This window comes from Pavona decussata, unplaced genomic scaffold (genome assembly GCF_977016875.1).
Source record: "Pavona decussata unplaced genomic scaffold, jaPavDecu1.1 SCAFFOLD_199, whole genome shotgun sequence".
NCBI lineage: Eukaryota > Metazoa > Cnidaria > Anthozoa > Scleractinia > Agariciidae > Pavona > Pavona decussata.
The window spans coordinates 348208-850000 of NW_028145607.1; the positions used below are offsets into that span (position 1 = coordinate 348208).

General features: G+C 37.9%; 13 protein-coding genes, 8 long non-coding RNA genes, 2 other non-coding genes and 2 pseudogenes across 40 annotated transcripts; 9 read left to right on the forward strand and 16 right to left on the reverse strand.

Annotated features, from left to right (window-relative positions):
• Positions 1 to 5113: 5113 nt before the first annotated feature.
• LOC146461336 (uncharacterized) lies at positions 5114 to 15026 on the reverse strand. Its single transcript, XM_085087011.1, has 6 exons — positions 14983 to 15026; positions 14417 to 14495; positions 9942 to 10082; positions 7704 to 7847; positions 6057 to 6186; positions 5114 to 5298 (listed from the first exon to the last, which is right to left on the reverse strand). Exons 2-5 carry the CDS (start codon positions 14487 to 14489, stop codon positions 6059 to 6061), a joined length of 486 nt encoding a protein of 161 aa, XP_084943137.1. The 5' UTR covers positions 14490 to 14495; positions 14983 to 15026; the 3' UTR covers positions 5114 to 5298; positions 6057 to 6058.
• A 5303-nt stretch (positions 15027 to 20329) lies between these two features.
• On the forward strand, positions 20330 to 213759 carry LOC146461337 (ras-like protein 1). Of its 4 annotated transcripts, XM_085087006.1 has the most exons (8): positions 20334 to 20485; positions 21745 to 21820; positions 24925 to 25074; positions 32908 to 32926; positions 34558 to 34577; positions 35681 to 35908; positions 37177 to 37272; positions 39121 to 39931. In XM_085087006.1, exons 3-8 carry the CDS (start codon positions 24991 to 24993, stop codon positions 39256 to 39258), a joined length of 585 nt encoding a protein of 194 aa, XP_084943132.1. In that variant the 5' UTR covers positions 20334 to 20485; positions 21745 to 21820; positions 24925 to 24990; the 3' UTR covers positions 39259 to 39931. The 4 variants fall into 4 exon arrangements, with proteins under 4 accessions (XP_084943133.1, XP_084943132.1, XP_084943135.1 ...); XM_085087007.1 differs by lacking the exon at positions 21745 to 21820 and having other exon boundaries at positions 20330 to 20485; XM_085087009.1 differs by lacking the exons at positions 20334 to 20485; positions 34558 to 34577; positions 35681 to 35908; positions 37177 to 37272; positions 39121 to 39931 and adding exons at positions 206101 to 206120; positions 209874 to 210101; positions 211034 to 211129; positions 212947 to 213759 and having other exon boundaries at positions 21518 to 21820.
• On the reverse strand, positions 48344 to 97555 carry LOC146461338 (uncharacterized). Its single transcript, XM_085086979.1, has 11 exons — positions 97505 to 97555; positions 94844 to 94915; positions 89534 to 89605; positions 88649 to 88720; positions 79003 to 79074; positions 73626 to 73700; positions 73020 to 73094; positions 72715 to 72908; positions 68929 to 69054; positions 66450 to 68057; positions 48344 to 48857 (listed from the first exon to the last, which is right to left on the reverse strand). The coding sequence occupies exons 6-11, from the start codon at positions 73694 to 73696 to the stop codon at positions 48490 to 48492; spliced, it is 2442 nt and encodes an 813-aa protein (XP_084943105.1). The 5' UTR covers positions 73697 to 73700; positions 79003 to 79074; positions 88649 to 88720; positions 89534 to 89605; positions 94844 to 94915; positions 97505 to 97555; the 3' UTR covers positions 48344 to 48489.
• On the reverse strand, positions 50066 to 55068 carry LOC146461339 (uncharacterized). Its single transcript, XR_014857438.1, has 3 exons — positions 54944 to 55068; positions 50149 to 51005; positions 50066 to 50080 (listed from the first exon to the last, which is right to left on the reverse strand). It is a non-coding gene; the product is annotated as an uncharacterized LOC146461339 (long non-coding RNA).
• LOC146461340 (uncharacterized) lies at positions 51310 to 55023 on the forward strand. Its single transcript, XR_014857439.1, has 3 exons — positions 51310 to 52275; positions 52686 to 52715; positions 54952 to 55023. It is a non-coding gene; the product is annotated as an uncharacterized LOC146461340 (long non-coding RNA).
• Positions 55094 to 60653, forward strand: LOC146461341 (uncharacterized). The gene is made up of 3 exons (XR_014857435.1): positions 55094 to 55372; positions 56981 to 57028; positions 60028 to 60653. It is a non-coding gene; the product is annotated as an uncharacterized LOC146461341 (long non-coding RNA).
• On the reverse strand, positions 102819 to 203529 carry LOC146461342 (uncharacterized). 11 transcript variants are annotated; one of them, XM_085086995.1, is made up of 6 exons: positions 203390 to 203529; positions 200003 to 200089; positions 199250 to 199329; positions 128654 to 128770; positions 116991 to 117062; positions 103626 to 103773 (listed from the first exon to the last, which is right to left on the reverse strand). In XM_085086995.1, exons 1-5 carry the CDS (start codon positions 203412 to 203414, stop codon positions 117054 to 117056), a joined length of 318 nt encoding a protein of 105 aa, XP_084943121.1. In that variant the 5' UTR covers positions 203415 to 203529; the 3' UTR covers positions 103626 to 103773; positions 116991 to 117053. The 11 variants fall into 11 exon arrangements, with proteins under 11 accessions (XP_084943126.1, XP_084943121.1, XP_084943122.1 ...); XM_085086996.1 differs by lacking the exons at positions 103626 to 103773; positions 116991 to 117062; positions 128654 to 128770 and adding exons at positions 174995 to 175128; positions 202218 to 202330 and having other exon boundaries at positions 203390 to 203507; XM_085086999.1 differs by lacking the exons at positions 103626 to 103773; positions 116991 to 117062; positions 128654 to 128770 and adding exons at positions 175021 to 175157; positions 202218 to 202330 and having other exon boundaries at positions 203390 to 203507.
• Trnay-aua (transfer RNA tyrosine (anticodon AUA)) lies at positions 143004 to 143077 on the forward strand. The gene has a single exon. It is a non-coding gene; the product is annotated as a tRNA-Tyr (tRNA).
• Positions 156594 to 384327, forward strand: LOC146461344 (uncharacterized). Its single transcript, XM_085087003.1, has 10 exons — positions 156594 to 156799; positions 161896 to 161917; positions 162576 to 162746; positions 164180 to 164302; positions 165253 to 165323; positions 378501 to 378522; positions 379175 to 379345; positions 380780 to 380902; positions 382406 to 382476; positions 384100 to 384327. The coding sequence occupies exons 1-10, from the start codon at positions 156716 to 156718 to the stop codon at positions 384112 to 384114; spliced, it is 873 nt and encodes a 290-aa protein (XP_084943129.1). The 5' UTR covers positions 156594 to 156715; the 3' UTR covers positions 384115 to 384327.
• On the reverse strand, positions 191643 to 195087 carry LOC146461345 (uncharacterized). The gene is made up of 2 exons (XM_085086954.1): positions 194421 to 195087; positions 191643 to 191760 (listed from the first exon to the last, which is right to left on the reverse strand). Exon 1 carries the CDS (start codon positions 195057 to 195059, stop codon positions 194505 to 194507), a length of 555 nt encoding a protein of 184 aa, XP_084943080.1. The 5' UTR covers positions 195060 to 195087; the 3' UTR covers positions 191643 to 191760; positions 194421 to 194504.
• On the reverse strand, positions 195063 to 195896 carry LOC146461346 (uncharacterized; the record flags this gene model as incomplete). Its single annotated transcript, XM_085086958.1, has 1 exon — positions 195063 to 195896. A coding segment is annotated over exon 1 (834 nt), but the record flags the coding sequence as incomplete, so codon positions are not given.
• LOC146461347 (uncharacterized) lies at positions 195890 to 197090 on the reverse strand. The gene is made up of 2 exons (XM_085086955.1): positions 197060 to 197090; positions 195890 to 196275 (listed from the first exon to the last, which is right to left on the reverse strand). Exons 1-2 carry the CDS (start codon positions 197083 to 197085, stop codon positions 195900 to 195902), a joined length of 402 nt encoding a protein of 133 aa, XP_084943081.1. The 5' UTR covers positions 197086 to 197090; the 3' UTR covers positions 195890 to 195899.
• On the reverse strand, positions 218161 to 267254 carry LOC146461348 (uncharacterized). The gene is made up of 6 exons (XM_085086959.1): positions 267178 to 267254; positions 265348 to 265422; positions 264436 to 264629; positions 260632 to 260757; positions 258154 to 259761; positions 218161 to 221869 (listed from the first exon to the last, which is right to left on the reverse strand). Exons 1-6 carry the CDS (start codon positions 267252 to 267254, stop codon positions 221502 to 221504), a joined length of 2448 nt encoding a protein of 815 aa, XP_084943085.1. The 3' UTR covers positions 218161 to 221501.
• LOC146461349 (uncharacterized) lies at positions 223677 to 246771 on the reverse strand. Its single transcript, XR_014857442.1, has 2 exons — positions 246635 to 246771; positions 223677 to 224023 (listed from the first exon to the last, which is right to left on the reverse strand). It is a non-coding gene; the product is annotated as an uncharacterized LOC146461349 (long non-coding RNA).
• Positions 294230 to 327458, reverse strand: LOC146461350 (uncharacterized). 3 transcript variants are annotated; one of them, XR_014857425.1, is made up of 4 exons: positions 327380 to 327458; positions 319609 to 319725; positions 307294 to 307365; positions 294230 to 295465 (listed from the first exon to the last, which is right to left on the reverse strand). It is a non-coding gene; the product is annotated as an uncharacterized LOC146461350 (long non-coding RNA). The 3 variants fall into 3 exon arrangements; XR_014857426.1 differs by lacking the exon at positions 327380 to 327458 and adding an exon at positions 324726 to 324818; XR_014857424.1 differs by lacking the exon at positions 327380 to 327458 and adding an exon at positions 322579 to 322683.
• Positions 338485 to 338558, forward strand: Trnay-aua (transfer RNA tyrosine (anticodon AUA)). Its single transcript has one exon. It is a non-coding gene; the product is annotated as a tRNA-Tyr (tRNA).
• On the reverse strand, positions 383245 to 383595 carry LOC146461352 (uncharacterized). The gene is made up of 2 exons (XR_014857443.1): positions 383429 to 383595; positions 383245 to 383367 (listed from the first exon to the last, which is right to left on the reverse strand). It is a non-coding gene; the product is annotated as an uncharacterized LOC146461352 (long non-coding RNA).
• Positions 384328 to 388066: 3739 nt separating the features above from the next.
• LOC146461353 (uncharacterized) lies at positions 388067 to 390067 on the reverse strand. The gene has a single exon (XM_085086964.1). The coding sequence runs from the start codon at positions 390065 to 390067 to the stop codon at positions 388355 to 388357; it is 1713 nt and encodes a 570-aa protein (XP_084943090.1). The 3' UTR covers positions 388067 to 388354.
• A 23667-nt stretch (positions 390068 to 413734) lies between these two features.
• LOC146461354 (BRISC and BRCA1-A complex member 1-like) lies at positions 413735 to 425950 on the reverse strand (annotated as a pseudogene). Its single transcript, XR_014857433.1, has 7 exons — positions 425881 to 425950; positions 424114 to 424225; positions 423320 to 423410; positions 421734 to 421758; positions 420766 to 420889; positions 417488 to 417574; positions 413735 to 414322 (listed from the first exon to the last, which is right to left on the reverse strand). The product of XR_014857433.1 is annotated as a BRISC and BRCA1-A complex member 1-like (transcript).
• Positions 425951 to 431922: 5972 nt separating this feature from the next.
• LOC146461355 (uncharacterized) lies at positions 431923 to 438525 on the forward strand. Its single transcript, XR_014857432.1, has 4 exons — positions 431923 to 432284; positions 435766 to 436001; positions 437068 to 437163; positions 438303 to 438525. It is a non-coding gene; the product is annotated as an uncharacterized LOC146461355 (long non-coding RNA).
• LOC146461356 (ras-like protein 1) lies at positions 438507 to 445686 on the forward strand (annotated as a pseudogene). Its single transcript, XR_014857421.1, has 5 exons — positions 438507 to 438530; positions 439500 to 439595; positions 441755 to 441981; positions 442942 to 443037; positions 444866 to 445686. The product of XR_014857421.1 is annotated as a ras-like protein 1 (transcript).
• A 2395-nt stretch (positions 445687 to 448081) lies between these two features.
• LOC146461357 (uncharacterized) lies at positions 448082 to 450943 on the reverse strand. The gene has a single exon (XM_085086965.1). The coding sequence runs from the start codon at positions 450941 to 450943 to the stop codon at positions 448082 to 448084; it is 2862 nt and encodes a 953-aa protein (XP_084943091.1).
• A 128-nt stretch (positions 450944 to 451071) lies between these two features.
• Positions 451072 to 454606, reverse strand: LOC146461358 (uncharacterized). The gene has a single exon (XM_085086966.1). It carries the CDS (start codon positions 454192 to 454194, stop codon positions 451072 to 451074), a length of 3123 nt encoding a protein of 1040 aa, XP_084943092.1. The 5' UTR covers positions 454195 to 454606.
• Positions 454607 to 461161: 6555 nt separating this feature from the next.
• On the reverse strand, positions 461162 to 476704 carry LOC146461359 (uncharacterized). Its single transcript, XM_085086941.1, has 6 exons — positions 476633 to 476704; positions 475820 to 475894; positions 475511 to 475704; positions 471687 to 471812; positions 469206 to 470819; positions 461162 to 461611 (listed from the first exon to the last, which is right to left on the reverse strand). Exons 1-6 carry the CDS (start codon positions 476701 to 476703, stop codon positions 461244 to 461246), a joined length of 2448 nt encoding a protein of 815 aa, XP_084943067.1. The 5' UTR covers position 476704; the 3' UTR covers positions 461162 to 461243.
• On the forward strand, positions 466555 to 467619 carry LOC146461360 (uncharacterized). Its single transcript, XR_014857417.1, has 3 exons — positions 466555 to 466757; positions 466967 to 467233; positions 467471 to 467619. It is a non-coding gene; the product is annotated as an uncharacterized LOC146461360 (long non-coding RNA).
• Positions 476705 to 501793: the final 25089 nt, after the last annotated feature.

A 501793-nucleotide genomic window follows, 5' to 3' on the forward strand; every position in this document is an offset into this window, starting at 1 on the left:
GAACAGAGTATACAAGGTGGAAAATTTGTTGTTGTTTTTTTGTTCGCAAATATGTTTAACCAGCTCAAGTCAATATTGAGAAATGTAAAGTTAGTTAATTTTGACATTATTAGTGACAAGAGGCCTTCTTAGAATCAAAGACATTAAACTCTCTTTCGCAAAGTGTTTGCGCTAGTTGATAATGGCTGCTTTGAAATTTTAGGAAAAAATATGAATCTGTAAGATTTAACTTTGAAACAGGGTTTTCTGATACTTAACAAGTAATTTTTTGCTAACTGGGTTACCCTGTAGTTCAATAATTATGACAATACAGCGAAAAGCTAAGGAACAGAGTAAACAAGCTGGAAAAATTGTTTTTTGTTCGTAAATATATAACCAGCTCAAGGTCAATATGGAGAAATGTAAAGTCAGTTAATTATGTCATTTTAAGTGAAAAGAGGCTTTCCTAGAATTAAAGACTTTAAGCTCTCTTTCGCAAAGTGTTTGCACTAGTTAATAATGACTGTTTGAAATTTTAGGAGGAAATTTGAACTTGTAATCTTAAACTTTCAAACAGGGTTTCCCTATAGTTAACAAGTAATTTTTTCGCTAACCGGGTTACCCTGTAGTTTCAAACAATGTTAATTGCATAGTATACTCCTGATTCCTCATTCTTTTTAACTTATCTCCTAGTGCAGGTAACAATAATTTGCATATAGTGCGTCCTTAAACTGCACATCTCATAAACGCAATGTTCAATTATTAAAATCCCAAAACTCCGATGCAATTTATATTTGAAAACCACAGCTGAACGCGTCCACCCAAAAATTGATCCATACGGTGATTTTTACGAGTTACAGGCTCACCGCTTTCGAATTACCGATGATGAAAACATGGGCACTATAAAAATTATTTGCCTCTTTTCCCAGTTTGGAAAAACGAACTGAAGCGAAACACCTAAGTATTTTCCCTTAACAACAGGTTATTGGGGGTCGACGAACTAACGAACGAACGCGTTAGAAATATAAGTAGATTTTTTCGTATAAAATAGACGACAGATGAACCGACTCGCTAAAGTATTAATGATGCACATGTATAGACCGGCCTTTATCACTCGGTGGCCATGTTGAGTCTCGGGGGAATAAAAGCTTTGTTTTCGTACGGCAAGCCTCGGCCAGACGCGAATTCAGTGCGAGGCTTGCCGTGCAGAAACAAAGCTTTTTATTCTCCTGAGACTCAACATGGCCGCCGAGTGACAAGGGTCTATTCAAGACGATGATAGACATTATTCCCCAGCTAAAGTTGCAGACAGGAAGAGCGAGAGGTAAAGATGTACTGAACTCATTACTGGACAAATTAGTATCTTAAGGTAAAGTTTGAGGTTATAAAACAAACGAGTAAAAGCGTTCATCTCTTATGATTTCGGGGGCTCCAAACAAAAAAAGTGCAGATAATAAATAAGAATAATTAAAAGTTAATTTTTTGTTTTCATGATCATTTTGAGCTTTTTAAATGATATATTTATGTATTTTTATACGACTTAATCTTTTGTCTTCCTTAGCTGAATCTTTACGTTGCAGAATATTCAGTGGATAGATGAAGGATTTACGAGTTATCGTCGCTTTCGGAAAAACCTACTTTGTCTTATATCGCTCTCTTTACGACATCAGAGTTTCCAAGCAATTATTTTTTTCAGACTCTAAAGTTTTCGCTAGCAAAATGCTAAAGAATACGCGAGTTACTTTTCGCAAGTTGAAATGTGATTATCCGCACAGTCATAAAGGGCTTTTGGGTTGATGACTTTCGGTCGCGTACGTGACTTTTTTTTTTTTTGGTGATTAACTGATTTTTTTGTTAACTGTTGATAAACTGGAATTTTATTTTGTCTGTGTTTGTTTAAGAAAACAAACTCACTCAAAATTAATTATGTTTTGCACTCGATTTAGCAACCTGTTAGGCGTTTGTTGATACAGATGTTTTTGAAAATACAATCATTGCGAAAATTAAGCAATGCTGAATAGTGCGGTAGTAGCTTAGTCGACGGCTTTCGAGAAAAAAAAAATCTTAATGCTGAACACCACTCTTGACGAACTTGCTCCTTATCATATATTTGTTCAAAAAATTGAAAAGTTAGAGAGATTTAGAATTTCATTTACGGCAAACAGCAAACATCACAGACCACGTGATCATGTTACAACACACACGTCGCTCGATGTTTTCAGTTTCTCAGAAAATTGAGTACTTTTACGTTAGCATCAACATTCAGAATTATTTTGCACCATTCTAATCTATTAGTTCATTTCTTCACGAAAAAGAAAAAAGGTAAATCGATCTCACGCTTGCCGTTTGTTGTAAAGGCGATTCTAAATCCGTCTAGTATTATGTTTATAAAGCTCTATTTTTACAAAAAATGCGAAGAACCCTGAAATCCTGGCAACATATTTTTTTTTTATTTCGTCAAATAATCGCCCAAATTTTGGCTAGGTTTTTTATGTGCTAGCTTCATGACAATTGTGAACATACAATTGCAACTCGCTACACAAAATGCTGCTTAAATTTACTCTGAAAATTCTATACAAAGCAGAAGAGTGGAGCCAAACTTTCTCTCATCTGAAGGGCTAACCTTACTCAAAGCTTTCAGTTATAGAAATAATCTGAGCAATCGGAAACATACGAAAACAAAATAGGCGCTGGAAGATATGACTGCTTTTCAACTGCGATGAAAATTCATTTGCTCAAGAATATGCTAGGCCGTTTTGTCTTGCTGAAACATTACTCACTGCAAGATGACAGGTCTTGATTCCTCTTCACTCATTTGTTTATCGTTATCCTTTAAACTGACAAACTCGTGGAGAATGTATTCAATTTTTAACTCGTGAATTCCCGCATGCGCAGTGAACGAGTCATCGTAATTTGAGGGAAATTCCATGTAACGGCACCCCGTGCCTTAGTCTTGTTTTGTAGTATTTTTAGATATTTTCCCTATTGAAACCGCAACATATTACGAGGATTTTCCGCTAGCGGTCATGTGTCCTTAGCTTCTATACCGCGAAAACGTGTGTAATTTTCCATAACGATCACAGAAATTCGACGGGAACAACGGGAGCAATTATTGCTGTTTAACTCAGAACCTATTAGAGCGTTCGCCCCAACACGTCCTACTACACAGTATTGCTGTAAGAGTTGGCACAATAAACCTCTCGGCCTTGTGGAACCTGTGAGTCATTTAGTTTTCTTTTGAGTTTCACGGATCTCTCCGACAACGGAGCCGACGCCGCTTCATGCCATTCGCTTGGTCCATTGGTCACTCGATGGGCGGTAAACTTTCAGCAAATATGGCATGCTGTTACTGCTCACGTAAGTCTTTCTTCTCCTTATAAGCCTTTAATTAAAATAAAAGTTTTTTGGAGTTCAAACTTAGCCTAAAGAACAATTGACTGATGTGATTGTGAAATATATAGTTATATAAGTATACCTGGAGTTTAAAAACAGGGAACAAAATTTTCCCTAGTACCGTATCGGTAGAGCTCTCTAGCCGTGGTCGATTAATTCATAGGGGCTTGCCATCAACGGATGGTCTGCGTAAACTCTACAGAAGTAGAGGTAATCCTCAAAATCTAGGTGGGGGAGGTGGGGGGGGGGTAGGGTCGGGCAGACGTTGGATATGTCAGTACACCGTATTCATAAATGGCGGACGCACGGGAAAAACTGGCACTAGGCATCAAAACGAGGCGTCTTAGGATAAATGAAAAATAATGTACAAGCTTGCAAAGAGGAATCAGCGGACAAGTGCAGAGTTTCTCAATAACAAGGTTTTCTGATCACTTATTACGAAAGAGTTCAAGTTCTAGTAGTTATTGGTTCCGGGAACGAAACAGTTAGCTTTTGTTTTTGCTTCAAACTGCCTTTGAGCGCAAAGCCCAAAGTGCGTTGGAAAGATCTTCACTCTTACAGGTACTACTAAGGTTTCTTCGCAGTATTTCTTGGAAAGGCAAGGAAAACAGACCTTAAAGGAAAGAAAATGAACCTTCAAAAGGACGCAGTTCCAACTAGGGTTACGTGGTGGATATGTTTAAAAATGCCTACTCAGTCGTCAGAAATTACCATTTTAATGCAATTTGTAGTTAAAATATTAACGCTGTTATGTTCCGATGACTCCATAAAAACTCTTTCACCGCGAGGCCAGACCAGACCAGAGGCCAGATTCCCCCCCCCCCCCCCCCACTTGTTTTCAAAATGGCGCTGAAAGGTCTGCGAAGGCTTATGGGTTCCGCCATATAGGATTTTAGTCCCAAAGTGGAGACCTGCTACGAGCAATGCAAATTTGGCGGCCAATTCAGGAAAGTTAAATGTTTTAGCTTTCTGTCGATGTACAATAAAGACCATTGTAGCTCGCAAATTTGGAGATAGAAAAACGTATCATAGGAGAAGAAAATGCAGAGCCAAGTGATTACGGCGAGGGCTTCAGGTAAACATTTTTTGTGAACTGTTTTCGGAGTGTAAAAATCCGAAATGTCATACGATGTCAGTTCAAAGTATCTTTTCAATTAAATAAGTATTTATTCGTCGCTTTTGTCATCTCTTAGCAAAAAATAAATTATGGCATTTCCACACTATCCACGGCAAGTCGCAAGAAACGAATTAGCAACACCTCAGAAAGGAAAGAGTTAATGCTGAAATTCTGAGAACACTTGAAGCAGATGTACAAATTTTGGAACCCAAAAGGCAACTGGCTGCTACAAGAGTCGAAATTAACGCATTGGGAAAGCAACTTGACAAATAAAAACAAACAAGAGATTTTAAGAAAGCGTTTACCGCGGAAAGGTTCGTTCTCACTTCTGCGTTTGCATATGTTGTGGTCACTGGAGGATGCAGACTATATATGTACCGCAAGTTGTTCTTTTAGTTAGCTTAGCTTTATAGGGAGTGTTCATATATAAATATATATATCTAGATGGGGGCCTATGATGTTTTTAATCGTTTAAGCCCTAACAGTGATCAGCTTAAAATTTCTCCTTGTAATATCAATGCTTATTCAACCCCTGAGGGCATGGAGATTAAGGATACGATCACCCAATGCAAGGCTAATTCTCTTGATATTTAATTACTTCTCCACAGTAATCTCGAAGCAGGGTCAAACCTGGTCCTTTATTTCTCTAGGTCCTCAATAATTTAACAGGTGAAAAAGGTTGTCTTTCGAAGTAACAGTTTAATTATGTCTCAGTGCTATTTCGTAAAGGAGCCTTATGCCTAATTCAAAACTAAAGTTAATGTCTTTCTGATCCATTCTTCCACCGTTAGCTGGCAATGGTTTTCTATCTAAAAACAAGACCAAAAAGTTATGAAGGTTAACATTTTTGCACTTTTGATTGCATTCTTATTACAAACCATAAATACTGAAAATTTCTCTGGAATTTTGACCGTAACCAAAAAACAAGATGTTGTAAGTCCACAAAACTGTCTGGTATCGGAAGGATGTCCACTAAATAACTTTCATACCCTCCACTTATTGAGTGGTTTCACTTTTATACCAGAAATCTCGTCATGTTGGTTAAAAAACCCTTTCCTTTTCCTTACCCGACCTCAAAGTTATTTTTGTCTACTTTGTCTCGTGGCTTTGTTTCGTTGTTACTTTTGTTTGCTTTTTTTGTTGTTGTTGTTGTTGTTGTTGTTCCTCTTTTTGTTTACTTTTCCTTGCCCATGCCACGTTTGTACTTGAATTATTTTTCTTCATTCATTCACTAGACACAGAAACCGTTGCTTTCTTCACCAAAACTGATGATCCATTTCGATCTATTGGTGTATTATGAATAATAAAGAACGACGTAATTCCATGATCTTGTCTAGCGCCAAAACAATAGTACAGCTTTCCTTGTACAGTTCAAAGTACTTGGTGAAGTCTTGGGCAACTTTTAACAGGAGTTTAAGTCCGTCCTATATGAGCGCTCTCAGAAGCGCTATTGCTGGTGACACAACTAAGGTTTCAAAGATTGTCAGTTAACTGTGATGACTACACAAGTTGAAGATTGTATTTTGCTTCTCCAGTACTTTATTTATTTGGACCATTTAAAACTTACTCTCAATAGCAGCATATACGTCCCTTGCACTGCCCCATTCCGTACATTTTTCTTTTGCCCTTCTCGCAAACATATTGGCAAGTTCCTGATGTGCCATGATAGATGTAGCAGCCAAGTGGCTGTTGCTCAACTGATCAGAAGAGAAAGTATTAACAGTTGTCAGAAACGGGAAAACTCATAAAGTAGAACTTGTTACAGGCGAATTGTAAAAAAAGCGCGCTTGAAGCGTTTAATGTAGCATGGTGCCAACAGGATTACCATCTCGTTAACATTCTACAAATCTATCTACAAACCTATTACCACTTTACGACAACTACTGACGAAAGTAAAGGACAAAGACGAACCGAACCGCAGACAGGGAGCAGTTTACAAGATAAAATGCTGCGACCACCAGGCCACGTATATTGGTGAGACCGGCAGAAATTTAAACGTACGACTAACTGAACACAAACGAGCAACTAGAAATGGTGATATCAACAATCATATTGCTGAGCACCATTTACATACGAACCCCAGAATCGACTGGGACTGCCAAGTGCATTACCTACGGTACAAATTACTATAAATGACTGGCTCTAGAAAGCAGGTTTACTAATTTAGAACAAACGCCACTCAACCGTTGCCTACAACTACCTGCATCATACAAACGACTTATTGACAACAACAACGAAACATACAAACAATACACCTTATTCCAAAATGGCTTCCCTTTTAACATCATTTTGTTTGCATTCAAATTAGCCCTTCTTGCCTCGTTCAAGATAAAATATTCTTTTGATATTTGAGGTTAAGAACGAGGTAAGACGGGCTAATTTGAATACCAACAAAAGAATATTAAAATGGTAGCCATTTTAGAATCAGGCTTATAGATATTTTACTAGCAATAGACCTACGGACTTTCTGACTGACAAAAGACGGATCGAAACGCTCCATTCACTTTTTACAGTCTTCACAGCCAATAACGTCACGGCTTACTGACAAAAGACCAAGAACATGATCTCGACTTCGTTGACCAATCAGGTTAACAACCAGAGACATATATATATATACCACCTACTGACGTTCCCTTCTCAGGACTACACTCACCCAGATGATCAGGATTTACGTACTAATGACATGACTCCTGGGTTCAAACCATTTACAATTCTACATTTCTGTTTTATGTAGAGGTCATTCGGCACCCATTTATACAGTGAATAGAGGGAGAGACATCAGTAGAGCACAACTGCTACCTTCCACGAATTCGAGTGTCGGATATTTCTACTCCCATGGCGGGAGACTTGGTATAAAACCATTAAGTGATTGCCCTTATCCGCACTATCTTGTTTTTATTGGAGGGTTTTGTTAGTTCTAGATATTAATCGGTACCAATTTTCACAGTTGATGGAGGGAGACTGAGCAAACCAGTTATCTTAGGCTGTGGCAGAGAACAGAGATGAGCTGCATGAGGCGTAATATAACGCCCAGCGTCGTTGATATTTAATTATGCAGCCCCTTGTGATGCTCCTATGTAAGGTTTGCTAGGTGTGCCTAACATTTTAGTCTGTATATGGAATGTTTGAAAAGAAGCCACTGAACATTTTCATTTGTTGCATTGGAAAGTGGTTTGCCCAGTATGTTCTCCAGGGGTGCTAAAAAGGAACTCACCGGGTTGTTTAAAACACCACTTGGTGTCAGGTACTGTAGGATCCCAACAGCAGGATTTAGCCAGACATTGTTCTTTTTTTATTCCAGCATAACCACATTCCACGCGCTCTGAAGGGGCAACTGGGCAAAGCCCTTCTGGAAGATCTGAGACGGAAAGAGATATGCCATAGAATTAGAAGTACCCAGAAAATTCAGCAAAACCTAGGAAGGTGGAGCTTGTTTGTGGAAAAGCCTTCCAGACAACGTCAGAGCAACTACGTCTCTTAAGAAGTTTAAATACGAGATAAGTTTGTTGATGTCCTCCTCGTATTCCTACACGGCAAACGAGTCTGGTCCGTTTTATGTTTTAAAATCTGTTTTGTAGCTGATGTTGTTACTGTGCCGAAATTAAGCAAAAAATAATCAAAACCAATAATAAAGGAACACTAATATGAGCTAAAAAACACAAAATTTTGTGAAAGGAAAGTAATTTTTCTTCATTTTAAAAGGGTCTTTTCCATTGTCTGGAAAAAACGCCTGTCAAAAATTGGTTACCATGGTAGCTAAAAGGTCAACGAACACTAACCAAAGACACCAAAATTTACCAGATAAATTTTCTAAAAATTTCTAAAGTTTCTTGGCGCTTACGCAAATATCAAAAAAGCCTTTCACGTTCAAACTCGTCACGGGCAAAATCTCCTTGCTCCTTCTTAAAAAAAAAAAACAACAACAACACAAAGAAGATACTGTTAGTAATAGTAAAATTTTGGATCCCTAAAGAATTTCGGGTTTAAGTATCAATTTAAATAAATATAAGGAATACTCGTTATATTACCTTAAATTAAAACTTCTTTAAAGTGTGTTAGTTTTAGGGACACCTTTTGAAAAACGTTTTTTGTTTGTGTGTGTTTTTGGTGCGCGTGAGGGTTCATTTTACAAGGCGGTGCCCGGTATTTATGAATTACGAATTTCACTCGATCGTTCAAATATTTTGAAGGCTTTTCGCTTACGAAGTTAAATCAGTAGGTGTTCATTTGACAGAAAACATGGCCTACATTTGAAGGGAATAGGCACAGTTGAACCTCTCCACAACGGCCACCTCGGGGACAGAAGAAAGTGGCCGTTGTGGAGAGGTGGCCGTTGTGGGGAGGTAAGGGTGTAATATGACACCTTTTTTTTTTCGGGAAGTACAACATGTTTATTGTGCCAAGTTCATGCTTACTGTACATAGCCTATAATGGCAATCCAATCTTGAATAAGATATACGGATAAAATAAATAATAAAACGTAAATAATATTTCGAATCAAAATGTTAACAAGACGAAACGAGCAAGGTTCGCAACATTCGCTGTATTATTGTAGACAATTTATGCTTACTGCAGCATATAAATGGAACACAATCAAAATACGTATATCATTAAAATAGATACAGAAACGTTATGTTCCGAAGACAAATGTCGATTACTGCATCAACTTATAAAAAAGGTTTTTACAAAAAAGAGCTGTGCTGGCCGTTGTCGAGAGGTCATTTTGGTAGTTGGGGACGCACTTTAGTGGCCGTTGCCGTTGTAGAGAGGTTTAAACAAGAGGTTATGTATGGACTGTCCGCCGGGACAAAAAAAAGTGGCCGTTGTAGAGAGGTGGCCGTTGTGGAGAGGTGGCCGTTAGTGGAGGTTCGACTGTAATTAAATCTATGATTGTCCATAATATAAGCTTAAGATTTTACGAGGCTGTATAAGTTTAAAAGAAAAAGAAACCGAACATTTTGGACTAATTAAAGGAGAAGTCTCATGGGGTTTTTGACTCCGTTTAGTTAAAAATGGTGAAATAAGACCTTTACTTAGCTACAAAATAATTTTAGAACAACGAGAGCAAAGATTCTTGAAAGGAACAACTCGTTATCTGTTCTAGTGCATTTTGGAAACAAAAATGCTAGAACTTGAAAAACGTTAGCCTAACACTTTTCAAGTCTCAATCCATTCCCACCTACTATGTCTCTGGCTAGAGGCACTAATCGACAGTTTTATTGCACTGGGGTGATAATTTATAACAAGACTAGACAACGTTTTTGTTTCTGTTGACATAAAACATTATTGGGTTTTGAAATGATATCAAATTCGCGTGATACTTCCCCTTAAGTCACCTTCAGGGAAGACATTAGATGAGTTAATTAGTGGAAAACATTCGGTTTCATATTTTTTTAAAACCTTTTTTAGCCTTGTAAAATAGTATTTTAAATCTACCTTTATTATATCTTACTTTTGCCTTTCTTAACGAAGCAAAATTTTGCTGATTTGTCAGTGTTATCCCAGCAACAGCCTCTCTTCAGACAGGTAGGTTCATCGATTCCAAGCCACCCACATTCAAACCGGTATGGAGAGTACACATCACAGCTTCCTCCTGAAATTGTTGAAGAGGACATATGTTAAGCTTATCGTAAATTGCAGAATTAAAGCCTTTCTTGCGTTTTGTTTGTCGGTTTTTTTTTCGCCTTCTCCTTTCAAGTTCAAGCCTTTGTGCGACAATTTTTTTCTGGGGTTACAAAAAAAAAATACTTTAGAATAACTGTCGTTTGGTTTCATGGGTTAAACCCGCCATTCGAAGTAATTCTATAGATTAATTAATTAATTTATTTATTTATTAATTTATTAATTGATTGATTGATTGATTGATTGATTGATTGATTGATTGATTGATTGATTGATTGATTGATTGATTGATTGATTGATTTATTATTCCGTGCGCGAGGCCAAAAATCCGTGGCCATTCTTATTAAAAGTGTGGGCTGTTAGATAAAAGCTTCTAAGCAGTCTTCAGAAGACCAGCGCGACAGGTAGGCGTCCTGACGCCATGTTGTAAAAGATATATCACGTTAGTGAAGGCTATTTTTAGTTATAATACATCAAATAATTTCCCTAGCACGCGATTGGTCTAAACGCGTCACATGACTAAATATGCCCCAGCCAAAACTTGAGCATATCCGTGACGTCCGAGTGACATTTCCGAAGTGGTATTCCCTAATTTCCAAAACTTCAAGGCTTCAAGTTTGCAATAACAATTAATGTCAAGATGGGGGGACGGTTCGCTTTTGTTACAAAAGAAGCAATAAACCTGCTGGTCCATAAAACGGTACCATAATACACCGAAAAATCAACTTCATACGCTGTAAACGTTTTTGGCGGTAAGCTGTTCGTTAGTGTCTCATCTAACTTTTATCTTGACACAATGTTCAAATAGACAAGCTCATTGTGAGATTTTCGTTTGGTTTGAACCAAGTTGCACTCTGTTCAACAGTCCTTGAGTTAAAAAGTGATAAAAAAATTTTCTAGAGCATTTATAATTTTCTTTCAGCCTAGCGAAAGGAGAAAGACATCAATAAGCCATTAAACGAGTTTACAAAAGAAGAGCTGCTAAATATTTTGCTTCGAGCCTCGCTCACACAACGGCAAATTTCACAGTCGCGATTCAATGAGAGAGATCGTGCTGGCCTGGATAGGTATTTAAATAAAGAAAACATAAATTTCAGTATGATTACTGACAGAGAGTTCAAGCCTGAAAATGACACTTTCAATGTTCACCTGGTCAAGCTTGCTCGCTTAGGCAACAATTCGTCTACGAAAAATAAACAGCCATGATACTCCGAGATTGAAAAATTCTCTACGAAAAGAAGCACCTCGTTCCTACCCGCAAGCAGCAAGTTTAATCCTAACCGACCGTGAGCGACTTCGTTGCTGGCTCCATTCAATGTCAAATTTCCAAAGAAAGCGCTTTGATGGAATCCACAGGCAGCCCAAGCTCAATCCGTTGAATTATTAGGATTTGTATGGGAATACAACGGATTTGTGTAAAATGGTAGAAAGTAACAGTGTTTTGTCAATAAAGTCAACTTACCCAGTTAGCGTCATTCGGGTTTCCACTGTTAAGTGTAACGAAAGGCCGAACTCTATTTCAGCCATGCACGAAGCGTGAAACGGAATAAATCCGTTGAAATCATCTCTGGTGTCCCAATTCCTTCATAGAATCAAAGTAGAGATGAATACCTATCCTTCCAGCGCATTTCCGACTCGATTGAAGCCGTATCACGTTTGCTAGAAAGATTTTCTTTCAAGTCGGCTCGCTTCTGAAATTTCGAAAGATGCGCGGCCAGAACGCCATGGACACATTGAACGTTCGAACAGCACGCTGGGTAACAAAAGTTCCCTGGCACGGGGGGAACAGCGGCCAGTTGTCCACAGGCAAACAGATTTGTTCGCGGGGTCTCCTCGTGTCCTTTTTGGGAACACCGTCAAGGGACCATTGTTTCCATCGACAAATCAAAATTACTACCGGACGTGTTTCCCAAATTTAAAGGGCGCGATCTATTCAACCAAAATTTATTTTTCCGGTACAGAATCAAATATATCGACAACCTGTTGTCCTTTTTCCCAGAAATTTGGTAATTCTGGGAATTTTCTTACGGGATTTAAAAATTACACTCGCGTTTTCTGAATGAATTTGCGATAATTTCTACTCATTTAGTTTGTGTGATGTGGCCGAACTATCCAGGAGCTAACGTCACATTATACGAAATACAAAGCTTAACAACTATGATATGATATGATACGCAGTGTTCTTGAAAGGTAGTTACAGATTCCTTGTAATCTCATCTGCCACTAGTTTGTCTTTAATGGAATTAAAACAGGTTGTTTTTCTTTCAAATGTTGTACTCTTTCCCAAAACAGATCCTTTCGACTGAAGCGAAATCTGAATATAGAAAGAGGTGGGGATTTTGGAAGCCAATTGACAACTACCACGTGATTGACATATAAAGACTGGCAGATCCCGCATGTTGCGAAAAACAATTTGAAGGATAATAAACACAACAGCCTCCATTTGACTATAAAAATATGCTCGGTTATATGTCCTTGGATATTATCTGTTCCTCGAAGCTCACAGTTTTCCTATAAGACTGTTCGCTTTTCGGAACAGATAATTTTGTCCGCGGACAAATCTCTAAGCATATTTTCGCGCCAAGGAGAGACTATAGGTGGTTTGCACTGCCGCCGTTTTGGTGTACAAAACAAAAGAAAATTTGTTCACATAATTTGCATAGAAATGAAAGTTATCACCCAGGAGCGGTTTGTTCGAAAGCCGATAAACTCTAATCCCCGAAAAAAGTGATTTTAAAAGCTGATAATAAGCTAAAGGTAAAGAAAACTCTACGTCAAAACTGATGAACAGTCTTTTGGGAAAATAATTGCTGATGAGTAAGGGACCGATCGTTTATTACGTCCTAGCGAGGGTCGGTGTTTTTCTAAAAAATCGAGTGTATGAAAATTTTACCCCCCCCCCCCCCCCCCAAGATCTTTCAAACAAAAGTTTTACCCCCCACTGCAATGACAGTTTGAAAATTTTACCCCCCCCCCCCCCCATGGTTGGCCTGGTGGTTGAATTGTTGAGAAGTTCCTGGGTACAATTAATTAACTTCTAGGTACCTTGAACTTACTTAAGGTACTTACTTAAGGTAAGTAAGGTAATTCACGTACCTTAGATCATCTCTTTCAATGTCTTATTAATAACGATGTTTTGTTATTGCTGGAGTCTATTCTTCAGTCGTCAAAAGAAGGTACACAGACGGTCAAACCACCACGGGGTTTGAGAGCAGAAGAGGAGCATTTGCAATTAATGTATGGATGTGGATATATAGATTTTGAAGAAGCCTACCATCTCTATTTGTTTCCTAGTCAATTTTTTTGCCCAGATAAACAAGCCTTCAGAGATAAACTGCTTGATGGAATACACAGTTTGCCTGTCTATGTCATTACTCAACCTGTTACGTGCAAGATCTTTGTCGCTATGAAGTATAGTAGCGATATGGAGAAGTTTCTAGTCGATTTTACCAACTCTATGATTGATGAGAAGAATAATTGCTAAATACATTTAGTTGGTACCTTTTGTATGCCTTAAAATTTTACCCCCCTCTTTTTTCGTACAAGGTAAAAAATTACCCCCCCAAAAAGAGCTCTTTTAAAAAAGTTACCCCCCTCAAAAACAACCCCCCCCCCCCCTCCTAGGACGTAATAAACGATCAGTCCCTAATTCAACTCAAATCAAACTTCACGTTAACCCAGGATTAGCTTAATCGGGCTTTGAACAACTGGGCCCAGAGGAGATAAATCCTATTGTTCCTGTACACCAACATGGTGTACAATTGTTTATCTATAAAAGGTAGGTGTGTAATTTCTAATAAACAGATCCTGAAAAGGCTTATTGTAATAATCAGAGCTCACTTACACAGCTGTTGTTCAGCTGTTGTAAACAGAAAAATATAGAAAAATAAAGACGATGGTTGAAAAATCCTTAATTGGCTACATAATTATAGCGCTTGCAGCCTAGTACAATGAAGATACATTGCAATTCCACGAAACAGTGAAGAGAAAGCGAAGGACGCAATGACGAAATCAAGGTATAAACAGATGGAACAAGGAAATCCAATTACACTAAAATTTATTTTGCATGCAGACATTATTTTTGCTTCATTTTACAGGCTCGATTAGCTTTCGCTGTATGCGGGTAGTCTTCTACGGAAAAGAACTTAAAAAAATGATGATGACGATGATGATGGTGATGATGATGATTATGATGGAAGGAATAACTCTGTTGTAGACTCGCCTTGACCGCTGGACGAGCATTTGTAAATGAAATGACTAACTCTACATTAGAATTGAAATTTAAAATGTTAGTTCGTTTTTCACCTTCATTGACTGACTTCCCCAGTACAGTGACAGCTCCACCAACCAGAAACAATATGACCAACTTTAAATCCATTCTGAGCTGTTGAAAGACGAAAAGAAATATTTGTCGTCCGATCTTAAGAGAGAGCTAAACTACACAACTGCTGCATTCAGCAACTTGGGCATTTGAAGGGAGAAGGTGTTTTACTAGAGTTTTTGAGGGACCACTTCATACTTTTTCATCCGGCTAATTGATAGTCTTCTGCGATGCCGATCAATTTGAAATTTACACCATTTATTGATCGTTGTTTTGTTTTGTTTTGTTTTGTTTTTGTTTTGTTTTTTTCTTTTTATTGCTAATTTGCAAAGTTATACCACTAAGAGTGCCATGATAGAAGCGCGTCCTTTCTGGCTTTACTGAGTATATTACAATAATGAAAATGCTCATTACCAACGACCTCTGCTTATGATTTAAGTACAACCTAACCATCAAAGAAACATAAAAGTTTTTTTCTTGTAATATCAGACATCTATATAATGTACAACTTTTTACCGTTCATAGTTACAAAGTGATATTGGATACTTACCACGCAGTACAGCACTGTTTCAACACTAATCTTTAAATGACCCTAAACGATAAAACGGCTTTCTTATTTAATGAGAATTTAGCTCAGGCCAACAATAGGATTGCAGGTCAGTTTTATCACAAGCAATATGTTCGCTGTTCCTCTAACAATATTATTTCTGAAGCTAATTAAACAGAGAATGAAACAGATGCAGTCTACACAAACAATCTGATCAGTGTTTTGTGGTCGTGTTTATTTTGTGGAAAATATAAATCAATAAGTAAGGCCTTATGTCACTCAGGAACTAATTTCGAACAAAGCAACTTGCATTACATTGACTTTTGCTTTTTTAATAGGAAACGACTTCTTTGTGTAGAATTATAATAGGTTTTGTATAATATTTATCTAATTATAAAAAAGAACGGAAATATCGCATCTCTTAGTTACGGTTTCTGAAAATAGACTGCAAGATAACAATTGGAAAAAAAAAAAGAAATATATTTGGAGCTGCAAATTGCCACATTTTTGCCGTAAAACGTATAGTTGTTTTATTCTTAGAGAAATGTTACCTGCCATTACTCAGGCTCTATTTGAGTCTTTACTAGCAATCACAATTAACCGGTACATGAGAGAAGTTTTTGTTTACCAATTAATTTGTTGTAAAAATATAATTTTGAAGCCATGGAACGGAAATGGATGGTCAGAATGAAAGCGAAAAGACTTGTTGCTCTCCGTGAAACGTGATAAAACTCGAAACCCGGCCAACACAGAAACATGCACCATTATGAGCTAAAAAAAATACTGGAATAGAAGTGATTTTTCTTAATTTTAAAAAGGGATTTTCAATTTTCTGAAAACACTGTTTGTCAATTGGTCGCCGTGGTAACATCAGAGTCTATGAACACTAACCGACCCACCATTTTTTTTTTCCCGATAAAATTCTGGAAAAGTCCTAAAGTTTCAGGGTGTTTGCTCGAATATTTAGAAAGTTATTCAGCTTAATTCAAAGTCGCCGCGGGCACAGTCCCCCAACCCCCTCTCCCCCTCCCCCCGTTCTACACGTTCTAGACAAGGGGAAGCAATAAAGTAGAAGAAGGACTAAATAAACCCTATTTCACAAGCTAGTCAGATCACCTTTTCAATACTCGACTAGCTCAACTAGTTTAAGGTCAAGTATTTCGTACATCTGTTGGCTTCAATGTTCTATTACACCTGAAAAAAAAAAAATCATTTCAAGGTAACACGAACAATAGACGTAGACGCAGGCCTTAGGCTGGTTTTGGACTGCGTAATTTCGTTTCTTCTTAAAGCGGAAAATACCGGCATAGTTTGAACATTTGCTTATTAGTTCTCTCTCATTTCTGCGGCCTCCGTAATGCAATACACAAAAAAATGCGGAAGCTTGTTTCCTAGTGGTAGTCAACACCTAGGCAGGAAATAATCTTTTTATTATCATTATTTTAAATAACCACTAAGAAAGAATTTTCAAGTAGAACGTTATGCGTCTCGTTTGAATGAAAACAGAAACTCATTTCTCTAATAATGGTTGTGTATATAGTGTAATTAACTTAGTCCCAGGCTAATGTAAATTCCTAAAGTAAATGATTTTCGTTATTGCATAACTCATGCGTTCTGTTTTAATCTGTTCAGTGCTTTAGTGTGTAGAGTGTCATATTAGAATACGGCATGCTAGAAAGAATTAAAATTTAATAGCACCTCTTTATAACGTTTTAGAGCTCGCAGTTTAGCAAATATCTGAATCAGTGCGGCTGAAACAAGCAAAGGTGATTTAATCAAGAAAGAAAGACTGAAACAAAACTAGGCATTTTTCATAAATGGTGGCCAATATATTATTTTTTTTATTTTCATGGAAATCAGCCTTACCAGCCTCGTTAGCATGTGAAAAATTTAATGGCCCAACATCACTTCGAGGCTCCGTGGGGAATTGCAAAGTTTATAAGGGTTTATTCACCGGAGCCTCGCAGTCATGTTTATTGTTTCAGGCTCAATTTTAATATATCGAAATTGTTCTATAGTAGCATTTTTTTGCTCGAAAATGAGATTGCGTGTGGTCTCTCCTTTCGCTTTGAAAGATGAGAGTTCGGCAGTCAGTCTGTGGTAGTGTTACTAGGGCGGTGACGTCTCTAGCGTGAGGTTAGACCAATCTTTGATTTGCATGCCCCGCGGCCGACATACATTGTACGTGTGTTCAAGAGTAGATGAAGGCAGAGAGACCTTAGTATTTCGTCGAGCACGTCTTTCCTGTAGCAAAAATGAGGTTAGTAGGGCCAATTAAAATATTTTAAAAAGAATAATAAATTGGCCGCCATTTATGTAGACAGCCGGCTGATAGTCTCGTTCGCGCCTCCTCCCCATTCCTCTCGCGGCTTGTCCGCTCTCCGCCGCCAAAACGTTTGACCCCGCGAGAACAAAACCGCCAGCTACGCAGACTACCACTTATGAAAAAAAGGTCTTTATGGAGGTCAAGAAATCGAGTGATACGATTGGAGATTAAAATGAAACTGTCCAGGAGCTACTAACAGATTTACAGTGCGAGACTGTTTGGTTACTTCATTCTTAGCTTTTTACCCGAGTGTGGCTGGAAGTAATTTTCATAAACGATACAAGTACAAACGCAAGAACCTCAGTCCAAACAAATTCTTTGAAATGTTACCGCTTGCATTTTTTTCTTCCTGTTCTCGTTCGTCGCTTAGTTTGTAGATGCACAGGCGGCCCAAATTACAATCATCCTGCTATTTTGTGCTGATTTGAGGCCATTTTAGCGTGATATCACTTCCTATAGCTAGGTTACCTCCAAGTAGAGGAGTCGTAAACCTAGGAAGTGATAACTCGCTTAAATGGCCTCAAATCAGCACAAAATAGTAAACCGAGACAATAGGAAATACACCTTAGAAGCAAGGTATCACTATGTTATTTTTATTAAGAACTTTCCAGTATTTGTGATCTTTTCGTGCCATTATTGAGCCATCAGGAAGGCTGTTTTGATCTACCAATGACATTGCAAGTTTTAAACTGAAAACGAGGTTCTCATTCGCCTAGATGGAACGAAAAACCTTTTCATAGCTCTTTTTATTTGACAGGGAAAGTTTCTGAAATTTCCAACCGAAAATCTAGTATGATATTGTTTCTTTAAACAGTACCTTCTCGGGATGGGGTAACAAGCTTCTCGAAAGATGAAAGGGTAATTTATCGGCTAGTACTTTTTATTAGATACAAATATCTTGGTTAGACAAAACTAACCTTCATAAGGAAAAGCTTTCTGTAAACCAAACCTTTATTATTATTTCGTCAGTGAGTGTACATGAAATTTATAATTACATTAAAATTTTCTTTCATTTCTGTAAGAGCTAAGTGAAAATTGAAACAAGCAATGCAATTTAGTACATGAATGGAAGTGTATACAGCAAGAGTCTTGGCTTTTTTCTAGTTTATATGCGTAGGCCAACACCACTTTTCCATACAAAAGGGTTGTGCCGGGTTACCTCGTACACTTTATCACGTTTGCTGATTACCCAGTGACTGGGCAATGCAAGAACTATACCCAGGTGTAACTTGATTGGTTTGAAATTTGAAAGTCGTATCTTATCTCGTACTCTTGCACCCAGGGCGGGGGAAACTCGGGATTTCAAGTGAAGGGGATGATCGAAGGATTTTTTTGGGTTTGAAATTTTTGATTCCAGGATTTTTTTGGGTAGGAGAATTTGGCAAGTATTTTTTGGGTGGCTTGATTTAAGTAGGGATTTTGGGGAGGTACTCCAAATAATCTGAAGATTCATGGTAGTGCCCGAGTATCCTGGCTGGTAGTTCTACGGATAAAGTACAACCAAACTTGTTTTGCGGTTTTTTTACTATTGGGTGTCTTGGGTGTCTCAAGTGTTGTAAGAATGACTACCAGATGCGAAAAAGATAACTTCAGATGGAATGATGAATAAACCGTAAACGCAAGCATTCGATTTCTAATGTTTTTATTTTTCGTCTTATATTAAGTAATGCTTTCGGAAATTTTCATTGGATTTTTTTGGGTTAATTTTTGGTCCAGGGATTTTTTTGGGTGTTGATTTCTTCCCCCATTCGATCATCCCCGTCACTTGAAACCTGGACTGTACGTAACGTGAATATGCAAGAGAAAATGGCAATTGTGATCAGCTCTATCAGTAAAATGCAATTGAGCATCCCTCCCCGCCCAAAACGATTTTTTTTTCTCTGCAAAAATTGGGTACTACACGGAATCGATGTCATCTCCATGGTCATTAATTTCGTGACCCATCTGATTTCCTACCCAAATAGGCCTTATCTACGGTTTTCGACGCCATTTTGACGAGTAGGCAAACAGGCTCGAAATAATAGTGTTTGTATGGACTGATCCGACGTCAAATCATTTTCATAAAAGATCGCTTCTGGAAAGTTCAAAACACGACTGAACGATTTCTGGCAATGCTACATCCCTCCAATTTTTTTTTGCAAAAATCCTTTTCCTAGTGCCAAAAGCTTCCAATTCATGAATTTTTTAGAAGCGATGTTTTATGAAAATTATTTGACATCGGATTTCCATACAAACACTGTTATTTCAAGCCTGTTTGCCTATTCGTCAAAATGGCGTCGAAAACCGTGATAAGGCCTATTTTGGACCGTGTTTGCGCAAATGGCGTCAAACACCGCAACGATTAATTTCACGACCTTCGAAGTTCACGATTCACGCTAATTTATTGACATTCACGTGCTTCGTCACCAGCCTCCCTCGGGTCACGTATTTCTCTCGGCTTCTTTGGCTAGGTGATTAAAATCCCTCAGTTACAATCGCACTGACCAGCTGAAAATAAATTTGGCCGATATATTTTTCTCACAAGTGGCTAAATATTCAAGTTAGGGCCAGATCATTCGAGAAATGTAGTAATCAGTCCCTCTGGTTATTTTGAGGTTGGTAATTATTCATGACCACATACAGCATGTTTTGGGTGAGAAATTTGAAATTAATAACTTTTTTTACCGACCGCAGTAAGGATAGAGTATTTACTTGTTTACGATATTGACATTGGGATTTGACTTTCTAGAAGCTCTGGTGAATGGAAGAACGTATTGACTTATTACCACAGTTGAATGAATACTTTTCAATAAACTCTTCTTGTTACACACTCATTGCAATGCACAATTAATCGAGCCACTATTAAAATTGGGGAAATGTAAAATAAATATAGTAGTATGCAGACTATAAATAGTCAGAATACTAAAATCAATTAACGGAAAAGCCATAATATTTACATATATACACATGCACTGTCTAGTTTGATTATTTTTAACTTGTTCTCGCGACGTGACCTGGACGCCTTTGTGCCACCCGCAACGCTTCCCAGTGGCCTTTTCACCGGCAGGCCAGAAAATTCTATGACACCCCACGTTCACGTTGGTGGAAAATGAGCAAACATAATATTAAACTCGCTAGATTCGCTTCAAGGCGGCCTGAAACCAGGGAAAACAGTAAAGAACATATTGGAGCATCGCCGGGGTAAGTTTTTAGAGAAAATATTCACAATTTACCACTCCAATGTACTGGGTCATGTCACGGTCACAAGACATGGCCGTTTTCACGGTTTCTGGTGCTATCTTGCAATTGCTGGGGGGATATGTATGGGATTTTACTCAAAGTTTTATTCATCTCTGTGGCTCCACTCAAAGTGAACAGACTGCCGAAATTTAAAGCTAATCAGTTATGTCATTTATCTGATCAAAAATATTGACAATAAGACCGTTATAGACATAATACAATGTCAGTGAACTGTACTGTCTTCAGCTGTCTCGATCTTGCCATCAGTAACCGAATAGCTTCAAGAGAATTTGCATATTGCGATTGGTTTCCATGGAGTTTTAAAAAATCGTTTATGGCTATTATAGCCCAATCAATTCTCTCTATTTCAAGAAAAATTTATTTTGGGGAAAAAATATTTTTTACAAAAAGAGGCATTTTGGCCTGTCAAAATTCGATAAAATTCGGGTGGAATTTACGCTGTGAGGTTTTAAGCAGCTAAAATTTCCATATATTTACATGCTTTTAGAGAAAAAAAATTGCCCCGATCAATTTGCCCTCAAAACCAATGTTTAATACGTGGTGCTGGGTCTGACTCGTGTGCTGGGCCAAGAGATGTGTGTCCCCTTTGATCATGAATTGGAGTCTCTTTTGTTTTAAAATGATTTTCATAACTTTGTGGAAAACCTACTTGTAAAACACTTGGCTAATTACACGTACAAGCACTAAATCTATTTCGTCTTTTTCGCGAGGTTTAATTGCTTATTTACGGACAGTTCGCACTGAAATGATGGTCCGATAAAAATTCCGCCCAAACAACAATTGCTTTATCAATGAAACACCTGGTCGAAAATAACAAGAAAAATAACAAACTCAATCTATTTTGAATCGAGGAGTACAACAACAGAAGTTGCTCATTAAAACCCAGGAACACTTGTGGATTGAAATAAGTATTTAAAGAATTTGAAAAGAAAATGAGAAGCGTACTCATTTACGAAATCTCTTTAATCCACTGAGCCTTTGACAACATGGACTCAAAGCGACGCAAAACTAAGCACGTGCACAGCTGCATTTTGATTGGTGATGACGTCAAGTGTTTTTCTACAACTGACTCGGTTGTTTTCAAGTATTTACCGACGACTGGTTGCGAGATGTGGAGAGGGCTCCAATGAATGGAATTTACAGTTAGTCAAGGCTCTAAATCCTGTTTCTTTGCATTTTATGTTGGCTTGGTCGATTAGCTTCATCGACGTTGTTTTAAAGTGTGAATTGGAGTGGAGCTTACTTGGCACGCCATCGAACACTGACTGGTACAATGTAAGTTGAACGACCCTACTTCCTCTGTAGATCTATCAAAGTTGTTTTTCAAACATGCTAATGAGAACAGCTTCTGTAAAGCTCTAAGTTCGCCGTGCACGCAAGATCGCAGTCAATTGAAGCTCGAATACCCCTGAAACAGTTGCGCTTCAAACTGTACATTCTTATCTTAAACGATCGATCGATCAGACTTAGCTTCTTATAATATGTCTTGCTCTGATGAATTCCTTGATAATAATATCGATCACATTATTTGTAAGTTTCCCTCTTAATATTTGTAAGGCTTACATCTTTTGTTCTGCTGTAGCGTCCTCTTTTTAGTGATATCTTACCTCAAAATTTCGAAGCAAAAATCGTTTTCCAGGACTCCGCTTATCGGAGCGCATACAACCGAGCACTCGACGAATATCAATCAAAATTAATAGTTCAATTCGTCGCTATTTTGAACAATTACTCTTACATCTTAATATAACACCTTGATCGAAGAAGCCGGCGGAACTAAACTGTTTGTTAACGTGCACAGTCCAGTGTCAGAAGCCAGTGGTTCTTCAATATTATTATTGCTATTTTATTTTTATTTTTATTTTTTTTTTATCCTGCCCGCTTTGGGTTCATCTGATAATCTTTATACAGAACTATTCCCAAATAAAAGAAAATTGAATATGAACCATATATACACTTTTATCCAGAAGCATGTTTTTGGTTGATCACATCGCTATCAAACCGCCATAATAGTTGTCAGGAAATTTAATATGACAACAACAACAACAATGATAATGATGATGGTAATAATAATAATAATAATATAATAATATTTTATAATAATAATAATAATAATAATGATGATAATAATTATAATAATAATAATAATAACTACTAATAAACAAAGATTAGGGAGTGTGTTGGATGATCTCAATCCCAGGCTCTCTCTCTGCCAAGTTGGTGATTACGTCACCCACCCCTGCAAAATCTGCAGGGGATGCCAGATACGCATCCCAAGATCCATTTGTTGATTGTCCCATACAATTTCGACTTCAAACGCAATTAAAAGTGCATGCTTTTTACATTGAACGCATTTAATGCTATATAATTATTATTAAATCCTGGGTGTGCTACAAGAAATTTTGTTCTTACAAATTTCTAACCACTTGAAATAGAAATATGATTGATCAATTGAAGGGCTGGGAGCATAACCGACCTAAGTCGAATTTCAGCCCGTTTTTTGATGTAGCTCAGATTTGTCCAAACTTTTGCATGTGAACTGCAATTCGATTGAAAACCATTGTCCAGTATTTGTTCACGCCGCTTTGTGTTTCGTATTAATGCCATTGAGAAATTTTACCATCTTGTAAAGATATATCGGTAACATTATAGACACTGGTTGACCAAAAGGACAATGCACTGAGGATTAAATACTTGTATTCAATATACACTCGTTGTCTTTGAAACACGGCACACGAAAGCGGTGTTTTTCGCGGGAGCGCTGTCACGCTTTTATTTGATTCTGTTACAAACTACTACGTACGTGACAGGAATGTCCGAAATGTAAACAGTTACATTCTCCAAGAGAAAATGTGTCCATTTCCTGGCGTAAAATCCAGCTTTGTCCTGTTTGTCGACATATCACTCTTGATAACGCAAAATACCAGCATTCTACACGATTAACAGGAAGACATGTAGCCATTTCAACGATTAACAATGATTAACGGCAGTTCTATTATAAGGTAAAGACTATCTATTCTTTTCACGAGCAGTCGGTGTTAACCGTTGAAAATCTATGTTAATCGTACTTTTATTGAATCATTGCCTTGAAATTGTAAAGTTAATCGTTACATACCGAATTTCAAGCCTGGCAAACCACAACTAAGGCTTGCAAAACACCTTGCACATGGCGGGATTTGTCTCTGATGCTCCCGCGGGATTTGATAATCGAATTGAAAAATTCGCCACGGCACAGTCATCACTACCAAGGAGGGATTCTTTGGACAACATTTCCACCAGTTCCTGTGAACTGCATTCGTCAATTTCATAACTTTTCAAAAGATCCATAGATGTCGTGCGTTTACAAACTTCACCAAACAAAAGCGAAACCAACTAGCCAGTACGATACGCAAGTTGTTTATCCCGACTGCCTTGATCTATTTTGGGCTTGTTACAACCCGCAAAAGCAAACCATGATATCATCTCAAACGTTACTTATAGCAACAACAACTGGTGCGACTAGACACGGCTCGTGGACAGTGAAAACTTTTAGCCTACCGATAATTTGGAAAACGAGTCTGACGTGGACAAAACCTATAAAAAAATTGGCCTTCCAAGCGCGTTCACTTCTGAACAAGCACACTACCAAATCCCCCTCCCCCTCCCCCTGACTCAATGTTGTCTTTTGGGTCACGAACAGTTTCCTGGCAAGCATCGCTTCCCACATCAACATTGCATAAGGAGGAGGGGGGGAGGGAGAAGTAACTGTGTTAGAATTGTGAAGGGAGAAACAGTAAGTGAGTGGTTTTTTGGCTGTCTGTGTTCGGTTGTCATTGCATAGGGGGAGGGGGTGGGAGGGAGAAGTAAGCAAGTGGTTTTTGTTCTGTTCGTGTTTGGTTTTGTTAAAGAGTTTTGTCCACGATTGTAAAACTGCGAAATGTTTTTCCAAACCAGGGAGAGCCAAAATTCAGACAAATCCATGCGAAATCGAAAGCCGAGCTAAAATTCGACATAGGTCGGTTATGCTCTCAGACCTTCAATTGTTACATGTAGGTCAGTTGTTCGATCAAAGTGATTTGTGCCTTACAAGCAATTTGTTACACACATGTCTCTCTTGATCCATGCAATAATTATTACAACTGTATTAATGGAGGAATACTGGTCCTGAGGGCAATTTGCTCACCAACTGAATAAGCTACATGTAATAATATTATTATTTCACGGCTTACAGGGTAGGTCCATTTCCATTAATTTCTCCAAGGACTTACTCCCTTCTGTCTAAAAGCATGCTGTGAAGACTCACATCACTTTTGTGCTGGAACAACTTAGACACAGATCAGTTGCAACATGTGGCTTCAAACCTTGACCTAACTGTAAATATGTATATATATTTTTACTTTCAGCACTGATTCTTCGTTGCTGTGGATGGAAAAGTGATTGAGACGTTCAACCATTAGCAAACCAGAGTCATGTTTCGCCTTTGTGTTGTAGGGAGTGGCGGAGTCGGTAAAAGCTCATTAACCATTCGGTACTTGAAGAATGAGTTTACAGAGGTAATGTGCTCTCAGATATTCTTTAAGTCGGTTGATCATTGTTTCGTACAGTATTTGCTTGAAAAGGGACACTGCCTACTTTTGTTACTGCTTAGGGTGCCTACTACAACAGGAATATTTTTGGGTTTTAAAACTATGTGGAGGAAGCAGAACTTGGCAAGTGCCCTTGGTATGCAAAAGAAAATTTAGGGTAACCATGCATCTTTTAGAGATAATAAAGCTTCAATTTGAAAAAAAATATATATATATATATATATTAATAAATAAATAAAGTAAAAAAAAAAAATGCCATACATTGCTTTGTATTTTTATTTCTTTTAGAATAATTATTGCTTAATTAGCTCTTAAGAAAATGCATGGTTACCCCCAATTTTGTTTTTGCGGATTTCAAATTAGCCCTTGCTAAGATCTGCTCTCCCCACATAATCATGAACCACACAAAAATACTTCAGTAGTAAGCACCGTCCTTAAAAAGGCATTTCATCACCCAAAATAGTAATTATTCATCAGGCAGAAAAACCAGAGATGCAGAGCTCAACACAAATTACTTGCAACTGCTGCTTTATGTTGAAGTGTATACTGTACATGTATTAAATGTGGAGAACTTCCAGAACAAAAATCCATACCTACCTCATGGAAGGTCATCGGAAATTCCTAAGGGGGCAGGGGGGGGGGGGGGGAGCTGCGCAATAACAAAATTCTCCACAAACATGCATTGGATATGCATTTGATAAAAATAATTATCTAGTACAAGTATGCTACATGTGGTGTTGCAGGTAAGTTTCAAAGCCAAGGAGTCAATTGGGCCTCAAGTTCTCTCCAAATCTTCTTAAGTTTACCATCCCTATTTCCAGGTCAGGAAGCCAGCTTTCTTGGGGTTTTGACCAGAGACCTCTCTCTTATCTGGAACACTGTTACAGCTGTACATGTACATGTGCATTGAATAATTATGTTATGTCCAATAAGTATGAGTGGAACAATTGTTTAATTATAAACACTCCAGAAACCTAGTAACTAGATCGTGATGGTTTTTATTTTCAATCGCAAGAACGACCAGAAGGCAATCATGACAACTTCACGTCGATTTAAGTGTGTACCCACGTTTTGTGGGTCGTTAAGTATTCATATATTCATGCTATTGTTTAGACTCATTGCCGATTCATCGGTGTTCACGTCGGATGTCACTCGGGAATGTAAGACAACTATAGAAATCGGAAGGCCCTTTGAGGAAATGTGTGACAATTTCCTTTTGTTTATCATCTGAGAACGAACAATAGCTCAGTTCGATTCACAAAAAAAAACTTTTTAAAGCTGTCGGACTGCAACTTTTCTTTGATAATCTCTAAACTTTTAAAGTTTATTTTAAGCTTATGATCAAGCACGCGCTTATCGGAACGATCTCGAATATCAAACGTAAACACGGCTGTTAATATCAAGAACTCAGGATGCTCATCGTTTGCAGTAATATAAAAAATCCAGGCCTCATTTATTTAAAGAAGAGAGTGAAATTCACCAAACAACTTTTTTACTTTGTAGGGAATAACTTCAATAATGTGTGGTTCCAGAAAATATCCATACCCCCCCCACGGAGGATCACAGAAATTCCGAGGGGGAGGGGGGTCTGAAAGCGCTAAATTTCCGAGGGGTTAGGGGGTTACACGAACATTTTACTTTCCAGGGGGTTCGAAATCGTTTTGAAAATGTGCAAATCGAAAAATACTTACGTGCTTATTCGATTGCCAAAACAGTTGAAACTTTGACAAGCAGAAATAATGAATGATTCCTTTTCATATTTTTCCATTATTGTTTCGACTTCGGATATGGAAGACAGCGCTTCTGAGCAGCATGTTGCAGATATTGGTTCGATATGGATTACAAACAAACAAAATGGCCGACCACAAAGTTGTCCCCAGTCCCCTCGCATTAGATGTGAAGCGAGGTAAAGTGCACTTTCGTTCACTGTTCATTCCCGCAAAATTCAATAAAAGTAATTATACCTTTTTCCTAGCGTTATTCAAATGACGTGCCTGCAAACAGGCTCCCTAGTGAAAGTGTGTGAAAAAAATAGAGCGACTGTTACTTGTATCAAAGCGGAAATACATGTACGCGAAGAAAAAACATGTTCTAATTCAGTAATTGGCTTATCATCAAACGTTGCATGTTTGCGTGTCAAATTCCAAAGTTTGAATCAGCTTTTCACACGAACGATAGCGGAAGATTACTATCGATAAACAAAGTTTTTTATTCTGCGACAGTAAAAAGGCGCGACATTTCCGTATTTAACGGGCCAAACGTGGCGCTAATTAGGGTAGCTGTCTAGGCCTTCTGTAGAATTATTTATTTCCAATAAATCATTCCGCTTAAAAAAAAAAATCGCAAAACCTTTGCGGGTGTACGCGTAAAAAGCCTTTGCTCTATGAAATCTCAAAATACTTTGTGATCACTCGTGCGACACATGGTTTGAATTTGACAGACCGCGTGAGGTGAGTTAGCGCGCGGGTAGAGTAATTTGATATGTTGTGTTGACAATGCATAAATTGAAAAGTCAACCGTGTAAAACATCTGGAAATTGTTTAAACGCCTTACCTTCAGTCTTTTTTTTATTTGTGAGTGAAAGTCTCCTTTAATGATTGAATCTAGTGATGAGCTTTTATGAGATACATTTTAGGCTTCGTTTGCTTGTTAATTAACACTTCAATATTAACAGGTCCTATTTGCATATTGTCTAGACTTTTCCGTGTTCATTTAAGGGAAAATTCTGAAAGTTTATCACACAGCTCTGACGCCTCATAGCCCAACAAGTTTATTCTGAATCTAACAAATATGTTTTTTTCCATATAATTATTTTCAATGCACGATAAAAATTACTTTCGAATGTGATGAGGGCAAGTTAAATGTTCATATTTAAAAGTTTACCGTGATAAAATATTTATTCTGTGATTAATACGTTTTTTAAAATCTACGTGAACACTTAACGGCTGGAGATTTATAAAAGGAGCAAGGTGATAGAATAAAAAGAAATAACTTAATTTTTGCATTTATTCGTTTATGGAAATTTCCAGGGGGTATGGGGACCATGTGGCAAAATCGAGGAATTTCCGAGGGGGTGGGGGGTGTCCGGCAAGACCCTCTGGAACGGAAATTCATGGGGGGTGGGGGGTCAAATTGAAAAAATCCTCCGTGGGGGGGGTATGGATATTTTCTGGAACCACACAATTCAAAATCTAAACGAGAAGGAGCAGTCGGCTGCGGAACTGTCAGACGGCGCGTCGTTGAGATATCTCGACCACAGAAACTCATTCAGACCACACTTTACAGCCGTCAAATCGACCTTCTCGTTAAAAAAAATAGAAATAAAAAAGAAACGTTTTCAAGATGAAATTTCGTTCAGGACTCTCTGCAATAATACATGTACCTTCAGGAATTCACACACGCTTCGGACGAAGACGGCTTCGCATAAATTAACTTTGCAGTTCGAACTGCCGATCAACAAACAAACATCGAACTTCGGCCTACATTGACCAAAAAGCCTTGTTCAAGATCTCTTTTTGAAGCTCTCAAAATGCTCTATTTTCATAAATACATATCGAACTTGGAAATGTTTTGTGAAAAAAACTAAATGCATGTAAAGTCCCAAGTCATTCTATCAGAGTTTATTCACACATCAAGAACAAAAGGATACGATAATAAACTCTGCCGCTCGTGGTCGCATAATTGCGCTATTGTTCCATTCCTTTGAAGTCGCTTTAGGTCCTCATCCAAAAGATCTCACCTTTTTCCAAACGAATGAAACCGAACTTATTCAACACGTTTTCGGTGGCTCTGAAGTGAATGCCCAAAGGACTAAAAACGAGCCTTCAAGCTACAAAATCCAGCGGTTTTTTACATTTCTGAATGACACACTTAAATCGGTGTGAAGTTGTAATGATTAATTAATTAATTTTATTTTATTTTTCATTACAACTTCACGCCGATTTAAGTGTGTCATTGAGAAATGGGTGACTCCGCTGGATTTTGTTGCCTGAAGGCTCTATTTATTCCTTTGGGCATTCACTTCGGCAGCCGCGAAGAATTATGCAAGTTAGCTCGTTTTTACTCGGTTGAGAAAAGGTGAGAACTTTGCAGGAAGACCCTGAAGCGAATTCAAAAGACAGGAACAATAGCCTAATTAAGCAGCCTTGAGCCGCGAAGTTGCGAGAATATTCCTTTGTTCTTGATTTTTTTAGGAACTCTGTGGAATCACTGCAGACATTTGATGGTTTTGAGTTCTTCACAAAATATTTCAAGCTGTTATTTATATCAATGAACGAACAGTCTTTTGAGAGCTTTAAAAAGAGATCTCAAACGTGGTGTTTTGGTCACTGTAAGCCGAGTTTCGATATTTTTCGTCAAGCAGTGCGTAGAACAACGAAGTTATTATGCTTAATTAAATTTGTGCATGGCATGATCATCTTCCCGACGCGTGTTCTGTGTGGAAATCAAAAACCATCTGTTCAATGAAACTTTATTTCACGAAAAAGCTAAAACATTGATTTGTATTCCCTAAAGAAAGCGTGAAAAGGAGGAGCTGTGAAAAGAGTTGTAACTGTAATTCACTGTAAGCAAACCGGCATTTGATGTTGGGCGCTTTGTTTATTACGAGTGAAGATGCGGTCGATAATAATTAAGTTTGTGTTTCTAAAATACTTGCTCCTAGCAAAGAGATTCCAAAATATCAAACCACAACAGGAATAAAAAAAAGAAAACAGGGAAACTCAGCGTGGAGGTCGCATTCTGATCATACTTAATGACGCATTGACAAACAATAACATTAGCTCTTTGGCCGATGTACCACGCGCTCTTTTTGACCTTATTTACATTTTATATACAGTGATATCTCTACGTGATTTTTTTTGCTGAAAAGCGAGAATCTTTTATAGGACGCTGTAAACAAATCGGCAAATCCATGTATCCGTTTAGCAAACGGAATTTGTTTATTGATTGTTCGTTAGTTTGCAGGACGGGAAGTTGTTTTTGAAAATCTTGATCCTGAAGCGGCACGTTGAGACTAGATGTGATCCTCTAGCTTCCCCAGGGAAAGATAAAATATCTCACCTACTTCAAAGAGTTTGCGATCTTCGGAAACAAGCCTTATTGTCGGAAATTGTTCGACAAAAGAGAGAACAATAGCTTGAATATATGAATACTTAACGACCCCAAATTTTGGGGTACACACTTAAATCGGCGTGAAGTTGTAATGATTTTTTTCATAAATACAGTTTATTTCAAGAACAGGGATGCTACAAAATAACATTATTTACAATACTAATGATTGGCATAACTTACCTACCTAGTACCACAGGTAGTCATTAAAATGCATTACACAGCCTATTAATCTTCTAACAGAATCAATACAATTCTAGGTGCCCTACGCTATTAATCAATATTAAAATAAAAATTTACGCTTACATGGACGCTTTAATAACTAAATAACATTGTTTGATACAATACTAACGGTTTACATAACTTATCTATCTAATACTAAATAAAGGCAATTTATTTAATTAGGGCTGCTTTATCTTGGGTATGGTATAATGGCTATCATTACTAAACCCAACAATTAATTTTTGCATCCTCTTATTACATGAAACACTTCATGTACTGTAGAACATTATTGGATGACGGTTATCAGACGATAACACATGTTTGTGCAATTAAATAAATAAATAAACTTTATTGGCTTGCACAATACTGTGATAAGGTTACTGGTAGACCCAATACTGTACATTGTACAGTGTAGTTTATATTGTGGGCCTGAAAAAAAGAATAAAGTAACAATAATTATAAAGGAATGGTAAAGAGGCTAATTTATAACTGATACAATATAAAAATATCATTGTGAGAAGTTAAGAAGGTATAAAGTTGAAAATTGCTATGCAGTACATTTACAATCGATAAATCACGCTAAAAAAAAGGTATTTTGAAACGTCGTTGTAATACTAAAATGTTTGTGATTTGAATTGATGTTTAAGAATTTCTTGAATAAATGTTTCTTAAAGTTGCTTTCATTTATCATGTTCTTAAGATTGTTGTCTTGACAGTAATACAGGTGAGTCACACTCACATGAAATGTTCGTAGACCCGCGTTTGAGTAGCATTTCGGCACAGCCAAATTTGAATCTGTTGCCTGATTTTTTCGGCAAGAAAAAACTTCAGATGATAGTTTAAAGGTCTTAACTGTGGTAATCTAGTCACAGTATCATACAATTGAGTAAACTACTCAGCTTGTTTTTGTTGTTGATGTTGTTGTTGTTGTTGTTTTTGCCGGCAATCATGCTTTGACCATCACTGGTTGTTCTGTATTTTTAAAAGTTAAGCGTTTTCCTTTCAGAAATTAATCGTAGGGTTATACATTGTAAGTAAATAAACCCCTTTCCAGCTTGCTTATAATCAAATCAGATGTTAATGCCCTCAGTTGTAAGATTGTCCTCAAAACTTCACAGTTGCCCTTGAAGTTCGCTTCTCAGCCAACTGGTCATTTTTTCAGACAATGATTTATTCAACCTTGGGCATTGTACTTCAGTGTACTGTACCAGTCGCTTGAAGAGGTCCTTTTACTAAATATCCCATTGCTGTGTAAGGCAATCAAAACTTTGAAGTTACATTTTCCAATGACCCAGTTTTTTTTTAACTATGACCTAATATGTACATTATAGATATAATATTATTGACTTGTCAAACATTCAACTTACATGTACTGACTGAAATTCAACAGTCAACATCTTTCCCTGTTAAACACCCTGTTTAAATTCCAATCCCCCCTCCCCCTAGGAATTTCCGATGACCTTCCATGGGGTGGGTATAAATTTTTGTCTGGATCTGCACATTTTATCATTGAGGTTCAGTAGTGATTATTGTTAAATGAGAAATTGGATGCTGGCCACTAATGCCGTTGGTTGTATGTCACTGGACAACCTGAGTTGATCAATTGAAATTATCAGTTGATTGAAATTGGTTAAGGGATATTGATTGCTACAGTGTATTGGCTGATTTGAGATGATCAAGTTAATAGTGATGTCATAATTTGTACTATGTGCATCATACATGTATCGCAAATAATTTTTTACATTGATTGTTACAAGTATAAATGCTACATGGGTGATTGTTATTAATATCCAGTTAGTGTAAGACTGACAGTGTACAATGCAGTGACCATTCTACAGTACAGGTGTACAGTGTATCTTGGCAATGATTGCCAAGTTGCATCATATCACATCATGTTGCACTGTCTTGGCTGCATAATGTTCCAAATCCTTTAAGTTACATGTACACATGTATGTATGTTGCTGCTACACGAGTTACATCTACCCCAGAAATACAAGCTTACAGCTGTAGTTCACTTTTGTTGTACAACTAGTAACGCAATTTTTCATTTAATATTGCAGAATTTGTTTAATAACAGTGTTACATGCATGTGCAATTCATTTAAAGGCAAAAGTTTACAGATGCAAACTCTAAAAACCAATCCCAGAAATGTTCAACTGAAAAAGAAATTCATCTCAATATTCTTATTTGTCTCAATAGTGGATAGCATACAGTGTGTACACTGTATAAAATGGCATTTGGAGCACAGAACTGGCATTTGAAGAGGGGGTCGGGGGGGGGGGGGGGAGTCTTAGCAAAGGCCAATGGAACCAGCATTTTGTAAATCTTCCTTCATAATGCGAACATGAACATGTAGTTATTCACTTTTACATGTACTTCTTGTTCAGTGGAAATACACTTTATTACATTAGGACAGTGAGATTGAATAGGGAATCCAGATGCTAATTTTTATTTTTTGTCTCCTCTCAGTATTATGACCCCACATTAGGTAAGTTGGATTACATGAATTATTATTATTATTATTATTATAATTATAATTATTATTATTATTATTATTATTATTATTATTGGTTAATTGACTAATTGAAACAATAATTTTAATAATTATTATTGTGCTGCATGTAGTGCAGCACTTATTAATTTCTCAAGGGCTAGCTAGGGCATTGCATAAATTGAAGGGCTTTCTTTGACTGATGTCCACCAAAAGAAGTGTGATTCGAATATTAAGTCTGAACGAGTGTACAGTTTGCGAGGGATAACCAAGACTGTAACTTCAATACATATACATTTTGTGCAGTTATATAATTTCAAAAAAATGTAAACACGGCTTGTGATAGTCATGTATTATTATTAATGTTGTGATGAGCTTGTGGCCTGAAAATTAATGCATTTTATTGCACAGTTTGTTATTATAATAGAACAGTGTACATGCATGTTTAATTTCCCCAACAACCACCCCTTTCCCTCCAAAGTAGTGAAAAAAAATTTAATTAGTGTCTGTTAATAAAAGTACATGTAGATATTCCAAAAGTACATGGAATGACATTTTTTAAAGTATTTGTCAGTAGCAACCTCTAACTGAAAGTAATCAGATTGTCTTCAAAGAGTTTATGAAAAGAATTTAACCCTTGTAGGATGCACTAAAATCATGTGGCAGTGGGCAACAAAATAATAATAATTGTAAAAGTCAAGCAGACTAGCAACAATTGAAGGGGTGCCTGGAAAAAAGCCCTTAGTGACTTTTGATAAACTGCTAGAATCTCCTTCCAAATTTTCTTGTTTTCTTTGTTCATCATTACATTATAAATTCAAATGTAACTTCATATCAATTCTACTTTCAACTGAAGGTCATTGCACGACCGAAACATGTCTTGTAAACTCAAATGTGTCGTTATTTTTATAAAACTATATTTTTCTAATTTTCAAAGATGTTAGATTTGTTATCAAAAAGTTTAGAACTATACAGTGTAAAGTTTGTAATTATTAATTTCAGTTTAATGAACATAAGTGAAGTTACAGTGTAGCCAGAATTACACCAGTTGAGCATACAGTGACCACTCATAACAATTTCTTACAGTACATGCACATGCAATTAACAATAGTGCATCTTCATTTGAAAATACAAATGGTTGCTACTGTACATGGTATGCATGCTCCCCGAACTTTTCAGTTTCAGCTACAGTGGAACCCCGCCTTATGACTACCTTGTCATTACGACCACAATTTTTGTGCCCCAAACAAATGGAACATCCAGTCCTTTTCTTTCTTTTACAACGTCAGTAATCGAACCACCCTATTGTCATAACTACATTTTTACTGTCTGAAGGTGGTTGTATTAACAGGGGTTCTGCTGTACGTGTACATGTACTTTAAAAATTCAACCTCATTTTCAACATCAGCTTATAATTCTCTAGTTTTCACTAACAGTAACTAACCACAAAAATAATAATAATAATAATAATAATAATAATAATAATAATAAAACTTTGTATGTGCTCCTTTTCAGTTTCTTCTTTTCTTGATGGGATCGTATTTTAATCTGGTGGTACATGTACAATGTATAACCATATTGTGAACTAAACCATGTCTTGTTACTCTTTCTACATGTTCGGTGATAAGAGGAAACATATAGAAAGGAGGTATGCATCTGAGTTGTGGAGAGTGATCTGTAGTGAGAGACAAACAAAATTCTTAATTTTGTGTTTTGTATTAAGTCTTATCCATGCCTGTTGCTAATGTGCACTGTAATTAACCAGCTTATTTTAGAAATTGGTTTCTGTGGACCCACCAGGCCCCCCTTGGAGACCTTACAGGGCCGAGTGCCCCACAGGGCACAGAGGAGTCAAATTTGATATAAATTCTGGCTAAATTCACTGCAAAATTGCGCAGCAAATTGAGTTTTTGGATACAAGCATGTGATTGAACAAAGCATCATGAGATCTTATTACGCATCTGTTGAAAGATTATCCCCAAGACACAAGCCGCATGCATCAATGACTGTGGGAGTATCATCATAGCTTACACCCAGGTGACCATTGCCGGCTATGTAATCTTTCAACAGACGCGTAATAAGATCTCATGACACTTTGTTCGATCACGTTTTTGTATCAACAAACTCAATTTGTCACGCAATTTCGCAGTGAATTTAGCCGGAATTTACATCAAATTTGACTCCTCTGCACCCTCTTGGTACCCAGGATATTTCTGCTTGAACTACAGAATATACTTGATTTTATGTACACTGCACACAGATTGGATGGGTAAAAAAAATAATTACATTTTTGATATTTTTTTTACCGTTTGATCAACAGTCATGTGCATCTGTACATGAAAGTTGCTCTGTCATAGTACATGTAGGTTAAATTTCCAGCATACCGTAGCATTTTCAGGTGTGTGGTGTGCAACAAATTCCAAAGTTAACCATGTTTGCAGAGGGCATTAATTTTAATTGTCAAATCTCTGATTTATAATAGGAATACATACTGTACAATGCAGCTTTAGCACAGATATGCACTGCAGCAAATTTATGTGCTTATGGACTACTAATTGATTATTTTGTCTTTTCCAATGATGTTGGGTTACATTGCCTCCATACATGTGATTGTAGGTTTCAGACACCTCTTGCAGAATTTGACCCAAAATTTGTAAAATAAATGACAGTGATGTTACTTCTGTAAATGGGCAAAGGTGATGGCATCACCAGTTTTATAAAATTAGTAAATTCTACAATCTTTTGATGCAGATTGAATATAATGGCAAATTATATGATGTGGAGATAGTTGATACAGCAGGGCAGGAAGAATACAGCTCATTCCGTGATTCATCAGTAGCGACAGGTGATGCATTCTTAGTGTTGTTTGCCATCAATTCTGTATCCAGTTGGCACGAACTCCAGGATCTCAGAAGCAAGATCATCCAAGATCATCAACTCACTTCAGCTATCCCGATGGTCATTGTTGGAAATAAGTTGGTAAGTTCTTTTATACATTGATATGTGAGTTCCATGCACAGTGTACATGTAGTTTCTTAAGAAACAATGGTGCTGTACAGTAAGGATTGGAAACAAATGTTTGTTTTTATCAACAGAGTTAATCAGGTGATTCAGACACCATTCATATGTAAAGAGATTCAAGTGCTGATATTTCCAGTGTTAGTCCTTTGTACATGTACATGTAAGAGGGAATCACAAAGGGTTTACACTCAAAACGTCAACTGTTACTCGAATCTCTTTACAGTGGCCAAATTGCATGTACCTTATATCACGTGTGTTGGTAAAATCTTACATTTGTTTCTGCCATACATGTACATATACAGTTCCTGGAGAGCAGGGATGATGCAGTGCTGAGAGCACTGATGCCTCCCACCAGTGTGGCCTGGGTTTGATTCCCAGACTCGGTGTCATTTGTGGGTTGAGTTTGTTGTTGGTTCTCGTCTTTGCTCCAAGAGGTTTTTCCCTGGGTACTCCGGTTTTCCCTTCTCCTCAAAAACCAACGCTTCTAAATTCTAATTCGATCTGGAAAGTGTCCCCAATTAGTGCTCTGCACCAAATACATTGACACTTAAATGAAGTGATTTGTTTATTTATTTATTTTATTGTATTTTTATGACTGAGTTGCTGGCCTACCGTAAATTATCTGATATTACAATGAAAAAAAATAAAAATAACCAAGCGTAAACAGATAGGATGCAAATAAATAATATGATAAATGTGCAGCGCTGTACACTTGATTAACATGCTACATGCTAGACGTGCTGGAAACGACACCATGAAACTCAAGACAGATCCAACATACATGTATGTGGGAACCCAAATGAGTTCTGATTCCCCTGGTCCCTGCTTCCCTTTAACCAATTAAGGGGTCAAGATGACTGATACACACTTCCGATTTCTCATTCTAGGATTTAGAAGAGGAAAGAGAAGTAGTGAAAGACGAATTGTTAGAATACTGCAATTCATTCATTAATTGAGACAGCCAAACAAATAAATAAATAAAAAATAAACAAATGTAAACAGATAAGATGTAAATAAATAAATAATATGATAAATGTGCAGCACTGTACACCTGATTAACATGCTACATGCATGCGCACTGGAAATGACACCATAGAACTCAGTGGAAACAGAACTCATTTGGGTTCCCACGTACATTCTCTTTCCACTGGCCCCTGCTTCCTTTTAACCAATTAAGGGGTCAAGATAACTGATACACAATTCCCATTCCCCATTTCTCATTCTAGGATTTAGAAGAGGAAAGAGAAGTAATGAAAGATGAAGTGTTAGAATACTGCAATTCATCTGATGTGAACATCCCATTAATTGAGACATCAGCCAAGGTAGGTTACACTGTTACAAGGTGGAATGATTACCGAAGTTTGGTTCTAAGTAACTGTATAATCCTTTCTAAAACAAAATACAACACTCCAGAACAACCTCGTGGTCTGAAAATGACCCAAAACGTATTCTCAATCCTGGTACACTGTAGGTCATGTGACCCCAAACAAAAAAACAACTTCATATACAGCACTCAAAGCATCCTTCACATCAGAAGTCTAAGAATATTTTAGTAGCACTGGGCAACAGAAACCCTTTAATAGTGATATCAGGTCGATGCAGCTACATGTAAGTGCAAAGAAGTCTTGGTGAAAGTTACTGTGAACGGAAAATCATGATCTGTGACTGATAATGTGGCTAGATGTTGGTACATTTTGAGTTGGCTGCAGAACAGAAACCCTTGTGAGGATGAGCCTGTTGTCAGTGTGGCTAATCGTTAGAATTTTTTGTGAGGTTGCACCGTCCGGTTCTCCAAATCCTGACTCTATTTCAGACCTCTGGTTATGTAATTTCCCGGTACCCAGTTAGGTAAAACATGGTCTCTAAAGTTAATACATAATCTCTTTGAGACCTCTGATGTGTTTCCTAATAATTATTTTCGAAAAAGTATTATTTTAATTAACGTGCACAGTGTCCAATTTATCACTCAAATTATATACACTGTATTCAGGATGCGGCCGCTAGCAGAATTACCACAATGGATATTTACCTTCATAATCACCATAAAATCGTAGTATTTACTTTCAAACATCTTAAAAGTACAGATATCGTTATTCAGATATCTTCATTTTTAAGGGTAACATCAACTGCCATTAATGTGGTAAAAGAACCCAAGAATATTAACTAAGATTGATTAAAAATATGAGCAATAGTTATTTCCTGGAAAGGATTGGTTAAAGGTCAAGTCTGGTAGAAACTCATCAAAGGAAGGTGTACAAGTGTTATCAACACCAAATAAAATTCCTTTAACTATTTTAGCCCAAAAAATTGCGTCGTAAATATTTTTCCATTACCGACAATTTTTATCATCTAACAAACATTGAAACTCTAATCACAATGGGACAGTAAACACAAGTAGCGATCACTAGTTGGTAGAAACGGATCTGAGAAATGCTCATGAGAAACGGACCTGTTCTATGTTAAATCCATGCAAGTTTTCAGACTTTATAACAGTATCGTTAACATCTATACCCAGTGACCAGCACATACAGTGTAACTTATAACGAATATACCCAACCCCACTTTTATTGTTTTATACAAATGTAGGTTGCTTTGATACCAGATGAAATTTGTAATGTGGCGTTTTTCAAGTGTTGTGAAAAAACGATTTCAAAATATTACCCTTGCTCCCAAAGATACGATGCATTTAGTCTGTAAGACTCTTTGTTGAAATTTTGGTGAAATTTGAGCGTGTTTGACACTTCTGCAAATTGTATGTGCCTGTTTGTTTTTATTTACGGTGACCCGGCAATGCCATCCTTTAGAATAAACCCTGCTCTGGAAATACATGTACCCCTGATAGTTTATATTTGTGTTTACGCTTGAAAACAGCACTGATATAGCTGTGTTCTCTTCACAACTGAAAGCGGCCTTCTTATAGTTGTGTTCACACTTGAAAACAACGAGATGTAGCTGTGGCACGCTTGAAAGCAGCCTTGATATAGGTTTATACTTGAAAAACAGGCCTTATTCGAGTATGGCAGTGTTCACGCTTAAAAACAGCATTCATATAGGTGTTGACAATTGGAAACATGCCTGATTTAACTGTGTTATTCACTTGAAAGCAGCCTTGGTGTTGCTGTGTTCGCAGCACTGCCGCTGCTCTAACATTTTTTTTGTGTTTTCTTTAGACTGGCCTGAATGTCGAGCAATCATTCCAACTGATGATGCAACAGATCCAGCGAATTCAGCCATCGTTGTTAGAAAGAACAGTACCCAGAAATCCTGGGAGCAAACCGGCCAAACCAGAAAAATGTCTTTTACTCTAGGATTAGCATTTAAATAGGATTCATTTTGTAGTTTACATTTAGGAAAGGCTATTCATATTTCACTGCCGACAAGACATGGTAACCGGTTACTTCTCCTACATGGCAATTCTTCCTTAGTGGAGTTAAGTCGCCCATGCCATGGCTCCAATTTTACATACAAGTCGCTATTTACTTTTGAGAGTGTCGCATTATTGCATCTGTTTATTTAAAGACAGGTACTTCTTTTATACGGGCATATTTTGACATTTTGGGCGAGTTAACATCTCTGCGGGCAACTTTAGGGAAGGAGAGTTTGTATGTGGTCTAAGTAGCCGACATTCTACGCAGCTTGTTTTCACATTACGATATCAGAACTTGCCTTTCTTACGGTTCTTTTTGGGCAGTAGCTATCTTCAAATTTAGTCTTTGTTTTATAAATTATAGTGTCTCGTCTTTAGCCGGACTTTTCTTTTCTCCTTTTTTTTTCTGGTCAACAAATGGTACTTGAAAATCAGTAGCAGGAGACGTATTGCTGGTTGGGTTTATTCTGAGTAAGACTCATTTACGCCTCAGAAACACGGGTCAAAATTACCTATGAGTCAACATTGTACTGCAAAGTAGATTATTTCGATTTTCCTCGATATAACATGTACCGACAGAAGACTTGCGGAAATAAATAAATAATTCCTTGACAGCATTGTCGTTAGTGTGTTTGAAACCCCTGCTAAATGTTCCAACATTACTGTACATTTTCGATGTAAGAATGTTTAGCACTCTGCTCTCCATTATGCTGGACCAGCGTATGTTGGTTGAATGCTCTTGAATGCAATTTAGCTCGATGATTTAATTTGCGAGTAGACCCTTGCTTTTTCTTGGGGATAGTAAAGCGAGCTAGCGTGAAAATTGCTTCCCACGAGGTGATGCTCTTTTTTTTTTTTTTTGCGCGCGCTCCGCTTAACCATCCTTGGGAAAAAAAAAAAAAAGAATACTCACAGTCAACAACGACTTTGTTGGAGGCAACAATTTTGGCGGCGTTCACATTGAGCTTAAACACAGCATGATTAATGAAAATTCCTCATAGCAAGCTTTGGAGTCACAGTAGAATCCCGCTGACTTCAACTCAGAAGGGAAACAAAAATAGTTCGAGTTAGCGGAATTGGTGTTGAAATTAAGTTGTTAGAGGCTGTGCATTGTTGAAATTATATGATTAGTCTGAATGACTCACGTTTAAAATTGCGGATAAGATAAGAACAGCATTAGGGAAGACCAAACCCCAAAATGGATGGTGGTTTCTGCCTGCACTCCCCTTCCTCAACCTCAAAAGATGGTATCTTCATTGCATAGCCACTCTTCTATTTAGCAGTCAAAATAACGATGAGATTAGAACCCCACTTTTCTTGTTTATCTAGCAATGGTGACTCTTGCTAGCTGAATATTTCTGTGTCAACTCAAATTTTAAAGCCAACAAAATTGTGTTGGTAATGTTCACAGAATAGGTGGTTTGTTCCATAGCCCTTACTCCAGACAAAGTGGATCTTCGAGCAAACTTGTTATGACCAGTTCTCTTAGTTAAGTAAACAAGATTAATATAGCTTTGTATCAAAATAGCTTTGACAAGTCAGTGTGTGAGAAAGCTAATATGTTTATGTAATTGCATGAAGCCGAGTAGAATTAACGATTAATTTTCACGCGTATTTTAAAAGTTTTCGCAAATTAATCGTTAATTGTACGAGGACTCATAGCGATTACGTGTTTATTATAGAGTGCAAAATTTTCTTAAAACAACACAGCTTCTCACTCTTGTTTTCCTGTAGTGCTGAGTACGGACGTACGGTCGTACGGATCGCGTTGATGGGTTTACCAATTATTCTTGGCCATGGCGCTCCGCGCGCGCGCCTTCACCGCGCAGAGCTCCATTATCAATCGCAATGGAACCAATTTAGCGAACGTTGTGAAAACCAAGACAAACGAATAAACCAGTGAAGTATCGGAATCCTTGTGGACTTTCTTGTCTCATTTCCATGTTTCAAGCTTCACAAACATATTTCAATTGTTTTGATAGGACAAATATTCGTGGATAAACTAATTTTTGAACAATTTGATTCGGGGCAGTTTCGTTCGCACCGCCTGGCTCTCATGCAGTTATAACACACACAGAGCTTAGATAGATAGATAGATAGATAGATAGATAGATAGATAGATAGATAGATAGATAGATAGATAGATAGATAGATAGATAGATAGATAGATAGATAGATAGATAGATAGATAGATAGATAGATAGATAGATAGATAGATAGATAGATAGATAGATAGATAGATAGATAGATAGATAGATAGATAGATAGATAGATAGATAGATAGATAGATAGATAGATAGATAGATAGATAGATAGATAGATAGATAGATAGATAGATAGATAGATAGATAGATAGATAGATAGATAGATAGATAGATAGATAGATAGATAGATAGATAGATAGATAGATAGATAGATAGATAGATAGATAGATAGATAGATAGATAGATAGATAGATAGATAGATAGATAGATAGATAGATTTATTAAAAATCCATTGCAGCCCAGAGGCTGGATTACGGACTGTACAATATATAAGGCTAAAATACGCGATAAGATAAAAAAAAAAAAACTATTATAAATAAATAAATAACAGTATACCGTATTTACTCGAATAAGCGCCGCCCCCGAATAAGCGCCGCCCTCGATTAAGCGCCGCACATGGAGCGGAATGGTTAATAAGCGCCGCCCTCGAATAAGCGCCGCAGCTCCGGTGCGGCGCTTATTTGAGTATTTCCATAAAATGATAAAAATACACTGCAATCGCTGCAATGCGGTTCTCAGCCAGCAATGGGAATTTACTGTCATCAATAGTGATGTTTTTCAGTTCGAAGTGAGTATATCTTGATGCTCTTTCATTCAGTTCTCTCTTCAAAATGTTCGCGTTCTTCAGTTCTTGCGTGAAGGCTGTAAACTTCGCCGGTACGACAAGCCCAACCTCCCTCTTTCTCTTCCCTGTAACTGTTGCAGCAAGGAAATGTTTTGCCTTTGTGGTATGAGCCTTTTAATAAGCGCCGCCCTCAAATAAGCGCCGCCCTCGAATAAGCGCCGTACAGGAGACACGAACAATTAAATAAGCGCCGCGGCGCTTATTCGAGTAAATACGGTAAGTGAAAATAAAAAACAAAGGAACAAAGATACTACGTCGTAAAATATAAAAAATAGCCGCGGATATACGATAAAAACGTTAGAAAATAGCCGCGTTATGCATGATAAAACTATTCTTAAATCTATTTGTTCTGCAAATAGGTACGTTAAAAGCGTGCTTTCTCCTTAAAGCTACGGTACTAAGATTACGTGGCGGCAAAAGGCCATGTAATTTGGGGAGGCTGTTGTCCTTAATCTCATTGAATAGTCTCTCCGTCAGCCATTGGCGCCGTTGATGGAGGGTGGTAATGTTGCACTCTTTAGGAGCCTCTTGGTAGCCTAAGTCTGGGAAAATAATTCTAAGTGCACGGCGCTGAATTTTCTCTAGCTCGTCAGAGAGATACTTGGGCAGACCATTGTGGAAAACTTGGCAAGCATATTCAGACACAGGCCGGATACACGTAGTATAGAAACAAAGTAGCTGCGCAGGATCTCCTTTTGCACGCTTAAGTTGCCTTAACAGATAAAGCCTAGAGGCTCCTTTTTTTGATAACATTCTCTATGTGAGCGTTCAACTTTAGATTGTTTGAAATTGTGAGACCAAGAAGTCTTACGCTAGTTACAACCTCTATTGGTTTGTTGTTAATAGTAACTGCTTCGAAGGGATCTACAGACTTTGAGAAACTTATCTGCAACTCTTTACACTTGTTCTCATTCAATTGGAACTTATCTATTTCGGCTTGCCTAAGTAGGTCGTCTACGGCAGCTTGTATTCCACTTTGTTGGCCCTTGTGGACTGTCTCGGCCATCGATGTATCATCGACGTACTTCCAAAGGTTGACGCCATTGACATTGATGTCGTTTATCATGACCAGGAAAAGCCAGGGCCCCAGTTTGGTCCCCTGCGGTACACCAGCCCTGACAGGACCCCAATCCGAGTAGCAATCGTGGGCGAGTTTTACTCGTTGCTTCCTGTCAGTAAGAAAATCTTCAATCCAGTCCAGCACCCGAGGTGGGAGCTCATAATCCATAAGCTTAGTCATGAGAATGGTGTGGTCGATAAGATCGAAAGCTTTCCTAAAGTCGAAGAGCACCACGCACACTTTAGAACCGTTGCTGTCGGTATCCTTATACCAGTTGTGGAGCATGCTGATTAGGGCATGTACAGTGCTGGAGTTCTGGACAGTCCCGTATTGGTTATGCTCTTAATTATGCTTAATTATGCTCTTAAAGATCATTGTCAAGCAACAATTAAGCTTAATCATGCTCTTAAAGATCACTGTTAAGCAACGTACAATGAGTGATTTTCCTGTGTTCTCCTTTTCTTGTCGTTTATTTAGATCTCAGTAGGAGCAGCATTGACTGAGTTAACTATTTTAAATATTTTTTGGGACACGAAACTGCTCCTAATTGAACTATGCTCTTGTAAGGGAATTCATCACAAGGGTGAAGTGTAGCCTAACGGCGCAGTCGTGTTTTAGTGGATTCGTATTACCTCCTTGTGGGGAAGAGGTAATACGAGTCCCCCAAAAACGACTGCGTGGAAGGCTAGGATGAAGTGATGATAGGAAGACGACCATCGAGTAAGTGAGCTTAGAATGTCAGTTTTACTGAAACGGTTTTCCGTACTCAGATGTAGCATTATTCTCACGAGGCCGAGTAGAATTATGGATTAATTTTCAAGCGCATTTTAAAAGTTTCCCAAATTGCGCGAAAGGGCCAATTTGGGCAGACTTTAAAATTACAAGTAAAAATTAATCGTAAATCTACGAGGAATCATCGCGATTACGCTTGGAGGGCAAAATTAATTTTTCTCAAAACCATCAAGGAATTCGTAAAACAGTCAGTAAAGCACTCACCGTAAGCAAGCCGAAACAAACAAATTATTTTTTTTCGTAGAGTACAAAACAAACAAAACTGACGAGAAGAGTTACCATTACACAGATGTAATTAAAAGAGAATACAAGTTTAATTCAGGAGCAAACTAACAACGATAAAAATTAAGGCGAGGCATCAATTAATTATTCACATGCGTTGTGAAGCTTCCTGCCCCTTGAAAATAACACGAACATAGATTGACAAAAATAGAAAACGGTGGATCCAAAGAAGGAACTCCCGGAGTAATGTCTTCCAGTGAATTTGACCTGCTCCTTCCTCCCATCTAAAGGACACTGTTATGCTCGGTTATCGTTCGTTGTAAGAAGAAGTAACGAGGTGAAATCACTTGGTCGCCATGTCGACTGATTTCAGTTTCTCAGCCAAACAAATATCAATCCGATCCAAGTTTTTAGCTTTGACGCAAATAATATTTTTATGTTTTTTGTAAGAGACACAAAAACTTAACCTTTACGAATTTCCTTTCTAGCTACAGCACTTGATTTCCATGTATTTTTGGTACAAACAATCCGGCTTAATTAAAGAGTTGTTCTCCAATAAACCTCAAAGAACTAGTGGTTTTTGGGCACAACATAAGGAAAACAGCAAAAATGTAGACCTGGTGTGCTCAGCCAACGAGAAGCGATCACTTTCGCCGTTCGACCAATCAGGAGAAAGTAATTTTGCCCTCGGTGAAAGGAAAATTAGGAAAAATACCCTCTGTTACAACAAATCAGCATTCTTATCGTTGATACATATATTATCATTCATTGCATAAAATGCACTTATCTTATGCAAACATTTATACATTGGTGAGACAGGAAGAAGACTAGGCGCCTGATTTTGCGAACATCTTTGAGGCGTTGAAGGAAATGACAAGGAGACGTCAAAACCAGTCTCTACACACAAAGACTTTTCATGTGAATATTGAAGCTTCAGGTTCACCGGCTTTATTTAAGGCTTCTCTTATTTTACAAACTATCTTCTTTAAGTTCCTTCAGTTATATTACCAAATGTTACCTAAAAAGTATTAATGGAGCCTTTTGTATACGCTCCAACAAGCATGCATGGTAACTGGACAAACGTTTTCTTCTTTAAGTTCTACAGTTTTATTACCAAATGTTATGTAAAAAGCATTAATGGAGCCTTTTGTATGCGCTCCAGCAAGCATGCACATGGTAAATGGGCAAACGTTTTCTTCTTTAAGTTCCTAAAGTTATATTACCAAATGTTATGTAAAAAGCATTAATGGAGCCTTTTGTATACGCTCCGGCAAGCATGTTTGGTAACTGGGCAAACTTTTTCTTCTTTAAGTTCTACAGTTGTATTACCCAAGGTTATCTCAAAAGCATTAAATATTAGTGGAGCCTTTTGTACACGCTCCGGCAAGCATGCTTGGTAACTGGACAAACGTTATCTTCTTTAATTTTCTACAATTATATTACCAAATGTTATCTAAAAACCCTTAATTGAGCCTTTTGTACACGCTCCAACAAACATGCTTGACAACGGAACAAACGCCAAAATAGGGTTTCTAGGAGGCATTTCAAAAGTAATCCAGCCAATAAACGGATAGATGATCAGAATGACTGAATTACAAAAACCCAATTGTTCCGCCACGTTTGCAAATGACATGTTAGTTGGAATTGCATAAGAACCTGAGCTGTTTAATGAATAATCGAGTTATTAACACGGTCTTCACGAACTGTTAAATGCTTATTAATTCCTACAGTAGAGCCTCTGCCTTGAAAACCTCACATAATACGGACACCTCTGTATGCCAGGCGGGATAATACGGATAGTTAACTTGGTCCCAGTAAGGCCAAATGAACATGTAAACTCTCCCTTTATATGACGGGCAAATTCATAATACGGACAATCCGTTCAGCCTCTTTTGGTGGATTGAAACATTTTACTGCATAATTAGTATATCCAATTCCAACGACTGGACACAAAATGAGTCCAATAACACTATCAGTTCAAGATGCAATTTTGCTTATGGTAAGTTCTCCCCCCGTTTCTGTAGGAAACATACGTATTGGCGCATTTGTGCCCCTTGTACGTGTCCTAAGAAAAACTCCTTAGCCATGAACCTCATTTAGCGTCCGTTTCTGTAGGTAGTCACAGTGGCTCGCTACAAAAAAAGCAACTTCATTGAATGTTTAACTACAAATCACTCACAGCAATATGTTTTGTATCGTATTCTTTCTATCAGTCTACAAATCACTAAGTACGTATCAAGAAATAGGTCAAAACTTTCCTTATTTTATATTGTTGCTTTAGGGTAAACAAACGCCCACGACTACGACGTCAATGAGAACGTCAGAAAAACAATAGTTTTAATTCGAAAAACTCTGTACGTGCATTATACACTTTCGTACATTTCTTTGCCTTCCTCTGCAAAATAACACCGTAAAATGACCAAAGTTTTATGGAGAACGTGAATGTACGTCTTGATGATTAATTTTATTTTCTCTTTCTCAACTTTAAAACCACCCGCACGAAGTTAGCTCATATAGTCCGGCCACATTACACAACATCACGAGTTTTTTTCAGAAAACACTAATGTAATTTTTAAGTTCCGCTTTCGTTGGCGTCGTCGTCGTCTCTGCTGAGGTCCCTATTTTCTCTTCTACACCGTATCGTTTCCCTGGCAACATTAAGGGTGCAGTCTGACCAGTGTCTAAACGAATCAATATTCACTTTAGTTGATAAATTACGTGAATCAACGAACTTAAGTGGTTTTTTTAATTTACTGAATTTATCTTCTGAATATTTTCCTTTTTTATTTTAATAACTAAAGCTTTTCTTTTCATGCTATCTACTAAATCTGTTCTTGTTATGTTATCTACTAAATCTTTCCTAGCTACTAAACTTTTCTTTTTTCATCTACTAAATTCTTTTCTTTTATGTTATCTGCCAAATCTTTTCTTTTAATGCTATCTACTAAATCGTTTTTTTAATATTATCTGCTAAATCGTTTCTTTTAATGTTATCTACCAAATGTTTTCTTTTAATGTTATCTACTAAATCTTTTCTTTTATGTTATCTACTAAATCTTTCCTAGCTACTAAATCTTTCCTTTTTATGTTATCTACCAAATCTTTTCTTTTAGTGTTTTTTACTAATTTTTTTCTTTTAATGTTATCTTCCAAATCTTTTCTTTTAATGTTATCTATTAAATCTTTTCTTTTCATGTTATCTACTAAATCTTTCCTTTTTATGTTATCTACTAAATCTTTTCTTTTAATGTTATCTCCTAAATTTTTTTTAATGTTATCTACCAAATCTTTTCTTTTAACGTTATCTACTAAATCTTTTTTTATGTTATCTACCAAATCTTTTCTTTTGATGTTATCTACTAAATCTTTTGTTTTTATGTTATCTAATAAACCCTTTCTTTTATGTAATCTACCAAATCTTTTTATTGTATGTTATCTACTAAATCTTTTCTTTTCATATTATCTACTATATCTCGTAGCTCCTAAATCTTTTCTTTTTATATTATCTACTAAATCTTTCCTAGCTATTAAACCTTTTCTTTTTATGTTATCTACTAAATCTTTTCTTTTATGTTATGTACTAAATCTTTCTTGTTATGAGCCATTTTTCAGGCGATTTACTCTTATGGAAGGTAGCATCCCATAACTCACTAATTAGCATGCCACAGAGAAGGTATATTTATTATCCCCTAATGTTTGCTTTTCCCTTTGTTTTTTATTGGGATTCGTTACTATTAAAGTCATTCACCCTGTTGGATCATAGCTTAATTTTTGTCTACTCATGAACTAATGGATCAGTAATCATGTACAAGTTAGAAATAATTATGATTCACTTAATTGATTATTGAAATTATTTCACTTGGACTTCACTCACTAACTCGTAATTCAGAACAGCAGCAGTTAATAGGTATCTATGTCTCTCGGATAGATTTTTTGTAACAGCGTTGGCAATGCAATCTACACCCAGCTCTTTCTACGTACCTAAATCATACAATTATTTCAGACTGGAGTGACGCCTTGATCACGTTTTACTCTTCTATCCTATAAATTATATTTTTAAAAACTGAAGGCTGCGTTTCTTTTTGCGCAAGTGAATAGAAAAGAACATAAAAAGTAAAAGAAAACAAAATAAAAATAACGAACAAACAAAAAACAAGCACAATCACCACCACAACAAAATAGTTACAACGTTGATTGCGTATCATTTGCTCAAACTTTAGTATCGTATGATTTTGTTGGTTTAGCGGTATGGATAGTGACGACGGTCACATCAGTGTGGGATTCGAAGTTGCCGGGCCGTTCTTTGTCTTCTTTCCTTGAAGGATTCTCAGTTGATTCTTCCTCTTCTTCGAGGGTGAAGTTGACCATGCCGCTGTCTTTTATGGCGGTTTTCATGGACGGCATGTCAATTCTACCTGTCTGAAGTTGTTGCTTAAGAACGTTAGTCCCAGCCAATCCTCGAATTTCGCCCTGAAGTTCATTCAAAGGTAACAAAAGGGCGAGGCAACAAGATAGGGACCATTTTGGATTTTTGCGCCATTCTTTGATGTAACGATAAATGTAGATAATGTACTGGGCTGAAAAGACAAAATAAACTAAATTACTTAAATTGTAATGGGACAGTTAAAGAATCTTTTTCTAGGATTGAGAAATTAGAAATTCGAAACCTTTGAACCTGCCTCATTAGGTATTCATTGCTTTTACTTATAGACCTTTTCCATAAATGGCAGCCGATAAATTATTAATTTATTTTCATGGAAATTAGCCTTATTATTAAAAACTGAATCATTGTATAATGCAATTCGAGGGATTTGATTGGCTTAGCGGCCATGGTATATGAGCCATTATACCATGGCCGAGAAATGGCGGCCATTAAATTGTCTGCTGGTTATTCTTGACCAGCGAAATCAGTAAGATCTAGCAATATTTCTATTCCAAATGCACTTGTTGGATATGAGATGATTATAGCCAACTCGGCGCTACGTGCCTCGTTGGCTATCAATCATCTCATATCCAACGCGCGCTCGTGGAATAATTGTTAAATAGGCTCGCTAGCATAGGCAAAATTCAGTAGAATTTTTACTGTAAACGAAGTTAGTAAGGCCTATTAACATATTTGAAAAGAATAATAGATCGGCCGCCATTAATGAAAAAGGTCTATACAATACTCGTTGGTCTGCTTCACTTTCTTTCCTCGTATTCGTTATTTAGATATTAATGAAATACGGAAATTCCCCAAAAGGCCTTTTGCAACAGTCGATCACGTTAACTTCTTCTCTTAAACACAATGATTTACCTATTTTTAGCAAATAATTTTATCAAAACTGAAAAGAGCGTAAAAAAGAAAAAAACCTGGCATGTGAATTGGCAGGCTTATATCTTCGAAAGAGAAATGTTTATGGACGTTCAAAATTAGAAGGATTTGTGTGAGAAAAAGCCAGCTTGCCATCCAGTCACGCTTCAGTGCTTTTCCACACAAATCCTTGTAAATTTTCCAATTTTTAAACTGTTGGTCTGAAAATGCATATTCCGGCTAAGTTTGTCACCCTCTTTCTTTCTGTACGATTAACTACGGAAAACGTGACTGGATAGTAGTCCGTTCTCGCTTCCATACAAAACCTTACAATTTTTCCAACATTCAAATCGTCCTGAAATCTCAGCCTTAAAGGTTATTGGTCTGAAAATTGGTTGTCTAGCTAACAAAAATATACTTTTTGCATTTTGTAATTCATATAGCTGCAGCTATTGGCAAGTTTGCCAATTTTTGGTCACATGATCAACTGTTGCAAAAGGCCTATTCCTTAGAGACATCATGTCCCAGGGAAATTTGTGTTACTTTTTGAAAACACAGTAACTGAGGATTCCAACAAAAGCCTGGTAAAAAGACTGGTAAGCCTGGTGAAGTCTGGTTCAACCAGGCTTACCAGGCTTTTGGTTTGAACTCAAGTCTGGTTAAGAGTCTGGTATGCCTGGTTTTACCAGGCTTTCAGGGTGAGTGTGGTTAAAACACCGTACCTGAAAAGCAGGGTTAGACGGGTTTTCCCAGACTTTCAGGGTAAGTGTGGTGGGAAAGCATAACCTGGAAAGCCAGGTTGGCCTGGTTTCCCCAGGCTTTCAGGTTAGGTATGGTTGGCAAATATTACCTGGAAAGCAAGGTTTAGCCTGGTTTTCTCAGTAAAACGGTGCATACTCAGCTGTAGTAGGTTAACAAACTAGAAAAACAGAGTAACCTAGCTTATCCAGGCGTTTTTTCACGTTTGCTTTGGCTATGGTTTTACTTTACTACGTTCTGTGATTGGGTAGCAAAATGTGCGCAAATTTCTCAACCAATCAGAAACAAAATCATAAATCACAATAATAACAAAATTCCCATTCAAGTTCAGGTAAATTGTAACAACTTTTATTGCAAACTCTTGTGCAATTTCTTACACTTTCCTTGGAATTTAAAATGGAGAATGTACATGTACACACGTTGAGAAGATAAATTCTTGACAGCTACAACCATAAACTTTGTAAAGAAATTGATGTGCAACTTTCTGAGAAAAAAATCCTTTCCACACCAATGCCTCATTGGTGTCAAGAAAATAATACATGTATCATAAATGATCTGATGTTTACTTCATTGAAATTGCACATGTTGCATTATACAACTCTTATCTGATTTTGATGTCAATGAATGCTGTTTCTGCTGCTTGGAAATTTATTTTTCTTCTTCAGGAATGGACCTGGAAAAAAGGTGAGGAAATACATGTGTAAATATTAATTTAAAGTTACACAATTATTCAGTGGCTCTTAGAGGATGGGAGAGCCTACAAAAAAATGTTTAAAATGCATTAAAATACAACTGTAGTTACTTGCACCTTCATTTTCATGATCTCAAACTTTATGGCATTTGAGCATGATTACAAACTGCATAATACACAAAATTTGGTTAAAGTTTTTTTTTTACGGTATTTCTTTCCCCAAGGTTCAATGCTTCATAACTTGCAATTCACAACAAAGTCGAACACAATGTTCTAACAATACAGTGTATAATGATAGGTACATGTATTTTCAATCACTAAAATAAATTGTAACAAGGTGGATAAGGACTTGTTACCTACCCCAATGGTTAAAATGCCTGTTTTGCCTACATATACATATTGCTAACAAGAAAGAAAAATTTTCTCCACCAACAATGTCAATAGTTGTCAAGCAAAACAAGGGAAACAGTCAAATAAATATTAATTAAATTGACATTAAAATTATAGCTGAACTGGTCTGCACTGAAAAGGAGCCATCTGATTGGCTCCCTGAGTGGTGCAAATTTGTCTATACACACCGATAAGATGGGCCACTTTTGGTACAATGTATGTTTGAAAGGAACAAAGTGTTTCAATTTTGACCAAAATGTTCTATCTATTCTAAGCTTATGAAAAACAAACTGTTGAAACTGTCATGTCACAGTATTATTACAACATAAAAGCAAAACATTTCCTCATCCAGACAAAGAACATAAACAAGTTCCGTGCAGACTTGAAAGCAACAATGGGAAAGCATAAAAAATAAAACCTTACTAATTAACTGCATGTAACTTGCTCGGTCGGTATTGGAAAGATAATGGTCTCATCCTTTTTTAACTTGACCAATACATGTATTTTCCCAGAACAGACCTCATGCTAGCTCTAGTTTTGTGACTATGCTTCTTACACCACATACATGTAAATGTACTGTAGGTTTGCTTTGGCCCATTAAATGTGTGATATTTCTTTTAGCCAATGTAGAACAACTCAAGAATTACTGTGTATTAACTCCTGCCAGCATACTGCACTCAGTTTGTCTATGTTGACACTGAACGCCAGTGTAGGGGGCAATTCATTAAACATTGCCAAAGTAAATTTCTGAATTACCCCACTACAGTATGTCTCTTGGTTGACAGGGAAACAACTGACCAGAACATCACCACATGTGAAATCCAGCACTCAGATGACTGTGTCTTGTGAATGAGGTTTACCGGTAAGTTACATTGTACATTGAATTTACATGCATATGGGGTTATTGATTTTGTGTCACCAACTGTGTGTCAAGAGGGTGAAGAAACAGACCTCGAATTCACATACAGTACAATAACTTGGGTCGAAGTTATTGAGCTACAATCCATTCCTTTATGCAAAGTGCAATACAGTAGATGGTACATGTACAGGTTATTCTAAGTTGTGGCCCAGAGGGTATACATCGGGTATGCTTCATGTAAAAGTCCTTTTAAAGTGTGTACGTACATGTATACATTCAAGAATTCATTTCAATATATACAATCTAGGACAGCTTCACTTACGTTTAAGTTACAAAGTGGCAAGAGAAGGGGGCACTCATAAAATTATTAATACCCATGACTCAACATAGCAAATGTTTTCTCTCTGTGAGAGAGCCATAGCCAGACTTTTAGGAAAGGTGAGGTGAGCATTGAAAGTGAAAAAGACTTGAGCTTCAAGGGGGAATTTGGGGGTACACGTATGCTCCCCCAGAAAAGAGTGAAATGCAGAAGCTTTTTTTTTTTTTTCCCGACAGAAAACTGTCAATAACTTTATTCATCGTTACCGTTGTCTCCACACTCACAATTCTCCCCTTGGCTATTTGGAATATCATCACAGAGGGCATATTGAATGATATCACCGATATATATTCCAAATCACACATATTCCAAATCACATCTGTGTTATATTACGCCAATTCTATTGTCTTTTATTGTCTCAGAAGCTTTGGAATGCTATTTTGAGCTCTTCTTCATGGATACAATGTTCAAAAAAATATTCTTGTTCAAATGTGAAATAGCAACTTTTTGGTTTCTTGCAAGTCAACATTATTATTTTAGCATTGCTCCTGGCATGGCCCCTATGGGACAAGTGTAATGAGGAGATAGTTTACTTTATAAATGGTGTAAGGCCTGCGTGTCTTAGACTTTCTTTACATGTATATTGGCTGCTTCTCCTCACCATTTCTTAACTAATTTAGTTTCCTGTGTACATTCATAGCTCAAAGATCATATCTTTGTAATGCCTTCTGCACATGGCTTTTGCCTAATCTCTATATTTTGTAAATTTACTTATTGTTTTGTCTGTTTTGTGACTATGCTTCTTACATCACATACATGTACAGTAGGTTTGGTTTGGCCCATTAAATATCTTTCAGCCAATGTACATGAAGAGCCTTTCTTGTAAGCTGAGAATGATGAATTATTCCAGAAAGTGACACAGGCATACACTGTACTTAGAAAAAAGAAATCTGAGTGCTCCTATCAGGAGTCCAACCTACATGTAAGACCTTCCGATTATTAGTTCGGATGCTCTACCACTGAGCTACAGGAGACTCGTGGGAGCTGAGGCCATGACACTACGTGTAAGTTCATGGGACAAACATCCTGCATGCTGCTAGGATTTCAATATCGAACGTGTTATCTTGGAATACACTGTATTTTGTAATAATGGCTGTCTTTTCCATCACCTTGCCTTGCTTTGTTTGTTTCACAGGAGTTTAACACCTTGCCATCCTTTTACCATAAAATTATGCTAGTCACTGACTGTGCTTTGAGTACGCATGATATGAACAGGCAGGACAAAACTTTAGATTATCCTTTGAAGATCTCATCCCTTTCTGGGATGAGTTGCTCTTAATGCAATGATCTCATGATTCTTGCAGGATAAGAAGCATAGTGGCAAAACAAACTGAATTATGGTAGACATCAAATTCAAAATAAAGAGAAAGCCAAAGCCACAGAATTCATAGGAAAGAAATGACCTTTGCACTCCTATAAATTTGAAACAAGTGAACACAGGGCTTTGTTCAGTCAGTATCAAATCCTCTCCGTACATTGTATAATGGTAAGCGCACTTTAAGTGTACACAAAAAAGTTAATCAGTCAGAAGGCAGAGAGTAAAAGTGGCCATCCCACCAGAGAAATCAGAAGTTTTGGCTGTTATTTAACATGCATAACAAAGCAAATTGTGACTTTACCAGGGCCAGTTTTGGATGTCTGCAAACTCACCATTCAGTCGCATTGGATGAATTTGTGATGACTCTCACTTGTAATTTTGAACAAATTGCCCTCTGGAATCAGTGGAGTTTTACCTAAGCTTGATAAGCTTATGAGGGTTAATCCCGGGGATTACGCTTTGAGGATGCAATCTAAAATGCTTATTGGGGAACTGATTACTTTTCAACTTCAATGTAATAGTAGTTTTTCTACTTCGAAAGGCAAGGCAAGTGCCTCGTCTTGCTCATGTTAGCTAGGCCCTGCCTAAATGTAAACATATAATTTGTATTATATCAATATGAGACATCAGCGAACTGGCTTAGCCGTTAGTTGCCTGGCCGTTGGAGAAACAACTCGTAGGCGCGAAACGACCCATTACCGTTTTGCTTTTAAGCTTATATAGAGTTACAGCCGGCCTCACAGAGGAAATAAAGATTTGTGACCTGTTTCTCGTGGAGTCAAAACGTCAAACTTGCTTAAATTCAAACCAACAGCTTTCAATGCCGAATATTGCATTGAGGGCAGAAATCAGTTAAGTTTGAGCTTACATGTACATGTACACGTATATTTCAAACAAAATGGCCGCCAAAGCAAAGTTATATTACATCGTGTACAGCTGATTTCATAAAATTAAAGATCACTACTGCATCTTACCTTCATAGCGTCATTTGGACCACATCTCCTTGGAATCTTGAAGCTGAAATTAGGCTGCTCAGAGTTTCCACAGCAATCATCATTCACAGACAACTTTACATTCCTCTACATTCCGACGAATCGATTCCTTTTTTTTTTACCAGCGGCCAGCAGATGTCAGAGTCACATGACTTTAGGAGGCGCGGTCCCACGGCTGGAGCAACAGGCGGTCATTTTGAAGAAAGAGGTACCAGTTACTGGTTTGTAACCGTTTTCTCGGCAAACGAACTCGCTCTGATCGTATGCAAAAATAGCCTATATGGTAACGGATGAAAATATAGACTATTTTTGCTAACGATAACAAAGGTCAAGGCTTTATCGTGCTCGAAGATGACTGTGAGACGATCATTTGTGGTAAGCGGAGCGATCAAAGGACGTGGTGATTTCAAGGTCAGTAACATATCGATATGCTTCTTCCTTTCTTGGCTGGTTACATTTCATGACGTTTCCATTTATTACAGAGTATTATCACCTTCTTAACATACGTTACATACATCTTATTTCGTGAAATCTCGAAGTGAATTAGGAACAGAGGCCATTTCATTTGTTTAACTTCAGTCGATTGCGGCAAGTCTTGTATCGATTGGTTAAAAATTAATGGGCTTGGAAGCCACATCAGCCAACTTTTCATCGGATTTTCGACAAAATGTACTTTTTTTTCTGTAGTACGTTAACTTCATTTTAGAGGAGGCTCGATTGCAACTCAATCGAGCCCTTTTCTGGCGCATGTTTCTCATTTTGATCTCAAAAGTAATTTCTGGGCTAAAATGCAGTAAAATCCCATAGTGCTCATAACACAGAAGTGACCTTTGAGACTGCATGGCTTTCAAACAAGATACTACTATGCACAATGTAATCTGATCACAGAAGACTGAAACAAAAGGTGGCAAACATGAGGCTTAGTTTGCATGTACTGTTGGTTTTTAAGTCGAGCCTGTATTACACCGCACTGCACTGTCACCCTCTGGCGGTCAATTGTCAAAATCCAAAATTTCTTTCCTTTATAACTGTAACATTTTGACCTTTCTTAAATGGTCACCTCTTTTAAGCGGTAGTGGTCATCCTTTACTAAATCCCAACAAGCTGTTTTTATACTGTGTTGACCTGTTTTAAACTGTCACTTAATAAAAGGAATCCACTCCAATATTGCAACAAATGGCATTCCAGGCAATTGAAGTTGTTGCAACCTACCTGAATGCTGGCTATAGGATCTTGGCATTAATGTTTTATTAAAGCATTTCTATACCGTGTTTTTATTTGTCAAAGCATTTTATTGCTGCAGTTTTTTTCTGAGCAACCAAGCGATTTGTACATGGGTGGGGGTGATGTGGGATGGTATAAGACAGCAAGACATGGCTGTACAGTGTAAATTTTGTGAGGGGATTCGGGTGGCCTGATTTTTACTGGGTCTTTTTGGACTCATACAATATGATTCCCAGAAGTAATAATTATTGTTTATGTTTCATGTTCAGTCTAAAGCAGTTGGTTGAGATTTAGGTGACTTATGCCTATTGCTCTAGGTTTCACTGACTGTAATGCTGGCAAAATTAAGTGCCTGTGCTTGACACTGATTTGCAGGTGATTTCGTGCCATCAATAGTGTTATAATATGCACTTTTTACATACAGTCTGTAAAGTCTGGTAAACTGCTAAACCCACTACATGTAGATGCAAAATGCAACCTGATAAAACTCAGCCTCACAGATTGTGTATTGCTTTGTATATCATTCTTTGTACATGGAAATTTGCGGTCACATGTACATGACATGTACATGTGACCGCAAATTTCCATGTACAAAGAATGATATACAAAGCAATACACAATCTGTGAGGCTGGGTTTTATCAGGTTGCATTTTGCATCTCCATGTAGTGGGTTTAGCAGTTTACCAGACTTTACAGACTGTATGTGAAATGTTCATATTATAACACTGTTGATGGCACGAAATCACCTGTACTTAATCTGACTAACAATAAAATTGTTTGTAATTATTTTTACAGATTACCATCTTCATGTATTCCCATGTTGGGAACACCATTCTTGATCAGGTACAATACATGCAAGCTATATTTCAGTGTAAATGAAATCATGTTGTGGTTTTTGTTTGAAATACATGTACACTGTATATTAAAGCAGTTTAATTCTAATAGTTTAATTGTTCCAGCTCAGTCAACATTAGGTTTTTGTTTAATTTCCTGCCCATTTGAGTTTCCTGGACTCGCGGGCCAGTTTTTCAAATTAAGTAATGTTCAAGGTCCATTGCTGAACTGCGGAAATTTTTGAAAGTATGAACACACTGTAGTGTATTTTGTTTTTCCTGGCGCAGTCATTTACAGAAAGTTAGAAACCCATTGCATATTTTGTGGTATGCAACCGAAAAAATCCTGGTGTTCCTCGCAGCCTAAAAATTTTTCCCGCCAAAAGATTGATTGAAGAGCCTATGACACCTCAAAATTTTCATTCAGAAAAAATTACTGCCAACACTAACTAAAACATGGAAGAGGAATACCCCAGTTTTGACCTTAATTTTGAATTCCTGGAACCAGACGTGAAACAGGAAAGTTACAGTGCAGATCAGAAATACATGTACACTGTAAGCGAACCAAAATATGCGCCTAAAATGCATGTAATGCCCGTATGCATATATAGGCATACGCGTATTGACATGTCGTTAAATGAGTGGCATGGGATAAATTACTGTAGTTATGCAGTGCTTTCTCGTGGTACATGTAAATCAAGTCACTCATAGGATAGTTCACGGTATTATACCACTCGAAAGCATTGCATAACCAGCATGTAATAATGGGAACTGACTTACAGTACATGTACAGTGTTACATGTACATATTAATCACTAAAATGATATACATGTAGCAGTTCTTGAACTGACTGCAGTGTGCACTGTACATGTACTGTAGGTGTGAATGCTCTATTACAGTATACCAATCTTCATCAATTCATCCAAAAATAATTTCTATTTGGTAAGCCTGAGTGAACGGGTATTGTTGCCCGCTTCTGTTCATTTACCCGGTCTCCCCATGAAAGCTGCATCTGAGTAATAACCACAGAAATTCTGTAATGTCATGATGTAATTTCTACATATACCAGGATCTGGGTGGTTAATCTGATTGGTTGAAGAAAATTTCCTAAAGGAACTTGCCCATGGCTTTTGTTGTGGTGTGTCGAACTGCTAGAAAAATATAATAACTATATAGATAAGAATATTATTTTGAATTGTCCTCCAATCTACAGTGCACTAAGTGAAAGGTTTTTTACCATTTTAAGGTGTGTCAATGTTTGAGATTGAAAAAAGCCTGCAGGGAACTTGCCAGCAATATTTCTTATAGTTCTTCTAGCTTGTCAACCAAATTGCTATTTTCCAACAATGCAGTGTACAAATAAAAAAATTAAGATTCTGTTTCTTCCTGTTTTCTTGTTTGTGGAGATGATACTAATTGTCTTGTTGGTGTTGAACTATGCCGTAAACACCATGCCAAGAGCAAATTATCTTTATTCAAAAATAAAGACTGACTCATTGAACTGACAGAAAGCTTTAATTCAGTAAACAAGAGGGTATTTTACTGATTCCAATCTTTGGAGTTTAATTGTTTTAGCAGCCATTTAGTGGCAAGGCTCAACATACATTTGTAAAGATGTGGTTGATTTTCTTTCGGTGATCTTGAAAACTGACATGATGGTTATAATTATTGATTCTGTGGTGCCTGATCTGCCATACTGGCCTTTTTAATTTTCTGCTCTTGTGGAGCAACTGCTGCAACGTCTGTAATTGATCTTTCCTTGAGACACACTACATGCATAAATCATTTTCTTGAAACTATAAAAAACATAGCCTGTGAACAGGTTCCCAAGTGGGGTATAGGGCAAAGACAAAAATGGTGCTTGGAGAGGGAGTAATAAAGGAGGGGAGTGAGCTTCTGGACATTCTTGTCATGCCATGGAAACAAAGCAGCTGAATTCTACTGGAAGTTGATGGTCAAAGGCTCTCAAATCATACTTTCTGTAAACTTGGAGCTTAACAAGGTTAATGGTTTTGAAACCTCTCTTTAGCCATTGGCAGTCAGTAGTTTTACTTTATGTCTCATTTCTTTGCCAATTACTACAAAATTCCAGAGCTTTGAACTGTTTTGATACCATTCAAAAGAATGGGAGCTATTCTCTGCTACGCTGTAGGCATATGATACTGAAGAAGGGCTATAACGTTTTGACTGCTTGCACGTCGAAAAAAAGGTTTCACGTGTAGCTTTTCTCTGCTAGGCATGTAATATTGATAAAGGGCTTTAAGGTTTTGACTGCTTGTGTGTCAAAAAATGGTGCACCTGTAGCTACATGTACATGTACATGTTTTCTCTGCTAGGCATGTACTATTAATAAGGACTTTAGTGGTTTGTCTGCTTGCTAGTTTTGCTTTGAATAGTGTCCTTTAATGGTTTTCAATTTAGTGCTGAAAACCTGAGAGTGTATTATTACTGTGACCATTCACAACAGACATAGACAGCATTTGGTTTGGCTTCCCATTGACAGTGATGTGAACTTTGCCACCAAATCATAGAGCACAGCTGGTGTAAAGCAAAACCAAGGCAAACATGAAATTGCTTTGGACACTCAATTGAAAACTGCTGAAAAAATATTGCCTGTATTCATATGTCACTTGTCACTAGGACCAAAGAGCACAACCTGTGGGTGCATCAAGCCAAAAACAAACTCTGAACCCTCCACAGTCCATACATGTATAAAGTAAATGTAATCCCAGAAGTTAAACTCTCTTGTTTATTATAAATTTATTTAGCTTTGTCCAATATGGACAGGGATACCGCAACAGCTAAGGCCAATTACTGCGGACCCAGGATATACGGAATATACGTACAAAGACCAGACCACAACACCGGGAACTACGTCCCCTACTCTTTGCGAACAGTGAGTGGGTTCTTTAACGTCCCACAGAGTTATTTACAAACAAGGTTTGTGAGACGGGGCCTACGGTTTATCGTCCTTATCCGATTATTACCTTATTACCTTATTATTACTAGATACTCCATGGTACAGGTACATGAACGAGGCAAATGGAAGTTGAAGTGAAAAGGCAGGTGAAAAAGAGCACCACAAGCAGATAAGTCAATGCTGTATAATGTAATGTTAAAGGGACACAGTCACCTTTGTGACCACGCTGACCTGGACACTAGTTTTGTCAGTTTGAAAAGCGTCTACCTCAACCGCCTGCGTCGACTAAAATAACAAGAGAAATCAATCAAAAACATTGGAGAGCAAATCACCATGATATACATGTATATTTGGAAAATCGCATTTTCTCAACCTGACGAAAGGTTTGTGCGGAGAGAATCTTTGTAAATGATTCGAACTTCGCGTCATGACTGCATGGTTTGGAGCTCTGACGAAGACAAGCTTCGGTACACAGTCAATTATCTCCTCGACAAGGACAACCTGTAGTAGAGCCTTGTTTTCTACGGGTCAAGGAAGCGTTCTTGCAATGACATGGGTTTGGTTCCTAAATTTAGATAGTGGAGAAGCTGTCAAAACAAAATTATAAAAGCAAAATATATGATTGAAAGCAGAAATAAAGCTTACCGGTCGTTTTGCTACAAAGTAGTTTTGTTACACTGCAGTTCAGTTGATTCGCTACATTTTAAAATTGACATATTCTGTAATATTTGAACTCAACTTAGCGAGGGCGTGCGATGAAGCGTGATATGGAAATCAGCTAAGAAATGGTATCTTAAATGCGCATGTGCACCAGGTGACTGTGTCCCTTTAATAACTGTATTTAGGATAGTTCCTAAAAGGTGATTACATTTGGCAGTTTCACATCTGATCTATAATATCAGAGACTGATCGTGAAGTAATTCTAATTTATTGGTCACGACCAACACAAGTTGAACAGTTAAATGAACTAATTTGTGCTGGACAAACTCCATGCTTTTGATAAAATTATATTATTTTAGAATCTACAGCTGCTGAAAGAAAACAAATTCAAATTTGCCATCAAACCAAATGTAGAATTGTTTATCATTGTTACCCATAAACCTGTTAGTATACCAGAGTTTTCCAGGCTTTCTCAACATTGCATTAAAGCCTGGAAATCCTGGTTCTTGCAGGGTCAAATCTGGTTAAACTCTGGTAACCCTGGTTATTTCTAAAACGTGGGTTAACCAGGTTTTTGCAGGACCAGGGTTACCAGACTTACCTAGAAAACCAGGGTTAACCAGGCTTTTTTCACATAGGGTTCAAGCCTGGTAAGACTGGTTCTTGAAAACTCAAGAGCCTGGTTAAACCCTGGTAACCCTGGTTATTTATGAAACCCAGGTTGCCGGACTAACCAGGGTTACCAGGGTTAGCCCGGTTGACCAAGACGTCTGGGAGCCTGGGGCGCTTTCCATTCAGTCAAAATTTCCGAGATTTCCGGTCAGAAATCCAATGGAACGGGAAAAGTTCCGGAAAGAATTTCCGAAAATTTAGGACTACCTTTTGAGCTTACCTTTCTTTCCGAAATTTCCGGAATTACCGAATTTTCTGTGTTCCATTCGCGATGAGTGTCGGATTTAGTCTCCCCGGTCAAGCGCGAACGTCACGCAAGCCGAAAGAGCCGCAAACAAAATGGCTACGGAAGTGTATCAATGTTCTGCTTGTAGTTTTTTGTCTGAGATTTTCAACGTTTTCTTAAACCACAATGTCACTTACCTACGACAGTCAATCCAGGTCACGCGTGAACAGTATTTCCAAGAATGAAATGAACATTTGAATTTCTCTTTGTAATGTCCGACGTGTGAAAGGAATGTTGAACATTTCTCTGGAAATCGTTCCGAAAAAGACACATTAACTGAAAAAAAGATTCAAAATACTTGGGAAACAATTGTTATTCTTCAAATATTCACTTTTGCAATGTAAAGAAAAATTCATAGCTTTATATCGTCAATAAGCTTGGGTTATTTATACGGGAACTCTGAAATCTCGTTGGCGATTTTCAAAACTGACATGTAAATTTCTAAACTCCGTTCAAATTTCAAAAATATCGTTCACGCGTGACCTGGGTTGACTGTAAGCCTCCTCACGTGATTCTCAAGTTCAGGGACCCGTTCCATTTGACCAGCAAAAATTCCGAAATCTTAAACCAGTTTTTTTTGTTGAATGGAAAGCGCCCCTGGTTATACCCTGGTAACCCTGGTTATTTGCAAGACCAGGGTTACCAGACTTACCTGGTATACCAGGGTTAACCAGACTTTTTGCACATAGGGTTCAAGCCTGGTAAGTCTGGTTCACGAACCAGGATACCCCGGTTTTTTTTACCAGGCTTTTGTTGCCAGGGATTAAGGCCTTTTCCTTAGAGACATCAAGTCCCAGGGAAATTTGTGTTACCTTTCGAAAACACAGTAACTGAGGATTGGCCAAAATTTAAACTGTCCGCTGAGAAGTGGCAAAGTTTATTTTTTTAGCTGATAGGTATGAAACGTTCATCAAATGTTACCTGTTTGAGATGCATGACCTTTGTTTGAGTACTAGTATGGCCATTGTAGATTTTTATTGGGAACAACTACCCAGTTACAGTGTAGTTAATACCTGGGGAATAAGAGGCTAACGATGATGGCTTGTAGCACCTCAGTTTTGTCTAGAGGTCTTGTGATCGTTAGATGATGATATCCAGTGCTCGTAAAGTCTCAGAAGAGATTGGAATCACTTGAAAGTTATTTGGAAATGTTCGGATGCTACCCGGCGCTGTCCGATCAACTAATGACAAATGGCTTAACAGAATGCCGTCTTTGCACATATATCGCTTGTTTCAAAGAAGAGATAGTATCCATCCGTAAAGATAAAAAAGAGAAATTGTATTTGCCGTATTTAGAGTCAGGCACGCGAAATGCGAACAGACTTGAGGTTGCTTACTTCAGTTTTCTGGTGTGAAAGAAGGCCTTGAATCAAACTTGAGAAGAACGCTAGGAGGAGTTGTTTTGCAATTTTTTTAGCACAATAATTACAATTGAGATACTTTTGAGTCAGAAATAAAATTTGTCATGTTCAAAAAGTGTAAAATAGTCTTAAGTGGGGGCCTGGGAACTCCACCTTTTAGAGTTGTCTGGTTCTAAATCTGGCCGTACTACCCTACTTTAAGATCTCACGATTTGGAAAGTGGGCAAAAATACGTATTTGCAGGTAACAACACGAACCTCTGTCAGGTAGAAATTTGGCAAATGACAAATTTTGAAATTTTGCCTTAGTTGAAACTTTCTAAAATATAGCAAATATTTGAATGTAGGTTGTACGGCTAGATTAGCGAGAAAAATGGGTTTCGCAATCTACGGTAGGAAAGCCATTGCACATGCTTGTTTCAGGGAAAATCCGGGTTGCAGCGTGCATGCGCGCTCCAACTGGTGAGCGCATGCTACCTTCGTGTTCAGGGATTTTCCGCAGCTCCGCAAAGGCTTCAAGGCTGTTAAGGACCAGCAACCATTAGAAAGCACGTTTTATCAGTTTTCAAACCCAAACATAATTTAGCTACTTAGCACACCTCTGGAACCTACTCGAAATACAGGGAAAACAGTTTTTCCCAGAGCCGCCATTTTGTTGTTTTGCTTGCGTGGTCGCAAGCTCGCATTGTTTCGCATGCGTGTGATGCTTTGGTGTTGGGAGAGCGCGCATATTACGCTCGCGTAGTACAACACCTGTAGTAAGCCAACAAAAAGGATCCTAGTCAACCACGGCTTTGATGTTGTTTTACGGTCTAAATTTGTCATCAACGTGCGTAAAAGATTAACAGTAGAAGTTGCATTATTATGGTATTTGTGTTCTCAACCCTCGATACATGACACGATGCAAATATTTATGGAATATTTAACAATTATTCCATGAGCACGCGTTGGATATGATATGGTAAATAGCCAACGAGGCGCGAAGCGCCGAGTTGGCTATAACTAATCTCATATCCAACAAGCGCGAATGGAATAATTATTTTATTAAATTCTCCGTGTTTGGACATTGCTGTTGAAGTTTACTGAATTTTTATATTTTAAAAATTTAAACGACCGGATGTTGAGGCAACCTCCGACCAAAGCGCGCGAAACCTAATGATCACATGACATGCGCAGTGCTTTGCAAACGGAGTTAAATGAAAAATCGAAAGCGAAGAAAATCGGACACAGTCGGACATCTAAAATTCAAGAAACGTTTAAATGTACGAATTATAACCTTTCTGAGACTAGCATTCAAGTGCATTTGAAGTTCCAGCTCATCGAGAAGCGTAATAGTTGTGCACATTTAAGCAAATGTTCTGCTGTGTGGTGCCGAGCAAAGGAAGAGATCAGGGCAAGGACAGCTTTTTTCATGCTGAACTGAATTCCTTGTGGACGATTTAAAACACTTCAGGCAAGTCCAAGTGTACGAGGTACAACCTCACTGAGACAAGAATTCAACGCAAGTTTTTAAACTTCAAGCTTATTTGACAAGCGTAAGAGCTGTGCACATTAGTGCAAATGTTTTGCTGAGTGTTGCCGAGCGACGGAAACGAACATTATGGCCGCCGCTCGTACGGATTTCATAGATGAAACATCTGAAGTCCTCGTAAATTCGTAAAAACATAAAGGCAGGCATGAAGCTCTTCCTTAGAAATTTCTTCGATTGGCTTTAACCTCTTACCGCCAGGATTTGCAAGCCATCCTGAAATTTTTGAAGGTAACTGGTTGTTATTGTTGTTGTTATGTGATCTAAAAAATCGTAAAATCTTGCAATTTTGAAGATTTTAAAGGAAACTTCAGAGATACGTACCATTAAATAGTGTCATACCGAACTTTGTGGCCTTTATTGTTGTTATATTGAAATGGCATTGTTTGGTATTTCTTTCTTTTCCTTTTTTTTTTCCCTACATTTTTCCGAAGAAACTTTTGCTTCCCGCCTAAATTTAGCTTAGCGACACCTGGCGCTTTCGTTTTCCATATAAGGTCAAACTACGGTATATGAGCTGATAACCGAGATTTAGTGAACCAATCAGAACGCTAGAAATGCAATATCCGAGGCTGAGAATTTAATAATTTATATTATTCAATATCTGTATGAATATCGAATACTTAAAACCATGTTTTACTATGTATCCTAATTTTTCATGGCCATAGACCACAAGAAGAAATGGCATCAAGGGGTTCGCCCAAATACAACGTTCGGTTGAATAAATCGCATGACCGAATTCGTACAGGATAAGACAATAACATTTTACATCCCTTTACACAACAAGCCATGGCACCATCAAATAATCCCTTTCTTTTTTTTTTTTAAATAAAACCTTTATTTGGGGTGTCTTGAAAGTCTGGAACACGGAACAGTTCCCCATAGTCTCTCCTGGCGACTGACCACTGGCCAAAGAGCCGAGGATTCTAAGTACGAGATTGGCAAGTGACAAGAACGAAAGCTCTATGCTTGATGTTAGGGCACGTCCCAGAGCTACCGAGAGAGGAGCAACATTTCGGAATACTTCAATGATCAAATTAAAGTTCTTCATTGAGAGAAGCTGGATTAAGTCGGGGAGGAGCGCAAAAAGCAACCCGAATTACGGTATGACAAACATGGATTCGCTTTTAGAGGAAATGTGTGGTCCAATGATTGATTCGTACATGAAGGAGATCGGAAAAGCCATATGTTCGAGGCTAAGCAGATCAAAAGACACCAGCTTAGCCAAACCAGTTATTCCTTTCGTCCCTTGGCCTGTGTTCCGCCATGTGCGTACTCTGGCTAGGGGATACTCGGGAGACACAACAGCCTTAGATCGGCATTCCCCTCCCCATTAGATTTTCATGCAGACAAAGGGTTATAATTTATGCAAATTCAAATGACAAACGAACAATAAGGATATTGGCCTGGAACAACGTCAGGCGAATATATCTACATAAATTATTATTACGGATGCCATTTTAGAGACTAACTACATCACATGACCAGAACAGCGTCGCGGAGGAAAGTTGCCTAGCAATGGGCCATCGTGTCTACACACGGGTATCCAAGAAGATGTTCCAATGATGAATTAATCCATCAAATAAAACCACTGGTAAATTAAAATTGTGTTGATGGTGAATTAAGTCCAGAACGTGTTGTATAAGGCAAGATACAGTAGAATTTCATTCCACCGTGTAAAAATTAAACAAATAAATAAAAAAAAAACAAAAAAAAAAAAAGCTTGATATAAAAGAGAGAACGGTAGATTTCCCTGTCTAGGAGTGCAAAGCATAATGGGTGACAATGTAAAATCTTGTCAATATCTTGTCGCATGGTAACAGCAATCCACTTGATAAGATTACTGTTATACCAGATTGTAAGCTCATACATCTTAGAAAAAATCACCAAGTTTGGTGGTGTTTGCTTTCGTTTTTAAACGTCACGAGCTGATTCTAGATCAGTCTCTCCACCCTCTCTTTCCTGGCTGAATTGGTTAAAAGATGACTTACAAAAAGGCACTTACCAATTAGAAGGAGGATCACTGAAGCATTTGCTCCAACCACCAGTAACTCGAACATGATTTTATCCACGGAATGATCCACAGATGTAGAGATGTTTTCGCTGGGAATTTTACTCACGGCTCCTATTCCCAAGTTGATGAAAGTGACCGCTAAAGATGTCAGCATTAGCCTGTTTTCAAACGGATCTACCACTGGTTTTTTGACGGCAAAGGCAACTCCGTAGATACCTGAAATGATGGAAGCAATTCCTGCATAGGACCTGCTCTCACTGCCGATTAGGATTAAACCAGATGTCAGGATAACCTTGCGCACTGTATCAACAAGTTCCCAGTACCATGCAGAAGGCCTGTAATTTTCAAACAGGAATCGTAATCCCGTAAGCAATTCAGCCCTTTTTGCTTCATTGTCGTCGTCGCAACTTTCACCTTCGTCGTCATTTCGGAGAGTTTGCAGCGCCCTTCGTTGACTCAAGAAGAGAGTGAGGAATGAAGCTGCTGGCAGGAAAAGCACGTAACCAACGGCAACGTATCCGACGATAACTAAACGATTGTATCTTGAACCATTACAGTTTATGCCAAAGTCCGCCTTTAAATAACTGGTACAATCATCCTTTTCATCATCACTGCAAAGCGTGCGACAAGCGAGAGGCAGTACGGCAGCTGTTTTCAAACACGTGCTGAGGTAGGTAACATACAGGATGAAAAAAGCGTTTCTGTAGATCAACTCTTTCGTCTGAGATATTTTCAGGGCTTTCTGTTGGTCATCCAAGGTGGAACGCAATCTGAGGTATAACTTTCGGATTCCGTAAACACAGATCGACAGGATGATAACTAAAGCGTTTAGCGTGAGTATGGAAAAAAGATCTCCAAATGCATCAATTTTCAATTCTGGAAAGAGACAGTGAACAGGTGCAATCTGGAACACGTTTAATTGCAAAGCCTGGGAATATGTTCCTATGAGGGCAAGAGAGTCGGGCCATTCAATGTATGCAAATGCTTCAAGCAGTCCAAACGTTACTTGGTAAAAACCAATAACGATTTTGAGCCGCCCAAGAACAATGTCCACTGAAGAACGCCCAACATTCTTTTTGCTTTTCTTTTTGCTTGACCATACCAGGATAGCGATTATTATGATAATGACTGCAGCTGAGATAGAAAGCTGCCCGATCATCCATTTTTTTGTTGGGCACAGTTCGCAGCTTTTAAATTGCTTGTAGTAGCCATCACTGCATACTTCACACAACGGACCTTTGTATCCAGTGCTGCAGTTAGAATCTATACCTCCAGTACAAGATTCTTGGCGAGGACATCTATGAGGTTTCGGTAGAGCGTGTGGGTACTTAGTTAACGACCGATTGGGTAGCGAGCCATTCACGTGTGCATTAACTTCAGCGGTAACATCAAGGATATTGCTTGTGAATTCTCTATAGAGATGTTTGTGTGTCTCATTTTCCCAGTTCCACCAGAAACCAGACTTTAAAGTTGCGAAGTCACCAGCGCATTCTAAACCATCACCAGTACATGGTTTGCATTCCCCAAACAGATCTGTCCGATGAAACGACTGCAGGCATTTGCAAGCTCGAAATCCAGCAAAAGAGCTAGAATCAGTTCCTGTTTACGAAAAATAAAGTATAGTTTTTAATCTCCTTATCTATGCATGTATAGCTTTTCGCCTCTGTGTCTGTTAGTGATTTTGAGGTCGCTCATAACGGTTTGCAGCTTTACTCTTCAGTTATAATTAATTTTGATCGATAAGTACTGTATTCTTTATCAGTAAATGGTGCAAAAATAGTCAATTGTTCGACTTAATAGCTAACCTTAGCAAAAATACAGCCGTTAAAAACATCAATTGTTTTAGCTTAGGTTAGCATAACACAGAAACGGGCTGTGTGATTCCAACGTTTTACTATGGAATTCTAACCAGCATGCCAATAAGCACCTTCTTGCAAATTCACTAAAAAAAAGATGTTATAGGAGGGGTTTAGGAGCCACCTTGAATTTTCAAAAATGTGAGGTGAATTATTTAGCGCAGTATAAATTAATATTTCATAACTAGTGTACTCATATGCACTGCCGGGACTGAAAGCCTGCCAGATGGGATTAATCAAAGTAAATTTTCCTTGTTGTTTTCAGTTGTCATTTTAGTAACAGTTGCTCATGTTTGCAAATCGTTTCAATCTTTTCCCGTAAGGAAAATTGTCTTTTAATATTAGAATATACAGTGTGGCGTTTGTTTAGAGAAAGAACGAAAGAAAAGGAGGCACCAACGTTTGAGCATCTTGGCCAGGGATAAGTAAACTCTGCAGCGAGACGTTTGATTTTTTCATCGATGCATCTGGACAAGTGAAAGAAGGGACAACGCCCCAAAACCTTTCAAGGGTTAAAATCATAAACTGGGTTAGGTTACTACATGCCTTGTGTTACGCTGTAGATTTTAACTCCTTTAAACACTTTGGACATTTTTGCAAGATAATGGTATTACCTTGTGGACAGGCTCTGCAATCGCTGGCGCTCTTCCCAGGCGCATCGTTCTCAGTCACAAAAGTTCCATTAGGGCATCGTACACAACTGTCACTGACAAAGGCTTCAGTGTCCGAATAATGACCTCCTAAAATGTTAAACAAAAAAACATTCAAAACATAAAAGCCTTAACCATGCTTTCTAGGGTAAGCAGGGAAATGGCGGGAGCGTCACACAAGTGGTACGCGATAAACAAGCAGCTCACCATAGCTATTGAGCTTCCATGACATTTTCGTATAGCCAAACAAAGCAATTCAAAGGACTCTGTTACTCCGCAAAATGTAATAACAACGCAAAATTTAATAAGAATCGTCGCAAAATGTAATGACATCGGCGCAAACTGTATTAAAGAATTCAACGCAAACTGTGAGAACTTTTTAACACAAAATGAAAACTTTTCTGACGCGTAATGTAATAACACAAAATGTAGTAACTCACGAATGACGTGAGTGGTATTTTGAAATCAGTATCATGATTCAGTGTACGTTCACCTATGCATAAATTTAACAGGTGTACAGGTTTTATTCTCAACTCTTAAAAGTTTCAGATGGGGGGGACTGGTGTTTTCTTACCGTATCTACTTATTCTGTTGCTTAAAAATGTGACTTTTTTGGTGCTACGCTAATTCAAAAGAAGAGGTCTAACATTTTGCGTTGAATAAATTATTGCATTTTGCGTTAATATTGCATATTGCATGGACTCTCGACATGGTCACAATTTCTATTGTATTCCATACACGTTGGTGTGGCACTCGAAAAATAGGCGCTGCCCTCCAAAAAGCGCCTCACCCCTCAATAAAATCGTGGGCACTTATTCGAAGCACATGAATATTAACTCTAGGGTGGGAGATTACGAAGGGGGTACTACAGTCAAACCTCTTAACAACAGACACTGCGGGAACATGAATTAGTGTCCGTATTATAGAGTTGTCCGTTTTAGAGAAGTAGACTTTATTTGAATTTTGGTCTCTCAGGGACCAAGTTAACTGTCCGTAATAGAGAGATGTCCGCATCAAAAGGTGTCCGTAAAGAGAGGTTTCGCTTTGCCGGATTCCGATCTACAGAGTTTTTAAACTGAGTATCTTTATTCCTTTTATGCATTTACGTATCCAATAGTGACTGTTTTAAAGAAGCGTATCACCAAAAAGTCACATTTTTAAGCGCCACAATTAGTAGATACTGTTAGAAAACATCAGTCCCCCCGATCTAAAACTTTTAAGAGTGGAGAATAAAACCTGTACACCTGTTATTCAATTTATGCATAGGTGAATGTACACTGAATCATGATACTGATTTCGAAATACTGTACACGTTATTCGTGAGTTATTACATTTTGCGTTATTACATTATGCGTCAGAAAAGTTCTTACATTTTGCGTTGAATATCTCATTACAGTTTGCGTCGATGTCTTTACATTTTACGGCGATTCTTATTACATTTTGCGGCGATTCTTATTACATTTTGCGTTAGTATTTCATTTTGCAGCGTAACAGACTCTTTTCTTTTCCTTATAATTTGACTTTAATGCATTGAGAAGTAAATTCGCTTCAATGTGTAAGGAAAAATAACGATTGCACGCGTTAAGTTTGGTCATATAAAGATAACATGCTGGAGTCAAGAATGTGATCGCTGAGGCACACTAAATAAATTAAAGGGCCAGTATCATGGGAGATATCATGATTTTGGGCAAAGATTCACTAAATTTAAACTTCGAACACTGTGTTACAGTTAATTTCTAAATTGCTAATTAAAAAAAATATATTTGACAGAAAGGTTGAACCAAAATATACTAGTACAACCGATTTTTAGTGTGTTACAACAGAATAAAATTGAAAACATTGGCCTGACGTTTTCAAACTTGAACCCATTTTTATTTTGGTCATCTGCCAGCTGATAGTTTCTTGCCATTCTGCTGTCAATGGAATAGCGTCTCTTTGATTTTCAGTGTGTTGCTAAAAATAGCGTGATACTGTCCCTTTAAGATGAAAATTTTCCAGGACAGTAGTCATTATTTTGCAGATTCAATTTCAAAAAAATTTGAGCATCACTAGAAGAAGCTTTTATTAACGTTGTGATAGAACTGTACATTTTAAAACATCTTTTTTGGTTTAAAAAAATACACCCATCCAATGAATCATATTTAACACATTGCAAGGTATGTCTTTAGTAAAGAACAGGAAACCCTAATCCTTTGTAGTTTTATATCAGGTTGTCAGTGTACTAAGTATGAATGTGACGGTCCAAACGGCACAATGCTTTCCATTTTCTGTGTTTGGCGGGAAACTATGATGCCCTATTGAGCATGATTCTATGATCAAATCATCTCTGTAAATAATCCACTATTTTGTTTTTATCAAGTGCGGACATGAAAATTCTAACTTCCTTTCTGGAAGTGTTCGTGCTGTCTCGGTTTCTTATTCCATCCAAAAATACAAACGAATTTTTCCTTCCTTTTTCTAGAGATAAGTGAAAATGCCTTTTTGGGGTAAATGAGAGTATTTAGAAAGTGCAGTAAACACCCCCTTTCCTGAAAATAAAACCATTTTCTTGGGATGGTAGGGCTTACAGTAAAGTTACAACTGGCTATCTCACACTTGTATGTCTGGAACAAAAAAATGTTTCCCTTGCTTGCTGGAGATAGCGGAAGTCCACTCTATTGTCAATTTTTACTCTGTAGGCAATTTTTATCGGTTACTTGTAGAATCCATGTCATGACCTAAATCGGTCACGTTCTCCTATCTGATTGGTCCATCCAAATGGCCCTCTCTAAGTATCAAATTTTGAAGGCTAAGCTTTAAAGATATAAATCTTAACAATTCTTTGAATGTAGTTTCCTGGATCGCTTTGAATTTGACAAAAACATTTCACTCCGTCAAGGTTAGTTTTTATGAACATTTATCTTTTGTGTTCTGAAATTGTGATAAAGTGGACTTCAACTCTATTTATTTATTTATTTATTTTTATTCTGAGTAGGTAGGTCGAATTGTGCCAAGGAAATGACCTTGAAAATTCATGCTGTTTAACAGAGTTGTTTGTATGTTGTTGTTGTTGTTGTTTTAATTTTCATCACTTTTCCTAATCCATGCCCATGTCTTCCGAGCTAAGTGAAAATGTTTTAAACCATACGTAGTGAGACAATGTGTAACATTCCTGACACCCCTTCCAAAATGCCACCTTGTCTAGATCAGTATCCTATGATCAGGTTGTTCTGCAGAGCGCCTTCATTGCACATGCCATAACCCGGACACATAGTATTCAAGGGAGTGGGCAAACACCTAATGTCCGAATGCTCATGAACAACCAGCGAAAGATGCTGCATTTAACTAGTCAAAACAGAAGTGTATATCGAACTAATGAGTGAATGAATGAATGAATGAATGAGTGAATGAATGAATGATTCATGAATCAACATTTTTGTTTTAAAATTAATCAATTGTTTTAAGACGAAAAATAGCGATAAGAAAATCCGATGTTTAGATGCGTCTGTATCCGTCGTTAGCAATAAATATGCAAAGTAAACGTAATATATATGATGACAAAAAGTCGCCATAACGTCAATTTCCTTATCGCTAATTTTTATCATAAAATGATTCTCAAAATCTTCAGTTAAAATAAATCAGTTGTTTGCCAGCTTTAATGCAGTTGTCATCATTTATGATGAGGTCCTCTCAGGAAACAACTTTGTTTAAAGACTTAACCGTGATTTTAAAAAGATCTTCTATACAAGATAGACACTTGAAGAGACTCACCTGCTGGGCACTTCAGGCAGGTAAGGAGACCCAGTTTCAAAAACGTGCCGGATGGGCATGGAAGGAGTCTGTATTCTCCAAGTAATGTATTTCCAAACCCAGCAGCCACAAAAGACTGTTTTATGCTCTTCTTAGCTGTTACATCCGACACTTGAGAAAGGTTGATGTCTTCTGATTCGCCTTCCCCCAGTCCACTTCAAACAAATCGCAACAAAAGGAAACAATTAATAGAATATTTAGCTAAAATCGATGAAACTAAGAATTGCTTAATAATTTATTCAGAAAATAATTAGTTTAACACTTACAGCTGAATTTTGCACCGCGCTGTGCCATTTACATGGGTGAATTTCATGGTACCTATTGTCCCATTTTTCACAGTTCTGCAAATGATACAAACATAACTATCTGCTTTACATTGAATCATGAAATTTAACTGAAAAAAACATTGCGTCAAATGTTTTTTAATCTCGAAAGAAAAACCTTGTCTCAATTTATTCTTACATTTTAAGCAATCTTTGCCCGAGCTTATTTATCTTATTTTTTGGCGTATAGAATATCAAGGCTATGACAATAGTACCCGAGAGAAAGATGGTATGTCAAAAGATGTTTCCTTTGAGGAGTTCAATGAGGTTAATCAAAACAGAAATATTCCTTTTTCTGGAAAGAATAATACGTGCCATAATTTAGTTGGCATTGCGAAAGGAAAATAAGTGAAAACTGACCTGTCATAGCAAATTGTTCCCAGATAAATTTATTAGAATGTTATAAAAGTTCAAATATTCCTCTGGACAACACGGTGTCAAACTAAAGTATCTATTAATAAAGATTATCACTATTTACTATTTGAAAAAAAAAAGAAAAAAAAAGAAAAAAATACCATTTAAACACGGAGCAGGATTTTTGATACTCACATTCCAGTGATCAGTTTAGATGCTCCATCGAGAGATGTCGCCTTCACGGATTCCAACTCTGTCCTTATCATGTATCTAACAACAAAAAAACGATATTGCGCTGTTTGCTGGTGACTCCCTTTTTATAAAATGCTAATTAATATCTTTCACAAGAGCAACGGAATGATGACAGACATTATTCAAGGTACTTTGAATCTTTGTATTGATAACTGATCTTGGACAATTTTCTATTAACAGATAAATAAATTTATCAGAAACCTTATTTTTGACACCTAATAATCCGTGCCCTTCAATGGATTCTTTAGAAAACGAGGCAGAGTTATTATTTCTAACTTGTGTTTGTAAACAACAGTAGACAATTTGAGGGAGTAAGTAAGGGTAACTCTCTCGGAAAAATAATACGACGCGGAATGTTTACACAACTAGCAAGACGCTTAAGTTTACTACTAGCCAGTCAAGCGGCGACGGAATCCCTTTTGGGAAAATTAGAATTACTGGCAAACATTTGAAATGTGGGTTTTCGTTTTTTCCTTTTCCCTTAACTTTGTGTACCTTAAAAAAAGTGAATCCAAACTCGTTCTGTTGGTCTTCGGAAAATGCTATCTTCCCTTATTCATCAATTTAAATTGAATGACATTCTGTTTTCATTTCAAGACTAAAACAATTAATTTTCCATATCTCAAAGGTCTGTTGGAATCAAAAACACATCTTTTTTATCACAGTTTGAGCCGAACGAATTTCTGGAGCAATTAAGGCTTTCTACTGTCGAAAAGGGCCGCTGGGTGCCCCGGACAAGTAGGATTAGTGGACGGGAGGGGAAATTTACTAATTACGGATTGCTTCATTTTCTTTGGACCATGAGCAGAGATTAGTGAGAAGCATGCATATATACAGTTAATACAGGCAACCCAAGGTGAGTATGTAAACGTAAGGCTTGCCATGTTTAATGAAAGACCAGGTGATAAAGAATGACGTAATGCATATATCATGACATCTCCCCTGTAACGAGTGTGAAGAGTAATAAACATGCAATCTAAATGTCAACATTGTCCACGGTTCATTGTCCAAGATCTTATGTCAAAGGCCACCAGACACTAAATGTTTTCAGCTGATAATGACAACTCGGCCTAGCAACGTGTTAATGATTAACAGTCCTTAATCAACTAGCAATATACAAAATCATTTAGTCTGGGTGGTCGGACAGTTCGGTCAGATCTAGTTCGAATAATATCAGGGGTCTTGATGATGTCACTGCCTGGTCTCTTGGTGATCCCTCTGTCACTTATTGGACTCGTGATGGTGCCGTTGTTTACTTCCGGGGTCTTGATGATGTTTCTCCTGTTTTGCCTGTCTAGAGTTCCATTGCTGGTCACCATTACTGAATGGGGGCTGTGAGCAAGTTTTGTAACTGTAGCAGGCTTAAAGCCATTCTTTGTTTTCATTCGAACAGTGTTTTCTGTTGAGCAAGGAGCTGGACTTGGCATACTATTGGAATTCTTGCATCAAGTAACTGTATAGTAGTTGGAAGTTTGGTTTTCAGCCCTCTGTTAAGGAGAACTTGAGCTAGAGAGTAACTCAGGCCAGTTTTCGGAGTGTTTTTGAATTTGAGGAAAGCAATATATGCATCAGTACCATCTTCATAAGCTTTATTTAGCACAGATTTGGTTGTTCCAATGTTTTGTTCTACTTTTCCATTAGCTTGTGGGTGCTTGGGACTTGTAGTTTGAAATGAATTCGTCGGGTATTCCATAGCGTGCAAAGGTGGATTTAAATTGGGTGATTACTTCCGAACTCATAGTGCTGTCACGCATCAAGCCAATCTCTACTTACTTTGAATAATAATCTACAGTCGGAAGACAGTCCTTGCCTCCAAGGGTAAATAAATCACAGGCGATCTGGGACTTCATGCTAGATCAGTGGCTCTTTGACATTGTTCTTCCTGTGGTTGAGGCATGACTTGCAATTTACAATCACATCTGATATCTTTGCCTAATGTTTGGCCAGTACAGGATGTCGCCGGATCTTTGCATGCTGTTCTCAATTCCTAGGTGGCTTTCGTGAATTATTTTAAGCATTTCAAGTCTCCGTTGTTCTGGAACAATCATCTTGCGACTTTTAAGAGAATTCCATCACGTTCATCGATTTCTTCCTTGATACTCCAGTATGGTTTTGCATCAGCGGACACTTTACTCTCATGTCCAGGTCATCCTTGTATGGTCAGCCCTGCAGCAGTCTGGAGAGTTGAATCTGCTGCTGTTGCTTCTTAAAACTCTTTCAATTTTTTTTCTCTGAAATTAGCAGGTTGGCTACAAGGAGATGGACTTGCATTTCAGTTTCAGCTTCAGGTATCCCTTGATTGGTGTAAGAGGTCTCCAGGTGTGCTCTGGATAGGGCATCAGCAATGAACATTTGTTTTCCTGGGACGTACTTCACCTTTAGGTGGTATTGCTGCAACCGAATCAGTAAACGTTGAACTCTGGGTGGTGCTTAAGCAATCGATTTGCCGAAGATTGCTTCTGGTGGCTTGTGATCAGATTCTACTTCTATTTCTTTTCCATATAGGTACTGGTGAAAGGGTTCACATCCAAATACTATTGCGAGTGTTTTTTTTTTCGATTTGTGCATAGTCTTTCTGACAATCAGTCAGGAATTTCGCTTCATTTGCTACAGGATAATTATCCTGAGGTAGTACAGCTCCAAGTCCTGATTGGAATACATCTACTGAGTGCTTTACAGGCTTGTTCACATCACAGTAGCGCAGTACTGGCTTGAAGTAAGGACATTCTTAATTTCATTAAGAGCTTTTTCTTGCTGTTCCTCCCAGTGCCATTTTACGTCTTGCTTAAGTAGGACTCTAAGCGGCTCAGTTAAGGTGCTCTTATTCTGGATGAACTAGCTTAGGTAGGTTAGCATGCCTAGCAGGCGCTCTACACCCTCCTTGTTTTGCGGTGATGGCAAGTTGAGGATTGCCTCACTCTTCGATTCATGAGGTTTGATTCCATCTTTGGTAATCTTGTCGCCAATTTACACAACTTCGGGAATCTGGATTTCGCACTTCTGTTTCTTTATCTTAACACCTTTCTTTCAGGCTCTCAATAACATTAGTGAGTGCTTTGTCATGGCTCTCTTCATCTTTTCCACATAAAGAAAGATCATCAAAGATCACTTCTACTCCATCAATTCTTTCTAAGGGAAACTACATTTTCTTCTGGAATACTTCAGTTGAGGCCAAATGGTAGACGATTAAACTTGCAATGTCCAAATGGTGTGTTGAACGTTGTGAGAAGAGAACTAGGGTGGTCTAGTTTTGCGTGCCATAAGCCATTCTTGGCATCTATTTTGCTGAAAACCTTTTCACAAGTTACCTTGCTGATTCTTTCAGTGGATGTTGGGAGTTGGAAATGCCCTCTTTTTACTGCTTAGTTCAGGTGTTTTGGGTCAAGGCAGATTCTCAGATTTGTATCTGGCTTTTCCACTATCACAATAGAGTAAGGCATTACAGACTTGACCACTGGGTTCACTTTAATATGATGTTCCCCTTCAAGCTCTCTAAGGCCTTCAAACAGGTCGTTAAATACAATGAGGACAGAACTCTCAGCATTGACATCAGTTGTGTCAACAGTTCTGATGAACTTAATAACGCTCAGTCCTTGACATGCTCATAAACCAAGTAGGGAAGGGAGGGGGTGACCCTCAGCTTCAGCAACAAAGAAATGAGGTCAATCTGTCTGTCTTTGTACTTACAAATCATCCTTGCCACTTCTACCACTGGTATCCCGGTTTGCTTTGTCTTCAGTTGCGGCGTTCCTTTGAGCGAGTTGAATGCATCTGATGAGATTACTTTGCTTGTTCTCTGGTATCCAATTGAAATTCTATCAGGTTGTTCTTCACTTGAAGAGATGCTTTCCATTCTTTTTCATGGTCATCTTCCTGGACATGGCCGATAAATAAATCGTCCTATTGCTCTTCTGCGACAACAAGATGAGCGGCTTGATCACTATCCACAAAACGAATGTTATTTAAAAGACACTGAGATGCAATATCGTTTCAACACTTGAATTTTTGACAGATTTTTTTCCAAAAGTTGGGCTTTTCCTCGTTGCATGAACTGTTCCACATCTTTCACATCTGTTTGGTGGTTCACTTTTCGTATTCTTTTGGCGATCCCTTTGCTTTTTCTCTTTTGGTGGAGATTTACTATCTGGTGTGCCATTCTTGTTTACATAATCGGGACTCTTGGATTCTTCGATTATCGATTCCTTTTGGCGATTTGAAAATTCCGACGCTCTTCACATATCAATGGCTTTCAAAAGACTTAAGTCGGTTTCTTGTAATGACTTTTCTTTCAAGGTGTTGAAGGATAGTCCACAGACGATTCTGTCGCGAATTAAGCTCTCACACAGCTCTCTAAATTTGCACATGCTTGCTTTGGCACGCGCTTCAGTTACTTACTGATCGATGCTCTCGATCTGTTCCTGAACACAAGTGAAGAATTTGTGGCGTTCAAATGCGAGGTTCCACCTCTGATTACAATTGTCCTCAAATTTCTGGAATAAGACGTCGAGCTTTCACTCCCCAGGTGGTAACGAGAATGTGCTGTAAATCTCTGGTGCTTCTTTTCCGATCAGATGAAGAAATAAGGCGAATTGCTGCTTTTCGGGTTTTCTCATTGAACCTGAAGCTTCCATGTACAGTTGAGGTCGCACTTAAGGCAGTCATCTGCAACATTTTCCTGTATATTTAGTGCTAAGGGCGGCTTGAATAAATTCATTTTGGGCGAGATTTTCGTGCTTCAAACTGTTTTTGAACTATCCCACTTCTGACACCATACCATTGAGTTTTTAATGAAAGACCACATGACAAGGTTGTCTTTGTGTCTTATGGGCGATTTGGAAGGAACTTGTTGCTGTTTAAATCCGGCAGTTTCGTTTCGTTTTTTCTTTAAATACCGAAAACATGAGCAATGCTGGTGACTCACTTCCTTCTCGTCTCAGAAATTGCTCTCACATCAAAATTCTCATCCACTTCCTCGACAAGCGCCGTAACTTAACCATAACATTCACCTTTCATGTTGATCACACTGGGATCTTACATAACGAGAATTGGAAGAAAACTCAGTTGCTGGTGATTTTCGCCAACGTTCGGCCTGTTTAACGGAAACCGCCGTGGGAGGCTGCACGAGTTCAAATTACATTAGGTTCTCTTATTGGTCAATTTAAACCGACCCTCACGCGCCAACAACGAAAATTGTACAAGAGAAAAGAGCTTTCTTTCTTTCACAAGTAATCACGCGCCCAGAACTATTGGGAACATGTTTTCATTGTGGACAATGTTAACAGAATTAACGACGTTTCAACATATTCCAACATATACTCACATAGAAAGAGCTTGGTTTGGCACAACGAATGCCCGAGATCCAACGGCCTTTATAGGATTATCTGACAGCAATCTGCCGAAAGAAATAAATTTGTTTCACAAGTGCGCATCTAGCTTAAATACCGAACAAGAGGCTCCCAAGTGCCCGGAACACTTTGAGAATAACACTTAAGTGAGATCTATGATTGAGATTTGCTAGAAACTCAATAGGGCTAATTTTATCATATACGTTTTTTTTCATATTGGTATAAACAATTTTTAATGCACGGTACAAAAATTTACAGCATTTTATATTTATGCTATTAACCGTAGTTTACAAACCTTAACACACTTTCATAGTTTCTAAGTTGCAAGCTATGCCTTGTCTTTTTTAGCTTTTGTCAGTAAATGATTGCATTTGCACACATTGACAACATTAACAAAAACAAATAACAACAACAACTTAGAAAACAAAACAAAACAAAAAACACGTTAAAAAATGCATATTAAAAGAAATATTAAAAGGTATATTTGAAGGTAGTAAAAGTGTGAGAAAACTGTCAAAAAAGAGTTACGTAGGCTACGTTGTCTAGGCCGTTGTAGAAACCCACATACAATCATTACATTTAATAATGTTTGCGATTGTTCCGTTTTATTGGCTGAACAGCATTGGAAAGTCTTTCAAAAGGCTATAGCATAGGAGCAGCGTATTAGAACATGTGATGTAAGGAGTGAATATCAGTTAAGCATTGACCGCATGCATTGTTGCCACAAATATTGGGTCTTAACAGATTTACTTGACTTGTAAGAATGTTGTGGATAATGTTATATTGGAACATCGTTATTGCAATGTCATTTTTGATCTGGAGAGGTAATTCGTACACTTTATGAATAGTTTCGTGAGAAAAACCACATCTTAAGGTTACCCTGTGCCTTCAGAGGTGTCTTCAGAGGTGTCTCGCGTCGAAGCGATGTAGCGCGTCCGGTTTAAACTGTAGATACCTGAACCCTGATATCAAATTAAAGCTTATAGAGGTGGCTATCCACCTAAACCAAGAATTTTGAAATAAAATGAATTGACAAATTTTTAGCGCTGTTTTCTCGAATAAATTTTTTTCACTTGAAGGAGCCACTTCAAAGAGCTAAAACTCAAAAGAAATTTGTTCGTTTGCCTTCAAATTTGGATAGTAGCTAGTTTAACATAAAAATAATAAAAAGTGTCTGCGAATTTTTTCTTTCGAAATATTTTTTCTCCGAGAGCGATTTTTGTACGATTACTCCACATTTTTTTCATCCTATTTCGAAAATGCTCTATAACTTTTCACTGCAATTGAATATGGCAAAACGCAGACACGTTTTTTAGTGCTTTGGGTCCAGAAACTGAGGAGCAAATTAAATTAGCAAAAAACAAAATTCACTTTGACTTGTAGCTTTAAAAAAGTGATTCGGACGCTCGCAATTAGAGGTCGTGAAAAATTCGACAATTTATTTTATTTCAAAATTCTTGGTATGGTTTGATAGCCAGCTCTATACGCTTTAATTTGATATAGGTGTGTAGGTATCTACAGTTAAACTGGACGCGCTACATCGCTTAAACGCGAGACACCTCTGAAGGTGTCGGGTAACCTTAAGATCTTTTTTTTTATCAGCGGTGGGCAGTACGGAGCGTGGCAGCAGGCACTTAAATGGGTTCGGTGTGCACAGATAAAAATTTTTTTCCGTACTGATGAACAGGCGACGTTTACAAAGTTTGTGACACTGTTCAAGGAACACTAATAATATTTGTTTTGTGGTGAACATGTACCATATAAAGCAGATACAACTTTTTTCTTTAAAGGTACGTGATAAAGAGTGATTATAAATTCGATAAAGAGAAATTTACAGTAAGGCTTAAAAGACTTTTTCTGGAGTGTGAAAACGGCCACAGAAAATAACAATAAGCATAAATTCCAATAAATTATGGCATTTTTAAAGTAAAAGGATATGATTTATTTGAACTGCTCCCGTTTTCAGACGCTTCGAGATGTTTTCGCTTTGCTCAAAGGTTTTTGTTTAAATTAGTACCCTCGCCAAATATATGTCGAAGTTTTCACCTTCGCGTCTCTCCAGAAAATACCTTCTCTAGCCTTTTCTGTAGGCTGTCGGCGTTGCAGGCTCATATTCTTCGCCGAAAGTTTCTTTTCTGGAGTCTCTTATCTCTAGAAAAAAGTGCTTCAAGAGCTCTGTTGTATTGTCTTTCATGGTTCTGGTATGTCAATTTGATCTTCTTGTCGTAACTAGCGCATGCGCCGAATGGCAGACTCGGTAATTTTTGCAGTATTGTTCACCGCTTGGTTTATTTCAAATTTGTAAATCTCCACAGCATCTAAGCTAGGATAACAATGCTCTTTTTGGTTCCAATTGACCGTTTATTCCTTTTCTAGACAAAAATACAATACATGTACTCCAAAAGACCTCGTGGTCTCACAAAACGACCCAAAACGTTTTTCTCCATCGAAGTAGGTCATGTGACCCCAAGAACCAAAAAAACAATTCATGTAAAACGCTTAAAGTATCCTTCACATCATTCTCCCCCTTTTCGATGGCCTGGTGTCTCATCGAACCCATAACGTTATACTTAATGTTCTCAGTGTTCCTTAGTATGGTTCAATGTACTCTCAATGTTTTTAAATGCTCATAACGTTAGTGTTTTCAGTGTTCATCTTGTCTCCTGGCTGCTGCGTCCTCTGCGGCACATTCTAAGGGACAAATCCTGGCGATTGGTCTGACCAAGGCATTACGACCCACTTGCACTTTCACTGCTCGAACATGCCCGTCCTTTCCAGAGTAAACCTCCTGAACTCTACCCAGGGGCCAATGTCCACGAGGCGTGTCTGGGGCAATCACTAGAACAACATCTTTGAACTGGATGTCTTTCTGTTCCCTCTGCCACTTTGTCCTACGGTTGAGTGTTGGTAGCCATTCTCGAAGCCAGCGGTGCCAGAAATGCCGCACCAGCTCTTGTAGACGTCTCCAACGCTTTCGTGGGCTAAATTGGCTACTGTCAACTGTTTCTGGAGCAAAGTGACCCCCCACTTGTCCGAACAAGAAGTGATTAGGGGTAAGTGGTACATCATCTAAGGGGTTTGCTGACTGGTACGTTAACGGCCTGGAGTTAATAAGAGCTTCAGCATCCGTAAAGGCAGTTGTCAGTTCCTCGTCTGTAACATCTGCACTCCCCAGTATCGCATATGCGGCTCTTTTGGCCGCTTTAATCATTGTCTCATGGACCCCGCCAAAATGGGGAGCCAGAGGGCGGTTAAAGTTCCACTTTACACCTCTATTTGCAACCAAACTCACAATCTTGTCTTGGTCCAGTTGCGCAACTAGCTCCCTCAGCTCCCGCTCCGCTCCAACAAAATTACTCCCATTGTCAGAAATCATCTCCTCTGGTAGACCTCTTCGATTTGTCATACGGAAGAATGCATTCAAGAAGGAATCTGTTTCCAGCCCGTATGTCATCTCAAGGTGAAGAGCTGGTGACAGCAAGCATGTAAATAAGCATAGGTAACGCTTGGTTCTCCTCTTGCCCCTTCCTTGTACGGTCACAAATGGTCCTGCAAAGTCGACTGCTGTTCGGGCGAACGCTCGCAAGGGCAATTTCAGTCGGATCTTTGGTAGAGGAGCCATTATCTGCTTTGCGGCCTTTGCTTTCCTTCGTCGGCATTCGCAGCATTCTCTTTCGACCTCACGAATCTCTTCTCTTGCCAGCATGATCCAAAATCGGGACGACAGCAATGACAGCGTGTGATTGGTTCCCGCTGAGTGGTTGCTTCCCTCATGAAAAGATTTCACAATCAACCTTGTCACCGAATTCTTCCTTGGTAGAATGACAGGGAACCTTGCATCAAATGGCAAATAGTCAGCATAGCGTAGTCTGCCATTCGATCGAAGTAGGCCATCTTCGTCCAGGACTGGCTTCAAACTCAATAGCTTACTGTTTGATGGTAGAGCCTTCTGTTTTACCAGTGCCTTGTAATCTTCATGAAATGCTTCCTGTTGTGCTTTCTTGATGATTTCGATTTCCGCATCTGCGATTTCCTGGCAACCCAGCTCCCCGTGACTTCTCTCAATGATATGTATCCTGCAGTTGTTCACAAATCGCCCAACCCGTGCTCTTACTCTGACTAGTTTTCTCCAACTTGAAATCTGCTTGGCTGTAAATGGGAAGGTGTCTCTGGCATCAAAGCAAACAGGGTTGATTCTTGCACTGGCTCTCCAGACGTCTTCATTTTCTTCCGCACTTCCATTGCTGCTTCGGGACTTGGATCAGTCTTTGTCTTTGGCCACGTTTCTTGGTCCTTGCTCAGAAAAGTCGGTCCCCGCCACCACATCTCATTTTGTTTCAATTCAGCAACTGCAGCTCCTCTAGTCGGAAGATCAGCTGGATTCTCTCGGGTGCTCACATAGCGCCACTGATTAGGATTACTTGAATCATGTATCTCCCCGATCCGATTTGCCACGAATGGCTTGAAGCTCCAACTGCGACCTCGTATCCACCACGAGACGTTCATGCTGTCGCTCCAAAATGTCAGTTGGTTCCTGTCAAACTTGAGTACCCTTGCTATAGACAGGGCCAACCTCAATCCCAAGACGGCTCCCATTAGTTCGAGCCTAGGAATACTTGTTGCTGACAAGGGTGCTACCCGTGTTTTAGAGGCCACTAAGCTGGTTGAGACTGTGCCATCTTTGTAAAGGTATCTTGCATACGTCGCCGCTCCATATGCATCAGCTGACGCATCAGTAAAGGTGTGTAGGGTTACTGCCTCAACACTACGATCTAATTGCAAACAATGGGGAACTTTAACATCTGATAGCTCTCCAAGCTCCTCAAACCACCTTTTTGCTCTTCTAGCTTGGCTTTGGTCTAGTAGGTCATCCCAGTCCAATCTAGAGGTCCACATCTCTTGAAGAAGTATCTTTGCTCTAATCACGTAAGGCACTAGGAATCCCATGGGATCAAACAACATGGCTATTTTGCGCAGAAAGTTCCGCTTGGTTAAGGGATAGTCATCCTCAGGTGGGTTGGCTCTGTAAGTAAAAACATCTTCTTTGGCGAGCCACAACATGCCAAGTGTCTTTACCGAAGGCAAATTTCCTCTGTCTAAATCAACTTTAGCAGCTCTGTCTCCTTCTGGAATCTTCTCAAGTACTCGCTCGTAGTTTGAAAGCCATTTCCTTGCGTGCATGCCGGCTGACCCCCACAGTTTTGACAATTGGTCATACAGCTCTAAGCATTCCTCGTCACTAGGTGCAGAGTCCATACTATCATCCATGTATGTTGACTCCAAGATCGTTTCAGTAGCTTTCTGGTACTGTTCCTTGCTTTCCATTGCGTGCTTCTGTGAAACAAACTGTGCTTGATAGGGGCACGAATTGACACCAAAGACCAAGCTGTTAAATTGGTACTTTTCGGGAGGCCTTGACTGATCCAAATCTCTCCACAAGAAGCGATGAAAAGGTCTACTCGACGGCCCCATCCCGATTCACAAATACATCTCAGCAATGTCACAAACGAGGGCAACCGAGAATCTCCGAAAACGAAGCAGCACATCAAAGACATCACGTTGAAGCTTGGGCCCTTGATAAATAACATCATTCAATGATACACCATTACATTTTGCAGAAGCATCGAAAACCACACGAGTATTAGTAGTCGTCTTCTCTGGTCTCACAATTGCGAAGTGAGGGAGGTACCAGGCTTTCTTATCCTTTTCGGACGGCGACACCTTGGAGATATAGTCTTTCTTTAAGTACTCAGTGATGACATTAGAATATGCTCCAAACAACTGTGGATCCTTCAAGAGCCGTTTCTCTGTGCTTAGCAATCGATTTACTGCCATGTCATAGTTCTCTGGCAATTCTGCAGCATCTGGTTTCCACGGCATGGCGACTTCATATCTCCCTTCTTTGAACTGCACTGAGTTTTCAAATCCTTTGATGACTAACTCTTCCTCTGGTTTCAGTCTCTCTCTTTTTGTCTCTGATCCACATGTCTCAATCTCCCAAACCTTTTGTAGAACAGAGGTCAGCTCCTTCTCCTACTGATGCACAAAGTAGGCCATGTTAAGATGGGTCAAAGGTGTACCACCAGCAATCACGTCTGCCGCCCTGACGCATGTCCAGCCCAAAGGTGTCAGTCGAGCCACAGGCTCACCAGGTTTCCCGCAAATGTCGTTAATTGAATAATGCAGTTCTGCATAGTCTATCCCAATCAACATGTCAACAACTGGTCGAGGACCGAGATCGGGGAAGTTAATGCCTTGTAGATGCTCCCATTTTGCAGCTTGCAGTTTCCAGTTGACCGGCCGCATGTTTCCAGTTACCCGTGTTGTGATATATGCTGAGACCCTTACATTAGTCCTGCCATCCACATCCTGCCGGTCAAACTCCACCGGCATGGTCTGGAAGGAATCCTCTCCACCGTCGAGGACGTTAACAGTGATCTTCTGCATGGTTTCCTCCAATCCTAACTCAGAGGCCACATCACCGTTTATGTAAGTCTTGGTACTAGCATCATCCAACAATGCATTGAAGACCAACCTCCGCCCTCCATTCTTCACAACCACCGGTACGGTACGCAAAGCCACAAAATGTGCCTGTTCTGGGGTCTTCGAAGTCATCATTGTTGTTGTTAAGGAACTCTCGTTAAAAAGCTGCGCTCCCCCTCCATGCTAGGACTGGCTGGAACATTTCTGCTCTGTGAATGTCCCACCTCAGTAACCAATGCTCTTTCCGGCTCCTGGTCTGCTATCCCCGGCCCATGATTCACTCGGTCATCAGCAAAATCATTTCTTGTTACTAGACCTCCTTGCAGCAATCTATTGTGCGTTCTTTGACAGCCATCAATACCACAGGACTTACTCCAGGCACAGTGGTCGCTGGTGTGATTTCTTCGTAGGCAACAGAAGCAAACTCTCAATTGTTTAGCTGTAAGCCAACGGCTTTGGACATCCATTTTCTTAAACTCTTCACAACGCCACAGGGGGTGGTCTTTCCTGCAAAACTCACAGTCAAGGTTCCTAGCCTTTCCTGGTGCTCTTGTCTGTCTAAAGAAGGTCTGCACTCCTTCTCTGCGCCTTCCTGCTACTCCACATAATGTCTCTGCTGCAACAGTCTGAAACTCAGCTTCTTGAATGATCCACTCTCTAAGTGTCTCAACACACTCTGATTTCTTATGTTCAAACACCCATCTGTTGTAATTAGCAAGCATCAACTAGGTCATTTTCATCTGTATCTTAATGTACAAAGACCCATGTCCAAGTTCCTCGTGTCTTCCAGCTTCTTTGAGATTAATGACGATCACATCTAGAAGGTCTGCTAATCTATCCAGATCTTTAGCATTACCAGTACGGATAGGTCGGAACTGGTCCAATTCCTCCATATACAAATTGACCTGACGACGCTGTCCATCATGTTTTCTCTCTAATCTGCTCTTAGCTGTTTCATAGGCTTCCGGTGAATGACCCAGGCTCTCGATCGCCTTCAATGCCTCCCCAGACAGGTACTTTTTCAACTGCAACAACTTATACTCTGCAGTGGCCTGGGCCTTGTCAATGCAAGCCATGAATGCAGCTTTCCAGCTCCCATAACGACGTTTGTCACCACTGAAGACCGGAATTGATACTCTCGTTAATTGTTTCCACATATCCTTTCCAAGCTTATGATTGGACGATCCATCTTTTTTAGTTTCCGGCTTTGTATCATTCTTTGGCGACAGCGGGAGCGATGACCCAAGTTCCTCATCCATGGCACCATCGAGTTTGCATAATTTATCTGTAGCATCTTGTTTTGCCAGGGATAACTCTTCCTTAGCTTCTAGAATTTCGGTTTCCATCTCCTTCTGACGGCGTGCGTATTCTTCATCAAGTTGTATTCGAGCGCGGTTGATTGATTCTTCCTTTTCACGAAATTTCTCCTCCAGGTCGATCATGTGTTGGCGCGCTTTCTTTTCCTTTGAATGCAAACCCAATAGTTTCCCGGAAAATTCTGATGCTTGACTCGACAGTTCATCTTTGATGGCATGCAAATACTCTTGAAAACATTCTTGAGCTTTAGCAAATTCTTCTTCGATATCCTCAATTTCACGGCTTGTTTTCTCCAGAGCACTACGATCGCTTGCTTTCGAATACAATTCTACCAACGATGACAGATCCTCAATAACACGTTCTTGTGCCTCATCCAACAGTTTTCGGGAATCTCGAATCTCACGATGATTCGCTGCGATCGCATCTTCTAACAAATCCAACAACTGATTTTTCCTCCTTGTAAACGACGATTTCGACTTAGCTTTTGCGACTTTCCGTTCCTGAATCTTGTCTGCAATTTCTTGACAGGCATCGTCCGCTCCGGCGCTGTCTTCAATTTCTGCTCTATCACGAGCTTTCTTCTTCTTCTTCGGATTTCTTGGCATGGTTTTCCTTTCAAGAACCTAGCTCTGCTACCAGTATGGTTCCAATTGACCGTTTATTCCTTTTCTAGACAAAAATACAATACATGTACTCCAAAAAACCTCGTGGTCTCACAAAACGGTCCAAAACGTTTTTCTCCATCGAAGTAGGTCATGTGACCCCAAGAACCAAAAAAACAACTTCATGTAAAACGCTTAAAGTATCCTTCACATCACTTTTTTCGTTTTTGGGTACTAGTATGGTTGCTTTTTTTATTCATGCTTCTGGTTGTGAGGTTTATTCATCACTGTTTTCATGTTGTTGTTTATCTCAAGGCGGTAACAAATTTTGAATAAAATTGCTTTGAAAATGTTTAAACCTACTAGCTGGTCTATTTCGTCAATGGTAGGTACTTTATGGACTGTAAATTTGTGCATTTTTGTTGTTTTGTTGTAAAAATTAAAGGCAAAAATTCAAATAACCCGCCCAGAGAAATGGCTACAGTTCGACTGAAGTAAGAATTTCTATTTCAATCAGAGCACGATTTGTACTTTATCCGTTTACTCTCCCCAACAGAATGTTTGTATCGCGATAAAAACCTAAATACGGAATATATTTTCTCCCAACTAGCCGTCATTATAAAGCCGTAATGTCACGTCAAAATCGAATTTAGAGTATATTAATGATGTTTATTTTTCTATAAAACCTAAAGTTCTTCTTATCCAACTGTAAAAAGTCTCTTCTAAGTTCAGAATTTCGTCTAAAAAATTAAGCTCTAGGCTTTGAATCAAACCAAGAGCTTTTATTGGCTCTCGAGGCAAGCGAAAACCGAATGAAGTGGCCAGTGTTGTTTTCCTAACAACCAAGCCGCATTCCTTTTGGTTTCATCTTTGTTTGTTTATTTTTGTTTTCAACTTTTTTTAATTTCTTTTATCGTGTTAACGCCAGGTCAAAAATTTAAGTTATTTAGGGTGTAAATATGGAAATTTACATTTCTTTCATTACTTTTGTAAACTTGATTACTGTTCCTACCTATTTTATTCCTGGATAGTTCTGCTATGTAGTTTACGGTGAACGAGTTGGAATAATAGCCAAGAAGATACGTCGAAGATACGTGAATTTCTATTTCTAGTCAAGTAACATTTTAGCTGGCATTGCTAAAGTAGCTGATTAAAATACCTGATGAAAGGTTTACTACAGCTATCCGTGAAATTGTCTGCTCTTTCTAAAAATACTTACAAATATTTAAGGCTTGTGAGGTTAACAAAAGCTTCCTCTGGTATAGACCGAAGACTGTTATTTTGAAGAATTCTATTGAGAAGAAAAAGCAGACAGGCAAACATTCAATAAATAAATAAATAAATAAATAAATAAATGAATATGTAAATGAATGAATGCACGAACGAACGGAAGAACGAACAGTAAAAACCAGTGATAAACTGTGTTTATGTAACTTTAGCCTTTTTTTCAGGTATCTATTGCTACTGTTTAAAATTGTAACGTATCTTGCCACAGGGTCAGTCTCATGCCCTGAAGAAGAAAGGCCGTGCCTTTCGAAATATTGGAAAATATACTTTCCTGACCGTTAAATCAGCCTTGCTCTTTGTTAGATTATTTTGAAAGAACGAACGAATGAATGAATGAACGAACGAACGAACGAACGAACGAATGATTGAATGAATGAATGAATGAATGAATGAATGAATAAAAAAAAAAAACTGTTTAAATTGTGCAGTGCTACAGTTTTTGTTACAAATTTAGTTGTAGCTTTTTGCCAACAATTATTGTTATGATTCGATATTTTTTCATTCTTAATTGCTCAACATTATATTTTACAAACGAGTGTTTTCTCGAAAACCATGCCCGTACATGGTGTTTACTTTTATTGTTCAATCAATCCATCAATCCATCAATTAATCAATCAGTCAGTCAATCCATTAGTGTTGTTCAATCCTAACATATAGTCAACAACGAAGGAGTATTGGGAATGAGGATTGAAGAATAAGTTCAGAGTTTCGATTCTATGTCATTGACTAAAAAGTACAGCGACTAAACTATGAAAACAAAGGACATGCGATACCTCGGTCCTAATAGAAACATGACAGACCATAGGATGCTACTTACAAATATTCCAGAGTCTGTTGATTCCAGAAAAGACCAGAGACAATGTTCACGAGTTTATTATCTGCCAAGTTACTGGAAAATGCAAAAAAAATTAAAAACAAACAGACAAACAAACAAACAAAAAAAGGAAAACAAAACAAGGGACGTTTTATTAATTTTGTAAACATTTTTCAACAATTTAAAAGTAACAAATAATTGAAAATCTTAGGCCATAGAAAACAAAAACACTCAGGTGCAATTTGATTTTTTTCTTTTCTATTCTTTTCTGAAGGTTTCTATGATGAATTGGCACTTTAAAAGGAATGAGAATTAAAGTTAAACAAATTTATTCGAAATGAAAAGCGTAAAAGAACCAATTGACAGAAGATTACTGGAGAGTTCTATCACAACCATATGTATAGTGTAAAAAAGAACTTTCATATGACTCATCAGGACTGTAAAAGTAAAGTCGTGACGAACTTCAGTGAAAATTCTACCATTCCGAGGTCATACCAAATGTTACCAATTTGCATAGGGCAGCATATCGAGACACAAACGATTTTCTTTTTCTAAACTGAAATATAGCCGGAAAAGTGAGTGACCGACCGTTTAACTTCAGAATCAATTTGCAAGAGTTGTGGAGTTCAGGGCAAAACTGGGGTGTGATCCTGCCTGAAAGTGTTCCAGTATTTAGTTTGATCAGAAATTGAAACCAAACCAAGCAGTAGGCAGGTCGCAAGCCCACGGATTTTTTTTACGTAGTGACAAACAAGCACTTGGGTGTATCCATCTTCCTTAGCTACTGAAATGTATGCGCCTTCGTTTTCCTGTTTGAATAGACCTTCAGACCAGCTCATTCGCTTTGTGGTAATGTGGACTCGTTGTTACGTGCCAGAATTCCCACCGATCATGAGCAAGACGGGGAAATTGTTCTGCAGCAAATTGGGGCCCGTTATATGTGATATAACCTTCCCTGGGATGCCTAATCATGCGAATATGGCTTTCATTCTGCAGCCACAATTTGCCACCGGTTTTCCGGGACATGTGACATCAAGGGTTCTTTTGTTTTGGATATGCGGAACTGTCAGCAGGTAGGGCAGTTGGAGACCATGTCTTCCATATGACGGTGCATTTTTGGAAAGAACATTGCTTCCTTTTTTCGTTCTTGCACTTTACTATTCCCATATGTCCCACATAGATTCGTTTCAGCATTTCTCTTCTGGCAGCTGTAGGAATGACTACTGTCTGTCCTTTTAACACCAGCCTATCTATTACTTTGAGTTCATCTCTGTAGTTCCTTCATTCCGTCATCCAGTCTGGATGATTCTAATTAGCTGCTATAGCGCAGGGCCATCCCTCGTCTTGGCTTGTAGCTCCCTCTAAATGTTTGTTTGTGAGATGGGAAGATTGGTCATCACAGTGTGGACTTTGGTAACAATAGCCTCATGTGTATCGTCGGTGCCCTTCAGTTGCAGTCGTGAAAGGATATCACCAACTAGAATTTCCTTTTTAGCCTTGTGGCGGACGTTCAGGTCATATTTTTGAAGGCGTGGCGTTATTCTTTGAAGGTAGGGGTGGGGCAGCCGATACAGGCTTCCTTAGAAGTGACTCCTATAGCTTATAATAAGTGATGACTTCTACAGGTTTGCGGTACATATACTAGTGGAATCGCTCGGCTCCGAACACAATTGCACACATCTCCTTCTCTATATGCGCATATTCTTGTTCGGTGCGGGTGAGGGATTTTGATGCATATGGGACAGGTTTGCTATCCTGTAGTAGTACTTCACCCAGGCCATGTTCGGAAGCGTCAATCCCAGTGTTACACTCTCACTTGTATAGAAACAGGCCAAGGTTCCTGCAGAAGCAATTAACATCTTCGTGTCTTAGAAATACTCAGAGTCGTCCTTTAGAAGATTTCTCAAGGGAAGAGCAGCTTCCGGCACATTAGGTGTGAGCTTTTTTAATTAATTGACCATGCCTCCATGTCCTGAATGGCAGCAATTGTCTTTGGGTCTGGCTGTACTCCTTTGCCAGATAGTACGTGGCCAAAGTAGCTAACCTTTATCGCTTTCTCCCTTTTCCGCATTCCACTTCATCCCAATCTCTCCCGAACTCTCTAAAACTTCTTGAAATTATTTTCATCAGTGATGGATACATTTAAATGTGATGTCCATTGTTTTCTGGAATACCTCCTGGGTTGAGTGTATTCCGAACGGCATTCTGGTGAAGCGCTACTGTCCAAACGGACGGCGTATTAAAGGTGGTCAATAACAAGCTCTCATCATTTCGCCTTATGTGCCAATAGCCCGAGGTTGCGTCGAGAACGTGTCAGGTAGCTTAGATCCTCTGGGGTTGGCTGAGGGTAGTGCTTGCGCATAATCACCGGGTTCAGATCTCTAGGTATACTCAAAAGGCACCTGTGCGCTGCTTTCCTGGTGTTGCAATTGGCTTCACCCAACAAGTTGGTGCGCTTACTTTGACTATGACCCAAGATCCGCCACTCTTTTTGATCCCTTTTCTAGCTTGTCGCCGAGTGCTACTGGGATTCTGTGTGGAGGAGGGGTTAAGACAGGTAGTGCATCTGGTTTGAGCTGAATCATGTGTGTCCTTGGAAAAGTCCCCAACCCTTTAAATACGTCACTGTACTCACTAAGCACATTACTTTTGGTTTGCTCTAGTTTTCTCATTTCTTCTACAGATTTTATTAACTTGATCAATTTTGACGAAAGGCAGGATGACATTCCCAGGACACGGGTATATACTACGTAGAATGCTAAGTGTTTACCCTTCTCCTTGTACTTGCAGGGCAATTTACACTTTCTTCGATCTTCAGAGGCTTCCCTCATATCCATACAATATTTGTGTGGTTTTCTCTTGATTGTTCCACTTAAGCTGATGTAACAGTTCTAATGGAATCACATTCACTTGGGCTACCGTGCCAAGCTTGAAAGTAACTGATTTTTTCCTGGCTGAATTCAACCTCCACAAAGAATTGACTCGGTGATTTTTGTCTTCCGATATGGTTTCAACAAATAAACTGTCACTTACTTAGTAGCCGGCCTCAGTGACTTCATGTACCTGTTTGTTACTTGTCCTGCACATTCTGGCAAAATGATTTGCTTCCCCGCATTTAAGGCACGTTCCCCCCATGCTTAGACATGAATCCTCTGTATGAATGTTGTCCCATTTGCCACATGACTGGGTTCGTTCCCTGGAAGGTGTGCTCGAAGAATTCCTTTGGTACTGTTGCCCCTTGATTATGCCATGAACTACTCCACTGCCTGACTCCATTGATTTCAGTTGTGCTTTCGACAGTTCATAGGTTCTTGAAATTTTAATAGCTTTGTCGAGAGATAGAGTCGGAGCCCCACCATCATGCATCTGTCATATCACTCCCATTTTGGAAGATCTTCACTGGTTGCCCATCAAATACAGAATTGAATTCAAAATTGCGCTGCTAACATCCAAGTGCCTCCATGGACTTGCATCACAATATCTGGTCGATCTTATTGCTATCGCTCCCCAGTCAAGATATAATCTTAGGTCCAGGAATGCAACTCTGTTGGTACCAGCCAAAGCGCGGTGCCTACCTACGCTTGGTGACCGAGCCTTTCAGTCGACTGTTCCGAAACTATGGAATAGTCCTCCGGCGGAGATCAGAAACATTCAGATCCTCACATCTTTTAAACAAGCTCTCAAAACATACTTTTTTAAGATAGCTTTTCATTGATTTCCTTAAACATTTTTATGATAGCTTTTTAACCGATTTATTAATTTGATCTTATTGCTGTTATGCGCATATGAAAATATTTCTATTTTATATGCGCAATATAAGTTTTTATATTTACTATGTTAGTTTTATAATATTGAAGTTGTTGAAAATAGACTCGTGACATTAAAGTTGATATTTAATCCAGGATTGTACAGCTGCAAATTTCACCACGATAATAACTATGTTCAATTTTCTGAAGTTTGTGTGCTTTTCTAAAACAAGATTTAATTTATAACACAAGTTCTAACTTTGGTTATTATAAGGTTAATGACTTCTATTTTCCGCGCATTTTCGTTAATACCGTTTATGCCTAGAGGATGCGTGTACTATTTGTTTTATAAAACTGGGCTTCAAATCCCGAGAAGTTTGTTAGCCACCACTTGTTTCCTCGCGAAACGACCTATGAGCTTGAACTTCAGAAACTCCGAACTTATAACATAATTTCCATCCAGGTCTGGGTGCAATTTCTGTCTTGTTGCAACAAATTTCCCTTGTTGCGGGTTTGAATTAGGTGTGTATGGTGTTTTCAAGGTCGCGTTTTTACGTCTTCCTGTTGTATCTCATCTAAGGTTTCTATAGCCGTAATTATGTATTTCATCTATGAGTAGTTTTTAATTTGTAGAGGTAAATTTGCATTTCTCTTATTGGTGTTGTGAATAGCGTCTTTGTTATATTTTGATTGAAAGTCCCTTTAGTATGTCCCTTACATATAACAATACCTATATAGCTAATAAATTGCACAAAATGCACTGTAAGTAGTACACCATTAAAACAACGGGGAAAAACAGTAGTACTGATATTTTATTCTGCGTCACTTGACGATGCAGTCTCATTTCATACAAACAGTGATTGCCAAGAAGCAAGATTGTGTTACAAATTCTTCCACTATCTTCACTTTTGTTGGAAACAAAACCTTATACACGACAGACTCACTTTGCAAAATTCTGCAATCAGAAAATCCTGCCAATGAAACAGTATGATACAGGAAATTCTTAAAAAAAGACACATTACTATGAACGTTGCTCCATTTTCTGATTTGGATCACGTGACTATGGCATGATTTAATGTCGTCACCGATTGAACCAGACTTACAATATATGCCGGAATATTGACGAAATCTGGTTGAATATGATCAAACATGCAACTGGCAACTGCCTCAAAAGACAGGTAAATGGACACTTGGAGGCATTCCTTCCTTAATAATTTTATGATAAGGGAGTGAACTTTAACTTGACGGCCAAAAGGAATAGCTAAAACGGCGCCAGTAGCATTTCGAGGAAACAGTTATGTCAATTATCTTGCCGATGACATTCACGTCCTCTCTTTCCTAATGCGGCAAAATATACAAACAACGCTGCGTTAAGCCAGCTTTTAAGACAAAGATGAACTTAAAGTACTTCCGAACAATAAAGAAAAAGATAATGACGAATACGTTTTAATCTGGCGTGAGAATCCGCTTTTGTACATTGTTGAAATCGTTAGATGTAAACTTAACGAGAAGAAGAAGAAGAAAAAGACAGAAAAGCCACAAAGCAAATTAACGGTGGCACACTTACATGTACTTTAGTTTCCTTAAGGTGGAAAAGATTCCTGAAGAAAGATTGCTTAAACCATTTCCAGACAAATCCCTGCAAAGTAATTAGCTTCTTTTAGTATTTCAGACCACTCAAGAGAAGGAGAAAACTATCAAAACATGCCGTACGATAATAAAACGTGACAATTATGTTAAACAATTGAAATTTAAAGCTGAAACATTATCGTGTAGCAACATTAGAACTTGTGGTTTCCAGTTCTTCTTCTCTTTTTTTTTTTTTGTAATTCTTGTATTCATTAAACGATAATCAGAATTACGCTACCAGCTCACCCACAGAAAACCATTTTTCGTCGTCACCATTTTTCAGCTGATGGTTAACGTTTTGCATTAATACAAACAACACAGATTTAATTTTACAGTCCTACAAACAGAAGCCACATTGATATTTAAGACTGAAAAAAAAAAGTTTTATGTCTCGATCAAGAATGTACCCATTTCTGTTTTCGTTTTATGTTTTTCTTGATTATATGACCCTGAGCAAAGATTTCGAAAGACAATGATTAATAATGGGCTAAAGTTCTCAGTACGGCTAAGCAACCTGGTAAAATAATAGTCAAATTTTGAAGCAAAAGGTTGCAAATTAGCTCAGTTAAAATGATCTCAAAATCGACGATTAATTTCTTTAAATTTTGGATTGGGAGAAAAAGATTTAGAGGAGTCTCCAGGTCCGTTGTGATTAAATGACCTACAAGTAAAGATAACACCTGCAGCTTCATAAAAACAAGTGCTAACATCAAAACTTGTCAAATTAGAACTCTAGGGTCACTTGGCATAAGTATTTGACAAAGTTTTCATTTAAGACAATTAAGACACCATGTGTTGACCAGCACCATGAAAAATTTTTCTCAAATATTTGGTGTCAAACGCTCGTTTAAAAGGCAACATTTTTCCTATTTTAAAAAGCTTTACGAAAGGAAGGTGTGAATGACATGCATATGAAAATATCGGGTGCTCTGTCAGTCTACCTGTGGATAACTGGCCAATTTTGGTCAAAACATTTAATTATTTGGAATTGTGTTTAGCTGTTTTAAATAAAGAAATATCGGTGAGAGCAACGTCCTTTTCGCTACTTTTCAGGCAATTCCAGTTTTTAAAACATTTTTAAAAAGCGACCCATCCTCATACTGGGAGTTCCAGCTCCTCGAAAATTTGTCCAAAATCGATGCTGACGAAACTTTTGAAAATTGCTGATGTATGTGTCTTAGAAACATTGTCTGTAATTTCCCAAAACGTTCACCATCTCTGAGATATTGAAAGATTGGTTATTTTGGTACATGCCTGGCGAAAATCTCGGGAAGTAAATGTAAACCAACCAAAACAAAAATCGCATGTACTTTATTTTAGCTCACATCCTATTCTCCTAATATGTGAAGTTTCAAGAATTAATCCATTCAAAACTGGAAGTGATAACGATAACATGCTGTAAATTGGTTTCTGTTACCTAAATAACGGTATCTTAAGTAATAGACTACCAACATATTTACCTTTCCTTAATAGGCAAATCAGTCGGCGAGTTAAACACTTTATTGCATAAATATTTCCGAGTTACGTCTATTAAAACGTAACTCAATAACGGGTCTTCAATAAAGCGGACCACGTAGAAACGTCAAGTGTAACCAATTCCGTCAATATATCACACCGAAGATCGAGAGCACACTTTAAGCATACTTAATCGTCCGGGTATGTAATTTAGACTTTGCACCTTTCCCCACCAGTTTTCCACTTAACCCTCGGACTTAAAGGAGGGGGGGGGGGGGGGTGTTGAGGTGGGTGTGAATGCCACTTCCCTCCCCCTGTTGGTTTTTTTTTTATTTTATCAAGAGGATTTTTGTTTAGATATTTGCTGTGAATTTGGTAAAAATCGGCTTATAGATATAGCAGATATTAAATGACAAGTGAAGTGTGGTTTTAAATGTATTAAAATGTAATATTTAAAGCTTTCAGAGCCGGAAGTAGTTGTAGAGCAATTCAATGATGCATTAATGCATTATTTTAATGCTGAGCTGTCGAAAGTTTATTTTCTGAGTAAAACTTTAAATTTTCTGGAAAAAAATTATAGTGGAAAAAGTGAAAAATCTAAAAAAGTCCGCCATGATGGATTACTTCACTAGCCCCCGGTAGCGCCATTTGCATATGTATCCAGTAATATTAACATCATCTTTTAGACGACATAACAGGCTATCTATAGGCCATTTGAAACAGTTCGTTACGTGACCTCCTTTTTGTAAACACAACGATTCATCTAGTTTCAACAAATAATTTTCCCAGAAAAAAAAAAGCGGCTTAAAATATGGTACCATGCAGATTCTCAGACTCATATCGCTTAAACAAGAAGTTCGTCAAGTTATTAACCATTATATCAATTAATATATGAGAGAAAACTTATTATTGTATTAGGAATTACCATAACCTAGAACATATGTTTACAGTAATGACCACTGATTAGTTTACCGCCTTACCCATGGACCAAGCTTTTCTGCAAATCATCATACTATTCTCATAGCCGACTGAACGTTTTTCTGTGCTACGGCCCAACGTGTCTGCTATGTTTCTTTCAACTAAGGTGGCTGTAAAAGACTTTTCTAGTGTTACGATTACAAACAAATTATATCTAACAGCTTACAGCGTATTCAACGACGTCAGACTTGAAAATATCTCCTGAGACAACGTTTGAATTTTGTTCCTTGACAAATCCCTATGGAAAAAGATTGGGTCACTTAAATGTACAGCTTTAATCCTAAAATCACCAAACGATACATCATAATTCTAATGTCAATAATTTAGTTTCACCCAGTTACCCAAGATCTAAATTTATGTTATACTTTGAACCCCAATTTTACAATATGGCAAGGGGACAGTAAAATCATATCATTAAATCGGGATATCATTGTAAACCGACTCCCGATTTAATGATTTGGCAGAAAAGCAGCCAAAAATATCGTTGTATCGGGATATGGTTAACAATTAATTTTTTAAAGTGCAACGAATAAGTTTGCGCAACTTGATACCTGAACTGTATCTATTTTGTTTAATTGCAATGGGCAAATGAATTATGAGTTATCCTTTTTTACATTTATGTACTGTTCGATGGCACCTGATTAGTTTTCCATTAAGTAAGTGATTCATAGTGGATGATTGTAACATTCTGACAGTGTGCACTTAAACTTAATTTTATCAATTCTTGATAAAAGACAATGACCTTTGATTTTTATTAAGGGCCTAGTTGGAAAAAAATATTGTAGTCCTATTAGAAGAGAAAAGCTCACTTTATTTATTTGTGTTCTCCAAAATATTCCAATAAAAAGTTCGTGTAGGAAAAGATTTGCCCAAATCTGTTCATGTTTTCCTTTCCACCCTCAATAACTGCAGATGACATAAGCCTCAGCACAGTTTGAATCCATCGTTTTAATTGATTTCTGCTTTCAAACACATGTGTTAATAACCTGGGAAGACCACTTCTTGGGGTGTAAGAGAATTGGAGTCATGCCAGCGAAATAATATTCCTGTACCATTTATTTAGGGTTTATGTTAAAACGTGTAGCAAGCAGGCCTTTGGCATTTAGAAAAGAGTCCTCCAACCCCTCACATTTGTTTGAGCACACTTTTTTTCGAATTCAATTCCTGTATCGGGCATGATTGTCGGTACTGTATAATGTTGCATCTACCAGTTGAGTCACAAACAGAGATCATTAACCCAATGAATACACCATTATGGAAAACAAATTCATATTTGTTTTTATTGAAATGGGCAAGTTTATCCTCTAGGGGCAATTTGAGCTTTTTTTTTTTGAGCGATTTTCAAAAGCCCAGCAGAGGGGAGGTGGGTGGAATCCCATATAAAAGTGATGGGAGTGATCGTCGGACATTTTGCAAAGAACCCCAAAAAGGTACAAGAGGGCTTGAGCTGAACAATTTGTTACCCCTTAAAGTGCCGATAAAGTAAAAAAAAAATTTGGTACGGTTTGTTAGTTTATGAATTTCTTGGTCTGAATATGTGGGTTTTACTGAACAAAACCTTCTCAATCCGCAATTATGATCCCTGAAAGGTTCGAATTTAGCGCCGGAAAGTGTCTCCATGTTGCGCGAAGCCAAAACGATCGTATTACAAGGTTGTGACGTAGGAAATACTTTGGAACACACGAGTGTCATGGCGGCGAAGGGAGTTTCTTCGATCTCGGCGACTTATTATGCGGCTGGCAACTCCAATATGACAAACTGCTCGAAAAAAACTGGCATGCCGGGAATAAGTATACATTACTTCCCGAGAGACGAAACTTTACGGCAGAAGTAGATTCGGTTTGCCCGAATTCACAGGAAAGATTCAAGCCATAGTTCTCGAAAGCGAAAGACAACGATGATCAGCTGTGTGTGGATATATTACATATAACATTCTCATATCCGTGATAAACAAAGATCCTGCTAATCGTAACGAACAGTAAGAAAACCTCCATTCTGTATGTTTGAGCATTTCCCCTCATGATCACGAGCGGTCACACCACATTTTGATCAAAACGGAAGAACCTCTTATACAAGAAAGCAAAACTACTGAAGGCGTTTATCAACACAACAGACACACAGCGGGAGTCGCTTAGCCGAGTCTGTCAACCTCAAATTAGGATCTTGCGTGAGGGCCATCCCGTTGGTCATCGCAGAAAATTAATCATGCTTTGTGAGTTAACGCGCTCGATCTGACCTTTGAAACCTATTGCTTCCATCAAAAGTGAGTTTTTGACGGGCATGTACAATTTCCCATTCGCAGCATCTGTGCTCTCTCGCATTCTCAATTCAAACAAAATCGTGTTTGGAGAGACAATTTCCAGCAAACTACGAAATTCTTCGCCTTTTCATGTCGGCAAAATATATCCAAGTACTCAACAATCATTCGCTGAAACGTCCCCTTCGAATCGTGCGCGCAGAACGGTAGCGGAAAGGCCATCTTGACCTTCGTCCTCGTCTTATTGGCCGTTTTTATGCTAGAGACGTTAAAGTCGTCTGGACGCATTCAACGTCTGAGATGTTAAAGCCATCTGGTATAAAAACGGGACGCATAAGGTAGACGATCTAACAGAAATTTTTTTAAATTTTTTTCAGGACTAAACGCTAACTCTCTGGCTTATAAAGTATGCAAATTTGCAGTGTTACACGCCTTGCACGAATTAATTCCATCGTTAAAATTGTTTTGAGCAACTGTAACAACGAGCTACAATAACAACCCTCGGCACCATTAAAATCGAAGATATATTCATCACAAACAAGTAACAATAGCAATGACCACCACAATTATCACACATAACTGCGACTAAACTCGCACGTACGGGCGACTAAAATCGAAGATCCAACACAGAGACACAACAATAGAATAATTATAATAGATAACTACTTCGGCACATGGCATTATGAGAAATATTGCAGTCAGTTTCGGCCCTGCAATATTTCTCATAATGCCATGTGCCTCAGTAATTATCCATTAAATAATCACTTTTCCACGAATAAGTACCCGTATATATTGAGCGCTTGATAACACCTATTGACTGCATGTATTTTTGTCATCATATACTTGATGTAATATATCAAACATGAGAAAGCGTTCAAACACTGAGAAGTAGGTTGAAAAACGAGTCACAGCCGAGTTTTTTTTAAACGACTTCGAGGTGTTTGGATGTCTGAATAAACACACTTTCGAGTGTTTGATATGGCTTCTCAAATGATCAATAATTCTTAGAAAAATTCAAGGCTAAAGTTGGCAAACGTTTATGGTAATTAGGATCACATATCCAAACCACGGTCACGGTAGTGATTTTCTTTGTTTTCTTTTGATGAATTATTAATGAGTTTGAGAAGAATACATGTTCTACTGATAGGAAGCACACAAGGTAGCCCATAGGATAGCGTCCATGTTCTCTTTAAACTCGCACACTTTTCCACTCTTTTTTTTTTTTGTTTGGAGCATCAGCGGCACCGACTCCAAACGTTAAATACTATCGAATGAAACACCACAGAATGTAAGTGAAGTTTATTTGTGTAGCTCAGTTTAGCACAAATTTGGATCGAAAGGTGCAAAATTTTGAATGGTATAGAGTATTATGCACGATTGCTTAAATCAAATGGATATAGGCGGCCGTTGGAAATTAATGAGATCAATAGCGTAGCGTGACATCGTGCAATCTCAAACAGATCAGATTGACTGGATGTGGTTACAACAAACCAAACTGGTCAATGCAAACTTTAGCAGATTCAGCAGATTTTAAAGTCCTTTCCTATATATAAAATGGATACTCAAGAAAACAGGTAGGCTTTGTGGCAAGCATCATTTAGTTCCCAAAGGTTTGCACGCTTTCATCTTCAGGCTGAAAGGATGGTAAAAGCCATCTTAGTTCTTGCCAAGCAGCGTTGTACCACCTCCGGTTTTATGCTCCCTTTAATTCTGATTCCAATACCATTTTGGTGTACACTATATATTCAACTCTGTGCTTTGTAATTTAAACTAAAGATGACAGAAGTTTCTGTCGAAACATGTTTTCAAATTTAAAAAGTGTTGTGTGGTTTCTTAGAATATTATTGTTCCTTTTTATAAATAAGAAAATAAAAAAAAAAAACATTTTGATTTTTTTAATTTACAGCCTTGATACTTCCATTGATAGGTTCGATCCTTCATGAATGTTTAATTTGTAAAATGATGCTTGTAATTTTCCGCCAATCAACTTTTAATCGAATTTTTTATTGTGTTTAAAATGCCAATTTAAAATTAAAATTAGCAAGAAGCTTTATTATCTATTTTTCAGATCATTCTTTAAACTTGAGACAAGAAGTATAGTTCGTCTTGTGCAATTATCAAGATTACATCATTAATAATATAAAAAGGTGGTTGTGAATAGGCTAAGTTGAGAGCGAATTTGCATAGAAAAGTGCCAAGCTAATTACAGGGAGCTATTCACAAACCGACCTTTATCATTAATTATGTAACCTTGATAATGGTGTAAGATGCACGGAAACGTAGGTTTCTATCACTTATATTTCTTGTCTCATATATTTCTGAATCGTTTCTTACAATTCTTAAAACTATTTTTTTTCAAGTTTTGACGGATTGTCTGAAAACTAGAGAAGATAACATTTTTTCACTTTGTGATTAAATTGAGGACTCGATTTCTGAAGTGCTGTAGATTTCCCTTCAAAGCTTCGTCATAGAAAAGAGGAGATGGGAAAGGTGTTATTTTTCTAATCTCTGTTGGTAAATTCAAGGTTTAACGGTTCAGGAAGCCATTTAGGTAAGAGTAGACGGGCAATGGCAAAAAAAAAAAAAAAAAAGTAAAAAATCTTCAGCGTGCTTTAGCAGTTTCTTCGTGGTAAGACGAAAATGGCTGAAAACCTGTCATAAGAAAATGACTGCCATTATCTTCCGAAATTGCTAAAACACCCAAAAGGAAGATAATCTAATTTTCCATCCATCAGTGAATGACAAATATAGTCCTCGCCACTTTGTTTGATCAATATCCTTAAAGTACCGCCATACGTCTAACAGCGGTCATCCTACGTTTTTGCACTCAGCTGTACCAATTCACAAATTTACGCCTCTAAATGCTAGGACGATCACCTCCGGCATTTTTAAGCTTTACGAGTAAAGTTTTGAGTATTGTATTCCGTGATTTGACCATTCTTGATCTGCCTTTATTCTTTGGAAAATGTCAACACGTCTTCAAATTAACTGAAACTTTGATCAGTCACAAGGTCTAACAATACGTTTCAAGAATGCGAGTATATGACTTGAGTTTAAAATCAGTGCAGTTCATTCCGTCAGGGCTGATCTTTAAACAACTTAATTAACATTCCACCTTGTCTGGCAAAACTAAAACTTGTTTGTATATTTAACAAAGAGGTAACCAATGAATGATGTCGAGCCGCCTTTTTATTATCATTTTTTTTTATTTATTTAATTGTTTATTTATTTTTACCTACCCGTGTAGTATTTAATTCAGGCTTTCTTTTTGCAACTGCTTAAGTTGCGTACATAGCTATGAGTCTTTGTTCTAGTTAGACTATTAATTTAGTTGGTAAGTTATTCTAACAGATGACTACAATATCCCATGTGATCCCGGGCGCTTTCCATTGGACGAAATTTTCGAAAATTTCGGGTGGGAATCGAATAGAACAGGGTCTTTTCCGGAAAAGATTTTCAAAAATTTAGGACAACCTTTTCAGTGTTTCCGAAAAGTGGAAATTTCGGTATTTTCGAAAATTCTCGTGTTCCATTCAAAAGTTTCCAGTCGGACTGTTTGAACACGTACTATAAACGGCGTCAAGAAGCCTGAGGCATAAAACTGACCACGTGATGACCGAATATAAGCCCGTTCCATTCGAGACCGAAATTTCCGAAAATTCAAAATTTTTGGTTAATGGAAAGCACCCCCCATTTTTAAACCAACTTACAGAAATTTAAGGGCTGCCATATGACGGAAAGTTCCCAGAGGTAAATCCTTGATCCCAGTCTCACGTAAAATCCTGTTCAAGATTAAGCCAAATTCTCACATAAAAACGACGTTTCTCAAATAGCATAAGTCATTTTATATCAATAGAGCCTCCATGGGAAATTAAGGCTATATATGTAAAAGCAATTTGGTGATCAAGGTTAGAATTGAAGAATTTAAGTCCTGAAATTTGTTGAGTGCAGTTAAAATTTTCTCAGGAGAACTTTAAATAGATTCATTTTACATACAAAATTAATTTTTAGCCAATAAGAAGATGTTCATTCGACAAGAAAAGAGAAATCGTACAGTATTGTAGCATTTGTTGGAAGGCACTTGAGGCAGTCGGGCGTCAATCGTGTCCCTGTGTAGTCAAATTTATTCTCATCTGGTATGTGTCTCCATCCACAGGCAATGCAGTGATTACTGCAATCTGGAAGATTAAAAGTAAACGATATGCTAATTAGCTCTTATTTATTTATTGAGTTTCTCCTGTGTAGTATTGGATCAGATGCAGGATTGCTGGCGACAAATTTCTTTTATTTACGACGCCCGCTGATTTCAAAATCTATTAACATTGCAAACATCGAATAAAAAATCACCAAACTTCATATCTTCTACTAAAACGTCATGTGACAACAAGTTGGTTTGACTTACTAGTATTGTAAGTGTAGTTCACTGAACTTGAATTTTCCCTTTGTTTGTTTTCTTCTTTCGTCAACGAAAGTTTATCATTTTTACCTACACCGTTCTATTTTCAAAGTCTTTTTATCAGCAGAAATTTGGTTATGACGTCACTTCCTTCCGACAGACCGACTGTACATACGTACGTACACTCCCTTATGTGATCCAATGTGAAATGAGACACTCAAACCCTGTGCTGCAACCTGGCTTTTTGGCGGGAAGTGGGATGGCCAACTTCTTTCAGAAACAAACGAGAATTTTGAAGAAAACTTATTGCTGTATTCGTTGAACATTTGGACAAACGACATATGTCGAGAAAGCAGGTGACTACTCAGGAAATTTGAAACGCGAGAGCAACTGAGAGGGTGAACAAACAGGCGAAATGTCAGTTGAAAACAAACATGTGGTGAGTAAGCAACTCGCAAGTCGCTTAGAAATTAAAGACAATTTTGCAGACAATTGTCGGTAATTTTCCATATTTAACATATTTCAAACTAAACACAAATACTTAAGTCGTTGCAAAACGACAAATATTCGTGGATAAATTAATTTTGAACATACACAGAGCTATTTACTGTTATGTATTGTTTTGAACATTTTGTAATGGACTTAATGTGTATTACAAATTCATTCGCAACGCACATTTATAAACACGCAGTAAATGCTTAAATATCTCATACCACAACCAAACATTGTTTTTCTTGTTTTCTCCTTTTGTTAACATTTACTTAGAGACTAGAATTATTTCTGTAGGAGAAATATTCGCAGAGTGATGAATTGTTTCGAGCATTTTGCGTTGGACTTGTGTAATTCATTCGCCCAATTCGCAGTGCATACTTTAAACACGCCCTAAACTTAACCACTGACTGAAATATTTCAAAACACAACCAAACATTATCTCTCCTTTAGTATAATTACTCAGGTGATTATAGAGATTCTGTTGAGCTGATTGGTCGAGGGTTGTGTCATATCCTGCTATAATTTCCTCGCCCGAGGTGATTATAGCGGGAGAACTAATTTTCAAAATGGCTGCTTAGCGATTTTGTTGATGTTTCTGAGGAAGAAGTAAATAGGATGAAAGAAAATGCAATTCCGAAAGGCACTAAAGTCCGAGGTGACACTTTTCGAAGGCAAGATATGAAAGTTTTGCTAATTGTAATAAAAATGGCTTAGACGAAAATGAAGACAACAAATGAAGTTAAATTCGCACAAGATTTTCTTTATTTAACAGAATGATTTCACAAACAAAACGAATTTAAGACAGAATATGAAAGCATGGAAGTAAACAAGATGAGTAAATGTCTCTCTTAGTTTTACGTTTCAGTGAGGAGAAAAGACTCGAGTTCTACGCCAAACAGCCTGATTCATCTCCATCTATTTTGGTAAACGGGACGGAGAAACCCAACGTTCATTTACAGAGGTCAATACTTCGTCTCAATGAAGCGGCAGTTAAAGAATACTGCTTGAGGCATGTGCAGTTTATCAATTGAGCATGCAATTTCAATTGAGCATGTGATCGGCAGACTGCGCGTCTCTGTTCATCGATGCGTGACAATTTGAAACAAACAAATTTTCGGACGGTTCTTGTTTTTCTCTAATAATCACCTGAGTAATTACACTAAAACAATTATATGCCTCAGGCTCAGTAAATATTGGTGAATATTCCCCTCGACTTTCACCATATTTACTGAGCCTGAGGCGAATAATTGTTCAATATTCTCCTTTTGTTAACGTTTACTTAATTAGAGACTAGAATTATTTCCTTAAGATAATTATTCCCGTAGAAAATCGTAGAAACGGGCACACTTGGCGAAAACCGGCGAATTAAATCGCCGATATCTGACATAGCAGATATCAGCGATTTAATACGCCGATAGCGGCGATCGGCAAAAATCACAATCGCTCCAACGGGGACACTTGGCGAATGCCGGCGAATTAAATCGCCGATACCTGACATAGCAGATAACAGCGATTTAATACGCCAATAGCGGCGATCGGCAAAAATCACAATCGCTCCAACGGGCACACCTGGCGAATTTTGCCGATCGCGGTGATCAGCGTATAAAATCGCCAAGTGTGTCACTAGCAGTAGTCTTATCCGCTGGTTCTGACTCAATTTGAAAGGTACTCATCAAAGTGAGTAACCATAGCAACGTGCCTTTGATGTTACTGCCGAAGGTTTGACAGGTAGTCATCAAAGTGAGTTACCATTGCAACCGAGAAATTAACGTAAAATGATGGACATGTAACAATACCGATGGGCGGAGTCAAATACTTTTGCATTGTAATGAAGGCCAATCTAAACTTGCTTTCATACTGTTGCATAGTAATGAAGGTCACTCTAACCTGCACTTCATGTCATCGGATATTATGAAGGACGATAAGGTGACGTCACGACCGGAAGTGGGTGAAATTGTTCCCAGTTCCTTCCAAATACAAAGACACCGGAATTCGAACTATCATCAAAAATTTAATGAAAAAACAAATCCTTCCAATGACAAGGCAGGACGTGTGCGAGGTTTCTAGTGACCCGCGCCCGAGTTACACACACAAAAAAAACATTACACCGGGTGACGTGTTACTGCAGTCTTGATGACCAGCGACCACCTTACACAAAATGATATTTAATAATTTCTTCCAGCCAGCCAGAGAGTGGCGCCCAAAAACTATTTAAAAGAAATTCCCGAGTCAAGCACGGGACGAGATTTAAAGAAAGGTACTTTTTACAAACGGCAACGTGTTGCTCATACCCAGGTGATTTACAAGTCACACACTTACAACTATGTTTAGGATTCGTTCTTTAAAGAACGTTTTTTGTTTTCAAGGTATAATAAATCGCACCAAGAGAAAAAAGTTGAATTTCTAAATTAAATCGAAACAGATTGCTTACCGCACTACACGCAAACTACTTAGTATTTTCGTCAAGACTCACGCGTACTTTTGTGAGAAAAAAAATTCTTACCTCCTAGAATTTTTTTTAATAACTATTTTGTGAAGCGTTCCTAAAAGAAGGAACAGCTTCCAGCAATTGCTCGTCACTTATATCCTCAAGGGTTTGACTATCTGTCCTAGTTGAAATTTTTGGAGAGAAATGTTAACTGTCAACTGATTTTGCTTTAGAAACTTCTACGATTTATAAACAACGGGGATGGGTGGATGGGGTTATTCCCTACTAGAAAAGCTTAATATTCATGAGCGGAAACAATGCTCACGGGGACGGAGGATTATCCCTTCAGAAAAAATTAATCTTCACAAATGGTAGTGACAAGGGATGGGGTTATCTCTGCAGAATCAATTTAAAATTGTAAATAGTTTAAACCCAGGAGTCATGTCATAAGTAAGTAAATTATGATCATCCTGGTGAGTGTAGTCCTGAGAAAGACTGTTTGAGGTGACAGACAAACCATAGACATTTTACTAACAATAGACCCACGGACTTTTTTGACTAACAAAAGACTGATCGAAACGCAGCAATCACTTTTTATACGGTATTCACAGCCAATAGCATCACGACTTACTGACAAACGACCAATAACATCTCGACTTTGTTGACCAACCAGAGACATATACCACCTACTGACGTTCCGCAATAGGCCTTATCACGGTTTTCGACGCCATTTTGACAAGTAGGCAAACAGGCTTGAAATAACAGTGTTTGTATGGAGCTTCGATGTCAAATAATTTTCATAAAACATCGCTTCTGACAAATTCATGAATTGGAAACTTTTAGCACTAGGAAAAGGATTTTAGGAAAAAATCGGAGGGATGTAGCTGTGCCAGAAAGCGTCTAGTCGTGTTTTGAACTTTCCATACATTTATCTGTAAAGGGAACCAGCCGTAAACTGCTACTAAAAATAGCTCGCGGCAAAAAATTTCAGGGAAATATATGGAAATAAAGCAATTGTAGATATAAACGTAACTTTTTCAAAAACGTAGATAGTCGAATATCACGACGAACGTACGATTCAGCAGAGAAAATAAGAGTCATTCAACAAGTGCGAGAATTCTGCATCATGAGACAAGATTCAATCACAGTGAAGATCAAACGGCCAATAGGAAATCACCTTTCCAACAAAGGCGTATAAAAATGAAAGCACTCCAGTACAAGAATTTGAACAGAGCAGGCTTTCCGGAATATGATAAGGAAAAGGAAAAAAAAGGAAGGATTAAAAGAATCCTCTATTACATTACAAGGATTCCAGCCTACTTGGGAGTTTAGGGAGCGTGGCACGATTCGCCCATTTCTTGGTGGTCCCTCAAAGAAAAGCCCAACAACTCTTAAAACAAGATTTGAACTATACACTGCACAAACGTCATCGTTGCCGATTCCCCATTTTACCCGTTGTCAAGTATGGGATCGACCATCAATGGGTGGCAGATTTGGTCAAAGTACATCGCTTGGCCAAGAACAACCGCGGTTACAAGTATCTGTTAACTGTCATTGACGTGTTGTCAAAACTTGCCTGGGTTCATGCCCTGAGAGCCAAGACAGGGACCGAGATGTTGAAGGCATTTGAAAGGATTTTGAAAGGATAATGGGAAAGAATTTTACAACAAGACCTTTAAATCGTTTTTGGAAAAAGAAGGAATTCACCATATTTCCACATACGGGGACGCCAAAGCGTCCATCGTGGAGCGTTTCAATCGTACATTTAAGGAACGCATGTACCGTTATTTCACTGCCGCCAACACGCTCCGATACGAAGATTTATTGCAGCTCTTGGTACGTGGATACATTGCCAGTAAACATCGCAGCATTGGAATGGCCCCAAAGACGTGACTTTGAAAAACGAACGAGTAGTGTGGAAGCGTCTCTACGGACGAAGATTAAGAGCAAACAAACCCAAACCCAAGTTGAAAGTGGGAGATCGCGTTCGGTTGAACAAGAAACACCGACTGTCCAAGGAGGCGTATTTGTCTGGCTGGACTGAAGAAGTATTCCTGGTGCACGCGTCATTCGAGTTGTTTCTGTTTACAAAATAAGCGAGTGGGACGAAACACCAATGGAAGGTATGTTTTACGAGCAAGACTTGCAGAAAGTCCATGTGTCAGGTGATACACTGTTTTGGATTGAAAAAGTACTTCAGCGGAAGAAGGGTCAACTACGGTACTAGTCAAGTCGAAAGGGTGGCCTGACAAGTACAACAGTTAAATTCCCAACAGCGAACTGAAAAAACTATGAGTTTCTACGTCACATTGCCAAGTCATGCCAATAAAAGCGAGTTTCCCAACAATTAAACCAACGCCTTCAAGATTCGACGCCCCCATCCATTGAACCTACCCGGGAGTGGTTGGCAAGGGGGATTGAGCAGCATTTCCTTGCCTGACTTTAAAGTGAACATTTGTGGAGAATTTATGGAGGATTCTCCAAGACCCCGAAAGTCTTCATCTATGAAGGACTAGCCGTCAGAATCGGTTGGTTAAAGAAGAACGACAGTGGCAAGTTTTCTCTTGGACCAAATGTACGACAAGAATTTCTGGATGACAAGGTTCCGGATTTAATGAACGAGGATCTATAGGTGGATGTCATGGACGGCAAAGGCAATGGTGTGTTTTGGTATGTGAAATATAACTATTTGTGTTGAGTATGGCCTATCTTTGGCGTTTTGTTAACTTGAAAAATGCCTTCCGAACGGCAGTGGGGAATTCCACACGTTCACTGCGCGTTCACTCGAACGTGGGAGGAAGTAGTATCGTAGGCAATCAAGTGCCAGACCTGTTGCAAGAAGTGAAATACAAACGAGAGGTTAAAGGTAGCACGTACTTCGAGCCGCTGCATGTGCAGTACTTACCCGTTCGCAATGAGTACATTAAAATGATTGAAAGCCAAGTGGCCGAGACGGATGGAGACTTTGTGAATTTCGGAGAAGGTCATAATATCATCACGCTCCACTTCAAAAAGGAATAAAAAAGGTAACGCCGAAGCATCGATCAGTCTTTTAATCATCAACATGCGTGGAGGTAGTCTTACGAGATTCCGATCCGATGACACTCAATTGGGTGAGGGAATCATTGGCGACATCGTGAAAGCCACCCTTCTAGGAAGACTGACAGGTTTAAAAAGCAGTCACCGTCTCGGAGACATTCAAGAGAACACGTTGCAAGGGTTGAAACAAGGCTTGAAGTGGGGGGTTAAAAGAAAGATCAAGAAGAGCTTGACAAAAGAAGTAACCCAACGAGACAAAACATTTCGAGACATCTTTGGCGAATAAAGCAAGAAATGTTTATGCGACCCATTCATTCATGTCCAGGAGCTGACTGCGCCTACCCCAAGAAGGAGGTCTAACTGTGGGTCACCATTAACTTGTCCCACACATTGTTCAAACAAATCAGTATGCGATTGAACAGAACCTTATCAGTTCACAAACTGATACTTACCACTACAAAGCCCACCTGGAAACATTGTTAAACTACAACTGAGAAGATGAGGAAACGGTGTTGAAGCCTCAAGGATGGTTTAATCAATTGGATTTCCCAGTACAGTGGACAGCCAACAACACGGACAGTGATAGACCCCATGCAGACTATCAAGCCCTACTTGCAAACCAGAAAGCAGCACTCCCAGCCTCCATATCTAATATGACCAATTACACGGATGGAAAACGCATCTACTAACTTTTAACTCCATCTGAAAGCCTTTCACACTGGCAAAGTGTTGGTCCCTCAGGTAGAAATCAGGATGAGACTTCACTTCAACTCGCTAGACCTCTTTCTCAATGGAGTGGCTTTCAAAGGAAGACTGACGGAAAATGACATCACAGTCAAATTTTATCTCTGTCAGCTGCGTTTAAATAAAACTGTCTACAAGAATTTGAGTGAGGCAAGACACAATGAACGGAAAGTGGCAACTTACCCCAATGTGAAAAGTGAAATCAGAACCTTCAGTATGCAGAGAAATCAAACCCGTTTTGAAGTGACCAACCTGTTTCAAGGCAGGATCCCAGACAGAATTATTGTGGGGATGGTACGTAACAAAGCCTTCAACGGGAACGTGGCGTTCGACCCATTCTGCTTCCAGAAATTTGTACTGATCTCCATCGAGCAGTAAGAGGAGAGGAATACCCATACGAAATGCTCCAACTCAATCACGATGACGGTCAAAGAGATATGACAGGGTATTTTTTTTTTCTACATGCCAGTGGAGCGTGGTGCAAGAAGCAAGGCAACATGGTGAGAAGAGATGATTGGGGGCAAGGCAAGAATTGCACCCTTTTTATGTTTGACAATGTGGCTAATGGATGAGCTGACGTAATGCGTTGAACTCAAGACAAACAGGAGACTTACAGTTTGTCTTAGAATTTGAAGCTGTTCCCGGACACAATATAAGTCTCGTCATTTTTGGAGAGTTTGCGAATTTGCTGGAGATAGATTCCAATGGTGCCGTGCTCTACGACATCTACGAACGCAATTTGATGTAAGATGGAGCATGTGGCGCTGAACAATGTGTCATTGGAGTATTTGGCTCGAGATGATCCCACGTTGAAACCTTAATTCTATGGGTTGGTGGCCCGTGAGCGCTTACCCAAGAAAAACTGTAAGTGTTTTGTCGAGTGACATCGCGACCCTTTGGTTATCTCTTGGTGGATTTACATCCCACCACCTGGGATGACATGCGAGTGTTGGGTCACTTGTTAAAAGACGAAGGATGGACCCGTTGTTATCATAAGAAAGAAGATAGAGCTATAAGAAAGTAAATGAGAGGCTACCACGAGAAATTAGAAACACGGTGATAGGGATGTCGTCGTCCATATATTTGTTAAATGGTCCGTGCTCAAGACTGTCCTCACGAGAATTGAATCCCAATGTGTTGCAGCAATTGGATGGATTGTTTGCCTTTTACCACCGTCAGTGGTGCTATTATCGTCAAATTTTTTATCATTTCAAGCGTCGTCACAACCTTTCCATTGGCTTGGCATTGTTGATTATGGCTGCAGGCGTCACTGTAGGTCCCATTCTGAAAAACAGCATCCTTGTGGCCTAGACGACAGCAGGAGTCATCGTTAAAGGATAGAATGATTTCAATAAATTTTCGGTCAAAGTGGACATGTGTCACTTTGCTTACACCACCTACAACAAGAAGTTGGTCGAGTTCAGAACCTACGTGTGTTCTCCCTTTGGAGGAATTCCACAGATTCTTGATCAAGATGCAAACCCTGGACGATACGATGACCGATTTCACACATCCCGTTTTAGACAAATGCACGCATGAATGCGGAAGACGATTCCGATACGTTCCTTGTGTGTTACCCGGAGAGTTCCTCGCTCGATAAAAGCAGCAGCACTGCTGTCTAAGTCAGCAAAACGATGGCAAGATAAAAAAAAGTACCACCACCAAAAAGAAAAAAAAGAACACTAAGTCCAAGAGGACAAAGAAACAGAACGGAGGTCGAATGCCGTGGCAAGTGGTTTTCAAAAAAGGTTACAAAGTGGCCCCCGACATGATCAGGGATTTGCAGAAACCCGTAGAGTATAAAAAAGCCAAACGCGCTGTCAACGGTTACAAAAGAGAGTATCAAGCTTCTAAGAGCAGAGGAGGTTAAAAAGGATACACCAATTGGGCGGTAGACAGAGGATACTCCAAAAGGTCAAAACGTTGTTGCATCCAGTAATGTGGGTGAAACGATGAAAGACTTGAAGACAACGGAGAGTCAAACAAGGTTGACCTCAGCGAGGCGGTGCATTGCTTTCAATTCTCAAGAATGCTGCCAAGCTAGGTCTTAAACTTGGAAAGGGTAAACGCTCTAAACGATTGGGAGCGAACAGAGTTAAAGGACATTACAGAGCGAATCCAAGGCCATGTGTATTTTGAAACGCATGAGGCGCAATTTACCGCTCCTCAAGTCGCTGTTGAACGAAGGCAATCGTTACAGGCGTCAAGAATTGCTACAACATGCCAATTCGGGCCAGATCTATACTATGAGCGAAATGGTAATGAACGTGTTGAAGAACAACATCTCCATACCATTACCGTGGTGGCGCGATTAAAACGGCATAACTCCATCAAGAGACGTCGTGAACATTTCATGTCGCAGAAAGGCAGCGGGTTTTGGAAGAGGCTGAACAACGCTTTTTTGTCAATGTCTCACTAGGTAAAAAAAGAGATTGTGGGATCTGTTGCAAAAAGTCAACTCGCGCCTCGAACAAGCAGAACGTAAGGAAGAGCACTGGAAAACAAAGCACACCTGCACTTAGAACAAGAACACGTAGAGTTGTTGTACACCATATGCAGTGAACAGTGCTGCACCTCGGCAAAAGGAGGATAATTGTGTTCAGTCTACCAACAAGTGGATCACTCGAGAAGAACTGAAAAACAAACTTTCTCATTGGAAACAACAATACGAATCTTTGTTAAGTCTGTGCCCCTGTCATGAAGGAAGTCGTGATGGTCCCTCAAAAAGACTTTGAAATGTTAAAAAAGTGGTGCAAAAGAGGATTGACAGAAAGTGCACTGCCAGACAAAGCAGCCAAGTTGGCTGCCAAAAAAACACCAACTCCTCGCCGATCCTAGCAAACCAGCACCTCTGGTCAATGCTCACACGAAATCCCTTTCATGAGAATTGGCAAAATTGACCAAAAAATTGCGTCAGTTTCCCATGGCGGGAGTGAGGAGGAAGAAGGGTACATGGTGACGGGACCTGTGGAGCAACGGCTGACGCAGATGATAAAAGGAAGCCCTCGACGCCCGAACCACAAACTCCCAAACCGTCGAGGACTGAAGGTAAAAAAATAATCAACAAGCAAAGGCAAGAGTAGTGCTGCTTCTTCGATCCCAAGGCCAACGACTAGCTGGTCTTGTGGTGTGGTCCAAGAACCAGCAACGAGCAAATACAGAGAGAGATTGGACGACTTGCGCAATACGTTGAAAGAACTCAACAAAAAGAGGGAGAAAAAACTAAAAAGCTTAAAACGTTTACCCGGCTGGGAAGATTTTGAGAAAAGCAAGAAGTTGAGGCGGAGATTAGATTACGATGATGAAGACTGAGAAGAGAAAAGCCGCTGTCCAAAGAACGAAGACAAAGTGTGAGAAGAAGAGGAGGAGGAAGAGGAGGAGGAGGAGGAGGAGGAAGAGGAGGAGGAAACAAAGTGAACCATTGGTCTGGGTATGAGTACATGGGTCCTGGCACCAAGTTGGAAAAAAAAGCGATTGAAACGTGGAGATTAATCGATTAGACAAAATTGCAAAACAAGACTACATCGATTATAGTCACGTCAAGAATTTACAAGACAAGTGGAAGGCTGGCACCAAGATGATCAAAGCCATCGACCATCTACCTGGTAAACGCACTATGACTGAAAAACTTGTGAAAAAAATCATGCAAGCCAAGAAACTTTTGAAGCTGTAATGCACTTTATAGGAAAAGAATTCTCCCTCTGAAGGTCATGTTGTTCAATAAATTTTATAAAGTGAACATCTGACTCTGTGTTTTATTTTAGTTTATTAAATTTAATGAACATTCAGTAGTTGTTTCTGCAGGGGTAACTCCCATCCCTTGTCAGTACATTTGTGAAGATTAATTGTTTCTGCGGAGATAACTCCATACCCTTCACCATTGTTTCCATTCATGTATATTAATTTTTGCCAGTAGGCGATAACCCCAATTCCCCCATGCCTGTTGTTTATAAATACGTAGAAGCTTCTAAAGCGAAATCAGTTGTCAACTGGAAGGCCGACAGTGAACAGCTCTCCAGGAAAATTCGAAGAGGAAAGATGGTCAAACTCTTAAGAAAAGTAGTGACGAGTAATTGTTGGAAGCTGTTCGTTCTTTTAGGAATACTGCACAAAATAGCTATTTCCAGGAGGTAATATATATATTTTTTCGAACGAAAGTATATGGGAGTCTTGACAAAAAACTAAGCAGTTAGCGATTCGGACGGTAAGCAATCCATTCCGATTTAATTTAGAAATTCAGCGTTTTTCTCTTGTTGCGATTTAGTATATTTAAAAAAAAAAGTTCTTTAAAGAACGAATCCTAAACATAGTTGAAAGTGTGTGACATGTAAAATCAATTGGGTATTAGCAACACGTCTTTAAATCTCGTCCCGTGGTTGACTCGGGAATTTCTTGTAAACAGGTTTTGAATGCCACTCTCTAGCTGGCTGGGAGAAATTATTCAATATGATTTTTTTGTAAGTTGGTCACTGGTCAGTAAGACCGCTGTAACACGTCACCCAGTGTAATATGCATGTTTTGATTTTTATTGTGTAAGTGGGACGCGGGTCACAAGGACCTCGCACACGTCCCGCCATGTAATTCTCACGATTCTATTTCATTAAAATATCTTGTTGGCAGTTAGAATTCTGTCTTTGACTCGGGAGGAGACTGGGCACACTTCCACCCACTTCTGGTCGTGACGTGAACTCATTGTCCCTCATAGATATCCAATGATATGAAAGCGAGGTTAGGGTGACAATCATTAATATGCAAGGGATAAAAGCGAAGTTAAGTTGGCCTTCATTACTATACAACAATCTTTGACTCCGCCCATTGGTATTGTTTCCTGTCCGTCATTTTATGCTAGTTTTTAGTTGCTATGGTAACTCACTCTGATGAGTACCTAACAAATCTGGTCAGAACCAGCGCGTAACACTACTTCAACCCACTGGATTGGGAAAGTCTCCAATTTTCCAAGCTGCGCTGATGGTTTTTGATGCCGTAAAACGGTCGAACTTTCAATCCACCGCTGTCGTTATTTTCCCCTTAATGTCACTGACACAGGATCAAGTAGAATCTGTTAAATCTACAGAGGGCACGGCCGAATAATCCGAGCTGATAAACCAATTAGCAAATACCACAGCGCAAGCATACAGAATGGGATAGAAAAGCTAATCCAAATGGCTTAGAATTATAAGAGAATCTCTTGTAGCACACTAAAAAACGCTTGAAGACAAGCTTGTAAAACCAAAATGTAAACGTTTTTGTCAATACAATGGAAACAGCGCGAGTTGCGGAGGTCTGTCCGCTACGTTTTTACATGCTACTCCTGTTCTTTATAATTAGTTGTAAAATTTAAACTCTTAACGGGAATCTTTGGTCTCGACTTTGTTAAATGACAAGCGGTCTTGGTTCGCACAATATTGCGCGATAAAATATAAGAATCACACCTCATGCCACTTATAAGCAGGTTTGCCGAATCAAAACTACTCTTGATTTCATTCTTCAGTACTGTCACCTCCTCTGGGCATTTTTCAAGAGGTTTGATGTCTTTGTGGCAGCGATCGATCGTTGCACAAGAATCGTTCAAAGTCGACACTTTTGAGCTGGAAATCCAAAGCATTCGCTACTCTTTAAGCGACAACTTTAACTTTGCCTTTTAAACTAGTTCTCTTTCGACGATTACTTAATTTGCTCTTTACCACAAAGCAGACACCCGGAGAGGGTAGAACCCGCAGTTTTCATAGGTGTTTCATCACCCGTCGGGCTAGAAGAAACTCAGAAAAATCGCCCGAAGTTATACTTTTAATCTTCTGAGTTTTGGTCCCTTTCTCGCTTCTGTTTGTTGATCTAATTTAGCATGGGATTGTCGTCGGATGTCATTTATGGTGACCAGTTGAGCCGCATAAATTTAATTTTGAATTTACGTCACATGGTCGGCCGCGCACGCGTCCCGCCTTCTCTTCTTAGGAAGGAAAGAAAAAAAGAGAAGAAAAAAAAATACAGTCACCTAGTAGTCAGTGTAGTAGTAAGAAAATAATGAATAGTGGTCTTTGTGTTGTCTGTTGGTTTGTCCAAGGAAGTATTGTAATGTTTCTTGTTAAGAAGCGTGTTTCAAACTGCATTAATGCAGAACCTGTTTTTCACCGAGATGGTACTTTTTCAAACTGAACTGTAATGGCAAGCTCCCTTAAATCTTCAATTACTTATCGTCGCGCAGTGTGTTTGTGAAAGTTGTCGAAAAGTGTAACGTTACAGTTTGAGAACCTAAATCTAGTTATATATACTTCAAAAAAACACAAGTGATATCTTACTTGTTCCTGGACTCGGTCTCGGGGACGCTGGTGTGTTTGTGGTTGGTGGGTTTTTCCAGGGAGTCAAAGTAGCTGTTAAGAATCAATTTAGAAAGACAATAAATAGAGACATCTCTTAAACCAGTTTGTCAAGATGGTGTACTTCCAAACTTATCCATGATACCTGTCACAAAACTGCCTGTATTTAATTGGGGAGCAATAGCAACTTTCTGAGAATCTGTTGAACACTTCCAAACATTTGTGACCCGAGGGAGCGACGAAATTCGAGGCTACATTTTTGTAGGAATATATTAATATAAATATATGAAACATATATTTGAACTTCGGGTGAAATATTAAATAGAAGAAAGATCCCCGCAGTTTTTAACACAACCTAAGCAGTTGCGAAAATAAATATCTATGTTCCTACTAATTTATTCTCGCTTCACGGGTATATCACGAACTCACAATTTGACCAGCTCCCAGTTGGCTTGATAGTTCAGTTGGTAGAGCACTGCACCGGAATCGCAGTGGTCATGGCTTCAAATCCTGTTCAAGCCTGAATTCTTTGTGGATTTCTTTTCACAACTTTCTTTTCATAGGTTGGTTAAATAACGTTACTGTGAGGACCTTTCTTCTATTTAAGTAATACTATAAGTCATATTAAGTAATATTACTGCTTACATTTACGTCAGTATCATTATGTAATATTGTGAGTAAGCTTATTGTAAGAAAACTAGTGTTAAAGTCTTTTAGTGTAGTTTTGTATTGCACACCTCATGAATAAAGGAATAAAAAAGTGTCGGACTAACTCTTGGACGCGTCTCTATTGCCTTTTAGGTCTTAATTCCGACCACGGATTCAGGGGCGAACTGTCCACCGACTTGCCCATGTAGGAAATGATTTGGTGTTAACGGAAAGTCATCTGCAGGATTCGCTGACTGATGTATTAAAATTTGTGAGTTTATCAGGGATTCTGCACCAGTGAAGGCCGTTATCAGTTCTTCGTCCGTCACATCAGTGTTCCCAAAAGTCCGATTTATAGCTCGTTTGGACGCTTTTATCATAGACCCGTGTGAACTGTCAAAGTGTGGAGACAAACGGGGATTGAAATGCTATTGTCCTCCTTTGTCGGCTGTAGTTACTCTAATCTTGTTTTCGTCTAACTTTTCTACGACAAGTTCTTCCAGTTCTCGATTTGCTCCCATGAAATTAGTCCCATTGTCTGAATTCATTTCTTTCGGCAATCCTCTACGATCCCTAAAATAGGTTAAGGAAGGAATCGTTGTCCAGTACAATTGCCATTTTGAAATTTACCGCTCTGGTGGTTATACATGTAAAGAGACAAAGTTATATCTTAGCTATCCGTTGTCCCCTGCCCTGGACTGTTATGAAAGGCCCTTCAAATCTACAAGCGTACGAGCGAACGCAAGAAGTGCAGTCTTAAGCCTAATTCTTGGGTGAGCCGCTGGGATTTTTTTCAACAGTTTGGCTTTTCCCTTACAGTATTCATAGCACTAAGCGTCACAATCTCGGATTTCTTCTCGCCTCTGCATTATCCAAAAACGAGGGGACAACATTACCAATGTTTGAGGTGTGATTCCCTTTTTCCATGATAATGTCCCATGATCAGCTTGGTTACTCAGTTCTTTCCCGGTAAGATGATAGGGTACTTAACGTCATGTGGTAAATACTCAGCATTCTCTAGACGAGCACCAGATCTCATAAACCCATCTTCATCAATTCTTGGTTTCAAGGCGAGTAACTTGTTACCACCTGGAAATGTTTTATCACTTGTCAATTATGAGTACTCTTCTCCAAATGTTTCCGCTTGTGCTGACTTCATTACTTGAATGTGTGCGTCCTGATGTCGTTGGTAGTCAGCCCACTTGTAATGCGTTTCTCTCGACGTAACTCAGACAAATGTTATGAAGCGATAAACCCAAGCTAGTGTTCTGATGAGTCTAATTAGGTAGAAAGGCGTCTCGTTTCAAGCCACTACGTAGCATTGTTTTGGATAGCCAACATCGCTGTCCCTCTATGGCTGCAGTCAGCTTGTAGGCGTTGCTTTTTCATGATTCGATCTATTACCCATTCAGATATTTTTCCTCTCTAAATACAAAGGTCCTTCCCACCAAGTGTCCTTGCTAGCTAACTCCTCTACTGATAAGACTCTTGGTAGACGATCAGCTGAATTATTGTCAGTGGAAAAATGCCTCCACTTTCGAGGACTTGTGTGAGACTTTATTTCTCCTATTCTGCTTACAACAAACGGCTTAAATGTCCTGGTTGGTTCGGCGATGTATCTACCATAACACGTTCATGCTATCGGACCAAGACGTAATTTCGCTAGTTGCAATCTTCAATGCTTTTGATATCGATGCACTTAGTCTTAATCCTAGAATTGCGCCCATTAGCTCTAAACGAAGGATACTTGTGGCTGTAAGGGGTGCAACTCTTGATTTAGAAAACACTAGATGGACCGAAACAGTTCCATCACTGTGCTCATATCTTTAATACACTACTGCTCCATACGCGTTTGATGAAGCATTTATACACACGAATGTGTGCAGTGTCATGGACCTCACATCCCTGTCTACCTGCTGAAAACATCACGATCTTAATTTTTACTAAATGCTCTAGTTCATTGTTGAACCACCGAATAGCCTTCTTTTATTGTTACAACTGAAGCAACTCCTCACTAGTCATTGCCCGTGGTCCAGATTTCTTGGAACAAAGCCTTTGCACGAATGGTATATGGCGTCCGAAATCCCAAAGGCTCGAAAAATGTGGTCTAACATCTTGAGGTGGATGCACTCGGAAGATGAACATGTTTTCCTTTTCTACCCATAGTACTTCAAGCTGCTGAACAGAGAACAGCTCCCCATTATCTAGATCCACTTTTCGCTGCTGGTATCTCCAACAACAATTCTTCTGAATTAGACAGCCATTTCCGTGCGTGCATACCAGCATTCTTCCACAGCATTGAAGGTTTTTTTGTACAAGTCTATGGATGTCTCATCATCTGGAACTGAACCCATGCTACCGTCCATATATATTGAGAGATAGTTAGAGATAATATTGCCAGAGATGGTATTGTCACCGCAGCCAGTGGAAAAATTTTATTGATACTTCTTCGCGTGTTCTTGTACGACGAACTGCGACTGAAACTGTGTCGAATTCATTCCGACTGCCATTTATTTAAATTCATATTCATCTAGTACCTTGGATTGGTCGAGCACTCTCCACAAAAGTCCATCATGCTAGCTATCTTCTGGCATAAGACTTATGTGAAGATACTGTAGTAACATGAAGTCTTAACTGACCGCTGACCGGCGATAGCGATCAGGGAGTTGTGGTGCATTGATTTGTGCATGCGGTATGAATCGGTCGTATTAAATCATGTTGTGTTTATGCCTGTGGTCTTGGTACTTTTCCGGACTCAACATGGTGTCAGAAGCGAGATCTTCCTTCTAGCCTCAGCTGCTGAGATCAAACCAGTCGAAGAAACGATCGAATAGACGGCTTAATCGGTCAAAGTGCACGTGGTTTCAAACAAGATGGCGGAAGGCATGCCATTTGCCAGACCGCCGGAACCGCTGGAAATTTCGACGGGAAATCCTGCTCACTCGTGGGGGAAATGGAAACAAAAATTCGAAATTTACCTCAAGGCAATTGGAGCTTCAAAGAAACCCGATGAAATGAAGGTGGGGCTGCTTTTAAACCACATCGGCGAGCTGTGTTTGGAAATTTACTCCAATTTTACCTACTTACCCGAGCGTGACGTCCTCGCGGGAGGAAAAGACAAACTTCCAGCCAAAAATTCCGACAACTACGCGACCGTTACGGCAAAGTTTGATGAATACTTTCAGAAACGGGACCCTCAACTCATGCTGCGAGAGAACTTTTGGATTTACCTTAAGCGAGAGCCGACGCAGACCTTTGATTCGTGGGTCGTGACTGTCAAAGAAAGAGCCGCCGAGTGCAAGTTTCCAGCCGATTTCTGTGAGCAAGCAGTCAGAGACAAACTTACCTTTTCCTGCAAGGAAGACAATTACAAGCTAAATCTCTATGACGAAGGAGCAGCCCTTTCACTCGAAAAGGCGGTAAAGATCCTGTCTTTGAAGGAAGCAACAAAACGCGAGTTACAAGAATCAAAAACTGCAGAGATTGAGAGTGTCACACCACGAGGGAACAGGTCAGGCCCTAACTCTGATCAAGTTACAGAGCAAAGGAACCAGCGAGACTCTAAAAGGAAGCCCTTCCAAACAGTTGGCCGAAACTATAGTTATTGTAACCGCCAGCACCCCCCTGGAAGGAGAAACTGCCCAGCCGCAGATACACGATGCAGCAAATGCAATAAAATGGGGCATTTCCCTATCATATGTAAGAGTGTAAAAGTCAACCAGGTTCTCGAAGCTGAGAATGACCTAGGCCCCACATTTGTGGGAGGGGTAACCACACCCACATGTTCCAATACTTCCAAATCAGAACCAGCTGCAAACCCTCAAACCGGTAGGTCCGACGCCGGATGGCACGTCCAGCTGAAGGTCCAAGACCAAGACATGCTAACATGGTGCATTGACACAGGAGCACAAGTGTCTGTGATGCCTGAAGCCATCTACAAGTCATCGTATGGGCTGCTTTCAAAATCCGACAGAGAACTTGTCGGAGCAGGGGATGTTCCTCTGGTGACCCTTGGATGTGCAGTCATGAACCTCACTCTAGCTGGAACAGTCATAAAGGAACAAGTGTACATAGTCAGAGGGGCATCCAAGTTGCTTCTTGGGATAGCTGCCATCCGAGGTCTTGGCCATGAAATCCCAGGGACATACAGTGTCAAAGCTGTTCATCTGACGCCTGATAACCATACATTCCAATCAGGGACAAAGGAGGACATTATCAAGCAGTACCCAACACTCTTTCAAGGCCTCGGCAAACTGGAGGCTGAACATACAATTCATTTAAAGGAAGGGGCCATACCCTTTTGTCTGACCACTCCGAGGCGAGTACCACTGCTACTTATGAAAAAGGTGCAGGAAGAGATCAAATGTATGGAACAACTGGATGTTATTGAACCGGTAGATGAGCCGACAGAATGGTGTTCGCCGATTGTGGTAGTGCCAAAGGCCGACGGAAGGGTACGGATATGTGTTGGCCTCACACGGCTTAACCAAGCAGTTCGCCGAGAAGTCTATCAAATGCCAACAGTTGAAGAAACGCTGGGAAGCCTTACAGAAGGATCAGTATTCTCCAAGCTTGATGCTAACTCAGGGTTCCACCAGATAGTCCTAAACCCAGAAAGTGCCAAGCTAACTACCTTTATTACGCCTTTTGGCCGTTACATGTTTAAGCGTCTTCCCTTCGGCATATCATCAGCTCCCGAGTACTTCCAGAAGAGGATGGATAAAGAACTCTCTGGAATAGAGGGGGTCAAGTGCCACATGGACGATATACTAGTCATTGGGAGAGACCAAGCGAAACATGATCAGCGACTTAAGCAAGTCCTTGACAGGCTAGTGAAGAGGAAACTCACGCTCAACCTCAAGAAGTGCTTATTTTCTCAAACCAGGCTGCAATACTTGGGCCAGATCATTGACAGTGAAGGAATCAGGAAAGATCCCTCAAAGGTAAAAGCTATCACCAACATGGCAGAACCCCAGAACATTGCAGACCTGCGACGTTTCTTAGGATTGGTCAACCACCTAATGAAGTTCTGTCCAGATCTGGCTGAGAAGACGAAACCCTTACGAGACTTGCTCAAGAAAGAGAGTGCCTGGGTATGGGGCCCAGCCCAACAAGTAGCCTTTCAACAGCTGAAAGCAGACATGGCATCCGAGCAAGTTCTTGCACTGTACGATCCAGAAAAGGAGACCATGGTCTCATCTGATGCCAGCAGTTTTGGACTAGGTGCAGTTCTTATGCAGAAGCAGCCATCCAGCGAAATGAGGCCAGTGGCCTATGCTAGCAGATCAATGACTGAGACAGAGCGTCGTTATGCCCAAATTGAAAAAGAGGCTTTGGCCATCACATGGGCACTTGAACACTGGGCAGAATTCTTGATCGGAATGAGATTTAAAGTAGAAACAGATCACAAGCCATTGATTCTGTTGTTTTCCACTAAATTGATAGATGGGCTTCCGGTGCGCATACAACGTTTCAGGATGAGACTCATGAGGTTTGACTTTGCCATCGCGCATGTTCCTGGTAAACTCCTGTACACAGCTGATTCATTGTCACGATCCCCCCAAGAAGGTAAAGCCCAGGAGTTCAAGTCATGGAAGGACCTTCATGACGAAGTCGAGTGCTATGTGAATGCTGTACTAGTGACCTTACCTGCCTCGGACCAGCGGTTAGATGAGATACGTTCTGAGCTGAAGAACGACGACACACTCAAAACCGTGATGCAGTATGTTCAGCATGGGTGGCCGGAAGAGAAACGAAGAGTTCATGGGCCAATAGCTAAATACTGGAGTGAGCGTGGCAACATATCCCTTCACAACGGGCTACTCCTGAGAGGACGACGAATCATTATACCTCCAAGGTTAAGAGCAGATGTGCTAAGGCGTCTACATGATGGTCATCAAGGGATTACCAAAACGCGTGCGAATGCGGCCTCTTCGGTGTGGAGGCCCGGGATCTCCCAAGACATCACAAATGTCGTGCAAAACTGTGTCATGTGTGAGAAATATCGCAGAGAACGCATTGAGCCAATGAAAGGTACTGAATTTCCGGATTGACCCTGGAGCAGAGTCGGCGTAGACTTCTTCCAGCACAAGGATAAACATTACCTCCTGGCTGTAGATTACTTTTCAAGAGATGTAGAGATTTGTCAAGTGTCCAAGGATGTGAAGTCTGCCCAGACTATCCTGCAGCTTAAAAGGGTTTTCAGTCGTCACGGGATTCCAGACATCTTATTTACCGACAATGGCCCCCAGTTTGATTCACGTGAGTTCACCGCCTTCTCTACTGACTGGCAGTTTCAGCACGTAACCTCTTCTCCAAGATATCCCCAGGCCAATGGAGAAGTGGAAAGGGCAGTCCAAGCTATGAAGATGGTCTTAAATAAGAGTAGTAACGAATACTTGGCTCTCCTGAACTACAGAGATACTCTGTTGCATCACGGTTACTCTCCTGCACAATTAAGCATGGGTCGGAAACTACTTACTAGAGTCCCCTGTCACCCAGATAAGCTGAAGCCAGAGACCCCTAACTATGATCACGCCAGAAGAAAAGAGAAGGAATACCGAGCAAAAATGAGGTCGATTATGACCGGAGGCACAGAGTAGTAGAGGGAGAGGAGCTGTCATCTGGTGACCGCGTTTGCATCCCTGACCTGAAAGCAGAAGGGACAGTAATAACGCAACACGAATCTCCAAGGTCCGTAGTCATACAGACCTCAAATGGACAAGTGAGAAGGAACCGGAGGATGACACGAAGAGTTCTTGATGGAAGACCTCCAGCCTCACCCCAGAATGAGGGCTGTGAGAGTCACGAAGCACCACCAACAAGAGAGATGAGCCCAGAGGGGCAAGACGACTTCGGAGAACTGCCTGTCCCTGAGGACCAACCAGCAGTAAATGAGCCCTTACAGCCTAAACTGCTGCTGACCCGCCTTAGACCTAGAGGAGCTCTTAGAAGACCAGAAAGACTTATTGAACAATGCTAAGATTAGTATTTATTTATGACTGTGGAACTGATGTGCTTATTGACATTTAGTTAAGTTAAAAAAAAAGGAAGATGTAGTAACATGAAGTCCTAACTGACCGCTGACTGGCGATAGCGATCAGGGAGTTGTGGTGCATTGTTTTTTTGTGCATGCGGTATGAATCGGTCGTATTAAATCATGTTGTGTTTATGCCTGTGGTCCTGGTACTTTTCCGGACTCAACAGATACATCTCTGCTATGCAACAGACTAACGCTATCGCTTGCTTGTGGAACCGTATCAAAACGCTGAAAAACTCCCGTTTCAACTTAGATCCCTGGTGTATGATATCGCTTAAAGAAATCCCCTCGCACTTGGCTGACGTGTCACACACAATGCTCGTCTCCGTCGTTGCTTTGTCCGGCCTAACAGATAAGTGTGGTAAGTAACAGGACACAATGGGCTTTTTCTCTGTTTTTGGGATCTTCCTTATGCAACCTTTCTTCTGGCTCTTTGAGAACGCGTTTCTCTGTTCTTCTCAAGCGTCTCAGGGCTGTCTCGTAGTTGTCCAGTAACACTGACCAGTCGTCTTTCCAAGGAATTGCGACCTCGTACCACCCGCTCTCAAATTTGATGGATCGCTTAAGTTTCTCGAACGCGAATTTCTCATTTGGAGTCTCAAAGCTGTGACTTAGAACTTCTATCTCCAAGACCTTTTGGAGTTTGCAATTTAGTTGCTGCTCTTATCGTCAGCACGTATAAAATAAGTGTGAGCGAGACTTGTTCGATAGCGTCTCTGGTCAGTACTATTTGGATTGCCGATTGTGTCCATCCGAGGGCCGTTAACCGTGCAACGGCTTTTGCTGGCTTTCCTCTAACATCCCTCTCTGATTGACACCGACAAAAATGTCGATGATTGGGCATGGTCCAGGGTAAAGTAATACCCTTTAGATGCTCCCACTTCTTCGCGTATTTAGCCCAGTTGATTGCTCCAATGTTCCCTTAAACGCGTTCTGCAGTGAAAGCTGCTATCTTTACATCTATCTTTTCATAAGCTTTCAAGATTTAGTTGGAAGATTTTTGTCTCAAAGCTGAAGGTCCAACCATTTAGAAAGTGAACGGTTACTCTACGGTTCTCCCATTGAAGTCGTAATTCAACTGTTGATGTATGTCTAACTACTATAATCGTCCAGTAGCACATTAACGAACACTTGCGCCATTCTTGATCACTGCTGTTACTTCCCTCGGTGCAACATATTCGCGTCTAGTTTCTTTCATGTCAATTGCTGTTGTGTCCGATGTCTCCGGTAAGACCTGTGTGGACTCCCCCTCCGTGGTATCTCTTACTGGAGCTACTTCATTTTCATCCCGATGGACGTTTAAGGGCTGAAGATTGTAGCTGTCACTCTTATTGCCGTTCCTTGCAATCTCCGGCCTCTCCTTTTTTTTTTACAATGTAGCACGACTTTTGTGCGTCCCTACAAACCAAAATATCGGGACTGTGGGAATGATATTCTGTGTTGGGTCTCTCCTAGGCATTTATAGCAACAACGTTGTTGCGCCGCTTAAAACTCTTAAAACTCGTCGCACCAAATGGGTGGTTATTTCCACAGACTTTCCATGTACGACGGCTCTTCCTAGGCCACTGGTTTGGATTTCCCGCGAGTGATCTGGTCTGGCCAAGAAAACGTTTGATTTCTCTTCGGGGTACTGCAATTGCTTCATATCCCTCGAAGCGTCTCAGCTTGTACTGTCTGGAATTCTGATTCTTGTATAACCCATTGTTGTAATCCTTCTACGCACTGTTGTTTCTTGTGTTCAAAAATCCATCAATAGTACTGTGCTAGCATTGACTCTGTCATCTTCCTCTGTAGCTTATCATAGAGCGATCCATTGCCCAATTTCTTGCGTCGGCCAGCCTCTTAAAGGGTAATAACTGCAATGTCTAGGATATCAGCGAACTTCTCTGTATCTTTGGCGTTACCGACATGGATTGGCTTAAAATCCCTAAGTTTCTCCAAATACAGTGCAATCTGTCCTCCTCTTGCAGAGGTAAGCAGAGGTGGAATGATCCAAATTCTCGATAACCCTTAATGCTTCGCCCGATAAGTACTGTCCGAGCTACAGTAGCTTGTGTTCGGGTACCGCAATTGCTTTGTCGATGAAAAAACCTCGGCGCTGATGCTTTGCTTAGTAGACCCTCTGGCTGTGGTCGGTGCCTGACGGTGTTTTCCGAGTCTTCTCGTCGTCTAATTCTGCTTCTAGGCGGTGCTCCGAGCTCATCTGTCTCCAGACCTAACTGGTTTAATTTGACGTTTTCCTTGGCGATCTATAATCTCTTTATCCTTTCGGGACGAGGCTCCAGCTATCTTATTTTTTGGGCAAATTCTTCCTCGACCCTTTCCTTGTCCGCCTCAATTGCTAGTTCTTCACTAAAAAAACGTAACTTCTAATCTCTCGACGCGCTCTCGAGCCTTTCGCTCTTCGACGTGTAAGTGTTCAAATCTCTGGGAATCACAATATACGACACTAGAGGATTCGTCTCGTCGACTTTCCAATTATTCTGTCGCTACATTGTGAGTCTGGCAGAATTCTTCCTCGATTCGTTTCTTGACGTTGGTGGTGTCGTTTCGTTGTTCGTATTTATCTGGTAACAGGTCATATCTGCCATCACGTGGTCTCAACATTCATCTTGTACCTTGCCTTCTCCACACATTCGCCAACCACTTCGTAAGTCCCCATCAAGTAGTTGTAGGAGTGTGTCCCTAGCTCGAGTAAATGCTGCTTTGCTTCTCGATTTCGACTGCTTTAAAATCTTTCTGGAATTGTCCAGTACACAGCTATCCTTTTCCTTTACGCCTCCTTTGTCGTTTCCCTCATCATCTTGGTTCAGTTCTGTTGAGAATCTTCGCTCAGCTACCAGATGTTTTCCAGATAACTGTACAATCTTTTTTACTTTTCATGCTTTGTTACCACGACCCTCTGATTACAAGGTTTTTCCGATCCGCTATTAAGCTCTAACTTTTCACTATACTTAAATGACGACTATAACAGCGAACAATATAACGACAGTAATAGCGACAGTAAAACTGTTTCGTTATCTTTTCTTATAATGTTCTACAAAGCTATTTTCGGAAATTACGTAGTCCTATTACGTTCCGAGTTTTGCGATGACAATAGGTAATTTTACATCTTAACATCACTCACAGGCCCTAAAAACGTTCTCGAATATTCCAGAAGCTCTTTCCATAGATTTTCTCTATGGTACTTGTTATTTTATATTAATTTAGCGGCCTTCACATTGTTCTGTTTAAAACTTAAAGTCTCCGGAACACAAGGTTTCACGTAGCTTCCTAATTTACCTGCTCAATTTTTCGCTGATGTTTGTGAATATTTTAAAAATGTATTGTTTCATTCAAGAATTATTGATTGAAGGCCGAGAATTTATTACTTACGCCACTGCGCGATCAGATAAAAATGGCGAGTTTTGCGGGTTCTAAGAAAACAATTTTCCCGTGTTTCCGGAAATCGAAATTTTGCGACCTCCATAATTGTTTACTTCCTTTAACCCTATCTAGACTAGATAAGGGGAGGGGTGGAATCTGCCCGCTGTGACTTCGAAACCTAAATAACTTTTTTAGCAAAGGACCTAGATATTCAGGACTTTTTCAGAAATTTTTCTGGTAACAATTTTGATGTCGTCCGTTACTGTTCATTGACTTTAATATTGTAATCGCAACAAATTTTGACAGACCGTGTTCTAATTACTTTTCGTTCAATTTCGGCGCTCTCCTGAAGTATTAGGGAAATCCAGAAATCCTGATCAAATATGGGCTCCCTTTGAAGAAATCACGATGTCATTACAACGGTATCTCATCTCGTTGCGAACCTGAAAGGAATCACCTTTGGACGTACGATCGCTCCTCAAGTCTCATTGTCATAGCTTTCTAACATGAAAAATTTTGAGGGCGATAATTTTATGGTAATATCATGTATACTATGATTTTATCCCACGAGAAAAATCAGTTTGACACTTACCTCCTCTAATCCACAGTAAGGAAATGTGTAAAATAAGGGCTTTAAGAAACCATTCGTCCATCCTTGATAAACACTGATTATCACAACATTGGTATTACTTGGCAAAGAATGGAAAACCTGCAAAGAAGAATAGGCAAATACCCTAAGAACGGTGCCTACTAATAAAAAAAAGTATTTTGTGCGGTTTATGACTATACGGGGAAAGCAGATCCTAGCAACGGTTATTGAAATCCAAAAATGAAATTGGGTGTAGCCACGCAATTTTTAGAGATAATTAAGCAACAATTATTCTAAAAGACAGTAAAATACAAGGCAATGTATGGCATTTTTATATAAATTAAAGCTTTATGTTCTCTAAAAAATGCATAGTTACTCCATAGTTTTTTTTGTAGAAGGTTATACAAGTGAACTACAATTACAAGTAGCTGACATTCCTGTGATAAAGATCTTGCATCATTAATAAGAATGAAATCGTAGATGAAATCGTATTTTTTGGCAAAAAAAACATTTTGTTTCCTTTTCTAGTATTAGTTTCTAATTTCAATAACGAAATGTCTATTATGATATTTCCAATATGTCAATGAGCAGATTCAAATCATTCTCCCTCGGCCTTATTGTTTTCCATACCTTTAAGCATACTCTGTTAAGATACTCTGATATTTTAATATCACACCTCGTGTTATGATATTCTCAAAAAGTTAATGACTAAATGTATGGGAAATTATCCTTGTATAACCTTTTTTCTTTTTGTTTTTCTGGTACTAAACCGCCATGAATTTTAACCTACTGCATACAGGGATATTTTGCTTGTTACTAGAAACCCTCAACCGTCAATAGCTGATTTCAAAACGTTCCTTTGCTAGAATAGACACCATTTGCGTAGCTTCAAGCAATCCAAAATACAGAATGTGTTTAACCCGTAGCAAACAGTTCGCTTATGGTTAAGACACCGGAACACTAATGCTTCTTTTACTTTCAAATTAAGGCTGCACCTGCATTTCACAGGTAACTCTTTTCACTTGCTCCAATTGGTTTCTTCGTTAATTCGCTCTAATTGCTTTCATATAGAGCCTTACTGTTTGCTTATGGTTAAGAAACAACTATAACCAATTCCAGGGGGGGGGGGGGGGAAAGGGACTTCAAAATTCGACACTCCTACATAAGCTATAGGAGTGTTTTTGCTATAAGTGTGTTTAGCCAAAGGGTATGGATATTTAGCTTTTTAGGTCTAGATGGCTTCATGAATTGTTGTGTTTTGGACAACATTTCAGTCATTTGATCTCAATAACTCAGCGCTTTTATATTAAAATTCTTAATGCGTTCGTCATGAAAAAGGACCGCACGTGGCGAATTAAAAAAAAGATATTAAAACTTTCCATGTATGGTGCAAAGGAAAACGATGTCCGCGTTAAATTTGTGATAAAAAGTAATACTCTTATTAAATTTTATAGTGCCCTTTTCCTGCAGTTGAAGGATTAGATTTTTATGCAAGTCGTCAAAATAGTTAAATTGACTTTATCTTACGTTTTTGTCAGAGGTGTGTTCAAACCGTGAGCATGATGCTCTCTGGAAAGAAATAATTAGCATCGTTTCTAATTTGACACAAAATGTCTAACAATATTCCCTATATGTCAACGAGCAGATGCTAGGCAAATTATATTCTCCCGCAAACTTGTTTTCCTTTTATAGTGCTATCTTTTTCCATTAAAAACTCTAAACCATAAATGAGACAAGAATCTTAAACGAAATCATGTTGCTCTTTGGTAAAGAAAATAGTTTTTCGCTTTTCTGAATGTCAGTTCAAATTTGGATACAAAATGTCAATTAATATTCTCAGTATGCCAATGATAAGCAGGAAGCCAATTTATTTACCGGCCTGAACCTTGCTTTCATTTTGTAGTAGGTTATACAAGTAAATTACAATAACAAGTAGGTATCTTTTTTGCGATAAAGATCTTGCATCATTAATAAGACGGAAATGTTAAACGAAATCGTGTTTTTTGGCAAAGAAAACATTTTTCCTTTGTCTAGTATCAGTGTCTAATTTGAATACGAAATGTCTGTTATAATATTTCCAATATGTCAATGACCAGTTTTAAAATCATTCTCCCTCGGCCTTTTCGTTTTCCTTGCCTTTAAACATACTCTGATAAGGTACTCTGATATTTTAATATCACACCTCGTTTTATGATATTCTCAATAAGTCAATGACGAAATGTGTGGGAAATTATTGTCGCTTAACCTTAGCCGCCATGAATTTTACCGTGCTACATACAGGGATATCTTGTTTGTTACTAGAAATCCTCAATTCGTTATTTAAACTCCACCGTCAATAACTTATTTCAAAACGTACCTTTGCTATAGTGACACCGTTTGCGTAGCTTCAAACAATCCAAAATACAGAATTTGTTTAACCCGTAGCTAACCGCTCGCTTATGGTTAAGACACCGGAACACTAATGCTTTTTTTGCTTGCAAATTAAGGCTGCACCTGCATTTCACATGTAACCCTTTTCACTTGCTCCAATTGGTTTCTTCGTTAATTCGCTCTAATTGTTTTCATATAGAGCCTTACAGTTTGCTTATGGTTAAGACACAGAGACAGTTAGGCGTCTTTAACTAACAAATAATAATGGCTACAACTGCGTCCTGCCACCAAGGGGTACCGCGCTTCTGGAAACTTTTGCCTAACTTCAGACCAAAATTTTTCGTAACTTATTTCAGACACGACCTTCTTGTCGATTGCATACCATCGAAATTCTCCAAATGATCATGTTAACCCGCTACAAACATACAAGAAGCTAAATTGGTTCAACGACCGACATTAGAATGTCAAACATGTGAGTAGGACTTCGCCAAGGCTTTCAACTCCATTTTACTCGTAACAACTATAACCAATTCCAGAGCAGCCTCTCCCTATTCAGCCAAAAGTGGTCAAAAACTATGCTCTTCTTCAAACTAAGGAGGCTGCCGCGGTCAAAACCGCCCTTAAAATTAAACAAGACTTATCCTTGTTAATCATAAATTTGTAGAAGACGTTGCTATTTTGGCGTCATGCATTTAAAGTTTTAATATCTTTTTTCCAACTCACCATGAGGGCTCGTTTTTCATTACGAACGTATTACGTATTAGCAGTTAATTTGAATACAAAATTGCTGACTCGGAGATATTAAGCTTAAAGGATTGTTAAACAAGACGATTTCTGAGAGACGTTTGTTGCCATTATGGAATATTAAAAAACGCAATATTACAAAGGAAAGAAGCCAGCTGAGCTGGGGGGGGGGGGGGGGGGGGAAACTTCAAAATTCGACACTCCTACATAAGCTATAGGAGTTTTTTTTGCTATAAGTGTGTTTAGCCAAAGGGTATGGATATTTAGCTTTTTAGGTCTAGATGGCTTCATGAATTGTCGTGTTTTGGACAACATTTCGGTCATTTGATCTCAATAACTCAGCGCTTTTATATTAAAACTCTTAATGCGTTCGTAATGAAAAAGGACCCCACGTTGCGAATTAAAAAGAAGATATTAAAACTTTCCATGTATGGTGCAAAGGATAACAATGTCCGCGTTAAATTTGTGATAAAAAGTAATACTCTTATTAAATTTTATAGTGCCCTTTTCCTGCAGTTGAAGGATTAGATTTTGATGGAAGTCGTCAAAATAGTTAAGTTGACTTTATCTTACATTTTTATCAAAGGTGTATTCAAACCGTAAGCATGATGCTCTCTGAAAAGAAATTATTAGCATCGTTTCTAATTTGACACAAAATGTCCAACAATATTCCCTATATGTCAACGAGTAGATGCTAGGCAAATTATATTCTCCCGCAAACTTGTTTTCCTTTTATAGTGCTATCTTTTTCCATTAAAAACTCTAAACCATAAACGAGAAAAGAATCTTAAACGAAATCATGTTGCTCTGGTAAAGAAAATAGTTTTTCGCTTTTCTGAATGTCAGTTCAAGTTTGGATACAAAATGTCAGTTAATATTCCCAGTATGCCAATGATAAGCAGGAAGCCAATTTATTTACCGGCCTGAACCTTGCTTTCATTTTGTAGTAGGTTATACAAGTAAACTACAATAACAAGTAGATATCTTTTTTTGCGATAAAGATATTGCGTCATTAATAAGATGGAAATGTTAAACGAAATCGTGTTTTTAGGCAAAAAAAACATTTTTCCTTTGTCTAGTATCAGTTTCTAATTTGAAAACGAAATGTCTGTTATAATATTTCCAATATGTCAATGACCGGTTTTAAAATCATTCTCCCTCGGCTTTTTTGTTTTCCTTACCTTTAAACATACTCTGATAAGGTACTCTGATATTTAAATATCACACCTCGTTTTATGATATTCTCAATAAGTCAATGATGAAATGTGTGGGAAATTATTGTCGCTTAACCTTAGCCGCCATGAATTTTACCGTGCTACATACAGGGATATCTTGTTTGTTACTAGAAATCCTCAATTTGTTATTTAAACTCGGCCGTCACTAACTTATTTTAAAACGTACCTTTGCTATAGTGACACCGTTTGCGTAGCTTCAAACAATCCAAAATACAGAATGTGTTTAACCCGTAGCTAACAGCTCGCTTATGGTTAAGACACCGGAACACTAATGCTTCTTTTACTTGCAAATTAAGGCTGCACCTGCATTTCACAGGTAACTCTTTTCACTTGCTCCAATTGGTCTCTTCGTTAATTCGCTCTAATTGCTTTCAAAGTGGAGGTGAATACTGATGGCTATTTATGTATCCGCGAAGCTGCGAGGTAAATATCCATCGTTTTCACCGACACAGGTGAATAATTGTTTTAGTAGATACCACACAAGCTGAATAAGAAGTGGACTAAAAATTACTTTATATTTGACAATATACCGGCAAATGATGGAAAATTTTAAAATCTCACTCGCCGCGCGTTAAACGGTTTCTTATTGTATAAAGTTCTGTCTCGCTTTTTTGCAGACAAATAAAACTTCTGGAGGCACTAGTTTAGTTGCTATGTGTCTTTTCTTCGATTGTTGTGTGAAATTTGTCCTGTTGTTGAAACCATACTGCAAAACATTAGATGCTTCATTGTTTGCATTGTAATAAATTATTATAGTGCTCCACGGTTTTCGTAAACAATGCATTGTACTTGGCTAATCACCTCCGAGCTAGCCAAACAGCGCGCGCGAGAAACATTATTCACTTGTTTGGTTTATACTAATAATGGCTACAACTGCATCTTGGCACCGGGATAGCGCGCTTCTGTAAACTCTTGCCTAATTTCAGACCAAAATTTTTCCTAACCTATTTCGGACACGACCTTCTTGTCGATTGCAAACCATCCAAATTTTTCAAATGATCATGTTAACCCGCTACACACATACAATAAGCTAAATTGGTTGAAAGACCGATATGAATATGTCAAAAATGTGAATAGGACTTCGCTAGGGCTTCCAACTCTATTTTACTCGTGACAGCTTTAACCAATTCCTGACCAGCCTCACACTATTTAGCCAAACGTGGTCAAAATCTGAATCAACAAGATGCCTATACTGGCATTTACGCCTGATGCTGTGCCCGATTTATTTTCATTGTACGCTTTGCAGATTTTTAAAGCTATCTTCCCCTCGCAATTTAAATATTGCGTTACGGTTCTCAAGATCATACAGGATCTATACTTCATACAGGATCATACAGGATCTATATTTCGTATGTATCTATTGAATTACATTATTCGAGATCATACCGGAAATTACTTTCGGTGTAAGATTACAAATTGTTCTTGTTTTACCAAAAAAAAAAAGAAAAGAAGACAGAAGGAAAAACAGGCAAAAAGCTTCCCTAAATGAAAACTTATAGTAAAACTTGGCAGCCAAACCTTTAATCTTTTTGTGAAGTGAATTTCCAGTAGCGTTTACGTATCAATTTGACAAAGCGATGTGATGTCCGTTCTAGCTCAGCAATAACCTTTCTTCCTCGTATCGGGGTTCTACAACTGTCAAAGAAAGGATGATTCCTTTGCCAAGAACTCTCCAATTTCCACCGTTTTAACTGTCGAGTACTTCTTAGAAGTTATTTTTTCAATTTACCGCTTCAACAGAGTTAATTTTCTTTTTGAAAACGGCATAGTTGAGTCTAAGACATGTAAGCAATATGGCCGCCACTAGGAGAGTGCAGAATTTAATCTAGGTTTAATGAATAAATCAAATGATGATTTGACATCACACAGGTAGGGACGAGAGGGTCCCCTCCCTCTTGATATACGCGATGATAATGGATTTTGATTGGGCCGTTTATGTTGAAGACAAACAGAACAATAGACCACTCCTGGGAGAGAGCAGAGTTCAATGAATAAATTAATGTGCAGATTTGAAGCTACCATTAAAGAAAAAAAGAGAGAGAGCGAGAGAGCGAGCCGAATTTTAGACACGGTCTGCCCTCAGGGCATCCTGCATCAAAAGGATAGCGAGCCCAATTTTAGACACGGTCTGCCCTCAGAGCATCCCGCGTAAAAAGGCTGCTTCGGTCAAAAGCGCCCTTAAATTTAAACAAAACATGCTTGTTAATCGCAAATTTATAGACGACGTTATGATGTGCGTCATACATGGAAAGTTTTAATATCTACTTTTCAATTCACCATGAGGGGTCGTTTTTCATTACGAACGTATTACGTATAAGAAATTAATTCTAATATAACGCGCTGACTCGGAGATATTAAGCTTAAAGGGTTGTTAAACAATGAGAGAAGTTTCTTGCCATTATGAAATATATAAAAAAAAAACAATATGACGAAGGAGAGAAGCTAGTTGAGCTGGATAAAACCAAACATGTAAGTTATCTGGTTGTGTGTAAGTAGTATACAACTTGGGGGTACGAGCGCATTTTATAATATCATGGTCACAACTGGTGTATGTGGGTCTAAGCGCTTTTTTACAACTAATTTTAGGCTGACTCAAGGCCCAACTATTTCAAAAAACGGTCGTAAAATCAATTTTACAAGCATTATTTCACTAAGCGGAGACCCAACTTAAGGACACATAGAAACTCATTTAAACACAACAGATGTATGGGGGCTCTAAGCGCATTTTTATAAAACAACCGTTAAATCAATTTTACAAGCACTTTTTCGCCTAGCGAGGGCTTGAGTCGCATGGCTAAATTCTGAAAAAGCCTTTTGTTTTTCTAAGAATTAGCATATTAAACAGGAAGTTGTTAGGGGGTTTCCCTTTCGAATGAGTCATCAAATTGCTATTGTTAGTGATACGACAGTTGCGTGAATTTATTGTAAACATTTGAAGTAAAGTTTACTCGAAAAATTATTAACCTCTTACTAACCGAGCGCAAGGGCCGTACTGGGGAATATTGGCCCGAGGTCGTGGCAGTACGGACCGAGCGCAGCGAGGTCCGTACAAAAACGACCGAGGGCCAATATTCCCCAGTACGGCTCGAGCAAGCTAGGTTAGTAAGTAGTTTATTATATGGCACTCGGAGCAAACTTGTTTATTTATAAAAACGCACTTCCGGTCACTTGAATTCAAAGGGTTTCCCGCGTGACGTGTTTTTGATGACGCGAGCAACCCAGAAAGAACAAGCTTCGGTACCACGAGTTTGAAAGCAAATTTACTGAACGTTTACATGTAATCATGTTGATTATAGAAAAGACATCAAGAACGATTTGTAGCGGAATTTGACGAAAATCTTAACAGCTGCGGTTTGTTTTTGAAACTCACAAAACTGGTTTCGTCGAAACTTTACTAGCCCATCACAAAGTACGGATCAAGAAAAGGTTGCTGTGAAAATCACATTCAACCTTAAAAGAAGCAGCATTAAGTCAATCGTCCTCATCGCTCTCATCTCTGGCTTGGAAACCCAAGTGTAGGGATAAAAACCACCACACAGTTCTTTGGAGTGCAACTGTATTGGAGTCGCCGAATTCTCCTGGTTCAAAAAGAGCATCTTCTTCGTTTTCGTCAATCGCCTGAGCGGCTTGCAGCTTGTTTCTTCTGTCGTGTTCAGTTGTGAACTAGTGACTTGTGATTTGCAGCTAGAACTCTTCTCGATTTTTCAAACTCATTGTCCTTGAGTATGTTGAATGGATATTTCTTCTCGGATAAATATCGCTGTATATTGCGCTGAAAACGGGAAAATGTTGCTGGCTCGTATTCACCTTTTCCTGCGTACGTTCATAAAAGAAATTGGCGAAAGGTGACCAAGCTCGGACGCAGTTAGGCTTTCAATTGTTTGACTATTTAAGCCATTAGCTTCAATAAAACGGAGTAGCGTGATCATATTAGTAGACGTCTTCCTTTTGCGTTTTCACTTCTCTGTTTGTTTACGAAATCGTCAATGGCTTCGTGGCCTTCGCTGATGCCTGTTTTTAGAGGTTTCTAGATCTTTGGGATAGTAAAATTTGCTTTGTAAATAATATTCTTTTTCGTCCATGTTGGAATCAATCTTTTGGGTAGTTTCTTTGCAAAGAATGAAAGTATTTTCAGATTTTCTTTTCGCAGTTTTAGCTGCAAATTTTCAAATTTGCCGCTTGTCCTAAACAAAAATACACGGCTTATGACCGTTTCCACGGAAACGGTCCGTATGGTAAAATCCCGACCAAGAAAGAACCAATCAGAACGCGCGGATTTACCTCAAGACTACCTTGCCATATAATAATTCAGATTATATGATGTCCGTAAGCATTGCATACGAGGACATTTTTCATAAAGAGGCTAAAAAAAAAAAAACCGTAAAAACTATACTACAAGCATTTTTCGCCGAGCGAGGGCCCAACTCGGCGGCCTTGGTATAATCTTCTGTTTTCATGTCGTGTGACTTATTCTGAGAAAGCCTCTTGTTCTTTCTAAGAATTAGCATATGAGCGGGAAGTTGTCTGGTGATTTCTCTTTGAAAATGAGTCATCAAATTGCTATTGTTTTCAAGTCGCGTGATTTTATTTTAGCCAATCACAAGCTTCACATTTTTGCTTCACAATTGTGAAATGTCTCAGTTTGTGAAGTTCGTTGTGTATCCTGTAGAATGTTTATACCTTAGGGGGTTTCCCTATGAAGTGGCTGATGTATCAGTTACCTGTTGTATGGTATTTAAAGCCATTAAACATACCAGGATCAAGAAACCGAAATGAAACATCTTCAGTCAGTCAGGCTCCGACATTGAATCGCGACGTTGGATATGAGCTTTCGGCGATCTACCGGGACATTTTGTCATGTGATATTTTATCAACTTAATCACGTGACAAAACGTCCTGCACCACTTGGCAAAGATTCCGAGAAGGAATCAAAAGCTTATATTTAAGCCTTTTTGTTTGATACAATATGACAGGATCAAGGAACAATTTCTCTCTAACATATCAATGTATATTACCTTGGATAATAGTATAGAATGACACGTGATAATCAGTCCATCTCGCATTGAGGGATTCAGAATTTGTTATTTGCCCGTTTTGTGACGAAGTTGAGGTTAAAGCGAACCTCCACTCCGACGACAAATTGACGGTGAATTGTCGGAAATAGTGCCTAAGTTCAAAATTTTACTTTAAATTGCAGAAATGACATTCAAGTGTGCTAAAAATTAGATATGACTATCGCCTTTTTTTGGATTGTATGACGTCATATGGTTGCCGCTATTGTCAGTAAGCAGAAGTTTTTTTGTGTGAAACAATTGAGCAACCGTTTTACGTCATAAAATCCAAGATGGCAGTGCCCGGGCAATTTAAAATGAGAAATAGACGATAATCAAATCCTGTTTTGTCAGACACAAAAATATTATTTCCATGTTTTCCAACGAAATTCGAAATTAGATTGTATTTTCAACAATTTAACGTTAATTTATTTCAAGAGTGGAGGTTTCTTTTAACAAAACAGAAAAAAACAAAAACAAAAACGGTTAGCATGCTGCAATACAGTGTAACAGTGATATTGTGGCCGATAAAGAAATGAAAGTTTGCAGAAGTTGTGGTATTGTTGGATGTTATGTGTATGATAACGGCTACATCGATTTTCATGAAAACATGTATAAAAAAAAAAGTCAATTTTCAATAGGTAATATCATATTGATTATTTATTATTCAAGCTATGTAGGCACAATTTTGCGGATGTACATAATAAGTATAAAATATTATTTATTTTCAAGGAAATTGATAAGCTGTTACCTTATATAAACAGGGAAAGGAAACGAGTGAATTAGTATACAATACATTACGAGAAAGTTGTTTATTGTGGTTAGGTTACCATATAAAAAGATACGAATTACAAAATCAAAGAAGACGTTAGCCTTATATGAATCCTATTGGGAGGAACTGTATGCATTAACCGGTAGTGTGATTCAAAAGATTCTAAAAAAGTAAATAATTTGTCATATTTTGTGACCCATTTATCGACTATAGTTGAATTTTCTAGCGTAAAGTCGTCAGTGAATTGCATTTTGATGTAAAATTCTTGAGAATTGAATTCACCTGAACGTAAACAATCTTTGATTTCATTTAAAAGATGGCCATATGTTTAAAAAGCCTATTGACATTGATTTAATTTTTCAACATTTTTGTGTTTCACGTAGACTTCTATCAATACGGAAGTAACTGTTACAGCTATCAAACTAACTGCAGCTGTAGGTATTACAATAGTGATGCCCTTTGTAGCAAAAGCAACACTAGTCAAATCACCAGCTAATTTCCATTTTTTCAATCTTTTGTATAGCACCTCTGTTTCTTGTGATAAACATGGTAATAAGCTTTCAATTCTTTGATTCGATCTGCTAATTATTTATCTGATGTGTGGTTGAAATCGATAATTTCTTCATATTATATTATTACATTATTGAACCAGCAATCAATTAATCCAGATGCCTGACCACAAAGATAATTTCTTCTCATGTTATTAGTACTTAATTTTCCAGATTATGGATAACAATAACCTCTGTCCAATTTATAATGCAAATAGAATCTTCCATAAGCGTCGTGTAAAATCGAGTGGGCTCGTAAATAATCAATCCATCCGAATAATCTTTTAAAAAATTGTGTCAATTTGCTGTTATCAGGTCCTATTAACCCCATATTATGATCAGCCAATTCGAGAATATCAAATACTGATAAACTCGTATTGAAATGCTTATGGTATAAATATTGGTATGCTAAGGCTGATTTCAATATATTGTCATCAATATGAGTATGTTGTTTCTTTGTTTCATTTAAGAAATATTTGATATATCAAATCATTGCTTTCAAAAATATGTGGTATATTATTCAATTTGTTCCTCTGATGACACTGAAATTTATTTTTCAGTAAAAAGTTATTCGACAATTGCTTTCATTGTCCAGCTTTTCGGATGTCCAGCGGAGTATATATTATATGTATGCATGTCTTTGGCGAAAAAAACTCAAGACCTATAACAGCATCATGGACAAATTCGCTTTCAACATTATGATAACGATCGGTTCATTCTTACCATGAATTTAAAATAATTACTTGGCTCAAATCTTCAAGACCAAAATCATCTTTGTCAAGAAGCTTTATCCATATATGATTGGTTTTCGGCCAATGCGCTGTTTTATGAAATTATTAAACAATCCTTGACATAATTTGTTATTCCTAATTCAGTGGATTGAATAGCTTGACTAATCGGTGATGCTATTGTGCTTTCTATTGGTTTCATTTGTCCACTACTGGCGGCATAATCATCTTGAAATCATTTTTTATGATGAGAAGTCTGTCTTCTGTTTCTATAATTCCATTATTATTGACATGTATCGATTCTTTATGAGTGTGGTCAGTTCCTAATTCATAACTTACGTGTATTCTAATTTATTTCCGTCACCGTCTGTTATATGGTTACCGTTTTCGTCTAAGACAAATGGCATATATGATTGCGTTATAGTATGCTGTTCACCACTGCGATTATTCGTAGTATGAGTAGTATGTAGTTTGATGTAATTAATATCAACGCCGTTATCAGAAGTCACATGGAATGGTGTTTTGAAGTACATTCTTGCATCGACAGTGTCGTATGAATAACTATCTCCATTGTTTTGTGACACAAAAGCTCTTGTGACTGCGTCATTGTCTTGTTGTGGTAATGCAACATTTTTCAATCGTTTGTTTTGTAAATTAATGTCGACATTGATTTTCATCTGATTATTTTATATTGGAACATTTCATTATCAGTGCCATCATAAACTCTGGGATAAACATTATCAGAACAATCGTTTATGCCATATACTATCAGATAAGCTTGTACAGGATCTGCTGTAGCGGTGCCATGCATGGTAAAATAAATGTTCTCTGGTGTATCTTTGAATCTATTATTGATTTATACTTAAAAGTCTAGTAGTTTGGAATAATTGGTGAAATCTTTACTCAATTGTTTATGGATATATGCTGTTGCTGTTTGGGATGAGATTTGTATATTAGTCATTTTAGGCGGAAAAAATTCAAATATCATAGTGTAGGTTCCTACATCTTAAGGATACAAGTTGAACCCTATTCTGCTTCGATTATCTTTAGAACCAGCAGTGATACTGTAAGCCTTTTTGTTTTGATGATTGCTTTCATTAAAATTTACAATACCATTGACTATAATATTGCATTCACTTGATGACTCATATTGGTCGATCAGATATTTGAATGCATTTTTTTATGACTTGTTGCCAAACGAGATTGGGATAGAGTATCGTCGATATATTTTTTTTATGAATTGCATCTCCATTACCGAAAGGTGTTCTTACATTTTGTATCAAATTATTATAAATATCAAGTATTCCATTCATCAAGTCCCCCTTCTATTCAAAGAACCATTGGTAACAGCTTCAACATACCTTTTATTTACATGCACCATCATGAGGATTGATTGGATTTCTAAGATTGGTTATCTTGTTGTTTCCCAAATTCAAATTACCAGTCATTGGTATTAAACCGTCTTTTTTGACGACATTTGATGTATCAATACAGCAATCCTGTGTATTAGGACGTGTTGGGGCGAACGCTATAGCAGGTTCTGAGTTAAACAGCAATAATTGCTCTCGTTGCTCCCGTCGAATTTCTGTGAGCCTTATGGAAAATGACACTCCTTTTCGAGGTATAAAAGCTTAGGACACGTGACTGCTAGCGGAAAATTATAGTGATGTGTTGCGGTTATAATAGGGAAAATATCTAAAAATACTACGAAACAAAACTAAGGCACGCGGGTGCCGTTACAAATCGAATGCTCTTAAATATCTAAATCACCACAAATCGAACCGCCAGTTATTTTGTTATAAAAAAATAGTGTCAATGATATGATTTGTTTGCTGCTTGACGCTCCGAAACAGGCGCAGGAAGGTTCTCTATTTCATTGCCATTCATATTCAGACTCGATTCCAAGGGGAAACTTTCTTTTCGTGATAAAAATATCTCTCGTTGATTCATAACTGATAACTTTATTCGTATTCCCTTGTACGGGGTAATTGTCTTTTGGAATTATTAATGCACCGGTCATGGTATTGCCGCCTTTTTAACGAAATTGGGTCATTATTGTTTTTTTTTTTTGTTTTTTTTGTATTTATTTATTTCAGTGTTAACAAATGATTTGTTTGCGGCATTAGAATTTCCTGAAGGATTGGCAAGTTCAATATCTCGAAATATTATTTTCCCATCAATCGTTTGATGAACAGAAGTGATCATCATTTCACTCTTTTTTCTACCTCCATAATCGTCATAATTCTTCAAATTTGGAATATACAAATGCACGTTATTATACTATTGATGTTCAGTCATAATTCTGATTACATCTGAATTGCCGGCAATATCAGGTTTGTCTTTGAGATGCAGGCTTTGTGTATAAATAGAACCTGAAGGCGAATACACGACAGCCTTTTCATTTACGACATATCCAGCTCTGGCTCCGTTTAATAACTCTATTTGTGATTTTGTCACCACGTCATTGGGGTCTGTACCCTGTTTTATATCAAATAATTTCCAGTTTTCCAAACTGTAGTTAGAACCCTTCACCACGAATCCAACACCAGGGAGTTCTCGAGGTCCCTGAGATCCGATACCTCTTGTGTACGAAGTGGTTGAACTATGTTCATTAAAAATACCCATAATATTAATGCCACTGCAAAATATTAATATTATAAAGGGAGATGTAAAGAATCGACCATAAGAAGACTCAGAAAAAATCTGAACCCCACATGGGATTCGATCCCACGACCCTCCGTGTTCTGGATCAGATGTTCTAACCTCTGAGCTACTGAGGACTCGTTGGCGAGCAAGGTCATTTTGTGGGTGGGACTTGCGAACCGCGTCTCGCAGTCACGCAGTCCATTCCTAGGATGCAGTACCCAAGTCCAACCCACAAAAATGACCCTTGCTCACCAACGAGTCCTCAGTAGCTCAGAGGTTAGAGCATCCGATCTATAACACGGAGGGTCGTGGGTTCGAATCCCATCTGGGGCTCAGAATTTTTCTGTGTCCTCTTATGGTCGATTCTTTACATCTCCCTTTGTTTTTCCTTCATAATATTAATATATTATATTGTTCCATAAAAGTTCCTTTGCACTCTCTTCATAGGCTTATCCACAACCAGAAACGGAAATGGTTTTTGGGTTGCTTTAATATATTGTTCTTTATTGACTCCCAGCTCCCTGGATATCAAATTCCGTTCGCTACTGCTCAGGAAATCGTAAATACAGAAGTGACTGCAGGTTAACCTGATGTCCTTCGGGGTCTTGTAAAATGATTGTGATAAATAAAAAACTGAGCAGTTCTTGAGTGTACCACTGATAAAATAATCAACCAATGCTTTTCGGTTTTTATAACAAATGAAGTCGTCAAATATGACTATCTTCTGTGATTCATTTTCCATTGGATTTTCAATCGGATTGATTTCGTCATTGCTGCAGACCAAAACATCATAGCCAACTATTTTCTGATTTCTTTGAATCAATTCATCATATTCTGATACTTATCCTGATCACAGTATACCAATGGCTTCATCAACATATCATACATTATATTAGTCTTTCCGGATCCTGAATTACCGCATATCAGCATTCTCAAAGTGACTTGTAGCATATATGGTTTTAATCGCTTGAAACCACTATTTATACCCTCCTTAGAATCATAATTTGGGATTTCCATACTGATATGTTAGAAAAGTTTAGATAAGTTGAGAAAAGTTTATATAATGTATCATCATGGACATGGCCACGATAAATAAAATGACTGATTCAAAGGTCAAAGCTGGAAATATAACCAAACAGGTTCGAAATGCTATCAAAGAATACTTACGTGATAAACAAGATATCCAATTAGTTTTGTCAGAAACATTCAAAACAGTCGTTGAAGCCCAAAAAGAGACTAAAAAGACAATTGATGAAAAACAAGACAAAATGCTTGAACAATTAGAGAAAAACCAAAAAGCAATAACATCAGGGCTCGAAGATTCAGTTATGATGCAGCAATTTCCTGAGTTACCTCAACAACAAGAAACAACGACATTGCCAATCGATTATAAACCAGCTATGATGGAAAAAATAACTGACTGATCTTGAAGCAGGTTTTACGTCAGCAGATGCTGCTATTTTCACGAAGTATGAATTACCACCACCAAGAATATTCTTGAATATGAGTAATAACGATGATGAAATTATTGGTAATATAATAAAAGGGTTAAATGTTATCACACAGAAACCTGGTGGACTAAAGAGAAGTCTATCGAAGAATAATAAAAGATAAAGGAAAAAAACAATTATGGATAGCATTAAGGATGGACGATATAGCAACACACTGTCATGGTAGACCAAATGACTAGAGTGGTGTAGATTGGTTTATGAGTCTAACCCTTCGCCCCGTATTAATTTAACGTAATGATATATGCGACAAAAGTAAATTCAAGAGGAAATATGATCCAGAATTGGATAGATATGCCAAGAAACACATTGAGAGTGAAGGATTTATGGATGTAATAAAATCTACCGGATCCAAGGTATTCGGAAAAACGACGAAAGAAACTGCTAAAAAAGCAGTAACGAAAGCAGCAACCAAGACAGCTGAAAAAACTGGTGAGTTTGTTGAAAATAAAGCTGGCGATAAAATCATTCAATTATTGAATGAAAAACAGCCTGTTACACAATCAATAAATAGTCAATCACCAATTAGCCGATCATTGAACGATTTTGAAATAGCCGAGAGAGTCAATCAATTGATTCAGGAGGTAAACTAAAAAATTATGTGATATAATGATACAATGAAATCATTCAGAAATCCGAAATATGTAGAGCGATATGAAGACGTTGTTTTTTACTTCGAAACACCTTTAAACGCTAACGTTGCTAATACAAGATGTAAAAAAAAAAAAAACATTATAGGTTTGTTGCTGACACCTCAGGAGAAGTGACTCCATTTGATTAGTATAATGCAAGAATATCAGTGGGGTTTAAAGTCCTCAAGATAGCTGATGGAGCTAATATAACCATAACCGCTGGAGATCACAACAGTAATGTTAACGGAAGCCATTAAATTAAATAGTTGAAAAGTCTATGACTGTAATGATGCAAACCATGTCGAACACAGTCCCGGTTATGCAGGATCAACAGCTACAAATGAGTTTTATTATTTAAATACTATAGGAAAACTCACCACCTGACGAGGGAATTCCACGCTATGAGTGCGATATCGGTTTTCAAGTAAAATTTAACGTGGAATTCACGAGTCAGGTGGTGAATTTTCCTTGAACCGCATAGCTTTTTAAAAATGAAGCTATTTACCGTTCTTTGGGCGAATGTTGCAATATCGGCAATGGGCCTTAAAAAAAAGCCATTTCAAATGAACTGTCACGACTGTTAAGAGCCAGCGAATAGGAAGCAAGCCAAATGCATAAAACTTTATTTGAACCTCGTGTTTCACAAATCACCGTTTTATGAACTTTTACAGAGGCTGCAAATTACATATATATTTTTACGTTGAAAATAATGAAACTGAATGTGCTGAGAGCTTTTATCATCGAGTACGTATTTCACCTTCACGAATCATAAACTCGAGGAAAACTCTTCAACAACGGCTAAAAGGTTGGCAACGTGCCTCCAAACTGAGACCTCAACAAATCTGCTGGTAAGTTGCTTGCCTCCAAATAAGAATTACTGTACTCGAATCGTACGTCAAAATACAATGGTCATTGCTAACATGAGTTTTTGGAAAGGAAAACAAGCAAAGAGTCAAAAAACTAAGTAAATATAGTGATCATTTCAATGCAGAGAACTGCTCTTGCCGCGGTCGGGATTAACATTCGACTGAAAATTGATTAAAATATTTACTGGGGAGTTGTTAAACGCTACCCCGGTAAACAGTCCGCTCAAAGCTTTCATTGGATATTCCGAATAACTGCCTTCGTCGTGAACTCTCTTCTGTACAACCGGTGGTAATGCAGAGGCTGAGCTGTTACCAACAATTTCTGGCCAAAGCTGAGGCGAAGTGCTGCTTGTGTTGCCCGCGTCGCTTGCAGTTGTGGTAGCACTTGGTGTAAAACCAGCCAGCTTGTTAGATATTCGGCGTTGCTTTTTAGCGGGATTGTGGCTGTACCTAGAAATTGAATTGGGCTCTGCATGGCCTGTCAGCTCCGAGATTTCAAGTGGGTTAAATTCTTCACAAAGGCCTTGGATGACTGTTTTGCGGCCGCTTGAATTCGTGAATTTTCCGTCCAAGGACGCGATGGAGGCGATTTTCTGCATAATTTTTACAAGGGTATTTCTACCGACGGGAACTGCTTTATACCAAATATTTGATGTTGGTTTATCTAGTGGAGTGGGGAAAAAATTTCCAGAACGGTTTCACCTTGAAGACGACGTGCGACATACTCAATGAATGCTCGGTATGGGTCCCGCTCTCCTCCATCCGTCTTCCAGATTTTTTTGTTGTACTTTCTGGCACTTTTTCTCGAACTTCCTTCGTCTTCTTGGCGATTCTTCATTTGGCGTTCCTTATATTCAACGTTCTGGTTAGTGACGATAAAATCTTGTATGAGGCAGTCGCATTGCTCCTTAAAAGCTCGCATGCCAAGGTGCGTGACATTGTTCCACCAAAAAAGATGGAGAAGCGAGCAAGGATTTTGAAGGCCAAGTGCTCCGGTGGACCATATTTTCTCGATTTCATCTTCTTCTAGGAGCTGAGCAGCGTTCGGCTTATTTCCAAGACCTTTCCTCTTCGAATCCTTCTTCTTAACGGATAACATGTTGGCAACTTCATCAAATTCTTCATTTTTCTCAATGTTGAAGTTATCGGGCGGTGGTGGACTTGGCCTGTGGAGGAAATAGCGGCGAAGAACATTGCGGTAAGTTGAAGTGAACCAGGCTCATATTCTGTGCCTTCGTCATCGTTTTTTGTTTTTCGTCTTTCAACAAAAAAAATGCTTCAGTAATTGGGGCGACTCTGCTTTAGAAATGCTGTTTAAGTTGAGTTCAGTTTTGTACTTTGCAAAGTACCACGACTGTAGACGGCGAACGGCAGTACTCGTACTTTTTTGCGTGTTTTCGGAAGCCATATTTTCTTTGAAGGCCTCTAGTTCATCTTCTGTGTACGCTACAATTGAAACCGGCTCTTCCTTGGTAGCTGAAGTACTTTTGCTTGTTTCTCTTTCTTCCGCCATTTTTTCTTTCGCGATAGACTGCTGCCAATTTTTCGTGCTCGTAAGCGTAAGCTGCTTCTTAAAAAATCTCTCGACGAAGTCATAATTTAAAGTAAAGCAAGGAAAATCTTCTGTTTCCTCACTTCGGTCAGGTTTTTGCTTTGTAAACGGAGACAAAGGTTTTGAAAACATAATTGTTTAAAATTTTGCCTGCGTTGCTATGAGAGGCTACGAATTCCTATGGTGCGATATTGGTCAACCTCGCTTTCAAGTTGCAATTCCACTCTGAATTCCTCGCCTCGATAGCCAATCAGATGGCGAGAATTCTTATAGCTATGCGATTCTAGTAGATATGCTGAAGACAGAACAGCGCAAGCAAATTACAGCAAGGGCTTCTCTGTAAGAAAAGTGCTTCTGGGCTTGTCTGCTGTTGTGAATACAGAAATCCTATTGAATGGATATTTATTTTTCGAAGCTTTGGAAGATGAACTACTTCCTTCCACAAAACTTGAATTGAACATGGAAATTGCATCTGATGTAAATCTTATTTGGCAAGCTGCAGATAATTGCCGAGTAATTGTCACAAGAATGCGATTGATTGTGTCTCGAATCACCTTTAACTCTGAAGGGTCACATTGTATATGGAGCAATATCTCAAGCCGCTCAAATGGACGTATTTGAAAGGACACATTGAAAGAAGCAATTCTTTAACTCAAAGAGCTGGTCATTTTAAAATAAACAGTATTATTTTTCCAAACCCAGACATGTATTCGTTTTATGGTTGATGGTACGTATACTGGTGCAAAAACAGCTAATCCATTTGTTTATAATACATTCAGTGTGTCAACTGATCCAAGACCTCTTACAAATGCTCATCTTGAAGTCGGAGACGGAAACGAATATCCTGAAGTGTATTACACCCCAGAAGCAGATTAAACACGTGTCTACAGAGATATTTTGAAATATATACGTGCTAATTATCAATACCAATAAGGAAATCTAATGAATGTAACTAACTTTAAATCATTGTCTCCATCTCACGAAACAAAAAAAACCAGAAACAAATAAAAGATGGAACAACAAAATTAACATTCAGATATGAACTGTCTGGAACAACAACTACAGCTTATACTATCTATGCCTTGACTCTATATGAACAGGACGCTGAATTAATACAAAAAGACAGCAAAGTACTTTTCCGTTAACTATGTAACATGTATTATATATAAGATATGACGAGGTATCATTCACATGAAGCCACTCTGTCGGAAAGACAGAAAGATACTGGCAAAAGCGTTGAGAAATAATTTAGCAATAACAATACGATTAGCAAAAAACGAGTTGACTGGTCCTGATAGCTTAATTGACAAACTGTTTCATTGACAAAAACACAATTAAAAATGGAAGAGGTGTCGATATTAAAATAGTAAATACAGATAAGGAAAGCCATTCAAGAAGGTGGCAGTCTATGGTCATGTTTATTTTCACTTGGAACAAATCTTCTCCTTATGGCCACTAAAGCAGCAGCAAAAGCAATGCCGGCTCTCGCAACAGGTGCTTTGTCTGGTCTGGCTAATGCCGGTGTCGATAAAATATTTGGAAAGGGTACAGGTTGGAGGTTTCCTGATTCACAAAACAAAATAGATCAATTGATTAAGCACGAAGACTGTCTTGCTGAAGCCGAGAAAAAAATTGATAGTTAAAGCAATTCATACAGGCGGACAAGTTATGATAAAACTACCAAAAAAAGCAATCTGGTGGATTTTTGGACACTTTGCTTCCAAGTATTGGTGTGCCTTTACTGCTGGGTGCTTTGACTAGTAAAGTCCTTCAAGTTGATCGCCAAAGGACTAAAAGATCGTTACCTGTCTATATACCCAATACTACAGAAATAAAAAAGGGTGGATAAGTCATTCCAGCTGATTACATATCACCACCATTTTTTGCAATATGGGAACAATTTGGTCAAAAGCAAAAAAAAACAAAAAAAAAAAAAAAAAGCTCCCAAAAAAGGACAGGATCTGCTTCTCGGAAAAAAAACAACCAGTCTATTCAATCCAATCCCATTCATAGGAGCGTTACTATAAAATTTATCAATACACCGCACAGTAATTTTAATCTGTTGGAATGGGTTAAGAAACTTAGAATAAAACTTTTAAGAGGTATTTACAGTCGCGATAATTCACCCACTTAAATGAAAAAAGACGAGGTATCAATTTGGATTCACAGAAAGGTCCTGGTACACATTGGGTAGCTTACAGAAACGGTGATAAATACGCTGAATACTTCGACTCTGTCGGGTTGATAATGTTGTTTGAAATTGCAAATTACTCATCAACAAATGGAAAACCAATGATTTATACTAGTGGTGAAATGCAAGAGAGAGATTCTGTTTTATGTGGCTATTGGATACCATTCATAATGCAAAATTTGACATGGATGATCAGTGTCAACCATCGTTTTAAAATCGATTACTTCAAAAATTTATCTAAACTAATGATATGAAAAAAATTTGCATGTTATGTTTCGACTTGACTGACCATTGCCATACATTTAATGTTTGAACTGTTGGAATAGTACAATGTCTGACAGATTCTGTAAATATTATTAAAAGATCACTAAACATGATGAAAGCATTTGCAAGGAGTGTTCCGAATCAACAGATGAATATAAGACTAGATGAAATCTAGTTGCGTTAATCGCCAAGCCTGTTTACTTGAGCGCTTCAAGAAAACCTTAGAAGCAAAATACAAAATACGCTTTGAGATGAAAAAAAAAATACGCTTTGAGATGAAAAAAAAAAAATTCGCCATTTTTCATGGCCGCTTTTTTTTTTTTGTACAAAACTTAAGAAAATAGCTGAGAAACGATGAGGGAACAATAAGGAATTCAAAGCTCTACCAAAGATGATGGCCAAAAAATATAATGAAAAGACCACAGTGCGCTGATTTGGTGGGTCTTCCCACCCGAAAGGTATTGGCAACAACACTAGGGGGGGGGGGGGGGGGTTAAACATAGCGCCTGCATAAGCTTGTAGCTACATGTATCTTCTAATTGAGTACTAATGCCAGGAGTTCTAATGCAGCGAAGAAAACGCTACGGATTTGAGAGTTTAAAAACCCTTTGGCAGATGCCCAGCTAGCAGCACCGATGCGAAAACTATCGGCGTTGTATAGAAAAAAATATCTAGGATTAAGCCTCTCCATAAAACACACACACACACACACACCAAAAAAAAAACAACAACAACAACTGCGACTGATGGGTGTCCCATCTCGCAAATAGGGACATTAAGATACAGGAACGCAGACGTCGTGAAACAGGACCGGAAGTAAAATTATATCTCGGCTTCACTGCGCATGACCAAAGTCAGGTGTGCCGCGTTCTCGCTGGCGACGAACCTGATTTGAAGGCTTTTCGCGTTGCCGATTAAACGTGAGTAATTTGGTGGTATTTATGGTTTCTACAGACCTTTGAATAAGCATTGCTTGTGTTATCTTGGACATTTATTAATCTCCTTTGTTATTTCGATTTAAAAAGTTGACTTGGTTGCTAAGTCTTCAGATAAACAGCAGTGTAAACATATAAACGCCGTCGGGTAAATAAGCTAAAATCGCTCAAATACACCGAATAGTGGCAATAAATAACACTAAACAATGTTTAAAAAGAACTTTATTCCGTGAATTACTCATACAGCAATTGATTTCAATTTCAGTTCCTGATCTCCATACAAACTCTTGCATTACGCTTGGGTCTGGCGGGAATGGCTTCGAAGCCTAAGTATATTTAAACAATGAAAAAGGCGAGCCCGAGAATAGAAATCATCGCGGAACCAAGTTTTGGTTTATGCAAGATTTCATGAAGAAGATACAATATTTCATCTCTTTTCCAGAGTCATAATCAATTCCTTGTTTATTAAAAAATGTCGGATGGATCTAAATTTATATTTGTTGCACATGTATTTCAAACGTCCCCAAATAACTCTCTTTCTGCATCTATTTGCTTTTATCTTATAAAACCTAGTTTTTGAAAAGCATTTAGAGCTTTACTAAGTTTCAGAAATAGGCGAAAGCCTAAAATTAAAATGTCCTTTATAACCTTACTGCAAGTAGTCCAAGAGGAAACCTTGAAAAGAAGTTATTGGCAAAAATGTTAGAGTGTTATTCTTGGACTAAAAGAAAGGTTACAACTCAGCAAATATTGACATATCTTGAAAAAGCAGTTTATATAAAACATGTATCAACAACAGAAGACAAGAATGAAGGAGCAAGATCACAGGCTTCTGTAATTTTCTGCTGTGTTTAAAGAAGTTCTGCTATGGCTGGATTTTTCTGTTCAATCACTATTCAATATTTGCATTAACTGGCTATTGTGTCTACTGTCTATCTAATTACTTCAGTGAGCTTTCGGGCTGGATGGCACTCAATACGCCAATTCTAAGAAAGGCGAAAAATGCAACGACATACATTGCGCGCATAAGTAAAGTCTGATAGCGTGATAAAATTGTTACTGAAAAACTGTTTTAGTATTAACCAAGCAAGTGGATAACAAGTGGCCGCACCATTAGTCATCTTATTTCTGAGAGACACTGGCAAAAACAAAAACTCACAAAAACCAGGCTCCAGTTGTTCAAAGAGCGGATAACTTTTTCCACTGGATAAGTCGCTATCCAGCGGAGCAAATGTACTCCAACCAATGCTTTTGGCAAGTTTTCCACACAACCCCACTCTTAAATTTGACATATGCCTCTACTCTTCACAAATTATAGGACTATCGTTAAAATCTTGCACACATTTTATCTGCAGGAAAGCGAACTAGCAACAAATACTTAAAACTGGAATAGCAATGATACTAATTAGAGTTTGAGTAGTCAGTAACTATCTACAGGTCTTCCTGTATTTTCAGGTCTTTGTATTTCGACTACTGATTCACTTCGAACTTGATAATGGCGTCATGACGACCCCGAAACGTTGTTCCTTTTTATCGTTTATCTTTACTTGTCTATGATTCAGAGAACCCCTAAAAATTTTACAGATATCATCTTCCATGTTTCTCACAAGTATTGGAGTTTTTTTCATACATATAGATTACTTCATGGAAAATACGCACGTTCGGTGTTTACGCACGAGCTGTTGACATATCAGAAATCGAACGAGTGAGCGCAGCGAACGAGTGAGATTTCTGATATAAAACAACGAGTGCTTTAACACCGTACAAAGCACTTTCCATGCTGTAATTTGTTTATTTTATACATACTGAGATTTTTCCGTGCTGAACAGGTTTGGTAAACATGTACTCATAGCTCTCAAGTGTTTTATTGTTATAATGAAAGTAAACGAAATGGAAATACACGAAAATCAATATCACGTTATTTCAAAAATGCGTTTTCGAGCGCTGTGATTATCAGACGTTTACTTGAAAGGCCTCCCTTTTCCGCCATGGTTTTCATCAAACTCATGTTGAATTTGTTATGACCCATTTGCACTTGATTTAAACCACAGTTTTAGGAAGAACTTTTTGTGGAATTTATTTTGAGATTATTAGTATGGCGCATCAGGTTTATTCATCGCGTCAGGTCACTTTTCGGAGTAAATCTTGTAAACGGCAACTGGATCTCTTTCGGGTGCACCGTTTGGTGCTTCGAAAGCCTTCGGTTTAACAGCTCCTGACATTACGAAGTTCTGCTGCCGTTCTAATTTTCGTTTGCCGTTCAGAATACTCTAAGTATTCAGTTCCGTCAGCTTACATGTGAAGTTGCACGTCGCCCCAAGTCATCTGCCGATGTTCTTCACAGCCTCTTAAGCCAAAATTTACCGAATTGAAAAGCCCCACTGTGTTTAGCAAAGCTTCGGCATTTGAGATTCCTAGTAAATTCGTTTCGTAAAGGCATTTTCTTGCTTGATCAAACGCAATGTCTTCGATAATATTATACTCGCTGAGTACTTTCGTTCTTTTAAATACCGGTTGAAACTTGAAAACAACCCTCGAAGGCTTGATGGTTCATAGTCTTGGCCATCTTTTCTTTTCACACTAACCATGAATTCACCAACGTAGCGGTTGAGCTCTTCTGGCTAAATTTCCTCACTTTTTCTTTGTTCGTTTTTCTCCAGCAGAAATACAGTAAGTAGCTTCACACCCCGCTGCGTTTTTGTTTTCTAGGTCGGTAATATATTCCTCGCCGGATGGGTTTATCCAAAGGTTTGAACCTACTGCCAGAACATTCAGCCACCAGTAGTTGTTTATCAGAATGTTTTAAACTCGTCTAAAAATGTCCTGCGAAAAAGGCGAAATCCCGGCGTAAAAAAGCTAGCGCAATCGATAAAGCTACACCAAAGCTACCACGGTGATTCGTTCATTGAAAATGTTGATGCGTTTTGAGAGCCGCTTTCTGATTGGATGGAATGGATTTTCCACGTGTGAGAAAGACGTTTCGATGTTGCCATTGGCTGCGAGAATTTCCGAACCGGGTTTTCAACAGATTAATTCTATCTGTAAATCTCAGTATGTATGAAATAAATCTTTTTTTTAACGTACTTCTTCGCAGGATGTGAGAGAACTCGAACTATAACAATATTTTGACTTATTATCTTCTTAACCATGCTGACCACTCTGCGAAAAGAACTACAGTCGAACCTGTATATAACGGCCACCCTCGGGACTTGAGGAGCTGGCCGCTTAATACAGGTGGCCGCTTAATACAGGATCACTAAAAATACTAACTGGGCGTGGTCTAATGCCAATTTTAATGGCGTATCATACAAAAACATTTCATGCGAAGAAAACTGTAGGACAATCAACACTCTTTCAAGCGATCAATACTTTAAACAAAGTTCAGTGCCAGCTTGTAGCAGCTATAATATACGTAACATTGTGTAAAAGCACTGTGCAATAAATTGTCCTCCACTTTTCTACGGCATACAGTACTGTATTTCTATGACTTACAGTTCACAATAAAATAACTCATTCCGTCATTTCATAGTTGTTACGTTCGAAGTGGAGTTAAAACCAAAATGTTTCTAATTAAAAGAAGTACAATAGAAAAAAAATTGTTCAAGTTAAAATAGGAATAGAGTAAGAATTACGGCGACTTAAAAAAGTCGGACACGTGCGTTTGGCGCTTCGGCATTTGAAACTTTTGTTTGTGGAGCAAGTCGTTAACTGTCGACACTGCTAGCGACAATTATCCATGGTACTGCGCAAACGCCCTTAGTTGTTCTGCATGTTCTATAGCATCTGACGGTGATCCTTAAAGGCGATTCATTCTCCATCACATGACAGAAGAACAAGCTAATTAAAGAGGAATTTCTAGCTAAAGAGTGAAGCATATTCAAAACAAACTTTTTTTAGCGTTCATGATATGGTACTGTACTTCAGCACATTGCAGACATCTGAAACTGGACGTTAACGATACTAAATGGCCGACTTATCAGCTTACAGTAGCTTCGTTATCGTGACGATAGCTCGCATTTTAAACACAATGAAATACCGCATAAACAAACATATAGCTTAGTTTCCATTCATGGGTGGCCGCTTAATACAGGTAAAAATAACAAAGAAAGACAAACATAGGACTGCTACAGGGTGGCCGCGGCCTCTTAATAGAGGTGGCCGCCTAATACAGGTAACAAATACAGCGTTTGTATGAGCGAAAAATCGGGACTTTGAAAATTGGCCGCTTAATAAAGGGTGGCCGCTTAATACAGGGCCGTTATATACAGGTTCGACTGTACTTCTATTCCTTAAGAAGAGTTCGAAAACTCATTAACATTTCATAATTTATTTAGCTTTGTCCAATATGGACAGCTTTACCAGGAATGTTTTTGAAGCTGTTCAAAAAGCTCGCAGCACATGTTTTATCGGGTCTTAAACCATTCGGCTGCGCCTCGTGGTTTTAGATCCCAATAAAAAACTGATGCTCGTGTTTTAAACCATAGTTACTTGAGAAACTGGTTAGAAAACCTTGTGATGAAAACAATGGTGCTGCAATTTATGTTGGAAGGGCCTCGACCCTGCACAATCCTTTGTTTTAACGTTCACACCACAGTTGAATATCTTAACAAAAACGTTTTTATTGGTCAGTTGCTCCAACACATTCCAAACTCTATTGTTGTTTGTGCAGGGTCAAAAAAGGCAAACAAAAACTTCCAACAAAGAAGTTTGTCAGGTTTCATAACAATTGCCTTTGATTAACTATGTTTAAACATTACATAAAACTCTGCTGTTCGTGTTTTACACATTACATTACATAAAACGGAAAGGTGTGAGTGTGTGTATATGGCAGGTAAGCAAACAAAAACTCTGAAATCCTCACCAAAATGACGGCAATGTTCTGACGAAGCATACTTTTCAACATTTGATAACTTGTGATTCCAAACTATGACTTTAGATGTAATAGCAATAAAAGACCCCACGTAAGTACCAATAATGAAAAAGGGGCCCACACTATTGTGTTGACAAAGAATATGAACATTCAATTTCGGACATGTATGAATTTTAATCCTAATTGGATGTCGGATGTTTAGATTTCTTTGACGCATACGCAAAAATGATTTGCGAACACAATCTATCCATATTGTCAAGGATACCTTAATTATTTGCTTAATGTAAAAAGAGCTGCTTCTTTCAATTTTAAGAGTGTTTTTTTTTTAAATTTGTGGTCATGGTAGTGATTGTAGATTAACCTTTAGCTAGAATATTAATCTGTTTTAAACACACGTGACCCACAGTTACACGTTCACTTTAGTGATTATTAAGTCAAAGGAGAATCTAAAACTAGGTCACTTTCACAAGCAATAACGCAGTTATAGAAGCCGCGCAAACAAAAAAAAATTGTTTCAAAGAATCAAATTGGTCAGATATTTCCAACATGTAATTAATTAGACACAGATGAATAGAAAATGTGTTGAAAAACCAATACAACAATATCCTGTGCAGCTCTTTTATGATTTCCAGCGTGCATTATTTACAATTCCAAGTTAAATCAACGAAAAAAATATTATATTAAAGCCGATACCGCCAGCAACAAAAACACTGATAAATGTCAAGGAAATGAGTTCATGATTTTGGTTTCCAAAATATTTTAATTACAACATGAGGTCTGAAATTAGCATAAAAATGAAATCTAACGGTAGAATAAAAGAGTCAGAAATTCACACAGCCATAATTTAGACTATTTTGCTCAAATTATTTTTTGACAAATTCCTGCTACTCATTCTAAAATTAACAAAAGCAAATAACAGAAAATGATAACAGATTTACGTGAAGCTAAAAGTATCATCATAGTTTATTCAACTGTTCAAGCCACAGCTAAAAACAAGTAATGAAAATGGCTCTGAGCCGTCAAACTGTTTGTGAAGGTGATGGACGTTCATAAATAATAATAGATTGTAATTAGAAATATCTCATTATTTTTTGTGTTAAAGACAGATTAATGAAAAGTGCTAACTCACAACTGTGTTAAGCGAAGGGACAACATGGTTGCGTACGGCCTTGCCGTCTTTCTATTGATTTCTACCGCTTTGGTGCTAGATGTATCTGCTGGCAGAACCAATCATAAGGTTTGTTATTTTAAATCACTTCTGTCCTTTTTTTAGTTCTTTGGTATGTTTATGGGTTTGGAACAGAAAAGGCCCCTCCGGATGGACTTGAATAGAAATACGAGGGTTCAGAACCTCCAGATTTGCGGAGAGCAAAAACATTGGCCAGATTTCCCCCAAACGAAATAAACACTGCCTTTGAAACTGGATAAAAAAGTTTATTTTGAGCACTGACTTTTAAAACAGTGTCATAATTATTAGTGGAGAGATAAAATTTATTTTGTTTGACAGTAGTATAGTAAATGAGGGTTTAGGTGCTGGATCATTTTTTGCGCTAATAATTTTTCTATCGAATGGATTCATCAAATGGATTCACCAAATGGATCCGTCATACGGGGCAAGCGAAGCAGGAGATTAGCTTCTCGGCAGCGCAGCTGAGATAACAGCAAAGCTGTTAGCGAAGCGAGCAGGGGATGGAGAAGCATTAAAAACTCAGGAGGCCGTTGGTGAGAAGAGGAGCGAAGCGACGATGGAGGCCTCCTTCTTTGATAGATACATTAGATGAATCCTTTTTATTGTTTATTTTTATGGTTTTATTAGATCAAATCCTAAGGTCAAATAATATTTTCCGAAAATTTTCACCGAATAATGAAATCAAAATGTGGAATCATAAAGTGAAATCTATATGTTTTATATGTTAATGGATTCACAGCATTTGAAACAGGGGGTCGATGATCTCATCGTTTGGAACTTTCCCGCTTATGTCTAAATTAAGTCTTTTGTGTACAAGATCATGAGACAGTCGTATGATTTTTTCAGCCAATCAGAAAGTGGCTTCTGCATAATTCAGTTGTCTGGTTGACAGAATATGCTAATTCAAGTAGTTTCCCACGCGTCGGAAACAGTGTTTTACCACTTAAGAAAGGGAAAGAATATTGAATAAAATCTTGCTGCTGAAGTTTACTCACAAAGTTTGTACGACTGAAACGGCCAATCGGTTGACTGATTGGAATTTATTTTATAATGGCCATGACTGTATAGTAACGTATCGATATAGTCTTAGCTGGTTTAAGGACGGTGCCTACTATTGTTACTGCGCATACGTTCTGCGCATCGCGAGATACTCGGGTTTCCTATGGGTGGTGCTTACTAGTACAGGAATATTTTTGCGCGGTTTAAAACTATACGGAAAAAGCAGAACTTACCAAATGCCTTTGGTATCTCAAAAGAAAATTGGGGGTAACCGTGCATTTTTCAGAGAAAATTAAGCTTCAATTTAGGAAAAAATCCCATACATTGCTTTATATTTTGGCGCTTTTTAGAGATATTGTTGCTTAATTATCTCTGAAAAATGCGTGGCTACCCCCAATTTTCTTTTTGGATTTCAATAGGCCTTGCTAAGATCTGCTTTTCCCGCATAGTCATAAACCGCACAAAAATACTTCGGTATTAGTAGGCACCGTCCTTAAATAATGTTGTATAAATGTATCAATCCTTTGTTTTAACGTTCACACCACAGTTGAATATCTTAACAAAAACGTTTCTATTGGTCAGTTGCTCCAACACATTCCAAACTCTATTGTTGTTTGTGCAGGGTCAAGGCCAAAAAGGCAAACAAAAATATACAGCAAAGAAGTTTGTCAGGTTTCATAACCATTGCCTTTGATTAACTATGTTTAAACATTACATAAAACACTCCTGTTCGTGTTTTCACATTACATAAAACGGAAAGGTGTGAGTGTGTGTATATGGCAGGTAAGCAAACAAAAAGTCGGAAATCTTCACCAAAATGGCGGCAATGTTCTGACGAAGCATACTTTTCAACATTTGATAACCTGTGATTCCAAACTATGACTTTAGATGTAATAGCAATAAAAGACCCTACGTAAGTACCAATAATGAAAAAGGGGCCCACACTATTGTGTTGACACAGAATATGAACATTCAATTTCGGACATGTATGAATTTTAATCCTAATTGGATGTCGGATGTTTAGATTTCTTTGACGCATACGCAAAAATGATTTGCGAACACAATCTATCCATATTGTCAAGGATACCTTAATTATTTGCTTAATGTAAAAAGAGCTGCTTCTTTCAATTTTAAGAGTGTTTTTTTTTTAAATTTGTGGTCATGGTAGTGATTGTAGATTAACCTTTAGCTAGAATATTAATCTGTCTTAAACACACGTGACCCACAGTTACATGTTCACTTTAGTAATTATTAAGTCAAAGGAGAATCTAAAACTAGGTCACTTTCACAAGCAATAACGCAGTTATAGAAGCCGCGCAAACAAAAAAAAATTGTTTCAAAGAATCAAATTGGTCAGATATTTCCAACATGTAATTAATTAGACACAGATGAATAGAAAATGTGTTGAAAAACCAATACAACAATATCCTGTGCAGCTCTTTTATGATTTCCAGCGTGCATTATTTACAATTCCAAGTTAAATCAACGAAAAAAATATTATATTAAAGCCGATACCGCCAGCAACAAAAACACTGATAAATGTCAAGGAAATGAGTTCATGATTTTGGTTTCCAAAATATTTTAATTACAACATGAGGTCTGAAATTAGCGTAAAAATGAAATCTAAGACTATAATAAAAGAGTCAGAAAATCAGACAGTCATAAGTCATACTATTTTCCTCAAATTATTCTTTGACAAATTCTTGCTAATCATTCATTACATTAACAAAAGCAAATAACAGAAAATGATAACAGATTTACGTGAAGCTAAAAGTATCATTACAGTTTATTCAACTGTTCAAACGACAGTTTAAAACAAGTAATGAAAATGGCTTTCAGCCGGCAAACTGTCTGTGAATGTGATGGACGTTCATAAATAATAATAGATTGTAATTAGAAATATCTCATTATTTTTAGTGTTAAAGACAGATTAATGAAAAGTGCCAACTCACACCTGTGTGTTGATCGAAGAGACAACATGGTTGTGTACAGTCTTGCCGTCTTTCTATTGATTTCTACCGCTTCGGTGCTAGATGTATCTGCTGGCAGAATCAATCATAACGTTTATTATTTTAAGTCACTTTTGTCATTTTTTTTTTTAGTTCTTTGGTATATTTATGGGTTTGGAACAGAAAAGGCCCCTCCGGATGGACTTTAATAGAAATACGAGGGTTCAGAACCTCCAGATTTGCGGAGAGCAAAAACATTGGCCAGATTTCCCCCAAACGAAATGAATACTGCCTTTGAAACTAGATAAAAAAAGCTTGACTTTTAAAACAGTGTTATAATTATTAGTGGAGAGATAAAATTTATGTCGTTTGACGGTAAGGGAGATATTGCATTTTAATAGACCTTCGAAAAAATATTTCTAACGATGAATTCCCGCAATGACTATTCCGCAGCATAAAATGAAGAGATTTCCACCGAGATAACATTTTAAGATGCAGATATAAGGTTTAAGGGGCATTTCCGAAAATTAGAAGCCAGCCTTAAAAATTTCACAGAAATTAACGACTGACCTGTTAGGTATCCAGAAAACGATCAAATTTAATGGCAACAAAATTAATTGAGTCTTTCTTGAACCTCTTTGTACAATAGGTAGTATAACTTATAAAGAACCACAATATCTGTGTTACGTAGTTTTTGATTGGTTAAATGTTTAGGCAGATTAAAACGTCTTCATGCAGCAATATCGGTGTGTAAAACATGAGTAAATATTATTGTTAATCTTTTACTGAAATCCTTATTACTTAAGCTAGGAAACATGCTACATCAGCAAGAACGTGAACCACTTTTATCGATATTTGTTCACGATGCAGTGTATCTGGGCAATACGTAAGAAAGAAAATTTAAAACATCACTGTTAAACACTTTTTCTAATATAAACGTATTTTTGCGAAGTTTAAGACTGTGTGTAAAAGCAAATCTTAGCATGGGCTATTAAAATGGTAAAGGAAATTGGGGGTAGCCACACATTATTTAGAGATAATTAGCAACAATAATTCTAAAAAGCCTCGAGATACATAACAATGCATGGCATTAAGAATTTGTTATTTATTCAGTGACACAAGCATACTCTTAAAAAAGAAATTCAAGTTTTCTCAACAAGAGTCGAGCCTAAGACGTTTTTCTGTAAACTGAAGCTTCGTTATCTCAAACAAATGCTTGTTTACTCCCAATTCTCATTTTCAGTTCAATAGCACTTGCTAAGATCTTCTTTTCACAAATAGTTATCAACAATTTTGAAGTAGTAAGTATATAGCCTTCTTAGAAATTATTGTTTCGCGGGCCATCCCGGATGCGCGGAAAGTATGCGCAGTGGCAAAAAGAGGCACCGTCCTTCAAAGTTGTGAAACTGCTAAGCAATCCAACTTAGTGGAAATGTTCTTGATAAACAACCACACGACAAAAAAATGGAAAAAATGCAGGATACAGTATCGAAAAAAATTGCTTGTTATACAAAAAAATTCACATCATTCCCAGATAATATCGTAAAGTTTTTAGTTCTGTCCCATTCTAGGGCAAAAAAAATAGTAATTTCTTTGTCTAAATAAGGAAATTGAACGAGGAATGAGGAAGTTTTTCTCCGACAAATCACCCTTTATAAACTGCATCATTTTAAAACTATTTTGTTAAAACCTCCTTATGTCTACTGTACTTTCTTTATAATTAAATATATGAACCATGACTTATATTGACGCCCATAATAAACCAATACCCGTTTTATTGGAATATTTTCCGACGAATGGAAACAAATGAAAATCTAGGGAAAGTTCTCAAGCCATCCCAACACAATGTACTTCGCGTGTTAAGTTCTCACTTTTATATTTTTCCCAAACATAATAATTGGCAGTAATTCGGATCTGTGCAAATGTTAGCTTCACTGCTAAATGAGCTAAAATTGATGTAAATGTTTTTGAGTTTTTATCCTCTTGTTGATAATACTTTTGGTCACTACATTGTTGAAGATGTTTTCGATCCACTCCAGGGACAATGTTGTGATGAATGTTACCATCAAAAAGTAGACAGAGCCAAAAAAACTGACATAAAAATAGCCCAGAATATAAAGACATCACTGATGTTTTTATATTTATTTATTTATTTATTTATTTATTTATTTATTTATTTGTACTTTTCTCTCTTAGATCATAGAGAAGAGATCGTATGGTAAGTTTCAAAAAGTTATTAATAATTCATAAGCCCATTGACCTATCAGATGGTCGATAAAACATCACGTGCAGAGGTTTTAAAACCCGACAAAGCCTCGTCTTTATTAGTATGCGGTGTTTAATGTTTTTCTCGTATGCTAATATCCAACATTCACAAAAGCTCTCTTGACACAAGCTTTTCCAGGAATGTTAATGAAGCCGTTCAAAATAATGGACACGTGTTTTATCGGGTCCAAAACCACTCGGCTGCGCCTCGTGGTTTTAAATCCCGATGAAACACTTCCGCTTGTGTTTTAAACATCATATAAATGCTATATATAGTTTTTCTGATACCTTGTTTACAGACACCACCGTATATTAAATATAAAATTGACAGGAATTTGTTTTTTTATTATTATTATTATTGTAATCAGGAATGATAATGTTATCGATTTAATGATTCTACCCGTAATTTTCGTCATCAAATTATTATTATGATTATGATTATGATTATCATTATCATTATCATTATCATTATCATTATCATTATCATTATCATTATCATTATCATTATCATTATCATTATCATTATCAGTATCATTATCATTATCATTATTATTATTATTATTATTATTATTATTGATCGCAATTTTTTCCTTGCTTCCTTCCTTTTCCAGATTATGAATGTAATAAGAAGGTTATTAGTCGTAACCCTTGTGAGAAAGTGGCATGTCCTAAAGGAAAGCATGGTCCACCTGAATATTTGTTTTACCAATGCCCTAAAATGCCGAAAATCTGTCCCCAAAGAGAAATTGAGCCAGCAGCCGAATGCTGTCCAGAAAAATGCGGTAAGTCGCTTCAAATAATTATATTTTTTGTATATAATTTTTAAACGAATTAGAGATTGATTTGTTAAGGACGGTGCCTACTATTGTTACTGCGCATACGTTCTGCGCATCTCGAGATACTCGGGTTTCCTATGGGTGGTAATACAAATACAGGCATATTTTTGCGCGGTTTAAAATTATGCGGAGAAAACAGACCTTGGCAAGTGCCCTAGTTATCTATAAAGAAAATTGGGAGTAACCATTCATTTTTTAGAGATAATTTATGTTCAATTTGGGAAAAAATTCAATACATTGTTTTATATTTTGGCTCTTTTAGAATTCTAGTTGCTTAATTATCTCTTAAAAAGAAAAATGCGTGGTTACCCCAAATTTTCTTTTTGGATTCCAATTGCCCTTGCTAAGATCTGTTTTTCCCACATAGTCATATTCTGTGCATAAAATACCTCTGTATTAGTAGGCACCGTTTTTAAAATTTAACATAATTTACTTTTATTACAATTGAAGTATTTTTTTTAATAGATCATTTGCTAGTTGCATTGGACCCTATTATGAAAGCAGCTTTCATAGTGAGGTTCACAGCAACTCGAAAATGGGCTATTCAGTATAACTCAAATTAAATCGGCCGTAGATGACTGTTTTGGTACATCGTCTTCAGAGACATCTTTTCGCGTCACTCTGTATTTTTTAATGACAAGGTTAGTTTTATCAATCCCCCTTTATAGTTTACAAGCGCATGCGTCTAAGGTATTTTGCAAAACACAATCTCTTTTCCAAGCACCACTTCCTCGCGTTTCTTTGTTCCTAGCGAGGTTTAACTTTTCGACGTGGTCATCAAGGTTCTCAAATACTGAGTGCCATGGCGTGCTTGGAAACTATTTGCATAACTGTAACACCTAAAAATCTGATCGCAATTTCAGGCAAATTTAATGAATAGTTTCGTAACAGCCTTCTTAAACTCAATTATAATTCATAAATTGGAAACAAAGGAAATCACTACAGTGAAGGAAATTTGGAAAAGTGATTTTAATTAATTAGTGAATTTTTTCTTTGAATTTCTCTGAGATTTATAAATTGTTTAAGAAGCTTTATCAAATACACTCGAAAGAGTGTTTTATCCGATTATTTTTCAAACATCTAGAAGTTGGCTGAAACAACAAGGCGAAGCCGAGTATCGTGATCCCACTTTGCGGTGTTTGGAAATTGGGTGCAACATTGTTCCTCATTGTTTTCATATATCATTTAACCCAACTTTTATCCAGTTCAGAACTCAAATAAGTCGGATTACACTTTTCAAATTAGTAATATGTCTTTTGAAACAGGTTAATATGATGAAAACTAGAAGGATGTATTATGCATTTAAAAAGTAATCTCAGATGAAAGTGTATCGGTCCGGATTAACACATTGCTTAAACCAGCCCATTTCTTGTCAACAGTTTGCAGTGACGGTAATCGAATGTATTCAGCTGGTGAGAAATTTGAGTTTTCGAAAGACGGCCAGCATTACAGCTGCGAGTGTGGATCAAATGAGGTACCATCCTGTCAGCCTATCTTCATAGGTAAATACGCAACAGTAAAATAAAACTTAATGACTGGTCTCGAGGGAAACACCTTATATTATTTCTCCGAGGACTAGTGAAGGGCCATTTGCGGACAAAACAAACAAGACTTTGAAAAACTCGCTAGAACCTTATGACAACATCACGCTCCCTCACAAGTCGTTTTGTTCACATTTTAAAGCAGTCAACATTCGTTTGGTAACAGTTCTCCGTTACCCTCTTACGTCATAGTTTTCGCACTTGTACAAGCTCATAGGCCTTGGAACTTGCTTCTAAGGGCGAGTTATCACTTCCTAGGTTTCACACTCCTAAGAGAAAGGAGTGGGAAACCTAGGAAGTGATAACTTGCTAAAATGGCCTCAAATCAGCACAAAATGGCAAAAAGACAATAGGTAATACCCCTTAGAAGCAAGGTATGTCATCATTATTAAGAACTTTCTAGTATTTGTACCTCCTAAATCCGATCGTAAATATTCCCATACAAACTCTTCTATTTGCGCCCGTTGACCGCTATTACGCAAAAATGATCATCGCTCACAGCTTTAGCTTGGGTCGCCTGTGCACAAATTAACAATGATAGCTACTGCATAAGACTGTTATAAAAATCTCCACCAAGAACATTCGAGAATATCGTTTCGTCGCAAAGTTAATCCACATGAAACAAGGCAGGATAAATTTCCAATGTCACTTTGATAATGACTAAAACAATACGTGCTTTCTTTAAAAATACTTTTAGCCTTTGAAAAGTTTCAGATTCGAAACATTGTAAAATGTTTACAGCGCGACCACTCTTACGGGGGTCAGCAAGTAAACCCCAAAAGTTTGGAATTATTCACTGTTCGTATCCTACTGTGATCTGATTGGCCAGTGTTTAGTAGTCGTACTATAACAGTAACTTCTGATGGGTATAACTGTAACAGTAACTTCTAATGGGTATAATTTCTTCTCAGTCCCACCAAAGGAACCCAGGCCCCCACCAGTTTTCCCTCCGCCTGGAAAAGTTCCCTCCGAAAGAGAAGCGGTAAGTGCCAAAGGGCTGTTCATCGACAAAGAATGTTTTTTATTTTCCTTTCTAATTTTTGGCATTGGTGACTGCCGAGGCCATATGGGGTGAATGGGGAAAGGATGGCTCAGGCTTTTTAACCTATCTACCAAATGGCTGCCGATAAATAATTCTTTGTTTGCATTCAAATTACCCTTACTAGCGCCGTTAGCATTTGCAAAATTCAATAGAATTTTTGCTCTAAAACAAGATTAGTAGCGCTAATTAACATATATCGACAGGAGTAACAAATCGGCCGCCATTTATGAAAAAAGGTCTATGGGACGTTGCCCAAACGTACGACGCATGCGCATACCCACCATAATTTTAAAAACAATACAAATGCCATATTGTTCATCATCGTGGTTCGAAATAATAGGTGAGTTTAATCGTTTGTCTCACGATTGAGTCACATAGATGTGGATCGCGACGTTTCGACCGCTACATTCGCGAATACTGATATCATACACTCCATGTCTTCAGCTACGTTCATCATCAGGCTTTTAATTTGAGACCCACCTTGGTACAGTTGTAGGGTTAAAGAGGCTTTTGGCATAAGAGTTCACTCTGACAACATCAACAGGGATAATGGAATTAAAATTCCAGAAGCATGGATGCCAAGGATCAAACAACACAGCAGCCTATCGGTACCAAAGCGGACAATTTCTAGTCTGAACTACAAGGATAGGAATCCTCCAGTCAACAACGGTCTAAGAGCCTAATCAACACAAACCAAGGTGCTACTTATAGTGTTATGCAATCAGTAGACACCATCGCGTGATGTATAGCGGTCAAAACGTCGCGATCACATCTATGTGGCTCAATCGTGAGACAAACGATTAAACTTAGGTATCAATACAAATGCCAGTTCGTTTGCGTAAACACAAACTACCCACCCTTGGAAAAAAATCGCATCACGTTGTGGTGTACAGACATTAAACCGGCAGTCTCATAACTATATTTAAATATGACTTAATTTTCCAAAAGGTGGCCTGAGCTCACCACTAAGCGAAAGGACCAACATCTAGCAGTTACTCTTCACTCTGTGCACCCCTGACACTCACCGCTACCACAGAAAACATGGGACTGTGGCAAGGTACCTGAGATTGGCCTTTCACCCTAAATGAAACCGATATGTTGTTTTAAGACTTTCCAAGAAGTGTTTTGACTAGAAAAGCAGTGAAAATTAAATCGGGGCAACATAACAAGCCCTTTCTCTCCACCCCTCCCCTCCCCCCAACTTTAGACTCATGACCCCACTAATGCCATCGCTGACAAAGTGCAGTCTTTTGGCAGAGTGCTGGTGTATCAGAAGATGCAACCCCCCCCCCCCCCCAAGTTGTAACCCACGGCAAGGTGTTGAAATGCAGGTTAAAGGCAAACCAAGCTGAAAACTTCTAGTGAACATTTTGGTAAAATCAGCTCAGATACATGTGTTTATCTTTTTCTAGGCGCAAAACGAGTAAAGAACGCAGTAATCTCTTTATGAGGTCGGGGGAAAGCAATCAAGATTGCAACTTACAATTTACAGACTAACACTTTAATAAATCGATTGAAGATATGTAAGTCAAACAGGAAAAATGATAACTAGTGTTGAGGAACTTGGTTGAAATAAGTTGTTTAGCTAGAAAACATTAGTGTAGAACTTTAAAAGTCCCAAGTAAATAAAACAGCAAAGCAATGAATCAGTGTATCTGGTGTTTATGAAAGTGCATATGTGGTGTCTTCTTCAAAGGGGAAATATCTGGTAAATTTAGGGAAGGGGCTCTCCCCTCCCCTTAATTTTATGACCAGAACCGAGACCCGCTGGTCCTTATACCAACCCCTAGAACCAATACCCGCTGGTCACAACACCCACCCCCCTCCCCCTGCCCCTCTCCTTAATATTTATGTTCGAACTAGCGCGTTTGAACGAGCTCAAATCTGAACCAGCGGACATGTTCTTATCGGCTTCTGTCGTCAATTTCGGCCAGTGTGCCATTGTTTGCCATTGTGTGCCATTGTGCCAATTTCGGCCAGTGTGCCAGTTTTTTTTTTCCTTTTTTGTGAACACTGAATTGTGCAAAATTTAATTGAGTGTTTAAAATAATTATTTTTTGTTTAATCTGAAAACGGCAAATTGAAGTCTTGAAAATTCACGCTTGAACAACACGGGTGCTATTTTGATTGATATTTGATCTTTTACGCATAGGACAAAAGCCTTGCATTCTGGCATTAGACCTATAAATATATGGGCAGACAACGCATTCTGATTGGTCGGTTTTTCTGGAGACAATAAGGGACCGTTCATTTTTTATGAGCATGGGGGGGCTGGTGGGATTTGGTTATTTACCACTACGAAACTGTATGACCCCCCCCTAGCATGCAATTTTTTTCCACATGGCCCCCCCCCCCCCAGCAGAAACAATTTTTTTCTGTTGACCCCCCCCCCCTCCCGCCCAACCAGAAACAAATCATACTCCTAACTTTAACAAAACGCTTATGTACTGTTTATATCAAAGATAAACGTAATTGTTACTGTGATTTCTTTACAGTACTATTAAAAAGTTACCGTTCTCTGCTTAGGTAAAGATTTCTCGTTTAAAAAAACATTTCATAGATAGCAACACGTTTACGACAACGACAAACCCTAAATTTCCATTTAGATTCTCAAATGAACTAGAAAAATTAATCAAGCAAATGATTAACGTGAAATAACTCCCCTTCGAGTAGAAACAATTAATACACGTACAGATCTGACTAACAAAATACGGATCGAAGCATGCCAATCAACGATTACGAGTCATATCAGTAAACAGAAAAAAACAGCGGACACACAGATATTAGGCGCGTAGGTAAGGGTTAGATAGGGGTGTTCGTTGAGCCCCAAATCTTGCTGAGCGCTGGAGGCGCTCTTACTAGGGGGGTCCGGGGGCATGCTCCCCCGGAAATTTTTTAAAATCTAGGTTCCCAGAAACCTCATTTCCTGCATTTTTAGACCCATTTTAGGCGAATCACAAATTTGTTTTACAGCAGCTTTTTAAGCTATATACATCATTTCTGCGGCATAATTGTTTCAACTTAAACAAGAGAGTTCAATGTACATTCCGCGCCCTGCCAAGTTCTGATAGCTATTCGATCTGCTGATAGTCATACACCAAGCTGGTAAACTGCATCATTCTCGGGTGTAGGCCTTCGAACAAATTGACTATCTCGTCAAGATTGACAGGCATATCATATTTGATGTGCATTTAGAACCAGGGCGGACATTCTACTCTCTCGCATGGTACACCTCATGTAGTTGTTCAACCTCCTCATTGTGCTTTTTCTTCCGCCAGTATTGATCTTCAAAGGGGGTTCGTTCAAACCCCTCGAACCCTCCTCCTACGCGCCTGGATATTAAAGTACTGCTATTAAAAATGACAGTTACAAGCTTTTCTGAAGATGGCCTCTGCTCAGATTTACCGTCAACTGAAGTCACCAACAACAGTTCTATTATTAAAAACTAATCTGGATGTTCACACTAGGCATACTTCTGAGTCTACTGATACTCCTGGGTTCAAATAATTTACCAATCAACAGTATTTATAAAAGTGAGTACTATTAAACAGAACATTAAACAATCTATTGATATAGTTCTGAGTACAACCACTTAATAGAAAACTACTCCCCCACGGATGATTCAATAGTGAGACTGTTACGTTTTTATATTGATTTGAACTTGTACAAACATAGGTGTCTACTTCAGTTTATATTCATTATTGATTTTCCAACAGATATGCTTCATTTCCTCAGTTGTTGTTAATATGAAATGCAGATTTCGACCTCAGTATGTAAAACAAATTAAAAGTGGTTAGGAAATTGAAATAATATTCAATTTCTTCATCTGTTTCTGTGTTGAGCTACTTTCAATTTCCCCTACTAGCCAATTATTGCTGGTGACCCCCCCCCCCCCCTCTTTCACTCAATTTTTTTTGGTAGCCCCCCCTTTAGTGCCATTTTTTTTCTCGTGGCCCCCCCCCCCAAATCCCACCAGCCCCCCCATGCTCATAAAAAATGAACGGTCCCTAAGAACAATAGAGCAGGCGCGTAGGAGGGGGGGTTCGAGGGGTTCGAACGAACCCCCTTTGAAGATCAATAATGGCGGAAGAAAAACTTTAAATAAAGTTCCTGTGGTCGAAATACATCAACCAAAGAAAAATAGAGATATAAACCCGTTCTTTAAGCCTTATGTCTTATCCTCAGTAAAAATAAAAATTGTCAAGAACCCTTGGAGATTAATTAAGTAATGACGTTTCATTTTTGCGGTAAAACCGCATCCGCCCGATAAAGCCATAGAAAAGCATGCTTTGCGATAGGTTTTGTTCTCTGAATGCGATTCACTTCAAACTTAATAGTTCAAGCCTTGTTGAGTTTCACGCGCAATTACGTACAAGTTCGCCTGAGACCATTCACTTGTGAATGTGAACGTTCCATAAGTGCAATTAATGTGGAGGTTGAACAACTACATGAGGTGTACCATGGGAGAGAGTAGGCTGCCCGCCCTGGCTCTAATGGATATCAAATATGATATGCCTGTCAATCTTGACGAGATAGTCAATTTGTTCGAAGGCCTACACCCGAGAATGATGCAGCTTACCAGCTTGGTGTATGACTATCAGCAGATCGAATAGCTATCAGAACTTGACAGGGCGAGGAATGTACACTGAACTTTCTTGTTTAAGTGGAAACAATTATGCCGTCGAAATGATGTATGTAGCTTAAAAAGCTGCTGTAAAACAAAAGTTGTGATTTGCCTAAAATGGGTTTCGAAATGCAGGAAATGGGGTTTCTGGGAACCTAGATTTTCAAAAATTTCCGGGGGAGCATGCCCCCGGACCCCCCTATTAAGAGCGCCTCCAGCGCTCAGCAAGATTTGGGGCTCGACCGAACACCCCTATCGAAACCTTAGCTACGCGCCTGTAGAGGACAAAAATATCCCCTCTAAGGGAGGTGAGGAGCGAACATGAAACTGCGCAATATCGCGTCAATGGGTTAATTTAGGTTTAAGGAATAAACTAATGATTACGTAGTGACTGAGTGAGTGCCATTCGACTGCCTCCGAAAGACTATGGAATGAATAAGTTGGCCATGAGCGAAAACACAACTGCTTTGCAGTCTAGATGAGCCACACCCAAACATGGCCGCTATCAGGGGCGGTTTTTTTTTTAACGAATAGCCGCTGCGTTTTTTTACAGTGGCTATTCGTACTGCACCCGTACGGCGACTTGTATTTGCTATTCGCACAGGAGTCAGAAGATTTCATAGGATTTCTCTGTAATTCCCGATTCTTGCTTATCCAAATTATCATATTTACCTTTAGAAGGATTAAGCGAATCCAGTGAGTGCCCTTTCTTTGAGCCAGATAAGTTTGCGTACTCTTTGCTCACTAAGCGAACGAGCCACTTGCGACACTTCAAACTTTTTCCGAGCTGCATAAACTGGCACATGTCAAGCAACCTCTTCTTCACAGAGAAACTGGCTACAATTTAATAGTACACTGAAGGTTAAAAGTGTGCGAAAAGAATTTTTTATACCTTATAAATAGTTATAATACACCGGCTTGGATCGGGGGGTAAGTGGCAACTTGGTAATTCAATGAATTTGAACTCAAGTTGGTAATCTCGTACGAATTATTCGCATTTTTGCTATTCATACGGGAATTCTTCTTCCTTCTATAGTAGGCGCAGTTTCAGTCATTGTAGTGAAAATTTATACCTGTGTTTGAAGGAGAGGTGTGTTCTGTTATCTTCAACATAATTTCTGTACGGAAATGCGAGCGCCCAATAGGTAAATTCTTCCAATACGTGTAACTCCCATTTCGCGGCTCTCTGGCCGTACGAATAGCATCACGCAGGTTGGGAATACGGGAGTCCACGGAGCTGCTTAAGTTCAGTACACCACCGGTCTAAATTTCTCAGCGTTAGATTTTTCCTTTCATAAAAAGTCAGACAGCTTGCGTTTAGTTTGTTCAAGGATGGATGCTTGGAACTTTTTTCTCCTTCCCAATAAGGTGACGAATGAATCTTAACGCAAACTGTCCCACGAAAGTACAGCTGGACAAGTATTGTCTAAGGAAAGTGTTCAACTATAACATTCAAAACCAGGCTAGCGATTCTTAAATTTAATGATAACTTTTATTGATACTCAAAGGAATCCCACATGAATAGCAAATACCAGTCGCTGTACGGTCACTTCTAATCACGTGGCGTGTGCGTGAATATAGCGCAAAACAATTGATCGCGAGTGGGTCGTTCGCTTAGTAAGCAGAGAGTACGCAAACTTATCTGGCTCAAAGAGAGGGCACTCACTGAATTCGCTTATTCCTTTTAAAGGTAAATATAATAATTTGGATAAGCGAGAATCAGGAATTACAGAGAAATCCTATGAAATCTCCCGTACGAAAGCAAATACAAGTCGCCGTACGGGTGCCGTACGAATAGCCACTGCGTTTTTTTAAACCGCGCAATCATTTGGAGGGCGATAAGGCAATTAGTAAGAAAATGCAACAAATACACAACGGTCGTTTTATTACTTTGGAATTGCTGAAACACATCTAACGCTTTACACGGATCCCTTGCAAGCTCCACATTTGAGATATGGCTAGCCAGCGTGGTAGACGCATGAAAAATATCGGGCGCGCGAGGGAGGGAGACACACGCGTCTCCCTCCCCCGCGCTCCACGCTCTTTATCGCGCCCTATGTATTTTTCATGCGCCTGTCACGCAGGCTAAGATTTGTCAAGAAATGCACAATAATGATATGTATGAACCGTATTGTTGCGTATGATAGACATCACGAGGTGTCCCCTACCCTAAACTCTTACTAAAACACAAATAATTCCGTCAAACATGAAGTAATATTAAAATGACAAAAAGGTTCGTCTTATATCAAGTACCCAAATTCAGAAATAGGTGCATTTCTGGAAATAAGGGTATTTATTATATGGCTGGCTCCACGAGCGGGCAAGATGAGACAAATCCTGCGCTGTGATTGGCTACCCGAGCGGGCAAGATGGAGCTATCTTGCCCGCTCGGGATTACCCGTCGCCCGTTCGCTTGGCATAGAAAGTTTAATCCCAACAACAATGCAATCTTTTCTTCGATTTTCTCGTTGTTTGGGGGGAAAACGCTCGCTAAAAAGTTCGGTAAACTCTCAACATTTACCTAAAGGAAAGGAAAGAGAATGGAATCGTCCTGATGTAGTGAAAATTTTGTTTCAGCTACAATGAATGTGAGTTGAACCGGTGAGTTGCTCTGCGAGTAGTATTTTAGATAGAGTTGATTTTGTAAAACTTATTGTCTCAAGTCGAGTGCCAAATTGATAAATTCTCTAGGTTTGCAATGACTGTATTTAAATCATAGCGTAGTGGAAGTTGCGTTAAGTGTTTAGAGCAGTTCAGAAAAGTATTTTTCTCAAGTTCGCCGAAGAAGCTCACGTTTTTAATTTAGCCGTGTCTTGCTTGTTGTAAACAATAAAATCTTAGCAAAGTTTCGCCCAGTTTTCTGATTTACCCGCTCTTTTTTTTTCGGCTTATGTTTGCATATAATCTCAAAATCTATTGTTTCATTCAAGAATTAATGATTGGAAGCCGAAAACTGTGTAAAATGTTTATTATTTACGCCACCGCGCGATCGGCTGAAAATGGCGAGTTTGCCGGATTCTATTCAAATCTTTCCGCTCTTGCGAAAATCTAATTTTTTCGTTCTCAATAATTGTATACTCCCTTTAAGCCATTATAAAGTTAAAACCTTGAGATAATTTAGGATTCCTTGTTTTCCACGATTACATGCTAATCCAAAAATGCACTGAAAACAAATCTTGCACCGGCCGGCTATGAAAAATTTCTTTCCGAGTAGAGCAGTTTCATGTCCTGTTTTGTTTTGTTGTTGTAGTTTTAACTTGAAGGTAAAGCCATATAATAAATCCTTTATTGACCAAGGTTGTTCGATCAAGATGGCTGGATATTGGCCTCGTTCTTTTTTTGCGTTTTTATGGACCTTGACTTCGTCTCGGTCCATAAAAACGCAAAAAAAGAACTTGGCCAATATCCAGCCATCTTGACCTCACGGTTGGTCAATAACGCATATATATTACAAATAAAAAGTACTACATTTCTTTCTTGTTGCTTAATACAGAGAAGCCATTCATAAGATTATTTTTCCATCAAAAAACGTTGGGAGTTTAAAGCTGGGTACACTCTTATCACACTGCCTCTAAACAGAGGACATTTTTACCCTCTGATAGTCTCAGAATTTGATTTGATATATGGCAAACCATTTAACTAAAGCTCATTCACTCTATGATTGTCCAGTAAGTAAAACAAGAAACACAACAGATGAAGCTGTTTTCGCAACAATCTTAGAGCTTGAAAAAGGCCAGGACCCGGTTTTTCGAAAGCCGATTAACGCTAATCTGTGATTACGAGTTAACCGAGATTTTCATTTCACTTGCTAAAAATGTCTTCAAAAAGCTTATTCTAAGCTGTTGGTAAAGAAAATTCTATGTCAAAACTGAGGGACAAAAATATTTTTGAAGAATCTTTATTGATTAGTCATCAAACTTGAATCAAATCTCACGTAAACCCAGGATAAGCTTAATCAGGCTTTGAACAACTGCGCCCAGTAAAAGAGTGTATGTCCGAAATTTTATTTGCTAGATCAAATCTTCATGTTGTTTTCATGTGAAAATCGCAAAAAAATAAAACATCCCTATTAATTTTCTTCCCTGAACTTGAGACGTAAAACGTGAAATTTCACTTCCGGTGTGATACAATATACCGCGCAGGATTGCAGACTGTCGTTAGTATAGCTGTGACGTCAATACAGGATCGCTACTTTCGCAGTTTCTCTATTCCTCAGTTGTTTCGTTGTTACGATTCAATACCCCGGGTCACTATTTCGTCCACACAGTTTTTTCCCCCGCACGCCAAAAACAACTAAGGAACCGAAAAACCGCAAGACTAGGGAATTTTTAACGATGACGGCGAAGGCAACGAGAACGCCACAAAACAAAAGGTTTAAAGGGCAAAAACAATCACTCTGCACGTGCTATATGTTTTTGTACACTTTTTTGCCGTCATCAGCAAAACAACAACGTGACATGACCAAATTGAAGGTTTTGTGAAGAACGCGAGCACACGATGGTGATTTTTCCTTCTTCCTCCTTACATGAACGCCGTTCCTATCAATTTTAATTCCAGGATACTTTGCCTACATTGTACAAGTTGAACGAATTGGAAAAATCGCGAAGAGATATATTTTCAAGTGACATTTTTGCTGCCGTTGCCGTCGTCGTTAAGTTCCCTATTGGTGATCCTGTACTGACGTCACAGCCCTAGTACGGCTAGTATCCCGTCATGCGCGGCAGTGTATCCCAACCGAAAATGATAAGCAACAGGACAATTGTTAGAGTTACGAACGAGCTTTAGTACAATGGTTTGCAGCAGGGATTCGAAAGTAAATGTGTGACTATCAGAGGCCTGGGTTAATCAGATTTAAACAAGAAAATAAAAACATTTTAGATATATCCACTTAAGGCAGAGAATTTAAAACCAGTGCATACTTAATGATTGCCTCTCTTATCGATCGTTCAGTATTGTTGGCCAACTTTTGGAACTCTACAGATAAAAATGACAGGAAATGCCCCGCTTGTGTTTCCATGTTCCATTATTTGTGACTACTGAAGAGCAGCCCGCTCAGCTTAGCAGAGAGCTACCTTGATTTCAACCTTCAAGGTCGTCCACAGCACAACTGTTAACTCTAACCTTTGAACAGCAGGAAAATGTCAAATAATCTGGAAAATATCCATCAAGACAACAACTGTATTCTAAGATGAAAGTCGAAAATACACCTTTACATTAGCTTGACAACACTACACAGAACGCTTTCGAAATAGAGGACTGCAGTAACGATGTCACAAAAACAAAATTTTCAAAATTATGGATTTGTTGAGAAATTTTGAAAGAGCATAATGAAAGATGCCTACTTGCAAAAAATCAGCATCTTTTTGCAATTTGGGAGTGAGATATTAGCTCTGTTATGATCCGACCACCCCATACAAATCCTTGCAATTTTGTCTCTGTTCTCAACGGTTAAAACAGAGACAAAATTAGAAGGATTTGAAATGAGTAATTGGAGCATAAAAGTCCCAATATCCCACCCACAAATTGCAATAAGATGCTGATTTAAGGCAAGGAGGCATTTTTGCTCTTTGCGAAAGGTTTAATAAATCCCTTAATTTAAACACGAGACAGTGTTTCATCACATATCAAACACCGAGAAGAGAGTTGAAAATACGACGCGTAGCGAAGTATTTTTGACAGACTTCGAGGTTTTTGATATTGTGATGAAACACTGTGACGAGTGTTTGACATAAAATTTCAAACAAACTGATTTTGAAGGGGAAATTAAGGATAAAAAAACGAGGAGTTTTTCATCAGATATTTAAACACGTCACGGTGCATGATAACTTTTGTCTTTGGCTTTTGAATTATTAATGAATTTGAGAAATTTAGTTTTAAATTCATTTATAATTCGTAAAGAGGAAACAAAAAAAAAAATCAGTACCATGAAGGGGGTTTGGAAATGTGATCTTAATTATCATAAAATTTTGCTTTGAATTTCTCCAAGAATCATTAGCTCTCTAAACACTAACAGCGATCAGCATCAAATTTATCCTTGTAATATTAATGCTTATTTAACCCTTGAGGTCATATGAATTTAGGATATAATCACCCAAGGTAAATTTTCTTGATGTTTTAAGAGCGCCTGTCCGTAAAAATCAAACATATCGCGGCAAGGGTGAAAAATTCGATTTCTTTCATATTTTAATGTCAGATAGGCTAGGATATAACTAAAATCACTGTATAGTTTTTTCGGTGAAATATCATTTTATTTCAAAGAAAAATGCAAATAACGAAAATCCGTTCAAATCGTCATTTGAGGCGCTAAATTATTACACGGGTTTGAGAGCCTCGCGTGCAAGAACAAATCATTTTACCGCTTTTAAAACACTAAATTCTTTTTTTACAATCTTTAAATATCTTTTGGAATGATTTTGGGAAATATTGCGTCGTTCTCTGTATGCGAAATAATTTAATTTCGAAGGCATACAATTCACTGCAGTAAAAGTACTTCGTGAATAAAATTAATTTTCACCATGTGCGAAACCTTCAAATCGATTAAGCTTCTGGTGGTTGAATGTTAGAAGGATGGTCTATGGATTCCTGTAAAAATTTCTTTGGGCAAATGATGAAGAGCGACGTGAGAGCTTTTCAAAGTCCGTACAAAATGCAAATATTTGACCCCCCGCGGTAAACATTGAAGTCGCGGGTCAGACATAATTTTTAGTCCGTGTTCATGTCTTGACCCATATTAGGTTAAAATAGGCACATAGAAAAACATTTCGAAATGTTCTAACCTTATAATATGCTTAAAGACAGGTCCAAATGCCATTTTAGCACGATTCTCTGGTCGTTCATCGCATAAGTTCGCTCATGGCTCGTGTACGCCGACATTACATGACTTGGAAAATTGTTGGAACAGAGGATCAGTAGGAAGATAGGAACCAAGGGGCAGTTGGAACAGAGGAACAGTAGGAACGGAGGAAGAGTGGGCATAGAGGAACAGTAGGAGAAGAGGAACAGTGGGCACAGAGGAACAGTGGGAACAGAGGAACAGTGGGCACAGAGGAACAGTGGGCAAAGAGGAACAGTAGGAACAGAGGAACAGTGGGCATAGAGTAACAGTGAGGACAGAGGAACAGTAGGAACAGAGGAACAATGGGCACAGAGGAACAGTGGGAACAGAGGAACAGTGGGCACAGAGGAACAGTGGGCATAGAGGAACAGTGGGCATAGAGGAACAGTAGGAACAGAGGAACAATGGGCACAGAGGAACAGTGGGAACAGAGGAACAGTGGGAACAGAGGAACAGTGGGCACAGAGGAACAGTGGGCATAGAGGAACAGTAGGAACAGAGGAATAGTGGGCACAGAGGAACAGTGGGCATAGAGGAACAGTACGAAAAGAGTAACAGTGAGAACAGAGGAACAGAAGGAACAGAGGAACAGTAGGAACGGAGGAACAGTGGGCATAGAGGAACAGAGGAACAGTGGGCACAGAGGAACAGTAGGAGAAGAGGAACAGTGGGCACAGAGGAACAGTGGGCATAGAGGAACAGTAGGAACAGAGGAACAGTGGGCACAGAGGAACAGTGGGCATAGAGGAACAGTACGAAAAGAGGAACAGTGGGGACAGAGGAACAGCATTAATACAGGGTCGTAACGAGTTATAATCTTTTACGAAAAAATAGATAAATTTTGATTCCTGCGTGATTGCAAAGTTATGATCCCTGGGTTCAGTTCAAACACGAAATCTTGGTCGGACAAACGGCGAATAATTGTTGCTTGATTAAACCTGAATAAAATACAAAATAGGTCAAAGTGAAGTGTCGCTTGAGGTCTTTTTTAAAACTTAGTCCCCGCATTCACGAAATGGAGATTGACTGAATGAGAATTTGACTCCCGTCAAATTAACTTTGTATCCTATCGGCCTTCCGATTTCCTATCGGCATAATAGTTTCATTTTACCGGTTGACCAACTCAGTTCAGTCGCACATCCAACCATAACTTATTATCTGCTTATTCTAAAAATACTGTTCTGGATTTTTTTCTGGTTTGGTTACCCTGTGTTATAATTGTAAGGCTTTACTGTGCGTAACGCACGATCGAGCAATGATTCCGGGATAAAATGTTTCCGCAAAAATCCGCAAAAATGCATTTCAGTTTGTAAGCGGTGGTGGCTCTTTCTGTCCAATTATACCTAATTTTGTCAGTTTATGATATTTGATTTTCTGTCGGAAAACTTGATCCCTGATCCCCTCACAGCACTGCTGATCCTGATCCCACTGCTTGTGAGCCCTGACCCTACACAATTTTTTGCCCTTGGTCCCTGATCCTATATACCTCGCACCTGAGAAATACAGTCAATACTCTCAAAGCGACCACTTCTCGTAAGCGACCACCTCCCGTAAGCGACCACTTCGTAAACAACCGTTTTGTTTCTCAGTTAAATACTGTTTCAAGGGCTCTCTCGTAAGCGACCGCTACTCAAATTTTCAAGGGACCGCGACCACTTTTTAGGCCAGAAATTTGACATATTCTTTTGTTTTCTGTTTCCGGTAAGCGACCACCCAACATATTCGCGTATGATCTGAGTAAATAATTACTCAGAAGCAACAAAAGTTTAATTTTTAATGACGCTACCCCGGACAACTGACATTTTACAGACAGAGAAGATTACTATAATTAGATCTGTAGGTAAATTGGAATTGTTACAGTGATCTGTTCCAAAATGTTACACAAAGTTTCGTCAGAAGAATGAGTAGATGTGAAAAAATCAAATAAATTAGTTTCAATTTGCCTAATTTTAGCTCCTAGGGTAATATTTTTAGGTAATTAATTTATCAGTCCAGTATTAGGCTTATTTTATTGATCTTTCTCGTAAGCGACCACCTCCCGTAAGCGACCACTTTGTCGTGCACCAAGGGTGGTCGCTTACGAGAGAGTTGACTGTATATATAAAAAAATCCATCCAAGGTAGTAGCCGTTATTACTAATTTTATTGATTTATAAAAGCAGTTGTTTGTATAAATAAATTCCTCTTATAATTATTGATTTACCTTATACGGCTAGTAAACGAGGATATAGACTAGAAACCTAAGAAATATAAAGAGCCAAAAATGAAAGTTTTTTGCACCACAGGAACCCTTTGCTATCAATAAACATACATTTTTTCTCTAATATAAGCAGAACATGGACCTTGCGACCTATTCAATGTGAAAATCACTTAAATGTCCGACATCAGTTGCCGTCAGTGACACACTAAAGACTAACACTAACAATTGCTTCTAGTTTGGACAGATTATCCTTTGGCAGTATATTTAAAAAGATTTTCTTTTACCTAAAATTGAACGCAATAGGTTCATACAGAAAACTTGTACCTTTTTCTTAGGCGCTTAATCAAGAATCATGAAAACTAAACGAGCACGCAGAATTTAGTTGCGTCTAATTTTTTAAGTGCTTCTTGTGTTTGGAAGTTACACGTGAAACGTGAAATAATGGTAAGCGATGACTGAAAACTCAGGCAAAACGTATTTCAATAACCAATGATAATGAATCCCTGAGAACAAGATTGCCCGTCGGAACAAGATGTGTTCTATAATCTGTGAGCACAATAACGATTTAGTCAGAAAACCAGTTGTATTGGATTTGCTTTTTAAATAATTCCTCGTCGACTTTTAATTTGTCCTTTATTTCTTGTAGTTTCTTTGTTACTGCTGACAAGGATCTAGGACGCATACAAAACACATTTTGATAACTCGTCACTTCTGAGCAGAATTCTATTATCTTGTGGTAGTCTGCAAAGATCTTGTCTAGAGTGATTTCTTGGCTTGTAACTAACAAGTACAAGAACAGCGCTTCAATTACATACAGTTCGTCTTGCAACCAGCTTGTAGCAATGGGCTTTTCTGTTTTGTTTTCCATATATCCTTTGTTTGTCTGCTTGATATCTTGTTGAAGGTCTTGCTTTGGATCAAAGATACCTTTTTCTTGAACTTTTTCCTGAGCCTTTTTACCAAATGGATTGTCGCACGAACGACAGGAACACTTATCGTTGCAGCCTCGCAGTTTACGAAAGCACGGACAGCGCGACTTATAGTATTTGCAAAATTCACTTTTTCCTGTCTTCCCTGCTGCTCCGCGACCGCACGAGCATCCCGCTTCATGTTTAGTAGGGAGGTCGACCTCGACTTGTAAATGCATGTCTGGCTCAGCTTTGCCGGTTGCTTCAGTTGTAGCATAATTCGCCTGTGTGCGATTGCGATTTCCTTCAACGGCTAAGTTATACTGTCTGCTATCACTATGACTATAAGCGAGGTATATCGGAACTTCAGAAAGCACTCTTGTTCTCGGAATGACTTGTGTAATAGGATAATTTTCCATCGACGTAAAAATAACTAGAGGTATTTGCAGGATGTTGCTCATCGCAAGTGGAACCCAGTTTCCTAATTCAAAATCGTAATGACCCGACTCAAGGAACTTCTGTGCTTCTGATTCATACAAATCAGTGGAGCTTGTTATCATAAATGGTTTAAACGTGCCGATTAAGCCCCATGAATTCCTGTACAATTAACCGCCGAAGAAGGTGTATTTTATCCTCGTTAGGCATGTCTACGCTTATACCGATCGATTTCAAGTACGAGGTCAGCATGGAGTTCTCTCCTGTAAGAAAGGAGCTTAGACTGATTGATATGCAATGTAGAAAACAGTCTCCGTCTCCTGGCATTGGTAACTGTTGGAATCCAAATGCATTTAAAATGCTAGTTAACATCTCATTGCATTTTACCGTGTCTGGCGTGGAGTAGTGGCCATGCGATGTGAACAATAGGAGGCTCCGTCCAACAAACTGAGTCACATTTACTTTCATTGTAGGTGCATCACATTTTGCTTGCAAATTTTGAGCCAAGTTCTTCATATACATGGCATACTCTAGAACTCTATGATATGTGTCTTCTTTGCCTATCCTCACATTATCGTTGTCATCAGTCCCACAGTCCCTGTCCTCGCTAGCGCTCTCCGCGGTTGAATCAGTTTCACGTGCAGTGGCGTCAGTGTTATCTTCAGAGTCATCATCGCTAAAACTGTTTGGATTTTGAATCATTCCAGTACCAAATACTTCTTCCTGATCGACTGTCAAGTCCTGGTACTGTGTGACTGGAAGTGGCGAATGGCACGATCCCACGTTTTCCAATATCCGTCTTTCATTCCACCTGTATAGGCACGTACCTATACTTGCCACTGCTGCTTTAACACCCACTCTCCTTTTTTCTACGCTTTTTCGGAGGCTTGTATGCATTGATTCTTGTCTACTTGTTCCTGCTTTGGGAGGAATCTCTTCCAAGCAACCTTTCTCAATGTGTACTCTTAACTTGTCCAATTGGTTATGGGCATTTTGTGAAAGTACTTTCTCCCCTAATACTTCAATATTCTTCCAGTTTTCGATAAATCTTTCTAAATTGGCTAACATCACTGATCGAGCGGGCGTCGGCTTCTTACGCTCTTTCTCAATGTCGCCCAACGTTCGGAAGACTAAGCGAAAGGAATCAAGGGATTGCCTTCTTAATGGGTGCCTTTTTTTAATTTTGCTAGCGATGCGTTGCACAGCATGAAAGAGATCAAGTTTAACTGGAATGACTCCAAACACCGGTTGGAAAGCGCAACAGTTGTCGATAGTAAATCCCTGTAAGGTGATTCCGTTTTTTACTAGCCTTTTCCTAATCCCCACGAGTAAAGTCTTGACTCTGGCAAAACCAGTACCTCGTGTTAACTGCCAAGCAAGGACAATGCCGTCCTCATTCATAACAGAAAACAAGGAGTCGAACTGACGAATCCAATGGCCATTTTGCCATATACCGACATTGCCAGCTACCTTAAACGTGTGGTCAGAAGATAGCCAACTGCCCGTGAAAGATGCCATGCGTGCATTGTACAGTTTTTCTTTCGTGGAATAGTCATAAACAAAGCACTGGCGGATCAGTTTTCTGTTGGGTATTAACTGTGAAATCTTCGGCGTTGCAGATTGAGTTGCTTTGTCCTCTAATCTTCTCATCCCTGCTGGTAATAGTGCTAACGCCCTTATGCGCACTTCGGTGTGATAACTATTCCACATCTCTGTTAAAACTGCTTCCACGTCCCTGTACCTCATCCCAGACGCCGTATGAACAACAATTAATTTGTACAAACGTCGGGTAATACCATACTTGTGCAAAAGAAGGAAAGGGATCAGTTCTACCTGTCCAAACTTCTTTAGAATTTTAGGGTCGTGACCAATTATCCGATGATCATTTCTGCATGCGCACACCCTACTTATACCTACTTAATGTTCTATATCTGCGAGCTGCCTGGGATTGTTGTGTTTCCAATCTTTTCCATCTTTCCAGTATCTTGGTTTTAGAAGTTGACCACAGTCGGGACAAGGTAAGCTTCCATGAAAATACTGTAATAACGGATCCCAGATAATAATTCCAGGTAGAAACAAGGTTTCTGTGTTTTTTGGATCCCCAACTTGATGATCATAATGAATCGCGCTTGTCGCACTTAGCTCTCCTTTCTCATATCGTTTTATCATTTCTGATATGGCTTTTAACAGGCTGGGGGATAGAGGATTACCATTAGTTTAACACGGTACGAATATCTTCACCATGCAGAGTAGTAGAACACAGTGCGATTTTCGTAAAGCAACATCCATCCTTGAAAGGAGAAGAGAAAAGAATTTAGCCTGCATAGCAAGCGTTTCCGTACGAACGAAGAGTTCCTTGCCTGGCGGTCGCGCGAAAATTGTGCGAGAGAAATTTTTTTTTACGTAGTTGGGGGGGGGGGGGGGGGAAGGGGGAGGGGGCTAGTGGGGGAATGCTTGCCAGCAAACCCAATATTTCGAAAAACCAGTTCGCCCACGAAAGGGACTCCTGATTGGTGCGGCTTGGTCATGTCTATTAACAAGTGTATCATATTCTATTGTATGACTCGACTCACTCGAGGAAATAACTCGTGAAAATGATGACCTTGGAGGACAATTTCTCAGCTAACTAGGCGAAGATGTTTTTTGCTCGCCACAAAACATAAATTTAGCGCCCGGTGACAAGTTTTTCAGAGTCGTGAGGTATGCTGGCAAGCGTTTCCTTGCGCGGCCAGAGGAACAGATAAACAGATGAACAGAGGCTAAATAATATTTTAGGCAGCTGAATTCCCCTATTTATGCCTCAAAATACGTCGCAATTTTCGCCGAAATTATTATAATATTAATTACTAAAAGCGGGATGATTGTTAGCATAATGCAATTCCAGAGATTTCATTGGCTTAGCTGCCATGGCATATGGGCCTTTATATCATTCCCAAACAATAGCGACCATTAAATTGTCTTTTTTTTCTTGAAAATCGAAAACGGCAATATTTCTTGATTATTTTTAATAAATCAGTATCATTCCACTCGCGCTTGAATATGAGATGATTACGCGCCTCGTTGGCTTTCTATTATTTCGTTTGCTACGCGCGATCGTGAGAAAATTTCGCGTTTACTTTGGTTTTTCTTTGGTGCGTTCTGTGATTAGTTAACAAAACTCGCGCCATTTTCTCAACCAATGGAAAGCAAAACAAAACAATGGTGCCCCGCTCGCACGCATTTTCCCGCGCTTGGCACTGGTCACATGTATTTGCTTCGAATTGTTATTGGTTCATTGTGTTGTTTGCGTCTGTTGTGATTGACGTCTGTTGCATTGGCCTTTCCACGCTCAATCGAAAACCGCTCTACAAGTATATGATGATCGCCAGTGCATTACAATACTGATTAAAATAATGGGGGATATTGATATTTTATGGAACTATTAATTTCAGCACTTTTTTTATTACTTTAAATGGAAATCGATAGTTTTGCCTTTAGCTGAGATGTAATAGATAATCACGTAATGAAATTGTTGAACTGTTGAATTGTTGAACTGAAGGGGTATCGAATGGTTTTTGCGATCAGTCACTAGCATGCGAGCACTGCAGTTTTCAGTTGTTGTTTTTTTGGGGGGGAATCAGAGCAGTAATCAAATTTTTCTTGCGAGTAGATAGCACTTTTGAAAATACAACTGGAGAGCAGCGATGACTTCGTAAATTTTCTGCTATCAGCAAAGCTCCAGACGTTGTTTTTATTAGAATGCACCTATACTAATAGTCTGAGTGACACCTTCTCAATACGCAACACTTTTACAGCTTATCGCAGTCCTGGTCATGGCATGCACAATAGGCCCTTCTCCAAAATGGCGGCAACAGATTTGAATGAGTTAAAATTGAAATGAAAAGCTGATACAAGCACTGAAAAGAGCACCTTTACTTTAGGTGTTACATCGGCTTAGGCAATGTAAGATGAAATTTGACAAATTTACAGACGTTTGTACGAGACTCGGGGTATACGTTACAAATTTTTCATTTCTCAACTTACATTTTCTCAGCTGATATTAAACCTGATACGCTAAAACTTTGCCGGGGATGAAAAAGTAGAAGGGCTCTTTCCAGTGCTGTCTAGTGCTGGTATACGTTTTTTATTTTAACTTATTTGAATTTTCGGCCGCCATTTTTGAGAAGGTTCCATTGCGTTAACTTATGTTAACTGAACTTGACATCCAGATTCAAGATTGGAGTTTAATAAGATGTACCAAAAACCTAATTAATTAAGCAGTTATTTTTATTGTATTTTGAACGGTTTGACCTCATTCAATCTCCTTAATTTAGGTCTTGTTATCTTCATTCAACAATTGATACGATATTCAAAGCTATTCAAAGCTATTCAGTGTAGCTAATAGCTAAGACTGTGCGTAATGAAGCTGACACTTCGAAAACAACGTCAAGGTGAATTTCCCCTGGTGCGTAAAAGAGTGTACATACGTTTTGACATAAATGGCTCAATGAAATTCGGTTTTTGAACTGCCTGCTTTAATGGAAGAAAGTTGAGCGGGGTACAGGTTTGTTATGTTTCTTTGGTCGTAAACGCGCATTCTTTTCACGTCCCCTAACACCGGTTAAATTTTAATGAGTGTCCACCCATGCAGGAAACTCGTGGTGAAGCTCATTACCTCGATATGTAGCAATAACAGCGGCAACAACAAAAAAGGATTTGACGATAATTTATGGTGATCTTTCATTGAGTCATTCATTCAAGTGGTGTTATATGTTAATTCTTAGTTTTAAAAATAAATCCCCCGAATTCCCTACTCGAGGAATCGCACTTCGCTTGAACGATAAGTTCTAACACTTGGCTCAAGTGTCATATAACCCTCGTGTGAAAACTGAACCAAAAAGACGATGAAGGAGGTAGGCTCTCTTGTTAAACTTGATTCAGATAACCAACAGAAAATTATAAAATCTTACCTCATAAATAGTAGTGCTTCTGGTTAAAAAAAAGTGAGATTTCAAAGAAGTTGCTTCTGTCGTGAGGATCCGGTGTGATTTGAGACTTCAGTTGAGTGAACTGATTTCAAAGTGAATGGCAACAAGTCTTTTTATAATAAATTCGAAGGTCCCCAAAAGGATGGTTGTCTAAAATCGTGGGTGCAATCGAAGTTCTGTCAGCCAATCAGAATGGAAGGAAGCTTAGGGAGCGGATGACTATTGATTTCATGCTATTTTGGCGGTATTTTTTCTTTTTTTCGCAAGATTCTCGCAACTCTCGTTTAAACGTCCGATGTAGTCACCACGCTAACTGGTCGAATACAAATCTTTGATCAACTTTCGGCGCATTTCATCAAGACTGCATCTTTTTCGATGGCTAAGTCATTTGTGAAGTATTGCTTGGTTTACAGTGCACGAAAATATAACATCTGATCGCTGCTAGAATGACAAAAAATGTCGGCGCTTTCAGGATGTTCAGTCTATCGTACATTGCAGGGAGCTGTTTGTTTGTCACGCAATACCACTCATGGCCACTTTAGGGGGGTGGAGGAGGGTGAAAATGCGAAAATGCTCGATTACTGAACAGGTATACCCAAGGCAACAACAACAATTAAGATAGTGATACCTTTAGTTACGTTCTTTTTCTCTTCTAAAATCCAGATAATTTATTCATTCTCGAATTCGTTTGCGCGCGCGGGCTGGCTTGTTAGGAGCGTTCGGGAAGGGGGGGGGGGGGGGAGGGGGAGGTGGATATTACATTTTACGAAAATAGTATCAGTACTTACTGATGGAGATAACTACATCCTTAAGCTAGTTCTTTCAAGTTTTTAATACAATAGATCCTGGTATGAAACCAAAAAGCGGTCTTTTTTTTTCTTCACGCAGATGACCCCGAATAGCGCATCTCCCGTATAAATAGTTGATAAATACCAACGAAAGAACGCACCCCTGCGAAAAATATTGCCGTTCGTTTGTTTTCCTGAGTTAGTGGAATCCTGGGAGGACATTGAATCACCCATTTTTTCATTCTTCCGTAAATAAGTCTGGGTCTGCTGTGGCGTCGGGTGTTCATTCATCTGCGAGTTACTTCGTTACTGGTGTGTTGTTTTTAAAATACTATCAAATTGATAATGTCTAAATTAAACAATATTTAATTTGAAGATCTTTCTTAATTTAAAAATAAAATCGCTAAAAGATTTCAGTCGAATTTATGGCTATGGCTATGGCCATTCGGCGTGAGAAAGAATCGCCAAATAGTCACTAAGTAGACAAATTCTGGTCGTGCTAGTTACTTGGCGCCTTTTGTATGCTTAGAGGGGGGCACAAGTGAATTCTTTTGAAGTCAAGTTTGTTACACTGAAAATGGAGGGTTGTAGCTCTTTTAAGGCCCTTGTTGGTGGTACAACACTACGACTACGCGGTACAAGCCACCAAACGTGTCTGGATACTACCTGAAGGAAATTATGGTGTTACGTAACGCGCGTGGGCCACAACATCATCTGTCCCGAGAGCACCCCTCCTGTCAGAAGCCCCACCCCAGGCCAGCACCACATAAACACCGGTTATTGTCATCAACTGAGGGATCGGAACATTTTTTTTTTTGTGAGGGATGGGGGAGACGGTGTGGGGTGCTTACTTGTTTTCAAAATGAGCTAAATGGAGGAGCGGAGAGCGTATCAAATTTGAGGCCGAAACCATCATGTGGCTGGCATGATGATTGGTTTATGAATTAGGCAAGGAAAGTGAAGGTATAACAATAACTCGAAGGGAGATAGGCTATTACAGGCTGGTTTTATACCAATCTCCTCCTACGCCCTTCCCCACCCCACCCCTCCTCTGGTCCGTAAGTAATATGGCATTAACTAGTGTCGCCTATCAGGTTGGAAACAGAGCGCTCTTTCACATTTCAGACTGCATTCATTAGTCAATATCTAGGAGCCGATTCTGCTCCTCGCTTGAGTTACGTCAACAGACCGCCATAACCTGTTACTAGCCCTATCTACCTGTCAAGGACAGCACACTTACCTGCAGCGATCAGAGTTATGTCCAGTCTATTAACCTACCACTTACAAGCTGTTATAGCCTTGCGCAAGCTGTTTAGTTGAGGTATTTTTTTTTCAAGTTTTGGTGAACGGACTAGCATAACTAAGAGGAGTAAGAAAAATAAAGGCCCGAAAAGCTGTTATCAGTCTAACACTGTCTAAGAATAGTGCTAGCCTGCAACCGGTGATAAATTAATATTGGGGCTTACCAAAAATGAAGCAAGCAAGGAAAGACGAAATTCGTTTCTTTTTTTTTTTTTTTTTTTAATTTTGCAGTTTTGTGTTTCAAACCTAGAGTATGTACTAGTTCCAGGACTAGTACCGAGTGAAGCTTTCAAGCATTTTAGTCCTCGCCCATGCCCATGACATAGTATGACAGATGCCTGCAATGAGGGATTTTTTTGGTTTCATACTAGGATGTATCGCATTTAAAGATGGAAAGAACTAGCTAAAGGATGTGTAGTGATCTTCATCACTAAGTACTGATACTGTTTAGTAAAATCTTATTCCCCCCCCCCCTTACCCCCCCGCAATGGCAACGCTCCCAACAACCATGCCTGCGCGCCCAAATGAGTTTGCGAATACATTAATTATCTGGATTTTAGCAAGGGAAAAATAAAATAACGAAAGGTATCACTTTTTTAATTGTTGTTGTTGTTGTTGTTGCCTTGATCATGTTCATGTTCAGTTATCAAGCATTTCGCATTTTCACCCTACCCCACCCCCCTAAAATATCCAGGACATTGTATTGCGTGACGAACAAACAAATCCCTGCAATGCATAAAGATAGACTGAAAGCGCCGACATTTTTTGTCATTCTAGCAGCGATCAGATGTAATGTTTTCGTGACTGTAAACCAAGCAATACTCGCAAACGACTTAGCCGTCGAAGAAGATGCAGTCTTGATGAAATGCGCCGAAAGTTGATCAAAGATTTGTATTCGACCAGTTTGCGTGGTGACTACATCGGACGTTTTTAAATACTTAGTTCTTATTAACCGAGCGAGAGGTCTGTATGGGAGAATCTTGACCGAGGTCGCCAGTACAGACCGAACGCAGTGAGGTCTGTACCAGCGACCGAGGTCAAGATTCTCCCATACAGACCGACCTAGCTCGGTTAATAAGATGTTTATTATATGGCCAAACAGGAAATCAAAAGGAAAAAAGTATATTGTTCCCCTGCGCGGGCTCAAGCATTTAGCTGGCTTACTTGTGTCACTAGTCTCCAGTCCAAACGGGACAAAAATAACTGTTCACAGTACAGCTTTGTCCAAACTTCGTCAATGAATGAAGACAAAATAACCGTTGTTTTCCTACAGACTCAACGAAAATTTTCTAAAATGCGACCAAAAGTGCAACAAATTTTAATGCCTGTCTGTGCCGCGATCGCTCAGCGATAAGTTCTCATTCAGCCTTGCGATCTTTGACTGATCACCACGGAAAACGTTAATAGGGACCTTAAGATACTGGACGCGGCGGCCTTGAAGAACGCGGTCACGTCCGAGAGGGCATGGGTCGTGACCGCCACCTTTACGTGGGAAAAATAAACCTTAAGATTTGCGTTGTGCGAGCGGTCGCCAAAACGAGTAACAACAAACAGATTCAGTCAGAGATCCAGGGGGTTTCGCTGTTATGACTTCGTTTAAGAAGACCCGAGAGCTTTTAGCAGATCAGGCTATTTGGCTGACATCATTTCTGACGAAGAATTCGTGCTCCTCTATGTCCGCAGCTTTTCAAAGAACTTAGAAATATCGTATGAAGAGTATGGAAGATTTAACCTCGAAGAAATGGCAGATTCGGGGTGCAGAGCAGAGTTCCGCGTGAACAAACGCGACCTGCCACTTTTAGCAGAGTGTTTACAAATACTTGATGCGTTTGTATGTAACAAATAATTCGAAATAATGCAAAACCATTTTCTAGAACGGTCCTAACCTGCCGTTGATTAGTTTCAAAAGATTAAAATGAAGTTGAAAATCAGAAACAAAGCAATACTCTGGTGCTAGGAAATTTACCTGCTGTTCGGATTCCTCTCTGAAGGCTCAATGCTCAACTTTCCCTCAATAAACACGCTAAAACCTGAATTATGAAAACAATTTAAAATTAATTTCAATCAAACAATTTATGAATCTATTTCTTATAAAAAGGTTTACAAATGTTGTGCAAATCACTTTTTTTTAATGGGAAAAAGTCGCAAAACTAACTCACCTTTCTGAGAGGCCGCCAAAATGAACTTTGTCGCCGCCGCAACTGAGGTGGAGGCCGTCAAGTGGCGTGACATTTATGCAAATTAAATTCAAGACCTTGCGAATTTACTTCCGGTTGCCGTCGTCCTAGGCCGCGTCCAGGGGATCTTAAGGTCCCTAATGTTAAATGTGCAGCCTTCAAAAATTGCTTGAGGTTGGATTTGTTGGACTGTGAAGACATTTTGCTGAGTTGTAGTGGAGGCACTGACTTGGTTTTCTTCGAACTGAGCGGATGTATCTGGTCCACGATTCAGGACAGTAGACATTTCTCGCTGTCGCCTCAGAGATGCTGAATGCTAGCTGTCGAGGCTTTTCAAATTTTTGTGACCGCTTAGCTCTGCAACGAAATTCGTCTGAACGTCTGCTTCGAGGAGTCGTCCAACACTGATCTTCCTAACGGAATGATTAGAAACCTTCTTGCTTGTTTCATCGAGTTTGGCTGAAGCAAAGGCGTTTTTGAGGAACTTGCCAATTTCATTCTTTCCGAGAGGCCTATCCAGATACCATACTTCGTCACTTGGTTTTCGTCGGTGATTAACGGCGAGATAAAAAGGAGCATCTGGATCTAACATGGCTTCGGAACGATGGCTTCGAAACACTTTGTAAAATTCAACTGGGCATCTTCATTTGTTTTTGTTTTTGTTTATCAGGCTTCCTTTTTCACGCAAGTGGCGTTGAAAACTTCGCTTGAAGCCGCTTGATGTACACGGTTCGTACTCGGTGCCATCTTGTTTACGAGCGGAGATAAAAAATTCAGACAAAGGAAGGTCGAGCTCGTTGGCAGGTATGTTTTCAATTGCTCTAGACTCTTTCATTGACTCACAAAATTTCTTTCTTGCGTTTAAGTCGCTCTTAGTCTTGTATTGAGAGTTTTTGGATTTTTGCGCTTGCAAAAACTTCGCAATTTCGACTTCATCTTTGCTCGTAGCTTTCTCGGCTGGACTCAAATTTGCAACGTTTGCTCATTTTCTTTACCTGCTTCCAAGTTCAGGGCTACTGGTTCTTCCATTTAGTACCGTATTAACAGGAACAAGCCAATTTTTTCTTCTTCTTTTGTTTGTATTTTTTTGAGGACAAATGTTACATTAAATCGGTCTAGATGCCGGTCTAGATGGGAAAATCTAGACCGCCGTCAATATCAATTTTAGCCAATCAGGTTCTTGAATTTGATCGTTTCCAGTCCTTTTGAGACACGGCCATATAATAAAAGGGAATACAAACAGCCGTCTTATGCTTATGCGACGAACGACCAGAGAATCGTGCTAAAATGGCATTTGGACCTGTCTTTAAGCATATTATAAGGTTAGAACATTCGAAATGTTTTTCTATGTGCTTATTTTAACCTAATATGAGTCAAGACATGAACACGGACTAAAAATTGTCTGACCCGCGACTTCAAAGTTTACCGCGGGGGGCCAAATATTTGCATTTTGTACGGACTTTGAAAAGCTCTCACGTCGCTCTTCATCATTTGCCCAAAGAAATTTTTACAGGAATTCATAGACCATCCTTCTAACATTCAACCACCAGAAGCTTAATCGATATGAAGGTTTCGCACATGGTGAAAATTAATTTTATTCACGAAGTACTTTTACTGCAGTGAATTGTATGCCTTCGAAATTAAATTATTTCGCATACAGAGAACGACGCAATATTTCCCAAAATCATTCCAAAAGATATTTAAAGATTGTAAAAAAAGAATTGAGTGTTTTAAAAGCGGTAAAATGATTTGTTCTCGCACGCGAGGCTCTCAAACCCGTGTAATAATTTAGCGCCTCAAATGACGATTTGAACGGATTTTCGTTATTTGCATTTTTCTTTGAAACAAGATGCCCCTCTCATGGCATTACACGGAATGCTTAATGTAGTCCCAATTATTCCCCATTGTATGTTTTGCAGATATTTAAAAACTATCCTCCCTTGGCAATTGAAATAATTGTTTGAATGGTTTTATTCAGATATATTGCGTGATACTTATCGTTGTGTTACTAGGAATCATACCAGAAATATACGGTGGCCCATACCTGCCACGGCAAAACTTTCTTTTCCACGGCAAAACTTACTTTTCCACGGCAAAACTTTCTTTTCCACGGCCAAACTTACTTTTCCACGGCAAAACTTACTTTTCCACGGCAAAACTCCATAAAGGGACTGGGACGGGATCTGTTTATAAACAGAATCAAGATGGCGACGGCTTATGGTGACAACGAAAACAGGGTTGAAGATAATACGGAAGAGGTTCTCATAAAATACTATTTTTATCGTGGTTATCAATACAAAGACATCTTAGACTTACTGGCAACTTACAACAACATTGAAATAAGTGAACGGACTTTACACAGACGACTACGGATGTATGGACTGTCCAGGAGAAACCCCGAATATGATGTTGACACCATAATTCTCGAAATTGAAGGTATGTTAGATGGTCCTGATTGTATTGCGGGTTACAGGCATGTATGGCATAGCCTCCAGTTAAAGGGATATCAAGTTCCACGACAAGTGGTGGAGCTTGGGGAATTGGATCCAGACGGCTGCCAAATGAGAAAAGGACATCAATTGAAAAGACGTCAGTATCATAACCCAGGTCCAAATGCCGTCTGGCACGCCGATGGATATGACAAACTTAAACCCTATGGTTTTCCGGTTCATGGTTGTACTGACAGCTGGAGTAGAAAATTGTTATGGCTGGTAGTTACTCGATCAAATAACTATCCCGACAACATTGGATCTTACTTTTTGGATGCAGTTAAGACTTGTGGTAGGTGCCCATGTGAACTAGTCACTGATTTGGGTACGGAGAACAAGATCATGGCTTCCATGCAAGCTTTTTTTCGTGACGATGAAAATGCCCACAAATACGTTGCCTCCCCAAGAAACCAAAGGATCGAGGGCTATTGGTCACAGTACCGAAGAAACAGATCAAGTTGGTGGATAAATCTATTTAAGGATCTCGTTGAAGCAGGGGATCTTAACACAGGTGATTCTTTGCAGAAGGATTGTCTTTGGTTCTGCTTTGCAGAACTGTTGCAGGAAGACTTAGACGCCGTAAAAGAACATGGGAATACACATCGAATAAGGAAATCTGGAAATGACACTACTCCTGGAGTTCCAGATGTGCTGTATTATTTAACGGAAGGAAGACTCAAGAGGTGGGAAGCCCGATTTGCTACTCTCTGTGCCTGACGATAAAATTAGTTATGTCGAAAACCACCTAATCGAGAAGGAAGAAACTAATGAACACTTTGAATACTTCGAATATGCCATGGATTCTCTTGACCTTAACAAGCCTACACACTGGAGAGAAGCCTTGGAACTGTACCACAAACTTGTGTTAGTATCATTATCAGGTGCATGATCAGTTATCAAAAATACTGATAAGTCTTATGATTGCTAAATTACTCATGATCATTGTTGTGTAACATTGCTTTTCATAAAAATTCAAAAACTTGAGTTGTACTTTATTTGACTGTCTACAATGTAGCTTACACAAAGCCACACTTTTGCACCTGGAAGCCTGGTTTGTGTAACAATTGGCAATAAAGAATACTCTGACACTGTTACTTGTTTACCAACTTTAATAATTTTAATAATTTAATAATAATAATAATTTTAATAATTTTTCTCTAAGCAGAACTGAAGATCTTGAAAAATTATAATAGAACTTGAACAGTCACATTTACAATCATCTTGACTTTGCTACATTGATGCATACCACAAAACAAGTGTCTCTTACCCCTTTTGAAACACAACGTTGAAATTAATATTTTGGAGATTGGGGGTCAGCTACTTTGTTCTTGTGATGGTCTAGCACTAAAGAAGTCCCAGAATTAGCAAGGGCACGATGAAGTTAGTAGGATTGGCAATTTAAAGTTCATTGAGGTTGCATATTTAACAGAAACATTACAATTTGTATAGATAAAAGGTTTGTGGAGGGCAAGTATTGTTGTCCATAAGTATTTCGTAATCAAAATATCCAGCCTTTTTTACTTGCTCACTTCATTCTTCTATTTCTGATACATACTTAGTTGTTGCCCATAACATCGGTGTGCAGTAGGTCAGGTGTGACCAACCAGCTGCAAAGGGACTACATGTACAAAAGAACAGCAACCTAAGGGAAATAGTATTATAACAACAAATGCCCCTTATCACTTTTTCCACATAAAAAAAAAAAAAACAAAAAACAAATATAACTCAGTAGTCATTAATCTTATGGATGAAACACAACAGGCTTACAACGTACAACAAAAGTAACTGCATTATACGGAGTGTGCAAAACTGAATCTTGAGACCTGAAATCCTTTTTCCATCCAAAACACTTATCTGCTTTCAAATGTATCCACAATAAGTTTCAATTCAATATTTTTGCATTTCTAGGTTTGAGCTGACAAGTGTCAATAGACACGAACACAAACATCATGGCATCAGAACTATACCGAATGACACGAAAGGTCATTCAGGAATGGTCATTCCTTTTGGAGCTCAGTATTATTAACTGTTCATAAGAAAATGATCTATTGCTACTAGTATGATCCCAGCGACACTATCAACAGTTAAGGTTTGGCAAAAGCCTGGCCTTTACAAAATGCAAGGACGAAGAGCTCTTTGAACTCATCTGAAGAGCTCATGTGCGCTACAGGAATGGTAATCTCTTTGGCACATGCGCCTGCAGTTGGAAAACATATTCTGTGCTTAGGGTTGTACTTAAGGCAGTCATGGTTAAAGTACACAGTCACCTTAAACATTTGGTTATCAATTGGTTTGTGTTTCTGTCCAGTTAACCATCCCATGACTCCTGCCACTGTTAAATCTGGATTTTCAAATGTTTCTGCTCCATCTGGAGTTTGACAGTCAAGGTTGGCATCTTTATAATTCCAGGCAACTGCTGCTGTGACCTATGATGCTCCCATCTTCAAACAAATTTAGGCAGTCTTGGAAGTGATCCATTACATCTTCTTCAATTCGTCTTCTCGTAGAACCTGATGGTGAGTACTGAGGGTCCATTAGGAAGAACAGGTAATTGGCATCAGGTGTCAAATGCTCCTTAAAATTTCCACTGACAAACAGTGGCTGGCACACGGATGGGTACTTAAGTATCAACTCTGCCAATCCATAGGTAGACATTCCTTTAAGGAACTCTTTCATGTACAAGGAACGGCGATTTACTAGGCTCACTTTCAGAGATCTTAGAATTTCATCGATGTGATCATCATCCACTACTCCAGTGTATCCATGTTCAAAAATCATCTCAGTGAAGTTATTGCAATTTCCACTGACATCGTTCAGAAGTTGCTGTTCTTTTGTTGTCAGATCTGATTCTTCAATGCTTATCATGTCAATGCTTTTTGACATTGATTCATACACACACTGTTCAAGGAAACATGGAGGAGGTCCTCCTTGGGCCAACGAAACTGCTACCATCTCACCACAGGTGCGGAAGGTGCCATTTTGAACATACATGTAATATGTAGAGTCTGTGGGACTTCCATCTGGGAACATCTCCCTTCCCATGTCAGAAATAACTTCTGCTAAGAATTCTTGTGACATAGCACCTGTATCAATACCAGCCTCACCATTGAAATGCACTTTCAATACACTTGTGGGTGGAGATTTTCTGGCCTGCCTTTGCCACAATGCAATTGTTCTTGAAAAGGGTGCACAGCGTCGTGAAACAAGAAAAAATTCTTGCATGCGATCAACTTTTTCTGACAAGATTTTTACAATTTGGCTTGGATCTGTCACAACAGTGGTAGAACAGTTAGTGATTTCCTGTAAACTCTCACTGGTGTTTTCCCATTGTTGGAGCATCTCTGCTAACTGGGAATCTTCTAAAATCTGCTGTTCTGCTGATTGAATGTTTGAACATGAATGATCCGATTCTTGACCACTAGTACTTGGTGAATTGCAGCTTAAGGGTGGAGTGCCATTCTTGTCAACAGAGCTTCTTGAAGGAGTAAAGACTGATGCTGACTCAAAGTCATTTGCTGAAGAACTTTCTGGCACATTGATTGGCTTGGAAAAGCTCAGTTCTGAGTTGGTGGGATTGTTGTCTTCAGACATTTCAAAGTCAGCTGTTGTGCATAGGTACATTGTTATCCTCTTATAATCTTTACCAAGTTCAGTCTTGTATTTTTCAAGTTCAAAATCTTCTTCTTGTCCTGGTAAATATATGTAGACAGCATGGCTACCATCTTCAAACAACAACATATAGTCTTCCTCAGGATCAAACTTCCTGTCAAATGCAGCCCACTTTTTCATTCCTTAACTTAGTATCCTTGCATAACCAGCAGACTTCGTCACTTGAATAGGCAAACGCTTCCCCCAAATTGGTTTCAAGTCATTTCCACAATTTCTCATTTGTCCAATGTTTATTGTCACAAGTTCATCAGGATTAACCTTAACTTTCTTTTTTGGGCGAAATTTTGAACTGGATTGCTGCTGTTTCTTCTTACAAGCCATGTAATCCTCAAATGACTTCGTTTTTGGCTTTTCTTGAAGTAGTACAGGCTTTCCAAACGACGTTTTGGGACTATTAGGGCCTGCTTCTTGACCAGGCAAAGGACACTGAGATGGCGAACCACATTTCCAGCAGAACTTTACACCACTTCTTTGTTTTGCACAACAAGAAGTACAAAACCTACAGAGCAGGAAAACTATATATCGAGTGACATAGTGTCCAAACAGCTTAAATTCAGGTGCAGAAAGAGGAAATAAGTGTCTAAATTCCACTCTAGTAAAGGCAAGTGTACAACAATTTAATATGCCCTTAGATATCTGAGAACTCAGAAACTTCTCTCTAGTATTCCAAGCAAATTGAACCTTGCTCTAAGCAGTCGATTGTAAAATACTAATTGTTGACAGATAAACAATACCTATTAATTTATAACAGGTCTCAACCCAAAGACAACCAGGGTGAAAAGGCAGCTGATTTTTACATTGCACACGCCCCCAGCTATGAAAACTGTTTGTAAAGATAATGTTTTTTGAGAAAGTTAATGAGAAACTTATAAAGCTTTAAGCTTGTATGAGACTAAAGCTTAACACAGACTTACGTACGTTACAGACTCCAACAAGGGTCCAACAAGTCAAGCTTAGTTGTTGATTTTAGCAATAAATAAGAGTTGAAGTTAATGAAATGTAGTGTTATTTAACAGTTTTACTAGTTGATCTCACTAATTTAAATTTTTGGCAGTTCAATTTCTCCATTCAAAGACTTATGCTTCGCAATATACCCTGTGCATTCCGTGACAGGACAGACAAAATTTGAAGTTTTGTACTCGCGCAATCCCCAAAAAACCACAACAAGATAGGCCTACAAACCGAATTAAACAGTCTAAAAGGTAGAAATAGGGACTAAACTTTAGAAAACCTGTCCACTGAAAAATGACTCATCACATACTGCTACGTTTTCATATACTTACACGAAATCTTCTTCCTGATCCGCCATGTTGGATCAGCCGGAGTGCAGTCTGAGTCAGAAGTTCCTGAATCTAAAATAGCGGGAAACTGCAGACAGAGAGAGACTGGATTCCGGAAGTGAGGAAAAGAAAGTTTTGCCGTGGAAAAGTAAGTTTTGCCGTGGAAAAGAAAGTTTTGCCGTGGAAAAGTAAGTTTTGCCGTGGAAAAGAAAGTTTTGCCGTGGAAAAGTAAGTTTGGCCGCGGAAAAAAAAAGTTTTGCCGTGGAAAAGTAAGTTTTGCCGTGGCAGGTATGGACCACCGTAGAAATAACTATGCAATAACGTCATGACCCAGCTGAACTGGTCTGGCCTCCTCTAGCTCTAATCCTCCGCGTTGATCATTCGATCTGTTTTTTAAAGCGGAGTTTCTTTGCTGTGAACTCTCCCAATTTCCACCGTTTCAACTGTCGAGTACTACCTAGAAGTTATTATTAAAAAGGTTTGTTTTCTCTCTGAAAACGGCAGATCAAAGTCTTAAATTCATACATGTGGCCGCCATTAAACAAAAACATTTTTTCGAAATGATGACTTGCTTTGACGTCACACAGGCAGAGATAAGTGGGTCCCCTCCCTCGTGATATACGCGCCGATAATAGATTTTGATTGGGCTGTTTTTGTTCAAGACAATCAGAACAATAAATCCCTTCTGGGAGAGGGTAGAATTTAATCAAGGTTTAATGAATAAATCAAATAATGATTTGACGTCACACAGGAAGGGATGAGTGGGTCCCCTCTCTCGTGATATGTGCCCGAATAACAGATTTTGATTGCGCCGCTTTTGTTGAAGACAATCAGAACAATACATCCCTACCACGGGAGGACATATTTTAATGCATAAATTAATGTGGCGATTTGTGACTACGACGAAGAAAAAAAAAGATACCCGACCGAAACCTAGACACGTCATGCCCTGCGGGCATTCCGTGTAATAAAAAGATATTTCACCGAAAAAACTATACAGTGATTTTAGTTATATCCTAGCCTATCTGACATTAAAATATGAAAGAAATCGAATTTTCCACCCTTGCCACGAAATTTAGAATTTGTCTGATTTTTACAGACAGGCGCTCTTAATTAATTCTCCCCAGTACTTTAATAAGAAAAGTATGATGACAAGATAGGAGAATTTGTTCTTTGATATTATGGGTTAAAGCCGCACTAAACCCAATCAGTGGAATGCTTACCAAAGGGAGGGCGGAGAGGGAAAACGGCTTGAAAATAAAGCAAGCAAAATGACCTTTCTTACAGGCCAGCAAGGAAGCAAAGCGAACCATGAGGTGCCCCCAGCAGAGAGCTCAAAGGTCTAAATTATATTAAGCTACATTACAAGTTGTCTCTTGTTTTAAGGTTACCCTTTACCTTTAGCGGTATCTCGCGTCCAAGCGATGTAGCGCGTCCGGTTTAAACTGTAGATACCTGAACCCTTATATAAAATTAAAGCTTATAGAGCTGGCTATCAAACTATACCAAGAGTTTTGAAATAAAGTGAGTTGTCGAATTTTTCACGACCTCTAAATGTGAGCGTCTGAATCACCTTTTGAAAGCTACAAGTCAAAGCGAATATTATATTTTGCTAATTTAATTTGCTCCACAGTTTTCGGACCCAAAGCGCTCAAAAACGTGTCTGCATTTTGCCATATTCAATCGCAGTGAAAAGTTACAGAACGTTTTCGTAATAGGCTCAAAAAAAATGCGGAGTGATTGTACAAAATCGCTTTCGGAGAAAAAAAAATTCCAAAGAAAAAATTCGAAGACACGGTTTTGTTGTTTATATGTTAAACTAGCTACTGTCCAAATTTGAAGACAAACGAACAAATTCCCTTTGAGTTTTACCTCTTTAAAGTGTCTACTCCAAGTAAAAAAATTGAATTTAGAAAAACAGTGCTAAAAATTCGGCAATTCATTTTCTTTCCAACTTCTTGGTATAGTTTGATAGCCAGCTGTACAAGCTTTAATTTGATATATGGGTTTAGGTATCTACAGTTTAAACTGGATGCGTTACATCGCCGCTAAATCGCTTGGACGCGAGAAACCTCTGAAGGTATAAGGTAACCTTAACGCCAAATCATGCCTTGTTTGGAAAGCTTCACCTTCTGTATAAAATTATATGTAATTGACCTTTGGGCAACCCAAGAATAAAACCTAAGAACTAACCTGTTGTGAGTCTTTGAAGTATCGGTCTAAAGAAACAAAAGGGATCTTGCACTTCAATATGACAACTGACACTTCAAGACCTGTAAGAGAAACACACCATTTACACATTTAAACTGGTTTGATAAAATTAATTTTAGAGCAAAAATAAAATAAAATAAACCACATGATATGCACCAATCAGTGTCAGGTTAACTCTTGGCATTCAGTTCAGTTTATTGTTTTGCCATAAATTGTACAAATACAACAATTATATTTGAAATAAATGTGATGTTATATTTCAAGCCTGGTGAATGAATGAGAATGATGTATTATTCCAGAAAGTGCGTACTGCTAGGATTTGAATGTCGAACGTGTTGTATACATATATGTCTGTCCCATGAACCTAGTTTAATGGCCTTAGCTCCCACAAGTTTCCTGTAGCTCAGTGGTAGAGCATCCGAACTAGTAATCAGAAGGTCTTAGGTTCGACTCCTAATAGGAGCACTCGGATTTTTTTCCGAGTATGCCTGTGTCACTTTCTGGAATAATACATCATTCTCAACTATTATATTAATTATTATTATTATTATTATTATTATTATTATTATTATTATTATTATTATTATTATTATTATTATTTAAATACTTGATGGCAAGGAAGCCCAAGGGAAGCCACCAGGCTTATAAGGTTAAGTAATTAATGAACAAAGTATACATGAGACCAAAATCAATGGCAGAGCTACAGTAAATCTTAAAATATATCACATACATTACATTCCTGAACTTCCAGTATGTTCTTCTCTAGTAGCTGCTGTCTTTGCCACTTCCAGTCATGTGTATATACTGTTGATCTCTTGTTCCCTTAAAAATTGAAATTAAAGACATGTAACTTTATATAGTAACATTATTCAGTACATGTAGGTGTCTCCACTCAGTAGAGGAATTTCTTCCATGATCAGCAAAATTTTTCCCTCTTCCAAAAAAACAAAATTTCTAAATTCCAATTCAGTCGTAGAGTGCCCCTATACTATAAAGCGCTGACGATGATCTTGTCATGGAATTATGTGCTATACAGTCAAATAATGTATTTTCAAATTCATTTTTAACCAGGCCAGCCATCTAGTGAGAAGAAATTTCCAATCAGATCAAAGTGAAATCACTTGCTGCATTCTCCTCAATACAAGCTACTGTATTTATCAATAAACATGGATCCAGGAATAAATGTGAATATACTTTCTGATAATGCGAGTGTCAAACGCCCATGTCAATGTTTTAGGGAGTCCAGGATCAACTCCTGAAAATGCCATTTCCTGGGTTTTCAAGTTACTGAGAAGCATTTTCCCTAATTAAACCAAGGAATTTTCTCTTATTCAACAAATATTTATTGTGAAATATCTGACCATTTTCCATTTTTCCATTATCTGCCGCATAGCGACTAATCCAGTGGATAAAATTATCTGCTCTTTGAACAACTGGGGCCAGAAATATAAAAACATAGGATTAACTGAGTAAAAACTTCGCACCTGGAATAAACACTCTGGATCTGGAGCAACAACATTGGATAATAATAAACATTGCAACAAAAATATAACTTTTAGTCTAGAGATCAACCTTAAAATAAATACACATACTACATATAAATTAAATCAATTATTGATTTAAAGGAAGTCATATTTTCTTCAGGCAAACATTATTTTTTTATCCATGGATGTCCAAAAATAGATTTCAACATATCCATGGCAAGTGCAGATCAGGGTTTCCTCAGAAAAAAGCCCTCACAACCATGCATATTTTCAGAGAAATCTCAAGATTGTTGTTAAAAATATAAAATAATGAAATACAGTCGGACCTCTATAATAAGCAGCCACCCTGGGGACTTTGAAAACTGGCCGCTTAATAGAGGTTGGCTGTCAAATAGAGGTATTGAATACAGCAGTTTACTGACAACTGAATAATTCGGGACTTTGGAAAGTGGCCGCTTAATAGGTGGCCGCTTAATAGAGGTTCGACCGTACTATATAATTACTGTGTACAGTGTATGTGTTTTGTGGACATAAAAAAGATTGTTTTTAGGTTTTATTTTTATCCCTAAGCAAATTATTGCTTTAATTTACTCTTTCACTGATTTCCCCCTAATTTTACCTATTAAGTATTACATGTAGGCAATATTCTGCGTCATTTCACAGAATAAATTGATCATTTGTTGTGTACATTTAGCCCTCAAAATTGCATTGTTTTCTTTCAAATGAGGCATGTGCAATCTCCGCATGAGAAATCACTAGCATTGTTGTTAAAATGGTGCCAAAATAAAACTTCAGTATATTTTCCAAGGGTTTGGAGCACAGAACTGCCATTTGAAGAGGGGGGGGGGGGGGAGGGGGCTTAGCAAAGGTCAATGGGACCAGCATTTTGTAAATCTCCCTTCATTGTGCACATGTTTTCTTGTTCAGTGGAAATACACTTTATTACATTAAGACAGTGAGATTGAATAGGGAATCCAGATGCTATAAATTTTATTTTTTGTCTCCTCTCAGTATTATGACCCCACATTAGCTAAGTTGGATTATGTGAATTATTATTACTATCGATATTATCATTATCATTATCATTATCATTATCATTATCATTATCATTATCATTATCATTGGTATTAATTGACTAATTAAAACAATAATTAAAATTATTTTTATTGTGCTGCATGTGCAGCACTTATTAATTTCTCAAGGGATAGCCAGGGCATTGCATAAATTTAAGGGCTTTCTTTGACTGATGTCCACGAAAAGTGGTATGATTGGAGCATTAAGAGTGCCTGACTATAACTTTTGAGAATCGCTGGCCAAGCTTAATCTAATTATAGCCATCTTCTCTGTCTGTAAACTGTTATTAACTGTCAGCAGTCCAGGGCAGCATTATTAAAAATTAAACTTTTGTCAATTCTGCGTAATGATTTACTAACAATCATACGTGATTATGTTGGATGGTCACTTACCGGAAACAGAAAACAAAAGAATATGTGTAATTTCTGGCCTAAAAAGTGGTCGCAGTCCCTCAAGAAATTTGAGTGGTGGTCGCTTACAAGAGAGCTCTTGAAACAGCATTTAACTGAGAAACAAAACGGTTGTTTACAAAGTGGTTGCTTACGGGAGGTGGTCACTTACAAGAAGTGGTCCCTATGAGAGAGTTGACTGTACATGCATATACACTGTTATTATAAACAAATTGTGCAATAAAATGCATTTCAGGGCACCAGTTCATCACAACAATTCCATGTACAAAATTACACATGTATACTGTGAGGGATTACCAAGACTGTAACTTCAGTACATGTACATTTTGTGCAGTTATGTGATTTCAAAAAATTGTAAACGCGGTGAATTCGCGGTAATCACGTTCGGCAAAGACGAGGTTTTACCGCGTGCAAATGGTCCAACTTAGTTTCAAGCGGTACTGTACCTTAAATTGGCAACATCCTTAAGTATTCACTGATCATGAATAGCAGTGGAGAAGATAACAACATTGTTATTTATATTTTTCTGCAGATAGCATACTGGTTATGGCCAGTTCCAGCAAAAATATGAATAAAATAGGCCATCAAAAAATAGATAAATTTAAAATACTGTTTTGGAGGTAGACTCTAGTCCATTGCAAAATATGTATAAAATAGTCTATTTTACTCTGTTCAATCTCCTATGCATGGTTAATTATCGTATTATATTTTACTACTATTTTATTCAGCTGAGTTTAAGCTTGATTTACAATGTACATTTCATATTTATTTATTTGTTCTCGCTATAACAAAATATGATTTTGAGGCAGCTGTTTTGTACCCAAACCTATCAGAACTTTACTGTACACTGGAATTTACAATTCACAGTTTCTTTGTTGTGAGTTTTAATCTGAACCATACTGTATATTTAACCATGGCATAACAAATGGTTTGGAAGAAAGAGCAAGGATGTATACTTGTTGTCTATACCACAAGAGTGTGCTGTATTTGTATGTTATTTAAATTGAACATATATAGACATAAAACCAAGATGAGTAACTGATATTAGTATTTGCAAGTGGCTTCCTTTCATAATTCAAGGAAAGCGTTAATACTAAAAAAACAAAGCTTACAATTATTGGTCTCCACTTGTGAAAACACTATTAGTTTCAAACCTTCTTTGATGAATCTTGACTCCATTTAATGCCAAAAAGAACAGCAATGCTTTGAATCATAATTCCAACGACCTCCATGCGCAATGCTAGCTTTTAAAATGAGTAATTAAGAAAGCGACTAGAGTCACTGAGTACCGGCAGCCATCTTAGATTTCATTCAGACTAGGAAGACTGGGCATGAACAAAGCCATTTTGGTCAGCAGATATTGCACTGCAGGCTCGGGAAAAGACTCGTTTCATTTACATAAACTGAGATTTTTGGCGGGATTCGAGCGTTCAGGAGACATTTCCGCTGGATTTTTACCTCTGTTAAGCTAAAAAATGATGGATAAAAGCAGCAAATGTGGATAACTACTTTTATAAAGAGGTAAGATTGATGAAAGACTGCGTGAAAATGTGTGATTTTATACATGTAGATCTTCTGGGCGAGTAAGATTGATGAAAGACTGCGTGAAAATGTGTGATTTTATAGATCTTCTGGGCGAGTGAAATTGCCCCTCTTGAATTTTATAGAGCAAATTGCAGATTTTTGACGTAGACATTCCCTATTGATTTTTAATATCAAGCCTTTGCAGTTGTTTTAACGGGGTAATAAATATTATTATTTGTAGCCGGGTTAATATAATATCTTGGTATAAGCTGAAGACTTACAGTACGTGATCTTGATTTGAATGAAGTTGCACGGTGATCAACTTCATGCCCATTGCGGGTATATTTTTGTAACTGCCACCTCAGATGTCAGTTAAAGGCTAAATACCCTCATTTTACTCAGAAACTAACAAGATCACTGTGATCACTCAGAAGAACTCACTTAAAGCGCTCAATTTTCTGTTTTACTACAGTTTTTCAACTCAATAGTGTTGTCAAGGCCAATTCTTAAGAGTGTACTGAAGTCACCAAATCCTGCTCAACAAGATAATTAGTCACTTATGACCGTTGGACTCTATTTTAACTGATTCATTTTTTTATGAATCGTGACTTCTGCTACTACTACTCAGGAACAAATTACCAAATAACTCAACTTCCCTTTTCAACAATGTAAACATCCTCCTGCGGAAGATGTTTAAAATTTTTGTTGTATTATTTTTATGGTGATTGTATTGTATTTTTATCTTATTTTATGTTGTCATAATCCTATTGTAATTTCTCTTATAATCTCACATGTATATTATAAGTTTTCATAGATGATTAATGCCGAAAAGCCCCTTTGGGGAGTGTTAATAAAATTTGTATTCTATTGTAAAGTGGATGAAATTTTAACACTTGGTCTCTGGAAAAGCACCCAGTTAAAATACTGTACATCCACAGTAATAATATTATAAGGGCCTGGAAAGGAGATTTGGGGGCTCCAGTAAATACTCTTACAAGGTCAGAGACTGTGGAGGGGGTGGGACTGTAGGGGTGGGGGGGGGGGGCTTCAGCCCCACTCCCCTTACTTTTTGGAGAGTGAAAGGAATATTTTAGTTTTCTACATGCATCAAGTAAAGAAACAACTAACATACAAATTGTTAAGTATTTTATGAGAGACATGATTAGTGAATTTATCAACACACACCCCTTCTTATGAATCCGGCAACCAGTGAAACATGATTGACCTTTTCGTAATAAATTAGTGTCAATAAATTAAGACTGTAAAATAGTCATTTTTCTTTGCTGGATTAGTGAAAGAGTGATGGCCAGATAGGACAGAGGCACAAATAATTTTAAATAGCCTGGAGGAAATTCGCCATAATTCTAGCAAAGTCTAGCATGAATTTTGTGGGGCTTAAAAAAATAAAACTTGTTCTCTTTTCAAACCTTTTAATGCACTATTTCAATTCATTTTTTTTTTTCAATTTCAAACGTTTTTTACTAGCTTATTTTATGCAGTATTTATCCTGTAGTATATTCAATAATTTTTATGTATATTAATTTCAGTTTATAACAGTTACAAAATTACAGGTGTATATATATTTAGCTACAATAATTTTCATCACTGAAAAATATCATTCTCAGTAATAGCAAATAACTGTGAATGTAAAGCCTGATCACAGAAAAGTAATAAATTGGTGCGTCCCTTCAGTCACTAAATGTGGTCAAAGCCTTTAGTATAATTTTAGGCTTTATAATAATTATTAAAGCTGTTTCTATAGCATTTTATGGCAAAGCATGATCAGTGAAATGTTTTCATCAATGAATTCTATGGATTTTGTCTTTCCATCAAATCCCATGGAAATTCATTATGAATGCAGTTGTGTTCCATTGAACTCCATGGAACTTTTGCGCACAGAATTCCATGGAAAATTTCCATTAAATTCCATGCAGCAACTCCATGGAGCTATTTCTGTCGAATTCCATGTCCTAAAACTTACTCCATGGAATTCCATAGAATTCCATGGGTTTCCATGGAAAATTTTTCATGGAGTTCCATGGGGTTATTTCACCATTTTTAAGGTGGTTGTATTAACATGGGTTCTGCTGTACATGTACAGTCATGTACATTTCAAACTTAACCTCATTTTCAACATCAGCTTATAATTCTCTTGTTTTCACTAACAGTTCCTAACCACAAAACAACACTTTGTACATGTATGGTCTTCTTTTCATTTTCTTCTTTTCTTGATGGGATCCTATTATAATCTGGTGGTACATGTATAACCACGTTGTGAACTAAACCATGTCAGACAAGACAGTCTTGTTACTCTTTCCACATACATTGTATTCGGTGTTAGAGGAAACATATAGAAAGGAGGTACAGTATGCATCTGAGTTGTGGAGAGTGATCTGTAGTGAGAGACAAGCAAAACTATTAATTTTGTGTTTTGTAAAGTCTTATACATGTCTGTTGCTAATGTGTACTGTAATTAAGAGGTTCATTCTAGAAAATGATTTCTGTGGACCCACCAGGACACATCGGAGACCTTAAGGCTTGGTGCCCCACAGGGCGTTGTCGAAAGATAACATAGCCGGCAATGGTTGCCTGTGTGTAAGCTACAATGATGCTCCCCCAAATGCACCCAACCCTGAATTTGGTACTTCATATAAAACAGGCCTTTTTGTCGTTTTCATATGACTTCATGTTTGACAGAATGATGTGTTTTTTTTCATGAGAATTAAGGTTAGGGGATCACCTTATCATACAGTTCATGAATCTCATTAACATGCACTTCTGGACATTTCTCAGTCATTGATGCATGTGCCTTGTGTCTTGGGGATAATCTTTCAACAGACGCATTGTAAGATCTCATGATGCTTTGTTCGATCACGTTTTTGTATCAACAAACTTAATTTGCTGTGCAATTTCGCAGTGAGTTTAGCCGCGATTTACATTAAATTTGACTTCTCAGCACCCTTTGGGTACCCAGGTTATTTCTGCTTCAACTGCAGAATATACTTGATTTAACACCATATGTACACAGATTGTATGTGTAAATTAAATAATTACATTTTTTTATAAATTTTTTTTACCGTTTGATTAACAGTCATGTACACCTGTACATGAAAGTTGCTCTGATAGCTGTACATGTAGGTTAAATTTCCAGCATACTGTAGCATTTTCAGGTGTGTGGTGTGCAACAAATTTGAAAATTAACCATGTTTGCAGAGGGCATTAGTTTTATTTGTCAAATCTCTGATTTATAATAAGAATACATACTGTGCAATGCAGCTTTAGCACAGACATGCACTGCAGCAAAGTTTATGTGCTTATCGACTAATAATTGATGATTTTTTTCTAATTTCTTATTATGTTGGGTTACATTGCCTCCATACGTGAGAGTGCCATACATGTACATGTAATTGTAGGTTTCAGACACCTCTTGCAGATTCTAACCCAAAATGTGTAAAATAAATGACAGCTGTGATGTTACTCTTGTAAATGGACAAAGGTGATGATATCACCAGTTTTATGAAATTAGTTATTAATTTTAATTCTACAATCTTTTAATGCAGATTGAATATACATGTAATGGAAAATTATTTCACTTTGATGTGGAGATCAATACAGCAGGGCAGGAAGAATACAGCTCGTTCCGTGATTCTTCAGTAGCGACAGGTGATGCATTCTTAGTGTTGTTTGCCATCAATTCTGTATCCAGTTGGCACGATCTCCAGGATCTCAGAAGCAAGATCATCCAAGATCATCAACTCACTTCAGCTATCCCGATGGTCATTGTTGGTAATAAGTTGGTAAGTTAATCTTCTATACATTTACATGTACATTGATGGGTGAGTTACATGTACATACTGTATGTAGTTTCTTAAGAAACTATAGTGTTGTACAGTGGGGATTGGAAACGAATGTTTGTTTTTATCAACAGAGTTAATCAGGTGATTCAGACACCATACATATGTAAAGAGATTCAAGTGCTGATGTTTCCAGTGTTACTCCTTTGTACATGTACATGTAAGAGGGAATCACAAAGCGTTTACACTCGAAACGTCAGTACTCAAATCTCTTTACAGTCACTGTAGCAAAATTACATGTACCTAATATCAAGTGTGTTGGTAAATCTTACATTTGTTTCAGCTATACATGTACATGTACAATTTCAGGGGAGCAGGGATGACGCAGTGCTAAGAGCACTCGCCTCCCAGCAATCCGCGGGTTCGATTCCCAGACTCAGTGTCATACACTGTATGTGGGTTCAGTTTGTTGTTAGTTGTGATCTTTGCTCCGAGGGGTTTTCCTCTGGGTACTCCAGTTTTCCCTTCTCCTCAAAAGCCAACACTTCTAAATTCCAATTTGATCTAGAAAGTGTCCCCAATTACATGTAGTGCTCTGCGCTAAATACATTGACACTTAAATTTAGTGATTTATTTATTTATTTATTTATTTTATTATATTTTTATGACTGAGTTGCCTGCCTACCATAAATTACTGTATCTGATATTGCAAGAAAAAATAAATAAATAAATAAATAAACCAGTGTAATAGATAGGATGCAATTAAATTATAAAAGGAAAAAAAAAAACAGCGTAACCAGATAGGACACACACACAAACATGTACACAAAGCAACAAAAAAACAACAAAAAAACACTAGCCAGGGTTCAGTAAACATGTACATGTGCAGCGCTTTACACCTGATTAACATGCTACATGTAGACGTACTGGAAATGACACCGTGAAACTCAAGACAGATCCAACAAACATGTACATGGGAACCAAAATAAGTTCTGTTTCCACTGGTCTCTGCTTCCCTTTAACCAATTAAGGGGTCAAGATAGCTGATACACACTTCCAAATTTCTCATTTCGCATTCTAGGATTTAGAAGAGGAAAGAGAAGTAATGAAAGATGAAGTGTTAGAATAAGTGTAATTCATCTGATGTGAACATCCCATTAATTGAGACATCAGCCAAGGTAGGTTACACTGTTACAAGGTGGAATGATTACCGAAAGTTGGTTCCAAGTAACTGTATAATCCTTTTCTAAAACAAATACAATACTCCAGAACAACCCTGCGGTCCGAAAGTGACCCAAAACGTATTCTCAATCCTAATAGGTCATGTGACCCAAAACAAAACAAAAACCAACTTCATATACAGCACTCAAAGCATCCTTCACATCAGAAGTCTCAAAATATTTTGTAGCATTAGGCAACATCAACCCCTTAATAGTGATATCAGGTCGATGGAGGCAGGTCCAAAGAGGTCTTGTGGAAAGTTACTGTGACCGGAAAATCATGATCTGTGGCTGATAACGTCGCTAGCTGTTGGTACATTTTGAGTCGGCTGCAGAACAAAAACTCCTCTGCACCGCACCTTGTGGGTACCCAGGATATTTCTACTTGAACTACAGAATATACTTGATTTAACACCACATACATACACAGATTGGATGTGTAAATTAAATAATTACATTTTTGATATTTTTTTACCGTTTCATTAACAGTCATGTTCACCTGTACATGAAAGGTGCTCTGATAGCTGTACATGTACATGTAGGTTACATTTCCAGCATACTGTAGCATTTTCAGGTGTGTAGTATGCAACAAATTTCAAAGTTAACCATGTTTGCAGAGGGTATTTAACATTATCGACAAATCTCTGAATTATAATAGGTATGCATACTGTACAATGCAGCTTTAGCACATACATGCACTGCAGCAAAGTTTATGTGCTTATTGACTACCAATTGATTATTTTTTTTTCCAATGGTGTTGGGTTACATTGCCTCCATACATGTACATGTACATGTAATTGAAGGGGTGCGTGGAAAAAAGCCTTAAGTGACATCTGATTGAGTGCCTAATTCTCCAAGTAAATTCCCTTGTTCTTCCTTGTATGAGCAAAGGAGAATTTGACATAAGATCAGATGTCACTTAGGGCTTTTTTCCACTCACCCCTTCGATTGTAGATTTCAGACACCTCTTGCAGAATTTAACCCAAAATTTGTAAAATAAATGACAGCTGTGATGTTACTCTTGTAAATGGACAAAGGTGATGGCCTCACCAGTTTTATAAAATTAGTAATTATTTTAATTCTACAATCTTTTGATGCAGATTGAATATAATGGCAAATTATATGATGTGGAGATAGTTGATACAGCAGAGCAGGAAGAATACAGCTCATTCCGTGATTCATCAGTAGCGACAGGTGATGCATTCTTAGTGTTTTTTGCCATCAATTCTGTATCCGGTTGGCACCAACTCCAGGATCTCAGAAGCAAGATCATCCAAGATCATCAACTCACTTCAGCTATCCCGATGGTCATTGTTGGAAATAAGTTGGTAAGTTCTTCTATACAAGTCATGTACATTGATGGGTGATTTACTTAAGAAACAATGGTGCTGTACAGTAAGGATTGGAAACAAATGTTTTTTTTTTTTATCAACAGAGTTAATCAGGTGATTCAGACACCATACATATGTAAAGAGATTCAAGTGCTGATGTTTCCAGTGTTAGTCCCTTGTACATGCACATGTAAGAGGGAATCACAAAAGGCTCACGGTTGAAACATCAGTTACTCGAATCTCTTTACAGTGGCCAAATTGCATGTACCTAATATCAAGTGTGTTGGAAAAATCTTACATTTGTTTTTGCTATACATGTACATATACAATTTCTGGAGAGCAGGGATGATGCAGTGCTGAGAGCACTCGCCTCCCACCAGTGTGGCCTGGGTTCAATTCCCAGAGTCGGCGTCATTTGTGGGTTGAGTTTGTTGTTGGTTCTTGTCTTTGCTCCAAGAGGTTTTTCCCTGGGTGCTCCGGTTTTCCCTTCTCCTCAAAAACCAACGCTTCTAAATTCTAATTTGATCTGGAAAGTGTCCCCAATTAGTGCTCTGCACCAAATACATTGACACTTAAATGAAGTGATTTATTTATTTATTTATTTTATTGTATTTTTATGACTGAGTTGCTGGCCTACCGTAAATTATCTGATATTACAAGAAAAAATAAACAAATAAATAAATAAATAACCAAGTGTAAACAGATAGGATGAAAATAAATAATATGATAAATGTGCAGCGCTGTACACCTGATTAACATGCTACATGCATGCGTGCTGGAAATGACACCATGAAACTCAAGACAGATCCAACATACATGTATGTGGGAACCCAAATGAGTTCTGATTCCCCTGGTCCCTGCTTCCCTTTAACCAATTAAGGGGTCAAGATAACTGATACACAATTCCCATTCCCCATTTCTCATTCTAGGATTTAGAAGAGGAAAGAGAAGTAATGAAAGATGAAGTGTTAGAATACTGCAATTCATCTGATGTGAACATCCCATTAATTGAGACATCAGCCAAGGTAGGTTACACTGTTACAAGGTGGAATGATTACCGAAGGTTGGTTCCAAGTAACTGTATAATCCTTTTCTAAAACAAAATACAATACTCTAGAACAACCTCCTGGTCTGAAAATGACCCAAAACGTATTCTCAATCCTGGTCATGTGACCCCAAACAAAAAAACAACTTCATATACAGCACTCAAAGCATCCTCACATCAGAAGTCTAAGAATATTTTAGCAGCATTGGGCAACAGAAACCCTTTAATAGTGATATCAGGTCGATGGAGCCAAGTCCAAAGAAGTCTTGGTGAAAGTTACTGTGAACGGAAAATCATGATCTGTGACTGATAACGTGGCTAGCTGTTGGTACATTTTGAGTTGGCTGCAGAACAGAAACCCTTGTGAAGATGAGCCTGTTATCAGTGTGGCTAATCGTTGGAATTTTTGTGAGGTTGCACTGTCTGGTTCTCCAAATCCTGACTCTATTTCAGACCTCTGATTATGTAATTTCCTGGTACCCAGTTAGGTAAAACATGGTCTCTAAAGTTAATACACAACCTCTTTGAGACCTGTGATGTGTTTCCTGATAATTATTTCCGTAAAAGTATTATTTTAACGTGCACAGTGTCCAATTTATCACTCAAATTATATACACTGTATTCAGTATGTGGCCGATAGCAGAATAACCACAATGGATATTTACCTTCATAATCACTGTAAAATCGTAGTATTTACTTTCAAACATCTTAAAAGTACAGATATCGTTATTCGGATATCTTCATTTTTCAAGGTAACATCAACTGCCATTAATGTGGTAGAAGAACCCAAGAATATAAACTAAAATTTATTAAAAATAGGAGCAATAGTTATTTCCTGGAAAGGATTGGTTAAAGGTCAAGATGGGTAAAAACTCATCAAAGTAAGGTAAACAAGGTGTTATCAACACCAAATAAAATTCCTTTAACTATTTTAGCCCAAAAAATTGCGTCGTAAATATTTTTCCATTACTGACAATTTTTATCATCTAACAAACATTGAAACTCTAATCACAATGGGACAGTAAACACAAGTAGCGATCACTAGTTGGTAGAAACGGATCTGAAAAATGCTCATGAGAAACGGACCTCTTCTATGTTAAATCCATGCAAGTTTTCAGACTTTATAACAGTATCGTTAACATCTATATACCCAGTGATCAGCACATACAATGTAACTTGTAACGAATATACCCAACCCCACTTTTATAGGTTGCTTTGATACCAGATGAAATTTGTAATGTGGCGTTTTTTAAGTGTGGTAAAAAACCATTTCAAAACATTACCCTTGCTCCCAAAGATACGATGCATTTAGTCTGTAAGACTCTTAGTTGAAATTTTGGTGAAATTTGAGCGCCACGTTTGACACACTTCTGCAAATTGTATGTGCCTGTTTGTTTTTATTTACGGTTGCCCGGCAATGCAATCCTTTAGAATAAACCCTGCTCTGGAAATACATGTACACCTGATAGTTTATATTTGTGTTTACACTTGAAAACAGCACTGATATAGCTGTGTTCTCTTCACAACTGAAAGCGGCCTTCTTATAGTTGTGTTCTCACTTGAAAACAATGAGATGAAGCTGTGTCCCGCTTGAAAGCAGCCTTGATATAGGTTTATAGTTGGAAAGCAGGCCTTATACGAGTGTGGCAGTGTTCACGCTTAAAAGCAGCATTGATATAGGTGTTCACAATTGGAAATATGCCTGATTTAATTGTGTTATTCAGTTGAAAGCAGCCTTGGTGTAGCTGTATTCTCAGCGCTTCAGCTGCTCTGACATTTGTTTTGTGTTTTCTTTAGACTGGCCTGAATGTCGAGCAATCATTCCTGCTGATGATGCAACAGATCCAGCGAATTCAGCCATCGTTGTTAGAAAGAACGGTACCCAGAAATCCTGGGAGCAAACCGGCCAAACCAGAACAATGTCTTTTACTCTAGGATTAGCATTTAAATAGGATTCATTTTGTAGTTTACATTTAGGAAAGGCTATTCATATTTCATTGCCGACAAGACATAGTAACCGGTTACTTCTCCTACATGGCAATTCTTCTTTAGTGGAGTTAAGTCGCCCATGCCATGGCTCCAATTTTACATACAAGTCACTATTTACTTTTGAGAGTGTCGCATTATTGCATCTGTTTATTTAAAGACAGGTACTTCTTTTATACGGGCATATTTTGACATTTTGGGCGAGTTAACATCTCTGCGGGCAACTTTAGGGAAGGAGAGTTTGTATGTGGTCTAAGTAGCCGACATTCTACGCAGCTTGTTTTCACATTACGATATCAGAACTTGCCTTTCTTACGGTTCTTTTTGGGCAGTAGCTATCTTCAAATTTAGTCTTTGTTTTATAAATTATAGTGTCTCGTCTTTAGCCGGACTTTTCTTTTCTCCTTTTTTTTTTTCTGGTCAACAAATGGTACTTGAAAATCAGTAGCAGGAGACGTATTGCTGGTTGGGTTTATTCTGAGTAAGACTCATTTACGCCTCAGAAACACGGGTCAAAATTACCTATGAGTCAACATTGTACTGCAAAGTAGATTATTTCGATTTTCCTCGATATAACATGTACCGACAGAAGACTTGCGGAAATAAATAAATAATTCCTTGACAGCATTGTCGTTAGTGTGTTTGAAACCCCTGCTAAATGTTCCAACATTACTGTACATTTTCGATGTAAGAATGTTTAGCACTCTGCTCTCCATTATGCTGGACCAGCGTATGTTGGTTGAATGCTCTTGAACGCAATTTAGCTCGATGATTTAATTTGCGAGTAGACCCTTGCTTTTTCTTGGGGATAGTAAAGCGAGCTAGCGTGAAAATTGCTTCCCACGAGGCGATGCTCTATTTTTTTTTTTTTTTGCGCGCGCGCTCCACTTAACCATCCTTGGGAAAAAAAAAAAAGAATACTCACAGTCAACAACGACTTTTTTGGAGGCAACAATTTTGGCGGCGTTCACATTGAGCTTAAACACAGCATGATTAATGAAAATTCCTCATAGCAAGCTTTGGAGTCACAGCAGAATCCCGCTGACTTCAACTCAGAAGGGAAACAAAAATAGTTCGAGTTAGCGGAATTGGTGTTGAATATTAAGTTGTTAGAGGCTGTGCATTGTTGAAATTATATGATTAGTCTGAATGACTCACGTTTAAAATTGCGGATAAGATAAGAACAGCATTAGGGAAGACCAAACCCCAAAATAGATGGTGGCCTCGGCCTGCACTCCCCTTCCTCAACCTCAAAAGATGGTATCTTCATTGCATAGCCACTCTTCTATTTAGCAGTCAAAATAACGATGAGATTAGAACCCCACTTTTCTTGTTTATCTAGCAATGGTGACTCTTGCTAGCTGAATATTTCTGTGTCAACTCAAATTTTAAAGCCAACAAAATTGTGTTGGTAATGTTCACAGAATAGGTGGTTTGTTCCATAGCCCTTACTCCAGACAAAGTGGATCTTCGAGCAAACTTGTTATGACCAGTTCTCTTAGTTAAGTAAACAAGATTAATATAGCTTTGTATCAAAATAGCTTTGACAAGTCAGTGTGTGAGAAAGCTAATATGTTTATGTAATTGCATGAAGCCGAGTAGAATTAACGATTAATTTTCACGCGTATTTTAAAAGTTTTCGCAAATTAATCGTTAATTGTACGAGGACTCATAGCGATTACGTGTTTATTATAGAGTGCAAAATTTTCTTAAAACAACACAGCTTCACACTCTTGTTTTCCTGTAGTGCTGAGTACGGACGTACGGTCGTACGGATCGCGTTGATGGGTTTACCAATTTCTCTTGGCCATGGCGCTCCGCGCGCGCGCCTTCACCGCGCAGAGCTCCATTATCAATCGCAATGGAACCAATTTAGCGAACGTTGTGAAAACCAAGACAAACGAATAAACCAGTGAAGTATCGGAATCCTTGTGGACTTTCTTGTCTCATTTCCATGTTTCAAGCTTCACAAATATATTTCAATTGTTTTGATAGGACAAATATTCGTGGATAAACTAATTTTTGAACAATTTGATTCGGGGCAGTTTCGTTCGCACCGCCTGGCTCTCATGCAGTTATAACACACACAGAGCTTAGATAGATAGATAGATAGATAGATAGATAGATAGATAGATAGATAGATAGATAGATAGATAGATAGATAGATAGATAGATAGATAGATAGATAGATAGATAGATAGATAGATAGATAGATAGATTTATTAAAAATCCATTGCAGCCCAGAGGCTGGATTACGGACTGTACAATATATAAGGCTAAAATACGCGATAAGATAACAAAAAAAATATTATAAATAAATAAATAACAGTATAAGTGAAAATAAAAAACAAAGGAACAAAGATACTACGTCGTAAAATATAAAAAATAGCCGCAGATATACGATAAAAACGTTAGAAAATAGCCGCGTTATGCATGATAAAACTATTCTTAAATCTATTTGTTCTGCAAATAGGTACGTTAAAAGCGCGCTTTCTCCTTAAAGCTACGGTACTAAGATTACGTGGCGGCAAAAGGCCATGTAATTTGGGGAGGCTGTTGTCCTTAATCTCATTGAATTGTCTCTCCGTCAGCCATTGGCGCCGTTGATGGAGGGTGGTAATGTTGCACTCTTTAGGAGCCTCTTGGTAGCCTAAGTCTGGGAAAATAATTCTAAGTGTACGGCGCTGAATTTTCTGTAGCTCGTCAGAGAGATACTCGGGCAGACCATTGTGGAAAACTTGGCAAGCATATTCAGACACAGGCCGGATACACGTAGTATAGAAACAAAGTAGCTGCGCAGGATCTCCTTTTGCACGCTTAAGTTGCCTTAACAGATAAAGCCTAGAGGCTCCTTTTTTTGATAACATTCTCTATGTGAGCATTCCACTTTAGATTGTTTGAAATTTTGAGACCAAGAAGTCTTACGCTAGTTACAACCTCTATTGGTTTGTTGTTAATAGTAACTGCTTCGAAGGGATCTACAGACTTTGAGAAACTTATCTGCAACTCTTTACACTTGTTCTCATTCAATTGGAACTTATCTATTTCGGCTTGCCTAACTAGGTCGTCTACAGCAGCTTGTATTCCACTTTGTTGGCCCTTGTGGACTGTCTCGGCCATCGATGTATCATCGACGTACTTCCAAAGGTTGACGCCATTGACATTGATGTCGTTTATCATGACCAGGAAAAGCCAGGGCCCCAGTTTGGTCCCCTGCGGTACACCAGCCCTGACAGGACCCCAATCCGAGTAGCAATCGTGGGCGAGTTTTACTCGTTGCTTCCTGTCAGTAAGAAAATCTTCAATCCAGTCCAGCACCCAAGGTGGGAGCTCATAATCCATAAGCTTAGCCATGAGAATGGTGTGGTCGATAAGATCGAAAGCTTTCCTAAAGTCGAAGAGCACCACGCGCACTTTAGAACCGTTGCTGTCGGTATCCTTATACCAGTTGTGGAGCATGCTGATTAGGGCATGTACAGTGCTGGAGTTCTGGACAGTCCCGTATTGGTTATGCTCTTAATTATGCTTAATTATGCTCTTAAAGATCATTGTCAAGCAACAATTAAGCTTAATCATGCTCTTAAAGATCACTGCTAAGCAACGTACAAGGAGTGATTTTCCTGTGTTTTCTTTTTCTTGTCGTTTATTTAGATCTCAGTAGGAGCAGCATTGACTGAGTTAACTATTTTAAATATTTTTTGGGACACGAAACTGCTCCTAATTGAACTATGCTCTTGTAAGGGAATTCATCACAAGGGTGAAGTGTAGCCTAACACGCAGTCGTGTTTTAGTGGATTCGTATTACCTCCTTGTGGGGAAGAGGTAATACGAGTCCCCCAAAAACGACTGCGTGGAAGGCTAGGATGAAGTGATGATAGGAAGACGATCATCGAGTAAGTGAGCTTAGAATGTCAGTTTCACTGAAACGGTTTTCCGTACTCAGATGTAGTATTATTCTCACGAGGCCGAGTAGAATTATGGATTAATTTTCAAGCGCATTTTAAAAGTTTCCCAAATTGCGCGAAAGGGCCAATTTGGGCAGACTTTAAAATTACAAGTAAAAATTAATCGTTAATCTACGAGGAATCATCGCGATTACGCTTGGAGGGCAAAATTAATTTTTCTCAAAACCATCAAGGAATTCGTAAAACAGTCAGTAAAGCACTCACCGTAAGCAAGCCGAAACAAACAAATTATTTTTTTTCGTAGAGTACAAAACAAACAAAACTGACGAGAAGAGTTACCATTACACAGATGTAATTAAAAGAGAATACAAGTTTAATTCAGGAGCAAACTAACAACGATAAAAATTAAGGCGAGGCATCAATTAATTATTCACATGCGTTGTGAAGCTTCCTGCCCCTTGAAAATAACACGAACATAGATTGACAAAAATAGAAAACGGTGGATCCAAAGAAGGAACTCCCGGAGTAATGTCTTCCAGTGAATTTGACCTGCTCCTTCCTCCCATCTAAAGGACACTGTTATGCTCGGTTATCGTTCGTTGTAAGAAGAAGTAACGAGGTGAAATCACTTGGTCGCCATGTCGACTGATTTCAGTTTCTCAGCCAAACAAATATCAATCCGATCCAAGTTTTTAGCTTTGACGCAAATAATATTTTTATGTTTTTTGTAAGAGACACAAAAACTTAACCTTTACGAATTTCCTTTCTAGCTACAGCACTTGATTTCCATGTATTTTTGGTACAAACAATCCGGCTTAATTAAAGAGTTGTACTCCAATAAACCTCAAAGAACTAGTAGCAAAAATGTAGACCTGGTGTGCTCAGCCAATGAGAAGCGATTACTTTCGCCGTCCGACCAATCAGGAGAAAGTAATTTTGCCCTCGGTGAAAGGAAAATTAGGAAAAATACCCTCTGTTACAACAAATCAGCATTCTTATCGTTGATACATATATTATCATTCATTGCATAAAATGCACTTATCTTATGCAAACATTTATACATTGGTGAGACAGGAAGAAGACTAGGCGCCTGATTTTGAGAACATCTTTGAGGCGTTGAAGGAAATGACAAGGAGACGTCAAAACCAGTCTCTACACACAAAGACTTTTCATGTGAATATTGAAGCTTCAGGTTCACCGGCTTTATTTAAGGCTTCTCTTATTTTACAAACTATCTTCTTTAAGTTCCTTCAGTTATATTACCAAATGTTACCTAAAAAGTATTAATGGAGCCTTTTGTATACGCTCCAACAAGCATGCATGGTAACTGGACAAACGTTTTCTTCTTTAAGTTCTACAGTTTTATTACCAAATGTTATGTAAAAAGCATTAATGGAGCCTTTTGTATGCGCTCCAGCAAGCATGCACATGGTAAATGGGCAAACGTTTTCCTCTTTAAGTTCCTAAAGTTATATTACCAAATGTTATGTAAAAAGCATTAATGGAGCCTTTTGTATACGCTCCGGCAAGCATGTTTGGTAACTGGGCAAACTTTTTCTTCTTTAAGTTCTACAGTTGTATTACCCAAGGTTATCTCAAAAGCATTAAATATTAGTGGAGCCTTTTGTACACGCTCCGGCAAGCATGCTTGGTAACTGGACAAACGTTATCTTCTTTAATTTTCTACAATTATATTACCAAATGTTATCTAAAAACCCTTAATTGAGCCTTTTGTACACGCTCCAACAAACATGCTTGACAACGGAACAAACGCCAAAATAGGGTTTCTAGGAGGCATTTCAAAAGTAATCCAGCCAATAAACGGATAGATGATCAGAATGACTGAATTACAAAAACCCAATTGTTCCGCCACGTTTGCAAATGACATGTTAGTTGGAATTGCATAAGAACCTGAGCTGTTTAATGAGTAATCGAGTTATTAACACGGTCTTCACGAACTGTTAAATGCTTATTAATTCCTACAGTAGAGCCTCTGCCTTGAAAACCTCACATAATACGGACACCTCTGTATGCCAGGCGGGATAATACGGATAGTTAACTTGGTCCCAGTAAGGCCAAATGAACATGTAAACTCTCCCTTTATATGACGGGCAAATTCATAATACGGACAATCCGTTCAGCCTCTTTTGGTGGATTGAAACATTTTACTGCATAATTAGTATATCCAATTCCAACGACTGGACACAAAATGAGTCCAATAACACTATCAGTTGAAGATGCAATTTTGCTTATGGTAAGTTCTCCCCCCGTTTCTGTAGGAAACATACGTATTGGCGCATTTGTGCCCCTTGTACGTGTCCTAAGAAAAACTCCTTAGCCATGAACCTCATTTAGCGTCCGTTTCTGTAGGTAGTCACAGTGGCTCGCTACAAAAAAAGCAACTTCATTGAATGTTTAACTACAAATCACTCACAGCAATATGTTTTGTATCGTATTCTTTCTATCAGTCTACAAATCCCTAAGTACGTATCAAGAAATAGGTCAAAACTTTCCTTATTTTATATTGTTGCTTTAGGGTAAACAAACGCCCACGACTACGACGTCAATGAGAACGTCAGAAAAACAATAGTTTTAATTCGAAAAACTCTGTACGTGCATTATACACTTTCGTACATTTCTTTGCCTTCCTCTGCAAAATAACACCGTAAAATGACCAAAGTTTTATGGAGAACGTGAATGTACGTCTTGATGATTAATTTTATTTTCTCTTTCTCAACTTTAAAACCACCCGCACGAAGTTAGCTCATATAGTCCGGCCACATTACACAACATCACGAGTTTTTTTCAGAAAACACTAATGTAATTTTTAAGTTCCGCTTTCGTTGGCGTCGTCGTCGTCTCTGCTGAGGTCCCTATTTTCTCTTCTACACCGTATCGTTTCCCTGGCAACATTAAGGGTGCAGTCTGACCAGTGTCTAAACGAATCAATATTCACTTTAGTTGATAAATTGCGTGAATCAACGAACTTAAGTGGTTTTTTTAATTTACTGAATTTATCTTCTGAATATTTTCCTTTTTTATTTTAATAACTAAAGCTTTTCTTTTCATGCTATCTACTAAATCTGTTCTTGTTATGTTATCTACTAAATCTTTCCTAGCTACTAAACTTTTCTTTTTTCATCTACTAAATTCTTTTCTTTTATGTTATCTGCCAAATCTTTTCTTTTAATGCTATCTACTAAATCGTTTTTTTAATATTATCTGCTAAATCGTTTCTTTTAATGTTATCTACCAAATCTTTTCTTTTAATGTTATCTACTAAATCTTTTCTTTTATGTTATCTACTAAATCTTTCCTAGCTACTAAATCTTTCCTTTTTATGTTATCTACCAAATCTTTTCTTTTAGTGTTTTTTACTAAATTTTTTCTTTTAATGTTATCTTCCAAATCTTTTCTTTTAATGTTATCTATTAAATCTTTTCTTTTCATGTTATCTACTAAATCTTTCCTTTTTATGTTATCTACTAAATCTTTTCTTTTAATGTTATCTCCTAAATTTTTTTTAATGTTATCTACCAAATCTTTTCTTTTAATGTTATCTACTAAATCTTTTTTTATGTTATCTACCAAATCTTTTCTTTTGATGTTATCTACTAAATCTTTTGTTTTTATGTTATCTAATAAACCCTTTCTTTTATGTAATCTACCAAATCTTTTTATTGTATGTTATCTACTAAATCTTTTCTTTTCATATTATCTACTATATCTCGTAGCTCCTAAATCTTTTCTTTTTATATTATCTACTAAATCTTTCCTAGCTATTAAACCTTTTCTTTTTATGTTATCTACTAAATCTTTTCTTTTATGTTATGTACTAAATCTTTCTTGTTATGAGCCATTTTTCAGGCGATTTACTCTTATGGAAGGTAGCATCCCATAACTCACTAATTAGCATGCCACAGAGAAGGTATATTTATTATCCCCTAATGTTTGCTTTTCCCTTTGTTTTTTATTGGGATTCGTTACTATTAAAGTCATTCACCCTGTTGGATCATAGCTTAATTTTTGTCTACTCATGAACTAATGGATCAGTAATCATGTACAAGTTAGAAATAATTATGATTCACTTAATTGATTATTGAAATTATTTCACTTGGACTTCACTCACTAACTCGTAATTCAGAACAGCAGCAGTTAATAGGTATCTATGTCTCTCGGATAGATTTTTTGTAACAGCGTTGGCAATGCAATCTACACCCAGCTCTTTCTACGTACCTAAATCATACAATTATTTCAGAGTGGAGTGACGCCTTGATCACGTTTTACTCTTCTATCCTATAAATTATATTTAAAAACTGAAGGCTGCGTTTCTTTTTGCGCAAGTGAATAGAAAAGAACATAAAAGTAAAAGGAAACAAAATAAAAATAACGAACAAACAAAAAACAAGCACAATCACCACCACAACAAAATAGTTACAACGTTGATTGCGTATCATTTGCTCAAACTTTAGTATCGTATGATTTTGTTGGTTTAGCGGTATGGATAGTGACGACGGTCACATCAGTGTGGGATTCGAAGTTGCCGGGCCGTTCTTTGTCTTCTTTCCTTGAAGGATTCTCAGTTGATTCTTCCTCTTCTTCGAGGGTGAAGTTGACCATGCCGCTGTCTTTTATGGCGGTTTTCATGGACGGCATGTCAATTCTACCTGTCTGAAGTTGTTGCTTAAGAACGTTAGTCCCAGCCAATCCTCGAATTTCGCCCTGAAGTTCATTCAAAGGTAACAAAAGGGCGAGGCAACAAGATAGGGACCATTTTGGATTTTTGCGCCATTCTTTGATGTAACGATAAATGTAGATAATGTACTGGACTGAAAAGACAAAATAAACTAAATTACTTAAATTGTAATGGGACAGTTAAAGAATCTTTTTCTAGGATTGAGAAATTAGAAATTCGAAACCTTTGAACCTGCCTCATTAGGTATTCATTGCTTTTACTTATAGACCTTTTCCATAAATGGCAGCCGATAAATTATTAATTTATTTTCATGGAAATTAGCCTTATTATTAAAAACTGAATCATTGTATAATGCAATTCGAGGGATTTGATTGGCTTAGCGGCCATGGTATATGAGCCATTATACCATGGCCGAGAAATGGCGGCCATTAAATTGTCTGCTGGTTATTCTTGACCAGCGAAATCAGTAAGATCTAGCAATATTTCTATTCCAAATGCACTTGTTGGATATGAGATGATTATAGCCAACTCGGCGCTACGCGCCTTGTTGGCTATCAATCATCTCATATCCAACGCGCGCTCGTGGAATAATTGTTAAATAGGCTCGCTAGCATAGGCAAAATTCAGTAGAATTTTTACTGTAAACGAAGTTAGTAAGGCCTATTAACATATTTGAAAAGAATAATAAATCGGCCGCCATTAATGAAAAAGGTCTATACAATACTCGTTGGTCTGCTTCACTTTCTTTCCTCGTATTCGTTATTTAGATATTAATGAAATACGGAAATTCCCCAATAGGCCTTTTGCAACAGTCGATCACGTTACCTACTTCTCTTAAACACAATGATTTACCTATTTTTAGCAAATAATTTTATCAAAACTGAAAAGAGCGTAAAAAAGAAAAAAACCTGGCATGTGAATTGGCAGGCTTATATCTTCGAAAGAGAAATGTTTATGGACGTTCAAAATTAGAAGGATTTGTGTGAGAAAAAGCCAGCTTGCCATCCAGTCACGCTTCAGTGCTTTTCCACACAAATCCTTGTAAATTTTCCAATTTTTAAACTGTTGGTCTGAAAATGCATATTCCGGCTAAGTTTGTCACCCTCTTTCTTTCTGTACGATTAACTACGGAAAACGTGACTGGATAGTAGTCCGTTCTCGCTTCCATACAAAACCTTACAATTTTTCCAACATTCAAATCGTCCTGAAATCTCAGCCTTAAAGGTTATTGGTCTGAAAATTGGTAACAAAAATATAGCTAACAAAAATATACTTTTTGCATTTTGTAATTCATATAGCTGCAGCTATTGGCAAGTTTGCCAATTTTTGGTCACATGATCAACTGTTGCAAAAGGCCTATTCCTTAGAGACATCATGTCCCAGGGAAATTTGTGTTACTTTTTGAAAACACAGTAACTGAGGATTCCAACAAAAGCCTGGTAAAAAGACTGGTAAGCCTGGTGAAGTCTGGTTCAACCAGGCTTACCAGGCTTTTGGTTTGAACTCAAGTCTGGTTAAGAGTCTGGTATGCCTGGTTTTACCAGGCTTTCAGGGTGAGTGTGGTTAAAACACCGTACCTGAAAAGCAGGGTTAGACGGGTTTTCCCAGACTTTCAGGGTAAGTGTGGTGGGAAAGCATAACCTGGAAAGCCAGGTTGGCCTGGTTTCCCCAGGCTTTCAGGTTAGGTATGGTTGGCAAATATTACCTGGAAAGCAAGGTTTAGCCTGGTTTTCTCAGTAAAAGGGTGCATACTCAGCTGTAGTAGGTTAACAAACTAGAAAAACAGAGTAACCTAGCTTATCCAGGCGTTTTTTCACGTTTGCTTTGGCTATGGTTTTACTTTACTACGTTCTGTGATTGGGTAGCAAAATGTGCGCAAATTTCTCAACCAATCAGAAACAAAATCATAAATCACAATAATAACAAAATTCCCATTCAAGTTCAGGTAAATTGTAACAACTTTTATTGCAAACTCTTGTGCAATTTCTTACACTTTCCTTGGAATTTAAAATGGAGAATGTACATGTACACACGTTGAGAAGATAAATTCTTGACAGCTACAACCATAAACTTTGTAAAGAAATTGATGTGCAACTTTCTGAGAAAAAAATCCTTTCCACACCAATGCCTCATTGGTGTCAAGAAAATAATACATGTATCATAAATGATCTGATGTTTACTTCATTGAAATTGCACATGTTGCATTATACAACTCTTATCTGATTTTGATGTCAATGAATGCTGTTTCTGCTGCTTGGAAATTTATTTTTCTTCTTCAGGAATGGACCTGGAAAAAAGGTGAGGAAATACATGTGTAAATATTAATTTAAAGTTACACAATTATTCAGTGGCTCTTAGAGGATGGGAGAGCCTACAAAAAAAATGTTTAAAATGCATTAAAATACAACTGTAGTTACTTGCACCTTCATTTTCATGATCTCAAACTTTATGGCATTTGAGCATGATTACAAACTGCATAATACACAAAATTTGGTTAAAGTTTTTTTTTTACGGTATTTCTTTCCCCAAGGTTCAATGCTTCATAACTTGCAATTCACAACAAAGTCGAACACAATGTTCTAACAATACAGTGTATAATGATAGGTACATGTATTTTCAATCACTAAAATAAATTGTAACAAGGCGGATAAGGACTTGTTACCCACCCCAATGGTTAAAATGCCTGTTTTGCCTACATATACATATTGCTAACAAGAAAGAAAAATTTTCTCCACCAACAATGTCAATAGTTGTCAAGCAAAACAAGGGAAACAGTCAAATAAATATTAATTAAATTGACATTAAAATTATAGCTGAACTGGTCTGCACTGAAAAGGAGCCATCTGATTGGCTCCCTGAGTGGTGCAAATTTGTCTATACACACCGATAAGATGGGCCACTTTTGGTACAATGTATGTTTGAAAGGAACAAAGTGTTTCAATTTTGACCAAAATGTTCTATCTATTCTAAGCTTATGAAAAACAAACTGTTGAAACTGTCATGTCACAGTATTATTACAACATAAAAGCAAAACATTTCCTCATCCAGACAAAGAACATAAACAAGTTCCGTGCAGACTTGAAAGCAACAATGGGAAAGCATAAAAAATAAAACCTTACTAATTAACTGCATGTAACTTGCTCGGTCGGTATTGGAAAGATAATGGTCTCATCCTTTTTTAACTTGACCAATACATGTATTTTCCCAGAACAGACCTCATGCTAGCTCTAGTTTTGTGACTATGCTTCTTACACCACATACATGTAAATGTACTGTAGGTTTGCTTTGGCCCATTAAATGTGTGATATTTCTTTTAGCCAATGTAGAACAACTCAAGAATTACTGTGTATTAACTCCTGCCAGCATACTGCACTCAGTTTGTCTATGTTGACACTGAACGCCAGTGTAGGGGGCAATTCATTAAACATTGCCAAAGTAAATTTCTGAATTACCCCACTACAGTATGTCTCTTGGTTGACAGGGAAACAACTGACCAGAACATCACCACATGTGAAATCCAGCACTCAGATGACTGTGTCTTGTGAATGAGGTTTACCGGTAAGTTACATTGTACATTGAATTTACATGCATATGGGGTTATTGATTTTGTGTCACCAACTGTGTGTCAAGAGGGTGAAGAAACAGACCTCGAATTCACATACAGTACAATAACTTGGGTCGAAGTTATTGAGCTACAATCCATTCCTTTATGCAAAGTGCAATACAGTAGATGGTACATGTACAGGTAATTCTAAGTTGTGGCCCAGAGGGTATACATCGGGTATGCTTCATGTAAAAGTCCTTTTAAAGTGTGTACGTACATGTATACATTCAAGAATTCATTTCAATATATACAATCTAGGACAGCTTCACTTACGTTTAAGTTACAAAGTGGCAAGAGAAGGGGGCACTCATAAAATTATTAATACCCATGACTCAACATAGCAAATGTTTTCTTTCTGTGAGAGAGCCATAGCCAGACTTTTAGGAAAGGTGAGGTGAGCATTGAAAGTGAAAAAGACTTGAGCTTCAAGGGGGAATTTGGGGGTACACGTATGCTCCCCCAGAAAAGAGTGAAATGCAGAAGCTTTTTTTTTTTTTTTTCCCGACAGAAAACTGTCAATAACTTTATTCATCGTTACCGTTGTCTCCACACTCACAATTCTCCCCTTGGCTATTTGGAATGTCATCACAGAGGGCATATTGAATGATATCACCGATATATATTCCAAATCACACATATTCCAAATCACATCTGAGTAGTATGGGATATGAGGGGATCGGCGCATTTTAAATTGTCCGACTGTTGCACTTTTTATTTTCAATTGTCCGACTGTTGCACTTTTTAAAGGTTTTCGCTGCAATAATAACCAGGCTGTTTTACTTTTTCCCAGAAATTGCACCAAAAAATTGCACCAAAAAACTGCGCAGAAAAACTGCGCAGAAAAATTGCGCTGATTTTTTGCGCTGATATTTTTTTAAAAAAATAGAATCAATTATTTTTCCAAGTCGAAATATCCTCAAGGCATTTTCAAAAGAAAACATTTGTTGGAATTCTATATTAAAATATCCACAAAAGTGCGTTTAAAATAATCATCATGTGAAATCATTAGTCATTTCTACGCTTGGTCTTTTATTTGGTTTTTATGGCTCAGGCGAAGCCTAGAGTTTAGCTTCTCGGCAGCGCAAGTCGCAGCAAACATGTAATCGAAAGTAGATTTACTGAAGCTTGAAAGCGAAGCTTTCTAGATGAAGTGAATATACTGAGATTACATGTTTGATAAGACGAGCAGGGGAGGAGAAGCGTTAAAAACTCGCCCAGCTAGGTGGGAAGAGGAGCGAAGCGACGATGGGCTGGGCGTTTATGGCGTAAATAATTTTCCAAGGTTGAACCAAAAAAATTGCACCAAAAAATTTCGCTAATAATTTCCCAAGGTCAAATCCAAAAAGGCTTAAAGAGATAGTGCGTTTATATAGTATATTGAATGAGCGAATTTGATTGTACAATTTTAAAAAATCATTTAACTAATCGTTTGAATTCTTTTATTAGATGTAAAAATGATGTTAAAAAAATTTTTATTGAAGATGTGAAAGAGATATCAGGGAAAGATATTACTGAAAGCATGGAATCTTATAAAAAGTTTAAAAAAATTAAAAAATATGTGCATCATAAAGAAATGATGATTGATTATAACTATATTTTGAAATGTTTATATTATCAGGAATTGATTGAAAAAATGTTTGAATGTGTGAATTGTAAAAAAATACAATTAGTTGAATGTAAAAAAGATAAATATATTGAAAATAGAGATAATGGAATATATAGGATATTTAAAAATTACAAAAATGATTATTTTCCAGTTTGTCATCATTGTGTTAATGATGGTAAAAGTTTTGTCACAAAATTAAACAAATATTTTTTCCCAGTAAATACAATATCGTATGATAAATTTAAAAAAATACATTTTAATAGAAAAGAGGCAAAGCATTTTAGAAGAAACTATTATGTTCCAATTAGTGATGAAGAAGATAGTCGTTATGATGTTTTATCAAATTTAGGTATTTGAAATAATGTTTTATGGAAAAATCCTTAAGATTAATTAAGGATTTTTAAATGAAAAATTTATTCTTTACTGTCAATAGCTTGTCTCTTCGACGTTACTTTTTTTCTTACGCGTAAGAAACGCATTCACACCATTATCCAAACACTGTTTCACTTTCTCGGAAATGATGTAATGCAGTAGGACTTTCCCGCTTGCGTCTAAATTTAGTCCATTGTATGGTCATATGACAGTCGTATGAGTTTCTAGCGAATGAAATGATTACACAAAATTTTCCACAGCTTGTATAAAATTCTGTGTAACTTTCACAGCTTGTATAAAATTCTTTGTAACTTTCACATCATGTATAAAATTCTGTGTAACTTCCACAGCTTGTGTAAAAATCTGTGAAATATGTCAGCCATGAAAATGTTATCGTGGTTATTTTTTTATGAAAATATGAGCTTGAGTTTGAGTTTGAGTTTGAAAATGTTTAATATTTAAACGGTTTTGCATTTTGCATAACAAAGGCTTCTTTTTTCATTTATTTTTTTCTTACACGTATTAAACAATATCGTGTACAATTATATATTGTATAGTAGAATGAATTGTGATTCAGAAATACACGAAGGTTTCAGGGATTTTGGAGAGTCTTGTCCTTTCTGTCATGAGCAGTTTAAAAATCGTAAGTTGAACGAACGCGAACAATATTGTTTTGATAATGCTTATATAATTCTTGATAGAGGTTATTCAGTTTGTAAAAATTGCGGGCAAGTTGCTGGTTATAAAGTAGTAAACGAATATGTTAATTTCCGAGAGAATCTTTATCGCTTTCGTAAAAAGAGCGTTTACAATCGAAAATATCATCTTGAAAATATCATCGATGATTTATTGGCAGCATCGATGATATGTGTTAATTATCAACAGAGGGCAAAAATACATCGTATTTTCGTCGAAATAAATAAAATTCTTCCCCATATTAATGGGAAAAGGAAACGTATTATCAGTATAAAATTTTTATTAGAACAAATTTTAAGCGCCATGGGATTAGAACACAGTCCGCTTGTTTGTATTAAGAGTGACCGAACATTGGCTAGTTATAAAAAATATTGGGATAGTGTATTGGATTTGATTGGTGGTGAAATAGGTCAGTGAAATAACTTATCATACATCCTTGCTTGTTTATCAACAATCGGTGTGTTGTCTGAAATATAATAATCAGCATGTTGTAGTTTTTTCAGGAGATCATCATCAAATTCGCCACTTCTAAGGATTTTTTTTATATATATTAACAAGTGCTCGTACCTTTGATAGGCGTAGTGACATTGGTATGTTTTAATGTCAAGATTTTTATGCTTCAAATATATTTGAATAAAAAGTGAAACAGCAGTAGCCGCAACAAGAGATATGCCTGAAGTGGGTAAACTACTGGATATACCACCAGCAGCAATAATTGCAGAACTGATGTTACCGATTAATTTCCATTTTCTATAGGATTTATAAGCTTTTTTGTAAATCCACATTTTTTTGTGATATGTTTTGTAATAAGATTTCAATTCATCAACTTGGTCAGATGATAATGTGTTGCTGACATGGTTGAACTCTGTTGCATCAATCATAGTCTTTTATAATTATTGTCCATATAAAATTTTATGATTTTTTAAGAGCTTCATTAATCGTGCTGATTATTAACGGTTTTACTTTAGTACGCATCATATTCTCCAATAGTCCTTTGATGTCAGAATCCAATTGCACCAAAGATTGTCTTATACTATTGTCAATCAGTGGTTTGATAGTATCCTCTGTGTGGCTCTGGAGTTGACTCAGAGATATTGCATGATTTGGTTGTGTTCCATCTTTGATAATCAGATGACGGTCTTCTGTGTCAAGGTGACCATCATCATTGACGTGAATTGGTTCTTTCCATATGATATCTTGCATTTCATGTATGACTGTATATTCAATCTTATCTCCATTTTCATCCAATATATGGTTTCCGTTTTCATCTTCAAAGTATGGCATTATTATAATATTAATGTATATTAAGACTGGAATATTTTATTGTGAATTTTACATCACCAATACCAAGTCCACTTGAAAGACGGAGCTGAATACTATTTATTGAATCAAATTTTCGGTTAATATTAACAGTGGTAATAAATTTGAAATTAAATCGTGAAACGAAATTTGTTGCTCCTGCTAAATTGAAAGTAATGGATGAATTAGTATTTATTGTTGGTGAATAAAGATGGATTTTTTCTATTGTGACTTCATTTGTGAAATTTAAATTATCACCAGTAACATTTTGAAAAAATCCATTTCGTACACTTATTTTACCACTTACATAAATTTCACTTGATAGTTGTTTTATCCATTTTTTTGTAACGGCGTCGTTATCATCTGTAGGATCAGCCAAATTTACGATCCTATTATTATTCATATTAATATCCACCTGCATTTTCATCTTATTATTTTCGAAATCAAACATCTCATTTTTCAACCCATCATAAACCCTTGGATCTACACTATCACTCCATCCTTTGATTCCATAAATAACCAAGTATCCTTCTGGGTTCTGGACTACAGCTGTACCATGAATTTGCAATGTTATACGATCAGGTGTGTTTTTGCTGTTGTTATTTATCTGAACAAGAAGTTTGCCGTACGTATCGAATGCTCGGTAGACCTGTTTGTGAATATAGACAGTTGTTCCAACAGTAAACAATGATACATTGGTGGATTCAGGGAAATAATACTCGAATATCATTGTGAACGTACCAATGGGTAATGGATAAATGTTGAATGAGATACCACTTCGATAATCATTAGACCCAGAGTCCTTAGTCATTGTGATAGCATATGCTTTCTTATTTTGGTGAGCTGATTCTCTGAAATTGTTTTCAAACCCATTTACCCTGATATTATATTCTGAAGCTGATTCATCTGTATCGTACAGGTATTTGAATTCGTTTGTTTTGTGACTGCTAACCAAATGTGATTCAGCAAGTTTATCTTCAAAATACTTTTTATTTACACCGTCTTTATCATTGGTTGGCTCTTTAACATTTATCAACTTATGATCATCCAAATTTAAATCAGCAGTCATTGAATTGGTCCCATCTCTTCTCAGGAGGTTGTTAAAAGTGGTATTAACTAAAGTTGAAAAAGTATTGATAACATAGGTATCTCGATTGTCAACATAGTTTTTATCAGCTTTGAGATTCAGCTCAGCCACCCGAGCAGCAGCTGATGGCTCGCTCGATAATTTTAGAAATTTAATTACATGACCACGCATGTCTAGATCACCGCCCATTGCAGCAGGATTTAAACGGTTAAGAAAGTTATGATCAACGTAGTATTTATTAACAGCATCAGTATTATCAACAGGTGGACCCATATCTTTTATCAGATGTTGATCCATATTAAGATCACTATTTGAAACTTTTTGTTGGTATTTAGTATCACAAAAACCCAAATTGACAACATCATAGGTATTTTGTATATTAGCACCAAGATTGGTGATTTGTTTATTACCCATATCAAGGTTACCAGTCATTGGTGATGATCCATCCTTTTCCAAATAACCTGATAAATCAGGTGATGGTATTTTTTTAACAGAATCATCAACGTACTTTTTATTCGCTGCTTGATCGTCATTATCAGGTTTTAAAACATTAATATCAAAAAATGTTTTCCGTCCGGTGATATGTTGTTCTGTTGATGTGACCATTATTTCGCTTTTAGCTCGTCCACCATGACCATCAAAGTTTTTCAAATCTGGTATATTAAGATGAATGTTTTCATAAGACTGATGCTCAGTCATTAATCGAACATCATTAGAGCTACCAGCACCGTCTGGTGTGTCTTGTAGATAGATACTATTGGTATGAACACTTCCACTGTTGCTGTAAATTACTGCTTTATTAGCTCGCACATCACCAGGAGCATTATCCAACAATTGTATTTGGCTCTTTGTGACAGCATCATTAGGATCAGTGCCTTGTTTGACATTAACCATTTTTTTGTATTGTAAGTTATAATCACCATTATCTGTTAGTATAAAACCAACGCCTGGAGGTCCTTGAGGACCTTGTTGTCCTATTGATCCAGAACCTGTTGTAGAAGTTGTTTCATCATTGAAAATTCCCATTATACTAATTGTTTAGACTGTTCCGTAAAAGTTTCTTTTTACAACTTTCATAGGTCTGTCCACATAGAGAAAAGAATATGGTTTTTTGGTGGCTTTAATATATGTTCCCTTATCAACTCCCAATTCACGGGATATCAGACTCTGTTCATTATTGCTTGGGAAGTCGTAGACACAGAAATGTGAACAGTTCAACCTGATGTCCTTTGGCGTCTTGTAAAATGATTGACTAAGGTAAATAACAGAGCAGTTTTTATGGCGACCTCTTATAAAATAATCGATTAATGGTTTTTGGTTTTTATCACAAATAAAGTCATCGAATATGACAATCTTTTGTGATTCATCATCCATTAAACTCTCAACTGGAATTATCTGATCATTGCTATAAACTATCACATCATAACCAACACTATTTGATATATCATTTAGCTTTTGAATCATATCTTTATACTTTGCTTGTTCTAGATTTTTTGCATAAAGATGTATCTGATCATAGTATAATAATGGCTGCATAAGCATGTGATAAAGAAGGTTAGTTTTACCCGAACCAGTATTACCACAGATAAGCATTCGAAATGTATCATTTGGCATGAATCCATAAAGCCGTTTGAAATTATTGTTTTCATTTTCATTGTCATAGTTTGGAATATCCATTATAATATTTAATTAGACAATAAAAATGATGGATTTGTATATGATTTCTGAAAGATAAGTTTAGATAAGTTTAGATAAGTTTAGATAAGTTTATGTAAGCGAATAGTATAATGGACTTACAAAGATTAAAACAAATATCTGAAGCCAAGATTAAGGCTGGAATTTTAACTAAAGAGGTAAGAGACACGTTGAAGGAATACAAGCATAATAAACAAGATTTACAACAGGGTTTATCAGAAACGTTCAAACCAATAATTAAAGCTCAGGAAAAGACAAAACAAACAATCGACGACAAACAGGATAAATTAATTGAGCAGTTGCAGAAAAACCAAAAAGCAATCACATCAGGTTTGGAGAACATTGAGATGTTAGCAATTCAGCCTGGACAACCACAACCACAACCACAACCACAACCACAGCAAGCAACAAAACTGCCGATTGGTTACAAACCAGCTATGATGAAATCATCATATGAATCAAATCTGGACAAAGGATTCAATGATGATGAAATTGAGATAATGATGGAATATGAATTAATTCCACCTAGTTCACTATTAGAACGTATTAAGGATGGTTCACTTGTTTTTAAGGATTATGATAATAAGGTTGGGAAAATAATAAAGGAAATTGGTAGACAAAAAGGTGTTTTATCAAGAGGTAAAGGTAAAAATAAAAATGAAGCTAAAATCGATATTTTAAACATGAAAATGGAGGCTGTTAAAAAATACAGAAAAAGAATTCAACTCATCCCAGAAGGTCTCAAAACCCTCAGTGGTGAAGGCTTGCATACACAACCAAAGCGGAATGCGTATAAGATAAATCAATATGGTCAGTATGGTGGTCTCATGATTGATATCCCCAAATTGATGGGACAATTACGTCTTATTGCATCAAAAGATGGACAAAAAGTGCTTGATAAGAAGGTTGATTTTGACACCATTGATCTCCTCACAAAGAGATTCAATTCAAAAAAGAAATACAGTGATATAGCCAAAATGGTTTTCAATGAATTAAACCAACTGAGTGAAATTCCAATCCATAAAACCGGTAATAAGTTCAAAAAAATAGGATCAGGAGTTGTCTATTTCAATAATATAAATGACCTACTTGACAGAATGGAACTTCTCGGGGGATCCATTTTAGCTGGGAATAACTCCGTTAAAAATGAATTTTCACAGATTACCCATAAATTGAATCAACTAGGGACGATTTCCAATAAACAACTCATTGAGCTGTTGAAGAATTATGTATTCTAATGATATATATGCAAGAACGAGAAATAAAGATATCATCCGTTAATCGTCAAAAAATAGGTAGGAGTCAGCCTGAAGACTTTTCAATCAAGTTTAATCCACCAATTCATCTTGGCAGCGATATGAAACATGAACTAGCAGTTAATCGTGTGTCAATGACTTATTCATGGCATAATATCAATAATAAAAACTACAATAATAAAATCAAATACTCCAAAGATAGTGGAGCCAATTGGGAAACAATCACATTTGTTGATGGTATGTACAGTTATGATGATCTCAATAATTATATTACACAAGCCATTGAGCAAAACGATGATAAACCAGCCAATCGTGTGGCTGTCAAACTGTATTTTGTTTTATCAAGTTATCGTGTCGTTGTCGAACTTGGAAACAAATGGAGATTAGATATATCCAATTCAAAATTCGGTGATCTGATCGGTTTTGAGCCCAAAATAATAACACAGACTGAATATAGCAGCAAACTTCCAAATATAACCAATAGTATTGATGTCATAAACATAAATTGTGATCTTATAACTGACAGTATTAGCGATGGAGTATTAACAAATACATTAATAATGATTCCAACAGATAATTTAAGAAGATCATTTCCATTTACTTTTGAGCCAAAAAGAGCTTTATTCAGTCCAGTTTCAAAGAATATTATATCCGAAATCAGAATAACGGTAACGGATGCATTAAACAGACCCATTGATTTAAATAATATAGATTGGTTTATGAGTTTAATTCTACGTTCAAGTTTTGTGTAATGAAATTGTATAATGAGACAAAGTGAATTCAAAAGAAGATTTGACCCAGAAATGGGTCGTTATGTTAGAAAGAATATTTACGATGAATCAATTGTTGGTGGGAATATATTTACATCAATTACATCAAAATTATTCGGAAAAACAACCAAAGAATTAGCTAAAAAAGGAGTTAAAACAGCAGCGACAAAGGCTGTTACAAAAACTGGAGAGCATATTGGGAATAAAGCCGGAGATAAGATAGTTCAGTTATTGAGTAAAAAACAACCTTCAATTTTGTCACCTACTAATGTGTCCACTCAGCCAAGCGTAACAAAACAACTTTCTGATATGGAAATAGCAGATCGAGTGAATCAGATAATATCTGGTGGGAAAATCAGAAGGAGGAAAATTGTGTAATATAATAGTATAATGAAATCATTCAGGAATCCAAAATATTTAGAACGTTATGAAGATGTCTTTTTCGAACTTGAAACACCACTGAATACTACAGCCCCTGCAAATAATGCTTCTCAAAAGAAGACTGGATACAGGTTTGTAGTTGACAACACAGGTGAGGTAACACCTTTCGACTGGTATAATGCTAGAATCTCAATGACCTTCAAAGTGCAAACAATGGCTAATGCTAATTTAGTGGCAAATGATGAAAATAATATTGTAAATGGCTCCCATTCATTTATCAACAATTTCGATGTGAAGCTAAATGGTCGGAAAGTTTATGACTGTAACGATGCAAATCATGCTGTCAATATCAAGAATCTGTTGGAATATAGCCCAGATTATGCTCAATCAACTGCAACAAATGAGTTTTTCTATTTAGACACTTCCAGAGAACCTCGATTTCAAGAAGCTGCGGTTAGTGTAGGAGCAAAAGCCAGAAAAACTCTTTTGGGTACTTCAGTCAATGTTCCCACAGAAATTTCTCTTAATCGTTATTCATTTTTTGAGGCACTGCGAGATGAGCTTCTTCCTGCAACAAGGTTGGAATTAAATCTTGAAATTGAATCTGATGGAAATCTTATTTGGAGAACAGGCGGCGCTGCCTGCCGTGTTATGATAATGAGGATGCAACTGGTTGTGCCAAGAATAACTTTCAATTCAGAAGGACAGTCATTGTACATTAATCAGTTTATGAAACCGCATAAATGGATATATCTACGTGAAAACATCGAACGATCAAACAGTACTACAAGGCGAGCTGGCGTTTTTCAAATCACCAGCGGAATCGAACGACCAAGACATGTGTTTGTGTTCATCATCAATGATGCAAATGTTGATGCTCAAACAGCCAATCCTTTCTTGTACAACACATTCAGTGTATCAACAGATCCGAGAACTCTTTCTAATGCCCATCTTGTTGTGGGAAATGGTAATGAGTATCCAGATGTACACTATACCCCAGAAGTGAATATAAACCGAGTGTACCGTGACATTATGAAATATGTTCACGCTAATAATGAATATGGACAAGGTACACTTTTGAATACATCTAATTTCAAATCATTATTCGGGTTTTTGTACTTTGACCTAACAAAACAAAAGATGGATATAAGAGATGGTACCACTAAATTAGCATTCCATTATGAACTGTCAGGTACGACTGCTGCAGCTTATTCAATTTATGCCCTTACTTTATACGAACAAGATGCTGAACTTGTGCAGAAAGACGGCAAGCTTTTATTCAGATAAATATAATTTTATCTACACATATCATATATAAGATATGACTAGCTATCATTCACATGGTGTAAAATTGTCTCAAGGACAAAAACAAAAATTAGCAAAAGCATTGAGAAATAATTCAGCAATAACAATCAGATTATCACATGATGAACTAAATGGACCTGACCAACTTATGTTAACAAAGTCCCAAATAAATAGATTACGAAAATCAATGACAAATGGTACTGGTTCTGATATCAAAATATCTAAAACACAGATACGAAAAGCAGTCAAAATGGGAGGAAGCCTATGGTCATCATTATTCAGTCTTGGTGCGAGGGCGCTTCCAGCTGTAACAAGTCTAGCTTCAAAAGCTGCTGGTCCACTGGCTACTGGAGCATTATCTGGTCTTGCCAGTCTTGGTGTTGATAAGATATTCGGAAAAGGACAGGTTGGTGGGTTCTTAATTCCACAAAACAAAGTTGATCAATTGATAAAGTATAAAGATTGGTTGACAAATGAACAAAAGAAACAAATCGTTAATGCAATTCATACTGGTGGACAGATTGTTATCAAACCGACAAAGAGTCAATCAGGTGGTTTCTTGGGTACATTATTGGCTTCAATTGGCGTTCCTTTATTGTTGAATGCATTGACAGGAAAAGGTTTACAAGTGGATAGAGAGAGATTGAGACGGTCTGTACCAGTTTATGTTCCAAAAAATACCAATGGTGGTTTGGTTCTTCCGGCTGATTATAGACCACCTCCATTTTATGGTACTTGGAAACAACCCATAGGCATGGGAGTAAAAAAAAAAACCTCCAAAAAAGGAAAAGGGTTACTACTGGGAAAAAACAGTCCTTTCAAAAACATTCCACTAATCGGGGATATCTTGTAGAATTTATTAATACTCCGCTTAGCAATTTTGATCTTAATAATTGGGTTAAACAGCTTGGTATCAAATATTTCAGAGGAGTTTTCAGCAAAGATAAATTACCCATGTCCATCAGAAACAATGAAGTGGGGATCATAAATCTTGATGATTATATCGGATCAGGCACACATTGGGTTGCATATCGAAATGGAAACAAATATGCTGAATATTTTGACAGCTTCGGATTACCTATGCCAAAAGAAGTGGAAAAATATCTTGCAACAAGTGGTAAACCTTTGATATATTCATCAGATGAAATTCAAGATCGAGATTCTGTATTATGTGGATATTGGTGTCTCTATTATCTGCTTGAAAGACAAAAAGGAAAATCGATTCTAGAAACAATTCATAATACCAATTTCCATTTGAATACTACTGATAGTGATAATCATGAATTCATAATAAATTATTTCAAAAATATTGTGTAATATATATGTATAAATGGTAAAATCGTATTGTGTTAAACAGAAAAAACAAACTGAATGTGTTGAACCTTCTGGTTATTTCCAAACAAAAAATAATAGATTAATGTTTTTTTGTACTTGTGCAGAATGCGGGATAAAAAAAACCAAATTCGTTAAACAAAATCAGGGAAACGGAGCAGCCCGCACAAAGGGGCGGGCATAATGGATACTTTAGCATCAACTGGTACTGATATGTTAATTCAACATGGTATCCCATGGTTGGGTAAAAAGGCTGTAGAAATGGGTAGATATTACGGATCTGAAGCATTGAGAAATCCCAAGCTACAAAAGAAGGCTCTTGATTATGCTTTAGAAAAAGCTACTCCTTTTATAAAGAAGACAGGTTCTGAAATGCTTGATCAATTATCTACCAAAGTACGTCCTAATAAAAAATATGTTACTGACAGAAAGGATCTCGATGGGAGTGGTTTCGATCTTCAAAAACAACTAACCAAACTTGGAGAATTACATATGAGAACTCCTAAGGGGAAAAAATACAATTATTGTGGACCTGGCACAAAATTAGAAGAAAGATTAGCATCAAATGATCCCAATTATCGAGAACCAATAAATAAACTAGATGCTATTTGCCAACAACATGATATAGATTATAGTAATGCTAGATCATTATCCGATAAACACGCAGCTGATGATATTATGCTACAAAGAATATCTGAAATACCTTATCGTGAAAGACCTTGGGGTACAAGCTTAGCTCAAGCTGCAATAGCCACAAAGAAAAAGCTTGGACTTGGAGCTTCAAAAAACGCCAAAAGCCGTCGAGTAAAAACTGGCAAGAAACATTAGCTGATGAACTGCATAAACCCATAAAGCGTAACTTTACTCGACGGCGTGTTATTGTTAATCATGTTGATGAAATATGGGCTGCTGATCTTGTTGAAATGCAACAGTTGAGTAAATGGAACAAAGGTTATAAGTATCTTCTCATGGTTATAGATATCTTCAGTAAATACGGCTGGATTGTTCCGTTAAAAGATAAGAAAGGTGAAACTGTAACCAAAGCATTCCAACAGATTTTCAAAGAAGGGGATAAACCAGAGTATCTATGGACTGACAAAGGCTTAGAGTTCTACAACAAACATATGAAAGACTTACTCCATAAACACAACATAAAACTCTATTCAACAGAAAATGAAGAAAAATCATCAGTGGTGGAAAGATGGAATAGAACAATCAAAACCAAGATGTGGAAGCAGTTCACTGCCCAAGGCAATACAATGTATCTGGATATATTACCCATGTTGTTGAAACAGTATAATATGTCTAAACACAGTTCAATCAAAATGACACCAACAGAAGCCAGAAAAAAGAAAAATAAAGGAACTGTTTACTTCAACCTATATGGTGATATGAAGCAATCAAAATTACCTAAGTTTAAAGTAGGTGACAAGGTTAGGATATCAAAGTATAAAAGAAAGCTATTTGATAAAGGTTATACACCAAATTGGACTGAAGAAGTGTTCATTATCGACAAAATCCAATACACCAATCCGATCACTTACAAACTGAAAGATCTCAATAATGAAGAGATACAAGGCAGCTTTTATGAAGCTGAATTGTTGAAAGCAAAACAAGAGGTATTTAGAATAGACAAAGTCATCCGGAAAGATCACAAGAAAAAACAAGCTTTAGTGAAATGGAAAGGATATAACGATGACTTTAATTCTTGGATACCGTTGAAGAATTTAATGGTTTAAACAGAAATTAATATATCATATATCATATATGGATAATATAGATTGGAAAAAAAAACTTTTCAATGAACTGGCATATTCACATGATGACGCATACTACTGGAAGGGTATCATTGAAGATTTTGATGAATTAAATGATCTTGCTGACATGCCATCAAATAAAAAGCCATTTTATGATCCTTATTGGAAAAATAAATTATTATACATGATTAAATATAGTAGAGATCTCGACTATAAGAAAATTTATGATAAAGTAACTGAAACAAAAAGTTCAATTTATGATACTGAAATTAATGATTATTTTGATTCTAATATGTTCTCTAAAAAATACATTTTTTTTAATGAGTATTCTGATTCTTCCATTGATTCTTCTGATGATTCATCTGATGATGAAACTAATGAAGATGAGGGATAAAATGAATTATCACCATCTTTTGAAATTTAATAACTGTAATAAAATGTGTCTTCGAATAAACTTTAAAAAATAGCTATTTTCTTTCTCCACATTTTTTTCTATGATAATTTTTATATTGATTTTTCATTGTTTGACCACATTCACAGGTGTATGTTCTTTTAGCCCATTTTTCTTCATCGCTTAATAATCTCATTCTTTTTTCTCCTGTTCTTGATGATTTGATATAATCATCTGGCATATCTTCTTTTTTCACATATTCAAATTTGTAAGAAATACCATTCTTTTTGGAAATTCCAGTTTTGCAGTGGTTAATACCTTCGCAAACCATTTTTACTATCCCTGCATTAATACCAAGATATTGTTGAATAGCATACATACTATTAAAGTATGTCACCTCATTATTACTACAATTGATGGCTTTTACAAATTTTTTATTGGTATGATTATTTGCCACAAACGAATAATCACGTTTTTTATCAGAAATTTCTATCATATTTTATAATAGTGACAATTCTTTAAACCGTATAAAAAATGAAATCTACATTATTATTATATGAGAGACCTTTACATCGAATTATTATACAAATGTTATAAATATAATCGCCAATGTAATTCAGAAATATTTGATAGTATGTTGAGATATTATAATTATCAAAATGATGGAACTATTATCGGATATATCACTGAACATCGTTTAAAATATTTGAAAGAAAAATTCATGAGTGGAGAAAATGGCTTTTTCTCAACATTGATTAAAATATGTGAATGTTTACAACCTTTGAAAAATCGAAAAATTGAATATTAATTGAATACGTTATTGATTCTTTGAAAAATTGATCGAGCGTATACTGGTGATTCAATCTCCTGCTTCTTTTATTCGGTAGTGACCATATGCATAACTATTTATGCCATCATCAAGTATATACCTTTTATCATCAAAACATGACAATGAAACTTTGTTTAGTGAAAAACTCTTGAGGATATGCAAATCACTTCTGATCGTTTTCATGTTATGATACATTTGCTCGTTGTTGAATAATATATTTTTGTAATCCTCATGTTTGATGACTTTTTTAATCACATTTTTCGCAATACCTTTTGCAGTTTTATTGTTGGTGCCATCATCTTTGGTGTATGAATACATTTTACTACGTAAACCAATGAATTCTGTTATTGGTTTGCCAGCCGCTTCATCTTTAAACTTACCTATTACCTTTTTATTACTAGCATCATAAAATGGACTATCTTCTGGATAATCACTGTTATCAAATTTATCTTTGTCGTTCCAAAAATCTTTGTAGGAATCTTCTGTTTGAATTTCATACGTTAGAGAATCAGTGTCTGTAAATAATAATTTTGCTCTGTTTCCGTATTTGGATTTGATGTAGTTATAATGAAAATCATATATTAGTGTTTTACTTATATCTAGAATACACATCCCAACATATGCTGGTCTATTTAAGGTTAATGTCTCTTTGATCTTATGAACAGCCACAAGATTCTCGTTGAAAATTTTACTGGATACAAAGGTTGGTTTCGATGTTAATTGAACAAGTTTCTTTTCATCAGTGACTAACCTTACATCAACTCTTTTTCTGAGGTTTTCCATTGTTTTTCCAAATACACTATTATTCATAAGTTTAAAGAAATCTTTTTCAAAACTATTTTTGGCATTAGTTCTTTTAAGAGTGTTGAAATCTATGTATTGTTTTAGCCATGGAGATTGATCAAATTCAAGTACTCTATGAACCTTGGTTATTTTCAAACCTAGATCAAGATATAAATGCAAATTTCTGTAATGTAATACATAGTTCCGTTTTTCAGACAAAGTTGGAATTAATTTATGAACCTGACCAATGGAAATATTATACTTTTCTTTTATCGTACTACAATAATTCGACAACATATTCTCTTTTACACAAACTTGTTCTGGTGCTAATGGAAAATCATTATGAAGATCATGTAGTGAGGTAGGATAATCCAAATCAACTTCCAATATTAATCCCTTTTTTGATGAGGAATCATACTTAGCTAAGTCAAGTTCATCGATTTTATTTTGAGACATCCATTTAAAACCACCTGTTGGAAGATATTGTGACATAGCCCAACCATATAAATTATTTGCATCAAGATACATGATATAAGAAGATGGTTCTTTTTCATCATACTCTTTCATGTAGGGATTATTTGCTTTTCCATATCGATTAGCAATGTAACTGGTACCACCTCTTAGACCTTTTTCAATGAATTGGAACATATCAATATCAGTCATAAGTTCTAATTTGATACCAGTCATTTTTAACATAGCATCCCAACTCAAACCCGGACTTGTGAAATAATGACATGGATCTAACTTATAATATTCCAAACACGTTTTCCTGAAATTTTCAAAAACATCTGCTAATAAAAGTATGTCACTGTTTAAGTAAAGATCATGATATACTCCCATATTTTCTATTTTAAAGGTTTTCCAAACTTTTTTTGCATGGTCATAATCTTCATCTGAAATATGCTCATTATTCAATTGACTATAAAACTCTTCTTTTGATGGTAATTCAGTCATTTCAAACTTATCAAAGCTATCCATGTAATCATATGGGTATACACCTTTCTTCGTCATCAAATTGAAATATTTATCCTTTTTGAAAAATTCTCTCGTGTATTTCAAAGCATCTTTTGGAAGATTGTTAACAAGATTAGCAAATGATTGGCTCATAAACTGAAAACTGTCAATAAATACCAAACTATTTCCCAACATAACAGCCATATATTTTTCCATGTTATTTGGAATGGCATTGACATTCATTTGACACTCCTCACCTTTTCCATTCACATATGTATGTTTTTTAACAATTTCACCAATCTGCTGCATTATAAAATGACTATCGTATCCTCTCAGATTATGAAAAACCACAGGTATCTTGCCAGTGAGTTTAAACGACAAATTGCAATCTTGATGTGCTGAACCTCTAAACAAACCTGTAATATGACAATGGTCCCTGACTCTTATATCTTTGTTATTATACGATATACCACAAATATGACACTTATCAGCTTTTTTAAATTGTTCTTCATCAACATTAGTCATTTTCAATGGCTTGTTGAATTTGTATTTGACAATGTTTTTGCAGTAACGTACTTCTTCTAACATTTGTTCTTAAACTTTGTAAACAGCATTTTCACCTCTATAATATTGAACATCCTTGGTATACTTATCATCGTAACAACAAACAACTTTATACCCATATCCACAATCTGTATGCTTTTGATAGGCATCTGTAAAAGATTTATCATTATTCCGCTGGCAACCATGTATCTTCTCTGTTAAAGCTTCAAAGTCAGCATATATTACAAATGGAGCAGGTAATTGCTTGTGGTAATGGTTATATTGTAAAATGTTGTTATCTTTACTTGGCATTTTAATAGCCTGTTCTCCATTTATTACAATACAGTTTTTTTTGTGGACATCAAACACATCTTTTGTGCTAAAACATTGCAAACAATGCATGCAAAAATGTTTCTTATTTTTATGCTTGGTTTGGTTAAACATAAATCTATTAAAATCTTTGATGTACACAAAATGTTTATTCTCATTTTCAGATATAAGCAATAATTCCATATGATCTTCAAACTTTTCTTTTGATATATAAAGTGGATATGGTTGCTTATTCTCATAACCGAAAACATTGATATTGATTTTATTTTGTAATTCAATTTTATTTATCTGTTTGATGGAAACAGGAAATACAACTCCATCATAATTCAATTCACTAACATATTTTCGGTCAGATTTTTTAATGCGCTGCGGGTCTTTATCCATTGGACAAAGATGTCTCACATGGCACCATCTAAAACATTCATTGTCTTTATTCTGCAGATTGATTAATCCTTTCTTATTTTGTAATTCAATTGGCAGTTTAAGATACGATGAACCCTTCATTGGTTTATATCGTACAATATTCAGATAATGATTGTCGATTGATTTTATGATCCATCCTGAACCCTCTGATATCCATTGAGCTATCCTATTCAAGATTTGTTCTGCAGTTAATTTTAGTGCTTCAGCAATTTCTGTTTGGTTGATGATCGTTTGAGCCTTACTGTTAAAATATGCCGTCTTGGATATAATTATATCACCTGTTGTTTTTTCAAACGTCACTTTCAGAGTTTCAATAAACTTCAAACCTTTCATGGATTCTAATATGTTTTTGATATAAAATCCTAGTTTTTGTCTTGTTTTTTGCAATTGAACTAATGGATCTTTATCATCGATTACTGTTACCTCATATGACTCAGTATAACCTTTTAAAGCTTTATTCACTTGCTTTATTTTAGTGCGGGGAGGTGGAATTGGTGTAATAATATTTTCCTCATATTCTTTAATCATTTGCTTGACATTTCTACGTGGTGCTGGAATAGGGCGTTCCATGATTTTAGTACACGGTGCTGGAATAGGGCGTTCCATGATTTTAGTACGCGGTGCTGGAACTGGTTTGTTTTGTTCGATTAATTGCTTATTCACATCAATTAATTGTTTCACTTGTTTTGTTAATGCAGCAACATTCTCACTTTGCTTAGAAATGATTTTTAATAATTCAGATTTTGATAAATTTTCCATAATATATATATTACTTGATAAATTTTCCATACTATATAAACGCACTATCTCTTTAAGCCTTTTTGGATTTGACCTTGGGAAATTATTAGCGAAATTTTTTGGTGCAATTTTTTTGGTTCAACCTTGGAAAATTATTTACGCCATAAACGCCCAGCCCATCGTCGCTTCGCTCCTCTTCCCACCTAGCTGGGCGAGTTTTTAACGCTTCTCCTCCCCTGCTCGTCTTATCAAACATGTAATCTCAGTATATTCACTTCATCTAGAAAGCTTCGCTTTCAAGCTTCAGTAAATCTACTTTCGATTACATGTTTGCTGCGACTTGCGCTGCCGAGAAGCTAAACTCTAGGCTTCGCCTGAGCCATAAAAACCAAATAAAAGACCAAGCGTAGAAATGACTAATGATTTCACATGATGATTATTTTAAACGCACTTTTGTGGATATTTTAATATAGAATTCCAACAAATGTTTTCTTTTGAAAATGCCTTGAGGATATTTCGACTTGGAAAAATAATTGATTCTATTTTTTTAAAAAAATATCAGCGCAAAAAATCAGCGCAATTTTTCTGCGCAGTTTTTCTGCGCAGTTTTTTGGTGCAATTTTTTGGTGCAATTTCTGGGAAAAAGTAAAACAGCCTGGTTATTATTGCAGCGAAAACCTTTAAAAAGTGCAACAGTCGGACAATTGAAAATAAAAAGTGCAACAGTCGGACAATTTAAAATGCGCCGATCCCCTCATATCCCATACTACTCATCTGTGTTATATTACGCCAATTCTATTGTCTTTTATTGTCTCAGAAGCTTTGGAATGCTATTTTGAGCTCTTCTTCATGGATACAATGTTCAAAAAAATATTCTTGTTCAAATGTGAAATAGCAACTTTTTGGTTTCTTGCAAGTCAACATTATTATTTTAGCATTGCTCCTGGCATGGCCCCTATGGGACAAGTGTAACGAGGAGATAGTTTACTTTATAAATGGTGTAAGGCCTGCGTGTCTTAGACTTTCTTTACATGTATATTGGCTGCTTCTCCTCACCATTTCTTAACTAATTTAGTTTCCTGTGTACATTCATAGCTCAAAGATCATATCTTTGTAATGCCTTCTGCACATGGCTTTTGCCTAATCTCTATATTTTGTAAATTTACTTATTGTTTTGTCTGTTTTGTGACTATGCTTCTTACATCACATACATGTACAGTAGGTTTGGTTTGGCCCATTAAATATCTTTCAGCCAATGTACATGAAGAGCCTTCCTTGTAAGCTGAGAATGATGAATTATTCCAGAAAGTGACACAGGCATACACTGTACTTAGAAAAAAGAAATCTGAGTGCTCCTATCAGGAGTCCAACCTACATGTAAGACCTTCCGATTATTAGTTCGGATGCTCTACCACTGAGCTACAGGAGACTCGTGGGAGCTGAGGCCATGACACTACGTGTAAGTTCATGGGACAAACATCCTGCATGCTGCTAGGATTTCAATATTGAACGTGTTATCTTGGAATACACTGTATTTTGTAATAATGGCTGTCTTTTCCATCACCTTGCCTTGCTTTGTTTGTTTCACAGGAGTTTAACACCTTGCCATCCTTTTACCATAAAATTATGCTAGTCACTGACTGTGCTTTGAGTACGCATGATATGAACAGGCAGGACAAAACTTTAGATTATCCTTTGAAGATCTCATCCCTTTCTGGGATGAGTTGCTCTTAATGCAATGATCTCATGATTCTTGCAGGATAAGAAGCATAGTGGCAAAACAAACTGAATTATGGTAGACATCAAATTCAAAATAAAGAGAAAGCCAAAGCCACAGAATTCATAGGAAAGAAATGACCTTTGCACTCCTATAAATTTGAAACAAGTGAACACAGGGCTTTGTTCAGTCAGTATCAAATCCTCTCCGTACATTGTATAATGGTAAGCGCACTTTAAGTGTACACAAAAAAGTTAATCAGTCAGAAGGCAGAGAGTAAAAGTGGCCATCCCACCAGAGAAATCAGAAGTTTTGGCTGTTATTTAACATGCATAACAAAGCAAATTGTGACTTTACCAGGGCCAGTTTTGGATGTCTGCAAACTCACCATTCAGTCGCATTGGATGAATTTGTGATGACTCTCACTTGTAATTTTGAACAAATTGCCCTCTGGAATCAGTGGAGTTTTACCTAAGCTTGATAAGCTTATGAGGGTTAATCCCGGGGATTACGCTTTGAGGATGCAATCTAAAATGCTTATTGGGGAACTGATTACTTTTCAACTTCAATGTAATAGTAGTTTTTCTACTTCGAAAGGCAAGGCAAGTGCCTCGTCTTGCTCATGTTAGCTAGGCCCTGCCTAAATGTAAACATATAATTTGTATTATATCAATATGAGACATCAGCGAACTGGCTTAGCCGTTAGTTGCCTGGTCGTTGGAGAAACAACTCGTAGGCGCGAAACGACCCATTACCGTTTTGCTTTTAAGCTTATATAGAGTTACAGCCGGCCTCACAGAGGAAATAAAGATTTGTGACCTGTTTCTCGTGGAGTCAAAACGTCAAACTTGCTTAAATTCAAACCAACAGCTTTCAATGCCGAATATTGCATTGAGGGCAGAAATCAGTTAAGTTTGAGCTTACATGTACATGTACACGTATATTTCAAACAAAATGGCCGCCAAAGCAAAGTTATATTACATCGTGTACAGCTGATTTCATAAAATTAAAGATCACTACTGCATCTTACCTTTATAGCGTCATTTGGACCACATCTCCTTGGAATCTTGAAGCTGAAATTGGGCTGCTCAGAGTTTCCACAGCAATCATCATTCACAGACAACTTTACATTCCTCTACATTCCGACGAATCGATTCCTTTTTTTTTTACCAGCGGCCAGCAGATGTCAGAGTCACATGACTTTAGGAGGCGCGGTCCCACGGCTGGAGCAACAGGCGGTCATTTTGAAGAAAGAGGTACCAGTTACTGGTTTGTAACCGTTTTCTCGGCAAACGAACTCGCTCTGATCGTATGCAAAAATAGCCTATATGGTAACGGATGAAAATATAGACTATTTTTGCTAACGATAACAAAGGTCAAGGCTTTATCGTGCTCGAAGATGACTGTGAGACGATCATTTGTGGTAAGCGGAGCGATCAAAGGACGTGGTGATTTCAAGGTCAGTAACATATCGATATGCTTCTTCCTTTCTTGGCTGGTTACATTTCATGACGTTTCCATTTATTACAGAGTATTATCACCTTCTTAACATACGTTACATACATCTTATTTCGTGAAATCTCGAAGTGAATTAGGAACAGAGGCCATTTCATTTGTTTAACTTCAGTCGATTGCGGCAAGTCTTGTATCGATTGGTTAAAAATTAATGGGCTTGGAAGCCACATCAGCCAACTTTTCATCGGATTTTCGACAAAATGTACTTTTTTTTCTGTAGTACGTTAACTTCATTTTAGAGGAGGCTCGATTGCAACTCAATCGAGCCCTTTTCTGGCGCATGTTTCTCATTTTGATCTCAAAAGTAATTTCTGGGCTAAAATGCAGTAAAATCCCATAGTGCTCATAACACAGAAGTGACCTTTGAGACTGCATGGCTTTCAAACAAGATACTACTATGCACAATGTAATCTGATCACAGAAGACTGAAACAAAAGGTGGCAAACATGAGGCTTAGTTTGCATGTACTGTTGGTTTTTAAGTCGAGCCTGTATTACACTGCACTGCACTGTCACCCTCTGGCGGTCAATTGTCAAAATCCAAAATTTCTTTCCTTTATAACTGTAACATTTTGACCTTTCTTAAATGGTCACCTCTTTTAAGCGGTAGTGGTCATCCTTTACTAAATCCCAACAAGCTGTTTTTATACTGTGTTGACCTGTTTTAAACCGTCACTTAATAAAAGGAATCCACTCCAATATTGCAACAAATGGCATTCCAGGCAATTGAAGTTGTTGCAACCTACCTGAATGCTGGCTATAGGATCTTGGCATTAATGTTTTATTAAAGCATTTCTATACCGTGTTTTTATTTGTCAAAGCATTTTATTGCTGCAGTTTTTTTCTGAGCAACCAAGCGATTTGTACATGGGTGGGGGTGATGTGGGATGGTATAAGACAGCAAGACATGGCTGTACAGTGTAAATTTTGTGAGGGGATTCGGGTGGCCTGATTTTTACTGGGTCTTTTTGGACTCATACAATATGATTCCCTGAAGTAATAATTATTGTTTATGTTTCATGTTCAGTCTAAAGCAGTTGGTTGAGATTTAGGTGACTTATGCCTATTGCTCTAGGTTTCACTGACTGTAATGCTGGCAAAATTAAGTGCCTGTGCTTGACACTGATTTGCAGGTGATTTCGTGCCATCAATAGTGTTATAATATGCACTTTTTACATACAGTCTGTAAAGTCTGGTAAACTGCTAAACCCACTACATGTAGATGCAAAATGCAACCTGATAAAACTCAGCCTCACAGATTGTGTATTGCTTTGTATATCATTCTTTGTACATGGAAATTTGCGGTCACATGTACATGACATGTACATGTGACCGCAAATTTCCATGTACAAAGAATGATATACAAAGCAATACACAATCTGTGAGGCTGAGTTTTATCAGGTTGCATTTTGCATCTCCATGTAGTGGGTTTAGCAGTTTACCAGACTTTACAGACTGTATGTGAAATGTTCGTATTATAACACTGTTGATGGCACGAAATCACCTGTACTTAATCTGACTAACAATAAAATTGTTTGTAATTATTTTTACAGATTACCATCTTCATGTATTCCCATGTTGGGAACACCATTCTTGATCAGGTACAATACATGCAAGCTATATTTCAGTGTAAATGAAATCATGTTGTGGTTTTTGTTTGAAATACATGTACACTGTATATTAAAGCAGTTTAATTCTAATAGTTTAATTGTTCCAGCTCAGTCAACATTAGGTTTTTGTTTAATTTCCTGCCCATTTGAGTTTCCTGGACTCGCGGGCCAGTTTTTCAAATTAAGTAATGTTCAAGGTCCATTGCTGAACTGCGGAAATTTTTGAAAGTATGAACACACTGTAGTGTATTTTGTTTTTCCTGGCGCAGTCATTTACAGAAAGTTAGAAACCCATTGCATATTTTGTGGTATGCAACCGAAAAAATCCTGGTGTTCCTCGCAGCCTAAAAATTTTTCCCGCCAAAAGATTGATTGAAGAGCCTATGACACCTCAAAATTTTCATTCAGAAAAAATTACTGCCAACACTAACTAAAACATGGAAGAAGAATACCCCAGTTTTGACCTTAATTTTGAATTCCTGGAACCAGACGTGAAACAGGAAAGTTACAGTGCAGATCAGAAATACATGTACACTGTAAGCGAACCAAAATATGCGCCTAAAATGCATGTAATGCCCGTATGCATATATAGGCATACGCGTATTGACATGTCGTTAAATGAGTGGCATGGGATAAATTACTGTAGTTATGCAGTGCTTTCTCGTGGTACATGTAAATCAAGTCACTCATAGGATAGTTCACGGTATTATACCACTCGAAAGCATTGCATAACCAGCATGTAATAATGGGAACTGACTTACAGTACATGTACAGTGTTACATGTACATATTAATCACTAAAATGATATACATGTAGCAGTTCTTGAACTGACTGCAGTGTGCACTGTACATGTACTGTAGGTGTGAATGCTCTATTACAGTATACCAATCTTCATCAATTCATCCAAAAATAATTTCTATTTGGTAAGCCTGAGTGAACGGGTATTGTTGCCCGCTTCTGTTCATTTACCCGGTCTCCCCATGAAAGCTGCATCTGAGTAATAACCACAGAAATTCTGTAATGTCATGATGTAATTTCTACATATACCAGGATCTGGGTGGTTAATCTGATTGGTTGAAGAAAATTTCCTAAAGGAACTTGCCCATGGCTTTTTGTTGTGGTGTGTCGAACTGCTAGAAAAATATAATAACTATATAGATAAGAATATTATTTTGAATTGTCCTCCAATCTACAGTGCACTAAGTGAAAGGTTTTTTACCATTTTAAGGTGTGTCAATGTTTGAGATTGAAAAAAGCCTGCAGGGAACTTGCCAGCAATATTTCTTATAGTTCTTCTAGCTTGTCAACCAAATTGCTATTTTCCAACAATGCAGTGTACAAATAAAAAAATTAAGATTCTGTTTCTTCCTGTTTTCTTGTTTGTGGAGATGATACTAATTGTCTTGTTGGTGTTGAACTATGCCGTAAACACCATGCCAAGAGCAAATTATCTTTATTCAAAAATAAAGACTGACTCATTGAACTGACAGAAAGCTTTAATTCAGTAAACAAGAGGGTATTTTACTGATTCCAATCTTTGGAGTTTAATTGTTTTAGCAGCCATTTAGTGACAAGGCTCAACATACATTTGTAAAGATGTGGCTGATTTTCTTTCGGTGATCTTGAAAACTGACATGATGGTTATAATTATTGATTCTGTGGTGCCTGATCTGCCATACTGGCCTTTTTAATTTTCTGCTCTTGTGGAGCAACTGCTGCAACGTCTGTAATTGATCTTTCCTTGAGACACACTACATGCATAAATCATTTTCTTGAAACTATAAAAAACATAGCCTGTGAACAGGTTCCCAAGTGGGGTATAGGGCAAAGACAAAAATGGTGCTTGGAGAGGGAGTAATAAAGGAGGGGAGTGAGCTTCTGGACATTCTTGTCATGCCATGGAAACAAAGCAGCTGAATTCTACTGGAAGTTGATGGTCAAAGGCTCTCAAATCATACTTTCTGTAAACTTGGAGCTTAACAAGGTTAATGCTTTTGAAACCTCTCTTTAGCCATTGGCAGTCAGTAGTTTTACTTTATGTCTCATTTCTTTGCCAATTACTACAAAATTCCAGAGCTTTGAACTGTTTTGATACCATTCAAAAGAATGGGAGCTATTCTCTGCTACGCTGTAGGCATATGATACTGAAGAAGGGCTATAACGTTTTGACTGCTTGCATGTCGAAAAAAAGGTTTCACGTGTAGCTTTTCTCTGCTAGGCATGTAATATTGATAAAGGGCTTTAAGGTTTTGACTGCTTGTGTGTCAAAAAATGGTGCACCTGTAGCTACATGTACATGTACATGTTTTCTCTGCTAGGCATGTACTATTAATAAGGACTTTAGTGGTTTGTCTGCTTGCTAGTTTTGCTTTGAATAGTGTCCTTTAATGGTTTTCAATTTAGTGCTGAAAACCTGAGAGTGTATTATTACTGTGACCATTCACAACAGACATAGACAGCATTTGGTTTGGCTTCCCATTGACAGTGATGTGAACTTTGCCACCAAATCATAGAGCACAGCTGGTGTAAAGCAAAACCAAGGCAAACATGAAATTGCTTTGGACACTCAATTGAAAACTGCGGAAAAAATATTGCCTGTATTCATATGTCACTTGTCACTAGGACCAAAGAGCACAACCTGTGGGTGCATCAAGCCAAAAACAAACTCTGAACCCTCCACAGTCCATACATGTATAAAGTAAATGTAATCCCAGAAGTTAAACTCTCTTGTTTATTATAAATTTATTTAGCTTTGTCCAATATGGACAGGGATACCGCAACAGCTAAGGCCAATTACTGCGGACCCGGGATATACGGAATATACGTACAAAGACCAGACCACAACACCGGGAACTACGTCCCCTACTCTTTGCGAACAGTGAGTGGGTTCTTTAACGTCCCACAGAGTTATTTACAAACAAGGTTTGTGAGACGGGGCCTACGGTTTATCGTCCTTATCCGATTATTACCTTATTACCTTATTATTACTAGATACTCCATGGTACAGGTACATGAACGAGGCAAATGTAAGTTGAAGTGAAAAGGCAGGTGAAAAAGAGCACCACAAGCAGATAAGTCAATGCTGTATAATGTAATGTTAAAGGGACACAGTCACCTTTGTGACCACGCTGACCTGGACACTAGTTTTGTCAGTTTGAAAAGCGTCTACCTCAACCGCCTGCGTCGACTAAAATAACAAGAGAAATCAATCAAAAACATTGGAGAGCAAATCACCATGATATACATGTATATTTGGAAAATCGCATTTTCTCAACCTGACGAAAGGTTTGTGCAGAGAGAATCTTTGTAAATGATTCGAACTTCGCGTCATGACTGCATGGTTTGGAGCTCTGACGAAGACAAGCTTCGGTACACAGTCAATTATCTCCTCGACAAGGACAACCTGTAGTAGAGCCTTGTTTTCTACGGGTCAAGGAAGCGTTCTTGCAATGACATGGGTTTGGTTCCTAAATTTAGATAGTGGAGAAGCTGTCAAAACAAAATTATAAAAGCAAAATATATGATTGAAAGCAGAAATAAAGCTTACCGGTCGTTTTGCTACAAAGTAGTTTTGTTACACTGCAGTTCAGTTGATTCGCTACATTTTAAAATTGACATATTCTGTAATATTTGAACTCAACTTAGCGAGGGCGTGCGATGAAGCGTGATATGGAAATCAGCTAAGAAATGGTATCTTAAATGCGCATGTGCACCAGGTGACTGTGTCCCTTTAATAACTGTATTTAGGATAGTTCCTAAAAGGTGATTACATTTGGCAGTTTCACATCTGATCTATAATATCAGAGACTGATCGTGAAGTAATTCTAATTTATTGGTCACGACCAACACAAGTTGAACAGTTAAATGAACTAATTTGTGCTGGACAAACTCCATGCTTTTGATAAAATTATATTATTTTAGAATCTACGGCTGCTGAAAGAAAACAAATTCAAATTTGCCATCAAACCAAATGTAGAATTGTTTATCATTGTTACCCATAAACCTGTTAGTATACCAGAGTTTTCCAGGCTTTCTCAACATTGCATTAAAGCCTGGAAATCCTGGTTCTTGCAGGGTCAAATCTGGTTAAACTCTGGTAACCCTGGTTATTTCTAAAACGTGGGTTAACCAGGTTTTTGCAGGACCAGGGTTACCAGACTTACCTAGAAAACCAGGGTTAACCAGGCTTTTTTCACATAGGGTTCAAGCCTGGTAAGACTGGTTCTTGAAAACTCAAGAGCCTGGTTAAACCCTGGTAACCCTGGTTATTTATGAAACCCAGGTTGCCGGACTAACCAGGGTTACCAGGGTTAGCCTGGTTGACCAAGACGTCTGGGAGCCTGGGGCGCTTTCCATTCAGTCAAAATTTCCGAGATTTCCGGTCAGAAATCCAATGGAACGGGAAAAGTTCCGGAAAGAATTTCCGAAAATTTAGGACTACCTTTTGAGCTTACCTTTCTTTCCGAAATTTCCGGAATTACCGAATTTTCTGTGTTCCATTCGCGATGAGTGTCGGATTTAGTCTCCCCGGTCGAGCGCGAACGTCACGCAAGCCGAAAGAGCCGCAAACAAAATGGCTACGGAAGTGTATCAATGTTCTGCTTGTAGTTTTTTGTCTGAGATTTTCAACGTTTTCTTAAACCACAATGTCACTTACCTACGACCAGCAACGGTAGGTTTACAGTCAATCCAGGTCACGCGTGAACAGTATTTCCAAGAATGAAATGAACATTTGAATTTCTCTTTGTAATGTCCGACGTGTGAAAGGAATGTTGAACATTTCTCTGGAAATCGTTCCGAAAAAGACACATTAACTGAAAAAAAGATTCAAAATACTTGGGAAACAATTGTTATTCTTCAAATATTCAATTTTGCAATGTAAAGAAAAATTCATAGCTTTATATCGTCAATAAGCTTGGGTAATTTATACGGGAACTCTGAAATCTCGTTGGCGATTTTCAAAACTGACATGTAAATTTCTAAACTCCGTTCAAATTTCAAAAATATCGTTCACGCGTGACCTGGGTTGACTGTAAGCCTCCTCATGTGATTCTCAAGTTCAGGGACCCGTTCCATTTGACCAGCAAAAATTCCGAAATCTTAAACCAGTTTTTTTTGTTGAATGGAAAGCGCCCCTGGTTATACCCTGGTAACCCTGGTTATTTGCAAGACCAGGGTTACCAGACTTACCTGGTATACCAGGGTTAACCAGACTTTTTGCACATAGGGTTCAAGCCTGGTAAGTCTGGTTCACGAACCAGGATACCCCGGTTTTTTTTACCAGGCTTTTGTTGCCAGGGATTAAGGCCTTTTCCTTAGAGACATCAAGTCCCAGGGAAATTTGTGTTACCTTTCGAAAACACAGTAACTGAGGATTGGCCAAAATTTAAACTGTCCGCTGAGAAGTGGCAAAGTTTATTTTTTTAGCTGATAGGTATGAAACGTTCATCAAATGTTACCTGTTTGAGATGCATGACCTTTGTTTGAGTACTAGTATGGCCATTGTAGATTTTTATTGGGAACAACTACCCAGTTACAGTGTAGTTAATACCTGGGGAATAAGAGGCTAACGATGATGGCTTGTAGCACCTCAGTTTTGTCTAGAGGTCTTGTGATCGTTAGATGATGATATCCAGTGCTCGTAAAGTCTCAGAAGAGATTGGAATCACTTGAAAGTTATTTGGAAATGTTCGGATGCTACCCGGCGCTGTCCGATCAACTAATGACAAATGGCTTAACAGAATGCCGTCTTTGCACATATATCGCTTGTTTCAAAGAAGAGATAGTATCCATCCGTAAAGATAAAAAAGAGAAATTGTATTTGCCGTATTTAGAGTCAGGCACGCGAAATGCGAACAGACTTGAGGTTGCTTACTTCAGTTTTCTGGTGTGAAAGAAGGCCTTGAATCAAACTTGAGAAGAACGCTAGGAGGAGTTGTTTTGCAATTTTTTTAGCACAATAATTACAATTGAGATACTTTTGAGTCAGAAATAAAATTTGTCATGTTCAAAAAGTGTAAAATAGTCTTAAGTGGGGGCCTGGGAACTCCACCTTTTAGAGTTGTCTGGTTCTAAATCTGGCCGTACTACCCTACTTTAAGATCTCACGATTTGGAAAGTGGGCAAAAATACGTATTTGCAGGTAACAACACGAACCTCTGTCAGGTAGAAATTTGGCAAATGACAAATTTTGAAATTTTGCCTTAGTTGAAACTTTCTAAAATATAGCAAATATTTGAATGTAGGTTGTACGGCTAGATTAGCGAGAAAAATGGGTTTCGCAATCTACGGTAGGAAAGCCATTGCACATGCTTGTTTCAGGGAAAATCCGGGTTGCAGCGTGCATGCGCGCTCCAACTGGTGAGCGCATGCTACCTTCGTGTTCAGGGATTTTCCGCAGCTCCGCAAAGGCTTCAAGGCTGTTAAGGACCAGCAACCATTAGAAAGCACGTTTTATCAGTTTTCAAACCCAAACATAATTTAGCTACTTAGCACACCTCTGGAACCTACTCGAAATACAGGGAAAACAGTTTTTCCCAGAGCCGCCATTTTGTTGTTTTGCTTGCGTGGTCGCAAGCTCGCATCGTTTCACATGCGTGTGATGCTTTGGTGTTGGGAGAGCGCGCATATTACGCTCGCGTAGTACAACACCTGTAGTAAGCCAACAAAAAGGATCCTAGTCAACCACGGCTTTGATGTTGTTTTACGGTCTAAATTTGTCATCAACGTGCGTAAAAGATTAACAGTAGAAGTTGCATTATTATGGTATTTGTGTTCTCAACCCTCGATACATGACACGATGCAAATATTTATGGAATATTTAACAATTATTCCATGAGCACGCGTTGGATATGATATGGTAAATAGCCAACGAGGCGCGAAGCGCCGAGTTGGCTATAACTAATCTCATATCCAACAAGCGCGAATGGAATAATTATTTTATTAAATTCTCCGTGTTTGGACATTGCTGTTGAAGTTTACTGAATTTTTATATTTTAAAAATTTAAACGACCGGATGTTGAGGCAACCTCCGACCAAAGCGCGCGAAACCTAATGATCACATGACATGCGCAGTGCTTTGCAAACGGAGTTAAATGAAAAATCGAAAGCGAAGAAAATCGGACACAGTCGGACATCTAAAATTCAAGAAACGTTTAAATGTACGAATTATAACCTTTCTGAGACTAGCATTCAAGTGCATTTGAAGTTCCAGCTCATCGAGAAGCGTAATAGTTGTGCACATTTAAGCAAATGTTCTGCTGTGTGGTGCCGAGCAAAGGAAGAGATCAGGGCAAGGACAGCTTTTTTCATGCTGAACTGAATTCCTTGTGGACGATTTAAAACACTTCAGGCAAGTCCAAGTGTACGAGGTACAACCTCACTGAGACAAGAATTCAACGCAAGTTTTTAAACTTCAAGCTTATTTGACAAGCGTAAGAGCTGTGCACATTAGTGCAAATGTTTTGCTGAGTGTTGCCGAGCGACGGAAACGAACATTATGGCCGCCGCTCGTACGGATTTCATAGATGAAACATCTGAAGTCCTCGTAAATTCGTAAAAACATAAAGGCAGGCATGAAGCTCTTCCTTAGAAATTTCTTCGATTGGCTTTAACCTCTTACCGCCAGGATTTGCAAGCCATCCTGAAATTTTTGAAGGTAACTGGTTGTTATTGTTGTTGTTATGTGATCTAAAAAATCGTAAAATCTTGCAATTTTGAAGATTTTAAAGGAAACTTCAGAGATACGTACCATTAAATAGTGTCATACCGAACTTTGTGGCCTTTATTGTTGTTATATTGAAATGGCATTGTTTGGTATTTCTTTCTTTTCCTTTTTTTTTTCTACATTTTTCCGAAGAAACTTTTGCTTCCCGCCTAAATTTAGCTTAGCGACACCTGGCGCTTTCGTTTTCCATATAAGGTCAAACTACGGTATATGAGCTGATAACCGAGATTTAGTGAACCAATCAGAACGCTAGAAATGCAATATCCGAGGCTGAGAATTTAATAATTTATATTATTCAATATCTGTATGAATATCGAATACTTAAAACCATGTTTTACTATGTATCCTAATTTTTCATGGCCATAGACCACAAGAAGAAATGGCATCAAGGGGTTCGCCCAAATACAACGTTCGGTTGAATAAATCGCATGACCGAATTCGTACAGGATAAGACAATAACATTTTACATCCCTTTACACAACAAGCCATGGCACCATCAAATAATCCCTTTCTTTTTTTTTTAAATAAAACCTTTATTTGGGGTGTCTTGAAAGTCTGGAACACGGAACAGTTCCCCATAGTCTCTCCTGGCGACTGACCACTGGCCAAAGAGCCGAGGATTCTAAGTACGAGATTGGCAAGTGACAAGAACGAAAGCTCTATGCTTGATGTTAGGGCACGTCCCAGAGCTACCGAGAGAGGAGCAACATTTCGGAATACTTCAATGATCAAATTAAAGTTCTTCATTGAGAGAAGCTGGATTAAGTCGGGGAGGAGCGCAAAAAGCAAGCCGAATAACGGTATGACAAACATGGATTCGCTTTTAGAGGAAATGTGTGGTCCAATGATTGATTCGTACATGAAGGAGATCGGAAAAGCCATATGTTCGAGGCTAAGCAGATCAAAAGACACCAGCTTAGCCAAACCAGTTATTCCTTTCGTCCCTTGGCCTGTGTTCCGCCATGTGCGTACTCTGGCTAGGGGATACTCGGGAGACACAACAGCCTTAGATCGGCATTCCCCTCCCCATTAGATTTTCATGCAGACAAAGGGTTATAATTTATGCAAATTCAAATGACAAACGAACAATAAGGATATTGGCCTGGAACAACGTCAGGCGAATATATCTACATAAATTATTATTACGGATGCCATTTTAGAGACTAACTACATCACATGACCAGAACAGCGTCGCGGAGGAAAGTTGCCTAGCAATGGGCCATCGTGTCTACACACGGGTATCCAAGAAGATGTTCCAATGATGAATTAATCCATCAAATAAAACCACTGGTAAATTAAAATTGTGTTGATGGTGAATTAAGTCCAGAACGTGTTGTATAAGGCAAGATACAGTAGAATTTCATTCCACCGTGTAAAATTAAACAAATAAATAAAAAAAAAACAAAAAAAAAAAAGCTTGATATAAAAGAGAGAACGGTAGATTTCCCTGTCTAGGAGTGCAAAGCATAATGGGTGACAATGTAAAATCTTGTCAATATCTTGTCGCATGGTAACAGCAATCCACTTGATAAGATTACTGTTATACCAGATTGTAAGCTCATACATCTTAGAAAAAATCACCAAGTTTGGTGGTGTTTGCTTTCGTTTTTAAACGTCACGAGCTGATTCTAGATCAGTCTCTCCACCCTCTCTTTCCTGGCTGAATTGGTTAAAAGATGACTTACAAAAAGGCACTTACCAATTAGAAGGAGGATCACTGAAGCATTTGCTCCAACCACCAGTAACTCGAACATGATTTTATCCACGGAATGATCCACAGATGTAGAGATGTTTTCGCTGGGAATTTTACTCACGGCTCCTATTCCCAAGTTGATGAAAGTGACCGCTAAAGATGTCAGCATTAGCCTGTTTTCAAACGGATCTACCACTGGTTTTTTGACGGCAAAGGCAACTCCGTAGATACCTGAAATGATGGAAGCAATTCCTGCATAGGACCTGCTCTCACTGCCGATTAGGATTAAACCAGATGTCAGGATAACCTTGCGCACTGTATCAACAAGTTCCCAGTACCATGCAGAAGGCCTGTAATTTTCAAACAGGAATCGTAATCCCGTAAGCAATTCAGCCCTTTTTGCTTCATTGTCGTCGTCGCAACTTTCACCTTCGTCGTCATTTCGGAGAGTTTGCAGCGCCCTTCGTTGACTCAAGAAGAGAGTGAGGAATGAAGCTGCTGGCAGGAAAAGCACGTAACCAACGGCAACGTATCCGACGATAACTAAACGATTGTATCTTGAACCATTACAGTTTATGCCAAAGTCCGCCTTTAAATAACTGGTACAATCATCCTTTTCATCATCACTGCAAAGCGTGCGACAAGCGAGAGGCAGTACGGCAGCTGTTTTCAAACACGTGCTGAGGTAGGTAACATACAGGATGAAAAAGGCGTTTCTGTAGATCAACTCTTTCGTCTGAGACATTTTCAGGGCTTTCTGTTGGTCATCCAAGGTGGAACGCAATCTGAGGTATAACTTTCCGATTCCGTAAACACAGATCGACAGGATGATAACTAAAGCGTTTAGCGTGAGTATGGAAAAAAGATCTCCAAATGCATCAATTTTCAATTCTGGAAAGAGACAGTGAACAGGTGCAATCTGGAACACGTTTAATTGCAAAGCCTGGGAATATGTTCCTATGAGGGCAAGAGAGTCGGGCCATTCAATGTATGCAAATGCTTCAAGCAGTCCAAACGTTACTTGGTAAAAACCAATAACGATTTTGAGCCGCCCAAGAACAATGTCCACTGAAGAACGCCCAACATTCTTTTTGCTTTTCTTTTTGCTTGACCATACCAGGATAGCGATTATTATGATAATGACTGCAGCTGAGATAGAAAGCTGCCCGATCATCCATTTTTTTGTTGGGCACAGTTCGCAGCTTTTAAATTGCTTGTAGTAGCCATCACTGCATACTTCACACAACGGACCTTTGTATCCAGTGCTGCAGTTAGAATCTATACCTCCAGTACAAGATTCTTGGCGAGGACATCTATGAGGTTTCGGTAGAGCGTGTGGGTACTTAGTTAACGACCGATTGGGTAGCGAGCCATTCACGTGTGCATTAACTTCAGCGGTAACATCAAGGACATTGCTTGTGAATTCTCTATAGAGATGTTTGTGTGTCTCATTTTCCCAGTTCCACCAGAAACCAGACTTTAAAGTTGCGAAGTCACCAGCGCATTCTAAACCATCACCAGTACATGGTTTGCATTCCCCAAACAGATCTGTCCGATGAAACGACTGCAGGCATTTGCAAGCTCGAAATCCAGCAAAAGAGCTAGAATCAGTTCCTGTTAACGAAAAATAAAGTATAGTTTTTAATCTCCTTATCTATGCATGTATAGCTTTTCGCCTCTGTGTCTGTTAGTGATTTTGAGGTCGCTCATAACAGTTTGCAGCTTTACTCTTCAGTTATAATTAATTTTGATCGATAAGTACTGTATTCTTTATCAGTAAATGGTGCAAAAATAGTCAATTGTTCGACTTAATAGCTAACCTTAGCAAAAATATAGCCGTTAAAAACATCAATTGTTTTAGCTTAGGTTAGCATAACACAGAAACGGGCTGTGTGATTCCAACGTTTTACTATGGAATTCTAACCAGCATGCCAATAAGCACCTTCTTGCAAATTCACTAAAAAAAGATGTTATAGGAGGGATTTAGGAGCCACCTTGAATTTTCAAAAATGTGAGGTGAATTATTTAGCGCAGTATAAATTAATATTTCATAACTAGTGTACTCATATGCACTGCCGGGACTGAAAGCCTGCCAGATGGGATTAATCAAAGTAAATTTTCCTTGTTGTTTTCAGTTGTCATTTTAGTAACAGTTGCTCATGTTTGCAAATCGTTTCAATCTTTTCCCGTAAGGAAAATTGTCTTTTAATATTAGAATATACAGTGTGGCGTTTGTTTAGAGAAAGAAAGAAAGAAAAGGAGGCACCAACGTTTGAGCATCTTGGCCAGGGATAAGTAAACTCTGCAGCGAGACGTTTGATTTTTTCATCGATGCGTCTGGACAAGTGAAAGAAGGGACAACGCCCCAAAACCTTTCAAGGGTTAAAATCATAAACTGGGTTAGGTTACTACATGCCTTGTGTTACGCTGTAGATTTTAACTCCTTTAAACACTTTGGACATTTTTGCAAGATAATGGTATTACCTTGTGGACAGGCTCTGCAATCGCTGGCGCTCTTCCCAGGCGCATCGTTCTCAGTCACAAAAGTTCCATTAGGGCATCGTACACAACTGTCACTGACAAAGGCTTCAGTGTCCGAATAATGACCTCCTAAAATGTTAAACAAAAAAACACTCAAAACATAAAAGCCTTAACCATGCTTTCTAGGGTAAGCAGGGAAATGGCGGGAGCGTCACACAAGTGGTACGCGATAAACAAGCAGCTCACCATAGCTATTGAGCTTCCATGACATTTTCGTATAGCCAAACAAAGCAATTCAAAGGACTCTGTTACTCCGCAAAATGTAATAACAACGCAAAATTTAATAAGAATCGTCGCAAAATGTAATGACATCGGCGCAAACTGTATTAAAGAATTCAACGCAAACTGTGAGAACTTTTTAACACAAAATGAAAACTTTTCTGACGCGTAATGTAATAACACAAAATGTAGTAACTCACGAATGACGTGAGTGGTATTTTGAAATCAGTATCATGATTCAGTGTACGTTCACCTATGCATAAATTTAACAGGTGTACAGGTTTTATTCTCAACTCTTAAAAGTTTCAGATGGGGGGGACTGGTGTTTTCTTACCGTATCTACTTATTCTGTTGCTTAAAAATGTGACTTTTTTGGTGCTACGCTAATTCAAAAGAAGAGGTCTAACATTTTGCGTTGAATAAATTATTGCATTTTGCGTTAATATTGCATATTGCATGGACTCTCGACATGGTCACAATTTCTATTGTATTCCATACACGTTGGTGTGGCACTCGAAAAATAGGCGCTGCCCTCCAAAAAGCGCCTCACCCCTCAATAAAATCGTGGGCACTTATTCGAAGCACATGAATATTAACTCTAGGGTGGGAGATTACGAAGGGGGTTTCATCCTGATATAACTACAGTCAAACCTCTTAACAACAGACACCGCGGGAACATGAATTAGTGTCCGTATTATAGAGTTGTCCGTTTTAGAGAAGTAGACTTTATTTGAATTTTGGTCTCTCAGGGACCAAGTTAACTGTCTGTAATAGAGAGATGTCCGCATCAAAAGGTGTCCGTAAAGAGAGGTTTCGCTTTGCCGGATTCCGATCTACAGAGTTTTTAAACTGAGTATCTTTATTCCTTTTATGCATTTACGTATCCAATAGTGACTGTTTTAAAGAAGCGTATCACCAAAAAGTCACATTTTTAAGCGCCACAATAAGTAGATACTGTTAGAAAACATCAGTCCCCCCGATCTAAAACTTTTAAGAGTGGAGAATAAAACCTGTACACCTGTTATTCAATTTATGCATAGGTGAATGTACACTGAATCATGATACTGATTTCGAAATACTGTACACGTTATTCGTGAGTTATTACATTTTGTGTTATTACATTATGCGTCAGAAAAGTTCTTACATTTTGCGTTGAATATCTCATTACAGTTTGCGTCGATGTCATTACATTTTACGGCGATTCTTATTACATTTTGCGGCGATTCTTATTACATTTTGCGTTAGTATTTCATTTTGCAGCGTAACAGACTCTTTTCTTTTCCTTATAATTTGACTTTAATGCATTGAGAAGTAAATTCGCTTCAATGTGTAAGGAAAAATAACGATTGCACGCGTTAAGTTTGGTCATATAAAGATAACATGCTGGAGTCAAGAAGGTGATTGCTGAAGCACACTAAATAAATTAAAGGGCCAGTATCATGGGAGATATCATGATTTTGGGCAAAGATTCACTAAATTTAAACTTCGAACACTGTGTTACAGTTAATTTCTAAATTGCTAATTAAAAAAAATATATTTGACAGAAAGGTTGAACCAAAATATACTAGTACAACCGATTTTTAGTGTGTTACAACAGAATAAAATTGAAAACATTGGCCTGACGTTTTCAAACTTGAACCCATTTTTATTTTGGTCATCTGCCAGCTGATAGTTTCTTGCCATTCTGCTGTCAATGGAATAGCGTCTCTTTGATTTTCAGTGTGTTGCTAAAAATAGCGTGATACTGTCCCTTTAAGATGAAAATTTTCCAGGACAGTAGTCATTATTTTGCAGATTCAATTTCAAAAAAAATTGAGCATCACTAGAAGAAGCTTTTATTAACGTTGTGATAGAACTGTACATTTTAAAACATCTTTTTTGGTTTAAAAAAATACTCCCATCCAATGAATCATATTTAACACATTGCAAGGTATGTCTTTAGTAAAGAACAGGAAACCCTAATCCTTTGTAGTTTTATATCAGGTTGTCAGTGTACTAAGTATGAATGTGACAGTCCAAACGGCACAATGCTTTCCATTTTCTGTGTTTGGCGGGAAACTATGATGCCCTATTGAGCATGATTCTATGATCAAATCATCTCTGTAAATAATCCACTATTTTGTTTTTATCAAGTGCGGACATGAAAATTCTAACTTCCTTTCTGGGAGTGTTCGTGCTGTCTCGGTTTCTTATTCCATCCAAAAATACAAACGAATTTTTCCTTCCTTTTTCTAGAGATAAGTGAAAATGCCTTTTTGGGGTAAATGAGAGTATTTAGAAAGTGCAGTAAACACCCCCTTTCCTGAAAATAAAACCATTTTCTTGGGATGGTAGGGCTTACAGTAAAGTTACAACTGGCTATCTCACACTTGTATGTCTGGAACAAAAAAATGTTTCCCTTGCTTGCTGGAGATAGCGGAAGTCCACTCTATTGTCAATTTTTACTCTGTAGGCAATTTTTATCGGTTACTTGTAGAATCCATGTCATGACCTAAATCGGTCACGTTCTCCTATCTGATTGGTCCATCCAAATGGCCCTCTCTAAGTATCAAATTTTGAAGGCTAAGCTTTAAAGATATAAATCTTAACAATTCTTTGAATGTAGTTTCCTGGATCGCTTTGAATTTGACAAAAACATTTCACTCCGTCAAGGTTAGTTTTTATGAACATTTATCTTTTGTGTTCTGAAATTGTGATAAAGTGGACTTCAACTCTATTTATTTATTTATTTATTTTTATTCTGAGTAGGTAGGTCGAATTGTGCCAAGGAAATGACCTTGAAAATTCATGCTGTTTAACAGAGTTGTTTGTATGTTGTTGTTGTTGTTGTTTTAATTTTCATCACTTTTCCTAATCCATGCCCATGTCTTCCGAGCTAAGTGAAAATGTTTTAAACCATACGTAGTGAGACAATGTGTAACATTCCTGACACCCCTTCCAAAATGCCACCTTGTCTAGATCAGTATCCTATGATCAGGTTGTTCTGCAGAGCGCCTTCATTGCACATGCCATAACCCGGACACATAGTATTCAAGGGAGTGGGCAAACACCTAATGTCCGAATGCTCATGAACAACCAGCGAAAGATGCTGCATTTAAATAGTCAAAACAGAAGTGTATATCGAACTAATGAGTGAATGAATGAATGAATGAATGAATGAGTGAATGAATGAATGATTCATGAATCAACATTTTTGTTTTAAAATTAATCAATTGTTTTAAGACGAAAATTAGCGATAAGAAAATCCGATGTTTAGATGCGTCTGTATCCGTCGTTAGCAATAAATATGCAAAGTAAACGTAATATATATGATGACAAAAAGTCGCCATAACGTCAATTTCCTTATCGCTAATTTTTATCATAAAATGATTCTCAAAATCTTCAGTTAAAATAAATCAGTTGTTTGCCAGCTTTAATGCAGTTGTCATCATTTATGATGAGGTCCTCTCAGGAAACAACTTTGTTTAAAGACTTAACCGTGATTTTAAAAAGATCTTCTATACAAGATAGACACTTGAAGAGACTCACCTGCTGGGCACTTCAGGCAGGTAAGGAGACCCAGTTTCAAAAACGTGCCGGATGGGCATGGAAGGAGTCTGTATTCTCCAAGTAATGTATTTCCAAACCCAGCAGCCACAAAAGACTGTTTTATGCTCTTCTTAGCTGTTACATCCGACACTTGAGAAAGGTTGATGTCTTCTGATTCGCCTTCCCCCAGTCCACTTCAAACAAATCGCAACAAAAGGAAACAATTAATAGAATATTTAGCTAAAATCGATGAAACTAAGAATTGCTTAATAATTTATTCAGAAAATAATTAGTTTAACACTTACAGCTGAATTTTTGCACCGCGCTGTGCCATTTATATGGGTGAATTTCATGGTACCTATTGCCCCATTTTTCACAGTTCTGCAAATGATACAAACATAACTATCTGCTTTACATTGAATCATGAAATTTAACTGAAAAAAACATTGCGTCAAATGTTTTTTAATCTCGAAAGAAAAACCTTGTCTCAATTTATTCTTACATTTTAAGCAATCTTTGCCCGAGCTTATTTATCTTATTTTTTGGCGTATAGAATATCAAGGCTATGACAATAGTACCCGAGAGAAAGATGGTATGTCAAAAGATGTTTCCTTTGAGGAGTTCAATGAGGTTAATCAAAACAGAAATATTCCTTTTTCTGGAAAGAATAATACGTGCCATAATTTAGTTGGCATTGCGAAAGGAAAATAAGTGAAAACTGACCTGTCATAGCAAATTGTTCCCAGATAAATTTATTAGAATGTTATAAAAGTTCAAATATTCCTCTGGACAACACGGTGTCAAACTAAAGTATCTATTAATAAAGATTATCACTATTTACTATTTGAAAAAAAAAAGAAAAAAAAAGAAAAAAATACCATTTAAACACGGAGCAGGATTTTTGATACTCACATTCCAGTGATCAGTTTAGATGCTCCATCGAGAGATGTCGCCTTCACGGATTCCAACTCTGTCCTTATCATGTATCTAACAACAAAAAAACGATATTGCGCTGTTTGCTGGTGACTCCCTTTTTATAAAATGCTAATTAATATCTTTCACAAGAGCAACGGAATGATGACAGACATTATTCAAGGTACTTTGAATCTTTGTATTGATAACTGATCTTGGACAATTTTCTATTAACAGATAAATAAATTCATCAGAAACCTTATTTTTGACACCTAATAATCCGTGCCCTTCAATGGATTCTTTAGAAAACGAGGTAGAGTTATTATTTCTAACTTGTGTTTGTAAACAACAGTAGACAATTTGAGGGAGTAAGTAAGGGTAACTCTCTCGGAAAAATAATACGACGCGGAATGTTTACACAACTAGCAAGACGCTTAAGTTTACTACTAGCCAGTCGAGCGGCGACGGAATCCCTTTTGGGAAAATTAGAATTACTGGCAAACATTTGAAATGTGGGTTTTCGTTTTTTCCTTTTCCCTTAACTTTGTGTACCTTAAAAAAAGTGAATCCAAACTCGTTCTGTTGGTCTTCGGAAAATGCTATCTTCCCTTATTCATCAATTTAAATTGAACGACATTCTGTTTTCATTTCAAGACTAAAACAATTAATTCTCCATATCTCAAAGGTCTGTTGGAATCAAAAACACATCTTTTTTATCACAGTTTGAGCCGAACGAATTTCTGGAGCAATTAAGGCTTTCTACTGTCGAAAAGGGCCGCTGGGTGCCCCGGACAAGTAGGATTAGTGGACGTGAGGGGAAATTTACTAATTACGGATTGCTTCATTTTCTTTGGACCATGAGCAGAGATTAGTGAGAAGCATGCATATATACAGTTAATACAGGCAACCCAAGGTGAGTATGTAAACGTAAGGCTTGCCATGTTTAATGAAAGACCAGGTGATAAAGAATGACGTAATGCATATATCATGACATCTCCCCTGTAACGAGTGTGAAGAGTAATAAACATGTAATCTAAATGTCAACATTGTCCACGGTTCATTGTCCAAGATCTTATGTCAAAGGCCACCAGACACTAAATGTTTTCAGCTGATAATGACAACTCGGCCTAGCAACGTGTTAATGATTAACAGTCCTTAATCAACTAGCAATATACAAAATCATTTAGTCTGGGTGGTCGGACAGTTCGGCCAGATCTAGTTCGAATAATATCAGGGGTCTTGATGATGTCACTGCCTGGTCTCTTGGTGATCCCTCTGTCACTTATTGGACTCGTGATGGTGCCGTTGTTTACTTCCGGGGTCTTGATGATGTTTCTCCTGTTTTGCCTGTCTAGAGTTCCATTGCTGGTCACCATTACTGAATGGGGGCTGTGAGCAAGTTTTGTAACTGTAGCAGGCTTAAAGCCATTCTTTGTTTTCATTCGAACAGTGTTTTCTGTTGAGCAAGGAGCTGGACTTGGCATACTATTGGAATTCTTGCATCAAGTAACTGTATAGTAGTTGGAAGTTTGGTTTTCAGCCCTCTGTTAAGGAGAACTTGAGCTAGAGAGTAACTCAGGCCAGTTTTCGGAGTGTTTTTGAATTTGAGGAAAGCAATATATGCATCAGTACCATCTTCATAAGCTTTATTTAGCACAGATTTGGTTGTTCCAATGTTTTGTTCTACTTTTCCATTAGCTTGTGGGTGCTTGGGACTTGTAGTTTGAAATGAATTCGTCGGGTATTCCATAGCGTGCAAAGGTGGATTTAAATTGGGTGATTACTTCCGAACTCATAGTGCTGTCACGCATCAAGCCAATCTCTACTTACTTTGAATAATAATCTACAGTCGGAAGACAGTCCTTGCCTCCAAGGGTAAATAAATCACAGGCGATCTGGGACTTCATGCTAGATCAGTGGCTCTTTGACATTGTTCTTCCTGTGGTTGAGGCATGACTTGCAATTTACAATCACATCTGATATCTTTGCCTAATGTTTGGCCAGTACAGGATGTCGCCGGATCTTTGCATGCTGTTCTCAATTCCTAGGTGGCTTTCGTGAATTATTTTAAGCATTTCAAGTCTCCGTTGTTCTGGAACAATCATCTTGCGACTTTTAAGAGAATTCCATCACGTTCATCGATTTCTTCCTTGATACTCCAGTATGGTTTTGCATCAGCGGACACTTTACTCTCATGTCCAGGTCATCCTTGTATGGTCAGCCCTGCAGCTGTCTGGAGAGTTGAATCTGCTGCTGTTGCTTCTTAAAACTCTTTCAATTTTTTTTCTCTGAAATTAGCAGGTTGGCTACAAGGAGATGGACTTGCATTTCAGTTTCAGCTTCAGGTATCCCTTGATTGGTGTAAGAGGTCTCCAGGTGTGCTCTGGATAGGGCATCAGCAATGAACATTTGTTTTCCTGGGACGTACTTCACCTTTAGGTGGTATTGCTGCAACCGAATCAGTAAACGTTGAACTCTGGGTGGTGCTTAAGCAATCGATTTGCCGAAGATTGCTTCTGGTGGCTTGTGATCAGATTCTACTTCTATTTCTTTTCCATATAGGTACTGGTGAAAGGGTTCACATCCAAATACTATTGCCAGTGTTTTTTTTTTCGATTTGTGCATAGTCTTTCTGACAATCAGTCAGGAATTTCGCTTCATTTGCTACAGGATAATTATCCTGAGGTAGTACAGCTCCAAGTCCTGATTGGAATACATCTACTGAGTGCTTTACAGGCTTGTTCACATCACAGTAGCGCAGTACTGGCTTGAAGTAAGGACATTCTTAATTTCATTAAGAGCTTTTTCTTGCTGTTCCTCCCAGTGCCATTTTACGTCTTGCTTAAGTAGGACTCTAAGCGGCTCAGTTAAGGTGCTCTTATTCTGGATGAACTAGCTTAGGTAGGTTAGCATGCCTAGCAGGCGCTCTACACCCTCCTTGTTTTGCGGTGATGGCAAGTTGAGGATTGCCTCACTCTTCGATTCATGAGGTTTGATTCCATCGGGAATCTGGATTTCGCACTTCTGTTTCTTTATCTTAACACCTTTCTTTCAGGCTCTCAATAACATTAGTGAGTGCTTTGTCATGGCTCTCTTCATCTTTTCCACATAAAGAAAGATCATCAAAGATCACTTCTACTCCATCAATTCTTTCTAAGGGAAACTACATTTTCTTCTGGAATACTTCAGTTGAGGCCAAATGGTAGACGATTAAACTTGCAATGTCCAAATGGTGTGTTGAACGTTGTGAGAAGAGAACTAGGGTGGTCTAGTTTTGCGTGCCATAAGCCATTCTTGGCATCTATTTTGCTGAAAACCTTTTCACAAGTTACCTTGCTGATTCTTTCGGTGGATGTTGGGAGTTGGAAATGCCCTCTTTTTACTGCTTAGTTCAGGTGTTTTGGGTCAAGGCAGATTCTCAGATTTGTATCTGGCTTTTCCACTATCACAATAGAGTAAGGCATTACAGACTTGACCACTGGGTTCACTTTAATATGATGTTCCCCTTCAAGCTCTCTAAGGCCTTCAAACAGGTCGTTAAATACAATGAGGACAGAACTCTCAGCATTGACATCAGTTGTGTCAACAGTTCTAATGAACTTAATAACGCTCAGTCCTTGACATGCTCATAAACCAAGTAGGGAAGGGAGGGGGTGACCCTCAGCTTCAGCAACAAAGAAATGAGGTCAATCTGTCTGTCTTTGTACTTACAAATCATCCTTGCCACTTCTACCACTGGTATCCCGGTTTGCTTTGTCTTCAGTTGCGGCGTTCCTTTGAGCGAGTTGAATGCATCTGATGAGATTACTTTGCTTGTTCTCTGGTATCCAATTGAAATTCTATCAGGTTGTTCTTCACTTGAAGAGATGCTTTCCATTCTTTTTCATGGTCATCTTCCTGGACATGGCCGATAAATAAATCGTCCTATTGCTCTTCTGCGACAACAAGATGAGCGGCTTGATCACTATCCACGAAACGAATGTTATTTAAAAGACACTGAGATGCAATATCGTTTCAACACTTGAATTTTTGACAGATTTTTTTCCAAAAGTTGGGCTTTTCCTCGTTGCATGAACTGTTCCACATCTTTCACATCTGTTTGGTGGTTCACTTTTCGTATTCTTTTGGCGATCCCTTTGCTTTTTCTCTTTTGGTGGAGATTTACTATCTGGTGTGCCATTCTTGTTTACATAATCGGGACTCTTGGATTCTTCGATTATCGATTCCTTTTGGCGATTTGAAAATTCCGACGTTCTTCACATATCAATGGCTTTCAAAAGACTTAAGTCGGTTTCTTGTAATGACTTTTCTTTCGAGGTGTTGAAGGATAGTCCACAGACGATTCTGTCGCGAATTAAGCTCTCACACAGCTCTCTAAATTTGCACATGCTTGCTTTGGCACGCGCTTCAATTACTTACTGATCGATGCTCTCGATCTGTTCCTGAACACAAGTGAAGAATTTGTGGCGTTCAAATGCGAGGTTCCACCTCTGATTACAATTGTCCTCAAATTTCTGGAATAAGACGTCGAGCTTTCACTCCCCAGGTGGTAACGAGAATGTGCTGTAAATCTCTGGTGCTTCTTTTCCGATCAGATGAAGAAATAAGGCGAATTGCTGCTTTTCGGGTTTTCTCATTGAACCTGAAGCTTCCATGTACAGTTGAGGTCGCACTTAAGGCAGTCATCTGCAACATTTTCCTGTATATTTAGTGCTAAGGGCGGCTTGAATAAATTCATTTTGGGCGAGATTTTCGTGCTTCAAACTGTTTTTGAACTATCCCACTTCTGACACCATACCATTGAGTTTTTAATGAAAGACCACATGACAAGGTTGTCTTTGTGTCTTATGGGCAATTTGGAAGGAACTTGTTGCTGTTTAAATCCGGCAGTTTCGTTTCGTTTTTTCTTTAAATACCGAAAACATGAGCAATGCTGGTGACTCACTTCCTTCTCGTCTCAGAAATTGCTCTCACATCAAAATTCTCATCCACTTCCTCGACAAGCGCCGTAACTTAACCATAACATTCACCTTTCATGTTGATCACACTGGGATCTTACATAACGAGAATTGGAAGAAAACTCAGTTGCCGGTGATTTTCGCCAACGTTCGGCCTGTTTAACGGAAACCGCCGTGGGAGGCTGCACGAGTTCAAATTACATTAGGTTCTCTTATTGGTCAATTTAAACCGACCCTCACGCGCCAACAACGAAAATTGTACAAGAGAAAAGAGCTTTCTTTCTTTCACGAGTAATCACGCACCCAGAACTATTGGGAACATGTTTTCATTGTGGACAATGTTAACAGAATTAACGACGTTTCAACATATTCCAACATATACTCACATAGAAAGAGCTTGGTTTGGCACAACGAATGCCCGAGATCCAACGGCCTTTATAGGATTATCTGACAGCAATCTGCCGAAAGAAATAAATTTGTTTCACAAGTGCGCATCTAGCTTAAATACCGAACAAGAGGCTCCCAAGTGCCCGGAACACTTTGAGAATAACACTTAAGTGAGATCTATGATTGAGATTTGCTAGAAACTCAATAGGGCTAATTTTATCATATACGTTTTTTTTCATATTGGTATAAACAATTTTTAATGCACGGTACAAAAATTTACAGCATTTTATATTTATGCTATTAACCGTAGTTTACAAACCTTAACACACTTTCATAGTTTCTAAGTTGCAAGCTATGCCTTGTCTTTTTTAGCTTTTGTCAGTAAATGATTGCATTTGCACAAATTGACAACAATGACAAAAAACAAATAACAACAACAACTTAGAAAACAAAACAAAACAAAAAACACGTTAAAAAATGCATATTAAAAGAAATATTAAAAGGTATATTTGAAGGTAGTAAAAGTGTGAGAAAACTGTCAAAAAAGAGTTACGTAGGCTACGTTGTCTAGGCCGTTGTAGAAACCCACATACAATCATTACATTTAATAATGTCTGCGATTGTTCCGTTTTATTGGCTGAACAGCATTGGAAAGTCTTTCAAAAGGCTATAGCATAGGAGCAGCGTATTAGAACATGTGATGTAAGGAGTGAATATCAGTTAAGCATTGACCGCATGCATTGTTGCCACAAATATTGGGTCTTAACAGATTTACTTGACTTGTAAGAATGTTGTGGATAATGTTATATTGGAACATCGTTATTGCAATGTCATTTTTGATCTGGAGAGGTAATTCGTACACTTTATGAATAGTTTCGTGAGAAAAACCACATCTTAAGGTTACCCTGTGCCTTCAGAGGTGTCTTCAGAGGTGTCTCGCGTCGAAGCGATGTAGCGCGTCCGGTTTAAACTGTAGATACCTGAACCCTGATATCAAATTAAAGCTTATAGAGCTGGCTATCCACCTAAACCAAGAATTTTGAAATAAAATGAATTGACAAATTTTTAGCGCTGTTTTCTCGAATAAATTTTTTTCACTTGAAGGAGCCACTTCAAAGAGCTAAAACTCAAAAGAAATTTGTTCGTTTGCCTTCAAATTTGGATAGTAGCTAGTTTAACATAAAAATAATAAAAAAGTGTCTGCGAATTTTTTCTTTCGAAATATTTTTTCTCCGAGAGCGATTTTTGTACGATTACTCCACATTTTTTTCATCCTATTTCGAAAATGCTCTATAACTTTTCACTGCAATTGAATATGGCAAAACGCAGACACGTTTTTTAGTGCTTTGGGTCCAGAAACTGAGGAGCAAATTAAATTAGCAAAAAACAAAATTCACTTTGACTTGTAGCTTTCAAAAAGTGATTCGGACGCTCGCAATTAGAGGTCGTGAAAAATTCGACAATTTATTTTATTTCAAAATTCTTGGTATGGTTTGATAGCCAGCTCTATACGCTTTAATTTGATATAGGTGTGTAGGTATCTACAGTTAAACTGGACGCGCTACATCGCTTAAACGCGAGACACCTCTGAAGGTGTCGGGTAACCTTAAGATCTTTTTTTTTATCAGCGGTGGGCAGTACAGAGCGTGGCAGCAGGCATTTAAATGGGTTCGGTGTGCACAGATAAAAATTTTTTTCCGTACTGATGAACAGGCGACGTTTACAAAGTTTATGACACTGTTCAAGGAACACTAATAATATTTGTTTTGTGGTGAACATGTACCATATAAAGCAGATACAACTTTTTTCTTTAAAGGTACGTGATAAAGAGTGATTATAAATTCGATAAAGAGAAATTTACAGTAAGGCTTAAAAGACTTTTTCTGGAGTGTGAAAACGGCCACAGAAAATAACAATAAGCATAAATTCCAATAAATTATGGCATTTTCAAAGTAAAAGGATATGATTTATTTGAACTGCTCCCGTTTTCAGACGCTTCGAGATGTTTTCGCTTTGCTCAAAGGTTTTTGTTTAAATTAGTACCCTCGCCAAATATATGTCGAAGTTTTCACCTTCGCGTCTCTCCAGAAAATACCTTCTCTAGCCTTTTCTGTAGGCTGTCGGCGTTGCAGGCTCATATTCTTCGCCGAAAGTTTCTTTTCTGGAGTCTCTTATCTCTAGAAAAAAGTGCTTCAAGAGCTCTGTTGTATTGTCTTTCATGGTTCTGGTATGTCAATTTGATCTTCTTGTCGTAACTAGCGCATGCGCCGAATGGCAGACTCGGTAATTTTTGCAGTATTGTTCACCGCTTGGTTTATTTCAAATTTGTAAATCTCCACAGCATCTAAGCTAGGATAACAATGCTCTTTTTGGTTCCAATTGACCGTTTATTCCTTTTCTAGACAAAAATACAATACATGTACTCCAAAAGACCTCGTGGTCTCACAAAACGACCCAAAACGTTTTTCTCCATCGAAGGAGGTCATGTGACCCCAAGAACCAAAAAAACAATTCATGTAAAATGCTTAAAGTATCCTTCACATCATTCTCCCCCTTTTCGATGGCCTGGTGGCTCATCGAACCCATAACGTTATACTTAATGTTCTCAGTGTTCCTTAGTATGGTTCAATGTACTCTCAATGTTTTTAAATGCTCATAACGTTAGTGTTTTCAGTGTTCATCTTGTCTCCTGGCTGCTGCGTCCTCTGCGGCACATTCTAAGGGACAAATCCTGGCGATTGGTCTGACCAAGGCATTGCGACCCACTTGCACTTTCACTGCTCGAACATGCCCGTCCTTTCCAGAGTAAACCTCCTGAACTCTACCCAGGGGCCAATGTCCACGAGGCGTGTCTGGGGCAATCACTAGAACAACATCTTTGAACTGGATGTCTTTCTGTTCCCTCTGCCACTTTGTCCTACGGTTGAGTGTTGGTAGCCATTCTCGAAGCCAGCGGTGCCAGAAATGCCGCACCAGCTCTTGTAGACGTCTCCAACGCTTTCGTGGGCTAAATTGGCTACTGTCAACTGTTTCTGGAGCAAAGTGACCCCCCACTTGTCCGAACAAGAAGTGATTAGGGGTAAGTGGTACATCATCTAAGGGGTTTGCTGACTGGTACGTTAACGGCCTGGAGTTAATAAGAGCTTCAGCATCCGTAAAGGCAGTTGTCAGTTCCTCGTCTGTAACATCTGCACTCCCCAGTATCGCATATGCGGCTCTTTTGGCCGCTTTAATCATTGTCTCATGGACCCCGCCAAAATGGGGAGCCAGAGGGCGGTTAAAGTTCCACTTTACACCTCTATTTGCAACCAAACTCACAATCTTGTCTTGGTCCAGTTGCGCAACTAGCTCCCTCAGCTCCCGCTCCGCTCCAACAAAATTACTCCCGTTGTCAGAAATCATCTCCTCTGGTAGACCTCTTCGATTTGTCATACGGAAGAATGCATTCAAGAAGGAATCTGTTTCCAGCCCGTATGTCATCTCAAGGTGAAGAGCTGGTGACAGCAAGCATGTAAATAAGCATAGGTAACGCTTGGTTCTCCTCTTGCCCCTTCCTTGTACGGTCACAAATGGTCCTGCAAAGTCGACTGCTGTTCGGGCGAACGCTCGCAAGGGCAATTTCAGTCGGATCTTTGGTAGAGGGGCCATTATCTGCTTTGCGGCCTTTGCTTTCCTTCGTCGGCATTCGCAGCATTCTCTTTCGACCTCACGAATCTCTTCTCTTGCCAGCATGATCCAAAATCGGGACGACAGCAATGACAGCGTGTGATTGGTTCCCGCTGAGTGGTTGCTTCCCTCATGAAAAGATTTCACAATCAACCTTGTCACCGAATTCTTCCTTGGTAGAATGACAGGGAACCTTGCATCAAATGGCAAATAGTCAGCATAGCGTAGTCTGCCATCCGATCGAAGTAGGCCATCTTCGTCCAGGACTGGCTTCAAACTCAATAGCTTACTGTTTGATGGTAGAGCCTTCTGTTTTACCAGTGCCTTGTAATCTTCATGAAATGCTTCCTGTTGTGCTTTCTTGATGATTTCGATTTCCGCATCTGCGATTTCCTGGCAACCCAGCTCCCCGTGACTTCTCTCATTGATATGTATCCTGCAGTTGTTCACAAATCGCCCAACCCGTGCTCTTACTCTGACTAGTTTTCTCCAACTTGAAATCTGCTTGGCTGTAAATGGGAAGGTGTCTCTGGCATCAAAGCAAACAGGGTTGATTCTTGCACTGGCTCTCCAGACGTCTTCATTTTCTTCCGCACTTCCATTGCTGCTTCGGGACTTGGATCAGTCTTTGTCTTTGGCCACGTTTCTTGGTCCTTGCTCAGAAAAGTCGGTCCCCGCCACCACATCTCATTTTGTTTCAATTCAGCAACTGCAGCTCCTCTAGTTGGAAGATCAGCTGGATTCTCTCGGGTGCTCACATAGCGCCACTGATTAGGATTACTTGAATCATGTATCTCCCCGATCCGATTTGCCACGAATGGCTTGAAGCTCCAACTGCGACCTCGTATCCACCACAAGACGTTCATGCTGTCGCTCCAAAATGTCAGTTGGTTCCTGTCAAACTTGAGTACCCTTGCTATAGACAGGGCCAACCTCAATCCCAAGACGGCTCCCATTAGTTCGAGCCTAGGAATACTTGTTGCTGACAAGGGTGCTACCCGTGTTTTAGAGGCCACTAAGCTGGTTGAGACTGTGCCATCTTTGTAAAGGTATCTTGCATACGTCGCCGCTCCATATGCATCAGCTGACGCATCAGTAAAGGTGTGTAGGGTTACTGCCTCAACACTACGATCTAATTGCAAACAATGGGGAACTTTAACATCTGATAGCTCTCCAAGCTCCTCAAACCACCTTTTTGCTCTTCTAGCTTGGCTTTGGTCTAGTAGGTCATCCCAGTCCAATCTAGAGGTCCACATCTCTTGAAGAAGTATCTTTGCTCTAATCACGTAAGGCACTAGGAATCCCATGGGATCAAGCAACATGGCTATTTTGCGCAGAAAGTTCCGCTTGGTTAAGGGATAGTCATCCTCAGGTGGGTTGGCTCTGTAAGTAAAAACATCTTCTTTGGCGAGCCACAACATGCCAAGTGTCTTTACCGAAGGCAAATTTCCTCTGTCTAAATCAACTTTAGCAGCTCTGTCTCCTTCTGGAATCTTCTCAAGTACTCGCTCGGAGTTTGAAAGCCATTTCCTTGCGTGCATGCCGGCTGACCCCCACAGTTTTGACAATTGGTCATACAGCTCTAAGCATTCCTCGTCACTAGGTGCAGAGTCCATACTATCATCCATGTATGTTGACTCCAAGATCGTTTCAGTAGCTTTCTGGTACTGTTCCTTGCTTTCCATTGCGTGCTTCTGTGAAACAAACTGTGCTTGATAGGGGCACGAATTGACACCAAAGACCAAGCTGTTAAATTGGTACTTTTCGGGAGGCCTTGACTGATCCAAATCTCTCCACAAGAAGCGATGAAAAGGTCTACTCGACGGCCCCATCCCGATTCGCAAATACATCTCAGCAATGTCACAAACGAGGGCAACCGAGAATCTCCGAAAACGAAGCAGCACATCAAAGACATCACGTTGAAGCTTGGGCCCTTGATAAATAACATCATTCAATGATACACCATTACATTTTGCAGAAGCATCGAAAACCACACGAGTATTAGTAGTCGTCTTCTCTGGTCTCACAATTGCGAAGTGAGGGAGGTACCAGGCTTTCTTATCCTTTTCGGACGGCGACACCTTGGAGATATAGTCTTTCTTTAAGTACTCAGTGATGACATTAGAATATGCTCCAAACAACTGTGGATCCTTCAAGAGCCGTTTCTCTGTGCTTAGCAATCGATTTACTGCCATGTCATAGTTCTCTGGCAATTCTGCAGCATCTGGTTTCCACGGCATGGCGACTTCATATCTCCCTTCTTTGAACTGCACTGAGTTTTCAAATCCTTTGATGACTAACTCTTCCTCTGGTTTCAGTCTCTCTCTTTTTGTCTCTGATCCACATGTCTCAATCTCCCAAACCTTTTGTAGAACAGAGGTCAGCTCCTTCTCCTGCTGATGCACAAAGTAGGCCATGTTAAGATGGGTCAAAGGTGTACCACCAGCAATCACGTCTGCCGCCCTGACGCATGTCCAGCCCAAAGGTGTCAGTCGAGCCACAGGCTCACCAGGTTTCCCGCAAATGTCCTTAATTGAATAATGCAGTTCTGCATAGTCTATCCCAATCAACATGTCAACAACTGGTCGAGGACCGAGATTGGGGAAGTTAATGCCTTGTAGATGCTCCCATTTTGCAGCTTGCAGTTTCCAGTTGACCGGCCGCATGTTTCGAGTTACCCGTGTTGTGATATATGCTGAGACCCTTACATTAGTCCTGCCATCCACATCCTGCCGGTCAAACTCCACCGGCATGGTCTGGAAGGAATCCTCTCCACCGTCGAGGACGTTAACAGTGATCTTCTGCATGGTTTCCTCCAATCCTAACTCAGAGGCCACATCACCGTTTATGTAAGTCTTGGTACTAGCATCATCCAACAATGCATTGAAGACCAACCTCCGCCCTCCATTCTTCACAACCACCGGTATAGTACGCAAAGCCACAAAATGTGCCTGTTCTGGGGTCTTCGAAGTCATCATTGTTGTTGTTAAGGAACTCTCGTTAAAAAACCTGCGCTCCCTCTCCATGCTAGGACTGGCTGGAACATTTCTGCTCTGTGAATGTCCCACCTCAGTAACCAATGCTCTTTCCGGCTCCTGGTCTGCTATCCCCGGCCCATGATTCACTCGGTCATCAGCAAAATCATTTCTTGTTACTAGACCTCCATGTAGCAATCTATTGTGCGTTCTTTGACAGCCATCAATACCACAGGACTTACTCCAGGCACAGCGGTCGCTGGTGTGATTTCTTCGTAGGCAACAGAAGCAAACTCTCAATTGTTTAGCTGTAAGCCAACGGCTTTGGACATCCATTTTCTTAAACTCTTCACAACGCCACAGGGGGTGGTCTTTCCTGCAAAACTCACAGTCAAGGTTCCTAGCCTTTCCTGGTGCTCTTGTCTGTCTAAAGAAGGTCTGCACTCCTTCTCTGCGCCTTCCTGCTACTCCACATAATGTCTCTGCTGCAACAGTCTGAAACTCAGCTTCTTGAATGATCCACTCTCTAAGTGTCTCAACACACTCTGATTTCTTATGTTCAAATACCCATCTGTTGTAATTAGCAAGCATCAACTAGGTCATTTTCATCTGTATCTTAATGTACAAAGACCCATGTCCAAGTTCCTCGTGTCTTCCAGCTTCTTTGAGATTAATGACGATCACATCTAGAAGGTCTGCTAATCTATCCAGATCTTTAGCATTACCAGCACGGATAGGTCGGAACTGGTCCAATTCCTCCATATACAAATTGACCTGATGACGCTGTCCATCATGTTTTCTCTCTAATCTGCTCTTAGCTGTTTCATAGGCTTCCGGTGAATGACCCAGGCTCTCGATCGCCTTCAATGCCTCCCCAGACAGGTACTTTTTCAACTGCAACAACTTATACTCTGCAGTGGCCTGGGCCTTGTCAATGCAAGCCATGAATGCAGCTTTCCAGCTCCCATAACGACGTTTGTCACCACTGAAGACCGGAATTGATACTCTCGTTAATTGTTTCCACATATCCTTTCCAAGCTTATGATTGGACGATCCATCTTTTTTAGTTTCCGGCTTTGTATCATTCTTTGGCGACAGAAGGAGCGATGACCCAAGTTCCTCATCCATGGCACCATCGAGTTTGCATAATTTATCTGTAGCATCTTGTTTTGCCAGGGATAACTCTTCCTTAGCTTCTAGAATTTCGGTTTCCATCTCCTTCTGACGGCGTGCGTATTCTTCATCAAGTTGTATTCGAGCGCGGTTGATTGATTCTTCCTTTTCACGAAATTTCTCCTCCAGGTCGGTCATGTGTTGGCGCGCTTTCTTTTCCTTTGAATGCAAACCCAATAGTTTCCCGGAAAATTCTGATGCTTGACTCGACAGTTCATCTTTGATGGCATGCAAATACTCTTGAAAACATTCTTGAGCTTTAGCAAATTCTTCTTCGATATCCTCAATTTCACGGCTTGTTTTCGCCAGAGCACTACGATCGCTTGCTTTCGAATACAATTCTACCAACGATGACAGATCCTCAATAACACGTTCTTGTGCCTCATCCAACAGTTTTCGGGAATCTCGAATCTCACGATGATTCGCTGCGATCGCATCTTCTAACAAATCCAACAACTGATTTTTCCTCCTTGTAAACGACGATTTCGACTTAGCTTTTGCGACTTTCCGTTCCTGAATCTTGTCTGCAATTTCTTGACAGGCATCGTCCGCTCCGGCGCTGTCTTCAATTTCTGCTCTATCACGAGCTTTCTTCTTCTTCTTCGGATTTCTTGGCATGGTTTTCCTTTCAAGAACCTAGCTCTGCTACCAGTATGGTTCCAATTGACCGTTTATTCCTTTTCTAGACAAAAATACAATACATGTACTCCAAAAAACCTCGTGGTCTCACAAAACGGCCCAAAACGTTTTTCTCCATCGAAGTAGGTCATGTGACCCCAAGAACCAAAAAAACAACTTCATGTAAAACGCTTAAAGTATCCTTCACATCACTTTTTTCGTTTTTGGGTACTAGTATGGTTGCTTTTTTTATTCATGCTTCTGGTTGTGAGGTTTATTCATCACTGTTTTCATGTTGTTGTTTATCTCAAGGCGGTAACAAATTTTGAATAAAATTGCTTTGAAAATGTTTAAACCTACTAGCTGGTCTATTTCGTCAATGGTAGGTACTTTATGGACTGTAAATTTGTGCATTTTCGTTGTTTTGTTGTTAAAATTAAAGGCAAAAATTCAAATAACCCGCCCAGAGAAATGGCTACAGTTCGACTGAAGTAAGAATTTCTATTTCAATCAGAGCACGATTTGTACTTTATCCGTTTACTCTCCCCAACAGAATGTTTGTATCGCGATAAAAACCTAAATACGGAATATATTTTCTCCCAACTAGCCGTCATTATAAAGCCGTAATGTCATGTCAAAATCGAATTTAGAGTATATTAATGATGTTTATTTTTCTATAAAACCTAAAGTTCTTCTTATCCAACTGTAAAAAGTCTCTTCTAAGTTCAGAATTTCGTCTAAAAAATTAAGCTCTAGGCTTTGAATCAAACCAAGAGCTTTTATTGGCTCTCGAGGCAAGCGAAAACCGAATGAAGTGGCCAGTGTTGTTTTCCTGACAACCAAGCCGCATTCCTTTTGGTTTCATCTTTGTTTGTTTATTTTTGTTTTCAACTTTTTTTAATTTCTTTTATCGTGTTAACGCCAGGTCAAAAATTTAAGTTATTTAGGGTGTAAATATGGAAATTTACATTTCTTTCATTACTTTTGTAAACTTGATTACTGTTCCTACCTATTTTATTCCTGGATAGTTCTGCTATGTAGTTTACGGTGAACGAGTTGGAATAATAGCCAAGTAGTCGAAGATACGTGAATTTCTATTTCTAGTCAAGTAACATTTTAGCTGGCATTGCTAAAGTAGCTGATTAAAATACCTGATGAAAGGTTTACTACAGCTATCCGTGAAATTGTCTGCTCTTTCTAAAAATACTTACAAATATTTAAGGCTTGTGAGGTTAACAAAAGCTTCCTCTGGTATAGACCGAAGACTGTTATTTTGAAGAATTCTATTGAGAAGAAAAAGCAGACAGGCAAACATTCAATAAATAAATAAATAAATAAATAAATGAATATGTAAATGAATGAATGCACGAACGAACGGAAGAACGAACAGTAAAAACCAGTGATAAACTGTGTTTATGTAACTTTAGCCTTTTTTTCAGGTATCTATTGCTACTGTTTGAAATTGTAACGTATCTTGCCACAGGGTCAGTCTCATGCCCTGAAGAAGAAAGGCCGTGCCTTTCGAAATATTGGAAAATATACTTTCCTGACCGTTAAATCAGCCTTGCTCTTTGTTAGATTATTTTGAAAGAACGAACGAATGAATGAATGAACGAACGAACGAACGAACGAATGATTGAATGAATGAATGAATGAATGAATGAATGAATGAATAAAAAAAAAAAACTGTTTAAATTGTGCAGTGCTACAGTTTTTGTTACAAATTTAGTTGTAGCTTTTTGCCAACAATTATTGTTATGATTCGATATTTTTTCATTCTTAATTGCTCAACATTATATTTTACAAACGAGTGTTTTCTCGAAAACCATGCCCGTACATGGTGTTTACTTTTATTGTTCAATCAATCCATCAATTAATCAATCAGTCAGTCAATCCATTAGTGTTGTTCAATCCTAACATATAGTCAACAACGAAGGAGTATTGGGAATGAGGATTGAAGAATAAGTTCAGAGTTTCGATTCTATGTCATTGACTAAAAAGTACAGCGACTAAACTATGAAAACAAAGGACATGCGATACCTCGGTCCTAATAGAAACATGACAGACCATAGGATGCTACTTACAAATATTCCAGAGTCTGTTGATTCCAGAAAAGACCAGAGACAATGTTCACGAGTTTATTATCTGCCAAGTTACTGGAAAATGCAAAAAAATTAAAAACAAACAGACAAACAAACAAACAAAAAAAGGAAAACAAAACAAGGGACGTTTTATTAATTTTGTAAACATTTTTCAACAATTTAAAAGTAACAAATAATTGAAAATCTTAGGCCATAGAAAACAAAAACACTCAGGTGCAATTTGATTTTTTTCTTTTCTATTCTTTTCTGAAGGTTTCTATGATGAATTGGCACTTTAAAAGGAATGAGAATTAAAGTAAAACAAATTTATTCGAAATGAAAAGCGTAAAAGAACCAATTGACAGAAGATTACTGGAGAGTTCTATCACAACCATATGTATAGTGTAAAAAAGAACTTTCATATGACTCATCAGGACTGTAAAAGTAAAGTCGTGACGAACTTCAGTGAAAATTCTACCATTCCGAGGTCATACCAAATGTTACCAATTTGCATAGGGCAGCATATCGAGACACAAACGATTTTCTTTTTCTAAACTGAAATATAGCCGGAAAAGTGAGTGACCGACCGTTTAACTTCAGAATCAATTTGCAAGAGTTGTGGAGTTCAGGGCAAAACTGGGGTGTGATCCTGCCTGAAAGTGTTCCAGTATTTAGTTTGATCAGAAATTGAAACCAAACCAAGCAGTAGGCAGGTCGCAAGCCCACGGATTTTTTTTACGTAGTGACAAACAAGCACTTGGGTGTATCCATCTTCCTTAGCTACTGAAATGTATGCGCCTTCGTTTTCCTGTTTGAATAGACCTTCAGACCAGCTCATTCGCTTTGTGGTAATGTGGACTCGTTGTTACGTGCCAGAATTCCCACCGATCATGAGCAAGACGGGGAAATTGTTCTGCAGCAAATTGGGGCCCGTTATATGTGATATAACCTTCCCTGGGATGCCTAATCATGCGAATATGGCTTTCATTCTGCAGCCACAATTTGCCACCGGTTTTCCGGGACATGTGACATCAAGGGTTCTTTTGTTTTGGATATGCGGAACTGTCAGCAGGTAGGGCAGTTGGAGACCATGTCTTCCATATGACGGTGCATTTTTGGAAAGAACATTGCTTCCTTTTTTCGTTCTTGCACTTTACTATTCCCATATGTCCCACATAGATTCGTTTCAGCATTTCTCTTCTGGCAGCGGTAGGAATGACTACTGTCTGTCCTTTTAACACCAGCCTATCTATTACTTTGAGTTCATCTCTGTAGTTCCTTCATTCCGTCATCCAGTCTGGATGATTCTAATTAGCTGCTATAGCGCAGCGCCATCCCTCGTCTTGGCTTGTAGCTCCCTCTAAATGTTTGTTTGTGAGATGGGAAGATTGGTCATCACAGTGTGGACTTTGGTAACAATAGCCTCATGTGTATCGTCGGTGCCCTTCAGTTGCAGTCGTGAAAGGATATCACCAACTAGAATTTCCTTTTTAGCCTTGTGGCGGACGTTCAGGTCATATTTTTGAAGGCGTGGCGTTATTCTTTGAAGGTAGGGGTGGGGCAGCCGATACAGGCTTCCTTAGAAGTGACTCCTATAGCTTATAATAAGTGATGACTTCTACAGGTTTGCGGTACATATACTAGTGGAATCGCTCGGCTCCGAACACAATTGCACACATCTCCTTCTCTATATGCGCATATTCTTGTTCGGTGCGGGTGAGGGATTTTGATGCATATGGGACAGGTTTGCTATCCTGTAGTAGTACTTCACCCAGGCCATGTTCGGAAGCGTCAATCCCAGTGTTACACTCTCACTTGTATAGAAACAGGCCAAGGTTCCTGCAGAAGCAATTAACATCTTCGTGTCTTAGAAATACTCAGAGTCGTCCTTTAGAAGATTTCTCAAGGGAAGAGCAGCTTCCGGCACATTAGGTGTGAGCTTTTTTAATTAATTGACCATGCCTCCATGTCCTGAATGGCAGCAATTGTCTTTGGGTCTGGCTGTACTCCTTTGCCAGATAGTACGTGGCCAAAGTAGCTAACCTTTATCGCTTTCTCCCTTTTCCGCATTCCACTTCATCCCAATCTCTCCCGAACTCTCTAAAACTTCTTGAAATTATTTTCATCAGTGATGGATACATTTAAATGTGATGTCCATTGTTTTCTGGAATACCTCCTGGGTTGAGTGTATTCCGAACGGCATTCTGGTGAAGCGCTACTGTCCAAACGGACGGCGTATTAAAGGTGGTCAATAACAAGCTCTCATCATTTCGCCTTATGTGCCAATAGCCCGAGGTTGCGTCGAGAACGTGTCAGGTAGCTTAGATCCTCTGGGGTTGGCTGAGGGTAGTGCTTGCGCATAATCACCGGGTTCAGATCTCTAGGTATACTCAAAAGGCACCTGTGCGCTGCTTTCCTGGTGTTGCAATTGGCTTCACCCAACAAGTTGGTGCGCTTACTTTGACTATGACCCAAGATCTGCCACTCTTTTTGATCCCTTTTCTAGCTTGTCGCCGAGTGCTACTGGGATTCTGTGTGGAGGAGGGGTTAAGACAGGTAGTGCATCTGGTTTGAGCTGAATCATGTGTGTCCTTGGAAAAGTCCCCAACCCTTTAAATACGTCACTGTACTCACTAAGCACATTACTTTTGGTTTGCTCTAGTTTTCTCATTTCTTCTACAGATTTTATTAACTTGATCAATTTTGACGAAAGGCAGGATGACATTCCCAGGACACGGGTATATACTACGTAGAATGCTAAGTGTTTACCCTTCTCCTTGTACTTGCAGGGCAATTTACACTTTCTTCGATCTTCAGAGGCTTCCCTCATATCCATACAATATTTGTGTGGTTTTCTCTTGATTGTTCCACTTAAGCTGATGTAACAGTTCTAATGGAATCACATTCACTTGGGCTACCGTGCCAAGCTTGAAAGTAACTGATTTTTTCCTGGCTGAATTCAACCTCCACAAAGAATTGACTCGGTGATTTTTGTCTTCCGATATGGTTTCAACAAATAAACTGTCACTTACTTAGTAGCCGGCCTCAGTGACTTCATGTACCTGTTTGTTACTTGTCCTGCACATTCTGGCAAAATGATTTGCTTCCCCGCATTTAAGGCACGTTCCCCCCATGCTTAGACATGAATCCTTTGTATGAATGTTGTCCCATTTGCCACATGACTGGGTTCGTTCCCTGGAAGGTGTGCTCGAAGAATTCCTTTGGTACTGTTGCCCCTTGATTATGCCATGAACTACTCCACTGCCTGACTCCATTGATTTCAGTTGTGCTTTCGACAGTTCATAGGTTCTTGAAATTTTAATAGCTTTGTCGAGAGATAGAGTCGGAGCCCCACCATCATGCATCTGTCATATCACTCCCATTTTGGAAGATCTTCACTGGTTGCCCATCAAATACAGAATTGAATTCAAAATTGCGCTGCTAACATCCAAGTGCCTCCATGGACTTGCATCACAATATCTGGTCGATCTTATTGCTATCGCTCCCCAGTCAAGATATAATCTTAGGTCCAGGAATGCAACTCTGTTGGTACCAGCCAAAGCGCGGTGCCTACCTACGCTTGGTGACCGAGCCTTTCAGTCGACTGTTCCGAAACTATGGAATAGTCCTCCGGCGGAGATCAGAAACATTCAGATCCTCACATCTTTTAAACAAGCTCTCAAAACATACTTTTTTAAGATAGCTTTTCATTGATTTCCTTAAACATTTTTATGATAGCTTTTTAACCGATTTATTAATTTGATCTTATTGCTGTTATGCGCATATGAAAATATTTCTATTTTATATGCGCAATATAAGTTTTTATATTTACTATGTTAGTTTTATAATATTGAAGTTGTTGAAAATAGACTCGTGACATTAAAGTTGATATTTAATCCAGGATTGTACAGCTGCAAATTTCACCACGATAATAACTATGTTCAATTTTCTGAAGTTTGTGTGCTTTTCTAAAACAAGATTTAATTTATAACACAAGTTATAACTTTGGTTATTATAAGGTTAATGACTTCTATTTTCCGCGCATTTTCGTTAATACCGTTTATGCCTAGAGGATGCGTGTACTATTTGTTGTATAAAACTGGGCTTCAAATCCCGAGAAGTTTGTTAGCCACCACTTGTTTCCTCGCGAAACGACCTATGAGCTTGAACTTCAGAAACTCCGAACTTATAACATAATTTCCATCCAGGTCTGGGTGCAATTTCTGTCTTGTTGCAACAAATTTCCCTTGTTGCGGGTTTGAATTAGGTGTGTATGGTGTTTTCAAGGTCGCGTTTTTACGTCTTCCTGTTGTATCTCATCTAAGGTTTCTATAGCCGTAATTATGTATTTCATCTATGAGTAGTTTTTAATTTGTAGAGGTAAATTTGCATTTCTCTTATTGGTGTTGTGAATAGCGTCTTTGTTATATTTTGATTGAAAGTCCCTTTAGTATGTCCCTTACATATAACAATACCTATATAGCTAATAAATTGCACAAAATGCACTGTAAGTAGTACACCATTAAAACAACGGGGAAAAACAGTAGTACTGATATTTTATTCTGCGTCACTTGACGATGCAGTCTCATTTCATACAAACAGTGATTGCCAAGAAGCAAGATTGTGTTACAAATTCTTCCACTATCTTCACTTTTGTTGGAAACAAAACCTTAAACACGACAGACTCACTTTGCAAAATTCTGCAATCAGAAAATCCTGCCAATGAAACAGTATGATACAGGAAATTCTTAAAAAAAGACACATTACTATGAACGTTGCTCCATTTTCTGATTTGGATCACGTGACTATGGCATGATTTAATGTCGTCACCGATTGAACCAGACTTACAATATATGCCGGAATATTGACGAAATCTGGTTGAATATGATCAAACATGCAACTGGCAACTGCCTCAAAAGACAGGTAAATGGACACTTGGAGGCATTCCTTCCTTAATAATTTTATGATAAGGGAGTGAACTTTAACTTGACGGCCAAAAGGAATAGCTAAAACGGCGCCAGTAGCATTTCGAGGAAACAGTTATGTCAATTATCTTGCCGATGACATTCACGTCCTCTCTTTCCTAATGCGGCAAAATATACAAACAACGCTGCGTTAAGCCAGCTTTTAAGACAAAGATGAACTTAAAGTACTTCCGAACAATAAAGAAAAAGATAATGATGAATACGTTTTAATCTGGCGTGAGAATCCGCTTTTGTACATTGTTGAAATCGTTAGATGTAAACTTAACGAGAAGAAGAAGAAGAAAAAGACAGAAAAGCCACAAAGCAAATTAACGGTGGCACACTTACATGTACTTTAGTTTCCTTAAGGTGGAAAAGATTCCTGAAGAAAGATTGCTTAAACCATTTCCAGACAAATCCCTGCAAAGTAATTAGCTTCTTTTAGTATTTCAGACCACTCAAGAGAAGGAGAAAACTATCAAAACATGCCGTACGATAATAAAACGTGACAATTATGTTAAACAATTGAAATTTAAAGCTGAAACATTATTGTGTAGCAACATCAGAACTTGTGGTTTCCAGTTCTTCTTCTCTTTTTTTTTTTTTGTAATTCTTGTATTCATTAAACGATAATCAGAATTACGCTACCAGCTCACCCACAGAAAACCATTTTTCGTCGTCACCATTTTTCAGCTGATGGTTAACGTTTTGCATTAATACAAACAACACAGATTTAATTTTACAGTCCTACAAACAGAAGCCACATTGATATTTAAGACTGAAAAAAAAAAGTTTTATGTCTCGATCAAGAATGTACCCATTTCTGTTTTCGTTTTATGTTTTTCTTGATTATATGACCCTGAGCAAAGATTTCGAAAGACAATGATTAATAATGGGCTAAAGTTCTCAGTACGGCTAAGCAACCTGGTAAAATAATAGTCAAATTTTGAAGCAAAAGGTTGCAAATTAGCTCAGTTAAAATGATCTCAAAATCGACGATTAATTTCTTTAAATTTTGGATTGGGAGAAAAAGATTTAGAGGAGTCTCCAGGTCCGTTGTGATTAAATGACCTACAAGTAAAGATAACACCTGCAGCTTCATAAAAACAAGTGCTAACATCAAAACTTGTCAAATTAGAACTCTAGGGTCACTTGGCATAAGTATTTGACAAAGTTTTCATTTAAGACAATTAAGACACCATGTGTTGACCAGCACCATGAAAAATTTTTCTTAAATATTTGGTGTCAAACGCTCGTTTAAAAGGCAACATTTTTCCTATTTTAAAAAGCTTTACGAAAGGAAGGTGTGAATGACATGCATATGAAAATATCGGGTGCTCTGTCAGTCTACCTGTGGATAACTGGCCAATTTTGGTCAAAACATTTAATTATTTGGAATTGTGTTTAGCTGTTTTAAATAAAGAAATATCGGTGAGAGCAACGTCCTTTTCGCTACTTTTCAGGCAATTCCAGTTTTTAAAACATTTTTAAAAAGCGACCCATCCTCATACTGGGAGTTCCAGCTCCTCGAAAATTTGTCCAAAATCGATGCTGACGAAACTTTTGAAAATTGCTGATGTATGTGTCTTAGAAACATTGTCTGTAATTTCCCAAAACGTTCACCATCTCTGAGATATTGAAAGATTGGTTATTTTGGTACATGCCTGGCGAAAATCTCGGGAAGTAAATGTAAACCAACCAAAACAAAAATCGCATGTACTTTATTTTAGCTCACATCCTATTCTCCTAATATGTGAAGTTTCAAGAATTAATCCATTCAAAACTGGAAGTGATAACGATAACATGCTGTAAATTGGTTTCTGTTACCTAAATAACGGTATCTTAAGTAATAGACTACCAACATATTTACCTTTCCTTAATAGGCAAATCAGTCGGCGAGTTAAACACTTTATTGCATAAATATTTCCGAGTTACGTCTATTAAAACGTAACTCAATAAAGGGTCTTCAATAAAGCGGACCACGTAGAAACGTCAAGTGTAACCAATTCCGTCAATATATCACACCGATCATCGAGAGCACACTTTAAGCATACTTAATCGTCCGGGTATGTAATTTAGACTTTGCACCTTTCCCCATCAGTTTTCCACTTAACCCTCGGACTTAAAGGAGGGGGGGGGGGGGGGGTGTTGAGGTGGGTGTGAATGCCACTTCCCTCCCCCTGTTGGTTTTTTTTTTTATTTTATCAAGAAGATTTTTGTTTAGATATTTGCTGTGAATTTGGTAAAAATCGGCTTATAGATATAGCAGATATTAAATGACAAGTGAAGTGTGGTTTTAAATGTATTAAAATGTAATATTTAAAGCTTTCAGAGCCGGAAGTAGTTGTAGAGCAATTCAATGATGCATTAATGCATTATTTTAATGCTGAGCTGTCGAAAGTTTATTTTCTGAGTAAAACTTTAAATTTTCTGGAAAAAAATTATAGTGGAAAAAGTGAAAAATCTAAAAAAGTCCGCCATGATGGATTACTTCACTAGCCCCCGGTAGCGCCATTTGCATATGTATCCAGTAATATTAACATCATCTTTTAGACGACATAACAGGCTATCTATAGGCCATTTGAAACAGTTCGTTATGTGACCTTCTTTTCGTAAACACAACGATTCATCTAGTTTCAACAAATAATTTTCCCAGAAAAAAAAAAAGCGGCTTAAAATATGGTACCATGCAGATTCTCAGACTCATATCGCTTAAACAAGAAGTTCGTCAAGTTATTAACCATTATATCAATTAATATATGAGAGAAAACTTATTATTGTATTAGGAATTACCATAACCTAGAACATATGTTTACAGTAATGACCACTGATTAGTTTACCGCCTTACCCATGGACCAAGCTTTTCTGCAAATCATCATACTATTCTCATAGCCGACTGAACGTTTTTCTGTGCTACGGCCCAACGTGTCTGCTATGTTTCTTTCAACTAAGGTGGCTGTAAAAGACTTTTCTAGTGTTACGATTACAAACAAATTATATCTAACAGCTTACAGCGTATTCAACGATGTCAGACTTGAAAATATCTCCTGAGACAACGTTTGAATTTTGTTCCTTGACAAATCCCTATGGAAAAAGATTGGGTCACTTAAATGTACAGCCTTAATCCTAAAATCACCAAACGATACATCATAATTCTAATGTCAATAATTTAGTTTCACCCAGTTACCCAAGAAATCTAAATTTATGTTATACTTTGAACCCCAATTTTACAATATGGCAAGGGGACAGTAAAATCATATCATTAAATCGGGATATCATTGTAAACCGACTCCCGATTTAATGATTTGGCAGAAAAGCAGCCAAAAATATCGTTGTATCGGGATATGGTTAACAATTAATTTTTTAAAGTGCAACGAATAAGTTTGCGCAACTTGATACCTGAACTGTATCTATTTTGTTTAATTGCAATGGGCAAATGAATTATGAGTTATCCTTTTTTACATTTATGTACTGTTCGATGGCACCTGATTAGTTTTCCATTAAGTAAGTGATTCATAGTGGATGATTGTAACATTCTGACAGTGTCCACTTAAACTTAATTTTATCAATTCTTGATAAAAGACAATGACCTTTGATTTTTATTAAGGGCCTAGTTGGAAAAAAATATTGTAGTCCTATTAGAAGAGAAAAGCTCACTTTTTTTATTTGTGTTCTCCAAAATATTCCAATAAAAAGTTCGTGTAGGAAAAGATTTGCCTAAATCTGTTCATGTTTTCCTTTCCACCCTCAATAACTGCAAATGACATAAGCCTCAGCACAGTTTGAATCCATCGTTTTAATTGATTTCTGCTTTCAAACACATGTGTTAATAACCTGGGAAGACCACTTCTTGGGGTGTAAGAGAATTGGAGTCATGCCAGCGAAATAATATTCCTGTACCATTTATTTAGGGTTTATGTTAAAACGTGTAGCAAGCAGGCCTTTGGCATTTAGAAAAGAGTCCTCCAACCCCTCACATTTGTTTGAGCACACATTTTTTCGAATTCAATTCCTGTATCGGGCATGATTGTCGGTACTGTATAATGTTGCATCTACCAGTTGAGTCACAAACGGAGATCATTAACCCAATGAATACACCATTATGGAAAACAAATTCATATTTGTTTTTATTGAAATGGGCAAGTTTATCCTCTAGGGGCAATTTGAGCTTTTTTTTTTTGAGCGATTTTCAAAAGCCCAGCAGAGGGGAGGTGGGTGGAATCCCATATAAAAGTGATGGGAGTGATCGTCGGACATTTTGCAAAGAACCCCAAAAAGGTACAAGAATTCTGTTTTGAGGGCTTGAGCTGAACAATTTGTTACCCCTTAAAGAGCCTATAAAGTAAAAAAAAAAATTTGGTACGGTTTGTTAGTTTATGAATTTCTTGGTCTGAATATGTGGGTTTTACTGAACAAAACCTTCTCAATCCGCAATTATGATCCCTAAAAGGTTCGAATTTAGCGCTGGAAAGTGTCTCCATGTTGCGCGCGGCCAAAACGATCGTATTACAAGGTTGTGACGTAGGAAATACTTTGGAACACACGAGTGTCATGGCGGCGAAGGGAGTTTCTTCGATCTCGACGACTTATTGTGCGGCTGGCAACTCCAAGATGACAAACTGCTCGAAAAAAACTGGCATGCCGGGAATAAGTATACATTACTTCCCGAGAGACGAAACTTTACGGCAGAAGTAGATTCGGTTTGCCCGAATTGACAGGAAAGATTCAAGCCATAGTTCTCGAAAGCGAAAGACAACGATGATCAGCTGTGTGTGGATATATTACATATAACATTCTCATATCTGCGATAAACAAAGATCCTGCTAATCGTAACGAACTTTAAGAAAACCTCCATTCTGTATGTTTGAGCATTTCCCCTCATGATCACGAGCGGTCACACCACATTTTGATCAAAACGGAAGAACCTCTTATACAAGAAAGCAAAACTACTGAAGGCGTTTATCAACACAACAGACACACAGCAGGAGTCGCTTAGCCGAGTCTGTCAACCTCAAATTAGGATCTTGCATGAGGGCCATCCCGTTGGTCATCGCAGAAAATTAATCATGCTTTGTGAGTTAACGCACTCGATCTGACCTTTGAAACCTATTGCTTCCATCAAAAGTGAGTTTTTGACGGGCATGTGCAATTTCCGCTCGCAGCATGTGTGCTCTCTCGCATTCTCATTTCGAACAAAATCGAGTTTGGAGAGACAATTTCCAGCAAACTACGAAATTCTTCGCCTTTTCATGTCGGCAAAATATATCCAAGTACTCAATAATCATTCGCTGAAACGTCCCCTTCGAATCGTGCGCGCAGAACGGTAGCGGAAAGGCCATCTTGACCTTCGTCCTCGTCTTATTGGCCGTTTTTATGCTAGAGACGTTAAAGTCGTCTGGACGCATTCAACGTCTGAGACGTGAAAGCCATCTGGTATAAAAACGAGACGCATAAGGTAGACTATCTAACAGAAATTTTTTTAAATTTTTTTCAGGACTAAACGCTAATTCTCTGGCTTATAAAGTATGCAAATTTGCAGTGTTACACACCTTGCACGAATTAATTCCATCGTTAAAATTGTTTTGAGCAACTGTAATAACGAGCTACAATAACAACCCTCGGCACCATTAAAATCGAAGATATATTCATCACAAACAAGTAACAATAGCAATGACCACCACAATTATCACACATAACTAAGACTAAACTCGCACGTACGGGCGACTAAAATCGAAGATCCAACACAGACACACAACAATAGAATAATTATAATAAATAGCTACTTCGGCACATGTCATTATGAGAAATATTGCAGTCAGTTTCGGCCCTGCAATATTTCTCATAATGCCATGTGCCTCAGTAATTATCCATTACATAATCACTTTTCCACGAATAAGTACCCGTATATATTGAGCGCTTGATAACACCTATTGACTGCATGTATTTTTGTCATCATATACTTGATGTAATATATCAAACATGAGAAAGCGTTCAAACACTGAGAAGTAGGTTGAAAAACGAGTCGCAGCCGAGTTTTTTTTAAACGACTTTGAGGTGTTTGGATGTCTGAATAAACACACTTTCGAGTGTTTGATATGGCTTCTCAAATGATCAATAATTCTTAGAGAAATTCAAGGCTAAAGTTGGCAAACGTTTATGGTAATTAGGATCACATATCCAAACCACGGTCACGGTAGTGATTTTCTTTGTTTTCTTTTGATGAATTATTAATGAGTTTGAGAAGAATACTTGTTGTACTGATAGGAAGCACACAAGGTAGCCCATAGGATAGCGCCCATGTTCTCTTTAAACTCTCTTACTTTTCCACTCTTTTTTTTTTGGTTTGGAGCATCAGCGGTACCGACTCCAAACGTTAAATACTATCGAATGAAACACCACACAATGTAAGTGAAGTTCATTTGTGTAACTCAGTTTAGCACAAATTTGGATCGAAAGGTGCAGAATTTTGATTTGTATAGAGTATTATGCACGATTGCTTAAATCAAATGGATATAGGCGGCCGTTGGAAATTGATGAGATCAATAGCGTAGCGTGACATCGTGCAATCTCAAACAGATCAGACTGACTGGATGTGGTTACAACAAAACCAAACTGGTCAATGCAAACTTTAGCAGATTCAGCAGATTTTAAAGTCCTTTCCTATATATCAAATGGATACTCAAGAAAACAGGTAGGCTTTGTGGCAAGCATCACTGAGTTCCGAAAGGTTTGCACGCTTTCATCTTCAGGCTGAAAGGAGGGTAAAAGCCATCTTAGTTCTTGCCAAGTAGCGTTGTACCACTTCCAGTTTTATGCTCCCTTTAATTTTGATTCCAATACCATTTTGGTTTACCCTATATATTCAACTCTGTGCTTTGTAATTTAAACTGAAGATGACAGAAGTTTCTGTCGAAACATGTTGTGTGGTTTCTTAGAATATTATTGTTCCTTTTTATAAATACAAAAATAAAAAAAAAAACACTTTGATTTTTTTAATTTACAGCCTTGATACTTCTATTGATAGGTTCGATCCTTCATGAGTGTTTAATTTGTAAAATGATGCTTGTAATTTTCCGCCAATCAACTTTTGATCGAATTTTTTATTGTTTAAAATGCCAATTTAAAATTAAAATTAGCAAGAAGGTTTATTATCTTTTTTTCAGATTATTCTTTAAACTTGAGACAAGAAGTATAGTTCATCTTGCGCAATTATCAAGATTACATAATTAATAATAAAAAAAGGCGGTTTGTGAATAGGCTAAGTTGAGAGCGAATTTGCATAGAAAAGTGCCAAGCTAATTACATGGAGCTATTCACAAACCGACCTTTATCATTAATTATGTAACCTTGATAATGGTGTAAGATGCAAGGAAACGTAGGTTTCTATCACTTATATTTCTTGTCTCATATATTTCTGAATCGTTTCTTACAATTCTTAAAACTATTTTTTTTTCAAGTTTTGACGGATTGTCTGAAAACTAGAGAAGATAACATTTTTTCACTTTGTGATCAAATTGAGGACTCGATTTCTGAATTGCTGTAGATTTCCCTTCAAAGCTTCGTCATAAAAAAGAGGAGATGGGAAAGGTGTTATTTTTCTAATCTCTGTTGGTAAATTGAAGGTTTAACGGTTCACACATGGTCGGGGGAAGCCATTTAGGTAAGAGTAGACGGGCAATGGCAAAAAAAAAAAAAAAAAAAAAAGTAAAAAATCTTCACCAGCGTGCTTTAGCAGTTTCTTCGTGGTAAGACGAAAATGGCTGAAAACCTGTCATAAGAAAATGACTGCCATTATCGTCGGAAATTGCTAAAACACCCAAAAGGAACATAATCTAATTTTCCATCCATCAGTGAATGACAAATATAGTCCTCGCCACTTTGTTTGATCAATATCCTAGAAGTACCGCCATACGTCTAACAGCGGTCATCCTACGTTTTTGCACTCAGCTGTACCAATTCACAAATTTATGCCTCTAAATGCTAGGACAATCACCTCCTGCATTTTTAAGCTTTACGAGTAAAGTTTTGAGTGTTGTATTCCGTGATTTCACCATTCTTGATCTGCCTTTATTCTTTGGAAAATGTCAACACGTCTTCAAATTAACTGTTACTTTGATCAGTCACAAGGTCTAACAATACGTTTCAAGAATGCGAGTATATGACTTGAGTTTAAAATCAGTGCAGTTCATTCAGTCAGGGCTGATCTTTAAACAACTTAATTAACATTCCACCTTGTCTGGCAAAACTAAAACTTGTTTGTATATTTAGCAAAGAGGTAACCAATGAATGATGTCGAGCCGCCTTTTTATTATCATTTTATTTATTTATTTAATTGTTTATTTATTTTTACCTACCCGTGTAGTATTTAATTCAGGCTTTCTTTTTGCAACTGCTTAAGTTGCGTACATAGCTACGAGTCTTTGTTCTAGTTAGAGTATTAATTTAGTTGGTAAGTTATTCTAACAGATGACTACAATATCCCATGTGATCCCGGGCACTTTCCATTGGACGAAATTTTCGAAAATTTCGGGTGGGAATCGAATGGAACAGGGTCTTTTCCGGAAAAGATTTTCAAAAATTTAGGACAACCTTTTCAGTGTTTCCGAAAAGTGGAAATTTCGGTATTTTCGAAAATTCTCGTGTTCCATTCAAAAGTTTCCAGTCGGACTGTTTGAACACGTACGATAAACGGTGTCAAGAAGCCTGAGGCATAAAACTGACCATGTGATGACCGAATATAAGCCCGTTCCATTCGAGACCGAAATTTCCGAAAATTCAAAATTTTTGGTTAATGGTAAGCACCCCCCATTTTTAAACCAACTTACAGAAATTTAAGGGCTGCCATATGACGGAAAGTTCCCAGAGGTAAATCCTTGATCCCAGTCTCACGTAAAATCCTGTTCAAGATTAAGCCAAATTCTCACATAAAAACGACGTTTCTCAAATAGCATAAGTCATTTTATATCAATAGAGCCTCCATGGGAAATTAAGGCTATATATATAAAAGCAATTTGGTGATCAAGGTTAGAATTGAAGAATTTAAGTCCTGAAATTTGTTGAGTGCAGTTAAAATTTTCTCAGGAGAACTTTAAATAGATTCATTTTACATACAAAATTAATTTTTAACAGCCAATAAGAAGATGTTCATTCGACAAGAAAAGAGAAATCGTACAGTATTGTAGCATTTGTTGGAAGGCACTTGAGGCAGTCGGGCGTCAATCGTGTCCCGTTGTAGTCAAATTTATTCTCATCTGGTATGTGTCTCCATCCACAGGCAAGGCAGTGATTACTGCAATCTGGAAGATTAAAATTAAACGATATGCTAATTAGCTCTTATTTATTTATTGAGTTTGCCCTGTGTAGTATTGGATCAGATGCAGGATTGCTGGCGACAAATTTCTTTTATTTACGACGCCCGCTGATTTCAAAATCTATTAACATTGCAAACATCGAATAAAAAATCACCAAACTTCATATCTTCTACTAAAACGTCATGTGACAACAAGTTGGTTTGACTTACTAGTACTGTAAGTGTAGTTCACTGAACTTGACTTTTCCCTTTGTTTGTTTTCTTCTTTCGTCAACGAAAGTTTATCATTTTTACCTACACCGTTCTATTTTCAAAGTCTTTTTATCAGCAGAAATTTGGTTATGACGTCACTTCCTTCCGACAGACCGACTGTACATACGTACGTACTCTCCCTTATGTGATCCAATGTGAAATGAGACACTCAAACCCTGTGCTGCAACCCGGCTTTTTGGCGGGAAGTGGGATGGCCAACTTCTTTCAGAAACAAACGAGAATTTTGAAGAAAACTTATTGCTGTATTCGTTGAACATTTGGACAAACGACATATGTCGAGAAAGCAGGTGACTACTCAGGAAATTTGAAACCCGAGAGCAACTGAGAGGGCGAACAAACAGGCGAAATGTCAGTTGAAAACAAACATGTGGTGAGTAAGCAACTCGCAAGTCGCTTAGAAATTAAAGACAATTTTGCAGACAATTGTCGGTAATTTTCCATATTTAACATATTTCAAACTAAACACAAATACTTAAGTCGTTACAAAACGACAAATATTCGTGGATAAATTAATTTTGAACATACACAGAGCTATTTACTGTTATGTATTGTTTTGAACATTTTGTAATGGACTTAATGTGTATTACAAATTCATTCGCAACGCACATTTGTAAACACGCAGTGAATGCTTAAATATTTCAGACCACAACCAAACATTGTTTTTCTTGTTTTCTCCTTTTGTTAACATTTACTTAGAGACTAGAATTATTTCTGTAGGAGAAATATTCGCAGAGTGATGAATTGTTTCGAGCATTTTGCGTTGGACTTGTGTAATTCATTCGCCCAATTCGCAGTGCATACTTTAAACACGCCCTAAACTTAACCACTGACTGAAATATTTCAGAACACAACCAAACATTATCTCTCCTTTAGCATAATTACTCAGGTGATTATAGAGATTCTGTTGAGCTGATTGGTCAAGGGTTGTGTCATATCCTGCTATAATTTCCTCGCCCGAGGTGATTATAGCGGGAGAACTAATTTTCAAAATGGCCGCTTAGCGATTTTGTTGATGTTTCTGAGGAAGAAGTAAATAGGATGAAAGAAAATGCAATTCCGAAAGGCACTAAAGTCCGAGGTGACACTTTTCGAAGGCAAGATATGAAAGTTTTGCTAATTGTAATAAAAATGGCTTAGACGAAAATGAGGACAACAAATGAAGTTAAATTCGCACAAGATTTTCTTTATTTAACAGAATGATTTCACAAACAAAACGAATTTAAGACAGAATTTGAAAGCATGGAAGTAAACAAGATGAGTAAATGTCTCTCTTAGTTTTACGTTTCAGTGAGGAGAAAAGACTCGAGTTCTACACCAAACAGCCTGATTCATCTCCATCTATTTTGGTAAACGGGACGGACAAACCCAACGTTCATTCACAGAGGTCAATACTTCGTCTCAATGAAGCGGCAGTTAAAGAATACTGCTTGAGGCATGTGCAGTTTATCGATTGAGCATGCAATTTCAATTGAGCATGTGATCGGCAGACTGCGCGTCTCTGTTCATCGATGCGTGACAATTTGAAACAAAGAAACAAACAAACAAATTTTCGGACGGTTCTTGTTTTTCTCTAATAATCACCTGAGTAATTACACTAAAACAATTATATGCCTCAGGCTCAGTAAATATTGGTGAATATTCCCCTCGACTTTCACCATATTTACTGAGCCTGAGGCGAATAATTGTTAAATATTCTCCTTTTGTTAACGTTTACTTAATTAGAGACTAGAATTATTTCCTTAAGATAATTATTCCCGTAGAAAATCGTAGAAACGGGCACATTTGGCGAAAACCGGCGAATTAAATCGCCCATATCTGACATAGCAGATATCAGCGATTTAATACGCCGATAGCGGCAATCAACAAAAATCACAATCGCTCCAACGGGCACACGTGGCGAATGCCGGCGAATTAAATCGCCGATACCTGACATAGCAGATAACAGCGATTTAATACGCCGATAGCGGCGATCGGCAAAAATCACAATCGCTCTAACGGGCACACCTGGCAAATTTTGCCGATCGCGGTGATCAGCGTATAAAATCGCCAAGTGTGTCACTAGCAGTAGTCTTATCCGCTGGTTCTGACTCAATTTGAAAGGTACTCATCAAAGTGAGTAACCATAGCAACGTGCCTTTGATGTTACTGCCGAAGGTTTGACAGGTAGTGATCAAAGTGAGTTACCATAGCAACCGAGAAATTAACGTAAAATTATGGACATGTAACAATACCGATGGGCGGAGTCAAATACTTTTGCATTGTAATGAAGGCCAATCTAAACTTGCTTTCATACTGTTGCATAGTAATGAAGGTCACTCTAACCTGCACTTCATGTCATTGGATATTTATGAAGGACGATAAGGTGACGTCACGACCGGAAGTGGGTGAAATTGTGCCCAGTTCCTTCCAAATACAAAGACACCGGAATTCGAACTATCAACAAAAATTTAATGAAAAAACAAATCCTTCCAATGACAAGGCAGGACGTGTGCGAGGTTTCTAGTGACCCGCGCCCGAGTTACACACACAAAAAAAACATTACACTGGGTGACGTGTTACTGCAGTCTTGATGACCAGCGACCAACTTACACAAAATGATATTTAATAATTTCTTCTAGCCAGCCAGAGAGTGGCGCCCAAAAACTATTTAAAAGAAATTCCCGAGTCAAGCACGGGACGAGATTTACAGAAAGGTACTTTTTACAAACGGCAACGTGTTGCTCATACCCAGGTGATTTACAAGTCACACACTTACAACTATGTTTAGGATTCGTTCTTTAAAGAACGTTTTTTGTTTTCAAGATATAATAAATCGCACCAAGAGAAAAAAGTTGAATTTCTAAATTAAATCGGAACAGATTGCTTACCGCACTACAGGCAAACTACTTAGTATTTTTGTCAAGACTCACGCGTACTTTTGTCAGAAAAAAAATTCTTACCTCCTAGAAGTTTTTTTAATAACTATTTTGTGAAGCGTTCCTAAAAGAAGGAACAGCTTCCAGCAATTACTCGTCACTTATATCCTCAAGGGTTTGACTATCTGTCCTAGTTGAAATTTTTGGAGAGAAATGTTAACTGTCAACTGATTTCGCTTTAGAAGCTTCTATGTATTTATAAACAACGGGGATGGGTGGATGGGGTTATTCCCTACTAGAAAAGCTTAATATTCATGGGCGGAAACAATGCTCTTGGGGACGGGGGATTATCCCTTCAGAAAAAATTAATCTTCACAAATGGTAGTGACAAGGGATGGGGTTATCTCTGCAGAATCAATTTAAAATTGTAAATAGTTTAAACCCAGGAGTCATGTCATAAGTAAGTAAATTATGATCATCCTGGTGAGTGTAGTCCTGAGAAAGACTGTTTGAGGTGACAGACAAACCATAGACATTTTACTAACAATAGACCCACGGACTTTTTTGACTAACAAAAGACTGATCGAAACGCAGCAATCACTTTTTATACGGTCTTCACAGCCAATAGCATCACGACTTACTGACAAACGACCAATAACATCTCGACTTCGTTGACCAACCAGAGACATATACCACCTACTGACGTTCCGCAATAGGCCTTATCACGGTTTTCGACGCCATTTTGACAAGTAGGCAAACAGGCTTGAAATAACAGTGTTTGTATGGAGCTTCGAGGTCAAATAATTTTCATAAAACATTGCTTCTGAGAAATTCATGAATTGGAAACTTTTAGCACTAGGAAAAAGATTTTAGGAAAAAATCGGAGGGATGTAGCTGTGCCAGAAAGCGTCTAGTCGTGTTTTGAACTTTCCATACATTTATCTGTAAAGGGAACCAGCCGTAAACTGCTACTAAAAATAGCTCGCGGCAAAAAATTTCAGGGAAATATATGGAAATAAAGCAATTGTAGATATAAACGTAACTTTTTCAAAAACGTAGATAGTCGAATATCACGACGAACGTACGATTCAGCAGAGAAAATAAGAGTCATTCAACAAGTGCGAGAATTCTGCATCATGAGACAAGATTCAATCACAGTGAAGATCAAACGGCCAATAGGAAATCACCTTTCCAACAAAGGCGTATAAAAATGAAAGCACTCCAGTACAAGAATTTGAACAGAGCAGGCTTTCCGGAATATGATAAGGAAAAGGAAAGAAAAGGAAGGATTAAAAGAATCCTCTATTACATTACAAGGATTCCAGCCTACTTGGGAGTTTAGGGAGCGTGGCACGATTCGCCCATTTCTTGGTGGTCCCTCAAAGAAAAGCCCAACAACTCTTAAAACAAGATTTGAACTATACACTGCACAAACCTCATCGTTGCCGATTCCCCATTTTACCCGTTGTCGTGCATGGGATCGATCATCAATGGGTGGCAGATTTGGTCAAAGTACATCGCTTGGCCAAGAACAACCGCGGTTACAAGTATCTGTTAACCGTCATTGACGTGTTGTCAAAACTTGCCTGGGTTCATGCCCTGAGAGCCAAGACAGGGACCGAGATGTTAAAGGCATTTGAGAGGATTTTAAAAGGATAATGGGAAAGAATTTTACAACAAGACCTTTAAATCGTTTTTGGAAAAAGAAGGAATTCACCATATTTCCACATACGGGGACGCCAAAGCCTCCATCGTGGAGCGTTTCAATCGTACATTTAAGGAACGCATGTACCGTTATTTCACTGCCGCCAACACGCTCCGATACGAAGATTTATTACAGCTCTTGGTACGTGGATACAATGCCAGTAAACATCGCAGCATCGGAATGGCCCCAAAGACGTGACTTTGAAAAACTAACGAGTAGTGTGGAAGTTTCTACGGACGAAGATTAAGAGCAAACAAACCCAAACCCAAGTTGAACGTGGGAGTTCGCGTTCGGTTGAACAAGAAACACCGACTGTCCAAGGAGGCGTATTTGTCTGGCTGGACTGAAGAAGTATTCCTGGTGCACGCGTCATTCGAGTTGTTTCTGTTTACAAAATAAGCGAGTGGGACGAAACACCCATGGAAGGTATGTTTTACGAGCAAGACTTGCAGAAAGTCCATGTGTCAGGTGATACACTGTTTTGGATTGAAAAAGTACTTCAGCGGAAGAAGGGTCAACTACTAGTCAAGTCGAAAGGGTGGCCTGACAAGTACAACAGTTAAATTCCCAACAGCGAACTGAAAAAACTATGAGTTTCTACGTCACATTGCCAAGTCATGCCAATAAGAGCGAGTTTCCCAACAATTAAACCAACGCCTTCAAGATTCGACGTCCCCATCCATTGAACCTACCCGGGAGTGGTTGGCAAGGGGGATTGAGCAGCATTTCCTTGCCTGACTTTAAAGTGAACATTTGTGGAGAATTTATGGAGGATTCTCCAAGACCCCGAAAGTCTTCATCCATGAAGGACTAGCCGTCAGAATCGGTTGGTTAAAGAAGAACGACAGTGGCAAGTTTTCTCTAGGACCAAATGTACGACAAGAATTTCTGGATGACAAGGTTCCGGATTTAATGAACGAGGATCTATAGGTGGATGTCATGGACGGCAAAGGCAATGGTGTGTTTTGGTATGTGAAATATAACTATTTGTGTTGAGTATGGCCTATCTTTGGCGTTTTGTTAACTTGAAAAATGCCTTCCGAACGGCAGTGGGGAATTCCACACGTTCACTGCGTGTTCACTCGAATGTGGTAGGAAGTAGTATCGTAGGAAACCAAGTGCCAGACCTGTTGCAAGAAGTGAAATACAAACGAGAGGTTAAAGGTAGCACATACTTCGAGCCGCTGCATGTGCAGTACTTACCCGTTCGCAATGAGTACATTAAAATGATTGAAAGCCAAGTGGCCGAGACGGATGGAGACTTGGTGAATTTCGGAGAAGGTCATAATATCATCACGCTCCACTTCAAAAAGGAATAAAAAAGGTACCGCCGAAGCATCGATCAGTCTTTTAATCATCAACATGCGTGGAGGTAGTCTCATGAGATTCCGATCCGATGACACTCAATTGGGTGAGGGAATCATTGGCGACATCGTGAAAGCCGCCCTTCTAGGAAGACTGACAGGTTTAAAAAGCAGTCACCGTCTCGGAGACATTCAAGAGAACATGTTGCAAGGGTTGAAACAAGGCTTGAAGTGGGGGGTTAAAAGAAAGATCAAGAAGAGCTTGACAAAAGAAGTAACCCAACGAGACAAAACATTTCGAGACATCTTTGGCGAATAAAGCAAGAAATGTTTATGCGACCCATTCATTCATGTCCAGGAGCTGACTGCGCCTACCCCAAGAAGGAGGTCTAACTGTGGGTCACCATTAACTTGTCCCACACATTGTTCAAACAAATCAGTATGCGATTGAACAGAACCTTATCAGTTCACAAACTGATACTTACCACTACAAAGCCTACCTGGAAACATTGTTAAACTACAACTGAGAAGATGAGGAAACGGTGTTGAAGCCTCAAGGATGGTTTAATCAATTGGATTTCCCAGTACAGTGGACAGCCAACAACACGGACAGTGATAGACCCCATGCAGACTATCAAGCCCTACTTGCAAACCAGAAAGCAGCACTCCCAGCCTCCATATCTAATATGACCAATTACACGGATGGAAAACGCATCTACTAACTTTTAACTCCATCTGAAAGCCTTTCACACTGGCAAAGTGTTGGTCCCTCAGGTAGAAATCAGGATGAGACTTCACTTCAACTCGCTAGACCTCTTTCTCAATGGAGTGGCTTTCAAAGGAAGACTGACGGAAAATGACATCACAGTCAAATTTTATCTCTGTCAGCTGCGCTTAAATAAAACTGTCTACAAGAATTTGAAGGAGGCAAGACACAATGAACGGAAAGTGGCAACTTACCCCAATGTGAAAAGTGAAATCAGAACCTTCAGTATGCAGAGAAATCAAACCCATTTTGAAGTGACCAACCTGTTTCAAGGCAGGATCCCAGACAGAATTATTGTGGGGATGGTACGTAACAAAGCCTTCAACGGGAACGTGGCGTTCGACCCATTCTGCTTCCAGAAATTTGTACTGATCTCCATCGAGCAGTAAGAGGAGAGGAATACCCATACGAAATGCTCCAACTCAATCACGATGAAGGTCAAAGAGATATGACAGGGTATTTTTGTTTTCTACAAGCCAGTGGAGCGTGGTGCAAGAAGCAAGGCAACATGGTGAGAAGAGATGATTGGGGGCAAGGCAAGAATTGCACCCTTTTTATGTTTGACAATGTGGCTAATGGATGAGCTGACGTAATGCGTTGAACTCAAGACAAACAGGAGACTTACAGTTTGTCTTAGAATTTGAAGCTGTTCCCGGACACAATATAAGTGTCATCATTTTTGGAGAGTTTGCGAATTTGCTGGAGATAGATTCCAATGGTCCCGTGCTCTACGACATCTACGAACGCAATTTGATGTAAGATGGAGCATGTGGCGCTGAACAATGTGTCATTGGAGTATTTGGCTCGAGATGATCCCACGTTGAAACCTTAATTCTATGGGTTGGTGGCCCGTGAGCGCTTACCCAAGAAAAACTGTAAGTGTTTCGTCGAGTGACATCGCGACCCTTTGGTTATCTCTTGGTGGATTTACATCCCGCCACCTGGGATGACGTGTGAGTGTTGGGTCACTTGTTAAAAGACGAAGGATGGACCCGTTGTTATCATAAGAAAGAAGATAGAGCTATAAGAAAGTAAATGGGAGGCTACCACGAGAAATTAGAAACACGGTGATAGGGATGTCGTCGTCCATATATTTGTTAAATGGTCCGTGCTCAAGACTGTCCTCACGAGAATTGAATCCCAATGTGTTGCAGCAATTGGATGGATTGTTTGCCTTTTACCACCGTCAGTGGTGGTATTATCGTCAAATTTTTTATCATTTCAAGCGTCGTCACAACCTTTCCATTGGCTTGGCATTGTTGATTATGGCTGCAGGTGTCACTGTAGGTCCCATTCTGAAAAACAGCATCCTTGTGGCCTAGACGACAGCAGGAGTCGTCATTAAAGGATAGAATGATTTCAATAAATTTTCGGTCAAAGTGGACATGTGTCACTTTGCTTACTAAAGAGGATTGACAGAAAGTGCACTGCCAGACAAAGCAGCCAAGTTGGCTGCCAAAAAAACACCAACTCCTCGCCGATCCTAGCAAACCAGCACCTCTGGTCAATGCTCACACGAAATCCCTTTCATGAGAATTGGCAAAATTGACCAAAAAATTGCGTCAGTTTCCCATGGCGGGAGTGAGGAGGAAGAAGGGTACATGGTGACGGGACCTGTGGAGCAACGGCTGACGCAGATGATAAAAGGAAGCCCTCGACGCCCGAACCACAAACTCCCAAACCGTCGAGGACTCAAGGTAAAAAAATAATCAACAAGCAAAGGCAAGAGTAGTGCTGCTTCTTCGATCCCAAGGCCAACGGCTAGCTGGTCTTGTGGTGTGGTCCAAAAACCAGCAACGAGCAAATACAGAGAGAGATTGGACGATCTGCGCAATACGTTGAAAGAACTCAACAAAAAGAGGGAGAGAAAACTAAAAAGCTTAAAACGTTTACCCGGCTGGGAAGATTTTGAGAAAAGCAAGAAGTTGAGGCGGAGATTAGATTACGATGATGAAGACTGAGAAGAGAAAAGCCGCTGTCCAAAGAACGAAGACAAAGTGTGAGAAGAAGAGGAGGAGGAAGAGGAGGAGGAAACAAAGTGAACCATTGGTCTGGGTATGAGTACATGGGTCCTGCCACCAAGTTGGAAAAAAAAGCGATTGAAACGTGGAGATTAATCGATTAGACAAAATTGCGAAACAAGATTACATCGATTATAGTCACGTCAAGAATTTACAAGACAAGTGGAAGGCTGGCACCAAGATGATCAAAGCCATCGACCATCTACCTGATAAACGCACCATGACTGAAAAACTTGTGAAAAAAATCATGCAAGCCAAGAAACTTTTGAAGCTGTAATGCACTTTATAGGAAAAGAATTCTCCCTCTGAAGGTCATGTTGTTCAATAAATTTTATAAAGTGAACATCTGACTCTGTGTTTTATTTTAGTTTATTAAATTTAATGTACATTCAGTAATTGTTTCTGCAGGGGTAACTCCCATCCCTTGTCAGTACATTTGTGAAGATTAATTGTTTCTGCGGAGATAACTCCATACCCTTCACCATTGTTTCCATTCATGTATATTAATTTTTGCCAGTAGGCGATAACCCCAATTCCCCCATGCCCGTTGTTTATAAATACGTAGAAGCTTTTAAAGCGAAATCAGTTGTCAACTGGAAGGCCGACAGTTAACAGCTCTCCAGGAAAATTCGAAGAGGACAGATGGTCAAACTCTTAAGAAAAGTAGTGACGAGTAATTGCTGGAAGCTGTTCGTTCTTTTAGGAATACTGCACAAAATAGCTATTTCCAGGAGGTAATATATATATTTTTTCGAACGAAAGTATATGGGAGTCTTGACAAAAAACTAAGCAGTTAGCGATTCGGACGGTAAGCAATCCATTCCGATTTAATTTAGAAATTCAGCGTTTTTCTCTTGTTGCGATTTAGTATATTTAAAAAAAAAAGTTCTTTAAAGAACGAATCCTAAACATAGTTGAAAGTGTGTGACATGTAAAATCAATTGGGTATTAGCAACACGTCTTTAAATCTCGTCCCGTGGTTGACTCGGGAATTTCTTGTAAACAGGTTTTGAATGCCACTCTCTAGCTGGCTGGGAGAAATTATTCAATATCATTTTGTGTAAGTTGGTCACTGGTCAGTGAGACCGCTTTAACACGTCACCCAGTGTAATATGCATGTTTTGATTTTTATTGTGTAAGTGGGACGCGGGTCACAAGGACCTCGCACACGTCCCGCCATGTAGTTCTCACGATTCTATTTCATTAAAATATCTTGTTGGCAGTTAGAATTCTGTCTTTGACTCGGGAGGAGACTGGGCACACTTCCACTCACTTCCGGTCGTGACGTGAACTCATTGTCCCTCATAGATATCCAATGATATGAAAGCGAGGTTAGGGTGACAATCATTAATATGCAAGGCATAAAAGCGAAGTTAAGTTGGCCTTCATTACTATACAACAATCTTTGATTCCGCCCATCGGTATTGTTTCCTGTCCATCATTTTATGCTAGTCTTTAGTTGCTATGGTAACTCACTTTGATGAGTACCTAACAAATCTGGTCAGAACCAGCGCGTAACACTACTTTAACCCACTGGATTGGGAAAGTCTCCAATTTTCCAAGCTGCGCTGATGGTTTTTGATGCCATAAAACGGTCGAACTTTCAATCCACAGCTGTTGTTATTTTCCCCTTAATGTCGCTGACACAGGATCAAGTAGAATCTGTTAAATCTACAGAGGGCACGGCCGAATAATCCGAGCTGATAAACCAATTAGCAAATACCACAGCGCAATCATACAGAATGGGATAGAAAAGCTAATCCAAATGGCTCAGAATTATAAGAGAATCTCTTGTAGCACACTAAAAAACGCTTGAAGACAAGCTTGTAAAACCAAAATGTAAACGTTTCTGTCAATACAATGGAAACAGCGCGAGTCGCGGAGGTCTGTCCGCTACGTTTTTACATGCTACTCCTGTTCTTTATAATTAGTTGTAAAATTTAAACTCTTAACGGGAATCTTTGGTCTCGACTTTGTTAAATGACAAGCGGTCTTGGTTGGCACAATATTGCGCGATAAAATATAAGAATCACACCTCATGCCACTTATAAGCAGGTTTGCCGAATCAAAACTACTCTTGATTTCATTCTTCAGTACTGTCACCTCCTCTGGGCATTTTTCAAGAGGTTTGATGTCTTTGTGGCAGCGATCGATCGTTGCACAAGAATCGTTCAAAGTCGACACTTTTGAGCTAGAAATCCAAAGCATTCGCTACTCTTTAAGCGACAACTTTAACTTTGCCTTTTAAACTAGTTCTCTTTCGACGATTACTTAATTTGCTCTGTACCACAAAGCAGACACCCGGAGAGGGTAGAACCCGCAGTTTTCATAAGTGTTTCATCACCCGTCGGGCTAGAAGAAACATCGCCTAAAGTTATACTTTTAATCTTCTGAGTTTTGGTCCCTTTCTCGCTTCTGTTTGTTGATCTAATTTAGCATGGGATTGTCGTCGGATGTCATTTATGGTGACCAGTTGAGCCGCATAAATTTAATTTTGAATTTACGTCACATGGTCGGCCGCGCACGCGTCCCGCCTTCTCTTCTTAGGAAGGAAAGAAAAAAAAAAAAGAAAAAAAATACAGTCACCTAGTAGTCAGTGTAGTAGTAAGAAAATAATGAATAGTGGTCTTTGTGTTGTCTGTTGGTTTGTCCAAGGAAGTATTGTAATGTTTCTTGTTAAGAAGCGTGTTTCAAACTGCATTAATGCAGAACCTGTTTTTCACCAAGATGGTACTTTTTCAAACTGAACTGTAATGGCAAGCTCCCTTAAATCTTCAATTACTTATCGTCGCGCAGTGTGTTTGTGAAAGTTGTCGAAAAGTGTAACGTTACAGTTTGAGAACCTAAATCTAGTTATATATACTTCAAAAAAACACAAGTGATATTTTACCTGTTCCTGGACTCGGTCTCAGGGACGCTGGTGTGTTTGTGGTTGGTGGGTTTTTCCAGGGAGTCAAAGTAGCTGTTAAGAATCAATTTAGAAAGACAATAAATAGAGACATCTCTTAAACCAGTTTGTCAAGATGGTGTACTTCCAAACTTATCCATGATACCTGTCACATAACTGCCTGTATTCAATTGGGGAGCAATAGCAACTTTCTGAGAATCTGTCGAACACTTCCAAACATTTGTGACCCGAGGGAGCGACGAAATTCGAGGCTACATTTTTGTAGGAATATATTGATATAAATATATGAAACATGTATTTGAACTTCGGGTGAAATATTAAATAGAAGAAAGATCCCCGCAGTTTTTAACACAACCTAAGCAGTTGCGAAAATAAATATCTATGTTCCTACTAATTTATTCTCGCTTCACGGGTATATCACGAACTCACAATTTGACCAGCTCCCAGTTGGCTTGATAGCTCAGTTGGTAGAGCACTGCACCGGAATCGCAGTGGTCATGGCTTCAAATCCTGTTCAAGCCTGAATTCTTTCTGGATTTCTTTTCACAACTTTCTTTTCATAGGTTGGTTAAATAACGTTACTGCGAGGACCTTTCTTCTATTTAAGTAATACTATAAGTCATATTAAGTAATATTACTGCTTACATTTACGTCAGTTCCATTATGTAATATTGTGAGTAAGCTTATTGTAAGAAAACTAGTGTTAAAGTCTTTTAGTGTAGTTTTGTATTGCACACCTCATGAATAAAGGAATAAAGTGTCGGACTAACTCTTGGACGCGTCTCTATTGCCTTTTAGGTCTTAATTCCGACCACGGATTCAGGGGCGAACTGTCCACCGACTTGCCCATGTAGGAAATGATTTGGTGTTAACGGAAAGTCATCTGCAGGATTCGCTGACTGATGTATTAAAATTTGTGAGTTTATCAGGGATTCTGCACCAGTGAAGGCCGTTATCAGTTCTTCGTCCGTCACATCAGTGTTCCCAAAAGTCCGATTTATAGCTCGTTTGGACGCTTTTATCATAGACCCGTGTGAACTGTCAAAGTGTGGAGACAAACGGGGATTGAAATGCTATTGTCCTCCTTTGTCGGCTGTAGTTACTCTAATCTTGTTTTCGTCTAACTTTTCTACAACAAGTTCTTCCAGTTCTCGATTTGCTCCCATGAAATTAGTCCCATTGTCTGAATTCATTTCTTTCGGCAATCCTCTACGATCCCTAAAATAGGTTAAGGAAGGAATCGTTGTCCAGTGCAATTGCCATTTTGAAATGTACCGCTCTGGTGGTTATACATGTAAAGAGACAAAGTTATATCTTAGCTATCCGTTGTCCCCTGCCCTGGACTGTTATGAAAGGCCCTTCAAATCTACAAGCGTATGAGCGAACGCAAGAAGTGCAGTCTAAAGCCTAATTCTTGGGTGAGCCGCTGGGATTTTTTTCAACAGTTTGGCTTTTCCCTTACGGTATTCATAGCACTAAGCTTCACAATCTCGGATTTCTTCTCGCCTCTGCATTATCCAAAAACGAGGGGACAACATTACCAATGTTTGAGGTGTGATTCCCTTTTTCCATGATAATGTCCCATGATCAGCTTGGTTACTCAGTTCTTTCCCGGTAAGATGATAGGGTACTTAACGTCATGTGGTAAATACTCAGCATTCTCTAGACGAGCACCAGATCTCATAAACCCATCTTCATCAATTCTTGGTTTCAAGGCGAGTAACTTGTTACCACCTGGAAATGTTTTATCACTTGTCAATTATGAGTACTCTTCTCCAAATGTTTCCGCTTGTGCTGACTTCATTACTTGAATGTGTGCATCCTGATGTCGTTGGTAGTCAGCCCACTTGTAATGCATTTCTCTCGACGTAACTCAGACAAATGTTACGAAGCGATAAACCCAAGCTAGTGTTCTGATGAGTCTAATTAGGTAGAAAGGCGTCTCGTTTCAAGCCACTACGTAGCATTGTTTTGGATAGCCAACATTGCTGTCCCTCTATGGCTGCAGTCAGCTTGTAGGCGTTCCTTTTTCCTGACCTCTTTCGTTGCTTTTTCATGATTCGATCTATTACCCATTCAGATATTTTTCCTCTCTAAATACAAAGGTCCTTCCCACCAAGTGTCCTTGCTAGCTAACTCCTCTACTGATAAGACTCTTGGTAGACGATCATCTGAATTATTGTCAGTGGAAAAATGCCTCCACTTTCGAGGACTTGTGTGAGACTTTATTTCTCCTATTCTGCTTACAACAAACGGCTTAAATGTCCTGGTTGGTTCGGCGATGTATCTACCATAACACGTTCATGCTATCGGACCAAGACGTAATTTCGCTAGTTGCAATCTTGAATGCTTTTGATATCGATGCACTTAGTCTTAATCCTAGAATTGCGCCCATTAGCTCTAAACGAAGGATACTTGTGGCTGTAAGGGGTGCAACTCTTGATTTAGAAAACACTAGATGGACCGAAACAGTTCCATCACTGTGCTCATATCTTTAATACACTACCGCTCCATACGCGTTCGATAAAGCATTTATACACACGAATGCGTGCAGTGTCACGGACCTCACATCCCTGTCTACCGGCTGAAAACATCACGATCTTAATTTTTACTAAATGCTCTAGTTCATTGTTGAACCACCGAATAGCCTTCTTTTATTGTTACAACTGAAGCAACTCCTCACTAGTCATTGCCCGTGGTCCAGATTTCTTGGAACAAAGCCTTTGCACGAATGGTATATGGCGTCCGAAATCCCAAAGGCTCGAAAAATGTGGTCTAACATCTCGAGGTGGATGCACTCGGAAGATGAACATGTTTTCCTTTTCTACCCATAGTACTTCAAGCTGCTGAACAGAGAACAGCTCCCCATTATCTAGATCCACTTTTCGCTGCTGGTATCTCCAACAACAATTCTTCTGAATTAGACAGCCATTTCCGTGCGTGCATACCAGCATTCTTCCACAGCATTGAACGTTTTTTTGTACAAGTCTATGGATGTCTCATCGTCTGGAACTGAACCCATGCTACCGTCCATATATATTGAGAGATAGTTAGAGATAATATTGCCAGAGATGGTATTGTCACCGCAGCCAGTGGAAAAATTTTATTGATACTTCTTCCTATGTTCTTGTACGACGAACTGCGACTGAAACTGTGTCGAATTCATTCCGACTGCCATTTATTTAAATTCATATTCATCTAGTACCTTGGATTGGTCGAGCACTCTCCACAAAAGTCCATCATGCTAGCTATCTTCTGGCATAAGACTTATGTGGAGATACTGTAGTAACATGAAGTCCTAACTGACCGCTGACCGGCGATAGCGATCAGGGAGTTGTGGTGCATTGATTTGTGCATGCGGTATGAATCGGTCGTATTAAATCATGTTGTGTTTATGCCTGTGGTCTTGGTACTTTTCCGGACTCAACATGGTGTCAGAAGCGAGATCTTCCTTCTAGCCTCAGCTGCTGAGATCAAACCAGTTGAAGAAACGATCGAATAGACGGCTTAATCGGTCAAAGTGCACGTGGTTTCAAACAACATGGCAGAAGGCATGCCATTCGCCAGACCGCCGGAACCGCTGGAAATTTCGACGGGAAATCCTGCTCACTCGTGGAGGAAATGGAAACAAAAATTCGAAATTTTCCTCAAGGCAATTGGAGCTTTAAAGAAACCCGATGAAATGAAGGTGGGGCTGCTTTTAAACCACATCAGCGAGCTGTGTTTGGAAATTTACTCAAATTTTACCTACTTACTCGAGCGTGACGTCCCCGCGGGAGGAAAAGACAAACTTCCAGCCAAAAATTCCGACAACTACGCGACCATTACGGCAAAGTTTGATGAATACTTTCAGAAACGGGACCCTCAACTCATGCTGCGAGAGAAATTTTGGATGCACCTTAAGCGAGAGCCGACGCAGACCTTTGATTCGTGGGTCGTGACTGTCAAAGAAAGAGCCGCCGAGTGCAAGTTTCCAGCCGATTTCTGTGAGCAAGCAGTCAGAGACAAACTTACCTTTTCCTGCAAGGAAGACAATTACAAGCTAAAGCTCTATGACGAAGGAGCAGCCCTTTCACTCGAAAAGGCGGTAAAGATCCTGTCTTTGAAGGAAGCAACAAAACGCGAGTTACAAGAATCAAAAACTGCAGAGATTGAGAGTGTCACACCACGAGGGAACAGGTCAGGCCCTAACTCTGATCAAGTTACAGAGCAAAGGAACCAGCGAGACTCTAAAAGGAAGCCCTTCCAAACAGTTGGCCGAAACTGTAGTTATTGTAACTGCCAGCACCCCCCTGGAAGGAGAAACTGCCCAGCCGCAGATACACGATGCAGCAAATGCAATAAAATGGGGCATTTCCCTATCATATGTAAGAGTGTAAAAGTCAACCAGGTTCTCGAAGCTGAGAATGACCTAAGCCCCACATTTGTGGGAGGGGTAACCACACCCACATGTTCCAATACTTCCAAATCAGAACCAGCTGCAAACCCTCAAACCGGTAGGTCCGACGCCGGATGGCACATCCAGCTCAAGGTCCAAGACCAAGACATGCTAACATGGTGCATTGATACAGGAGCACAAGTGTCTGTGATGCCTGAAGCCATCTACAAGTCATCGTATGGGCCGCTTTCAAAATCCGACAGAGAACTTGCCGGAGCAGGGGATGTTCCTCTGGTGACCCTTGGATGTGCAGTCATGAACCTCACTCTAGCTGGAACAGTCATCAAGGAACAAGTGTACATAGTCAGAGGGGCATCCAAGTTGCTTCTTGGGATAGCTGCCATCCGAGGTCTTGGCCTTATCCATGAAATCCCAGGGACGTACAGTGTCAAAACTGTTCATCTGACGCCTGATAACCATACATTCCGATTAGGGACAAAGGAGGACATTATCAAGCAGTACCCAACACTCTTTCAAGGCCTCGGCAAACTGGAGGGTGAACATACAATTCATTTAAAGGAAGGGGCCACACCCTTTTGTCTGACCACTCCGAGGCGAGTACCACTGCTACTTATGAAAAAGGTGCAGGAAGAGATCAAACGTATGGAACAACTGGATGTTATTGAACCGGTAGACGAGCCGACAGAATGGTGTTCGCCGATTGTGGTAGTGCCAAAGGCCGACGGAAGGGTACGGATATGTGTTGACCTCACACGGCTTAACCAAGCAGTTCGCCGAGAAGTCTATCAAATGCCAACAGTTGAAGAAACACTGGGAAGCCTTACAGAAGGATCAGTATTCTCCAAGCTTGATGCTAACTCAGGGTTCCACCAGATAGTCCTAAACCCAGAAAGTGCCAAGCTAACTACCTTTATTACGCCTTTTGGCCGTTACATGTTCAAGCGTCTTCCCTTCGGCATATCATCAGCTCCCGAGTACTTCCAGAAGAGGATGGATAAAGAACTCTCTGGAATAGAGGGGGTCAAGTGCCGCATGGACGATATTCTAGTCATTGGGAGAGACCAAGCGGAACATGATCAGCGACTTAAGCAAGTCCTTGACAGGCTAGTGGAGAGGAAACTCATGCTCAACCTTGAGAAGTGCTTATTTTCTCAAACCAGGCTGCAATACTTGGGCCAGATCATTGACAGTGAAGGAATCAGGAAAGATCCCTCAAAGGTTAAAGCTATCACCGACATGGCAGAACCCCAGAACATTGCAGTCCTGCGACGTTTCTTAGGATTGATCAACCACCTAATGAAGTTCTGTCCAGATCTGGCTGAGAAGACGAAACCCTTACGAGACTTGCTCAAGAAAGAGAGTGCCTGGGTATGGGGCCCAGCCCAACAAGTAGCCTTTCAACAGCTGAAAGCAGACATGGCATCCGAGCAAGTTCTTGCACTGTATGATCCAGAAAAGGAGACCATGGTCTCATCTGATGCCAGCAGTTTTGGACTAGGTGCAGTTCTTATGCAGAAGCAGCCATCCGGCGAAATGAGGCCAGTGGCCTATGCTAGCAGATCAATGACTGAGACAGAGCGTCGTTATGCCCAAATTGAAAAAGAGGCTTTGGCCATCACATGGGCACTTGAACACTGGGCAGAATTCTTGATCGGAATGAGATTTATAGTAGAAACAGATCACAAGCCATTGATTCCGTTGTTTTCCACTAAATTGATAGACGAGCTTCCGGTGCGCATACAACGTTTCAGGATGAGACTCATGAGGTTTGACTTTGCCATCGCGCATGTTCCTGGTAAACTCCTGTACACAGCTGATTCATTGTCACGATCCCCCCAAGAAGGTAAAGCCCAGGAGTTCAAGTCATGGAAGGACCTTCATGACGAAGTCGAGTGCTATGTGAATGCTGTACTAGTGACCTTACCTGCCTCGGACCAGCGGTTAGATAAGATACGTTCTGAGCTGAAGAACGACGACACACTCAAAACCGTGATGCAGTATGTTCAGCATGGGTGGCCAGAAGAGAAACGAAGAGTTCATGGGCCAATAGCTAAATACTGGAGTGAGCGTGGCAACATATCCCTTCACAACGGGCTACTCCTGAGAGGACGACGAATCATTATACCTCCAAGGTTAAGAGCAGATGTGCTAAGGCGTCTACATGATGGTCATCAAGGGATTACCAAAACGCGTGCGAATGCGGCCTCTTCGGTGTGGAGGCCCGGGATCTCCCAAGACATCACAAATGTCGTGCAAAACTGTGTCATGTGTGAGAAATATCGCAGAGAACGCATTGAGCCAATGAAAGGTACTGAATTTCCGGATTGACCCTGAAGCAGAGTCGGCGTAGACTTCTTCCAGCACAAGGATAAACATTACCTCCTGGCTGTAGATTACTTTTCAAGAGATGTAGAGATATGTCAAGTGTCCAAGGATGTGAACTCTGCCCAGACTATCCTGCAGCTTAAAAGGGTTTTCAGTCGTCGGGATTCCAGACATCTTATTTACCGACAATGGCCCCCAGTTTGATTCACGTGAGTTCACCGCCTTCTCCACTGACTGGCAGTTTCAGCACGTAACCTCTTCTCCAAGATATCCCCAGGCCAATGGAGAAGTGGAAAGGGCAGTCCACACTATGAAGATGGTCTTAAATAAGAGTAGTAACGAATACTTGGCTCTCCTGAACTACAGAGATACTCTGTTGCATCACGGTTACTCTCCTGCACAATTAAGCATGGGTCGGAAACTACTTACTAGAGTCCCCTGTCACCCTGATAAGCTGAAGCCAGAGACCCCTAACTATGATCACGCCAGAAGAAAAGAGAAGGAATACCGAGCAAAAATGAAGTTCAATTATGATCGGAGGCACAGAGTAGTAGAGGGAGAGGAGCTGTTATCTGGTGACCGCGTTTGGATCCCTGACCTGAAAGCAGAAGGGACAGTAATAACGCAACACGAATCTCCAAGGTCCGTAGTCATACAGACCGCAAATGGACAAGTGAGAAGGAACCGGAGGATGACACGAAGAGTTCTTGATGGAAGACCTCCAGCCTCACCCCAGAATGAGGCCTGTGAGAATCACGAAGCACCACCAACAAGAGAGATGAGCCCAGAGGGGCAAGACGACTTCGGAGAACTGCCTGTCCCTGAGGACCAGCCAGCAGTAAATGAGCCCTTACAGCCTAAACCGCTGCTGACCCGCCTTAGACCTAGAGGAGCTCTTAGAAGATCAGAAAGACTTATTGAACAATGCTAAGATTAGTATTTATTTATGACTGTGGAACTGATATGCTTATTGACATTTAGTTAAGTTAAAAAAAAAGGAAGATGTAGTAACATGAAGTCCTAACTGACCGCTGACCGGCGATAGCGATCAGGGAGTTGTGGTGCATTGATTTGTGCATGCGGTATGAATCGGTCGTATTAAATCATGTTGTGTTTATGCCTGTGGTCCTGGTACTTTTCCGGACTCAACAGATACATCTCTGCTATGCAACAGACTAACGCTATCGCTTGCTTGTGGAAGCGTATCAAAACGCTGAAAAACTCCCGTTTCAACTTAGATCCCTGGTGTATGATATCGCTTAAAGAAATCCCCTCGCACTTGGCTGACGCGTCACACACAATGCTCGTCTCCGTCGTTGCTTTGTCCGGCCTAACAGATAAGTGTGGTAAGTAACAGGACACAATGGGCTTTTTCTCTGTTTTTGGGATCTTCCTTATGCAACCTTTCTTCTGGCTCTTTGAGAACGCGTTTCTCTGTTCTTCTCAAGCGTCTCAGGACTGTCTCGTAGTTGTCCAGTAACACTGACCAGTCGTCTTTCCAAGGAATTGCGACCTCGTACCACCCGCTCTCAAATTTGATGGATTGCTTAAGTTTCTCGAACGCGAATTTCTCATTTGGAGTCTCAAAGCTGTGACTTAGAACTTCTATCTCCAAGACCTTTTGGAGTTTGCAATTTAGTTGCTGCTCTCATCGTCAGCACGTATAAAATAAGTGTGAGCGAGACTTGTTCGATAGCGTCTCTGGTCAGTACTATTTGAATCGCCGATTGTGTCCATCCGAGGGCCATTAACCGTGCAATGGCTTTTGCTGGCTTTCCTCTAACATCCCTCTCTGATTGATACCGACAAAAAAGTCGATGATTGGGCGTGGTCCAGGGTAAAGTAATACCCTTTAGATGCTCCCACTTCTTCGCGTATTTAGCCCAGTTGATTGCTCCAATGTTCCCTTAAACGCGTTCTGCAGTGAAAGCTGCTATCTTTACATCTATCTTTTCATCTAAGCTTTCAAGATTTAGTTGGAAGATTTTTGTCTCAAAGCTGAAGGTCCAACCATTTAGAAAGTTAACGGTTACTCTACAGTTCTCCCATTGAAGTCCTAATTCAACTGTTGATGTATGTCTAACTACTATAATCGTCCAGTAGCACATTAACGAACACTCGTCTTGCGCCATTCTTGATCACTGCTGTTACTTCCCTCGGTGCAACATATTCGCGTCTAGTTTCTTTCATGTCAATTGCTGTTGTGTCCGGTAAGACCTGTGTGGACTCCCCCTCCGTGGTATCTCTTACTGGAGCTACTTCATTTTCATCCCGATGGACGTTTAAGGGCTGAAGATTGTAGCTGTCACTCTTATTGCCGTTCCTTGCAATCTCCGGCCTCTCCTTTTTTTTTACAATGTAGCACGACTTTTGTGCGTCCCTACAAACCAAAATATCGGGACTGTGGGAACGATATTCCGTGTTGGGTCTCTCCTAGGCATTTATAGCAACAACGTTGTTGCGCCGCTTAAAACTCTTAAGACTCGTCGCACCAAATGGGTGGTTATTTCCACAGACTTTCCATGTACGACGGCTCTTCCTAGGCCACTGGTTTGGATTCCCTGCGAGTGATCTGGTCTGGCCAAGAAAACGTTTGATTTCTCTTCGGGGTACTGCAATTGCTCCATATCCCTCGAAGCGTCTCAGCTTGTACTGTCTGGAATTCTGGTTCTTGTATAACCCATTGTTGTAATCCTTCTACACACTGTTTTTTCTTGTGTTCAAAAATCCATCGATAGTACTGTGCTAGCATTGACTCTGTCATCTTCCTTTGTAGCTTATCATAGAGCGATCCATTGCCCAATTTCTTGCGTCGGCCAGCCTCTTAAAGGGTAATAACTGCAATGTCTAGGATATCAGCGAACTTCTCTGTATCTTTGGCGTTACCGACATGGATTGGCTTAAAATCCCTAAGTTTCTCCAAATACAGTGCAATCTGTCCTCCTCTTGCAGAGGTAAGCAGAGGTGGAATGATCCAAATTCTCGATAACCCTTAATGCTTCGCCCGATAAGTACTGTCCGAGCTACAGTAGCTTGTGTTCGGGTACCGCAATTGCTTTGTCGATGAAAAAACCTCGGCGCTGATGCTTTGCTTAGTGGACCCTCTGGCTGTGGTCGGTGCCTGACGGTGTTTTCCGAGTCTTCTTGTCGTCTAATACTGCTTCTAGGCGGTGCTCCGAGCTCATCTGTCTCCAGACCTAACTGGTTTAATTTGACGTTTTCCTTGGCGATCTATAATCTCTTTATCCTTTCGGGACGAGGCTCCAGCTATCTTATTTTTTGGGCAAATTCTTCCTCGACCCTTTCCTTGTCCGCCTCAATTGCTAGTTCTTCACTAAAAAAACGTAACTTCTAATCTCTCGACGCGCTCTCGAGCCTTTCGCTCTTCGACGTGTAAGTCTTCAAATCTCTGGGAATCACAATATACGACACTAGATGATTCGTCTCGTCGACTTTCCAATTATTCTGTCGCTACAGTGTGAGTCTGGCAGAATTCTTCCTCGATTCTTTCCATTTCTTGGGTTAGTTTCTTGACGTTGGTGGTGTCGTTTCGTTGTTCGTATTTATCTGGTAACAGGTCATATCTGCCATCACATGGTCTAAACATTCATCTGGTAGCTTGCCTTCTCCACACATTCGCCAACCACTTCGTAAGTCCCCATCAAGTAGTTGTAGGAGTGTGTCCCTAGCTCGAGTAAATGCTGCTTTGCTTCTCGATTTCGACTGCTTTAAAATCTTTCTGGAATTGTCCAGTACACAGCTATCCTTTTCCTTTACGCCTCCTTTGTCGTTTTCCTCATCATCTTGGTTCAGTTCTGTTGAGAATCTTCGCTCAGCTACCAGATGTTTTCCAGATAACCGTACAATCTTTTTTACTTTTCATGCTTTGTTACCACGACCCTCTGATTACAAGGTTTTTCCGATCCGCTATTAAGCTCTAACTTTTCACTATACTTAAATGACGACTATAACAGCGAACAATATAACGACAGTAATAGCGACAGTAAAACTGTTTCGTTATCTTTTCTTATAATGTTCCACAAAGCTATTTTCGGAAATTACGTAGTCCTATTACGTTCCGAGTTTTGAGATGACAATAGGTAATGTTACATCTTAACATCACTCACAGGCCCTAAAAACGTTCTCGAATATTCCAGAAGCTCTTTCCATAGATTTTCTCTATGGTACTTGTTATTTTATATTAATTTAGCGGCCTTCACATTGTTCCGTTTAAAACTTAAAGTCTTCGGAACACAAGGTTTCACGTAGCTTCCTAATTTACCTGCTCAATTTTTCGCTGGTGTTTGTGAATATTTTAAAAATGTATTGTTTCATTCAAGAATTATTGATTGAAGGCCGAGAATTTATTACTTACGCCACTGCGCGATCGGATAAAAATGGCGAGTTTTGCTGGTTCTAAGAAAACAATTTTCCCGTGTTTCCGGAAATCGAAATTTTGCGACCTCCATAATTGTTTACTTCCTTTAACCCTATCTAGACTAGATAAGGGGAGGGCTGGAATCTGCCCGCTGTGACTTCGAAACCTGAATAACTTTTTGAGCAAACGACCTAGATATTCAGGACTTTTTCAGAAATTTTTCTGGTAACAATTTTGATGTCGTCCGTTACTGTTCATTGACTTTAATATTGTAATCGCAACAAATTTTGACAGACCGTGTTCTAATTACTTTTCGTTCAATTTCGGCGCTCTCCTGAAGTATTAGGGAAATCCAGAAATCCTGATCAAATATGGGCTCCCTTTGAAAAAATCACGATGTCATTACAACGGTATCTCATCTCGTTGCGAACCTGAAAGGAATCACCTTTGGACGTACCATCGCTCCTTAAGTCTCATTGTCATAGCTTTCTAACTTGAAAAATTTTGAGGGCGAGGTAAAAAAAGGCCGGTCTAGAGGATATTTTGCCTTTGTAAAACTAGATCTGGAAGATAAACTATTTTCCCAGTTTTCCATGACTACATGATAATTCAATCCGCCGAAAATAAATGTTTCAAAAACTTCACTTCACGCGTGGCCAATAACCCTTATATATTTCCTTGTTGTTTTTAACAAAACCACTACACTCGTACTTGTTGGATTATAAGATTATTGTGGACATCTTATGTCGCATCATAGGAGTGCAATAGAAGCATATTACCAAATCATCCCAGACACAGCAATGTGATCAACCATTTGTCATCGATATAATGTCTTATCAATAATCATATTACATCACATCACACTACGTGACATCTTTATTTAATTTAATTAATTTAGTGTTTTGGCTTTGTCAAAACAATTTATAAGGGACACAACCCCCCTTGCGTTGTTTTTGTCTTGTCAAGTTTCTCCGTTCGGTTTTATAGTGTGACAGCGTTGCTCAAAGGTCAGTTGCAGCCTCTCTTTGCCAGCTTTACCCATCCCTCTCTCCCAAGATTTTATTTTTTGTACTATCCGAAGTCGTTCAACAAATCTGCGTATTCTCTGTGTTTACTAATTTACTCACAATAATTTCATGGTAATATCATGTATACTATGATTTTATCCCACGAGAAAAATCAGTTTGACACTTACCTCCTCTAATCCCCAGTAAGGAAATGTGTAAAATAAGGGCTTTAAGAAACCATTCGTCCATCCTTGATAAACACTGATTATCACAACATTGGTATTACTTGGCAAAGAATGGAAAACCTGCAAAGAAGAACAGGCAAATACCCTAAGAACGGCGCCTCCTAATAAAAAAAAAGTATTTTGTGCGGTTTATGACTATACGGGGAAAGCAGATCCTAGCAAGGGTTATTGAAATCCAAAAATGAAATTGGGTGTAGCCACGCAATTTTTAGAGATAATTAAGCAACAATTATTCTACAAGACAGTAAAATACAAGGCACTGTATGGCATTTTTATACAAATTGAAGCTTTATGTTCTCTAAAAACTGCATAGTTACTCCATAGTTTTTTTGTAGAAGGTTATACAAGTAAACTACAATTACAGGTAGCTGACATTCCTGCGATAAAGATCTTGCATCATTAATAAGAATGAAATCGTAGATGAAATCGTGTTTTTTGGCAAAAAAAAAACATTTTGTTTCCTTTTCTAGTATTAGTTTCTAATTTCAATAACGAAATGTCTATTATGATATTTCCAATATGTCAATGAGCAGATTCAAATCATTCTCCCTCGGCCTTTTTGTTTTCCATACCTTTAAGCATACTCTGTTAAGATTCTCTGATATTTTAATATCACACCTCGTGTTATGATATTCTCAATAAGTTAATGACTAAATGTGTGGGAAATTATCCTTGCATAACTTTTTTCTTTTTGTTTTTCTGATACTGAACTGCCATCAATTTTAACCTACTACATACAGGGATATTTTGCTTGTTACTAGAAACTCTCAACCGTCAATAGCTGATTTCAAAACGTTCCTTTGCTAGAATAGACGCCGTTTGTGTAGCTTCAAACAATCCAAAATACAGAATGGGTTTAACCCGTAGCAAACAGTTCGCCTATGGTTAAGACACCGGAACACTAATGCTTCTTTTACTTGCATTTTAAGGCTGCACCTGCATTTCACAGGTAACTCTTTTCACTTGTTCCAATTGGTTTCTTCGTTAATTCGCTCTAATTGCTTTCATATAGAGCCTTACAGTTTGCTTATGGTTAAGACACAGAGACAGTCAGGCGTCTTTAACTGACAAATAATAATGGCTACAACTGCATCCTGCATCCTTTAACTAACTTATTTCAGACTCGACCTTCTTGTCGATTGCATACCATCGAAATTCTCCAAATGATCATGTTAACCCGCTACAAACATACAAGAAGCTAAATTGGTTCAACGACCGACATGAGAATGTCAAACATGTGAGTAGGACTTCGCCAAGGCTTTCAACTCCATTTTACTCGTAACAACTATAACCAATTCCAGAGCAGCCTCACCCTATTCAGCCCAAAGTGGTCAAAAACTATGCTCTTCTTCAAACTAAGGGGGCTGCCGCGGTCAAAACCGCCCTTAAAATTAAACAAGACTTATCCTTGTTAATCACAAATTTATAGAAGACGTTGCTTTTTTGGCGTCATGCATTTAAAGTTTTAATATCTTTTTTCCAACTCACCATGAGGGCTCGTTTTTCATTACGAACGTATTACGTATTAGCAGTTAATTTGAATACAAAATTGCTGACTCGGAGATATTAAGCTTAAAGGATTGTTAAACAAGACGATTTCTGAGAGACGTTTGTTGCCATTATGGAATATTAAAAATGCAATATTACAAAGGAAAGAAGCCAGTTGAGCTGGGGGGGGGGGGGGGAGGGGAATGGACTTCAAAATTCGACACTCCTACATAAGCTATAGGAGTGTTTTTGCTATAAGTGTGTTTAGCCAAAGGGTATGGATATTTAGCTTTTTAGGTCTAGATGGCTTCAGGAATTGTCGTGTTTTGGACAACATTTCAGTCATTTGATCTCAATAACTCAGCGCTTTTATATTAAAACTCTTAATGCGTTCGTCATGAAAAAGGACTGCACGTGGCGAATTAAAAAGAAGATATTAAAACTTTCCATGTATGGTGCAAAGGAAAACGATGTCCGCGTTAAATTTGTGATAAAAAATAATACTCTTATTAAATTTTATAGTGCCCTTTTCCTGCAGTTGAAGGATTAGATTTTTATGCAAGTCGTCAAAATAGTTAAATCGACTTTATCTTACGTTTTTATCAGAGGTGTATTCAAACCGTGAGCATGATGCTCCCTGAAAAGAAATAATTAGCATCGTTTCTAATTTGACACAAAATGTCTAACAATATTCCCTATATGTCAACGAGCAGATGCTAGGCAAATTATATTCTCCCTCAAACTTGTTTTCCTTTTATAGTGCTATCTTTTTCCATTAAAAACTCTAAACCATAAATGAGACAAGAATCTTAAACGAAATCATGTTGCTCTTTGGTAAAGAAAATAGTTTTTCGCTTTTCTGAATGTCAGTTCAAATTTGGATACAAAATGTCAATTAATATTCTCAGTATGCCAATGATAAGCAGGAAGCCAATTTATTTACCGGCCTGAACCTTGCTTTCATTTTGTAGTAGGTTATACAAGTAAATTACAATAACAAGTAGATATCTTTTTTTGCGATAAAGATCTTGCATCATTAATAAGACGGAAATGTTAAACGAAATCGTGTTTTTTGGCAAAGAAAACATTTTTCCTTTGTCTAGTATCAGTGTCTAATTTGAATACGAAATGTCTGTTATAATATTTCCAATATGTCAATGACCAGTTTTAAAAGCATTCTCCCTCGGCCTTTTCATTTTCCCTGCCTTTAAACATACTCTGATAAGGTACTCTGATATTTAAATATCACCCCTCGTTTTATGATATTCTCAATAAGTCAATGACGAAATGTGTGGGAAATTATTCTCGCTTAACCTTAGCCGCCATGAATTTTACCGTGCTACATACAGGGATATCTTGTTTGTTACTAGAAATCCTCAATTCGTTATTTAAACTCCGCCGTCAATAACTTATTTCAAAACGTACCTTTGCTATAGTGACACCGTTTGCGTAGCTTCAAACAATCCAAAATACAGAATGTGTTGAACCCGTAGCTAACAGCTCGCTTATGGTTAAGACACCGGAACACTAATGCTTCTTTTACTTGCAAATTAAGGCTGCACCTGCATTTCACAGGTAACCCTTTTTACTTGCTGCAATTGGTTTCTTCGTTAATTCGCTCTAATTGCTTTCATATAGAGCCTTACAGTTTGCTTATGGTTAAGACACAGAGACAGTCAGGCGTCTTTAACTAACAAATAATAATGGCTACAACTGCATCTTGCCACCAAGGGGTAGCGCGCTTCTGGAAACTTTTGCCTAACTTCAGATCAAAATTTTTCCTAACCTATTTCAGACACGACCTTCTTGTCGATTGAATATCATCGAAATTCTCCAAATGATCATGTTAACCCGCTACAAACATACAAGAAGCTAAATTGGTTCAACGACCGACATGAATATGTCAAACATGTGAGTAGGACTTCGCCAAGGCTTTCAACTCCATTTTACTCGTGACAACTATAACCAATTCCAGGGCAGCCTCACCCTATTCAGCCAAAAGTGGTCAAAAACTATGCTCTTCTTCAAACTAAGGGGGCTGCCGCGGTCAAAACCGCCCTTAAAATTAAACAAGACTTATCCTTGTTAATCACAAATTTATAGAAGACGTTGCTTTTTTGGCGTCATGCATTTAAAGTTTTAATATCTTTTTTGCCAACTCACCATGAGGGCTCGTTTTTCATTACGAACGTATTACGTATTAGCAGTTAATTTGAATACAAAAGCGCTGACTCGGAGATACTAAGCTTAAAGGATTGTTAAACAAGACCATTTCTGAGAGACGTTTCTTGCCATCATGGAATATCAAAAAAAGCAATATTACAAAGGAAAGCTGGGGGGGGGGGGGGGGGGGAACTTGAAAATTCGACACTCCTACATAAGCTATAGGAGTGTTTTTGCTATAAGTGTGTTTAGCCAAAGTGTATGGATATTTAGCTTTTTAGGTCTAGATGGCTTCAGGAATTGTCGTGTTTTGGACGACATTTCAGTCATTTGATCTCAATAACTCAGCGCTTTTATATTAAAATTCTTAATGCGTTCGTCATGAAAAAGGACCGCACGTGGCGAATTAAAAAGAAGATATTAAAACTTTCCATGTATGGTGCAAAGGAAAACAATGTTCGCGTTAAATTTGTGATAAAAAGTAATACTCTTATTAAATTTTATAGTGCCCTTTTCCTGCAGTTGAAGGATTAGATTTTTATGCAAGTCGTCAAAATAGTTAAATTGACTTTATCTTACGTTTTTATCAAAGGTGTATTCAAACCGTGAGCGTGATGCTCTCTAAAAAGAAATAATTAGCATCGTTTCTAATTTGACACAAAATGTCTAACAATATTCCCTATATGTCAACGAGCAGATGCTAGGCAAATTATATTCTCCCGCAAACTTGTTTTCCTTTTATAGTACTATCTTTTGCCATTAAAAACTCTAAACCATAAATGAGACAAGAATCTTAAACGAAATCATGTTGCTCTTTGGTAAAGAAAATAGTTTTTCGCTTTTCTGAATGTCAGTTCAAATTTGGATACAAAATGTCAATTAATATTCTCAGTATGCCAATGATAAGCAGGAAGCCAATTTATTTACCGGCCTGAACCTTGCTTTCATTTTGTAGTAGGTTATACAAGTAAATTACAATAACAAGTAGATATCTTTTTTTGCGATAAAGATCTTGCATCATTAATAAGACGGAAATGTTAAACGAAATCGTGTTTTTTGGCAAAGAAAACATTTTTCCTTTGTCTAGTATCAGTTTCTAATTTGAATACGAAATGTCTGTTATAATATTTCCAATATGTCAATGAGCAGCTTTAAAATCATTCTCCCTCGGCCTTTTCGTTTTCCTTGCCTTTAAACATACTCTGATAAGGTACTCTGATATTTAAATATCACCCCTCGTTTTATGATATTCTCAATAAGTCAATGACGAAATGTGTGGGAAATTATTCTCGCTTAACCTTAGCCGCCATGAATTTTACCGTGCTACATACAGGGATATCTTGTTTGTTACTAGAAATCCTCAATTCGTTATTTAAACTCGGCCGTCAATAACTTATTTCAAAACGTACCTTTGCTATAGTGATACCGTTTGCGTAGCTTCAAACAATCCAAAATACAGAATTTGTTTAACCCGTAGCTAACCGCTCGCTTATGGTTAAGACACCGGAACACTAATGCTTCTTTTACTTGCAAATTAAGGCTGCACCTGCATTTCACATGTAACCCTTTTCACTTGCTCCAATTGGTTTCTTCGTTAATTCGCTCTAATTGCTTTTATATAGAGCCTTACAGTTTGCTTATGGTTAAGACACAGAGACAGTCAGGCGTCTTTTACTGACAAACAATTAACAATTATTCACCAATGTGGAGGTGAATACTGATGGCTATTTACGTATCCGCGAAGCTGCGAGGTAAATATCCATCGCCTTCACCGACACTGAAGTGAATAATTGTTTTAGTAGATACCACACAAGCTGAATAAGAAGTGGACTAAAAACTACTTTATATTTGACAATATACCGGCAAATGATGGAAAATTTTAAAATCTCGCTCGCCGCGCGTTAAACGGTTTCTTATTGTATAAAGTCCTGTCTCGCTTTCTTGCAGACAAATAAAACTTCTGGAGGCACTAGTTTAGTTGCTATCTGTCTTTTCTTCGATAGTGTGTGAGATTTGTCCTGTTGTTGAAACCATACTGCAAAACATTAGATGCTTCATTGTTTCCATTGTAATAAATTATTATAGTGCTCGACGGTCTTCGTAAACAATGCATTTTACTTGGCTAATCACCTCCGAGGTAGCCAATCAGACGCGCGCGAAAAGCATTATTCACTTGTTTGGTTTATACTTATAATGGCTACAACTGCATCTTGCCACCGGGATAGCGCGCTTCTTGAAACCCTTGCCTAATTTCAAACCAAAATTTTTCCTAACCTATTTCGGACACGACCTTGTTGTCGATTGCAAACCATCCAAATTTTTCAAATGATCAAGTTAACCCGCTAAAAACATACAATAAGCTAAATTGGTTGACAGACCGATATGAATATGTCAAAAATGTGAATAGGACCTCGCTAGGGCTTCCAACTCTATTTTACTCGTGACAGCTTTAACCAATTCCTGACCAGCCTCACCCTATTCAGCCAAAAGTGGTCAAAATCCATGCTCTTCTTCAAACTAAGGAGGCTGCCGCGGTCAAAACCGCCCTTAAAATTAAACAAGACTTATCCTTGTTAATCACAAATTTATAGAAGACGTTGCTATTTTGGCGTCATGCATTTGAAGTTTTAATATCTTTTTTCCAACTCAGCATGAGGACTCGTTTTTCATTACGAACGCATTACGTATTAGCAGTTAATCTGAATACAAAATCGCTGACTCGGAGATACTAAGCTTAAAGGATTGTTAAACAAGACGATTTTTGAGAGACGTTTCTTGCCATTATGGAATATTAAAAATGCAATATTACAAAGGAAAGAAGCCAGTTGAGCTGGGGGGGGGGGGGACTTCAAAATTCGACACTCCTACATAAGCTATAGGAGTGTTTTTGCTATAAGTGTGTTTAGCCAAAGTGTATGGATATTTAGCTTTTTAGGTCTAGATGGCTTCAGGAATTGTCGTGTTTTGGACAACATTTCAGTCATTTGATCTCAATAACTCAGCGCTTTTATATTAAAATTCTTAATGCGTTCGTCATGAAAAAGGACCGCACGTGGCGAATTAAAAAGAAGATATTAAAACTTTCCATGTATGGTGCAAAGGAAAACAATGTTCGCGTTAAATTTGTGATAAAAAGTAATACTCTTATTAAATTTTATAGTGCCCTTTTCCTGCAGTTGAAGGATTAGATTTTTATGCAAGTCGTCAAAATAGTTAAATTGACTTTATCTTACGTTTTTATCAAAGGTGTATTCAAACCGTGAGCGTGATGCTCTCTAAAAAGAAATAATTAGCATCGTTTCTAATTTGACACAAAATGTCTAACAATATTCCCTATATGTCAACGAGCAGATGCTAGGCAAATTATATTCTCCCGCAAACTTGTTTTCCTTTTATAGTACTATCTTTTGCCATTAAAAACTCTAAACCATAAATGAGACAAGAATCTTAAACGAAATCATGTTGCTCTTTGGTAAAGAAAATAGTTTTTCGCTTTTCTGAATGTCAGTTCAAATTTGGATACAAAATGTCAATTAATATTCTCAGTATGCCAATGATAAGCAGGAAGCCAATTTATTTACCGGCCTGAACCTTGCTTTCATTTTGTAGTAGGTTATACAAGTAAATTACAATAACAAGTAGGTATCTTTTTTTGCGATAAAGATCTTGCATCATTAATAAGACGGAAATGTTAAACGAAATCGTGTTTTTTGGCAAAGAAAACATTTTTCCTTTGTCTAGTATCAGTTTCTAATTTGAATACGAAATGTCTGTTATAATATTTCCAATATGTCAATGAGCAGCTTTAAAATCATTCTCCCTCGGCCTTTTCGTTTTCCTTGCCTTTAAACATACTCTGATAAGGTACTCTGATATTTTAATATCACACCTCGTTTTATGATATTCTCAGTAAGTCAATGACGAAATGTGTGGGAAATTATTCTCGCTTAACCTTAGCCGCCATGAATTTTACCGTACTACATACAGGGATATCTTGTTTGTCACTAAAAATCCTCAATTCGTTATTTAAACTCGGCCGTCAATAACTTATTTCAAAACGTACCTTTGCTATAGGGACACCGTTTGCGTAGCTTCAAACAATCCAAAATACAGAATTTGTTTAACCCGTAGCTAACCGCTCGCTTATGGTTAAGACACCGGAACACTAATGCTTCTTTTACTTGCAAATTAAGGCTGCACCTGCATTTCACAGGTAACTCTTTTCACTTGCTCCAATTGGTTTCTTTTTTAATTCGCTCTAATTGCTTTCATATAGAACCTTACCGTTTGCTTATGGTTAAGACACAGAGACAGTCAGGCGTCTTTTACTGACAAACAATTAACAATTATTCACCAAAGTGGAGGTGAATACTGATGGCTATTTACGTATCCGCGAAGCTGCGAGGTAAATATCCATCGCCTTCACCGACACTGAAGTGAATAATTGTTTTAGTAGATACCACACAAGCTGAATAAGAAGTGGACTAAAAACTACTTTATATTTGACAATATACTGGCAAATGATGGAAAATTTTAAAATCTCGCTCGCCGCGCGTTAAACGGTTTCTTATTGTATAAAGTCCTGTCTCGCTTTCTTGCAGACAAATAAAACTTCTGGAGGCACTAGTTTAGTTGCTATGTGTCTTTTCTTCGATAGTGTGTGAAATTTGTCCTGTTGTTGAAACCATACTGCAAAACATTAGATGCTTCATTGTTTCCATTATAATAAATTATTATAGTGCTCGACGGTCTTCGTAAACAATGCATTTTACTTGGCTAATCACCTCCGAGGTAGCCAATCAGACGCGCGCGAAAAGCATTATTCACTTGTTTGGTTTATACTAATAATGGCTACAACTGCATCTTGCCACCGGGATAGCGCGCTTCTTGAAACCCTTGCCTAATTTCAAACCAAAATTTTTCCTAACCTATTTCGGACACGACCTTGTTGTCGATTGCAAACCATCCAAATTTTTCAAATGATCAAGTTAACCCGCTACAAACATACAATAAGCTAAATTGGTTGACAGACCGATATGAATATGTCAAAAATGTGAATAGGACCTCGCTAGGGCTTCCAACTCTATTTTACTCGTGACAGCTTTAACCAATCCCTGACCAGCCTCACCCTATTCAGCCAAACGTGGTCAAAATCTGAATTAACAAGATGCCTATACTGGCATTTACGCCTGTTGCTGTGCCTGATTTTTTTGTTCATTGTACGTTTTGCAGATTTTTAAAGCTATCCTCCCCTCGCAATTTAAATATTGCGTTACGGTTCTCAAGATCATACAGGATCTATACTTCATACAGGATCATACAGGATCATACAGGATCTATATTTCCTATGTATCTATTGCATTACATTATTCAAGATCATACCGGAAATTGCTTTCGATGTAAGATTACAAATTGTCCTTGTTTTATCCCCCCCCCCCCCCACAAAAAAAGAAGGAAAAACATTATAGTAATACTTGGCAGCGAAACGTTTAATCTTTTTGTGAAGTGGATTTCCAGTAGCGTTTACGTATCATTTTGACAAAGCGATGTGATGTCCGTTCTAGCTCATCAATAACCTTTCTTCCTCGCATCCTGGTTCTACAACTGTCAAAGAAAGCATGATTCCTTCGCCAAGAACTCTCCAATTTCCACCGTTTTAATTGTCGAGTACTTCTTAGAAGTTATTTTTTCAATTTACCGCTTCAACAGAGTTAATTTTCTTTTTGAAAACGGCATAGTTGAGTCTAAGACATGTAAGCAATATGGCCGCCACTAGAAGAGTGCAGAATTTAATCTAGGTTTAATGAATAAATCAAATGATGATTTGACATCACACAGGTAGGGACGAGAGGGTCCCCTCCCTCTTGATATACACGATGATAATGGATTTTGATTGGGCCGTTTATGTTGAAGACAAACAGAACAATAGACCACTTCTGGGAGAGAGCAGAGTTCAATGAATAAGTTAATATGCAGATTTGAAGCTACCATTAAAGAAAAAAAGAGAGAGAGCGAGAGTGCTAGCCGAATTTTAGACACGGTCTGCCCTTAGGGCATCCTGCGTCAAAAAAGATAGCGAGCCCTATTTTAGACACGGTCTGCCCTCAGAGCATCCCGCGTAAAAAGGCTGCTTCGGTCAAAAGCGCCCTTAAATTTAAACAAAACATGCTTGTTAATCGCAAATTTATAGACGACGTTATTATGTGCGCCATACATGGAAAGTTTTAATATCTTCTTTTTAATTCACTATGAGGGGTCGTTTTTCATTACGAACGTATTACCTATTAGAAATTAATTTTAATATAATGCGCTGACTCGGAGATATTAAGCTTAAAGGATTGTTAAACACTGAGAAACGTTTCTTGCCATTATGAAATATTAAAAAAAAAAACAATATTACGAAGGAGAGAAGCTAGTTGAGCTGGATAATACTAAACATGTAAATTATCTGTGTGTTTGTGTTAGTTATCTGGGGTGTGCGTAAGTAGTATACAACTTGGGGGTACGAGCGCATTTTATAATATCACGGTCACAACTGGTGTATGTGGGTCTAAACGCTTTTTTACAACTAATTTTAGGCTAACTCAAGGCCCAACTATTTCAAAAAACGGTCGTAAAATCAATTTTACAAGCATTATTTCACTAAGCGGAGACCCAACTTAACGAGACATAAAAACTCATTTAACCACAACAGATGTATGGGGGCTCTAAGCCCATTTTTATAAAACAACCGTTAAATCAATTTTACCAGCACTTTTTCGCCTAGCGAGGGCTTGAGTCGCATGGCTAAATTCTGAGAAAACCTTTTGTTTTTCTAAGAATTAGCAAATTAAACAGGAAGTTGTTAGGGGGTTTCCCTTTCGAATGAGTCATCAAATTGCTATTGTTAGTGATATGACAGTTGGGTGAATTTATTGTAAACATTTGAAGTAAAGTTTACTCGAAAAATTATTTCACATTTTATAATGTCCGTAAGCATTGCATACGAGGACATTTTTCATAAGGAGGCTAAAAAAAAAAACAACCGTAAAAACTATTCTACAGGCATTTTTCGCCGAGCGAGGGCCCAACTCGACGGCTTTGGTATAATCTTCTGGTTTCATGTCGTGTGACTTATTCTGAGAAAGCCTCTTCTTGTTCTTTCTAAGAATTAACATATGAGCAGGAAGTTGTCTGGTGATTTCCCTTTGAAAATGAGTCATCAAATTGCTATTGTTTTTAAGTCGCGGGATTTTATTTTAGCCAATCACAAGCTTCACATTTTTGCTTCACAATTGTGAAATGTCTCAGTTTGTGAAGTTCGTTGTGTATCCTGTAGAATGTTTATACCTTAGGGGGTTTCCCTATGAATTGGCTGATGTATCAGTCACGCGTTGTATGGTATTTAAAGGGAAACCATTAAACATACCAGGATCAGGAAACCGAAATGAAACATCTTCAGTCAGTCAGGCTCCGACATTGAATCGCGACGTTGGATATGAGCTCCCGGCGATCTACCGGGACATTTTGTCATGTGATATTTTCTCAACTTAATCATGTGACAAAACGTCCTACACCACTTGACAAAGATTCCGAGAGGGAATCAAAAGCCTATATTTAAGCTTTTTTGTTTGATACGATATGACAGGATCAAACAATAATTTTTCTCTAACATATCACTGTATATTATCTTGAATAATAGTATAGAATGACACGTGATAATCAGTCCATCTCGCATTGAGGGATTCAAAATTTGTTATTTTGACGAAGTTGAGGTTAAAGCGAACCTCCACCCCGACGACAAATTGACGGTGAATTGTCGGAAATAGTGCCCAAGTTCAAAATTTTACTTTAAATAGCAAAAATGACGTTCAAGTGTGCTAAGAATTAGATATGATTATCGCCTGTCTGGATTTTATGACATTATATGGTTGCCGCTATTGTCAGTAAGCAGAAGTTTTTTTGTGTGAAACAATTGAGCAACCGTTTTACGTCATGAAATCCAAGATGGCGGTGCCCGGGAAATTTAAAATGAGAAATAGACGATAATCAAATCCTGTTTTGTCAGACACAAAAATATTATTTCCATGTTTTCCAACGAAATTCGAAATTAGATTGTATTTTCAACAATTTAACGTTAATTTATTTCAAAAGTGGAGGTTTCTTTTAACAAACCAGAAAAAAAAACAAAAACAAAAACGTTTAGCATGCTGTAATAAGAGTGATATTGTGACCGATAAAGGAATGAAAGTTTGCAGAAGTTGTGGTATTGTTGGATGTGTACAGGCCCGCAAATGATCCCGGCCCGCAAATGATCCCCGGACCGGAAATGATCCCCAAATTGGACCGCAAATGATCCTCGGACGGGAAATGATCCCCAAATTGGACCGCAAACGATCCCCGACCGGATTTGGTCGCCTCATCGATAATTATAGGATGGAATGGACTCGGGAATTTGGACATTGTATTTAAACTTTATGTACTTCATTTTTTTTTTATTATAACGCAACAGTTATTTTATTTAAACGCTTTGCATGCAAATTTTACTAGTTTAAAAATTACAAAAATTACAAATTGGTGCAAAAAAAAAAAAAATCAATTGTCCTATAAACTGGAACATACATGTATATGTTTTAACTTGTACGATTATGGGCTACTTCCCTCCCGCGCTTCCTAATCGATCAATTAGAAGCTATTCAGAAGAGGGCCTTGCGAATAGCGTTCCCCGGCCTTGAGTACCCTCTTGCTATCGCCCAAGCCAACATAACCAGCTTAGAGGATCGTCGTGTGCACCTGTGTCAGAGAGTTTGGCAGAAAATTAAGGATAACCCGGACTGCCAGCTGCACTGCCTGCTCCCTAGCATGCGTTCTGAGTGCCACTCCTACAATCTTAGGAACAATGCCAGTTATAGCCATTTCAAGTATAGAACAAATCGTTTCGGAATGAGTTTTTTTCCTGCAATGGCGAAAACATCGTAGAATCACATATGATTATTAATTCATTATTTCCTTAGCATCTTATAGTAAATGGAATTGTAAATAGCTTTTTATATTGACTTCTTGTAATCCCAGTCCCTACGAACAATTGTAATATATTATCTTATTAATTGTAAACACATTGTATTTCATTTTATATGCTATTATGTGTAATTTAAATAAACCATCATTATTTATTTATTATTTATTATTACTACAACGCCGAAAAAAGGTACGAATTGTTCGAAAATCCTATTTTCTTTTTCAAATAGGGCTAAAAGTACGAAATGAACCTTAACAGTACAACCGAAAGGCCGTTAACTGGAACAAATATTAAATAAGTCCATTGAAATTGTTTTTGTTTTTGTTATAAATCTCGTCATGTTTCGATACATATGTGAAACCCAAGATCAAATGAGAACAAGAGGAGACGAGAATTTAAATACTCTATGCTGAAACACAACAAAAATTAAGAAGCAGGTCATTGATGACTTTAGCAAGTTTTTTTAAAAAAAGAAGACTGAAATCGAATTGCCTGTTTAATGATGATTAGACCTTAAATTGGTGAAAGCGCTTGCGATGGCCGTCAAATCTCGCCCACTATCGTCGCCTTAACTTGTTCTTAATCGGATCTTAGTCTTCAAGTGCCTGTTTGTTAATTTTATTTATTTTCTCACCTAAATTTACGCGTTTCATCCAAATCGAATTTTTTTTCTCAGAACTTCTTTGCGGTATGTGTTGATTCATATACAAATGAAAATAATAAAAAAAAAACATAATAATAATAATAATAATCATGCAAGGGCACTTTAAGCATAACTTATCTCAGTCGTCCAAAACTGATGTCATCGTGTAAATGTGCCGGCTAATATCATTTCGAGCTAATCCAAGGATCCAAGGGATGTCATTTTTATTAAGAACTTTACAGTATTTCTACTTTGAAACCCGATCGTAAATATTCTCATGACAAACTGTCATATTTTCGCAGTGACAGCTATTGCACAAGTGATAATCGCTCACAGCTTGAGGTTGGGCCACCTAAGCGTATGTACATGTTGGATTGTCGAAAGGGTTGCTATAAAGTAGGTTAATGCCACGACCTAGATCAAGGAGAAAAATTCAATTTCGTTTTAAAAGTTAAGTATCTTATCTAACATTTCTAAAACAGAGTTTTAAAATCGAGCGAATGGCTGACACGTTAAAATCAATAGCTTTTATTTTTTGTCCAAAAATTAAATATTGCCAGGTTAATTTTGTCTTTTAGCACAGTACGTTTACCGGTTTTTATTGTTGTTATAAAAGCCTGAGGAATTTGTCTTTTCCTCATATATCCGTGAACTGGCAATGGAGTCCAGGCCATTCCTTCATTTTTGCGGTACATCTTATTATAATCACTTCCGGTCCGGGATCATTTGCGGTACAATTTGGGGATCATTTCCCGTCCGGGGATCATTTGCCGGCCGGGATCATTTGCGGGCCTGTACAGATGTTATGTGTATGATAACGGCTACATCGATTTTCATGAGGACATGTATAAAATAAAGAGGAAGTCAATTTTCAATAGGTAATATCATATTGATTATTTATTATTCAAGCTATGTAGGCACAATTTTGCGGATGTACATAATAAGTACAAAATACTATTTATTTTCAAGGAAATTGATAAGCTGTTACCTTATATAAACAGGGAAAGGAAACGAATAAATTAGTATACAATACATTACGAGAAAGTTGTTTATTGTGGTTAGGTTACCATATAAAAAGATACGAATTACAAAATCAAAGAAGACGTTAGCCTTATATGAATCCTATTGGGAGGAACTGTATGCATTAACCGGTAGTGTGATTCAAAAGATTCTAAAAAAGTAAATAATTTGTCATATTTTGTGACCCATTTATCGACTATAGATGAATTTTCTAGTATAAAGTCGTCAGTGAATTGCATTTTGATGTAAAATTCTTGAGAATTGAATTCACTTGAACGTAAACAATCTTTGATTTCATTTAAAAGATGGCCATATGTTTGAAAAGCGTATTGACATTGATTTAATTTTTCAACATTTTTGTGTTTCACGTAGACTTCTATCAATATGGAAGCAGCTGTTACAGCTATCAAACTAACTGTAGCTGTAGGTATTACAATAGTGATGCCCTCTTTAGCAAAAACGACACTAGTCAAATCACCAGCTAATTTCCATTTTTTCAATCTTTTGTATGCTTTTGTATAGCACCTCTGTTTCTTGTGATAAACATGGTAATAAGCTTTCAATTCTTTGATTCGATCTTCTAATTATTTATCTGATGTGTGGTTGAAATCGATAGTTTCTTTATATTATATTATTACATTATTGAACCAGCAATCAATTAATCCAGATGCCTGACCACAAAGAAAATTTCTTCTCATGTTATTAGTACTTAATTTTCCATATAATGGATAACAATAACCTCTGTCCAATTTGTAATGCAAATAGAATCTTCCATATGCGTCGTGTAAAATCGAGTGGGCTCGTAAATAATCAATCCATCCGAAAATTCTTTCCAAAAATTGTATCAATTTGCTGTTATCAGGTCCTATTAACCCCATATTATGGTCAGCCAATTCGAGAATATCAGATACTGATAAACTCATATTGAAATGCTTATGGTATAAATATTGGTATGCTAAGGCTGATTTCAATATATTGTCATCAATATGAGTATGTCGTTTCTTTGTTTCATTTAAGAAATATTTGATATATCTAATCATTGCTTTCATAAATATATGGTATATTATTCAATTTGTTCTTCTGATGACACTGAAATTTCTTTTTCAATAAAAAGTTATTCGACAATTGCTTTCATTTTCCAGCTTTTGGGATGTTCAGCGGAGTATATATTATATGTATGCATGTCTTTGGCGAAAAAAATTCAAGACCTATAAAAGCGTCATGGACTAATTCGCTTTTAACATTATGATAACGATCGGTTCACTCTTACCATGAATTTGAAATAATTACTTGGCTCAAATCTTCAAGACCCAAATCATCTTTGTCAAGAAGCTTTATCCATATATGATTGGTTTTCGGCCAATGCGCTGTTTTATGAAATTATTAAACAATCCTTGACATAATTTGTTATTCCTAATTCAGTGGATTGAATAGCTTGACTAATCGGTGATGCTATTGTGCTTTCTATTGGTTTCATTTGTCCACTACTCGCGGCATAATCATCTTGAAATCATTTTTTATGATGAGAAGTCTGTCTTCTGTTTCTATAATTCCATTATTATTGACATGTATCGATTCTTTATGAGTGTGGTCAGTTCCTAATTCATAACTTACGTGTATTCTAATTTATTTCCGTCACCGTCTGTTATATGGTTACCGTTTTCGTCTAAGACAAATGGCATATATGATTGTGTTATAGTATGCTGTTCACCACTGCGATTATTCGTAGAATGAGTAGTATGTAGTTTGATGTAATTAATATCAACGCCGTTATCAGAAGTCACATGGAATGGTGTTTTGAAGTACATTCTTGCATCGACAGTGTCGTATGAATAACTATCTCCATTGTTTTGTGACACAAAAGCTCTTGTGACTGCGTCATTGTCTTGTTGTGGTAATGCAACATTTTTCAATCGTTTGTTTTGTAAATTAATGTCGACATTGATTTTCATCTGATTATTTTATATTGGAACATTTCATTATCAGTGCCATCATAAACTCTGGGATAAACATTATCAGACCAATCGTTTATGCCATATACTATCAGATAAGCTTGTACAGGATCTGCTGTAGCGGTGCCATGCATGGTAAAATAAATGTTCTCTGGTGTATCTTTGAATCTATTATTGATTTATACTTAAAAGTCTAGTAGTTTGGAATAATTGGTGAAATCTTTACTCACTTGTTTATCGGGATATATGCTGTTGCTGTTTGGGATGAGATTTGTATATTAGTCATTTTAGGCGGAAAAAATTCAAATATCATAGTGTAGGTTCCTACATCGTGAGGATACATGTTGAACCCTATTCTGCTTCGATTATCTTTAGAACCAGCAACTTTTTGTAAAGTCATACTGTAAGCCTTTTTTGTTTTGATGATGGCTTTCATTAAAATTCAGAATACCATTGACTACAATATTGTATTCACTTGATGACTCATATTGGTCGATCAGATATTTGAATGCATTTTTTTTATGACTTGTTGCCAAACGAGATTGGGATAGAGTATCGTCGATATGTTTTTTTTATGAATTGCATCTCCATTACCGAAAGGTGTTCTTACATTTTGTATCAAATTATTATAAATATCAAGTATTCCATCCATCAAGTCCCCACTTCTATTCAAAGAACCATTGGTAACAGCTTCAACATACCTTTTATTTACATGCACCATCATGAGGATTGATTGGATTTCTAAGATTGGTTATCTTGTTGTTTCCCATATTCAAATTACCAGTCATTGGTATTGGACCGTCTTTTTTTGACGACATTTGATGTATCAATCGGTTGTATTCTGGTATTTCATCATCAACATATTTTTTCGGAGTGGCTTGATTATCGACAGACGGCAACAAAGTTACAAAAACTTCAGTTTCAAAGGTTGTAGGCCCAGAAATCCTTTCTCCGTGTTTATTAAATTTTAAACTTAATTCTGCAACCCTTACTGCGACAGATTCCGATTCATCAAATTTCAGAAATTTAATCGTGTAGCGGCGTCAGCTCCGTTGTTGGAGATATCCGTGAAACTCAAAAAAAAAAAAAAAAAAAAACTAAATGCTTACAGGTTCCACAAGGTTGAGAGGTTTATTGTGCCAACTCTTACAGCAATCCTGTGTATTAGGACGTGTTGGGGCGAACGCTCTAGTAGGTTCTGAGTTAAACAGCAATAATTGCTCTCGTTGTTCCCGTCGAATTTCTGTGAGCCTTATGGAAAATTACACTCCTTTTCGAGGTATAAAAGCTTAGGACACGTGACTGCTAGCGGAAAATTATAGTGATTTATTGCGGTTATAATAGGGAAAATATCTAAAAATACTACGAAACAAAACTAAGGCACGCGGGTGCCGCTACCAATCGAATGCTCTTATATATCTAAGTCACCACAAATCGAACCGCCAGTTATTTTGTTATAAGAAAAAAGTGTCAATGATATGATTTGTTTGCTGCTTGACGCTCCGAAACAGGCGCAGGAAGGTTCTCTATTTCATTGTCATTCATATTCAGACTCGATTCCAAGGGGAAACTTTCTTTTCGTGATAAAAATATCTCTCGTTGATTCATAACTGATAACTTTATTCGTATTCCCTTGTACGGGGTAATTGTCTTTTGGAATTATTAATGCACCGGTCATGGTATCGCCGCCTTTTTAACGAAATTGGGTCATTATTGTTTTTTTTTTTTTTTTTTTTTTTTTGTATTTATTTATTTATTTCAGTGTTAACATATGATTTGTTTGCAGCATTAGAATTTCCTGAAGGATTGGCAAGTTCAATATCTCGAAATATTATTTTCCCATCAATCGTTTCCCCATTTCACTCTTTTTTCTACCTCCATAACCGTCATAATTCTTCAAATTTGGAATATACAAATGTACGTTATTATACTATTGATGTTCAGTCATAATTCTGATTACATCTGAATTGCCGGCAATATCAGGTTTGTCTTTGAGATGCAGGCTTTGTGTATAAATAGAACCTGAAGGCGAATACACGACAGCCTTTTCATTTACGACATATCCAGCTCTGGCTCCGTTTAATAATTCTATTTGTGATTTTGTCACCACGTCATTGGGGTCTGTACCCTGTTTTATATCAACTAATTTCCAGTTTTCCAAACTGTAGTTAGAACCCTTCACCACGAATCCAACACCAGGGAGTTCTCGAGGTCCCTGAGATCCGATACCTCTTGTGTACGAAGTGGTTGAACTATGTTCATTAAAAATACCCATAATATTAATGCCACTGCAAAATATTAATATTATAAAGGGAGATGTAAAGAATCGACCATAAGAAGACACAGAAAAAATCTGAACCCCAGATGGGATTCGATCCCACGACCCTCCGTGTTCTAGATCAGATGTTCTAACCTCTGAGCTACTGAGGACTCGTTGGCGAGCAAGGTCATTTTGTGGGTGGGACTTGCGAACCGCGTCTCGCAGTCACGCAGTCCATTCCTAGGATGCGGTACCCAAGTCCAACCCACAAAAATGACCCTTGCTCACCAACGAGTCCTCAGTAGCTCAGAGGTTAGAGCATCCGATCTATAACACGGAGGGTCGTGGGTTCGAATCCCATCTGGGGCTCAGAATTTTTCTGTGTCCTCTTATGGTCGATTCTTTACATCTCCCTTTGTTTTTCCTTCATAATATTAATATATTATATTGTTCCATAAAAGTTCCTTTGCACTCTCTTCATAGGCTTATCCACAACCAGAAACGGAAATGGTTTTTGGGTTGCTTTAATATATTGTTCTTTATTGGCTCCCAGCTCCCTGGATATCAAATTCCGTTCGCTACTGCTCAGGAAATCGTAAATACAGAAGTGACTGCAGTTTAACCTGATGTCCTTCGGGGTCTTGTAAAATGATTGTGATAAATAAATAACTGAGCAGTTCTTGAGTGTACCACTGATAAAATAATCAACCATTGCTTTTCGGTTTTTATAACAAATGAAGTCATCAAATATGACTATCTTCTGTGATTCATTTTCCATTGGATTTTCAATCGGATTGATTTCGTCATTGCTGCAGACCAAAACATCATAGCCAACTATTTTTCTGATTTCTTTGAATCGATTCATCATATTCTGATACTTATCCTGATCACAGTATACCAATGGCTTCATCAACATATCATACATTATATTAGTCTTTCCGGATCCTGAATTAACACATATCAGCATTCTCAAAGTGACTTGTAGCATATATGGGTTTAATCGCTTGAAACCACTATTTATACCCTCCTTAGAATCATAATTTGGGATTTCCATACTGATATGTTAGAAAAGTTTAGATAAGTTGAGAAAAGTTTATATAATGTATTATCATGGACATAGCCACGATAAATAAAATGACTGATTCAAAGGTCAAAGCTGGAAATATAACCAAACAGGTTCGAAATGCTATCAAAGAATACTTACGTGATAAACAAGATATCCAATTAGTTTTGTCAGAAACATTCAAAACAGTCGTTGAAGCCCAAAAAGAGACTAAAAAGACAATTGATGAAAAACAAGACAAAATGCTTGAACAATTAGAGAAAAACCAAAAAGCAATAACATCAGGGCTCGAAGATTCAGTTATGATGCAGCAATTTCCTGAGTTACCTCAACAACAAGAAACAACGACATTGCCAATCGATTATAAACCAGCTATGATGGAAAAAATAACTGACTGATCTTGAAGCAGGTTTTACGTCAGCAGATGCTGCTATTTTCACGAAGTATGAATTACCACCTCCAAGAATATTCTTGAATATGAGTAATAACGATGATGAAATTATTGATGATACAATAAAAGGGTTAAATGTTATCACACAGAAACCTTTTTTTTTTATTTTTTTTTTTTATTTGCAAGAAAACACACAGTTACATACAATAATAAACTAGACAGTACTTACGCACTTACACTTTGTACAATATTACAATTAGCTTACTCACTCGCTGGCCCACTAACACACCATTCACAACACTCACTCACTCACCTCATGCTCTCATGCACTCACTCACAAAAAATTCAAAGTCACACCCGTACAAGTCATATATATATTAAATAGGTCTAAGTATTGTCCATTTCTTTTTAAATATGTCTAATGTATTATTTTTCGTACAAATAAATTTCTCTGTGTCATACTTTAACGATACTTTAAATTTGTAACCACCTATATTCGGAAGTTCGTTATTTCTTCTACACCCCCATAAATAAATTTTTCCTATAAGTAACAGGTAATCTAGTAAGTGGCATTCTGGTGTTAAAACACCGATTAAAATATCTCTCAACTGAAGATGTATTTGTTGTTTTGCCAGGGATAAGTAATAAAATTCAAAGTCTTTCCAAAAAGTAATTGAGTAAGAACAATTATAAAAGAGATGCTGTATAGTTTCTGATTCCCGTTTGCAAAAAGAGCACAGATTGTCTGAAATATAGCCGATTTTATGTAATTTTGAATTAGTGTAAAGTATAGAGTTTAATACCTTAAACTGAAAGGCCTGAACGTATGGCTCAAAAGCAACTGAATGGGGAAGACAGAAAGCTTTTTTCAACGCCTCATCAGATAAATTAAATTCACACTTTAGTTTTTGCGCATGATTAGGGAAGCGTGCCTTTTTACGGACAAAAAGGGAATAGTAATCTTTAGATTTCTTTTTAGTTACATCGAAAAGACCACTGTCAGTTTTGAAGGATGGATTTAGGACTATGGGATCCGGTTTATAATTAGCATTTCTTAAATTGAGCGGTATGGAGTGGCGTAGACCAGTCCATTCCAGAAAATTCGTCTTCTCTATGTATTTTGCCTGTAATTCATAAGAGTCGATATTATTAAGATCAAAGCGTAAGTCGCCCACAGTTCGAATCCCATTATTGAAGTACCTTTTATAGAAAACTAGTTTATTGTTTATTCGTATTTCTTGATTATTCCAAATAAAGTAATGCCAGTTAGTATCATCTGCATTGTCTTTGCGAAACTCAGACCACCATTTCAATAACTCTGCATATAATTGAGAATTAATATTTAAGTCTTTAATATTATAATTGCAATTAAAAAGAACCAGACCACCTGTTTCTTTTAGAAGATATTCTAAATAGCTTTTCCATACGCCTGAATTATCACCAAAGATTCTTTTCAGCCAGGAGAGGCGGAGAGATTTGATCATGCTTTCAATATCAACCATTTTGAGGCCACCTCCCTCATAATTATTTATTGCAGATACTCTAGTTACTTTGTCTTTACCTTTCCATAGGAAATTGTATATCAAATAGTTTAATTCTTTCGCTATATGTTCAGGGGTAGGTAGCAAAGAAGATATGTAAACAACTTTCGGCAAGAGCAGAGTTTTGATAATAGTAACCTTCCCGTAAAGGGATAACCCCCTGGAGGACCAGATATTAATTAATTTTTTTTATCTTGTCAAGCCTTTCTGAGAAGTTTTTTTGAAAGAGAAGTTTTTTATCATATGAAAAGAAGACTCCAAGGGCTTTTATTGGATCGCTCGGCCATTTGATTCTGAGCGGCTTCATTTCATTTCCTTTCAGCGATCCCAGCCACATTCCCTCTGTCTTTGAGCTATTGACCTTTAAACCTGATATATTTTTAAAATTCTCTAGCAACTGAAAGAGTATGTGGGCCGACTCTATGTCAGCGAGAACCGCAGTTGTATCATCAGCATATTGTAATAATTTGGTCTCTTGCTGTTCAATTACAATTCCCTTTATTTCAACATTTTCTCTGACGGAAATTGCCAAAGTCTCAACAGCTAAAAGAAAAAGATAAGGAGACAAAGGGTCACCCTGCCTGACTCCTCTTGAAAGGTTAAGGGGGCAATTTACCTAAATTTGAATGAAATTTAAAGAGGTTTGAAGAAGGGATAGAAGAAAGAAAATGATTTTTGGAACACCAACAGACAGTTGATACCCACGCAAGAGCACCCCAGGTTGCTAGTGGACTAACTTGGTATCCGTCTATTAATTATTAACTACAAATTCTAATTTTAAAACTTCACTAAATCTTCAATATTTCTTATTTCTCTTAATTTCACCAATCCTTCTAAAAAAACTACTTCTCCCAAATATACCCAAAAATCACCCAAAAATTTACAAAATATCCCACAACACAGATTCACTGGATAATGATAGGGTTTTTGGATTGCTTGAAACGTGAATGAGATATTTCCATTAAAGCCGTGTCAAGTGGCGGGAAAATGGCGTTTAGGTGAATTGCCCCCTTAAGACGAACATTTTCAAGAAAATCGTTGATGTAATCGACTGTCGCTTTTGATTTGTACAAGTTGTAATAAAAATCCTTTTGTTCGGAGAGTATCCGGTAAGGATCAGTTGTTATAGCGCCACTTATTAACAGCTTTCTGATATGTTTCTTCACATGATTTCTCTTTTCCAAATTCAAAAAGTACTTAGTGCTTCTTTCTCCATGCTCATGCCAGCGAGCCCTTGCACGTACAATAATTCCATTCGTTTTCTCTTCATAAAATAATTCCAGCTTCTCTTTGACTTCATTTAAACGAGATTTGTTTAAATCATTTGGGTCATTTTCAAACCGTCTGGTTGCTTCTTTGTATTCGTCTTGAATTATCTTTTCTAGATCATTTCTCTGTTTAGTTTTTTCTTTAGAGTACTTAATAGCATGCTTTCTGATATTGTATTTAATCCAATCCCAAACTGCGCGTTTGTCCGATAACTCTTTTTCCCCCTCCAATTTGGGGACTGGGCACGGACAAGATGGCTGAACAGACGTGTCCGTAAGAGCTCCGCACTTGTTAGCTGATTGTAAACTAAATGTTGCCCGTCTATGGATGATATTGCTGTCACTCTAAAGCTACCAACGAAAACTGTTACTCAAAAACGTACATTAACCCAACGAAGTGATTCTAGCGGGTCGGAATCAAGCTCTCCGTTAGATAAGCGACTCAAGAACTCGACGCACGCTGAACACGAAGGCGAAGTCCAAGAAGTTTTGGAAGGAGCGCCCGAATCACCGCTTGCCGTAGATATGTCGGAGAAGTGGACAGAAAGCTCGACGAAATACTAGTTAAGCTGAATAAGCTAGACAGCATTGAAACCACCTTAAACAATCTTTGTGCAAAGATGACTATAGTGGAAAGTGACGTATCGAAGCTGAAAGATGGCGCACGTGTTACTGAGAAGAATCTGAAGGAGATGGATGACGGTTTACAATGGATGAATACAGAATTGGAAGGCTTAAAATTGCAAATAAAGTTTCTCGAAACAGCTAAAGAAGACCTGCATACGCAGCACCTCTATGCAGAAGCCTACAGTCGTAGAGAAAATTTGAAATTCTTTGGTCTCGCTGAAAGGGAAACAAAGAGTAATCAAGAAGGCAGCGAAGCGATTAACACACGTAACATTTTATTTGAATTTCTGGAGAATGGCCTTGGACTTGAAAACCCAGAAAAGAAGATAGAATTGCAGAGAGTACATCGTCTGGGGAAACCTACCGCTGGAAAGGCAAGACCGATTATAGCAAGATTTCTCCGCTACCAGGATCGCGAGATGGTATTGAGAGCTTCTTTTCACCTGCAAGATTCCGAGATTAAAGTTCTGGAAGATTATCCTCAGGAGATTATTGAGCGCCGACGTAAACAAATCAAGAAGTTAAAGGAGGCCAAAAAGAACGGTATGAAGGCATCTTTTAGCAAATCAGAACCGGACAAGCTCTATATAAATGGTAAATTTGTCCCAATGTAAATTTCCGTTTGGCTAGAGAATGCGCTTTTGATTGCGCTCTGTCGGTTGCGATTTCTAATGTTTACATAAAATGATGTTAAGAGAATTCTGATTTGGCGGGCCTAAAGTGTTTCAATTGGAATAAAGGGCTAACAAGTTCGACGGAGTTCTGAATGTTGGATGGAGTTTATATTATCCCATCTTGCATTCTTAGAGAGGAGTAATGTGTGTGTTCCTTTATATGTCATTTGCGGTTGTATTTTAGTCTGTCTTAGTTTAGTGGGATGTTTTTTTGCAAAGTTCACACTGTTGAGTATTAAGCGAAGAATGATTTCTTTTGTATTTACTTCAAAACAATCAGGAATATATTTTTTACGGAAGTTCGTAAGTCCTTCAACCCTCAGCTGTTTATTCGGAATTTCAGTTCTTATATATGGAATTCATTGTTTACGCAGGTAGAACATGTCAGCTACTTTAAAAATAATGTCTCTGAATGTAAGGGGAATTAGCAACTTCAAAAAAAGACGTACAATTTTCACCTGGTGTCGCAGAAAGAGCGCAGATGTGATTTTTTACAAGAAACGCACTCAAACAAAACAACAGAAATACAATGGAAAAATGAATGGGGCGGAAAAATGCTTTTTTCACACGGTAGCCCAAATTCATGTGGAACTGCAATACTGATCAACAACAAGGCAAATTGTTCAGTGCTTCACACAATTTCCGATCCCCTCGGGCGTTTTATTATTTCTAAAATTAAAGTTGACGACAAAGTGTATGTACTCGTCAATATTTATGCACCAAACAAAGATAAAGAATCTGTCCAATTCTTCAGGAAGTTGCATACTTTGCTTCAAATTGAAAACTTAGATTCTGAGGAGAATATAATTTTAGGTGGAGATTTTAACTGCCCTTTAAACCCAAATCTAGATAAACGAGGTGGAATAATGTTACCAAGGAAATCGGTTGTGAATAGCATAGAATGTGTGCAAAATGAATTGGATTTAGTTGATATCTGGAGAGTCAAAAATCTTGAAACAAGAAGCTATACTTGGAGTCAAAAATCACCTAATATATTATGTCGTCTGGATTTTTGGCTTATTTCTAATAATCTGTGTGATTTCGTCAATTCTACGGACATTATCCCTGCGATAAGAACGGACCATGCGGCAATTAGTTTAATCCTCGGTGAAATTGGAGAGGCAAAAGGACCTGGCATGTGGAAAATGAACGTTTCTCTCTTGGATGATGAGGAATATTTAAATTATCTGAGTGTTAATATTTCTATCACACAGAAACCTGGTGGACTAAAGAGAAGTCTATCGAAGAATAATAAAAGATAAAGGAAAAAAACAATTATGGATAGCATTAAAGTAGTATAGGAAATGGGGGTATAAGCGCAGTTTCAAAATTTTGCGTTGATAAATTGCACTAAAAATTGCGCCATCAGAATTTCATCATATGGAACATCAATTCAATAACTGCCCGTCATTGGGAAGCGATAAATGGTTCATTCATAAGCGTCTTTTAAGGGTTTGTAATGCACCCCGCGCTCAACCAAGATATGGATTTCAAATCAATTACCGCGCCAACAAAATTGCGCCAAATCCTAGAGCCATTCTTGAATAATAATATGGCCGCCACACTCTTGCATCATCAATGTTTATAAATAGGATAAGTATTCAATCTGTGAAGCGTTTCTGAAAATTGCGCCATATTTTGGCTTGAAACCGGCTCTGAAATACAAGCCAAAATATGGCTACGGTAAGCTTGTTATCACCATTATTATCTCATCCTCGACCCCACAATCCCTGTAATTATCCCATCCATTAGCGCCTTATTTATTTATTCAAAACACTATTCTAATATGTTTGAATAGTAGATGATTTTTCCATTCATCAAAATATGACAATGGCATATTTTGAACTGTTCCATCACATATGTATGAATTTGTTTCTCCATTTTCGAAAATGAGAATACTTCCATAAAATTGCCTGAAAACGACCGAATAAAAATTTGTTATCACAAAAACATTAGAATCACAAATATCGCGTTCTTCTAATCGAACCGGCTTACCTGAATATATTAGATTAACTGTTTTTGGATCTCGGCTGCTAAAACATATTTCACAAACGGAAGTTACTTTACCATTATAATAAAATTGTCGATATGTTCTTCTCTTTTTACAACTGTGGCATTTGGTTAATTGATTTATTACTTTGATGCATGGGCATTTATCTTCCATTGGATAACAGCGTATAACCTTCTTCATGTGTTTTTCGGCTTTAATTGGAAATTTTATGATATATTTCTTTTCCATTTCTTTATACTATTGAATAGTGACATTTCTTTAAACCATTTCGAAAAATTTATTCTTTGCTGTCAATAGCTTGTCTCTTCGTCGTTACTTTTTTTCTTACGCGTAAGAAACGCAGTCACGCCATTATCCAAACACTGTTTCACTTTCTCGGAAATGATGTAATGCAATGGGAATTTCCCGCTTACGTCTAAATTTAGTCTATTGTGTTTAAAGTCATATGACAGTCGTATGATTTTTTTGACCGATCAATTTCATACAGTCAGATCGTCGTTACTTTTTTTCTTACGCGTAAGAAACGCATTCACCGCATTCTAGCCATCATGGATAAGGAAAGGTTTACACACAGAGGCTTAGAGAGATAAGCGGTAAGAAGATGGCTAAATTGTTAAAGCTCACCGATTATTCACAAGCGCATGCTTATTTTTTAATTAAGCTTCACAATTTAGCACTAAAATATAATAAATTAATGCATTCAAACTTACCAATTCGCTTTTTTAGTACAAACTGGCGTGAAATTGTTAGTATATGTGAAAGTAATGAAATATATTTTAAATGAAACTTTAGTTGCAATGTCCATATGCAAGGCTGTTTATGCAGTCGTATGAATTAATTAAAAAGTTTCACATTTTGCATAACAAAGGCTTTTTTCGTTATTTGTCTTACGCGTATTAAACAATATCGTGTATAATAATATATTGTAGAATGAATTGTGATTTGGAAATACATAAAGGTTTCAAGGATTTTGAAGAGTCTTGTCCTTTCTGTTATGAGCAGTTTGAAAATCGTCAGCCGATCGAACACGAACGATGCTGTGATAATCAAGATATTATTGCTGATAGAGGTTATTCAGTTTGTAAAAATTGCGGGCAAGTTGCTGGCTATAAATTTGTAAACGAATATGTTGATTTCCGAGAGAATCTTTATCGCTTTCGTAAAAAGAGCGTTTACAATCGAAAATATCATCTCAAAAATATAATCGATGATTTGTCAGCAGCATCGATTATATGTATTAATTATCGGCAGAGGGAAAAAATACATCATATTTTTGCCCGAATTAATAAAATTCTCCCCAGTATTAATGGGAAAAGGAAACGTATTATCAGTGTGAAATATTTATTGGAGCGAATTTTGGACAAAATGGGATTATATCACAGTCAGCTTACTAGTATAAAATCGAAACAAACGTTAAAAAGTTATGAAAAATATTGGAAGAATATATTGGATTTGATTGGTGATGAAATGATTTAGCGAAATAACTCATCGTACATCTTGGCTTGTTTATCGACAATCGGTGTGTTGTCTAAAATATAATCATCAGCATGTTGTAGTTTTTTCAGGAGATCATCATCAAATTCGCCACTTCTAAGGATTTCTTTTATGGATATTAATAAGTGGCCGTATCTTTGATAGGCGTAATGGCATTGGTATTCTTTTCTGTCAAAATTTTTATGTTGCATATATGTTTGAATGATATATGCAACTGTGGCTGTTGCTATTAATGATATACCAGATGTGAATAGACTACTTGATATTCCACCAGTTGCGAATATTCCGGTTAAAATATTTCCGATTAATTTTCTTTTTTTGAACTTTTTATAAGCTTTTTTAAAAGTCCACATTTTTTTATGGTATGCGCGGTAATAAGATTTCAATTCATCAATTTGGTCAGATGTTAATGTGTTGCTAATGTGGTTGAAGTCAATTATAGAGTTCATTATAATAATAGATTATTTTAATCTTATTCAGGATTGAAAATTTTATTTACTGTTATTTTAATATCATTTGATATTTTATCAGATAGTTCATTACCGATTCTAGTTAGTTCACTTGTTAATTTATTGTTAATTATAGCTAATTCACTTGTTAATTTATTATTTAACGTATTAATATTATGGTCATTATCATTTACTTTGGAACTGATGGATTGTATATCATTATTTATTTTGGATTCTAATTGACTCATTTTAGTTGAAATCATATTGATGTCTTCACCGATATCATTATGAATAGCAGTTTTGGTTTTATTTATTTCATTCATAACTTGGTTCATAATTTGTGGAGTTGGATCATCTTGTGGTTGATTATTTATTTCATCTTTCAAATTATTTAAAAGAATTTTTATTTGGCCAAGTGAAGTGGCATGTTTATCTTCAGCAGCATCTTTGATGGCCATATGTCGGTCTTCAGTATCAATGTCACCATCATCATTTACATGTATTGGTTCTTTATGTTTATGGTTAGGATCGATTGATTCATAAGTCATGGTGTATTCTATTTTGTTACCATCTTCATCTAATATATGATCACCGTTTTCATCTTCAATGTAAGGCATGTTATATATCATATGATTAGATTATTAAATTGTAGAAAAGGGTAAATTTAACACCAGAAATTGGTATTAATTTTTGCGTATTTCTTTGGACGATCATGAGTGATAGTATTGATGGCAATCTAAGATTATGGAAATTAATAATAAGTTCAGAATTAGCTGATATTACTGCATTAACATATCTGTTTGGTGAAACTAAATGTCTTCTATCCATATATATTATCAATTGTATATTACCACTGAATGTAGCTGAAAGAAGAATTAGTTTTTGAAAGTAAACAACAGGATTCATACGTAATTTGATACTACTAGACCCGTAAGTGAAAACACCAGAACTATTAGATACTCCATAAATAATTTGGCGATATGTTAATTGTTTTACCCATCTTTTTGTAACCAAATCTTTGTCATCAACTGGATCTGCAGCATTACGCAGTCGTCGATTATTTAAGTTTATATTACCATTGACATCTAACTTAATTCCGAAATGTGCATCAATGAAATCGGAGTGTAAAATGTACAAAATGAAAGTACCATCAAGTGTGACACCAGTACCAATTGAATCGAGAATTGTCAATGAGTTAACAGATTTTAATTTGGAACTATTAATGTCGAATGTATTGTCACCATTAATGATATTTCCAATTCTGAAGTAAGCATCGCTTTGTGATGAATCTCCATGATTCACTTTATTGACGAGTATTTGAGCGCTATTTAAATTGGCATTGCTTGTTATTTTTATTTTTACAATGATAAAATAATCTGTATCAGTTAAAGTGAAGTTATTATCATCAGCATTATTTTGTAAAACACCACTGCTTATTTTACCACCATAATTTGTGAGAAACTGATTCCCGAAATATTTTAATGTTAATGCATCGTTGTCGCCAGATGGTGACTCAATATTCATCAGCCGCTTATTTTTGAAATCCCAGTTTCCACTTAAATTTTTAGTTGGGACATTAAAATCAACGTATTGTTTTGTAGTTGCATCAGTTGGATTTGATGGAATAGGTAAATTTCTAATATTTTTACCATTCATATTAAGGCCTACATTCATCTTCATCCAGTTATTTTCTGAAATAAACATGTTATTCAGTAATCCGTCATAAACTGCAGGATCAACACTATTACTCCAATCTTTAATACCGTAAATTATCAAGTATGCATCTGGACGACGGGTGGTTCTGCCATGGATGACTAATGTTATACGATCTGGAGTATCTTTACTGTTATTATTTATTTGAACCAATAACTTACCATAATTATCAAATGCTTTATAGACTTGTTTGTGAATATAGACAGTAGTTCCCTGAGTTGACAATGATACGTTAGTTGATTCAGGCCAATAGTATTCAAATATCATTGTGAACGTACCAATGGGTAATGGATAAATGTTGAATGAGATACCACTTCGATAATCATTAGACCCATCAGAGTCTTTTATGAGTGTGATAGAATAAGCCTTTTTATTTTGATGAGCGGATTCTGGGAAGTTTTCATCAATTCCATTAACCCTTATATTATACTCTGAAGCTGATTCATCTGTGTCTAACAGGTATTTGAAAACGTTTTCCTTATGACTACTAATCAAATGTGATTCAGCAAGTTTATCTTCAAAATACTTTTTATTTACACCGTCTTTATCATTGGTTGGCTCTTTAACATTTATCAACTTATGATCATCCAAATTTAAATCATCAGTCATTGAATTGGTCCCATCTCTTCTCAGGAGGTTGTTAAAAGTGGTATTAACTAAAGTTGAAAAAGTATTGATAACATAGTTATCTCGATTGTCAACATAGTTTTTATCAGCTTTAAGATTCAGCTCGGACACCCGAGCAGCAGCTGATGGCTCGCTCGATAATTCCAGAAATTTAACTGTATGACCACGCATGTCTAGATCACCATCCAATGCATCAGGATTTATACGGTTAAGAAAGTTTTGATCAACGTAGTGTTTAGTAACAGCATCATTATCATCAGTTGGGTGTTTCATATCTTTTATCCGATGTTGATCCATATCAAGATCACTATTTGAAACTTTTTGTTGGTATTTAGTATCACAAAAACCCAAATTGACAACATCATAGGTATTTTGTATATTAGCACCAAGATTGGTGATTTGTTTATTACCCATATCAAGGTTACCAGTCATTGGTGATGATCCATCCTTTTCCAAATAACCTGATAAATCAGGTGATGGTATTTTTTTAACAGAATCATCAACGTACTTTTTATTCGCTGCTTGATCGTCATTATCAGGTTTTAAAACATTAATATCAAAAAATGTTTTCCGTCCGGTGATATGTTGTTCTGTTGATGTGACCATTATTTCGCTTTTAGCTCGTCCACCATGACCATCAAAGTTTTTCAAATCTGGTATATTAAGATGAATGTTTTGATAAGACTGATGCTCAGTCATTAATCGAACATCATTAGAGCTACCAGCACCGTCTGGTGTATCTTGTAAATATATGCTGTTAGTATGAACACTGCCAGTATTGCTGTAAATTACTGCTTTATTATTGACGACTATACCTGATTGTGCTCCATCCAACAATTGAATTTGACTATTTATAACAGCATCATTAGGATCAGTGCCTTGTTTGACATTAACCATTTTTTTGTTTTCTAAGTTATAATCACCATTATCTGTCAGTATAAAACCAACGCCTGGAGGGCCTTGAGGACCTTGTTGTCCTATTGATCCAGAACCTGATGCAGAAGTTGTTTCATTATTGAAAATTCCCATTATACTAATTGATTAGACTGTTCCTCCAAGCTATGCTTGGGATGAAGGCTCTCACGAGACTGTTCCGTAAAAGTTTCTTTTTACCGTCTTCATAGGTTTATCAGCATAGAGAAAAGAATATGGTTTTTTGGTGGCTTTAATATATATCCCCTTATCAACTCCCAATTCACGGGATATCAGACTCTGTTCATTATTGCTTGGGAAGTCGTAGACACAGAAATGTGAACAGTTCAACCTGATGTCCTTTGGCGTCTTGTAAAATGATTGACTAAGGTAAATAACAGAGCAGTTTTTATGTCGGCCTCTTATGAAATAGTCAATTAATGGTTTTTGGTTTTTATCGCAAATAAAGTCATCAAACACGATTATCTTTTGTGATTCATCATCCATTAAACTCTCAACTGGAACTATCTGATCATTGCTATAAACTATCACATCATAACCAACACTATTTGATATATCATTCAGCTTTTGAATCATATCTTTGTACTTTGGTTGTTCAAGATTTTTTGCATAAAGATGTATCTGGTCATAGTATAATAATGGCTTCATAAGCATGTGATAAAGAAGATTAGTCTTTCCCGAACCAGAATTACCACAGATGCGCATTCGAAATGTATCATTTGGCATGAATCCATACAGTCGTTTAAAATTGTTGTTTTCATTTTTATTGTCATAGTTTGGAATATCCATATATTATTGTTTATACAACATATATATGATTTCAGAAAGATAAGTTGAGATAAGTTAAGATAAGTTGAGATAAGTAACATTAATTTAGTGTAAGCAAATGGTATAATGGACTTACAAAGATTGAAACAAATATCTGAAGGCAAGATTAAGGCTGGAATTCTTACTAAAGAGTTAAGAGGAACATTGAAGGAATACAAGCATAATAAACAAGATTTACAACAGGGCTTATCAGAAACGTTCAAACCAATAATTAAAGCTCAAGAAGAGACAAAACAAACAATTGATGCCAAACAGGATAAATTAATTGAGCAGTTGCAGAAAAACCAAAAAGCAATCACATCAGGTTTGGAAAATATTGAGATGTTATCAATTCAGCCTGGACAACCACAACCACAACCACAAAAAGAAACAAAACTGTCGATTAATTACAAACCAGCTATGATGTCGTCAAATCAAAAAAAAGCAGATCTGGACACAGGATTTGATGATTATGAAATTGAGACATTGATGAAATATGAATTATTACCCCCTAGTTCAGTATTACAACGTAGTCAGGATGGTTCGATTGATTTTAATGTTTATAATAATAAGGTTAGGAAAATAATAAAAGAAATGGGTAGACAAAAAGGTGTTTTATCAAGAGGTAAAGGTAAAATCTCAAATTCAGATAAAATCGATATGTTAGACAGGCAAATAGAAACTATTAAAAAATACAGAAAACGGATTTCAGTAATCCCTGAAGGTCTCAAAACCATCAGCGGGAAAGGTTTTGAATTTTCTTCATCAGAATTACAGAGATTGGAAGATTTGAATTTATTATCACCTAGCAATTTAGCCACTGCAATTTCTAATAGAGAGGTTACAAAATCAAATTACATTATGAGGGTCGAGAGTCTGTTTAATGAAATAATTAAAGCATATGAAAAGAATAGAAACTTCGATGTAGCAAATGACGCCGCTCTAGTGAAAAAATATTTAAATTTTGTTAAATCTCTTAGAATGGGTGAAGGTATCAACTCATCGATGAATAGAATGCAACCAAAACGTAATGCTTACAAGATAAATAAATCGGGCCAGTATGGTGGCCTCTTGATTGATATCCCCAAATTAATGGGACAATTACGTCTTATTGCATCAAAAGATGGGCAAAAAGTGCTTGATAAGAAGGTTGATTTTGACACCATTGATCTCCTCACAAAGAGATTCAATTCGAAAAAGAAATACAGCGATATAGCCAAAATGGTTTTCAATGAATTAAACCAACTGAGTGAGATTCCAATCCATAAAACCAGTAATAAGTTCAAAAAAATAGGATCAGGAGTTGTCTATTTCAATAATATAAATGACCTACTTGACAGGATGGAACTTCTCGGCGGAAGTATACTAGCTGGGAATAATGGAGTTAAAAATGAATTTTCTCAGATAGCCCATAAATTGAATCAACTAGGTACGATTTCCAATAAACAACTCATTGAGCTGTTGAAGAATTATGTAATGTGATGATATATATGCAAGAACGAGAAATAAAGATATCATCCATTAATCGTCAAAAAATAGGTAGGAGTCGGCCTGAAGACTTTTCAATCAAGTTTAATCCACCAATTCATCTTGGCAGCAATATGAAACATGAACTAGCAGTAAATCGTGTGTCAATGACTTATTCATGGCATAATATTGAGGAGGAAAACAACAATAATAAAATCCGCTACTCCAAAGATAGTGGAGCCAATTGGGAAACAATCACATTTGTTGATGGTATGTACACTTATGATGATCTCAATGATTATATCACACAGGCCATTAAACAAAACGATGATCAACCAGCTAATGGTGTATCTGTCAAACTGTATTTTGTTTTATCAAGTTATCGTGTCGTTGTCGAACTTGGAAATAAATGGAGATTAGACATTAGAAATTCAAATTTTGGTGATCTGATCGGTTTCAAGCCTAAAATAATTACTGCTACTGAATATAGCAGCAAACTTCCAAATATAACCAATAGCATTGATGTCATAAACATAAATTGTGATCTTATAACCGACAGTATCAGCGATGGAATATTAACAAATACACTGATAATGATCCCAACAGATAATTTAAGAAGATCATACCCATTTACTTTTGAACCGAAAAGAGCTTTATTCAGTCCAGTATCAAAAAATATTATATCTGAAATTAGAATAACGGTAACGGATGCATTAAACCGGTTAATTGATTTAAACAACATCGATTGGTTTATGAGTTTAATTCTACGTTCAAGTTTTGTGTAATGAAATTGTATAATGAGACAAAGTGAATTCAAAAGAAGATTTGACCCAGAATTGGGCTGTTATGTTAGAAAGAATATCTATGATGAATCAATTGTTGGAGGGAATATATTCCAATCAATTGCATCAAAATTATTCGGAAAAACGGCAAAAGAATTAGCTAAAAAAGGAGTTAAAACAGCAGCTGAAAAGGCTGTTACAAAAACTGGAGAACATATTGGTAATAAAGCCGGAGATAAGATAGTTCAGTTATTGAGCAAAAAACAACCTCCAATCATGTCACCCACTAGTGTGCCTAAACCAATGGTGGCACTTGATCCAGTCGGTTCAAGTAAACCGAGTGCAAAACAACTTTCTGATATGGAAATAGCAGATCGAGTTAATCAGATAATATCTGGTGGGAAAATGAGAAGGAGGAAAATTGTGTGATCAATAAAGAAATGAAACAAGTTTTATTTCTTTATTGAGGATACAATAAAAATTGTGTAATATATTAGTATAATGAAATCATTCAGGAATCCAAAATATTTAGAACGTTATGAAGATGTCTTTTTCGAACTTGAAACACCACTGAATACTACAGCCCCTGCAAATAATGCTTCTCAAAAGAAGACTGGATACAGGTTTGTGGTTGACAACACAGGTGAGGTAACACCTTTCGACTGGTACAATGCTAGAATCTCAATGACCTTTAAAGTACAAACAATGGCTAACGCTAATATTGCGGTTGATGATCATAATGGGATTGTCAATGGATCCCATTCATTCATCAACAATTTCGATGTGAAGCTAAATGGTCGGAAAGTTTATGACTGTAACGATGCAAATCATGCTGTCAATATCAAGAATCTGTTGGAATATAACTCAGATTATGCTCAATCAACTGCAACAAATGAATTATTTTATTTGGATACAAACCGACATGCTGAAGAAGGAGCTGGAAATAACTTTAACAAAGGATTTGCTGCAAGAAAAGCACTTCTGGGTGTTTCAGTTAATGTTCCCACAGAAATTTCTCTTAATCGTTATTCATTTTTTGAGGCTCTTCGAGATGAGCTTCTTCCTTCAACAAGGTTGGAATTAAATCTAGAAATTGAATCTGATGGAAATCTTATTTGGCAAGCTGGAGCTGCCTGTCGTGTTATGATAATGAGGATGCAACTAGTTGTGCCAAGAATAACTTTCAATTCAGAAGGACAGTTATTATACATTGATCAGTTTATGAAACCGCATAAATGGACATATCTGCGTGAAAACATTGAACGATCAAACAGTACTACACGACGAGCTGGCGTTTTTCAAATCACCAGCGGAATCGAACGACCAAGACATGTGTTTGTGTTTATCATCAATGATGCAAATGTCGATGCTCAAACAGCCAATCCTTTCTTGTACAACACATTCAGTGTATCAACAGATCCGCGAACTCTTTCTAATGCCCATCTTGTTGTGGGAAATGGTAATGAGTATCCAGATGTACACTATACCCCAGAAGTGAATATAAACCGAGTGTACCGTGACATTCTGAAATATGTTCACGCTAATAATGAATATGGACAAGGTACACTTTTGAATACATCTAATTTCAAATCATTATTCGGGTTTTTGTACTTTGACCTAACAAAACAAAAGATGGATATAAGAGATGGTACCACTAAATTAGCATTCCATTATGAACTGTCAGGTACGACTGCTACAGCTTATTCAATTTATGCTCTAACTCTTTACGAACAAGATGCTGAACTTGTACAGAAAGACGGCAAATTACTTTTCCGTTAAAAAAATTATCTACACATATCATATATAAGATATGACTAGCTATCATTCACATGGTGTAAAATTGTCTCAAGGACAAAAACAAAAATTAGCAAAAGCATTGAGAAATAATTCAGCAATAACAATCAGATTATCACATGATGAACTAAATGGACCTGACCAACTTATGTTAACAAAGTCCCAAATAAATAGATTACGAAAGTCAATGGAAAATGGTACTGGTTCTGATATCAAAATATCAAAAACACAGATACGAAAAGCAGTTAAAATGGGAGGAAGCCTATGGTCATCATTATTCAGTCTTGGTGCTAGGGCACTTCCAGCCGTAACAAGTCTAGCTTCGAAAGCTGTTGGTCCACTCGCTACTGGAGCATTATCCGGTCTTGCCAGTCTTGGTGTTGACAAGATATTTGGAAAAGGAAAAGGCTCGGGAAAGCCTTCATCCCAAGCAAAGCTCGGAGGACAGGTTGGCGGGTTCTTAATTCCACAAAACAAAGTTGATCAATTGATAAAGTATAAAGATTGGTTGACAAATGAACAAAAGAAACAAATCGTTAATGCAATTCATACTGGTGGACAGATTGTTATCAAACCGACAAAGAGTCAATCAGGTGGTTTCTTGGGTACATTGTTGGCTTCAATTGGCGTTCCTTTATTGTTGAATGCATTAACAGGTAGAGGGTTGCAAGTAGACAGAGAGAGATCAAGACGGTCTGTACCCATTTATGTTCCAAAAAATACCAATGGTGGTTTGGTTCTTCCGGCTGATTATAGACCACCTCCATTTTATGGTACTTGGAAACAACCCATAGGCATGGGAGTAAAAAAAAAACCTCCAAAAAAGGCAAAGGGTTACTACTGGGAAAAAACAGTCCTTTCAAAGGCATCCCACTAATCGGCGACATATTGTAAAATTTATTAATAAACCACTTAGCAATTTCGATCTAATCAATTGGGTTAAACAACTTGGTATCAAATATTTTAGAGGAGTTTTCAGCAAAGATAAATTACCAACATCCATGATAAACAATGAAGTGGGAATCATAAATCTTGATGATTATATCGGATCAGGCACACATTGGATTGCATATCGAAATGGAAACAAATATGCTGAATATTTTGATAGTTTTGGATTGCCCATGCCTAAAAGAGTTGAAAAATATCTTTCAACAAGTGGTAAACCTTTGATATATTCATCAGATGAAATTCAAGATAGAGATTCTGTACTATGTGGATACTGGTGCCTGTATTATTTAATTGAACGTCAAAAAGGTAAATCAATTCCAGAAACAATTCATAATACCAATTTACATTTGAATACTACTGATAGTGATAATCATGAATTCATAATAAATTATTTCAAAAATATTGTGTAATATATATGTATAAATGGTAAAATCGTATTGTGTTAAACAGAAAAAACAAACTGAATGTGTTGAACCTTCTGGTTATTTCCGAACAAAAAACAATCGTTTAATGTTCTTTTGTACTTGTGCAGAATGCGGGATAAAAAAAACCAAATTCGTTAAACAAAATCAGGGAAACGGAACAGCCCGTCCAAAGGGACGGGCATAATGGATTCTTTAGCATCAACTGGTGCTGATATGTTAATTCAACATGGTATCCCATGGTTGGGTAAAAAGGCTGTAGAAATGGGTAGATATTATGGATCTGAAGCATTGAGAAATCCCAAGCTACAAAAGAAGGCTCTTGATTATGCCTTAGAAAAAGCTACTCCTTTTATAAAGAAGACAGGTTCTGAAATGCTTGATCAATTATCTACTTAAGTACGCCCAAATAAAAAATATGTTACTGACAGAAAGAATCTTGATGGGAGTGGTTTCGATCTTCAAAAACAACTATCCAAACTTGGAGAATTACATATGAGAACTCCTAAGGGGAAAAAATACAATTATTGTGGACCTGGCACAAAATTAGAAGAAAGATTAGCATCAAATGATCCCAATTATCGAGAACCAATAAATAAACTAGATGCTATTTGCCAACAACATGATATAGATTATAGTAATGCTAGATCATTATCCGATAAACACGTAGCTGATGATATTATGCTACAAAGAATATCTGAAATACCTTATCGTGAAAGACCTTGGGGTACAAGCTTAGCTCAAGCTGCAATAGCCACAAAGAAAAAGCTTGGACTTGGAGCTTCAAAAAACGCCAAAAGCCGTCGAGTAAAAACTGGCAAGAAACATTAGCTGATGAACTGCATAAACCCATAAAGCGTAACTTTACTCGACGGCGTGTTGTTGTTAATCATGTTGATGAAATATGGGCTGCTGATCTTGTTGAAATGCAACAGTTGAGTAAATGGAACAAAGGTTATAAGTATCTTCTCATGGTTATAGATATCTTCAGTAAATACGGCTGGATTATTCCGTTAAAAGATAAGAAAGGTGAAACTGTAACCAAAGCATTCCAACAGATTTTCAAAGAAGGGGATAAACCAGAGTATCTATGGACTGACAAAGGCTCAGAGTTCTACAACAAACATATGAAAGACTTACTCGATAAACACAACATAAAACTCTATTCAACAGAAAATGAAGAAAAATCATCAGTGGTGGAAAGATGGAATAGAACAATCAAAACCAAGATGTGGAAGCAGTTCACTGCCCAAGGCAATACAATGTATCTGGATATATTACCCATGTTGTTGAAACAGTACAATATGTCTAAACACAGTTCAATCAAAATGACACCAACAGAAGCCAGAAAAAAGAAAAATAAAGGAACTGTTTACTTCAACCTATATGGTAATATGAAGCAACCAAAATTGCCTAAGTTTAAAGTAGATGACAAGGTTAGGATATCAAAGTATAAAAGAAAGCTATTTGATAAAGGTTATACACCAAATTGGACTGAAGAAGTGTTTATTATCGATAAAATCCAATACACCAAGCCGATCACTTACAAACTGAAGGATCTCAATAATGAAGAGATACAAGGCAGCTTTTATGAAGCTGAATTGTTGAAAGCAAAACAAGAGGTATTCAGAATAGACAAAGTCATCCGGAAAGATCACAAGAAAAAACAAGCTTTAGTAAAATGGAAAGGATATAGTGATGATTTTAATTCTTGGATACCGTTGAAGAATTTAGTATAAATCGATGCAATTTTGTTTATGATAATTCTTATTTTTATTCAACATGGTTCTACCACACCTACATACAAATGTTCTATTCAACCACTTTTCTTCATCGGTTAATAGTCGTTGTCTTTTTTCTCCTGTTCTTGATGATTTGATATAATCATCAGGCATATCTTCGTTGTCCACATATTCAAATTTGTAAGAGACGCCATTCTTTTTTGAAATTCCAGTTTTGCAGTGGTTAGTGCCTTCGCAAACCATTTTCACTATCCCTGCATTAATACCAAGATTTTGTTGAACAGCATACATACTATCATAGTATGTCACCTCATCGGTACTACAATCGATGGCTTTTACGAATTTTTTATTGATATGATTATTGACCACAAACGAATAATCACGATTTTTTGCTGCTTTTTTATTATTCTCTTTTTGGGATAATAATTGTAAATTGGATAAACGGTTATCATCTTTGATATCATTGATGTGATCAATCACTTTTCCTCTCGGAATTGCCCCAATAAAGCATTCCCAAACAAAACGATGAACATAATATATTCTTAACATTTGATCATTTTTTCTAACCAGACATTTCATATATCCATTACAACTTTTATGACCTTTCGATGGTATTTTATTATCAACATTTATGATATTCCCATCATCAGAAGCGGCATACAAATCATAAACTGGATGTATTGAATAATCTTTATCAGATATTTTTATGACCATTTTATAATATATAATAGTAACATTTCTTTAAACCATAAATCCGCTTAAAAATAAATTTTATGTATTATTATAATGATGATTGTATTACCATTAGATCCGATCATGAATGAATTTCATTATCATATGATCAGAGGGTTGCTTAATTTAATTGAGCAATTTTATAATGCCCATATGCATAACTATTCATACCATCATTGTGAATATACCTTTTGTCATCAAAACATGATAATGAAACTTTGTTTAGTAAACAGGTCTTGAGGATATGCAAATCACTTCTGATCGTTTTCATGTTATGATACATTTGCTCGTTGTTGAATAATATATTTTTGTAATCCTCATGTTTAATGACTTTTTTGATTATGCTTTTAGCAATTCCTTTAGCAGTTTTATTGTTGGTGCCATCATCTTTGGTGTATGAATACATTTTACTACGCAAACCGATGAATTCTGTTATCAGTTTGCTAGCCGCTTCATCTTTAAACTTACCAATTACCTTTTTATTACTAGCATCATAAAATGGACTATCTGCTGGATAATCACTGTTATCAAATTTATCTTTATCATTCCAAAAATCTTTGTAGGCATCTTCTGTTCGAATTTCATACGTTAGAGAATCAGTGTCTGTAAATAATAATTTCGCTCTATTGCCGTATTTACCCTTAATATAATTATAATGAAAATCATATATTAGTGTTTTACTTATATCCAAAATACACATCCCAACATATGCTGGCCTGTTCAGGGTTAATGTCTCTTTGATCTTATGAATAGCCACAAGATTCTCATTGAAAATTTTACTGGATACAAAGGTTGGTTTTGATGTTAATCGAACAAGTTTCTTTTCATCTGTAACTAACCTTACATCAACTCTTTTTCTGAGGTTTTCCATGGTTTTTCCAAATACACTATTATTCATCAGTTTGAAAAAATCTTTTTCAAAACTATTTTTTGCATTAGTTCTTTTAAGAGTGTTAAAATCTATGTATTGTTTCAACCATGGAGATTGATCAAATTCAAGTACTCTATGAACCTTGGTTATTTTCAAACCTAGATCAAGATATAAATGCAAATTTCTATAATGTAATACATAGTTCCGTTTTTCAGACAACGTTGGAATTAATTTATGAACTTGACCAATTGAAATATTATACTTTTCTTTTATCAACCTGCAATAATTCGACAACATATCCTCTCTTACACAAACTTGTTCTGGTGCTAATGGAAAATCATTATGAAGATCATGTAGTACGGTTGGATAATCTAAATCAACTTCTAATATTATTCCCTTCTTTGATTCTTTCTCATACTTCCTTATATCTAGCTCTTCAATCTGCTTCTCTGATAACCATTTGAAACCTCCTGTTGGAAGACATTGAGACATAGCCCATCCATATAAATTATTTGCGTCAAGATACATGATATAAGAAGATGGTTCTTTTTCATCATACTCTTTCATGTAGGGATTATTTGCTTTTCCATATCGATGAGCAATGTAACTGGTACCACCTCTTAGACCTTTTGCAATAAATTGGAACATATCAATATCAGTCATAAGTTCTAATTTGATACCAGTCATTTTTAACATAGCATCCCAACTCAAACCCGGACTTGTGAAATAATGACATGGATCTAACTTATAATATTCCAAACACGTTTTCCTAAAATTTTCAAAAACATCTGCTAATAAAAGTATATCACTATTCAAATAAAGATCATGATATACTCCCATATTTTCTATTTTAAAGGTTTTCCAAACTTTTTTTGCATGGTCATATTGCTCATCAGATATATGCTCATCATTTAATTGACTATAAAACTCTTCTTTTGATGGTAATTCAGTCATTTCAAACTTATCAAAACTATCCATGTAATCACATGGGTATACACCTTTCTTTGTCATCAGATTAAAATATTTATCCTTTTTAAAGAACTCTTTTGTGTATTTTAATGCTTCTTTTGGAAGATTGTTAACAAGATTAGCAAGTGATTGGCTCATAAACTGAAAACTGTCAATAAATACCAAACTACTTCCTAACATAACTGCCATATATTTCTCCATGTTATTTGGAATCGCATTTACATTCATTTGACACTCCTCACCTTTCCCATTCATATATTTATGATTCTTTACAATCTCACCTATCTGTTGCATTATGAAATGACTGTCGTATCCTCTCAGATTATGAAAAACCACTGGTATCTTGTCAGTGAGTTTATATGACAAATTGCAATCTTGATGTGCTGAACCTCTAAATAATCCTGTGATGTGGCAATGATCTCTGACTCTTATATCCCCTTCTTTGTACACCAAATTACAAATATGACATCTGTCAGCCTTTTGGAATTTTAATTCATCTGCATTCGTCATTTTTAATGGTTTGTTAAAATATTTTTTAATTACACTTTTACAATATCGAACTTCTTCCAACATTCTTTCCATGAATTTATAAACAGCATTTTCACCTCTATAAAATTGAACATCTTTGGTATACTTATCATCGTAACAACAAACAACCTTATACCCATATCCACAATCTGTATGCTTTTGATAAGCATCTGTAAAAGATTTATCATTATTCCGTTGACAACCATGTATCTTCTCTGTTAAAGCTTCAAAGTCAGCATATATTACAAATGGGGCAGGTAATTGTTTTTGGTAATGGTTATATTTTAATATGTTGTTATCTTTGCTTGGCATCCTAATAGCCTGCTCTCCATTTATTACAATACAGTTCAGTTTATGCCCATCAAGCACATCTTGTGTGCTGAAACATTGTAAGCAATGCATGCAAAAATGCTTCTTGTCATTATGCTTGGTCTGGTTAAACATAAATCGATTGAAATCTTTGATGTACACAAAATGCTTATTCATATCTTCTGATATAAGTAATAATTCCATATGATCTTCAAACTTTTCTTTCGAAATACGGAGTGGATATGACTGCTTGTTTTCATAACCAAAAACATTTATATTGATTTCATTTTGTTGCTCAATTTTCCTGATCTGTTTGATGTCCACTGGAAATTCAACACCATCATAATTCAATTCACTAACATATTTTCGGTCAGATTTTTTAATACGCTGCGGGTCTTTATCCATTTTACATTTATGTCTCACATGACACCATCTAAAACATTCATTGTCTTTATTCTTCAGATTTATCAATCCTTTTCTATGATGTTGTAATTCAATTGGTAGTTTAATATATGATGAACCTTTAGTTGGCTCATATTTCACAATATTTAAGTAATGATTGTCTACCGATTTTATTATCCACTCTGAACCCTCTGATATCCATTGAGCTATCTTATTCAAGATTTGTTCTTCAGACGACATCAATGCTTCAGCAATTTCTGTTTGGTTGATGATCGTTTTAGACTTACTGTTAAAATAAGCCACCTTGGATATAATTTTATCACCTGTCATTTTCTCGAATGCTACTTTCAAATTTTCAATAAACTTCATACCTTTCATGGATTCTAGTATTTTTTTTATATAAAATCCTAGTTTTCGTCTAGTTTTTTGTAGTTGAACTAATGGGTCTTTTTCATCTATTATATTAACCTCATATGATTCAGTAAAACCTTTCAAAGCTTTATTCACTCGCTTCATTTTAGTGCGGGGAGGTGGAACTGGTGTAATAATATTTTCCTCATATTCTTTAACCATTTGCTTGACATTTTTACGCGGTGCTGGAATAGGACGTTCCATGATTTTGGTGCGTGGTGCTGGAACTGGTTGTTTCATTCGTTTGATTAATTTATTTTGCTTATATATAATTTTCAATAATTCAGATTTTGATAAATTTTCCATTGAAATATATCTTTCATTAGATAAATTTTCTGGAACTTTATTCATATTATATATAAGCGACTTCTCTTTAAGCCATTTTGGATTTTTCAAAATTTTCAAATTTTCAGAAACGCTTCACAGATTGAATACTTATCCTATTTATAAACATTGATGATGCAAGAGTGTGGCGGCCATATTATTATTCAAGAATGGCTCTAGGATTTGGCGCAATTTTGTTGGCGCGGTAATTGATTTGAAATCCATATCTTGGTTGAGCGCGGGGTGCATTACAAACCCTTAAAAGACGCTTATGAATGAACCATTTATCGCTTCCCAATGACGGGCAGTTATTGAATTGATGTTCCATATGATGAAATTCTGATGGCGCAATTTTTAGTGCAATTTATCAACGCAAAATTTTGAAACTGCGCTTATACCCCCATTTCCTATACTACTCATTAAGGATGGACGATATAGCAACACACTGTCATGGTAGACCAAATGACTAGAGTGGTGTAGATTGGTTTATGAGTCTAACCCTTCGCCCCGTATTAATTTAACGTAATAATAAATGTGACAAAAGTAAATTCAAGAGGAAATATGATCCAGAATTGGATAGATATGCCAAGAAACACATTGAGAGTGAAGGATTTATGGATGTAATAAAATCTACCGGATCCAAGGTATTCGGAAAAACGACGAAAGAAACTGCTAAAAAAGCAGTAACGAAAGCAGCAACCAAGACAGCTAAAAAAACTGGTAAATTTGTTGAAAATAAAGCTGGCGATAAAATCATTCAATTATTGAATGAAAAACAGCCTGTTACACAATCAATAAATAGTCAATCACCAATTCGCCGATCATTGAACGATTTTGCAATAGCCGAGAGAGTCAATCAATTGATTCAGGAGGTAAACTAAAAAATTATGTGATATAATGATACAATGAAATCATTCAGAAATCCGAAATATGTAGAGCGATATGAAGACGTTGTTTTTTACCTCGAAACACCTTTAAACGCTAACGTTGCTAATACAAGATGTAAAAAAAAAACATTATAGGTTTGTTGCTGACACCTCAGGAGAAGTGACTCCATTTGATTAGTATAATGCAAGAATATCAGTGGGGTTTAAAGTCCTCAAGATAGCTGATGGAGCTAATATAACCATAACCGCTGGAGATCACAACAGTAATGTTAACGGAAGCCATTTTTTGATAAAGAATTTTGATGTTAAATTAAATAGTAGAAAAGTCTATGACTGTAATGATGCAAACCATGTGGAACACAGTCCCGGTTATGCAGGATCAACAGCTACAAATGAGTTTTATTATTTAAATACTATAGGAAAACTCACCACCTGACGAGGGAATTCCACGTTAAATTTCACGCGAAAAACCGATATCGCTAGGAGTGCGATATCGGTTTTTCAAGTAAAATTTAACGTGGAATTCACGAGTCAGGGGGTGAATTTTCCTTGAACCGCATAGCTTTTTAAAAATGAAGCTATTTACCGTTCTTTGGGCGAATGTTGCAATATCGGCAATGGGCCTTAAAAAAAGCCATTTCAAATGAACTGTCACGACTGTTAAGAGCCAGCGAATAGGAAGCAAGCCAAATGCACAAAACTTTATTTGAACCTCGTGTTTCACAAATCACCGTTTTCTGAACTTTTACAGAGGCTGCAAATTACATGTATATTTTTACGTTGAAAATAATGAAACTGAATGTGCTGAGAGCTTTTATCATCGAGTACGTATTTCACCTTCACGAATCATAAACTCGAGGAAAACTCTTCAACAACGGCTAAAAGGTTGGCAACGTGCATCCAAACTGAGACCTCAACAAATCTGCTGGTAAGTTGCTTGCCTCCAAATAAGAATTACTGTGCTCGAATCGTACGTCAAAATACAATGGTCATTGCTAACATGAGTTTTTGGAAAGGAAAACAAGCAAAAAGTCAAAAAACTAAGTAAATATAGTGATCATTTCAATGCAGAGAACTGCTCTTGCCGCCGTCGGGATTAACCTTCGACTGAAAATTGATTGAAATATTTACTGGGGAGTTGTTAAACGCTACCCCGGTAAACAGTCCGCTCAAAGCTTTCATTGGATATTCCGAATAACTGCCTTCGTCGTGAACTCTCTTCTGTACAACCGGCGGTAATGCAGAGGCTGAGCTGTTACCAACAATTTCTGGCCAAAGCTGAGGCGAAGTGCTGCTTGTGTTGCCCGCGTCGCTTGCAGTTGTGGTAGCACTTGGTGTAAAACCAGCCAGCTTGTTAGATATTCGGCGTTGCTTTTTAGCGGGATTGTGGCTGTACCTAGAAATTGAATTGGGGTCTGCATGGCCTGTCAGCTCCGAGATTTCAAGTGGGTTAAATTCTTCACAAAGGCCTTGGATGACTGTTTTGCGGCCGCTTGAATTCGTGAATTTTCCGTCCAAGGACGCGATGGAGGTGATTTTCTGCATCATTTTTGCAAGGGTATTTCTACCGACGGGAACTGCTTTATACCAAATATTTGATGTTGGTTTATCCAGTGGAGTGGGGAAAAAATTTCCAGGACGGTTTCACCTTGAAGACGACGTGCGACGTACTCAATGAATGCTCGGTATGGGTCCCGCTCTCCTCCATCCGTCTTCCAGATTTTGTTGTTGTACTTTCTGGCACTTTTCCTCGAACTTCCTTCGTCTCCTTGGCGATTCTTCATTTGGCGTTCCTTATATTCAACGTACCGGTTAGTGACGGTAAAATCTTGTATGAGGCAGTCGTATTGCTCCTTAAAAGCTCGCATGCCAAGGTGCGTGACATTGTTCCACCAAAAAAGATGGAGAAGCGAGCGAGGATTTTGAAGGCCAAGTGCTCCGGTGGACCATATTTTCTCGATTTCATCTTCTTCTAGGAGCTGAGCAGCGTTCGGCTTATTTCCAAGACCTTTCCTCTTCGAATCCTTCTTCCTAACGGATAACATGTTGGCAACTTCATCAAATTCTTCATTTTTCTCAATTTTGAAGTTATCGGGCGGTGGTGGACTTGGCCTGTGGAGGAAATAGCGGCGAAGCACATTGCGGTAAGTTGAAGTGAACCAGGCTCATATTCTGTGCCTTCGTCATCGTTTTTTGTTTTTCGTCTTTCAACAAAAAAAATGCTTCAGTACTGCTTTAGAAATGCTGTTTAAGTTGAGTTCAGTTTTGTACTTTGCAAAGTACCACGACTGTAGACGGCGAACGGCAGTACTCGTACTTTTTTGTGTGTTTTCGGAAGCCATATTTTCTTTGAAGGCCTCTAGTTCATCTTCTGTGTACGCTACAATTAAAACCGGCTCTTCCTTGGTAGCTGAAGTACTTTTGCTTGTTTCTCTTTCTTCCGCCATTTTTTCTTTCGCGATAGACTGCTGCCAATTTCTCGTGCTCGTAAGCGTAAGCTGCTTCTTAAAAAATCTCTCGACGAAGTCATAATTTAAAGTAAAGCAAGGAAAATCTTCTGTTTCCTCACTTCGGTCAGGTTTTTGCTTTGTAAACGGAGACAAAGGTTTTGAAAACATAATTGTTTAAAATTTTGCCTGCGTTGCTATGAGAGGCTACGAATTCCTATGGTGCGATATCAGTCAACCTCGCTTTCAAGTTGCAATTCCACTCTGAATTCCTCGCGTCGATAGCCAATCAGATGGCGAGAATTCTAATAGCTATGCGATTCTAGTAGATATGCTGAAGAAAGAACAGCGCAAGTAAATTACAGCAAGGGCTTCTCTGTAAGAAAAGTGCTTCTGGGCTTGTCTGCTGTTGTGAATACAGAAATCCTATTGAATGGATATTTATTTTTCGAAGCTTTGGAAGATAAACTACTTCCTTCCACAAAACTTGAATTGAACATGGAAAATGCATCTGATGTAAATCTTATTTGGCAAGCTGCAGATAATTGCCGAGTAATTGTCACAAGAATGCAATTGATTGTGTCTCGAATCACCTTTAACTCTGAAGGGTCACATTGTATATGGAGCAATATCTCAAGCCACTCAAATGGACGTATTTGAAAGAAAACTTTGAAAGAAGCAATTCTTCAACTCAAAGAGCTGGTCATTTTAAAATAAACAGTATTATTTTTCCAAACCCAGACATGTATTCGTTTTATGGTTGATGGTACGTATACTGGTGCAAAAACAGCTAATCCATTTGTTTATAATACATTCAGTGTGTCAACTGATCCAAGACCTCTTACAAATGCTCATCTTGAAGTCGGAGACGGAAACGAATATCCTGAACTGTATTACACCCCAGAAGCAGATTAAACACGTGTCTACAGAGATATTTTGAAATATGTACGTGCTAATTATCAATACTAATAAGGAAATCTAATGAATGTAACTAACTTTAAATCATTGTCTCCATCTCACGAAACAAAAAAAAAAAACAGAAACAAATAAAAGATGGAACAACAAAATTAACATTCAGATATGAACTGTCTGGAACAACAACTACAGCTTATACTATCTATGCCTTGACTCTATATGAACAGGACGCTGAATTAATACAAAAAGACAGCAAAGTACTTTTCCGTTAACTATGTAACATGTATTATATATAAGATATGACGAGGTATCATTCACATGGAGTCACTCTGTCGGAAAGACAGAGAGATACTGGCAAAAGCGTTGAGAAATAATTTAGCAATAACAATACGATTAGCAAAAAACGAGTTGACTGGTCCTGATAGCTTAATTGACAAACTGTTTCATTGACAAAAACACAGTTAAAAATGGAAGAGGTGTCGATATTAAAGTAGTAAATACAGATAAGGAAAGCCATTCAAGAAGGTGGCAGTCTATGGTCATGTTTATTTTCACTTGGAACAAATCTTCTCCTTATGGCCACTAAAGCAGCAGCAAAAGCAATGCCGGCTCTCGCAACAGGTGCTTTGTCTGGTCTGGCTAATGCCGGTGTCGATAAAATATTTGGAAAGGGTACAGGTTGGAGGTTTCCTGATTCACAAAACAAAATAGATCAATTGATTAAGCACGAAGACTGTCTTGCTGAAGCAGAGAAAAAAATTGATAGTTAAAGCAATTCATACAGGCGGACAAGTTATGATAAAACTACCAAAAAAAGCAATCTGGTGGATTTTTGGACACTTTGCTTCCAAGTATTGGTGTGCCTTTACTGCTGGGTGCTTTGACTGGTAAAGTCCTTCAAGTTGATCGCCAAAGGACTAAAATACTACAGAAATAAAAAAGGGTGGATAAGTCATTCCAGCTGATTACATATCACCACCATTTTTTGCAATATGGGAACAATTTGGTCAAAAGCAAAAAAAAAAAAAAAAAAAAAGCTCCCAAAAAAGGACAGGGTCTGCTTCTCGGAAAAAAAACCCCAGTCTATTCAATCCAATCCCATTCATAGGAGCGTTACTATAAAATTTATCAATACACCGCTCAGTAATTTTAATCTGTTGGAATGGGTTAAGAAACTTAGAACAAAACTTTTAAGAGGTATTTACAGTCGCGATAATTCACCCACTTAAATGAAAAAAGACGAGGTAGGAATTATCAATTTGGATTCACAGAAAGGTCCTGGTACACATTGGGTAGCTTACAGAAACGGTGATAAATACGCTGAATACTTTGACTCTGTCGGGTTGATAATGTTGTTTGAAATTGCAAATTATTCATCAACAAATGGAAAACCAATGATTTATACTAGTGGTGAAATGCAAGAGAGAGATTCTGTTTTATGTGGCTATTGGATACCATTCATAATGCAAAATTTGACATGGATGATCAGTGTCAACCATCGTTTTAAAATCGATTACTTCAAAAATTTATCTAAACTAATGATATGAAAAAAAATTTGCATGTTATGTTTCGACTTGACTGACCATTGCCATACATTTAATGTTTGAACTGTTGGAATAGTACAATGTCTGACAGATTCTGTAAATATTATTAAAAGATCACTAAACATGATGAAAGCATTTGCAAGGAGTCTTACGAATCAACAGATGAATATAAGACTAGATGAAATCTAGTTGCGTTAATCGCCAAGCTTGTTTACTTGAGCGCTTCAAAAAAACCTTAGAAGCAAAATACAAACTCGCTCCGCAATGAGATGAAAAAAAAAATCGCCATTTTTCATGGCCGCTTTTTTTTTAAGTACAAAACTTAAGAAAATAGCTGAGAAACGATGAGGGAACAATAAGGAATTCAAAGCTCTACCAAAGATGATGGCCAAAAAATATAATGAAAAGACCACAGTGCGCTGATTTGGTGGGTCTTCCCACCCGAAAGGTATTGGCAACAAAACTAGGGGGGGGGGGGGGGCGTTAAACATAGCGCCTGCATAAGCTTTTAGCTACATGTATCTTCTAATTGAATACTAATGCCAGGAGTTCTAATGCAGCGAAGAAAAGGCTACGGATTTGAGAGTTTAAAAACCCTTTGGCAGATGCCCAGCTAGCAGCACCGATGCGAAAACTATGGGCGTTGTATAGAAAAAAAATATCTAGGATTAAGCCTCTCCATAATACACACACACACACACACACCAAAAAAAACAACAACAACAACAACAACAACTGCGACTGATGGGTGTCCCATCTCGCAAATAGGGACATTAAGATACAGGAACGCAGACGTCGTGAAACAGGACCGGAAGTAAAATTATATCTCGGCTTCACTGCGCATGACCAAACTGAGTCAGGTGTGCCGCGTTCTCGCTGGCGACGAACCTGATTTGAAGGCTTTTCGCGTTGCCGATTAAACGTGAGTAATTTGGTGGTATTTATGGTTTCTACAGACCTTTGAATAAGCATTGCTTGTGTTATCTTGGACATTTATTAATCTCCTTTGTTATTTTCGATTTAAAAAGTTGACTTGGTTGCTAAGTCTTCAGATAAACAGCAGTGTAAACATATAAACGCCGTCGGGTAAATAACCTAAAATCGCTCAAATACACCGAATAGTGGCAAGAAATAAGACTAAACATTGTCTAAAAAGAACTTTATTCCGTAAATTACTCATACAGCAATTGATTTCAATTTCAGTTCCTGATCTCCATACAAACTCTTGCATTACGCTTGGGTCTGGCGGGAATGGCTTTGAAGCCCAAGTATATTTAAACAATGAAAAAGGCGAGCCCGAGGATAGCAATCATCGCAGAACCAAGTTTTGGTTTATGCAAGATTTCATGAAGAAGATACAATATTTCATCTCTTTTCCAGAGTCATAATCAATTCCTTGTTTATTAAAAAATGTTGGATGGATCTAAATTTATATTTGTTGCACATGTATTTCAAACGTCCCCAAATAACTCTCTTTCTGCATCTATTTGCTTTTATCTTATAAAACCTAGTTTTTGAAAAGCATTTAGAGCTTTACTAAGTTTCAGAAATAGGCGAAAGCCTAAAATCAAAATGTCCTTTATAACCTTACTGCAAGTAGTGCAAGAGGAAACCTTGAAAAGAAGTTATTGACAAAAATGTTAGAGTGTCATTCTTGGACTAAAAGAAAGGTTACAACTCAGCAAATTTTGACATATCTTGAAAAAGCAGTTTATATAAAACACGTATCAACAACAGAAGACAAGAATGAAGGAGCAAGATCACTGGCTTCTGTAATTTTCTGCTGTGTTTAAAGAAGTTCTGCTATGGCTGGATTTTTCTGTTCAATCACTATTAAATATTTGCATTAACTGTTTATTTATAGTTCATTATTGTTATTATTATTGTTAAAATTACTTCAGTGAGCTTTTGAGCTGGATGTCACTCAGTACGCCAATTCTAAGAAAGGCGAAAAATGCAACGACACACATTGTACACATAAGTAAAGTCTGATAGCGTGATGAAATTGCTACTGAAAAACTGTTTTAGTATTAACCAAGCAAGTGGATAACAAGTAGCCGCACCATTAGTCATTTTATTTCTGAGAGACACTGGCAAAAACAAAAACTCACAAAAACCAGGCTCCAGTTGTTCAAAGAGCGGATAACTTTTTCCACTGGATAAGTCGCTATCCAGCGGAGTAAATGTACTCCAACCAATGCTTTTGGCAAGTTTTCCACACAACCCCACTCTTAAATTTGACATATTCCTCTACTCTTCACAAATTATAGGGCTATCGTTAAAATCTTGCACACATTTTATCTGCAGGAAAGCGAACTAGCAACAAATACTTAAAACTGGAATAGCAATGATACTAATTAGAGTTTGAGTAGTCAGTAACTATCTACAGGTCTTCCTGTATTTTCAGGTCTTTATATTTCGACTACTGATTCAGAGAACCCCTAAAAATGTTACAGATATCATCTTCCATGTTTCTCACAAGTATTGGAGTTTTTTTATACATATAGATTACTTCATGGAAAATGCGCACATTCGGTGTTTACGCACGAGCTGTTGACGTATCAGAAATCGAACGAGTGAGCGCAGCGAACGAGTGAGATTTCTGATATAAAACAACGAGTGCTTTAACACCGTACAAAGCACTTTCCATGCTGTAATTTGTTTATTTTATACATACTGAGATTTTTCCGTGCTGAACAGGTTTGGTAAACATGTACTCATAGCTCTCAAGTGTTTTATTGTTATAATGAAAGTAAACGAAATGGAAATACACGAAAATCAATATCACGTTATTTCAAAAATGCGTTTTCGAGCGCTGTGATTATCAGACGTTTACTTGAAAGGCCTCCCTTTTCCGCCATGGTTTTCATCAAACTCATGTTGAATTTGTTATGACCCATTTGCACTTGATTTAAACCACAGTTTTAGGAAGGACTCTTTGTGGAATTTATTTCGAGATTATTAGTATGCCGGCGCATCAGGTTTATTCATCGCGTCAGGTCACTTTTCGGAATAAATCTTGTAAACGGCAACTGGATCTCTTTCGGGTGCACCGTTTGGTGCTTCGAAAGCCTTCGTTTTAACAGCTCCTGACATTACGAAGTTCTGCTGCCGTTCTAGTTTTCGTTTGCCGTTCAGAATACTCTAAGAATTCAGTTCCGTCAGCTTCCATGTGAAGTTGCACGTCGCCCCAAGTCATCTGCCGATGTTCTTCACAGCCTCTTAAGCCAAAATTTACCGAATTGAAAAGCCCCACTGTGTTTAGCAAAGCTTCGGCATTTGAGATTCCTAGTAAATTCTTTTCGTAAAGGCATTTTCTTGCGTGATCAAACGCAATGTCTTCGATAATATTATACTCGCTGAGTACTTTCGTTCTTTTAAATACCGGTTGAAACTTGAAAACAATCCTCGAAGGCTTGATGGTTCATAGTCTTGGCCATCTTTTCTTTTCACACTAACCGTGAATTCACCAACGTAGCGGTTGAGCTCTTCTGGCTAAATTTCCTCAATTTTTCTTTGTTCGTTTTTCTCCAGCAGAAATACAGTAAGTAGCTTCACACCCCGCTGCGTTTTTGTTTTCTAGGTCGGTAATATATTCCTCGCCGGATGGGTTTATCCAAAGGTTTGAACCTACTGCCAGAACATTCAGCCACCAGTAGTTGTTTATCAGAATGTTTTAAACTCGTCTAAAAATGTCCTGCGAAAAAGGCGAAATCCCGGCGTAAAAAAGCTAGCGCAATCGATAAAGCTACACCAAAGCTACCACGGTGATTCGTTCATTGAAAATGTTGATGCGTTTTGAGAGCCGCTTTCTGATTGGATGGAATGGATTTCCCACGTGTGAGAAAGAAGTTTCGATGTTGCCATTGGCTGCGAGAATTTCCGAACCGGGTTTTCAACAGATTAATTCTATCTGTAAATCTCAGTATGTATGAAATAAATCTTTTTTTTAACGTACTTCTTCGCAGGATGTGAGAGAACTCGAACTATAACAATATTTTGACTTATTATCTTCTTAACCATGCTGACCACTCTGCGAAAAGAACTACAGTCGAACCTGTATATAACGGCCACCCTCGGGACTTGAGGAGCTGGCCGCTTAATACAGGTGGCCGCTTAATACAGGATCACTAAAAATACTAACTGGGCGTGGTCTAATGTCAATTTCAATGGCGTATCATACAAAAACATTTCATGCAAAGAAAACTGTAGGACAATCAACACTCTTTCAAGCGATCAATACTTTAAACAAAGTTCAGTGCCAGCTTGTAGCAGCTATAATATACGTAACATTGTGTAAAAGCACTGTGCAATAAATTGTCCTCTACTTTTCTACGGCATACAGTACTGTATTTCTATGACTTACAGTTCACAATAAAATAACTCATTCCGTCATTTCATAGTTGTTACGTTCGAAGTGGAGTTAAAACCGAAATGTTTCTAATTAAAAGAAGTACAATAGAAAAAAATTGTTCAAGTTAAAATAGGAATAGAGTAAGAATTACGGCGACTTAAAAAAGTCGGACACGCGCGTTTGGCGCTTCGGCATTTGAAACTTTTGTTTGTGGAGCAAGTCGTTAACTGTCGACACTGCTAGCGACAATTCCTGTTATCCATGGTACTGCGCAAACGCCCGTAGTTGTTCTGCATGTTCTATAGCATCTGACAGTGATCTTTAAAGGCGATTCATTCTCCATCACATGACAGAAGAACAAGCTAATTAAAGAGGAATTTCTAGCTAAAGAGTGAAGCATATTCAAAACAAACTTGTTTTAGCGTTCATGATATGGTACTGTACTTCAGCACATTGCGGACATCTGAAACTGGACGTTAACGATACTAAATGGCCGACTTATCAGCTTACATTAGCTTCGTTATCGTGACGATAGATCGCATTTTAAACACAATGAAATACCGCATAAAAAAACATATAGCTTAGTTTCCATTCATGGGTGGCCGCTTAATACAGGTAAAAATAACAAAGAAAGACAAACATAGGACTGCTACAGGGTGGCCGCGGCCTCTTAATAGAGGTGGCCGCCTAATACAGGTAACAAATACAGCGTTTGTATGAGCGAAAAATCGGGACTTTGAAAATTGGCCGCTTAATAAAGGGTGGCCGCTTAATACAGGGCCGTTATATACAGGTTCGACTGTACTTCTATTCCTTAAGAAGAGTTCGAAAACTCATTAACATTTCATAATTGATTTAGCTTTGTCCAATATGGACAGCTTTACCAGGAATGTTTTTGAAGCTGTTCAAAAAGCTCACAGCACATGTTTTATCGGGTCTTAAACCATTCGGCTGCGCCTCGTGGTTTTAGATCCCAATAAAAAACTGATGCTCGTGTTTTAAACCATAGTTACTTGAGAAACTGGTTAGAAAACCTTGTGATGAAAACAATGGTGCTGCAATTTATGTTGGAAGGGCCTCGACCCTGCACAATCCTTTGTTTTAACGTTCACACCACAGTTGAATATCTTAACAAAAACGTTTTTATTGGTCAGTTGCTCCAACAGATTCCAAACTCTATTGTTGTTTGTGCAGGGTCAAAAAAGGCAAACAAAAACTTACAACAAAGAAGTTTGTCAGGTTTCATAACGATTTCCTTTAATTAACTATGTTTAAACATTACATAAAACTCTGCTGTTCGTGTTTTACACATTACATTACATAAAACGGAAAGGTGTGAGTGTGTGTATATGGCAGGTAAGCAAACAAAAACTCTGAAATCCTCACCAAAATGACGGCAATGTTCTGACGAAGCATACTTTTCAACATTTGATAACTTGTGATTCCAAACTATGACTTTAGATGTAATAGCAATAAAAGACCCCACGTAAGTACCAATAATGAAAAAGGGGCCGGCACTATTGTGTTGACACAGAATATGAACATTCAATTTCGGACATGTATGAATTTTAAGCATAATTGGATGTCGGATGTTTAGATTTCTTTGACGCATACGCAAAAATGATTTGCGAGCAAAATCTATCCATATTCCGTACGTACCAGTAATGAAAAAGAAGCCCACACTATTGTGTTGACACAGAATATGAACATTCAATTTCGGACATGTATGAATTTTAATCCTAATTGGATGTCGGATGTTTAGATTTCTTTGACGCATACGCAAAAATGATTTGCGAACAAAATCTATCCATATTCTCAAGGATACCTTAATTTTTTGCTTAATGTAAAAAAAGCTGCTTCTTTCAATTTTAAGAGTGTTTTTTTTTTAAATTTGTGGTCATGGTAGTGATTGTAGATTAACCTTTAGCTAGAATATTAATCTGTTTTAAACACACGTGACCCACAGTTACACGTTCACTTCAGTAATTATTAAGTCAAAGGAGAATCTAAAACTAGGTCACTTTCACAAGCAATAACGCAGTTATAGAAGCCGCGCAAACAAAAAAAAAATTGTTTCAAAGAATCAAATTGGTCAGATATTTCCAACATGTAATTAATTAGACACGATGAATAGAAAATGTGTTGAAAAACCAATACAACAATATCCTGTGCAGCTCTTTTATGATTTCCAGCGTGCATTATTTACAATTCCAAGTTAAATCAACGAAAAAAATATTATATTAAAGCCGATACCGCCAGCAACAAAAACACTGATAAATGTCAAGGAAATGAGTTCATGATTTTGGTTTCCAAAATATTTTAATTACAACATGAGGTCTGAAATTAGCGTAAAAATGAAATCTAAGACTAGAATAAAAGAGTCAGAAAATCAGACAGTCATAAGTCATACTATTTTCCTCAAATTATTTTTTGAGAAATTCTTGCTAATCATTCATTACATTAACAAAAGCAAATAACAGAAAATGATAACAGATTTACGTGAAGCTAAAAGTATCATTATAGTTTATTCAACTGTTCAAACGACAGTTTAAAACAAGTAATGAAAATGGCTTTCAGCCGGCAAACTGTCTGTGAATGTGATGGACGTTCTTAAATAATACTAGATTGTAATTAGAAATATCTCATTATTTTTTGTGTTAAAGACAGATTAATGAAAAGTGCCAACTCACACCTGTGTGTTAATCGAAGGGACAACATGGTTATGTACAGTCTTGCCGTCTTTCTATTAATTTCTACCGCTTCGGTGCTAGATGGATCTGCTGGCAGAATCAATCATAAGGTTTGTTATTTTAAGTCACTTTTGTCATTTTTTTTTTAGTTCTTTGGTATATTTATGGGTTTGGAACAGAAAAGGCCCCTCCGGATGGACTTGAATAGAAATACGAGGGTTCAGAACCTCCAGATTTGCGGAGAGCAAAAACATTGGCCAGATTTCCTCCAAACGAAATGAATACTGCCTTTGAAACTAGATAAAAAAAGCTTGACTTTTAAAACAGTGTTATAATTATTAGTGGAGAGATAAAATTTATGTCGTTTGACGGTAAGGGAGATATTGCATTTTAATAGACCTTCGAAAAAATATTTCTAACGATGAATTCCCGCAATGACTATTCCGCAGCATAAAATGAAGAGATTTCCACTGAGATAACATTTTAAGATGCAGATATAAGGTTTAAGGGGCATTTCCGAAAATTAGAAGCCAGCCTTAAAAATTTCACAGAAATTAACGACTGACCTGTTAGGTATCCAGAAAACGATCAAATTTAATGGCAACAAAATTAATTGAGTCTTTCTTGAGCCTCTTTGCACAATAGGTAGTATAACTTATAAAGAACCACAATATCTGTGTTACGCAGTTTTTGATTGGTTAAATGTTTAGGCAGATTAAAACGTCTTCATGCAGCAATATCGGTGTGTAAAACATGAGTAAATATTATTGTTAATCTTTTACTGAAATCCTTATTACTTAAGCTAGGAAACTCGCTACATCAGCAAGAACGTGAACCACTTTTATCGATATTTGTTCACGATGCAGTGTATCTGGGCAATACGTAAGAGAGAAAATTTAAAACATCACTGTTAAACACTTTTTCTAATATAAAAGTATTTTTGCGAAGTTTAAGACTCTGTGTAAAAGCAAATCTTAGCATGGGCTATTAAAATGGTAAAGGAAATTGGAGGTAGCCACACATTATTTAGAGATAATTAGCAACAATAATTCTAAAAAGCCTCGAGATACATAACAATGCATGGCATTAAGAATTTGTTATTTATTCAGTGACACAGGCATACTCTTAAAAAAGAAATTCAAGTTTTCTCAACAAGAGTCGAGCCTAAGACGTTTTTCTGTAAACTGAAGCTTCGTTATCTCAAGCAAATGCTTGTTTACTCCCAATTCTCATTTTCAGTTTCAATAGCACTTGCTAAGATCTTCTTTTCACAAATAGTTATCAACAATTTTGAAGTAGTAAGTATATAGCCTTCTTAGAAATTATTGTTTCGAGGGCCATCCCGGATGCGCGGAAAGTATGCGCAGTGGCAAAAAGAGGCACCGTCCTTCAAAGTTGTGAAACTTCTAAGCAATCCAACTTAGTGGAAATGTTCTTGATAAACAACCACACGACAAAAAAATGGAAAAAATGCAGGATACAGTATCGAAAAAAATTGCTTGTTATACAAAAAAATTCACATCATTCCCAGATAATATCGTAAAGTTTTTAGTTCTGTCCCATTCTAGGGCAAAAAAAATAGTAATTTCTTTGTCTAAATAAGGAAATTGAATGAGGAATGAGGAAGTTTTTCTCCGACAAATCACCCTTTATAAACTGCATCATTTTAAAATTATTTTGTTAAAACCTCCTTATGTCTACTTTCTTTATAATTAAATATATGAACCATGACTTATATTGACGCCCGTAATAAACCAATACCCGTTTTATTGGAATATTCTCCGACGAATAAAAGCAAATGAAAAACTAGAGAAAGTTCCAAGCCATCCCAACACAATGTACTTCGCGTGTTAAGTTCTCACTTTTATATTTTTCCCAAACAAAAGAATTGGCAGTAATTCGGATCTGTGCAAATGTTAGCTTCACTGCTAAATGAGCTAAAATTGATGTAAATGTTTTTGAGTTTTTATCCTCTTGTTGATAATAATTTTGGTCACTACATTGTTGAAGATGTTTTCGATCCACTCCAGGGACAATGTTGCGATGAATGTTACCATCAAAAAGTAGACAGAGCCAAAAAAACTGACATAAAAATAGCCCAGAATATAAAGACATCACTGATGTTTTTATATTTATTTATTTATTTATTTATTTATTTGTACTTTTCTCTCTTAGATCATAGAGAAGAGATCATATGGTAAGTTTCAAAAAGTTATTAATAATTCATAAGCCCATTGACCTATCAGATGGTCGATAAAACATCACGTGCAGAGGTTTTAAAACCCGACAAAGCCTCGTCTTTATTAGTATGCGGTGTTTAATGTTTTTCTCGTATGCTAATATCCAACATTCACAAAAGCTCTCTTGACACAAGCTTTTCCAGGAATGTTAATGAAGCCGTTCAAAATAATGGACACGTGTTTTATCGGGTCCAAAACCACTCGGCTGCGCCTCGTGGTTTTAAATCCCGATGAAACACTTCCGCTTGTGTTTTAAACATCATATAGATGCTATATATAGTTTTTCTGATACCTTGTTTACAGACGCCACCGTATATTAAATATAAAATTGACAGGAATTTGTTTTTTTATTATTATTATTGTAATCAGGAATGATAATGTTATCGATTTAATGATTCTACCCGTAATTTTCGTCATCAAATTATTATTATGATTATGATTATGATTATGATTATGATTATGATTATTATTATTATTATTATTATTATCATTATCATTATCATTATCATTATCATTATCATTATCATTATCATTATCATTATCATTATCATTATTATTATTATTATTATTATTGATCGCAATTTTTTCCTTGCTTCCTTCCTTTTCCAGATTATGAATGTAATAAGAAGGTTATTAGTCGTAACCCTTGTGAGAAAGTGGCATGTCCTAAAGGAAAGCATGGTCCACCTGAATATTTGTTTTACCAATGCCCTAAAATGCCGAAAATCTGTCCCCAAAAAGAAATTGAGCCAGCAGCGGAATGCTGTCCAGAAAAATGCGGTAAGTCGCTTCAAATAATTATATTTTTTGTATATAATTTTTAAACGAATTAGAGATTGATTTGTTAAGGACGGTGCCTACTATTGTTACTGCGCATACGTTCTGCGCATCTCGAGATACTCGGGTTTCCTATGGGTGGTAATACAAATACAGGCATATTTTTGCGCGGTTTAAAATTATGCGGAGAAAACAGACCTTGGCAAGTGCCCTAGTTATTTATAAAGAAAATTGGGAGTAACCATTCATTTTTTAGAGATAATTTATGTTCAATTTGGGAAAAAATTCAATACATTGTTTTATATTTTGGCTCTTTTAGAATTCTAGTTGCTTAATTATCTCTTAAAAAGAAAAATGCGTGGTTACCCCAAATTTTCTTTTTGGATTCCAATTGCCCTTGCTAAGATCTGTTTTTCCCACATAGTCATATTCTGTGCATAAAATACCTCTGTATTAGTAGGCACCGTTTTTAAAATTTAACATAATTTACTTTTATTACAATTGAAGTATTTTTTTTAATAGATCATTTGCTAGTTGCATTGGACCCTATTATGAAAGCAACTTTCATAGTGAGGTTCACAGCAACTCGGAAATGGCCTATTCAGTATAACTCAAATTAAATCGGCCGTAGATGACTGTTTTTGGTACATCGTATTCGGAGACATCTTTTCGCTTCACTCTGTATTTTTTAATGACAAGGTTAGTTTTATCAATCCCCCTTTATAGTTTACAAGCGCATGCGTCTAAGGTATTTTGCAAAACACACTCTCTTTTCCAAGCACCACTTCCTCGCGTTTCTTTGTTCCTAGCGAGGTTTAACTTTTCGACGTGGTCATCAAGGTTCTCGAATACTGAGTGCCATGGCGTGCTTGGAAACTATTTGCATAACTGTAACACCTAAAAATCTGATCGCAATTTCAGGCAAATTTAATGAATAGTTTCGTAACAGCCTTCTTAAACTCAATTATAATTCATAAATTGGAAACAAAGGAAATCACTACAGTGAAGGAAATTTGGAAAAGTGATTTTAATTAATTAGTGAATTTTTTCTTTGAATTTCTCTGAGATTTATAAATGGTTTAAGAAGCTATATCAAATACACTCGAAAGAGTGTTTCATCCGATTATTTTCCAAACATCTAGAAGTGAACTGAAACAACAAGGCGCAGCCGAGTATTGTGATCCAACTTTGCGGTGTTTGGAAATTGGGTGCAACATTGTTCCTCATTGTTTTCATATATCATTTAACCCAACTTTTATCCAGTTCAGAACTCAATAAGTCGGATTACACTTTTCAAATTAGTAATATGTCTTTTTGAAACAGGTTAATATGATGAAAACTAGAAGGGTGTATTATGCATTTAAAAAGTAATCTCAGATGAAACTGTATCGGTTCGGATGAACACATTGCTTAAACCAGCCCATTTCTTGTCAACAGTTTGCAGTGACGGTAATCGAATGTATTCAGCTGGTGAGAAATTTGAGTTTTCGAAAGACGGCCAGCATTACAGCTGCGAGTGTGGATCAAACGAGGTACCATCCTGTCAGCCTATCTTCATAGGTAAATACGCAACAGTAAAATAAAACTTAATGACTGGTCTCGAGGGAAACACCTTATATTATTTCTCCGAGGACTAGTGAAGGGCCATTTGCGGACAAAACAAACAAGACTTTGAAAAACTCGCTAGAACCTTATGACAACATCACGCTCCCTCACAAGTCGTTTTGATCACATTTTAAAGCAGTCAACATTCGCTGGTAACAGTTCACTGTTACCCTCTTACATCATAGTTTTCGCACTTAGCTTGTACATGCTCATAGGCCTTGGAACTTGGGGGGGAAGGGATGGCGCAGTATCGAGAGCACTCGTCTCCCACTAATGTGAACCGAGTTTGATTCACGATCTCGGCGTCATATGTGGGTTGAGTTTGTTGTTGGTTTTCGTCGTTGCTCCGAGAGGTTTTACACCGGGTTCTCCTTTTTTCCCCTCTCCTCAAAAACCAACATTTCCAAATTCCAATTCGATCTGAAATTACAGGGCCACAGGTTTGTCAGTCGTAACAGACTGTTAAGTATCATCCTCGTTAAACAAAGTCGATTGATTGATTGATTGATTGATTGATTGATTGGCGGCAAATAGTTCTATAGTTAGATCTCATGTGACCATGAATTAGCTAATCAATTCTGCGCTTAGGCGGCAAAAACTTCACTAATCACGGGCGGCCCAAGCTCAAACTGTGAGCGATGATCATCTTGCGTAATAGCGGTCACGGCGCAAATATAAGAGTTTGTATGGGAATATTACGATCGGATTTAGGAGGTGCAAATACTGGAAAGTTCTTAATAATAATGACATACCTTGCTTCTAAGGGGTATTACCTATTGTCTTTTTGCCATTTCGTGGTAATGTGAGGCCATTTTAGCGAGTTATCACTTCTAGGTTTCACACTTTTAAGAGAAAAGAGTGGGAAACCTAGGAAGTGATAACTCTCTAAAATGGCCTCAAATTACCACAAAATGGCAAAAAGACAATAGGTAATACGCCTTAGAAGCAAGGTATTTCATTATTATTAAGAACTTTCCAGTATTTGTACCTTCTAAACCCGATCGTAAATGTTCCCATACAAACTCTTCTATTTGCGCCCGTTGACGGCTATTAGGCAAGATGATCATCGCTCACATCTTCAGCTTGGGCCGCCTGTGCACTAATTAACAATGATAGCTACTGCATAAGACTGTTATAAAAATCTCCAACTAGAACATTCAAGAATATTGTTTCATCGCAAAGGTAATCCACATGAAACAAGGCAGGTTGAATTTCCATTGTCACTTTGAAGATGACAAAAACAATAGGTGCTTTCTTTGAAAATACTTTTAGCCTTTAAAAAGTTTCAGATTCGAACCATTGAAAAATGTTTACAGCGCGACTACTGTTACGGGGGTCAGCAAGTAAAACCTAAAAGTTTGGAATTATTCACTGTTCGTATCCTACTGTGATCTGATTGGCCAGTGTTTAGTAGTCGTACTGTAACAGTAACTTCTGATGGGTATGATTTCTTCTCAGTCCCACCAAAGGAACCCAGGCCCCCACCAGTTTTCCCTCCGCCTGGAAAAGCTCCCCCCGAAAGAGAAGCGGTAAGTGCCAAAGGGCTGTTCATCGACAAAGAATGTCTTTTATTTTCCTTTCTAATTTTTGGCATTGGTGACTGCCGAGGCCATATGGGGTGAAAGGGGAAAGAATGGCTCAGGCTTTTTAACCTATATGCACCTTTTTCATGAATGGCTGCCGATAAATAATTCTTTGTTTGCATTAAAATTACCCTTACTAGCGCCGTTAGCATTTGCAAAATTCAATAGAATTTTTGCTCTAAAACAAGACTAGTAGCGCTAATTAACATATATCGAAAGGAGTAACAAATCGGCCGCCATCTATGAAAAAAGGTCTATGGGATTGAAGAAAGATGCTATTGAGAATGTTATACCTGACAGAAGTATTCTTGAGAAACGTAATATATTTTATCTCTCTGGTAATAAAACAATCTTACTGACTAAAATGCGTTGCAAAGACTACTAGAAGTTTTTTCAGGAAAAGGTTACAACAGAACCTACAGCTGTGAAGTTTTGGTCAAAGCGGGATTTTGATCTAACCCACCATTGGAGCAAATTATTTAAAAACATCTATAAAATATCCATTGACAGTAAACTAAGAGAATTTGCCTTTAAATTATTCCATAGAATCTTAGTAACTAATAACGACCTTAAAAGTTTAAAATTAGAAATGACGATGCCTGCTTTCAGTGTCAAAACGCTGATTCATTGGAACACACTTTTTTGGAATGCGTCGTAAGCATTAAGTTCTATCAAGAAGTATATGCATGCAAAATGACTGAATCACACTCTAGCTTTTTGTTGTTTTTAACGAACCTAAAATTACAATGGAAAAGTGAGAATCTTATATAACTTTCCTTTCTCCATATATATATTTGCTACAAAGACCTCATCTTTAGTTGTTTAGTATATTTAGCTCTTTATTTATCTATTTATTTGTTTGTTTATTTATTTATCTATTTATATATTTATTTCTTACATAATTATCTATCTTTTGGCTTCTTTTCCTCTATTAAATGTATGTGTAATGTTGTAAGCACTGTAAATATTATTAGTATAGCGTGATATTGTAAGCCGGATATTGTATTGCGAAAACTGTAAGAATTGTAACTTCGAAAGTACTATAAGTAGTGCGTAGTACTGTAAATATTGTTTGTCTTAGGCTAATAAAAATGTTAAAAAAAAAAATAATAATAATACTAATAATAATAATAATAATAATAATAATAATAATAATAATAATAATAGTGGACTGTTGCCCCTGCTACCACAGAATACACGGGACTGTGACAGGGTGTCTGAGATTGGCCTTTCACCCTAAATGAAACCGATATGGCGGTTAAAGACTTTCCAAGAAGTCTTTTGACTAGAAAAGCAGTGAAAAACCAAATCGGAACAACGTAACAAGCCCTTTCTCCCAAACTATCCCCCCCCCCCCCCCAACTTTAGACTCCTGACCCCACTAATGCCATTTTTGACAAAGGGCAGTCTTTGGGCAGAGTGCTGGTGTATCAGATGATGCAACCCCTCCTACCCCCTCCCCCCCAAGTTGTAACCCACGGCAAGACGTTGAAATGCAGGTTAATCTGAAAACTTCTAATGACCATTTTGGTAAAATCAGCTCAGATGTATGTGTTTATCTTTTCCTAGGGGCCAAACGAGTAAAGAAGGCAGCAATCTCTTTATGAGGTCAGGAAAAAGCAATCAAGATTGCATCTTACAATTTACAGACTAACACTTTAGTAATTCGATTGAAGATATGTAAGTCAAACATGAAAAATGATAACAAGTGTTGAGGAACGTGGTTGAAATAAGTTTTTTGGCTAGAAAACATTTATGTAGAACTTTGAAAGTCCCAAGTAAATAAAACAGCAAAACAATGAATCAGTGTATGTGGTGTTTATGAAAGTGCACATTTGGTGTCTTCTTCAAAGGGGAAATATCTGGTAAATTTAGGGGAGGGGCTCGGGGGCCCTGCTCTCCCCTCCCCTTAATTTTATGACCAGACCAAACGCCGCCTACTATGTGACTACAAGAACCAATGAGAGCGCGCGTTTTGATGCGTGACGTCATGGCTTTGAGACAAACTAAAGTGTTAGTCAGATTAGATGAGACAGATCTCGCTACCCTGTCCACTCAATGTTAGTTCACAAGATTGGCAAGAAAAATTCCGAAAAACAACATTGAGAAGGGGAGGGGAGCAGGAGAGGGACATTTTCGGCTTGGTTGTGAAGTGTCACAACTAAACTTGACTAGGACTGTAGATCAAGACGACAGAGCCAAGTGTTCACGTCCTGTGTGCCCTGGGCTCAGTGAGTCAAAAACACATTTGTCCCCATTTCTCTGACCATTGTTTTGTAAACACTTTATTTGATTGTTTTTTAATATTTATTTTTGAACCAGCGTGTTTGAACGAGCTCAAAACTGAACCAGTGGACATGATCTTATCTGCTGCTGTTGTCAATTTCGGCCAGTGTGCCATTGTCGAGTAGAGCAGTTTGTTTTCCTTTTTTGTGACCACTGAGTTGTGCAAAACTTAATTGAGAGTGTTTAAAATATTTTTTTTGTTTAATCTGAAAACGGCAAATTGGAGTCTTGAAAATTCACGCGTGAACAACAAGGCTGCTATTTTGATTGATATTTGATCTTTTACGCATAGGACAAAAGCCTTGCTTTCTGGTTTAAGACCTATAAATATATGCGCAGACAATGCATTCTCATTGGTCAGTCTTTCTGAAGACAATAAGAACAATAGAGGACAAAAATATCCTTTCTAAGGGAGGTGAGAAACTGCGCAATATCGCGTCAATGGGTTAATTTGGGTTTAAGGAATAAACTAATGATTACGTAGTGACTGAGTGAGTGCCATTCGACTGCCTCCGAAAGACTATGGAATGACTAAGTTGGCCATGAGCGAAAACACAACAGCTTTGCAGTCTAGATGAGCCACACCCAAACATGGCCGCTATCAGGGGCGGTTGTTTTTTTAAACCGCACAATCATTTGGAGGGCGATAAGGCAATTAGTAAGAAAATGCAGCAAATACACAACGGTCGTTTTATTCCTTTGGAATTGCTGAAACACATCTTACGGTTTACACAGATCCCTTGCAAGCTCCACATTTGAGATATGGCTAGCCTGCGTGGTAGACGCATGAGAAACATAGGGCGCGCGAGGGAGGGAGACACGCGTGTCTCCCTCCCTCGCGCTCCACGCTCTTTATCGTGCCCTATGTACTTTTCATGCGCCTACCACGCAGGCTAAGATTTGTCACGAAATGCACGATAATGATATGCATGAACTTTATTGATGTGTATGATCGACACCACGAGGTGTCCCCTACCCTAAACTCTTACTAAAACACAAACAATAGGCCACTTCCGAGTTGCTTTGAACCTCGTTGTTAAAGCGAGGCTAAGTGCAAAGTTTTATGAAAATTAGTTTTCATTCAAACGCAAAAACAAAACTAACTTTCATATGAAAAGATTTGCACTTAGCCTCGCTTTCATAATGAGGTTCACAGCAACTCGGAAATGGCCTATTCCGTCAAACATGAAGTAATATTAAAATGAAAAAAAGGTCTGTCTTATATAAAGTACCCAAATTCAGGAATTGGTGCATTTCTGGAAGTAAGGTTATATATTACAAATAAAAAGTACTACATTTCTTTCTTGTTGCTTAATACAGAGAAGCCCTTCATAAGATTATTTTTCCATCAAAAAATGTTGGGAGTTTAAAGCTGGGTACACTCTATCACACTGCCTCAAAACAGAGGACATTTTTACCTTCTGATAGTCTCAGAATTTGATTTGATATATGGCAAACCATTTAACTAAAGCTCATTCACTCTATGATTGTCCAGCAACTAAAACAAGAAACACAACAGATGAAACTGTTTTCGCAACAATCTTAGAGCTTGAAAAAGGCCAGGGCCCGGTTGTTCGAAAGCCGATTAACGCTAATCTGAGATTACGAGTTAACCGAGGTTTTCATTTCACTTGCTAAAAATGTCTTCAAAAAGCTTATTCTAAGCTGTTGGTAAAGAAAATTCTATGTCAAAACTGAGGGACAAATGAAAATATTTTTGCAGAATCTTTATTGATTAGTCATCAAACTTGAATCAAATCTCACGTAAACCCAGGATTAGCTTAATCAGGCTTTGAATAACTGGGCCCAGTAAAAGAGTGTATGTCCGAAAATTTATTTGCTAGATCAAATCGTCATGTTGTTGTCATGTGAAAATCGCCAAAAAAATAGAGCATCCCTATTAATTTTCTTCTCTGAACTTGAGACATAAAACGTGAAATTTCACTTCCGGTGTGATACAATATACCGCGCAGAATGGCAGACTGTTGTTAGTATAGCTGTAACGTCAATACAGGATCGCTACTTTCGCAGTTTCTATATTCCTCAGCTGTTTCGTTGTTACGATTCAATACCCCGGGTCACAATTTCGTCCACACAGTTTTCTCCCCCCGCACGCCAGAAACAACTAAGGAACCGAGCAATCACTCTGCATGTACGTTATGTTTTTGTACATTTCTTTGCCGTCATCACCAAAACAACAACGTGAAATGACCAAATTCAAGGTTTTGTGGAGAACGCGAGCACACGATGGTGATTTTATCCTTCTTCCTCCTTTCGTGAACGCCGTTCCTATCAATTTTAGTTTCAGGATACTTCGCCCACCTTGTACAAGTTGGACGCATTGGAAAAATCGCGAAGAGATATATTTTCAAGTGACGTTTTTGCTGCCGTGGCCGTTGTCTTTAAAGGGGAAGTATCACGGGGTTTTGATATCTTTTGTTACAAGTGATGAAATAAGACCTTCAATCAGCTGCCAAATAATTCTAGAATTACGAGAGGAAAGAAATCAACTCAATTCTTGAAAGGAACAATTCGTGATCTGTTGTAGCGGATTTTGGAAACAAAAATGCAAGAACTTGAATAACATTAGCCTAATATTTTTCAAGTTTCAATCCATACCGGCCTACTCTGTGTCTGGGCAGAGGCACTAATCAACAGTTTTATTGCACTGGGGTGATATTTTATAACAAACTCGACAATTATTTCGTTGTTTCTGCTGGCAGACAAACATTTTTGGGTTTTGAAACGACAGCAAATTTGCATGACACTTCCCCTTTTAGTTCCCTATTGGTGATCCTGTACTGACAACAAAAAATCAGCATCTTATTGCAATTTGGGAGTGAGATATTAGCTCTGTTATGCTCCGACCACTCCATAGAAATCCTTGTGATTTTGTCTCTGTTCTCAACGGTTAAAACAGAGACAAAATTAGAAGGATTTGCATGGAGTCATTGAAGCATAAAAGTCCCAATATCCCACCAACAAATCGCAATAAGATGCTGATTTTTGCCAAGAAGGCATTTTTCATCATGCTCTTTGCGAACGCCTTAATAAATGCCATAATTTCAAAAATTCATTTGTGACATCACACTTTAGTAGTCTGTTGGTGATCCCAAGCAAATACCTGTCCCATCATGCCATCTGGGCGTTTCATTCTGCCGGCAGGTCTGCATCGCCGATCTCCATCATATGATCGTCGTAGTGCTTACGAAGGATAAACTCACTGCGAAACTCCTCTGAACAAATCCAACAAACGTGTGCTGTAAGACTCCTTGGCTTCTGCATCGTTACTGGTGTTCCTCTTGTGTGAGTCTTTTCATGTCGACGACAGTTTCCCGTGTCGTTGAACCACTTGTCACAGTGTTCACATTTAAAAGGTTTTTCTCCTGTGTGAATCTTGGTATGTCTATTAAGTCCATATTCACTGGACAAACACTTATCACAATGTTGACATTGAAAATGTCGCTTTCTTGAACATTTTTCTCTCACTCCTCTATCTTTCTTTAGTTCTTCCTGCTGTCGCCCATTGGCAAGCCTATCACGGTTGCTTGTCCTTAACTCTGTGTGTCCTCTCGTGTCGCCTCAGATGTCTTGCTTCGCTAAACTCCTTGCTACAGCGTTCACACTTAAAACGCTTCTCCCCAGCGTGTGTCCCCTCGTGTCGCTTCAGATGTCTTGCCTCGCTAAACCCCTTGCCACAGCGTTCACACTTAAAAGGCTTCTGGCTAGTGTGGGTCCTCTCATGTCTTATAAGTTTAGACCGATACAGAAAAGACTTACTACAACGCTCACATTGAAATGGTCCCTTTCCTGAACATTTTCCCCTTACTCCTCTACCTTCCTTTAGTTCTTGCCGCTGTTGACCTCCTTTCCCATTGGCAAGCCGATCATGTTGCTTGTCCTTAACGTTGTGTGTCTTCTCGTGTCGCCGCCGATGTGCTGCATCACTAAAACACTTGTCACAGTGCCCACACTTAAAAGGCTTCTTCCCAGTATGGGTCCTTTCATGTCTAACTCGGTTTCCTGAAGAGCTAAGCCACTTTCCACAACATCCACACTTATAAGGTTTCTTCCTCGCGTGTGCTCTTGTATGCCTTGCTAGTGAATATCGATCGGCAAAACACTTGCTACAAGTTTCACACTGAAAAGACGGCTGGGCTGCACCTTGATCCTGCTGTTGTTGATCTTCTGCATCGGTAACAAGCAGGCTAAGCGGCTTTTTGACTGTGCGCGCTCCTCCATGCTTCTGAAGATGCTTTGGTCGCCTACTATACTTCCCAATCTGGTTGTTCCTATGAGACGTCTTCACTCTATGCGAACTCTCATGCCGTTTGTGACCACTTGGGCCACTAAATCGCTTACCACAATGTTTGCACTCAAAGGGTTGTTCCCCTGTGTGTATCCGTGTATGTCTCCGTAAGTTGCTTAAAGAGAAAAAACACTTGCCGCATTGTTGACATAGATGAGACTTCTTTCCTTTACGCGTTAATTGTTCCTGTTGTGAATTACGAGGCTTTTCTTTTCTGCGTGTCGATTTATTCCGTGCTAAATAGCCCGACTGGGTAAACCGCAGACTGCCCTGTTCTCCATTAAATTGCTTCCCTCGTGTGTGTATTTTGCAATGTCTCTTTACATCCCACGAACCGCGAAAACACTTACTACAATGTTTACACATGAAAGGTCGTTTTGCTGTTCCTTTTTGCTGCTGTTCATTTCCTGACACAGTAGCACTGGTGTTACGTTCTTCCATCATAGTGGACGTCTCTCCAAAGTGTTGTCTTTCATGCCTCCGCTGATTTCGTACATCACTGAAGCCTTTCCCACAGTAGTTACACTTGAAGGGTCTCTCTCCTGTATGGGTCCTGTTATGTCTCCTTAGCTCCCATGCACGACGAAAACACTTACTGCAATGTTTACACATGAAAGTCCGTTTTGCTGTTCCTTTTTGTTGCTGTTCATTTCCTGACACAGTAGCACTGGTGTTACGTTCTTCCATCATAGTAGACGTCTTTTCAGAGTGCTGTCTTTCATGCTTCCGTTGATTTCGTACATCGCTGAAGCCTTTTCCACAGTAGTTACACTTGAAAAGCCTGTCTCCTGTATGGGTCCTGTTATGTCTCTCTAGTTCCCATGCACGACGAAAACACTTACTACAATGTTTGCACTCGAAAGACAGCTTTGCATTGCCCGTTGTCTTCTTCTGCTTTCCATTTTCTGCCGCTGCAAGGCTACTCAAGTGTTGCTTTCCCATTTTTCATGTGTTTGTTGATTTCGTGCATTGGTAAAACGCTTCCCACAATGCTTACACCCAAAACGCATCTCTCCATTATGCAACACTCTAACATGTCGAGTACGATTTCCTGAATCCGCAAAACGCATTCCACAGTCATTGCATTGATAAGGCTTCTCTCCTGTATGCGTTCTGATCTGGCGCAGAAGATTACCTGAATTACTAACACTCTTGCCACACTGTTCGCATTGATAACATTTCTCCCGTGTATACAGACGACCATTTGCTTGGTTTTCTTTGGTGCCGTTACTCTTGCCTCTTGTGTGCACAATGGTGTTGACATAAGTTGCATGCTCGGCTGAAACACTTCCCACACTGCTTGCATTGGTGAAGCTCCTTTTCCGCGTGACTTTTGGTGTGGCTTATTAATGCAGTTGAACGCCTAAAACACTGTCCACATTGTTTGCACTTGAATGCTTGTCCTGTATGGCTTTTTATGTGTCTTTCAAAAGCCGGTTCTTTTGAAAAATACTTGCCACAGATATTGCATTCAAAGGACCTACGACTCATCTTGATTGTACAGAAGGACACTTACTCCACAAGAATACCTTGTATCTGAGGAACCTGTAAGACAACGACAACCGCTTGTCAGATATATGAAACGTGAAAACTCTGTTAACGAAGGTACCTCCTTTTGCCACTGCGCATACATTTTGCCTATATTACCGTTTTGTATCTCAGTAGTGAATACTCAGATTGTCTTAATAAATATGTAGAGTCACATGCCATAAAATATCACAAATATTCCTTGGACACGACTTACAGTTTACTCTGAACATTAAAACACATATGTCTTGCAATCGTCTTTTCAATAGCGTTGGGAGCCCAGCTCTTCCCAACAGATGATGATGGAATATATCAAACACGAGAAGGTGTGTTTCATCAGATATCCAAAAAAACGAGGCGCAGCCGAGTTTTTTCTAAACGACTTCGAAGTGTTTGGATATCTGATGAAACACACTTTCGAGTGTTTGATATGGCTTCTCAAATGATCAATAATTCTTGGAGAAATGCAAGGCTAAATATTTCAAAATGTTATGGTAATTAGGAACACAAATCAAAACCACGGTCAGAGTAGTGATTTTCTTTGTTTTCTCTTGATGAATAATTAATGAGTTTGAGAAGTAATATATCAAACACGAGACACAGTGTTTCACCACATATCAAACACCGAGAGTTGAAAATACGACGCGTAGCGAAGTATTTTTGACGGATTTGGAGGTTTTTGATATTGTGATGAAACACTGTGACGAGTGTTTCACAAAAATTTCAAACAAACTGATTTTGAAGGGGAAATTAAGGATGCAAAACCGAGGATTTTTTCATCAGATATCCAAACACGTCACGGTGCATGATAACCTTTGTCTTTGGCTTTTGAATTATTAATGATTTTGAGAAATTTAGTTGTCAAATTCATTTATAATTCATGAAGAGGAAACAAACAAAATCAGTACCATGAAGGGGGTTTGGAAATGTGATCTTAACTATCATAAAATTTGGTTAAAAATTTTGCTCGAATTTCTCCAAGAACTATTAGCTCTCTAAGCACTAACAGTGATCAGCATCAAATTTCTTCTTGTAATATTAATGCTCATTTAACCCCTGAGGTCATGAGAATTTAGGATATGATCACCGGAGGTGAATTTATTTAATAATTAAGAGAAGTATGAGGACAAGACACGAGAATTTGTTCTTTGATATTATGGGTTAAAGGGTTAATGGTTTGAGAAGCTAAATCAAACAGTCGAAATAGTGTTTCATCTGATTTCCATCAATCTCATACCCACAGTCCTCAGGCTCTTTGGCCAGCAGTTGGTCGCCATGAGAGATGCTGGAGTACTGGAATTTTTTCAAGCAGGGTTTCTGCGGTAAAACAATGCAAGCCCTTACAAGGCAGCCAATCAAAATATTTTTGATTTCCCCAGGGTCTCTCCAAACCAACCACTGTCCAAACAGCCTTAGGACTTTGGGTATGATATTGGATTTCCATATAGCTGAGGCTGTTTTTTTTTTTTTCCCTTGACCCTCGCTCCTGTAATCTTTCCAGTTTTCTGGTGTTAGTTGATTGAAAATGCCACATCAGGCAACTATAAGTCAAATATCAGTGGTAAGACTTAAAACCTTTCAGCTTGGCCACAACTGGACTAAAACTTTTAACCTCATTAGCATACCAATCCTCCGCCTTACTTTTGTACATACTTCTTCCACTCGATGACTAAAATTTAGCCTACTATGTAAGGTTACACCCACAAGTTTCAAATTTTCTGATGGCCTGATGTCACTTTCTTTAACAGTTATAAACTGCACAAAAATACTTCTGTATTAGAGCCCCTCTCTCAAGGCCTATGGCCTTGAGTGGAAGGTTAAAGTTTATCACTGGTGGGGAAGGTTTGATACCCTTACATGAAGTTTCAACTAGAATCCTGGGAGGGGTGGGTAGCAACTGACAAAGAAATATCACACACTTGGGTATTCACATCTCAAGATACGAGGAGGCTTCTATTTAAATATCAATTTTGGGACACTTCATGTTGCTTACATAAATCTACAACCAAGTTATCATCTTTGTACTTTTGCTACTGCGCATGCGTTCTTCACATCTAGAGATACTATTTCCTATGGGTGTTGCTTACAAATACAGGGATATTTATGCGCGGTTTAAAACCAAGCGGAGAAAGTAGAACTCAGCAAGGGCTCTTGGTGTCCAAAATGAAAATTGGGGGTAAGCATGCATTTTTCAGAGATAATAAAGCTTCAATTTGGAAAAAAAAATGCCACACATTGCTTTGTATTTTACCCATTTTTAGAATAATTGTTGCTTATAATCTTAAGATATATTACATAATTAGGTTACATTTCTGAATTTCTAGTACGTTCTTCTGTAGTACCTGCTGTATTTGCCACTTCCAATATAATAATATAGAATTACCATTCAGTAGAAGAATTTCTTCCTTGATCAGCTACATTTTTCCCTCTTCCAAAAAACCAATATTTCCAAATCCCAATTTAGTCTGCAGTGTCCCTATACTTTAGAGCGTACTTGATGCTCTTGTAACGGAATTATGTGCAAAACAAATAATGTATTTACAAACTCCAAATTATGCCAATCCACAAAAAGCTGCGGCCAGATCTGAACTTAACAACCCCCCCTATCATATCATGTGCTAAAACTAATCTCAGAAGACTGACGACTGGTAGCAGCTATTACCCAACCAACCAGGCTTGTGAACAGGTTAAACAGGAAAATTCATAAATTTCCTGATCTGTCTATGCATGAAATCAAAATGTCATCTGATCTAATATGGCTCCTTAAGAAGCATCCATGAATAAAAAATAACATTAAATTTAACCACAAAATGCAAAATTTGTAGCTTACAGTCAATTTATAAATTAAAGCCATTTTAGTTTTCATAAACTTGATCAGGAAAACCTCATTTGCATTTACTTTCAACACACAATTTACATATACAACCACAAAACTAGTTTCGTTGGAAGACCATGCCAGTTGGTTACCATGTTCGTTTTAAAATGCCATGGCGGTTTCCAACGAACATGCATTTTAAAACAACCCTGGGGACCAACTGACGAGGTCTTCCAACAAAACTTCTTTTGTAGTTGCATAATGTAAATTGTGTGTTGAAAGTAAATGCAAATGAGGTTTTTCCTGATCAAGATGTTGTTGAGTAATACTTTCTTGGCTTCGATACACAAAATTTCCGAGAGCTTTTAGTTTTCAAATCATTCAAAACACACAAGGTCCACTTTCCACAAGTTATCAAATGATAACCCCAAATTGTCTTCTTTGGGTCGAACTACACCCTTACATTACTTATGCACTGACCATGTGCCAGGACTGCACTCCTGGAATCTTTGAATTACAATGCAGAAATATAAAAACGTATGATTAACTGAGTAAAAACTTTGCATCTGGAATAAACACTTTGGATCGGTTTTTAAAAGAGAGTTTGCACGGTGTTTAACAAAACCATGTTCTAAACCATTTTCTATTTTGCCAACAGTCATATCTAAACATTGTCTGCTGCTGATGGTAACAAGAAGGTTTGCATCCCAGACTAGAAAACTATTTATCTACTTAAAATAACCCACTTATAAACAGATTTGGAGGCCTACTGATTGTCTTAACCAGTGGCCCATTATTTATTCTTTGTTTAAATAACTGGCCCTTTGGATCTGGAGCAACAACTTTGGATAATAATAAACATTGCATCAAAAATATCACTTTCAGTCTAGAGATCAACCTTAAATACTACATATAAATTAAATCAGTTATTGATTTAAAAAGGAAGTCATATTTTCTTCAGGCAAACATTATTTTTTCCCATGGATGTCCAAAAACAGATTTCAACATCAGGGTTTCCTCAGAAAAAAGCCCTACAACCATATATTGAGAAATCTCAAGCTTGTTGTTAAAAATATAAAATAATGTAATTATACTACATAATTACAGTGTATGTGTTTTGTGGACATAAAAAGATTGTTTTTAGGTTTTATTTTTATCCCTAAGCAGATTGTTGCTTTAATTTACTCTTTCACTGATTCCCCCCTGATTTTACCTATTAAGTATTGGGCAATACTCTGCGTGATTTCACAGGATAATTGATCATTTCTTGTGTACTTTTAGCCGTCAAAATTCTATTGTTTTCTTTTCAAATGAAGCATGTGCAATCGCCACATGAGGATCACTAGCGTTGTTGATAAAATGGTGCCAAAATAAAACTTAAGTATATTTTCCAGGTTGTGTCAATGGTAGTTAGTAATTTAAAGTTAATGTCACTGTTCCGTTTAGAGTATCCAAACACACAAGCTTTAATGAAACGTAGAGTAATAAACTAAAGTAAGGACCACGAGACATGTTTGGCATTAATTTGGGGGACACCGCTCGGCGATTGGCGTGACTAGCGACTTCTATTGCGTGACCATTTTAAGGCCTCACTTCTCTGGCACTTCCAGCTGCACCTAGGCCAACAACAACAAAACACAACAATGCACTGCAACAGCAGCACAGCTAGGCCAGCAGCGCCACTCCAAGAAGAGTATTGGCAGGTCGCAAAACTAGAGCGCTACGAGCTGCCATCTAGGCCAGCAACGCGCAAACCTAATTAACTGAATGATCTATCATGCCTCACCTATCTCACCAGCGCTGCTGGGTCGGACCGGAGTATTGGCAGGTCAATATTACCAAAAGTCATTGAAATGAACTAGAGAACTTAGCTTGGGGAAGTCGCTACGCAGACTTAACTGAAGCGCAAACGCCGATAGGCATCCCCAAGTCTATTTGTTATATCACAGATCAACCCCCAAAGGGAGGGAGGGAGGGTACATTTTTTACAGCGTAACAGTAGAAAAAACCACGTTGTAACCAAGTGTGACTTAGAAACTTCTATCACACATTTAAAGATAGACAGCATTCAATGTCAGGGCCAATGGCCAGGGTTGTACTATGCTTATGATAGACTTTACATCATAGCAAACGCGACATGAATGCACCATTCACTGGTTTAGCCATACAGAAAAAGTGAACTAACTTGTCTCCAGACAATGTCGCAACATACACGTATTACAATGTGACTATTGACTAACGTGACAATGATACAGTGATAAGTCTAAAGTACAGTACGTAGAGATGCCACCCGGGGCTAAGGGCGTCACGTTCCATTAACTGTGTTTTACAATTGTGTTGTAAAACTTTCTTTATTTTGTCAGTGAAGATGTTAAAATAAAATTTGTACCACCTAATTGTCATAATTCAGCGTGATATTTTTAGGGAAAGCAAAGCACCAGTAAACAGTTGCTTAGCATGATCCGCAAACGGCAGAAAATTCCTAATGCTCAACAAAAGACTAGACTGCTAGATACACTCTAAGATTAAACAAATATGAGCAATTTGAAATGTTCAAAGATTCCAAATCCTCCAAAAACATTCTGAGACAAATCCTCAAAGAAAGCTTGCATTAAGGTTACTGCCATGCTTCGCGAGTCCCTTCAGGGAAATCTAGCGTACGCGAGCTGATTTGGATAAAACCACGGAACACTATATATCACTCCAAAGCTGATATATTGAACGTTGCGAAAATATCAATGTTTTTTTATTTTGTTGGATACATAAGCGCTCAGAGGCCTGCAAACTCAATACTAGCAATGTGTACTTAACTGAATTACCCACTCTCACGTAAAGGCGCACAACCAAACAGACTGCACAATAACAATCAGGAGATAATAGGCTAACAAAGTGTGTCAGGCTTTTTATTTATTCCTATTGGTTTGTGAGAAAACCCATCCTAAAGATGGACAATGGAAAATTTTTGTAGTCGCGTCAGATGTTAACACGTCACAGGAAAAATATTTTGAATTTCGTAAAAGCCTGACACACTTTGATGCATTAACATCTGATGACCATTTTGGCCGAATTTCGTTGAAATCTGGCAAATCTAGATACCCTATTAATTCATTTAAAGTTGGGAAATTGCGAAAAAACAAAAGCCGTGTTTTCGCCTTGAAACATTTTCAGAGTTTTCGCACCTCATTAAGATACTTGTTAACACGCTCACGCCACCGGCCAATCAAACACAATAAAGCATTCCCTTAGGAGTTCTGCAGATAAAAAAAAAACAACCGAAACTGCCCGCGGAAGCATTTAGTCACTGTTACTGTAACATTGTAAAACGATTGCTTTACGGGAAAAGTTAAGTCTGGCGCGAGAAAGCCACCGGCCAAACCAAAACAAAAAGAAAACGGCAGATAGGCGCAGAACATGAAACTGGCAGCCCCTGTGGAGTTGACACGAGACACGCACTTCTCACCACGCGCGCTGAGGTTCGCTGCTTATTTTCAGCCGGTCAACAACGGCGAAAGAGGCTGGATTGTCGCCGGCATCTTCGATTTCGAACTCCAAACTGATGTTCGACTCTCCACTATCCGATTTCTCGTCCTCGAATTTTTCTGCTGCTGAGGCAGTTATTTTTATCTGGCTTGCTCCGATATCTTTTGACGAGGATGGGTTTGAAAGAAAATCTGACTGGTTGTACCAAGAACCCTTGTCGCTCTCCGCCAGCTGAAGTTTTTTGGCTTCGTCAAATGATTTTTCGACCTTCCTCCACCCAAGGCGACTTTTCTAGTTTCGCTTTCTTCATAACAACCCTTTACGCAATGCTTGAATCCAAAATGGAACGCTGTTTTACAGTAAAATTTTACATACAACGCCGTGACATGCGATGAACATGATGTAAACAAAAATATGCAAATTTGCCGGTAAGATCACAGGTAAATTTTGCCGCGTAATATGTCAACACAGTCCCGCATAAATTGGATTATGACACCTTCACTCATTCACCGCTTTTCCTACAAAACTTTGTTTTTCAGATAGCTAGCGTTCTTTTTAAGATTTCTAACTGCTGTTTTCACGAAACTTTGCATCCCTTTCTTGTTTCAACAATTATCTAAAAAAATTTATCTGAGAAAAATTCGACCTTTCTTCCCTATAAGTAACCTTAAAAGCTGGTCAGAGTCTCTTCTTACAAAATACGATTTCAAAGCGCACTGCCCCATTTTTCGGCCATAAAATGACTCCACTACTCCTTAAAGTCAACAAACAAAAGTGCAAAAAATAGTAAGCCAAATTTGTTGACATTAACATTGTCAGACGTGTACAGTATATTCCAAATCCTGTATTCAACCCTAGCGATTCCAACATCCACCATTGTCCAATAAAAATCTTTCACGAAGTAAATTCTGGCCAAAAAATCAACAGACATTCTGTGAATCCTTATTGAAGTAAACCAACCGCTATTGAAGATATGTATACTATTACAATGATAGAGAAGATAAAGAACAATATAAACATCAGGCTAATATCAGAGCTAGAGCTCTTTGAAAAATTTCTAAAGGCTTAACTTTTGAAAATCATTATGTCAGTGGCGCAGCAAGAACAATCCGAGCATGGAATGCGTTACCACCTGACGTCATCAAGTCTGGCTCTGACTCAGAATTTATCAGTGCAGTATCCAACACACTTCCAAGCTTTTCAATTACTTTATGAATCAATAATATAAACTAGTTTTTTTTATATGTATTGCATGTATTAATCTATTTTGCGTCCGCTGGCTGCTCCATTGCCGGATTTTCTTTGCTAATGGCAATAATTATGCTAATAAAAGATAAAAGATTAAAGCAGGGTGCTATGCACATGACCATGCCCCATTAAACCAACTCTCCAAAAAGACTACTAATGGGCTGCAAACATTCAACAACAACAACAACAACAACAAAAACACAGCCACGGCATTCTAGCTATACTTCCTTTGAGTAAAGTGTCATTAATGACTTTTAAGGCTCTGCTCTGGCATATCTAATGGATTTGCTTGAATCCTATGTTCCCAAGTGCTCCCTACGAACAGCACAAAGCCTTTTAGCTGTCCTCAAATCTTTCACCTGTACCTATGGGGACAGGGCATTTTCAGTGCCTGCACCGAAATGAAACAAACTTCCCGCAAGTTTAACGACAGCAAGTTCTTTAATTTCATTCAAATCCAAGGTTTATAGACTTTATAGTTTGTCTGAGTTTTACAGATCAAGTGAACTTGTAACATTGTTAGTTTTAGTCATAACTAGATTTTTTTTTCAATTGTTAGCGCATGGATTTTGGGCCCAGCAAAATTGGCATCGAAGAACTGTTAATTAAACAAATTAAAATTAAACAGCACATGCACAAACGGAAAAATATTTTTGTCACTTAAAATTAAACACTGCCTCCTATATTCAAGTCATGCATTGCTTGTATTTCCCGCAGGTATCGACTTTTTTTCCAAGGAAATTCCAGTACCGATGATTTCGAGTACTTGGTGTTGGACCACCCTTTATAATTTTATACTGTATTTGAAATCCAAAATCGCTCTCAATTTTTCCTAGTGTTGTTTGGAGTATTCAAGAACTGGATGTTAAGTAGTTGTTCATCGGGCATTTATCGAAAAAGGGCCCATTTTCGTCGCCTTGACCTATGAACTTGTATAAGTGTCCAGCGCGAGTGTCATTTTACCGTTGATTGTCGCTCGAAAAACTAAACAAAGCGCCTCATGGCCGGCAAGGTTTACATTATGCGTACTATTCGCTAATTTCAATTTCTTTACGTTCCACTTTTCACACATCACATTTATCCGTAGAAGGAAGCAGACAGGCTACCGAAAGATCGTAATCTTTTACAAATCATTTGACCATGCCAGAAACCGCTATTCTATAAGCTCAATGTAAGTAAGTAAGCTTATTATTGTCGTGTATGGCCAAACTAAGGAAATTCGAGCTTCCTGTTGCGGTGTTCAAAGAAGAATCAAACAACTCTTACCTGGAAAAAATCTCTGATAAATGAATGTCCTCGACGTCTCGACGAAAACTCTTCCAAATTTTGTTTGAGCCCACAGACCTGTTCAGCTCCATATCTGTAATGCCGTAGATACGTGGTGTAACCATCATTTAGTGGTTTGCCACAGCTACATTGTGTGCCTCAGAGCCCTGAGCCATACATCATACCTTTTCGCGACGAAAGCAGTTAAATAAATGTACTCGGGAAAAGGTGGAGTCAAAGAATTAATACAGTAAGAGGCTCCCAGTCATGGGCTGTTATTGTTTTTTTTTTCTTCTTATTAACAAGAAAAAGAAAACATTTTACAACAACAAAAACAACACAATTTCAAAGTTTCCCGGAACTAAAATGATCTACCTAGTAGTTATAATACCCGGGGTAGTCAATCGATAATATCGATAATCGATAGCATTCGATAACAATCGATAAAAATCGATTAATTTTTTCGAAATTCGATAAAAATCGATAAAAGATTTTGTTGTGAGTAATCGATAATTATCGATTTTTGAATCAGGGCTATCGATTTTATCGATAAATATCGAATTTATCGAAACAGAATTATCGTTCCAATTTTCGAAACGGAAACACCGAAGTATATTAAAGAACTCGCAGAGACACTGATAACAACTTTCCTGATCGTTAAACGATAAAAATTGCTTCATCTTTTCTACAGACGTTTAGTATTACTCAGGGTGTATTGTATTTGAAATCCGATATAGATCCCTGATTGATTATTCCACTGTTTGATTTATTTGCTAATGTAACACAATCGCACGCTCGTTGCTCTTTCACCCAGTCTTTAAAGGGACAGATTTTCGTGATTTTTTGAGTAAATAGTTTACGTTTCTAATCGAACCCGGTAAATCGAACAATAAAATCAGGAAGAAAATCATAATGCAGTCTCTTTAGTCTCTTGTACAGTGCTTGACAACAAATCATTTCATTGCCGCTTTTGAAATCTACATTTAAAGAGTCACAATTAAACGCTCCCTCAACGGAAACACGATAATTTTTATCGATTCAATAAAGATCGATGAATCCGATAAAATCGATAAAGTTAACACTTCGTCGGCGTGTGAGTATCGAATTTTATCGATTGACCGATAAAATCGATATCGTTTAAGTTCAATTTATCGATAGATATCGATTTATCGAATGATTTTTCGATATCAATTTTTATCGATTGACTACCCCAGGTTATAATACCATAAGGATTATTACAGCCTCCAGATAAGTGTTTCCATTTTGCTTGAAAGATATCCCAGAGATGTCACATGATAACACGACCCTCGCTATAAACGTTTTTTTTAAGTTCTATGAACTGTTACTGAAGTGATGCCAACTCTCCCGCTTTTGGTGGGCGACAAACGCTTTTTTCCCTCGTCTCCCGCTTTGGTACATCACACTCTCACTACTCTCTCTTCCGCAGAGGTTCGATGGGGCGTTATTTGTATCCGCTGAACGAAGTGAGTGCAGGCGCAAAAGCTGAGAACCTCTGCCAGAAGCATGTCGTTTTGTTGTACATCTTTGTCGTTTTCTTGTACATTGATATATTTCTCGGTCATCTCTAAATTTGACAGTTTCATTCTTGGCGGAAGTCAGCATTTACTTTGTCTCTACAGTTTGCGGTCGTTAATTTTAAGGTGAGATTTCACAATTTCTAGAAAAAAGCAAAATCGTTTGTATTCGAAGCCCCCCTTGAAACCCGTGGAGAGTGGACTTAGTACATTTCGCTTCGTGAAAGTCAACAATAGTCACGAACAAATAATTGCTTTTTCTGGGCTCGAAAGGCCTTTTGGCCTTTTATAACCTTATTTTAAATACAGTTGTTTCATCACAGTGCATAACAAGCTTCCCGTGAGAACTAAATGCTAATTAAATCACCGAAAGATCATTATAACTTCTTCTGATTAAACTTGTTTACAAGATAAAAATATCAAGTTTGGTCGTTTCGGAGTATAGAAAAAAAATACGCTTTAATTAAAACATTAAGCTTACTTGCTCTAGTCTCTTTTAAGACCGAATCGACAGTTTTTGTTTGGTCTCAGCTGGCAGACGTTTCCTCAATAAATCATTTCTTTGCATGCACTCTTTTATCTCCACACGATCGCCGCTCGCGTAACTTGAATTTCATTCTTCTAGTGATGATTCAAGGCATCACAGCAAAATAAAAGCGTTTTCTAAACAGTCATCATGAGATAAACAAACTTTCCCCGATTTCTAAGCATGTAGGTAAGTTTTCGTGAGTAAATCTCCCACATCGCGCAACATGACAATTTCACAAACACCCGCCATTTTCATGACATAAGTACGCACACCACCCTAGTTACAAAATGACTCCCCCGGATCGCAGCCATATTGGGCGTGGTTTCTGGCAGAGGCTCTTCCACGGAATTTTACGCTTGCACTCCCTTTTCTCAGCGGAGCCTCTGCGGAGGAGAGAGCTCTCACTAGATAAGATCTAACGTGGATTGTGCATAGTTTTATTGCGTGGAAGGGTGGTTAGGGTGGAAGGGTTGTCACCTTTTTCAAGACGTCTTGCGTTTTCAGCGAAGCTTTGATCCTTGATAAAACGTTTGTGTTTGTGCATTCCCTAGATTATTTCGATCGAACTTCTCACGTGGTCATTTTGCAGCCAGAAAGCCAAATTGACGTTAAGTTTTCGACACCAGCGCTTTAGCAAAATTTAAAAGTTTTCCCAGTTTCATTAATTCGAACATTTGGTTTATTTCAAATGACTGTTTTGTATTTTATCTTGTCTCCTAATGGCCTAATAAACATGACGAGACTCTGACGAGCGGTTGCTCGTCAGGAGAGACTCTGAAGAAATCGACAAAAGAAAATTGTTGATTGGCTAAACCGAAAAGGGGCTGCATACCCCGGAGCAATCTCATACCCAGAGTCCTCAGGGTTTTTGGTCAGCGGGTGGGCCCATATATGAAGTACCTACCCAGGAGAGACTCTGGAGAATTAAAACAAAATATGAATTTTTTGATTGGCTGCTCCATTTGCGGCCTCCATTGTTTTACCGCAGAAATCCCGCGGTAATAAAATTCCAGTACCCCAGAGTCTCTACTGCTAACCAACCGCTGGCCATAGAGCCTGAGGACTCTGGGAACGAGACTGAGGGGGAGTGGGTAATTTTTCTTCTCATATAAGGTCAATCGCTCAGTAGAAGGTCGCGTTAGGGCACAGAGAAGTCATATTTGACTATTAGTTAGCAAAGCGTAAGGACTCTTTTGACGCTTTTGCAATACTGTAAATATTTATATGGTCATGCAAGTAAAGCTTATTGTTGTTGTTGTTGTTGTTGACGATTTAAAAATTTAGAGACGACGAAGACGCGAACGAAAACGGAACATAAAAATTACATTTCGCATTATCTGAATAAATTCTCGATAATTTCTATTCATTAAGTTTGTGTAATCTGGCCGAACTATAAAGAAGCTTACGCCGTAGGGGCGGCTTTAACGTTCAGAAAGAGAAATGGAAATTAATCATCATGCGTTTACGTTCTCTATAAAAGCTTAAGTGTGGTCATTTTACGTTGTTGTTTTGCAGAGGACGCGAAAGAAATATCCTAAAGTGCATAACGCACGTGCAGAGCCAGTGTTTTTCTAATTAAAACTATTGTTTTCTGACGTTTCGTTGCCGTTGTCGTCGTCAATGCTTAAGGTCCCTGTAGCTTGATTGCACCGACGCCATATTGGGGCCAAAACAATTGCAAAAGAAAATTTGCTCACAAAATTTGCATAAAAATGGAGTTAACTCCCAAAGGAGAAAAATCCTATTGTTCCTAAGCACCAACATGGCCGCCATGACGTAACGTGCAATCAAGCTAATAAGAACGTGGCCGAACAAAGTGTAATAAGATCTTAATTGTTACGCGTATGTTTAAATATCATTCGGAGGGCAGAAGCTGCATACATCAATGACTGTGGGTGTATCAACACCTCATGCCACGTTCGCAAAGTTTCGGGAACTTTCGCCTGTCTTCCACATAATGTTTCAATAGGCCCTATCAAAGATCATTTGAGACCAATATTCTGGCCTTTATTTAAGGACGGTGCCTACCTTTAATTTGTTACTGCGCATACGTTCTGCGCGACTCGAGATACTCGGGTTTCCTATGGGTTGTGCCTGCTAATACAGGAATATTTTTGTGCGGATTAAAACTATGCAGAGAAAATAGAACTAAGCAAATGCTTTTGGTATCTCGAAAGAAAATTAGGGGTATATAACCATGCATTTTTCAGAGATAATTAAGCTTCAACTTAGGAAAAAATCCCCTCCATTGCTTAATATTTTGGCGCTTTTTTGAGATATTATTAAAATGCGTGGCTACCCCTCACTTTTCGTTTTGGATTCCAATAGGCCTTCCTAAGATCTGCTTTTCCCGCATAGTCCAATAAAACGCACAGAAAAATACTTCAGTACTAGTAGGAAAACATTTACTCAATTTTTTAGGTTCATCTTAGCACCGAAAAATATATTATTCTTCCCCTAATGTAGGAGCCAAATTTGTCCCCAGAATTGAAAAGTACTGAATTTTGTACATAAATGGCCTAAATTAAAACAAATCTTTTAAATGTACGGCGTGTAAATGGATACACAGGGACCAATAAGGTATCGGAATCAACTCGTACCTTCGTGAAAATTGTGACGTTCATTAAAGTACCGTCTAACTACATGTGTAAAATCCTCCTGATAGCAGTTGTTTTCCTAATTTGGCACGCGTACTTAGCTAACCATTTGCAAACAAGACAGGGAGCTTATAAGAACTGTAAGTTTTCTCAGTTTTATGAATCCTAACCGATGGTGAAGGTATTTCTCTTACGTAATTTCGAATTCTTCCAAGTATTACAGGGTGACACGTCTTACGGTGGCCACCCAAAAAACTTCTTTTTTACAAGTTAGCCAATCAGGATACGCGAATTTCATCAACCGTTACGCCTCCTTGCAAAATCCAACAGGCAAGTGACGCAATAGCGAATTATTGAAAACATGTCGTTTTGTATTTTACAGCTAACTTGTTTAAAATGTTTGTTGGGTGGCCACCGTAAGGCGCGTCGCACTGTAAGGTATTAGACACAAATCGGCTGCTTTGAGTCGTTCTATTTAATTCTAAGAAAGCCAAACAAATTTAAACGTCACATCCGTCTTTTTGTATAATCATCTAACAAAAAGCCAACCAGGTGACGAGCCAGTTATGTAAACGAATTTTTCGCAAACCCAATTATCACCCAAATACCGGACAGTTGTGCAATTCACATTGTTCTCACAAATACGTCTTGTTATTGATTACGTTTTCAAGTGTTAATGACCCTGTTATCGGGTGTAATTTTCCATGATCACAATTTTTTCTAAATAAATAATCACCTTGCACAAAATATTCACTATGGTAATGGTAAAACTCCAAAGAACGGATCCTTTTCGTCTCGTTGGGGAGACTAGCGCTGGGAAAAGAGAAAAAAATGAACAGCAAAAAGGTGATGGAGAGAAAGTTGGTCTACGAAACTATCCACAATGTTTCTGTCAGTAAAATGGGTCAAGCTATTTTGAAAAAAAATCCTTACGAAATTAGAGTCCTGACAGATAAATTGGAAAATATCGAGATTCACAAGCGAAAGTGGAAGAATGATTTCTGTGGGAGAGTGTTCGACACAAGACAGGAATTTAAGAAAGGTCGGAACGATAACACTCTGGCTTTTATTCGATTAAGCAGTGGTGGTGTTGGAGGGAAAGGGGGTTTTAATACCGACTGCAGACATCCACAGCGAGTTTTTACAGCTGGTTTGAAATCGAAAGAACGAATTTACAAACGAAGAGAGAAATATTCGGAAGCAGCAACGTCAAGGCAACAAGAAACTTCGCAGAAAGCCACCAACAGAGAAAAGACTTCTGTTTCCGAACTGGGGAAAGAGAGAAAACTTGCACCAGACGTCAAAGTGTACTTAAATGACAAATTGTTAAGTCCTGTACAATGGGACGACGGGAAATCCGAGCGAGAGGGACAGCGAGGCTCGGTTACTCCTGACAGTATGACGCCATTCATACGTCACTCCTTTAGCGCCTCCACAGACCAGTCAAACAGGTCGGACTCTGGTGATACCACCTCCAAGCGAAAGTGTACAAATTGTGCCAAGATTGTTTTAACGGCACATCTCGCCAGTCAACCAGAAGATGGTAAGCCTGTGGTAGTTCATGAAGCTGCAGAGACGGACACACTCAGTGCTCCAGTCTTATTTCCCCAAGAAAGTACCGCACAAAGAATTCCTCGTAAAAAGCTCTCTGATACTCGAGCCTGCTTCATTCCCACTCCCCCTCCGCCAGCTCAGAAGCATAACCATATTTGGCGGACTCGCGTCGACGAAATCATTTGGAAGCGAAGAGTGGTCAGTGGGTTCTTGAATCGAGAAAAAGCCAGCAATCTTCAATGGAAACCTTCGGACACCAGTACGCAAGGCGAATCTTCACTATCGCCTGTAAAAGATGTAAGATTTCTTGGTCTCCAATCGTTGTTAGTTCCTGTGACCAAAGGAAAAGTTGAACAATAAATCAATAGCTAGGGTCGTTTTAATCTCGTACCCCGATCTCAGTCGTCGGTTCGGGAATCTGACCGCGGGAGATCTGGGTACGAGATTAGGGTCGTTTTTCTTGCCTTTCTTGAGTGTATTTCTTGGTTTACCAGACACACTTTTTGCTTAATACCAGTCACCGAGCACCAGCGCTGATTCGAGCTGGGGTGTTTGAAACAGCCTACAAAGCGTGATTGCTCTTGGAGGCGCGCCATTCCCGGCACACGACAATATTTCTATTCATGAGCATATGCAGTTTCCTTACATTTATGAGAAGCTCAAGGATTTTAATTCTTTTATTTAAAGTAGCTGTTAAAACTGTAAATGGTTTGAACTCAGGGGTCATGTCATAAGTACGTAAATTATGATCATCTGGGTGACTGACATTGACCGACTTTTCAACAACTTAAGCGGAAGTCGTCTTCAGAAGTTTGACTCCGAAGACGACTTCCGCTCAAGTTGTTGAAACGTGAGTCGATGTTACCTCACATTCCTTCTATAAAGACTACACTCACCCAGGTGATTATAATTTACGTTCGTATTGCAGTTATTAAAGGAAGTTCGTGATTTGTGTATTTAGTGATAGCAAACGAATTTCGTGAAAAGCTTTATTCAGTGTACGAATAATTTCGTAAACTTAAGATTGAACGAAATCTTGCACCAAAGCCGAAAAATTTAAGGTCGTACATAACTCCTGCGTACGACCAGGTCTGAGCAGTGGAAAGTTACCTAGCTTTTTGCCTGAAAAAGGAGCTACAGAAGGATTCCAGCAACAAAGCGAGACACCATGCCCAACGGTTATAAGGTGTAGATAGCTGTTCCTACTGTAGGTGGTGTAAATAGTAGTTCCTACTGTAGACAGTGTAGATAGCTGTTCCCACTGTAGACCGTGTCGGTTGTTCCTACTGTAGACAGTGTAGATAGCTATTCCTACTGTAGTGTAGATAGCTATTCCTACTGTAGACAGAACAGTATAGATAGTTGTTCTTACCGTAGATAGTGTAGATCACTGTTCAGTCCGACGGAAAGCTATCGAAAGGTGAGTTATCGGGGCTGGGGCCCGTTTCTCGAAAGACCCGGGTAACTTCCGGGCCCGATAAGTATAATGTTTTTTCGCCAATTACTCAATGATTACAGACATGGTACTTCACTAAAGTTTTCATAGAATTATAAGATTATAAAATTTAGTATTCAAAGCTAACAAAAATTGACTTCTGTTGAGAAACATTTGTTACCAAATTACTTAACGGGCCCGGTAAGTTAGACCCCGTCCACACGTATCCGGATATTTTTGAATCCCCAACTTTTTCTTTCCGGATACGGCTATCTTCCACACGCATCCGGCGAATTCGCAAGCAAATCCGGAAATTTTTGACCGCGCTTTCAACTGCTGCATTCGATCGCTTGAGCTTTTCAAGCTTTGCTTTCCTGTCACTTCTCTCTGGGTCAGGGTCGTAAACTCTATCCCTGTAGTGAGGGATCGAGGTAAAGGCTTTTACTCTGAAAGAACAACAACAACAACAACAAACAAAAAAACATTGGAAACATAATATATATTGCAACGTACGGCGCCCGCTTGCGAAACTGAGTAAAATTACTGTACTACGGTGGCCCATATAGGACATCGATATAAATTTTTTCAAGTCAAATTTTAGATTTTTAATGTCTTTGCGAATTGTGTGTATTTTGTATTTTTTTTAGATCCTTTTTGAAAACCATACTTTATATGAAAAAGTCATCTCAATAAAGATTATTATTATTATTATTATTATTATTATTATTATTATTATTATTATTATTATTAAATCTACAACTCCGATTTTTAAAACTCGTGCAATTTACAACCCGGATTTTCACTACAAAAATCCGAGTGGTATAATTTCAAATTTTACAACTTCGAGTTGTAAATACCACGAGGTTTTTTACAACTCGGAATTTTCACTACAAAAATCTAAGTTGTAAATTCCACGAGATTTACAACTCGGCGGAGTTGTAAATCGCACGAGGTTTACAACTCGGATTTTTACTAGGGCTTCCCAAAGGGAGACCAAGTTGAAAATTGCCCTTCTTTTTTTTTTTTACTCGGGCGTTCAAAGGAAAGCCCGAGGTTTAAAATGGGCACGAGTTTATTCTCCAGTCGCAAATCGCCCTATGACGTCTTCTGCGCGTGCGCAAGATTAAAAGAGGTCAGCGGAGCACATGATCTGTTAACAAAGCTTCAGTGAAGCGATCAGTGGAACCTCAGGGATTGCAGGCTTGAATATACGCTAAATCCATTTTAGACCCACACTAAACATGACGAGTGTCAGTCTATTCATTTTATTGAGTTTATCTTACTTTGTTTTTATCATGATCTCTACAATTATTGTAATCGCTTATGTAGTAGCAGGTAGTAGGCAAGCGCTTGATGTTGTATGTTGATGGCTCTGGAGAGACCGCTGTTATTTCGACATTTGATAATTGTGGTATCTTAGACAAAGCTATTTAGTTAACCGGAATTCTATACAACGATTCAATTGTGACAACAAAGGTGGGAAAAGACATGAGATATCGCTATGCGAAGTATGTTTATTGTAATTATTCTCATGTGAGGATATGCAAACAGCGCAAAGAAGAAGCAAAAAGCTTAGGGACATTGTCTGTGATATCTTCGTTCAAATACATCCAAATCCTCTAGATTGCATGCTTAAAAAAAGGCACAAGAACATCGAAAGAAAACCGTTTGTTTAACAGTTTTATTGTCTGTGTTGTTAGGCAAATGGGGACACTAACGTGACATACCAAGTTCATTTCCATACGGAGAAGCCCGAGTACACGCAGTTATGCGTCTAGTTTTTTTTTTTGTTTTCCTCATTCAGTCACAAATCGCCGTCTGCGCCTCAAAACGCATGCGCAGGTAATCTTGTCGCTGCATGGGTTTGCATGGGTCGGCCATCTTTTAGTCGACGATTTTCGCGTTTTCCGAAGGAAAACACAACTTTTCGAAATGGTACATCGAAAGAAGAACTGCTTAGGAATACTAACTAGGGAATACCCCGCCACTCCAAAAGTGACCCTGGAACGAGTGGATACGTGGCTACGCAGATACAAAATGGTCAATACCCGCCTACCCGCCTGAATACCATAGGGGCTACGTGGCTACGCGGCTACGTGGCTACCCACAAAGAACGAGGCATAGTCGTACAGTCATGTACTTCTACGTGGCTACGTGGCTACGCAGCTACGTGGTATCTGCGTAGCCACCCCCCCCCCCCCCCTTACCTATAGCGGAAATCCGAGAAATAACGGCGAAGAAACTGTGCTTCGAGTACAAATTGTTGTTTTATCCAGGCGACGAGTTAGCGGAGCGCGGACATCTCAAATCTAGGGGGTCAATCTAGGCCACGGACTTTCTACAAAATTTTTTAGTACGTTCTGGGAATTCAACGGCTGAAAAATTACAGGTTTGATCGTGAATTTGTACTGAAATACTATTCGAATTGACCGATTCTTTATATTCTGAACAGTTTTAGTGAAAATTTGAAAAACGTGCCACGCTCGGGTTGATAAATTCGCTTCGAAATGGACTGATAGTTCCTTCAAATCGCTTTCGCGTCTCTCGTCTCGCTTTTAGAATTATAAGCGTTTCTTTCTTAGGCGTAAACAAAGACTTTTCTGAATAAATTTTTCCTTTAGGAAAGCATTCTGTCTGTTTTTCTCTCTATTTTAATTGCCAAAACGTGACAACTGCGTAATCTTGCGTAAACAAACGCATGCACTAGAGACGGATCAAATTTCGCTCACGTGACGCGAGGACAAATTTCGTTGATTAATGGGTGAAAGCCTGGTTAAAGATACTGACATACAGAAATTTCCACGAAACACCAATCAGAATTCCCTTATTTCAAAAAACGAAAACTTTTGCGAGGGGGAATGAAACCAACACAAGATATCCCTGCCCACTTTGCTAAATCCTGTTGGCCAGATAGATGCACACATAGGTTGAAAGCTCGGATTTTACTGTCAGAACCTTTATTAGATTCTAAAATTTATTACTTAATCGGTCAGTGTAAAACGCAGGCTACAGACCGGGCGTAAAAAACGGACAGAGGGTACAATTTAGACCAGGAATATACATTGCTTACAATATACTTGCTTGTACTATGCTGTAAAACAATCGACAAATGACAACTGAGATTTTATCATGTCAACTTTCTGGCGTTTACAGCTGGATATGCCAGGAAAGAAGCCCAAGTTCACGCACATATGCGTCTTGTTGTGATGAAAATCCGAGTTGTACAATTTGAAATTATAGAACTCGGATTTCTGCGGTAAAAATCTGAGTTGTGCAATTTGAAAATTATACAACTCGGATTTTTGTAGTGTAGATTTGAATTGAAAAAAGTTACATTGATGTCCCATATGGGCCACCGGTACAAAGCTTACTTTTCGACGCGGTCTTTCTTTAATCCTGGCTGGTTTAGCCTTCTACATTTGAGCCAGAATTTTAGCTGTGGTTTCGTCCATTTGCTGATATTATCCACATTTCCAAAAGATGAGCATGGGATGTCGTCTGGTGTAAGGTTTAAATCTATCTCTTGTAAAGCTCTTTCGTCCATGTTTGTTGATTTGAGATTCGCGCGTTCGACGGCCCTTAGGCCTCGCTCTCATGCAACTTCCGGTTTCAGTTCGTTTTTCCCGATTCCCCAGAGCTTGCTCACAGGGCATATGAACGCCTTAATTTATACAGACCCTGTAGATCAAGATGGCAGGACATATAGCAAATGAAACCGATACAAAAAATGCTGCAGAGGAATACCAGAAAAGTGCGCTTTCCTTGCAAGGGGAAAGCGGAAAAAGATTCATCCAAACAGAGGTGAGCCCTCAACCAGGGGACGCCATCTTGGATTTAGGCTGCGGTACAGGAGAGATGTCTGCTTTCCTGGCTGGCCTGGTAGGGCCCGAGGGAAAGGTTATCGGTGTTGATTCTGATAAGGAGTGAATTAAAGTGGCCCGACAATCCTACAGTAAAATCAAGAATCTGTCATTTGTGGATGCGAACGCGTTTTATTTCCCAGGGATGGGCTGTGGGTCGTACGATCTCATTTTCAGTAATCATGTCATTCACTGGATCGCAGACAAACAGCAAGTCTTTAAAAATATGATGGGAAGCCTTAAAATTGGAGGGAAGATAGCCATTCAGTACGTGGATCATCTTGTACCGTTCGTATTAACCGCTTTCAAAGTACTGAATCCTGAGCATGCAGAATACATCAGTGAGACCATGTACCAGTGCGAGGAGAAGACAATGATCGAGCAGTACTGTTAACGCGCGGGTTTCAAAATCATCAATAGCTACGAAGCCATAAGCCCAGAGATGGTGTTTGAAAGTCTCGAGATCCTTCTCAAATGGCTTTGGTCAACTACACATGGTGTGTTTGATCCTACCGTTGTTACTGAAGAGCGTTTGCAAAGGTACTACCCATACTCTAGCCGAAACGGTAAACCCCCCTCTTGATTTTCGCAGTAGCAGAGAAGAATCAGTTGTTTGTCGACTGATAGCCGTGAAGCAAGCAAATGACTTGGCATAAACGTTTTACTCAAGTTAAAAATACAGTCAAAGCTGTTTGAGCAGACACCCTCGGGACCCTTGCTAGTGTCTGCTTATTTAAAAAAATTTAAAGGGTCAAATACCATTCCCGTGAACGGAAAGGTGTTTAGCATACCGAAAACCAGATCGACTTATATGTAATTAGAAAAAAAATGTCATTTAAAAAAATAATAATAAAAAAAATAAATAATAATAATAATAATAATAATAATAATAATAATAATAATAATAATAAAAATAATAATAATAATAATAATAATAATAATTTTTATTAAAAACTAATAGTCTCTTCATTAATATATTCTAAGCAAATTGCTATTGCTGGTTTCATATTGTAGTGCATGGGCTTCAAACAGAAATGCTCACCTGTGCATTAACAATGATACAATGCAATGCAATGATACAATTAATTGGAATTTTCATTCAGTACCCTTAATCCCATAGTTCCAGAAAGCCTATAGTTTATAAGTCCCCAGCTTCTATATAGGCTTCCTTGCCTTTACCACATTTGCTCTTGTAAAAAATTTAGTAGGAGTATTGTATGTTATCTTTAATGTATTTCTGTATGCTGTTGTTGTATTTCTGGTTAATGGCAAATAAATGAATGAATGAATGAATTGTGGAGCTCTACTTTTAGGCTAGCCTAAATATATATATTAACCTGAAACGCATGTCTTATTGCGAGGCCAAAAATTGCACACTTATTGTTTAGTATGATTTTTAATGCTGAAAACATTTTTCTATCTAAAGAAAACTCATCTTTGATTTATTATTTTCTTTCTTACTCTGTACCGCTACACTTTTCACTCAACTGAATGAGCATTATGACTCTCTCCTAAGACTACATGACACTACTCAAACAGAATTAATCTGAATATCACCCCAACTAGATCAGATTATCAGGCACTCAATTTTTTCTCCAATTTTATTTCATTTGCCACATAAAGAAAACAAAAATGACAATAACAGACACTAAGGTAATACAAATTAAGTTACAATGAAGAAAGAAAATATATATATACACAATGTTAATAATAATAATAATAATAATAATAATGATGATGATGATGATGATGATGATGATGATGATGATGATGATGATGATGATGATGATCATAATAATAATAATAATAAAATGGCAGGGTAGACCGAAAAAAGCTTTTATTCCCAAGGGCTTTCTGAGGGCTCCACTGAAAACCGCCTTGGTGAGTTGGACCCCCTCGATAATATTATTGTTACAGTCAACTCTCTCGTAAGAGACCACCCTTGGGGCATGACAAAATCGTTGCTTACGGGAGGTGGTCGCCTACGGGAAAGATCAACAAAATTAGCCTAATACTAGATTGATTTATTAATTACAGAAAAATATTACTTTAGCAGCTGAAATTAGGCAAATAGCAACACGTTTATTTGATTTTTTACATCTATTCATTCTTCTGATGAAACTTTGTATAACACTTTGGAACAGATCACTTAACAATTCCCGTTTACCTACAGACATAATTATAGCCATCTTCTCTGTATGTAAACTGGTATTATCTGTCAGCAGTCTGGGGTAGCGTCATTAAAATTGAACTTTTGTCACTTCTAAGTGATGATTTACTAACGATCATACGTGATTATGTTGGGTGGTGGCTTACAGGAACAATATGTGTAATTTCTGGCCAAAAAAGTGGTCGCGGTCCCTTAAGAAATTAGAGTGGTGGTCACTTATGCAGCCGGACTTGTTACTCAAGACCTATAGAGAACTCGACTATACCAGGGATTGTATAGACTGTCTGCGACGCAGGCTATTACGAGAGAGCTCTTGAAACAGTATTTAACTGAGAAACAAAACGGTTGTTTACGAAGTGGTCACTTATGGGAGGTGGTCGCTTACGAGAAGTGGTCGCTATGAGAGAGTTGACTGTATTGTTGTTATTATCATTATTATTATTATTATTATTATTATTATTATTATTATTATTATTATTATTATTACTATAGCTTATGTATGATTATGCCTCCCCAATTAAGCTAAGTTACCTAGATTACATCATACTTATATCAGTTACATTATGGTGGAAAGTCGTTAATAAAACAAAAGATGACCGCAAAGAACCTGCTACAAGATAGATTTTGTAACTCATGGTGTTAAATCAGTTTAAGGGACGTGCCACGCTCCTTGGATAGTCACGCAATGCGTCTGTCCAGGTCGGTGGGGACGAGCGTTGTGTGATAACAGGACGAAGAAGAAGCGTGACAACAAACATAATAACAAATGTGAAGGAAATTTAATGTACTGTTCCTACGAAATAGATTCTTCATCCCATGGTGTTAATGTTTTGAGAAAAGACACACTCGTTGGACCTCTCAGAGCTACACTCCTTCGTGTCGCTGTTTGCATCCTCTGCGTGTGTCAGTGGAGAAGAGCATTTTATAACAAGTTGAGAAAAATATTGCGTGACAACCCACTTAACGACTGCGCAAGAGACTGCATTGCACAGATGCTACAAGATCGACTCTTCATCTCCTCTTGGTGTTAGTTTGTAGAACGTGTCACGCTGTCTGGGTCTCTGTAACGGATGAGCAAGTAACGCAGCCATGTGATCAAACAGACGAGTTGTGCTGCGTGACACCTCCAACATGTAGCCTTCTTCCTCTTCGTCCATGTCACAGAAGTTATCATAGATTTCCTACAAACCAAGAAAATTATGCGTCCTTAAATCAGATAGGGGATGTCACGTTTTGGTTACTTAATTCGCGTTGGTCAAAACAAGTTGGCAAGGACGTAACAGAAACAGGTGACTTTCAAAGTTAAAAAAAATGTTACTTATATAAGAGGTTGCTGAAGTCAAACCTCCCGTAAGCGACCACCCAAAATGTCAAGTCTAGGTGGTCGCTTATGGGAGTTGGTCGCTTACGAGAGGTCAGACAACAAGGGGTCTAAATTTTGAACTCATTTGCATAAGGTGATTCCAGAGATTTAGTAGCCACAAAAACGTTTTTAAACTTTCCAAAATTATATTCCCAAAGAATTTCAGTATCCAAATTGATGGTTTGCCAATGATAAAATATCTAATAGGGCGAATGGGACAAGTATATTTTGCTCAGGACACCCGGCCTGGTACCTCCGATTCTGACATTCGTGTTACTACAAACTGGCAAATTGTCCTACTTTCGATAGAGGATAAGTATGAGAATGTAATATGTGACAAGTGGTCGCTTACGGGAGATTAAAGACAAAATAAAATTGCAAACTGTCATCTGTAAAAGTGGTTGCGGTCGCCCACGAGAGGTAGTCGCTTACGGGAGGTTCCAACTACATGTATAGTGACTTGACTGGGAAAATTTTGGTATTTTGGAAAAGTGGTCGCTCAAGAGAGGTGGTCGCAAGGGGAGGTTCGACTGTATCTAGTTTTCGCCGCACATATCCGTTTTCATTTTAAAATGCAACTTTTTACTTGTGAACTGATCAATTGGCCCTCTGTCTGTACGTACAATGTATCTGTTGAAAACAGAACTTTGCAAAAACGAAAACGTTAGGACGTTGAATTCAAGGGCCATCGTTTTCGATGACCGTTTTTCTCGGATGCGTTTTGTGTTTTCAAAAGAGAACGGATACGTGCGGATGGGCAAAAACGATTCAATAACGCTACGTGTCAAGAGAATTTTTTTTAATACGCTTGAAAACAGATGCGTGTGGGCGAACATGATTTAGTACTGAAGAGTGTAACCGTAAATAGTGTAAAAGTTAGAGTATGCCAAATCCTCACCGATGCGGTTTCTTTCTAGCAACTTTCATGCCAGTGTTAACAACACAGGTAAACCTTTGTAATGTAGTAATAGGGACTTTAACCAACCACAACGGCAACGCCAATACCCTGCTAGCCGAGAGTTACTTTCTGACAAGTCTTTTAGCATATACGAAGTCGTTTGCGTCTCCAGTATTTCGCGTAGTTGGCTTGTCTGCTTCGTAGGGGGACGCTAAACAAGCCAAATCCGCTTCATGAATACCAGAGAAATGAAAATAAAATAATATGAAAACTTTATTAAGGACGGTGCCTACTTGTTACTACGCATACGTTCTGCGCATCTCGAGATACTCGGGTTTCCTCTAGGTGGTGCCTACTAATACAGGGATATTTTTGGGTGGGTTGAAACTATGCGAAGAAAGCAGAACTTAGCAAGTGCTCTTGGTATCCAAAAAGAAAATTGGAGGTAACCATACATGCATTTTTCATAGATAATAAAGCTTCAATTTGGGAAAAAATGCCATACATTGCTTAGCCCTTGCTAAGATCTGCTTTTCCCGCATAGTCATAAACTGCACAAAAATACCTCTGTATTAGGTGTCCCCAAATAGCGTTCATTCTAGTACGCTGCAAGCTACGACACATTAGGCACGTTAATGTGTCGTAACTTCTAGCGTACTAGAATGAACGCTAATTGGGACACCTAACTACGTTACATTGTAAAATATACATACAATCGATCAATACTACTATACAATGTGTTAAAAGGCACCTTTCTACTTCACATTGCAAAGTATACGTAATAATCGATCAATACTACAGTACTCTGGAGGGAAACGAAAAAGTGTTCGAGTTAGCGGGGTTTCGAGTTAGTGAGGTCGATTAAAATATTCAATTTTCCAGGTTAATAATTAATAGTTTATTGATTTTCAGCACTTCAGTATACAATACAGTGCAAATTAAACCTATTTCACGAGAAACTAGTACATTTTGTAACAACTGTAACGATTATGCATTCTTACGACAATGCAATACTGTGACTGTAACTTAGTTTATTTAATACACTCAATTTATGTTCCCTTTTGCGTCGTCCAGTCTTTGTTCTAATGTTAGAATTCGATCACACGAAAAGAAAAACTAATGAGATATCTCTATGGGCATCCGTGGCGAGTTATAAGGACCAGAAATTCGAGTTATCGGGGTAAATTTTGATCAAGGGAAACGAAATTTAGTTCGAGTTAGCGGGGTTTTCGAGTTATCCGAGTTCGAGTTAACCGAGTAAAAGTGACTGAAAAGTTGGGTCAAATCCAAGGGAATTGAGACTCAGTTCGAGATAGCGGGGGAGTTCGAGTTACCGGGGTTCTACTGTACTTATAAAACTTATAAAAAAAAAAAAAAAAAAAAAAAAAAAAAAAAAAAAAAAAAAAAAATTCCACATGGTAAAAAAATCTTGCCAGAAAGAAACGCTCTGGTAGCAGAGAACAACGCCAACAAAAACGTCACTGAACACATTTCCTGAACTACTTCGCAATTATTCTAACTCGTTCAACTTGTACAATGTGGCTGAACTATTCAGGAATAGAATTGTTAGGAAGGGCGTTCAAGTTAAGGCAGAGAATAAAAATTCACCGTCGTGTGCGAACGTTCTACACAAAACCTTGAATTTGATTATTTCACGATGAAGAAATGAACCAAAAGTTGTAACGCACGTGTAGGGCCGTTGTCTTTCGCATTAAATTCCATTGTTTTTGACATTCTCATTGCCGTCGCCGTAGTAGCTGCTTTTAACCCTTTAAGCCCTAACACTGATCAGCTTCAAATTTTTCCTTGTAATATCAATGCTTATTCAACCCCTGAGGTCACGAGAATTAAGGATCTGATCACCCAAGGTGAATTTTCTTGATATTTTAATAACTTCTCCCCAGTACTTTTAGAAGAAAAGTAAAGGCACAAGATAAGAGAATTTGTTCTTTGATATTAGGGGGCTGTAATCTCCCCTTGCGCTTTATCAAAACAGTGTAATTTGGAAATGTTAGAACTCGGGCCCTATGCTGTGTACAAAGTCATTCCTCCCCAGAAATTGCCTCTAAAATCTATTTTACTCACTTTACAAAGATTCAGCTCAGATGGAAGCTCATGGGCATACAAGACATCGAAGAAGAAATATGGAGACTCTAGCAGTGAAGAGAGTATCTGCAAACAACAGTAATCGAATTACCTTATTATAGAAAATTCAAAAACTCATTAATAATTCATAAGCCCATTGACCTAACAAATGGTCGATAAAACATCACGTGCAGTGGTTGAAAACCCGATAAAACCTCCTCCTTATTAGTATGCAGTGTTTATTGTTTTTCTCGCATGCTGATTTCCAACGTTCACAAAAGCATCATTGTTATAAACTCTATTGACACACGCTTTACCAGGAATGTTTTTGAAGCCGTTCAAAAAGCTCACAGCATGTGTTTTATCGGGTCTAAAATCACCCGGCTGCACCTCGTGGTTTTAAATCCCAATAAAACATTGCTGCTCGTGTTTTAAACATTACTTACATAATGCTTGTGTTCATTAAGAGGCCCCATCCACACTAACGCGTTTTCAAAAGTATCCGTTTTCATCGCGGCGAAAACGAAGCAATATATTTTCATCCACACTTAGCGTTTTTGTATTTGTCTCCCTTTCCGCCTGTCCACACTATAGAAACGGATCGTTTTCAAAACGATGCGTTTTCAAACGTCTCCACTTTTGAAACCGTTTTCGAAAGCCTCCGTTTTCATCGGTATTTTCGAGCGTTTTAGTGTGCATGATAGGCAAAAACGCATCAAAAAGTATACGTTTTCAAACGAAAACGCATCAGTGTGGATGGGGCCTGAAATTAACGCGAATTGAGGGCAAATTTACTTGCTTATAAAGGAAATTAACGTGAAAAAGGGTGTAATTTTTTTAAATTGAAGGAAATGAACTTGTTTAATTAACACAAGGTGCCAAATTTAACGGAGAAGTTATTTCAGTGAAGCCGAAAAGATCCTCAGCAATTCAAGGAGGCTTTGAAATACGAATGATTCAAGAAGTCTGGAAATTTTAAGGAGGTCTCGTTTTCAGTGGAGAATGGTTATGTTGACGACTCACTATCTAGGGAGCTTAAGCAACGACGACGGCGACGGCAACGACAACGCCGCAAAACAATACATGTAGGTTTAATGAGCAAACACAATCGCGCTGTACGTGCGTTTTTCATTTTGGTACATTTCTTTGTCGTCCTCTGCTAAACGACAACGTGAAATGACCACATTCAAGGTTTTGCGGAGAACGTGAACGCACGGCGGTGAATTTTTCACTTTCTTTCTTAACTTGTACGCCACTCCCACCAATTTGGTTCCTGGTTAGTTCGCCATTCTTGTAAAAGTTGAGCGAGTTGAAATAATCGCGAAGTAGCACAAATGAAATAAAGTGATATTTCCAGGTGACGTTTTCATTGCCGTTGCCGTCGTCGCTGCTTAAGCTCCCTTCTATCTCGGCGGAAACTCATGAGGCAGATTTTGAGATTTCTACCTCTGAGAGTGACCATTCTAGGTGTTAAGAATGTCTGCGTTGGATACAGAATTTGAGATTAAAATGATGGAAATTAAAGGGCTCTCTCACGGAGATTTAGCTGTATTTGACCAAAGCTACTCAAATATTTAACATAGAGTCTTTAATTTTCTCTAACACAAAATTGTTTGTAGGACACCGGAAGGAAAAAATTAACTCATTATTTCAACGAAGAACAAACTATAAATCAATGTCTTTTCAAATTTTCGAAAATACACAGGAAGAAGTTGAAAAAAAATTCCAAAATTTTTCAAGTTATAAACTGTTTCCATCCAAGCCATTCGCAGGAAAAGAGAACAAATACTAGATTATGTATACTGTTATGGTAATTGTTAACAATACTGAACCATTATTTTAATATTTCCATCGATACAAACATGTTTCTGCTACTCAAAGGCACAGCAAAAATGGATGAAACTTAATTAATAGCGTGGAAATGAACGCTCACAGTAAAAAATCGCGTTAATTTACAGTGCAACGCGCCTTATCGTGGCCACCCAACAAACTTGTTTTACAAGTTAGCCAATCAGGATACGCGATTTTGATAAACGGTCACGCCTCCTTGGAAAAGTCCAACAGGCAAGTGACGCAACAACGAATTTTTGAAAACATGTCGTTTTGTATTTTATGGCTAACTTGTAAAAATTGTTTGTTGGGCGGCCACGGTAAGGCGTGTTGCACTGTAAAATGGAGCGTTAATTTCCTAATAATGAGCTACACAACATTAGCTATAAAAATGTGATTATTTGTCGTTCTGAAAGTGAGTTGGGGTGGAAAATTGTCTTAGCTGTTTCTTCGTTTCACACTGTTGGTGAGAGAATAGCCTGTGAACAGGCTCCCAAGTGGGGTATAGGGCGAAGACAAAAATCGAGCTCCGAGAGGGGACCTCCAAACCGGGCTCAGCTCGCCCAGCTCACAGAGTTTTCTTTTCGCCCAAACCCGTACTTGGGAGTCTGTTCACAGGCTGGTGTGAGAACTGAATTGAGTTCAAACATAAGAGAATATTCCCATTTCAAATTAATCGGCAGTGTAGTGAAAATTGACCGGTGAGCACCTGAAGTGATGGCAGTTGGCTGTGTGGTCAACCAATTCCGTTTGTTTACGTTATTAAAAATGCGAAATAAGGTTGAGTCTGTGGATGAAAGTCTAAAGGGCTACCATTCAAATGAAAGCTACTGAGCAGTACTTTCCTGTGGTGCTGTTTATTACGCTGTACAAGGTGATTCTACCTTTTGAGTCTGTGGATGAAATCCTAAAGAGTGACCATTCAAATGAGAGCTATTGAGCAGTACTTTCCTGTGGTGTTGTTTATTATGCCGTACAAGGTGATTCTACCTTTTGAGTCTGTGGATGAAATCCTAAAGAGTGACCATTCAAATGAAAACTACTGAGCAGTACTTTCCTGTGGTGCTGTTTATTGTGTTGCCCAAGATGATTCTAACTTTTAAGCCTGTGGATGAAATCCGAAAGTGTGACCATTGAAATGAAAGTTCCTGAGCAGTACTTTCCCGTAGTGGTGTTTTGAATGCAGTACATTTTGAAGTGGTTCTAACTTTTAAGCCTTAAGCCTGTGGATGAAATCCATAGTGTGATGACCATTCAAATTAAAGCTGCTGAGCAGTACTTTCCTGTGGTGCTGTCAATTATGCTGTGCAAGGTGGTTCTAACTTTTGAGCCTGTAGATGAAATCCAGACAGCTATTTAGCTGCTCATTCTTGCTCCTCAATACATTTTCAAATAAAGTTTCGTTCTTGGAAGTACGTACAGAGAGTGAAAGAAAATATTAAACAAACCTGCTTGGCTTCAGGAGACATTTGAGGCATACATTGTGAGCGTCCATACACTAAAATAAGTCGGACAACAAACGGAGGAGGCAGCAAGATATCTTCAACTTCTGGTAATGTTATGTTTTCCTTTCTGCAACAAGTGAAAAAAAAAAACTAAGGTAAAAATTGCCAGAATACAATTAGGTTCTGCATGTGAGCTATTGAGCTGCAGAGCTTAGTTTTGGGGGAAAGTTTGGCCTTCTTGAGGGATCCAAGCCCATGAAATTTCTGTTCAAAATTGGTTTGGCTCAACTCTAAACTAAAAAAGCTCAAAACAGACTTTTAAAACTAGTTAGCTGACACAATTCAGGTTTATATGCTGGAGGCTTTATTTCAGAAGGGTCTTTGCTTCAGAGAGTTGCCGCACTTGATTTTGGGGAGGGGGGGGGGGGGGGGGCTTCCATTCAGAATTTAAGGTAGCAAATCAAAGAATATTAATATCTTTTTCATAAATTGCAGCCAATAAATTATGCAGTTGAATTTCATAAAAATTAGTCTTACAAGTATGTGCAAAATTTATAAATATAAAGGTTTCTAAATACATAAGCAAGTAAAAATTAAAGCAAAATAGGCCATTATTGAGTTGCTGTGAACCTCATTATGGTAGCGAGGCTAAGTGCAAAGTTTTTCATATGAAAATTACATTTGTTTGCATATGAATGAAAACTAATTTTTATAACAAAAACCTCGCTTTTACAATGAGGTTCAAAGCAACTCGGAAATGGCCTATTGGACGACGTTTCGAAGTCGTCATTTTGAACTTGAAAATGGTGTCATGACAACTCCGAAATGTCGCTCAATTTTGTCATTTATTTTACTTGCTCATGTAAAATGAGGTACGTGGGAATAATTAACACAAATTGAAAAGAATAATAAATCGGTTGCCATTTTTCAAGAAGGTCTATTATTTGACAATTCAAGAAGTTAACACTTACACTGCCTCAAAACGGTCGTACATTTCTAAGATCAAAGTCAAGGTGTAATAAACATCTTACATTTACTGACACCAAAACCCTAAATTACAATATATATTGAATATTTACGGACAACTCTTGAAACACCTACAGTAATTACATAATAAATTATTACATACATTTATGTATTAGACACAACTCTTCAGTTGAACCTGTCTGTCATCATGTTCATTTTTCTGATACTATTTACTGTGGGGCACCTACTCGATTAGTTCTATTAGATTTTTGGGTGTCCCAAACTTCACTTAATACAGTCAACTCTTGCCTTGTGGACACCTCACTGTTACGGACACCCCGATAGCAGCTAAATCCCCGGCAAAAATAAATAACAGACGTTTGACTGAAATAAATTCCCGCTACTACGGACTTTTGCTATGAAGGACTGTATTCATAGTATTCAAAATGTTTTTCTTCCTTCATTTTTTTTCTTTTTTTTTATCTTTTTCTGGTAACAATGAAAATTGACTTGACTCGAATTTGTTTAATTATTTAGGACGCAAAAATTACAGGCTGAGATTCAGGCAAGTTACAATCAGGAATAATTACTGTGCGTAGTCAGCTGTTATGACAGTCACACAGAACAGTTTGCCGTCGTCCTTCTTCAGCTGTCCTGCTGCAGAAACTCACTAATTGTTCTCTAAGTAACAAATACAGTAGCCAGCGATAACTTATGGTCTGCATGTGATTTAAATCACTGCATCCACAAAAGGGAGACGGGTTGGGTTCCATTCTTTTGTTTCCATGTTGCCAGGAGAGATGAGTGCTGGAACTGCAATCCTGGCCTATAGAGTTAGGGACACCTGGCTCTTTGTGAATTTTTGTTCCAGTAAACTCTGCCTCGACAGCATTAATATCTTTGCATTAAGGACGGTGCCTACTTTTGTTACTGCGCATACGTTTTGTGCATCTTGAGATACTCGGATTTCCTATCAGTGGTGCTTACTAATACAGAATATTTTTTTGCGCGGTTTAAAACTATGCAGAGAAAGCAGAACTCAGCAAGTGCTCTTGGTATCCAAAAAGAAAATCGTGGGTAACCATGCATTTTTCAGAGATAATAAATCTTCAAATTATATGGGAAAAAAATGCCATACATTGCTTTGTATTTTATGGCTTTTTAGAATTACTTTTTGCTTAATTATCTCTAAAAAATGCGTGGTTATCCCCAATTTTCTTTTTGGATTCCAATAGGCCTTGTTAAGATCTGCTTTTCCCACATAGTCATAAACGGCGCAAAAATACTTCAGTATTAATAGGCACCGTCCTCAAGTCACTCATTAACCTAACTACTCCCTCCCCCCCCCCCCCCCCCCAATTAATGTTGAGCATTAACACTAAGTGATATCACATGCGCAAATATCATCTTTGTTCATGAATTGACACTGTAAGTGGGGGGGGGGGGGGGGGGGGAGTGAAACCATGTCTAGATCAGCCCCAGCGAGGCCTTAACATATTTTTGTATCAGAAGGAAGTGCAAAGGCAAGTGCAAAGCTAACTAGAAAAGCAAGAAATTAGGAGAAATGGGTGATGAATATCTCAAAGGATACGGAATTCATCTTGTGATAGAAGTTTTTCCTCAGGACTAAGGCGATTCAGAATACTGCAGATAACTTCCACATCACTTGTAAAATGCTTGTACTAACAGAGGAAGAATTTTATTATTATTATTATTAATTTTATTATTAAATTATTACGTTAGAATTTAAAATAACAATGGTATAGGTGTGGTGTTGAAAAACAGTGCAGAGATAGATATACAGGGAGGGGTACCAGGGGATTTGGACCTCCCTTTTCTCAAAGAAACAGAAACAGAAAGTCTCCAATTTGTCTGCGATGTTTAATGTAGAACAGAAATCTCACTGATGTTTGATTCAGGACTTAAATTAAAGGCGAACCATCATGGAGATGTTGCTGTATTTTTTATCAAAGCAAGTCAAATATTTAACATAGAACCTTTGGATCCCCTAACATGAAATTGTTTAGAGAGCACCGGAAGGAAAATATTAACTATTTCTCTCACAAAGAACAAACTATAAATCAGTTTTGAGCAATACCGTAATCATTTCAGATCTCCAAACAACATGTAAGAACTTGAAAAAATTGGCAAAGTTTTTCAAGCTGTAATAAAGTTTCCATCCAAGCCATCCCCAGAAAAAAACTAACAACAAATTGTTTTAATACCAGCTTTTGTATACTCATAGGGTAATAAGTAATTGCTAACATTTACTGAACCATTATTTTAAAAGTGATTTTCATCGATTCTGTAAGTTTTTCTCGCTATTCAAAGGCACACAGAAAATTGGTGACACTGCAACAATTAACGGCGGTCATATTCGCTTACCCATGATGCTTTGTCATCCAAAACCAAGATGGCAAACTGGTGATTGGGGTTCATTTTAGACTTGGTTTTTACAAAGATTTCTACTGATCTTTGAACAAGTTGAAATATTGTCCTGAAAAAAAAAAAAAGACACAGAAAATTAATTTAAGTGCCTAAAGTATGCAGTATACGGACCGAGCCACTTCGAATAGTATTCAACATTTTTTAGACCACTGCTATAAACGCAAGTATTTTTTATAGAAAGTAGATATCAGGGAACTTGAAAAAGAGGACATTGATTCAGATTTTTAGAAAGGCCTCTTGAAAGAACCCTCCGTTACAAGGAATTTTACTTAATGTGAAGCACACAAACTACAGCTGTACTCCTTGAGGAGAGATACTTTTATATACTTAAGGTAAACACAGGAAGCTTCAAACTATCATTTGTTAATAGAGTCGCGTGCGCATTTTAGTATGTCTTTGAGCACTTGTAAAAATAATAGATGAGGTAGATGGGCTTCGGATATTTATACATTTTATATATTTTAATCTATTTTTGTTGTTATTATTAAATTGTTCTGTAACTTAAGATATGTATTTTTATCTTTTGAAGATCATTAAAGACTTATTATTGTTAATATTTATTACAGGGCCTTTCAAAGGGAACAAGAATGGCATTTTCTTTAATTGTATATTTTTTTTCATTTTAGTAAAAATTTGTTGTGCATAAAGAGTGCGGTAATTTATACGGGCAACAAACAATCAGAACTTGTAACAAAATTTATTGCCGACAAGCTGTAAGAAAATGTTGCTTGTATTGCTTGGTCTGAAGAACCTATAAACTGATTTAGTTTAAAATCACAATATCCTAAAGGCAATATACTGCCAGATAAAATTGTTAAAAAATTGCGAATTTCACTTTTAGTTGTTCGTGACTAATGCTGATGCCAAGTCTACACTATGAATTTCCTTTGTGTGAATTAAAACCAAGAACTTATAGCCATGGACACACAAAATGTTGAGTTGTGGGAGGCGGCGTGGCCTAGAGGTTACGGGCGCCGGACGTGTAATTAAAATCTGGAGGCCCCAGGTTCAAGTTCCGCTCCAAGGCCACGCTTTGTAAAATAGCCAACTGATTTGCCTCCCGCCAGTTGAGATCTTTAACAAAATGATATTTTCAGTTTGCATATTTATTTCACTGGTTTATAGTGTCCCCAATTAGCGCTAGTACAGCACTAAATACTTCGACACTTAAATAAAGTCATTTATTTATTCAATAAATGTTGCTGTCTATTTGCTACATGTGTGCACTTGTTATGGTAGGAGTTGGCAACGTGCAATGACAAGAGATGGGTACAATTTTTTGCACAACACAAGCTGTGTGTGCTACAGAAAATTAAAGTTTTGCCAACTAGTGTATTTTATTCCATAATTAGTAATTTTAAAGTTCTATTTTAAACCAAAGGGATGTTCCCTTTTTTACCCTGTAAGTTGTGTATTTTTACTGCACACGGGGTTGTTTATTATCACTTTGCAAATTCAGTGAATGTTTGGAAAACCTTGGGTAATGGTTGGTGATCAAAGGGTTTTAAGACAGTCATAAGCAGAAGTTGCATAGTCTAAATTGGCCCTTACATTCTAATCCATTCAATGCCATCACAACCAAACCTCACATGCTAAAACTAGATAATATGATCTCAGCTTGAAGGTTATTAGTTAAAAATTAATTAAAAATTGTTTTGACTCAGCATTATCTAGGAAATGAGAAAAGACAAAACATTTCTATACCTCTCTGGCACACTCTTACACTGAAAGGACATGGCTTTCATTTCTGGGGATAAAAAATATCCAAACACATGATCTACAAAGAGGTGCAGAATATAATGTTAGCAGGTGAGATTTTGCATAATTATCAATTATTCCACGAGCACACATTGGGCATATACTTCACGGTAAGGTAAGGGTGACTATATGGAGTGTTAGGGTTAGGTTAGGGTAAGGGTTAGATGGGTGACCATATGTGATGAAAGATAGCCAAGGAGGCATGTAGTACCAAGTTGGTTAATTAATAACCACATACAGTGTACATGTATCCAACAAGCATGAGTAGAATAATACTTGTTTTATTAAAAAAAATCAAGAAATATATCATTATAATTATTTATATTTTAATCAACTTTATTTCACAACAACCATTTACACACAATCCAACATTTACTTCTTGTTACATACATTTCTAATAATGGAATGCATGCGGAGTAGGACATGTTCAATAGGTAAAAAGCATCCTTTAAGGCGAGTTTTTAGGATCTGAAGTTTGCTAAAAAGCTTTCTATTGACATTTGAGAGTGAAATCATTTTTGAAACCTTCAAGTGCATATGTTCTGCACATCTAGAGATACTCAGGTTTTCTATGGGTGGTGCTTGCAAATATACAGGGATATTTTTGCACAGTTTAAAACTTATTAGCAAAATGATCTATTGGAATCCGTAATGAAAATTGGGGGTAACCATGCATTTTTCAGGGATAATAAAGCTTCAATTTGGAAAAAAACGCCATACATTCCTTGGTATTTTATGGCTTTTTAGAATAATTGTTGCTTAATTATCTCTGAAAAATGCGTGGCAACCCCCAATTTTCTTTTTGGATTTCAATGGCCCTTCCTAATATCTGTTTTTCCTGGCATGTATAGTCACAAAAATACTTCGGTATCACTGTAATAGGCACCGTCCTTAACATTAACATGATGTAAGAGGGCATAACCATTACTGGGGTAGATGTTTATGTAGGCCTTAGCACCTGACAACAGGGTGCATATATTTGATCTTGCGATGTCTTTTTCAAAACGTTTTGAGTGCCTCCATCTGTGATGCTTTCCTTTCGCATACCAAGTATTACAGTTGTTAAACTCATCAAAGGAACCGTCACATTGAACCCAGTCAGTGGAATACTTGCAAACCTGATACTTACCAAAGGGAGGGCAGAGAGGGGAAAAGGCTTGAAAATAAAGCAAGAAAAATGACCTTTCTCACAGTCCAGGAAGGAACCAAATGCAAAGCTACTCATAAGGCACCCCCAGCAGAGAGCTCAAAGGTCTAAATTACCGTACAGTATTTATTTGATTAATCGCCCACTTTCGAATAAGGGCCAACCCCACCCTCTCCCAACGACAACAACAAAAAAATGCTGTACTAGCCCATAGTGAAGTAAGAGGAGAGTCAGTTAAGTTGTCAATGAACTTTAATATTGTTTATGGCTTGTCTATGTTAGCTTATACACTTTGTTTTGTCTTGTTGAAACGAAATAAACTTGTTTTCCCTTGTTTTGTTATTCTCTAAAAGTGTTCTCACTTGCTGAAAATGTTGGGAAAATAATAAGCGCCCACCCTCATGGGCCCAAAATTAAATAAGCGCCCATGGCGGTTAATCGAATAAATAAGATATATTAAGCCAGTCATTACAAGTTGTCTCTTGTTTTCTTGTCAATTCATGCCTTGTTTGGAAAGCTTCACCTTCTGTAGAAAATTCATTGACCTTTGGGCAACCAAAGAATAAAACCTAAGAACTAACCTGTTGTGAGTCATTGAAGTATCGGTCTAAAGAAACAAAAAGGGATCTTGCACTTCAATATGACAACTGTCACTTCAAGACCTGTAAGAGAAACACACCATTTACACATTTAAACTGGTTTGATAAATTAATTTTAAAGCAAAAACAAAATAAAATAAAATAACCCACAACATATCCACCAATCAGTGTCAGGTTAACTCTTGACATTCAGTTCAGTTGAGTTCATTGTTTTGCCATAAATTGTACAAATTTATAAGTATTATTTACTGTAACTACTTTATGGCAAGGAAGCCCAAGGGAAGCCACCGGGCTTATAAGGAATGGGCTCCCTCAGTTAAGTAACTAAAGAACAAAGTATACATGAGACCAAAATCAATGGCAGAGCTACAATAAATCTTAAAATATATTACATATATTACATTCCTGAACTTCTAGTATGTTCTTCTCTAGTAGCTGCTGTCTTTGCCACTTCCATTTCTTGTTAATTCTCTTAAAAATTGAAATTAAAGACATGTAACTATATAGAGTTACATTATTCAGTATGTGTCTCCACTTAGAAGAATTTCAACAAATATTTATTCAACAAATATTTATTGTAAAATATCTGACCATTTTCCATCCTGGATCCACACAAAACTGTAACCAAATTCTAACTTAACATCACCTCCCATCATACCATACACTAAAACTAATCTCAGAAGACCGACGACTGGTACTAGCAGCTATTACCCAACCAACCAGGCTCGTAAGCAGGTTAAACAGGAAAATTCATTCCTGATCTGCCTTACCCCCCAAAATGTAATCTGATACAGTACGGCTCCTTCAGAAGCATTCATGGACAAAAAATCATTAAATGTAACCACAAAATGCAAAAATTTGCAGCTTACGGTTAATTTATAAATTAAAGCCATTTTTGTTTCATCAACTTGATCAGGAAAAAGCTCATTTGCACTTACTTTCAACACACAATTTACATATGCAACCACAAAACTAGTTTCGTCAGAAGACCTCGCCAGTTGGTTACCATGTTCGCGTTTTAAAATGCCATGGCGGTTTACAACGAACATGCATTTTAAAACAAACATGGGGACCAACTGACGAGGTCTTCCGACGAAACTACTCTTGTAGTTGTATAATGTAAATTGTGTGTTGAAAGTAAATGCAAATGAGGTTTTTCCTGATCAAGATGATGTTGAGTAATACTTTCTTTGCTTCAATACACAAAATTTCCTGAGATTTTAGTTTTCAAGTCATTCAAGGAAATTATACAAAGTCCACCTTCCACAAGTTATCAAATGATAATTGCATATGCACATGTAGAACTTATATAGAATTGTCGTCTTCGGGTTGAACTACACACTTGCATTCCTTATGCACTGACCATATCCTAGGACTGCACTCTAGAAACTGGATTACAATCCAGGCCCCAGTTGTTCAAAGAGCAGATAACTTTATCCAGTGGATGAGTTGCTTAATCCAGCAGAAAAAATGTATTCCAACCAAAACTTTTGGTAAGTTTTTCACACATTCTCATACTTAAAATTAATAAGAGAGACACTTCTACTTTATACACAAATTATAGGGCTATAGGGAAATTATCTGCCACATAGCGACTAATCCAGTGGATAAAATTATCCACTCTTTGAACAACTGCATGGGGCCAGGAATATAAAAACATAGGGTTAACGGAGTAAAAACTTTGCACCTGGGATAAACACTGTGAATCTGGAGCAACAACATTGGATAATAATAAACATTGCATCAAAAATATAACTTTCAGTCTAGAGATCAACTTTAAATACTACATATAAATTAAATCAATTATTGATTTAAAGGAAGTCATATTTTCTTAAGGCAAACATTATTTTTTTCCCATGGATGTCCAAAAATAGATTTCAACATATCCATGGCAAGTGCAGATCAGGGTTTCCTCAGAAAAAAGCCCTCACAACCATGCATATATTCAGAGAAATCTCAAGCTTGTTGTTAAAAATATAAAATAATGAAATACAGTCGGACCTCTATTAAGCGGCCACCCTGGGGACTTTAAAACTGGCCGCTTAATAGAGGTTGGCTGTCAAATAGAGGTATCGAATACAGCACTTTACTGACAACTTAATAATTCGGGACTTTGGAAAGTGGCCGCTTAATAGGTGGCCGCTTAATAGAGGTCCGACCGTACTATATAATTACTGTGTACAGTGTATGTGTTTTGTGGACATAAAAAAGATTGTTTTTAGGTTTTTTTTTTATCCCTAAGCAAATTATTGCTTTAATTTACTCTTTCACTGATGTAGGCAATATTCTGTGTCATTTCACAGGATAAATTGATCATTTGTTGTGTACATTTAGCCCTTAAAATTACATTGTTTTTTTTCAAATGAGGCATGTGCAATCTCCGCATGAGAAATCACTAGCATTGTTGTTAAAATGGTGCCAAAATAAAACTTCAGTATATTTTCCAAGGGTTTGGAGCACAGAACTGCCATTTGAAGAGGGAGGGGGGGAGGGGGCTTAGCAAAGGTCAATGGGACCAGCATTTTGTAAATCTCCCTTCATTGTGCACATGTCTTCTTGTTCAGTGGAAATACACTTTATTACATTAAGACAGTGAGATTGAATAGGGAATCCAGATGCTATAAATTTTATTTTTTGTCTCCTCTCAGTATTATGACCCCACATTAGCCAAGTTGGATTATGTGAATTATTATTATTATCGATATTATCATTATCATTATCATTATCATTATCATTGGTATTAATTGACTAATTAAAACAGTAATTAAAATAATGTGCAGCACTTATTAATTTCTCAAGGGATAGCCAGGGCATTGCATAAATTTAAGGGCTTTCTTTGACTGATGTCCACGAAAAGTGGTATCATTGGAACATTAAGAGTGCCTGACTATAACTTTTGAGAATCGCTGGCCAAGCTTAATCTAATTATAGCCATCTTCTCTGTCTCTAAACTGTTATTAACTGTCAGCAGTCCAGGGCAGCATTATTAAAAATTAAACTTTTGTCACTTCTGCGTAATGATTTACTAACAATCATATGTGATTATGTTGGATGGTCACTTACCGGAAACAGAAAACAAAAGAATATGTGTAATTTCTGGCCTAAAAAGTGGTCGCAGTCCCTCAAGAAATTTGAGTGGTGGTCGCTTACAAGAGAGCTCTTGAAACAGCATTTAACTGAGAAACAAAACGGTTGTTTACAAAGTGGTTGCTTACGGGAGGTGGTCACTTACAAGAAGTGGTCCCTATGAGAGAGTTGACTGTACATGCATATACACTGTTATTATAAACAAATTGTGCGATAAAATGCATTTCAGGCCACCAGTTCATCACAACAATTCCATGTACATACACATGTATACTGTGAGGGATTACCAAGACTGTAACTTCAGTACATGTACATTTTGTGCAGTTATGTGATTTCAAAAAATTGTAAACGCGGTGAATTCGCGGTAATCACTTTCGGCAAAGACGAGGTTTTACCGCGTGCAAATGGTCCAACTTAGTTTCAAGCGGTACTGTACCTTAAATTGGCAACATCCTTAAGTACTCACTGATCATGAATAGCAGTGGAGAAGATAACAACATTGTTATTTATATTTTTCTGCAGATAGCATACTGGTTATGGCCAGTTTCAGCAAAAATATGAATAAAATAGGCCATCACAAAATAGATAAATTTAAAATACTGTTTTGGAGGTAGACTCTAGTCCATTGCAAAATATGTATAAAATAGTCTAATTAACTCTGTTTAATCTCCTATGCATGGTTAAATAACGTATTATATTTTATTACTATTTTATTCAGCTGAGTTTAAGCTTGATTTACAATGTACATTTCATATTATTTGTTCTCGCTATAACAAAATATGATTTTGAGGCAGCTGTTTTGTACCCATACCTATCAGAACTTTACTGTACACTGGAATTTACAATTCAAAATTTCTTTGTTGTGAGTTTTAATCTGAACCATACTGTATATTTAACCATGGCATAACAAATGGTTTGGAAGAAAGAGCAAGGATGTATACTTGTTGTCTATACCACAAGAGTGAGCTGTATTTGTATGTTATTTAAATTGAACATATAAAGACATAAAACCAAGATGAGTAACTGATATTGGTATTTGCAACTGGTTTCCTTTCATAATTCAAGGAAAGCGTTAATACTAAAAAAACAAAGCTTACAATTATTGGTCGTACACTAAACTCCACTTGTATAAACACTATTAGTTTCAAACCTTATTTGATGAATCTTGATTCCATTTAATGCCAAAAAGAACAGCAATGCTTTGAATCATAATTCCAACGACCTCCATGCGCAATGCTAGCTTTTAAAATGAGTAATTAAGAAAGCGACTAGAGTCACTGAGTACCGGCAGCCATCTTGGATTTCATTCAGACTGGGAAGACTGGGCATGAACAAAGCCATTTTGGTCAGCAGATATTGCACTGCAGGCTCGGGAAAAGACTCGTTTCATTTTATACATAAACTGAGTTTGGCGGGATTCGAGCGTTCAGGAGACATTTCCGCTGGATTTTTACCTCTGTTAAGCTAAAAAATGATGGATAAAAGCAGCAAATGTGGATAACTACTTTTATAAAGAGGTAAGATTGATGAAAGACTGCGTGAAAATGTGTGATTTTATAGATCTTCTGGGCGAGTGAAATTGCCCCTCTTGAATTTTATAGAGCAAATTGCAGATTTTTGAAGTAGACATTCCCAATTGATTTTTAATATCAAGCCTTTGCAATTGTTTTAACGGGGTAACAAATATTATTATTTGTAGCCGGTTTAATATAATATCTTGGTATAAGCTGAAGACTTACGTGATCTTGATTTGAATGAAGTTGCATGGAGATCATGATCAACTTCATGCCCATATGCATTGGGTGTATATTTTTGTAACTGCCACCTCAGATGTCAGTTAAAGGCTAAATACCCTCATTTTACTCAGAAACCAACAAGATCACTGTGATCACTCAGAAGAACTCACTTAAAGCGCTCAATTTTCTGTTTTACTACAGTTTTTCAACTCAATAGTATTGTCAAGACCAATTCTCAAGAGTGTACTGAAGTCACCAAATCCTGCTCAACAAAATAATTAGTCAGTTATGACCGTTGGACTCTATTTTAACTGATTCATTTTTTTATGAATCGTGATTTCTGCTACTACTACTCAGGAACAAATTCCCAAATAACTCAACTTCCCTTTTCAACAATGTAAACAATCCTCCTGCGGAAGATGTTTAAAGTTTTTGTTGTATTATTTTTATGGTGATTGTATTGTATTTTTATCTTATTTTATGTTATCATAATCCTATTGTAATTTCTCTTATAATCTCACAATATTATAATAATTTTTCTTAGATGATTAATGCCGAAAAGCCCGTTTGGGGAGTGTTAATAAAATTTGTATTCTATTGTAAAGTGGATGAAATTTTCAAACTTGGTCTCTGGAAAAGCACCCAATTCAAAAACTGTACATCCACAGTAATAATATTATAAGGGCCTAGAAAGGAGATTTGGAGGCTCCAGTAAATACTCTTACAAGATCAGAGACTGTGAAGGGGGTGAGACTGGGGGGACTTCAGCCCCACTCCCCTTACTTTTTGGAGAGTGAAAGGAATATTTTAGTTTTCTACATGCATCAGTTACAGAAACAACTAACATACAAATTGTTAAGTATTTTATGAGAGACATGATAAGTGAATTTATCAACACACACCTCTTATGAATCCGGCAACCAGTGAAACATGATTGATCTTTTCGTAATAAATTAGTGTCAATAAATTAAGGCTGTAAAATAATCATTTTTCTTTGCTGGATTAGTGAAAGAGTGATGGCCAGATAGGACAGAGGCACAAATAATAATATTATAAATAGCCTAAACACCACGCTCAAGGAAATTCGCCATAATTCTAGCAAAGTCTAGCATGAATTTTGTGGGGCTTAAAAAAATAAAACTTGTTCTCTTTTCAAACCTTTTAATGCACTATTTCAATTCATTTTTTTTTTTCAATTTCAAACGTTTTTTACTAGCTTATTTTATGCAGTATTTATCCTGTAGTATATTCAATAATTTTTATGTATATTAATTTCAGTTTATAACAGTTACAAAATTACAGGTGTATATATATTTAGCTACAATAATTTTCATCACTGAAAAATATCATTCTCAGTAATAGCAAATAACTGTGAATGTAAAGCCTGATCACAGAAAAGTAATAAATTGGTGCGTCCCTTCAGTCACTAAATGTGGTCAAAGCCTTTAGTATAATTTTAGGCTTTATAATAATTATTAAAGCTGTTTCCATAGCATTTTATGGCAAAACATGATCAGTGAAATGTTTTCATCAATGAATTCTATGGATTTTGTCTTTCCATCAAATTCCATGGAAATTCATTATGAATGCAGTTGTGTTCCATGGAACTCCATGGAACTTTTGCCCACAGAATTCCATGGAAAATTTTCCATTAAATTCCATGCAGCAACTCCATGGAGCTATTTCCATGGAATTTCATGGAAAATTTTTCAGTAAATTCCATGCAGCAACTCCATGGAGCTATTTCCATGGAATTCCATGTCCTAAAACTTACTCCATGGAATTCCATAGAATTCCATGGGTTTCCATGGAAAATTTTTCATGGAGTTCCATGGAATTTCATGGGGTTATTTCACCATTTTTAAGGTGGTTGTATTAACACGGGTTCTGCTGTACATGTACATTTAAAACTTAACCTCATTTTCAACATCAGCTTATAATTCTCTATGTTTCACTAACAGTTCCTAACCACAAAAACAACACTTTGTACATGTATGGTCTTCTTTTCATTTTCTTCTTTTCTTGATGGGATCCTATTATAATCTGGTGGTACATGTATAACCACGTTGTGAACTAAACCATGTCAGACAAGACAGTCTTGTTACTCTTTCCACATATTCGGTGTTAGAGGAAACATATAGAAAGGAGGTATGCATCTGAGTTGTGGAGAGTGATCTGTAGTGAGAAACAAGCAAAAGAGGTTCATTCTAGAAAATGGTTTCTGTGGACCCACTAGGCCTCATTGGAGACCTTAAGGCTGGGTGCCCTACAGGGCGTTGTCGAAAGATAACATAGCCGGCAAAGGTTGCCTGTGTGTAAGCTAAGATGATGCACCCCCAAATGCAGTCAACCCTGAATTTGGTACTTCATATAAAAGAGGCCTTTTTGTCGTTTTCATATGACTTCATGTTTGACAGAATTATGTGTTTTTTCGTGAGAATTAAGGTTAGGGGACACCTTATCATACAGTTCATGAATCTCATTAGCGTGCACTTTTGGATATATCTCAGTCATTGATGCATGCGCCTTGTGTCTTGGGGATAATCTTTCAACAGACGCATTGTAAGATCTCATGATGCTTTGTTCGATCACGTTTTTGTATCAACAAACTTAATTTGCTGTGCAATTTCGCAGTGAATTTAGCCGCCATTTACATTAAATTTGACTTCTCTACACCCTTTGGGTACCCAGGTTATTTCTGCTTCAAATGCAGAATATACTTGATTTAACACCATATGTACACAGATTGGATGTGTACAAGTAAATTAAATAATTACATTTTTTTATAATTTTTTTTTACCGTTTGATTAACAGTCATGTACACTTGTACATAAAAGTGGCTCTGATAGCTGTACATGTAGGTTAAATTTCCAGCATACTGTAGCATTTTCAGGTGTGTGGTGTGCAACAAATTTGAAAATTAACCATGTTTGCAGAGGGCATTAGTTTTAATAAGAATACATACTGTGCAATGCAGCTTTAGCACAGACATGCACTGCAGCAAAGTTTATGTGCTTATCGACTTCTAATTGATGATTTTTTTCTAATTTCTTAGTATGTTGGGTTACATTGCCTCCATACATGAGAGTGCCATACATGTACATATTTGTAGGTTTCAGATACCTCTTGCAGAATTTAACCCAAAATGTGTAAAATAAATGACAGCTGTGATACACTTACTCTTGTAAATGGACAAAGGTGATGATATCCCCAGTTTTATGAAATTAGTTATTAATTTTAATTCTACAATCTTTTAATGCAGATTGAAATGATTATAATGGAAAATTATTTCACTTTGATGTGGAGATCGATACAGCAGGGCAGGAAGAATACAGCTCATTCCGTGATTCGTCAGTAGCGACCGGTGATGCATTCTTAGTGTTGTTTGCCATTAATTCTATATCCAGTTGGCACGAGCTCCAGGATCTCAGAAGCAAGATCATCCAAGGTCATCAACTCACTTCAGCTATCCCGATGGTCATTGTTGGTAATAAGTTGGTACCGGTAAGTTCTTCTATACATGTACATTGACGTGTGAGTTACATGTACATATGTAGTTTCTTAAGAAACTATAGTGTTGTACAGTGGGAATTGGAAACGAATGTTTGGTTTTATCAACAGAGTTACTCAGGTGATTCAGACTCCATTCATATGTAAAGAGATTCAAGTGCTGATGTTTCCAGTGTTACTGTACATGTAAGAGGGAATCACAAAGCGTTTACACTCGAAACGTCAGTACTCAAATCTCTTTACAGTCACTGTGGCAAAATTACATGTACCTAATATCAAGTGTGTTGGTAAATCTTACATTTGTTTCAGCTATACATGTACATGTACAATTTCAAGGGAGCAAGGATGACGCAGTGCTAAGAGCACTCGCCTCCCAGCAATCCGCGGGTTCGATTCCCAGACTCAGTGTCATACACTGTATGTGGGTTCAGTTTGTTGTTAGTTGTGATCTTTGCTCCGAGAGGTTTTCCTCTGGGTACTCCAGTTTTCCCTTCTCCTCAAAAGCCAACACTTCTAAATTCTAATTTGATCTAGAAAGTGTCCCCAATTACATGTAGTGCTCTGCGCTAAATACATTGACACTTAAATTAAGTGATTAATTTTATTTATTTATTTATTTTATTATATTTTTATGACTGAGTTGCTGGCCTACCATAAATTATCTGATATTACAAGAGAAAATAAATAAATAAATAAATAAATAAATAAATAAACCAGTGTAATAGATAGGATGCAATTAAATTATAAAAGGAAAAAAAAAAAAAAACAGCGCAACCAGATAGGACACACACACAAACATGTACACAAAGCAAGAAAAAAACAACAAAAAACACTAGGGTTCAGTAAACGTGTACATGTGCTGCGCTTTACACCTGATTAACATGCTACATGTAGACGTACTGGAAATGACACCGTGAAACTCAAGACAGATCCAACATACATGTACGTGGGAACCAAAATAAGTTCTGTTTCCACTGGTCCCTGCTTCCCTTTAACCAATTAAGGGATCAAGATAGCTGATACACACTTCCAAATTTCTCATTTCTCATTCTAGGATTTAGAAGAGGAAAGAGAAGTTATGAAAGATGAAGTGTTAGAATACTGCAATTCATCTGATATGAACATCCCATTAATTGAGACATCTGCCAAGGTAGGTTACACTGTTAGAAGGTGGAATGATTACCGAAGGTTGGTTCCAAGTAACTGTATAATCTTTTTCTAAAACAAATACAATACTCCAGAACAACCCCTCAGTCCGAAAGTGACCCAAAACGTATTCTCAATCCTAGTAGGTCATGTGACCCAAAACAAAACAAAAACCAACTTCATATACAGCACTCAAAGCATCCTTCACATCAGAAGTCTCAAAATATTTTGTTGCATTAGGCAACATCAACCCCTTAATAGTGATATCAGGTCGATGGAGCCAGGTCCAAAGAGGTCTTGTGGAAAGTTACTGTGACCGGAAAATCATGATCTGTGGCTGATAACGTCGCTAGCTGTTGGTACATGTACATTTTGAGTTGGCTGCAGAACAAAAACTCCTCTGCACCGCACCTTGTGGGTACCCAGGATATTTCTACTTGAACTACAGAATATAATTGATTTAACACCACATACATGTACAGATTGGATGTGTAAATTAAATAATTACATTTTTGATATTTTTTTACCGTTTCATTAACAGTCATGTTCACCTGTACATGAAAGGTGCTCTGATAGCTGTACATGTAGGTTACATTTCCAGCATACTGTAGCATTTTCAGGTGTGTAGTATGCAACAAATTTCAAAGTTAACCATGTTTGCAGAGGGTATTTAACATTATCGACAAACCTCTGAATTATAATAGGTATACATACTGTACAATGCAGCTTTAGCACATACATGCACTGCAGCAAAGTTTATGCGCTTATTGACTGCCAGTTGATTATTTTGTCTTTTCCAATGGTGTTGGGTTACAATTTGCCTCCATACATGTACATGTAATTGAAGCGTTGCGTGGAAAAAGCCTTAAGTGACATCTGATTTAGTGCCCAATTCTCCAAGTAAATTGCCTTGTTCTTCCTTGTATTAGCAAAGGAGAATTTGACATAAGATCAGATGTCACTTAGGGCTTTTTTCCACTCACCCTTTCGATTGTAGATTTCAATCACCTCTTGCAGAATTTAACCCAAAATTTGTAAAATAAATGACAGCTGTGATGTTACTCTTGTAAATGGACAAAGGTGATGGCCTCACCAGTTTTATAAAATTAGTAATTATTTTAATTCTACAATCTTTTGATGCAGATTGAATATAATGGCAAATTATATGATGTGGAGATAGTTGATACACCAGGGCAGGAAGAATAGAGCTCATTCCGTGATTCATCAGTAGCGACAGGTGATGCATTCTTAGTGTTGTTTGCCATCAATTCTGTATCCAGTTGGCACGAACTCCAGGATCTCAGAAGCAAGATCATCCAAGATCATCAACTCACTTCAGTTGTCCCGATGGTCATTGTTGGAAAAAAGTTGGTAAGTTCTTCTATACAAGTCATGTACATTGATGGGTGATTTACCTCTACTTTCTTAAGAAACAATGGTGCTGTACAGTAAGGATTGGAAATGAATGTGTTTTTTTTTTTTTTTTTTTTTTTTTATCAATAGAGTTAATCAGGTGATTCAGACACCATACATACAGTGTATGTAAAGAGATTCAAGTGCTGATGTTTCCAGTGTTAGTCCTTTGTACATGTACATGTAAGAGGGAATCACAAAGGGCTCACGGTTGAAACATCAGTTACTCGAATCTCTTTACAGTGGCCAAATTGCATGTACCTAATATCAAGTGTGTTAGAAAAATCTTACATTTGTTTCTGCTATACATGTACATAATTAATTATTTATACAATTTCAGGAGAACAGGGATGATGCAGTGCTGAGAGCACTCGCCTCCCACCAGTGTGGCCCGGGTTCAATTCCCAGGGTCGGCGTCATTTGTGGGTTGAGTTTGTTGTTGGTTCTTGTCTTTGCTCCAAGAGGTTTTTCCCTGGGTGCTCCGGTTTTCCCTTCTCCTCAAAAACCAACGCTTCTAAATTCTAATTCGATCTGGAAAGTGTCCCCAATTAGTGCTCTGCACCAAATACATTGACACTTAAATGAAGTGATTTATTTATTTATTTTATTGTATTTTTATGACTGAGTTGCTGGCCTACCGTAAATTATCTGATATTACAACAAAAAAATAAATAAAAAATGAATAACCAAGTGTAAAAAGATAGAATGCAAATAAATAATATGATAAATGTGCAGCGCTGTACACCTGATTAACATGCTACATGCATGCGTGCTGGAAATGACACCATGAAACTCAAGACAGATCCAACATACATGTACGTGGGAACGAAAATAAGTTCTGTTTCCACTGGTCTCTGCTTCCCTTTAACCAATTAAGGGGTCAAGATAGTTGATACACACTTCCAAATTTCTCATTTCTCATTCTAGGATTTAGAAGAGGAAAGAGAAGTTATGAAAGATGAAGTGTTAGAATACTGCAATTCATCTGATGTGAACATCCCATTAATTGAGACATCAGCCAAGGTAGGTTACACTGTTCAGGGCAAAAAACTGTTTTTTTATTCCACTTGTCCATTGGACGAGTAACGTTCAGATTCTGGTTGTCCGAAAGTTAAATTTGCCGGTCCGAAATAATTATTAAAGTGAATAACAAAATGTCATAAAAATAAGTAGAATTTGTATAATCTGTTTTGTACTAAATCTCGAGTATTTATTTTAACACTTATTTCAATTTATGTTCTTTTTTGCACTTTTCAATACAACACCATTTCATACAGACACATCGGGGATCACACACGTTCTTTATACACGACTTGAGAAAATGCAGGACATCTACGAGGCATTAAAACTGCGATCTAAGATGACTCCTTTGACTCCTCGTCGATTTTACGGCTTATTGGCTGTAGCGGCGCCTTCTCTGGTTTTTCTTCGCTTTTAGCTCGTTGAAAACAATAGTAATGAGAATGGCTCTTCGCGTGTCTCACAAGAGAATCACAGCGAAAATCAGTGGCGGACGATCCATTGATGCCGACTTAAAGTCGGCTCGCTTTATCACCTACTGTTGGATACCTGCCGCACACAATGCAGAACATTTCATTCTTCTCCGCGTCAATTTTAACCCAGGGAAATTCTTTTTTCCATGTTCGTTGGAATTTTCGAATTCGACTTTCTTCATATTGTTTCACAGGTTTTATTACTTCTTTAATAATCACAGAACTTGCCACAACGGTAATCGCATCGTTCACCTTGTCTCAAACGAGGTCATCATTTCCATATATGGTATGTGGATCCCAGTCTTCATCGAAACAACAGAACCAGATATTCTCGGAAAACAGAAGCGAAAACGGAAAAGTTGCCGTGAAAAGAAACTAAAGTTCGCGATACTCAGGCCAGTTTGCAATGTCCAAAATGCTTGGGAACTCAGACCTCAGTAGAAAAGAACATCCTTTTTCAGGCAAACTCTACTCGTCCCGTAGGACAAGTGCTTTTGGAAATCCACTCGTCCGAGATACGAGAGTACTCGTCTCGGACGGGCGGACGAGTGGAAGTTTTTTGCCCTGCTGTTAGAAGGTGGAATGATTACCAAAGGTTGGTTCCAAGTAACTGTATAATCCTTTTCTAAAACAAATACAATACTCCAGAACAACCTCGTGGTCCAAAAGTGACCCAAAACGTATTCTCAATCCTAGTAGGTCATGTGACCCAAAACAAAACAAAAACCAACTTCATATACAGCACTCAAAGCATCCTTCACATCAGAAGTCTCAAAATGTTTTGTAGCATTAGGCAACATCAACCCCTTAATAGTGATATCAGGTCGATGGAGCCAGGTCCAAAGAGGTCTTGTGGAAAGTTACTGTGACCGGAAAATCATGATCTGTGGCTGATAACGTCGCTAGCTGTTGGTACATTTTAAGTCAGCTGCAGAACAAAAACTCCTCTGCACCGCACCTTGTGGGTACCAAGGATATTTCTACTTGAACTACAGAATATACTTGATTTAACACCACATACATACACAGATTGGATGTGTAAATTAAATAATTACATTTTTGAGATTTTTTTACCTTTTCATTAACAGTCATGTTTACCTGTACATGAAAGGTGCTCTGATAGCTGTATATGTAGGTTACATTCCCAGCATACTGTAGCATTTTCAGGTGTGTAGTATGCAACAAATTTCAAAGTTAACCATGTTTGCAGAGGGTATTTAACATTATCGACAAATCTCTGAATTATAATAGGTATACATACTGTACAATGCAGCTTTAGCACATACATGCACTGCAGCAAAGTTTATGCGCTTATTGACTGCCAATTGATTATTTTGTCTTTTCCAATGGTGTTGGGTTACATTGCCTCCATACATGTACATGTAATTGAAGGGGTGCGTGGAAAAATGCCTTAAGTGACATCTGATTGAGTGCCTAATTCTCCAAGTAAATTGCCTTGTTCTTCCTTGTATGAGCAAAGGAGAATTTGACATAAGATCAGATGTCACTTAGGGCTTTTTTCCACTCACCCCTTCGATTGTAGATTTCAGACACCTCTTGCAGAATTTAAACCAAAATTTGTAAAATAAATGACAGCTGTGATGTTACTCTTGTAAATGGACAAAGGTGATGGCCTCACCAGTTTTATAAAATTAGTAATTATTTTAATTCTACAATCTTTTGATGCAGATTGAATATAATGGCAAATTATATGATGTCCACGGAGATAGTTGATACAGCAGGGCAGGAAGAATAGGGCTCATTCCGTGATTCATCAGTAGCGACAGGTGATGCATTCTTAGTGTTGTTTGCCATCAATTCTGTATCCAGTTGGCACGAGCTCCAGGATCTTAGAAGCAAGATCATCCAAGATCTTCACTTCAGCTATCCCGATGGTCATTGTTGGAAATAAGTTGGTAAGTTCTTCTATACAAGTCATGTACATTGATGGGTGATTTACCTCTACTTTCTTAAGAAACAATGGTGCTGTACAGTAAGGATTGGAAATGGATGTTTTTTTTTTTATCAGTAGAGTTAATCAGGTGATTCAGACACCATACATACAGTGTATGTAAAGAGATTCAAGTGCTGATGTTTCCAGTGTTAGTCCTTTGTACATGCACATGTAAGAGGGAATCACAAAGGGCTCACGGTTGAAACATCAGTTACTCGAATCTCTTTACAGTGGCCAAATTGCATGTACCTAATATCAAGTGTGTTGGAAAAATCTTACATTTGTTTCTGCTATACATGTACATATACAATTTCTGGAGAGCAGGGATGACACAGTGCTGAGAGCACTCGCCTCCCACCAGTGTGGCCCGGGTTCAATTCCCAGAGTCGGCGTCATTTGTGGGTTGAGTTTGTTGTTGGTTCTTGTCTTTGCTCCAAGAGGTTTTTCCCTGGGTGCTCCGGTTTTCCCTTCTCCTCAAAAACCAACGCTTCTAAATTCTAATTCGATCTAGAAAGTGTCCCCAATTAGTGCTCTGCACCAAATACATTGACACTTAAATGAAGTGATTTATTTATTTATTTATTTATTTATTTATTTATTTATTTATTTTATTGTGTTTTTATGACTGAGTTGCTGGCCTACCGTAAATTATCTGATATTACAAGAAAAAATAAATAAAAAATCAATAACCAAGTGTAAACAGATAGGATTAAAATAAATAATATGATAAATGTGCAGCGCTGTACACCTGATTAACATGCTACATGCATGCGTGCTGGAAATGACACCATGAAACTCAAGACAGATCCAACATACATGTATGTGGGAACCCAAATGAGTTCTGTTTCCCCTGGTCCCTGCTTCCCTTTAACCAATTAAGGGGTCAAGATGACTGATACACACTTCCGATTTCTCATTCTAGGATTTAGAAGAGGAAAGAGATGTAATGAAAGATGTAGTGTTAGAATACTGCAATTCATCTGATGTGAACATCCCATTCATTGAGACATCAGCCAAGGTAGGTTACACTGTTACAAGGTGGAATGATTACTGAAGCGACGTTGGTTCCAAGTAACTGTATAATCCTTTTCCAAAACAAAATACAATACTCCAGAACAACCTCGTGGTCCAAAAATGACCCAAAACGTATTCTCAATCCTAGTAGTTCATGTGACCCAAAACAAAAAAACAACTTCATATACAGCACCTAACGCATCCTTCACATCAGACGTTGCAGAATATCTTGTAGCATTAGGCAATAGAAACCCTTTAATAGCGATATCAGGTCGATGGAGCCAAGTCCAAAGAGGTCTTGGGGAAAGTTACTATGAACGGAAAATCATGATCTGTGGCTGATAACGTGGTTAGCTGTTGGTACATTTTGAGTCGGCTGCAGAACAGAAACCCTTGTGAAGATGAGCCTGCTGTCAGTGTGGCTGATCTTTAGAATTTTTTTGTGAGGTTGCACTGTCTGGTTCTCCAAATCCTGACTCTATTTCAGACCTCTGATTATGTAATTTCCCGGTGCCCAGTTATGTAAAACATGGTCTCTAAAGTTAATACATAACCTCTTTGAGACCTGTGATGTTTTTCCTAATAATTATTTCCGAAAAAGTATTATTTTAACGTGCACAGTGTCCACTTTATCACTCAAATTATATACACTGTATTCAGTATGTGGCCAATAGCAGAATTACCACAATGGATATTTACCTTCATAATCACCGTAAAATCGTAGTATTTACTTTCAAACATCTTAAAAGTACAGATATCGTTATTCAGATATCTTCATTTTTAAAGGTAACATCAACTGCCATTAATGTGGTAAAAGAACCCAAGAATATGAACTAAAATTGATTAAAAATAGTACCAATAGTTATTTCCTGGAAAGGATTGGTTAAAGATCAAGTTGGGTAGAAACTCATCAAAGGAAGGTGAACAAGGTGTTATCAACACCAAATAAAATTCCTTTAACTATTTTAGCCCAAAAAATTGCGTCGTAAATATTTTTCCATTACCGACAATTTTTATCATCTAACAAACATTGAAACTCTAATCACAATAGGACAGTAAACACAAGTAGCGATCACTAGTTGGTAGAAACGGATCTGAAAAATGCTCATGAGAAACGGACCTCTTCTATGTTAAATCCATGCAAGTTTTCAGACTTTATAACAGTATCGTTAACATCTATACCCAGTGACCAGCTGGGTATACAGTGTAACTTATAACGAATATACCCAACCCCACTTTTATAGGTTGCTTTGATACCAGATGAAATTTGTAATGTGGCGTTTTTTAAGTGTGGTAAAAAACCATTTCAAAACATTACCCTTGCTCCCAAAGATACGATGCATTTAGTCTGTAAGACTCTTAGTTGAAATTTTGGTGAAATTTGAGCGCCACGTTTGACACACTTCTGCAAATTGTATGTGCCTGTTTGTTTTTATTTATGGTGGCCCGGCAATGCCATCCTTTAGGATAAACCCTGCTCTGGAAATACATGTACCCCTGATAGTTTATATTTGTGTTTACACTTGAAAACAGCACTGATATAGCTGTGTTCTCTTCACAACTGAAAGCGGCCTTCTTATAGTTGTGTTCTCACTTGAAAACAATGACATGAAGCTGTGTCCCGCTTGAAAGCAGCCTTGATATAGGTTTATAGTTGAAAAACAGGCCTTATACGAGTGTGGCAGTGTTCACGCTTAAAAGCAGCATTCATATAGGTGTTCACAATTGGAAACATGCCTGATTTAATTGTGTTATTCAGTTGAAAGCAGCCTTGGTGTAGCTGTATTCTCAGCGCTTCAGCTGCTCTGACATTTGTTTTGTGTTTTCTTTAGACTGGCCTGAATGTCGAGTAATCATTCCTGCTGATGATGCAACAGATCCAGCGAATTCAGCCATCGTTGTTAGAAAGAACAGTACCCAGAAATCCTGGGAGCAAACCGGCCAAACCAGAAAAATGTCTTTTACTCTAGGATTAGCATTTAAACAGGATTCATTTTGTAGTTTACATTTAGGAAAGGCTATTCATATTTCATTGCCGACAAGACATAGTAACCGGTTACTTCTCCTACATGGCAATTCTTCCTTAGTGGAGTTAAGTCGCCCAAGCCATAGCTCCAATTTTACATACAAGTCACTTTTTAGTTTTGAGAGTGTCGCATTATTGCATCTGTTTATGTAAAGACAGGTACTTCTTTTATACGGGCATATTTTGACATTTTGGGCGAGTTAACATCTCTGGGAGCAACTTTAGGAAAGGAGAGTTTGTATGTGGGCTAAGTAGCCGACATTCTACGCTGCTTATTTTGACATTACGTTATCAGAACTTGCCTTTATTACGGATCTTTATGGGCAGTAGCTATCTTCAACTTTAGTCTTTGTTTTATAAATTATAGTGTCTCGTCTTTAGCCGGCCATTTCTTTTCTTTTCTTTTTTTTTCCTGGTCAACAAATGGTACTTGAAAATCAGTAGCAGGAGACGTATTGCTGGTTGGGTTTATTTTGAGGAAGACTGATTTACGCCTCAGAAACACGGTCCAAAATTACCTACGAGTCAACATTGTACTGCAAAGTAGATTCTTTCGATTTTCCTCGATATACAGTGTAACATGTACCGACAGTAGACGTTCGGAAATAAATAAATAATTCCCTGACAGCATTGTCGTTAGTGTGTTTGAAACCCCAGCTAAATGTTCCAACATTGCTGTACATTTTCGATGTAAGAATGTTTAGCACTCTGCTCTCCATTATGCTGGACCACCGTATGTTGGTTGAATGCTCTGTGATCAGGCATTTTACACGATGATTTAATTTGCGAGTAGACCCTTGCTTTTTCTTGGGGATAGCAAAGCGAGCCAGCGTGAAAATTGCTTCCCACGAGGCGACGCTTTTTTATTTATTTATTTATTTTTTTTTTATTATTATTATTTTTTTTTTGCGCGCTCCACTTAACCATCCCTGAGAAAAAAAAGAATACTCACAGTCAACAACGATTTTGTTGGAGACAACAATTTTGGCAGCGTTCACATTGAGCTTAAACACACCATGATTAATGAAAATTCCTCATAGCAAGCTTTGGAGTCACAGTAGAATCCCGCCGACTTCAACTCAGGAGGGAAACAAAAATAGTTCGAGTTAGCGGATTGGTGTTGAATTTTAAGTTGTTGGAGGCTGTGCATTGTTGAGATTATATGATTAGTTTGGATGACTCACGTTTAAAATTGCGGATAAGATAAGAACAGCATTAGGAAAGACCAAACTCCATAATAGATGGTGACCTCTGCCTGCACTCCCCTTCCTCAACCTCAAAAGATGGCCTCTTTATTGCATAGCCACTCCTCTGTATAGCAGTAAAAATAACGATGAGATTAGAACCTCACTTTTCTTGTTTATCTAGCAATGCTGACTCTTGCTAGCTGAATATTTCTGTGTCAACTCAAATCTTAAAGCCAATAAAATTGTGTTGGTTATGTTCACAGAATAGGTATGGTGTTCTATAGCCCCTACTCCAGACAAGGTGGATCTTCGAGCAAACTTGTTATGACCAGTTCTCTTAGTTAAGTAAACGAGATTAATATAGTTTTGTATCAAAATAGTTTTGACAAGTCAGTGTGTGAGAAAGCTAATATGTATATGTAATTGCATGAAGCCGAGTAGAATTAAGGATTAATTTTCACGCGTATTTTAAAAGTTTTCGCAAATTAATCCTTAATTGTACGAGGACTCATCGCGATGACGCGTTTATTATAGAGTGCAAAATTTTCCTAAAACAACACAGCCTCACACACTTGAGTTTTCCTGTAGTGCTGCGTACGGACGGACGGACGGAAGTGACGTCATTTCTCGTATTGATGGGCTTATTAATTTCTCTTGGCTATAGCGCTCCGCGCGCGCGCCTTCGCCGCGCAGAGCACCGTTTTCAATCGCAATGGAACCAATTTAGTGAACGTTGTGAAAATCGAGACAAGCAAATAAACCAGTGAAGTATCGGAATCCTTGTGGACTTTCTTGTCTCATTTCGGTGTTTCAAGCTCTACAAATATATTTCAACCGTTTTAATAGGAAAAATATTCGTGGATAAACTAATTTTTTAACAATTTGTTTCGGGGCAGTTTCACTCGCACCGCCCGGCTCCCATGCAGTTATAAACACAGAGCTTAATTATGCCCTTAAAATCATGGGGAGTTTTGACCTCATTTGTTAATAATTGTGAAATAAGACCTTCACTTTGCTACAAAATAATTCTAGAACAACGAGAGGAGAGAAATCAACTCAATACTTGACAGGAACAACTCGTCCTCTGTTCTAGCGCATTTTGGAAGTACAAAAATGCGAAAACTTGAAAAACATTACCCTAACATTTTTCAAGTTTCAATTCATTCCGACCTACTATGTCTCTGGCCAGAGACACTAATCGACATTTTTTTTGCACTGGGGTGATAATTTATGACAAAACTAGATGTAGCCGCTGCTAATCACTCAGCTCTCTACTTTCACTTTATTTGATATTTTTCGCCATTGCAAAGTAACTCATCCCGACGGTAAACAAATCCGTACCAGAACGGTTCTTGAAATACAAAGATTAAATAAAAGATGTTAAAAATAATACTACAAGTAAACGACATGGAATGAGCAACTGAGAAACAATAGAAAACGAACGACTAACACAAGAACGTACCTTATCGGTGATTCTACAGAGAATTAATCAAGACGGGAAGAACGGCGAGACACAACTATACAAAACTGAAAATGATGCGCACACTGAAAACTTATGCAAGAAAACTGGCTTAAAAAGGGTAAAAAAGGGGTGACAGAAAGGCTATATACATACATAATGAACTATAAAGGTGTGGGGGCGAAAGGTACGAAAGATGTAACACACACAAATAAAACAAAAGTAAGTGAAAATTAGTCGCGCAGAAAAATAAAATAAAAAGCTATAACTCGCTGTAACACACCGGCCCCCGAAAGGCGCATATAAGAAAGCCTTTCCAAAAAAAACTAAGGTGTTCATAATGTCTGAGTTCAGTTATTTAACGTCACTGTCCAGGTTAGTCTCTTTCAAATAAAGCGCCTTCTAATAGGCAAAGTTTCCGCACGTCGCGTCGTAGAACCGAGGAGGCCGTCCTGACCAAGACCTGTCTCACGAAACCGTGCTTGTCAGGAAATACTTCTTGAACAATACCCTTCGGCCAAAATCCGCGAGGCGAAGCTTCGTCAACGACTAGAACCAAGTCATCAACAGCCAAGCTTGGGCGTGGACGGAGCCATTTCAGTTTTAGCTGAAGAGCCGGTATGTATTCGCGTATCCAACGCTTCCAAAACACATCAGCTAAATAATGTGCTTGCTTCCAACGCTTAGACGCATAAGACACGACATCACTGGTTTCTGTTGGAGACTGACAGACATTTGGACGAAGCAATGGCAACTTGCTCGGGGTCAAGGGTTCGAGGTCCTGCGGGTCACTAGACGGTGGCGTGAGAGGGCGATCGTTAAGGATCTTCTCAACTTCTGCCATGAAAGTAAGGAGAGTCTCGTCATCGACCAGTTGAACGCCTAAGAGTGAGCGGAGAATCTTGCGTATGGAACGGATTATTCTTTCCCAGACTCCGCCAGCATGACTTGCTAACGGTGGATTGAAGTGCCAAGTAACGCCTCGTCTTCTGAGACAATTGTCGATTCGGTCGATGTTCCATTTCTCCAAGGCGGTCTTAATTTCTACTTCTGCTCCTCTGAAGTTGGTTCCATTGTCACTAAAGACTTCAACTGGTGAACCGCTGGAGAACGCTTGTATAAAGGAATCGCTGGTAAGGTCGTGCGCAATCTCGATATGTACTGCTCGGACAGCTAAACACGTGAACAGACACCCGTATCTCTTCACATGACTTCGTTTTAACTTGACAAGAATTGGGCCGAAGTAATCCACTCCCACTGAAGAGAACGGAGGCGACTGTGGGGTTACCCTTGCTCTGGGAAGAGGTGCCATTACTTGCTGACATGGAGGAGCATTCCATTGACGACACTTCAAACACTTCCCAACAACACGACGAACAGCTGAATGTCCCTGAAGGATCCAAAATTTTCGTCTAATGCTGGAGAGGGCTTGGTTTGCACCCACATGGCCTTCTGCTTCGTGATACTCTTTAACAATTAGGTCGGTGACGTAATTCTTGCCAGGCAGAATCATTGGGTGTTTGGCGTCGAAACTAATAGGTGCCCTTTCAAGACGTCCTCCGACGCATATGATACCATTATGGATGAACGGACTCAGCTTACGTAGAGGACTGAGGTAACCCACGCATGCGAATCTCTTTCTGGATGGACGTGAGAGGCTTGAATCTAGAGAACTTGCTGAACGCTCCTTGGACAGAATTTCTAACTCTTTCGGGAAAGATTGGGCTTGAATGACTTGAACTATTTCTCTTGTCGCACGGGAAATTTCTCCAACCGTCAAATTTCCCACTCGTGGTGCTTTCTGGGACACACGTGACTGAAGGTATTCTCGGAAACGTAACAACCAGGCGACGGATGCCTGAAGCTTGTTAAAGGAGGAGTGTGTCCGAAGTAGGCGCTCGAGGATGTCTTCTCTTAACACTAAGTGGATTTGTGGCTTTTTCCTTTTCAATTCTGGATCCTCTTCACAACAATCAGGTATCTGGAAAGGGGATTGTGGCCATTCACTCTCATGTCTGCGGAGGAAGGCTGGACCATTAAGCCAACTTTCACACTTCTCTGTCTCAAGAATTGACAAACCACGGGAAGCGTAGTCTGCAGGATTGGACTGCGAGTCCACGTACCGCCACTGACATGGAGAGGACGCATCGTGAATTATCGACAATCTGTTAGCCACAAACGTCTGGAACCTCCTTGCCTCGTTACGGATGTACTGAAGGACTATAGTAGAGTCTGTCCAGAACACAGTTTTGTGAACTTGAAGGTCAAGCTCGTCTTCGAGGAACTTATGCAATTTCACAGCTACGGTTGCAGCGGTCAGCTCCATCCGAGGAATTGTGATAGTTTTCAAGGGTGCTACCCGTGCCTTTCCAAGGAGTAATCCACTGTGAATATGACCTGAAACATCTACAAGCCGGATATACGATACTGCACCGTATCCTTTCTCCGATGCATCGCTGAAGTGGTGCAGTTGAACATTAAGGAGGTTGCCAAACCCTCGAGGCTTCATACAACGTGGCCAGCTAACAAGCTTCAGTTTTGGAAGATTATCAACCCAACCACGCCACTCCGTTAGCTTCTCATCAGGAATTTGATCGTCCCAGCCGAAGTCTTGCTTGCACAGTTCTTGAAGGATCATCTTGGCCGGCAATACAAGAGGGGCTGCGAATCCTAGCGGTTCGTACACACCAGAAACCAAGGACAATATCCCCCTTCTATTATCAGCGACTTCTTTCTCGGAGACACGGAAGCTTAATGTGTCCTTCTCGACATTCCACTGGGTTCCCAAGGCTCGATCAATAGGCAAATCTTCAAAATCCAGAGACATCACAGACGGTGCCCGCTCTGAAGCCGGTATAAACTCAAGAACTTCTCGGCAATTGCTTATCCACTTTGTAAGATGAAACCCGCCTTTGGAAAGCAAGTCCTTCAATTGGTGCACCAATCTTTTCGCATCAGGAACTGAGACCACCGACTTCAAGCAATCATCGACGTAGAAGTTGCGATAAACTGTGTCAACGGTCTGGACGTCAAATTCACTTTGATTATCACGTGCCGTTTTCCTGAGGGCGAAACTGGCACAACATGGCGATGATTTGGCGCCAAATAGATGTACTAACATCTGATGATCAACAAGGTTGTTTGAAGGATTGCCATCTTCCCGCCAAAGAAACCGCAGGGCATGACAGTCGTCCGGTGCCACAAGTACCTGGTGGAACATCCGCTCTATGTCCGACATTATTGCTATGGGTTCTTGCCGGAATCTGAGTAGAACACCTGCGAGATTATTCGTAAGATCCGGACCTTGGAGGAGTTGATCGTTCAAAGAAGTATCACGGAATCTTGCTGCGCAATCGAAAACAACTCTTACTTTCCCAGGTTTTTGGGGATGAAAAACTGGATGATGAGGCAAGTACCACAAAGGTTTGCATCAACGTAGACTTGGTCGTCGGGAACTCTCTTGGCGTGGCCCCTTGATATGTAGTCTTCAACAGTCGATCTGTACTTCTCAAAAAGGGGGGTGTCCTTTTGGAAACGTCTTTCTAGGAACCTCATTCTTCGTACAGCAACATCTCGGTTATTCGTTAGGCAAGGAGACTTGAAGCGCCATGGGAGAGGTAACTGATAGTGACCATTTCTAAGGCAGGCGGAACTCTCCAGAATGGCCAGGGCTCGTTGGTCTTCAATCGACATGGCTTGCTTCACACTAGATAAGGACTCATTGAAGTCTGCGTCATATAACCTCTTAAGCTGGCTTGAGATCATCTCTTGCCCGCCACTAATAAAGCTGACATGCACTTCTGAACTCTTGCTATGTTCTAAAGGACCAATGAGTGTCCATCCAAGTAGCGTACGGGCTGCATAAGGCTGCTTTCTTTTACCGCATCTTTGTTCAAATACCCAATGGGCTTCAGGGTTGTCATTACCGATCAGGATCTCCACCTTTTGGTCTTCAAGCTTTGGAAACTCAATGCCGTGTAAATGAGACCATCCTCGAACATCTTCATCGGTTGGTATGCTCCGTCTTGAAACCGGGAGATGGTCCACTGTCCACACTTTGTTCAAATGTATACTGTCATCTGACTTGAGAGCCTTGACGTTCAATTCCACCTCAAAACCGCTTCTGGATCGGTCTTTCTCGTTTACGGTTGTAAGAGAGAACGTCATAGGTTTCCCTGACAAGCCCAGGGTTTCTGCCAAACTATTGGAGCAGAGAGTGATATCCGAGCCATCATCTAGGAAAGCGTATGTCTCTACCTCGGGACCGCCATCCGCACCACTGACTCTCACGGGAACTATACGCAGGCTCACACGAGGTTTTCCGGTACCAATGGCTGCACACTGGCCTTCATCACTAGCTCTGTCAACGTTTACCTTCTCAGGGGTATCCACTGTGGCCCTGTCAGCGGGTTGGTTCGTTTCTTCAAGGACTCTGTCACCAGGAGGATGCAGCAACGAGTGGTGACGTTTCCCACATCCACTGAAGAGGCAAGCCCTAAATTGCCTGCAGCGCCTTACAAAGTGGTTGCTTCTCAGGCAGTTGATGCATAATCTTTTGTCCAACACAAACTTTCTACGTTCTTCATAGGATTTGTCTCTAAATTTGAAGCATCTCTCGAGATCATGATTACCATTGCAGAACAAACACGTAGTCACAGGAGCTTGCTTGTTTGCATGCTGCTTCGAGCCAAGAGCTTTCTTTGGACTCGGGATAGACGAGGTACCATTTGAACCTTGAGTCGCGAGAGTTGTTACTTTCACCGCAGGGGCATCGTCTGATTTTCTTCTTGCTCTTTGTGTAATCCCTTTGTCTTCATTCGGTCTAGTACCAACCAATTTTCCGAAGGCAGTATTGGCTACAGCGGCTCTCTTTTCCACGAAATCTGTTAGGTGAGAGAACTCAGGTTCGATATCAGCTTCAATCAACTTGCTTGACACTTCTGCCCACTTCGCCTGGATGTGAGGTGGCAGGCGCATTACAACCTTTCTGAGAGTGTCCATCGAATTTATATCTGCTTGGTATCGCATATGCTCAGAGCTCATAACGCAATTTCTCATGTCTCTCGCTAGCTGCGACAGCTTCTCGGCGTCCGACGCTCGGATTTGAGGCCCCATAACAACTCTTTCAATAAACGTACGCACAATGATGTGTTTCTGACCGAAATTCTTCTGCAAGATATCTTTCGCTTCGCGGTAACCTTGCCCAGGAGGCAAGATAACACAGTTCTCGATGGCATCTTTTGCGACACCTGAGCAAAACTGGATCAGGTAGGACAGTCTTTCATCGTCCGCGTTAACTCTACGTTCCACATTGATTTCAAAGCTCTTTATAAATCGAGGATACTTCCTAGGATCGCCATCAAAGGAGATAACTTCTCTTTTCGGCATTTCGAGCCTTTCGAGGCCAGAGGACAAGTAGCGGACTGTTTTTTCCTGCTGTTGGCTCAAAAGGCGCTGAAGGTCTGAGGCTTCAATAACTGCTTCGTTTTTCTTATGATCTCTGGACTCTTTATTTGGTACGACTGCTGGTAGCTCGCGTGACTTAGTTAGAAAACCAGACGAGAATTCATGAGCTTGTCCAGGATCCCTTTCACAAGACTGAAGATATTTTCCAATGGCTTCATCAGGCGTCTGTTTTGGCAATTGATTAAAGGACTCAAATACGCGCTCGGAATCACTGCAAAAATCCACCTCGATCTGTGCCTGGTCAGCCTCAAATCTGGCCTTAAACAGCTCCTTTTCCTTGTCTAGACGCTGCCTCTCGTGCTCTAACTGTTGCAGACGACTTAGGAGCCTTAGTTCCTCTTCAACTTTCTTCACTTGAAGTCTGGCCTTCGCAAGCTTTACCTTGGACGACTGCGAAGCTTTGCTAACTCTCGAGCTACCACGTGAATCCCCGGTGAAAGAACGGGTAAGCCAAACTGAATCGTCATCTGGAAACGTATCATGCGGAATATCGCGTGAACTCTGTGGTGCTGCATCTCGAGGGATCTCGAGAGAAGGGCGTGGGATACCCTCGCGAGGACTCTCGCACGAAGAAGGGTGTGGCTGATTTCCCACGAACACACTGTCACGAGGAACCACGCGTGGGCCCTCGCGCGGTGCGGGATCCAATTCGGGACGTGAAGTTGCCGATTCGCACGACTTACTAAACCACCGAGCAAATTCCTCGTCAAAAAGGCCTTTCGTTTCTATTTCACGCATATGATCTTGCAACGCCCGTTCGTGTTCGTCTGAAACTGTCAATGACTGTAACAAATCTTTTGCCTTCGCGTTATACCTCATAAATAAACCGTCCAGCGTACATTTCTTGTCTAAAACTTCCACAAGACTTCCACTATTCGAAAACAACCACTCCAATTCTTTGTATGACCTCGTTAAGTGACCTCTGTAGGCTGATAACGATCGTCTAAGTTGATTAATCTGACCCTCATCCAACAACGCGCAACTCGACGTTCGCCGCGTAAATCCTGACCCGCCTTCTGCCATAATGGAACTTGATTCAGCAAGGAAAGGAAACTCCGCTAATAATCCGTCGTATCGATAAGAACCATGTAGCCGCTGCTAATCACTCAGCTCTCTACTTTCACTTTATTTGATATTTTTCACCATTGCAAAGTAACTCATCCCGACGGTAAACAAATCCGTACCAGAACGGTTCTTGAAATACAAAGATTAAATAAAAGATGTTAAAAATAATACTACAAGTAAACGACATGGAATGAGCAACTGAGAAACAATAGAAAACGAACGACTAACACAAGAACGTACCTTATCGGTGATTCTACAGAGAATTAATCAAGACGGGAAGAACGGCGAGACACAACTATACAAAACTGAAAATGATGCGCACACTGAAAACTTATGCAAGAAAACTGGCTTAAAAAGGGTAAAAAAGGGGTGACAGAAAGGCTATATACATACATAATGAACTATAAAGGTGTGGGGGCGAAAGGTACGAAAGATGTAACACACACAAATAAAACAAAAGTAAGTGAAAATTAGTCGCGCAGAAAAATAAAATAAAAAGCTATAACTCGCTGTAACACTAGATATTTTTTTGGTTTTTGTTGTTAGACAAGCATTTTCTGGTTTTGAAATGACGTAGAATTTTCGTGGTACTTCCCCTTTAAAGATCACTGCCAAGCAACAAGGAGTGATTTTCCTGTGTTCTGCTTTTCTTGACGTTTATTTAGATTTCAGTAGGAGCAACATTGACTGAGTGAAATATTTTATGGGACACGAAACTGCTCTTAATTGAACTATGCTCTTGTAAGGGAATTCATCACAAGGATGAAGCGTAGCCTCCCACGCAGTCGTGTTTTAGGGGATTCGTATTACCTCCTTGTGGGGAGGAGGTAATACGAGTCCCCTAAAAACGACTGCGTGAAAGGCTAGAATGAAGTGATGATAGGAAGACGACCATCGAGTACGTGACAGCATAGGCGGCCCAAGCTCGCGTCTGGAGAGCGTGTAATAATTAATTACTGGTAAGAAGATGACCTTTGGGTGTCAAGCGGTATCGGGTTACAGGCAGCCTTTGAGAATTTAAACGCGTTATAAGACTTTGTATGGGAAATAAAATACTGTCGATTCTGAAGTTCAAATAACGCTAAATTTTACTTTCATTCAATAAAATGAATAAACCTGACTCACCTCTGTTTTATTATTGTGCGATTGGGTCTATTTTACTGTTATGGGTATTCTTTAAATTAACGTAATTTCCTTCATAAAACGGAGATATCACGGTCATTTTCAAGTGGTCCTTTCACCTTTGATGACATGTTTTATAGCTCGAGAAAAACCTCACAGAATATTGAAATTTTGCTGTCTGTTGATATCCCGTCGCGTCGCCTCCCCATTGGTTGCTCATAATAATGGAGCTGGCCGAGATGTCGCTGTGGGGATGGAGTAAATGCTGTACGTGAAATGACTGTACCACATCGGGTAGAGTTAATTTGACCTCGAACCTAAGCCCCGTATCCATTTTCAAAATCGCCAGCTCTCGAAGAAAAGAAGCGATCGTGGAATCGGAAGCAGAATATGCCCATTTCCAGCAAAGTGCGTGGAGTGGTCAGTTTATTCATTTGTTTGAACGAAAGTTAAATTAAGAGTTATTTAATCTTCAGAATCGAACATTTACCCAACATCCGTTCAACATTTTTTGTTGAACGATGGTTGGGCAAATGTTGAAACGGCCCTTAACTCGACAAATAGCCCATCCCGATATTTACCTACAGTATACATGATATTTTGATATTTTTTTGGACCCCCCCCCCCCCCCACCCACCCATCCCCTCACATAATCATGTAGCTTAGAATGTCAGTTCTACTGAAATGGTTTTCCGTACTCTCCTGTATAACATGTAGTATTATTCTCACGAGGCCGAGTAGAATTATGGATTAATTTTCAAAGCGCATTTTAAAAGTTTCCCAAATTGCGAGACCGGGCCAATTTGCGAAGACTTTAAAATTACAAGTAAAAATTAATCTTTAATCTACGAGGAATCATTGCGATTACGCTTGGAGGGCAAAATGTTTTTAAAACCATCAAGGAATTCGTAAAACAGTCAGTAAAAAACTCACTGTAAGCAAGCCAAAACAAACAAATTATTATTTTTTTTTTCGTAGTGTACAAAACAAACAAAACTGACGAGAAGAGTTACCATTACACAGATGTAATTAAAAGAGAATACAAGTGTAATTCAGGAGCAAACTAACAACGATAAAAAGTAAGGCGAGGCATCAATTAATTGTTTACATTCGTTGTGAAGCTTCCTGCCCCTTGAAAATAACACGAACATAGATTGACAAAAATAGCAAACGGTGGATCCAAAGAAGGAACCCCTTCTACTGAATTTGACCTGCTCCTTCCTCCCATCTAAAGGACACTGTTATGCTCGGTTATCGTTCGTTGTAAGAAGAAGTAACGAGGTGAAAGCACTTGGTCGCCATGACGACTGATTTCAGTTTCTCAGCCAAGCAAATATCAATCCGATCCAAGTTTTTAGCCTTGACGCAAAAAATATTTTGATGTTTTTTGTAAGAGACACGAAAACTTAACCTTTACGAATTTCCTTTCTAGGTACAGTACTTGATTTCCATGTATTTTTGGTTCAAACAATCCGGCTTAATGAAAGAGTTGAACTCCCATGAACCTCAAAGAACTCGTTGTTTCTGGACACAAAATGAGGAAACCAACAAAAATGTAGACCCGGTGTGCTCAGCTAATGAGGAGCGATTATTTTCGCCGTTCGACCAATCAGGAGAAAGTAATTTTGCCCTCGGTGAAAGGAAAATTAAGAAAAATGCCCTCTGTTACAACAAATCAGCATTCCTATTGTTGATACATGTATTATCATTCATTGCATAAAAATGTACTTATTTTATGCAAACATTTATACATTGGTGAGACAGGAAGAAGGCTAGGCGCCTGATTTTGCGAACATCTTTGAGGCGTTGAAAGAAATGACATGGATACGTCTAAACCAGTCCCTGCACACAAAGACTTTTCATGTGAATATTGCAGCTTCAGGTTCACAGGCTTTATTTAAGGATTCTCTTATTTTACAAATTATCTTCTTTAAGTTCCTACAGTTGCATTACCAAATGTTACCTAAAAAGTATTAATGGAGCCTTTTGTATACGCTCCAGCAAGCATGCATATGGTAAAGGGCAAACGTTTTCTTCTTTAATTTCTACAGTTATATTACCAAACGTTACCTAAAAAGTATTAATGGAGCCTTTTGTATACGCTCCAGCAAGCATGCATGGTAACTGGACAAACGTTTCCTTCTTTAATTTCTACAGTTATATTACCAAATGTTACCTAAAAAGTATAAATGGAGCTTTTTGTATACGCTCCAGCAAGCATGCATGGTAACTGGGCAAACGTTTCCTTCTTTAATTTCTACAGTTATATTACCAAATGTTAACTAAAAAGTATTAATGGAGCTTTTTGTATACGCTCCAGCAAGTATGCATGGTAACTGGGCAAACGTTTCCTTCTTTATTTTCTACAGTTATATTACCAAATGTTTTCTCAAAAGCATTAATGGAGCCTTTTGTACACGCTCCGGCAAGCATGCTTGGTAACTGGACAAACGTTATCTTTTTTTAAGTTTCTACAATTATTTGACCAAATGTTATCTTAAAACCCTTAATTGAGCCTTTTGTACACGCTCCAGCAAACATGCTTGACAACGGAACAAACGCCAAAATAGGGTTTCTAGGAGGTATTTCAAAAGTAATCCAGACAATAAACGGTTAGCTGATCAGAATGACTGAATTACAAAAACCCAATTGTTCCGCCACGTTTGCAAATGACATGTTAGTTGGAATTTCATAAGAACCTGAGCTGTTTAATGAGTAATCGAGTTATTAACACGGTCTTCACGAACTGTTATATGCTTATTAATTGCTACAGTAGAGCCTCTGCCTTGAAAACCTCACATAATACGGACACCTCTGTATGCCAGGCGGCATATTACGGACAGTTAACTTGGTCCCAGTAAGACCAAATGAACATGTAAACTCTCCCTTTATATGACGGACAAATTCATAATACGGACAATCCGTTCAACCTCTTTTGATGGATTGAAACATTTTACTGTACAATAAGTATATCCAATTCCAACGACTGGACACAAAATGAGTCCATTAACACTATCAGTTCCAAATGCAATTGTGCTGATGGTAAGTTCTCCATCCGTTTCTGTAGGAAACATACGTATTGGCGCATAAGTGCCCCTTGTACGTTTCCTAAGAAAAACTCCCTAGACATGAACCTCATTTAGCGTCCGTTTCTGTAGGTAGTCACAGTGGCTCGCTACAAAAAAAAGCAGCTTCATTGGATGTTTAACTACTAATCACTCATGGCAATATGTTTTGTACCGTCTTGTTTCTATCACTCTACAAATGACTTAATACGTATCAAGAAATAGATCAAGACTGTCCTTATTTTATATTGTTGCTTTCGGGTAAACAAACACCTACAATGAGTAAATGGCCACCTAAGTTATCTATTAATGGGGAGCTTAAGTAGCCACGACGACGACGTCAACGAGAACGTCAGAAATACAATAGTTTTAATTAGAATAAAACTATGTACGTGCATTATACACTTTCGTACATTTCTTTGCCTTCCTCTGCAAAACAGCACCGTAAAAAGACCAAATGTAAAGTTTTATGGAGAACGTGAACGCATGTCTTGATAATTAATTTTCTTTTCTCTCTCTGAACTTTAAAACCGCCCACACGAAGTTAGCTCCTATAGTCCGGCCACATTACACAACATTACGAATTTTTTTTCAGAAAACACTAATGTAATTTTTAAGTTTTGCTTTCGTTGGTGTCGTCGTCGTCTCTGCTGAGGTCCTTATTTTCTCTTCTACACCGTATCGTTTCCCTGGCAACATTAAGGGTGCAGTCTGACCTGTGTCTAACGAATCAATATTCACTTTAGTTGATAAATTACGTGAATCAACGAACTTAAGTGTTTTTTTTACTGAATTTATCTACTGAATCTTTTCCTTTTTTTATTTTACCTACTAAAGCTTTTCTTTTCATGCTATCTACTAAATCTGTTCTTGTTATGTTATCTACTAAATCTTTCTTAGCTACTAAACTTTTCTTTTTTCATCTGCTAAATTCTTTTCTTTTATGTTATCTGCCAAATCTTTTCTTTTAGTGCTATCTACTAAATCGTTCCTTTAATGTTATCTACTAAATCTTTTCTTTTAATGTTATCTACCAAATCTTTTGTTTAATGTTATCTACTAAATCTTTTCTTTTTATGTTATCTACTAAATCTTTTCATAGCTACCAAATCTTTTCTTTTAATGCTTTTTGCTAATTTTTTTCTTTTAATGTTATCTATTAAATCTTTTCTTCTCATGTTATCTACTAAATCTTTCCTAGCTACTAAATCTTTTCTTTTCATGTTATCTACCAAATCTTTTCTTTTAATTTTATCTATTAAATCCTTTCTTTTTATGTTATCTACTAAATCTTTCCTAGCTACTAAATCTTTTCTTTTAATGTTATCTACTTAATCTTTTTTCTTAATGTTATCTACTAAATCTTTCCTTTTTATATTATCTACCAAATCTTTTCTTTTTATGTTATCTGCCACATCTTTTCTTTTAATGTTATCTACTAAATCTTTTCTTTTAATGTTATCTACCAAATCTTTCCTTTATATGTTATCTACTAAATCTTTTCCTTTTATGTTATCTGCCACATCTTTTCTTTTAATGTTATCTACTAAATCTTTTCTTTTAATGTTATCTACCAAATCTTTCCTTTCTATGTTATCTACCAAATCTTTTCTTTTTATATTATCTGCTAAATCTTTCCTAGCTACTAAATCTTTTCTTTTAATGTTATCTACTAAATCTTTCCTTTTTATGTTATCTACCAAATCTTTTCTTTTAATTGATCTACTAAATATTTTGTTTTTATGTTATCTACTAAATCTTTTCTTTTAATGTTATCTACTAAATCTTTTCTTTTAATGTTATCTACTAAATCTTTTCTTTTTTATGTTATCTACCAAATCTTTCCTTTTTATGTTATCTACCAAATCTTTTCTTTTTATGTTATCTACTCAATCTGTCCTTTTTATGTTATCTACCAAATCTTTTCTTTTTATGTTATCTACTCAATCTGTCCTTTTTATGTTATCTACCAAATCTTTTCTTTTAATGTTATCTACTAAATATTTCGTTTTTATGTTATCTAATAAATCCTTTCTTTTATATAATCTACCAAATCTTTTTATTTTATGTTATCTACTAATTTTTTTTTATATTATCTACTATATCTCGTAGCTACTAAACCTTTTCTTTTTATGTTATCTGCTCCCTCTTTTCGTTTATGTTATCTACTAAATCTTTCTTGTTATGAGCCATTTTTCAGGCGATTTACTCTTATGGAAGGTAGCATCCCATAACTCACTAATTAGCATGCCACAGAGAAGGTATATTTATTATTCCCTAATGTTTGCTTTTCCCTTTGTTATTTATTGGGATTCGCTACTATTAAAGTCATTCATCCTGTTGGATCATAGCTTAATTTTTCTCTACTCGTGAACTAATGGATCAGTAATCATAATTGTACTAGTTTACTGGTACAATACTAATAATTATGATTCACTTAATCGATTATTAAAATTATTTCACTTGGACTTCACTCACTAATTCGTAATTCAGAACAGCAGCAGTTAATAGGTGTCTGTGTCACTCGGATTGATTTTTTGTCACAGCGTTGGCAATGTAATCTAGCCCCCGCTCTTTCTACGTACTACGTAAATCATACAATTATTTCAGAGTGGAATGACGCCTAGATCACGTTTTACACCTCTAGTCTATCTTATAAATTATATTTAAAAACTGACGGCTGCGTTTCTTTTTGCGCAAGTGAATAGAAAAGAACATAAAAAGTAAAAGAAAACAAAATAAAAATAACGAACAAACAAAAAACAAGCACAATCACCACCACAAAAAAAACAGTTACAACGTTGATTGCGTATCATTTGCTCAAAGTTTAGTATCATATGATTTTGTTGGTTTAGCGGTGTGGATAGTGACGACGGTCACATCAGTGTGGGATTCGACGTTGCCGGGCCGTTCTTCGTCTTCTTTCCTTGAAGGATTCTCAGTTGATTCTTCCTCTTCTTCGAGGGTGAAGTTGACCACGCCGCTGTCTTTTATGGCGGTTGTCATGGACGGCATGTCAATTCTACCTGTCTGAAGTTGTTGCTTAAGAACGTTAGTCCCAGCCAATCCTCGAATTTCGCCCTGAAGTTCATTCAAAGGTAACAACAGGGCGAGGCAACAAGATAGGGACCATTTTGGATTTTTGCGCCATTCTTTGACGTAACGATAAATGTATATAATGTACTGGACTGAAAAGACAAAATAAACTAAATTACTTAAATTGTAATGGGAGAGTTAAAGAATCTTTTTCTAGGATTGAGAAATTAGAAATTTGAAACCTTTGAACCTGCCTCATTGGGTATTGATTGCTTTTACTTATAGACCTTTTCCATAAATGGCAGCCGATAAATTATTAATTTATTTTCATGGAAATTAGCCTTATTAGGCTCGCTAGCAAAGGCAAAATTCAGTAGAATTTTTACTTTAAAACGAAGTTGGTAAGGCCTATTAACATATTTGAAAAGAATAATAAATCGGCCGCCATTAATGAAAAAGGGCAATGCAATACTCGTTGGTCTGCTTCTCTGTTTTTTCCTCGAATCCGTTATTTACACATTACTGAAATACGGAAATTCCCCAATAGTCCTTTTGCAACAGTTGATCACGTTACCTACTTCTCTTAAACACAATGATTTACCTATTTTTAGCAAATAATTTTATCAAAACTGAAAAGAGCGTAAAAAAGAAAACAACCTGGCATGCGAATTGCCAGGCTTATATCTTCGAAAGAGAAATTTTTATGGACGTTCAAAATTAGAAGGATTTGTGTGAGAAAAAGCCAGCTTGCCATCCAGTCACGCTTTAGTGCTTTTCCATACAAATCCTTGTAAATTTTCCAATTTTTAAACAGGCACAAAATCTTTTTGCATTTTTGTAATTCATATAGCTGCAGCTATTGGCAAGTTTGCCAATTTTTGGTCACGTGATCAACTGTTGCAAAAGGCCTATTCCTTAGAGACATCAGTCCCAGGGAAATTTGTGTTACCTTTTGAAAACACAGTAACTGAGGATTGGCCAAAATTTAAACTGTCCGCTGAGAAGTGGAAAAGTTTATTTTTTTAGCTGATAGCTATGAAACGTTCATCATATGTTACCTGTTTGAGATGCCTAACCTTTGTTTGAGTACTAGTATGGCCATTGTAGATTTTTATTGGGAACAACTACCCAGTTACAGTGTAGTTGATACCTTGATGGCTTGTAGCTCTTCAGTTTTGTCTAGAGGTCTTGTGATCGTTAGAAGAGATTGGAATCGCTTGAAAGTTATTTAGAAATGTTCGGATGATACCCGGCGCTGTCCGATCAGCTAATGAGAAATGGCTTAACAGAATGCCGTCTTTGCACACATATCGTTTGTTTCAAAGAAGAGATAGTATCCATCCGTAAGGATAAGAAAGAGAAATTGTATTTGCCGTATCTATAGTCAGGCACGCGAAATGCGAAGGACTGGACTGAACAGACTTGAGTTGGCTTACTTCACTTTTCTGGTGTGAAAGAAGGCCTTGAATCAAACTTAAGAAGAATTCTAGGAGGAGATGATTTGTAATTTAAAGCACAATAAATACAATTGAGATACTTTTGAGTCAGAAATAAAGTTTGTCATCTGAGTTGTCTGGTTCTAAATCTGGCCGTACTATCCTACTTTAAAATCTCAGGATTTGGAAAGTGGGCAAAAATACGTATTTGCAGGTAAGAGCACGAACCTCTGTTAGGTAGAAATTTGGCAAATGACAAGATTTTGAAATTTTGCCTTATTTGAAACTTTCTAAAATATAGCAAATATTTGAATGTAGGTTGTACGGCTAATATTGTAGAAATTTAGCGAGAAAAAATGGTTTTCGCAATCTACGGTAGGAAATTAAAGCAATTGCGCATGCTTGTTTCAGGGAAAACCCGGGTTGCAGCGTGCGCGCGCGCTCCAACTGGTGAGCGCATGCTACCTTCGTGTTCAGGGATTTTCCGCAGCCCTGCAAGGGCTTCAAGGCTGTTAAGGACCAGCAACCATTAGAAAACACGTTTTTTTAGTTTTCAAGCCCAAACATAATTTAGCTACTTAGCACACTTCTGGAACCTACTCGGTATATGGTAAAATTGTTTTTTTTTTTTCCGAGGGCCGCCATTTTGTTATTTTTGCTTGCGCGGTCGCTAGCTCGCATCACATCCACGCGTGTGATGCTTTCGTGTTGGGAGAGCGCGCATATTACACTCACATAGTACAACACCTGTAGTAAGTCACCTTTATGGATCCTAGTCAAGCACGGCTTTGATGTTGTTTTACGGGCTAAATTTGCCATCAACGTGCGAGAAAGATTAACAGTAAAACTTGCATTATTATGGTATTTGTGTTCTCAACCCTCAATACATGACACGATGCAAATATTTGTGGAATATTTTATATTATTCAATATTTGTATGAATATCGAATACTTAAAACCATGTTTTACTGGGTATCCTAGTTTTCCATGGCCGTAGACCACATGAAGAAATGGCATCGAGGGGTACGCATAAATACAACGTTCGCTTGAATAAATTGCATGACCGAATTCGTACAGGATAAGACAATTCTTGGTTTTCACATGACGTCATAAAAAACTGAAATTCATAACTAAACACAATTTTGGGTTTTTATCTTCATCACATATAAGAAAATCTAAATTTCTATCAGCCTGCTTGTTTTCAGCAGGATAGCATTTTTTGTTTTGAAAATAGAGCAGTTTGAATTTTAGATTTTTGCGCAGTGCGTGACAGAAGGATTGCTGCTCTAAACGTGTCACGTACATGAAAACATCGATTCGCCTCGTGTTTTTTTTTAGGTCTGATCAGCTAACATGTAATAGAAGCGTAAATGTCAATGTGTGAAAGTTCAGCAGAGAGAAGAAAGGCTTTGAAATAGCCAAGGTAAACTCCAGATGTTTTTGCTGGTTTCCGGCCGCCATGTTGGTGCCCATCAGACGGGGCACCAACATGGCGTCCCATACTAAACTCTGTAATTTTCCGTGGTACATTTTCTCGAATAACTCGATTAGGAGATATCGCACAGCCCTGTGGCTTTCACACGTTTTTTATGTATCACTGTTCTACAACACATCAATTTCTTGACTTTATCTATTGAATGGTTGAGGATTTTATTTTTTCACTTGCGTGACGATGTGTGAGGTGAAAGCCACCTATAACAATTTACATCCTGTTACGCAACAAGCCATGACGCCATAAACTAAGACCTTTTACCACCGATTTCATTGATACGCGACCCTCAATAAAAAATCCTGCGAAAATTTGGCGATTTACTTCCGTCAATCCTGCGCTCCTTATATGGTGTTATATGAATGCCGCTCTCGTTTTCAAAAATATGGCCGCCAATTTGTAGTCTGTTCGTTCGACATGGTTGCTTCTTAATCTTCAAGTTTACGTTAGCGAGTGGTGTATTTGCTCATGCAGGGGTTTAGCATCGATTGATGAAAAGCCACCGCTCTGACTGTCTTTCCTCTTGCGTACTGAACTGAGCCATCCCTGTATATTTTCATCTTCGTACACTCCTGGATATTGCTCAAACAATACGTAATGTGCTGTAAATGATAAAAGGTGATCAATGTCATCTACTGCATGCTCGTTTATTTATGCCGATTTATGCGATTCTTTTTTCACCTACCGTCCATTTGGCTTGCTTCTTCCGTCCGGGCTGTGAAATCAACCGTGGAGGTTGAATACAAGAGCGGCATTCCTATAACACCATATTAGGAGCGCATGATTGACGGAAGCAAATGGCCAAATGCTCGCGGGAGTTTTTATTCGAGGGTCGCGTATCAATGAAATCGGTGTTAAATGGGTTTTATTTGGAGTGTCTTTAAAATCTGGAACATGGGATATTCTGGAACATCTCAGAACATCCCGGAACATGAAATAGAACGAAATAAATTAACGAAAAAATAGAAAAAATATGTTTGAAAACTAAAACTTTGAAAAGCTTAGTTATGAAAAAAAAAACATAACATAAATCAGATTAACTACAATAAAAGAAAAATATTTGTATAAAAAGATTGTTCCTCTTGAAGATACTGATCCGCTTACATTATGTAAATAAAGATTGAGCTTGCACGAGTATGTCTTTCAGAGTAAAATTGGTTTTATCAAGGCCTGTGCTATACCGGTGTTTTTGTATCTGGTCAAGACGGATTTGATAGAGCCTTTTATTTATCAATCGTATGTTTAATATTTGAAAATCTCCTCATTTTGAATATGACCTCTTATTCTGTGTGTTTAACGATGGTGTTTTTGATGCCATATAGGCCATTTCAGCTGGGTTTGGCTTGGCTCGTTTAAGCTCGTGATAGTTTTAACTATTGTTATTGTTGACATCTGTGTAGTGATAGGGCAGGAAACCTCCCTTGGTTCGTCCAATTAGTATCATTCTTTAGTTATTTCGTTCTATTCAATGCTCCCGAATGTTCCGGAATGTTCCATGTTCCGGATTTTATTTACGCCCTTTTAGAATAAAATTTGACACAAATGAGGTCGATTGGAAACGTAAATCTTCACAATGTACCGTCAAGAATAAAGTCAATAAAATAATACACGACCTAGCAGGCTGTATGTAGTCCGCCGGCAGACTACCGGGACTTCTAACACGCTTAATGGAGTAAAATGTCAGCGAATAGGTTTGAAATGCCCTACAAACTATGAAATATCATTTCCTCACACGATGGCCTGTTGCTGGTATTTTTCTCCCACTTGTGCGGGCTCGTCAATCGCGGCGATGTGTACCACCAAAACATACAACAATGACAAAGCGGGTGACAAGAACGAACGTCCTTTGCTTGATATAAGGGGACGTTCCACAGCTACCGAGAGAGGAGCAACATTTTGGAATACTTCAATAATCGAAATGAAGTTCTCCATTGAAAGAAGTCGGTGAGGAGCGCAAAGAACAAGCCGAATTACGGTATGACAAACATGGATTCGCTTTTAGAGGAGATGATCGGAAACAAATTGGAAATGTGTGATCCACTGATTGATTCGTACTTGAAGGAGATCGGGAAAGCCATAGGTTCGCAGCTAAGCAGATCAAAAGCCACCAGCTTAGCCAACAGTCCGGCACAGTTATCAAATTTGATAACCGCGTGACGTCACAACATAGCGCTCGGTGAGTTTTCGGAGAGCGTTCAATAATTTCGGTAATTTTTCGGTTGTGCTCGCGTTCCATACCCAGAATTCCAGGCCTGAACGTCGATAGAACAATAAACTTCAAGGCCCTGCAAAAATGGAGACCATCGGGAAAGAATTATGCGAGATCTTCCCTTGCGATTTGAAGAGGTGGTACGAAATGACAGTCCCTTTCAGGTATGTTTATTGTCTATGCCATCAATTTTAAGGTAGTTGTAAATTTTTGTGGTACACGAAGAAAAGATGTCGTAATCTTCATTAATATATCTTTCGATTCAACACTTATTTGTCGGAGGGCATGAAGAATTGTAAGAGGGCACTATGATATTTTGATTTGCGGTCTGATTCCGCCACTGACCGCCATTGTTAATTACTTGTGCTTCTAGGATGACTAGAAATGAAGGCAGCATTATGGATTTCCACCGAGAGAAAATAGCTACTTAACCTTTGGAAACAGGGATTCGTTTTAACTTACAATGCGAGTTGCTCTCGGTGGAATAAATACCGGAGGAATCTTGATGTCCAAGAGCGCCAAGAAACTGAAAGGGTGTACGTTGAGAGATGTTGCTGGCAAGCAAATAGGCAGAGTACCATATTTTCTCAATAAAGAAAAAAAGGAGCTCATGGACTGCGGGAAAGTCTAGTGATGAAGGGTAGGATTTCAAAATTAAGACGGTTATCCAGGAACGATTTTGATAAACAACTCAGTCGAAAATTATCGAACGCTTTGTTCCGGAAATGCCTCTTTGGCAATTACATGTCTTTGTCTTGTTCAGTATCGTTACTAATATGACTGGATACGAACGGAAATAATTCGTATTTTTCTAGGTAGTACATTTAAGCTTACATTTACGTGACTGTAATATTTTTATTTCTGTTCTCGTCGTTAGATTAATAACCAGCCAGCCGACAGTAACCACAGAGAGTGATTTCAGAGCTCGGTGATGAAGGTGACATGCCGGATGTTGAGCTATGCCTTCACAGTACGATTTTACGAATTTCCCAAAATGTAATTATCCTTTACAAATTTATGCTTGGTGTTTTAAGCCCGTGTAATGCCAGACTCACAACAGTTCCAGCTTTAAGCCACAGCAAACAACCTCAATACGCCCTTTCAAGAACAATTTAAACGGGACTTGGCCGTTGCACTTCTATTTTATTTTTTATTTTACTTCTATTGCAGTACGTCGCTTCAATTATCTAGGACAGATCGAAGTGACTCTACACATGTCGCTACTCAATCGAATCATCGCCTCCTGCACTTTCGAAATCCCTGGTACAAGAAAGAAACAAAATTTATTTGAAGTCCCATTTTAAAAGTTAGTTATAACGCAAAAATTCTTTATTTCTTCATTCATACAGATTGACGAAGAACAAGAAGGAGAGGAGCAAGGCAACAAGAAGTTCAAATCATGTTAATATTTCTGCAATAAACAAGCATCTTTGATGGAAGTTATTTTCTTGGGATTAGTGTTTCTTTTTGATCGGCTATCGCTCAGGAATTCTGTTCTTTAGCCAAAGCCGCTCGAGGTTTCCTCGGTCCACCACGACGCTATAAGGCTTTCGATAGATATCAAAATGAGCTTTGTCAGTTAATTATGGACAATGATTGTTTCGTATTTCCCTGATGTCAGGCCAAAATTCCTATTCTAAACCTTTCCTTGCGTACAATTTACTGTGCGACCGAGATCGAATGTTGAATTAGAGCCCCATTAAAATGTTTTCATATTGAAATGGCCACCATATTGAAAGAAGATGGTTACTATGATAACATGTCACGTGAACTGTAACTTGAGGTTTGATTGGCGAATAGTTTGTTTTGGTCCCGGTTATCAAATTTGATAACCCAGTTATTCTTTTTGTTCCTTGGCCTGTGTTCCGCCATGTCCCTACCCTGGCTAGGGGATACTCGGGAGACACAACAGCCTTGAGCCCCTCCCCGTTAAATTTTCACAAAGAGAAAAAGTTGTAATTTATGTAAATTCAAATGACAAACGAACAATGAGAATATTGGCCCGGAACAACGTCAAGCGAATATATCTACATAAATTATTATCACGGATGCCATTTTAGAAACTAACCACATCACATGACCAGAACAGCGTCGCGGAGGAAAGTTGCCTAGCAACGCGCCATTGTGTCTACACACGGGTATCCAAGAAGATGTTCCAATAATGAATTAATCCATCAAATAAAACCACTGGTAAATTAAAAGTGTGTAGTGGTGAATTAAATCCAGAAAGTGTTGTATAAGGCAAGATACAGCAGAATTTCATCCCACCGTGTAAAAATTAAACAAACAAATAAATAAATAAATAAACAAAAACAAAAAAAAAACTTAAATTATTATATCAGAGAGAACGGTAGATTTCCCTGTCGAGGAGTGCAAAGCATAATGGGTGACAATGTTATCAATATCTTGTCGGCATGGTAACAGCAAGCCATTTGATAAAATTACTGTTATACCAGATTGTAAGCTGATACATCTTAGGAAAAGTCAGCAAGTTTGGTGCTGTTTGCGTTCGTACTTTAAACGTCACGGGCTGATTCTAGATCAGTCTCCCCACCCTCTCTTTCCAGGCTACATTCATGAGATAAAAAGATGACTTACAAAAAGGCACTTACCAATTAGAAGGAGGATCACTGAAGCATTTGCTCCAACTACCAGAAACTCGAACATGATTTTATCCACGGAATGATCCACAGATGAAGGGATGTTTTCGCTGGGAATTTTACTCACGGCTCCTATTCCCAAGTTGATGAAAGTAACCACTAAAGATGTTAGCATTAACCTGTTCTCGAACGGATCTACCACTGGTTTTTTGACGGCAAAGCCAATTGCATAGATACCTGACATGATGGAAGCGATTCCTGCATAGGACCTGCTCTCACTGCCGATTAGGATTAAACCAGATGTCAGGATAACCTTGCGCACTGTATCAACAAGTTCCCAGTACCATGCAGAAGGCCTGTAGTTTTCAAACAGGAATCGTAATCCCGTAAGCAATTCAGCCCTTTTGGCTCCATTGTTGTCGTCGCAACTTTCACCGGCACCTTCGTCGTCGTTTCGGATAGTTTGCAGCGCCCTTCGTTGACTCAAGAGGAGAGTGAGGAATGAAGCTGCTGGCAGGAAAAGCACGTAACCGACGGCAACGTATCCGACGATAACTAAACGATTGTATCTTGAACTATTACAGTTGATGCCAAAGTCCGCCTTTAAATAACTGGTACAATCATCCTTTTCATCATCACTGCAAAGCGTGCGACAAGCGAGAGGCAGTACGGCTGCTGTTTTCAAACACGTGCTGAGGTAGGTAACATACAGGATGAAAAACGCGTTTCTGTAGATCAACTCTTTCGTCTGAGACATTTTCAGGGCTTTCTGTTGGTCATCGAAGGTGGAACGCAATCTGAGGTATAACTTTCTGATTCCGTAAACACAGATCGACAGGATGATAACTAAAGTGTTTAGCGTGAGTATGGAAAAAAGATCTCCAAATGCATCAATTTTCAATTCTGGGAAGAGACAGTGAACAGGCGCAATCTGGAACACGTTTAACTGCAAAGCCTGGGAATATGTTCCGATGAGGGCAAGAGATTGGGGCCATTCAATGTATGCAAATGCTTCAAGCAGTCCAAACGTTACTTGGTAAAAACCAATAACGATTTTGAGCCGCCCAAGAACAATGTCCACTGAGGAACGCCCGACATTCTTTTTGCTTTTCTTTTTGCTTGACCATACCAGGATAGCGATTATTATGATAATTACTGCAGCTGAGATAGAAAGCTGCCCGATCATCCATTTTTTTGTTGGGCACAGTTCGCAGCTTTTAAATTGCTTGTAGTAGCCATCACTGCATACTTCACACAACGGACCTTCGTATCCAGTGCTGCAGTTAGAATCTATACCTCCAGTACAAGATTCTTGGCGAGGACATCTATGAGGTTTCGGTAGAGCGTGTGGGTACTTAGTTAAAGACCGATTGGGTAGCGAGCCATTCATGTGTGCATTAACTTCAGCAGTAACATTAAGGACCTTGCTTGTGAATTCTTTATAGAGATGTTTATGTGTCTCATTTTTCCAGTTCCACCAGAAACCAGGCTTTAAAGTTGCGAAGTCATCAGCGCATTCTAAACCATCAGCAGCACATGGTTTGCATTCCCCAAACAGATCTGTCCGATGAAACGACTGCAGGCATTTGCAAGCTCGAAATCCAGCAAAAGAGCTAGAATCAGTTCCTGTTTACGAAAAATAAAGTATAGTTTTTAATCTCCTTATCTATGCATGTATAGCTTTTCGCCTCTGTGTCTGTTAGTGATTTTGAGGTCGCTCATAACGGTTTGCAGCTTTTCTCTTCAGTTGTAATTTGATCGATAAGTACTGCTATTCTTTATCAGTAAATGGTGCAAAAATAGTCAATTGTTCAACTTAATAGGTAACCATGGCAAAAATATAGCCGTTAAAAACATCCATTGTTTTAGCTTAGGTTAGCATAACACAGAAACGGGCTGTGTGATCCCAACGTTTTACTATGGAATTGTAACCAGCATGCCAATAAGCACCTTCTTGCAAATTCACTAAAAAAAAGATGTTATATGAGGGGTTTAGGAGCCACCTTGAATTTTCAAAAATGTGACGTGAATTATTTAGCGCAGTATAAATTAATATTTCATAACTAGTGTTCTCATATGCACCGCCGGGACTGAAAGCCTGCCAGATGGGATTAATCAAAGTAAATTTTCCTTGTTGTTTTCAGTTGTTATTTTATTAACAGTTGCTCATGTTTGGAAATCGTTTCAATCTTTTCCCGTAAGGAAAATTGTCTTTTAATATTAGAATATACAGTGTGGTGTTTGTTTAGAGGAAGAACGAAAGAAAAGGAGGCACCAACGTTTGAGCATCTTGGCCAGGGATGAGTAAACTCTGCAGCGACACGTTTGATTTTTTCATCGATGCGTCTGGACAAGTGAAAGAAGGGACAACGCCACAAAACCTTTCAAGGGTTAAAATCATAAACTGGGTTAGGTTATTACATGCCTTGTGTTACGCTGTAGATTTTAACTCCTTTAAACACTTTGGACATTTTTGCAAGATAATGGTATTACCTTGTGGACAGGCTCTGCAATCGCTGGCGCTCTTCCCAGGCGCATCGTTCTCAGACACAAAAGTTCCATTAGGACATCGTACACAACTGTCACTGACAAAGGCTTCAGTGTCCGAATAATGACCTCCTAAAATGTTAAACAAAAAAATATTCAAAACATAAAAGCCTTAACCATGCTTTCTAGGGTAAGAAGGGAAATGGCGGGAGCGTCACACAAGTGGTACGCGATAAACGAGCAGCTCACCATAGCTATTGAGCTTCCATGACATTTTTGTATAACCAATCAAAGCAATTTAAAGGATGTTACGCCGCAACTGAATGTAATACTAACACAAAATGTAATAACATCGACGCAAACTGTAATAAAGTATTCAACGCAAAATGTAAGAACTTTTCAACGCAAAATGTAAGAACGTTTCTGACGCACAATGTATAACGCAAAATGTAATAACTCACGAATGACGTGAATGGTATTTTGAAAACAGTATCATGATTCAGTGTACGTTTACCTATGCATAAATTGAATAACAGGTGTACAGGTTTTATTCTCACGTCTTAAAAGTTTCAGACCGGAAGATTAATTTTTTTTTTTTACCGTATCTACTTATTGTGTCACTTAAAATGTGACTTTTTGGTGCTACGCTTATTGAAAAGAAGAGTTCTTAAATTTTGCGTTGAATGCTTTATCACATTTTGCGTTAGTATTGCATTTTGCAGGGACTCTCGTATATTTCGTATATTATACACGTTCGTGTGGCACTCAAAAAATAGGCGCCGCCCTCCAAAAAGCGCCTCAGCCCTCAATAACAACGCGGTCACTTATTCGAAGCACATGAACATTAACTCTATAGGGTGATAGATTACGAAGGGGCTTTCATCCTCATATAACTACAGTCAAACCTCTTAAAAGCGGACACCACGGGAACATGAATTAGTGTCCGTATTATAGAGGTGTCAATTTTTGAGAAGTAGGCTTTAGATGGATTTCGGTCTCTCAGAGACCAAGTGAACTGTCCGTAAAAGAGAGGTGTCCGGATCAAGAGGTGTCCGTAAAGAGAGGTTTCGCTGTGCCCGAGTCCGATCTACAGAGTTTTTTAACTGAGTCTCTTTATGTCTATTATGCATTTACGTTTCCAAAAGTGACTGTTTTAAAGGAGCGTAGCACCTAAAAGTCACATTGTTAAGCGCCACAATAAGTAGATACGGTAAGAAAACACCAGTCCCCCGATCTTAAACTTTTAAGACTGGAGAATAAAACCTGTACTCCTGTTATTCAATTTATGCATAGGTGAATATACACTGAATCATGATACTGATTTCGAAATACTATACACGTCATTCGTGAGTTATTACATTTTGCGTTATTACATTATGCGTCAGAAAAGTTCTTACATTTTGCGTTGAATACTTTATTACAGTTTGCGTCTATGTTATTACAATTTTGCGGCGTAAAAGACCTTTTTCTTTTTCTTAACTTTATTGACTTTAATGCATTGAGAAGTAAATTCACTTCAATGTGTAACGAAAAAAAATAACGCTTGCGCGCGTTAAGTTTTGTCCTCTAAAGATAACATGCTGGAGTCAAGAATGTGATTTGTGAAGCACACTAGATAAATTAAAGGGGCAGCTTTATGGAAGATATCATAATTTCGGGCAAAAATTCACTAAATTTAAACTTTAAACACTGTCTTACAGTTAATTTCTAAATCGCTAATTAAAAACAATTGACGCAAAGGTTGAACTAAAATATAGTACAACCGATTTTTAACGTGTTACGACAGCAAAAATTATTGGAAAAGGTTGGCCTGACGTTTTCAAATTTGAACCCATCTTTATTTTGGTCGTCTTCCAGATGATAGTTTCTTGGCATTCTACTATTCTTTTAATTTAATTTTGGTCGTTATATCTTGGCTGCTATCGACGGAATAGTGTTTGTTTTATTTTCAGTGTGTTGATAATTATAGCGTGATACTGTCCCTTTAAGATGAAGTTTTTCCAGGACAGCATTCATTATTTTGCAGATTCAATTTCAATAAAAATTGAGCATCACTGGAAGAAGCTTTCATTAACGTTATGATAGAACTGTACATTTTAAAACATCTTTTTTGGTTTAAAAAAAATACATCCATCCAATGAGTCATATTTAACACATTACAAGGTATGTCTTTAGTAAAGAACAGGAAACCTTAATCCTTTGTGGTTTTATATCAGGTTGTCAGTGTACCAAGTATGAATTTGACAGTCCAAACGGCACAATGCTTTTAATTTTCTGTGTTTGGCGGCAAACTATGATACCCTATTGAGCATGATTCTATGATCAAATCATCTCTGTAAAAAATCCACTATTTTGTTTTTATCAAGTGCGGACATGAAAATTCTAACTTCGTTTCTGGAAGCGCTCGTACTGTCTCGGTTTCTTATTCCATCCAAAAATACAAACGAATGTTCCCTTCTTTTTTATAGAGATAAGTGAAAATGCCTTTTTGGGGAAATTGGGAGGTTTAGAAGGTACAGTAAACACCCCCTGTCTTGAAAATAAAACCATTTTCTTGGGATGGTAGGGTTTACAGTACAGTTACAACTGGCATCTCAAACTTGTATGTCTGGAACAAAAAAATGTTTCCCTTGTTTGTTGGAGATAGCGGAAGTCTACTCTATGGTCAATTTTTACTCTATAGGCAATTTTTATCGGTTACTTGTAGAACCCATGTCATGACCTCAATCGGTCACGTTCTCCTATCTGATTGGTTCATCCAAATGGCCTTCTCTAAGTATCAAATTTTGAAGCCTAAGCTTTAAAGATATAAATCTTAACAATTCTTTGAATGTAGTTTCCTTGGTCGCTTTGAACAAACATTTCGCTCCGTCAAGGTTAGTTGTTATGAACATATATCTCTTGTGTTCTGCAATCTTGATAAAGTGGACTTTAATTCCATTTATCTCTTTGTTTATTTATTTATTTTTATTCTGAGTAGGTAGGTCGAATTGTGCGAAGAAAATGACCTTGAAAATCCATGCTGTTCCACAGAGTTGTTGTTGTTGTTGTTGTTGTTTTAATTTTTATCACTTTTCCGGGGAATCCATGCCCCATTTGTCTTCCGAGCTAAGTGAAATGTTTTAAACCATACGTAGTAAGACAATGTGTCACATTCCCGACACCCCTTCCGAAATTCCTACTTTTTTTCCTGTAAACCGTATGTCCACCTTGCCTAGATCAGTATCTTATGATCAGGTTTTTCTGCTGAGCGCCTTTATAGCACATGCCATAACCCGGACACAGAGTATTCGAGGGAGTGAGCAAACATTTAATGTCGGAATACTCATGAACAACCAGCGAAAGATGCTGCATTTAAATAGTCAAAACAGCAGTGTATATCGAACAAATGAATGAATGAATGAATGAATGAATGAATGAATGAAAATGAATGAATGAATGAATGAATGAAGGAATGAATGAATGAATGATCAATAATTCAACATTTTTGTTTTTAAATTAGTTAATTGTTTTAAGAAGAAAATTAGCGATAAGAAAATCCGACGTTTAGATGTCTCTGTGTCCGTCATTTAATAAATTTCAATAAATATGCAAGGAAAATGTAATATATATGACGACAGAAAGTTGCCGAGACGTCGATTTCCTTATTGCTAATTTTTTATCATAAATTTTTGTCAAAGTCTTCAGTTATAATAAATCAGTTGTTTGCCAGCTTTAATGCAGTGCTGGCCATTTATGATGAGCTCTTCTTAGGAAACAACTTTGTTAAAAGACTTAACAGTGATTTTAAAAATATCTTCTATACAAAATAGACAATTGAAGAGACTCACCTGCTGGGCACTCCTGGCAGGTACGAATGCCCAACTTCAAAATCGTGCCGGATTGGCATGGAAGGAGTCTGTATTCTCCTAGTGATGTATTTCCAAACCCAGCAGCCACAAAAGCCTGCTTTATGCTCGGCCCGACTAGTGAATGTGACATTTGAGAAAGGTTGATATCTTCTGATTCGCTTTCCCCCAGGCCACTTCAAACAAATCACAACAAAAGGAAACAAATAATAGAATACTTCGCTGAAATCGATCAAGCTAAGAATTAATTGTGCAATAATATATTCAGAAAATAATTAGTTTAACACTTACAGCTGGATTTTGCAGCGCACTTTTCCATTTGCACGGGTGAATTTCATGGTACCTATTTTCCCATTTTTCACAGTTCTGCAAAAGGTACATACATAGCTATTTGGTTTTCAACGGGTTCATTGAATCATGAAATTGAACTGAAAAAAAAAAACATTACGTCATTTACCCGAGCTTATTTTTTATTATTATTATTATTATTATTATTATTATTATTATTATTATTATTGTTATTATTATTATTTTTACATTCTCTGCTCGGAAGGGGTTGGGGGTAGGGGGCTCGTATGGACTATCAAGGCTTTGACATTAGCACCCGAGAGAAAGATGGTACTTCAAAGATGTTTCCTTTGAGGAGTACAATGAGGATATGTGTCCAAATGGAGGCCATTTGGTTTTCTTTCTTTTTTTTTAAGTAAATAAAAATAAAATAAATAAATAGGAATTTCTGTGGGCTCCACGGAGGGGCTCTTCTCTCCACTGTTTCCAGGTCGAATTGGAATTTGGAAGTGTTGAGTGACAGGGTACTGCAAACATATTTGCTTTAGGTTTCTCAAAACAGGAAGATTCCTTTTTCGGCAAAAAATAATACGTGCTATAATTTAGTTGACACTGCAAGATGAAAATAAGTGAAAACTGACCTGTCATAGCGAATCGTTTCCAGGTAAATTTATTTAAAAAGTTATAAAAGTTCAAAAACTCCTCTAGAAAACACGGTGTCAAACTGGAATATCTATTAATAAAGAGTATCGCTATTTACTATTTGATAACAAAAAAAATATCGTTTAAACGCGGAGCAGGATTTTTGATACTCACATTTCAGTAGCCAGATTAGCTGCCCCAATGAGAGATGTAGAGTTTACTAATTCCAACTCCGTCCTTATCATGTATCTAACGACAAGGAAACGATATTGTGTTGTTTTCCTTTTTATCAAATATTATTTAATACTGGCTTTCACAAGAGTAACGGGGTGATGACAAACCTTATAATTCGACATCCTTTGAAACTTTGTTTTTATAACTGATCTCGGACAAATAATTGAATTTATCAAAAGCTTTCAAGTTGACACCTAATCATCCGAGCATTCTAATGCATTCTTTAGAAAACGAGAAAAAGAGTTATTGTTTCTAACTTGTGTTTGTAAATAAAAGTAGACAATTTGCGGGAGTGAGTCAGGGTAGCTCTCTCGAGAAAAAAAGCAAGACGCTCAAGCTTACTACTAGTCAGTCGAACGGCGACGAAACCCCTTTTGAGAAAATTATAATTAACGGCAAATATTTGAAATGTGGCTTACTGTTTTTCATTTTCCCTTCACTTTGTTTTGGGTCATTCATTTACACATTTGTGTACCTTTATAGCCTACTTTTTATGTAGTAGTTTTTTTTGGAAAACAAATTCCTTCCGCCAAATTCACGAACTGTTGGGATACTTTACCTTATTCAGCACTTTAAACGAATTTTTGTTTTCCTTTCAAGACTAAAACGATTAATTTTCCATATCTCAAAGGTCTGTTCCGATCAAAAACACAACCATTTCTTATTACAATGTGAGCCGAACATCTGGAGCGATAAAGTCTTTCTACTGTCGAAAAGGACCGTTGGGTGCCTCGGACAAGTAGGATTAGTGGGTGAAATTTAGTAATGACTGATTGCCTCATTTTCTTTGGACCATGAGAAGAGATATCTGAGAAGCTTGCATATATACAGTAATACAGAAAATCCAGGCACAGTATATAAACGTCAGGTTGTCTTTGTGTCTTGTTGGTGATTTAGAAGGAATTTGTTGCTGTTTAAAGCCGGCAGTTTCGTTTCGTTTTTACCTTTAAATACCGAAAAATGAGGAATGCTAGAGACTCGCTTCCTTCTTCTCTCAGAAATTGCTCTCGCATCAAAATTCTCATCCACTTCTTCGACAAGCGCCATAACTTAACCATAACATTAACCTTTCATTGTGATCAATTCACACCGGATCTTACATAACGAGAATTGGAAGAAAATTCATTTGCCGTTGATTTTCGCTTACGTTCGGCCCTTTTGACAGAAACCGCCGTGGGAGGCTGCACGAGTTCGAATTACATTAGGTTCTCTTATTGGTCAATTGAAACCGACTCTCACGCGCCAACAACGAAAATTGCACAAGAGGGAAGAGCTTTCTTTCTATCACGAGTAATTACGGGCCCAGAACTATTGGGAAGATGTTTTCATTGTGGACAATGTTAACGGAATTAACAACGTTTCAACATATTCCAACATATACTCACATAGAAAGATCTTGGTACTGAGGCACAACGAATGCCCGAGATCCAATGGCCTGTATAGGATTATCTGACAGCAATCTGCGGAAAGAAAAAAATCCTTGCACAAGTCGGCATCTAGCTTAATTACCGAACAAGAGGCTCCCAAGTGCCCGGAACACTTTGAGAATAACACGTAAGTGAGATCTATGATTGAGATTTGCTAGAAACACAATAGGGCTGATTTTATGATATACTTTTTTTTTAATATTGGTATAAATAACTTTTAATGGAAGGTAAAAAAAATTACAGCATTTTATATTTATGCTATTAACCATAGTTTACAAACATTAATACACTTTCGTAGTTTCTAAGTTGCAAGCTATGCTTTTTCATTTTTAGTTTTTGTCAGTAAATGATTGAATTTGCACAAATTGACGACATTGACAAAAACAAATAACAACAACAACTTAGAAAACAAAACAAGACAAAAAACACGTCGAAAATGCATATTAAAACAAATATTGAAAGGTATATTTGAAGGTAGTAATACTGTGAGAAAACTGTCAAAAAAGAGATCTACGTTGTGTAAGCTGCTGTAGTAACCCACATAGTAGTTTTTTTTGGAAAACAAATTCCTTCCGCCAAATTCACGAACTGTTGGGATACTTTACCTTATTCAGCACTTTAAACGAATTTTTGTTTTCCTTTCAAGACTAAAACGATTAATTTTCCATATCTCAAAGGTCTGTTCCGATCAAAAACACAACCATTTCTTATTACAATGTGAGCCGAACATCTGGAGCGATAAAGTCTTTCTACTGTCGAAAAGGACCGTTGGGTGCCTCGGACAAGTAGGATTAGTGGGTGAAATTTAGTAATGACAGATTGCCTCATTTTCTTTGGACCATGAGAAGAGATATCTGAGAAGCTTGCATATATACAGTAATACAGAAAATCCAGGCACAGTATATAAACGTCAGGTTGTCTTTGTGTCTTGTTGGTGATTTAGAAGGAATTTGTTGCTGTTTAAAGCCGGCAGTTTCGTTTCGTTTTTACCTTTAAATATCGAAAAATGAGGAATGCTAGAGACTCGCTTCCTTCTTCTCTCAGAAATTGCTCTCGCATCAAAATTCTCATCCACTTCTTCGACAAGCGCCATAACTTAACCATAACATTAACCTTTCATTGTGATCAATTCACACCGGATCTTACATAACGAGAAGTGGAAGAAAATTCATTTGCCGTTGATTTTCGCTTACGTTCGGCCCTTTTGACAGAAACCGCCGTGGGAGGCTGCACGAGTTCGAATTACATTAGGTTCTCTTATTGGTCAATTGAAACCGACTCTCACGCGCCAACAACGAAAATTGCACAAGAGGGAAGAGCTTTCTTTCTATCACGAGTAATTACGGGCCCAGAACTATTGGGAAGATGTTTTCATTGTGGACAATGTTAACGGAATTAACAACGTTTCAACATATTCCAACATATACTCACATAGAAAGATCTTGGTACTGAGGCACAACGAATGCCCGAGATCCAATGGCCTGTATAGGATTATCTGACAGCAATCTGCGGAAAGAAAAAAATCCTTGCACAAGTCGGCATCTAGCTTAATTACCGAACAAGAGGCTCCCAAGTGCCCGGAACACTTTGAGAATAACACGTAAGTGAGATCTATGATTGAGATTTGCTAGAAACACAATAGGGCTGATTTTATGATATACTTTTTTTTTAATATTGGTATAAATAACTTTTAATGGAAGGTAAAAAAAATTACAGCATTTTATATTTATGCTATTAACCATAGTTTACAAACATTAATACACTTTCGTAGTTTCTAAGTTGCAAGCTATGCTTTTTCATTTTTAGTTTTTGTCAGTAAATGATTGAATTTGCACAAATTGACGACATTGACAAAAACAAATAACAACAACAACTTAGAAAACAAAACAAGACAAAAAACACGTCGAAAATGCATATTAAAACAAATATTGAAAGGTATATTTGAAGGTAGTAATACTGTGAGAAAACTGTCAAAAAAGAGATCTACGTTGTGTAAGCTGCTGTAGTAACCCACATACAATCATTATATTTGATAATGTTTGGGATTGTTCCGTTTTATTGGCTGAACAGCATTGGAAAGTCTTTCAAAAAGCTATAGCATAGGAGCAGCGTATTATTAGAACATGTGATGTAAGGAGTGAATGTCAGTTAAGCATTGACTGCATGCATTGTTGCCACAAATTTTGGCTCTTAAGGGCCCACTAAAGTATCTCGTTGCTAAGCTACACGGTTGCTACACAAGTGCAATTTAACTTCCGGTCAGCCAAAATTTTTTCGCGCGCTTTTTTTCGGCGCCGGCCTGTCGCCGATTCAAGTCGCCGGTACCTCTTTGTTTACTTCGTTGCAACAAACACAAGAAAAACTATTCTTTTATATTTTTATTGATTAAGTTTCTGCTTTACGGTTACAACATGCCGAAGAGTCGTGCCTTTATTTTTGAAACTTGAGTGTTTTGCTTGAAAATGTCATCCACGTAAGGACGTAAACAGAAAGCCGCAGCGATGGCTGCATGTCGATGAGGAAATCTCGAAAAGGTGACAGTACAAGTCTTCCAGTGTCAGGTTGGGAATCGAAATCTCAAAGATGCGGAGACACAAACTAAATTTAGTATTGCGCTATCATCACCTGCAAACTTCAAAGAAAACTCAGTGTCCGCGGACTTTTTGACCGCTCCGAAACTCCCTGACGTCTTTCGCGATAAAACTGTGCGACCCTGTGAACCTGAATCCGTGAACTTCCCTTCCGAACCTGAGAAACTCCACTGTTTAGATATAACACAAATAAACGAAGCTATCGAGGCCACTAAATTGCAACCACTCTCCTAAGACAGCATGGAACAGCAGACGGTGAGCAAGGAGGCTTGTAAATTATCCTTGAAGCAGGTCTAGCTCAAGAATTCCATTCTTACATCAAAAATGCTAATCACTCGATAGAAAACCTGACTGATAATGGTGAGCTCGAAACTTGTGATGAACAACTTCTCCTTACAACATCAACATCGCTTGAGAACCTAGTTAACAGTAATTTAAGTAATCTACAGCACTGTGACTGTGAAAAAGACCCTGAATTCGAATTTTGTTTGGTAAAACAAAACACAGTTGAAGAGTTCGAGTTCGAGTGTAGTCCATGTGGGAAGTTAACTTGAAGAGTAGCATTCCTGTCGTTAAAGCCACAGCTCGTCCAAGATCTGCAATACGTAATCTCGTTGCTCTTTCATTCCTTGTTAATGGGTAATATTTCAAAGATTACCACAAAATTCTCGGGACTCTCGGTCTGCATCACGTCAGTTCCACTCTGTGGATCCATATTATTGAATGGATTGCACCGTTCGTAAAAAAGATCGCCGACTGGAGCGTGCAAGAAGCAAGAACTGAAGCAGTTCGACGTGGAGATAAGTCATCATTGCACATCCAGTTCGACGGCTTTTATCTGACTCGCGGCCACTATTCGAATAACAGCTCAGCTACCGTCCACGATGCGAAGACTGGCAAAATTATTGCGTACTCACACCGAACAAAGCGCGGCCAAGGTGCTAACTGGGAAGGGACAAGCGTATAACAACGTGTCGTAATAAAAGGTAAAAATTGTGCCACTTGCCCATACATTTCCGATGGTCTCACTAACTACACCTTCTTTTCCACTGGTGAAACGCGCCCTATCAAATCTAACCTGACCTGTGAAACTAAAAATATAATCTACATGATCCAATGTAATCGCTGTAATTTACAATACATAGGAGAGACTAAACGACGCTTAAAAGACCGCTTTAATGAACACCGCCGCACCATAGACCCACCACAGCCGCAGAACACTTCCTCACCGCCCCTAACCAAACCGCTATTAAACGACATGCAATTAATCCCCATAGAAAAAGTCTACTCTAACCGAGACTCAATACGTAAGGCCAGGGAAGCCTTTTTAATCTCAAAAGGCAGAACACTTTCTCCACATGGCCTTAATATTCGCGAAGAAATGTACTAGCTTTTTTTCTTCTATTATTTTTTATTCTTTGTTATTATTATTTCATTTGCTTCATATTTTATACTGTCAATCAATTTAGTTTAACGTAGTTCCGCTTTTGCGCAAATATTTGTCAGCTATATAAGCGTATGTCCCAATGTAAATTTTCATTATACCTGAAGAAGGCTGGTTTGGCCAGCCGAAATATAGTAACCTTTAAACCGTAATTCTACGTTGTATCGGTCTCTGCTTCTTTTATCATTTGTATTTGTTAAGCCGATCAGATCAACAATTGATCCAACGTATACCAGCAGGATTATCATCCACGGTTGTTGCTTGGACTTGACTTACTTTAATAGGCCCTTAACAGTCTTGCTTGGGTGGAATGTTATTGATATTGATATACTAGAACATCGTTATTGCAATGTTATTTTTGATCTGGAAAGGTAATTCGTACACTTTATAAATGGTTTCGTAAAAAAAACCATATCTTAAGATCTTTTTTTTTATCAGCGGTGGGCAGTACGAAGATTCCTTTAACAGAGTGTTTAATACATTTCTGTGGAAATACTTTCTTTTCTCAAGCAGTTTAAGGCCTGGGTCAAGGGCTTTTAAGAGGAAAAATGGTTTATTCTAGATACCTTTAACAAATTCAATGGCACTGAACTGAAATTTGGAAGATAAAAAGATCTCATCATTTTGAAAATTTCTAAGCATAATAATTAGTGCTATAGATCACGTGACATGTCACGTGATCATTTTTGTGAAAAAAGCAAAGATTTGACAGGTAGGCGACGGTTTTAAGAGACAACATCAAACAAAAACGCGTTTCTAATAAAGATTAAATATCTCCATCGCTTCACGTTTGGAATGATCGTCCATTGTTCTCCAGAAAAAAATTATTAGGGCAAAGGTCATTTTTTAGTCCACAATTCAACCTTTGATCGTTAATTTCTCCAATTTAAAACCTTAAGGACAGTCATTCCAAACGTAGAAAGTTAAATATTTAAAATCTGCTTCGGAAACACTAATTCAGTTATCTTCATAAAGAAAATTCGCCGCCATATCGCCGATTTACGAAATTCTCGTTTTTTGGTCACGTGATATGTCACGTGATCAAAATTATACGTTAAGGCAAAAGAAAACATCAAGTGTAATATTCAGGGAAAATTTCATCCTGTTTTAGGCAGACAAACCGAAGATATAGGGGATCATTCATAATTTCTGAACACCCTTCAAACCCAGGCCTTAAACTGCTTGAGTTTGTTTTCTCACTACCTAAAAATCGGAGAGGAGACTTTTTGATTGCAAAATTCCAAGAGACTGGTTTTGGTTTCAAACCAGCTTTTGTAAGAAAACTTTTTACAATTAATTACAATCGTTTCGTTATTCCAAATTATTTATGAGTAGCCTGCAGAACAGATGCTATTTTTTATTTGTTTAACTATTTATTTTTTTTTATTCTCTCCCGTTTTTCAGACGAGTGGAGACAAGCGAGAAGCTCGATTCACGCGCGACGGGGGGAGGGGGTAGATTACGCCTGCCCGCACATCATTGTTCATGCGTTTAGTATGGACGGTGAATACCGGTATTACGTAAACTGCCACAAAAACATACGCTAATGGAATAACAGTACGGAACAATTGTTGTTGGAGACAGTAACAACTCTGCAACCTTCAAATGATTTAGAACAGGCAGTAATGAGACGTTTTATGGATTTCCTTAACGAAAGAAGGACAATTACGGAGGCTAGCCACGTAAAGAACATGGCTCGCATCCTTTTGTTGTTAGTTGTTGTTTAAGTCAACAGTCCACTAAGGCCCAATTTATTTTATTTTGTGTACGTCAATTGTTTACTCGGGCCATCCAGAAAATAGCACGGTTCGTAGATTTGATTTCCAGGATATTCAAGCAACTATTGTTCGAGGAGCAGTGGAGAAAACTATAAGAGCATCCCGTTTAGTACTGAAACAGCGAAGAAAGGGAGGCGTTTGCCAGATCAAACTTTTTCCAAACCAAGCTGGAAGCAATCCAAGTACACTTCTTTAGTTTTTCCTTTACCGAATTTGGAAAAAAAAAAAAACGAGAAGGGTTTCTCGAATAGCTTAGTCAACAGCAAAAGGATGACACGACCGCCATTTTGTTGTCGAGAACCATTTCATGATTACTTGACATCAAATAACCAATTGCAATTGGATAGCCGCGATCATAAATGAACGCCGGAATAGCCTGAACACTAGTGGGCGGATAGGCGTTATTATTTTTTTTTTTTCGCGCCCCTCCCGTCGCGCGTGATTCGCACCTCGCGCTTGCCTCCACTCGCCTAAAAAAATGAAAAATAATGACAGCTGTTCATCAGGCTAATTCATGAGTACTTAGGGATTCCATATAATTTTGTTTTGTATTTTCTAATTGTTTCAATAGTTCGAGACAAAATGATGGAGATTGTTAGCCTGTAATGTGTCGAACTGATAGTTAAACCCCATGCTTCTCCAGTACTGCTTCTGGGTGACTTTCTAGGATGCTTCATTTACCGATTACATGCGTGGTATCCAAGAGACTTTTAAGGCTTTATTTATGATATTATAGTCCTTAGGTTTTTTTTTCTCGCTTATAATAGTTAATTTTTTAATTTCAGTGGGTTTTTCATCCCCAAAGAAATTGAAAATTATAGAATTCATTTCTCTATTTAGATGCTCAGAGATAACAAGTATAGACGCATTGTAAATTAACCCTATCTAGACTGTTTTTTTTTTTTTTTTGTCTTCTGGGACCGGGGGGGGGGGGGGGGCGGATACTTCATAAGTATAAAAGCTATGACATTGAGAGGTCCGCAACGCAAAATGATGACGTCATATCACGTGGTAATCATGTCGTAATGATCAAATGGCGGCTATTTTAGATCCGCCACCACGGAGTTTTGAATTTTCCCAAAACTTCAGCGCCGAAATTGAAAAAAAAGTAAACAAAAAATTAAGAAACACTAATTTGCGCTAAAAAAAACCCATAAAAGATTACGGGAAAAAAAACGGTTTTTCTTCATTTTTAAAAGGGATTTTCTATTTCTAAAAAAAAAAAAAAAAAAAAGGGCCGGTCAACAATTGATGGCATTGGTAACCTCAAAGACAACGAACACTAAAAGACCACATCAAGTTTTTCCCAGACAAATTTATTAAAAAAGTCCTGAAGTTCCATGGCGTTTGTTCAAATATTCAAAAAGTATTTCAGGTTCAAAGTCGCCGCGGGGAGAGTCCGCATCCCGCCCTCTCATTCCCCGGTCTTCTAGATAGGGTTACGTTTGAAAGTTCTAATGATTTATCGCGACCCTGGGGGATCTTGTTATTACGCTAAGTCGATGTTATTTTGCGATAATGTCGTTTCGAAATGAAGGTTTCTGATTGGCTCAAAAACTGTCATGTAAGCGTGGCAGCAGGCACTTAAATGGGTTCGGTGCGCACAGATCAAAATTTTACTGCCGTAAATGAACATGCGACGTTTACAAAGCTTGTGACACTGTTCAAGGAACACTAATAACATTTGTTTTGTGGTGAACATGTACCATATAAGGCGGATACAACTTTTTTCTTTAAAGGTTAGCGATAAAGAGTGATTATAAATTCGGTAAAGAGAAATTTACAGTAAGGCTTAGAAAGACTTTTTCTTGAGTGTCAAAACGGCCACAGTAAATAACAATGAGCTTAAATTCCAATAAATTATGGCATTTTCAAAGCAAAAGGATATGATTTATTTGAACTGCTCTCCTTTTCAGACGCTTTGAAATGTTTTCGCTTTGCTCAGAGGTTTTTGTTTAAATTAGTATCGTCGCCAAAATATGCGAAGTTTTCACCTTTGCGTCTCTCCAGAAAATACCGTCTCAAGCCTTTTTTGTAGGCTGGCAACGTTGCAGGCTCATATTCTTCGCCGAAAGTTTCTTTTCTGGTGTCTCCAATCTAGAAAAAAGTGCTTCAAGAGCTCTGTTGCATTGTCTTTCATGGTTCTGTTCTGTCAATTTGATGTTTTTGTCGTAGCTAGCGCAAGCGCCGAATGGCAGACTCGGTAATTTTTTACAGTATTTTTCACCGCTTGGTTTATTTCAAATTTTTAAATCTCCACGGCATCTAAGCTAGGATAACAATGCTCTTTTTTCGTTTTTGGGTACTAGTATGGTTGCTTTTTTTATTCTTGCTTCTGGTTGTAAGGTTTATTCATCACTGTTTTCATGATGTTGTTTATCTCGCGGCAGTAACAAATTTTCAATAAATTTGCTTTGAAAATGTTTAAACCTACTAGCTGGTCTATTTCGTCAATGGTGGTACTTTATGGACTGTAAATTTGTACATTTTCTTTTTTTCTTTTTCTTTTTTTTTTTTTTTGTCGTAAAAATTAAAGCCAAAAATTAAAATAACCCGCCCAGAGAAAAAATGTCGCGTACAGAAATTACCATGGCTACAGTTTGACTAAAGTAAGAATTTCTCTTTCAATCAGCGCACGATTTGTACTTTATCCTTTTATTCTCTCCAACAAAATGTTTGTATCGCAATGAAACTCTAAACACGGAATATATTTTCTCCCAACTAGCCGTCATTATAAAGCCGTAATGTTGTGTCAAAATCGAATTTAGTTTATATTAGTGAGGATTATTTTTTTCTATAAAGCCTAAGGTTTCTTCTCAATCAACCAAGCCGCATTCCTTTTGGTTTCATCTTTGTTTGTTTGTTTGTTTGTTTATTTTTGTTTTTTATCTTTCTTAATTTCTTTTATCGCGTTAATGCCAGGTCAAAAATTTAAGTTATTCAGGGTGCAAATATGGAAATTTCGATTTCTTTGGTCACATGTGTAAACTTGAAAGCCGTTCCTACCTATTTTATTCCTGGATAGTTCTGCCATGTAGTTTACGTTGCACGAGTTGAAATAATAGGCAAGTAGTCGAGGATACGTGAATTTCTATTTCTAGCCAAGTAGTTTTAGCTGGCATTGCTATAGTAGCTGATTAAAACACCTGGTGAAAGGTTTACTACAGCTATCCTTGAAATGTTCAAATTGTCAGCTCTTTCTAAATATACTCACAAATATTCAAGTCTTCTGAGGTTAACAAAAGCTTCCTCTGGTATAAAGCGGATGCTGTTATTTTGAAGAATCCTATTGAGAAGAAAAAGCAGACAGGCAAACATGCAATAAATAAATAAATAAATAAATAAATAAATAAATAAATTAATAAATATGTAAATCAATGAATGAATGCACGAACGAACGAATGAATGAATAAAAAACTGTTAAGATTGGGCAGCGCTACAGTTTTTGTTACAAATTTAGTTGTAGCTATTAGCCGACAATTATAGTTGTGACTCGATTTTTTTCATTCTTAATTGCTCAACATTCTATTTTGCAAACGAGCGTTCAGTTTCTCGAAAACCATGCCCGTACATGGTGCTTAATTTTTCTGTTCAATCAATCGATCATTCAAATAATTGTTGGCTTCACACTACAAGCTACAATGTAAGTTAGTTTCAAGTAAGCACTTGATTCAAGTGCACTTGAAAATCTCAAGTCGTACTTTAGAAACCCTGGCTTCACACTTGGTGACAAAGTATACACTTGAAGTACAAGCTGTCAATCATCTTTCGCGGTAAAATCAGAAATGCGATTTCTCGACGGAAAATCATGGAGCCTTTGCAACGGAAAAACGTTTTATGTTGTTTACTCTTTATTTTGTCTTTAATTTTAACTCAGAGAGTTTTAACATTACAGGAAATGCATAGGTACTTCATTGTTTACGAGTACTTGGCGACAACACAAAAGAACAGGCGACATCTTCTGTGTACGCCAAGAATGGTTCAGTAACGTGATTTTCGGCAAAGAAATCGCCACAGGGTTTGGGCATGGCCTCGTCCACAAAATTGGTTTAGACTGCTTTTAGCTAACCGCGACGTGGATCCGCTTTGGAAAATGCATTTCCGCGTGACTCGTCCAACGTTCAACGTTTTGTGTGGTTTGGTAAGCGAAGTCCTCAAACTGCGAGGCGTATCTCTAGCCATGCATTTTGATTTTTTGGATTGATTTTAGTTCACGGCAAAATGTTTATCTGTCCTGGCACCATAGCACGTGGCTTTCAGTTGGTTTCCCTTTTCCTATTGGTCAAGTATGTTCTCAAGTGTGGTGTTAGCCATACTTGGCGGCGTAGTTCGGCTTCTTTGAACTACGAACGTTTCCATGGTCACTAAGTAAAGTTCAAGTTGGTAGGTTTTACCCCTTCACACTCGAAGTAGGTTTCAAGTGCACTTAGATTATACTTACAAGGTCTAGTGTGAAGCCAACCAATAAATCAGTCAGTCAATCAATCAGTGATGTTCAAGCCCGGCTAACATATTGTCAACGACGAAGGGGGATTAGGAATAAGGATTGGAGAATAAGTTCAGAGTTTCGTTTCCGTGTTATTGACTAAAAAGTGCCGTAACTAAACACATCCATAATTCAACTATGAAAACAATGGACATGTTATACCTCAATCCTAATAAAAACATGACAGACCATAGGATGCTACTCACAAATATTCCAGTTTCCATTGATTCCGGAAAAGACCAGCGGTAATGTTCACGAGTTTATTATCTGCCAAGTTACTGGAAGAATGCAAACAAACAAAAACAAGACAACACAAGGGACTTTTTATTAGGTTTATAAACATTTTCCAACAATTTGCAATAACCAATGATGAAAAATCATGGGCCATTGTGTTCGGCCACGTTCCCCCCATGGCTAGACATGAATCCTTTGCATGAATGTTGCCCCATTTGCCACATGACTGGGTTTATTCCTTAATAATCTTTTATTTGTGCTTTTTTCAGTGTACATAGTTGATCCTTACAATCTTGTTGAGGTAATATATAAAATCTAATTTATCATTAGTTAAAATGATGCGTAAGCAAGAAAGCTAAATGAACCATTTGGTTATCTTGTTAGCTTCCTGGCTAATTTAGGCTCTAGATAGCAGGTAAAAAAAATGAAAAAAAAAATTAAAAAGCAAAAGGAAGGAAAAACTTATTTAAATGTAACATGTTAACGTATGTTACGTGGTCCACATAAAAGAAAATTAGTTCATTTGTTGTTCTGACAGTAAATAACGTATAATTTGATTTGGAAAAGCAGACACACTTTGTATGAGCTTTTTTAAAGGAGTTGGAAGGTCTTTCCAAATATCGGTTGCCATGGAGGAGATTAATTGTTTACCTACATTAGTTCGTACTTTCGGCTTATAAAGATTATGCTTTGGCTTAGCTGCATATCTTGTGTTGTTGCCATGTATATTACTAGCATATGGAAACATGTTGGAAGGTATGCTCGAAGAATTCCTTTTGTATTGTTGCCCCTTCATTATGCCATGAACTACTCCACTGCTTGACTTCATTGATTTTAGTTGTGCTTGCGACAGTTCATTGGTTCTTGCAATTTCAATTGCTTTGTCGAGAGATAGAGTCGGAGCGCCACCACGTTGGTTTTATAATATACTTGAAGTTGTTGAAAATAGAGTCGCGACGTTAAAATTGACATTGAACTAACCCAGGATTTTACAGCTGCAAATTTTGCCACGATAACAACTATGCTCAACTTTTGCTTAAGTTTGTACGCTATTATAAAACAAGGTTTAATTTAGAACACATGTTCTAAATCGCTCTAACTTTGGATATTATAAGGTTAGTGACGTCTATTTCCCCTGCGCATTTTCGTTAAAACCGTTTATGCCTAGCGGATGATTGTACTATTTGTTTTAAGAAAACTGGGCGTCAGGTCCCAAAAAGTTTGTTAGCGACCACTTGTTTCCTCGCGAGACGACCTATGAGCTTGAACTTGAAATTCCGAACTGATAACATAATTTCCACACAGATCTGGGTGCAATTTCTGACTTGCTGCAATAAATTTCCCTTGTATATGTTGTTGTTAAGATCGCGTTTTCACGTCTTCCTGTGGTATCTCATCTAAGTTTTCTATAGTCGTAATTATGTACTACATCTATGCATAATTTTGTAATGTGCAGAGGTAAATTTACATTTCTCTTTTTGCCGTTGTTGCATATGAATAGCGTCTTTCTTACTCCTTGATTTAAAGTCCCTTTAGTACGTCCCTTACAGAACATACCTATACCTATACAGCTAATAAATTGCACAAAATACACTGAGGTAGTAGAGCACGAAACAACGTGGGGCAACAATAGCACTGATATTTTACTCTGCGTCACTTGATGATGCAGTTACAGACAAGAACAGCGTTATTTCATACAAAGAGTGTTTGCCAAGGAACAAGGTTGTGTTTCAAATTCTTCTTTTTTCACCTTTGTTGGAATAAAAACCTTAAACACGGCAGACTACCTTTGCAAAATTCTCCAATCACAAAGTCCTGCTAATGAAACTGTATAATACATGAAACTCTTGAAAAAAGACACAATACTATGAAATTTGCTCCATTTCCTGATTTGGGTCACGTGGCTATGGCATGGCCCAATGTCGCCATCGATTGAACCAGACTTACAATATATGAATATTGACCAAATCCGGTTGAATATGAACAAACATGTGCTGAGTTATATCAAACAGACCTTTTAATGGCAACTGGCTCAAAAGACGGAAAATGGAGCCTTGGAGACAGCCTCCCTTTTATGATACGCGGGTAAACTTTAACTTGACGGCCAAAAGGAATACCTAAGAAGGCGTCAGTAGTATTTCGGGGAAACACATATAAGCCATCCGACCAATGAGAAGACTAGCCTGCGTAGCAGTCGTTTCCATTTCCTTCAAGCCAAGCGGGGCAAGCGCGCGAGGGCATTGGGCAAAAAGGAGCAAAAAAGTAGGAGCGGGGGGGGGGGGGGGGGGGAGCGGCGGGGAAGGAAAGGAAACGCCTGCCGCTGAGCCCAGACATTTTATCGAACGCCGTTCGTCAGCGAACGGGAGGCAATGATGTATTACCATTGGTCAATCGTCTCTGAATCAAACTCATAGACCAAAACGACATCCGGTTAACCGTTTATCAAAGATAAAAATATGGCCGAGGCGGAAAAGAACTCTCTCGAGTGTCTTTTCGATTTCGAGTTTGCTTTGCTTTGGAAACGACTAAACTACTTTCGCAGGGAGATACGTTAATTCAGTTGAAACCGGAGCAAAAGACTGCTTTAAGAGCGAATGTCTATTAACATTAAGCAAAATCAAAATTTTCGGTCACGCTTAAAATATAGATTTCATTGCACTTTGGTTTGTTGGTAGGTATTATCGTCTCAACAAACATGGTGTCATTTGTGTTTCGAAATCCCGCCAGAATTTTTAAAAATTTAAGAAAATTTGTTCTGGCTGTCGACGGGCCCGCCGACACGAAAATTAAAGCTGGAAGCAAAATTGGCTGGTCTGAAAGCTTGTTTCGCGTACGAACAAAGAAATTTTTATTCAAACTCTGTAATCATAAATAGATTGATGAGGCCTCAAGTAAATACTTTGCAGGAAAATTTCGGTTCTAACCTCGGTCTGAAAAGGAAGTTTTCAATATTTAGAACGACTTTGTATTTCACGCTACTCGCGAAATACAAATTTATCCTGGAAACGCGAGGAAGTATTTTAGCCATGTGGGACAAGCTCATCATCGTGCAGCAACATCAGACGCTATCGTTTCCAGTTCTAGTTCTTGTTCTAGTTCTTTTTTTTTTTTTTTTTGTAATTCTTGCGTTCATTAAACGACAATACGAATTACGCTATCAGGTTACCCACAGAAAACCATTTTCCAACCATTTTTTAACTGATGGTTGACATTTTGCAATACAAACTGCACAGATTTAATTTTACAGCTCTACAAACAGAGGCCACATAGACACTTAAGACTGAAAAACAAAGCCTAATATCTCGATCAAGAATATAGCAAGTCCTGTTTTCGTTCTGTTTTTCTTGATTTTATTAACCTGAGCATAGATTTCGAAAGAAAATGATTAATAATGGGCTACAGTTCTCAGTACAGCTAAGTTACCTGGTAAAATAGTAGTCAAATTTTGTGGCACAAGGTTGCAAACTAGATCATTTAAACGATCTCAAAATAGACAATTAATTTCTTTAAATTTTGGATTAGGATAAAAAGATTTGGAGGAGTCCTCCCTGTCCGATGGGATTAAATAACCTGCGAGTAAAGATAACACCTGCAGCTTCATAAAACAAGCACCAACATCAAAATGTGTCAAATTAGAACTCTAAAGTTAGTTAGTTGGTGACTAGGCTTAGTCAAATTTCTCATAAAAGACAGTGAACACACTATGTGTTCCCCAACACCTTTACGTTTCCTGTATTAAGGAACGCATGGGAATTTTAATTATTCTTAAATATTTGGTGTCAAAGGCTCGTTAAACGGAAAGAAAGGAAAATATTTTTCCTATTTCAAAACGCTTTACGAAAGGAAGGTGTAAATGACATCCATATAAAAAGATCAGGTGCTCTGTAACTCTACTTCTGGATAAGTGCCGGATTTTGCGCTAAACATTTCATTATTTGGAATTGTGCTTAGCTGCTATCTCTGAAATATTGAAAGACTGGTTATTTTGGTGTATGCTTGGTGAAAATCTCGGAAATAAATGTAAAACAAAACAAAACAAAAATCACATGCTACTCTCGGTATATGTGAAGTTTCAAGCATTAAGAGCTACTGACTATAAATATCAAAAATCCCACGACAGAGGGGAAATTTCAGGTTTCATTTTATTTTACCTAAACTTTCCCTTTGGTGAACTATTTTCAAGAATCACAATTAAAAGTTCCACCACTCTTTCGTTTTTCTAAAAATTAGAAAAGTTGAATTTACGGCTACACGCCCACCGGAAAAACGGGAAAATTGTGCATCTGTAGAAGCCTCGCATACAAGAACGATAACTACTCCCGTTTTTCTGTCTCGGATGCAAGTAAATATTTCTATTATCTCTCGTTTAGTGTAAAAATGAAGTCGCAAGTTGTATTTTTAATGTGCTAATTCACTAGTTGAAGACAGCGACCTTCAAGGGTTAGATTTCGAATTAAAATTAGGGCCGATTTCAGAGGCCTATATCTGTCCCGGCATATGTTTCTGAGGTCTAACCTTAATCCTTCCTTTTCACGCTCTCGAAGTGCCTTTTTTGGCCCGCTAAAAGCGAAGCATCCAGAATAAAAAGTGTGCAGGGTATTTTGATTAGTTCGATGGCTCGTTGTCACGATTACCGTCACGCAAATCACATAACTAAAACAATCCATTCATCTAAAGTAAACGTTTTTTTTTTTTTGTTCTCAACGACAATCTTGAAGGCAGGTATTTAATATTTCAGGTCCTTAACAATACCACATGATTATTTTAAATTTTAAAAGAAAAAAATATTAGAAACCTATCCACCGTGGGACTCGATCTACGTGATAAATTTTGCCGACATATTTTAAGCGCATGTCATAACAGTTGATGACGCACTATACAAACTTCCTGTCAAATCTCATCAAATTAACTATTATACTCTTGCTATCTACATTACAAAAATATTTCAAAAGATAAATGGCTCATCTTCAAGACATCTACTAGCTTTCTGTGTCGTGGTGGGGCACTGTTTTTTTTTTAATTGCTATTCGAAAATTGGCGGGTGTCATTTGTTATTTCATTGGTTTTTGTTTGGTCTTTTGTTATGGGAGAATTTAGGGCAAAAAATTGAGTAACATTTCTCTTGGTGAGGATGGGGATTGTCTTAAGCTTGTGGGTATATTCGGGCAATTACAATTAATCTTAAATGAGAAAATGTATCTCGTCTTAGCAAGTCATGAACAGCTCAGTAGCCAAGGAGCAGTGAAATAAAAAAAACCTTTGTTTAGTTGAGTACTAAGCAACTTTCTTAAAGTTTACTAACATTAACAACATTAACGGAGCTTTTAAAGGTTTTAAAGAAAAAAAAAAAAGAAAAAAGTCAACAAGATTTTGGAACAACTTTTGAACAACGTTCTTAGTAATTTCGAGCATCTGTTTTAAACTGACTTATTCTTGTGATGGTCTCCAATTCCTGATTAAATGGAAACCTTAAAACTTGTCCTCAGTCTCCATTTGAACTGAGAAGGAGGCGGTCGGAACGGGAGGTGGGGGGTGTTGGTGGTGGGTATTTATGTATTGATAATTTTCAAGACCGCAAATATCCGAAAACGGTAGCTAAGGATATGAGGCGTTCGGTGTTCCGAATGGGAACTTCTCTTTAAACCTTCGGAATTTCTCACAGCGCAGCAAATCAGTTCTTTCTTTTCGCGTCCTGCTGGCGACAAAAAAACCGCGGAACGATTTATTCTCTGGATGACGACATCCAGGCATTTCAAGGAGAAACAAATAGGCGAGACACAGAACGGCTGCGAGACTACAAATACCACGGCGCGACGAGAGATCCTATCACGGCCTTGCTTGAACAACCATAGAAAATGACCAGGGCGGCATCTGCGCATAGGCATGGAACTGACTTGAAAACCTTCAGTTACGTATCAGAGAACCTCGAACTGAAGACTCCTAATATGAAACTCGGAAAGAAACCCAAAATGCTCCCATAAATAAGGGTCGATAAGAAGAAACACCCGCTTATATTCACCCCCTTCCACCTCAGTTCCCTTTACTTCCGTTTACTGATCCCGTAATTAAAGGAGGAAAAAGAGAAAAAAAAGAGAAAAAAAGATCAAAATGAAAGATCTATAACAGATACGTGGATTTTTAAACTCATAAACTGTTTTACAGCTAGGGCTTACGTAGTTTACTGGTGGAAGCAAACTTAGCTCAGTTTGGTTCTATTCCCCCCGCGCTACCGGAAGTGATCTTTGTGTCACGCTAATCACAACCGGCATCAAATGAAAACGACCGTGCCATGGGCTGATTTAACCTGCAGATAAGCATAACTAACGGATTTCCAGCAGTGTTGAATGGGATTCAAGAGTCACAAAATTGACCAAAGGAAACGAATACGTTCTTGTTTAGTGGTGAGACAGTCAGTCAGAGTATTCCTGTTTTATAATTATAAGTACCTTCAGGATTCGATTGTGGATGGTATATTCTTTAGTAGAAATGCAACTAATCTTGTCGCTTTATTAAATAAGCTTTCAGTCAAACAGTTTAGAAAGTGAGATAACCCCTCTGTCATTGACTAGATAAAATAAATACTAATAACAGCACGTAGGGTACAAAGCTCTTTTTGTATTTTCGGATAAATTTAATTAACCCGTGCCAAATGCCTGTGCGGTATGTGAACACGTTGTTGTTGTGTTTTAACTCTATAAATCGACACAGAAAGCTAGTAGATGTCTTGAAGGTGAGCCATTTATCTTTTGAAATGTTTTTGTAATGTAGATAGCAAGAGTATAATAGTTAATTTGATGAGATTTGACAGGAAGTTTGTATAGTGCGTCATCAACTATTATGATAAGCGCTTAAAATCGGTTTCTATGACCTGTATTTATTACTCGGGCCGTAAAGGCCCGTTTACACGGGCGATTTTTGCGGCGATTTTTGTGGCGATTCCAAATCGCTCGTACAAACTAGCGGCGATTTCATGGAAATTTCGTCGCGATTTGTCGCCACAAAATCGCCGTGATTTTGAACATGCTCGAATGTTTGGGCGATTTCCTGGCGATTTTTTCAGTTTGAGAATAACAAAAACCTACTTTGGTGTACCCCCGAGGATAGTTTGTCACAAACATGGCGGACATTTCTCATTTTCGTCTTTCTCTTTTTCAAAAAGGGGTACACACGTTGCACGAGCCCTTCAAATGTTGCAAAGTCTAAACGCAGATAATTGCTGTAGTGTTCGGGGTCTCCTTCGAGATCTTTAAGTAAACGATGAAATGCACCGTCTGTTTCCCTCGGTCGAAATCCACGGCTTAACCCAGATTTTTCGCTGTCGACGTTTTTTTTGGCGGCGACAAAGAATAACTGTGCCAATTCCTAAGCACGCCGCAGCCATTTGAGCAGTCTCTACGTCCATTTCCATGTTTCATTTTTATTTGCAACAATGCTTAGTGTTAACATCGCATGCGCTCCGTGCTAGCCGCTGAAAAAAGGTCGTAGACTCGCCACAAAATCGCCATGAAATCGCCGCTAGTTTACATGGGCGATTTGGAATCACCACAAAAATCGCCTGTGTAAACGGGCCTTAAGGCGGACCGAGTTCAGGTTTCGGTAACATTATCAATTTTTGTTTTCTTTTTGGGTCGCGATGGGCCGAGAGATAAGACTTCGGGCCACCAGTTATTGTTCTCGGTCTCGTTTTTTTGTACTTGGCTAGTACGAGTTACGTTTTCTGTCGTGTTATCAAATTATTTAAATTCTCGGTCGCGTTCTTTGTTTTTGGGCCGTAAGGAGTGTTTACAATATGCGAGCCAGACGTGCCAGGCATGAACAAAACATGCGAGGCATGCGAGGCATGAACAACCCCAACCTAAACTGCTAACCGTTGAGCTAACCGAGGAGCTATTTAAGCTCACCTAAGTGCTATTTAGGCTAACTGGGGTGCTCTTTAGGCTAACCGGAGTGTTTTTTAGGCTAATCTGAGTGCCTCAAGGTTAGTTTGGATGAACCGAAAATTAGGCAGCTAAATCAGTCTATGACCTCGCGGGCCAAGATAGATAAAGATGTTTCACGTTTACTATAGAAAAACAATCAATGTAGAAACGGTTTCTGTCTTCAAATGAAAGGTGAATAACAAATGCTTTCCCCTGAATTTCATTTAAAAATATAAACAGCGAAACATTGAAAAACGTACAAGGATATAAACGTACGTGTGATGCGTAACGTTACTCTAGATCCCGGGGAGGGGGGTACTCAACAAATGCTTGGGTAGGGAGGTGCGGCCCGGGCGTTCAAACCCTGACCCTGTTTAAGACACAATTCTCCGATTTCCCTATCCTGTTTAAGACAGATTTCAAAATTTTATGGCCTTTTCTAAGAGATTTAACCCAAAATCACACCCTGTTTAAGACTAGAATGAAATAAGTATACACTAGTTTCTTACTGTATTTTAAGGCATTGGCAATCACAATCTGTTTAGCCATTAGGTTATGTAGGGATACCCTGTTTAAGACAGCAGGTGATGAAATAGATACCCCGTTCAAGACAAGACACCCTGAAAACCATACCCTATCGGGCCGCACGTCTCCGTTAAGGTCACATAAGGGAGTACCCCCCTCCCCCCCGGGTCTGGATCATACCGAAAATTACGATCCGTCATTGACCCGGCGTCACATCATATTAGGACCGTACAAATGGTTTCTGTCTCTAAACGAAAGGTGAAAACGTAAGGATTAAAGCCCGGGGATTATAAAAAGCATTCGTATGACAAATGTCGTTTTCCACTGTATTTCATTCTGACTGCAAGAAATGCAATTCTATCTGGTGGTTACTTATTGCCTCACTATATCTTTGTATCTATCTATTTGGTAGCCTGCGAGCAAGCTCTCCTGGGGGTGGGGGGCGGGAGGGGGAGAGAGGATCCACCCCCAAGAGAGCTTGCTCGCAGGCTATCTATTTGGGGGAATTGGCGATGCTGGAGGTTATTACTGTAAAAAGATTGTAGGTTTTACGCACCACACAGTATATGACCCGAGTATAAGCTGGAAAAAGCTTCTTGTTTCTTTTAAAATTTGAAATAATGACGTGGTATTGTAAAGGACCTGAAATATTAAATACCTGCCTTCAAGATTTGTCGTTGAGAACAAAAAACGTTTACTTTAGATGAATGGATTGTTTTAGTTATGTGATTTGCGTGACGGTAATCGTGACAACGAGCCATCGAACTTATCAAAATACCCTGCACACTTTTTATTCTGGATGCTTTTTTTTAGCGGGCCTAAAAAGGCACTTCGAGGGCGTGAAAAGGAAGAATTAAGGTTAGGCCTCAGCTATAGTTTTGCTCCAGAAAACATATGCCGGGACAGATATAGGCCTCTGAAATCGGCCCTAATTTTAATTCGAAATCTAACCCTTGAAGGTCGCTGTCTTCAACTAGTGAATTAGCACATTAAAAATACGACTTGCGACTTTATTTTTACACTAAACGAGAGATAATAGAAAGATTTACTTGCAGCCGAAACAGAAAAACGGGAGTAGTAGTCATTGATGTGTGCGATGCTGCTAAAGATACACGGTTTTCCCGTATTTCCGGGGGGGGGGGGGGGGGCTGAATCAGGCGTGTAGCCGTAAATTCAACTTTTCTAATTTTTAGAAAAACGAAAGAGGGGTGGAAGTTTTAACTATGATTTTTGAAAATAGTTCACCAAAGGGAACACTCAAGTGAAATAAAATAAAATCTGAAATTTCCTCTCTGTCGTTAGTCTGATATGTCAGCCGTCTCCTCCCCCTAACCCACAAGGGGCGCGGGAGCAGCATGTTTTCGCGCTTCCGGGTTTGAATGGATTAAGAGCTACTGACCGTAAATATCAAAAATTCCACGACAGAGTAGTCTGAAATGTCAGCCGTCTCCTCCCCCTAACCCACAGGGGGCGCAGATGGATTTAACTCCTATTATTACGTGAAACACTTAAACTTTGGAAATTTCACGAAAAAAAATATCTTTAACATTGGTCTCTTTGGGGTGCCTGGAATCTCAATGAACTTCTCCTACTGGAAATGAAATTATGATAGACGCAATAATAGGACCCAGAGTGGAGTGCAAGGGTATCATGTTAAGTCACTGCTAAAAGAGAAATAAATATCAACAACCAAGATAGTTAATAACACTTACAGATACTTCAACTTTTTTAGGTTTGAAAATATATCTCCCGATAGGTGTTCAATTTTATTCTTGTCTAGGTATTTGTAAATGGAAGGGAAATTATATTTGCTTAAGGGTTAATATAGGTAATAAATATTTTACGGAATTATGATGGGATTAGGTTAGTTATTTCAATTCATAACAGTGTTGGGGCACTCTATTTTAAAATCTTTTGAACACCGAAAACAAATTCCGACATTTTTTTTGGTCGGCTAATAAGTCTGTTTGCCTTTGGTTTTCCTGAAGTCTTCTTAACTAAGACCAAGGCCGTGACTAGGTGCCAGAAGTTAGGGAAACTTGTTTCTCGTAATACGCCTCAAAATAGATAACTTGGGATAGAACAAAGTACTTCCGAATTAGTCGCTTTACTGCTTAGATGCAATAAAGAAAAAGATAATGACGAATACGTTTTACTCGGGCGTGAAAATCCTTTGTACATTGGATTTAACTCTTATTATTACGTGAAACACTTAAACTTTGAAAATTTCACGAAAAAAATATCTTTAACATTGGTCTTTTTGGGGTGCAAGGAATCTCAATGAGCTTTTCCTACTGGAAATGAAATTATGATAGACGCTATTTTAATGCGCTACAATTATTAGACCCAGGGTGCAGTGCAAGGGTATCATGTTAAATCACTGCTAAAAGAGAAATAAATATCAACAACCAAGATAGTTAATAACACTTACAGATACTCCAACTTTATTAGGTTTGAAAATATATCTCCCGATAGGTGTTCAATTTTATTCTTGTCTAGGTATCTGAAAATGGAAGGGAAATTATATTTGCTTAAGGGTTAATATAGGTAATAAATATTTTACGGAAATATGATGGGATTAGGTTAGTTATTTCAATTCATAACAGAGTTGGGGCACTCTATTTTAAAATCTTTTGAACACCGAAAACAAATTCCGACATTTTTTTTGGTCGGCTAATAAGTCTTTGCCTTTGGTTTTCCTGAAGTCTTCTTAACTAAGACCAAGGCCGTGACTAGGTGCCAGAAGTTAGGGAAACTTGTTTCTCGTAATACGCCTCAAAATAGATAACTGGGGATAGAACAAAGTACTTCCGACTTAGTCGCTTTACTGCTTAGATGCAATAAAGAAAAAGATAATGATGAATACGTTTTACTCGGGCGTGAAAATCCTTTGTACATTGGATTTAACTCTTATTATTGCGTGAAACACTTAAACTTTGAAAATTTCACGAAAAAAATATCTTTAACATTGGTCTCTTTGGGGTGCCTGGAATCTCAATGAGCTTCTCCTACTGGAAATGAAATTATGATAGACGCTATTTTAATGCGCTACAATTATTAGACCCAGGGTGCAGTGCAAGGGTATCATGTTAAATCACTGCTAAAAGAGAAATAAATATCAACAACCAAGATAGTTAATAAAACTTACAGAAACCTCAACTTTTTTAGGTTTGAAAATATATCTCCCGATAGGTGTTCAATTTTATTCTTTTCTAGGTTTCTGTAAATGGAAGGGATATTATATTTGTTTAAGGGTTAATATAGGTAATAAATATTTTACGGAAATATGATGGGATTAGGTTAGTTCTTTCAATTCATAACAGGGTTGGGGCACTCTATTTTAAAATCTTTTGTGCACCGAAAACAAATTCCGACATTTTTTTTTTTGTCGGCTGAGAAAGAGAAAAACAATTGAAAAATAAGGCACCTAACGTCGAAACCGGGACAATCTGACAACCAGCCTACCATTTATGGTGTTTTACTGTCACAGCCAATTATCATAACATGCCTTTGGATTTTTAAAAAGACTAAATAATAGTATATTATCTGCATTGTTACCGACAACTAATATGTTGTGTTCGAGTACGTTTCATTAAGCTGTTAGGAGAGAAAATAAATAGCTTATTGTAGTTGCTATAGTTTTGAGGCTCTCGTTACTGAATAACGAATTGTACTATTGGATCTTTTGGCACGCTTAAAAGCAAACCATATTTAGCCATGTTTAGTATAAGCCATTCATATTTACTCGCATTTACCTTCTAGTTGCACGATATTTTATCCAATTTTTTCTGATATTAGATTATATATTTAACCGACGTATTCGCAGGTTTTTTTTTTTTTGTCGGCTGAGAAAGAGAAAAAAAAAAGTAAAAAATAAGGCACCAAAAGTCCCCCTATGTTAATGAAACTAGACAATCTGACAACCAGCCTAAGATTTGCGGTGTTATACTGTTACAGCCAATCTTAATAACATGTTTTTGAATGTTATAAACAGACGGAATAATACTATATCATCTTGCATTGTTACCGACAAATTATGTTGTGTTCGAGTACGTTTCATTAAGCTTCTCTTCGTAAGGGATGCCCGTCATATTGTTCCCTGTATTTTTTTTTTTTTTGCCATAGCAGTTCGAGTTCTTTGTTCGACATTTCATGTTTACATTTAACTCCCGATTCATTTTGAGGCATTTCGATATAAACTCCACTCTACAACTCAAATAGCTAACTGCTTTGCTTGCTAGTTTCAACATGTTATTTTTCTTTTTTCTTTTTAGTCTGCTAATAAGTCTGACTGCCTTTGGTTTTCCTGTAGTCTTCTTAACTAAGACCAAGGCCGAGAAGGGGTGGCAGAAGTTAGGGAAACTTGTTTCTCGTAATTAATAAGCCTCAAAATAGCTTACTTGGGATAGAACAAAGTACTTCCGAATTCGTCGCTTTACTGCTTAGATGCAATAAAAAAAAGATAATGACGAATACGTTTTACTCGGGCGTGAAAATCCTTTGTACATTGTTGAAATCGTCAGATGTAGACTTAACGAGAAGAATAAGAAAAAGACAGAAAAGCTACTAAGCAAATTAATGGTGGCACACTTACATGTACCGTAGATTTCTTAACGTGGAAAAGATTCCTGAAGAAAGATTGCTTAAACCATTTCCAGACAAACCCCTGCAATGAAATTAGCTTCTTTTAGTATTTC

Bases quoted from the DNA above. Each gene is read 5' to 3' on its own strand.
- LOC146461357 (XM_085086965.1), bottom strand. From the start codon at position 450,943: ATGTCGGACATAGAGCGGATGTTCCACCAGGTACTTGTGGCACCGGAC.
- LOC146461347 (XM_085086955.1), bottom strand. From the start codon at position 197,085: ATGGCGGATCAGGAAGAAGATTTCGT. The intron at 196,276-197,059 runs GTAAGTATATGA...CCTGCTCTGTAG, and splicing joins GATCAGGAAGAAGATTTCGT to GTTTTGTACTTCTTGTTGTG.
- LOC146461358 (XM_085086966.1), bottom strand. From the start codon at position 454,194: ATGGCAGAAGGCGGGTCAGGATTTACGCGGCGAACGTCGAGTTGCGCG.
- LOC146461337 (XM_085087007.1), top strand. From the start codon at position 24,991: ATGTTTCGCCTTTGTGTTGTAGGGAGTGGCGGAGTCGGTAAAAGCTCA. The intron at 35,909-37,176 runs GTAAGTTCTTTT...TTCTCATTCTAG, and splicing joins TCATTGTTGGAAATAAGTTG to GATTTAGAAGAGGAAAGAGA. The intron at 37,273-39,120 runs GTAGGTTACACT...TGTTTTCTTTAG, and splicing joins TAATTGAGACATCAGCCAAG to ACTGGCCTGAATGTCGAGCA.
- LOC146461359 (XM_085086941.1), bottom strand. From the start codon at position 476,703: ATGATAAGGACGGAGTTGGAATTAGTAAACTCTACATCTCTCATTGGG. The intron at 471,813-475,510 runs GTGAGTCTCTTC...TTAACATTTTAG, and splicing joins CTGCCAGGAGTGCCCAGCAG to GAGGTCATTATTCGGACACT. The intron at 461,612-469,205 runs GTAAGTGCCTTT...TTGTCTTTTCAG, and splicing joins AGTGATCCTCCTTCTAATTG to TCCAGTACATTATATACATT.
- LOC146461353 (XM_085086964.1), bottom strand. From the start codon at position 390,067: ATGGGAAAGCAACACTTGAGTAGCCTTGCAGCGGCAGAAAATGGAAAG.
- LOC146461342 (XM_085086990.1), bottom strand. From the start codon at position 182,130: ATGAGGTACAGGGACGTGGAAGCAGTTTTAACAGAGATGTGGAATAGT.
- LOC146461336 (XM_085087011.1), bottom strand. From the start codon at position 14,489: ATGGATTTAAAGTTGGTCATATTGTTTCTGGTTGGTGGAGCTGTCACT. The intron at 10,083-14,416 runs GTGAAAAACGAA...CAACAATTTCAG, and splicing joins GGGGAAGTCAGTCAATGAAG to GAGGAAGCTGTGATGTGTAC. The intron at 7,848-9,941 runs GTAAGATATAAT...TTTCCGTCTCAG, and splicing joins CTTCGTTAAGAAAGGCAAAA to ATCTTCCAGAAGGGCTTTGC.
- LOC146461338 (XM_085086979.1), bottom strand. From the start codon at position 73,696: ATGATAAGGACAGAGTTGGAATCCGTGAAGGCGACATCTCTCGATGGA. The intron at 68,058-68,928 runs GTAATACCATTA...TTTCGTAAACAG, and splicing joins TTGCAGAGCCTGTCCACAAG to GAACTGATTCTAGCTCTTTT. The intron at 48,858-66,449 runs GTAAGTGCCTTT...TTGTCTTTTCAG, and splicing joins AGTGATCCTCCTTCTAATTG to CCCAGTACATTATCTACATT.
- LOC146461348 (XM_085086959.1), bottom strand. From the start codon at position 267,254: ATGAAGTCCCAGATCGCCTGTGATTTATTTACCCTTGGAGGCAAGGAC. The intron at 260,758-264,435 runs GTGAGTCTCTTC...TTAACATTTTAG, and splicing joins CTGCCTGAAGTGCCCAGCAG to GAGGTCATTATTCGGACACT. The intron at 259,762-260,631 runs GTAATACCATTA...TTTCGTTAACAG, and splicing joins TTGCAGAGCCTGTCCACAAG to GAACTGATTCTAGCTCTTTT.
- LOC146461344 (XM_085087003.1), top strand. From the start codon at position 156,716: ATGGTTGCGTACGGCCTTGCCGTCTTTCTATTGATTTCTACCGCTTTG. The intron at 162,747-164,179 runs GTAAGTCGCTTC...TCTTGTCAACAG, and splicing joins ATGCTGTCCAGAAAAATGCG to TTTGCAGTGACGGTAATCGA. The intron at 165,324-378,500 runs GTAAGTGCCAAA...TTTCTCTCTTAG, and splicing joins TTCCCTCCGAAAGAGAAGCG to ATCATAGAGAAGAGATCATA.
- LOC146461345 (XM_085086954.1), bottom strand. From the start codon at position 195,059: ATGGTAGCAGTTTCGTTGGCCCAAGGAGGACCTCCTCCATGTTTCCTT.